This window comes from Doryrhamphus excisus, chromosome 13 (genome assembly GCF_030265055.1).
Source record: "Doryrhamphus excisus isolate RoL2022-K1 chromosome 13, RoL_Dexc_1.0, whole genome shotgun sequence".
NCBI lineage: Eukaryota > Metazoa > Chordata > Actinopteri > Syngnathiformes > Syngnathidae > Doryrhamphus > Doryrhamphus excisus.
Genome location: NC_080478.1, coordinates 7661480 through 8238195, shown reverse-complemented (window position 1 = coordinate 8238195; position 576716 = coordinate 7661480). Strand labels below are relative to the sequence as shown.

The window sequence follows — 576716 nt, the reverse complement described above, 5'->3', positions numbered from 1 at the left end:
AAAGAAAAGGCAAAAGCAGAAAAAACGAGAAAGAACAGCAGAGGTTTCTAAGGTCATAGCCGTTGCATTTTGGGCATACAAGTAATTCATTTGTATATAATGTCAGTGCAACACTCTTAACTGTTTTTTTGTCTAATGCATTCAAATAAAGTAAACTAAATTTATCAAAACAGAATGTTAGAAGATCCAGAGTCAAATGTAGCGCTTTTGTGTACTTTTGTGTTTGCACAAACGTATGAGCTACAATACCTGAATTTGAAGATTGTTGTTTCAAATAATCAAGTATTGTAAATTCTTTTGTCCTACAGTGCCGCTAATCTATGGTTAAATTCTAATCTTTGGTACTCACAACAAGCTTGCCAATCCATTGGAAAGTGCAAATTATTAATCAGTATATAACAGTATAACAACATAACAGTCTGACTCCCGGTGTCATCTTACTATGAACACTAAACTCATCACACATCAACTTAACACTCAAAAGGTATACCTGAGAATGATACAAACGTGTGCTTCAACTGAAACAAAAATAATTGTTTTAAAGTGTTCCCATAATGAACTCTGTCTGAGCAATATATTCATTGGGGTGCTGTAATGATATCAGCCTCCCTGTGGGCTCCATCTGGTGTACACATGCTGCATTGCAGTGCCATTTATTCATTTTCTATGCTGCTCGTCCTCCAATGAAATGCGATATAGTTTAACTTTCAAATGTTTATATATTTCTGAGGTATACCTTTTGAGTGTTAAGTTGCTGGTGTTGTGTGATTGAGTAATGACTAATTTCCAATGGGTTGACAAGTTTTTTGTGAGTTTTTTCATAGCTCATAATTGACTCCTGTCAAACACCTGCCAGGTCCTTACGGACTGTTGCACGCCACAATATGCCATTTTATAACGTGGACAGGTATGGCTTATACACAGTATGTACAAATGTAGTTTTTCCTCAAAATTGTAGCTCGTACGGATTATACACCGTAATTGACAGTGATCAGTCAGGCCCCAAATCATTCATTCATTTTCTACCGCTTATCCTCACGAGAGTCGCGGGGGTGCTGACCTATCCCAGCTGGACTGGTCACCAGCCAATCACAGGGCACATATAGACAAACAACCATTCACACTCACATTCATACCTATGGACAATTTGGAGTCCGCATGTTTTTGGAATGTGGGAGGCAACCAGAGTACCCGGAGAAAACCTACGCATGCACGGGGAGAACATGCAAACTCCACACAGAGATGGCCGAGGGTGGAATTGAACCCTGGTCTCCTATAATTAATTTTAACAATATATTATCAATACTTTTTGGTCCGCAACATATCACAAAAGAGGCATAAATCTCCATCATTGCTTTCTAAAGTCAAAGCTGATTATGTGAATTAAACACAAAGATAATACATCTACGAATGTTGTTCTCATCCAGCTCATTGTATTCTCAGGGCATTGAATCGATGGTAGCTGGACTGGAAAACATTTTGCTTCTCATCCCAGGAGGTTTCATCACTTCATTGACCAGGTGAGACAAACACTAGTCTGATGCAATGTCTGCTTTCATGGGTGATTAAGCAAATTAAAAGACTTTAGGATATTACATATGACAAGAACGGATCTTAGTCGTTTCCCAAGTTTTAAACTGACCACATTTGGCCTATTGAATTGCCTTGATTTGGAAAAAAAAGTATACCTCTGGGGGCTACACAAATACTCATCAAAAAGCATATTGTGGAACAGAGAAAATGGTGTGGAAATACAATGCCTGGTTGTTCACTGTGATGAGTGACACTTCCTCCAAGCCATTCTGCTCAAATAGTGTGTGACGCTCTCTTGCATTGTGTTGATGTATGTCTTCTTAACAATGGCGCGCTTGGCCTTGCTGGTTTGTAACAATAAAGCAGCATTGCTTTTTTTGTGTGTTTGTTTGTTGTATTTGTCATCCAAGCGAGTGTACTCCGGTGAGGCTTAATAATCAAAGTAATATGTATGACTTTGAAGAAACACTTTCAGTGATGGAAACCAGGCCAGGATGCTGGGATGCTTATTAGCAGTGTAGTGCTGACACCTAGTGGATGTCATGTTACACTGCACTAAGTGCAAAGTCACTGACGAGGAAGCACTGATGTAATGGAATTGAAATGTATTTGTGGTAGTACATAATATTATTATCATTGCTATTATTAATATCATTTATATTAGATTAATAAAATGTCAATTATCAAATATGAATTATGAGTTGGTGGTCGAGTGGTTAGTGCGCAGACCTCACAGCTAGGAGACTAGGGTTCAATTCCACCCTCGGCCAACTCTGTGTGGAGTTTGCATGTTCTCCCTGTGCATGCGTGGGTTTTCTTCGGGTACTCCGGTTTCCTCCCACATTCCAAAAACATGCTAAGTTAATTGATGACTAGATGATATTAGGGATGGGCTGCACGGCGATGGAGTGGTTAGTGCGCAGACCTCACAGCTAGGAGACCAGTGTTCAATTCCACCCTTGGCCATCTCTGTGTGGAGTTTGCATGTACTCCCCCGTGCATTTTCTCCAGGTACTCCGGTTTCCTCCCACATTCCAAAATCATGCTAGGTTAATTGGCGACTCCAAATTGTCCATAGGTATGACTGTGAGTGTGAATGGTTGTTTGTCTATAGTATGTGCCCTGTGATTGGCTGGGGACCAGTCCAGAGTGTACCCCGCCTCTCGCCCGAAGACAGCTGGGATAGGCTCCAGCACCCCCGCGACCCTCGTGAGGAAAAAGCGGTAGAAAAGGAATGAATGAATGAGTACACAGATGTGGAGTTCTGCGTTTACTTCAGCCCCCCACATGAATAAATACGCCCCTGCTAAGCAGTAAAAAAAAGTAGTTTTTTTAACAGACCAAGGAAAGAAACCTTATTTCCCGTTACCATCCATCCCTTTCTCTTCTGTCCTTCAACCACCATTTTCTCATTGCCCACTTTTCCCTTTCAATCTTCTAATCTTTGGCACTCACAACAAGCTTGCCAGTCCATTGGAAAACGCAAGAGGTCATTATACAGTATATAACAGGATAACAACATAACAGTCTTACTCCCGGTGTTATCTTACTTTGAACACTAAACTCATCACACATCAACTTAACACTCAAAAGGTATACCTGATAATTATACAAACATGTGCTTCAACTGAAACAGAAATAATTATTTTAAAGTGTTCCCATAATGAACTGTATCTGAGCAATATATTCATTGGGGTGCTGTAATGATATCAGCCTCCCTGTGGGCTCCATCTGGTGTACACATGCTGCATTGCAGTGCCATTTATTTTTCATTTTCTATGCTGCTCGTCCTCCAATGAAGGGGAATGTTGTTTACACAAGTCCCTCTCTGCAGGGTACCAATTGGAAGTTCCACATGCCGATCCACGGCCATGCTGGAAATCAAGGAGTGGCATCTAACGACCTAATTGGCTTCCTTTTTAGAAGGTTCAGACTGATTGAAATTGATTTGCACTAAATGAGCTTTTGGGAGAGCATGTTGGCTTGTGATGTTCGAGGATAGGGATTTAGCGAGACCAATTCTTTGGCATCACCTGGTGGGCACCCACTTTTCTGTCCTCATGTAGAGACTAGTCCGCAGAATAAACATGACGCCGCTGATAACGATCACGGATCTTCATGTCTAATTGGCTGCTTGAATGCTGTCACATACGCTGATGATGACAAACCACGTTCAATCTCTCTTTAAACTACCTTAACTGGGTCTGTTATGTTTGCAAAGGGAGGCAGGGATGACACGCTGAGGTGTCAAAGTCCCATTTTGGCAAACAAGTTGCTGAAATTCCTTTTCTTCTGCCTCTGTGGCGCTCTACTTTCCATTCCAATCATATCAGCAGCATACCTAAATGTGACATTTGATGTGATGTGCACTTGAGGTGATTTCAGTAATTACATTATTGTGTGTGATTATAAATGATGTCAGACACCTCATGGGGCGAAGAAAATGAGAAAATGACAGTGAAGCTTAAGAGAGCATGGATATTCGCCAAGGCCAAATAATCCTAATTGGGATCAGCGTAGCTCCTGCAAAAGGACCAAACTTGGTCAATAAGATAAATCCATTATGTATGGACGGGTCACACAATTACCAAGCAGTTGTTAATGTATTTGCTCATATAGTAGCCTGGTTTATTTGCCATTTGTGAGAGAAGGGGCCTATATACAGTGGTTGGGGACAAGTGTTTGCCTCCTCCCTGATTTATAGTTTTTTTTTTGCATGTTTAATGTCATCACACAAATGTAAATATTAGTTACTGATGACACAACCGAACACTAAATGCAGTTTTGAGAAAAAACATTGTATCATTAAGGGATAAAACAAAATCCAAACCTACATGGGCCCGTGTGAAAAAGTGATTACCCCTTTAAAGCTGATAACTGGTTGGGCCACCCTCAGTGGCAACAACTGCAATCAAGTGTGATAACTTGCAGGGAGTTTCTTACAGCGCTTGGGAGGAATTTTGGCCCACTCATCTTTGCAGAATGGTAATGGTAATGGTTTAATTTCATTTGAACTTGCATCAAATTACAATTGAGTGCATCCCATAATCAGTTCACAGTTCCACATGTCCAAAAGGAGTAGGAAGGAGCAAAGCTTATTAAATCCTACACCTCCATCTGGTACTTTTACAATCAGTATCTAATATATTTGTTCACTTCCTGCTTTCCTAATATAATTTAATATATTTTTTGAATAATTGTATTTTTTTATTTTATTTTTATTTTATTGTTGTCATTCAGCCACGGGGGGGTTCTTTTTAAGGTGATGTCACAGCTTCTCAATAGGATTCATCTCAGAACTCTCAGGACTAGGCCACTCCAAAGTCTTCATTTGGTTTTTCTTCAGCTATTCAGAGGTGGACTTGCTGTTATGGGACCCAAGTTGGTTTCAGCTTGAGGCCGGACATTCTCCTTCAGGATTTTTTGGTAGACAGTAGAATTCATGGTTCCATTTATTAAAGCAAGTTTTCCACTTCCTGAAGCAGCAAAACAGCCGCACCACTCTTCCATGCTTTCGCAATGTGTGAATGATGGCTCTCACTGTGGTTTGCTGGAGTCCGAAAGCTTTATAAATGGCTGTATAACCTTTCCCACAAAGATGATTTTTCAATTATGTTTTAACAGAGAGGCCAATCACTTTTTCACACAGGGCCATGTAGGTTTGAATTTTTTTTTTTATCCCTTAATAATAAAAAGTTTAATCCTAAAACTGCATTTTATGTCTAGTTGTGTTGTCGTTGACTAATATTCAAATTTGCTTGATGATCTGAAATATTTAAGTGTGACAAACATGTACTGATTTTACATGTGCATTTTAACACTAATATTTAATCATGTTGTTTTTTTTACATTAAAATGTAATACATTATTCCCGCTATAAATTATTATACTAAATGGTGAGTTACATGAAACGTGGCATTTGGCCCGGAAGAGACCTTTATTTGTGCCGTTGCATATTTTGTAAAATATTTTTTTCTTTTTTATTATTTGTTGTTATAGTTTTACTGTCACTTAGTCATCCTCCATTTTTTGTTTGGTTTTCTGATGGGGAAAAAGGAGTCATTTATTTGAGGTGAAGCATTCATTTCTTAACATTAATTAATTAAGTGAAAAATTAATCCCAAATCTGCGTCTGATTTGATGGGTTCTTGACTTCCGACATACCCTTTTGCAAAATTAAAATTGGTAAAGTAGTTTTTGTGTAATTGTGAAGTGCAATTGCATTTCATCTCCTTGGCAGAAGTAATTATCGTCTCTCCTCTCAGCCTTTGAGAAGTACAACATCATGTGTTAGTACTGTTCTCAGCATGGGCTGATGTGCACTCTAGTTTGATGGCCATGCAGTAAAATCAAAGACACTTAAGTTTGATTGCCCGTGACAAATGAGCTGGATCCTTTTCAAGCTTTTGCAGTTTTATTTGTGGAGACTTTATAGAGCACAGATGAGTGATGCAGCGCACCGTGTACAGTCAGAATAATGACACTTTTAGGGATGCTGTTTAGTTGGATTTCTCATAAAAACAAAAAAAGCAGCAATGAGATCACTTGATACACATTTAATGGCATTATTAATATATATGAGTCTAATTTAGTACCAGTGCAGGGCAGCTGCTCAGTCTTCATTAATACTTTAAAATATACGTATCATATTCCTTTATTTTCCAGGGCTGTATTTGGCATGATAAAGAGTGGTTTATAAATAAAGGCATGTTGTTTTTTGAAAACTTAAAGGGGACCTATTATGCATTTAAACTTTTCTGACCTATAAATGTAGTAAGAATGTTGTATTTTCTTGTTAAACGATGCCAAAGTTTCAATGATAGGAGTAGAACAGGGGTGGGCAAACTACGGCCCGGGGGCCACATCCGGCCCGCCAAGTGTTTAAATATGGCCCGCACGTTCTTTCCAAACTTAACATACGACCTGACATCATGGCTTTAGCCAACCTCTGATGGTTTAGGTAATTATTTTTTTTTAATCGATTTGTTTATTTGATGTGATCTGCTGTTTACAAAGTGCTCCTGAAAAAAGGACACAAGCACATATACATAGCAGGTTGCATGACACTTACAGATACAATCATTCCAGGTGGACTGTTAGAATTATATGTTTAAAATATATATAGTCTGGCCCCCTGTCAATTTTGTTAAATCAATGCGGCCCGCGAGTCAAAAAGTTTGCCCACCCCTGGAGTAGAAGATACTTGCACACAAGCTTACGGCGCCCTCTTGTGGTCAAAGTGAAATAAAAGCAATATATACATAAGTCGCAGGACCAACCAAACTATGAAAAAAATAAGACTTATTGCAGCTGTTCTTTGTGTACTATTTCCAGTCCTATTCTGAGTCGCTCTGTGTTTATTTTTTATTGTGCAAGGGTTTTAAAAATGACTTTATTCAACATGCGACAGTGCTGTGGGTTTTGACTTTGTGGATTGTTTTTAGTCTATGTCAGTGGTCTCAAACACGCGGCCCGCGGGCCAAATGTGGCCCGCAGGACACTAGTTTGAGGCCCCCGCCTTGATATGAAAGTTTAATGTTAGTGCAGCCCGCGCAAGTTTGATATGGATGCTGTATGGTATCATGTACCCAGAAAAACTTATTATGTTTGATTAATGTTCATGTTAAAGGTTAAATAACTCTTAATAGTTATCCTCCCTATCTGTGTGGAAGTGGTACGTTTTTGGCTATTTAAGTTTAAAGGAAATAACTTGAAGGCTACCATTTAGGTCGCTAGCTCTCTAGTTTGCGAGTTAGCATGTGTCTCAAGACCCTGCAGTTGCGCAATATGTTGTAAATAAAAAAAGTATAAATGTGACTATAGTCGTGTTTTGTCATGTCTACAGGGCTCTAATAATGCTTTCTTAATTTTAATCTGAAAAAATTTGTCTACCCACCAACTTTATGTGGTTTCTTAAGTTTTTATTATTTGCCGTTTTATTATTATTATTATTATTATTATTATTATTATTATTATTATTATTATTATTATTATTATTATTATTATTATTATTATTATTATTATTATTATTATTATTATTATTATTATTATTATTATTATTATTATTATTATATTTATTACTGATGGATTGATTTTCTTTATTCTTGATTTGTTTATTTATTTTTCATCTTATTTCATGCAGAAAAATAAAAATTAAGATATTTGAGAACAGTGGAATGTTTTATCAGAGCTTTTCTTGTAGAAAATCTGAACCAAAGCACTGAAAAAGTTTGGATACTTTTCTGTTCATGATAAATGCGTTTGTTTTTTTTTTGTTTTTTTTTTAAACCTGATTCGGCCCAGCCTTGCCCAGACCCTAGCTCCAGTGGCCCCCAGGTAAATTGAGTTTGAGACCCCTGGTCTATGTATTTATATAATGAAATGTGGTGGCTACTTTAGTCACAAATATGAACTATTTTATTATTTTCACCTTTGAGACAATTTACAGGATTACAACTGGCCAATTACAGCTATTTTTGATAGAATCATTCTATATTCTAATAGATGATATTTATGCACCATAGACCTAATACCAGTTTATTTTTTTGTTCATTTATTTCATTACATGCTCTTACAATCTTACTTAAGAAAATAAATCTGAACTACAACAATGCAACTTCAAATCTTGATGATTTGTCACCCGATTCTGGTCCTGCAAATTCAGCAAACAAAGAAATAATAGTTAATGAAAAAGTGCAACCAATGAGGAGTGAAAGGAGTTTACCAACTGTGTTTCTTCCATACCTGTTCACACTAAGGGGTAGCTGGCTGCAGTAGCGATTCCACACTGGTTGCGTTTGTTCCTGCTCATCATGATATAACCCTTGTGGCCCCACTGGACACCCCAGCTAGAAAACACATCATTATTTATAATATGTCAGGGGTGCTCGCACTTTGTCAGCCTGCTTTTAAATGACCTAGTCCCAGTTATAAGTCGACATATCTATCTCCTATAAACATTTAACATATACATAACAGCTCACGGCTGCACGGTGGTCATGTGGTTAGCGCATAGACCTCACAGCTAGGAGACCTGGGTTCAATTCCACCCTCGGCCATCTCTGTGTGGAGTTTGCATGTTCTCCCCGTGCATGCGTGGGTTTTCTCCGGGTACTCCCGTTTCCTCCCACATTCCAAAAACATGCTGACTCCAAATTGTCCATAGGTATGAATGTGAGTGTGAATGGTTGTTTGTCTATATGTGCCCTGTGATTGGCTGGCCACTAGTCCAGGGTGTACCCCGCCTCTGGCCCGAAGACAGCTGGGACCCTTGTGAGGATAAGCGGTTGAAAATGAATGAATGAATGAATGAATAACAGCTCACAAGGGTCATGTATAAACAAATTGAATGAATGAATCTCGGCCAGCATTGCCAGATTTTGACCTTGTATTTTGTAAAGATGCTTGCAAATTCCCATGTCGCTTGTTGTTATTGGGCTTGTTTTCAAACAGCTATTCAGCTGTTTCTCTCAGAAGACCTGGCAACCACATCCTGGCAGCAAATGTGCCTGAGAAAGAATTCTATGAGCTACATTGTGATGTGCCATCAATTATGTCTCAGTTGAAGTGCTTACACAAAGCGATTTCCTGCCAGGCACAACTGTTGTCCTCTATTGAATTGTATACAACCATCTTGACCTGAATGGCTCGCAGTTTGCACACATCACATAGGTTGCTGCAGTGGGATGGCTACTTTGTCACTTCACAAAGTTCGGCTTACTCCATTGATATGTACTGTACGTTATAGCTAACTGTAGACATATGTCACATGACCGATAATTCAAATGGTAGATAAAGTTACATCCACTTGAACACAGACGCACATTAATGCAAACAGCTACAAGCAACTTTTACTGCATGTAAACATACTGAGTGTAATAAATGTCAAATTTGCCCGTTGTGTAAAACCATATACAGATTATTAATGAGCCATGATAACATTTCAGACCGTTATTGTGGAATTATCGTGTTTACCGTATCTATTACAGTGCAACGTTATTAGTCAGCTACAAAACAAACATATAGTAACGTGAAAATATATGATAACAGCTAAACTATGTGAAAAAAATATTGTCGAAAAAGCCCATAAATAGGAAACCACATCATGGATACTGTATACCAGGGGTCTCAAACATGCGGCCCGCGGGCCAAATGTGGCCCGCATGACACTAGTTTGAGGCCCCCGCCTTGATATGAAAGTTTAATGTTAGTGCGGCCCGCGCAAGTTTGATATGGATGCTGTATGGTATCATGTACCCAGAAAAAATTATTACGTTTGATTAATGTTCATGTTAAAGGTTAAATAACTGTTAATAGTTATCCTCCCTATCCGTGTGGAAGTGGTAAGTTTTTGGCTATTTAAGTTTAAAGGAAAAATAACTTGAAGGCTACCGTTTAGGTCGCTAGCTCTCTAGTTTGCGAGTTAGCATGCCATTTTATTATTATTATTATATTTATTTATTACTGATTGATTGATTTTCTTTATTCTTGATTTGTTTATTTATTTTTCATCTTATTTTGTGCAGAAAAATAAAAATTAAGATATTTGAGAACAGTGGAATGTTTTATCAGAGCTTTTATTGTAGAAAATCGGAACCAAAGCACTGAAAAAGTTCTGTTTTTTTTTTGGAAAACAGATGTGGCCCAGCCTTGCCCAGACCCTAGCTCCAGTGGCCCCCAGGTAAATTGAGTTTGAGACCCCTGCTGTATACTGTACCTGTTCTTGACCAGCCAGTAGTCCTTTCCATTGTCAGTACCGTAACCTACAGCCAGCACACCATGGTCCAGCAGGGAGCTGCTGCAGTCGGGTTCGTCGTACACTCCTGTTGACGCACATAAAGACACAAAGATCGATTGCAAAACTCCTGTCTTTATATTTCATAACATTAATTAATGTCAGGCACCTGAGTCATAGAGCTGGAAGGATTGATGTGAAGCATCAATGGCAACAGACACAGGTCCAACAGTGGCCACGGCCTGCTGCAGGGCGTGCTCATCTCCTTTTTTCACATCGACGTAACCCGTGCATGTGGCGCCGATATTGGCTGGATTGAAGCGACAGTATCCGTCCTGTAGGAGAGACGGAAAAAAATTCCAAGTCGATAGAAGATACTCGTAGTACTGTGTAGTGTTTTCGTTAAACACATCGGTCTGAGATGAGACTTACAACACCCTCGTAGGGATAAGACGCTTCTGTGTCTATTCCCCCGTTTTTCTTGATGTATCTGAAGGCATTGTCCATGAGGCCTCCCATGCAGCCCATGTTGCCAAAATCACCAGAGCAGTCGACCAACTGCTGCTCGCTTAGAGACACCAGTTTGCCAGTCTTCTTGTATGTTTGACCTTCCAAAGAACCGGTCTGGAATGAGGAGCAAGATGTAACAACTGAGCTATTCATTGTGATAGTGATGCAGCAGGTGGCAGTATTGCAGGTACATACCGTGCTGAAGGCCCAGCAGGAACCGCACTGCTTTTGATCCTTGATATCCGTGACGTAGCCCTTATCCCTCCAATCCACAGTTTGGGGTATGTCAGCTCCTTCTGGCTGTGGCAGGAACGTGGAGCCACCACGAGGGAGGGAAGTGTTAAAGTTGAGCAGGCATCCCTGGGAAATTAGACGCTTGTACTCCTCGTTTTCCATATCAGCAAAGAAGGTCATGCCAAGGCGGTAGGACCGGATGCCCTGATCGGCCATGATGTTGTGCACCAGCACCATTCGACGATTGCTCAGCCAGATTTGCTTGCGCTGAGACTCCTCCAATAAGGAACTGTAGGACTTTCCTGCCAACCACCACAAGGATTAAACATAAATATGACTGTAGACACTAAGATCATGGATATTCTTCAAAACCTACAGTCGACCATAGAAACTCCAAAACAACCTTAACATTACACTTGAATACTCATTCATTCATTCATTTTTTACCGCTTTTCCTCACGAGGGTTGCGGGGGTGCTGGAGCCTATCCCAGCTGTCTTCGGGCAAGAGGCGGGGTACACCCTGGACTGGTCGCCAGCCAATCACAGGGCACATATAGACAAACAACCATTCACACTCACATTCATACCTATGGACAATTTGGAGTCGCCAATTAACCTAGCATGTTTTTGGAATGTGGGAGGAAACCGGAGTACCCGGAGAAAACCCACGCATGCACGGGGAGAACATGCAAACTCCACACAGAGATGGCCGACTTGACCACCACATACCGTTTACAGCAAAAATGTACTTAGTTACTTGAAATTGGACGGACTTTGTCTTGTCCCTTACTCTTAATTCACCTTCTGAACTCTCATTTGACCATTGGACTACAGTTTTCGTTTCATTTTCAGTCAAAATCACAATTGTTAAACCAACCCAAAAAATGATTAAGGCTCCACTATACCAGTGATTCTTAACCATAGGGTCACCGCTCAAACTTATAGGCCCGCAAAAAATGGTAATGGTAATGGTTTAATTTCATTTGAACATGCATCAGATTACAATTGAATGCATCACATAATCAGTTCACAGTTCTACATGTCCAAAAGCAGTAGGAAGAAGCACAGCTTATTAAATCCTACCCCTCCATCTGGTACTTTTACAATCAGTAACTGTTACATTTGTTCACTTCCTGCTTTCCATAGTACAGTTTAAGGTTTTTTTTTGTTTGTTTGTTTTTTTAATAATGCATATGATATGAACATCCAATGACATAATGGGTACCATAGTAAGTGTCAATATAGTGATATATATAGCACATCATGACTGGTTCAAGACTCTTCATCCTTGTATTTAGCAAACATCAACTGCTTGTATTGTTTCTTGAATTGGCTCATCGTTGTGCATTGTTTGAGGTCCTTACTCAATCCATTCCATTGTTTGATTCCACATACTGAAATGCTATGGCTTTTTAACGTAGTCCTAGCATAGAAGTGTTTCTAATGTAGTTCTTCCCTGAGATCGTATTTCTCCTCTCTTGTAGAGAAATATTGGATGACATTTTTAGCTATTTGGTTATTTTTAGCCTTATGTATTATTTCAGCTGTTTGAAGATTAACTATATCAGCAAAAATATTAAGTTTTGTACCAGTGGGTTGCGAGGGCTGTGGGACTGCGTAGTAGGTTACCAACTGCACCAAAGATAGGCTAGCCGCTATGCTACTGTATATTTGAGATGTTCGGTAACAGGGCAGCTTCCGACCAGATGGTGGCGCTAATGTGTCAGTCAGTTGTTTAACAAGCTCATGGAAGATCAAAAGAAGACATCCAACTACACCTAGCAATGGAGAAGTTTTTAAAACGACAAAAGTGGTGCCACCTCGTATCCCCCAAAAGACTACATTTTTACGTAAGTACAATCCTGACTTCATCATTTGCGGCTTTGTTAATGAGGAAGTGAGACAGAGCCGCGAGCCCAGTGTGTGGAGTGGTCTGACGCTATCTAACGCTTTAAAAGTCAAATCTGAATATCAGTCTTTTTTTAAGTGATAAGCCTGACTTAAGCCTTTTCTTTCTTAATTTGTTCCATGAATTATTAGCAAAAGTGGTGATCACATTTTATCATGTCATGTTATTATTCATTAAACTTTATTCAGGTTTTAGCCTGTTAGCTTGTTAAAGTGTGTGGATTTGATTTATTAGTGAAAACAAATTCATTCATTCATTCATTCATTACCGCTTTTTCCTCACGAGGGTCGCGGGGGGTGCTGGAGCCTATCCCAGCTGTCTTGGGGCGAGAGGCGGGGTACACTCTGGACTGGTCGCCAGCCAATCACAGGGCACATATAGACAAACAACCATTCACACTCACATTCATACCTATGGACAATTTGGAGTCGCTAATTAACCTAGCATGTTTTTGTTTTTGAATGTGGGAAAAAACCGGAGTACCCGGAGAAAACCCACACATGCACAGGGAGAACATGCAAACTCCACACAGAGATGGCCGAGGGTGGAATTGAACCCTGGTCTCCTAGCTGTGAGGTCTGCGCACTAACCACTCGACCACCGTGCCGCCTGAAAACAAATTAATGAGGTCAATTAAATCTATACAGTGTTAATATTTAATGGGCCCACTCTGCACTGAAAAAAATCAGGCCTCGACGTCAAAAAGGTTAAGAACCCCTGGTCTATAGTATTCAGGATTTATAGGGTTTATTTTTCGAGGCTTTTCTGTCAATGACTTCAAACGTCTGTTAGACCTACGCTTAGGGGTTACAATGCCTCCCTCAGAGTCTGCAATGATTTCCTCCAATGTGATTTTTGTTGTTAAGTCCTGTTGGTCACTACCCAAAGCTCACGATCACAGATGAGGGTAAGAACGTAGATTGACCGGATTTACCGAAGCTACCTCTTCTCTCGAACAGACCGAGGAAGAGTCTGCATCACTGTAAACACCACACTAATCCGCCTGCCCACGTTCCATCCCTTCCCTCACTCGTGATCAAGACCCTGAGGTACTTAAACTGGACAAAGTGGCTCAGGGGAGAGGAAAATCTGGGCTTCCCTGCTAAGGCTGCTGCCCCCACGACCCGATCTCGGATAACCAGAAGAGAACGACTTTTTTGTTCAGGACATGGAAGTTACTGCCTCACCAAACTTGAGTTTCCATGCATGGAACTCCAGGTCCTCCAGAGAGATGCTAGCACAGCTGGTGACAGCCAGAAGAGCAGCAGCAACAAGCAGCAGCTTCATCCTGTCTCACAGAAACACATGAAAAGAGCTCAAAGAGATTGCCAGAATTCCTCTTTGATGTAATTCACATACTGAACACGTTGTCACTAGAATTTAATAGAAAATCTTGACAATCAATCAAATGTTTCCTGTATAACAGACAAGTACCTTATATTAACACATGGTAATTCTTCCTGCAAGACTCGACAGTACAAACAAAAAAAATGTCATATTTTGCCACAAAACATAGTTTCAAAGCAGGTCATGGGGCCACGTTGAGGGACAATGTTTTAAAAGGTTTTGAACCATAAATTGGATTACTATCTTACTAGGTTAAACATATTTTTCTTTTCTTTTCAAATTGTTGCACTGAAGTTTGGGGGCCATTTGTAACCATTGTACAGCCATGAAAAACATTCCGCTTTGCTGGTTTTGATGTGAATGGAATACAAAGAAAAATGCTGGAACTATTTGACACTGGCAATGAATACATTCAGAATATAGGAAGTGAACAAATGTATTACAATCAATAGGAAACGGATGGGAGTAGGAATAAATAAGATTTGCTTCTTCCTACTCCTTGGACATGACAAATCGAATTGTACTGTGGTGTATTCCATTCATTCATTTTCTACTGGTTATCCTCACCAGGGTTGCGGGGGTGCTGGAGCCTATCCCAGCTGTCTTCAGGCGAGGAGGAATGTCAGAGAAAAAGTGGAAGGTAACAAGGTAGAAATGCAAATGCATGGTTACGTTTCAAAGGTCAAGTCACGTCTGGCGAGTAAAGAGTCATCAGGTGATAGAAAACAATCACCCAGACTTACTGTAAGTACAGCAGTTTGTGGGACTTGAAAGGGAAAAGTGGGCAATGAGAAAATGGTGGTTGAAGGACAGAAGGGAAAGGGATGGAGGGTTAAAAGGAAGGAAATAAGGTTTCTTTTCTTGGTCTGTTAAAAAACTACTTTTTTACTGCTTAGCAGGGGTGTATTTAGTCATGTGGGGGGCCGAAGTAAACGCAGTCCTCCATTACTGTGCTGACAAAATATTTCATTCATTTTCTACCGCTTATCCTCACGAGGGTCGTGGGGGGTGTCTGGAGCCTATCCCAGCTGTCTCGGGGCGAGAGGCGGGGTACATCCTGGACTGGTCGCCAGCCAATCACAGGGCACATATAGACAAACAACCATTCACACTCACATTCATACATATGGACAATTTTGCCAATTAACCTAGCATGTTTTCGGAATAAATACCCACGCATGCACAAGGAGAACATGCAAACTCCACACAGAGATGGCCGAGGGTGGGATTGAACTCGAGTCTCCTAGCTGTGAGGCCGCCGTGCATCCACTGGTGCACTGGTGTATTACAATGTAACTTAAAATAAATACAACTTTACCATTAAAGAAAATCATGATGTTGTCCACACTCCTCGTCAACATGGCTCACAACAAAGACTATGAAAAAAAGAAAAAAGACTTTTTTGTGTGTGTATGTGTGTGTGTGTTCTGTCGTTGCTTACCTGTATCAGTGTTGGTGTTTTGAAGGCTGAGAGGTAAATCACCTGTGAGCGATACAGGGCTTATTCTCAGCTTTTTTCTTATATAGCCAACTTCATATATGACTTGCAGCGCGTCCAGTCAGGTGAATGTCACCCGCCCATAAAGAGAGTCGGTGTCAATCATTGAAATGAGGAAATGATGCATCATGACTCGTTTATATGATGCAATTCATTTTGGGAAACTTGTCAGCAAAATGTTTGATTGTTGAGGCGATGCATTACTCCACATCTCAGAATGGTTTGTATTCCTTGTTAACTTGTCAGCTTATTGACGTGTCCCAAGTCTTTCCTTTTGTGAAAACATCGTAAAAAACATGTTTTACAGATGTCACTGAACTGTCGCTTGCTCTCTGTCAAGGCTTTTGGACTGTTTTGTTAATTCTCATCATCTATGCAGAGTTGACTCAATCTGGCACACCCGCCCCAGATTATTTCATACAAATAGATGACAGTCATTCAATTACATTCATTCATTCATTTTCTACCGCTTTTTCCTCATGAGGGTCGCGGGGGTGCTGGAGCCTATCCCAGCTGTCTTCGGGCCAGAGGCAGGGTACACCCTGGACTGGTGGCCAGCCAATCACAGGGCACATATAGACAAACAACCATTCACACTCATACCTATGGACAATTTGGAGTCGCCAATTAACCTAGCATGTTTTTGGAATGTGGGAGGAAACCGGAGTACCTGGAGAAAACCCACGCATGCACGGGGAGAACATGCAAACTCCACACAGAGATGGTCGAGGGTGGAATTGAACCCAGGTCTCCTAGCTGTGAGGTCTGTGCGCTAACCACACGACCACCGTGCAGCCCCTCTTTCCTTTTCATTCTTGTTATTTTAACATTCTGTCCATGTTTTCAGCCCTCCAATAATTAATTTAGTTGTTTAGTTGTAGGAGTTTTCCTACCTTTTTTTTTCATTGGATACTGACATTTTCCTGAAACTTAACAATGTTCTACTGCTGATTACTAAAGAACGGAAAAAGGTAGACGAAAACTTATGTTCGGATGAAAGACAAGAGTCGAATTATTTGGTAGGTTCCATGTTTATATATCTATAGAACACAATATTCTGTGTCCTTTGAAATCGCTAAAATGCTAAAAAAGGGCTTGTCTTTAGAAAAATGGCTGGAAATGAATGAGTTAAGCGAAATGTTCTATTTTCTTTAAGCAAGCAATAATATGTTTCATCTGATTACAGGATTAATTGAAAAGATTTTTAGTACAATTCCCAATGACAAAATATTCAATAGCTGCAGCCGTAGCATAGATTACCGTCTACAATATACAGTTATGTTTTACTGTGGAATTGATGTGCGTATGAACTTTGCTCTTTATATAACCAGTAAATCAGGTTTCCGACTGGCCAATTAAAATGGAATGTTTTTTGTGCAAACTACAAGAAAACTGCATTTACAGTGTATTATAGTATGTGTTCTGTAAAAAAGGCAGGGATATTGAAGTATTCTCACAATCCTCAACCCATGGGACAGGGAAAAAACTGGATTGAATGTTTGGTTTGTTTCATCACACATGCACATGACAATCATGTGAAGTGGGTCATAATTCTGAAAATGAAACATTAACTTTGAAAGAACAGCAATTATGCAATGGCGCCAGAAGTGTCAGTAAAGGAAAGTAGCGGCCTTCACTTCACACACATAATCTATTTGACACAACTAATGATGAAATAATGCAGTTGGCTCATATGAGAATGTGAATTATAAGAATAATTTCAGTATGCATTTACTGTAGTTTAGAAAAAAAGGATGTTGAGTCATTTTGTGACTTTCATATGACTGGTTGGAATGAGTTTGACGCTCACCAGCTTTTTTTCGAAGTACACTTGGGTAATTACAGTAGTTACCGTTATAATGGTTGTGTAATGGCATTTTCTTTTACTACGGTGAACAGAAGTAAAAGATTTTTGGATTTAATCTTGGCGAGACAGAAGCGCTGCACACTGATGCACGGGGGCAGGTTGCAGGACATCTTTCGAACCACGGATAGAATTCCCTATTTTATTCGAAATGGCTTAAACCAGGGGTCTCAAACACACGGCTCGTGGGCCAAATGTGGCACGCAGGACACTAGTTTGAGGCCCCCGCCTTGATAGGAAAGTTTAATGTTAGTGCGGCCCGCACAAGTTTGATATGGATGCTGTATGGTATCATGTACCCAGAAAAAATTATTACGTTTGATTAATGTTCATGTTAAAGGTTAAATAACTGTTAATAGTTATCCTCCCTATCCGTATGGAAGTGGTAAGTTTTTGGCTATTTAAGTTTATAGGAAATAACTTGAAGGCTACCGTTTAGGTCGCTACCTCTCTAGTTTGCGAGTTAGCATGTGTCTCAAGACCCTGCAGTTGCGCAATATGTTGTAAATAAAAAGTGTATAAATGTGACTATAGTCGTGTTTTGTCATGTCTGCAGGGCTCTAATAATGCTTTGTTGATTTGAATCTGAAAAAAATAATTTGTCTACCCACCAACTATATGTGGTTTCTTAAGTTTTTATTATTTGCCGTTTTATTATTATTTATTTATTTATTACTGATTGATTGATTTTCTTTATTCGTGATCTTATTTTGTGTTGAAAAATGTATTCATTTTTCTGTTTTTAATAAATGCGTTTTTTGGGGTTTTTTTTTGGAAAACCTGATGCAGCCCAGCCACGCCCAGACCCTAGCTCCAGTGGCCCCCAGGTAAATTGAGTTTGAGACCCATGGCTTAAACGCAATAGAAGTTTACATGATTAAGTTATCCTGGGAATTCTTACAATTTTTATTACAGGGGTGTACAGTGAGAGTTTAATTTGAATTCATTTTATGAAATGAACTTGAGTGTTTTACGGATGGGCATTTGACTCAATATCCTCGATGGACGACCAATTGGCACTCAATGAAAGTCGCAACTGGCCTGTTCAGGTTGCCTTAGCAGAGTTTGTGTTCAAAGACTAGACTAGGGGATGGTGTTGGATCCAAAGTATATAGTGTCACACTCACTAAGAGATTCAATAATCTAGCCTCCAACAAATGACAAACAGGTCACAGCCACATTTGTTTTTTGGGTGCATCCATGACCATTGTTACAACTCGATGGAATACAACAATTGTTGTTGGCCCACTCAGGCCCCACTCCATTCTACTTTGACTTTTGACATTTTGCACCACAATCGAATGAAACCGTTCTTGTATGAGTGTGCCTCTACCTTAGAGGATCTGGCGCCAACTTTTCAAACGAGAGCTGCACATTTTGTCTTGATTGCGTGTTATTCAATAATCAATTCCACATACATAAATGTCTGAATTCTTGAAGGTTAAACAACCAATCAGTCATTCACTGTGCAATATCTGATCAACCTCCACGTGCAATATCAAGGCTCTAAATACAATATATTAAGTTCAATGTGAAGTACTTCTATAATGCCTCATATTAACACACTAGCAATATCTCATAGTGTACAGACTGCTCATATATTTCATCTCGTTTCATATTATCTGCATACTGTAGTTATATATAATTCTTGGGTTGTTTATATTGTTTATTTTTTTAATATATTGTGTATTTTTGTACTGCTTAACTGATTCTGTACTCTTGCTGCTGTGCAATGCAAATTTCCCCACTGAGGGATGAATAAAGGCATATCTTATCGTATTATTATATACAATTCATAATCACAAAACGGTATCAGAAGGAATTAGAAAAGTGCGGTGAGGTACAAGCAGCCGTCTACAACCATGCATAATGTCCCTGCTTTATTATGTTTTTTTTCTGTATTAATATCACTACACTATTTACGTAATTTTACTTTTATTTACGTAATGTAATAAAATAGTATTATATTGCAGTGTTGCAAATGCAGCAGCAGAGGGCAGCATTTAACTTGTTTCTTATTGCAGTACAGCTTATTCACATGTAACTAACATTCCCTTCACATAATTCATTACAAAGCCCACCATATGCTGTGTGTCTTACACAATCACTTTTAATGTGCAAATGTGTATCTCTTAAGTTTCCACAGGCTTTTATGAAATGAAAATAGCTGTTATTGATGCCACCTTGTGTTTATTGATATTTAAGCTTTTAATGTGATAATAGCTGTGGCCACATACTACCAGTCAAGTACATCCTGGTGGATCCAATGCGATCATGAGGCCAAGTGTCAAGTGTGAAAAGGCACTAAAGATGCTTGGCCTCTTTTAATTTCATTACTGTACACATTTCCCCAGCTTAGAGCCAATCACATAGTTGGCTGCTCCCAAATGCACGGTGTGGGGGTGGGGGGGGCAAGGATTCACACATAACAGCCGCTAAATTGTGACAGTGGCCCAGGCTGGCATACCTTGGTGGATAATCTGATTATCGGATCAATAACACAACAACATTGGTCGCATAGCTGGGATGCTTGGCGTCTTCTCCGGTTGCGCATAGCTGGCATTCGGCACTCGTTCCCACTTTATAGGTGACAAAGTGCGAATGCCAGCAGGAATTCAAATGGCAGGCCTTTTAAATGAGACAAGGCGCACTGCGTCCTTGATCGGATGCGGACGCCGCTTCTGTCTCGAGAGCTCACCGTGCTGATCCTTAAATAGCAAGTGGACAAGTTTGCTGTTAAGATTGGTTCCATTTTGACATAATCTTTATCTTTATGATTAATTGTTTCAATTCAGCAGTTTTGAAATTTTGGCACAGTGAGAGTACAGCAAGTTTCCGTATATTTGGTTTTTGTACAATATTTGAACAAACTACAGTCGTGCCTTGTTTAGCACAGTTAATTGGTTCCAGATCCGACCATGATAAGTGCATTTTCATGAAGTAGGATTCAGTATTAATAAATGGAATATTTTCATACAGAGCAGAGAAAACCTATTTATGACTTTTGAAATTGTGGCACAGTGAGAGTACAGCAAGTTCCCGTATATTTGTTTTTTGTACAATATTCGAACAAACTACAGTCGTCCTTTGTTTAGCACCGTTAATTGGTTCCAGACCCGACTATGATAAGTGAATTTTCATGAAGTAGGATTCAGTATTAATAATGGAATATTTTCATACAGAGCAGAGAAAACCTATTTATGACTTTCTAAATACACTTTTTACCATTAGTAGAGCCCCATAGACATTAAATAACACCCCTATAGTCACCTTTATACTTCATTCATTCATTCATTTTCTACCGCTTTTTCCTCACAAGGGTCGCGGGGGTGCTGGAGCCTATCCCAGCTGTCTTCGGGCGAGAGGCGGGGTACACCCTGGACTGGTCGCTAGCCAATCACAGGGCAAATATAGACAAACAACCATTCACACTCACATTCATACCTATGGACAATTTGGAGTCGCCAATTAACCTAGCATGTTTTTGGAATGTGGGAGGAAACCGGAGTACCCGGAGAAAACCCACGCATGCACGGGGAGAACATGCAAACTCCACACAGAGATGGCCGAGGGTGAAGGGTGAAGGGTCGAATTGAACCCTGGTCTCCTAGCTGTGAGGTCTGCGCGCTAACCACTCGACCGCCGTGCCGCCCCCTTTATACTTGTGTTTCCAGATATTAGTAGACATAATAATGCAAAATAGACAGTTAGACTAACATGTTAGCATTGACAGTACACGTCCCGGTCTTATCAATGTAACATTACTGACACCTAGAGGCCAGTGTTAAATACAACACTACTGCTGCTATTTGTGGTTAAGGAAAGACTCACGATGCGCTTCAATCGCTTAATCAACAAACAGAGAACACATGCAGTGAACATTCACACAGGAGCTGCTGCCGGCCCCTCTCTAAACTAACTAACCTGCTGCTAGCACTCAACTAACTGTCAATTTTAGTCTCACACGTTACTTCCGAGGCCCCACATCATAAAGGCACACACAACAAGTCACAGTATTACACTCTGTCATCTCTTTCCAATGCCTTAAGGGGAGTTACATCCTGACGTATGTAATGGTTGTGTGTAAAAATGAGGGAAAATGCAGGAAACACGCATGTGACCTGCATGGATTTTCAAAACCGCACACAAAACCTGTTGGAAGAAAATTGGCATGCAAATTATTTTGTGCATGCACGAAGGAAAAAACTTTAGCAAAACAGAGGAAGAGTGTGTGACCCTTGCGTGTGTTGCAAGTACATTGTGTATATTACCTCGCCACAGTAGCGGCTCCTCCCATAACGGGCAATGTACTCCTCTTGCTGTACACTCAGGTTCTCCCAACCTCCGTGGACGCATGGCAGCTACACGCATAGCGTATCCGACATGAAAGCATCTTACCGGCCATGGCAGGCGGCTTTTCTCCTGGTGACGATAGCCTTAGGTGCCGTAGAAAGCCAGTACACCCCTCTTGCCATTGAAGTACTTGCTTCATAAGTACAACTTCTGATACTCTACTTCCTCTATGTGCTGGCAACGGCCAAGAAATTTCCCCCCAAAGTGTGAAGCTCAGTCATGTGGTAACATGTACGCCGGGATGCAAGTCCCACTTTATATTTGTATTTTCAATCATTTTGGCAATTTTTTTTTTATTGAAAATGCTGAATTTACAGTAGTATTAACCAAATAATAAAACAAAATAATAGACTGTTCAACCATGAAACAGATAATTTATTTGTTTATTTTCTAATCCTCATTAGGGTTGGGGGGCATATTTAAGCTAACTTAACCCCCACCCCCCCACCCCACCCCCAATTAAGCATTTTCAAGGGTGCACGGTGAATGAGTGGTTAGCGCTCAGCTAGGAGACCCAAGTTCGATTCCACCCATCTCAGTGTGGAGTTTGCATGTTCTCCCCGTGCATGCGTGGGTTTTCTCCGTGTACTCCGGTTTCCTCCCACATTCCAAAAACATGTTAGGTTGAGAAGAGTGTGACCAATCACAGTGGAGTGGGTGTGGCCGGAGGCGGGCCGTGGGTTGAATAAATTAAAACAAACCGTTTTGGAAAGTCAAGGAAATACAGCTGGAATAGGTGCAGATGTAGAAAGCTTTCTGTGTGGGTTATTGTGTGTAGCTGCTCTATGGGAGTCCACAACTCAGTAAAAAGGACGGAAAAATTAGCATAATAAGTCCCCTTTAAAATATTAATTAGTAAATAAATATATATATATTAGATATATTAGATTATTATTATATTAAAAATAAATTAGTGTGGTCCTTGGAAGACTGGCCCCTGACATAAAGTACCAGTCAAAAGTTTGGACATGCCCAGCCATTGACTAACATGAGAAAGTGTCTGAATTTTTTGTGTGGTGCGCATCTTCATATTTAATACCTTTTGAGGAAGTCTGGAATTTTACCCTCAAAAAAATATTTATTGATATCACAATCTTTCCAGACAACAAAATAAATCAAGAAACAAAAATGGCACACACAAAAAGTAAGTCGTGATACAAAATAGCTTTAAAGATGGATAACTATAAGCCAAAAATGCAAAGAACACAACTGACAAGAATGAGCAAAAAAATACAATTAAAAATTATTATTTTTCCAATTAGGCTCGTCTTTCTTTTTTCTTTTTTCTTTTTGGAAAAATACAATAAAAGCATCCACAATCATTGCAGAAGCACTGGCCTATAAACCAAACCATTCAAAAGAAGGAACACCAATAAATAGAAACACTTTATTCCAGAGAGCAAATTAATATAGTCACAAAGTCCATACGTATTGGTGGATGATGACAGCCACAGTATAGCAAACAAAAGACATGAAATGCAGATAACCAGGCACATTGGAGTGACTCCCCCTAGGTCCATCCCTTCATCAGCAAAAGTCTTTCCAGGTCCAACATGGGTCTGCCCGGGGAGAGGGGCATGGCTAGCCGGTCCAGATTATGTGTTATCTCCATGGTGCACTCACATCCACCTGGAGCTGTATCCTGTCAAGTGTGAAGCCAAGAGGAGGGGGGGTGTATGGATGCAGATGTATGCTGCTGCTGCTGGTGCTGGGGAGGGGGATTGGGATAAAGGGGACACGCGTCTTCAATAGCGGAGCGGGTCCAAGGACTAATTGGCTGTGGTAAATGGCTGGTCAATGTGACTGAGGGCCTTGTTAGAACCAGTACAGCTCTTTGCCTTTCTTGTGCTGCTGGAGGCCTGACAGAATAGAGAGAGCGATGATTAGGAGCATGTCGGACAACAACGGAGCGCACGTTGTCATGGAGCCTGCTTGGGGCCGAACATTTTGTTGAAGAAGGCTAATGTGATGATTAGAAGGTGTTTGTGCTGGTGTCCACAATGGTGGGTGGTTGAGGGTGTTCACAATGGCCGCAAATGTATGCGTGTCTCAATGTGTTACAAAGACTGACGCTCATGACCTGTGCTCTCCAAATTTTTACATTTCTTTTTTAAAACATTGCATAAAAATTACATTAAAAATCACATGTATTTAGGATCAAAATTGCTTTTCCATTTTTGTGCAATATTTTTATATATTTAATATGTTTATATATTTTCCATCCATCCATTTTCTATAACGCTTCTATATATTATATTCATTCATTCATTCATTCATTCATTCATTCATTTTCTACCGCTTTTTCCTCACGAGGGTCGCGGGGGATGCTGGAGCCTATCCCAGCTGTCTATGGGCGAGAGGCGGGGTACACCCTGGACTGGTCATATATTATATTTTATTTCTATATTCCTCTCTTTGCAGATAGTTGAGACCTTCTAAATCAGGGGTGTCCAAAGAGCATTGTTATTAATTTGTTCCAAAATATCAATTTTTCCCAAGATACGATACACCCATCCCTTACCACTTTGCAGTTCGAATTGTGTGGTTTCACTATCACTATTTTCCGGAATAAATTCATTAATAAGTTAAAGTTTCATGGCTGACTTGGGCCCCTTTTTTAAAAAAGTGAACATTTAACCAAATTTTATATGTTCTTGGTCTAAATTAACCATTTTTAAGCATAACAATGGCTAAATGGATAAAAATACAAATGTAAGACATTACATTACAGAAGGTGCATTCAAAGACATGATATGTAGCATTCTACACTGGTGATGTTATGGTACATTGATCGGACAGTAGCCACTGCAGGTAGTACAATGTCCAGGAAAAAAAAGGCATTGGGAATTTTCCCAATACTAAAGTGTAAGTCTATGTTATGTCTTATTTTTGTATAATATGCCTTATTTTCTGTTTTAGGTTTACTATTTTTACGTCATAAAAGTACAAATGTATGGTGTCATTGTATGCCAGGAGGGCTCTACTCGTGCCTTAAACAGTTTTCTATGCTCTAACTAGAAAATATGCTATTAATAAATGTGGAATCCGACTTTGCGGAAATTCACTTAACAGCGATATATTGAACGGTGGAGTTTGCATGTTCTCCCCGTGCATGCGTGGGTTTTCTCCGGGTACTCCGGTTTCCTCCGACGTTCCAAAAACATGCTAGGTTAATTGGCCACTCCAAATTGTCCATAGGTATGAATGTGAGTGTGAATGGTTGTTTGTCTATATGTGCCCTGTGATTGGCTGGCGATCAGTCCAGGGTGTACCCCGCCTCTTGCCCGAAGACAGCTGGGATAGGCTCCAGCACCCCCCGCGACCCTTGTGAGGAAAAAGCGGTAGAAAATGAATGAATATTGAACGGTGGTGCTGACTGCTATCATAATTAGAGCCCTCCGTACATGAAATAACACCCCTATAGTCACCATTGCACTCGTATTGCCTGATATCATAGCTATACCAAGAGAAAATAAGCTGCCTCAGACAATAAAATATAATATAGATTCACACTCAGCATTGGGAGGGTTTGTTTTTCACTTCCTGTTCTGTGCAGTATTTCCTGTGGTGATATTGTCTCATCAATTACCCTTAGAAGCATTATTATTGTGTTCATATTATTTTGCTCATATGTGTTGCTGTAAATGTGTTGTAAATATAAATGTAAATGTGTTCCAGTGCTAGTGGGTTCTGAGCTGATTTTAGTTTTAGAGATTATTGGGACTGTTGTGAGATAATTCAAGCCTGCAATGAAAGCCTTTTGTTCTGGTGAGTCTGGTGCCTCAGCGACCTGTAACAGTAACATTGACCGAGTGACCAGAGTCGGATACTATATATCATTACAGCATCTTTGAATGTGTCTTATATGCGCATTATTTCTATTTTAGTTCATGAATATGCTTACTTTAGGTCAGCATCCGTTGCTTAGATATGCATATTTGGGGCTAATAATCCGCCTTATTCAACCACAAATCAAGGAGGAATTCAAAGTGGCATGGGATTACTGTAATGTAAATCCAATTCATACATTCCAGACATTCAAAAATATTAATAAAAATTACATTTTACAAAGAATAATTATAGTTTTACATGCTGAAAACAATGTGAAATAATAATAAATGACAAATGGATGGACATTATTGTTGCTGCTCACATCCTATGCATTCTAGTGAGATAGAATTCAATAGTGTTTTTTTCACCTTCTTTATCTAATTGCTGGCACTTGCAATTTTCTTTGGCCCGCTAACAGGTGATTAAGCAGTCACATTCATTTATTCATTTTCTACCGCTTTTTCCTCACAAGGGTCGCGGTGGTGCTGGAGCCTATCCCAGCTGTCTTTGGGCGAGAGGCGGGGTACACCCTAGACTGGTCGCCAGCCAATCACAGGGCACATACAGACAAACAACCATTCACACTCACATTCATACCTATGGACAATTTGGAGTGGCCAATTAACCTAGCATGTTTTTGGAATGTGGGAGGAAACCGGAGTACCCGGAGAAAACCCACACATGCACGGGGAGAACATGCAAACTCCACACAGAGATGGCCGAGGGTGGAATTGAACCCTGGTCTCCTAGCTGTGAGGTCTGCACGCTAACCACAAGACAACCGTGCCGCCCAGTCACACTCAATTAAAAAAAAAAACTTAATTTTGCCTAAGGATGCAGTACAGAAGGATACAGAATGTAAACCAAGAAAATGTACTAAAACCAAGGAAGAATTTTCAACAACGAAAACTGAGGTTGTTCCTAGAAAGCATTAAAACCTCTACAATCGGAATGCTGCATCATGTGACCAGACATTTATACTCCTTTGGCTTTTTCAAAATAGCATGAATTCCGAGATATTTCCACAACCCACAGTCGGATAACTAGCTACGCAATGAGCATCCGGTGTGACGTATGAAATAATCACTGGACTGCAACAATTGCTTTCAACACAGCAAAATACTCCATGCCTCTGTGGAGCATCGGGGAGTACTTTTACCCCACACTGCGCCTGTTACATCTCCGAAAAGGTGGAAATTTGATGCTATTCTATATTAGTGTCGTTCTTACAAAAGAACGACATGGTGTTCAACAGTAGAGCTTCACGTTCATGTGAGGGATGACCCGACCCCTAAAGTAGGCTAGTAGAGGACCCATTGTGTCATTACCTGCATCCATGTTGAGGGCCAGCGTCTGTCCGACGTCCCCTGGTGGGAGCAGACCTGGCCAGGAAGCCGTGGGCTCCAGCTTGCTTACTTCATAGTGGCTGGGCAAGGTCGGCAGGTGAGGCGCCCGCACGGTGGGCATGAGCAGGGGCCCGTAGTGTGGCTCCAAAGCTGAAGGGGAGTAAAGTTCATGGAGAGGCCTCGGGGGCCCGTAAGCCTGGGCCTGGGGGTATCCCCAACTCTCTGCTGGGTGAGGAGGATGGGCGTGAGGGTGAGCGTGTGAGTGAGGGTGGGCGTGCGGGTGCGGCAGTCCTGGGTGAAGTCCTGACGCGTAAGGATCCATGGTATACGAAGCTGCTCCTGTTTCGCAGTGGGAACGGCTTTGAGGCGAGGCGTAGTTACTGTCCCAGAAGGATGGAGGGAAGCTTCGTCGGCTACTTGGTGAGGGGGCTTCTGTGGGAGGGTGGACAGTGGGATACTGGTTAACATCACCATACAATGGCTCTCTTTACTTATTTACTTATCTACATTCTTTATACTGTAGCCATGTCTTTTTCCAACTGACTCTGCTTCATTGATCATAACTCCTGCTTGCTAACTTAGGAACAAGCGGGTTACTGTGTCAGGACTGCATCTCTCCAGGTCACCAGTGTGTGAGAGCGTCAGGAAGAAAACCTCGCTTTGTCTAAGTTGTTGGGCGATCATCTCTTGGTTTGGAAGGGGATGGGAGTAAAATTTACTCATCTAATTTATGACACCAGCAGACTCGGAATTTGTCAGGTCCTTGTTTTTTACGATACCAGCTCATCAAAATGTCTGAGCCGCTCTTCCTCATCTCTCGACTATGTAGTCTGTTGTAGACTGTGATACCTGCTAATGCAAGTACACAGTACTTAAAAGTCATTTAGAAGATCGTAAACAAGTTTTGTATGCCATAACTTTTAAAATATTCCACCCCTCCATCCATCCATCCATCTTCTATGCCGCTTATCCTCATTAGGGTCCTCATTAGGGGTAGGCTGGAGCCTATCCCAGCTGTCTTTGGGCGAGAGACAGGGTACACTCTGGACAGATTGTCAGCCAATCACAGGGCACATATAGACAAACAACCATTCACACTCACATTCATACCTATGGACAATTTGGAGTCACCAATTAACCTAGCATGTTTTTGGAATGTGGGAGGAAACCGGAGTACCCGGAGAAAACCCACGCATGCACGGGGAGAACATGCAAACTCCACACAGAGATGGCCGAGGGTGGAATTGAACCCTGGCCTCCTAGCTGTGAGGTCTGCATGCTAACCACTCGATCGCCGTGCAGCCCTCATATCATTCATTCATTCATTTTCTACCGCTTTTTCCTCACAAGGGTCGCGGGGGGTGCTGGAGCCTATCCCAGCTGTCTTCTGGCGAAAGGCGGAGTACACCCTGGACTGGTCACCAGCCAATCACAGGGCACATATAGACAAACAACCATTCACATGCAAACTCCACGCAGAGATGGCTGAGGGTGGAATTGAACCATGGTCTCCTAGCTGTGAGGTCTGCTGCCCTTTTTTAATATAATAATAATCTCATATATATATATATATATATATATATATATTAATTAATATTTTAAAGGGGACTTATTATGCTCATTTTTCATGCAAACTCCACACAGAGATGCCCAAGTAGAGATTCAAACCCAGGTCTTCCCAATCACCTGACTGTGTGTCCAACATGCTAAACACTTGTCCACCATACGGCCCCTCGAAAATATTCCCTTTATTAATATTGAATTCTTTGTCGGTATGGAACCAATTAACCACAATAAACGAGGGACTGTGGAGCCACCCACATCTGCTATGCACTATACCACCACCTACAGTACTGGAGTGGAACAACATTGCTTTTCCGACTTGTTCTATGCAATACCGCCAAATTCTTACATCGTAGAGTCTATGGTCGAATCCTAGAACCCGTTTGATCCCCATGCATCGGCTGCTGAGCTGAACGGGGTGTAAAAAGAGGAGCAAGTGCATGTTAAATAGTAGATGGGAGTTACATGACCGCAAAGCCCTCTTGCCCAGATATCTTCCCCATTGGATCATACCGTCACACAGTGCTAGCTCCGACAAGACACAAAAATAAACACAACCACATGTAACGGAGCGGGAGAGAGGGAGGTAAAGAGAGAGACCCTATATCCCTGAATGCTATATAAGGCAGACGCTGTGACCTACAGCCTTAAATCACTCTCTGTGGTGACATCTCTCACTCCCATGTCAACCTAGCCCTTGTGAAAGCCCCAAAACACACTCAACACTGAGCCTGTGCAAGCTCCGGCGGCCCCGCTTCTCTGTCTCCTGCACCCCCACCTGTTGTTTTCTCTGCACCCCACCCCACCAACCCTCTGCCATCCTCCACCTCCTCGCCCTTGACAGAATGTCAGCAGGCCATTATATGTTTTCAGGAGCAGACTTTTATATTTAGATATTCCGCTGAAAAAAGACACCATGGCGGCGGGTAGTGTCCGATCACATGGTGTGTATAAATCTGACGGCGGACCATTGTAGGGGGGCGACATCTTTGAAGGAGGATACGCCAGGAAGCGAGGCTGCGCGCTTACAGCCATGTACAAACATAGCATCTGTTGTGAGGCAGGATGTGCGTTGTGCTTGAAATGAAGACGTGCAATAGTCAGATCACAAAGAATGCAGGGAAGACTACAACGGCAAGATGACCAGCAAGTAGTTCAATATTTTACCATCATTTTAGACCAGGGGTCTCAAACTCAATTTACTTGGGGGCCACTGGAGCTCGGGTCTAGGTGAGACTGGGCCGCATCAGGTTTTCCAAAAAAAAACAACGCATTTATTAAAAACAAAAAAAATGTTAAAACTTCGTTTTGGTTCCAATTTTCTACAAGAAAAGCTCTGATAAAACATTCCACTGTTCTCAAATATCTTACTTTTTATTTTTCTACACAAAATAAGAGGAAAAATAAATAAACAAATCAAGAATAAAGAAAATCAATCAATCAGTAATAAATAAATAAATATAATAATAATAATAAAACGGCAAATAATAAAAACTTAAGAAACCACATATAGTTGGTGGGTAGACAAATAATTTTTTTCAGATTAAAATGAACAAAGCATTATTAGAGCCCTGTAGACATGACAAAACAGACTATATTCACATTTATACTCTTTTTATTTACAACATATTGCGCAACTGCAGGGTCTTGAGACACATGCTAACTCGCAAACTAGAGAGCTAGCGACCTAAAGGTAGCCTTCAAGTTATTTCCTTTAAACTTAGCCAAAAACTTACCACTTCCACACGGATAGGGAGGATAACTATTAACAGTTATTTAACCTTTAACATGAACATTTATCAAACGTAATAATTTTTTCTGGGTACATGATACCATACAGAATCCATATCAAACTTGCGCACTAACATTAAACTTTCATATCAAGGCGGGGGCCTCAAACAAGTGTCCTGCGGGCCACATTTGACCCACGGGCCGCATGTTTGAGACCCCTTTTTTGGACGGTTTTAGGATGCTTGAAATGGGATGTCAAAGTTCAAGGGTTAGGGTATTTTATCACAAACCATGTTGTGTTGTTTTGTGATGCCGCCATAAAAGTGTGATGGTAACCATAGAACATCTATTGTGTCATCATACTAGCATAGCAACAAATCCAGTAATATACTTGCTTCTGTCCTGGCTGTGAAAGTATAATTTGGCTCAAGTGACAATAAATCAAACAACTACAAAGGAAAATAGAAAAGAATCGCAAAGTCAGCTGTTTAATCCTTCATTTAGATTCTTTTTATACTTTATGACAGTGTTTTATGATGGCCACAGTTTGACACCGGATCAGATTATTCCCGACGGGATCAAAATTGTTTAAATAGTTTGGAGCCAGTCAGAGGTTAAGCAGTGTTCAAATTACAAACATTTCTGAAATGCACCTTTCGACCCAAAGTCAATGAAGTCCTGCGGGCTGGCCCTAGTGACCTTCGACCCCATATGCCCTGGCCTCTTTCCAGAGACAACCGTTGCAAAAAGCTGCCATGTCACCCCACCTGTTTGATGCTCTGTGTGGCCCAAGAGATGCCCCACAGGCAACTCTGTCACCTGTACGCACGTAAATGAATGAATGTTGTGACATAGCTACTTACCCTAACCTTTTCTGAGCTGTGCTTCTTAGTTTTACTGCTATGAAACATTCACATAGTCTAAGGCAGGGGTCTCAAACTCAATTTACTTGGGGGCCACTGGAGCTCGGGTCTGGGTGAGACTGGGCCGCATCAGGTTTTCCAAAAAAAAAAAAGAAGCATTTATTAAAAACAAAATAAATTTAAAAACTTTGCTTTGGTTCCAATTTTCTACAAGAAAAGCTCTGATAAAACATTCCACTTAAAATTAACAAAGCATACTATAGTCACATTTATACTCTTTTTATTTACAACATATTGCGCAACTGCAGGGTCTTGAGACACATGCTAACTCGCAAACTAGAGAGCTAGCGACCTAAACGGTAGCCTTCAAGTTATTTCCTTTAAACTTAAATAGCCAAAAACGTACCACTTCCACATGGATAGGGAGGATAACTATTAACAGTTATTTAACCTTTAACATGAACATTAATCAAACGTAATCATTTTTTCTGGGTACATGATACCATACAGCATCCATATCAAACTTGCGCGGGCCGCACTAACATTAAACTTTCATATCAAGGCGGGGGCCTCAAACTAGTGTCCTGCGGGCCACATTTGGCCCGCGGGCCGTGTGTCTGAGACCCCTGGTCTAAGGACTCTTGCGTAGTGTAATGTGAAGAGCTGTATCAAAAAATATCTACATGTTACTGTGTAGACCTCACAGCTGGGAGACCAGGGTTCAACTCCACCCTCGGGCATCTCTGTGTGGAGTTTGCATGTTCTCCCCGTGCATGCGTGGGTTTTCTCCGGGTACTCCGGTTTCCTCCCACATTCCAAAAATATTTTAGGTTAATTAGCGACTCCAAATTGTCCATAAATATGGATGTGAGTGTGAATGGTTGGCGACCAGTCCAGGGTGTACCCAAAGACAGCTGGGATAGGCTCCAGCACCCTCCGCGACCCTCGTGAGGAATAGCGGTAGAAAATGAATGAATGAATGTTACTGTGTATACTTAAGCAAATGCCTGTGATATTTACCTGTGGTACCTGCAGTTTGCTGCTCCGAAGCCCGCCGCTTGCTTTCCCCATCCATGTAGGAGCTGAGTGCCCTAGAGAAGTGCTCGTCTACCACAGTGCTGATGTCCCCCTGGTAGTAGGTGAAGAGGACGCAGCGGGATGTCAGGTACTCGGCCTCGGGGCCCTCCTGCTTGTCCTTGGGACCACCCTCGTCTGGCCGTGGAGCTGCCGATGTGTAGGAGGATGAAGACGAGGAGGAAGAGGAGGAGGAAGCCGACGAAGAGGATGAGGTTGTGGATCCGCCAACGGTGCCCTGGCCCCCGGACATCCCTTCTGGACCCCTAGGAGTGTCCATAAAGTCCCGACACAGAGGTGAGGTGCTGGTTACACTGGTGGGAGCCTGTCAAGTGGGGGGAGGTTATCATGAGATGTACTGTATATTGTAGTTAGATACTAACCGAACATTTTCAGCATGTACATTGACTCTTAAGTGTGTGAAGATATGCTAATACCATGCTCTATTATATTATATACCTTATTATAGGTAAATCGTTATATTTGTCACACTTAAATGTTTCAAAACATCAAACTAATTTAAATAATAGTCAATGATAACACAACTGAACATAAAATGCTGTTTTTAAATGTCATGTTTTTTCACTTCAGTTATGTGACATAACCGAGATGAATTGAGATCTATCGGTGTGGAAAAGCTTATAAGCAATTTCTAAAGCTTTGGGACTCCAACAAACCACAGTGAGAGCCATTATCCACACATGGCGAAAACAGGGAACAATGGTGAATCTTCCCAGGAGTGGCCGGCCAACCAAATTAACCCCAAGAGCGCAACAACGATCCTCCGAGAGGTCACAAAAGGTCCCACAACAACATCCAAAGAACTGCAGGACTCACTTGCCTCAATTTAGGTCAGTGTTCATGACCACCATAAGAAAGAAAATGGCAAAAATGGCCTGGATGACCAGAAATCCAAGACCAAAAACAATGTGGAACAAAAACAACATTAAGGCTCGTCTCCTCTTTGCCAGAAAACATCCTGATGATCCCCAAGACCTTGGGAAAATACTCTGTGGTCTGACGAGACAAAAGGGGTGTCTCAACTACCACCGAGGTCCATATACTAAAAAATGAAAGGATGCAACGGTCACTTACAAAGTAGGTATGCCAAGAATGTAAATACTATATTTTTCAAGAAAAAAAGCCAATTATTACTATCAACTTTGCTTTTTCCCCCATTTTGCTTTTTTCCCTTTTTTTCAAATATTTATTTTTGATATTAAGTTCATTTGATATTGAAATTACTTTATTCCAACAGTATTTTGACTTTATTCTCATAATATTTTTTCCCTCAACCTCATTTTCCAAATATTACAGCTTTATTTTTTGGGGGGGGGTTTCTCATAATATTCCAACTTTTAAAAAAATAACAACTAAAATTACATTACTTTTCCCCATAATATGTTTTTGGTGAAATTGCCACATTTTTCTCATAATATTTAGATTTTTTTACTTGTCACATTCAGCTGTTTTTTCAGTTTTGCTGTTTTCCATCAATTTATTTTATTTTAAGTATTTATATTTAAGTTTTCTTCATATAATATTTTGACATTTTCCCCAAATAACAACTTTTTTTATTCAGTTTCTCATAACATTACGACTTTAAAAGAATAATGTATATTTTCTTTATTATTTCAACTTCATGAAACTAAATTAACATTATTTTATTATTATACATTATTATTACAACTTTTTTGTTTTTTTTGTTTTTTAGTTTTCTTGCAGAGTATACATTATATTTGGATATATCGAGAGATATGTGAAGCTATATGTCGATAACTCAACAAATATATATATAACATTTTACAGTACTGTATATGTCACATGTGTCAAACTCCCCAGAGCCAGATGTTGGCCACCACATCATTGTATGTGTCCGTCTGAAGCCTGGGAATAATCTGTGTCAATATCACATTTCAGCTTTTTCCTTCTAAATGTATTTGCTCTTTCATTGTGACAAATGAAAAAGTTTACTACTTTCAATACTGCAAAAACTTTCTCACTTCACTTTTCATTCCAAAACAAATTATCCATCTATGTGTTAGTAAAAACATAATAACCAACTGAATGGGCAATGGTGTAATAATATCATGAGGTCCTGGCCCTCAATGAAAATGCGTTTGCCAACTATTATGGTACTATGGTATATGTAGATAGAAGTAGATGACTGTACTATACATTGATAGCGAGCTAAGTATCTACAGTATATGCACTGTAAATAGTGAGACATTATGCAAATTTCCCCAATAAGGGATGAATAAAGGCATATCTTATCTTATCTTCAAACTGTACAGTATATATAGGCTATATGTAGATAACTCTCTCTCTCTTTACTATATATGTGGGTGTGTGCGTGTGTGTGTGTGTGCATATATATATATGTATATATATAGTGCATGATATAAAATAAACAGTGTATATTGCCCCCGTTCATACATACTGTATATAGTATATATGTATAGAGGTCGTAATATATAGCTAGGTAGCTAAAAGGTATAAATATATACTGTAGATATATTGTTAAAGCAACAATAAAATATGTTCTTCTTTATATGCACATTTCAGTGCTTTGGGTTATTGTATGGCTTATTAAATGATTAAATTACCGTATTTTCCGCACTATACGGCGCACCGTGTTATAAGGCGCACCTTCAATGAATTATATATTTTAAAACTTTTTCCATACATAAGGCGCACCGCATTATAAGGCGCTACAGTAGAGGCTGTAGTTACGTTATGCAACCATTAGATGGTGCCGCGCTAAAGGGAATGTCAACAAAACAGTCAGATAGGTCAGTCAAACTTTATTAATAGATATCAAACAAGCTTTCCACAGCTCCATTCACTCCCAAAATGAATAAACAGCTGTTTTATTATTTTCTCTGAGGTAAAGCATTTTCGTGACACATTTTTGACATCTTTGAACAACAGCAAGGCATAACATTTTACTTTTCCTCCATTTAGTCAACACGCAAAAAACCGTCTGATACTGTTACGGTAAATTAAACGTTAGCGCAATCGCAATATAGTGACACGGAAACTTTGTTTAGTCTTCTTTACTTGGCGCAGCTCATCCTCATGCTTCCTCCACTTCCGCACCATCGATTCATTCATGTTAAACTCTCTTGCTGCTGCTCTATTTCCGTGTTCTACTGCGTGACTGATCGCCTTGAGTTTAAACTCTGCGTTGTAAGCGTGTCTCTTAATAGGAGCCATTTCAGGGTCTTTATACAAACGCACAAATGAAAGTGAATCGTTGTTTAATATTTCCCAGTATGCACAGCGCACTTCTTCTTCTACGGGAAAAATGGAGTCGGTGGCTGCTTACCGTAAGTTGCGAGACCTGTCGCGGCTCAATATTGATCCATATATAAGGCGCACCGGATTATAAGGCGCATAGTCAGCTTTTTAAAACAAAATCAGATTTTAGGTGCGCCTTATAGTGCGGAAAATACGGTACTATTAAATCCATAGTTTCTTTTACCATTGCCATTTGCAAGTGCACATTAATGAATTAAATAGGTTTTTCCTCAACTTACAATGCAGGAGAGTAAATGTCATACAGTATGATAATAAATGACATGCATTAATATCAGCTATATGATGAGAGCCTACCTGTAGACTGTTGATGAAAGCAGGAGCGCTGGCAGAGTAAGACGAGTAATGTCCATAGGCTGGGTACATAACATCCAAACAGCTCATGGTAAATGAGCGCTTCTTCACTCTTCTGCTGAATCAGACTTTCCCCAGCGATGAAGCACCAACATTACACTTTATGTGTGTTCTTTTAATGTGTGTGTGTGTGTGTACAGATGGTGTAATGCTACTCCTAACTACAACTAACTCAATAGACAGTAGTGGAGCAGAGGAGTGAAGCAGTCAGAATGGACGCTGAAGAAGGAGCGCACTTATGCCGCACAAGTGTGTGCGCAACTGTGTGTGTGCGCAACTGTGTGTGTGTGTGTGTGTGTGTGTGAGCACCACAACAGCTGCGGCAATGAGATGTGGAGGGTAAGTAGGACTGCCCTGTACATCTTTAGTGTTGACTCCTCCCACTTTTTTCCACACATTTGCTTGCATGTACGTACATATTAAAATTGTGCTGCATGACTGGTTGTTATGTAAAAATATATCACAATGGGCTTACGATACAGGCGATTAAAATGTTTTCACTTGCTAACCTGGTGCTATAATTCAAAACAAAAATAATACAACGTACTGTATAGCTCAAGTTAAATGAACGTGTTTTGAATTATTTAATATTAGGTAGCCCGTTTAAGTGCATGCATGCCATTCAACCGAAGTCAGGTAGAAGTAAGAGTAGCATATGTATTAAAAAAAAATAAAGGTATTACTGTAATTAATTATGTAATTTTTTATTATAGAGTTGCAATAAAATTATATGAATACAGTTGTTAGAATATTACACTGTAAACAACACAATGGGATTATCCATGCATTTTCTATAGGGCTTATCCTCATTAGGTCGCAGGGGTATGCTGGAGCCTATCCCAGCTGGCTTCGAGCCGGAGGCAGGTACACCCTGGACTGGTCACCAGCCAATCACAGACATTCATTCATTCATTTTCTGCCGCTTTTCCTCACGAGGGTCGCGGGGGTGCTGGAGCCTATCCCAGCTGTCATCGGGCAAGAGGCGGGGTACACCCTGGACTGGTGGCCAGCCAATCACAGGGCACATATAGACAAACAACCATTCACACTCACATTAATTGTCCATACCTATGGACAATTTGGAGTCGCCAATTAACCTAGCATGTTTTGGAACGGGGAGAACATGCAAACTCCACACAGAGATGACCGAGGGTGGAATTGAACTCGGGTCTCCTAGCTGTGTGGCCTGCAGGCTAACCACTCATCCATCGCGCAGCCCATAATTCAACTTTATTCTTGTAAAATGACTGCAGATTTTTCAGATTTTCTTCTTTTTTGATTGTATCTTTAGAATGCATAGCAGGCCACAAATGGCTCTGGGGCCGCACTTTGAACATTCCTGTTTTGCACTATACTATGGAATCCTGTAAGGGTTCAAAGTGTTGACAAAACAGAGATTGCAAACAATTGGCATAGCTCTCCTCCCCTCTGTCCACTTCTCGCCATATGCCAACAACAGACCTCAATAAGGTAAAAGTGATGTTAAATTTCTTGTGGGAAAAATTGCTTGGTTTTTCACATATGTCAGTTTTCTTTGGACCAAATTAATAACGAAAGCCAAGGTACCATTGTATTGTAATCATGTGTGAGCTAAAATCAGTGTGGGGTTGTTACACCTAATTCATTTCTGGGAACGAATCCAAATCATTTTGTCATGGTGGCTATGTCAAAGCTTGTGATGAATACCAGGGCGGTTTATTTGTCATTATCATATAAGACAACGATTACACGGAACAAGCCTTTTATTTCTTTCTGTGTACCGTGAAGACTTTGCGCTCGGTCCAAGCTGAAAGTGTATCCATGCCCTTAAAACAGCCATCGGTTGCCAAGTAAACCTTTGAGTCATCTGAAGTATTTAGTGTGTTCCCAGAATGACACGTAGGTGTCAACTATAGGTTGCATACACTGCTCATACCAACATGGAAGAGAAAGGGACCCTGCACAAATCTATGACAAATTATCAGCAGTGCAAACTGTTTTTTTTAATAATGCAAACAAGCATGGGCAAATATGTTTTTATATACCAATATCAACATTTTTTCACATACAGAATTAACATTAAAAGTGCTATGTTGTTAAGGACCGCATTAATAAATCGCAGCCTATCTCTCTTGTTTTAAGACTTTACAGATGCCCGCTGTTTGGACACGCCAGTCTTTTTGACAGGCACTTCAGAATGCCTTGGAGAACAGTGCAGAAAATTTGCAGAATTCCATGTACGAGTGTCAGATGAGGTGGAATGTCTCTGATGTATGCCAGTGGACAAGCTCCTTGGGAAGTTACATCGTCCCTCGGCGGCGTTCCCTGCATTGGAGAACATGACCAACATCTCGCTATGCCTGTGACACGCATTGTATGAATAGCTCGTGGGCGGATTGTCGCCATTGCTAAGGAAGTGAAACGTGCTCACAGACAAGAGCATGCAATCAAATCTTATTTTTGCTACACATCGGCCACCAAATGCACCGTGCCTTAGCGTGATGTGCAAAACAGGCGCCATATAAGTGCAGGGTAAGTCAGGGCATTGCACTGAAGTCAGGGGGAGTGATGCAATGCTAAAACGCTCAGTGTTGCTCCAACGTGATCAACAGCTGCAGCTGACGGAAGGCAGTGGAGACGCCACTAATAGTATTAATGGCAATGAGTGTATTACTCACTGTGTCTCTCGCTCCCACTTCCTGGCCTATCCCTTGTTAACAACGGCCCTCGTGTCTAGATGGTCACTCTTTCCACCTATGAGACACCCCAGGCTCTTCTGGGTTTTTGTTCATGCGGTGCTTGTTGGAAAAAGACCCCAAAACTAGAAAGAGCCCTTGAAGCACTGGCAAAACCAATGTTTGTCAGATCCTTCCAGGTTTGATGACTATAAGATGAATGGGTTGGAGCATTTATTGATACTGAGGAACTATTGGGACTCAAATGCCAAAACTCTGAAATTCTCCGGACATATGAACAGGGACATTGAGATTAGATGGATTAGATTAGAATGACAATCTATGATTTTTTTTAATTCTGGAGACAAGTGGTGATAGTTTTATTGTGACTTGAATGGGAAAAAAAACACTTTTACGACAAACAATGGATTTGATTTTACACTGATTTCCATGGAGACTGCACGAGTGGTTAGCACGCAGGCCACACAGCTAGGAGAAAAAAATCTTCAAGTGACGTATTTGCGTTTGCTGTGTGTCCATTTGTTAGCATGCTACAGGTGGATGTTGGGTTTAGATTGGGTTGCTAACTACGGAAACAAACAACATACAGCAACCTAAGTGATACCTCCCGCCTTGGTGGAGGTAATTATGTCATCTGGTACAATTGTCAGTGATCAAGAAAGGTACATGTTAAAAGTTTTTGCATGTGAAGAACACTATGTTCGAGAATCTTGGTGTGTGTGTGTGTGTGTCTACATTTACACCTATATGCTCAAAATAAACACAAAGTTACATCACTCCCTGTGACCCTGTTGGACATCTAGGCTCCGCCCCCTCTTAAAACAAATCTGACCAAGCGAACAATCCCATTGGCTTAGAAGTTGCACGCCAGCTGACACACTAATGGCAACCCGGTTTTATTTAGACCGCTATTCTCATTGCCACGCCACCATTAATAGTTTATACTAGACATACCGCAGTGTGTAAAATACAAAGCTGAACACATGCATGCTTCATAAGAATAAATAGAGAAGAATCCAAGCATAAAAATAAGATCAATGTAATCTGCAACTGGAAAGATGGGTTTGTAGAGAACATGAACATGAAACCAACAGCTATACCTCCTGAAACAACAAGGCCTTTATTAAGGTCTCAGTGTGGCTTATGTCTCAAGGGGGTCGGACCTTGGGATTCCACCGCTGTTTGTGTGTGTGTATATATGTCCAAGACAGAGATGTACAGCTGCCCCATTGCTCGGTTCCTCACAAACTGATCTCAGCTGTTCAAAATCATCTCCTGAGTGTCATCGGAAACACATACACACACACACACACACACACACACGGCCACCACATATGGACAGGTCCCCTCATGGTTCTACACAAATGTTAGTGATAAATCCTCTGTGATGTGCAACTGTGCAGTTATTTTCTTCCCAAGACAACTCCCTCATTGTTCACACTGACAATCGGGATCTTGGGAAGTCACTGGCTCCCGTAACTGTATATACAGTGGTGTGAAAAAGTGTTTACCCTGCGCCTGATTTTTTTTTTTTTGCACATGTGTCACACTTAATGTTTAAGATCATTTAACAAATGAACATTTTAGTCATTGACACACAACTGAACACAAAATGCTGTTTTTAAATGCAACTTTTTATAATCACAGGAGGAAAAAAAATCCAAACCTACATGCCCTCGTGTGAAAAAGTGATTGCCCCTTAAACCTAATAATTGGTTGGGCCACCCTTAGCAGCAACAACAGCAGTTGAGTCTCTTACAGCGCTGTGGAGGAACCTTTGGCCCACTCATCTTTGCAGAATTGTTGTCATTCAGCCACATTGGAGGCATTTTCAAGGTCACGCCACAGCATCCCAATTCAGGTTTCAGGTTCAGGTCAGTCATTTTGTTTTTCTTCAGCCATTCGGAGGTGGACTTGCTGGTGTGTTTTGGATCATTGTCCTACTGCAGAACCCAAGTTAGTTTCAGATTGAGGTCACCAACAGATGGCCAGATATTCTCCTTCAGGAAGTTTTGGTGGACAGCAGATTTCATGGTTTCATTTATCACAGCAAGTCTTCCAAGTCCCGAGGCAGCAAAACAGCCCCAGACCATCATACTACCACCACCATATTTCACTTTTTACTGTGATATTCATTTTCTGAAATGCGGCGGTATTTCAGGTTTATACCTGATGTATTCGGACACACGCCTTCCAAAAATTGTAACTTTTGTCGAGTCAGACCAAGATATTTTCTGGCAAAATCGAGATGAGCCATAATGTTTGTTTTCTTCAGCAGTGGTTTTAGTCTTGGAACTTTTTGCCCCATGTGTTTCTCATGGTGGAGTCATGAACACTGACATTAACTGAGGGAAGTGAGGTCTGAAGTTCTTTTTTGGATGTTGTTGTGGGGTCTTTTGTGACCTTTTAGATGAGTCGTCACTACACTCTTGAGGTCATTTTGTTTAGCCGGCCACTCATGGAAAGTTCGCCACTGTTCCATTTTTTTTTTACATTTGTGGATAATGTCTCTCCCTGTTGTTTGCTGGAGTCCTAAAGTTTTGGAAATGGCTTTATAACTGTTTAACCTTTTCCACACTGGTAGATCTCAATTACTTTCTTTCTTTTGCAGGGGGGGCAAAGAGAAGGAAATCACTTTTTTAAACAGGACCATGTCGGTTTGCGCATTTGGAAGTAAACCCTGAAAGAAGTTTGGGATGGCTCTGAACGCTCTCTGTTTCAGAGAGCTCACTGGCTCACTGTGACATCACAGTGAGCTGGGCTTCCTATTATGGGCATGCCTGGGCACAACCTGTACAAGCTGTTAGCTGTACAAGCTGAGTGGGACCAATCACAGTGGATTTGGGTTTGCCCGGAGGTGGGCCGTGGGTGGAATAAATAACAGCGGGAATAGGTGTAGATCCTGGAAGATCTCCAAAGCTTTCTGTGCAAGTTATAAAGGGTGTAGCTGCTCTATAGGAGCCCACATATCAGTACAAAGGGCTGAAAATGAGCATAATAGGTCCCCTTTAAGTGTGACAAACTTGCAAAAGACCGTTTTGGAAAACCAAGGAAATATAGCGGGAATAGGTGTAGACCCTGGAAGATCTCCAAAGCTTTCTGTGCAAGTTATAAAGGATGTAGCTGCTTTATAGGAGCCCACACATCAGTACAAAGGGCTGAAAATGAGCATAATAGGTCCCCTTTAAGTGTGACAAACATGCAAAACTATAATAATTCAACAGCAGTACAATGCTAACACCATACAGTGTATGCACTGTATCTGCAACTGACAAACACGTCTCTAGTCCTCTCATTCTGGGAACGACACTTCCTCATTCTCACACTATATAACAGCAATGTGCATTTACTGACACTCCGAAAACACACCATCTTTATTATGTGTGTATGTGTGGTCTAAATAGACAAAAACAATATGTGGCTACTTTTCTCTCTCATTAATTCGATTTTTAGAATGCATGTGTCAGTGAACCCCCCACCCCTGCTGGACTTTGGTCATGGTTTAGTATTGAAAAATACTGAATACACATGCAAGAAACCCAGTCAAAGTTAAATATGCTTCCAGTTTACAAAGGCTAACAGACAGAATGTGAATTAACAGCATCCTCGGGGAGGCTGACAAGTGCTACATTCCTGACATCCTCTTATTGAAAGTGTCCCGCCGCCAAACCGGAGCTGGGTCACTCTAGTTATGTGCGCATGCAATCACAAATTCACACAAATGCACATGAGGATATCATGGATACGCGGCCGGGAGGGAAAACATTCAAACACATGGAGCGCGTTCACAGAAAGAGCAATCGAGACATGCGGAATTGTCGCCCTTCTGCCTGACATTTGTGCTCCATGTGCCGGGGGGACGGGATGAGGGAGGATGAAATCACAAATTCGGCATGTCACATGGTCAAAGAGGGAAGATTTACGACAGATCGGGTTCCACATGGGCAGCATGGTGTTGTGGCCTCAGAATGCCAGTTATGGGAGTGAGATCAGACTCCGGCTTTAGTTTGCACACGCTCTCTGGCAACTGTGCTCAGGGTGGAAGTGTTATTGGTGACTGGCATGGCCGAGAAGCAGTCTGTCTTGCCTTTTCACGGCTGGTGCTGATGAGGAGGCATGGCAAAACAGACCAATGTTAGGGATACTGGATCAGATTTCCACCAGAAGATTTTGTGTATCTTATAATAAGCTTTCTACCATCATTAGTGTTGCAGGAGTTTTTGCAGCCTAACCCTGCTCATTATGGTGAGAGAAGTGGGAGACTCCCTGTACTGCTCACCAGTTGGACAGCTGTGTTTTTAAATAGAAATGGTAAGGCTCCAACAAATTAGGAAGACCATCCATCCATTCATCCATTTTTATACCACCTATTCCGGTTAACTTTGGTGACAGAAGCGAGATACCCCCTTGGACTGGTCTCCAATTTGGCAGTTTATATGGAAAAAATGGTGGGCACAAACAACTCAGGTAGACGAGTCATCCATTTTTTATTTGGCTTATCCTGTTCAGAGTCAACCTAGCACCTGTTTCTGTTAACTTAGGCACAAGAAGCTCGATACCCCTGCACTGATTTCTGGTCGGGACAGAAAAACTGCGTTACACCAACAACTTAAACTATCCAGCCATGTATCCAATTTCTAAAGCTATTACCCAGTTGCTGACTTTGGTCCACCCTGGACTGATTTTGAGTTGGACATGGTGTGGCACCAACAAGTTAGGTAGACCGTCCATTAACTTTATATACCACCTATTCCAGAAGTGGGATACCTCCTTGGATTGATCTCCAGTTGTGCACGGTTCATATGAAATAATGGTAGGGCACAAATAATTCAGGTAGACTACTAGCCTTTCAGTTTTGATATGGCTTATCCAGTTCAGGGTCAAGCCTGTCCCAGATAACTTAGGCAAAAGAAGCAGGATACCCCCTGCACTGATTTTTTCCAATCAGACAGTTGTGTAAAAAATGACTATACAGCCATGTATCCAATTTCTAAAGCTATTACCCAGTTGCTAACTTTTGTACACCCTAGACTGATTTTGAGTTGGACATGGTGTAGCACCAACAAGTTAGGTACACCATCCATTAACTTTATATACCACTTATTCCAGCTGGATTTGGTGACAGAAATGGGATACCTCCTTGGATTGATCTCCAGTTGTGCACGGTTCATATGAAATAATGGTAGGGCACAAATAACTCAGGTAGACTACTAGCCTTTCGGTTTTGATATGGCTTATCCAGTAACCAAGCCTGTCCCAGATTTATCAGTTTTCTAAAGCTATTTGCGTTTAGGGGGTCTCTAACTTCTAACTTTGGCCAGAGAAGTGGGATTCCTGTTGGACTGATCTCCAATTTGGCAGGTTTTGTATGAAAAATGGTGGGGCATCAGCCAATATAGTTGCCATTTTTTTTTTCTGTACCCCTTGTCAAGTTTGGGGTTACAAGAAGCTGGAGCCTATAACTGGTTTGAGAAGTGGGATACACCTTGAACTAAAACATACAGACACAAACAATCCTTCACACAGTCACTAAGTGGGAACTGAACCAACTCCCCCGACATAGATGTCAGTCAAGTGAACTACTACACTACTCAGGTAGCTTAAGTACCAGGAAAACACTGTACCCAACCCACTTTTCATCCCACGTTTTGCACAGCCACTTGTTGCTAGGCAGACATCATAAGGCTCAAGCACATCTGCCCCTTAAACCACTGAAAAAAAAATGACAAATTAGATGGCTGACTGCATCTTACAACTGCAACATTTGTTTGCCGTATCGCTCAACCCTTTGGCTTCTTTGAGGTTATGATTTGCTCACGGGTGACATCATGGAGCCCAGCAGTTATTTTTATTGGCTGGTGGAGGGCCAGCGTTTCTTCTCGGGCCACGCCACCTGTCCTGTTCCGCACCCGGCAGCTGAAGTCAAGCACTCCAAAGTGATTGAGAGTTGAAAGGCTGAATATGATACATGCATACATGTTCACAAGTCAAAATGTCTCGTTTGCTGCTTCCAGGTCAGAGCGAGTCCTTCACTTAATATGTTGTTGTAAAATAAAAATAATCATACAGACCACATGCCACCCTGTTGATCATTTTCAAACCTGCACCCTTGTTCACCCTCTACAGGGTTTCTTTTAAAGTGTGCAAGTGTGTGTTTGTGTGACTCCGAGGGTAGTTATTCCTGGCCCCTGTGTCATGTGTTCTTAGGTGCAATTTAGTCACATGCCATCTGACCGACCTTTGGCCTTGAGAGTCGGTTCATACAGTAGCAGTGGAGGGGGTTAAAGAAATGTTACAGACTGTGGGGATGAACAGCATTAATACACAAATGCATTCATACATTTTTGGCAAACCCTGTGATCTATAATTGGATATATTGTCATTGGAATGACAGATTACGTATGTAGCTTTATGTGATGTTATATACTTAATGGTGGTTGACCCTAGTCATGTTGTATTTTCTTATTTCTGCTGTCAGAAGACATTATTTTTCAGAATTTTGCACATATTTTGTCTTATATTTTTTATATATTTTAGAGGGGTTTCTGGTAATTAGTTTTATATTTATCGACTTGGACAAATCCTGAAATCCAGAAATGTCCCATACTGTAGTTTCATGAATTATGCTTATAAAGAAATGTAAATTTTTTGTTAAAAGAAACACACAACATCATATTCAATTGCTGTTTTTTTATTCTAGCACAACACTGATAACATTTATTTCCTGCATTGTGTAGTATTTTACAATTAACATGTAAAAGGATTTATCTCATCGGTAATCTTTTCATTGTAGGTTACTTTTAATGGGGCGTTATTCAGACTACAGTTGCTAATTAGTGTCTAAAATAGTAGCATGTTGCCTGGATACACATTGTCAATAATGCTTTTAAGAACTGAATGGAGGGTTTCCAATGACCTCCGTCTCATCATCATGACAATAACTGTAGCAGTAGTCCACCTTGTGGTCGACTTGTGCAATTACAAGGTTATATTGCTTCACAAGTCAGTTCGCTTATGCCTTGGGTTGGCTTTGTGCAAAGAGGACTTAAATCTGTGTTTCTTGCAATTGCTGTGGTTCCCAAAGTTTTTACAGTCATGCACCCCTTCAGACATTTGACTTGAAGCCATGCACCCCCTACTCCTGGACACTTAAAGGGGACCTATTGTGCTTTTTGCACTTTTCTGACCTATAAATGTACTTAGAATGTTGTATTCTCATGTTAAACAATGCCAAAGTTTCAGATTTGCAAGTGAGCTCTGAAAGAAGTTTGGGATGGCTCAAAATGCTGGGTTTCAAAAAGCATGGTAAAATCTGCCCCTTCCTTATCTGGTTCATAGTTAGGAAGCACTTTGGGCGTGTGACCAATGAAGGTGGACTGGGCATGCCCAGAGGCGGGCCATTGATTAAATAAATTAACAGACCATTTTGGCAGGAAGCACAAATCAAATAATACAGCTAGAATAGTTGCAGATTCTGTAAAAGTTATCTGTGGGCGTTATTGTGTGTAGCTGCTCTATACGAGACCACAACTCAATGCAAAGGGTTGAAAAATGAGCATAAGAGTATAATATTGAACAAAATTAATTGTTTCATTAATTTTATAGTAATTCTGTGTCAGAATGTATATTTTGCATGGTCACATTTTCATCACGATTCACACGAGTACTGGTAAAAAAAAGATAAGTAATCCTAATATGATTTAAGTCTACATATTAATTCAATTGAAGAAGAAAGCTCACCCGTCACAATAAAGCAGTATCTGAAGTATATTACAATACATGCAACAAACGATAAAGCCTCATTGTCGGGGGGAATCCCTAGTCACAGTGATGTGCTGTGCGGGGATTGGAACGCCAATATAAATGAAATCTTCAAGATTAAACACAATATAATAATCAAACTTATTTATTTGTTCATATAAGGCCCACAGCAACAAACAACTTCATTGTGTGTCTCCTTTCTTGCTCCATTCTCCCTGTGCGGTGAGGCATAATTCTTGACTTGTTTTTCATTTTTATTCACGTACCTGCTATGATAGTTGGTGTACTCCTGTGGGAACGCGTACCACACGTTGGGAACCTATATTGTATTGTATCACTTTGGATTGAGCAGGTATACCTCATTAGGTTTCTGGTAAGAGTATTATACATTCACACACTACTTTATACAGTCTGCAAGCAAGTCACAAAATCTGCTATTAAAGTGAGCCTTAAGACAACAACCCAAAACCTTATATGACATCATGTATGAAATTTACTCTTCTTTGACTGCACTTGCATCACATCATGAGACATGATCTGAACTGATTGTGACACAGATTCATAGAATGAAAGATGGTTGATGCAAAAAATGCATCCAAATGCAGAAATGCATGTGTGGAACCAAGAATGTGAAAGAATGCTCAAATTAATATTTTGGTGGAGTTTTTTCATACAGTAATTCTTTGAATATTTTCTGATTTTAAAGCAAACTTTCCATCACTAATATATATGTATTTATTGTATGAGGTCAAATACAAGGGGAGCGTAATAATATCACAAGGCTTGAGTGAATAACAACATGCAACCGAAATTAATTTAATACATTTTAATGTAAGCAAAATAAACATAGTATTTTAATAACAGCAAATGTGACAAAAAGCATTGCTTTTTTGAGTGCTACTTGCATACAGTATTTTACTCATTTGCCAATTCCGCCGCACCGCTGGGGGGCGCTAATTCGTTGTTAATAAATGTGATGGAGGGCTGACGAGGCCGCCCAGCCATGTTGAGAAGTCTGTCAAGCAGAGTGCAGCCCGCCATTGTGTAGACAACCAGGCTCTGTAGGCAGATAGGGGCGCTTGACTGAAATCCTCCACTCGCTACACCAATTTACCATCCTGCCGCGTTTCATTTAGCTGTAAATAGCTTTACGCAGTCTGCCGGGGGAAAGACATGTCAGCAAGCAGCCTTCTCGAACAGGTAAAGAGAGGTATTTTGTGAACATTTACCGAGAGGCCATATTTGTCAGAGCATCGCGCGGCGGCGGCTAGCGAGGGTTAGCATAGCGCACAAGAGCAGCGGCTGTGGCTAAGTAGTGCAAGTAGGCCCTGACCACCTGCTAAAGGGAACTGACTGCTCCAACAGCTACCATCTCTTCATCTATTTTTCCCCTTCCTCTCTTCTCATAAATCAAACCTTCATGAATCACCTGGACCCAATCCAGAGACCGAAAGGCCAAGGAAATAAAGGTAAGCGAGGCACCAACCCCACTTGAAAGCTCTACAACGTGCGCGAAGCTTTGAAAACACCTCGCGTGTGTGGGAAAACACCTGCCTGAATTACTGCACAAACACCTAGGAGCTTACAATGTTATTAAATAGTGTTTCTTAACGGATTTAAGATGCATGGTGCTTGAGTGAACCTGACTACACGTTGTGGAGGGAAGCGGAGGCTTCCACGGCTAGCAAAAGTTGGCTACATGATGCACATATGAGTCATTTTCCTTTAGCTAGCATACGTCATGTTTTGCTTTTTTTGTATTCTCTCCAAATTACAAGTGATAAAACATTTATTGTAGCATTAAAGCTACAGGTGCCAAAGTAGTATGCTGGGCTAACGTTAGCAAAGTTCGTCATGTAGGAGGCAGCCTTGGCGCTCATGAAATACACTGCTAGCTAGTGGTTGCTAAGTTAACCCCAAATGACACGTCTTCTGTATGGCCCTTACTCTCGGTTACCAACCTTGCAACAATAAACAAAACTCACCTGTTGTATGCATTTATGGTTTTCTCTCGTATTCATAATCCTTGCCGCATGCCAACTATGATGGTATCGACGGGGATGGAATCTAATATAACAACACTGCCCGATGCTCTTTAATATACAGTATTACATAATTTGATGCTCAGCATACACCTGGCTAATCAAAATTTTTGAAAGCCACGCACTCTCGCTAGGATTTTTATTTAAAGTATGTTTTTTTACCACAAATGGCACTTGTAGTCTCAATAAACCTCAAAAGACAAAAGCTTGTAGACTATAAAGGCTGTAATTGGTCGGCTTGAAATCACACTTTACTGTGTGTATACGGCTCGTTTAGTGGACATTCGGCCCACCTCCACTCCTTCTTTTTTCACACCTTCTCTGATTTTGAATCATTTGCAATAAAAGTGACTTGTATGGCATGGATTACTTCCAGCTGCAATAAGAGCCCCCTATCTCTCATTAATTACCACCAATTGCGTGGAAAGCAGAAAACAGTAAGATAAATGTTGACGTAAATCTTGGATGTGCTGTATACCATATGCCAGGAGCGTGCTGCTGTTTTTAAGAACCTACTGGGAAAAAATATATAATCAAAGATTATATGCATAACATGAGTCCAGGATATCCTCCATAGTTCTGAACTGTGTTGGATTTGGCCCGTGGGCCACCAGTTGAATAGCCATGCAGTGCACCCTCCAGTGTGATTAATTGCATGGCATACTGTAACTATGTGGGCTAATTCTGTGTTCTTCTGTAAATTCCAATCAGTCTGAGCTTGGCCACTTGCGTATATGTACATTAATTTTCTTCCTCTGCAGTGCAAAACGGAGCTGTGACCCAAAAGGATTCTTTGAATGACGATGAGTTCGAGCCTTATCTGAATACTCAGGCCAGACAGGTAAACGCTATTACTTCCCTTGCTCTCAAGGCTCAATGCTCTGTTTTGAGAAAACTGGGAACATGTTTGACCTTGTGTTCATGTGATTAAAACACATTTCCTCCATCCAGAGCAATGCCTATACGGCCATGTCGGACTCCTACATGCCCAGCTACTACAGCCCCTCCATAGGATTTTCCTACTCCCTCAACGAGGCAGCATGGTCCACAGGCGGGGACCCTCCTATGCCTTACCTGGCCTCCTATGGACAGCTAAGCAACGGAGAGCCCCACTACCTCCCGGATGCCATGTTCGGCCAGCCAGGCCCTTTGGGGAACAACCCCTTCCTGGGCCAGCATGGCTTCAACTTCTTCCCGAGCGGCATTGACTTCTCGGCGTGGGGAAATAGCAGCTCTCAGGGACAGTCAGGGACGCCACAGAGCTCTGGCTACAGCAGCAGCTACGCCTACGCTCCCAGCTCACTCGGAGGAGCCATGATTGATGGACAGTCCCCTTTTGCGCCTGCTGCCAATGAACCCCTAAACAAGGCTCCTGGTATGAACAGCCTGGACCAGGGCATGGCCGGGTTAAAGATTGGGGGTGCCACTCCTGGTGGTAACGGGGACATGGCTCCTAAGGTGGTTGGTTCTGGCTTACCTGGAGGGGGTCCTCTCGGCCCCGTGTCATCTGTAGGACCCCCAAATATGCCCCCCGTTTCGATTGCCCCCGCCAAGCCTGCCTCCTGGGCAGATATTGCCAGCAAGCCAGCCAAGCCTCAACCCAAGCTGAAAACCAAGGGGGGCATGGTCGGGGCCAATTTGCCGCCTCCGCCCATTAAACACAACATGGACATTGGCACTTGGGACAACAAGGGTACTGTGCCCAAAGCTGTCACACCACAGCAGGTACCCCCAATTCCCAGCAATGGGCAACCACCCAATCAGGCTTCCCCCCAACCTGGAGCTATGGCGGCAGGGAACCCACAGATGCCCCTTAGCAACGGACAGCTGGTAGCCCCCGTTTCCCAGCTGGGGCAGCATCAACTCCCACCTGGTGGGCAGCCTGGTATAGCTCAAATGCCCCAGCAGCCTCTTTCCCAGGGCCCCCCACCACCCCCAAGTCAACAGCAGCAGGCTCCTCAACCCACCCGCTGGGTGCCTCCACGGAACCGGGCGAATGGATTCGGGGATGCAGGTGGGACTGGTACAGGTCAGTCACCGCCCTCCTCCTCCGGGGTGGGCATGGTTCCTGGAGTCCCCTCTGAGCCTCACCCAGTCTTAGAGAAGTTGCGGATGGTCAACAACTACAATCCCAAGGACTTTGACTGGAACCCCAAGCAGGGCCGGGTGTTCATCATCAAGAGCTACTCAGAGGACGATATCCACCGCTCCATCAAGTACAACATTTGGTGCAGCACGGAGCATGGCAACAAGAGGCTGGACGGCGCCTACCGCTCGCTGTGCGCCAAGGGGCCACTCTACCTCCTGTTCAGCGTCAACGGAAGCGGACACTTCTGTGGTGTGGCGGAGATGCGCTCGCCCGTGGACTACAACACATCAGCAGGCGTGTGGTCGCAGGACAAGTGGAAGGGGCGTTTTGACGTGCGCTGGATCTTTGTAAAAGACGTTCCCAACAGTCAGCTGAGACACATCCGACTGGAGAACAACGAAAACAAGCCAGTGACCAACTCTCGGGACACACAGGAGGTGCCTCTGGACAAGGCCCGGCAGGTGCTGAAGATCATCGCTGGATATAAACACACCACCTCCATCTTTGACGACTTTTCTCACTACGAGAAGCGGCAGGAGGAGGAGGAGTGTGTGAAAAAGGTAATGTTGGATCGGATCCTCATCTGAGAGGAAAAGTGATTTGTCTATTATTAGCCAACAAGGAATGTGTACAAGTCACTCTGCATTTACCCGGGAACAGACCACCACTACTTTAAATAAAATGTATTATTATTAGTTTATATCATTGATCCCTAGCACTTCTATTAGCTTAGAGCAGTGCTTCTCAAATAGTGGGGCGGGTAACTGTCAGTGAGGTGTGCAAAAACTTTTCTGTTCCTTGGGGCAGGGCATGACAGAAAATAATTGACAGGGCTCAAAGTATTCAGTCACTGTGCCGGATCTCTGCCGTTGCAATATGATCAACGAAAAAAAAAAGAATCTGCGGGACCCAGACAAACGCAAAACTCATTGTAGCCATGCGTTAGGGCTCTGAATGCAGCTTTTGCCAAGCCCTTCCCCTCCAAACCGCTACTGTCCAATCCCATGATTATGCTGCGTTCAAGACAACTGGGGAAAGGTGTATGTTTTTGTGTGCTGTGCTCAAAGAAGCTAGTGTATGCTATAGGGGTGGAGCCGAACCTGAATGTGGTATTTGGAACAGCACGAATAATTTTTTATGAATAATTAATTCAAACAAATACATTTGAAATGTTTGTATTCGGGAACAATTAAAACATATCATAAAGCTGTGTTTCTTCGTGAGACGAGGACGAGGCTGAACTTGGTTGCATCCGTATTTTGCTGTGTAAACGTTTCACCTTACCTTTCACCTCAAATGGGTTTCATATGCTTTTAGTTTTCAACTATCAGTAATAGCGGAATTTGACCGGGAGATGACTCTGTTGCTCTGCATTTAGTTGATATTTACTTCTGCGGTTGGGTGTTCTCCGTGTCCTCTGTTGGCGTTATCCCGCTAACGTTAAGGCTGTTGACAGAGTAACGTTCAGATTGGCTCTACACGGTTATGTAAGTAAGGCTTGGGAACTTGTGTAGAATTGTATGCACTTTTGGGTGGTATATTTAAGTTAGTGGGGGGGTTAAGTGTGGTGGGGTTCATGTTCACAATGATATTTTAGTACTTTTTGGTTTAGACTGTTCGTGTTTGTGGTTTGTAGAAACATGTTTAGTCTTTCATCGCTGAACATGATTTATCTTTCACAATTGCTCAACCGCTCGTGGATCTGTGCAAAAAAATGTTCCATGGATAATATATATATCTTTTTTTGTTTGTTTTTTGCGGGGGAAAAAAGTTCAGGCTCAGGATTTTTTTTTTATATACTTTAAGCCAGGGGTGTCAAACTCATGCCATGGAGGGCCAAGACATTACAGGTTTTCTTTCCAACCAGTTTCTCCAGCAGGTGATTTAATTGACAGCTCCTTCCCTCAAACCAAAGTAGGGTTAATCATTAAAATCACCTGCTTTAGTGACCAGCTGGAAAGAAAACCTTTTGTGTCTCGGCCCTCCGTGGCATGAGTTTGACACCCCTGCTTTATGCCCTTAATTGAGAAGCAGTGACTTGGAGAAAACCCTATGCGCAACCTGTTTTGTATATGATCCTACACCCGCTATCAACAAATGGAACCATATGTCTGAATCAATTGGGTGCTCTGTTGAGTAGTTGTTTTTCTACATTTTTAAATACCTGCACATGTTTGACGAAACCGCTTAGGTCACACTTGCGGTAACCCCCCAATATTCCAAATGACTACCTCCCCGCCATGTCTTTTCACCTGTAATGTTATTACTCTTGTGTATTGCCTTCGCTTGAAATGGTAACAGGCTGTGAATAAAAAGCAGAATGGCTTCACACTGCACTTCACAAAGTTGATAATGGAGCCTTAAAAAAAGCTGCCCATTTTTCTGCTCACCAATGGGTCTAAGGAACATTCTGTATTCCTTTTTTACTGGTGTATTCTTAAACTTACAGTTAGTCCTCAGGTTACATTTGTACGTCACATTTTGGGGCTATCAGATGTTACAGCTAAATCACTCACACTGTACACAGAACACATGGATGACATAAAATACAATAATTAAATGAAGACGTACTTTATCCCTGTGGTTGTCTTGCACACTGGGGGGGTGTTAAAAGGAGTGAGAGACAGACTAAATGGGAAGGAGACCACTATGCTGGTTATACTGTTACTGCTGTCTAATTCCATAGGAGCAGGTCCTTTTACATGTTCAAAGATCCCATCTTTATCCTTCATGATGAGCGCCACATTTCAGCAGTTAGGACTGGGTGTGCAGCCAATGTCGAGTGTCTCAAAATGTCTAATTTCAATTCCATTTTGACTTTTACGTGCTGCCACCTTACGAGTCTGCCTCACTGCCTTTTGGAGGTATGATGGAGAGTAAACGTCAATAACATTACACGTTACTCTGCCGGCCCTCAATGTATTCCTCTAAAATAGTCTCACTGAAGTTACACTGAATTAAATTGTGTATGCTTTAAAGGCTTCTTTTCAGTGATTGCTAGGATAGCACAAAGCAGACAAGCGCTGTGATTTTGCTTTGTTTAATGCTGTGTCCTGGACCAAATACACTAACCTAGAAATTAAATGGTTAGCAAGCACATCTAATGCCATCAATACAATAATAAGAAATGTTATTTGTTGGCGTCTTTGACACACCTATGGTCACCTTAACATGCACAAATAGCCACAATACAGTACACATACAGTACAATAAGAATAATGCAGGGGTAAAAATGGTAGTACAAAGGGGAAAGAAACTAAACCAAGGTCAGGAGAGGTGTAAGCAGTTTTGAACAGGAGTTTAAAGTTGCAACGGCTGTGTAGTGGGAGAGTGTTTCAGAGTCTTGTGGCTGAGTAGGTATTTCAATTTCATTATTTTGATATATATATTTTTAGAATAATGCTGCCCACAAGAGTTGTCGTGGCATGGATGTGTGTCTACTTCCAATAACGGGCGGTGCTCTTTTATAACAAACTACTTCAATCAACTATACCTCTGCTCTGCAGGTTGCAGCCACTTAGTGCAATCCATCATAACTGATGTGGCATTATCATATGCCGTTTGATGTTTAAACAAATGGCTGGCAGATGGAAAGTTTTTTATGGTGTGTTTTGATAGCTAAAATTAATAATAGCTATAATCTGACAACTACGATTCGTATTGTACAATTGGTAAAATGTAAACCTGCTCCAGAGATGAGTGCAAAATGAACTTGTGCGGAGCGTTGAGCTGTTGTAATGTCCTCAGTTTTCACTCGGTGTTTGTTTGTGGCAGGTGGAGGTCCAAGGCAGCGAGCCATATCCCAGCAACAGGAGTCATTACAGGCTGCAGGTAATATACACCATTCTCATGTTAATGAAGTTCACTGTACACATTTCAATGCCATGCTGCTAAGGATTTTGCCCTAACCCTGGGCTCACACTGAATCCGGTGTGGCCGCCGGAAGCATTCCGCAAGATTGAAATTCCAGTTGTAGGCTCACATTAGGTCCATGCGGGGCAGCTCTGCCTACAGTGGCCGTATAGCACAACAGAAATCATCTGTTTGGGGTCTAACAAACACCAGAGCACTCTCTAGTCGAGCTGTGGGTGTCCGCAGCCGGAGTGGAGCTCGCCGATGCGTCTACCGGAGCCAATGAGTTTGGCACTTGGTGGCAATCTAGGCTGGTTCAGGATTGGAGCTGCACTGTAGGCAGTGTGAGGACGGCGTAAATCATTCAACTCTTAACTGTGCACACTTTATTTTACCCCTCATTTTAACAGCTATAATCAACATAACATGGTTTGTTTCATTAACTAACACACGTTTCGAATGGGAGGTTGTGTTTTTTTCCTATTATTCAAGTCGTACTTGTTTATGACCCCCTCAAGTCCTGGTCCACAGTGTTGTTTTTGCTGAAGCCTCTACACTGGCACATGATGATTATGATGATCAAATGACCTAAAAGGCCCATTTCTATGACAAAATGGGTCTGTTTATGAGCATTCGGACATGCACAGTGACTTCCTGTTGTGTGCATAATAAGCTTCAAAATAAAAGGATGGCAGTATTCACCTGGATTTTGCCCCCCCCCTCCCTTTTTTTTTTTTAAGACTGTTAGCTGCCGGAAAAAAAGATTACTCTTTGTGCGACAGCCTTGTCATTGTATTGAAGACATACTACAAATTTTCTCAGGGTGTACAGATTACAATTTTCCAGCCCATCTTTAAAAAGCCTAAAAAAAGCTGATTCTGGCAGACAATGATTTTGGTTTGAAGTAACTGACAGCACACACCCTCAACATTTCAATTTTATTGTTGAAAAACTTTGAGCAATACCCATGAAACAATACAAACTTGCATTAACTGCACATGATGGTTGACACCAATAACATTGAACGTTTAGAAAATGGCTGTACAGACTAGTAAATGATATGCGTGCCTTTTTAGTGTTTTAGTTTTCACATTTTGAAAACTTTCACAACAGTTACACTGCAGACCTGATTTTTTTTTTTACCCAAAAAAGTGTACAGTGAGCAAAATTGGCTGGTGTCCAATGCCATTTCTCCTTTTCCCCTCATAGCAATGAATTTATTTTGTTAGCCTTATTTTGTTAAAATACACAAGTAAACAGGATGTGTTGTGCAACACTTTTGCTTGGGTAAATATAATGGTGACAAAAATGATAATGTGGCATGTTTTTTGACAGTACAATGCCATTGCTGTTGATGTGAGAACTTCAGTGGTTTTGGCTACAACTGAGAAAACAGTGGAGATTGCAGGATATGCAGGGGAATTGGCTGTTAAATTGAACACCTATGAACTATTTTTGTCATACTTGTCCAATAAAATGTGCCATTTGGTATGCCAGGCATTAAAATGAACAAGAAAGTTTTTCCATGACTGTATGTACAGATGTAATACAAAAACACAACCAAATTGATGAAGCTACAGTTTTCTTGTAGACTGACAAATACGCCATCCATCCCAGCATATACCGTATGTTGGTAGTTTTAGTAGTTTATGTGCTGAAAAAAAAATCATCACACCAGGAAAGGGTGGCTTACAATTTCTCCACTTTATATCATGTTGGGTAAAAGATTATTTCTTGATTGTATAAATAATATTTTAATGTTGTACTTTCCTTTGCCTTGTAGGACCGCCAAGGACGAATCAAGTAACAGTTGGTGCTTTTGTCAAAAGACTGCAAAGGCCCCCCCACCTCCCTCTCCTTATCCCCCCTCCCCCCAATGCATTTGCATCAATACAGCTGCATCTAAGAAATTCAAAAATGGGGTGAAGAATTAACCAAGGACAAGAGAAGAGAAAAAAAACACAAATGAAGACTTCCTTGATTTCTTTTGACTTTGAAGACTTCGAACTTGTAGTAATAAAAAAAGAAACAATTATTCCTAGGACTACAACTTAATGCATAGCATCCTTAGGTGAGCTTTTTTTTTTGCCCCACCCTATTCCACTGCGTATGCTTCCCCCTCATTTTTTAAGCAAAAGGATCATCCTGGTCTGTTTTTTTTTTTTTAATCAAAGAGCAAGTCTGTAATAATTGTCACACAAACGCTCACATAGATGTTCATGTTAACGGTGTTCTGATGTCAGAAATGGGCCGTCGCTCCCATTGTCTCTGTGCACCATGCCTTCTGAGGACAACCTGGACACAGCGGCTCTTTATTAAAAGACACATTTTCCAGAACCATGTTCTTAAATATCAGCCATGTTTTTTGTTTGTTTTTTGTCTTCTCTCGCTCTCTCTATCTAGACGAGCCCTCTATTTTGGTTTTGCATGTGTTGGATGGTTCGTGTGGGCACATGCGGAGGATCTCAGGAAGAGTAAGAAGAAGCAAAAAAAAGAAATGGGTTCAAGAGTAAGAAAGCAGAATTAAGTTGAGCCTTGCTGTCGGTATAATTTTTATGGGGCCCGTCTAACTAGTCTTCATTGGAGTTCGTTTTCCCCATCTTGTTCCTTTCCCTTGGACACGTTAATTATTCATTGTTGCAATGGGCTGCTTTCATTTTGTTTTTTTTCTTTCGACCTTTTCTAACGACAGTGATGCGAGTGGCCTTGCCCCCCGCTCTTTCTATTAATCGGTTCAAAAGTTCCAAATAAATGTGGTATATTAAGCAGAACTGGTGTGCATTCCCCTTGTTTCACTTTCTCACAAATTTGTAAACCTCCCACCCTTAAATGAAGAATGTGTCTTAACTTTAATATTTCAGCCACCTCTTTGCCATCATTTTCACCACTTTTAACCCACCATGTCTTCTCTAATAAATTAACTTGGCCCTTATGTGGTCCCATTTTCCCACATTTCTGACTGCTCAAGCCAAATTAGTTTATAATACTATTGAGTTTTTTTTTCCCCAGAATGTCATTTTGGGAAGTTTAAACAGCAAAAAACATGCAAAGTCCTCTTTCAGAACTACTGGCTTTTACTTGTGGCATAATAAAGATGCTCCACAAAGGCTCGTCTCTTGGGTTTTTCCACAAGAACATAAAATACAATTCATTTGCATGTGCTCAGGTGGATAGCTCTAGATGTGTTTTTTAATACGAATTTATGGACTCTACATGCAGATGACAAAATATATAACTGACTGTTTGCTGGCATTGCTGCTTTGTTTGCAGCCAGGCCGGACGAATACTAATAGCCGCCATTTTATTTCATTGGAACCATTGCAGTTAACGGTGTGGCCACCAGAGGGCCATCTGTACCAGGGAACCTCTCAAACAACCCTTTAGCATCTTTAGTAGCCATTGTGTATGATTTAGATTACAGCTGCAGTTACACTGAAAGCAAATACAATAACCCCATTTGCAATTACTGCTAAAAAAAATAGTGGCCGGACAGTTGGGTGGAGTGAAGTGTCTCATTTGGTACTTTTTTGCCAATATGTGCGGTCATAATATTGTTTCCCTGTATTGTAAACGCACACCAGATTATGTGGCCCAATGCACAAGGCAATACGTAGTCACTTATTAAAAAGCATTTGTAAGAAGATTATATAAGATTATAAAGAAGTATTTTCAAATATATTGGTCCAAAATATTTTAATATAAGTTGCAGTCGTTCCAAACATATGTGATGTACGTTTAAAAAACAAAAAATTATATTCTTTTAACAAAAAGAACAGTGTGACCCTTACAGGCCACCGTAATTCCGGTTTGCTAGTTACCTTGTCAGAGTTTGACAGACATTTTAGACAACAAATGACGACACTGAGGTATGCTATTAATGTTTGAACTCAAGTTATTGTAAAAAATCACTTACTTTAAACTGATTTAATTAATAGAGGATAAATGTGTCAAATGTGGCGTTTTTTAAAGGGGATGTGCCCCTTTAAGACGATAAGCATGTTCTTGGCACGTGTCACGCGTACTTCCTGGTTCACGTTGATTTTCCACTGTATATTTTTTACGCTTTAGGTAAGTTTTAGTGATGGTGTTTTTACTTTTACACGCAGAGGTTGGTTGAGGACTCACGATGACAGTAAGTGTTTGTGTGTGTCTGTGTGTGTTTGGAGTAGAGAGGGAGGGGGCGACGGCACGTGTCGCGTGTGCGTGGAAAAGGCACGCAGCCTGGAGGGTCTCTCCCATGACTCTTATCTGGGTGTCTCCAGGGACTCCTTTTTAGCTCCTCCTGGATGCAAATGAAGCTCAGAAAAGAACATAAAAAAAGAAAAGCTAGAGAAACAAGACTAGAGAGGGGGATGGCGTGGACGACAGAAGAAACGGGGAGGTGATGACACCGTTAGGGAGAAAGTGGATGGGTGGAGAATGAATGATGGGCAGCTGGATGGATGGAAACTGGGTGTATTTGGGAGGGGGGGGGTGTAGACATAACATTAATGAATTAATGCAGCCTGAAGAAGAGAAATTGTGACAAAGCTTTCATATACATTTCAAAAAGTAATGCCAATGCATTTTTTACATTTATTTTATTAGTGAGCATGTTTGCTTCACAGTTAATATTATGATATTGGTATTTTTTTGCATTTTTATTAAAATTTTATAGTGGTTGATTTTATTTTTTTAGGTTTCATATTTTACATATTTTCCATGTACAAACCATTACATTGCATATACTTATGTATTATATTTTTATTTCCATATTTTTAAAAATATATTTACTATTTATTTTAATTAAGTATAGATTTTATTAATGCAATTTATATTTTGTTTAATAGTTTTTAACTTATTTGATGTATTCTTATTTTTCTTATTCTTATTTTAGACTATGCTATATTAATTTGTTGTAGTTATGTTTATATATATATATATATGTATATATATATATATATATATATATATATATATATATATATATATATATATATATATATATATATATATATATATTTAATTTTTCAATAGTTTTTTTATTTTATATTTGCACATTTTTCAGATCTGTTATTTTATTCATTCTAATTGAATATGTTTATTATTTTAGACAATTTTCTTATGTTGCATGATTTAATATTTTTTACCATTTTGTTCATATTTTTGTTAGTTTTATGTATATATTTTGTTTTAGTTTTTAGATTAATGTTTATAAGTTGTATTTGCTTTTGTTGGATTTACATATAACATGACCTACATGATTGAAGAGCAAATATGTCCGTATATCTTTGGGTGTGCATTGCAAATACATTATATGCATAATGTCGGCATATGGATTATTCTAAATATGCATCCAATGGGTTCCAATACACGTTCTCAGTATCGCACTCTAAATTTCTATTATAGTGCTGGTCGTTTGCTTTGCATCACATTGATAGCTGTCCCTAATATTTGGCTGCTTGAGAGGTGTTAAATATTGGAAGCATCTCCCAAATATTTTGCCTGGCATTGTTCCAGCTAAAACGGTGTGTGTGTGTGTGTGTAGATTCCTGTCGCGCTGCAAGGTCATGCTTGTGCTTCATTGTGCCTTCATTATCATAAGGCATCCATCTCTTCTTCCATTAGTGACGCTTCACCATGTCGCCTCCGTCGACCTCTATTTACATGTGTAAATTAGATTTATTTCACTTTTGTGTGTGCTGGCGTAAGCCAGATCTGAACTGAAAAATGATAATAGTGATAATAAAGAGTCAAAGTAAGCAAATGTAGGCTTTATTTTTGCTGAAGAATATTGAGATATTCTATGTTCTTATCACACCATTTGAAATGCGGTGTACTGTATATAGGAGAGACCAGGAGGTGTCGTGTTATTTCATCGTATAATATCATTAAACAGTGGTGCTGTTTAGCAAAATAATATGTCATAATGATGTACTGTGTTGGTGGTGGGGTGTGCATATATACATATGGCGTCACCTGCTCTCTAACGCCAGCATCTTATTAACCAACCCCCATCCTCCTCTCCTTTTATTTCTTCCCGCTGTCCCAATTCTACAGAGAGTTGAGCCAACATGCATAATGCGTAGACAACAAGCGTGATGGAGGCCTGAAAGCGGTTGATGACCTCGTGCGTGGCGTGTGTCTGCACGCGCGCCCCTCATTGTGTAATGCTCAAAGGCAATCAGGCAAAATCCAAACATGAATGGTGCTGGAGTGCTCTGTTACGGTTTTTATAATGCACTACAAAGTCTTGCCGGCATTGACTTTACACTAAAAGTCCTCAACAGCTTGCTTCTGGTGGCGAATTGGGCTAGTTATGCAACCCGCAAATGTTGCAGGATAGCTTTTTCATGCTTAATATATGAACGTACCATTGAACGAATGCGTTTCATTTTGCGTGCATTTCTGGCTTCAGTGCTTTTGGCTTTTTATAGCAGTTCCTCTGACATTTTGGTCAGCATGGTCTGGTGGTCCATGTATTGCCCATAGCCCCTGCACTTCCATGGTTTTAAACCGCCATTTTTAGTGTTACATGAGCCACTGTACTTATATATACATATATAAATATATATATATATAGAAGATCTTTATTTCCCTTTCGTGTAAATCAGTCAACGCAGCGCTACTTTGTAGAAGTGCAAAAATACGTTCATTGGTTTTTGGGTTTTCGCATTTCGTAAACCAAAAATTACTGCATGAAAGTATATCAACGAAATTGGACTGTGACGTTAAAATTCCCATAAAAAGTGTACGTGTGTGTATGTGAAGCCGACAAAAAGCTTTCTAGTGTTCATTTCTTTCTTTTTTTTGCACTTGAAAACTGCAATTTGGTACATGAAATGATTTATTCATCGATATTTTTTCCCCAGTCCGACAAAATGTTGAAATTGACCCAAAAAATGTATATACAGTATTATATATATATATGTATATGTTATTATCTACAAACCTTGTGAGTATTTTTAGCCAACAGAAAGCTGTTTTCTGATTGTACAAACCAAAAAAAAAGCTTATTTTTTTTTAATGAAAGTCAATGCATATTCCTAATGTTGTGAGTGTTTTTGGTTGGTTTACTAACAAAAAAAAACCAGAAATTGGGTGCATGAAATGATTTCTTTATTGATTTTTTTATTTTTTTTACAAAAAACAACCACAAAAAAATCTATGAAGTTGGGGTCACATTAAAAAATGCCTAAGCATATTTCTATATAAACACATTTGAAATTAGTTACAGATGCTGTATTTTACAACAAACACACTTGCCATGTTCGCATTTATTACTTCATTTGTTTTGCAATTTTCAATAATATTTTGAGAATATCCAACAAACATGTATCGCAAAATTTTGTGATTTAAAAAAAGAAAAAAAAACGTGGTTGAAAACAACAAACACAAAAGATGGCGATACATGCTTTCTATTACTGCATTTTCACTAAACATAAACCGACATGCATTCTTAGGTCCGTTCTTGCGTTCTGACCTTGTTTTTTTGTTTTTACAGACCAACGTCGAGAACGTTCAAGCGGAAACTGGCATTGATGTTTGAAGTGGCCTGCTGTCACCACATGGTATCCCCCTTTGGTGCGATCCCTCTGTCCACTTGGCCAACGAGTCGACTACGGTAAGCTAAGCTGCCTATGGTTCTGTTAGCTGTTGACTGTTTAGACGTCTCCTGTCATCGTCATACAGACCTGGCCGGAGGCGTTCTTGTGCCTGTACCCTATGTCATCGCCTGTTAACCTTCACATCATCGCCCTTTGTTCCGTCCTGTGGCGGCCATACATGGCTGGTTTGTTCCGTCAGGTGAGCGAAGACTGTGGCTTCTCTCTTGGCATTCACCGCGTGCCTTAATTGTATTGAAATTAAATCAAGGTCCACTGTGAACACAAAGAGCTCAAACCCAGGCGCTATCTTCCACGTCCTTAACATTTTCCGTTTTTTCCTCACCTGTGCTGTCGCCCTCCATAGGCTGCTATGCAGTGCATGCTAATCCCACTGCAACGTGCTTTGTTTTTTCGTGCGACTATAAACACTACAGTGTAGAGTTTGCACGCACAACGATGCACACAGAGGAGACATGCAAGCAGCATCTACACTATTAGATGTAGCGAGAGAATAGAACGACGCTACCTTTTTTTTTGTTGCAGCATCAGCAGCAGCCTGGCTACATGCTTCCATTCCTGCACACCAAACAGACGACATTTACGAGCTGCTCATCCTTCAGCCCTCGCTGTGCCTCCGCCGCTTAACAGATTTAAGCGTCGCATCGTTACAGTTGGTAAAGCCGTGTCGTTATCTTCCTCATCCCCTCCCTCCCTCCCTCCCTCCATTCTTTCCTCCCACTCTCCATCACCTCGCTGCAGCTAACAGGCTCTAAATAAATAAATAGCAACACCCCCGTTATCTCATTTGATTGATAAGCAAACAATAGCAGCATCCTGGAAACTTCTGATGCTTTTTAAAACTTTTTTTTTTCCCTACTAAACCGTCATCACAATTATGTTCTATTTACCTACAAAAATAACAATGTTGTCATATCCCAGAACGCAACAGCCTAGGAGCCGCAGTATTTCCTCTTTCGGGTCCTGGTTCCATCCTCGTTTTTGAAGGGTCCTCGCTTCTGGTTTTTTGCGGGATAGGCGCCCGCGATCGGGGATGGCAGACAACAAGGGATGGGAGGCAGGCAGGCATGCAGTCGGGGGGGGGGGAAACACAACAAGGTAGTGGGTGGTATAAAAATGGGGGGGGAAATCCATTCAAGTGGAGGGAAAAAAGCCCAAAATGATACATATATAAGCCAAGACGGTATATATGTATGAGCATCCAAGGGAAGAGGAGGATATAAAGGGATGGAGAAGGAGGAGGAAGAAGAGGCGACTAGCTCGCGCACAGACACACTGCGCCGAGGCGAAGGCAAGAGCGTCAATTTATGCTTTCTGGTCGACACCACCCCCCACTTCATCCACGCACACATACATTGGTGCGTCCCGCCCCTATCTGCCCCTGTCCCGTACGAGATGCGTGGCCTATCTGATCAGTGCAGAGGGATTAGCCAACAGGGCCAGCTGGCAGGGATTACACAGGAAAAACTGGGGTGGGGGTGGGGTAGGATGCTTTTGGGTGAGGGGTGCACTTGTCTTGTCCCCTATGCACGCACACACACACATATATATATTTATAGATATAGGTAGACGGGGACGTTTCATGCAGAAAAAGCATGCATGATGTTCGCATGCGAATGCAATGGTCGCCATTCTGTTGTTAATAAATGTAAAAATGTTGCAGGAGTCTTCTGGGGGACGGGGGTAGCCAAGGGTTGGAAACCCCCAAGGGAGATGGGTTGGGGAGAAGTGGAGGTGGGTGGGAGGCGGCACGGGCTGACAATGCAAGGCTTTGACCCCTGACCCCGCCAGCGCTCCATCATTCCCGGCCATCAGCTGATCGCGGGAAATGGACAGCCGCAGTAACAAACCCCCCTCCCTTCCCCTCCTTCCGAGGCTCCTCTTTACACACACACACACACACACACATGCAGGTCCGCTAACAACGTCGAGTCACCCCTTGTTTTGTTTTTTTTTCTTTTAGTCTGCTCCATCTCATGCTTCACTTCCCTAATGTGTACAACGGGAGTGAGCAACCTTTTTGCTGACAGAACATTTCACTTTTATTATAAATTCAGTCAACAAAAATTATATATTATGAGTATTTTTCTGTTCTTTTTTTTTTTTTTTTTTTAAGATTGATATGAGCAGCCACGGTGACCTGTATATGGCCCATGTGCCATGGGTTGCGCACCCCTCCCTGCTGTATTATCATAATGCATCCATCTGTTGTCATGCTAGCGCAAACAGAGCTCACTATTCTATGTTTACGATAGGAATATTGGCTTGGAATGGTCATCTATCCCACACCTGATATGACCCTGAAGAGGCCATTTAGAGGACATGATTGTGTCCTCATGCCGTGATTGTTTAATGTCACAATAACACACTATGTGTTTAAATGGTGCATCTGCATATTTTGCACAGCCGTGATTAAACACACACTCTTTATTTTGGTATCGTGTAAGAACAAATACACTATACGTCTAGTTTGCCGCTACAATTCCATGCATGTATGAGTCGCATGAAGTGTTACGATTTAGAAAAGGCAGAGTGTCCAACGCTGTTGCCCTGCAGTTTGAGCTACAGTGCATAGGACAGAGATACACACACACACACACACACACACACACACACACAGAGGGGTTAGGCGCATACAAGTGCCGCTGTAAAATCAAAGCGACATTTTTAGGCCCTCAAAGACGGGACAAAATGCCACTTTTCTATAGCGAACACATAGAAACGGTACGTGGTGGATGTGTGACCAATAAAATTAGCTTAGATCTCGCCACACCGAATACACATACGCACACAATGTAAAATAGTGTGAAAAAGTGCCGACTCGTGCTTGTATTTGTAAGGAGGGAGTGATCCATTCGATGAATTAAGACGATGAAATAATTCCCCTTTTTTTTTCCCCACATTTGCTTTATATATAATGTGTATATGTAATATGTTATTTATAACATGTAGTTTGTTTAGTTGAGGTGTGGCGACCCTTACATGGCCTTCCTATTATAATATATTTTAAAACAAGATCTGATATAGTTGATCAAATGCTTATATATCAGGAGCATTTGTCTTTTAAATATTTTTAAAGTTTTTAATAGTTTGTTTTCTACAATTGCATGGTGAGCTGGATGAAATGTTCGTAGCGAGCTGTATATGGCCCATGGGCCACAGGTTCCTGATCCCTCCTTTAATATTAAGCACCCTTTGCAATAATAGTACAAAAACGGAATTATTGTACATTGTATGAGTTTTCTTTTAATTTCAATTTCACAACTTCATTTTTAAAATCTATAATTATGGTATACAAGTCATACTTATAGGTCATATTTTATTATTATTATTATTATTATTATTATTTATTATTATTATTATTATTAATATATCATTATTAACTCCTTTGCTGATTGGCCAGGAGGAACCATTGTTCTCACGGTGCATTATCGTGAGACGTGGGGGAAAAGCTAGAACATGACAATGAATTGCATTCATGTACTGTATGCGCTTATGCATGTACGCGCTCATGCCTTTTGATATCCTGCAGCCTTTTCCTAAGAGTAACACAAAACAAAATGTCTCCTGCTGAGAACATGCAAGGTTCACTGTATGAGAACACATGAGGTTTCCCAGGCAGGCAGGGAAGAAGAAGGCGACGAGGAAAGAACCATCCCGAGACAAAGTAGAGTGCGGGTTCGTCCCCACTTTGCTAATCCGATGGAAGAGATTAGCAAGCAGGCAGCATTTGGGTCGGATTATGGAGTCATTAGAGAAGACTGGTGCTCCAGAGCCTCTCTCATGTGTTAATGTGGCTTTGCACATCCTCGGTCTGCACAGATTGTCTCGATTGTGCACTAAATACTCTCACGACATTAAAAATAGGGCCACATCAGTGTATCCGCTCCCATACCACTACTTGAATTGACTTGAAATGGTAGATGATTATTATGGCAATGTGTGGGTATTTTCATTTTAATATTGCACAGGTATATCTTGTATCTTTGTAGGAAGGAATCAGATTTGGATTGAAATTACACTGTATGACATGATTTCCCCCAGCCAATTCAAAAAGAAAGCGATGAGGATGAAACCTCTGTAATACAAATACATTATACTGGTGGTGTTACGTGTATTTTGTATATTATTATTAATAATAAATATGTTAACTGGCTAAAATAAAATGAAGGGATACATATTCAATAATGAAACAATTACAATATGTTTAACAATTACTCATGTAGTAGTAGTGAGTGAAAAAAGACTTGCAGAGGTATACTTACTCATTTTTGAAGCCGTTTTTTAATAGGATAGGGAACCAAATTTGAGTTAAAATACTGCTGCAAGTCTGGAGTACCCATGTGATTTCTTCTAGCCAATCAGCAAGGAAAGGTGCCGATGAAAATGTAACTTATTAAATAAAATTATTATTATTTTAATTAAAAATATATATTTCCAATGCGGGGATTAAACATTATTCAATATGTTAATTAATTAAAAAATAAAATTAATTGTTAATTCCCTGCGTGCACATCAGTGACTACATTTAATCAATATATAAATCAATGTAAATATGTGCAGCTGCTGTTTTTTTTTTATTCCAACAAATCTGAATAGTATCCATCTTAAGTAGGACATTTTATCATTTACCAAGAGTCCAATGGATTTACGTGTGTGTTTATTCCACTTACAATATACACATTCCCAGAGTCCCCAAGGCAGCTCTTTTATAAATAAAATACACCTACTGTATCTGAAGGTGGGCTAACCTGCACAGATGCGATATGGAAGCTAAGCTATGTAAGATGTGGCGTGAGGAGGGACGTGGCCTACATGATAAACGTGATCAGGAAGCACTCGGGGTGTTTGCATAGGGAATAACTAGAGTCTGTTACATGGTATTTTTGGTATTGACTCTGCAGACGGCAAACGTGTGTGTTTACTGGGGTGGGATGCGGTGATGTGGGTCGGGGTGGGGGGGTAGGTTAGCTTAGATGATAACAGCTGATCAATCCCGGTGAACACAATATCACTTTAAGGCTGACTCACATGTACAATATACTGACCGCCACTTTAAAAACCTTTCAGAGTCTCAAAACGTACACAAAAATCCGACACACTCCCAAAAAACACAGCCTCTGCACACACACACACACACGCCATGCCCCACTTCCCCCTCCCCCCATCACCCCCCTTCCCTTCCCCTTTTGTCAAATAAATTGCTATGTGACCTACTTCCCGTTTTTGCACCGTTCCTCTCATGTTCACGTATTATTGTTTGAATGATTTCCTGTGGGGGTGTACAATATGAAAGAACAAATAAAAATAATAATATAAGGTATCCTTATATGTAGTATTTGGTTGGGACACGCAGTACTAATGGTGTACAATGCTGAGGTTTTGCTGTAATAGAACAAAAAATAGAACAAGCACAGTTGACGTGAGGTTTGAACTGAATGCTATTTGCCACTTTAGCATATAAAAGCTAATAAAAGGCAAATAAATAATTATGTATGATCCTTGTAACTTTTGCCAAAACGTGTGATGGTGGCCTAAGTACTGTTTTTCCTAAAATTGTGCTTATTTTTTCCTATTAAAATCAAACTTTATTTGCTTAGTAAACATAAAAAACAGGAATTGACAAAACAAAAAAGCCAATATAACAAAATAACAAAATGTATGTATTATCCATCATAAAACTACATGGCTGACATATTTTAAGATGAAAAATAATGTTCCCAGAACGAGGCAAATCAATTTTGCAGCCTAGTTAAGCAGAAACCACTGCGCTAATTTCTAAATTTTCCTCCCCCCACTAATAAGCGCCACTAATTCATCAAACAACGATGCATTTTTGCAAGTCTGTTAAGTTCAGCGTCCACTAGAAATAAATTGAGCGGGGATCGTGTAGTCTGCAATGGTGCATTATTTGGCATGGCATGTTAGTCAGGAATTTGAGCGTAATCATACTGAGTTTTTTCATATGTTACTAACGAAGGTCGTCATACTATTAGGAACAGCTCTCAATGTGACGCACTGCAAAGGACAACCACATTAAAAAAAACATTGTACTTCTCTGACAACATTATTATGTTGATTTTTGGGTACAGATTTCGTGTTGGATCTCAGTTTGTGTGTGTATTTGTGTTTCTTGACATGGTGAGACCGTGCTGACCTTGATTTATTGGGATCTCAATCCACATGACAGCAATTCATTTACATCCATTTGCTCCATCAATTTGTCTGTGTGTGTGTGTGTGTGTGTGTGTGTGTGTGTGTGTGTGTGTGTGTGGTGCTCTCTATGGACCTTGTGCACTCACATACACTGTGACTCTTTTTTTTTTTACTTTTTTCACCCTATTCTTCTCCTCTTGGCCTGTCTTATCACTTTCTTAATGTGATAATCTCAATGCCCCTTAAGGAAGTGGATGTTTGTATTTCGGAACGTCCCTTTGCATCCTATGTGTAGTCGGTGCAATTTCATATTTTCACTATTAAATCAACATTTTCCCGCCGCCTGAGTTAGCATCAAAGCCGTAACAGAGGTGGGACGGTGCATGCATGTAGGGTATGTATTTGAAACATCATACATACGTACCCAATGCTGGTAGTTGCTGTGGAAAAGCACACACATTTGCAGTTAGAGGGGATTCTACATAAAAGGCAAAGATGGATCCATGTTGGATCCTCTGTGTGAAAGGGGCCGATGCTCGTCGTGTGCGGATTTGGCTGTAGCCCAGTGGATGAGTCTAAATATGTCTAGACAGAAGGGATGTGGAAGTCCAGGAAGTGGGCTAGATTGCTTACAAAAAAATAACTGCGACAACAGCACAGCCGTATCAGCTAACCTGCCAGCTAACGCCGGTGCTATCTATGCCCGACTTCTGGCAATAAAGCATATGCCTATGGTTTCAACACTTCAATGGCTAGTTCAGACACCGGATGTGACAAAGTATGGACCTCCACTTTCTCTCATATTGCAAGTACAAACAATTTTAGTAGTTTTGAAATATTACTTTTTCATACCGTGGCATACGTTGAAACTTTTTCTTATTTTTACACTTGTGCAGCAGTTTGCAAAACTAAACATGTGACTTGTATTACTCCCTCAGATTTGCCATTCAAGTTGAGTGAGTGTGCCAAAGTGAGTATTTTGTCAATTTTGTTTTAGCTCTTGAGGGTTTTTAGTATTTAGTATGTTGGCCACACAGTCAGGCGATCGTGATGATCGGGGTTCAAATTGGGCATCTCTGTGTGGAGTTTGCATTATCTCCCTGTATGTGCATGGGAACTCCGGTTTCTTCCCAAATTCCACGAAAATGCATGTTAGCTTCTGTGTACTAAATATCCCATGTTACGACGTGAACACCTGTGGCTTATAGACTGTATGGACTATATAGTTTAGGAATAATAGTATATTGTATTGGGTGGATACCAACACTTCCCATTGCTAGATTTTAAGTATTATGGTCGTCCATCACAATATCACGGTTAAATTATTGCTCCCTCACTTTGTGAGTTTTTTTTTCACAAATTATTAAATGATTGCTGTTTCATGGTACACTATGGTCTATTAGTCATATACTGAAATACAAATTATATGTAGTATTGTGGTCACTAGGCAACAATAATAACACAAAACATTGAGACAGTACCTTACATTACATTACCTTAACACTGCATGAAGTCAGCCTTGGCATGCCCTACACGATAGAGAAAAATGGTTCTTCTCCCATTATGTGTGGAAGTGCTATTTTTTTTTTTTTTTTGCTTCTTAGGAAATTAATTTGAGTCTAACTGGTTAGACTCCCTAGCTCCCTCAAGTCCCTGCAGCATATAAGAAATAACAGGAGTGTAAATGTGACTATAGGTGTGTTATTTCATGTGTGCCAGACTCAATAATGTTAAAAAACTTATTTAGAAAGTCATAAACAGGTGTCCTATGAGTACAAAAGTATACCATTTATTAACATTGAATCCTACGTATATAGCCGGAATTAATTTATCGCTGTTGGGTCTGGAAGGAATTATCCGCTATGATAAATAAATTATTTTAGAGTGGTTAACTTATTTTTACACTTAAACATCGCGTATACGTGTTTTGACTTGTGTTTGACTTGTGAGCCAACGCAACCGCACAACCGCAACAAAATGGCGTATGCAGTTAATTGTTACTGCAAAGATAGATTTTGTCGTAAATACAAATTTTTTTTTGCATTTTTTTGTATTATTTCCTACAAGGAAAATTTTCTTGAAAATCATCAATACCAGAACCTGATAGTCTGTGTGTCATTCAAGAATCATCTTATGAACGCTTGAGGGTTTTTTTTTTCTATACACCACCCCTCCGTTCTCACAGACTATTTCTGGCCTACATCTTTTGCTAAATCTTCGTCCCACCAGCGTTTTATTATTATTATCATTTTTATTATTCCTGAAGAGATTTCGCTTGAGGGAAAAGATGCCATTCATGTCCTGATACAAAACAGAATGATAAAAAGGATGCGCCGGAACAATAACATTCTCCTCGCTTGTCTCTCGTCGACACATCTTTGCTGACAGCACCATTGTGGGCCTTCATTTTGACCCCAAGGCTGGTGGGTGAGGACCTTGCAGGGGGGGCACACAGCTGGTTAACTGGGTAACTGGGATGACTCCAATTCACTTAAAAGCGCTGTTGGATTAAAAAAAAAAAAAAAACAATGTTGCCATTAAATGCATTCTGCAAATGCATGCAACCCACTTTTCATTCCAGCGGTGCGCATGTGCACAATTTTTTTTTTATTTTTTTTATTCAAAGCTGGGGAAACAATGAACGGCATCTTTAGCAACATAGCTCGGGGACACGTTCTAGCAGGATTGGCTGACGATGCGGTGCGAGAGGAAAAGTTGGCGGAAAAGACACCGCAAGGATGGAGGGATAGAGGATGGGAGGATGGAGGAGGGTCAGAATAAGGGATTTGAAACCAAAGCCTCTTTGGTAAAGAAGGAGGGAGCTGTGTGTGTGGTGTGGGGGGGTGCCGGTGGATGGATACGGGATGACACAAGGTCCAGATTAACCCTAATCTCAGGCCTGGTGGTTTAGGTGAGCTGCAGAGGAAGCTAGGCCATGCCAGGTGGTTCCGTACTAGAGGGGTGGTGCTGGTAGTGTGAAGCATTTTAATCTCTATTTCTCACAGAAGTATGTCCAAAAAAATACAGAGATGTCAGGGATTGTGGGGGCGGAGCTAGAGTGATGGTTGCTGCAACCTGATTGACTGCCTGTTAGCATGGCGACAGTGGCAAATGCCTCGTTGCATGGGATTAGAAGGACGGTTCCGTAATCTGCTGTTTAGGCTCGTATGTAGGCCAAGAGCTGCTTAGTCTAGCTGGTCTTACCGCCGGTCCTTTGCCAGGGCCACAGGAAGTGGACCGGCATTATGTGGCAGGGCTCGGCTCGCCTGTACCTCTCTTGAAAAGATCCAATACAAGAGCTTCAGTGAAAAAGGTCTTCTGAGAACTGTTTTTAATATTTTAATATTGGCCTAGTCGTTAGCATGTTGGCGACACGTCTGGAATCTGGAAGATCTGGGTACATATCTCCGTTATCTGTTTCTCCGGGTAGTACGGCGTCCTTCCATGTTCCAAAAATATGCATGTTGGGTTAATTGGTGACTCTAAATTTTCCATAGGTATTAAAGTGAGCGTCAACGGTTGTTTGTCCATATGTGCCCCGCGACTGGCTGGCAACCAGTCTCGCACCCAAAGTTAGCTGGGATTGGCTACCCTTGCGACCCTAGTAAGGACAAGCAACACAGAAAGGGAATGAATGAATGGCTACATTTAAGTTATACTGTGTTTCAGATTTTTGTTACCTAAAGTTGTGTGACATCCCCATCAGCAGTGTAGTGTATCAACTGTGAGTTTCCCTCTACTCCGTCTTGTGGGTTGAGCTCTGCTCGGTTTTTGGTGTCGAGGAACATAGTTCCGACTAGTTGGTGGGGTCACTTAAAGAAAAATTTAATTTTGGTAAATTTGCAATCCTTATTTATTTCCGTTTTCTGTGATTTCTAACAAGAGACAACAAGTTGGTGTGAGCTAGCCAACCATGTCATGGTAACACGCTTTTACCTATTTTGACGCTAATGCCCTAACCAAAAAAAAAAAAAAATCAGAAAAACGCCAACATTGTCGCATTTACATATCTGACTTGTATATTAACCAAGCTACAGCGATATTGCTACTGTAGCAGCTAACACGAAAAACTATATCTGGTGGATAACACAACGCCTTGCTATTTGATTTTTGTCTTGGTGCAAGTCACAAACGGAAGAGCAGATTCCTAGCTCTCATTTTTGCTACAAATACTCAACAAGATGATGAAAATTTTTTTACTTGAGGACTGGAGAACAAGCCTTGTGCTGGAAGACACAGCCATCCCAATGAGAGCAGACATTGTAAGTTCTTGTTGTTTCTATGCTGTTTTTAGCACAAATATATCTGTATGAATAGGAATAAAATACTGTGCAAGAGAGGAGGTAGGCTGAACCTACTATATAGCTGTAGATGTGAGTAGACTGTACCTATACATACCTCCTATTGGGGTGCTCTGATTGATCGGCTACCAATCGGTATTGACCTATACGTATCAGCGGAAAAGCATGGTATCGATATCTTATCACATACTACAGTATTAATTGGCCCTGTACCCTAGAAACCGCCCATGAATGATACGGGAAAAGGCCAAAATGATACTGTGTCAAAGCCCAAGGCAGTGATACTGATAAAATATAGAGTTTAACCATGTCCAGTATCAGCCCCCGCAGCTGTCCACTCAGAGCGCGCTGCTCTGGTATCGTGCCCGTGAAACAACCAATCAGAGAACAGCACACAAGTGGTTAGTGCCTAGTGCTTCTCCAGTCACCAAAAAAACCAAACTTGATTAATGGAACTTTAATTGTCAGACATTGATAAGATAAGACTGTTGATAAAATATTATTGTTGAAATATTTTTGCAATTATTGTGTTTACACTGTTTAGATATAATACATGTAATAAACTGAACATTTTCTGGAAACAAAATGGTCTTTTGATTAAATAGTACGTGATAATAAGCTCATGATTAAATAGTATGTGATAATAAGATCATCACATGGTTTGTCTGGTATCAGGCCCAGTATCGTGCCCCTGCGTGCCAGTATCAGCCTGATACTTGGGGGCATGATACCTGGCCCGATACCAGACAAACCATGTGATAACCTATAAATATCAGCGGAAAAGCATGGTATCGATATCATATAGCATTCAGAACAAGCATGTCTGCCGTGTGTGGGACTTGCTGTCTTTGTGAGAGTGATACAAGTTTTGCACCCTACAAAACATGCCTCAAAAATGTCTCACCGGGGTGGGGCTTTGAAAAGCATTAGATTAGTGCGGCATTTGGGGGTAAAATTTGTGGATGAGTACCACCTCAGTGTGGATTTGGAAGCATGCATTCACTATGCAGCACTTTTAGTGCAGGAAGAACTTTCGTTGTGTTGGGCTCCGGATGACCTGTGACACGCATACCCTCTCCAGTCACTTCTGACTCTGTGAACAGGCACGTGGTGGGTGCACGTCAGTCTCCCCATTTCCACAGTCCGGCTGTCCAATCAGCGCGCACAACTCGCATGGACTGTGATGAGTGAGCATTTGCACCGCTCTTGAAACGAGCTTTGTGCACACTGATTTGAGCAGTGGTGTCAAGCTGACGGACAAGTGCCGGCATTTTGTCTACTCTCCGAGATGCCGAAGGCACAGAAGAGGGAGTCTGTTGCATCTGCGGTTCAGAAGGCAGCTATAGTTACTTCTTACCTGGGGTGTTGGAACATCAGAACTCTTAAAAACATGATTGTTCCTCTGTCCTGGGCATGTAGAATTGTAATCAACTTCACTGAAGTGTGTACTAAACACATGAAGCTGGTCTCTATGGTTCGCACTTAATAGCAAATATGGCAAGAAGCCAAAGTTGTCTGATAGCAATGTCTGTGACAGGAAAACGATGGAATATATAGAGCGATTCAGACACATTTTTGTTGTTACAGCCCAGATAATTACAAGCCCACATCATTTTTGTAGATATTTTCTTTTGTGACAATACCACTCTAACTGTCACTATTACGCTCTTGCGTCGCATCAGTTGTCATCTGCCCATGTAAACACTGTGAAACACAAAAAAAATGTGAAAATACTGTCAAGCGATTGTGATGTCTAACTTTTTGGTCGAAAATGGCTTTTGTGATGCTAGTGTAATACTCTTTTGAGCATTATTTTGAGAAGCAAAATGTTTTACTTAAGTGACCACCACCACCTTGCCGGAACTACTCCATACAGAAAACCGACCAGAACTCGTCTCACGGAATAAGTCACTCTTGATGCAATACACTGCTGATGGGGATGTCATACAACTTCATGTCAAAAAATCCAAACTATGTTAGAGTCAAGTGTCAATTCGGAAATTGGCTGCTCTATGCATAAAATAAAGCCTCAAGCTCTGCCAACAATCTGTTTCTAAGCTACAGACATGGGAACTAACCTAGCGTGATGTTGCTGGAATAAAATGTAGGTGTGTATCGTTCCACTTTTTGATGCTACGTTGTTGTATGTTGGACAAGTGCAGAGTTATGGTGTGTATTTAAAACAGGGGTCTCAAACTCAATTTACTTGGGGGCCACTGGAGCTAGGGTCTGGGTGAGACTGGGCCGCATCAGGTTTACCCCCCCGCCAAAAAAACGCATTTATTAAAAACAGAAAACTATACAAACTTTTTCAGTGCTTTGGTTCAGATTTTCTACAATAAAAGCTCTGATAAAACATTCCACTGTTCTCAAATATCTTAATTTTTATTTTTCTGCATAAAATAAGATGAAACATAAATAAACAAATCAAGAATAAAGAAAATCAATCAATCAGTAATAAATAAATTTAATAATAATAAAACGGCAAATAATAAAAACTCAAGAAACCACATATAGTTGGTGGGTAGACAAATTATTTTTTTCAGATTAAAATGAACAAAGCATTATTAGAGCCCTGTAGACATGACAAAACACGACTATAGTCACATTTATACTCTTTTTATTTACAACATATTGCGCAACTGCAGGGTCTTGAGACACATGCTAACTCGCAAACTAGAGAGCTAGCGACCTAAACGGTAGCCTCCAAGTTATTTCCTTTAAACTTAAAAAACCAAAAACTTACCACTTCCACATGGGTAGGGAGAATAACTCTTAACAGTTATTTAACCTTTAACATGAACATTAATCAAACGTAATATTTTTTTCTGGGTACATGATACCATACAGCATCCATATCAAACTTGCGCGGGCCGCACTAACATTAAACTTTCATATCAAGGCGGGCGCCTCAAACCAGTGTCCTGCGGGCCACATTTGGCCCGCGGGCCGTGTGTTTGAGACCCCTGATTTAAAATGTGGATAACATGCACAAGAGAGCTTCTTAGAAACACACACACTGTCGGACACTGGTGTAAACAAACACTGCTCATTAACACTAAGACACACAAAACGCTGTGTTCCAAGTAGGGCTAAGTTCCAAGTAAACCACTTTAAACCTGTCTAAATTCCAGCATCAAGGCTAGCTAATACACTATTGTGGAACCTCTGACACACTAAAGGGTTGTAAAATGGGATAACATGGGATGTTTAAGGTAAAGTAAGTTACTGCCGTGTCTTCCAACAAATTTTCCCAATGAAAGAGTCCATTTATGTGGAGTGAAGTCAAGCATGGGCCGAAATATGAATCCAAATTTATTACAGCGGCTTTCCCTTTGCCGCTTTATCAATTGAAACACTTGAATATAAATCCTCAGGGAAGCGCCGTGTTGCTTTTAAGCCACCGTGTCGGCTGCGGCAGAGCAATCAAACCCCTTTTGTTTTTCACACCATCCCACAGTCCCACCTGCTTGGGCGACACCATGGAGGGCCCTTTTGAAGCGGCGAGGCGGCGTGATTTATTATTCTAATTAGGCTAAAGTGAGACTCGAGCATAGCCACAATTACACTGAATCCAGCCAAAACGCTCGCACTGTGCTCAGATGTTAATCAGACGCCGAGAGTTGTGAGTCACACTGTTGCTCGCAATCAAACAAACAACAACATCCTCTTGTCGAGCACAGAGTAAGCTTCCCAACAACATGGCGGCTGGCATGCCGCGTTCACAGTTCACCACACTGTTTTTTTTTTTTATTTCCAGGTCAGTTGTTAATCTGCGTGATACTTAAGCACATCTGCACATCTCTTTGCTCTCGCTCGCTCCCATTAAAACAGCTGCAAGCTGGCATATTGCGTAAATCCTGCAGCACAACACACATGAATACACATACACAAGTACCCATTAGAGAGCATGAGTATAATGATGCACACATGCTCATACATACAGTATATACAGTACACACATGCAATATGAGCACTAGAGCACCCAAGCACAAGCACTTAAGCATGCAACTGTCATAATTAACCTTTTATAGGGCAAGGGACCATATTTCCTAACTTGGGGTAGGCAACCTATGGACCGTAAATGTTAAGCAAAACATTCTATCCTGCTTGCCATGCAATTCTAAAGATGTCTGTGAATTTTCAGGGAAACTATTACCAAAAAAACCCAAAACATTCAACCATACAAATAATCATCATATGTAATCATAAAATTATCGGTACCGATAATTATCAGGCCGATATCAGCATAAAAAAAGCAATATTGGTTGATATATTTTTTTTCCCTCTCATGAAAAATGATAGGGCGGCACGGCGGTCTTGTGGTTAGCACGCAGACCTCACAGCTAGGAGACCAGGGTTCAATTCCACCCTCGGCAATCTCTGTGTGGAGTTTGCATGTTCTCCCCGTGCATGCGTGGGTTTTCTCCGGGTGCTCCGGTTTCCTCCCACATTCCAAAAACATGCTAGGTTAATTGGCGACTCCAAATTGTCCATAGGTATGAATGTGAGTGTGAATGGTTGTTTGCCTATATGTGCCCTGTGATTGGCTGGCGACCAGTCCAGGGTGTACCCCGCCTCACGGCCGAAGACAGCTGGGATAGGCTCCAGCACCCCCGCGACCCTCGTGAGGAAAAACGGTAGAAAATGAATGAATGAATGAATGAATGAAAAATGAAAAATGATATTTTATTGTCTACATGTGTTCATTCCACCATAGGATATATGTCATATTACACATATTAGTATTGGCTGATATCGGTATCGGACATGGAGAGTTGGACAATAACGGTTTTCGGTAAAAAAGCCAATATCAGACATCCCTAGTAATCATTTTCAACACCAGTTGAAAAATGCAAGTGCACTGTTTAATCATAAGGAGGTTCTAAGCAGAGTGCAAAATGCACAAAAAAAGAAATGGGAGTAATAGAAAAATGGAGTAAGCAATTGATTGCAAACATCCATGAAACTGAAATAGATCATCAGCGGATCTAAAGATTAAAACCATAGCTAAACAACAACCTTGAAAGCCCCTTATAATAGAAATAAAATCTTCAAAAAAAGACCCAGTAATGAGTAGCTACATCATTCTTGTTAATCACCTCTAAAATGGATTTGGGCATGCTTCATAGCAGTGTTTCCAAAAGGGCTAGTGAGAATGTTGCTCCCGCTGTCTGGAACTGATATCCATTTTTGTAAACTTCCCTTTCCATCCATACCCAAATGTTCTCAATCGTATTTAGATCAGGGGAACATGGAAGAGAGTCCAAAGTCTTTTGTCAGGCGTGCATCGTGACATATGACACAGATCATCTACACACAGCAGACTGAAGGTTGACACGGTCTACGTATATAGTAAAATAAAAATGAAAAGAGTAAATACATACATATAATCAAAATAATAATTAGCAAAACATATTTAAATTGAACCAACATTTATTCAGTTGAACAGACTGCAATTTACTGTTTTTGAAACAAAAAAAAGTAAGGTCGCCACCACTGACTAGCATATGTTAACAGAAGTGTTTTCAAAGAAATGCACAAAAAAGACAATATTTTTCAGAAATACAAATTAAACTGGGCTGCACGGCGGTGGAGTGGTTAGCGCGCAGACCTCACAGCTTGGAGACCCGAGTTCAATCCGACCCTCGGCCATCTCTGTGTGGAGTTTGCATGTTCTCTCTGTGCATGTGTGGATTTTATCCGGGTACTTCGGTTTCCTCCCACATTCCAAAAACATGCTAGGTTAATTGGCCACTCCAAATTGTCCATAGGTATGAATGTGCGTGTGAATGGTTGTTTGTCTATATGTGCCCTGTGATTGGCTGGCGACCAGTCCAGGGTGTACCCTGCCTCTCGCCCAAAGACCGCTGGGATAAGCTCCAGCACCCCTCACGACTCTCGTGAGGATAAGGGGTAGAAAATTAATGAATGAATTAGCAAATTAAACTGCATAAAATTGTCATGATTATTTTTTTTAATAAAATAATTGACATTTATGTAATTTACTCACTACAGACCGGTGTTTACGTACATGTCCGTAGTGCACATACACTAACACTCAGAACATCCAACCTTCCTTTTTCTGTCCCGCGCTTAGCCTCATTAGGGTCTAGGCTGGAGCCTATCCCAGCTGACTTTGGGCGAGAGGCAGGGTACAGCTTGGACCAGTCGCCAGCCAATCTCAGACGCTCAGAGCAGTGACCGCCATTGTGAAGTCATTGCGTGGTTACCATTGGCCATACATTCAATGATAGCTAACGTAATTTGCTGAATTTATCCATATCTCTATCATTAGCTGACGTAAAGCCGCATGCGTGTGTTACATTATTCATTCATTTTCTACCGCTTTTCCTCACGAGGGTCGCGGGGGGTGCTGGAGCCTATCCCAGCTGTCTTCGGGCGTGAGGCGGGGTACACCCTGGACTGGTCGCCAGCCAATCACAGGGCTGTGTTACATTTTACGTATGCAAAATAGGAAGAGGAAGGATTTAATGCTTACTGTATGCTCAATGTTCTATGCTCTAGGCTGCTTTTTTTGGGCAGAACACAGTCCAGTTTTCTACAGATCATGTCCAAAGTTTGTAGCAGTCCAACATTTGTATATCCAAAAGACAAACAGCTGCTTCAATTGCAAGGAAATTATTTTCTATTGAACTAACTTATCCGTTACATTTCTAGTCCAATAAAGATTAGGTTTTACTCATGTACTAACAATTTTATTGGGAGCGAAAGTCACCGCAAATGTTGTTTGGAGTCAAGAGCATCACAGGAGAGGTCTTGTTAATTGTTTTCTCCGGCAGGTTGCACACGTTGATGCTGCAGACAATCACATCCAGACGTCGCCAGGTTTTGCATCCCGATCTCTCTCCTCCTCCTCCTTCCTCATTCTTCTGACAATCATCCCGCATCAACAGGCATGTGAACCCGGCATTTGGTTCATCTCTTTCTCGATTTCCAGCTCTTTTTTTTTTTTTTCTTTCGGCTCTATTTTCATATGTATGCTTGCACTCCCCTCGCGTTGCGGTAATTACCTGGCATTTGCATTGCAAAGTCAACCCCCCCACTCCCTGCCCCCCCCCCCCCCCCCACCGCCCTTAGCTCCTCCGCAGGTGATTGAGCTTCATTTCCCCGGCAGATAAGAGAGCAAGCAAAGAGGAAAAGAGGGAGTTGCGGCAGGGTGTGATGTTATTCTGGCTGGCGTTACACAGACGAACAACATCCTGAATTCTTTGTCACTTGTAGAGCATGTAAGAGGAGGACGCATTAGGCGCCCACACATAAATAATCATCCTTATTACCATCACATCACTTTGTCAGGCTTCGCCTTATAACCTTAGCTTACAGCAGTGTAATCATTCAGCCCTGCTCCTTTCATTTTCAACTGTCACTTGTTATCTTATACGGACTTGCAATTTGGTTTTATGTATCTTTTGGGATCTATAAGCCGCCTTGTGTGCTAAATGTTGGCATCTGTGATGATGTCATGTAATAGTGATTCAAAGTCGTATTGTGTGATCGCTGCCACAGTTAGCAGGGTTTCACAAAATCTACATAACTGATATTCTCTATTTGCCGTTTTGAGTCTCACTGGAAGCCATCCACCTCAGAATGGAAAAAAAGATGCATAGTCTCGTTCTTATGTCATGTACCATGGACAACCGGGTAGCCTGCTAGCTAACAATCAAACAAAGCGTCGAAAACCTTGGTTAGTGTCATTAATTTGTTCCAAAAGGTCTGACTTTAACCGAAACGGACGCCAAACAAATCAATTTGTCCCATGACAAACAATGTAAATCCAATTAATCTGTTCTCAATAGCCAAAAATGCTAACACAAAACGTGTTTTCATAGTTTTACAATTATAGTTTGACAGAAAACAGTTTCATACGCATATAAATAAGAGCTTTCACTCCATTTTAATATTATATATCTATATATATATATTTATATATTATATATCTATTATTATTATACTATATTATTATTATATTATATTTTATATTACTTTTGTATCATTATATTAGTAATAATAATAATACATTACTATATTATTATTATTATTACTATATTATTATATTATATATATAATATATATATATTATATATATCACATTTTAATATTCAATTACGAATAATCACATTTGTCCAAAGTTAACTCGTAATTAAGCACAACTAATCGCAGACAGAAAAGCTTTTATATACTGTATAATATACTGTATAGTATCCATATCTTGATAGGATTTAAAAACTTTATTTTAAGAACACAGCGATTTGATACAATACAGTGCACAAATGGCAGTCTAAACACCTGGCTGTGAAAAATGTTCAGGTGCAATGATAATTAATTAATTAATTAATTAGTTTGTAAATAGCTACATGATTTTCTGTAAACGGTTATTCATTTTGGAAATATGGGCTAATATTTCATTCCAAAAGTGATATACCATTAAAAAGCCCACACATGCAAGGGGCGACTTGTCCGACTTTGTTTGGCGTTCCTCGAATGCACTTTCTAACTTTGCCCCACATTGCAGAGAGAGATTGCTAGACGGTATTTTCCCCCTTTTTCTTTCACCACATATGTGGTCCCTAATGCTCATACTATGTGGTAATGCTAAAAGGTAAGATTTGATGACATTATTGAGTGCTAATGTGCATATTTGTGCCGCGCATCTCTCTGAAAAACAAACTCGAGGCACGTACTGATGAATGGTGGGTCTGTATTCATTTTGTGCTTTTAATTTGGTATTGTTCCCGTCATAGTTTTACACAACACATAAAAAAACCTAGATTGCTATAATGTACGTATGTTTTGCTGATGTGTTGAAAATCTTTCCTGGTGACTAGTTTGTGCACTGCAAATTACTGTACATCCATTCTCATCTACAGCCACGGTCACATTGACATAAGCCCCCAAATCGCTGTCCTCGGCTATGCCTGCCGATAACTAGTATCTCGTTACCCCAATTTTAGCTCGTAGTTCAAAGCAAAAAACAGATGGCTCCCATCTAAAAAAATTAGTTGGGGAACTCATATGCCAAGATATCACTGTATAAATGACAATTTCAAAAATACCAGCAGTGCTCCACCTTCTCACTTCTGTTTGTCTAGTTTTTCTCTTAGCAAATGAAGGGGGGAAAAAAACTGGCCACATTATCAAAAACAATATGTACCCTTCTAGTTTGAGCCACTCCTGACCAAATTGGTGCCCTAAGCAGACTTTTATTGTTTGGGACCCCCCCCCCCCCCCTTCAAATGAGTGTATTCTGGGCCCCTGAAATAAATTGCGCTACTGAATTGGAGTTTAGTTCTATGCATCTTTTGAAGCAATACAAGGACAAGGCATGGGAAACAAATATACAAACAAAAAAGTCAGATTTAAAAAAAAAAAAAAAAAAAGTCCTGGGCTGGGATCAAACCCATTCCTTGCCCTCTGCCTTAAAAGACAGCAGCAGTAACATTACACCACTGCCGCCCCTCCTGCAAGGTGGTTTCCCCTATTGATCTCACAGCACATGTTTGGTGATAGGGGTAATGGTAAAAATATTTTCCCTGATTGTGTGCAGTTGATGGTTGATGAATGGCAGTGTGAAGCTACTGAATGCATTATTTGCTGCAACCAAATGGCTGTTGATTCAGTCTTTCAAAAGAAGAACCTGATGTCAACTGCAGCTGCAGCAACTTTTAGCTGTACCATGATATTTCAAAGCAACATGCAGACAGAAAGTAGATCTCTGAACTTTTTCCAACAAGGGCCACATAGTGAAAAACTAAAGGATGCAAGGGCCACTTTGATGTTTTGTAGAGCAACACATCAATGGATGGATGGATAGATATGCTAAGAAGCTGTACTGTATATTGCATATTTTAAGCAAAAAAAATACCACTTTGTGATATAGGTCGAAATGCGTATTATTAGTATGCACTTCACTCTTTGCCCATTTTTAATGTTGTTTTTTCTGGTATTTTTCCAAATTGTTCAAATTTCATCTACAAAATTTTAGTAGTGTTTAGTTTAATTTTGGTGTTTAGTAGTAATGTTTTATTTTATGACTGTATTCCCTGTAGTATTATGATTTTTCGCTCAACCTAATTTAAAAAAATTGCTTCTCATAATATTTCGCAATATTTCACACTATTCTATTTTCTAAAATTACATTATTTTTCTTCATAATAATGAGTTTATTTTGTAAAATGGTGTTTTCTTATTAGAATATGACATTTTTCTCATTAATCTAAAAATGATTGCTGATTTTTCCATTTTGTCGCTTTTTGAATTTAAAAAAAAATGACTGTTCATTTTCTCTTTTTTTGACTATATTCTGCTTTTTTTTCCATTTCTTTCTTCCTGTAAATTTTTTCTCGTAGTTTATCGCTTAGTGAATTTATTCGCATAATATTTTGACTTTATTCTCATAAAATAGTTCTAATTTTGCATTGTTTTTTATTGGTTTTGCTGGAATGTGCCACTGGCCAATAAAAAATACCATCGCTGGCCGCAAATGGCCCCAGGAGGCAGTATGGGCACCCCTGTTCTCGTAGATTTAAATCGTTGCTCATCATACTCATCATACAGTTGCACAGTGAATGTATTTTATTATCGAGAATGCTGTTGTTGGTTATTTGTTTCGTTTTTTGAGTGCGTTCAGCAAGCTGTTCCCTTTTTGGATTAACACATCCAAAACCACAAAAGGCTTACCTACTCAGCCATAACTATTTCAACATGAGAAGCGTCCTTTCTGCCGTAAACGAGCACCGACAAATGGCATGCTCATTTGCATGCGGAACGATGCGGATATTTATTTAAATTTAATTTCATTCCCGCACACGGTGTGGCATAGGCTTTTTGTGCCAGAGTCATATTAACCCCTTGACTAGTTATTATGCGGGGCACGAGGTAGCCCACGCATAATGAATATTCATATCCATGGCGTTACCACCGGACGCCCTACCCCCTTCAATCCTCCACCCTCATCTCCTCCTCCTCACCCTCACTGTGCTGGATTGCTGCTTCACACTCAAGTCATTTTTTTTCCTTCTTAATCTCTCTGAACAAACTGTGTTTCTGGTGGCCTGCGTGGACCACACAGGCAGAGGAGATAATGTCAGATAAGACTCAGATGCCGAGTAGGGAGCGCGCCCTCGCGGGACGAGAGGAAAAAATGTCCGTCGCAGGTAATTAGCATCATGTCAAAGTTTGTCACCAAAGTGCTCAGGTGTGGTGCAGTTGCAACACAGCCGAAAAAATGAAAAGTTTTTAAACTAAATGTCAGAATACAAGTTGGTGCACAACATAATGCACAACAGTTTTCAAGGTTGCATCTATCATCTGTTTGTTGGTTACCACTTTAAAACATTGAATTTACTATTTACTATTATTTTATTAAGGGGTGTCAGTCAATAAAATATATACTATGTCTATTTTAAGTTTTTAATAGAACTATCAACATGCGACTGGGCAGTAGGTTTGCTTTATGTACATTTTTGTTTCTTAAACATTGTGTTTTTCTAAACAGTGCAACACAAAACGGACCTGGGTGTATAAAAAAAACAAAACAATGTACAAGTAGACGTTAATAAGGTAAAATGTCCGTCACTGAAATATCATTCCAAATCTAATTGTGACTAACATTACAAATAAAGGTTTGCAAAAACAACCACCAGCAAATAAAATTAAAACAGGGTGTTAGAAAAATAAATATTGACAACTTACACTATCGGACTACACTCTGAGGTATAGCTTATACCTCACTTCAAAACACTCTTTTACGGAGAGAGACACACACACACACACACACTATCACACTTTTCTTGGTCTGATTTCAACAGCGTGAAAGTATGACACAACATGCAAGTTTTATTCTGTCCTCCGTTCAATCACAAACGTTAATGAATTGCTTATAAATAATGATAATAACACTAATAAATTCCCTTTTACTGCCATCTCATTGAGCGCTGTGTGTGTGCCTTTGTCTCTGCATACTAAGGTGACACAAGCCCCAAAGCTGTCTTCGGCTATGCCTGCCGGTAACAAGCAGCTCATAACCTAGATTTTAGCTTGCAGCCGAGAGACAGCTTATAAGTTAAAAAATATATGTATACAACAACAACAAAAAACACTTATATGCCAAGGTACTACTGTATAGATGACAATAAAAAATAGCACATGCTCCAGCAGATACAGCAGATACAAATAACTTTGGTCTTGCTAAAAGAGCCACCTGACAGGGCAATGAAATTACTGTAAGTAAATACCCTTCAAAGACCCTTTTTGCTCTTAATTTGTTCCCAACATTTGTTCCCAACATTAACTGCCACGTTTTTTCAAACTATGGTGTGGGCTGAGGGTTAAACAGGATGTGTTAAAAAAATTTGTTAACTTGTTATTAACACATTAGCTTTAACAGTCCCAGCATATTATATAATTAAAATATTTAACTCTGATTAATTGCCCTTTTTCTGCAGTTAACTTGTAATTAATCACATTTAATTGCAGCTTAAAGGTTTTGATCTATAATAAGTACGGGAACTCCCTTTGTTGTAAATGATTTGATATCCAACTACAATGACAACTACATAAAATGTTATGTAAAGAGAGATCAATTTTGGAAATATGGCCATTATTTCAAAAATAATGTCAGAAAGAAAACAAAATGTGGGCAAATGAGACCTCTCACAATGACACAATCATGTTTTTTTGATTACAGTGTTAGAGCTCAAAGTAATCATTGGGTCACTTCTATTTATTATATTTTTAATATGTAAATACATCTTTGAGAGCGAGCGGTCAAGTTGACAAATGTGGAAAATACACCTTTGGTTCTGAATGAGGGGGTAGTGGTTCTTTTATTGGGACACCATGGAAAGATTCCGGTCAGATAATGGACACTTCATAGTCAACAAGCAAACAAGCAAACTACTATCAGCTAGTTTTTTCTAAGAATGCTACATTTAGGTGCATCACATAATGCCTGGTAGTTGCCGCTGCATTCACAGACACTTCACAGACACGAAAATCACAGCAAACACACCCATACATGCACATGCCACCCAAATCACACAAACCAAACACTTGTTCTTCTTACTCATAATAACAGTAAGACAATGTTATATAACAGATAAACTTTCTCCTTCAATTAGGTATGAAATGAATATGCAGAATTAAACCATAGCCATCCTGAGTGGACAAAAAAGTGAAGCCGTAATTCAATCCAGGATGCCAACATCAGAGTGGAATAAAATATATCTAAGATGATTACTTATCTATTTATCAAAGCTCATGTCAAAATGTCATCATGACAAAGTTTATGCATATTTCTACTTGTTGTGGGGAAGTGTAATTATACCTTGCAGATTTATTGTTGAGTTAGTGCTTGTGTTTTTGAGATACTGATGGGTTGTTATGTTGTCACGATTCCTTGCGCTTCCTTGATGTCTATGTGCAAATGTGGACCTAATACGCATTGTGCATTACTCAGTCTGCATAAGTTAAAGATAACATAACATAATACATATAAGGATTGGTTGTGGCGGCCTTTATAAAGTGCCAAAAAAGGCCAGCAATGTTAGTCCAGCGAACGGCTTTTGGATAGCATCCGTTTCGGTTAGAGACGAACCTTCTAGAATGAATGATGCTAACCAAGGTTCACGCTGCTTCAAATGGGCATGATAGGACCTTTTTTTGGTGGTGTGTGTGGAGGAGGGGTACAACATTATAGATTAAATTACAATCTCAAAATTAATTCAAACCCAACCATCCAACAGTATAAGCATGGAGTTTGTTTTTCACTGAGAATATTATGCGTCATTATTTGGTTTGTGTGGTAAAAAGTGCGATGGGTCGACGCTCACAACAATATACACAACTAATACAGGCAAAAACTATGGGATTTAAACTGTATTTTATTTTTTAAATATATTAATGCACCAAATTTCCAATATGTATTTGCATTTAGATAAAATTTGATGTACTGTAGTTTTTAACAAATGTGTTTTTTATCGCTTGTCTCTGCCCACAGCCCGGTGCCAGGTCTCGACCCAGTGGTTAAAATACACAAATATGGCTTACTAATGTTATTGCCCTATTTTTTGTAGCCTTTTTGCTGAGTGCAAGTATACAAATACATGTTTTCATCTTGTTTTTTCAGTTATTGATTATTGATTTATTGATTGATTCAGTTAATTTGAATCAAGTACTTCCCTGTTTTCCTGACAAAATACATCACATGACGAACATGTGAGTGCACTGGGGGAACACATTGTTGTAGCGTCCAGAGGCCCATCTGGGCATTATGCGCATGAAGGCTCCACCCCGTCGTAGGTTCCTGCGCCGTCTGTCCAAGCAGCTCGGAGACGCCGCATGGCACAAATCTGTTCCACGGCAGGGGGGGAGTGGCTTAGGTTTGTTTGAGTGTGTCCTTAGTCGGAGTTGTGGTATGGAACAGCATATTTGCAGTCAATAATGGCATCCCCACCTCTTTCAATAATGAACATCACTTCTATCTTGGCTTTAAAAGATGCTTCCATGTTCCGACGTCCTCCCTCCCAGTCTTTTTAATGTACCCGCTGACCTTGGTGAGAATGATCCAGTGGCAGATTGCTACATGGTAGGGGCACACCAGCTATTATTGTCAGGCAGTGTGGGATAGACTGCCAATATTTCTTCCAAACAGGATGGGGGAGGTCTAGCATCAATCTCTGCGATCTCTGTTCCATGCTTCACCGCCATAACTCTTAACAGCAGCTTCATGGTGAAAGTACATTTCCACAATTATATAGATATATATAGAAATTTTATTTTTCATTCCGTCTCTCTTTTTTACGGATGCTTTTGAAGGGTAGTCAAATGTATGCAAGGCACCGAATTAAACATGCAAATTGTGTATAAACAATATATAAATAAAAAAGAGATTTGCTCAAGGGCAAATAGCGGTCTTCAAATCTAACCTTAAACAAGGTTTCTGGATATGGATATGAATAACGTCGGGCATAATATTTACATGCACGGACATGAATGCCAAATTCATTATGGCCCATAATGATTAATTTGAACTTGATTCCTTTCCAGGATGTAAGGAGTGTACAATCTTCAATCATGTTCAAAAACAGTACAAATAATACATGCAGTCTCAAATGTATACATACACTCACTTCAAGCTTTTAGTAAATCTTGCTGAAGGTTCCACTGTATCCTAGCCCTATGGACTTCTTACTAGTAATTGTGATTGACTGCAGCTGATTTCTCTTTAAAGGGGAACTGCACTTTTTTGGGAATTTTGTCCATCATTCACAATCTTTATGTGAAACATGAACACATTTCTTTGCCTTTTTTGTGCATTATAACACAAGAAACGAGTTAATATATGCTGCTTACAATGCTGTCAGTGGGATACACCTATTTTGACTATGAAGCCCTCTAAAAAAAACCTCTAACAACATTGCGTTTGTTTGATATACATGCTGTGATCAAGCATTAGAGGGAACCTATTATGCTCATTTCCAACCCTTTGTATTGACCTGTGGTCTCCTATAGAGCAGCTACACACACAGAAAATTTAGCAGAATCTGCACTTATTCCAGCTGTGTTTCCTTTGATTTGTGCTTCCTGCCAAAACGGTCTGTTTGAATTTATTCCACCCACGGCCCACCGGGCGTACCCACTCCGTTGTGATTGGTCACAGGCCCAAAGTGCTTCCTATGAACCATATAAGGAAGTTTGCCCCTTTGTGACATCATGAAGGGGCAGTTTTACCACACCTTTTGAAACCAAGCATTTTGGGACATTCCAAACTTCTTTCAGGGCTAGTGGACAGAAGTTTCAGTCATGTTTTAAATAATCAAAATACAGTAACTATTACCAGGTTATCATCAGTGTACGTGTTAATGCATGATCACAGCATGTATATCAAACGATGCAATGTTTTTTTTCATAGTTGAAATAGGCGTATCCCAATGACAGCATTGTAAGCTGGCTTATATTAACTCGTTTTCTCATGTTATAATGCACAGATAAGGGAAAAGAAATGTGTTTTCATGTTTCAGACAAGGATTGTGAATGATTGGCCAAAATCAAGTGCAGTTCCTCTTTAGCATCGTAAAAATAGTTTGTTTGATAGCACTCATTGGAATGGAATAATGGGAAAGTATAAGAAACTCAGTGATGATCTAAGAAGCAGAAATGTGGATTTACACATGTCGGGAATGTCTTTTTGGGACCATTCTGGAAATAATGAAAATTACAAAATAATCCATTCCAACAATTTTATGCACAGTACGTCTAATTTATTTGGGTGTGTCATCAGTTTGTCAAGTGTCTGGAAGAAGAACCACATTGTCACCCTAAAACTGAGTTGCAGCAACACTATCTAGACAAAAGTGCCATGTCGGTTCACAGACATGAAGTGAAACAATTAAGAATATTTGGAGTTGGTCCCATATGGATGACTTTCCGTTAGATTTTTTGAGTGTCTGTAGGGATTTTGCCCATTCAACAAAAAGACAGTTGGGTCTATGGTCACTGATTTTGGACCTGAGTGATTGTCTGTCTGGCAGATCTGTCTTGTGTTGACATGCACGCTGTCAGGTTGTTACCATACACTCTATAATATACTTCCTATTATACTGACTATTAAGTTGGACACACAGCATTGTTCAAAATGTCTTCATAAGGAAGGTGAGGAATTACAATTCAAGGTGTCTAGTCCAAATATTAAAAGTCTCAGGATGTTGGCTTTGATAGATTATGGTTCAAAACAGCAAGGTGAAGTACAGTCAATGGAAAACAATTTGGAACAAGCCTGGATCTATTTTCAGTAGGCCTCATATTTTTTGCAGACCTTGCGGATGTGCTTCCCAATCTTACCCCTTCTGATTATTTTTGTGATTAACATACATAGAAGGCAACTGAGCCATTGGTAGTTGTTGATTTGGTTGTTCGGCTACAGAACAGATTATTTTACTCACAACATCCAATTTGGGGGACCCAAAAGGTCTACTCAGTCAGGAAAACAGAGTTTGATAAATGAGACATAACATGGAGTTGGGTTTTGGAGCCACACGGCCACATTGTGTTGTTCATTTGGCTGTTATCATTCTTGGACCACCTCCCCCAACAGCCTTACCTCCCCTCCCCTGTGTTACTCCCCCAAACACTCATCCTCGCCCCTTCCCATCCTCCCATACAGCAGAGGGTAGTTGGCACCAGTATAAAGCTTCAGCCTCCTCCGACGACTCGTGCCTAGCTTGCTGCCAACCTATGTGAAGCTGGGAAGAGGAGTAGCAAGAGGGAGGGAAGAGGAAGAGCAGAGAGGGAATGGACTTTTTTTTTTTTTTTGGAAGGGAACAAATCGAGCAGTCTGGAAATCGACCTTACCGTCACAGGTTTTGGCATCCGCGATAGCACCCCTCCCATGCTGCGCCGCTTGGACTCCAAATTTTGGTGAGAACCACGGGGGCCACGGGTTGAACCGGAGGCTAATAAAAACCAAATGCCCACTAAAACCAGTCAAACAGGACTTTGTCATCAACACTGTAAGATATATTGTTGTTTGTTTTGCCCTGGACTCTTGATGACCACTTTACCATGACCACCCGATTTGATATTTTGATTCCGATCAAGCCACACACAAACATCAGTGTAATGGCAACAATCTAGGTGACCCAAGTCTTCCGCTGTATCGTCAAAACAAAACGGTATGAAAGGAATTTTACCCATATCTTCTCCAAGTTAGGGAAACTCGCCAGCCGTTGTGGCTGTAAGGTGGGCTACTTCTTTAAGCATTTAGGGGTGTGAGTGAGAACTGGAGAAAGGAGGGAGGCTTGTGAAAAGGCGGCACCCTGGCACAGCCTGGACTTTTGCCAGCTCCTCCATGGGGGTCGGGGGGCTGAGAGGGTCAGTATGAGAGTGATTAGAATGTGTTGGTAAGAAGAGCATGAGGCATGATGGGAAAGTATAAAGTGAAGATGGTGAGTACGGTTAGACTTTGGTGTTTGTGTGTATTTGCTTGTTACTATAACAAATAAAGCCGATCAGCTGTTTTGATGAAAGTTTGTTGTTGGGAGGGTTTGTTCTTTAGCTGGGTTTTGCAGGAACGTTTTGGCAGGAGGAGAAAGACGTTACATTTTGGTGCAGATCCTGGTATTTACAGTTCACTTACATTCGGGCCTACTGGGGCAGTCAAAAAAAAGCTTGAGGTGTGTGACCGTTATCATTACTGCCTCCTAGAGTGTTGGAGTGGAATTCCAGGCAGTGTATCACAAGGTCGGTTCATGATTATTTTTTTGGTCATCTTTGGAATTGTTTGGCATTGACGGATTATAAACTAATTTAAACAGTTTTGCATACAAACAACATTATCAAAAGGTTAAATAGACCGGCAAAAGCAATGGAAGATACTGTCACGTAAGCATGGGCCCATATGAAATTCTGACGTTATGATAACCTCGGGCAAAAATATCACTGTTTCACAATATCATCATTCCAGCTCAAAAATGTGTTATTTTGAAATATATTTAGGGCGGCATGGCGGTCTAGACCTCACAGCTAGGAGACCAGCGTTCAATTCCACCCTCGGCCATCTCTGTGTGGAGTTTGCATGTTCTCCCCCGTGCACGCGTGGGTTTTCTTCCTCCCACATTCCAAAAACAAATTGTCCCATAGGTATGAATGTGAGTGTGAATGGTTGTTTGTCTATATGTGCCCTGTGATTGGCTGGCGACCAGTCCAGGGTGTACCCCGCCTCTCGCCCGAAGACAGCTGGGATAGGCTCCAACACCCCCGCGACCCTCGTGAGGAAAAGCGGTAGAAAATGAATGAATGAATGAAATATATTTATTGAAAATCTAATAAAAATAATTTGTAACCATATAATAGAACACGCCGACAGTGAAAAGAACTGAATTCTTTACATAAATAAATAAAATGCAGTTTTCAGTGCAGTCTACTGTAGCTAATCCTGCAACTCAAGCAGAATTAAAATAAATGCAATTAAATGGCTCACAATATAAAAAAGAAAAAAAAAACTCATAATGTTATGTAAATGTGCAGGTCACACTTTTCCGCAAACTTCTGTTGCCAGGTTAAGTGATTGTTGTTAGCAACTGAAATGTTTAATGTTGGTTCTTGCTTGTTGTTCAGTGGAGAGTAAACAGTTCAAACCACTTATCCTCAATTCCTCCACATTTGGTGACCCTCGCCGTTAGTAATATGTCAACCAATACATGTCGACAACATCTCGGCCATACCGGTGCTGCTCAGTGCTAACGAGACACTATCTATGCCACTATCACCGCTATCTATGCTCGACTTTTGGCAAGACAACCCATGGTTTTCAACACTTCGAAGCCATTTCATATATGCATGTTATTAAAATAATAGTTTACTCTGTTTGTCAGTTTTCAACCATGAAACAATAAGCAACCTAAACAGTGTCAAGTAGTTAATTTGTCTATATTGGATGGATTGCATCGTCGTCTTATATACTGCCTGAAGTCATGGAGAGCTGAAAGCTTCTCTCATCTTTTGCATCTTCTTGGCCATTTAGTCATGTTGCTGCTTTGGCAGGCCGCTCTCTCCTCCTCCCACTCCTCCTCCTCCACCACTTCTCCTCACACTCACTGATTCGCCATATTCAGTACTTTTTTATTTATCACTTTGGTCAGAAATGTTCATATAGTAGGAGGTGAAGGAAGACTGCTTTTGTTTTCCTTCCACCTATACGTTATCCTTTTTTTTGTTGTTTGTTTAACTGAGAAAGTACACTCACAGATGTACATGTTGGTTTCGGCTGACAGAGCTCTTTAACATGGCTTGGCACTACTGCACAAAGACACAACAGGACTGCCTGAGGGCTGCAAGTGACAATTTAGGAGTTTATGCCACTGCAATCTGTTACTCCACACAAGAAAATAAATTTGGTGTCATTCTAAACCATCGGTCTCAAACATGCAGCCCGTGGGCCAAATGTGGCCCGCAGGACACTAGTTTGAGGCCCCCGCCTTGATATGAAAGTTTAATGTTAGTGCGGCCCGCGCAAGTTTGATATGGATGTTGTATGGTATCATGTACCCAGAAAAAATTATTACGTTTGATTAATGTTCATGTTAAAGGTTAAATAACTGTTAATAGTTATCCTCCCTATCCATGTGGAAGTGGTAAGTTTTTGGCTATTTAAGTTTAAAGGAAATAACTTGAAGGCTACCGTTTAGGTCGCTAGCTCTCTAGTTTGCGAGTTAGCATGTGTCTCAAGACCCTGCAGTTGCGCAATATGTTGTAAATAAAAAGAGTATAAATGTGACTATAGTCGTGTTTTGTCATGTCTACAGGGCTCTAATAATGCTTTGTTAATTTTAATCTGAAAAAAATAATTTGTCTACCCACCAACTATATGTGGTTTCTTAAGTTTTTATTATTTTCCCTTTTATTATTATTATTGTTATATTATTATTTATTCTTGATTTGTTTATTTATTTTTCATCTTATTTTGTGTAGAAAAATAAAAAGTAAGATATTTGAGAACAGTGGAATGTTTTATCAGAGCTTTTCTTGTAGAAAATTGGAACCAAAGCAAAATTTGTTAATTATTATTTTTTTTTTAATAAATGTGTTTTTTTTGTTTTTGGAAAACGTGATGCGGCCCAGTCTCACCCAGACACGAGCCCCTTAGTAAATTGAGTTTGAAACCCCTGTTCTAAACCCTTAAATTATAATTTTGCAGATAGTTTCCAAAAGAAACATTAGGATTTTAATACCGTGGATGTCTATGTAACATAGCAGTCTTCCTATTGCAACAAAAGTCTCTTTTACACAGGCATCATGCAGTCACAGAAGTACCTTTGCCTTTTACACAGAACCCAGTGATGCGGAATACTGCTGCAATTGTGTATGCTTTCACACAACAGAACATCACATGCATGTACTGTACTGTATATAATACATGTCTGACACTGACAATTGTTCTCAAAAGTGGAATATTCCCAGGGTGATTTTATCTCCCATTCCGTGTAGGTGCTGTTCACACAGAACAGAATGTCCGCAAAATGTCTGTATTTAGTGGGCTGTGTGAAAAGGTCTAGTGAGTCATTTCTGCCTCGACTAGACTGACTGGTTGTTGCTCTGTTATTCAAACAGTGTCCTTTACGAACGAGACAGGACAAAAAGATGCTAAGAGTAATCGCTTCATCAAAAATTTACTGCAGGTAACTACAGGTCTTTGGCCTGCTGTTGCAGGATAACACCATGTAGGAAATGAACTCTTATCACTCAGATTAGACTTTGTTTGCATTCAGGTCTTTGTCAGACATCGTATCTCCTAAGCAGCTCTCTCAGCATATCTCGCCTTGACCTCAGGAGCGACTATCCATTATTGCCGTGTGACGAAGCTCACAGTGCACCCAGTGGCCCTATTTATCTGTAGACTAATATTAGTGGTTGCAGTACAAACCAGCCTTGCTTAGCGGAGATTTGCTCGCTAAGTCACCTCAGTCTTCTTAGCTAACACTAATACCTGCCCCCCCGCACATCTGCGGGCTGCGCAGACACCACATGCATGCCTAGTTTGCACACACTGACTTCCTTTTTAGCGCACTAATGCCGCGCAGCACCCGTTGGCAGTTAAGCGCCAGCCCCTTGCCACCTCTCAGCACTTTGTACTAACACTATCTCCAGGGTTCCTACGCAAGTATGGAAACATATGGAATTTGATTTTATAAATGTCTTGCTTTGGAAAAGTATGGGGAAAATATTCATGTTTCAAAGATTGTTATCCCTGTCTTAAAAGATACAATTTTGAATAACTTCATTTAAAATAATGTGAGAGCACATAGTAGGCAACATATTCAGCATAATGAAAATAAACAAAAAAAATTAAATTAAAGTAAAATTTAAAAATTTAAAAATTTAAAAATTTAAAAATTTAAAAATTTAAAAATTTAAAAATTTAAAAATTTAAAAATTTAAAAATTTAAAAATTTAAAAATTTAAAAATTTAAAAATTTAAATTTATTACATAATTTACTTGATACGAGGGCTGCAACTAATGATTATTTTTGTAGTCAGTTAATCTGAAACATTTCAATGAATCAAGTAATTGAGTAACCAAACCAGACCAAATCAATACGAACTAAACACAAACAGTTAGTGGTTTTGGTCCGCATCAAAAAAAGAGTCAAAAATGTTGATCACTGAGATGACGGAGTCAAAGCAGCTGTGTGTGAATATCTGGTTTTGCCTGTGAATATTCTCACTTATCCAGGTCATTCTATTGTATTCTCAGGGCATTGACTCAATCACAACAGGACTGTTCAGGTTGTCTTAGAAGACATTTTGCCTCTCATCCGAGCAGGCTTTAGTCCATGCTCAATGACTATATGGGGCAAACACTAGTCCGACTACATAGGACAGCTCTAATTTGATATAAAGACAGTAGGTCTGCTTTCATAGATGAGGAAGGGGATTTTATAATATTTATATTTGAGAGACTGAGGATATGTCAATGTGGGTTTTTTTCATGGGACCCAGAATTCCTGGCTGCACCCCTTGCTAACGACTGAGAAAGCTGATCATCTCGTACGATGGCTGCAGTCTGTCATTGTACTAGCCACAGGCGATTGGATTTTGTGATTGGCAGATGCCGATCACATGATTTTTGACAGAAATCAGTTGATACTGATCAGTGACCCCTAATTTTTTAGGGGTCATTTTTGTTTCAATTTGTGGAAAGAAAGTTCAACAGTTAAAAGCCTCATGCCTTAGATCATACATGCAATGTTATGAAACACTTCAAAATGTACCTGCATATTGTTTTTTGACATATTAAATTTAAAAAGGGGTCGAGTGGTTAGCGCGCAAACCTCACAGCTAGGAGACCAGGGTTCAAATCCACCCTCGGCCATCTCTGTGTGGAGTTTGCATGTTCTCCCCGTGCATGCGTGGGTTTTCTCCGGGTACTCCGGTTTCCTCCCACATTCCAAAAACATGCTAGCCCAAATTGTCCATAGGTATGAAAGTGAGTGTGAATGGTTGTTTGTCTATATGTGCCCTGTGATTGGCTGGCGACCAGTCCATGGTGTACCCCACCTCTCACCCAAAGACAGCTGGGATAGGCTCCAGCACCCCCGCGACCCTCGTGAGGAAAAGCGGTAGAAAATGAATGAATGAAATTTATAAAGGCCATGTTAAAATATTGAACCCAATATCGTCTATTTCCTCATCTCATGATCTTAGTGTGTCCTGACACCCTTACAGGCATTCATAGGCCTTTTAACACATTTTATAGGCCTTTTTGTATGCATACTGTTGTATAATAATTTAATAGTTCATCCCAACTTGTCCCTTTTTTCATGCACAGACAGACACGCAGTCAATGGCAATACCACCGTGCACCCTTTTCCAGAAGGCATGGGGATCATCATGTTTGGTAAGATGATCTAATCCCATTTCTTCATTTCTTACACTCAGTTATCAGTTATAATAAAATGATGCCATAAGCAGCACTGATGTTTTTTTTTTGTTTTGTTTTTTTACATGCAGGTATGGGTTGCTTCTGGGGAGCTGAGAAACTTTTTTGGAAGCTTCCGGGGGTCTTCTCCACACAGGTGGGCTTCGCCGGTGGCTTTACCCCCAATCCCACCTACCACGAGGTCTGCTCAGGTAATAAACTCCGCCCCCTCGTTTTTGCCACAGATGAATATTAGGTCCAATTCCCTTTGAGGAGTGGACTGTCAAGACACCCCGCTGCATTTTGACACCATAAAAGAGAGAAAATTAAAAAGGCAAAAGGACCACAGTCAGACTCATTATAGCGCTCACATCTTCCCCTCCGCCTTCCCTTCATCTGCAGGCAACTTCTACACCGAATGCACTGCTCCAGATGGGCTGCATTCCCCCCTCCCACCAATCCCCCTCTACCATCCCCACCCACCCATGACCTACTTGTAAGGATTGGGCTCCGTTCTGTTCTATGCGATGCTTTGCTATGCTGTACTGTTCTGTGGTGTGCTGCGGCATCTCTCAGCAGAGTTTACCATGTATGAAGCGCCATCAACTAGACTGATTTGGCATAGCGGAGGTAAAGGCATAAATCTCAGAGCCGTCAAACATCCTGGTTACCTGTCTGTGTGTGTGTGTGTGTGTTCCCATTTTCCTCATCAAGATTCTAATAGATTCATGTAGGGCATTGATATATAATTCAAATGAAGATGTCTGGCTCTGTTTGACTCTTGCACACTTCTCGCGTGCTTTAATTATGAACTCCTCCCTCGCCGTGGGCACACAGAGAACAAGCACAGAGTCCCGATGGCGGACACAGCAGGATTGGACGTGGAAAAGGACGCCAGAGGCGCTTTTGTTGGCAGACATTCTGATTGTAGAAACCCTTCAAGGGAATGCGCTTCAGCTATAGGATGACAGGAAAAAAACAGATTGAGAGCTGTATCATAGAGAAGGAAGAGGGAGGGCGGAAATAAACTTTTTTGACAGGGGAAGAACATTTGAAGGAAAGGATGGTGGCCTGTCTGTCAGTAGAGAAGGTGCTGGTGTTGCTCCAGTGGCCGTGACGGGGAAGAACAGTGCGACTGCACCGGACCAAAGAGCTGTCAACACAACAGGGTCAGGATGGTCAAAGAAAAACAGACAGAAGAGAATGATGGAACCGCTAGTGAGGCCACATGAAAGGGCAGACTCGAGAAATTGGATGGTCTGACGTAATAGGTTAAAGAGTTGTACAAATTGCTTTAATGTAAGATATTATTCATTTCCATGACAGTATTACACCCAGTAAGTATTCGAACAAATAAATACCTCAAATAAATTTGAACCACCACAAATAGATTTGGTTTACATGTTCTCCCCGGGTTTCGTGGGTTACTCCGGTTTCCTCCCACATTCCAAAAACATGCTAGGTTAATTGGCGACTCCAAATTGTCCATAGGTATGAATGTGAGTGTGAATGGTTGTTTGTCTATATGTGCCCTGTGGCGGGTGATGTAGCCCGCCTTTCACCCGAAGACAGCTGGGATAGGCTCCAGCACCCCCGCGACCCTCATGAGGATTAGTAGTAGAAAATGAATGAATGAACAAATAGATTTGGCGCTATCTGTTCGCCTTTACTCATTAACATATTATGCTGTGAATGTACTTTGTCGATTACGATTCAACGTGATAGATGGCATTGTAACTCTGCTTCTTAACTCGCCTCATACCCAGCTAGTCTGCTAGATAATAAGATGTAGCAAGAAGGATCAGTGTTGCAAACAAATGCAACTTCTACATTCTACGCTGGTCACAAAGTGTCATTAATGTCGATGGCATCTTAACTGAGCTTAACACACCTCATAAGCACGCACATGGTCTGCCAGAGAATAAGATGTAGCAAGAGGGATCAGTGTAGCAAACACATGTAACTTTTACGTTCTACACTGGTCACAAGGTGTCATTAATGTTACAGTAATGCAGTGCTTTGCAATTATTTTCTGTCAAGCCCCCACCCCCCACAAGGGACAGAAATGTTTTCGTTTAAATGTTTTCATTTATCTGTACTGTACAGACTGGACAAAACGGAGAGCATACAAGCATATTCAAGAGCCAAATTGCATGTTGAGTACTATAAATTTAGACACATTGGTATGTCTGCATTAAAATGAAAGCCCCCCCCCCCACCCCCACAGCAGGCAACTCTGAACCCCTGACGTCACTTCCTGTCTGCCAAGCACTCATCTCCCCTAGTTCCACACATGCACACGGGTTTTATGTCATAAATGGTGCGTGCATAGATGTGCAAAGAAGACTGTAGGGGTGTTACTTCACGTGTACAAGGCTCTAATAGTGTTAAACAAATTTAGAAGGTTGTAGACAGGTTTTCTATGCTTTAACTACATAGATATTCCATTCATAAATAAGGAATCCTATTTTACGGATACTCGCTTATCACATTTGGTCTGGAACCAATTAATTATTACTTTATATGCTAACTTTCTTTCAATGTGGTTGTACATGTCTTACTTTTTGGAAGTACCTTGTCCATCACCAGTCAGGATAAACAGTGATGAATCACACACATTAAGAATAACTGAGCACATGTACATTAAGATTGAGGACACGTTCCCGCTCACAGCCCTACAGCGTTCCGACAAAAAGCACTAAGAAGCAAAGATTTCTTTCCTCACTTTAAAGGTAGAGAAAGTTTTGACTGCAGGGGGTGAGAGGACAGCGTACTTTGTCAAAGTCACAACGGCATCCATCCTGACGCACTCCCTCAAGGCGTTTTCGCACCTGCCTTGTACAGTTGGGCTGAATTGAACGGTTCATTTACCCCCTCGGTGAAGTCTATTTGGACAGGTGTGAATGCAGCGATCACACACAGCGGATCAAAACAACCGGACGTTGTTGGAAGATGCTGTGTCGATCTGGTAGCAAAAATAAAAGTTTGTGGTGGAAACATGCTATCCGCCATACAGGAATGTGGAAGGTCTACTTCCTGTAATTGCAGTTTTATTTCTTCAGCAATATGCCCATAAACAGACGTTCCAAAGGGTTTGTTGTGAAGGTTTTGTTTGCTTGTTTGATGAAAGTGCAATACTGTCACACTACTTGTCCATTTAGAGAGGACACTAATCAAGGAAAGTGTAAACAAAGTGTTCAGTGCCGTCATTGGGGGAATAAAGTAGCCTCTAGCAACACGAGTACAATTAAATTAAAAAGGGTGATGTGATGGTGCAAAAGGCCATTGCCATCCACATGGCTTTTCACCCTGTTAGTTGAAGGGTCCTTGAAAACAACAACATCTACTGTCACCATTCAGGTGTCATGATGGTTGTATGCATATTTTGCACATTTTTGCAACTGCAAAGTGTATTTTTTTTTTGCTGGAATCATTAGAGTGGAAGGAGTAGAGATTGGCAGAGAGATTAGAACGTGCCGAGATTTCTCGTTTGGAGAAAAGCTGTTGCACAAGAACAGGGCAGCCATCGCTACTATGAATGGTAATACAGTTTAATATGAAAGTGGCAGGGCGGCGGTTAGCGTGCAGACCTCACAGCTAGGAGACCAGGGTTCAATTCCACCCTCGGCCATCTCTGTGTGGAGTTTGCATGTTCTCCCCGTGCATGCGTGGGTTTTCTCCGGGTACTCCGGTTTCCTCCCACATTCCAAAAACATGCTAGGTTAATTGGCGACTCCAAATTGTCCATAGGTATGAATGTGAGTGTGAATGGTTGTTTGTCTATATGTGCCCTGTGATTGGCTGGCGACCAGTCCAGGGTGTACCCTGCCTCTCGCCCGAAGACAGCTGGGAAAAGCGGTAGAAAATGAATGAATGAATGAATGAATGGAAGTGGCAGTGTGCAAGGCATTATTGGAAGTGCACATTAAGTGCTTTTTCCACACCGTGCAATGTAACCTACCTCAATGTTTCCAGCGTCAGTGAGTGACATGTGGCTGTTAAGCAACTGCTTGCTACCTGATTATTGCGCCTTGCCCGGGAACGGTGGGTGGCTGCTCTCGACCAACACTCTGGTTCTCCTGGTCACCATAGGTGCCACAGGAAGTCAGTAAGACCATCTTGGAATCGCACGAGTGGGGTGCACGAGTCTAGTACAATTCCCAGTGACAAACATACATGAACCGCACCTCGTAGGCAGAGTCACATGCCCCATTCACAATCTAAAAGCTACCAACAAAGGGAGAGCGGCAAGCATGTAGGTGTCACAAATCACTTGCCCCATAAGTGCAACACACACAACCTCTCTGGTACTCTACTTCCTCTACGTGGACACTCTCACCTTCCTGGCAAAGGACACATTGGTGTTCAAAGTGTGTTCAGTATAGCCAAGCACCGTTTTCTCTGAGCATGGTAACGAATGACATGGTTCATGCCTGTCATCAGAAACTTCTTCTATACTGCAAAGTCCTTATGCAACGTTGTCTCGTTTACACCATAAAAGCCAAAGTGAGTCCACGCTTTTGATCTTCTTTATCTGTGATGTTCCAATTTTTCAACTGGCCTTAAAATTTAAACATATACATATATGGTAATGGTAATGGTTTAATTTCATTTGAACATGCATCAGATTACAATTGAGTGCATCCCATAATCAGTTCACATGTCCAAAAGGAGTAGGAAGAAGCAAAGCTTATTAAATCCTACTCTGTTACTTTTACAATCAGTAACTGTTGCATTTGTTCACTTCCTGCTTTCCATAGTACAGTTTAAGGTTTTTTTTTTTGTTTTGTTTTTTTAATAATGCACCTCGTGCCGAAGTAGCAGGTGATATGAGCATCCAATGCCATAATGGGTACCATAGTAAGTGTCAATATAGTGATATATATAGCACATCATGACTGGTTCAAGACTCTTCATCCTTGTATTTAGCAAACATCAACTGCTTGTATTGTTTCTTGAATTGGCTCATCGTTGTGCATTGTTTGAGGTCCTTACTCAATCCATTCCATAGTTTGATTCCACATACTGAAATGCTATGGCTAGCATAACGTAGTCCTAGCATATAAGTCTTTCAAATTTAGATCTTCCCTGAGATCATATTTCTCCTCTCTTGTAGAGAAGTATTGGATGACATTTTTAGGTTTTTTAGCCTTATGCATTATTTTAGCTGTTTGGAAATTAACTATATCAGCAAGTTTAAGAATTTGTGATTTTACTTAAAGTTGCTGATGTAGTTAATTTTCAAACAGCTAAAATAATGCATATTGCGTGTTACCATAACAAAATAAGTGGTAGCGCAACACTTTCACTGTTTTAGCTAATTTAATTTAATTGATATCATTTTATATACACCATCATCTTTTATGTTTTATTGTTTTTCTCCTGCTGTTTAAACACTTTTTTTGGTGTAAGCTATTGTAGAATCCCACAAAAAGTCCTAACGGTCCTGGCAGTTGAAAATAAGTGTGAATGGGATTTGATCAACCAAATCACATTTGTGTTCCTTCCTGCAGGCCTTACTGGACACACCGAGGTTGTGAGGGTTGTCTTCTCTCCTGAAGACATCAGCCTGGAGATGCTGCTGAAGCACTTTTGGGAGAACCATGATCCGACACAAGGTAGTCGATGCGTCGCTCACTCGCACACACAAAACTCCACACAAAAACGTCGCCTATCACACAAGAAGAATCCCGAAGGGGCAAAGGGTGTATTAGAGCAGAAGGATGCTGCCCAGACGTGCACACGTGTACGTTGTGGTGGGGAGGGATGTCTCATGGGTGTAAGTCAATGCCAGACAGTGTTAGTGTGTCTCAGCTCCATCCATCCATACAGACACATGTCAGTATGGTGGATGAAGTCCCCCTAAAACCATGTCTGTGTAGCTTCTCAGTCGTCCTGGTAATCCACAATGGTTGAATCACGGCAATGTTGACGAACCTTCAATCATAAAATGCAAAAGAAAAAAATCTATAGTGATAGTTCGGAGGGGTGTCATGAGTCAGTTCACGAGACAAGACGCAAGACTACAAGAACGACACAAGATTTTAACATTACTTTGAAGAAAATTGCGATAAAGAAAATATATGTCGCTATATTGCAATCTACTAATTGAATTTCTACTATGTTACATTGCATTGCTTCTCACAAGGCTACATTCTTTTGCACTGTGTGTGCATGCTAGCAGCCCCACCTCCACTCACCAAGACAAAGAGATTGTATGACTGACAAAGGGTCTCACTCCGTTCATGCTGTTGTTCTATTGAACAAACGTGGTAAGGTGCTGAAAACAATGCACAGAGCGAACGCCTCTTCCTGACTGTTTAGAGGCTGAGTGATGAGTAAAACAGAACTATCGAGTTCATATTCAATTATTGTGTGATTAATTAATTTTTTTTTTACATTTTTTCCTTTATTTGGGCAAATATATGAAGCATTACAGTGCATTTCTTACATCAATCAAAATATAACTTTCCATTATTTTTTTCATTTGTATTCAACTATCTGATCACAAGCCCAAAAGGAGTAGGCTGAAGCAAAAGCTTATAAATGCCTACCCCTTTTTGCAAGATATAATCATGTGCATGCCACTGTTATTATCATTGTAATATTATAATTATTATTATCATTATCATTATTATTATTGATTTATTATTTTTCTGAAGAAGAAATCACATTTAATCTTGTGACAAAAAATCTTGCAGCAAGTAGCACTGTCACCGGAATTTAGAAGTTTGCCTGGGAAGGGAGACTAAACTCTATACTCTACAGGGCAACCATGACACAAACCTGTGTTGTTCCATTTTCTGTTCCGTGGTCATCATTACTTTGTAGATGACAATTTGGTAGCGTTTGTTCAACTTTAGAGGCAAACATTTTGGCCGGACTCTATTTGATGCAGGAGGTTCAAGTGTTTTATGTGGACAAGACCATTAATGGCACACCTTTTTTCCCCCCCGCTGCCTGTCTTCTCCATCTCTTTTTGTGAGGTTCTCTTGTTTCGCCTGCTCACTGGAGGAGGTGATGTAAGAACATTAATGCACCAGGAGGGCGCTGGTGGAGCGTGCGCATGGAGGGAGCAGGGCATGAGAGAGAGCGAGGGGACGGGCAAAGAGCTACTCTGCTCACTCATATGGAATGGAAGGGCGAAGGGGGCGGGGGGGCGGGGGGGGGGGGGGTGGTATGACAAGTTGGAAAGAGGTGAATCAAAGATTTATAGGCCTTTGCTCGTCACTGCCACACACATACACACAGCATGTAGCCACTGACATTACTTGAGTTGATGCCGTCATGTTTTGCATCCGTCATGATTGCGTTTACATATTCAGTGTGACCCAGATGCAGAATAAATGTCGGCAAGCTCATATCAAGAAATGAGAGATGTCAAGAAAGAGAGAAATTAAAGAGGTCTAGAAGGTCAAGAGAAGCAGGGATAGTGTTATGGTGTATTTACTGTAGGTTGTGTGCGTTTTTCCTCGCTATGGGTCCAAAAGCGTAGTCATGCGATTCCCCCCTGACTCACAGACTTCTCATGTTTTATTTACAGCCTGTGCAGTTTGTCTACGCCACAGTTAAGAACAGTTCCAAAATATATTTTCTTATATTTTTCTATTTTATATTGAGTTTTACTTCCTGAGCGTGACTTCCTGCTGTCTCAACCGTCACACCTCCCCTCCTACCTCACCGATTCTGGGTTCACATGTAGCAGAAATTCTCTCTGTGATTTGACAAATGTGGCGTGATGTGGCCCGCTGGCTGTGCCTTCACGCGTACTTAAGCTCCAATTTATTCCGTCCACCTTATAGAGATGCTCTTGGAGTAAATGCAGGAAGTTTCGGGATATCAACACAGACACACACACACACACACATACACTATTGCATGCACACTTTTGTCGACACAGCTGTCACATATGTGTGCATGTTTAGAGTTCATGCACTCATTTTTATAACGCATGTGTTTTGGGATCCTCGCCTCTCCGCTTTGCCTCAGTTCAAAAGGGTTTAGTCCCGACAACGTGATGTCGGGGCTGCGTCGGCTCCGCCAATCCCGGCCTGGATAGCAACATTAGCAGCCAATCAGAAACTCCCGGCAGCCTTTGCTGTGTGCCCTCTTTCCATATTCAGCAATGCTATAGTCTGCCGGCTTCTCTGGGATGTTGCATAAAGACGACCCCCCCTAAACCCCCACCCAACCCACATCACATCCCCAAATTCAAGACGCACGGCTCCTTATGTCTTGAGTTATGACAACTCTTCAATAATGCAAGCTCACACATGAGCGCACGGCGACAAACGCTGTACAGTCAAAGTGACATCGGCGTGTCAAAGTGCAAGCCTGGATTTGATGACAAGCTTATATATACAGGCTCTCAACTTACTCCCACGCATGAACTGCTTTATTTTAATTGTTCATGCACCCAACCAGGCTGCCTATATGAAGGCCTTGATTTTTATCCCCCATGTTTCCCTCAAGGAGCGTCTTTTCTCGCTGCTCCATTAACCTGCCAAAATCTCATCCCTCTGTTAAGCCCCGCAATCAGCTTTTTATTCCCCAACTCATGCAAACATGTTCCAATTCTCCTCTTTGAACGTCCGTTCCCCAACCCCCCTCCCTTTCTGTCGGTTATCCCGGTTCTTTTCCTCCCCCCCTTTGCCACATTTTGTTCCAGTTCACCTTGCTCACAAACCTTCGCCTCGCACATCTCACCTGTACCCCATCCTCGTTACGGCGGGCCCTAAAAGCAGGCAAGCGAGCGACTGAGCGAACATGCGGGCCCCTCAGCCCGTCAGCACATCCGCAGAGCAGCGCAGTGAGTCGACTTGCTCCCCGAGGCCATCCGCTCACCACATAAACACTCTCGCTCCTCTTTTATCTCTTAGTCACTCTCTCCTCCTAGCTCCTCATCCTCAGCCCCCCCCCCCCAACCCCCACATCATCCCTGCTCTTCCTCAACTCCCCTCCTCCACCCCGCCGCTGTTCATCTTAACAGCCCAGGCCTTCCCCCTCCTTCTCTTTGTTTCCTTTCCTCCTTCCATCCTTTCTTTTATTTTTTGAGGCCATGTACTATTTATGATATGAGTTGCTGATTCTGCATCAGTGAATGATCAGCAAGACTATTCTGGAGGTCGTTCAAGTCTATCGCAACATGTTTGATCGTGTCTGCTGCTACAAGTAGGGACTAACGGTACGCCTTCATCACGGTTCAGTACGCACTTCTGTTTTAAGGTCATGTTGTGGTTCATTTTTATTGAAGTAAGGGAACAAATGCAAAACATGGATCTTTGGTTTAAACAGCTATAATGATTCTAAAAACAAAACATAAATAACTGCACAATGCTTGTCGGCAATATTTCAAAAAATACAATTATTGTATAATAAACACAAATATAGCAATATAAGGAATCTGCCAAGCCAAAAAAGAGCCCTCTATCCGAAGGCTGGGCTGTACTGTATTTGGTTCCAGACCGGTTATACTGCCCGTCCCTCATTTTTAACTGTTATATATCGGTACGCCTATTGACCAAACCTAAAAATCAGATTATGAACACATGTACCGTTACACCCCTACTCATGTATCACATCAAAACAGGAATTTTTGCTTCTTGTACAGGCTTTCCAATGAAAATTCTGTAATATGCATGTCAGCCAACTGGTTTTTCCAAAAGCATGATTACTGCCCTCTGCTTGAAAATTGGAGTTATGGAAGTAATGTAAAGCAAAAACACATTTTGAGTTATCAAGTTCATTATACATGCAATCACAAGGCTGTGTTTCGCCATTGTCTTGACTGTGACATACTCATGCATGTGCACCATTTTCACACATAAGTGCCTTTCAATGTTTAACCCTTAAGGGGTCCTTCAAATATCCTTGCTCATTTGTCTGTAATAACGAAAAAAAAATTGTAACTTTTGCATTTTTGCCTAATTTAAGGACCAAAGATAACAGTGTAAAAAAGACTGTCCTTTTGCAAATCCAACCTATATTCATTCAAAATGTCAGAACCTCTTATAATAATAAAATAACTGACTGCATCAGTCGGCACGTGACATGCTAACAAACACCCCCATGGTGAAGAATGAGGGTCTCCTTATTCTCGGCATGTAGTTGTTGGTAAGGAGACACATTTTATTGAAGAAGAGACTGAGGGCAGCAAAAAAAACTGAGAATTGCAGCAAATTGGAGACGATACAAGTAATATGTTGTATTCCGGTCACCTTAACACTGCATGAAGTCATCCATGATATGTCCAACATGATACAGTGAAAACAGTTATCCCATTCTGTGTGGAAGTGGTAATAAATAGTGGAAATAAATTTGTGAATAACTGGTTAGCTTGCAAGCTAACAAGCACTGGCTAGCAGCTGTCTCGAGTCCCTTCAGCAAAAGTGTCGCGCAATATGTTGTAAAGAACAAATTATAGGAATGTAAAGATGACTATAGGTACATATGTTATTTCATGTCTGCAGGGCTCCAATAGTGTTAAATACCGTATTTAGAAAGTCATAAACAGGTTTTCTATGCTCTCAGTACGACAATTTTCAATAATGAATCAGATAATTGCAGAAATAATTTTTTTGCGGTCAGTCTGGAACCAATTAACCGCCATTAACGAGTGATGACCGTATGCTCAACCAATGAGCGCACATGGTACCTGGCAGTACCTGGTTTTTGTCTGTGTCTATAAAACTGTTGTTTTATAGGATTCATTGGAGTAATTGTTAGACTTGCCTGTATGTATTTATTTTGAAAGTACAACAAAACAGACCTTCGTATTGTTGTAGCACAAATAAGGCCTAATAATCCCAAAATGGAACCAAATCAGTCGATCTGCAAAGTCATGATGATGGTCGTTGGTCCCTTACCAAATGAGCTTGAATATTCCCTGATGATAATATCTTCACCCCAGCTGGCTGCGACACACGCCAATTCCCTTTTGGGGGTACCCCCTTGTCACCCAGAGTCACCCCGAGTCCCTCAATTTGGGGGCATCTTTTTAAAAAAAGAATAAAAAACTGAACCCCATAGGAGATGACCTTGACCCTCGACCTTGACCCCTGCCACCCCCATACTCGTACCCCCCAAATGGTGTGCTCATTACCAGGTGTCGGCCCCCGTGCACGCTTGACAGCCCCTAATTTATGGAGATTGTGTGGCACGTGAGTGTGTGTGTTTCTCTTTCATTATTATAAAGACATCTATTTGAGAATAGGTGGGTTTTTTTATTATTAAGACAATTAAAAATAATGTGATAGAAGGTAAAAGTGAAACAAAGCAGAAAATGTCCATGAATGGTCTTTAAAGAAAATAAAAAGTCGGTCACCTTAGTCATTGTATCCCTTTGTAATACATTGTCAGTAGTAATTGTGTTACATTTGAGTAAAGCATTAAAGTTTGTAGCAGAGCAAAAATAATGTGTTCGATTTGAATACAGCTAAAAATAAACAGCGGTTGGGTCAGTGTGCTCTGACAACATGCCCAGAACCATGAAGTCATATTTGAGAGCGATGCTCTGCAGTGGAAATTACACACAAGTGATCAAGATGAGGACGCCAGACGCCATTTTTTCACTGCATACATTTTGTCGCTCACAGCTGCTTTACTGTTTTGCTCTGTATGTTGTCACACATTGGCTGCCCTTATGAAGAGCTTGCATGCACGTGCAAATGTGAGTATGTGCGCATTCACCGGGGGATGCTCTCACCATCCCAAACTCTGCCTCTGTCTCCAGCGCATCAGCAGCAGCTTACATAAGACCAGGGCAAAAATAGCAGCTGAGAGAGAAGAGGAAGGAGAGAGGGCTGTGCTGGCACGCACACGTAGCAGGACCGCAGGGCACAGCACAACCTACTAGCACGAACGCACCACATTAAAAAAAAAAAAAAAAACATAACAGAAGGGAGGCTGTACTCACCGTCCATTTCTACCTACAGTGTTTTATTTGTGTTCCACCATAGTGCAAGTAATGATAGTTGGTCTGACTGAAACACCGATTGATACCTTGCTAGGCCCGATGGTGACTGCTTTAGAATACAGAATTTGACATTGAGCTAGCTATTTCCCATCAGGGCTCCCTCTGATGCTTGAATTGAAAAGGTAGTCACTGACACCTCTCATGGAAGAACTGTTAACCAACAAATTAACAAATTACATTTTGTGGAATTCACTTACTTCCTGGGTCATGGATGTTAAACAGGTGATGCCTCTAAATGTCGCTAAAATTCAGGATTTTTCCGCCTTTTCCCAGTCGCTGTTCTGTATAAATTCCACAGACATGTAAAGAGATAACCGAGTCGCCTGGCTTTATTCTGACTTCGGAAGTATCAAAGCCGTCAACCATGCCTGTGTAAATGGTAAATGCCAGGAACGCGAGATAGGGGTATACAGACGCCCCTCGCTACATCACTACATCACAAACCTAAATAGCTGATCACAGTTTTGTGGTTTACTATGACCTATTATTTGTCAACAAATACTGAAAGACAAGTTATATGGAGTATTCTGGTCACCTGGCGTCAGTAATGTTACATTGATGAGACATGATGTTTAACATTACCTTTACACTGCATGATCGAGTGGAAAAGAAGATTTTCCTCTCATTCCGTGTGGAAGTGGTGCAATAAGTAAAGTGGAGAGGCTAATTAGTTAGCTCGGTATGTCACTATGCTTTCATTCTCTAGATCAGTGATTTTCAACCACTGTGCCGCGGCACACTAGTGTGCCTTGAGAAACTGTCAGGTGTACCGTGAGGAATTATCCAATATCACTTTTTATAATTAACAATTATTAATCATCATTTGCAAATATTATGTCAATAGCCATTATGTCAATAGTATACATGGACCCAAATATTCCAATTGCATTTGGTTTATTTGCTCAAACGGAAAGAATTGAACAAGGATGGAATATTCCTTTAACCAATCCGATTGAGGTATCTTGTACCCGCTCAAAGAATAAAAGAAAGTATAGAATCTAAACCCTTCTATACTTTATTCACAAGTGCAGTTTTATTAAAAAAGAAAATATATATCTAAATAAAACATGTCCCGAGTTTAATAAGATTGAATTTGATCTTTTCCTGTTTAAATTGATCCCGGGTGCGTTCTTTCAGCGCATGCTCAGATATGACGTAACACGCAGATCCAGACGTTCTTCACTTTTAAAAATGGAGGCCAGCAATCGGCACTGGACTAAGCAAAGTTTGTTTTTGATTCAAACTAAATTTCAAGACTGGACAGACGAAAAACTGGCAATACGGAGTTATTCCAACAAGTGGAAGAAAAACTCGGGGAAGCCGGTATCACGTGATGTTGATGTTTACGTTTTACTGGGCATGCCCTATTGACTATTCTGTTTGATTTTCACGGCACATGTAGACAAGAGATTGGAATATTCCTTTCTATGGATACCATTGTTCCCCGAAAGGTCATTCGGAAAGAGAAAACTCGTCATGTAAAAACATGGCTACTGTCGAGTGTCTGTGGTGTAAAGACTGGCATAGCAATGTAATATTGGTCCGTGTGGCAACACCTACCTTGTTCCTCCGATATACTTATTGATGCACGTGTGAGGTCATGGTGACATTTTGTAACATTTTTGGTTAGTGGTGTGCCACAAGGTTTTTCCAATGTAAAAAACGTGCCGTGGCTCAAAAAAGGTTGAAAAACACTTCTCTAGATAATAAGAAATAAAGTAAACCCCTGGTCACATTTTTTTTTCAAAATACACTTTGACAGTATACAAATCTTCTGGGAGAGAAATCTGGAGTTTTTTTGCAAGTCACAAAATGAAGCATCGAGAGCTAGGAATACCGTACCGACTTCGAACCATGGAGACTTAGTTATGTTCTTTCCTTTGCTATGCTGCATCCAACACGGGGTGTCTTTAATCTGCGCAGGGTAGAAGATTCAAGGCATTCTGAAGTGAAATGCATTGCCCAGTGTCAGAAAGCTTGGTCTGAGTTCCTGGTCATCCTCCACTAGGACAATCATTCAAAACACATTTTTTTGTCTTTTGGGCACTGTTTTATTACATTGAAGTGTCCGTAAAACTGCAGCAGCAATGGTACGGTACCTATAATACAGTTTTATCATTTTTAAAAATGCTTTCAAATCAGAGAATGTCAACATGTAGAATGCTCACAGCTAGGAGACCAGGGTTCAATTCCACCCTCGGCCATCTCTGTGTGGAGTTTGCATGTTCTCCCCGTGCATGCGTGGGTTTTTTCCGGGTACTCCGGTTTCCTCCCACATTCCAAAAACATGCTAGGTTAATTGGCGACTCCAAATTGTCCATAGGTATGAATATGAGTGTGAATGGTTGTTTGTCTATATGTGCCCTGTGATTGGCTGGCGACCAGTCCAGGGTGTACCCCGCCTCTCGCCCGAAGACAGCTGGGATAGGCTCCAGCACCCCCGCGACCCTCGTGAGGAAAAAGCGGTAGAAAATGAATGAATGAATGAATGAATGAACATGTGGAATGACGATGCAGCTTGCTTGTATTAATACCACAGTAGAAACCCAAGCCCAATGAACTGTTCCCACCCCTACCACTGTAAACCAAACCATGAGAGGTGAAAACATGGCTTTAATTTCTCTTGGCAGCCGTTATGTAAGCCAGCTCTTTTTTTATGTCTATAATTTCCCCTCATTTTTAGTCTTCCCTTGTTTGCATGCATGCGAACGCTGGATGGCCCTCTCTAGAATCCAAAGGCAAAGAGAGGCCAGGGGGACAGTACGTGGCGAGATGAGGCTAATCCCAGCTCCAGCTCTTGTTAACGGATGAAGGGTCGTTACATAAAAAAAGACATTGGGGGGGGGGGTTTCAAATGAAAGAGGGTCAAAGCAGCAGCCGTGGAAGAAAGGCACACATTGCGAGTGCAACATGCATCAACAAGGCGGCCTTGCACTTGATCCCCCCCCCCCCCCCCCCCTCCACTCTCTTTTAGTTCAAATGTGCTTTAAAGTGTTGGCAGGAAATGAGCGAGGGGTGGGGGGGGGTAAGCAAGATTAAAAGCCTCAGAACGGGAGAGTGAAGGATGAGTATAAACAATGAAAACCATCTCACGGAGCTGCTGCGAATCTCAGCAGGTTCAAACAGCGTATGCACACTCATGAAGAAGAGAGACGTCCTCCCACTTTGTCTGAGTCCCCCCCGTTCCATTTGTCTGTCAACCATTTAAAAAGGGGGCCCACTTTTGAAACGCTCTCGTTTTGAGCGCTGCTAGCGGGGGTTAATTAATATTTTCACGGGTGTAGGTCGGCGACCCCGTGAGGCGGCGAATGGGCACGTGTGACCCCAGCAGCCCCTACCCCTTCTGTCCAACCCCCCCATTACCCTGTGCTTTCAAGAAGCAAGGCTCTCATGCATAATGCAGAGGGAACAGGGAGGCTCTCATTAATAATTACTGCCGCCTTTGACGGATGGAGAAAATAACGAAGAGGGCTGTTAAAAATGGAGAAAGCGCATGAGAGTGACGAGAGGGGAGAACCAAGAGTTTTTATGTGGTGGGGGGGCTTGGTGTTTGTTGCCGTTGTCTCTTTGAGGACTCAACTCTTTTGGGAATGTTTTCTGGAGTGAGACTAATCAAAAGCAATGCTGGAGCTGTGGGTGGAGCTAATACTTGGATTGGGGAGTATCTCCAGCGCTGATGCTGTAAAGATCTCTGAAGATGTGATGAATATTCCAACATAACAGCCTTATGTTTGATAGTGGAGGCAAATACTCACCGGCCACAACATTAGGCCCACATGCGCCCTTTCAATATCCATACAAGAGCTGTGTCAACAAAATTAGCATTTGCAAATTGACGTTTTCAGTACAGCTTTTGCATTGCATTAGATTGATTTGGGGTATAAATAATACTTTTTTGTGCATGTTACACCCAGTTTAGGTTACGGCTGCTTCAGAAAATTATAGGTCAGAAAGCTGCTCCAAGACCTCAGCTTCTAGGCTAATCAGAGTAATGGACAGCCAATGGTGAAACAGTCTTTCATGGAGTGTCACCATTGTTCTCAACAGTGCTGTGGGGGCAGGATGGATCCATTGAGATGGATGGTAGAGATGCATTCACAAAGGAGTAGACCGTAGATCAGGGGTCTCAAACACGCGGCCCGCGGGCCAAATATGGCCTGCAGGACACTAGTTTGAGGCCCCCGCCTTGATATGAAAGTTTAATGTTAGTGCGGCCCGCGCAAGTTTGATATGGATGCTGTATGGTATCATGTACCCAGAAAAAATTATTACCTTTGATTAATGTTCATGTTAAAGGTTAAATAACCGTTAATAGTTATCCTCCCTATCCGTGTGGAAGTGGTAAGTTTTTGGCTATTTAAGTTGAAAGGAAATAACTTCAAGGCTACCGTTTAGGTCGCTAGCTCTCTAGTTTGCGAGTTAGCATGTGTCTCAAGACCCTGCAGTTGCGCAATATGTTGTAAATAAAAAGAGTATAAATGTGACTATAGTCGTGTTTTGTCATGTCTACAGGGCTCTAATAATGCTTTGTTCATTTTAATCTGAAAAAAATAATTTGTCTACCCACCAACTATATGTGTTTTTTAAGTTTTTATTATTTGCCGTTTTATTATTATTATTATTATATTTATTTATTACTGACTGATTGATTTTCTTTATTCTTGATTTGTTTATTTATTTTTCATCTTATTTTGTGCAGAAAAATAAAAATTAAGATATTTGAGAACAGTGGAATGTTTTATCAGAGCTTTTATTATAGAAAATCGGAACCAAAGCACTGAAAAAGTTTGTATATTTTTCTGATGCGGCCCAGCCTTGCCCAGACCCTAGCTCCAGTGACCCCCAGGTAAATTGAGTTTGAGACCCCTGCCGTCGGTGATACAATGAAAGAATCGCAGCCTGTTATTGACGGGACCAGAAGACTAAAAGGCAAAGCAGTCTCAATTAGTTTTAGTCCTAACATATTTTGAATGCCTTCCAAGCTCCCAAACATGGAGGTTTAATCAGAGCTAAGGCTGTCCTAGCAATGTGTGCTCTCATTTTGAGTACTAAATGACAGCATTAGATGATTGCAGCAGTAGGGATGGAATTAATGACAGGTTGTGATGTAGCAGTCTTCAAGATAGGCAGATCAGCACATCAGGAATCTGTCTGCATCTTGTGGCTGGAGGTTGTCAATACATTCATTAGGTGTACAGGCATGTCTGTCAAAAACATGACAGTGTGATCTTTAGTTAGGGTCCTATGAAATCCGTTTTATTCATTCATTCATTCATTCATTCATTCATTCATTCATTTTCTACCGCTTATCCTCACAAGGGTGCTGGAGCCTATCCCAGCTGTCTTCAGGCGAGAGGTGGGGTACAGCCTGGACTGGTGGCCAGCCAATCACAGGGCACATATAGACAAACAACCATTCACACTCACATTCATACCTATGGACAATTTGGAGTCGCCAATTAACCTAGCATGTTTTTGGAATGTGGGAGGAAACCGGAGTACCCGGAGAAAACCCACGCATGCACGGGGAGAACATGCAAACTCCACACAGAGATGGCAGAGGGTGGAATTGAACCCTGGTCTCCTCGCTGTGAGGTCTGCGTGCTAACCACTAGACTGCCGTGCAGCCCGAAATCCGTTTTATTGTTTTCAAAATTCCATTTTGTTTTTTCAGTTTATTTTGTATTAAATGTTCCATCATTTACACTTATTATATCAGTAAATAAAATGTGTCTTGGAGTCTTGGGATGGGAAGATGGGACCATGAAGTCGACAGGGGAATCAGCGCAACATCTGCAGTAACGCAGTTGCTGTGGGGAAGAGAGAGCTGAGCCAGAAGCTAAAGCTCTCAATTTATCAGTCGATCTACGTTCCTACCCTCAACTATGGTCATGAACTTTTGGGTCGTGACCGAAAGAACGAGATCACGGATGAAATTAGTTTCCTCCATCGGATAACTGGAGTCACCCTAAAAGATAGGGTGAGGAGCTCAGCCAGCCTGGAGGCATTCATAGTAGAACTGCGGCTCCTTCACATCAAGAGGAGCCAGTTGAGGTGGGCATCTAGTCTGAATGCCTCCCAGACGCCTCCCTGGTGAGGTGTTCCCGGCATGGCCAGGCGGGAGAAGGCCCCAGAGAAGACCTATGACACGCTGGAGGGATTATGTCACACACCTGGCCTGGGAACGCCTTGGTGTCCTCCCGGTGGAGCTGGAGGAGGTGGCTCGGGACTAGGAAGGCTAGGCTTTCCGACTGAGATTGCTGCCCCCACGACCCAGATAGGGGAGTGAAATGGATGGATGGAAATAAAATGTCAGTTTAATATAATAATCTGCATTAAAAGCATTAAATGTATTGATGCAACACATCATTGGCCAAGTTTGCCCAGTATAGTACTGCGTATCACCATGCTAACAACATACTGAAATAATTATTATTTTATTATTAATTATAATTATTATTATTATTATTATGAATTCTGCATTATGATACTGCAGTACTATGTGGATTTATACAAAAAACAGACTTGATAGTGTGATATAGTTGTAAACATAATCTTTCAAATACCTTGGTTAATATACGCCCCATTTAGCGTGTTTTTCCATTAACATCCAAAATCTTTGATTTGCCTTAGCATTCATTCGTGCATTTGTTTAGCGTCCAAAATATCGGCTGGTTTGTCTACGCCGCTATCTTGGATCATGCCCCAAGACAAAATATTGCGATACTTGCACGTGATGGTGCGATGCATTGTGCATTGTTGTAAGACCACAGCCTTTTTTATATCAGAGCTGTAGAGAGATACACAACATAAACAGATAGACCGCATAAAAGTGAAGAGGCAATGGACTGTACCAAGACCAGGGTGCGTGACCTCCCAATTTTGCGCTACCCAACTTGGTAGCACAGGGTGACACTCAATGTTTCTGCCAGAGTCAAACATAGAACACGTCACTGGCGGGCTTGTCTGCTGCCAGACGTATTTTTTTCCCATTTTTCATATGTTCTGTATGTTGATTTTTAGTTTGACATATGTTTTACATTTTGACAAATTCCAGATTTATGTATTTTGTGTTTATATCCAAACAAAAGTAGTTGGACCTTGTGAAAACGTTGCATGAATGTAAGTTATGAACAGACGTAGACGAGGTGGGAGATTTGAAACTTCTCTCTACATCAGAAATATGTGATCAGTGGATGTAAATTTGTGCCCGGTTTGTAATGAAAGATCATTTTTCATAAAGAGGCCTTGTGACTATGACTAAACATCACACTGCTCAGTACCACACTGCAGACGTTGTAGTGGGTTATGTTGTGTAATACTGTTGTTAGAGTGGGCCTGCTATCGGGATGATATCATTATTGTGGGCTAAGTATCATGATGCTGTGTACATGACAGAAGCCAATCAGTCTAATAATTTTGCTTAAATGACACACAAATTGTGTTTTGTTTTGAGGTGGGAAAAAACGGCCTTTGCTGGAAATGTTTCCCCACACACTCTGCAGGGTATAGTTTTCTGCTGACGTTTGGACAACAGATACAAACCAATTCCAAATTATGGATATTGCACTAGTCTTTTTCACCAGCTCCTCCTGTTTCGGTCATCCCTTGTTTATTGCAGTTGGCTTTAGAACCGACCGGGATAAGTGAATTTCCACAAAGTAGGATTTAATATTAATAAATGACATATTTAGATAGTTAAAGCACAAACTTTCTAACAGTTTTTTTTAACCATTTTATCATAGACATGAAATTACACCTCATTCCTATTATTCTTTGCGCAGTACACATTGCCGCCTCTTTATACATAGCATTCCACCAAGCTAACTGGTTAGCTTCAAATGTATTTATTCCAAACTTAACTAAAAAAACTTAACTAAAATATTTCAAACAGAGTGGGGAAGAAGAACAAAGTAAGATGCCAACAATTTACCACTTCCACACAGAATGGGAGAACTTCTTTTCACTATGTCATGTCGGCCCTGCTATGGCCGAATCCATGCAGTGTGAAGATAATCTCATCTGTCGTTTCTCATCAATGTACATAAAATTACTTACTCCTAGTGGCCTGAATATTACATATAACTTGTCTTTCACTATTTTTGTACTTATGATAGTCAACACGAAACAGCAGTCTTTTATTAATTTTCATAACACTGCAATGTAGTGAGGGAGCCACTGTACACTGACGATTCTTTGCAGCTTGTTACCCTTTGTGTGTAGTGATTAGATTGCATCATCAACATGCATTATCGTGATTGGGCGACAGAATTAAAATTTCTATTGCCGACCATATTAACATCCATCCTATCGCATATGGTTTCAGTAGAGCTAGACAGATGCAAAAACAAACTATACAGAGGAGAATAACAAGTGAAGAAAAAGCAACCGAGTAGGCTTCCATGCATGCCAAAGCTGCTCAGTAATGTTGCTGATGAAGAGCATACAAGCTGTGGCAGCTCCTTATCCGCATGTACTTTGCCTTGGTCCTCCAAACACACTGATGTAAAGCTGATGAAAATGTTGACAGTGCTTAGATGACAATGAAAATGAAAACGCACCCACCTACACAAGCCCATAGACCAGCAGACACAACCGGCACCCTTCTGAAAGTGATAGCCTAAATACATTTGGCTCCATGAATTGAAGATTGGGGATGATGACATAATTTTGAAAACCTTTTACATGCAAATGTGATGGTGTGCGTGATGATTGCGAGTACTTATACTCCATATTGTGTGCATGTGTTTTGTTTTGTTTTTTACGCAGGTATGAAGCAGCACGCCGACATCGGGACTCAGTACCGTTCTGTTATTTATGCAACCACTGCTGATCAACTGGAGCTGGCATTGAAGAGCAAAGTAGCCTACCAGAAGGTACACATACATTATATACAATAATGTGCTTTTTTTCCCCTTAACGGCGTAATGACGGCGTTACCCAAGGTCAGAGGCCAACTTGTTCCTTTTATGTGCTCTCCCGTTTCTGATTTTTAACCAATCATCTCTTTCAAGCATTGAGAGATTATTGTTCTGAGTCAAAGAAAGAGCTATATTGATTTGAAATGATATCCGTCTCAGGATGGATGATTTATCAGAGGTAAAAAGATCCTATCAGTATGTATTTTCAACGCTCGACTGATCAGTTTTCAACCGATCCTTTTCAACAGTTCAGGCGTTGTACCTTATTGATTTAAAGGGTGTTTGACCCCAGATGCTTGGCTTTTTTTACTTAATTTCTCAGTGGAATGTTGAGCATTGTGAATAATATCCAATATTACCTCTTACCAATTTGTAAACCATAACATTCAGAGATAATTGATATTAAAGGGTGGCTATTAACAACAGGAAGGAGTCATATCAGTGTCGTTTTCAATGAAATGTGTTGCTTTATTGACTAAAGCACAGGATGATGGCACTCGAGTTGAAGCATAAACTGCAAGAATTGAGTCACACTTTTAAAACTTTTTTAATATTCCGGTTGTTGCTGCTCCCACTGAATGAATTTTTCAAGTGTGCTTTAGTAGCCATTGAGCGCCGGTAAACTAAAGCATGGACTAGAGTCGGCCCATTTTGTTTGAATAACAATCGAGTGGCCGTCTCTGGAGTGGTGACCTCTTAGAGTTGGATGATGTTTAGTTAAGCAAAGCCACCTGTGTTTAGTTGATCACATCTACATCCTCTCAGGCGTTGTTCTCCACAGCCCTCGTGCTGAAAGAGCACAAGAGGGCGCATAGGTCATTGGAGCTCATTGCTAAAACTCTCCAGTTGGCACACGTCGTCCCCTCCTTTTGTTCACTCCATCCATCTGTCCATCAGTTCATCTTATCCGTTGATCCCGCCATCTTTCTAAAAGCTATTCAGCCACAATCAGGGGCTGGGGCAGAGGGGAGCAAATTACGACCGTCCTTTTTAACTTCAGGGGTCAGCAGTTACAGGCTACGGGGGGGGGGGGGGGGGGTGTTTCCATGACGACAACCTCCCAACCTTGGCCTTGGGCTGGGGTTGGAGGTGAGAGAGAGGTGGCAGCTGAGACCAGAGTGGTGTCAGGTGATTGTAGGAGAATAAATAGAGGAGGGTAATGAGATCGGAGAGACAAGACCTACAGCCTATCAGCTGATGGTGACCCCCCAACCTTACCACTCCATGACACCTAAGCCAACCTAATCAACTGACCGTGACCCATCCTCACATACATCACATTACATACACTTTTACAGACTGTTTTGTTCTGGCATACTATTATAACAAAATGAATAACCTTTTCTTTTATCTCATTTCGGTTATCGACAAAAAAGCCAATATCGGACATCCTTACTACAAAGTCAAGTAGATGAATATTACCTGTTACCTATCATGTCCGAGGCACAGAATAGCATCACACAGCATCCCACAATCAGATAATTTGATACTAGACAACATCAGCATCCCGATCTGATGTGATATATAACATGCACAGACAACAATACAACGACAATTGCTTTTCAACACAGGACAAGAAAGTCATATCCTAATAGTTATTTGAATGTAGTACTGGTACACATCGGCGCTCTTCCGCCTGTTACAGTTCTGATAGAACCTTAAAAGGCAGAAAATTGCCAGGTCGATGTGTCCCCTACTTTGTGTCAGTGCTGCTTATACAAAAAAAACAAAAGTATGTGAACTGCTGGCCTTTAAAGGCTGTATAAGGGCTAACAATGTCAACGTGGTGTCCTGGCTGGTCCGACATTATTCCTACCCTGTAAATTGTTGACTTCAAAGATACTATGAATGCCGTTAATGGGTTGGACGCTTCTATACATTACACCAGCCGTATTTAATGTTCTGATAGCAAGATTCCATGTCACTGACTGGGTTCTGTGTGAAAGGCACAGATGAGCCCATACAGTAACTGTGGAAAGTACCCATAAGAATACTCAAGACGGGAGAAAATCAGCTCATCATGAGATATTTTGGTCTTGTCGGGTTTGTGTTCTGTTTTTGGATTGTGTCTTGCTGGCGCAAGATTTTCAGGTGACCCCTGAGTTGTTGGACTGTGCCAGTTTGACCTTGAAAACCGTGTTGGAACACGCCATACTGTTGCTTTATATCACAACCATTCATTCATTCATTTTCTACTGCTTTTTCCTCACGAGGGTCGCGGACAGGTCGCTGTCTTTGAGCGAGAGGCGGGGTACACCCTGGACTCGTCGCCAGCCAATCACAGGGCACATATAGACAAACAACCATTCACACTCACATTCATACCTATGGACAATTTGGAGTCGCTAATTAACCTAGCATGTTTTTGGAATGTGGGAGGAAACCGGAGTACCCACGCATGCACGGGGAGAACATGCAAACTCCACACAGAGATGGCCGAGGGTGGAATTGAACCCTGGTCTCCTCGCTGTGAGGTCTGCGCGCTAACCACTCGACCGCCGTGCCGCCCTATATCACAACCAAAGTAGCTCTAATGGAGTGTATATGGATGGTATCACAGCGCAACAAAAGGCCCTTCATATTGGGGCATATCGTCTTGTCAGCTCCCCAGTTGACGTCTGAGTCTCTAACCTAGTTCTCGCTCACAAAACACACATTTACAAACATCTGACAGCCTTCCTCTCTCTCTCTCTCTCTCTCTATCTTCCACCACCGACGCTGCTGACACCACCGATCTGTCAGCGACTTCAGTGGCACCGCAGTTTTCGACGGCGCTCCATCGGGAATCTTATTCTCGCAGAACCAAAATGGTCGCCGTGTCGCATTGACGCTAATCCTGAAGAACTCCAAAAATGGCATCCAATAGCGCGCGGCGATTAAAAGCAATCGAAACGTCGAGCGAGTGAATGGGTGAGACGTTGTAAGACGGCCAACGATAAGGCTGGCATCAAACAATCCAGACACACATGTATACATACATTTGGCTCATGCACTCCCAGCCCGATGAATAATTAACCCGTATGAAAAGTCTCTTCTGCAGGGCTTTCAGTTTCTTAACTTTAGCATTGAGGTTGGTGGGGGTGTGCGGGGGGGCTTGTTTAAACGCAAAAGTGGGGGATGGGGGGTGTTTGAGGACGGGGTGGGCGAGTGGGGGGGTTCTTCTATAATGAAATTTGAAATTTGCAGAACATCAAAGGCTTCTGTAGCCAAGCCGCTGTGGCAGCAGAGCGCAGAGGAGGAGTGCATCTCTTCCCCCGCCATGTCTCACCCATCCAGCCCCCACCCACCTACCTCCCCCATTTCACCCTCTTTTTTTTTTTTTTTTTTCCAGCTCCCTCCCTTACTCATCCTTACCCTGTGTCTTCACGAAACCCCCCCGCCCCATCTCCCTCCAGGCCTGGGAGAGAGGAGATGGGAAAGGTTGATTTGGAGGAGGGTAGGGTGGTGGCATGAAGACAGGTTGGGGTCGGGAAAGAAACATGGCGCATGTGTGTGTGTGTGTGTATACAAACAATAGCTTCTATCAAGCCTACCTCATCATTTGTGTGTACACGTGCCCGCTCGTGTGTGTGTGTGTGTGTGTGTGACGCCTCCAAGGGGTGAGTGTGCCCTCTGATAAGGCAACCCAACTTAATAAGCATGAAAGATGGAAGTGGGGGCAGACACTGGGGGTTTAGATGAGGGTTTTAGGGGCTTGGGAGATGGCGGCGAGGTTTTTTGGGGTGAAAATGGTGCATAACGGCAGACTTCCAGTCGCACAAGGTCAGCTCGGACTCCTCTTCTGAAAAGGTCACATTCAGACTTTTGACAGCTTTTTCCCCAAAAGTTTGTATCCTGTCGTCCAATCCTCTTATAGGGAAGACAGTCTCGCTTGGAAGTTAAGTATCGTTTTTTTAATGTTTCTCGAAATGGAAGCACGGCGGCTTCCTACCTCACAAAATGTAGGAGCCCCCGCTGAAGATTACAGCCCTGCTAAAATGGATGCCTAAGTGCGAGGAACAGGAACAGAGCACAGGAAAAAAAAAATCACACACATAGAATTGCATGTTTTATGACATATCACAGAATTTTACCGAAACGAGTCATGTGACGTTTGGCTTTTTCTTCCCACCCATCGCATTAAAATAATATCGATGCTCCTCTCGTTTTACTCTTTTTATTCTCTCCGCATCCCTCATCTTTTACTGAGGTCATCGAGTGTGAATGTGGTCGAGTACCAAGGTTTACCTTTTTTTAATGTGTTTATTTATTTTAATGCTTTTGTAAATAAAAATTAATAAAAATGCTAATAGTAATGGACATTTCCAGTATGTTTAGTACCTAAAATAAAAAATACAAGTCAGCTCATATGACAAAAGATGATTTGTCCTCCAAAAATGCAGCATGCTTTCCGCATTGGACTCAGACTGAGGCGTTATTACATAAATCAGCAAATTGAGGTCATATCCGTCTTCAAATGTCTTTGCTATGAGTCATCGGGTGTCACAAAGTCCATGTCAAAGTGCGTCTCTTGGCTGCGGGCCTTCTGAAAAAAGGCGGGGTAACGGCAGCCAGCCGACAACACAGTGGGGTATAGGACTCACTTACATTTCCATTCTTCCTCCACCGCCACCTCCGCCCTTTCTCCGGGTGTCACGTCGTATTTGTGTTGCGGGGGCCCACAGCGCGCCTCTCTCGCCATCGCCAGATCCTCAGCCTCTCTTTCGCTTGGCTGGAGAGCTAAGAAGGACTTGCACGAAGCAGCGGTGGTCCGAGCAAGGGGGGAAGACGGGATCGAAATACACCCACCCCGATCAGCCATGTCAGCCATGTCGCTGACAGGGAAACGTTTCCGACAGGCATGAAGGGGAATGGCTGACTGGGCCTGGGCGAGCTCGGGAACACACACAAACTTGTTGTGCACCAACCCGATTGACACAAATTGATTCAACGGTCCGGGTAGATGTTAGTATATTTTGTTTATTGCATATAAATGAAAATCAGCATTAAATATCAATGTCATTATGCTTAAATTAGCATGAATGCTAACATGCGTTTATGTGTAAAGGCCCAGTTTCACACTTTTAAGGTCAGAAGTCGACACAAGAATTCACACGCACAAATGTGGCGTTCACATACATCACTGATGCATCATCATACAAAGAACCGACTTGAGAACATGTCGTTCACGCTTCCGCTCAGGATATATCCCTCCTCCATCTTTTTACCCTCCTACGCTGCTGCATCGAGCGAGCGAGCGAGCAGAGCCACGTAAGGTTAGCCACGGTGGTGTGACGCTGTGCATTCTGATTTATAGATCTAAAATGGCGGCCGTGTTGTGACTGCTGTAGGATGGAGCGCGAGGGAGCGGTGAGCAGCGGGGCGGAGGGGATGGAAGCTGTGGTTGGTTGAGGGGGAGGTGCAGGGAGTGGGGTGGGGGGTGTGGTTGGTGTTAATGTAGCGGACCATCTCTCGGACGTTTTGTTCCCCTCACATGGACCTGCGCCCCCCCTCCCCCCCATGCCCCGAAGGGTTTGCTACCACTGTAGCTTCGTGGTGATCACTGGTTAATTAGGCCAAGAGCTGTATGTGCTTTGGTCTGGCTTGGCTTTGCTAGCGCACTGCTGTTTAAGTGTAGCACATGCTGCTGTGTCACAGCATTTTAAAAAGGTTTAAATGAACGTCTCTCCTTCAGATATTCCGTGCACCGCTATTTGGCTTGTGGATGCTCCTGCAGGAGGATTAGAGCCTCCACATTGTAGCGGCAGCTCACTGAGGACTTTGAGGTCAGCTGCTGCCTCAGCCGCTCTGCGGGGTGCACAGCTTTGATTAACCAGTCCTCTGCAGCGCCTGCATATGAGGTACTATACTGCCCCCTCGTGGACAAAACTAGACAGCAGCGTTCTTGTGTCTTATTTGTTGTAAAAAAATGTAAAGTGGGGCATGGACCAAAGAACAAACCATTGTCAGGGTGAGGTAACAATTACATTCATTCATTTTCTACTGCTTATCCTCACAAGGGTCACCTATCTCAGCTGTCTTCGAGCGAGAGGCGGACTGGACTGGACTGGTCGCCAGCCAATCACAGGGCATATATAGACAAACAACCATTCACACTCACATTCATACCTATGGACAATTTGGAGTCGTGGGAGGAAGCCGGACTCCCCGTAGAAAACCCACGCATGCGCAGGGAGAACATGCAAACTCCACACAGAGATGGCCAAGGGTGGAATTGAACTCTGGTCTCCTATCTGTGAGGCTGTACGCTAACCACTTGCAGCCCCGTAACAATTCATTCATTCATTCATTCATTTTCTACCGCTTTTTCCTCACAAGGGTCGCGGGGGTGCTGGAGCCTATCCCAGCTGTCTTCGAGCCAGAGGCGGGCTACACCCTGGACTGGTCGCCAGCCAATCACAGGGCACATATAGACAAACAACCATTCACACTCACATTCATACCTATGGACAATTTGGAGTTACCAATTAACCTAGCATGTTTTTGGAATGTGGGAGGAATGTGGTAGGGTGGAATTGAACCCTGGTCTCCTAGCTGTGAGGTCTGCGTGCTAACTACTTGACCGCGGTGCCGCCCCCATAACAATTGTTTATCAAAAAGTATAAGAACACTAGCACTACGTATCATATGTTTATTGTCTCCCTGCACTGGTTGCTTGTTCGTTTTAGAACAGATTTTAATATTTTATTGTTTGTTTTGAAGTCACTGAATTAGTTTGCCCCTCATTACATCTTGGACCTTGTCCAAATTTACACTCCAGTGCGCACATTGAGGTCAGAAAGCTCGCTCCAGCTAGGTTAATTGGCCACTCCAAATTGTCCATAGGTATGAATGTGAGTGTGAATGGTTGTTTGTCTATATGTGCCCTGTGATTGGCTGGCGCCCAGCACCCCCCACGACCCTTGTGAGGAAAAAGCGGTAGAAAATGAATGAATGAATTAATTTTAACATACTTACCCTTCAGAGTAGCCAACTGTAAAATAAAACTCAAATAAAGTAAAATTACTCCCCCTTTGACACCTGGTCATTTAGTGTCTTATTATAGGTACTGTTGGAAGTAATTAGCATACAGCAGCTCGTCCTTTACATGTCTTGCGTGAAGTCATGCATGATGATTGTTTGAACTCCAAGTGCATTGGTATTACTGGAAATAATATCAATATCAGACATGTTTGTCCTCACTTGTTGACCACCGCCAACTTGTTGTCTGTCTTGTTTTGACGCCCGGATGGCATCGTTAAAAGACAGAACATCACACGTTCTGGATTTATCAGAGTTTAGTGAGCGTACATGTCTCTGAAATTGCTCGCTTCTAAACATATTTGAAGCCTCACCCCCTTTTTTGTCGAGGTGTTTAGGAAAGTGTAAGCTTGAAATGTGTCTTATAAGGCGTCCTCAAAGCGAGACGATGCTGTTTGATGCGGCCGTCCCTCAGCGAGGAAAGTGCAGCACTAGAAAGAGAACCAAACGCCTTTTTATTGTCACTCAGTCACACAGCACCAACTCTTAAGAACCTTAACGAGACATGGAAAGTTCACATGGAATACCCTGCAGATAAAAAAACAACATTTAACAGGCGATGCGGCTTTGGGGAAGTTGAGAATGAAGTTTTTTAGATTTCTTCTTGTCAGCAGAAGATGCTGCTATATTGGTTATGTTAGGTTGAAAAATATTAAAAGTGATATTGGAACACTCAATAGGAGCTAAATGTCAATAACCTCAAATGTTTGATAACTGTACAGTATAAATGATAGGTAAACCACAGTTTAATAAAACGACAATAAAGTAGAAGTACTCACCACTGTAGAGCGATACTGTTTTGTTTTTTTTGCCATGTTATTGACAATGAATTGCGTTGCTCACATTGTACTTTTTCAATGTTTTTCAATGTCAAAGAGGGATGTGCCAATACGATATTGATATCGAATACCAGGCCATCCATCCATCCGTTTTCCTCCGCTTATCCGCGTCGCGGGGGCAGCAGTCTCAGTAGGGAAGCCCAGACTTCCCGGTCCCCCGGCCACCTTCTCCAGCTCCACCGGGAGGACGCCAAGGCGTTCCCAGTGAGACATAGTCCCTTCAGCGTGTCCTAGGTCTGCCCGGAACACCTCACCAGGGAGGCGTCCAGGAGGCATCCGGACTAGATACCCGAGCCACATGAACGAGGCCGGTATCAGCAAAAAAAAAAAAACAGTATCGATGATATCAGCCTACATCTAAAATCGCAGATATTGTCAGTCCCTCCAAAACAATTAACCAAATCCAGACTATCCAGCAGCTTCTGATTAGAGCCCATATGATCACAGAAACAGCTTGTGTTAACATGTTAACAGTAGTAGTGATGCCGGCCGTGTATATTTTCCATTGATTTCTGAAAACCTGTCACGTACACGGAACCAGTGGCACAGAACCATGGATGTTTAATACGACCAAACTCATCACGTATTTGAAGCAGTATCCCGCAGGATGACAAGAAGTCATTCGCTATAACAGAAAGGATGAACATCCCCTGTCGGTGACACTCTTACAGTGTTTTGGTATCACTGTCCATTTCATAGGAGCACATGGTCAAAGTTAATATGTTGATCCTTTGTGATCCTTTAACCAATGTTGATTGGCTAAATCGTCTAATATCACCTCACGCATTTTCTTTGCTTTGACTCTGATGCTTAAAGGGATGCTGATCCAATGCGACCATTCATGAGTGACATCGTGTGATACGGATCACATGGATTAACTGTATATTTTGGGGGCTTATTTATAAATAGGAGATAACAAAATTAAATGAATCTCCATTGGCCATCTCTGTGTGGAGTTTGCATGTTCTCCCCGTGAGTATGTGGGTTTTTTTCCAGGTACTCCGGCTTCCTCCCACATTTCAAAAATATTAGGTTAATTAGAGACCTAAAGTGTCCATAGGTATGAATGTGAGTGTGAATGGTTGTTTGTCTATACGTGCCCTGTGATTGGCTGGCGACCAGTCCAGGGTGTACCCCGCCTCTCGCCCAAAGTCTGGTCAGATGGATGGGGTATCCATCATCCGTCATCTATTTGTGTTTTATTTATAAAATAAATAAATTGGGGCGGCACCGCAGTCGAGTGGTTGGCGCGCAGACCTCACAGCTAGGAGACCAGGGTTCAATTCCACCCTCGGAGTTTGCATGTTCTCCCGGTTTCCTCCCACATTCCAAAAACATGCTAGGTTAATTGGCGGCACCAAATTGTCCATGGGTATGAATGTGAGTGTGAATGGTTGTTTGTCTATATGTGCCCTGTGATTGGCTGGCGACCAGTCCAGGCTGTACCCTGCCTCTCGCCCAAAGTCTGCTCAGATGGATGGGGTATCCATCATCCGTCATCTATTTGTGTTTTATTTATAAAATAAATAAATTCGGGCGGCACCGTAGTCGAGTGGTTAGCGCGCAGACCTCACAGCTAGGAGACCAGCGTTCAATTCCACCCTCGGCCATCTCTGTGTGGAGTTTGCATGTTCTCCCCGTGCATGCGTGGGTTTTCTCCGGGTACTCCGGTTTCCTCCCACATTCCAAAAACATGCTAGGTTAATTGGCGACTCCAAATTGTCCATAGGTATGAATGTGAGTGTGAATGGTTGTTTGTCTAAATGTGCCTTGTGATTGGCTGGCCACCAGTCTAGGGTGTACCCCGCCTCTCGCCCGAAGACAGCTGGGATAGGCTCCAGCACCCCCACGACCCTCGTGAGGAAAAAGCGGTAGAAAATGAAATAAAATAAAAATAAAAAATCACCTCAATACGGGTGTTAGCAACCCTACGTAACACAGCACATATGTAGGATTTGCCACCGCATACTCATGAGTTTGTGATCGACTTTGAAGTAATACACAACTACATATTCTTCTGCGTCCATATTAGTCTGCCCCGTGTACTAAACTATTTCTCTGTTTTTTCAGGTTTTATGCTTATCGCCAGAGTTTCCAGTATTCTATGTTATGTACCACTTACTGTATGTTGGTGTGTTGTCAATAGGTCCTTGAGGCAAAGGGTCTCGGTGCCATCACCACCGAAATTCTGGAGGGACAGCAGTTCTACTACGCCGAGGACTACCACCAGCAGTACCTGAAGAAGGTACCCAAAGGTTATTGTGGCTTAAAAGGTACTGGGATCGCCTGTCCCATTGGAGTTGGAAAGGATGATTAGTGATGATTGCTTTAATGGTTAATTGCAGTGAATTTCAATGATGATGAAATTGTAGCAACCCTGAATCATTACAATTAGCGGTAATCTCACAAAGTGTGTATCCGTAGCATACCAAATATGGAGAATTTGTATGCAGACAAGGTCTGCATACCCTTGATTAGTGGTGGGGGGGGGGGGGGGGGGGGTTAAATCTGCCTGGAATTAATTCCCACTGATCCTCTGATGGTCTTTTAGACTTTAGCTTCTATGCACAATTTCTGAACTTACTTAGGCAACCAAATGCCTTCTTTATTAAACTAAAAAAATCAGTACTGAGTTCTTTAATCAAAACGTAATCACGGTTAATCATGTTGAGAGTTGGAGCTGTTAACAATGACGTAAAGGTGCAGTACCGTATTCCTCCACAGCCTGGCGACATTTCTTATGGAATAATAAGGGCATATATTATTGTACTTGAGTGTCAGTGTGAGTTTTTTTGCGGTAACTCATATAAATAAACAAATGTTGTGATTTATATATTGTCTCATAAATCCAAAAGATTTATTTTGTCATTTATATGAATCTAATTTTGGAAATTACCCCTTGTGTTTGTCAAATTCAGGTGAATCCCATCTCCCTGTAGATTTGTAATTGCCCCATTTCAAAGTAACAAGCGCGTATGAGTCACTGTGGTATAAACATTCACTCCGTGTTCTCGTACTGAATCATAGATTGTAATGACACATATCGTTAAAACTACATTAAAACACTTTAGAGGGTGTATTCTACAGCATATGAGCATACATTGTCTTTCAACTGAAGTCAAGCTGGCAGCCTATTTAAACATGGAAATCACACACAGATCATATCTACAAATAAGCTTTTTGGTCGACCGCATTTTGTTTCAACCCACTCTCTTATTTCCCCCTCCCTTCTCTACTATCTGTGTGTGTGTGTGTGTCACATCCTGACACCTGTGTGTAGGTGTGGACCAGGGCACAGGTGCAGGTGCAAGCTCTCAGGGCCTATTTTCGTATTGGGACAGATATTTTTGCATGTGTCTGCATGCTGCAGCAGCAGTGTGTGTGTGTGTGTGTGTGTGTGTGTACTGTGGTTTGCTTGATGGAACCGCATTGACTGGTGTGTGTGTGGTTGGGACAGCTAGCTAGCTGCTCCCATGCACCTGCCTTTACCGTATTTTCCGCACTATAAGGCGCACCTAAAATCTGATTTTGTTTTAAAAAGCTGACTATGCGCCTTATAATCCGGTGCGCCTTATATATGGATCAATATTGAGCCGCGACAGGTCTCGCAACTTACGGTAAGCAGCCACCGACTCCATTTTTCCCGTAGAAGAAGAAGTGCGCTGTGCATACTGGGAAATATTAAACAACGATTCACTTTCATTTGTGCGTTTGTATAAAGACCCTGAAATGGCTCCTATTAAGAGACACGCTTACAACGCAGAGTTTAAACTCAAGGCGATCAGTCACGCAGTAGAACACGGAAATAGAGCAGCAGCAAGAGAGTTTAACATGAATGAATCGATGGTGCGGAAGTGGAGGAAGCATGAGGATGAGCTGCGCCAAGTAAAGAAGACTAAACAAAGTTTCCGTGTCACTATATTGCGATTGCGCTAACGTTTAATTTACCGTAACAGTATCAGACGGTTTTTTGCGTGTTGACTAAATGGAGGAAAAGTAAAATGTTATGCCTTGCTGTTGTTCAAAGATGTCAAAAATGTGTCACGAAAATGCTTTACCTCAGAGAAAATAATAAAACAGCTGTTTATTCATTTTGGGAGTGAATGGAGCTGTGGAAAGCTTGTTTGATATCTATTAATAAAGTTTGACTGACCTATCTGACTGTTTTGTTGACATTCCCTTTAGCGCGGCACCATCTAATGGTTGCATAACGTAACTACAGCCTCTACTGTAGCGCCTTATAATGCGGTGCGCCTTATGTATGGAAAAAGTTTTAAAATATATAATTCATTGAAGGTGCGCCTTATAACACGGTGCGCCGTATAGTGCGGAAAATACGGTAATTTAATTTGGCACACTATCTTGTTTTTGCTGTTCCACCTAATGAACCCTTTAACTAAAATGTCACTCAATAGACCTCTGCCAAGGCCAAATGATTATGCCAGGTAGAAGTGAATTGCTTTCTCCGAGCATAGCGGGCACCAAAGAGTACCAATGTATGTAAGAAAAACACAAGCCAAGTGAGCAAAAGATGTAGAACACTGTTCAACTCCTGTCCCCTAGGTGTCACAACTGCACATGCAACTTTCCTGAAAAATTCCAAACTGTGACCGTATCTGAAGCCACATTTACAATAACTACTACTATTTGCTCCAGTATGATATACAGTACAGTTTTTAGCCAAGGTACATGTATGTTGTGTATTTTATCTGTATTATCATATATTTTAATCAAAAATGTGCTAATGTGCGGCGGTCGAGTGGTTAGCGCGCAGACCTCATAGCTAGGAGACCAGGGTTCAATTCCACCCTGGGCCATCTCTGTGTGGAGTTTGCGTGTTCTCCCCGTGCATGCGTGGGTTTTCTCCAGGTACTCCGGTTTCCTCCCACATTCCAAAAACATGCTAGGTTAATTGACGACTCCAAATTGTCCATGAATGTGAGTGTGAATGGTTGTTTGTCTATATGTGCCCTGTGATTGGCTGGCGACCAGTCCAGGGTGTACCCCGCCTCTCGCCCCAAGACAGCTGGGATAGGCTCCAGCACCCCCACGACCCTCGTGAGGAAAAAGCGGTAGAAAATGAATGAATGTGCTAATGTGAATGTTCAATTGCAAATGTCCGCAGTTTTCCAAAGATTTACTTATTCACTGCCGGCCATTTTCTGAAAAGAGAGCTCCATACTGCCAGTTCTTGGGCATTTATGCTAACCTTTGAAGAGTTTTAGGACGACATAAACATTGAAACTATGTACAGAAACTTTTGACTGTATTCTTTGTTTCCTGATTTGGACCAAACACTAGAGAAAATGAGCTTTTTTTGGAGAGAAAGTGAAGCAGAACAGTGACTGACGTCCATATTTTTAGTTTTAGTGAGACTTCAAACATCTGAAAAAGTTGTTTACTTCTATGAAACAACAAAAACAACACATGAAAAAAGATTTTGATGACAAAATAATAAAAATTTATTCATAGATTTAGAACATACCACTAAATAATCATCTATTTACAAATGTTTGCATGTGTTTGAACTATTTACAGATGTGTGTGTAAACTATAGACATGTGTGCGCGAGACAAAAAACGGCTTCACCAACATGAATTTGATCTGTAGCTCATGTGAAAAAAAAGTCTACAAAGTTTGTTTTCTATATGTGCCCTGTGATTGGCTGGCGACCAGTCTAGGGTGTACCCAGCCTCTCGCCGAAGATAGCTGGGATAGCCTCCAGCATACCCCCGTGACCCTAATGAGGATAAGCAGTATAGAAAATGGATGGAGGATGCATATTGTGTTCTGCATCCTTGTGATGTATTGGAGCGATCTATCGGTGCTCTGCTGTATGTGTCTGTTATATATAGCATGCCCGCGACCCTAGTGAGGGTAGGCGGTATAGAAAATGGATGGATTTATATATTGTCATAATTGTTTGTTCTTACAGTGTGGCGTTAAAATTACTTTGTATCACTATAAAACCCGAAAGTTTGCTCCCAAAGACATATTTCTACGTCTTTTCCATTTTTTTGAGCCAGAGGTAAAAAGAGATGATGATGCAACTGCACACTAATACAAGTCACTGTCAGAAGTGCATTTGATAAGGGCTCAGCAGGGATCTTCACATGTAAAAACACACTCAACAGCAAGGAAGAATTGAATTGTGAAAAACGTCTGTGATTGAATGAGTTAACTAGCAAGAGGAACTATAGCATTGCTTATACACAAACACAAGCTCTTTAGTGGCAGTAATAAAATGTTCTACATCATCACAACTTGGAAGACGAGTGTGATGTTCCAGTTATTGCTTGTTTTCTTTGTCAGTTGCGTGCAGTGGGGGGATGTAAACGCATGGTACTCTTAGACACATGCGTGCATCCATAGGCAGGAACCAGGCTTTGTATGTATATGTGTGTTCAGACTGAGCCTATTGTGTGCAGATGGGCCTTTAATGGGCCAACAGCTGGCTACAAAGAGCATAGCGCTCCAGCCAGCTTTCCTTGTCCCGCTCACTGACCTACTCTATATAATGTAAAGAGCTGGAGGCCACACTTACACTACAATCTATAAGCTCTACTTCCTTTTTAAAAAAAAAAAAAAAAAAAAAGCATCCCATCCACCTGGTTCAAAAACTGAGTCATTGTGAGAGCGACGAGGTCGCGTGGAAGAGCGAGCGTCAAGCGGCATGCGTCACAGGCCTTAACCTACTCAGAGATGTAAAGGAACACAACCACCTCGTACCGCCGCCTAATGCAAAGAAGGGCTGCACCCACGCAAAGACGCAGAACACAGCAAGTGACACCTTGCAGAGACGTGCACCCACGCACACAAACTGCTCACCGCGTCCTCGTTTACGCATCTCATTTGCCTGACAAGCCTAATAGACCTTAACTTTAACCACAGCATTAGGTACACTTATTAGGATATGCTAATATGTTATTGTGGTTACAGTGTAAAGCAGGGGTCTCAAACTCAATTTACTTGGGGGCCACTGGAGCTCGGGTCTGGGTGAGACTGAGCCGCATCAGGTTTTCCAAACAAAAAACCAAAAAAAAAAACGCATTTTTTAAAAACATTCAAAAATTTTTAAAAACTTCGCTTTGGTTCCAATTTTCTATGAAAAAAGCTCTGATAAAACATTCCACTGTTCTCAAATATCTTACTTTTTGTTTTTCTACACAAAATTAGATTAAAAATAAATAAACAAATCAAGAATAAACAAAATCAATCAATCAGTAATAAATAAATAAATATAATAATAATAATAAAACGGCAAATAATAAAAACTTAAGAAACCACATAAAGTTGGTGGGTAGACAAATTATTTTTTCAGATTAAAATGAACAAAGCATTATTAGAGCCCTGTAGACATGACAAAACACGACTATAGTCACATTTATACTCTTTTTATTTACAACATATTGCGCAACTGCAGGGTCTTGAGACACATGCTAACTCGCAAACTAGAGAGCTAGCGACCTAAACGGTAGCCTTCAAGTTATTTCCTTTAAACTTAAATAGCCAAAAACTTACCACTTCCACACGGATAGGGAGGATAACTATTAACAGTTATTTAACCTTTAACATGAACATTAATCAAACGTAATCATTTTTTCTGGGTACATGATACCATACAGCATCCATATCAAACTTGCGTGGGCCGCACTAACATTAAACTTTCATATCAAGGCGGGGGCCTCAAACTAGTGTCCTGTGGGCCACATTTGGCCCGTGGGCCGCGTGTTTGAGACCCCTAGTGTAAAGTGATGTGGAACTGAGGTCTTTGTAATGGAGACAAATTTATAAAATATCATTAATATTTGGACAAAATGTGTAAAAGTTTTTATTCATTCATTCATTTTCTACCGCTTATCCTCACGAGGGTCGCGGGGGTGCTGGAGACTATCCCAGCTCTCTTTGGACAAGAGGTATAAAACTTATTGTGGAATAAGTTCTATCACAGCATATCATTATTGCAATGTCATAGTAACAATAATGTAAACAATAGCATATAATAGCATCTTTTTACTGTCATCCTCAATGCAATTGGTGTGTATTGTAGGAGGTCGGAGGTCTGCGCTCTACTGTTAACTCTCATAGCATGCAGGCTTTTTTTTCCACAGATGCCAGATGTGTTTGCATCCCCTCCCTCCGCCCCTCTGGTTCCTGCATGGGCGCATGGGCCTCTATCGGAGCACCGGGGCTCCAGGAACCGGAGCACACAGCAATGCCTCTGTGTTGCCCAGAGAAGCGCAGCCTTGTCTGGGCCGCTGCATCTGCGGTCTGAGGGGTGAGCTGAGGGAAAGAGGGTGAACCAACCCTGGTGTGAGTTGGCCTTACTTGTCCCGCATCCTGGACTGACCCCTGCAGCCTTTTTCTGTGGTACGAGTGGGCCACTACCAAAAATATTTTTCCCTTAATGATAATGGACATTAATAAGTTTATTATAGGAGTTGCACTCGTGTAGAACTGCGGAGTATCATACTGACGGACAGCTGTGTGTAATATTTAGATACTTTAGCTACGTGAGAAGAGCAAAACATACTTGAATTCATCAAATTTGACACCCTTTCTCATAAACGTGATCCTCCAGTTGGAAGAGTAATGGGTTAAAGGTGGTGATGGAGGGCAGCACGTGTTGTGGGGGCCACAGTTGGCTTATTGGCTCGCTTCCCATGCTGTGACGCTCTGCACCTGGTCGCCTGTGTGTGTCCGCCATGCTAGCTGACACTGGCGGCACATGACATGTCAGGAAATGCAGCCTTAAGTGCAGAGAGAGTCTGTTTGTTGCAATTAATACCACTTATCAGCAGAGGGGGTCTATACTTGGTGGGTATGAGCTGGCATGGACGTTTTTTTTGCACAAGGGGCAAATTGGTGCAGTGCTCCGCCACAACCAACAGATGGTGCTGTGCATGTTCGTCTTTCTTTTAGTATGGATGTTACATTTTTGCAATCGTTATTATTGTTTCTGGCAACTACGGCAGTAGCTAATGCTACTTTAACAGTCTTATCTGCTGCGTCCGTCTGCATCTACTCGCATGTGAGCCACGCCTTGCCACAGCTGCCAGTCAGCAAGAATGCAACCTTTCGATGAAGGCAGAAGACAGGAAAGTGTTGCACAACTGTTGGGTTTCTCAGGTGTCGCTATTGTGATAAACACACACACATAAAGAGGACACACACAGTTTTGCAACATGAACCGACTGTTTTCACAAGCTTGCACAGAGGCCTGCACCTTTTCTATTTTAACCAGATCCAAACCCTGATACATTCATGACTGAGGAGATGTTCCTGTACCGGGGCGAGGGGTGGGGTTAAAGGAAGTAAAAAGAGTGAACGACAGATAGGAAAGGAAGAAAAAGATGGTGATGATGATGGCTGCACCAGGAGGAAACAGAGTCAGATGATTTTCAAGCAGCTGCTCCTTAACACCCACACACTCTTCCTGCTGCTGTGTGTGTGTGTGTGTGTGCGTTTAAACTGAAAGCATATTGTCAGTGTGTGTGATGCTGATGCAAGTGTTTGGGTTTTTCAAGGATTAGTCATATTTTTTTTTTAAATGTTAAAATTCAAATGCCCCCAAAGTTATACAAATTGGCAAGGATAATATTCTTCAAAAGACAAATAATGTGTTGTGATGATGATTTGTCTTATTACAGTCATCCCTCCCTTTGTGTTTGACTATAGCCTATTATTAGTGAGAAAAAAGCAAATCATACATAATTTTTTGCCCAAATTAATCATTTTCAATCATACAAATTGCTAAATGAACTAAAATACAAATACAGTGGTCGCTTGTTTATCGCTGGGAGATAGGTTCCTAAAATAGCCCACAATAAGCGAAATCTGCAAAGTCGTCAACTTTAGTTGTTCAAAATTATTATGTACTGTATGCTAATTTCAACTGTGGGTTCCTAATATGCTCATACAGGCATGTAAACACATCCTGAGACAAGGTGGAGCTGCACGTCTTCAACATCAGTATACAATATCCTCGACAGTATTAAATACAATAACAGACACATAACAACAGAGCACCGATAGATGGCTCGAATACATCACAAGGACGAAGAACACAAGGTGCAATCATACACTTTTTTAAAATATGCAAAATTGCAAGGGAACACTGAACTTGCTTTTCTACATTGGTCACTCGGTGTCAGTAATTGTTCGGTGACACCACCACTGAAGAACCAGACTTGAACAGCTGGATTTTATTTCAGGATATATATATATATATATATATATATATATATATATATATATATATATATATATATATATATATATATATATATATATATATATATATATATATATATATATATATATATATATATATATATATATATATATATATATATATATATATATATACATATATATATATATATACATATATATATATATATATATACGTGTATATATATATATATATATATATATATATATATATACGTATATATATATATATATATATACGTATATATATATATATATATATATTAATACATATTATTCTAATTATCATTATATATCATTATTATAATGACCGCCGCAATAATAATAACAATAATGACCATCATCATCACACTGATAACACAGGTTACTGTTGTGGCCATAGACTGCAACAAGCTAAAACTTAACTCACCAGCATCACTTCCTGTCCCTCATTGATTCTCACTGTGAATGGTCTTAAATGGCTTATATCAGGGGCCTCAAACTCAATTTACCTGGGGGCCACTGGAGCTAGGGTCTGGGCAAGGCTGGGCCGCATCAGGTTTTCAAAAAAATAAAAAAAAACGCATTTATTAAAAACAGAAAAATATACAAACTTTTTCAGTGCTTTGGTTCTGATTTTCTACAATAAAAGCTCTGATAAAACATTCCACTGTTCTTAAATATCTTAATTGTTTTTTTTCTGCACAAAATAAGATGAAAAATAAATAAACAAATCAAGAATAATTACATATAATAATTACAATCAATCAGTAATAAATAAATATTATAATAATAATAATAAAACGGCAAGTAATAAAAACTTAAGAAACCACATATAGTTGGTGGGTAGACAAATTATTTTTTCAGATTAAAATTAACAAAGCATTATTAGAGCCCTGTAGACATGATAAAACACGACTATAGTCACATTTATACTCTTTTTATTTACAACATATTGCGCAATTGCAGGGTCTCGAAGACACATGCTAACTCACAAACTACAGAGCTAGCGACCTAAACGGTAGCCTTCAAGTTATTTCCTTTAAACTTAAATAGCCAAAAACTTACCACTTCCACACAGATAGGGAGGATAGCTATTAACAGTTATTTAACCTTTAACATGAACATTAATCAAAGGTAATAAGTTTTTCTGGGTACATGATACCATACAGCATCCATATCAAACTTGCGCGGGCCGCACTAACATTAAATTTTCATATCAAGGCAGGGGCCTCAAACTAGTGTCTGCGTGTTTGAGACCCCTGGCTTATATTCTCTGATTATACAATATATACTAGATTAGTTAATACAAGCATAAAAGTGACTATATGGGTGTTATTTCATGTCTATGTGGCTCTAATAATGTTAAAAAAAACATATTTAGAAGATCCATCCACTTTCTCTGAGGCGGGGTACACCCTGGACTGGTCGCCGGCCAACCACATATAGACAAACATTCATAAAATATGGAAAAATGTATGTTTTCTTTTTTTGTACCACTGGAAATCTCACAAGATGACAGTATGATGTCATTCAATTTGAATTAATCATTTTCGAGCAAACTATGGCTCTAAAGTTGAATATGAGCAACAAGTGTCCCAGATTTAGGATTTTTTTCAGTAAGGTACTGGAAATAAGCAAAATTGAAACAAAACTATTTAAAAAAGAAAACAGTCCCGGTAGTTAGAATGTTGTTTTTTCCAGTAAAGAAGTTCTCTCACTGAGTCGATGAAGGTTTCTTCTGCCTGGCTTGAGGGTCTCGAAAAGGGAAATTCACCCCACAAAACATCCGGTGGAAACTCTGGCGTGACAGTCAGTTGGTGGAAAAGTTTGAGGTGAGAATGCGGCCGTACTCAAGGTGTCAGCGGCTTGTGCATTTCTATTTGCGTCAACTTGTGCTTGCAGGTAGAATATTTAGCTTCTCTGCATTTGATCAGTATTCTCTATCGAGTCAGCCCTGCAGCTGTTTTCTCTTTCAGTAGCAAAGACGATGGAAACATGGACAGCATTGGAGTTGGAGCCTGTGTCCTACCTTCTTGTGAACTTCAAGTACAAAGTAACCTAGTACCTACTGGACTATGTGGGCACACAAACAAATATCTATGTGCAATGCCCGTGCTAAAAAAAACACCCGTATATTCCGGCTGCAAGACATGCTTGGTAGCTTGTGGCACTCTTTTTCACAACATGAAAAAAAATATTTTGAGGGTATTCCCAAAATCTGGGAACGTGTCATACAGGTGAATTTGAATATGAAATGACTGCAAGTGGCTGCACGGCGGTCGAGTGGTTAGCGCGCAGACCTCACAGCTAGGAGACCAGGGTTCAATCCCATTCTCGGCCATCTTTGTGTGGAGTTTGCATGTTCTCCCCGTGCATGCGTGGGTTTTCTTCGGGTACTCCGGTTTCCTCCCACATTCCAAAAACATGCTAGGTTAATTGGCGACTCCAAATTGTCCATAGGTATGAATGTGAGTGTGAATGGTTGTTTGTCTATATGTGCCCTGTGATTGGCTGGCCACCAGTCCAGGGTGTACCCCGCCTCTCGCCCAACAACAGCTGGGATAGGCTCCAGCACCCCCCGCTACCCTCGTGAGGATAAGCAGTAAAAAATGAATGAATGAATGACTGCAGGTGTGTTCCAGTCACCGCCCTTGTTTTTTCGCACTTGCGTAGTTGCTAATGTTATTGTTTGGAGTTGTGTACTGTGCTCACATAGAATCACATAGAATAGAATTCATTCATTCATTCATTTTCTACTGCTTTTTCCTCACGAGGGTCGCGGGGGTGCTGTCTTCGGGCGAGAGGCAGGGTACACTGGTTGCCAGCCAATCACAGGGCACATATAGACAAACAACCATTCACACTCACATTTGGACAATTTGGAGTCGCCAATTAACCTAGCATGTTTTTTTTTTTGGAATGTGGGAGGAAACCGGAGTACCCGGTACCCACGCATGCACGGGGAGAACATGGGAGATGGCAGAGGGTGGAATCAAACCCTGGTCCTCCTAGCTGTGAGGTCTGCGCGCTAACCACTCGACTGCCGTGCTGCCCTAGTCACACATTAAAATGCAATTTCTGCACACAGACCAAAGGGTTTTATTTGCATTATGCACGTTTAGTGTGCTTGGTACAGTACTTGCGATTTCAACATGGGCCAAAAAATTATACCTCTTTCTTCAATTTAGATGAAATTATGACATTTTATGAATAGATTCAGTATTATTGGAGAGTTTATGGTCTAATGTAGCAATTGGAAGGGGCCTCATCAAAGTTTCAAAGCATGTTAGAAGGGAAATGTTTTGCTAGCATTTAGCATGTGCTGTAACGGGTTAGCGGGCTACAAGGCAGTCGAGTGGTTAGCGCGCAGCTCGGAGACCCGTATTCAATCCCACCCTCGGCCATCTCTGTGTGGAGTTTGCATGTTCTCCCCGTGCATGCATGGGTTTTCTCCGGGTACTCCGGTTTCCTCCCACATTCCAAAAACATGCTAGGTTAATTGGCGACTCCAAATTGTCCGTAGGTATGAATGTGAGTGTGAATGGTTGTTTGTCTATATGTGCCCTGTGATTGGCTGGCGACCAGTCCAGGGTGTACCCCTCCTCTCACTTGAAGACAGCTGGGATAGGCTCCAGCAACCCCCTCGACCTTTGTGAGGATAAGCAGTAGAAAATGAATGAATGAATGAATGAATGAATGTAACGGGTTGGCTTCCTGACAGCTGTAGGGGGCGCCTTTGAGCAAAAAGAGTCGCTGCATCTTGAAAGTAGATTATTGCGCATACTTGAGTCGCATTACTGTGAAAAGACGGCTGAGCTGCGGTGAGCCACAGACCAAAATAACTGGTACTTTTTCTCCGTCTTCTTGATAAGAACACATGTGTGCATCCACCCACACATGAGGTCACGCTCACATGTCAACACACGTTCTCAGGTTCTACGTTAGCGAGAGAGAAGTGGTCTGTCCTGGACATTTGTTGATACGGCATCCGCTCCGCACCATTTTCGTTCAAAGCATAATAATTCATCGTATTCGTGTTGTTTTCTTTGTGCGTCTGTGTCACTTTCACTCGGGTCTCAATGTCGGCTTTTCTCGCCCGACAAACTGGCATAGTAGCATCATTCTAAAACTGGTATTAGGCATTTCCTGCTGCGTCCGTTGGTGTGTGTATGTGAGCGAGTGTGTGTGTGTGTGTGTGTGTGTGTGTGTGTATGGGGCGGAACGCACCTGGTCCGCGCAGCTGTGGGGATCCTAGCAGGGGGGAGAGCAAGATAGAGGAAGGAGAGGAAGAGAGAGGGATGGGAGGGGACCAAAAGGAGGCCCTGTGTGCTGTAGTGGCATGGGGACCCGGTGGGTTCAAACGGAGAGAAAAATGTGCGCTCAGATTATCATAATACTGCACTGTTTAAAGGTCCATATCTGATGCTGCTTATGGGTATTTCATAGTAAAACATAACATATGAAGTGCATATTAATAAGCAGACATAAGGCAACTGGAGCAGCCTGCATTAGAGTGTAGTTCCTATAGTTGCCTGCAGAGAGCGCAAGGAATCTGGATATAGGGAAGGGGGAAAAGCAGTGGGAGCAATAAAGAATTGAGAAGGGATAGGTACACCCATAGGTATAATAATAGTAATAATAATAATAATAATGAGTTAAATACTGAAAAAATACAATCAAATTAAAATAATATTCTAAATGAAATAGGCTGCACGGCGAACAAGTGGTTAGTGTGCAGGCCCCACATTTAGGAGACCCGTGTTCGATTCCACCCTCGACCATCTCTGTGTGGAGTTTGCATGTTCTCCCCGCGCATGCGTGGGTTTTCTCCGGGTACTCCGGTTTCCTCCCACATTCCAAAAACATGCTAGCTTAATTAGCGACTCCAAATTGTCCATAGGTATGAATGTGAGTGTGAATGGTTGTTTGTCTAAATGTGCCCTGTGATTGGCTGGTGACCAATCCAAAGTGTACCCAGCCTCTCGCCTAAAGACGGCTGGGATAGGCTGCAGCATACCCCTGCAACCCTAATGAGGATAAGCGGTATATAAAATGGATGCATAAATAAATGAAATAGGGCTGCATGGTGCAAAAGTGGTTACTATGTACCGTCTTTGGACGCAGCGCTTTCCGGTTTGCCACAGCTAATGACTGGAACACCCTACAAAACTCTCTAAAACTTTCAGCCTTCACATCTCTCTCTGTCTTTAAACAAAACTTGCAACTAATTACATCTGACTCATGCACTTGCAGATTAAGCCTATTGCCATATCCCATTGCTTTAATGTTATTGTTTGATACTTTTGTATTGTATGTATTGTAATTTTATATAACGTTGTTCTTATTTTCAGCACTCCCCTCTCCTATCAAAGTGCTTTTGCTATTTGTTCAGGCTGAATTTGTAAATAGGAATTTGTTCTTAAATTGCTTGCCTGGGTAAATAAAGGTATAATAATAATAATAATGTAGGCGGGCGGCACGGCGGTTGAGTGGTTAGCGCGCAGACCTCATAGCTAGGAGACCAGGGTTCAATTCCACCCTTGGCCATCTCTGTGTGGAGTTTGCATGTTCTCCCCGTGCATGCGTGGGTTTTCTCCGGGTACTCCGGTTTCCTCCCACATTCCAAAAACATGCTAGGTTAATTGGTGACTCCAAATTGTCCGTAGGTATGAATGTGAGTGTGAATGGTTGTTTGTCTATATGTGCCCTGTGCTGGGATAGCTTCCAGCACCCCCCGCGACCCTCGTGAGGAAAAACGGTAGAAAATGAATGAATGAATGAATAATAATGTAGGCCACACATGAGATTAGGAGATCTCTGTATGGATTTTGCACAGTTTTCCTGTGCGTGTGTGGGTTTTCTCCGGGTACTCCAGTTTCTATAGGTATGAATGTGAGTGTGAATGGTTGGGTCACAGGGTATGCTGGAGCCTATCCCAGCACTCTTTGGACAAGAGGCAGGGTACACTCTGGACTGGTCGCCAGCCAATCACAGGGCACATATAGACAAACAACCATTCACACTCACATTCATACCTATGGACAATTTGGAGTCGCCAATTAACCTAGCATGTTTTTGGAATGTGGGAGGAAACCGGAGTACCCGTAGAAAACCCACGCATGCACGGGGAGAACATGCAAACCCCACACAGAGATACCCAAGCAGAGAATCGAACCCGGGCCATATCATGGTTACTATATTTTTTACACTTGTATGCCAGTTAACATGATACCACTACTAATATTTAGACAGTCAGAGAATGTTTTACAATGCAGCCACTAGCCTACCAGATGCTATTGTTTTCAACCTTAAGAGGTTCTACTGTGTGTTAAAGAGACCATGTGATGACTGAATATTATTAGAGCGAAGATAACAGGAGAAAAACACATGTGTTGACTGGGTTTCGTCAGTCAAAGTGTACACTGATCCTCCAGGATGCAGCAAGAGCACAGATGTGCACACACACACACACACACACACACACACACTGCGTCCCAGCTGGAGGAGTCAGAGCTGAGGAGGTCAAACGACCAGGTCAGGGGTGACACTACAGAGAACAGTGATAGAGGAAAGAGGAACACAAAGGAGCATACCACGCACAAACTCACACACACAGTTAATGACTGATCAAAAATGTGTCTCCATGCTGACTCTTCATCAACATGTCGTCTAGGTCGGAGGTCATAGGATTAGAAGGAGCACTAGTGGTGAAAATGGTGGTGAAAGTATGTACTTTGTCCGTTTGCTTAATACAGTATACTCATCAGTGGTTCCCAAACACCCCCCTTTTGGAGATGTTTTTTCAAAATAAAGAATGAAGTTTTGGAAAATTTTGTTAGGGAAAAGTTATAATAATGCAAGAATAAAGTCAAAATGTCATGGGAATGAATTGATAATAACGAGAAGAACATTTATGAGAGGAAAGCTGAAATAGCTGGAACATTTTCAAGCAACAAACAGCAGCAGAAATGGGAAAAAATTGTCAAATTTTATGATAACATCAAAATATTAAGAGAAAAAAGTCAAAATTGTATGAGATTGAAATTGCATTATTCATTCATTCATTCATTTTCTACCGCTTTTTCCTCACAAGGGTCGCGGGGGTGCTGGAGTCTATCCCAGCTGTCTTCGGGCGAGAGGCGGGGTACACCCTGGACTGGTCACCAGCCAATCACAGGGACATATAGACAAACAACCATTCACACTCACATTCATACCTATGGACAATTTGGAGTCGCTAATTAACCTAGCATGTTTTTGGACTGTGGGAGGAAACTGGAGTACCCGGAGAAAACCCACGCATGCACGGGGAGAACATGCAAACTCCCCAGGGTGGAATTGAACACTGATCTCCTAGCTGTGAGGTCTGTGCGCTAACCACTTGACCACCATGCCGCCCAAATTGCATTATTATGAGGAAAAATAATGTCATTTCAGTGGCATTTTGCCTTTATCACAAAGCTGAAATGCTATTTATATATATATATATATATATATATATATATATATATATATATATATATGTGTGTGTGTGTGTAATGTGTTTATATAACTGCTTAGCCCTGATTTAGTATTTGTCACAATGCCCCCCCCCCCCGCCTTTTTACATCCACAAGCCATTGCTAGCCAAACAGTGTATGTTAACTTGAAAAAAAGCTAACAAATAGGGGGCATGAGGTCACAGCATGTGAAATAAAACTAAATGTAAATTCTACAATGTGCTGATTAAGTGTTCTAATTACAGAAAAGTGGATTTAGCAGTTTGAAAATCCACAACGGCCTGCCTACTGTGACCTTTGAATAGTCCACTGCATGGGACTATCAGGTGGACTTGGCTCCTTTTCGTGTAGCAACAACAAACATTTTTGACTATTGAGCCACAAAGTCAAGATTTTTTGACAGAAAATATGAAATTGCATTCTCGAGTCTGCGTCACAAACAAACGCTGCCATTGTACTCAAGGAATCACGATGCATTGTTGTTGGCATGATGGCTCTTCCCATTCCCGACGAGTTGGCGCCACGGTTCTACATTCTGACGTTTATCATTCCTCTGCTCGTCAGAGAAGCGATCACATGAATTGCCATCTGTTCTCTTTATTCCATGCATGGCGATTTATTTTGATTTGATGGATTCTTTACTCATTCATCGCCTTCTCCCTCAATATTTTTGCATTTCTGTCCGAGTTTGTTTCAAACAACTTTTAGTTTATTAGTCCTACAAAGGATGCTGTGATTGGTTGCTTGTCCAAAATTAATGATTGTGCCCTAAAATCACAATTTTAAAACAGTTTCATGCAGAAGATTTTGCTGCCCTGCACAGCCCAGAAAGGACAGGGAGAGTTGGTTAAGCAGTTTTTAGTCCAGTCCAGAAATTCTACTACAGTAATCCCTCGTTTATCTCAATTAATTAGTTCCAGACCCGACAGTGATGCAACGTTTTGGTAGTCAGAGCATAGAAAACCTTTTTACGACCTTCTAAATACATTTTTAACATGATCAAAGCCCTCTAGACATGAAAGAAGACTATAGTCACCTTTATACTCATATTTCCCAAAATAATGGGTTATGTTATTATTGTTGTGCCTATTGTAGGATAATTCAAGCCTGCAATAAAGGCTTGTTATTCCCGCAATCAAGTGTAGTGCTTGTCACCAAACATTAAAGTAACAGTGACACCTATTGGCCAGGGTATTTGAATATTTCTTCTTAATGCCTTGTATTTCTATTTTCTATTTCTATTTATTATTGTTATTTATTTATTTATGTTTCTGAGAGGAAGGCGGCACGGCGGTCAAGTGGTTAGCGCGCAGACCTCACAGCTAGGAGACCAGGGTTCAATTCCACCCTCGGCCATCTCTCTATGTTCTCCCCGTGCATGCGTGGGTTTTCTCCGGGTACTCCGGTTTCCTCCCACATTCCAAAAACATGCTAGGTTAATTGGCGACTCCAAATTGTCCATAGGTATGAATGTGAGTGTGAATGGTTGTTTGTCTATATGTGCCCTGTGATTGGCTGGCCACCAGTCCAGGGTGTACCCTGCCTCTCGCCCGAAGACAGCTGGGATAGGCTCCAGCACCCCCGCGACCCTCGTGAGGAAAAAGCGGTAGAAAATGAATGAATGAATGATTTTCTGAGAGGAAGTCTGATGAAAGTGTTTCGGTTGTCATGATCCATTCTCCCCATGCTATTTTCCTCCTGGTGAGTCTCTCCCTCTGTTTTGCCTGGCCAGCCAACCCCACACCCAGCTCCCTCCAACACACACTCTGCACACCTGCAGCCAATGATTACCTGCCCTGCCTGCTCTACATAAGCCTCCCCCACTCAGTGCCTCTTGTCGGATCGTCTGCAAGCCTGCACGAAGCTCTGCTCTCTGTTTCAGCCCACAGCTCGACTCTGACTCCAGAACCAGAACCAGAACCTGACCTGCCCTGACCACGATCTCCGCCTGACCCCTGCCGGTACCTTTGCCTTGTCCTGACCACCTGCCACAACGACCTGACCTGCCCTGACCACGATCTCCGCCTGACCCCTGCCTGTGCCTCTGCCGAATAAAGACTTGTTCCTGATCTCTGCTGGAGCTTCAATAAACATCTTGAACTGTGACGCTCGTGTGGTCCTCGTTCTGTCTGATCCCTGACAGTACGATCCGACCAACATGGACCCAGCGCGCAGTTCTCCCAGCAGAGGACCCGAAACACCCTCCGCTATGCAACGCCTGGAATCCACTGAGGGAAAGGTGAGCCGCATGGCTGCTGACATGTCCTCTCTGCTTCAGCTCAGCCAGCAACAACAGCAGCAGATTCAGCAACAACAACAGCAATTGGCTGAGATCGCTAATCTGCTCTCCAACCAGCCACCGCCCGCTGCACCTACCCCACATCAGTCTGATCCGAACATGTCTGATTCTGTTGATCCATTCTTCACCACCACTGCTCCAGAACCCAAGGTCGGCAACCCTGAACGCTTTGATGGTGATCCTGCACAGGTTCGGGCATTCCTTACCAGCTGTCGACTACAGTTTGCTCTGCAACCTAGAACCTTCGCTACGGAGGGAGCGAGGGTGGGTTTTGCAATCACCCATCTGACTGGCCGTGCACGACTCTGGGGAACGGCTGAATTTGAACGCCAGACAGCTGTGTGCTCTTCCTTCAACCTGTTCGCTGAGGAGATGCTGAAGGTCTTTGACTTGGGATCGTCTACAGATGAAGCATCACAGGCTCTGATGACGATCCGTCAAGGTCGAAGGTCAGTGGCAGACTACTCAATCGACTTCCGAACCCTGGCGAGACGCAGTTCTTGGAATATGGAGGCCTTGGTGGATGTCTTCCTCCATAGCCTGGCAGACTACTTGAAGGACGAGCTGGTTTCCCATGATCGACCTTCCACCCTGGATGAAGCAATCGCCCTAGCTGTCCGCATTGACCGCAGGATCCAGACCCGCCGTCAAGAGAGGGGGCGCCAGACTCTTCGTGATCGCCGATCTCTGACCACGCACTCAACCTCTGCGTCTGCTGATCACGTTGAACCCATGGAGATCGGTCGTGCCTCGCTCTCTCCCGAAGAGCGCCAACATCGCTTCGACTTCAACCTGTGCCTGTACTGCGGAGGAGAAGGGCATCGTGTCGCCACTTGTCCAGTAAAAGACGGGGCTCACCGGAAGTAGGAGGGGTCCGGCTGAGCCCAACAAACCTGCAATCCTCCAACTTCAGTAAACCTCTTTTCAAAGTTTCTCTTCACTCTCCCAATGTAACCAACACCCTGTCCGCTCTGATAGACTCTGGTGCTGAAGCTAACCTGATGGACACTGATTTAGCTTGCCAGTTGGGAGTTGAGAGTCGCCCCTTACCCGAACCCATTCCCGTCCGCGCTCTGGATGGCCATCTCCTGGGCACCATCACCAGTATCACCTCACCCATTTCCATGATGATCTCAGGCAACCACCGTGAGACAATCAGCTTCCACCTACTTCGCTCACCTAATCAACCTCTCATTCTAGGCTCCCCTTGGCTCCGCCTGCACAATCCACACCTTGATTGGGTCTCTGGAACCATCAAGGAATGGGGTGAGAGATGCTATCAGACCTGTTTACACTCTGCCTCTCTGCACCGCTGCCCAGTCCCACCTGCTTCCGCTATTGACGTTTCTAACGTTCCTGAGTGCTATCACGATCTACGCGAGGTTTTTAACAAATCCAAAGCCATGTCCCTGCCACCACACCGTCCCTATGACTGTTCCATTGACCTCCTCCCAGGTACCACTCCACCCAAGGGCCGTCTGTATTCTTTGTCTGCTCCTGAACGAAAGGCTATGGATGATTACATTAGTAACTCCTTGTCCGCTGGGATCATTCGCCCTTCTTCCTCTCCAGCCGGTGCCGGATTCTTCTTCGTGGGGAAGAAAGATGGCTCACTTCGACCCTGCATCGATTACCGTGGACTGAATGACATCACAGTCAAGAACCGGTACCCTTTGCCTCTTTTGACCTCTGCTTTTGAGCTACTCCAGGGAGCCACCATCTTCACAAAATTAGATCTCAGGAACGCCTACCACCTTGTCCGAGTCCGAGAGGGGGATGAATGGAAGACGGCCTTCAACACCCCATCCGGCCACTATGAGTACCTGGTCATGCCATTTGGCCTCACCAACGCTCCAGCTGTGTTCCAGGCCCTGGTGAATGACGTGTTGCGAGACATGCTGAATAAGTTTGTTTTCGTTTACCTGGATGATATTTTGATTTTTTCCAAGGATATGTCCGAACACATCTGCCATGTCCAGCGGGTCCTCCGCCGCCTCCTGGAGAACTCCCTCTATGTCAAGGCGGAGAAATGCGAGTTTCACGTCAAGTCAGCAACCTTCCTGGGGTTCATCGTGGCAGATGGCAGTATCCAGATGGACCCAGCGAAGGTCTCGGCGGTGACAGACTGGCCTGTTCCGGAGAACAGAAAGAAGTTGCAGCAGTTTCTGGGGTTCGCCAACTTCTATCGGAGATTCATCCGGAACTACAGCACAGTCGCTGCTCCTTTGACTGCGCTGACCAGTACCAAGCAGCCCTTCGCTTGGACCCCAGAGGCTGACAAGGCCTTTGCCACCCTGAAGGACCGGTTCACCTCAGCTCCCATCCTCCAGATGCCGGATGCTGACCGACAATTCGTCGTGGAGGTGGATGCGTCTGATGTAGGAGTCGGGGCTGTCCTCTCTCAACGGGCAGGTGAGGACAATAAATTACATCCTTGTGCGTTCTTTTCCCGTCGACTGTCCCCTGCAGAACGCAATTATGACATTGGCAACCGTGAGCTGCTAGCGGTCAAGCTCGCCTTGGAGGAGTGGCGCCACTGGCTGGAGGGAACCACAGTCCCGTTCCTGGTATGGACCGATCACAAAAATCTGGAGTACATCCGCTCTGCTAAACGCCTGAACCCAAGGCAGTCCCGCTGGGCTTTATTCTTCACCCGTTTTAACTTCACTCTGTCATACCGTCCTGGTTCACGTAACACCAAACCAGATGCTCTTTCCCGCCAGTTCCAGATTGATGACACACATTCCACAGAGCCTGCCCCAATCCTGCCTGATCCCTGCATGGTAGCAGTCCTGACCTGGGAGGTGGAGGAACAGGTTCGACGGGCCCTCCAGGATCAGCCCGGTCCTAGTGCGTGCCCTGACGGCCTGCTCTTTGTCCCGGAGAATCTTCGATCCCAGGTCATACAATGGGGTCATGACTCCCGTTTTGCTTGCCACCCTGGCTCCGCTCGCACCAACCATCTCCTCGCTCAGCGCTTCTGGTGGCCTTCTATGAAGAGGGATGTCAAGGAATTTGTGCGAGCGTGTCCAACCTGCAACCAAAACAAGTCCACCAACCAGCCTCCTGCCGGACTACTCCAGCCTCTGCCTGTGCCCACTCGTCCCTGGTCCCATGTCTCTTTGGATTTTGTCACAGGCCTGCCTGCATCTAACGGTATGACAGTCATCCTTACAGTTGTTGACAGATTCAGTAAAATGGCACATTTCATTCCGCTACCTAAATTACCATCTGCCAAAGAGACTGCACAGTTGGTCATTGACCATGTTTTTCGCATTCATGGATTGCCAAGAGACGTTGTCTCAGACCGAGGGCCACAATTCACCTCCACTTTCTGGAAGGAGTTCTGCCATCTCCTAGGAGCTACTGTGAGCCTAACCTCTGGTTTCCACCCCCAATCTAACGGCCAATCTGAGAGAGCTAATCAGGAGCTAGGAAAAGCACTGAGGTGCATGGCCTCTCGCAAACCTCAAGCCTGGACACAACAGTTGACATGGATCGAATATGCCCATAACTCCCTCATCTCTTCTGCTACTGGCATGTCACCCTTCATGTGTGTCTATGGCTACCAGCCGCCTGTGTTTTCCAGTCAGGAAGAAGAGGCCACCTGTCCATCTGCCCAGGCCAATGCACGCAGATGCCGCCGAACCTGGTCCCGAGCCCGTGCTACACTCCTCAAGTCGGTCAGCAGCTATACCACCAGTGCCAACCGCAGGAGAGCCCCAGCACCAACATACCGGGTTGGCCAGAAGGTGTGGCTGATGGCCAAGGATCTGCCTCTTCGGGTGGAGTCGAAGAAGCTGGCTCCTCGCTACCTTGGTCCCTTCCCCATCCAAAGGGTCATCAGTCCGTCGGCAGTCCGACTTCAACTTCCCCGATCCATGAAGGTACACCCAACTTTCCATGTTTCTAAAGTGAAACCTTTCCAGGAGAGTCCACTGGTCCGCCCGACACCTGCTCCCCCTCCTCCTCGTCTCATCAATGGAGATCCTGTCTACACCGTCCGGCGCTTGCTCCGCTCCAGACGATGGGGTCGGGGCATTCACTACCTCGTCGATTGGGAGGGCTACGGTCCAGAGGAGAGGAGCTGGGTGCCATCGAACAGGATCCTGGACCGAACTCTCATTAGAGAGTTCCATCAGCAGCATCCTGACCAGCCTGCCGTTCGACGGGGCCGCCCACCTCGCCAGGCCACCCAGCCAAGACCACCTGAACCCCAATAGTCTGCAGCCGACTCTGACCTGTCAGAGGAATTCTAGCACACCACCAGCTTTGGGGACTTCAGGAGCCGTCCCTTGAGGGGGGGGTTCTGTCATGATCCATTCTCCCCATGCTATTTTCCTCCTGGTGAGTCTCTCCCTCTGTTTTGCCTGGCCAGCCAACCCCACACCCAGCTCCCTCCAACACACACTCTGCACACCTGCAGCCAATGATTACCTGCCCTGCCTGCTCTACATAAGCCTCCCCCACTCAGTGCCTCTTGTCGGATCGTCTGCAAGCCTGCACGAAGCTCTGCTCTCTGTTTCAGCCCACAGCTCGACTCTGACTCCAGAACCAGAACCAGAACCTGACCTGCCCTGACCACGATCTCCGCCTGACCCCTGCCGGTACCTTTGCCTTGTCCTGACCACCTGCCACAACGACCTGACCTGCCCTGACCACGATCTCCGCCTGACCCCTGCCTGTGCCTCTGCCGAATAAAGACTTGTTCCTGATCTCTGCTGGAGCTTCAATAAACATCTTGAACTGTGACGCTCGTGTGGTCCTCGTTCTGTCTGATCCCTGACATCGGTATTCTTTGGCTTTTTGGTGCATCATTGTGATTCCAGAAGGAAGAAGGAAAATCGGGATGCTGACCATAGAACCAGAAACAGGAAATTACTTCAACCTAAAGAGTGAGTTGTTTTACTTTATTTTTGTTTTATTATACTCTGGTGAACTCATGTTTACGCTTGTATGACATTCAGAGATAAAATGTTTCCTGTAGAGGCGATGATGGATCGTGGACACAGAATTTATTGGAACATCGTTTCCAATGGATTTGAACTATATTGTTAATGGCAAGCTGCCAGTAGCTTAGTCCAGTGACAGTTTTTATGGTGCCAAACTTTCCCGTGAAACACATGATAAGGTATCTTCACTGCTTTCCTCCTGATTGTTGTTGTTCACTTTACTTCAGCGCACACGCATGATCTTATCAGCGCGTTAAGATATGCTAATCAGCATGCATGATCAGCGATGCGCGCTCGTGACCCCGAGTTCAATTGGGCCTGGCATGCAGCCTAATTTCACGTCGTGACCCCTGCTGCTAAACAAGACGCACGCTCACAGGCACTCCATCGCATCTCTGCTGCTCATCAATGCGCCCTTTGAAGGCCAGGAGAAGGCTCGAAAGATCCTTCGGAACGGAAAGTGGCGTCACAGCACTCTACTTCAGAATGATGAATCGATCACAAGGAGAGATTTTGAGATGCCTGCTGACCTTTAACCCCAGCCACAGGGCAACAACTGAAGACAAGTGAAACATTTGTTTGCAAAATGTGGATGGAGAGCAGTCATGTGTTGGTTTCCTTTTTTTTTTTAATGATATGTGTGATATTTTACACATCAGCTGATTTCCCACAGCTCCTTGCACAAATGTTGTCTTCTTCATTTGTTAAGAATTCACCAGCCTCGGCTTTAGTGTACCTACGTCACATTGAGAGCTGCCTGGAGCGAACAACAGCGACTAATTCATCAAGTCCCGGTCTAGCGTGTTATTATTAAAGTTCCTGCTAAAGTTGATAATCACGGTTGACAGTTTTTTATTTTATTTGAGACGCAAATTTTCATTCATTCATTCATTCATTTTCTACCGCTTTTCCTCACGAGGGTCGCGGGGGTGCTGGAGCCTATCCCAGCTGTCTTTGGGCGAGAGGCGGGGTACACCCTGGACTGGTGGCCAGCCAATCACAGGGCACATATAGACAAACAACCATTCACACTCATTCATACCTATGGACAATTTGGAGTCACCAATTAACCTAGCATGTTTTTGGAATGTGGGAGGAAACCGGAGTACCCGGAGAAAACCCACACATGCACGGGGAGAACATGCAAACTCCACACAGAGATGGCCGAGGGTGGAATTGAACCCTGGTCTCCTAGCTGTGAGATCTGCGCGCTAACCACTTGACCGCCGTGCCGCCCAGACGCAAATTTTGATGAAAAAGATTCCACTTATTCCACTGCAGTCTCAGTTTTTAGGATAGCAATTTTATACTCCTATTATCAAGAGTGATAAGATGAATGTTTATCTTACCACAAAACCTTTTCCACTGAATTTCAGCCATGCTACTGACATCATTAATGATTTTCTGGTTATCATAAGTGAGAGTCTTGGACGAACACTGGACGAAGGTCTGTTTGAGTGAGAATAACAGACTGGAAGCTTTAAAATGAGGGATGGTTCTTGAAATCTTTGTTTTTTTCTCTGGTAACCATGGTTACCTGCAAAGGAAACACATGCAGTCATCGCTGATTTGCACAAAAAGGGCTTGACAGGCAAGGATATTTCTGATAGTAGGACGCCAACCTGAATCACCCATTTATCAGATCATTAATAACAAGAGGTTCAATTGTTGTGAAGAAGGCTTGAGGGCGCCCAAGAAAGCCCAGTAGCGTATGGACTGTCTCCGTAAGTTGATTTAGCTGGGGAATCGGGGCACCACTAGTGCGGCGCTTGTTCGGGAATGGTAGCAGGCAGGCATGAGTGCATCTGCTCGAAGACTTTCGGAAGATAGCCTAGTGTCAAGAAGGAAATCCTTACTGACCTTTTTTGCACTCGCTAAATGTACTGCAAAAAAGGTCAGTAAGGATAATTCATAATGCCGCCTACAGAGAACATACTAACTCCTTATTTCTAAAATCACAAATACTTAAATTAAATAATGCATAAAACTAAAAATAACGAATTAACTAAAAATGTCATCCAATACTTCTCTACAAGAGAGGAGAAATATGATCTCAGGGAAGAACTACATTTGAAACACTTCTATGCTAGGACTACGTTATGCTAGCCATAGCATTTCAGTATGTGGAATCAAACTATGGAATGGATTGAGTAAGGAACTCAAACAATGCACAACGATGAGCCAATTCAAGAAACAATACAAGCAGTTGATGTTTGCTAAATACAAGGATGAAGAGTCTTGAACCAGTCATGATGTGCTATATATATCACTATATTGACACTTACTATGGTACCCATTATGTCATTGCATGCTCATATCACCTGTACTTCGGTACGAGGTGCATTATTTAAAAAAAAAACAAAAAAAACCCTTGAACTGTATTATGGAAAGCAGGAAGTGAACAAATGTAAGAGTTACTGATTGTAAAAGTACCAGATGGAGGGGTAGGATTTAATAAGCTTTGCTTCTTCCTACTCCTTTTGGACATGTGGAACTGTGAACTGATTATGTGATGCATTCAATTGTAATCTGATGCATGTTCAAAAGAAATAAAACCCATTACCATTACCATAGAAACCACTCCTCTCCAGGAAAAACATTACAGACGCTCGGATATTCTGCAAAAGGTACAAGTATCGGACTACTGAAGACTGGGGTAAAACCATTTTCTCTGATAAATCCCCCGTTCTGTTTGTTTGGAGCATCCAGAAAAAAGCGAGCACTACCAACAGTAAAGCATCCTGAAATCATGCCAATAAAAACAAGCTTTAGACACCCCTGAGTCGATACAGTAAAGTGCACGGCCATGCATTTGTGCATTCCGGCTCGTTAAGTTCAATGACAATCATTCCAAAGATGCCGCACAACCAAAATTACAGTACGTCTGACTGTCTGCTCTTGTAGCAATTAACTGTGACTGCAATTAACTGCAGAACCACAAATTTGACGGTGAGTTCGACCTCCATCGAAACATCAGAGACATCTTATACATGTGTCATCAAAACACAAACTAAAATCACAGTTATTTTGCGTTTACAAATGCTTCACATATCACAACTCTTTCAGGATTGTTGCAAGAATTTCCCTCATATTTATATCTTATCAGACATAACTGATGTTAGGGATGTTCTTTGTGCGTCTGGGCTCCTCGACCAGTCGCTTTAATCTTTAAAAAAATCCTCTATGAATTGATGAACAAGCAACATAATTTTATGTAGCTGTGTTTAAAAAGGTCAAATGTTGCTTTTCCAGCCCATTGATGTCAGCAGGCTAATGTAGCACCATAAATGTATTTTATATATATATATATACAGTATGCGTCAGTGACAAGGGGAGGGTCTCAGGGATGTTCTTGACTGTGTCATCTCTAGCAGCTGTTTCCCTAAAACCCTGCCCCAAGCCTCCCACCCCACGGCCACACAATGAAACCAATACAAAGGAACAGGAAGTGCCTCCCGTTAACTGGGGGCCCAATCAAAGCCATCATTATTCCCTTGTCAGACTTTTGACAGGAAATAGCTTCTCTGGAAAAAAAATGGCAGCTGTGCAGGGAGTGTGCTCTTATTGTCTTATGGGTCTTGTCTCTGTCTTTTTTTTTTTTAACTCATCGGTCGCTGCTTACAAAAGGACTCATAGACCCGTCTCCACCACGTGTGCTGCACACTGTCGCCGTCCCGCCCCCTGCTGTGCCTGCACCGGCTCCTCTAGTTCCCATCCTGAACCGAGCAATTGTCTCTCAAATCCGATGAGCGCTCACACACATGATCGCCCACACACACACACACACACACACGACTTGGCAGCCACATCTGTAAGAGCAGCGCTCGAATTACAGCATAAACGGTTCAGGTGAGGCCTAACGCTTGCCAGATGCTGCGGTTAAGTCACCAGGAGGTTACCCTAACATCACTGTGTTGTTGTTGGTGGACACATCTGGAAACCGAAAAAAGTCCTTTTATGGACATTATCTAAGGCTGGAATTACACTGTGGGTAGTAATGCCCAGTTCTGATTAGATAGTAGCTATCTGGTCAGTTTACATCTGCTCTTACAGACACACTCACCCTAGGCTAGGGGTGTCCAAACCTTTTCCAACAAGGGCCACATCGAGAAAAATGAAAGGATGCAAGGGCCACTTTCATAACACATGTACTCTAGATATGCTAAGAAATGTTTAGAAAAAAAATATATATATATATACGTATATATAAATAAGAAAAATATTACTGGTATCAACTTTGGTCTTTGCTTGTGTTCCCCATTTTTTCTGTTTTTTTATATTTCAACTGTCTTCTGAAATAATCTTTGTTAATTTTCTCCTAATGTTGTGACTTTATTCCCATGATATTATAACTATTTCCCCAACCTAATTTTCCAAAAATGACAACACTAGTTTGTTTCTTACTTTAAAAAAAATTCCAACAACATATTTCTTCTTTATGCTGCTAAAATGACATTATTTTTCCTCATAATATTATGATTTATTCTCATAAATTTAAACTTCTTTTTGCATTGAATATGATGTTTTTCTATTCATAGTCGCCTGATTTTTCTTTTTTTGCTGGTATTTTTTGTTTTGTTTTTTTCATTTTTCTTGTTAAATTATAGTATTTTTAGAACGTGCTGAGGGCCAATAAAAAAACAGCCGCGTGCCTCAATAGCCTCCAGGCCACGCCTGCAATAGAACATTGGTGAAATTCTTGCACCCAAAGTCCATATGCCCAGAGTAAATAAGAATTAATATGATCACTCTTCCTCCCAGTTATCAATGATAACTGCCACCTTGTATAATGGAAACAAATAGGAAAGCTCAAAAATAATGTAATGTATTCGATGTAATCATTGTCTTGCAAAATAATCCTCCAAGTGAAAGCTCATGGTAAGCAAATGTGTCCGATAGTTAATACAGTTATTAATGATAACTGCCAACTTGCATAAACCAAACAAAACTGAACGATTGAAGTCATCCACAAAGGTTCGAACATCAACACATGCAAGCATTGCGTCTCTTGCCAGTTAGTTCTAGTAACCGGCATTTTGCATGATATAAATACCCCCCCCCCCCCCCCAAAGTCAAATCAAATTAATAAAGTCAGACAGTTTGCAGTAATACAGGCTGTAACCAGCAGGGGTACATTGTGCGTAAATCATGGAGTGGAAATCAGTTAACGTCAACGATCCATATTTGCTTTATCTGTCATATTTAAATACTAGAAATCGAAGAAAGACTGTTTATCTAATCTACAGTTTGCCCCCCACCCCCCACGCCACCCCCCCTTCCCGCCTGTTTCTGGTAGACGTCTGGAGGGCAATAATTAACTCACTTAAGTCCCTCCACGCGTTGACACAGGTGAGCGGTGCCTGGGTTGTTAAACAGTCATTACAGGCCTGTTGTGATGTGATTCAACACACACACACACACACACTTAACTGAGCGCCTCGGCCTGTCTGTCACATTGGGCAAAGGGCCCACTCAAGCCCTCTCCCCTGATTGGATAAGGCTGATGTCTCATTGCTGATACTTCAACACACTGTGAATACAATGCAGTGATCAATTTAACACTCCTACGACTCTGGCAAATACTGGTCTTTGTCGGGGCCTATCCCTTATTGTGGACCTGTGCAGTGCGTCCTTCACTGCGGAAGCTTATCAGCGGCCTTTTAAGTGAGGGTCTTTATCTGCCTGCAGCCTGACCCCGCGGTCTTTTACCCCTTATGCTGCTCATCATCAGCAAACATTTACCCAGATGTTCTCATGTCCCTCTCTCTCATGATTTTGCTTTTTTTTTAAACATGATGTCCATTTCTTATTCATTTATTTGTTTATTTCTTATTTTTTTCACTTGTTTAAAACCAACTATGATGTAATCCATCCATTTCCATACAGTACACCCATAGCAATCTATTTACAAGGTATTTGCACTTGCAAGGATGCTGATACCTTAAAAATGCAGATAAATTGAAAGACTGAAAATAATCCACCAAGTCAAAGATCACAGTATGCAAGAGCATAGTCATTTAATTATTATTACTATTAATAGCATAAAAATCAAATTCAGGTATTTGAACTCACAAAAACAGATACTTAATACTTACATCCATCCATCCATCAATACAGATATATTAAAAGACTGAAAATAATCCACAAATTCAAAAGACCACGGTATCCAATAGCATAACAATCTAATCAAAAAGTACTATCATGTATTGTCACTCGCAAGAACTGACACCTTACAACTGCCATAGTATAAAATACATTGAAAAACTCAAAGTAATCCACAAAGTTAATACCCACAGCACTCACCATCTACTGTACAGTATGTGCCATATAATTTATATGACTACTCCTACCACCAGTTATTAATGATAACTGCCATCTTGCATAACATACCACTATCAGGTATTTGCAGATACCTTAGAACTGCTATAATACAAACACTGAAAGACTCCAAATAATCTACAAATTCAAAAGGTATTTGGCACTTCCAAAAATGCAAATAGAGCAGGGGTCTCAAACACGTGGCCCGCAGGACACTAGTTTGAGGCCCCCACCTTGATATGAAAGTTTAATGTTAGTGCGGCTCGCGCTAGTTTGATATGGATGCTGTATGGTATCATGTACCCAGAAAAAAATATTACGTTTGATTAATGTTCATGTTAAAGGTCGAATAACTGTTATCCTCCCTATCCGTGTGGAATTGGTAAGTTTTTGGCTATTTAAGTTTAAAGGAAATAACCTGAAGGCTACCGTTTAGGTCGCGAGCTCTCTAGTTTGCGAGTTAGCATGTGTCTCAAGACCCTGCAGTTGCGCAATATGTTAATAATAAATAAATAAATAATAAATAATTAATATGTTAAATAAAAAAAGTATAAATGTGACTATAGTCATGTTTTGTCATGTCTACAGGGCTCTAATAATGCTTTGTTAATTTTAATCTGAAAAAAAATAATTTGTATACCCACCAACTATAAGTTTTTATTATTTGCCGTTTTATTATTATTATTATTATTATTATTATTATTATTATTATTATTATTATTATTATTATTATTATTATTATTATTATTATTATTAATAATATTATTATTAATATTATTATTAATATTATTATTATTATTATTATTATTATTATTATTATTATTATTATTATTATTATTATTATTATTATTATTATTATTATTATTATTATTATTATTATTATTATTATTATTATTATTATTATGGAATGTTTTATCAGAGCTTTTCTTGTAGAAAATCGGAACCAAAGCAAAGTTTATTCATTTTTCTGTTTTTAATAAATGCGTTTTTTTTTTTTTTTGAAAACCTGATGCGGCCCAGTCTCACCCAGACCCGAGTTCCAGTGGCCCCCAGGTAAATTGAGTTTGAGACCCCTGAAATAGTATAGTATTAAAAAGTGCCATGTGTATGTGTTAAATGTCATATCTAATAAGCCAAAGAAATGTTTATCATTGCGGTTGTGGTACAGAAGTGTATATTCAGCATACTGGGAAGTGTGTCCTTTTCAGATAAAATGTAGTCAAAATATTAGAAACAGCTGTCAGCATGATGTAGTTCGTGTAGTATGTTCTACCACAATCATTAACAAATACCTTGTTTGCCCCTTTTTTCAGTAAAAAAGAAGCAAAAAGAATGGAAAGGAATAAAGTATATATATGCATATAAAAGCATGTTATTATTGTGTAATCATCTCAGCTTTGTAGAATGGGTGACAACCCAAATTAGTATGAGTGTGATATCTTATCATTTAGACTTGTTTCATGGATTCTTTTCAGTGCGTCCCTGCATTACATGATAAAGCTGGCGAGTGTGTAGTATCTCAGACTCGACAACATTGTTTTCTTCCCTGTTCTGTTAGATCTTTATCCAGGTTTAGCTAGAATCCACCAATTTCCCTATTAGGATTGTTGGGCCTTGGTGGCGCTGTCCACGCTCTTTCAGTGGAGCCTGTTTTTTCATCATGATGCATCACTTCCTTGGGCCTTTTTTGTAGTGATTGTGGAAGATTTTAGGAGGAAGCGGTATTTTTAGCTTTCTTGAGTAACTGCGACCCTTCGCTTTGGGCGGCAGACGAGCGTATTTTCAGTAAATGACAGTGCAGCTGCAGAATGTGAGCAGGAAATATCCACTATCCACTCATACAGCACACATGGCGCTATTACTGTAGCGGTGGGGCATCATAGAAACACTCACAAAAAGTCCACTAGCAAGGTCAGTGGGGTGTGTTGTGTTTGATTAGCCATGCAGCATAACAATGTGTAGATTCTAATCAGGTCACTCGGATCCCAGACCTCCTTTCTCCCACTCCCTCTCCGTCTGGAAGGTTCTGTCAGGGTTGACCAAAAGGGGCACCGCTGACCCAGATTGGGAAAGTATAGATGGGAGGCAGGAGGGGGGAATCAGCTGCGTATCATGTCTTCAACCCCCATGGCTTCAACACAACGACAAGGAGGTGTGTACATGTGGAAGTCACTGCTGCATCCAAGATTTCAGAGACCCTCTTGACCTAGAAAGGGTCTATTGGACACACACACACTCACAGGTGCAGACATACCCACCGGGGATCTGCTGTCTATCTGTGTCTCAGTGACCAGCTGAACCCCATCAGCAGCATCAGCATCCCTCATCCTCTTTTTTAGTTTTTGGCCCGGTGACCATCTCTCTGCATCACTCTCCTTTCTCAAGTATCTCTCGCAATGATTTCAAGTACTGCTCTCTTCCTCTCGGCTTGTTTGCACCCTCTAATTGGCTCTGTGAGCTCGTGTTTTGTTGAGGGGATTTTCTGTGTGCGTTCGCCAATGAGCTCAGCGGTTAAGCACCAGACCATTCAGCCTGCAGTGAATGTTTGGCATTGCAACTGTGGGGGTGATTTTTATCAGCAACATGCTGCAAATTTTTCATGAGACACTAAAAACAAAAACAGACAGCATATTATAGCAGCATAAGTATGTCAACACGGCTAACTGTAGATGTGTATACCAACATATGTGCCATATACGGTGCAGCGTTTTACAGAGAGGGCAAAAAATAGAAGACCGGGTGCCACTTTGATCAATTTTGTAGATTAAAGATGCTAAAACTACTAAAAAACTACTAAAAAAAAAAAAAAAAAGATGCTAAAACTACGATTTACCTGTCTGGGCGGGCATTAGAGTCAGGAAGTATTACTTACTAATTACTAATACTTTCAGTATTAGTGTATTTGTGCAGCTAATTTGCCAACAATATGCCAACATGTATCATTCATTCATTCATTTATTTTCTACCGCTTTTTCCTCACGACGGTCGCGGGGGTGCTGGAGCCTATCCCAGCTGTCTTCGGGCGAGAGGTGGGGTACACCCTCACCCTGGACTGGTCGCCAGCCAATCACAGGGCACATATAGACAAACAACCATTCACACTCACATTCATACCTATGGACAATTTGGAGTCGCCAATTAACCTAGCATGTTTTTGGAATGTGGGAGGAAACCGGAGTACCCGGAGAAAACCCACGCATGCACGGGGAGAACATGCAAACTCCACACAGAGATGGCCGAGGGTGGAATTCAACCCTGTTCTCCTAGCTGTCAATCAATTTGTTTTACTCCATTTTGTTGCATTTCACTGGTTTCAGTTATGACTTCAGTCTGTACACGGTACAGATAAATAAATATCAGTTTCTCGATAGTGTTTCAAATCGGGGGCGGTGTTGAGGAGTCAAACCCTTCTTGTCACCCAATGGAGGCATGTCAGAAAATAATTTAGGACCGCTGATGTACTCACATTTGATGCCCTTATGTCTCCATTCAAAATCTCCTTTGCATTTTGTTCATTTAAACAAAACTCTTGAAGAAACAAGACTGTGTCACAGTGAAAGATCATCTATTGAAAATGCCACCAACAATTTGTCCATTTTAACCGTTATAGACCCTACCCAAAATCTCATTTGACTTTTGTTCATTTTAACTGACAAAAAGAAACAAAAAGGAAGTCATTGTGAATAATAAATCTCAGACTAGTTTCTATCATTTGTCTCTGATGCACGTACAGTACATCTCCATTTTAAGCAATTCTTAAATAAACAAAAATAGGTCTCAGTAAATATTAGACTATTTTCTCTGATGCATTTTTTGATGCACTTACGGTATATCGCCATTCCAAATCTCACCTACATTTTGTCCATTTTAACATAATAAAATGTACATATGCATGAGGATGCACCTTACGTCTCCATTCGCATTTTGTTCATTTTAACCAACTCTTTAAAAAACATTTGAAGCCACTGTTATAGAATTGAATCATCTATCATCATGTGATGATGACCTTGTGTCTCCATTCAAAATCTCATTTGCGTTTAACTGTAATACTAAAAGGAGTCACTGTGAACAAGGCTGTTTTTTCTATTTTAGCTACTGTATTTATGATATATATCTTTATATTTTCAATTTAGGCTGCATGGTGGGCGAGTGGTTAGCATGCAGGCCTCACAGCTAGGAGACCAGAGTTCAATTCCACCCTCGGCCATCTCTGTGTGGGGTTTGCATGTTCTCCCCGTGCATGCGTGGGTTTTCTCCGGGTACTCCGGTTTCCCCCCACATTCCAAAAACATGCTAGGTTAATTGGCGACTCCAAATTGTCCATAGGTATGAATGTGAGTGTGAATGGTTGTTTGTCTATATGTGCCCTGTGATTGGCTGGCGACCAGTCCAGGGTGTACCCCGCCTCTCACCCGAAGACAGCTGGGATAGGCTCCAGCACCCCCTGCGATCCTTGTGAGGAAAAGTGATAGAAAATGAATTAATTTCAATTTACATCATTTTGTTGTGTGCGCAAGAAAACAAAATGGAGATCTGAGCCCTCGGAATGAGACTTTATAGTTACTGGTTGTTCATCACAGTTAACTATTTTATGTTTTAGCATATTTCTATAGTTGTTTACACTTGCTGTTGTTGCTAACCCCTAGCACACTTTGTCCTTTGACACAAGACAAGCCACAGTGCTGAGTGGGATCTGTCACATGTGATGGCAAACACTTCATTAATTCCTGATGTTAAGTCAACACACATGTTCTTCCTGCAGACAAACCATTGAAGGAGATTATTTGCAGACATAAAACTAATTAGCGGAGGTGGTCACACACCACACAAGCTGGATGTGGATGAGTCTCCTCTGCTTGGCCATATGGAGACAACTAGCAGATGAAGAAGGCCAGCTTGCCTCTGTCATGTCTGCACACGCTCATTCTGCTGTTTATTCGCCCTTCCGAAAACAGAGCATTGGAGAGATTAGGGCCCATCGTGCTTCCATGAATGGTCATCCAATCGTACGCTCCGTCAGTGCATGTTCAGTCAACTCACTCCCCCTAACGAGAAGCAGCCATGGATCAATCCCGCTTGGCAGTGAGTCAACTCTATGCTACTAAAATAACATTATTCTTCCTCGCAATGTTACCAATTTATTCTTGTAAAATCGTGATATTTTTTTTGTCATTAGAATACAACTTTTTCTGTTCATATTTTGACATTATTCTTGTGAAATTACGCCCATTTTTTATTTTTGACTATTTCTAACTATTTCAACTTTTTTGTTGTAAATTTTCTTCCAGTGATTATAACTTTATTCCCATAAGATTTTGACTTTATACTTGTAATATTAGAACTTTTCTGTAACCACATTTTTCCAAAATTACTACATAATTTGTTTTCCGTAATATTACTCCAACATAAAACAAAACATATTTTTGTTGCATCTTTATGCTATTGAAATTATGTTATATTTTCTCATAATATTCCAACGTTATTCTCAAAATGAAAAAGTGACAACCACGTATTAGAGACTGAAAACCTAGCCACCTACGTTAGCATGTCATCAATGCAAACATGAATTGATGCAGAATCCATTTACACAAGATCCTATTAAATGGAAAGAAATTAAAACTGTTTTATTGACCAGACCAGAGTTTGTTGACCAGACAGTAGCATTTTTAAAACTGAAAACATAACTTGTCGCGTTGGACGCCATCTCTGCTGCTATACCTTCCCCACGGTTGAACATGCTAACATGCTAACAGATCTATAGGCCGTTTACACAAGTTTTGAACTGAGAACTGTATTGTTTTAGCGTTTTTTTAAAGCAACAACTGCATTTGTGAGCTAGAAAATGTAACCTACCTTGGTGGATGTTGCATTCACGTTGGTCATACATGCTAACCCAAGTTTTTAACTAAAAATATTTAGGAATGTAACCTGAATGTAGATGTGGACGACCCCGGCTTGGCTTTGTCAACATGTAAACTGGTGCTAATGTCATTGATGCTAACATACAAATTAATGTAGGGGCCATTTACAGAAGATTGTTTTAACTGGAAGGAAATCAAAAGCTAGATTTTCAAGCCTATCTCTGTGTATATACTGTACCTTTACTTCTGTCAGCCATGCTAAAATGCTATCATGCTAACTGATTCATAGGCTATTTATACACGTTTTTAACTTTTAACTTGGTTATATGTTTTGGGAATTGTGTTGTTTTTACTGTGGTGTTAAACTGTTTTTGTGTTTTATGGCATTGGAACAGTAACAACTGCAATTCTGGACTTTACTGTCCATCCTTACTGTTATTAATAGAAATGTGACATATTTATGAGGATTGCAAAGCAAACTCCACCTTAGAGAATCATGCTACGTAGCACAGGCCTGTCAAAGAAAGCTGGCAATTCTTAACAGCGTGGGAACGAGGCCGTGGATGCTCTCATGTTGTCAGGTGACCCTGCACTTGTCCTTGGATGTGAATATTTGACACGCAGGAGGAGACATAAATGGAGGCAAAGCAACTGTACAGCAGGTGGGACGACAGCCCGCAGAAGGCCGTAAAAAAAAAAAAAAAAAAACACGACTGCCGTGCCAGGGGCCAAAACAAGCTGTGGGTGGTGTGACTCAAGTATGGAGGCTGCCAGCTGTTGGTCACACTTTTGTTTTGTCGTTTGGTTTGACCCTGAATGGAACGGGCCGCTTCTACTACAGTTGGCCATTGAGCTGAAACACCTGGGTTTGGTTAAAGCAAGCTGGGGCCATCCAGTTGAATCAAGTTGGGAAACACTGACTTGGATGACCATGATGACGGGATCTGGTGTGACGACGGTGACGTTGGTAAGCGTTAAACCCACTCCCGGTATTGTGGAACACCCTTACATACACAGAGTGTCCCTCCTCTGTTACTTCTCTATTAGAAGCCCAAAAGTATACTTTTATGTGTTTATAAAGAACAGCAACATGGGAAAAAGAAAGAAATTGTGTCTTTTCCTGGGGCTAACTGTATCCATGTGTGCTTGGCTCGGGGGTGGACAAACTTTTTGACCCGTGGAACGTATTGAGTTAAATAATTTTGCAGTGGGCCGGCCCATATCAGCAATATATATAATAGTGTGAAAGGTTGTTTGCCTCTTTGTCACAACTAAATGTTTCAGATCATCAAAAATATTTTTAAATGAGTCAAGAGGTCACAAAAGACCCCACAACAACATTCAAAGAACTGCAGGTCACACTTGCCTCGGTTAAAGCCACCATAAGAAAAGGCATGGCAGAGTTCCAAGATGATAAACCACTGCTGAACAAAAAGAACATTAAGGCTTATCTCAATTTTGCCAGCATATATCTTGATGATCCCAAGACCTTTGGGAAAATAAGTTGAACTTTTTGGAAGGTGTGCGTCCCATTATATCTGGCGTAAAAGTAATGCCACATTAAAAAAAAAAACATCATACAGTAAAATATGGTGGTGGTAGTGTGATGGCCAGGGGCTGTTTTGCTGCTTCAGGACTTGAACCATGAATTCTTCTGTCTACCAAAACATCCTGAAGGAGAATATCCAGCCATCTGTTGGTGACCTCAACTTGAAACCAACTTGGGTCCGACAGCAGGACAATGATCCAAAACACACCAGCAAGTCCACCTCTGAATGGATGAAGAAAAACAAAATGGAGACTTTGGAGTGGCCTAGTCAAAGTCCTGACCTGAATCCTATTGATTAAAAGGCGCTTCATGCTGGAAAAGCCTCCAATGTTTTGTGGGACAAAATTCCTCCAAAATCCCACCAAAATTCCTGAGTAAGAGACTCATTGCAAGTTATTCCAAACACTTGATTGCAGTTGTTGCTGCCAAGAGTGGCCTAACCACTTGTTAGGTTTAGGGGGCAATCACTTGCAGGTTTGGATTTTTTGTAGCTTTTCTCTCTTGATAATAAAACATTTAATTCAGTTGTGTTGTCACTGACTAATATTTGTATTTATTTTAAGATGTTTTGAAGAGATGATAAATATGCCATACACTTTTTCACTGTTTATGAATTGACATGGTTTTGCTGAATAAAGCACTCGGAATGTACATGAATGTTACTGTATAACGTTTTCAGGGACTCCCATGTCATCACTCATGGAGGGTTTAAGTTATAAACGGGCACGTAGATCAATATGGCGGTGAGGCGTATGTGTCCATACATGACATCACCACCGGAGCTCCTTCCCTGCAAGACTCCACATTAGACTTAGGTTGGTGAGTAAGATGACCTTTTGCTTCATACTTCCACAACAACAAGAGTTACTAAGTCATCCCAACCTTTTTAAAGCTTCATGTGTGACATTTATTGACATACAGATGTATTGGATAGGAATTGAACTGAGCAAAAGAGGGGATAGAGTGGAGAAAAAAGAAGAGGGGAGCTGGTGTAATTATGCATGGCGATTGTTGATGCCTTGATTGTCTGCGTCCAGCTGCATGGAGTAGGCGGAGGGAGGAGAGGGGTGAGGAGGAGGAGGAGGGAGGAGGAAAGCAGACTCACTGACGCCAGGCTCGGAATTCTCCCATCCATTGAAAGAGAGAGGCGATTGTGTCCGTGCTCTTTGCAGGCGAGCACCTGATCCTGCGTGCATGTGGACGTGCATGAGTGCTGAGAGAACGCTTTTATTTCGCCCCCACAAATACATCCATAAAAGACTAACTTTGGAATATTTTAACTGTTGTTTTCCCAACAGCCCTGACGGCAAATATGAGGGAATATCCATCTCCCCCCACCCCTTGTTTGTACCCAATTTAGGATCATAGTTTGGATTTTGCCCTAAGACACAACACATAAGTAGTCGTCTTTTTTATGGATCATAACATTTATTTTTTAAACGTTTTTATTCTCAAATAACGCCTGTGTTTGGATCTATGCACCACTTTTGAATTTAGCTTGGTTGATTGACACTCAGAGTGAGCCAATCAGAACCTGAGCGCCTCCGAGGGCGGGAGTAAGGGCGGGCCGTCTGCCAAAGAGAGGGAGTGCGCGTCGGGGTGAATGGATGACGTCAGGAGGCTGGCGCCAGCATGTCTGGGACTGGCGCGTTAGATCAACACAGCTGGGCCGGGATAGGACACACAGCTGGCTTGGGCCTGCATTCCTCTACAAAACAGGATTGTGAGAAAAAAAAGAAGGGGGGGGGGGGGGGGGGTAAGACACAAATATAGGAGCAGAACGGGACGTGCTTCCCTGTCAGAGGACTTTCCGATTGTTTCACTGCACTTTTGTTTTATTTTTTTTTCTACAAGAGACAGATGTGCAAGATAGATAGATGACCTTCTACCTTCATTACGCTAGTAACAACACTGTTGCCTAACTATTCAACTAGATAATACTCATGGGGCATATCATTTCATTTTCTAAAAGGGATTGCAAGATTTTTTTTTACTTTGCTGAGCTTGCATGGAAGAAACGTTATTGCAAAAGTTGTAGACAGTGTTGAAACAGCATTTTGTTTTAGGTTAATCTTTTTATTTCTCAAATACCAATATTACAGAAGTATTATTCTATATTTTAGTGCCGATAGGTATAAAAAAATAGCTTGCAAAACAAATGTAGTATTATTTATCTGTGAATATGTTCGAAATTCCAATAAAAATGACTCCCCCAAAATATAAGAGTAATATTTTAATGTATACATGCTCCAAATATGATTTTGCTACACTACATAACCGTAACTAATAAGTCATTTAAGGATTTTAAATATGATGCGATATTTTGTTTTTTCGCGAACCAAGACGATGTAATTGATTGACAATCCCTTGAGGCAACCCCAGTCCTGTTTCCTCATTCTTTTCAGCCCCCTTCCACTAGCAGCCAATGAGAAACAGGCTCTCACCGCAGCATCCAATCAAAGACGGGTGCGGGTAAGGGGGCGTGACCGCGCTCCTGCTGTATAAATCTGTACTGTAGCGTCCCTTTTTGACAGCGTTGAAGGTGCTACTCAACAAGGCGGAGGTCAAGCTAGTTTTCGCTTGTAGTTCGCTTCTTAAAGGTCCGCCATGAAAGCCATCAGTCCCGTCCGCTCGGTGAGGAGCTGCTACAAGGCCGTGTGCTGCATCTCGGAGCACAGCGTGGCCATCAGCCGGAATAAACACGCGTGTGTGGACGAGCCATCCGGTGCTCTGTGCGACATGAACGACTGCTACTCCCGCCTCAAGGCGCTCGTCCCCAGCATCCCTCAAAACAAGACGGTGAGCCAGGTGGAGATCCTGCAGCACGTCATCGACTACATCTTCGATCTACAGATCGCCCTGGAGGCGGAGGAGCCACAAATGCTTTTGTCCATAAAGGTGAGCAGGCGTTTGACTGTTGCTATTCTGCAAGGTTGATTCCTATTCTCTTGTGTGATGTCATAAAAAACTATATGTTAAAAGCTCATCCTCTGATCTTGTAGGCTGCTGACCTCACCAGAACTTTCTCTAAAGATGGACGCTTGTGCCATTAGGATGTATCATTATGGTATGTACCACTACTTCACCAATTAAACACCCTTTTGAATCACACGGTGGGGGCAAAGGTCAACTCCGCTTTTCATTGTTTCAGACAAGAGAGTCAGCCATGTCGGTTTCTTATACAGTTGCCACTAAGATTTTGAACAGTGACACATAATCTTTTTAAAATGTTGCTTAAATTGAAGTCTTAGCATCTTGAACGGAGGCGCAAGATCATCAACATAAGGTCACAGAATGGAACCTTAAATCGAAGAAAAAGCCAGTGGGATTTTGAATGAAGATCGGCATTCACCAGTTTAACAGTTGCTTAAATTGAAGGTAGTTCCCAATGAGATTTTGAATAGAGACACAAGAACATCAGCATAGTCACGGCATGATTGATGACTGCGATATTTATATATATAAATATATATAACCACCACTGAGGTTCATTGAGCAACAGGAAGTGCAGAGATGATAAAATGATCCAGTAGTTTAAGCCTCTAATAGAAAGTAAATAAAGCAGTCAATAGTGAGCCAATGAAACGTGTCTTATGTGCTGGTGTAGAGGAGCAGAGAATTGACATATTTGGTGTGAAATGACTTAAAAATTAGACCTAAGACGCCACAGTTGAGGGCATTGATGTTAGAAGGCATTGATGTGCGTGGAAATGGGAGCTCCACCATCCACCCATCCACCGCAGTGGCTAATTAGGCGAGTCGGGGCCCATGTGTAAGCGGATTCATCGCTATCTGCCTGGGGTTAATGAAAGTTCCATGCTCGGCGCCACTCTGTCTGCTCCGCTCCACAGAGAGGGAGGGGAGGGAGGCAGGGGTGAGAGATCTGACTTCACTTTTCTTCCTTTCTCTAACCCCCCCCTCTCTTTCTCCATGCAGGTGCAGGGAAACACATGTCTCCACTTCACTCCAGGCAAGAGGACAAGAGGGGCAGAGAGGGTGGGATAGGTATGTGGGAGAGTGGAGGAGAAAAGATGGAAAGAGCTGACTCTTTTCCGCCTTTTTTTTTTTTTGCTTCAGGATGGACACAACAACACACCAAAGCCTCAATTTGGAAACATCCCGATACATTGAATTGTTTTGTTTTTTTGCATTACATTCCAAATTGTAAACGCATTCACTCTCGCATGAATCGGCCGCTGTTACACCGCCATTCAAAATGTGTACATATCGACTTGGTAGGGGTATATGTGAGGGTTTTTTTGTTTATTTTTTGCCAAATAGGTTTTTTATGATAATCCAAACTCTATAATAGAGTTACTTGTAAATGTCTGTGGGGATTGTTTTATTTCCACAGACACTATTCAGTGAGTTTTATAAACTCTTTATTGTTAAGTATGTGTGGTTATGTCACGAAATAAAACGTTCGACAACAAAATGATTTGGTTTCATGCTTGGTGTGATGTCGCTTACCACAGGATGTATTCTTTTTGCTTTAACTTGAGTGGAAAATCAATTAAGGGGGGTTTCCTGTGCACGATTAGTTTGATATGTTAGGACATTTAGCTTTTGATATTGAGTTACTCCCGAATCAAGTTCATTTTTGAGGTGTTGAATTGGACTACTCTCTAGATTTTTCTCCATTAATTCATTAGTGAATTAACTGCTATTGTATTCCTTTGTTGATGACAGGTGCACCTAATAATGCAACGGTTTCACACTCGAAACGCTTTATTTGCATATCCCACAGTACTATATGACATATTAAGTCATTGAAAACACTCATTACTGAATGTTTTCCAGGTAAGATGTAGTGTTCTTCAAAAGTGGGAAAACAGCGCTCTCATGTGGCGGTAGCTGGAATTACTACCCAAAAATTTATACTGCTTGTAGACTGGATAAGATGTTTTTTCATTATTCTGATTGCCTCACCTGGCTAAAACATGTTTGAAATGCCATATAACGTAGCCATGCAAACCTACAGCTAAAGCAAACTGTGGACTTATATTGCCATCTAGTGGTAAAAGGCGGGTACTTCCTCCAATTAAATTGCATGGAAAAAATTAATAGACCACTGTTCTCTTTCTTCACTTTATTTTTTCACTTTAATGCCTGATACAACCAAAGGTATATGATGATAACATAAATAGCTCATGACAGTTTAATTCAAGAGATGAGATCTAGCAACTTCCATGGATTTCTAGAGTTTTCCAAAATCTTATATTCTTATATTCTTACATGAATATCTATAACATTGTATTGCCAAAAAAATGTAGTCGTATAAGTCATGTTTTTTGTCATCATTATATTTGTCCAAACAACTGTCCTTTTAGACATATTTTTTTCCATGACTGTATATACTCTATAGTTCGATCGTGAGTGCTAAAAGGCGGATTAACTTCAATCTTTACTGCCATCTAGTGGTAACAAAGCGCTATGACACTAATCTGCATACGACTGTACAAACCATATTAGGACATCCGGGATATAACGAACCAAGCGGTTAGCATGCCAGATTAGCTTGATTCTGTCCGTATACTGTATGCAATATATTTGAAGAATTGGTTTAATAATACAATTCTGTATTTCTTGGGCCGTTTTTTGTATGCAAAATACACTTTAAAATGGGCTTAAATATATGATACATGAAATATATGAAATTTCTATGCACGCACGAAATTGTGCCACAAGGTGGCAGTGTTACATCTTTTGCTAATAAGATAAGATATGCCTTTATTCGTCACTCAGTGGGGAAATTTGCAACAATAATAATAGTTAGAATAGTTATAATGAATGATAATTCATAGTCAATCTCAATTTTAAACATCATAGTAATACTAGTTACTTTTGTAATTGATTGATTCATATTTTAATGCAAAATACAATATGTCTAATAATAACAGTTTTTTGCATTAGTAATCAGAATAAGGATATTTTTTATTGTATTCTTGTTTCATATTGTTTCAATTTCATATGACTTTATATTATTGGAATACATGAATGACTGATGAAAGAATGAACATGATGAATGCTTTAAAATGCTTTCAAAAATATAATACGAGGGACATGAGAAGGGACACTGCATGTAATAAAATGTACCACAAGGGGGTACTATGGGACGGAGATGCTACAAACTTGCAGTACGGTAAACACTGAAGGTCAAAAGAAGGAAGCCAGTTCTTAAAGAAAGTAAATACTAACACAAACCTGTTTACCAGTTCCAAACATTAGATCTGCATGAGGGTAATGTTGTAGTAAAATAATATAACTTCAACATACATGCATTGATGCATCAACGGGTATAGTAATATTCATACTAATGCTATTGTTCATTGTTTGTATTTCAACCAACATTTAACATAGCGATAGTCATGATTCATTTTTGTATGGATATAAGAACAGTAGAAATCCAATATTTTTTAATGACTAAACTGCACAAATGTTAATATTAGTGGCAAATAATGCTAGCTTCACATGATATATGCTTCCAACTATGACAAAAGGCCTCAGTGGGATGTCCCAGCCAGCCAATGGAGATGGCGGAGCGGGAAGGGGGGCATGTCATATGGCTTGGTGTGGGGGAGGGCCTGGTTTCTTTCAGTAGGTTTTCTGAGCCAATAAGCAAGAGTGTTACTGGATGAATCCAATTATCATACAAACTATCTTAGCCTGTAGTCCACAATAGCCTTTGTGTGTGATGACCCTTTTTCTTCTCACACATGCTATTTTGAACATGAATAAAGTTTAATGTATAGTCTGAATTTCACATATTATATTATATACAGTTTATGCACATACATGCATATATATGGTGGAAATATTTTATAGAAAATAAATACATTTATTCATTTGTATAGAAACAGTCTGTGTAAAAATAATATATGCCAAATACATACAATAGATTTTTTTTCACTTTATAGTATCATCTTTAAAATCATTATTAATATATTTTCAAATATTGTTATATTTAATTTAGTTTTTAATGTAATTGGTTAAGGGACTGCAGATGTTCTGATGCATATTTATATAGTTCTGTCATTTTAAAGATCCATAAGTGTATGTTACAATTTCATTGCACAGCAGGCTAATCGCTACTCCAAACGGCTATAAACACTTGTCATTCCAGATTTACTACTTTAAACAACATTAAAGTTACATTTAATCGCACTCTCCCTCGTCGTATTTAAACTTTTACACTTTTTTCGGTCTCCAAGAACAATGTGTCCTCAATGTAAAAAAAAAAAAAAAGGCTACTGTCTCTTTAAGAAGACCAACCCCCTTCGTGTCCACTCAACTGCTTTATGTAAATCCTGACAAGCCGAGCGTGCCGTCGGCCAATCAGATTCGAGTTTCAACCGCGGGAGATCTAAATTTCGCGCGACGAAGTTTGGCGCTAAAAAAAGCTGAGTTGTTGTTCTTGTTGAATGGAGATTGACTGGTGGAGCTGCCTGGGCGGACTGGGTCGGACTGTTCACACAAAAAAGCCGGAAGCTGAACTCTGTGTGCTGTAGGTCCTCTTTTTGTGCAAGTTGATTTGTGCAAGTTTGTACACTTTCAGAAAATGTTTTTGTCACTTTAGGATGACTTCGTGTAGACTTTTTGTTTTAAAGCAGCCTGTTTTACTGACGTCACCACTTGAGGGTTGTTGCATGTTTCACTCATGCATTTAGTTTGTGTGGTTCTCTTAGCCCTATAGAACCGTTTTAGTCTTTAAATCCAGCACGATTGTTGACGGATTTAAAAATGATGCGGCTGCCCAAAGGCGTCTCCCCGGCGTCGGTTCGGCCGGCCAGCCAGCCCAAGATGAAGGTTCTGGCTAGCCTCCCTGCTAAAGCTGACTTCTTCAGCACCGGCTTGTCTAGTCCGCCCTTGAGCACGGTACCGGTGGGCTACTTCAGCCAGATCTACTCCAACACAACCACGGTGGAACAAAGAGCCCACAGCCTGTACTCGACCCCCCATGGACCCGAAGCCAAGCCGGTCAGATCATCTACCGGACGACTGCCGGTAAGGAATCGAACAACGGAGTGACTATTGTGTGACTTGTGTGGGTGGAATAATAGTGCACTGCTATGCATTTTTTCGTGGGTTATGACGCAAAAGAGTGACGTTGAACGTGTCCATTATTGTGAAGAAGCTAACATTGTTCACTTCAAAGTCGCAGTAAAGTTTCACATTTTTCTGGCACACAAATGACATTTGGACAGTTTTTTTTTAGGGATGTAACTGACAGCTGCCCCACCTGTTTGCCTGTGCATCCTGTTCATATGGGGTCAGGGGTCATAATGGACAAACGGTGCGTTCAAAAGACTCATCTCAGCAACTGGTTCTCAAACTGTGGTACAAGTACCACGAGTCGCACACCAGAGATGCTCAAATGCTACTATTGAGGCTATGGGCTATGGCACGCCATTAGTGTTTTCAGTTTTATATACTTGCCAAACTGGAATGATATAAAACTTGACTTATATAACTTCATAAATTCATAATTGATCCAGGAATTTTATAAAGGATTCTTTAACGTTGTGAGAGAGGAGCATTTTCAGCATTTGTCCATATAACGCCACAAAGAAATATAAATAAAAAGAGCACTTGATCGGGATATTAGCCTTCATTTTAGATGTTAGTATGCTAACATTATCATGTTAGGTGTTAGCATATTAGCATTTTTTGCTATTTTCATGGGTAGACACTATATGAACACTTATACCATCATGCTAGGTGTAACATTAGCATGTTGGCATTGTTAGCATGCTAATGTGAGGTATGTTTTCAATTTAAATATGAAATTTAAATATGAAAATAAAACGAATGTAAGACTAATATTTTGAGTGTAAATCACAATATGGGGGACTATGGTGCTTGGCAGAGGTTTCTTGGTGCTTTTCCATTTAAAAACGGTAATCTCAGGCATATTCAGGGGCTAGCCACATGGAAAACAGCTTTCCAGGTGCCCTGAATTTTTATTTTTTTAACTGGGAAAATCAGAAAACGCTGTATGTCGCTTTTGCGTCGACAGCCGAAGCGCTTCTTTTACAGAAACAAAGAAAGTGAGCTTTGACAACACGCCAACATAATATCCGCATATTTCGACAGACGGCATCCTGCCCAGTCGAAATTCTCCTGATATTTTGGTAGCATTCTGTGTTTGGTAGCAAAATGCAACCAAGATCAGTGAACCATCAGTGATCAGTACTGTTTAGTAGAAATAGTTGGCGGGGTTTACGGTCCAAGACACCTAATGAATGGCAAAAAACTGTAAATAATGGACGCCTACATATATATAACCCTAAAAATGCCCATTTACACTCTGTTAAGAAACACATTTTAAATTGAGTTTGACAAAGGCATACAATGGACACTATTGTACTTGCAAAACATGCAGTTCCACATCACGTCGTGTGAAAGCATCTTTCTGCTGGATGTTGAAATGTTGAGTGAATCGACCTGTAGCAGCCACTCCATCCAACCACTGTGTATTTTAGTTTACCATATAAATACCATCATAATATTTGTAACAGTGCAGGTCCACAACTGTCAAACCTAAATCAGGTGGGGTTAGGTTAGGGTTTGTGGTAGGTCCACTGTATTTTTATTTTACAATTTTATGTTCGGGCGGTCGAGTGGTTAGCGCGCAGACCTCACAGCTAGGAGACCAAGGTTCAATTCCACCCTCGGAGTTTGCATGTTCTCCCTGTGCATGCGTGGGTTTTCTCCGGGTACTCCGGTTTCTTCCCACATTCCAAAAACATGCTAGGTTAATTAGCGGCTCCAAATTGTCCATAGGTATGAATGTGAGTGTGAATGGTTGTTTGTCTATATGTGCCCTGTGATTGGCTGGCTACCAGTCCAGGGTGTACCCCGCCTCTCGCCCAAAGACACTGGGATAGGCTCCAGCACCCCGCGACCCTCGTGAGGAAAAAGCGGTAGAAAATGAATGAATTAATGAATTTTCTGTTCTATTTTTAAAGCCAGCTACCTGCAATTACAAGCCAAATCAAGCAGAGGTAGCAAAAAAATGATGGTACTTGGTATGAAACGTTTCAGAACCAGCATGTTTATTGGTTGGCATGTTCTAAAAATCAATTCTGAATGAGAATGAGATGTTTAGATATTACATAGACATTACATTATCACTTGTTTTGTCATTAAAACTGGAAGAGGTTTGGTCTAACCTGTACACTCGAACCAGCAGCTGTTGTTTGTCAATTGCAGGTCACCAAAGCTAAAAAGGTTAAGGGTGGGTGACACTAGTTAGGGCCTCACAACAAATCTTATGTTAACACCCCCCCCCCCCCCCCCCGCCCCCCGCCCTCACGCCTGCATTCACTAATAACTACCGCAAGAGGATTAGGAAGTAAAGTAAGCCACTTGGCTAATCATACGCAAACGTGGACATGCAGTCATTAATAGTCAGAAGTTGCATTCAGGTACTGCTTAAAATGTATTACCATAACATCAGCAGTCCTGTACTAGCAGATAGTCCTTATTGTATGGTCATCACAACTGGGCGACGAGCTGCTGATAAAGATGCAATATACTCGGCGTGTTTGCACGCTGATAGTATATAGTCTTTGCCCCTCCCACGCTGTGACCTACCTGGAGATAAATACCCAAATGTGCACCAGTGAACCCAGAGGCATTTAAAAAGCAATGGGATATTGTTTGAATGCTATTGTTATTGATGTTCATCAATTGGTGTCAAAGTGGGATACCAATGTAGTATTGGCACACTGTTACTGCCCCCTACTTGCACAGCCTTGTTGTACAACTTTAACAAACAATATATCCTGTGCCCCGCCCCGCTTTTTTAACTGTGTACTAACCAATGAATGTTGTATTTTTGTGTGTCTTTTATTCTGTTTACTTGCTCTATTCAACTTCATTCTTTTGTAAAGTGTCTTTGAATATCTTGAAAAGCGCTATACAAATAAAATGTATTATTATTATTATTATTTACATATGTGAAAATGATTTTGTTATCTTGCACTAATATGGTAAACGCAACCGGTGGCACATTTTAACTTAGCTAAACAGAAGAAAGTCATTGAAATATTGATTTAGCAGAATATTACCATTTATGTTGTGTAAACTACAGTAAAAACCCAAAGTACAACTTTGTCAACAGAAATGACTGGATGTGCATTAAATGCAGCTCAGTGATATCAATTTACTTTTTACAGTGGACGAGTGGTTAGCGCGCAGGCAATACAGCGAGAGACCCGAGTTTGATTCCACCCTCTGGCATCTCTGTGCAGCGTTTGCATGTTCTCCCCGTGCATGCGTGGGTTTTCTCCGGGGATTCCGGTTTCCTCCCACATTCCAAAAACATGCTAGGTTAATTGGCAAATTGTCCATAGGTATGAATGTGAGTGTGAATGGTTGTTTGTCTATATGTGCCCTGTGATTGGCTGGCGACCAGTCCAGGGTGTACCCCGCCTCTCGCCCGAAGACAGCTGGGATAGGCTCCAGCATGCTCGCGACTCTTGTGAGGATAAGCGGTAGAAAATGAATGAATGAATGAATGAATGAAAATGGAGTTTAAAAAATAATCTAAACAGAATGGCATATTTCCCTGCAGAGGATTCATCAGTTGCGCTTTTCAGCAAAGGAAGAGAGTGGTCTAATGTTTTGCCACTATTTTGTAATACGACATGTAGGAAACTGAGTGACTCATTGGGTCTCGTGTGCAAACCCACATTGTTCACTTTGTTGCTGAAGTTTAAAACCAATCACTGATATTATGAAACAGTGGCCCACCTAAATTCAATACTGTTAACTGTTTTTAGTCTTTTGAGACAAACACACACTTTTCCTGGCATGGCCTGTTGCAACATAGCCCATTGGTCAATTCCTCTTTACCTTTGACAATACTGTCCTCATGTGACATGGCAGCTTGACCCACGTCTGTCAACAACAATCACAAGCCATATTTAGGTTAGCTAATAAGCAATTTATCAATGATTATTGGATATTTGTATTTTTTGGGGGAAAAAAGGACCCTTATTAATAAAAGAACATACAGTGCAACCTTGGTTGATATTGATCAGTTTCAGACGGTCCTAACTGAATAAAATTACTCCAAAGAAATAATATAAATCCAATTAATCCATTCCAGAAAGCCAAAAATGTTAACACAGAACACACTTTTATGGTATTAGTTTACATTCCAAGGCATATAAATGAGGACTGAAAGGGATAAAGAACGGGACTTGGACTAAAGACATGATAGCCAAAGACGGCGCAGCGGCAGAAAGATCCGCAAGGTTGCTGCCTTGTGTGTTTTGCAAACAAATAAGTCAATAGTGTATAATAATAGTCTCACTTTCTTTGTCAAAGTGCAGGCACTTTCAACTTTCTTTGGCTCCATTGTGGGTTACTTTACGCCCTCATCAATAAGAAAATCGTAGACTTGTGGCGTAACTGTGTTATCAAAGAACTACAGCGCCAACCGCTGATAACATTGTAGAGTAGCGACTTAGCTGACTTTTGGTTCCTGTTTCCATGTATTAGCAAGCCAACAAGGATGTTTTGTGGTTAAAAAAAAATACACTAAGAACACAGCTGGACTCATACGGTGTATTGACAACATGACAAGACGCATGCCATATTGTACTCAAAGGGTTAAATGTACAGAAGGAAAGTAAAAATGTTGCTGTAAAATGTCTGTTAAAGGGGGACCTGTTATGCTTTTTCCACTTTTCTGACCTATAAATGTAGTTAGAATGTTGTATTCTCATGTTAAACGATGCCAAAGTTTCAGATAATGAGGTTTGCACATTTGGAAGTGAGCCTTGAAAGACGTTTGGGATGGCTCAAAACGCTCAGTTTGAAAAGGCGTGGTCAAACCGTTCCTTCGTGATGTCACAGAGGGGCGGATTTCCTTATATCAGGGGTCTCAAACTCAATTTACTTGGGGGCCACTGGAGCTAGAGTCTGGGTGAGATTGGGCCACATCAGGTTTTCCAAAAAAAAACAAAAAAAAAACGCATTTATTAAAAACAGAAAAATCTACAAACTTTTTCAATGCTTTGGTTCCGATTTTCTACAATAAAAGTACTGATAAAACATTCCACAGTTCTCAAATATCTTAATTTTTATTTTTCTGCACAAAATAAGATGAAAAATAAATAAACAAATTAAGAATAAAGAAAATCAATCAATCAGTAATAAATAAATATAATAATAATAATAAAACGGCAAATAATAAAAACTTAAGAAACCACATATAGTTGGTGGGTAGACAATTTTTTTTTCCAGATTAAAATGAACAAAGCATTATTAGAGCCCTGTAGACATGACAAAACATGACTATAGTCACATTTATACTCTTTTTATTTACAACATATTGCGCAACTGCAGGGTCTTGAGACACATGCTAACTCACAAACTAGAGAGCTAGCGACCTAAACGGTAGCCTTCAAGTTATTTCCTTTTAAACTTAAAAAAGCCAAAAACTTACCACTTCCACACGAATAGGGAGGATAACTATTAACAGTTATTTAACCTTTAACATGAACATTAATCAAACGTAATAATTTTTTCTGGGTACATGATACCATACAGCATCCATATCAAACTTGCGCGGGCCACACTAACATTAAACTTTCATATCAAGGCGGAGGCCTCAAACTAGTGTCCTGCGGGCCACATTTGGCCCGCGGGCCGCGTGTTTGACACCCCTGCCTTATATGGTTCATAGTTAGGAAGTACTTTGACCGTTTTGGGAGGAAGCACAAGGTGCATAGGTGCAGATTCTGGAAAATCTAAAGTTTTCTGTGCAGGTTATTGTGTGTAGCTGCTCTATTGGAGACCACAGCTCAATACAAAGGGTTGGAAAATGAGCATTAACCAAAAATCACACTAACCTAAAGGTAACCTAAACTAAAGGTTCCGCTGCAGTAGAGCTCAATGACATGTTTTTTTGTAAGGGTGTCATCACGATTGGGACGAAAATGGCTATTGGCCCGCATTTTGGTTAGCTCTGGTTTACAGCGTTTCTTTTTTCAGAAAGTGCAACTGTTAAAATGTGATGGAGATATAATAATGTTACTAAAGTGTCTTTAATCATACTAGGTGTAATTAAAAGGCAAACAGAGTGTTGTAAACGTTTATTTCCATATTTATAGTTTTGTAAATGTGTTACACGATTAAAGAAAACCTCCTTCCAAAGTCCAAGACGTTTTAACTTTCACATGCGTTCTCCCCCTCACTCCCATAGGATCTGTTCACTACATGGATTGTCCATAAATGGCGGCGATGCCTGACAACACCGTGTTCTCAGTTTAATCATCTTTTTTTATTCTTATGAAGTGTGTTTGTTTTCTCGGCTTGGAGACCCGTATGGCGACCACCACCCAGCCCCTAGGGAGGCTGTCACCTTCAGGGTGTGACGATGGCCACGTTGCCAACTGTGTGTTTATATTTACATAACAACGACCCTGTCAAGACTATCACCATTCACTTTGACGTGCAAACGCAACTGAAAATGCTGTAATGTGCATGTCAGGCCTATAGTTGGTGATATCACAAACTTAACATTAAATGGTCAGAGCCCAAACAAAAAATGACAAAAATTGGCATGGCACAAATCGATTTAGTTTGGTAGCCTACACATGGTTTGAATGGTAAACGAAAAAGTCACTTTTTGGTCGCTAAAATTATTAGGATCAAATCTGACACTAAACCATTGAAAGCCCATTTCACACAGCCTAATAAAGCCAGGATTTTTTTTTTGCACCTTCTGCACCATGTTATCGGTCAGTGTGAAAAGCACCCCGGAATATTCCAACTTCAAAGATGGCAACAGAGGCGCGGTGACGCTTTTGTGAAAGCATACAATTTAAAATAATAGGCTTCTAAAAACCCACAGGAAAAACTGCAAATTTGATGTGACAGAGTTCACATAAAAACTCACTTTGCCCCGTTTATGCCTTGCTGTTCTGTGTGAACAGCACCAACACTGTGGATTGTCAAAGATGTGGGACTGCATATCTTGCAGTGTCATTCTATTGAAAATAATCTTATTTCTCCATAAAATTGCCAGCTTTTTCTTGGCTCTGACTGAGATTTTTGCTGCATGAGGAGTCCTAACAAGGAATGGGGGGGGGGGCGAAGTGAAAATATATCCCTCAATGCCATACCAGTGAAAATAAGCCTCTTCACTATAGACTTTGCAATATGTACGCATCAGAGTAGCAGCAGTAGATCCCATATTTATTTGTCATTGAAATTGTCATTTTTTTTTTGCCATGACAGTGTTCTGTGTGAACAGCACCGACACGGAATGAGGAAGACAAAGTCAGCCCAAGAGTGTAGTGTAGTATTAAGAGATTAAGATTAAGATATGCCTTTATTCGTCCCTCAGTGGGGAAATTTGCATTGCACAGCAGCAAGAGTACAGAAATCAGTTAAGCAGTACAAAAATACAAAATATAGAAAAATAAACAATATAAACCACCCGAGTATTAACAAAATCAACAATTTTCCCCAGAGTATGAATGCATATCCATCAGTGTTTCCATGGGTTCTGTGTGAAAGGCATATAAATACAAAATCGACTGTCACTGATGCGCCACTTGTATGAAACGGTCTAAAAACACGGCTCAATGTTAACTCAATCAGTTCCTCAAGAAGGTTGCCTTTTTTAAAGTCAACTCCCGCCAAATCTCAAAATCCACCCTACTCCTGTTTCTCATCAGCAATGCAGCCATTGTTTTACTTCCACTACGACCAGGGTGTGGTAGTAAAAGGGGGTGTTGTGTACTGAAGAAGAGTCACCATTTGCAAGACGTACTGTAACTTGCCCTTGGCTCAGTTGGAATCTGGAGTCTCATACCAGCCTGACAGGAAAGGTTTGATGCGCACTTTTCAACTGATGACTCCTGCGGCGGCTACAATATGTCAGGCTGACTGGGTGGGAGGCTCGTGATGCCAAACTTAGGCGGGGTGAGGTCGCGGTGTAAAACGTGAGCGTTGTGATACTGCGAGTACTGCAGATAAAGGAGTGAAGTTTGCTCAGTAGCAGTGACTCACTACGTAGCCACTTTACAATGTATCTAACGATAGTTTCTAAGTGCAATATTGGATTCCTAGAAAAATCCCTATGCATACATAAAAGCTACCTGAAGTCAATGCTAAGTAACACTGACACAACAATAAACAGACTAAGCTAGTATGTTGCTAAGCAGATAATGCAGTTCAGTAGTGGTTTTGGTCTTGGAGCCATGCAGGCCGTTTTTGCACAGTGTCTTTCTGATTGTGGAGTCGTGAACAATGACCTTAACTGAGGCAAGGGACGTCTACATTTCTTTAGATGTTATTGTGGGGTCTTTTGTGACCTCTTGGATGAGTCGTGGCTGCACTCTTGGTGTGTCATTTGGGGAAGGTTCTTCTCTGTTCAATGTTTTCGGCATTTGTGGATAATGGCTCTCACTGTGGTTTGCTGGAGTCCCAAAGCTTTAGAAATTGTTTTATAACCTTTTCCAGACTGATAGATCTAAAAAAAATCGCAGTTCAGTCATGATTTATATTGTTCTATGTTGACGGTTACTATGGTACCCATTATGTCATTGTATGGTCATATGCATTTATTTTAAAAAAAAAAAAACCTTAATCTGTATTGTGGAAAGCAGGAAGTGAACAAATGTAACAGTTACTGATTGTAAAAGTACCAGATGGAGGGGTAGGATTTAATATGCTTTGCTTCTTCCTACTCCTTTTGGACATGTGGAACTGTGAACTGATTATGGGATGCACTCAATTGTAATCTGATGCATGAAATTAAACCATTACCATTTTAACAAGGGGGGAAATCACTTTTTCTCACTGGGCTGTGTAGGTTTGGATTTTGTGTTCAGTTGTGTTGTCATTGACTAATATTTAAAATGTTTCAGATAAAATAAATTTAAAGAAACCAGGATGGGGGCAAACACTTCACTTTACTCCACGCCACTGTATGCCAATAGGCGATACTTTACAGGGTTCAAAATCCTTACTTGTCCATTTTCTGCAGCTCCAGATGTCGCCAGCCAACAGGTGGACGTGTCGTACATTATTAGCACAATGGCAGCTTTCACTATCTAACAAGACGACTCAGCTGTTGAAGATAATTCACTCTTCAAAGGTGTATTGTCATTGTAGTCAAAACACACAACAAATTGAAGATTTATTCTCGTAAGATTACGACTTCTCTTGTAACTTTACTCACTCACACCGGAAGAAAATCCTTCATTAAAACCACTTCTTATGTCTATAGCAAAAATCACAAGAACTAAATGTGAAGGCAATGGTGAGTTTGGGTTTGTTATGTCCACAACCGCTTATGTCTATGTCAGTCAGCCGGTTCAAAAGGCATCAATATAAGCTCTATTAAGCTGTATGAAAATGTTAGGACTGGTGTTTTTTTTTTTTTTTAATGGTTTGAATTATTTTTAGTACTGCGAGTTAGTTGATGATTTTTGTATTCATGGTGAAGCGTTCATTGGTTTCACTGTGGAAGAGCCAAGGAGATGTGGGAAGGCTTAAGGGGGAGGGTTGATTCTGAGGATTTCCTGGCATTATGCCGGCAGTGGGTTGAGAGGTGATTACTTCCCCCACTGCCCCCACCACCACCTCCCCACCTACACGAGCTGCCACTGTTGAATTGCATGGGAAAGTGTGAGGGGATGCTTTGTTCTAGTACTTGAGGGCTGTTGGCACATTTATGATGGGGGGGGGGGGGTAACTTTTCAGCCTTCCTTTAGCACTTTTGACTGAATTGTTGCCTCGGTTTTATGATTGAATGTATTCAAATCAATGGAGGAAGCTTGGAAGACTTTTGCTAATAGGGACTTTAAGGGAATTGGCGTTTGGTTGGTGAATAGATGTGTTTTATTAAAGCAATATGCATGTCTCTACTTCCTATAGGCTAAAAGGAAGCTGGATCTGGAGGACCCCATTTTCCTCCCGGAGTTTCGCACCCCTAAAGGCAAAGGCAGCATTGCAGCAAGTCCAAGAAGTGAGAGCACGATTTTTATCTCATAATATATCATTCAAATACATTTTACTCTAAATTGTCCATAGGTATGAATGTGAGTGTGAATGGTTGTTTGTCTATATGTGCCCTGTGATTGGCTGGTGACCAGTCCAGGGTGTACCCCGCCTCTCACCTAAAGTCAGCTGGGATAGGCTCCAGCATACTCACGACCCCAGTGAGGATAAGCGCTACAGAAAATGGATGAATGGACAATATATACATTATGATAATAAAATTAAACAATAAATAAAACCAATGATCATAATGAAAATTTTATTCTCTGGTCTTTGCCTTCAGCTCCAAAGTCACCGGGTGAGCGAACGAGATACGACACCTCCTTGGGCCTACTGACTAAAAAATTTGTGGGCCTCATCGCGGAGTCTCCCGATGGTGTTTTGGACCTGAACTGGGCAACTGAGGTTCTGGAGGTCCAAAAAAGAAGAATTTATGACATCACCAACGTCCTGGAGGGAGTCCAGCTGATCCGGAAAAAGTCAAAGAACAACATCCAGTGGTTGTAAGTTGGAAAGGGGTCCAAACGGGGAATAAAAGCACCCATCTGCCCTCTAGTGGCTGCTAAGAAACATCGTATCACACAACACAGCCATGAGGTAACTGTTTGCTAATAATAATGGGCACATCCATAAAAATGCCTATTGTTGACTCTCAAAGCCCTATCATTTCAATTGGTAAACACATTTTACTTTGTAAAATGTATAATAAAAGATGATCAAAGGGAGAACAGATGGAAATGGAGTCACAATGAAGCCTTTTTGCCTGATCCTCAGGTTACTAGCCACCCCTGGGTCCTCCCAACTAGCCCAAGATGATGCAGGTGTTCCTCCAATGTCATGTTTACATAATCCACATTGCTTGGCTATTGTAATTACATTAACGATTTGAATGAATGGGTTTTCAAAGAACCACAAATGGGCAGGTTTTCCCACATATTATTATATATTTTTATGCAGGCCAGCTGCATTGATATACACTTAAATATAATGAAATGTATTTACATATATACAATCAATGTAGAAAGCAATACAATGTAATTGGCTTGTACTATTTAACCCAGGGGTCACAAACTCAATTTACTTGGGGGCCACTGGAGCTAGGGTCTGGGCAAGGCTGGGCCGCATCAGATTTTCCAAAAAAAACAACAAAAAATGCATTTATTAAAAACAGAAAAATATACAAACTTTTTCAGTGCTTTGGTTCCGATTTTCTACAATAAAAGCTCTGATAAAACATTCCACTGTTCTCAAATATCTTCATTTTTATTTTTCTGCACAAAATAAGATGAAAAATAAATAAACAAATCAAGAATCAAGAAAATCAATCAGTAATAAATAAATATAATAATAATAATAATAAAACGGCAAATAATAAAAACTTAAGAAACCACATATAGTTGGTGGGTAGACACATTATTTTTTCAGATTAAAATGAACAAAGCATTATTAGAGCCCTGTAGACATGACAAAACACGACTATAGTCACATTTATGCTTTTTTTTATTTACAACATATTGCACAACTGCAGGGTCTTGAGACACATGCTAACTCACAAACTAGAGAGCTAGCGACCTAAACGGTAGCCTTCAAGTTATTTCCTTTAAACTTAAATAGCCAAAAACTTACCACTTCCACACGGAGAGGGAGGATAACTATTAAGTTATTTAACCTTTAACATGAACATTAATCAAATATAATAATTTTTTCTGGGTACATGATACCATACAGCATCCATATCAAACTTGCGCGGGCCGCACTAACATTAAACTTTCATATCAAGGCGGGGGCCTCAAACTAGTGTCCTGCAGGCCACATTTGGCCCGCGGGCTGCATGTTTTGAGACCCCTGATTTAACCCACACCCACATGGTAGCCTGTCTTGACCCCACCCATAGACTGGTACTAGCCCGTGACCCGGGGGTTGGAACCCCTGGTATGGGATGCCAAAATGGCCAATTTGTGGTATCCATCATATTTTCTTGGGACAAAAACTCAGTGCTCTTGTTCCTGCAGGGTCGGGGATGTGTTTGAAGGCGGCGCCAGCGGAGGACAGAAGGCTCGAGCCTTGAAGAAAGAGTTGGGAGACCTGGAGAGAGCGGAGCGGTCCCTGGATGAGCTCATCCACTCCAGCGCCACCCAACTCAAACAGCTTACGGAGCACAAAGACAATCAGAAATATCCTTTACAGCACTGTACATACTGTATATAAATAAATGGTATTCTGTGTTAAGTACAAGTTGCGACCCTTGACCCCTTTGCTTCACATTGGGCTATGTGACGTATCAAGACATCAGATCCATCGCGAGCCTCAGGGACCAGACAGTTGTCGCCGTCAAGGCCCCCTCTGAGACAAAGCTGGAGGTGCCGGACACGGCCGAGGTGAACACGCATCTTTGGTTGACGAAAACCTCTTTGACACAGAGATCCTGCATCAGAGACACAAAAGTGGATCATGCATTTGCGAAACATTTCACACAGAACATAGCAAAGCAGAATATTGCTGTGCATGCTTTCGCGGAATACTGCAATAAATTAATTGGATGGCAACAGTGATCATGTTTCTGTGTGAAAGAATGCAAATATATGGAAATGTTTTACTTTTACGTCGGACAAATGCAGGATCCCTGTGTGGGAAAAGGCTTATTGTTTTCAATGGGATGGTAGAAACTCTCACTGAATGTTCTGAACTCCTGTTTCCACTGCCATTTTTTTTTTACGTATTTGGACTAGGATTAAAATAATTTAAGAGATTATCTGTCTGAGCGATCCGATCAAAGCCAAACTGTCTGTTCTATGTCATACATCAGGGCTCGTTACAAATCTATCTGAAGAGCAAGAACGGCCCCATCGAGGTCTACCTGTGTCCAGAGGAGGGCCTCGAAGACGCCAGTCCTGTTAAGAGTTTAATCACACCCGAAAAGCCTACTACGACCCCAGCGCCATCACTGAGTCTCTGCGTCAAAGAAGAAAGTGTTGAAGGTATGCAGAAGAAAAGCTCCAACTCGAAGCTGCTGCTTTGCATATAAATATAAGACGTCTTTTTGTGACTTTTGTAGGGAAATATTGTCTTATATTTGGGTCAATACACTAATAGTGGCTCAACTGTAGATTTTTTTTACATAATAACCCGCAGTAAATGAAATGACTTGTTTGAAACTACCATAAAACTCAGTGTTGTTAGTCATTCCCGGCAAAATGTAACAAAATTTTAACCCCCTACAGAAAACGTGTCAACATCAGCCACAGTTTCTTCCTCCGCCACTGCGGCAAACAGCTCCTCTCTACTGGATGTGGAGGGTCTTCTGGGTTTGCCGCCCAGCCTGCTCCAGATCACCGAGGACCAGCTGCCCGGTACGTCCTTCACTGCCGACCCCAACACTCCCTTTGTCAGTTTCTCCCCACCTTTGGACCACAGCGACTACCTGTGGAGCCTGGAGGATGGCGAGGGGGTGTCCGACTTCTTTGACACATACGACCTCAATGACCTCTTGTGAATGGACATTTAGGAACAAACTATGATGCTTGTTTTACTGATGCCAAGGGTTGTGTTTTTACTGCCTTATCAAACTTGGCTGCAATTCCTCTAAATATCTCAATCATCAGAGTTATGCTACATATCACATAACTGACAAAAACAGAGGGCGGACAGTGTTTATAGCGCATTTAACTCAGGAATTATGTCTTGCCCTTGCCCCCAAAAATCTTAATATCATGTCAGCATTTGTCCCATAGGAGGCAGCATTGTACTGTTAGCTTTAATGGCCGTCACCGTGCAGCTTTACAGGTTGAAATCACTGGAAGGAAATCAACTTAAAGCCATACTAGAGCACTGAGCACACAACACATGTCAACTGCAGTAGTTTATGAAGTATGTGAAGTTTTTTTCAACGAAGGTGCATCATTCTGACTGCACCAATTGCTCAGCAGACCAGATTTTGGACAATAGTGAACAAAGGATCTGTTTGGAAGCCTAGATTCCAAATTATGTTTTTATAATTGCTTTAAATGACTTAGTAATGCACAATTACTATTGTATTGTATTTCTGATGTTGTCATGTTTGTTTGTTTTTTGCCCCTTAATGCATGTTGTGGTTATTTCTTTCCTTTTTTAAATTCAGAATTTTAGCTGTTGAGTTATTCCGAGACGCTCTCACCACTCGGAACTATAAAGTTGATGATATGGTTGACATTCTTTCAGCTTTTCCTCTCAGCTGTCAGAGATAAGCTAAACGGTCCTGTCCTAACAAAAAATAGAAAAAACTTGAAAGTTTGGGTGTGAATTTGACAGCATTGGAAATAGGTTTTATAGTGTGTGCGTGTGTGTGTGTTTTTTTTTTTTAATAACGTAGGTTTGAAGATAGAATTTTGTAGTAATTTCAATTGTCCATTGTTTGTATTTTGGTCTGTACATAGGTGATTTTGTATTTATACTTTATTTTTGCTGATGTGTTTTCATACAAACTTTTTTGTGTGACTTGCAGCACTTAATGTTTTTGTAATACAATATTGTGTATTGAAATGAATACCGAAACGATGTTTGATTAAACTTTTGCAATGCAATTCATATACATATGTACAGTATGTATGAACTGTATGTGTGCATGTGTAAGTTTAATCTGTGTGTGTATGTAGGTATACGGTGGAGTGAAAGTGTTTGCCTCCTTCCTGATTTGTTTGTAAAACATTTTCAGATAATAAAATATAGGTATTGGTCAGTGACAACAAAATGCAATTTTTAAATGAAACTTTACTAGGAAGTGAGAAAATAAGTCCAAACCTACATAGTGTGAAAAAGTAATTGCCCCTCTCCCTTGTTAAAACATTTATTTAACTCATCATTCTGGGAAAAGGTTATAAAGCCATTTCTAAAACTTTGGGACTCCAGCAAACCACAGTGAGAGCCATTACCCACAAATGGTGAAAACACAGAACAGTGATGAGCCTTCCCAGGAGTGGCCAACCAAACAAATTGACCCTAAAAGCACATTGAAGACTCATCCAAGAGGTCACAAAAGACCCCACAACAACATCCAAAGACCGGCAGGCCTCACTTGCCTCAGTTAAGGTCAGAACATCATGAAGCAGAATGTCCAGCCATCTGTTGGTGACCTCAAGCTGAAACCAACATGTGTTCTGCAGTCAGACAATGATCCCAAACACACCAGCAAGTCCACCTCTAAATGGATGAAGAAAAACAAAATGTAGACTTTGGAGTGGCCTATAGTTAAAGTCCTGACCTGAATCCTATTGGGATGCTGTTGCATCACCTTAAAATGCAGTTCACGCTTGAAAACCCTGTAGCTGAATTACAACAATGTTGTAACAACAATTCCGCGAAGATGGAGTGGGCATAAATTCCTCCACAGTGCTGTAAGATACTCATTGCAAGTTATTGCAAACACACACATGAGTGAACCTCTGTGGTGACATCATTTACAGTATTACAACATGAGACAAGACATTCCATCACACAGACCGGTGATCAGCAGCATCATGTAACCTGATCCAATTTTGGATACATTTTTTAAATATGTCATTCATTCATTCATTTTCTACTGCTTATCCTCTCGAGGGTCGTGGGGATGCTGGAGCCTATCCCAGCTGTCTTCGGGCAAGAGGCGGGGTACACCCTGGACTGGTCGCCAGCCAATCACAGTGCACATATAGACAAACAACCATTCACACTCACATTCATACCTATGGACAATTTGGAGTCGGCAATTAACCTAGCATGTTTTTGGAATGTGGGAGGAAACCGAAGTACCCGGAGAAAACCCATGCATGCACAGGGAGAACATGCAAACTCCACACAGAGATGGCCGAGGGTGGAATTGAACCCTTATTATAAATATGATACATAGTAGATGTATCATATTTATAATAATGTTGCAGTATATTGTTCTTTCTTTACATTTAATTTAGCTATGGTTCTATGTTTTAAGTTAACATTCACTTTCCCAGCACATCCATATTTCCTGTCCATTTAGTATGAATGTTACAGGGGCCACCCTAAAGGCCATTGATTTAATGTGAAGTGACATTGTGCTGCGTAGAGAGAAAGGGTGGACATGAAGCGTGACACTGACTGGGGGCTGAACTATGAACCCACTCTAAGCAGACTGACAATAGACGCACACCATTCTTTGTGACTAGGAAACCAGCTGAAATAAAGGGTCCAGGGCACCCAGAAGGTCAAAGTTCTGTGGGTCACTGGAGCGTTGCGGCAGAAAAGATTAGATCATAGATTTAAGAGTACATTTAAGTATACAAGAATGTGTAAAAGATAAGAAGGTTTTTTTTGTCATTTTCAAATATCAGCCTGGCAACAAAGTAGGCTATTATTCAACCATCAACAAATTTGAACTCTTTATTCACATGTCTATGTCCTTGCAGGCTACTTCCTGTTTCATGGACAGCAACGCTGAAATCATGTCATTTGAAGATGATAAGAGTATTCTGTATAGACTCGCATGTAGACTGACCAATACAGACTGGTAATGTAGACTGGTAATGAATGACATGTGTCATAGGTGACCAATTCCTAATACTTGGTAATGACTGAGAATGTAGAATGACCAATGAAGAGTGAGGATCCAATTAATTGTAATTGGTAATAAATTAAGATTACGATATGCTTTTATTCGTCCCTCAATGGGGAAATTTGCATTGCACAGCAGCAAGAGTACAGAATCAGTTAAGCAGTACAAAATACACAATATAGAAAAATAAACAATATAAACAACCCAAGTATTAACAAAATCAACAGTTTTTTCCAGAGTTATATACAATACAGTATGTAGATAATATGAAACGAGATGAAAAAATAACATGTTGACTAACCAATAAAGAGTGAGTGACTATGTGTAATGATTGACATGTCGATGAACCAATGAACAGTGAATGATCAATCATTACCATGTGTAATTATTTACATGTAGACTGATCAATTAAGAGAGTGACCAATTTGCAGTACTGTGTGTAATGATTCACATGTAGACTAACTAAAAAGTTGAAAAGTGATTGACCCATAACTAGACTTGTTTATAGTGACTACCCAGCATGTCTTGTGGGCATTCGGAAATAACAGTTTTAAGTTACGTGTTATGTTTAGTTCGCCCACGCCTGGTCTATATGCTAATTGTGACACGCGCTACTAACGATTGGTCACTCACTCTTCCATGGTCAGTGTGTACGTATGTTGATCATTACATAGTACTAGTGATTGGTCACCCAACGAGCCGATCATTAAGTCTACTTATGGTCGCTCACTCTTCCTTGGTTAGTCTATCACTTGTGCTGTGTATATTGATTGACATGTAGACTGACCAATGAAGAGTGAGTGACCAGTCACTACTAGTACTATGTGTGTATGATGAAAAACTGCCATTAACTCTACATTGGAATCCATAGCAGCCCAATGCCAGTCAACACTCCTGTACAAATACTGTACACCTCTGTCATAGGTTAGAATCCTTCAACAAGAGACATCCAGGTGCAATGGACAAATGGAATGTTATGTTTTACAATCATTCAAGCCTGTTTTCTGTCTCCATTTCCTCCCATTCCAAGTCATCCATGTCGACCAGAAAAAGGGGCGAGTTTACCGTAATCCTGGGCCTCCTGCCTTGACGGGGCTGGTAAATTGATAGCAGGACCTAGAGGAGCTGAGTCAACTTGGAGGAATGGAGAGAGAAAAAGAGGGTGGGGGCATGTTTTGGAGGGATCTGCTGGGAAGTAGCACGGAAATCCGCTACGGGAAAATGTCCTAGCGACCTCACTCATTTTTTTTTTTTGGTATCTACAGTAGCATGTAGAAATTCAAGTAAGGAATGAGATGAGAATTAGATTGTTCTTCCCCTGTGTTTTAGTGCATGGTGCGAGCAGACCGGTTTGTTAAGTTTTTGCAAAAACACCCAGGAAAGCTGAAAGGCTGGCAGTTGCACAAAAGCAGGGCCTCTTTTACAAGGGGCCTGCAAAGAAACTGAAGGAGGGTATTGTTGGGACGCTGCAAGACCGTATTTCACCAGCCCAGACAGGCGTCATGTAAGCAGAATGCATAATGAATCGAATAATTAATCAATTCAATGAAGTGGGTGGATGAGACACTTAACCCCCCCGTTCTTCCTCTAAAAATTGTATGTTTCCAACTTTGCTCCAAGATGCAGAAATGGCAGTCACGAATGTTCTTTTGGACAAATGGCCATTTGTCCCAATATTTTCGAGTCTCCCAAACGCTACATGTATTTATGCTAATATGTTTTTCCTTGTCACAATTAGGTTGGAGTTGAGGTGCCCTCACTTCCTTGTAATCCGGCATGCACGGCTCTTAATGATTAATAGACTCTGCATGTGTTTCCTTCACTGCACATTTTAACAAAGTATGTATCTAACATGAGGAGTGTTCGGCCCACATAACAGCCTGAATGTGTGTAAACATACACAATGGTGCACATGTGACAACATTAATTGCTGGTTGAAGGCGTAACTGCACAAAAAGGAGTTTGTCTATGGGTGTGAACGGCGACCAGTGTGAGTGCACACAAGCTATCCAAAGAAAAAAGTAGCCGAGTCAGCCTTTTATAACTTCAATAACCAGATGTCCGTTTGGGGGGGGGGTCTAAAAAACATTAAAATCAGTCATTCGCCTGTGCAAGAGCCGAACAAGTCCACAAAGAGGTTTGTTTATTATTGTGATTGATTCATGTGGTGTAATATCTTCTACCAGCAGGGGGGGTGGTAGATGAACAACACTCTTGCTCAGGGGTCTCAAACACGTGGCCTGCGGGCCACTACTTTGAGGCCCCCGCCTTGATATGAAAGTTTAATGTTAGTGCGGCCCGCGCAAGTTTGATATGGATGCTGTATGGTATCATGTACCCAGAAAAAATTATTACGTTTGATTAATGTTCATGTTAAAGGTTAAATAACTGTTAATAGTTATCCTCCCTATCCGTGTGGAAGTGGTAAGTTTTTGGCTATTTAAGTTTAAAGGAAATAACTTGAAGGCTACCGTTTAGGTCGCTAGCTCTCTAGTTTGCGAGTTAGCATGTGTCTCAAGACCCTGTAGTTGCGCAATATGTTGTAAATAAAAAGAGTATAAATGTGACTATAGTCGTGTTTTGTCATGTCTACAGGGCTCTAATAATGCTTTGTTCATTTTAATCTGAAAAAAATAATTTGTCTACCCACCAACTATATGTGGTTTCTTAAGTTTTTATTATTTGCCGTTTTATTATTATTATTATTATTATTATTATTATTATTATGTTTATTTATTTATTACTGATTGATTGATTTTCTTTATTCTTGATTTGTTTATTTATTTTTCATCTTATTTTGTGTAGAAAAATAAAAAGTAAGATATTTGAGAACAGTGGAATGTTTTATCAGAGCTTTTCTTGTAGAAAATTGGAACCAAAGCGAAGTTTTTTTTTTTTTTTTTTTTTTCAATAAATGCTTTTTTTTTTTTTTTTTTTTTTGAAAAACCTGATGCGGCCCAGTCTCACCCAGACCCGAGCTCCAGTGGCCCCCAAGTAAATTGAGTTTGAGACCCCTGCTCATGCTTTTCCCACTTTTCTGGTTCTACTTTTCTGACTTTTCTGTTGTTACAATGTTGTATTCTCATCTTGAATGGTGCCAAAGTGTCAGATAATGAGGTTTGGACATTTGGAAATGAGCCCTGAAATAATTTTTGGATGGCTCTGCAAGCTTGTTTTTTTCGACTGTGTAAAAAAATGTGGACCTTCATAACCGGAAGTCCTCCGAAGCGCTTGGGAGTGTGACCAATCACAGTGGAGTGGGCGTACTTAAAGGAGGGCTGGGGGTGGAGTAAATTAAATAGGGTGAGAAGCAAGTCCATGGAAACACTGCAGAGAGGGGAGCAGAATCAGGAAGGTCTAGAAAGCTGCTCTATAGGAGTCCACAACTCAATACAAAGCATCAAAAATTAGAATAATAGGTCCACTTTCTTAATAGATCTAAGAAAACAAATTCTACATTTCACCTATGTTTATGGATACAAGTTAACTGCTGCCAGGTTGCTTGAATAATGCTGTTTTGCCGCCAAAAAGGTGAAAAAAAAATATTGATACAATGGAAACTATAGGCGGCACGGCGGTCGAGTGGTTAGCGCGCAGACCTCACAGCTAGGAGACCAGGATTCAATTCCACCCTCGGCTATCTCTGTGCGGAGTTTGCATGTTCTCCCCGTGCATGTGTGGGTTTTCTCCGGGTACTCCGGTTCCCTCCCACATTCCAAAAACATGCTAGGTTAATTGGCCACTCCAAATTGTCCATAGGTATGAATGTGAGTGTGAATGGTTGTTTGTCTATATGTGCCCTGTGATTGGCTGGCGACCAGTCCAAGGTGTACCCCGCCTCTTGCCCGAAGACAGCTGGGATAGGCTCCAGCACCCCCGTGACCCTCGTGAGGAAAAGTGGTAGAAAATGAATGAATTAATGAATGGAAACTATACAGTTATACTGTACAGATCCTCATCCTTCTCATTTCTCCTGTTGCTCAGGAGTGTGTGAGAAAGGCATTCATTCATTCATTCATTCATTCATTCAACCAAGCACCCGCCGCGGTTTGCATGGAAATGAGAGGTAAGAATGGCAAAGAAAGCAGGAGCAGCCAGGACCCACACAAAAACATTACCACGTGACGGTAGAGGTTACACCTCCCTCACCCTCCTCCTGCCGTCTTCCCACTAGCGGTGGGCGATACGGCTAATTTTGACATCGACTCAATACCAGGTAAGAACGAAAAGCAACAATATTAAGTACACGTTTTCTTAATTACATGGAATTATATGTAAAATTAAAATAAAGTGAGAGTTTCTGTAAACTCAGACATTGAAGGAAATGAAAATTATTTACCTCATCTTGCTAGCATCAACCGAATCCTGATACAACCATCGGTATCTACAGTATCGACATATGAATCACCGCACCCACCCCCTAATGTGCACAATAGCGTCAGAGTGTGCACTAGTCACACACACACAGTCTCTCGTCCGAGCTCGATCAGGACTACTTTTGGACACCTTTGGACAATTTTCCCACCTTCCTCACCCCCCTCACTTCCAATGGAAATTAGTCCCGTGCGTATGAACTTTGCGTTATTTTCTGCGCACTGATTTTGTTTTTTGGGAGCTAGAAAAGAAAGTCTCGCGGCAACGGCAACCATGCTGGAGAGAATCAGCATTTCTGACTTTGTGGTGCTGACAAATGAAGATCTGTCTTCCCCGGGGACGTCCACCTTCCAGGCCAAAATGAGCGACTGTCGAGGAACAGTTTCCACCGTGGAGGAGGTGAGTGATCTTGGGTGAGGTGTTTACCTGCGTGTGCATGGTGTTTGACTTCCGTGCACACAAAATGCTCACCTTTAGACTGGACTGCTTTCTAATGCCTCACTTAAAGGGCTCCCGTTTTTGTTCATCAAGGGACAAAATACTTTCTTGACCATACTGGGCTGATTAGTGGCCTCTAAAATAATGTTGTGTACTATTTTCAGCTCTCAAGTTGTAAAAGTCAAGTGAAATGTCATGGGTGCAAAACATTGGCCACTGATAAGAACTCCAAAAGTGAACAAAATGACAGTAAAGTACAAATGACCTATTGTCCACAAATGTTTACCCTTAGTCTCATCCTTTTAATGAAATCTTTATACATATATGTGTGTGTCAGCAGGATATGTCCAAATACATTGTGATTGTAGTCAGATTACACATGATTATTTGCACATGTTAGGTTCACTGAACGCTCTACATCAGGGGTCTCAAACTCAATTTACTTGGGGGCCACTGGAGCTCGGGCCTGGGTGAGACTGGGCCGCATCAGGTTTTCCAAAAAAAAAAAAAAATTTAAAACTTCGCTTTGGTTCCAATTTTCTACAAGAAAAGCTCTGATAAAACATTCCACTGTTCTCAAATATCTGACTTTTTATTTTTCTCCACAAAATAAGATGAAAAATAAACAAACAAATCAAGAATAAAGAAAATCAATCAATCAGTAATAAATAAATAAATATAATAATAATAATAAAACGGCAAATAATAAAAACTTAAGAAACCACATATAGTTGGTGGGTAGGCAAAAAAAAATTTCAGATTAAAATGAACAAAGCATTATTAGAGCCCTGTAGACATGACAAAACACGACTATAGTCACATTTATACTTTTTTTATTTACAACATATTGCACAACTGCAGGGTCTTGAGACACATGCTAACTCGCAAACTAGAGAGCTAGCGACCTAAACGGTAGCCTTCAAGTTATTTCCTTTAAACTTAAATAGCCAAAAACTTACCACTTCCACACGGATAAGGAGGATAACTATTAACAGTTATTTAACCTTTAACATGAACATTAATCAAACGTAAAAATTTTTTCTGGGTACATGATACCATACAGCATCCATATCAAACTTGCGCGGGTCGCACTAACATTAAACTTTCATATCAAGGCGGGGGCCTCAAACTAGTGTCCCGCGGGCCGCGTGTTTGAGACCCCTGCTCTACATCATAGGTCATCAACATGGTACCCGCGGGCATCAGGTCGCACCCCTCCAAGCGTTTTTTTCATTTTTCAAGCGTTAATAACGTGACAACACTAGAAATATGTGAGTTGGAAATACCAGCCTTTTATTAATGTTGGGGTAAAACAAGGATATTCAGTTTGTTTGGGTTGAAATAAGCTATGAAAAATGTTAGCTCTTGGCCATTTTCTGCTCTACATTGACTTTACTGTTTACTGACATTACAATGGATCATTGAAGGCTTTGAATTTACTTTGCTGTTTACAAAAACATACATCTTTACAATACAATCTTTACAAGAAGGTATTTTTGATTAATTGAAGACTTGAGTATAAAAAAAAACATGGTGACTTCCTCCATATTGGCTTCAAAGTATACAAAACATGTATGTTAGGTTTATTTAAGGCTTTATATTGTTGCCGGTCTTTACAAAAACACAGTTTAAGTCAACTGAAGACTCAAAATTGACTCCAGTATTTACAAAAATATGCATGTTTTGCTATGTAAAAAACATGTATTTTATGATAAAAAATGTATGTTTAGTTAAAACATGTATGTCAGGTTTAAAAACAAGTACAGTATGTTATGATAAAAAACGTGCTATGTGGAAAGAATAATGTTATGTTAAAAACATTTATGCTATGTTAAAAATGTATATGATAAGTTGAAACCATGTAGAGTTTATTAGGTTAAAAGCATGGTTGGTTAAAAAATGTGTTGGATTAAGAAAACATGCATATGATGAATAAAAAAACATTTTAGGTTAAAACCATGTATGTTATGTTCATCCATTCATTTTCCGTGCCTCTTATCCTAACTGGAGCCTATCCCAGCTGTCTTTGGGTGAGAGGCGGGGCACACCTCTCGGGGCACATGAAGACAATCAATCACACTCATTCATACTTTGTCACCAATTAACCTAGCATGTTTTTGGAATGTGGGAGGAAACCGGAGTACCTATAGAAAACCCACACATGCACAGGGAGAACATGCTGGAGCCTATCCCAGCTGTGCTCGGGCGAGCGGTGGGGTACACCCTGGACTGGTCGCCAGCCAATCACAGGGCACATATAGACAAACAACCATTCACACTCACATTCATACCTATGGACAATTTGGAGTGGCCAATTAACCTAGCATGTTTTTGGAATGTGGGAGGAAACCGGAGTACTCGTAGAAAACCCACAAATGCACTGGGAGAACATGCAAACTCCACACAGAGATGGCCGAGGGTGGAATCGACTGCGGGTCTCTTATATGTGTGGCCTGCTCACTAACCACTCGTACATCATGCAGCCTTTTCACACACACTAAAAAAAATAAATAAAATTGCATTGATATAAATAAAACTGCATAGAAATCTGCCTGAATTTCATCAGTCTGGCATTGTTGTCTTTCGCCTTTTTTTCTCTGATTGTTGCCTGAATGTTTCTTCCGATGATCTTCTGCTAAAGGAAGAAACACAGGAGCGGCTGCTGTGAACTTTGCCACAAAGCAAATAATCCAAGTGCACACACAAGGTAGTCTTTCCACTGTGTCCTGTGTGGACTCAAACCTGTACCGTGTTTTTCGACAGGGCTACAGTGATGATGTGTCAGGAAAAAATATCACAACAAATGAATATAAGACGATCCGATATAATGGGGGCTCTTTTTACAAAGTGGGGGAGGACACATAGGTTAAATGTGCTAACCTCCACACAGTTAAATATGTCTATATTTAGCATGGGACATGTTTAATTCATGGTATGGGGTTACATGTGGTTAGGCAGCGTCAACTTCCCCCCCCCTTTCTTCCTCAATCACTGCTTGCTTAGTAAATGATTATGGTGGTTATTTACAGGATTTTTATAAATAGATCCAGAAGATAGAATCACTTTCCTGTCATTTCTAGCAGCTGTCATATGGAATACTGTAAGTATCAGCTTGCATAATAAATACATATTGGTTTATGAAAAAATCTCTGTATGTACCGACCTGACTGAATGCATCGGAATAAGGGGTGCATTTACGCTGTGGTGATCTAGTAAGAACATTTTGCATCCCAACAATATCGTGATATATGCAAAGGTCTATATCGGCCAACCCACCAGGCCATTCGTTGGCGATGCACGTCCACTCTTCCTCCAGGTCTTACCCAAAAAACCCCTTTATGTGTCTGTCTACCCACATGTGTTTCAACCAAACTATAAACACTACATGGTTTGTTGCCACTGTGTTTATCTCCTGCCAGTGTGCCAAAGAACACTCCCATCTTCTATCTGGGCTCTAACCACTTGCCTGTTCACTGAGTCACATTTCGCAACATCTACTCAGCCTTTTAATTAGTGGACCCCACGTTTTAGGGCGGGGGAAAACTTGACCAAAAAGTGACAAAGTGAAGGCGCACCGAATGACATAGAGGTTCTGTTACATCGAGATTTCTGGCTCATTAAAGCTATTCTTGGTGACATGGAAAAGCAGCCTGTGTGAGGTCCAATAAACAGGTTTAAAACATGGTTTGCAAGCAAAAATACACTGCTGTTGTTGGTTGGCAGCTCCTGGGAGTCTCCCCCAGGAGCTTTGGGGGCCCTTAGTGATGCGTAGTCTCTGAATAAACCTCAGAAAATGGATGAATGGATGGTTTACATTATGAGTGTCAAGTTTCTGTGGGGGGCCTTCATACAAAAAGATGACGCCATGCATGCTAAGAGCAATACTTTGGAATGTAAGGAAAGGGGAGAAGTCCAAATTCCCATTCAGAGTAATTCCATAAGTTACGACCTTTAGGTCAGGATGCACCAATCCACAATTTTTCACTTTCAATCTGATCTGGATCCGAATTAATGATACCAGAGTTCTTTTTTCCTTTAATCCGTTTTCTATGCTGCTTATCCTCATTGGGGTCGTGGGGGTGTGCTGTAGCCTATTCCAGCTGACTTCGAGTGGGGGTACACCCTGGACTGGTCGCCAGCCAATCACAGGGCACATATACACAAACAACTTCTGTAACTTCTAAGTTCTGAATAGATTTGGATGAAATTGACATGGAATATGGAAGAATTGATTACATTTAGGGGGTGATCTGGATCACTATCTGGATATTTTCCGTATGTGAATTGCTAGTCACTTGTTTTGCCAGTTAATTAGACAATAAAGGCGTGGATAGTAAATCTACACTGCTGTACACTGAGTACTCAATTGTATATCCTTAACTTCCTGTCTCATTGTCTGGCTTTTTTTTTTTTTTACAGACTCTGGAGATGGATCACATAGCCCTACAGAAGATGAAGAAGATGATCAAAGCCATCCACAATTCCGGAATCAGTAAGTGTGCCAGCCATTCAAAGTTCTCCAGCTCTCTGCAGGGTGGACTTTGTTTGCCTGTAATTTGACATTTAACAACTCTGCTACCTCAATAAAGCAATCACTGGAGGAAGTACAGTGGGATTGAATGTGTTTACATGCATTGGGAGGCCAACGTGCAAATGGCACGTGATTTTCTCAGCTTAAGGTCACCGGGAAGTTAGTGAGTAATTGTTTTGTAATTGTGTGTGTGTGCCCCTTGAGGGCATGCACCGCTCGGAGGAAGTGGGCAGCGTACACTAGCATTCTTAGGAGCTTCCCCTTCCATGGCATCGACTTGACCCAGAAGTGAGTCAGTCAGAAGCGAGTTTTTTTTTTGCACTTAAATCAATCCCGATTCGGTGCTCTATGACTCACTATATGCGCTGATCTTACTGGGTCACATGTGCAAAAAAGATGCCATAAACCTCAAAGCCTTAAAGACTTCTCTGCCAAGTTGCTGTGGTGTGTGTGAACAGATGAGCAGTAAAACTCATCACTATTGAGCACATGTGATAAATGCATGCATGGAGTTTGTTAGAGCTTTTTAGGTGCTTGTTTTTGTTACTTTTTTACATACCGTTTGTGGTATGGCAGGTATTTTTATGGTGTATATGGTAATAGTTGTCCTGAGCATACTGACTGCAAAACACGTTAACCTTTGGGTACCAATAAAGTAACCTAACTTAACCCTTACCACCATTTGGCCACAACCGCTGTGCTTTTGTTTAGTTAAACCCACACTTTACAGTAGGTCATCCTTAAAGTGTTTTCTGCACGGTTCAAGCTTGAAAGTCGTTTTTCCAGATTTTCTTCAAGGTGAAGTGGAAATTATTATCACTTGTATCGTGTTTAGTCTATTGCTACACATGCCTGATCAGTATGTTCAGTTGCAACCTAATGTTTTGCCCTCAAGAAGCCTGTTTTAGGTGTACCTAATATTGTGGGCAATGATTACATCTTACTTCTGAATCTAGTGCCAAGTGTCTTCACTCAAAATCCCTTGGACAGCTTTAGTTATTTTAGGCAAAAACACACTTATAACGCCGGGCAGTTCCAAATCTAATAGTTTCCTAACCTCAAATAGAAAAACCTCACCCTTACAGCAAATTTTCCCAACTTTAGCATAACGTTAAAGCTGTCCTTGTGTTCCGTTTTCTACCACGTAGCAACTGGGGACCTTGTTTAGCCCGTGTGACCATTTCTTATTGCTTTTACACAACCAACAAAATGTCAGGAGGTTAGGTTTTCTTTGTTGAGGGGCTCATAGTGAACTCTTACAAATATGCTGTGGTTCGATTGTGACAAAACGGTCGTAATGAAATGCAGGCCAAGCAAGAAAAATGAGTGTTGGGTTCTGCTTTAACAACATTTTCACATCTGTGTTGCATTTAGGTGACCACAATTGTTTTTGTGCTTTTTTTTTTTTACATATGGTTTCATGAGAAGTGTGTTACAAAACAGACAAATGAGATGAGAAAAAGCAGAATTGGTTGTTTGTTGGACAAAACAGGAGTTTGTATAATGACGGTGACTGCATCATCTCGTTTTTTTTTTTTTTGAAGTTTGGTTTTACTTCAGTTGGAAGGCCAAGTCAGATGTCTGCATGAAAGATGTTGAGGAATTTGACCTTTCAGCATGACCAAAAAATATCCAAATCAACTTGAAATAAAGGAAAATAAAATTTTTGGAATGTTTTAAAAAGTAGGTGGGGCGACCTTAAGTGGGTTCTACACAAGAGATGCCTTTGCAATGTGAACTACAGGGAAACAACTAATCTATCCCACGTGTTCTCTTCCAGCCCATGTGGAAGCCAAGGAGCAGTACATTGAGGTGCTGGAGCACCTTGGCAACAGCCACCTGAGCCAGGACAACAAAGAGGTCTCCACAGGCTTCCTCAACCTGTCCGTTTTCACCAGAGAAGTCACGGCCCTCTTCAAGAATCTGGTGAGGAAAGTGGAGAAGGGTAGAAAATGCAAACCATGCACAGAAGTAACGACTTCAATATGAAGCCAGTCAAGTTTGTGTTGACATTTTTTAAAAGAAATCCATCACTAAGATGACACGATTGTGTTAGAGCTGCAAGTAGTAGGACACCATTGCCTGTGTGACAAACATATTCATTAGGAGTTTCTAGAATAGTGTGTGTATGTGCAGATGTAAGACAGCTGCATGCTAGCACCTCAAACTTGCAAAACCAATGATAATTAAGACCAGACCTCCATGAGTGATTCAGTGCACACACTCTCTCCAGTCCTTATGTGTGTCAATCATGGTCTCACAGGGGAATAAAAGGAAAGACAAGATTGCTTTTACAAATTATGGTGCAAAAGAAAGAAAAGGTAGCGTGTGCGTTCACATTACAGTATATGCATTCTTTTCTAAGATAGCTAAAGGAAACTTTCACATATGATGGTGGTGGACCTGCAAACCAGGCAATTTTGTGACCTCAGATGAACCTCGACTCAGCTTACACTTCACCACACGCACACAAACACAGTTTAAAACTTCATCTACTCTGCTTTGACTTGTTCCAGGTGCAGAACCTCAACAACATCATGGCCTTCCCCTTGGAAAATGTGCTGAAATCAGAGCTGCGCGACAGTAGACTGGTAAGTGAAAAGTTCATGGCAGACACCTGTAAAAACCCTCTCACTGTGAATCAATCACAACACTCGAGAAGCACAGACCTCCACCAAAGCTCAATTGTTACTCGCTAAATCACAGAGTGAACTGCTATAAGGATCGAAAACACAATACAACGTCAAGTGATTATCAATGGGATGTAAAATTTACATGGATGCCAAATACATAATCTGGATCAGACCTGGACAAAATATGGTTTAATATTACGGGCTGCAAGCCCTAATACAAAAGGCAAATGTTGTTACAGTTGAGATATGATTATTTTTTTTACTATTTCACCCATTGTACTGTATTTTAAAGATAATTGATGAATAACAAATTGTTTTTAGTGTGTGGATTGCCACCAAAATATTAATATTAATGTCAATAGTAATAACTAAACAATATTAATGAGTATTATTAATATTATTATTTTGCGTTTCAGTATTATTTTCTATAATTTATATCTAAAACGTCAACAACCCCAATGAGGATAAGCGGCATAATAAATGGATGGAAAAATATCTAAATAGTGATTATTAAGAGTAAACCGATAATGAAGTTACAGTAACCCTACTTTTGGCCCACTCTGTATAATATAAAATATATTTAAGAATTGCTGTTATGACAAGCAATGTGCAAATATAAATAAAAAAAAGTGGTAAAAAATGTGTGTGTGTGTATATATATATATATATACGTACACTAGCATTCTTAGGAGCTTCCCCTTCCATGGCATCGAGTGTGTATATATATATATATATATATATATATATATATATATATATATATATATATATATATATATATATATATATATATATATACACATACACACACAAATAACTAAGAATTTTACGAAATGTAAAATTCTTAAATTAATAAATAAATGAAATTAATACAAATAACTAAGAATTTTACATGTTAATTAAAAAAATATATTTTTATTAATGTAAAATTCTTAGTTATTTGTATATAAAAATATATATTTTTTATTTTAAAAAATATATAAATATATATATATATATTTATTAATGTAAAATTCTTAGTTATTTGTATTAATTTAATGGGAAGCTCTATAAACATACTGATATAAACATAACCTCCTTATTGAAGGTGATAATCTAATTCCAAATCAAACCATCAAAAACCATAAAAAAAAAAAAAATAGCCTTTCTTTTGATGGTGGAACATCGGCTTGACTGTGGATTTCCCCGTTGGAGCCTATTAATAATACTATGGCTGAGATGTTTATACAGATGAATGGAAGAATAAAGCAAACATTGTTCCAAGCAGATATATCCTGCTTTCTGTTTGATTGTTTGATTCACCATGGCGACAGACGAGCAATAGTGAGCAAATGCATGTGTCAGCTACTGTCTCAGTGTATTAATACTGCAGAGTCAAAGCTGTGCAGCAAAGCTGATGTACTGTTAGAAGCCGGTTTAGCCAGATTGCACACGAGTTAGTAGTTAAAGCTCAACTTGGAAAAACACTCTAGCTCAGAGGTAGGGAACCTATGGCTCGGGAGCCAGGTAGGGCTCTTTTGATGACTGTATCTGGCTCTCAAGCATTTACCACAATAAAAATGTATGTTTGCTAACATTTTAAAGTAAACATCACGGAAATCACTGTTAAAAATATTAAAAATCAAAACTTTCTTATGCATTTTAATCCGTCCATCTATTTTCTACTGCAATACGGCCGACCATATCTATCTTTCCTGATGATATTTTCCAGGTCAAACACCAAAACTCGATTATTACTGGGTAATGCGGTAGTCTACCTCGGTCATTGAGATGTCAACATGTAAATGTAAACTTTCCTCCTTTAGTCAAATAGTCACCTAGCTAAAGCTGCAGAACCAAGCCTTCTGGCAAAGATGGCCAAAAGAATGAAATATACTGAGTACGGTGCAAAACCATGCAGCAGCAGAAGTTGCATTAATGGCAGCAAGTATTTGATTTATTATTGGACACTGCGCTGCTCACGAAAGTGTGCTTGCCACACCCCATTGGCGTGGGGTAGTGTGCCTGGTCTACGTAATTAGAGCCCATTATATCTAAAACTGTTGGTCTTACATAAAAATGCACACATTTTATTGCCTTCAATGTTTAAAAAAATGTATATGGCTCTCACAGATACACATTTTAAAATATCTGGTCTTCATGGCTCTCTTAGCCAAAAAGGTTCCCGACCCCTGCTCTAGCTGAACGCTAATGTCAGATTGGGAATTTTCTTCTAAGAAAACCTAAACATGGTAGCAATGTAAAAGGAAATAATCTGTTCCAGGGTGGCCTTCATGATAGTTTTTGTTATTTTATTAATATTATTATATGCTTGTTGAATTTTCTCTTGCTAGCAACTGTTGTAAACATGGGATCAATACTATTCAACTTCAGTCCTGTAGGTGGCGGTAATGTTGATTAAAACATGAATCCTCACCAGAATACTTTAGAGTAGTTTTTGTTCAATTTTAGCTAACATTTGTTGCTTAGCTAAGAAGCTAAAGTCCCGTAATGACAGAGATTTTTCTTTTATAGCATAGCAGCTAGTGTAAAACTGTACTGAAGAACAGAATAAGAAACAACAAAGTCTGCTTGAAGTCGTTTTATGCTTGGTGACTTTTCTATTTAAATTCCAACATTTACCAGTTTGGTCAAAATATAAAATTGTAGAAAATGAATGAATGAATGAATAGAGTAATTTTGCCGGCTTTTCACGGCTTCACTCTATTACATTTTTTCAACAAATTATTTGCTCAGAAATCATTGCTGTTTTGTGGTCAATTAGGGCCTATTATTAGTCAAACTCATATTTAAGCTAATTTTAACATTAAGCATAAAAATGTCTAAATATAAGCATTTAGAAGATGCATTCAAAGACATTGTGATACTTAGTATTCTACACTGTTCACTAGGTGTCAGGAATGTTACATGTTACATTCTGTGCTATACAGAAAACAAGTAAAAAAGGAACAAGGAACTCTCTCAATGCTAACATGTGTGAGTTTATATTATGTCTTATTTATGTTGTACATGTTATTTTTTTCTAATAATGTCTATTGTATTTTGTAATTCAAGTTTAAAGGCGACTTAGAGTGTGTTATTTCATGTCTAGAAGGCTATAATAATGATAAAAAATGTATTTAGAGTGTATTCCATTTATCAATAAGGAATAAGAAATCCTACCTCGGCGAAATATACTTATCACGGTCGGGTCTGAAGCCATAACCGTGATAAACAAGACAGTGCTGTGTTGTAAAATATCCCTGATTAACTCACGTTGTGTTTTTCATGTGTGTTATGCTCAGGAACTGAAGAAACAGATGGAGAGAAGTTGGAAGGAGTACGACTTAAAGATGTAATTAACCATATGACATTTTACTGCAATGGTTAGCTTTGTGTTATGTTAAAGCACAAATAAATGTTTAGAGCCAAGCTGGAGAAGGAGCGCAAGGAGAAGGGCAAGTTGATCAGGACGGAGGCATCGGACGGAGGGGAGGACATGGAAAGGGAGAGAAGGACCTTTCAGCTGCAGATGTGCGAGGTGAGTCCAAACTCTGCACTCATGCACAAGTTGCACATACTGTACCTGAGTTAGCCCAAATGGGTGGTCTTCCTTCTAACGGCTTCTATCTATGACCACACACTGTAGGCTGATCCCTCGTGAATCAGTTTAATGGGGAAAATATGTCAAGGCGTGGTTCCAGTCCGTTGCTTCCTGCAGGACTGTCAGAGTTGGAGCCATTGATTGAAAAAGAGAAAACAAAGTTTTATGACTCACCTGAAAGCTCAGGGAGTTGTTACACAATACACAACTGGACATTCAACTGATATACTGAGTTATGTGGAAAATCTAAAAAGTCCAAAAGATGACCCAGTGGAGGGGTGGGGGAAGAAGGAAATTGAACTTTAAATTGACTCCTCTAAAAGAACAAGTCAAACTGCCTCCTACTTAAAATTTGTGCTCCCTGTTTCTTGGAAGCATTACGGTAAAACCAAGTAAGAGTTAGATTTTAAGATCAAATCAGTTTTTTGGCATGACTTTTTTTTTTTTCTCCTGTTTTCAAGTTTGACTGTTGTCAACAGTCACTGATATTATATAACTTGTTTGTTTTTTGCACAAGAATAAACTACACTAAAATATATGTACAGTAAGAGGGCTATAAATGCAAAAATGGCTGTAACTATTATAACTATGTTTGTAACTATAAGCGGTAGAAAATGAATGAATTAATGAATTACGTAAAAAAATTTTGTGTAATTAATGCACGAGCAACCACACCTCTCTGTTATGACGGCTGACGGAATCAGAGTGGAGCGTCCGCACACGGTCATACAGAATCACACAGAGTCTGATGCTCTTTCGTAACTTCCTTCTGACCTGAACACATCTACAGCAGTACAATTCCAACACTATATACCATATAGTTCGTCCACTCTGGGAATGGCACTTCCTCATTCTCATTGGGATGCATTCAGGGACACTCCGAACATCACAAGAATGGCTTCATAATTTGTGTGTGTGTGTGTAAATAAACAGGAAGATAAATAAAAATATGAAGTTGATATTCTGGTCGGCACGGCGGTCTAGTGGTTAGCATGCAGACCTCACAGCTAGGAGACCAGGGTTCAATTCCACCCTCGGCCATCTCTGTGTGGAGTTTGCATGTTCTCCCTGTGCATGCGTGGGTTTTCTCCGGGTACTCCGGTTTCCTCCCACATTCCAAAAACATGCTAGGTTAATTGATCCAAATTGTCCATAGGTATGAATGCGAGTGTGAATGGTTGTTTGTCTATATGTGCCCTGTGATTGGCTGGCGACCAGTCCAGGGTGTACCCCGCCTCTCGCCCGAAGACAGCTGGGATAGGCTCCAGCACCCCCGCGACCCTCGTGAGGAAAAAGCGGTAGAAAATGAATGAATGAATGAATGTCCATAGGTATGAATGTGAGTGTGAATGGTTGTTTGTCTATATGAGCCCTGTGATTGGCTGGCGACCAGTCCAGGGTGTACACCGCCTCACGCCCGAAGACATCTGAGATAGGCTCCAGCACCCCCCGCGACCCTTGTGAGGAAAAGCGGTAGAAAATGAATGAATGAATGAAGTTGATATTCTTAACTCATTCACTTTGTAACTCTTAATACAGATGTAAAATTTGCTACATTTAAGTATGCTGGAAACTACAGTACTCACTTCATCTATGTAATTTACATGATCTTTTTGAATTTTCAGTATGCAGGCAAAAGTAGACTAAATTTGGACACACTTGTGCATAATAGGAGGATGCCTAGTGGGATTTATCGTGGTTGTCTACAACCAAATGCTCCAGTGCATTTGCTACACATGATCCATAATAATAAGTACTGAAGCTGTGTCTATTGGGTTTGTGCTTCCTTATATTTTCAGTACCTTTTAAAGATCCAGGAGTTGAAGGTCCGCCAAGGCCCTGATCTCCTCCAGAGCCTCATAAAGTTCTTCCAGGCCCAGCTGAGGTCAGTTTACTCTAAGCTCTTTTTGTATGTGTACTTTCCATTTCTTCTCTGGGTGTCAAGTTGGCATGAAAAAGTGACATTTCATCATCTTGCACTGGTAAACTAACCACATGTGCCAATTGGACATAACAGTGTTGTGCGAGCTATTCCAGCATGTGATGTTTTTTGGATGACATGTCTGGACTGAAGTGACAGCGTGACTCAGTCTGTCCCCCCCCCAAACCCTTGTCCTCCTCCTCTCAGTTTCTTTCAGGATGGGCTGAAAGCTGCAGAGAATCTGGCACCCTTTGTGGAGAAGCTCGCTTCTTCAGTTCACACGGTAACAAACAGTCTCTTTGTGAAGGCTTTTATATTCACCGCTGTTGTGGCAACGTGCTTCAAAGATGATGTTACATCACTGAGAATGTTGTCTTCACAATCATTGGAACTGAAGAGAGGCTGAGCTGAAACAGCAGAGACAGAAATGAACTGAGGACTATTCCCGGGGGGGTCCAAAGTTGCGTTTTTTTTATTGGCCCGCGGATATAATAATATAAATGTAATATAATAATATACATATATTAATATAAAACTGTATTGTTGTATTTAATGCAATATCACTCCTTACCTTAACACTGCATGAAGTAAGCCACGCCATATCTGACATAAGACTGGAAAAAGTTCTCCTCCCATGCCTTGTGGAAGTGGTGAGTTTTTGACTTCTTAGGTTTAGAAGAAATAAATTTGAGGCTAACTGGTTGTCTTGCTGGGCGGCACGGCGGGCGAGTGGTTAGCGCACAGACCTCACAGCTAGGAGACCAGGGTTCAATTCCACCTCTCCGGGTACTCCGGTTTCCTCCCACATTCCAAAAACCTGTTAGGTTAATTGGTGACTCCAAATTGTCCATAGGTATGAATGTGAGTGTGAATGGTTGTTTGTCTATATGTCTACGTATATGTGCCCTGTGATTGGCTGGCGACCAGTCCAGCTGGAATAGGCTCCAGCACCCCCGCGACCCTCGTGAGGAAAAGCGGTAGAAAATGAATGAATGAATGAATGGTTGTCTTGCTAGTTTGTTGGCTTGCTAGCTCGCTATCTACAGGACTATCTACACTACATGTCACAACGTCTGGATGCGTCTTCTGAATGCGTCTTCTGAATGCCTTATATTTGTGTTTTAGTTAATAATAATATTCAACCACAAAACAGCATTTATGTATTACTATATCTAGTATTAATATATATATTTTTAAAAAATATGTGAGTGGAGTCATGAAATTTGAAGTGCAAAGTGGCGAGGGATCACTGTTCAGCAATTTGTGCAATGATGCTGCAAGTATTGACGCAATGTGGTGCAGAAAATAAATCACATTAATCACATGGAGTGTGAATCTCATCGTGGACCATTCCACTATTTGTTTTCCACAACACCGCCCCCCAGAACCACAACTGTTATTGGAAGACATATTTCTCCTGTTTGCAAAGACTGAAAATGAAAGCATCCCTTGTGCCTCATACTTTCCCCCTACAACCACTCAAACTTCTGCTCAAACTTGCCCTGTTAAGATTGATTGATGGATGAATGGATGGAGCAAAAACAGTTACGGCCGACACGTTTTTCTAGTTTGGCACAGGCGGAGCACGTCTTTGTTCAGACTCGTCGCATCATAACATCATTTCATATTAGATTACAGGAACAAGCGTCTTCTCTGTGGGCGTGACACACCCCGCTTCTCAGTCTGGTCTGCATTACTGGGGACCATGACGCAAAAAGTACTGAGACACCCCCCCCCCTTCTATTTTTTTAGGAAACAAATGAGATGTGGTCTCTGATGCAAGCGTCTGCGTCGTTTTTGTTACAAAAAGAAAACTGATGATGATTACGATACATCGATGTAGGCTACATGACAGCAAAACTGATCCCACTTTTTGTGGCCACAAAGCTTTGCAATAAAACCAAAAACTGACGCCATTTGAAAAGCAATACTATGGAAATGATCTATAAGACTAAGAAATCACAGCTCTATTAATTATACTGTAAATACTATCGCCAATACAGCTAACGATTTGTTGCGGTGCTGTTGGTTTTGTGTTATAGGTGAGGCTGGACCAGGACGAGGAAGTCAAAAAGCTCACACAACTGAGAGATTCTCTTCGATTGCTGCTGCAAGTGGACGGCAAAGAGGTAAGTCATTCGACGTAGTGAGACCTTCTGTAACGTTTTGGGAATAATCTTGTAGAGGAAAAACAACTTGCATTCTTATTCTATTCTATGTTACACATTTGTAACATTATTCATCCATTCATTTTCTACCGCCTATTGTCACGAGGTTCACCGGCGTGCTGGAACTGTCTTCGTGCGAGAGGCGGGGTACACCCTGGACTGGTGTCCAGCCAATCACAGGGCACATATAGACAAACAACCATTCACACTCGCATTCATATGAACAATTTGGAGTCGCCAATTAACCTAGCATGTTTTTGGAATGTGGGAGGAAACCGGAGTACCCGGAGAAAATGCACGGGGAGAACATGCAAACTCCACACAGAGATGGCCGAGGGTGGAATCGAACCCTGGTCCTCCTAGCTGTGAGGTCTGCGCGCTAACCACTCGACCACCATGCCGCCCTTTGTAACATTATGAGAAAGAAAAAAAGTCTTAATCCTATGAAAGTAAACAGACAATTTCCAGAGAATACAATTGTAATGAGACTAAATGAAATGTAATCTATTAATCGTTTTAATTAAATATGTCCTGCAAATGTAGCCTCTCCTTCATAAGAAAGCAGACCTATTATCTATGTGTTTCAAGCAAAACAAGACATTCATACACATCAGCTTTGACGTTGGATGATAGTTGTTGATTATATGGATCATTGATTAATCATTGCAGCTTTAATTTCAACAATAAATTTCATTTATTGGTCATTAATAATCCACCCTCGGCCATCTCTGTGTGGAGTTTGCATGTTCTCCCCGTGCATGTGTGGGTTTTCTCCGGGGACTCCGGTTTCCTCCCGCATTCCAAAAACATGCTAGGTTAATTGGCGACTCCAAATTGTCCATAGGTATGAATGTGAGTGTGAATGGTTATTTGTCTATATGTGCCCTGTGATTGGCTGGCGACCAGTCCAAGGTGTACCCCGCCTCTCGCCCAAAGACAGCTGGGATAGGCTCCAGCACCCCCTGTGACCCTCGTGAGGAAAAAGCGGTAGAAAATGAATGAATGAATGGTCATTAATAATACGTTATTGGTTAATCTATTGTTTGGCCAGCATTTATTTATGAATTATATAACATTTCTGTCAGTTTTTCTTTGCTCCAATATTCATTAATGTATTTATGTTTAATCTCTTTCCTTCTGTTTTTCATATTTATTATTAAGTATATTTATTTTTAGATTAAATACCCTTAATATTATGTCATAATATTTATTTTTTTTATCTTTTACTTAATATTCATATTCTCTTATGTTATATTTCATTTTTTCCATTCATCTATTGCTACACATTTCTGCCCCATTAGAAGCACAAGAAGTGAGTAAACATTTTAATGACAAAATATAAACTAATATCAGTGTAAACATGGTAAACATATGGTGTGAATTAATTAATAGACATGGAGAAAGGGTAGGATGAGATCAGCTTCTTCCTACTCCTTCTGGGACATGTTGAATGATGCAATTAAGCATGTCCCAAACAAATAAACCATGACCATGGTCATTAAAATGAATATATGTCACGCCTCCACAGAGGGAGAGGGACGGCGTCTGTCAGTCTTGGACTGTTGCATTTACGAGCATGTGGGAATTTTGACATTGCCTTGTTGAAACGACTATTACTGCTATGTCCCAGGAATACCTGAACAGGAAGAACTCTGGCAATGGCTACAGCATCCACCAGCCGCAGGGTAATAAGCAGTACGGCACAGAAAAATCGGGTTTTCTGCTCAAAAAGAGTGACGGGTATGTATCATCAACTCGTCATCTCAGTGTATTAATCACGAACATGTATAAATATTATTTAGAATCGTCACAGCATTTCGAGCTTAATGCGTGACCAAGAGGGTTGGGTTTGTGATGGGGGAGGGAAAGGAAAGGAAAGAAAAGGAGGGGTCTCAAACTTTGCATCCCCTCCAGCTGCTTTCCATTACCCTGACATGTAGATTCAAACAGGGGCCCCTCTAACTTTTGGTAAAATGGCTTGTACTTATCTCACACACACACACACACACACACACACACACATTCACACAAACAAGGTTAGCATGGTTACTTGCATGATTTTGTTATACTTTTGCATTTTAAAACTCTCAATGCATTCTCAGCCATCTCTGTGAATGAATGAATTATTAGCGTGAGTTGATGTGGTATCTCCTTTTGAAATGTTACATTTTGTAAAAATGCTTTAAAAAATGTAATTTAAAGGCAAATATTTGTCGCACCTCCTTTACTCACAGTTAATTCACCCAACCGAGATAAATTAATTTCCGCAAAGTAGGGTTACTTGTTTATAAATAGAATATTTTTGCAGTAATACCAGAGAAAACATACTTATGATCTTCTAAATATGTTTTTTAACATAGTTAGACATGAGGTAACACCCCTATAGTCACATCTACACTGGTATTACCTAATATGGAGACATGATAATTGATACTAAAACATAATAACTGACATGTTAGCAAGTGTTTCAGATGGAATGTGGGGTGATGTGGGCTGTCATCCATTCTGACTATGATGGCTGTCACTTGATTGATATACATACATGGCAGTGAGTCTGCCAGCATCGAGCATATATACATATACAGTACTTACGTACATCTGTAAAATAATGGACACGGCTGCACTATTGCAGCTTTTTCTGCATTGCATTGCACAACTCTTGTGCACAGGGTACAGGGTTTTTGCAGGGACCACCTCTTTAAGTGTAACAAGTGACCAAGCTAACTAGTTAGCCTCCAATTGATTTATATTTAACTTAAGTTTGAAACTGAGTGGGGAAGCACCAAATAAGAAGCGACTACCACTGGGAGGATATGGCTGACTCCATGCAGTGTAAGTTAAGATAATGTAATGTGTCATCAGTGTAACATTTGCTAATTCACCACAGCTGCTTGGAAAAGCCTGAATGTGGTTCTTGAGTGTGGACATGACCTCCAGTAACCGCATTTCTCCTACAGGATAAGGAAGGTGTGGCAGAAGAGGAAATGTGGAGTGAAATTTGGCTGTCTGACCATCTCTCACAGCACGGTGAGAACCGGGAAATCTGTCTTCTCTGCCATTTAGTGACTCTTAAATGTTCAGATGTAAACGTTCTTTCAACAAAACCTCACAAAAGTGCGTGTATCTGTGGGTGTGTTCAGATCAACCGGCCACCTGCCAAGCTGAACCTCCTGACCTGTCAGGTGCGACCAAACCCGGAGGACCGGAGAGCCTTTGACCTGGTTACTCGTGAGTTTGACCTTTGACGCTTAACCCAGAATTCCTACAAAAGCTTATATAAAAATACCTACAATAAAAAAAAATACCCAAATTATATAAATATAAAGTAAATTAAATAGATACAGTATGAATTGGTTTTAAATTAATGGTTATGCTGCATTGTCATGAAACAAAATGCCATTGAATAAATACTAATTTGTCATGGAAAAAATACTCCCAACATGATTATTTTAGTTTTCCGCCCCTAGCTGCCCAAATTCCAAACATCATCTCACAAAAACATTCACTAATCCTCGTCAACACGGCATAAACACAGCAACCCCCCCATGCCAACCACCCTTACCCGGCCCAAGACACACAACCATGTGCCAAGAGGAACCAGTTCATTAGTCACACTACAATCCACAGCATAGTCAAAACTTCCAAACCACCCCAACCATTTCACAACCCATCATAAACTAACATGAAGAGAAATCTGGACACTGGTCCAGCATCAATAGTGTTGTTTCAGGGACATATCAGACAAACAAAAAGAAAAAATGATGAGATCGAGCAATGTATTACAATAAATAAAAAATGTAATTGACTTTATTCCATTTTGGCACAAAGAACTATATTATTATAGTAATTGTAATGCAAAATGTCACAATTAATGTGTTATTAATTATTTTTGGGGGCAAAAAAACATGTGCATAGGACACTTAAGCATTGATATTATATTTTTTTGTAATGTTTTTAATGTGGCCTGTATTAATACGTAATTATTTGTGTTTTAAGATTATGTGCTCATTATAGTGATTATTTTTATAATATATATGTATTACTTTTCCAATTTTTATTCTGATGTTAGTACTGTCCAACAGTCATTTTCTGCTTTCACTTTCATTTCACGCATTATCGCCACTTAACCGTCCTACAGTCATTGTTCTCTTCTTGGTTAAAAATTGTACTTAAATCAAACTCTTTATGGCTGCCAATATTTTTTTCTTCACAGATAATCGGACATACCATTTCCAGGCAGAAGACGAGCAGGAATGTGTGATGTAAGAATGGACTGTGCCTTCATTTGTCTTCCTATCTCTTCTTCTTATGCTGCAGGTCACTGCTTGCTGTGCTCTATTAAGTTGCAGCTTAGGTATGCATTAAAAAGAAAGAAGGATGCGGTGCCGTAATGTAATAGCGTCAAACTGACATGCACCCACACCTTTTTAGTGGGATCCATAACAAGAAAGATCTGTTTTTAAAAAGATAACAAAGGCTGATTATTTGTATTATACCTCATTTGGACTGTGCAGGTGTACCTAATCAAGTGTCCCAAGGTTGTAATTGGTTAAAAACAACAACGTTGAAAGCTAAAGGATGCAAAACGGAAAGTCAGGATAACTGTGGGCCAGATGGAAATTCCCACCATGGAAAGAAGCTTTGTTTGATAATGAAGGAATGGTGCGTTTTATGTGGCTGACCCCCCGGAGGACTTTTGGAAACTATGCAATTGTACAAAATAGGTGAACAGTGAAGCGCGCTTAAGTTGACATCGATATAATGGTTGATGGTTTGGTTGGTCAGTATCTGGTGTGTTCACCATTTGCCAGAAATATTATATCCCAAACATGTTAGCACTTCGTTTTGCTGTCCATAACATAGATGCCTGCCCATACCGTAACCCCACTGCCACCATTTTACTGTATTGATGACATTTTGAATGCACAGAGATACCGTGATGAGAGCCTGAGGCCCATTGCTGTGTCATTCATCCACAAGCATCACTTCGTGTTGCAGCATGATAATGCAATAATGCAACCAGCATCCAGGATCAATTCCTAGAAGCTGCAAACACCCCAATACAGTTAAGCTGTTCACTTCCTTTTAGTGTGGCCAACATAAGGCATACTTGTGCAATAATCGTGCTGTCTCATCAGTATCTTGATATGCCACACCTGTGAGGTAGATAGTTCATGACTGACAACGTTTACATGCAGTCAATATTCCGGTTTCTGAAACATTCGGAAAAAAAACCCATTTATATGCGTGAGCAAACAGGGTTATTGTAAACGTCTTGACGCACGGAGAGCTTCTTCTTCCTGTATTAAAAAATAATTGCGTCATTCACAGAAGGAGAGAACGTGAAGAAATAGAAAATGGAGCCGGAGCTGGTCCATCCATAGCCATGCTACGCTTTCCTCCTCGCTCCAAAATGGTGTCACGATGTTTACAAGTACAATACTTTCTGACAAAGACCCAAGATTCCTTTCATATACAACATGCATAGAACACATTTATATTCCTTATGATGCGGATATCCCGATACATGACCCAATATTCAGGTTACAAAAGGAGTGACCCAGGGTAATATTCAGGGATGTAAAAACCGGAACGTGAGTATATTCAGGTTTTTCAAAAGGGTTATTGGTGTTTATAAATGGGGTTATTTGACTCCATGTAAACGTGAGAGAGACAGGCTTTTTGTTTACATAGAAAAAGTTGTATGTCTTTGATTTGAGCTCCAAGTGTTGCATTTTTATTTTTGTTAAGTGTAGTATTGTCAACTTCATCAGTATTGCCAAGCAGCATGACAACTGTTCAGTTATACAGCATTAAAACATGCACATAGTAACTTGCATCATAGTACTATGAATAATAAACATGTTTGTTCCTCAGCTGGGTGTCGGTGCTGCAGAACAGCAAGGAGGAGGCCCTGAACACAGCACTGGGAGGAGACCAGCTTCACCTCCAGGACAGTGGCCTGCAGGAACTTTCCAAAGCCATTATCGCAGAGCTCCGCCACATGCCGGGCAACGAGGCCTGCGCTGACTGCGGCGCCCCAGGTCACAAGATTTATTTCATACTCTGCCACCGAGAGTTTCCATGGGTGTGGGGTTGTACTAAGTGCAGTTTTAGTTGGATTTAGATTCCTCTGAGGAGGAAAAATTGCTGATTTTCCACAAATCATTTATAATGGACACAACTTTTGTGTCTAATCAAGTCAGGATCTGACACACATTGCCCATTTGACTGTCACAACATTTGGTATATCTGCCTGATTTGCCTTTATGAAGTTCTTGGTTCTGATTATTCATTTAATAATATTTACAGTAGTGTGTCAATCTTTGGTACTGTAACACTGAAGCTTGGGGTACCAAAGAGTGGTATTCTCAGGCACTTTAGGTTACAATACTACAGTTACTATGTGCAGCTATTGTTTTTTTTGCACAGATTTGACCTGTGTATTTTATTTTTTTATTATAGATCCAACATGGTTATCTACCAATCTTGGCATCCTGACTTGTATCGAGTGCTCTGGCATTCACAGAGAGCTGGGTGTCCACTACTCCAGAATCCAGTCCTTGACTCTGGACCTGCTGAGCACATCTGAGTTACTGGTACCAATCAGATACACTCTTCAATCCCTTACATACACACATTAGAGTCGTCCCTCGCCACGTTGAGGTTTGAATTTCAAGGACTGCTATTTCATGGTTGAATTTGGCCTATTATCAGATTTAAAACATTTATATTTAAGCAAATGTTACATATTTTTTGCCCAAGTGAATGATTTTCAAGCAAAAATGAACAAAAATACAAAAATACGGCATTGAAACGACACATTCAAAGACTTTGATGAAATGCAGTATTGTACACTGGTCACTAGATGTCAGTAATAGTACTGTAATGTTAAGTGAGACATACAAGCTCCAGACTTATTGCAGGTTCAAATTATTTCACAGCAGGCACAATAATCCCTAATTAAAAAAAAAAAAAACACAGGATACTATTTACTCCTGTTATGTCTACTATATTAGGTAATGCTTTATAAATGTCTCTGAATATTTAATGTAAACATTTATGTGACAGTTGGCTGTCAGCATCGGTAACACGAGATTCAACGACATCATGGAGGCGGGGCTTCCAAGTGATGCTGTCAAACCTTTACCGCAGAGTGACATGTGAGTCTTGTATCCTTACATGCAGTACACCTCCAGAAATGTATGTATATTAAAAATAAATTTCTTCCTTTTGCCCACCAGGAATGCCAGAAAGGAGTACATTGTCGCAAAGTATGCCGAGCGTCGCTACGTCCTGCGAAGAGAGACAACGGAACCCGGACAGCTCTGTGACGCCGTGAGGAGCCGAGATCTGACTTCTCTTTTACAGCTCTTTGCAGAGGGAGCGGACCTCGCCAAACCACTCTCGATATCGGACGTACAGGTGACAACAATTGATTAATGCAGACAGCACAGCACAAATTTATGCCACTTGCAGGTTAAAAATAAGAAGATACGGTCTTACCTTCGTACAACATACATCATCATTGCTCCTTCACGCTATCACAGTTTTGTTTTTTTTTTTAATTTTGATTTAAAACATTACCGAAACTTCCTTCCGAGGCGCATTGATTTCACATCGAGAATTTAGCTTATGCTGCTTCCGCCAACAACAGCGACATGTCCGCTCTACTTAGGGTGGCTGTGTCTTCCAGCACAAGACGTGTGCTCCAGTCCTTAGGTAAATATCGCTGACGGCAAACATCTTGTTGAGTCATTGAGAGCTAGGTATCCACTCTACATCTGTGAGTGATGCTGAAACGAGGCATCGTGTTAGTCCGCCGAAGAAATTTTGTTTTTCATGTTAGCTGCTACTGATTATTGGATGATTTTATGGTTTCACACTGTCGTTTGTTGATCATTATTATAATTAATATTATTATAATAGGTTAGCGCGCAGACCTCACAGCTAGGAGACCAGGGTTCAATTCCACCCTCGGCCATCTCTGTGTGGAGTTTGCATGTTCTCCCCGTGCATGCGTGGGTTTTCTCCGGGTACTCCGGTTTCCTCCCACATTCCAAAAACATGCTAGGTTAATTGGCGACTCCAAATTGTCCATAGGTATGAATGTGAGTGTGAATGGTTGTTTGTCTATATGTGCCCTGTGATTGGCTGGCGACCAGTCCAGGGTGTACCCCACCTCTCGCCCAAAGACAGCTGGGATAGGCTCCAGCACCCCCACGACCCTCGTGAGGAAAAGCGGTAGAAAATGAATGAATGAATGAATTATTATAATAAAAGTAAAGTCATTAAAACACAGGGCAAATATTTTAAGGAAACGAAAACACACATAGCCTACTACAACTGAATTAGTCGCACATCTGTTCAGCAATATAGTGAGAAATCACATATGTTCAATTAGCACCTCCTTAGATTTTTTTTAAATTGCATGTGCACGCATGTCACCCGGTTTGAAACCAGCACCAGTAAGTTAATGAATTCTTGTTTTTAGCTAATGTTTTAAAAAAGTGAAACGTGAACGCCTTTTTATCCATCCACACAACTCCAATGTGTATATTGTTGTCGAGGTGGCATTTTTACTCTCCAAAACTCAGCTGTTGCATACACGAACAGCTCACACAATGCATATTTGTCCGTTCTTAGTTAAAAGCAGTTCAGGGTAAATAACCCCTCCATTTTGCCTGAAGCCTGGTCATCTTGTATTTCATGTAATTGTACCCTCCTGCTAGCTATACACGCATTGTAACGTAACCAGTGTGTCTGACGTGTGCTTTGTTTGTATTACTTGGATCTCGTTTGTTATTTCAGCTTTTAGGCCAAAGGAGCTTGTGTCTCATGAGGATAAATGCAACTAACTTGTTGAATTACACATGCCTCGGCTCTGTATTGCGTTTCCTTTTATCTCCTTGCTCTCACCGGATAATGCGTAAATCTTTGCCGTTTTTATCAGTTCATAAAAAACAAAAGATGTTGCACAAGAAACCCGTGACATCAACTACGCGACTTAAACTAGTTTTTTTGTGCAGTGACTCAGACTTGTGTTGCAGATGACTGTTGGAAGCAGTCACTAATTAAGGTCACGCCCTGATGTGACCTTTGAGCCCCAATAACCTCAAGGATTTTGTGTCATTCAAAACAGATATGTCGCTTTCTTTGACATAATGTAACAAAAAGTATCATGTTTTCACTAGTAAAGCCATTCAAAATCAGCAGGGTTCTTCTGTTCTGCAGGGAAACTCTACATGGGTTTGCACCATGTCTGTTGAAAATAGATCAGAGATCCTATGTATTGAGATTAATTACTATTTATTTTATCAGTTTTCATAACATTCTGGAGTTCAGTATGTGCAAATTGACGCAGCATACTTTATGAAAGTTAATGTTTGTCATTTTCAAAAATGTGTGTCTAATCCTAGAGCTAAAATTGCAGTAATGTTTGTCAACTTTGTTTTTGTTACTGCTAGGCTGCCAAAGAAACTGCTCTTCATCTGGCTGTGCGCCTAGAAGAAAGAAGCTCTCTAGCTATAGTGGACTTCCTGTGCCAGAATGGGTCAGACCATAATCAATCAGCCAGTCAGCCACGATTTAATGAATTATGTCTTGTTCAGTTGTCTTCAACTTGAAAGATTTTTTTTTTTATCTCACAGCAACTGTCTGGAGAAGAGAACAGCCGGAGGAAACACCGCTCTGCATTACAGCGCTCTCTACCATAAGCCTGAATCCCTCAAATTGTTGCTTAAAGCCAAAGCCACTCTTCACATAGGTACTTTTTCTTTGTATATTCTGTTTCTCTATTGGGCGACATTGAATGACTGTGTTTATTTTTTTATTGCCACTTGTAGTGAACACAGCAGGAGAGACTGCCCTTGATATGGCCAGGAGGCTGCAACACACACAATGTGTTGAACTGGTGAGATGTCACTCGCATATTTGGTTCATGCAAGAATGTTTTTCTTCTTTCTTAATTTATTTCAGACATGCATACAATTTTACATAATGTACATCACATATACGCATATACAATATACTACACTTCATTGCTACACATGTCTGAAAAGGAGCAAGAAGAAGCCATTACTCTAAACAATGTGTGGTTTTGGGTTGTTTGCATGATCACAGCATTTTTGGATCCTGAAAATGCAAACATTTATATGAACTGTACAGGCAAAGTTGTAATTAATGATAATAGTAATGGTTTAGTCCCTCGTTTCTCACCGTTAAGTGTTTCCTGACCTGACCGCGATAAGTGAGTTTCCGTGAAGTAGAATTCAATGTAAAAGTAATATTAAGTAAACTGAATATTTTCTTAGAGCATAGAAAACCTGTTAACAATTTTCTGATTACTTTTAACATCATTAGAGCCCCATAGACATGAAATAACATCCCTATAGTCACTTTGCCCTGCTATTATTCTTTGTTTTACCCCATTTTGCGCAGGCTACGTAATCATTGCAGGGACATAAGAGATGACCGCCGCTAGCAGAGCTATCTACCGAGCTATCTACCGAGCTAGCTACAGAGCTACAGTAACTAATTAGTCTCTCCAATTTACTTATTTTAAACTTAAAGTATTTCAAAGGGGTTGGGAAAGAAGGACAAAGAAAGAAGCCAAAAACATACCACTTCCACATGGAATAGGAGATCGTTTTTTCACTCTGATGTCAGACATTCTACCTGCTACTGATAAATGACGAAAACCTGGCTTCCATGTTCACTTCCTGTGTTCAACATGTGCCAATTTGCACAAGAATAGGGTAATGATGTTTAATAGTAAAGTTCATGGAATTTTTTAGATACCTTTTACAGTAATATACCCTGTAGTTATATATATATATATATACTAGTACTATGTGTTTGTACTGTGTCTTGAAATGGCTCATATTAGTGCATTGTAAGTAGTAGTAGTAGTAACTGTCATACAACTGTTACACCTACAAATACTTTATGACTCGAGACTGTTACTTGTGTTTGTAGTTGGAGCTAGCTCACAGCGGGAAGTTTAACTCTCAGATTCACGTTGAGTTCATGTGGCACACTCAAGCTCAGGAGATGTACGACAGCGAGGATGACCTGGACGAGAGGGTACACATCCAACCATGCATTTGCACACCTGTACGAAATGGATAGTTAAGAGTTTTCATCTCTCATTCTAGGTAAGCCCATTACCAAAAAAACTCTCTCCTGTGTCCTCAAACGGAGGCTTTGGATCCCAGTGGAGTGTGATTGGTGGCGCTGGGGGCAACCCAACCAGCAGACCTTGTCAGACATATGAGAACCTGGACTTCCTGTACAGAAATCCACCATCCAACAGCGCCCCCTCTGGAATAGCCATGCCACCACCACCACTGCCTGCTAAATCCACCCCAAAAGGTAAACACAACAGAGAAAATATTGGTGCATATTAAATTGGACAGGAGTACAATGAGTTGCTTTTATTTTCCCAATCCAGGTCGCTCCGACCCTCAGCTCTCGGTCACAACACAGGAGGTGAACCTCCCTGCACCAAGACGAAGTTCTAACCCGACTGTCAACACTCCAAGTCCACAGATGCAGGCCAGACAGAGTCCCCCTTTACCCAGTTCAGAGAGTCAAAGCCCAGGTGGTGGAAAACCACATAAGGGGAGTGTGTTCAGGGGTCACAGACACAGTGGCGAGGGTCAAGCTTTTACTGGTTGCGCCTCTCCAAGTACTCCCACATCATCTCAAAACCACATCGGACCTGTCAGGTAAGCTGTGAACCCGAGACAGGACAAAAATAGACATAGTAAATTAGCTTGTCATGTTATGTGACCGCTTCCCTGAATCCTCTTCCAGTTCTGAGAAGACCACATCGTACCGTCGGACCAACAGCGGAGGGAACCAGGGGAAGTGTGCCGTATTATCACCCACCAGCAACCAGGAGGAGCCATATTGTATTTTAGGGGGAAACTGTGCAGGCCTCAGCCCAGGCCCTACCGCAGCAGCCCCCTTTTCCTCACCCGGTGTGACCCCCGCATTGCGACCTCGCAGGAACGCCATGGTACTGCCATAAATGACCTCTTTAGCCTTAAAATTTTGTATATTTTCTAGTGTCCTGCTATGAAATCTCATTCTTCATCCTTCAGATTTCTGGCAACAGACACACCAATAAGCGGGTCAAGGCTTTGGTGGACTGCAGACCCACCAACTCGGAGCATCTTGCCTTTTTCAAAGATGAAACCATTGTGGTCACGCTCTCTCGTGACCCCCACTGGTGGGTAAGTGCAACTGCCAATTCTTTAATCCTGCACAAATATTTATTGGATTTGAATGCTTCAATCAAAAGTATAAGAAAAAAAAGTCCTATTTTACTATTGCTGTAAAATATGCTGTGATGTACTATGTAGCATTTTTTTCATTTATTCAATGTTTCAGTTTGGCTCATATCACATAGCATTCACTTTTAAAATATTGTAATTTATGTTGCAATTTTGTGAAATTTTTCGAATTAACTTTTTCCGTGTTTTTAAGTTTTTCTTTGTTTTTTTTTATCAGATGGGTTACATAGAAGGGGACTCATCCAGGAATGGGACTTTCCCTGTCAACTATGTTCAAAAAGTTGCAGATTAAAGGACATTTGGAAATGAAGAACTGAACCCGCATTGGGCTCCAGGTGGACTTTATGCCATTTTCCTCACGCAGCTATAATGGATTTACTCAAACTGGAACATCCATCCATCCATTTTATGGATGCTGCTTATCCTCCCGACGGTTGCAGCGGTGAGCTGGAGCCTATCCCTGCTGACTTTGGACACGAGGCGGGGTACACCCTGGACTGGTGGCCAGCCAATCGCAGGGCACATGCAGACAACCTTTCACCCACATTAATATTTATGGACAATTTAGGGTCGCCAGTAAAGCGAAAATGCATGTTTTGGAAACGTGGGAGGAAGCCGGAGTACCCGGAGAAAATCCACTAAGTCACAGGGGGAACATGCAAACTCCACACAAACGGAGAATCGAACCCTTTACTCAGTCTACTGACTGTGTGGCCTGACATTGTCTCCTGACAATGTGATTAAATTCTGGACACACACTCAGCGGCGGCTGCGTGAGGATGCTGTTTCGGGATTTACACTACCAATAAGGAAGTTTCAATCATTAACAAAAAATGTCCATGTTGCTTTGTTCACTTCTCTTAAACCTTTATATTAATAGGTACAAAGACATTTACAAACATTTAAGCATTTCCGTGCTTGCTAGGCTAATCCCTGTTTAAATGCACTTTAAACCCATGCAGGATAATTTCTTGGAAAAGGCCAGCTGCTGTCTAAAGAAGGCCAGGGTTTTTTAATTAAAGAGGGAAAATGTTTTTTCGGCTTGTAGCCAAAAACCCTTTTAGGTCTGCAAGCATCCAGAACTATCGTTAATGATGGACTCTTTGGGATAAAAACCAGGAATTTACACTTTTTTTTGTGAATACAGTTACTGGAGGCATATGTGCATGGTAACAATGCACACATGCACAATTGCACTTCATGTACATGTTTTTTGGAACCTAAAATGTTTTTAAAAGGTATTTTTATACTGACAAATAAGGCAACAATGTAACTCATGCTAACTGATGTACATACTTGTCTAAAATACCCGCTGGTGTGTTTGTGTGTGTCTTTACTGTACTTGTCATCTACAATAATCAGGTAGAATTGTAACCAACTGCACACCACAATAATAAACATTCTCACATTGAGTGCCAATAGTGCAAGTCTACCTAATATTTTCACCAGTAAGTGTGTAGTGCAAGGCAGATGATGATGATGAAATGTTTCCAGACACAAGTAGAGCAGAAACTCAAACAGAACAAAAGCTCCTAAGTGCTTTTTTTTTTCGCTCGATACAAGCACGCATTTAATACATTATTCATTACGGTGGTGCACGCATAACACAAACCTTTAGTACTTCCCTTTTGTCTTGCGGGTCTGTGGCACTTTTTACCACATGCTAGCACAAGAAAAACACATGTATTTAGATTTTAAGATGAGTTTAAATTCAAATATTTCTTTTATAGTTCCAATAGTTCATAATAGTTAATAGTTAAATAGTTAAATGGGAAATATTTCATGCTGTTTTCCCACTTTTCTGACCTATAAATGTAGTTACAGTGTTGAATTCTTATGTTAAACGAAGCCAAAGCGTGGATAATGAGGTTTGTGCATTTGGAAGTGAGCCCCGAAAGGCTCCGGACGCTCAGTTTTAAAGAACGATTTTCTAACATTGAGTTTATAAAGCTAATTCAGTTTTCCCTTACCGATTGGTGGTTCGAATTTCACAACTGTCTAAATGAAAAAAAAAATATTAATTAAAAATAGCTGTTTTGCAGTTGAATATGTGCTAGTATAAGCCCATAAAATGCATATTTAAGCTAATTTGACATGTTCTTGACATTAATTAAACATATACAAAGTCATTTAGAAGATGCATTTAAATATATGTAATATTCCAAAGTGGTCACTAGGTGTCAGTAATATTACAGTAGCGACAGATGTATTGTGTAGTTCTGAGCTGTTGTTTACTTACTTAATATCCATAGGTCAATACAAATTTTGGCCACTTGTCTCTGTCGACGTCAATGGTCTCGGGTTGCCATATGCTCTTCTGGCACCATTCGTTGATGTCATCTTGCCATTTTCTCTGGGGTATGCCACACTTGTTGTTGCCTTCAATGATACCAAAGACCGCTGACTAGCCTGGGGGTGAGCAACCTTTCTGACATTGGGTTAACAAAATTGGACGGGGGGGGGGGGGGGGGGGGGGGGCAGATTATACAGTGTATTGATACATGTACACTGGTTTAAACTTGCAATTAATAAAGTTCACCTAGAATTATGTCTTATTTTATCTGTAAAAGTGTCATAAATCTGTTATATGTGGGTTATATGTTTTTTCAGTAGCACTTTAAACATCAGATCAAATCAAATAGCTAAATTTAATTTTCTGACACCCAAAATGGACATGAATTAAGGATGTGTGATATGCAATATGAACTATGAATGATAAAACATTGATTGACAAATCACGTTACCAGCTTGTATGTTAAGAGTTTAAATGATATACTTGGGCAGCAACAGCCAGGCTGGATTCAAAAGGTTTTTTAACCTTTAAAAGAGACTAGTGTCAGATAAATAGACTTTTAGTGTGGTATCTTTTCGCTTGATAGACGTATTCAGCTATTGTTCTGTTCATTAAATACAGTAAAATAAGCATATTTCTCACACAGTCGCTAACGGTGAATAATCATGCTTAATTTTTTAGCATTTGACAGACCTAATTTTTACATTAACACCTATTAAAATGAGTGTTATCTCAGAAGACTTCTTCTTACTGTTCAGGTATCTGAAAAAAAATCTCTTGAATCTAACATGTTTGTACAATTTGGCAGCTGCATTCACCTCTTTAATATTCCCATCACGCCTGCCTCTGTGACTCTTCTCCAAGCTCTCCTCTTCTCTTGGCAGCTGTAGTGCGCCATGTTCATCCTACCCCGTGTCCAGTGTAATGACATTCCAACCTGTCACTTATGTAACAAAGCCCCGAATAATAATGGTGTTTGTCCTAGAAGAGTGATTTTCAACCACTCTGCCGCGGCAGAGGAATTATCCAAAATCACTCTAAAAATTTATTTATCATTTATTAATCATTTTCTGCAAATATTATGTCATTGTCGAGTGTCCGTGGTGTAAAAACTGGCAGAGCAATGTAATATTCGTCCGTGTGGCAACAACTAGCTGATTGCTTCGTTCCTCCAATCGTTTTAGTGATGCGCGTGAGGTGGTTAGTGGTGTAAATAACATGCCGTGGCTCAAGTTTGAAACTGTCCTAAACACACACTTTTCCTCGCTCTATGCTGTATATAAAGGTTATATTTATAGCATATGTATGCACAACACATTGTGGCCAAAAAAAGCGTCTTTTGTCCATTATTAGCTCATGTGAGATTGAAAAGTCTTAGTATGTACACCATGAGATGTGCTTAGTGCATCCCTGAAGTGAGCAAAAGAGAAAACATCAGCTTAATGTAGCTCCACAAATCCTGGCTTAAAATAATGAGCACTAAGTTGGCGGTGGGATGTATTTCCTTTCCATCTAAATACACTGTTATCTAACTGGGATTTTAATACATTCCACACTAAAGAGCCTCGAGAGGAGAAGTGAGTGATGAAATGACCACATAAACCTGCCAATCCAATGCAAAGTGATGTCATTTTTCCTCTGACTCAAACACAAACCATTAGGAATTCACGGAATAACAGCTTAATTTCTTATGTAAGATTTTTAATCATTTAGTCAGTTTAATCCTAACAATGTGACCTTATCTTGTAACACTGCAGCCCGGTGCTTAAATAAACAGCCAAGAAAATTCAACTTAAACATGAAACTACAGTGAAAACGTAAGCAGAAAACATCATAAGAACATTCACTGTGCAGGAGACAGCTTGTTAAAAAAAATGGCAGCAATATATATATGATAATCTATAAAGAAGTTCTTCTCATTTCATTGTCAGGGATTAAGGCTGTAAATTGAAGGTTACCAATGAGCACAAAGGACTTACAATCACTGTGAGGCCCAAATAAGATAACTGAAAGTGGAATTTACAGCAAAAATGTCATTTAAAGGAAAAAAAAGTTCTGTACTTAAGTCTATCACAACACACATGCACAATTACAATCAAAGAAAGAATTCAAATGAAAAAAATAGTGTGGACCTTTGTATGACCTGTTTGGCTAGTGTGTATATATTATGTTATATTTTCTTCTAATATTTTTATTCTTCATTCATGGCATTCTGTGTCCTTTGGTAGTAGTATTTTAAACTTGTTAGATCAAATTCATTCATTTGTGTTACATGACTGACGTAAAAATATTAGGTAAGGTCCAAAAATGAATCATAATATTAAATACGCAACAGTCAAATAAAGTCTTTTTGAATTATTAAACATTACATTCATTCTGCAAGTGGGCCCCGAGATCTTTGGGAAACTAAAAATAGAGCCTGAAAACAGCATTGTTGTGTCTTTTTTTTGGATGTGTTTGCTACTTTTACCATCACTTTGTCAGCAGTGTGATCATTGCCAATGCACAGACATTGCAGAAGGCATATGACAAGCGTTATAGGCAATATACTGTGTATACTTGTCTAAGGCCTAATCTGCACTATAGCTCTTCGCTCATAATGGTTGAGATGTGCGCGTGGATGGCAAGCAGACGGACGTTCACCCTGTTGGAGTGGAATGCTTTATCGAGACTTAAGTCAATTGTAAGGTCATTATGGCTATCAGGAATTTGAAAGACCAGAACCGAAAAGTCTCCCCTCTGTTCAGCGATGTTCTCATATCGAACGGATCCTTTGAGCCCTTTAAAAGAGTTGATGCAGGAAAAACAATCAAAGCTAATAGTGCATACCACTTATGTACAATGTACCTGCGCATTTTAGGATGTGTTCACTATAAAGTCCCTTTAAGACAAAACAAATAGTCTCCTCTCTCCACTTCTCTTGGTCACAGTCATCGATTCAGATGTGGACCAAATTCTCTGTTCTGATTCCAAACTACTGTATAGTGATTTACATCCACTCTAACTGGCAAATCAACCAATCAGGTTTTAGGTGTGAGCATTAACCAATGAGGTAAATGTTTTTTTAACTCTCAAATTTACATTCATGACCGATCAGCCATCTTATGTCCTGTATTTTAACTTGTGACAGTGTGACAAGGAACTGAAAAAAAACCCCAACAACAAACACAACGTTCACGAAGCCGTCAATTCATTCAGACAGAAAAAAGCAAACTTTAGCACCATTTAAGTGGACCTAGTAAAGTGAATCAACAGACAAAACCAATTTGGTTCTCGACGTGTTCACATTGCGCTTAATCTCATTCTGGTCCACTTCAATGCTAAAAGCAATACAAGGCGAAGTGAACCTGAGCTGCTTTGTGTTCACATTGCACCGGTTCGGAATTGACACCAGTTTGCTTTGTTTAAAAGTGTGCTCTCATTTGCACAAATGACTAATGACTCAAAGGGACCAAGAGTAAAAACACCCTAATAAGTAGGGATGTCCCGATACAGTATCAAAATGCAATACCGGTATCAGATTTTTTTTTCCAGAAAACGATATTTCAAAAATGCAGTATGTGTTCATTCCACCACAGGAGATATGTCATATTACATATCGGTATCGGAAATTGTGAGTTTGACACTATCAGGATATCCATTTTCAGCAAAAAGCCAATATCTGACATCCCTACTGAAAAGCCATTTCCTTTCAAATGCTTCTGGATTACAAGCAGACTGGTACCAGACCAGCCCCATACTGGGTTTATATACAAGTGTCAACATTCTAAACAGTGACAGTCTTATAGCAGAATGGCAAGAAACTATTCTAAAACATTGATGCTCAAGTAATATGTCCATTTTCCAGCTTGTGCACTCACATCCCGCATACAGTACACTTCCAATGAAAGCTGAGATGAGAGTGCTTGGAGCCTCTCAGGCCTTCACCTTCAGATGCCAAGAATAGACATGCACACTCACCGGCCACAGTATCAGGTACACAGAAAACCGCTCAATTTTGTGTGGGTTTTATGGAAGGTTTTTGTTGGGTGTTGGGTAGCTGTGCAAAACATGAGAAACAGTTGTATTTACAACCACAATGAAAGAAATATTGATAAATAAACATTCCAAAATTACATTGCAAATTAATTTGGACTGATTTTTTCCCAAATTGAAATGATCATGTTTTTGTTTTGTCTTTGATTATTTATTTTCTATGCCTTTCTAGTGGGTGATTGGATTCTAAGTCACCAAATACAGTTTTATCTTTACTACAACTGAGCGTTATTTTGTGTACCCAATGTTGTGTCTGCTAAGTGCCACGTCATTCCTGTAAGGATAAATCCATTGCACATGACACGTCACGCGTCTAACCTTCATTCTTTGTTTTGCAATACCTGCTGTCTTCTGGTTGGATACATTCTGTGTGGCTATAGAGAAAGAGCAAACAGTGGTTGCTAGGAGACAGGAGGCCACAGGTGGAGTCCTGTCTCGCTGGTCTGCCGTGCTGCCAAAAAACAGCTTTTGTAGCAGATGAATCACAGAGAGACGTCAAGGCACATTTTCTCCGTGTTCGAGTGCCTTCGCTCAGTTCCATCTTATTGAACAATGCAGCATCAGCGAGCATCAGTCTCATTTCATTCCTTTAAAATACCTCAAAACATCCAGTACTACTCTGAATTAAGCGTGAATCACTCCATTCGTGACTCATCCATGCAGCACCATGCAGTCAGCTGCTACCTATTCTCTTTCTAGGTCCAATCTTAAAAAGCAGCATGGTTTCCATGACAACAAGGAGAAGAGCATCTTCTGATAAGCTCTTGTAGTAGCGTGTAAGAATATTGCAGGCACTCTAAAGATCTGAAGGACCAGCCTTAGGGTAGAAGAGCAAACAAAAAGAGAGTAATGAAAGCGAGATCAAGGATAGCAGAAGCATTTCACAGTAGTAAAAATTGCACTACTTGAGCTTCACAGGCCAAGGCAGGCATGTTCGCAGTCCCAACATAGAGGAGAAGACGATGGTGGGCCTGTGCTTCTTGAACTTCAGGCCTTTCTTCAGGCGCTGGCTGCCCTCAGCCACGTAGATCTCCCCTTGCTGGGAGGCGCCGGACATCCTGGTGAGCAGCTCCCCGTGCAGCACCACCTCCTGCTCTGAGCGCACAAACACCTCTCGGAGCTCCTCCAGACGCCGCTCCATCTCCCTGATTACGCGCTGGCGCTCCTCCACCTCCAGGAGACGCCGGCGAGCTGCTTCAAACTCCATGCTGGAGCTCGGAGTGACCAGTTTGGAGGATGGGGCTGTGGCCGAGGTGGACCCCGGCTCCGAGGTGGCGAGAAGTGCGCCTGTCACCCTCCGGAAGTCGCCCATGGAGATGGAGCGACGGGTTGCCGGGGAGGCCAGCGCCAGGAGGGCGGATGCGGATGTGGAGGGCGGCATGACTGAGTCAGGAAGAGGAGGAGGAGAGGGGGATGATGAGGATGAAGGCCGGTAGGAATCGAGCTGTATGTTGTCCTCAGTTGTGTCTTCATCCTGGGCGATTCTCTGTCGTCTCTTCATGGTTCTGGTCCTGCTGCTGGTTCTGGTTCTCCGTGTGGTCTATCCAAGAGTGGGCAGATGTGCAGTTATGCGGCCTGTTTGACGCTCCATTCATAAGTGATGAAGGACGCGAGTCGGGCTGTCTCTCCATCTGTGGGGGCTCTGACGGGGCTTCAAGGGGTGGAGCTCTCATCGAGCATGCTGGCTTCTGATTGGCTAAAGCCTGCCTCTGCTGCTGATGCTGCTCTCTCTAGCTCCATTAAACCCTCTCTTTCTGCCGTTCCATCACTATGGTGGTTGCCCCTAGCAACACCCACCAGAGATGGGTGGGGTTAGAGCGAGTGATGCTCCAGTTTAATGTCATTCCCTTTATCACCTCTCTGCTCAGTATGAGCACCATTTCCTGGTCCCCCTTCTATATAGTTCACACTGTGACCCATTTACCCATTTTTCCATTAATTGTATCCTTCCACTATTCCTCCACCTGCAATTGCTGCCCATATTTTGTGCATATTGCGGCAAAAACGCTTTTACATATCTAAATTAGATGTATTTTACCATTTTGTATGAGATTACATGCATCAAACATAATTGCTAACCTCATTTAACGTATAATAATATGTTTGTTCTATGTTATTCCTGTTCCTATCCAAGCATATTCTGTAATTGTGGCTGTAGTTAGTGCTGTATATCAGAGAGCTATTCTAATATTCTGCATAATTCCTTAATTTTATTTATAGCCAATAAAACACAGTCCATTATTTTGAGATAAACTGATTAAAAATCACATGATTTGAGAATAATTTTGACTATAAAATAGTTATTATAATTTAAACAATTCACCACAGAATAAGCAGTGATGTACATAATTCTATGGTGTAAGAGAAGAAACACTTTATTCTACCAAAAAGAGTAAGAGTGAGTACCCTTACAGTGACTGTGAGCACAACTGATTTCAGGAAGTCAGGGATGAAGACCGAAAGTAGTAGTCTACAATAATGCCTTTGGGGGGGAAGATTTATATGGTTGCGCAAGATAGCTACTCACTCCAAGCTAATCCTACATGTTGCACACACAGTGTAATCACCGGCAGTGAATATAATTTGGACTGCCTGCAAATTCACACACACACACACACACACACACACACACACACACACACACACACACACACACACACACACACACACACAGACACACACAGAAAACAAAAAACAAACCATAACTGAAATCTGAACTCAGCATAATGCACCTGACATATTTGAGTGTGTTCATTCCACATTGAATAAGCTCCAACTGTGATTACATCTGCATGACTTTCAATCTGCCAAAACGCACCCTGCCTCTGTGCCAGATTACATTAATCTGTGTGCTGTTTGTTTTTGGTGCACATGTGTTTGCTTATTTCATGTTAAATGAGTGTGACTATCATTGCCTGAAAATAAAAATAATTGTTGTGTGTCATTAGATGTACATGGCAGTGTCATATTTTTGAAATATGAACATTCAGTGGACAAAAATGTTCCTACCAAAATGGAGCTACAACATGCTGTCTGTTTTTTGAATAAAATCTATTAATGGCTGGATATACTAATTTGGAATAAACACAGGTATGATGTAGGTCTACAACACAGAAATGTTGCTTTGCCACATAGTTGCATTGGCATAGTACACAATTTATTTGATTTTTGGTTAATTATCACGCCCTAATTCGATTGTTTTGTTCATGTGCAGCATTTATATTTTATTATGAAAAGCCACAGCTCACCGGATATGTTGTTTTATTTTGAAAATAACCGCTCAGGATATGTCGTTTTGTTTTGAAGCTGTTTTGACACAGCTGAGCTAATGTGTCAGGGACATCGATCTATGTCATGTTACGTATACCAGACATTGCAGCTTCAATAACATGAGAACAAACGGTACGAATGTGTCAAAAAAGCTCTGCTGGTTATGTTTAAAGTGCGTTTATGTTGTAAACCTGCTAAAAATAGCTGTTTTTTATGTCCGTCTCAATCACCTGTTTTCTGACATTAGCTGTATAGCTAGCTCTGTGTCAAACGAGACAGTGCTGTCTAACAGTCAGCTAACATTCATGGCACAGTTGAAAATGTGTTTTTTAATGAGTTATGTCTTCCATTGCCGTAGCACAAGAATAGCGTAGGAGAGTGGTAAGAAGATATTTTTTTTGCAGTGAACATTTCACTCTCCGGTTGCTGTTGATATTTAGCCGCTCGTCCATGGAGTCGTTGTTCGAGAGCCGCTCGGAGCTGATTGCTCGCGAACGCAGTGGACACACGGCAGTGGTAGAGGGGAACCTTCTGTACGTGTGGGGAGGCTACATGGTAAATATACGCATTAATAAACATACTTGACGAGCTTGAATATAATACCACACCTATCACTTCATTAGGTACACCTGCAACCCAATCAGGGGCGTATTAGGTCATTTGGTGCCCAAGGAAAACCTACCTAGTCATTGGGGCCCTCCACATCTTTTTTATTTTTACAAAATGGGAGTGTAATTTTGAACACTTTACTGGTTTGAAATCAAAAAATTATTTTAAATATTATCATCTTCTGACAAGTGTGAATATTAAAACATTCTCCTCTTTCCTGAACTGCATCTTTTTCTATTGTTTTGGTTAGAAACAAACACAAACAAAATGACACAGACTACAACATAACAAACAGAGTGGAATGTTATCCTAATACTTTTTAGGGAGTGTCACTCAAAAATGAGTATTCCCTTAGTTGAATTTGCATGGATTTTATTAGATTGTGCATGTCTACCTGTTACTTATATGTACATGGGGTCACAAGTGTCCTCTGGACTGCACTTTGGACACCTCTGGTCTTCTATAGCTATATGTAAAAGAATGGTAGGATTATGTCTTCAAGTAATGTTTATCGTCTCCACAGTCAGTTGATGATGATGAAGTCTTCCTCCCCAACGATGAATTCTGGGTATATGACCTAGAACAAGGCATATGGTAAGAATATTAAATCTGTGTCTAACATTGTTGCAATAATGCGGTGTTGTAGTCCATGTACAACGTTTATCCGAAAAGTTGCTCATCTGCATTTTTTCTTCTTTTCTAAGGCAAAAGTTCCACATGACGGGCGAAGTCCCACCCTCCATGTCGGGGGCCTGTGGTTGCTCCCTGAATGGTCACATGTACATATTTGGAGGTTGCGATGACAACGGGCAGACCAATCAAGTGAGACACATGAGGCTAATGCTGTTAGCTGATTCCACAGGGACAAAAGTATTGAGAGACAAACCGCATAATTAATTAATTACTTGGCTGGATGACAGTGTCAGAATACTTCGGTGCATATGCTGTAAATGGCTTGACATATAAAATGTAAAATGAATACCTTGTAAAACAATCCTTAATTAAGGTAGGACTTTCCAACAGATCTATCGGGTCAACCTGACAGGCGGTGAATACAAATGGATGAATGTTGAGCACCGAATCGGTTGTTCTCCATCACCTCGAGACAAACTATCCTGCTGGCTTCATAAAGGAAGGTAAGATAGCACTTCCTTTCACGGATATAAGGATATTTGAGTATTATATAGGCATAGTCGGCTTTGATCTTTCATTAAAAGAAACCACTTTGTGTTCTCCAGAATCATTTACTTTGGAGGATATGGTCACAAACTTCTGGCAGAGGTCGACAGAAGAAACGGAAGCTTCATTGTGGATGATTTATCAGAGGTGAGTTTATTCCACAAATATATTAATTTGTATTGCTACTTTTCATTTGGATAGTTTGGTAATCCCCTAAACAGGGCTATGGGCTATTTGAGGTGAAAATATTTGTATTTATTTGTTATTGTTGTATTATTGTATTCATTCATTTGGAAAAATTAAAGTGCACAAATGTGCACAATCCAACTTAATTATTTTTAGCAACTAAAATGTGTTGTGTAATTAAGTAATAAGTCATTATTATCATACATTATAATTTAAGTATATATAATTATTACATTAAGTAATGTGTGGGGTACCCATTCCAATTATCTAATAATTATTTTTTTTCCATGGAAAATATATTTTATTATTTAACTGTATTTAACTCTATAACACATTAATTTTAATGTTATTCATTCATTCATTTTCTACCGCTTTTTCCTCACGAGGGTCGCGGGGGTGCTGGAACCTATCCCAGCTGTCTTCGGGCGAAAGGCGGGGTACACCCTGGACTGGTGGCCATCCAATCACAGGGCACATATAGACAAACAACCATTCACACTCACATTCATACCTATGGACAATTTGGAGTCGCCAATTAACCTAGCATGTTTTTGGAATGTGGGAGGAAACCCACGCATGTACGGGGAGAACATGCAAACTCCACACAGAGATGGCCGAGGGTGGAATTGAACCCTGGTCTCCTAGCTGTGAGGTCTGCGCGCTAACCACTAGATCGCTGTGCCGCCAATTTTAATGTTATATAAAACCATTTTTATTCACTTAGCCATTTCTGTTGACAAGTGTTGATCTTCCTCAGAGGGTACATAACGTTTTGCCTGGTATAAAATCTAGTTTGTCTTGTGTGTTGTTTGAGGACATGCTGTGGGGATGGAACAACGAGGTGCACATATTTGATCCCAGACAGTCCAGTTGGAGTCAAGCTCAAACACACGGCCATGCTCCCGCCCCCAGAGCGGCCCATGCCAGCGCCAAGCTGGGAACCAGGGGCTACATTTGTGGTGGCAGAGTGAGGGTAAGAGCTCTTGTCAGCATTATTGGAAATAAAACATTCATTATTTCTGCTTTTTTTCCCTCTCTTCTTGATTTATGCAGGAAACGAGAACCAGCGACATTTACTGCTTGGACCTTGAGTCATGGACGTGGTCAGAAATGTGAGTTGCTGTGATGCGTCACTCTTGCATGTCATTGTTTTTGACGTTGTTGTCAATGATTGTGTACAGAGTGGCAGTGTCGAGTGTTCCAGTGGGCAGGTCGTGGCACTCGCTCACGGCATCGTCTGAGAGCACCTTGTTTCTCTTTGGTGGTCTTAGTGCGGACTGCAAGCCCATGAGTAAGAACATTACCTGATATTACTTTCACATGCTTCTCCTGTTCCATTTCCTTGTCTTTTTTTCTGGACCACCAGGTGATGGCTGGCTGTTTGACATGGACACAAAGACATGGAGAGAAGTGGAGCACCCTTTTAAGAACAAGCCAAGGTAGCGGATTATACACAAACCATCAATGAATATTGTGCAGCATTGTGATTCTGGTCCTAGGTTGTGGCACTCTGCGTGTCCTGGCAAAGACTCTGATATCATTGTGTTTGGAGGCAGCTGTGATTACATCCTCCTTGTTGACACGGTGAGTAGCAATATAGCGACTTCATACAAAAGAGTCGCTGAGAGGCTGAAGCCGGGCCTTTACTTTGTCTGACGCGCCGCACATAAAAAATCTCTGAGATACAAAAAAACGAGTTCAACCTTTTGTTAAAGAAAATTAATGATCAACTTATGATACCGTGCACAAACTCATAATCAAAGTAATCACAGAGATTAAAGGAATTAGCGGTCAACAAAAAATACGGCAACCCTGCTCACCCTCTCTCTCTCTTTGTCTCTCTCTGGCCACACAGGTGAACAGGTGCCTATATAAACGAAACGTCACCGCCCATAACCATTTGACCTACTTCCCTTATCCACGTGATCACAACAAATCTAAATAATATCATAAACAATAACAAACACCACTATTCAAATTTAAACTATCATGCACCTACAAAAAAATCAATCCAAATTCATTCATGGCTCCTACAAGCAAAATAGGCATGGTGATTCAAAGGAAAGAAATAGTGTTAATAGGACAGTAATACTCTTTTTCTCTCTTTGATGCAAGTCAAAAAGGAAAACTGTCTGTCGGCATTCATATCAAAAGCATTTCTGACATTTGGGGGATGTCACTTACGTTGGACTTGGTGGTTAACTGAACAAAAACACCTAAAAACACACAGGAAGAAACTGCATTTACAAAAATCAGTATGTGTGAAATAAAGCAAGCACATCAAATAGTTAACAATTTAAAATCAGAAAGTGTATGAATGATCCATCCATCCATCCATCCATCCATTGTCTATGCCACTTATCCTCATTAGGGTTGTGGGGGTATGCTATTATCCCAACTTCAGGCGAGAGGTGGGGTACACCCTGGACTAGTCGCCAGCAATCACAGGGCACATATAGACAAACAACCATTCACACTCACATTCATACCTATGGACAATTTGGAGTCGCCAATTAACCTAGCATGTTTTTGGAATGTGGGAGGAAACCCGAGAACCCGGGGTTACCTGTGCGCCAACCACCCCTCCGCCGTGCAGCTTGTAGTTATAATATCTTATTCAAAATTATTTTGATTAAATATTTACAATTGTAATAGTAAATGGGAATATTTTGCTATGATTAGAATAAACAGTTTTTTGTATTCTGAAAGTAGAAACAAATTGTTTTGAAAGCATCACGTTAGGGAATGCTGTAAGACCAGAAAAGGGTTCGTTTCTGTGAGCCACTATGTCTCTTCACAGGAGAGAAAAGGTATATCAGACAAAAACACCAGTGCACTCCCCTCCTCTACACGTTAATTTCACTTGGAAGTTTAAGTATAACTATCTGTCTTACATATACTGTAGCCTAGTGAGATAAAAATATTTCATTTTGGCGTGAGAGTCAGCTAATCATCAATTTGTCCTCAGGGTCACTGCAATGATGCCCTAGTGTTCCAGATGGCGCCATACCCGCTTTTCAGGTGAACAATTCTCTATTGTTGTTGTTCTTCATACATGGACACCAAACTTTTTTTTTTATCATTATAGAATTTGTGAGGACTACATTGCAAAAAACGTTAGCACCTGTGATGCTCTCCGACAGCAGCTCCCTCTCCTCCCTCCCAAACTGTGCACGGCGGTGAACAGGAGAATAACATTCTACAGGCCTTCAAAGAAAGTCAGTCACAGTCAACTCCTCTGAATGCCAACAACAATGTGTTTTATTAGCCTTAATCTTATTTAAATTACATTCATTTTAAATATTTAACTTCAAAGGTTGTTGGTTACAATTTTTACCTTATGTTTTTAAATGCATATTGTAAAACATTTAAAGAATGTTGCATTTATGTTGGTGGTACAAATGTAAAAAAAAAACGAAACAAAAAAACATTAAATGTTTTTGTACTATCCACCTGCTTAAACTGTCATTATGATGATTAAATGGCACATATGACCTTTCTATTATACCTTTCATTTATCGACCTTTCTATTGGAAAAAGTCAAACACACAACACAAGTTTGTGGTGGGAAGTCACCAGTCGTTGAACACACCTGAGGCATGCAGAAAAGTATTAAGGCAATGCTGAAAAGAAGAATAAAATACTACCGCAAAACAGTAGTTTTGTGTTACCTGACAAAAATAAAGTTAGCATAAAAATAAAAGCATTTTCCCTCACTTAACAGTGCCAACAACTTTACGTCTAAGTCTGTTCTCATTCTAGAACAACTTTCTTTCAATACTACAACTTTATTCTTGCCCACCCACTTCTTTTGTTTTTTGTTTCAAAATATAAACATTTTACTGCTACAACTGTACACATTTTTAAATGCCAATTTTCTTAATATTGTGGCTTATTTAGCATTTTAAAAAGTATTCCCTTATTTTTATTTACACGTGACGGTCTTAACCTCTTAATTTTACAACTTTATTGTAACTTTTTCAATGTCTCATGTCTTAATACACACATAAAGTACATGCTGGTATCCCACCACTAGGTGGCAGCGGATCTGCATGGCTGAAAGTGAAGCGGTTTGGGTCCATCAAAAGGCTTTGAAGGAGAAGTGCTCCTTACATGTGGTCAGGAAACCTTAAATAAACATGGCTAGCAGCACATGGCTTCCTTTGCACATTGGCAGCATTAACTAAAAGTTGCTCACTTTGGAACACTCTTATTTCCATAGCAACGCCCGACAATGTTTTTTTTTACCAAACTAGACTGGTTCCATATGAAGTGAGTGTGTTGTCTCTACATGTTAAATGCAAAAACAGTGAAAGGTCAACTAAAGTCCCTCTCAATGGTGTCCATCAGTTCTTCTTCCGAGCCATCATACAGAATGACGGGCGTGGCTAAAGTGCTGAAAAGAGAGGACAGATATGGGAAGTTTAAAAAAAATACTAAAAATAAATACTTTTCAAAACCTAGTTTCTAATAGTAATGTAGCATAACAACAGACACAGCACTATTATATAATAATCATAATATAGAATATAAAAAATATATAGATTAGGGCAGTCAAATGATTAAATGTTTTATCAAATTAATCCGTTTTCAAATTAATTAAGCATGATTAATCAGCATTTACCACTATTTGCGAAATATGCCCATTTTTACTGTATTTTATGATGAGAAAGATAAATGACAGCACATATGTATCTATTTTCACAGTGCCAAATGAACTGAAACATTTGAAAATGTATTTGTCTTAAGCGGGGGTCCCAATCGGCCGTACTTGCAAGTGTGTGCTCTCTATGTGCAAAAACTTCAGCAAAATTTGTGGCTCTGTATTTGGTGCAGAACCCTAATAAAAATAGGTTACAAAAAATAAGACGTATAAAACAAAAACAACTTGTTTTCACGCGAACATGCTTCTTGTTCCTAATTGAATCTGCTGTATTTGGGCAATATGATCTGACTAGATGTTTAACTCCTCCACTGAGCTCTCCAATTCATTATTGATCAGAGTGATCGACTTACATCTGCTTTTGTGATGATGGAGGGACATCTCCCAGCATTGGTCCTGTTGTCAAAAAGGCCTGACAAGGAAAAGGAAACTTCATGTTAGTTTGATAATTAGTGGTTCTAGTAATAATTAATGAGAACTTGTAAACATTGCACTTTCACAAAGGTTACAATGAACGATGATTTTGTTTTTGTTAGGTTAGCACTTCCCAGCAGATGCACAGACCCGCCCCCGAGTGATCTAATAATTTTTGCCATGACTTTATATGTGTATAAATACAGTTAGAGTAAAAAGTATTTGATCCCTTGCTGATTTTGTTGGTTTGCCAGCTAATAAAGACATAATCATTCTATACATATAATGGGAGATGCATTCTAACATGGAGAGATAAAATTTCAAAAATAAAATCCACAAAATAACTATATTTTAATTCATTTGTATTTCATTGAGGGAAATAAGTATTTGATCCCACTAGCCAAAAGCACTTGGTGGCAAGGACCAGCGGTCGGAGGTTTATTGTAGTTAACCACAAGGTTAGCACACATACCAGCGGGAATTCTGGCCCACTCCTCTCGAAATGAAGGTCGGTGGGCTGTCGCTTGGCAACTTGGACCTTCAGCTCCCTCCATAGATTTTCGATTGGATTGAGGTCCAGAGACTGGCTGGGCCACTCCAAGACCTTAATGTGATTCTTCTTGAGCCACTCATTTGCTTGCCTTTCGTCTGACCACAGAACCTTCTTCCATCACATTTTGCATCTTTGAGGTGATCACTGGTATACTTTAGGCGGGTCGCATGTGCCTTCTTAAGCACGGGTACCTAGCATGATTTTAATCCAATGAGGCACAAAGTGTTGCCAACTGACTTGAGTTTTCAATATAGTATAATTAATATAATGTAATACATATGCGCTATGTTGACATTTCTTATACAGTGAAGAAAATAAGTATTTGAACACCCTGCTATTTTGCTATTTCTCCCACTTAGAAATCATGGAGGGGTCTGAAATTTTCATCGTAGGTGCATGTCCACTGTGAGAGAGATAAACTAAAAAGAAAAATCCAGAAATCACAATGCATGATTTTTTAACAATTTATTTGTGTGATACAGCTGCAAATAAGTATTTGAACACCTGAGAAAATGAATGTTAATATTTGGTACAGTAGCCTTTGTTTGCTATTACAGAGGTCAAACGTTTCCTGTAGTTTTTCACCAGGTTTGCACACACTGCAGGAGGGATCTTGGCCCACTCCTCCACACAGATCTTCTCTAGATCAGTCAGGTTTCTGGGCTGTCGCTGAGAAACACGGAGTTTGAGCTCCCTCCAAAGATTTTCGATTGGGTTCAGGTCTGGAGACTGGCTGGGCCATGCTAGAACCTTGATATGCTTCTTACGGAGCCACTCCTTGGTTTTCCTGGCTGTGTGCTTCGGGTCGTTGTCGTGTTGGAAGACCCAGCCACGACCCATCTTCAATGCTCTGACAGAGGGAAGGAGGTTGTTCCCCAAAATCTCACAATACACGGCCCCAGTCATCCTCTCTTTAATGCAGTGCACTCGTCCTGTCCCATGTGCAGAAAAACACCCCCAAAGCATGATGCTACCACCCCCATGCTTCACAGTAGGGATGGTGTTCTTCGGATTGTACTCTTCATTCTTCTTCCTCCAAACACGCTTATTGGAATTATGACCAAAAAGTTCTATTTTGGTCTCATCTGACCATAAAACTTTCTCCCATGACTCCTCTGTATCATCCAAATGGTCATATGCAAACTTAAGACGGGCCTTGACATGTGCTGGTTTAAGCAGGGGAACCTTTCGTGCCATGCATGATTTCACATCATGACGTCTTAGTGTATTACCTACAGTAACCTTGGAAACGGTGGTCCCAGCTCTTTTCAGGTTATTGACCAAGTCCTGTCGTGTAGTTCTGGGCTGATTCCTCACCTTTCTTAGAATCATTGAGACCCCACGAGGTGATATCTTGCATGGGGCTCCACTCCGATTGAGATTGACCGTCATGTTTAGCTTCTTCCATTTTCTAATGATAGCTCCAACAGTGGACCTTTTTTCACCAAGCTGCTTGGTAATTGCTCCGTAGCCCTTTCCAGCCTTGTGGAGGTGTACAATTTTGTCTCTGGTGTCTTTGGACAGCTCTTTGGTCTTCGCCATGTTACAAGTTAAAGTCTTACTGATTGTATGGGGTGGACAGGTGTCTTTATGCAGCTAACGACCTCAAACAGGTGCATCTGATTCAGGATGATACATGGAGTGCAGGTGGACTTCTAATGGGCAGACTAACAGGTCTTTCAGGGTCAGAATTCTAGATGATACACAGGTGTTCAAATACTTATTAGCAGCTGTATCACACAAATAAATTGTTAAAAAATCATGCATTGTGATTTCTGGATTTTTCTTTTTAGTTTATCTCTCTCACAGTGGACATGCACCTACGATGAAAATTTCAGACCCCTCCATGATTTCTAAGTGGGAGAAATAGCAAAATAGCAGGGTGTTCAAATACTTATTTTCTTCACTGTATGTTTATTGGAACAAACATATTTCTAAAGTTATCTAACAATGTACTGTAAGTTATTGTGTTAAGTGTTTCAACATGACCTTTGCGGAGTTGTGTTTAAGTGACAAAATATGTGCAAATTAGAGACATTTCAGTTTTTCTTACTTTATGTGCGGCAGTGAAGGCATCATTGCTCCTCTGGTTGTTTGCTCCCGGGGAGCCATGTGGCCCCTGTGCCCCACTCAGGCCTGAGTGGGACGCCCCCTGCTGACCCTCATCCTCCTCCCGGCTACTGAAATGACACAGTCCGTACGTTCTGGACCTTTTGGAACACTTCTTCACACAAGTCCTCTTCCGTTCCTCCACCACCATGTCCTCCTCCTCGTAGCCGGCGAGGACGGCGTCCAAGTCGGGGTCCACGTCGTCGTCGTCCCCGGAGAGCTCCGAGTCGTGCCCGGCGCTGTGACAGTCCGATGGTGGAGCCCTGCGGCGGGCGTGGATCCTCAGGAGGTGGAAGGCTCGGGCCGTGTGTTTGGACGTAGAGACCGCTGCGGTTGTTTTGGCCGCCTTGTTAGCCTCGCTCAGCCCCGCAGGTGCCACTTTAGTCCGGCGGCTTGTCCCGCTGCCCATCGCGACTTCTCTAAATCACGAAAAGGAGCAAAATAGCCATTTTGTTGCGTTTAAAGTTGACTCGTAAAAACGAAAGTTTGTACGACTTCAGAACTGACTCGTTGGATCTCCTCGCAGGGATCTGAGGCAGAACTTATCTGTGTTACATAACGCTACTTGGACCCACAACCACATGCTGGAAAAAAAAACAACTCCGCCTCCTTCTTATAAAAAGGACAAACATGACACCTCCTTGATGATGCCAACTTTTCCCCAGTACCTGAAGGGGTCAATGACGTCATGTTTCTCAAGCATGATTTCTGAAGCAAAGGCTGTGTTCAACTACTTAGACTTAGTGAGGTCAACGCTGCTCGCGTTTTCATTTAGAGGAACAAAGAACATTCCTTTCTGACAGCTGATTTTTTTCTGTCCAGTTGCACATACAAAAGACACAGCAGGGACATCTCCATGGGTCCATCTCCATGGGTCCATCTCCAAGTGAAGATGTTTGCTCTGTCTCCATCTGTCCTGTCTTTCTGTGAGCAACACCAAATGTTTCCAGAGAAAAGGACTAATTGGAAGAAAATGTCAAGTGAGGGACATTTCTTGACTTTTAGTTTGATTTTAGGGGTGACAAGAGTGTCCCGTTTCTACCAGTGGTGTCCAAAGTGCGGCCTGGGGGCCATTTGCGGTGGTCCGTTTGTTTTGCATTTGCCGAAGTAAACACTTGTCACTTCCTTAGGTACACCTCCAAAACAACAGCTATGTGTCCAAAGTGTACACGTTCTAATTGATACCGCAATAATACTGTATTCCCACATAGTATAAATAATTTGGAAAACTAGTTTAATCCTAAAACTTATTTGAGAGGATTTACAATACACTGTTCCCTCGTTATATCGCAGTTCACCTTTCGCTGACTTGTTTTTTCAAGTGCATATAAACACGCATTGTTCTGCATTCTTGTGGTGTATTACAGCGATCTATCAGTGCTCTGTTGTATGTCTGCTGTATTTACTACTGCTAACAGTAGACAGATTTTAATTGGCTAAGGGAGAACCCGTCCATTGTGTTCTGATAGGCTGTAGACCAGAGGTGGGCAAACTTTTTGACCCATGGGCCGCACTGAGTTAACGAAATTGTGTGGGGGGCCAGAACATATATTTAACACACACAATTCTACACTTGGCGGCACGGCGGTCGAGTGGTTAGCGCGCAGACATCACAGCTAGGAGACCAGGGTTCAATTCCACCCTCGGCCATCTCTGTGTGGAGTTTGCATGTTCTCCCCGTGCATGCATGGGTTTTCTCCGGGTACTCCGGTTTCCTCCCACATTCCAAAAACATGCTAGGTTAATTGGTGACTCCAAATTGTCCATAGGTATGAATGTGAGTGTGAATGGTTGTTTGTCTATATGTGCCCTGTGATTGGCTGTACCCCGCCTCTCGCCCGAAGACAGCTGGGATAGGCTCCAGCACCCCCGCGACCCTCGTGAGGATAAGCCAGGGGTGCTCACACTTTTTCAGCATGCGAGCTACTTTTAAAATGACCGAGTCAAAATGATCTACCCACTACAAAAATGCAAAACATCTATTTATTTTCAAATGTATTGAGGATTATTTGTACGTACAATGTATGTTGATGTACCTTACATAACCAAATGAGCCAATATTGCAAAACACACATAATTAACTATTAACATTTTTTGTAATTACCTGAGTTTACTTTAATGACTTGCACTGAATTGAATCAGCCAGGGATGCATAGTCCGGACAGTAGCTGCTGATAGCCAGGTTAGCCAGGCAAACGCACTTCGAAAAAGACATTGTGGAAAAAAAAAGTCCACCTCCCATTCCGTATGGAAGTGATATGTTTTTGCCTTTTTACTTGGTCCAGCTCCTTCACTCATTTTAGTGACCATAAACTTTAGCGAGGGCTTAAAATCTGATGCAATTCGCCGACTAGCTTAGCACTTTGCATCGTTGTTTACGCATGAGCGGTGACCTAAAGGTCAAAATTCAGTTGTCATCTGACTGGTTGTCCTGTATGTCAATCAAGTAACGGGGATGGATGATAGGCTGACATCGTAAGTTCTGCTGCACTTAGAGACGTTGTTTGATTTGATTGGTCGCCCGAAGGGCAACATTCAGTTGTCATCTGAATGGCTGCCCTGTATATCAATCAAGTGACGGCATTGATGCGAGGATGATATTTTTTTAATGTCACGCCGCGATCGACCAGTACCACCTCCGCGATCGACCGGTAGATCGCGATCGACTTAATGAGCACCCCTGGGATAATGAATGAATGAATGAATTTTACACTTATAATTCTAACAGTCCGCCTTGAATTATTTGTCTAATTTTAAGTAAATACTATCAGCTATATGTTCTCATTTCCCTTTTTTGAGGAGCACTTTAAACATCAAACCACATCAAACTATGAAATTGAATTTTACAGTTTTGTTGTTTGTTTTTTAATAAGACATCCGACTTGAAAGTCTTGTTGCCAGCTGGTATGTTAAAAGTTGAAATACTTAAAGCAACTGGCGGGCCGGATTCAAACGCTTGGTGGGCCGCATGTGGCCCCCGGGCCGTAGTTTGCCCACCCCAGCTGTAGACCATTGTCCATAAATCTCCTTGTACAGGACTCCCAGTTTCCTATTTGCTAGTGCTCATAGGGCAACTAGCCCTATGAGCACATAGCATAATGAGCATGGAATATTGGAAATGAATCTTCGGTTCAAGGAGGGCAACCAGGAGAAGTAAAACACAACAATATCATAGATATAGCAGTGTTTCTTACGCAAGGATACAAAAACGCTACAGCCGAATGGTGCTGGGAAGAGGCTCATCAGAGGAGTGAATAGGGTGAGTCAATTATTTATTGAGTCCAAAAGATTGATCATAAAAATTCTAACAAAATTTGTACTTTGTGTTTAATCGAGAGAAATGTGAGAAAATGTTGGAGGAAAGTGTATAAAGCGTATTGTATTTACAGCCTTAAAACAAAGTTGGCTACTTCGCTTTAGGAACCTATATCTCCTGCATTAAACAATTGAAAGCGATTACAGGGCGGTGCCAGGCTTTACATTTTGGTGCTTTTATTTATAAAAAAGATTTTTATTGAATGATTTGCATTTCATCACGCAGAGAGCGAAATGTTATAAGCAAGCATTAAAAAATATTTAACCCTTAGAAAAAATGACCTGGTCTGGTTGTTTTCTTGAAATATCTTCATAATGAAATTTTTTTTAAATCATTTTATATTCCAGGTATTCTTCAAAAAAACATGTTTTTGATATCATGCCATTCACATTTTTAACTTAGCTTTTATACATTTTAAGAAATTTTTGTTTTTGTGTTACTACCCCAACCTTCCATAAGTGGGTCAAAAATGACCCGGTCAGGTTGTTTTCTTGAAATATCTTCGTAATAATTTTTTTTTTATAATTTCATATTCCAGGTATTCCTCAAAAACATTTTTGATATCATACCATTCACATTTTTAACTTACCTTTATGCAACACACAATGGATCCTCACATTTTCTATTGCTGTACGGGATCATTTTCTTTTTCAAAGATGTAAAAAAGTGAAAAATTAAGATGTTTCTAACATGAAATCATTCTTGTGTTGTCCTAAATATAATACTAAATATCATACCAGTGATTATCCCTAACCAAAATGGCAAAATTGGCATAAAAAAGCATTGATTCTAGTGTGGGTCATTTTTGAGTGTAGGGTCCAGTCACTCGTGCATCTAAGGGTTAAAGTAACAACACTGCTTTGCTTCTTACAGAGCAGTCTTTTTCTTACTCAAACTAGTAAATGAGTGTACAACTATAACTTCATTATTTATAGATCTAATCAAAACACCCACACGAGAGCTGCTTTTAATATTTTCTATTACAAATCAACACATTATGTGTTGGTGTGGCTCTTGTTTTGTTTGTGTGTCCGTACCAGTGGATCCTTAAAGAGACAAGGCGCACATCTGGAGAACAAGTCAACAGCTTCCATTCCAGACGAGGAGGAAGAAGACGGAGGCCACAGCCCAGCTTGCTGCATAACTGTGGCTTTTTTTCCCTTCTTCACACGTCGACTTCACACTGCTTCCTGCACACAAGACTAGCAAGTGCTGTAAAAGCATAAAATACTTTCTAAAGGCAGGCGGTAATCAAGCAAGCAAAGGCCTATGGAAATGTTGTAAGTGTGACATGGTTGCCGGGGCAACAGACAATGAGGCCAACTGGAGTTCAGCTGGAATTAAAAAAAAAAAGTATCTCTCTTACTGAATGTAGTCCCATTAGAACATGGAGATGAAGACATCTGCTGCCTCGCTGACGTTCCAAGTACGTCACGCACGTCAACCTCCGACCTCGTCCGCTTCTCTACATTTGTGTTGACGTTTACGACCACTAGAGGGGGCCAACATCTTGTTTCAAAACGCTTAACGACAAGGAACAAACTTGAATGGATTCATTCTCTGTACCAACAACTCTATACTACCAATTACATACTTAACTTCAGAGAGTACCAGGCACCTACAAGTAAGATCTTTATTTGTACATATGTCGTTTTTATAGTATAGCTTGCATATGCATTTGTGCATTTTTTAAACTAATTTTTGACAGTTTTATCTTACCTTTACATTACTGATACATAAGTGCAACAACGTATTTCAATTCCATCAGTGTTTCAAAGAATATTATGTATCAGGTATGGTATTATATTTTATACAATATTGTATTGTGTTTTTTTCCAAGAAAGGCACCTATAGATAAAATGTATTAAGATATTCTTTTTGTCATTATCCACCAATAATTAATAATATGTATAACACAGTATTTACAGCATTATCTATATTATAATAAATGATAAAATCAACGGGCGGCATGGTGGTCTAGTGGTTAGCGCGCAGACCTCACAGCTAGGAGACCAGGGTTCAATTCCACCCTCGGCCATCTCTGTGTGGAGTTTGCATGTTCTCCCCGTGCATGCGTGGGTTTTCTCCGGGTACTCCGGTTTCCTCCCACATTCCAAAAACATGCTAGGTTAATTGGCGGCGCCAGATTGTCCATAGGTATGAATGTGAGTGTGAATGGTTGTTTGTCTATATGTGCCCTGTGATTGGCTGGCGATCTATCCCAGACAGCTGGGATTGGCTGCAGCAACCCCACCACCCTTGTGAGGATAAGCGGTAGAAAATGAATGAATGAATGAAAAATAGTAGTTATTTATTAGAATTAGGGAATGAATGTCTGATATTAGCGTGAGAGGCACAAAGAGGTGATGATGATGCAATTACACAATAGACGTGATCATGTGTAGCCACAAGGTGGCAGAGGTGCATTTTCAAATAGGTCGGCATGCATCTTTCCCATTGAAATACATGCACCGAATCAACCAGGGAGTGAAAAGGAGGGACGTTATGCATTGAACGGAAATTTCAAATTGTGCAAGCACACAGTTCAGTATCAAATGTCAAAATTCTAAATAGTTCATGGTGTAAAAACATGGTTATTTTCTTGTAAAACAACAATTTTTTTGTGTTGTTTATGTTGTGGCATCATTGTTTAGACATTTTGGCTAAATATATATGATATGGTTACATTTGTGTCATAGTGAAAGTTATACTTGAAATGTTCCTATTTTGATGATGAAACTTACCTATGTGATACTGCTAAATACTAAAGAATGGAAAAAGGTAGAAACAAAGTTTTTGTTCCTGATGAAAGATGAAAGTCTAATCTTGTCATACATGTATGACATATGATGTACAGCTTTTGAAAAATTAATTGAATAATGCATACATTGCTGTTTTTTTAATTAAATTGTATTTATTTTAGTAAAATGTCTTGATTAACATAAAACAATCTAAAAAAGGAAACTTCATTCGCTGTATATCATTTTCTTTTCTTTGTTTCTATATTAGATGTCTTTCTTGCCAGTCTGTGCTCACGTCATCCAAAGGCCATGTAATCAACAGTAAACAATTAGCGGCTCCCTCCACCTCTGTGAGCGCTCGATATCAGCATGTGTGTGTGCACACACGCCTCCTAATTACTTACAAGAAGCGAGAGGCTTGATTTGGAGGGGAAACGGCTGCTAATCAATCCTAGCATTATACCGGCACTTGTTTGTCAGCATCCGAACTGGTTTCAGGTCTATTTAATTAGCGTCTATCAATGTCGGACAATCATGTTCTTGTAATTACACCACTCTTGTTTTGTCACACAAGCAGCGTTCACAATGTGTGTGGGTAGAAAGCTATATGCTGTTTTGGACCTGCAGTAAAAAAAAAAGTGATGACAACCATAGAGCCATAAAATGGTCAAAAGTTTTTAAGTGTTAAGATGGTCTGTGTCTCTTCTTCATGATAACTTTCCCCAAAATATTCATTCATTCATTTTCTACCACTTTTTCCTCACGAGGGTCGCGGGGGGTGCTGGAGCCTATCCCAGCTGTCTTCGGGCGTAAGGCGGGGTACACCCAATCACCAATCACACCAATCACAGGGCACATATAGACAAACAACCATTCACACTCACATTCATACCTATGGACAATTTGGAGTCGCCAATTAACCTAGCATGTTTTTGGAATGTGGGAGGAAACCACCCTTCCCCAAAATATATATTATATATATCATATATAATATAATATTTACCTTAAAAAACAACACATTTTAAATTCCATGCTACTAAAATAATAATAATAATAATATCTTTCTGCAATTTTGTTGCCTTTAAAAATTTTCTGGCTATTTCAGCGTTCTTTCACGTAATATTCCATAATATACAATTTTTTTTCTCTTCATAATTTGGCTTTACTCAATTGTTATTTTTTATTAATTTTCTTTTTAAATTCTATTTTAAGAATGTATTGTGCTTGTACTGCACGGCGGTCTAGTGGTTAGCACGCAGACCTCACAGCTAGGAGACCTGAGTTCAATCCCACCCTCGGCCATCTCTGTGTGGAGTTTGCATGTTCTCCCCGTGCATGCGTGGGTTTTCTCCGGGTACTCTGGTTTCCTCCCACATTCCAAAAACATGCTAGGTTAATCGGCGACTCCAAATTGTCCATAGGTATGAATGTGAGTGTGAATGGTTGTTTGTTTGTATGTGCTCTGGGATTGGCTGGCGACCAGTCCAGGGTATGCCCCGCCTCTCGCCCGAGGACAGCTGGTATAGGCTCCAGCACCCCCGCGACCCTCGTGAGGATACAAAAAATGAATGAATGTACTGTGGGCCAATAAAAAAAACTGCTGTGTGCCTGCAAATGGCACCTGGGCTGCACTTTGGACACCACTGGTTTAGTGTTAGGGTGGTTAACTTATTTTTACACTTCCGAATGCTAAAGACGTTTGACACAGTTTGACTCTGGAACAGATAAATTCGATTTCCTTTATTTTCTATGGAGGGAAATGCAGTCTACTATATAAACAAATAAGGTGTCACTCAGCCTCCGTTGTACACGCTATAACAGATTGTGTATTTGAGGGAATCCTTGTCAAGTGACATGCATGTGCACACACACACACGTGTGATCTATAAATAGACCTGCTGATGGCTGGCATCATTATAGGCTGGTACCTATGTGTCCCCGTCTAAAAATATGTCTCCAGCAGAAGAAGGCGTTTATGTTGGTAAAGACATCACAAAATGCCTCCATGGCAGTCAGGAGACAAGTTGACAGAGAGGCCAAGCCATAAGTGTGTGTGTGTGTGTGTGTGTGTGTAGGCAGTATAATAGGTGTGGAGGTGGAAGAGGCGCCCCTCTATTACCTTGGCACATATTGAACACCTCTGCAATACCCACCTGCAAAGAAACATCAACACTTATTAATATAAGTGGAATTTATAACCCTTAAACGACATCACTCGGTGTGATAACATCGTGCACCAAATTAATCATCTTTTAATTTCCCAGTAGTGTGAACAAATTAAATCTACACTTTTACTTATCACACGACAGACATTCATTTGCACCACTTTTGGAATGGAACACACACAACTTGAAAGAGTAAACATGGATGAAAGCCAGCATAAAAACTGGAAATAGTCTGTAAAACACAGTGGGACCAGTGGGCCTTTTTGTTGTTTTTTTTGGGTGTGTCGTTACAGCATCACAATGTTAGGAGATAAGTTTCTTGAATTGGGTCCTTGCGGGAGGAAACACAGATGTGATTATTTTCTAAAGGGATTGCATTTTTAAAATCAGGAAGTAAATTGTTGTTTGTATTTAACCAGTATAGCTTTTGTTCTATTTGTGTATTAAATAGAAAATATTCTATTTAATAGCATTAAACAGAATAGAATTAAATCGTACTGGATGTAACAATCAGATGCAATGCATTCAATTCTGGGTTGCATCCCACTTCTGACAATTGGTGTCAGAATTGTCTAGTGTTGTCTAGTGTTGTCCTCAAGTTTACATAATCCAGGATCAAATCATGGTGAGGACATTAAGGACCAAACATTTGATGGTCTCTTCATTCCAAAAGACCCTTATTTAAATATAGGCTGCACAGTTGAAGATCTTGAACATCAGTTGAACAGTTGAACATCTTCTTCTGCGTCAGAAGAAGATGTTAGACAGTGCTGCAGTCAAGACCACGTCAACCAAAACCATGTCAAAAGGAGCTGGGACATAGTCAAGACTTTGACTTTGTGTCAGAAGTGGGATGGTTAGCTAATGTTGACCACATAATCGAAGACCAAATTTTTAGATTTGGTCACCTGCAGACTCTCCGTCCAACCTGTAAATATGTGAAAGAAGGGGAAACAAGTGTCAGCTGTGAGCGTTGAATTATTCAACCCAGGCCGCTGAGCTGTGATAAGACGAGTACACAAACAACAACGTGAAGCTTGAACTTGAGAAAACTGCCTCAGAACCAAATCAGCTCATGTCTAGTTTGGTCACGGTTTGCTCACCACACCAAACAAATATGGAATGGATAAATGGTTCAAGTTCTGTGATTGGCTGGCGACCAGTCCAGGGTGTACCCTGCCTCTCGCCTGAAGACAGCTGGGATAGGCTCCAGCACCCCCCGCGACTCTCGTGAGCATAAGCGGTAGAAAAGGAATGAATGAATAAATGGTTCAAGTTCCGATGATTTACACTTTCCTACTAAATCACCTTAAGGTCTTCATACTTATGCACCACAACACGGATTGTTGTAATTACTGCTTTACAAGGCTACTTCCATATTTCCACACAAATACATAAATGTCATACAGTGACCTTATTAGGCAATTTCTGTCCCTCCCACATGCCTCCAACACAACACCCCCATTAACAGGCTGTGATCAGCATAATCAGCATATGGTTAACTGGCTTTTATTACATGACAATAACCTTTACAACCACTTTGGAATGGCGTGTGTTAGTAACAGTTCCTGAGCTCTCGACATGGGACAAAAATAGAATTACCTTCTTCAAAGCTGAGAAAGTGAGGATATTTTTTTAATATAACCATACTGGAAAAAAAACAATTAAGCTGATACTAAAGTATAATACTTGACTGTTATGTTGTGTTATACATGTATCATATCTACTGATTTATTGCCGTGTGTACATTACATAAGGAATTTGGCAAAAAGCAAACATTCTAACTGTTAGCATGGTAGCATCTTGCAAGATAGCACTTTAGAGCGAAAGCGTCAAGGCGGTCCTACAATATCCCTGCATCATACATCATACATTATGCCATGTGTATGAGGGTCGATACCAAACTATCGATTCCTGACATGATGATAACACAGCTTAATGATGTATGATGGATTCTATGAAAATGTTGATATTTTGATCTTCCAGTCATTTGAGTCACTGTACTTAATTACAAGACAAGCTTAACCTGATGGTCTTAGAAGTGGGATGCTGACCAGGATTGAGTATGGGGCAGTTAATTTAGACCAGGGGTGCTCACACTTTTTCAGCATGCGAGCTACTTTTAAAATGACCGAGTCAAAATGATCTACCCACTACAAAAATGCAAAACATCTATTTATTTTCAAATGTATTGAGGATTATTTGTACGTACAATGTATGTTGATGTACCTTACATAACCAAATGAGCCAATATTGCAAAACACACATAATTAACTATTAACATTTTTTGTAATTACCTCCACATTACTCCCCATTTCCATTCTTTGGTACTGCGATGGTAGAATGGCATATGAGGCAAACACACTTTGAAAAAAAAGTCCACCTCCCATTCCGTATGGAAGTGATATGTTTTTGCCTTTTTACTTGGTCCAGCTCCTTCACTCATTTTAGTGACCATAAACTTTAGCGAGGGCTTGAAATCTGACGCAATTCGCCGACTAGCTTAGCACTTTGCATCGCTGATTACGCATGAGCGGTGACCTAAAGGTCAAAATTCAGTTGTCATCTGACTGGTTGTCCTGTATGTCAATCAAGTAACGGGGATGGATGATAGGCTGACATCGTAAGTTCTGCTGCACTTAGAGACGTTGTTTGATTTGATTGGTCGCCCGAAGGGCAACATTCAGTTGTCATCTGAATGGCTGCCCTGTATATCAATCAAGTGACGGCATTGATGCGAGGATGATATTTTTTTAATGTCACGCTGCGATCGACCAGTACCACCTCTGCGATCGACCGGTAGATCGCGATCGACTTAATGAGCACCCCTGATTTAGACTGAAGTGGACCTACAAAGTCTTAGTCTTAACCTGGGCTTCCATTATTTGATGCCAGCTAACAGAAACGGTGTCAGAAATGGGGTGCTGGATTTGAGTGTGGGTCTATTGGGAAGCGTGAGAAAAGTTACGTAGCAACAAGAAAATAATTCAAATGTTTCTGTCTGTTCTTCATAAAAGCTGTCGTCAAGGACAAAACGTCACGGCTACTAATAAACACCAGCTGAAGGTCAGACTCCTCATAGTGCAGGCATCCCAAAATAAATAAAAATTACATAGTGCTGTTGCCGACAGAGCAACTAACAATATGTCATAGTAAATTAAATTCCCCTACAGACATATACATATGCAGTGGCCTCAGACACTGACCTCTCTTTTGCAGGAGAATGAAAAGAAGGCTGGAAAAAAAGGCCAGTGGTGCTGCCAGCGATGACATCACAGGTGTTATTAGCATATAAATGAGATTAGGGCTGCAGTAATTGGCCGAATGGGGAATGGCAATATGCATTCATGCATGCATAGCCCATGCAGTATATTGACAACAACCAATGACAGCAAATGAAAATAAAATATCAACATGGGTTAACGTCCCTCGGAACCTTGTTAATGCGCTTGATCTGCAATGTGATGACCGGTAGCACTAAAAGAGCTGTCGCATTACAAATTAATCTCCACATTAACCGCCCAGCTCAATTAAATCTCGATAAGTGCAGTTAATTACGGCCAGCGCTGAGGTGGGTGTCACGCACCGATTTTTTTTACGGGGTTGTTGTGTCATGTTATGGTGCAATCGGAGGCGATGGTGGCATTTATTAGCAGACCGAGCAGTCCACCTGGAAAAAGGGAAGGGAGCGGATGCGAGCGTGACATTTCAGCAATTAGTCGTGGCCTTCTGTTGTGGCTCAGCTCATCAAGGCTTTGATTTGGACATATATACGCACACACAGAACAACATCTGGGCTTCATTTTTCGAGTCACAACCCCGTTAAAGGACAGGTTGAAAGACAGTTATATCAAAACTGGGTTTCAAAACAAGTTTTTCAATAGGAAATGGTCTGTTCCAGGGTCAAGCTGTGGCATCATGAAATGATATCAACTGTACAGGAAATTAACAATTTGAGCTCACGCTCTAGCATTAACAGTCGGGGCTTTAGGCAACATCTTGTAGTTTTTTTTAATTATCTTCAGGGGTGTTGCATTTGAAGTATCATGAATGCTCAGCATTCAGCAGCTCTATCTACTTCTATATGCTCTTGCATACTCTTGTTGATGCTCATGCTTACACTTTCCGCACAGTTGTTGACAAAGAAGTTTGATCTTTACCGCTATCACAACATTGGTTCTGTTGTTGCAGTGTTTTGCAATATACAGTAATTCCTTGTTTACTGCGGTTAAACAGACCTCTTTCAATATTAATAAATGTACTATTTTTTATAGTTAGAGCATAAATATGATTTTTAAAACTATTAGAGCCCTCTGGACATGGAATAACACCCCTATAGTCACCTTTACATCTATATTACCCAATATAGGAGACATAATAAGAGTAAAGAAGCCATCAAAAACATACATAAGATGTTTCGGAGATTGTAATAAGCTTGTGTGTGTTACTATAAATGTGTTCCCTGGGGGTACTGAGTGGTGGGATGGACAGGAAGTGAGTTAAGTTTTGGCTTGGAGTGTGTTACGGCTGCCACTGTAGCCTGTGGTTGTATTCCAGATTATTGTTCCTGTTGTGAGATAATTGAAACCCGCAATAAAAACCTGTTGCTTCACCGATCAAGTCTGGTTCTTGTATTTCTCACTGGATATTACTGTAACATTACTACATCTTTGGTTGTGTCTTCTCAATGCCTATATTTGTTTTTGACTTCATTTAGCTGTTTCTATGTTTGAAAATGCTTTACTGAGGCAAAATATACATCCAATTTACTTAAATATAACTGCATAATTTGTCAATATATTATTGAAAAAAACATGACTGAGTGAAGTCACTAAATTTGAACCACAATTTGTTAAGGGATGACTATATAATGAAGTTTTACATTTGGCAACAGCTTCTGTAGAATTTAACCACTGTCTGTAATTAATTAGATAATTTACATTATTTTTAAATGTCATGCAAGAAATGTTCTAATAAGGCTCACAAAATATCTTGAGGTCTTGTGAATTGTCATACAAGATGGCGGACTGATTTTCAATATTTTTGCTTTACTTAATTGGCAAATTTCAGTCAGTAGAAAGAGTCTCAAATGAATAAACAGTGCCCTCTGCTGGTAGCTACTAAGCAGTACACCCCAAGTCAAATGTCCCTTGGTACATTACGGTTCAAACAGCATGCCCACACTCTTATCACGGTTCTGCAAATATTGATCAATTAATAAATGATCGCTATTTTGTGATTGAATATGATTTATTATGAGCAAAAAAAATAATACAAAAATCTGCCTAGAACAGATGCAGTACATCCAGAATGCTGCTTCTCGAGTCTTGACTAGAACCAGGAAATATGAGCATATTAGTGCAGTACTCAGGGTTTCTGCAATGGCTTCCTCTCACTCGGAATAGACTTTAAAACAGTTCTGCTGGTGTTCAAGTCTCTTCATGGTCTTCTCTGACATGTTAAAGCTACATAAACCATATTACCCAGGAAGTGGTCTCCTAAAGACTAAACAGCCTGCATTTCACTTCCATGCTGCCAAAATCTGCAATAGTCTTCCAGACGATGTGCATTGAAAAAGGGAAAGTATTTTACCAGCACTTTTCTTAATTTTTTTTGTTTTATGGAATGATTTATGGAATTTTATGTCATGATTTTAGAATTATTTCATGTTTTTATGGAACGATTTGATCATATTACCTTGTGTACAAATGCCGCTCTATTAATAACCTTTCCTTACCATAAAAATGGCAAAATGAATGAAAATACAAATATAAGGCATTCAAGTATAGAATATCTTCGACTTGCCTTAAAGAAGTCAGACCAAGGAAGTGACATATGTGACGTCAGGGGGCTAGATTTGACTGTTAGCTGAGTGCTAGCAGCAGGTTAGCAGTGTAGAGAACGGCCGACAGCAGCTCCTGTGTGAATGTTCACTGCAATGTGTTCGATAAAGCAATTGAAGTGCATCACGAGTCTACCAATTAACAATTGGTAAAATAATTGAGGGATGAGTGTTTTGTTAATGGCACTAAGAAAAATGACTCGAGAGCAGGGGTGGGCAAACTATGACCCGGGGGCGGGGGGAGCACATGCGGTCCACCAAGCTTTTGAATCTGGCCTGCCAGTTGCAAGTATTTCAACTTTTAACATACAAACTGGCAACATGACTTGTAAGTCGGATGTCTTATTTAGTAAAAAACAACAACAAACTGTAACATTAAATGACATAGTTTGATGTGGTCTGATGTTTAAAGTGCTCCTGAAAAAAGGGACATGAGAACATACAGCTGATAGTATAACATTTTTACAGATAAAATTAGACAAATAATTCAGGGAAAATTCATTCATTCATTTTCTACCGCTTTTTCCTCACAAGGGTTGCGGGGGGGGGGGGGGGGGCTGGAGCCTATCCCAGCTGTTTTCGGGCGAGAGGTGGGGTACACCCTGGACTGGACAAACAACCATTCACACTCACATTCATACCTATGGACAATTTGGAGTCGCCAATTAGCCTAGCATGTTTTTTTTGGAATGTGGGAGGAAACCGGAGTACCCCGAGAACATGCAAACTCCACACAGAGATGGCCGAGGGTGGAATTGAACCCTGGTCTCCTCGCTGTGAGGTCTGCGCGCTAACCACTAGACCGCCGTGCCGCCTCAAATTATAAGCATAAAATAGTGTGTGTGTACAATTTGTGTGTACAATTTTCTTAACTCAATGCGGCCCACAAGTCAAAATATTTGCCCACCCCTACTCTAGAGGGCAATAATGTTAAATGCATAGTGGTTGTTTCATTGCCATCCATTTTCCATGGAATCGTAGTTCCACAATAACAAATAAAGTTTTTTTAAAAATTTGAATGGCCTTCAACAACAACCAAGAACGACCTTCTTTGGCCATCATATGATGTGTGCTGGATCAAAATTAGCTGCAACCTTTCCCCAACATGAAGCCATGAATATGAAACCTTGAGAAATGACAGCACGGTGTTACCATTAACCCCCTCCGCACCCCATCACCATCACAACTCTCTCCACCGCCTGAAGGTCACGGCAGCCTTTTAGCATCGCACGCTGTCGAGGACTCTTCGTGGTTGACCTTTTTGCGTCTGTCACGTTGCAGACTTGCGCCCGTTGCGATGTGGGAGTATGATCGCACGACAGGTTGTTGTATTGTCTTAATGGTGTACACTTCCGGCACTGGAAGACATGTTTGGATGCTGATGGCGGAGGAAGCGTTCTTAAAAAAAAAAAAAAAAAAAAGCCACGCTGCTTGTGTTGACGGAATCCTTTATGTGAGTGATTTGTTCCTGACAGCGTCCTCTCATTAATCTTTTACATCTGGCCTCTGGTTGTTATTGCTGAGAAAGCTGTCAGCCTCTCCTCGCTTATTTTGACAGAAGCACTTACTTTCATCCTCACTACAAAAACAAAGGATAGGGAGAGTATTGCTAGTGTTGTTGTTGTTCCCGCCACCTTCTTCCGATTAGTAAGTAGATCACGCAGAACACAGTCCGAGCTGACGACATCTTGCTTGCATCAGTTGCGTGCTCAAGATTGTTTTGAGTGCTTCATAAATCATTTATGAAAGAATCGTTAAGATATTTGAGGACATTAGGGCACTATTGGGTCTGGAGCTCTTGTGGTCCGTTATTTTTTTTTGATGATAATTGAGATGTTATCATTGCCAGTTTCTGTATCCATGCATTCCCAGGTTACAATCCCAGCAAAAGGTAATATGAGGGTAATAGCATCGGCTAGCTTCTATCACTGTGTTCTCTCATTCCTCTTTGCCTGTCCTCTCTAAAACCATGCACTGCTCAGTGGCTTTACAAACTAGAACAGGAGGAGTATTACCAGAGTCACCTGTTGTACAGCAAATCTGGTCCTGCCAAATAAACATGCAGGCCACCAATACTGGATGATGAAGCTGCCGGTAAAAAAAGAAACTTAAACTTATATTAATAAATAAACATAAATAAAAGAATAAAGTGTTCAATTCCACCCTCAGCCATCTCCGAGATCCGAGATTGCCCCAGATTGTCCACATTTTGCCCCATTTAATCACTCAGTGATCATCCAAATGATCATGGTATTTACTGTATATAATGTAATTTTTATATTTAGTTATACAGTATCCGGCTGTAGTCAACCACCAGTTCTTAATTCATGAATGTTTGGAAAAATGTGATAAAGTGAAGGACAATGGTAGTTCCTTTGCCCTGTACCATACTGTATCATTCCGCAAAATGGTGCATTCAAAAAATGTGCTAGGCATGTTGCTGAGTCACTCTCCATGTTTTTTTTTTAATTGAGTGCGTCTGCTCAATAACCCGCCATGGGGCCAATGTATTTACAAGTGCCAGCAATTTGAGAAAGAAGTTAAGATTAAGATAGCCATTAATCATTTATCATTATTTATTTTATCATCATAATTATTGTCTGGGCGGCACGGCGGACTAGTGGTTAGCGCGCAGACCTCACAGCGAGGAGACCAGGGTTCAATTCCACCCTCGGCCATCTCTGTGTGGAGTTTGCATGTTCTCCCCGTGCATGCGTGGGTTTTCTCCGGGTACTCCGGTTTCCTCCCACATTCCAAAAACATGCTAGGTTAATTGGCGACTACAAATTGTCCATAGGTATGAATGTGAGTGTGAATGGTTGTTTGTCTATATGTGCCCTGTGATTGGCTGGCGACCTGTCCAGGGTCTCGCCCGAAGACAGCTGGGATAAGCTCCAGCACCCCCCTTGTGAGGAAAAGTGGTAGAAAATGAATGAATGAAAAGAATAAAGGAAGTGGAAGTGTAAAACACTGTAGTTGGGATAGCAGTGACAATAAGGGAAGTAGTAAGACTCAAATGTGATTATTTATTAATTTGAGGTATTTTAAAGAATATTTTTCTTTTTTTCTCTCACATTTATTTTTCAATCTCACTGAAACAATACCATAACATTGATGTTTTTATATCCATGTTAGCTTGTGATGACTGGTGTGGTGACTGTATAGTTGGAGTGGTTACATTCTTTTTTTCTTTTGTACTGGACTATGTACAATACGATGACTAGTAATGAACTGGTTGCTCTTGGCACATAGTTGGGTGCCTCAAGCTGGGTGAGGGTGGTTGGATGTGGGGGTTTCATTCTGGTAGACAAGGAATAATATATGTTTTGTTGGGATGAGGTTGGAATCTGGGTGGTTATGGGGGTGGGACTAGATAAGTCTTGACTTCTTCCCATTCCCTTTCGAACATGTGTATGTTTATATGTACATAGGTATTTTTATTGTGTTGATTTATGTTTGGTTTGTTGTGCTTTGGATGATGTTTGAAATAAAGAAGTAAAAAAAACAAAACAACTTGACCAACAAAAAAGAAAAAAAGTGTCATTTTAAGCTATGAAAATTGACAGCGCCAGAAAAGTGGCATTTTTGAGTCCCACCAGGATCATTAGTGTGAAGGGTTTCCAGGACCGCCTGGCCTGACAATGGGCAACGAAAAAACTGACAATCTGGAAACATGGCATTGACGGACATCTTGAGGCTCAACTGGCGTGGGTTTGGAAGGTTTCCAGTTCTGATGTGGAACTTGGAAGGGTTCTGACAAAAATACAATTTTGCGGAATTTGGTGTTCCACTGAAAGACCCCTAGGGTGGGTTGTTTTAAACTGCACTTCATTCAGGGTGTTTCCACAATATGCTGGGAGCCAGCATCACAAATTGCTAAAGTTACGTGTTTAGAGTTAACAATAGTAGTAGTTTCCCTGTGTAGGTCTATCTACATATTGCGTGTTAAGTTGCTGTGTGATGGTTATAGTGTTTAGGTTTGTCTTCAACTAAATACTTTCCTCGTCGAATCTGATCATTAGCTTTTTTCCCTAGTCAACTTATAGTCAAATATAATGTTTATTTTCCTAACAGCATTGTCTGACTCCATTGTTTAGTAATGTCTTTATGAAAATGATGACATTGTAGTCCAAAAATCTCATACTGTGGGAGATGTAACGTTGTAACTCGTCCATTTTAATTCTCTAAAGACCGCATATTTGTGAGAAAAATGCTCGATAAGAAGAATGTCAGCAGCGTGTTAGCTTGAGTTTAGCTTGTATCCCCATTCCTTGCCTTTAATAATAGTTTATATTTATATAACGCATTTCAAGGTAACCAAAGTGCTTCACAATGAAGAAAACCCATTATTTATTCACTGTTCAGTCACACACTGGTGGTGGTAAACTACATCTGTAATCACAGCCGCACTTGGGTAGACTGAGGGAAACATGGCTGCTAATTTGCAGCTACGGCCTCTCTGACCACACCCAACATTCAGACACTGGAGCACTGGAGGCAAGGTGGTTGCCCAAGGACACAACAATGGTGATTGGGTGAAGGAGGAAAGACTGAACCACCTTCCGGTTTTTGAGCCAGTGCCATTCACATTCTCAATGACACTCAATGGAACTGTAAAATCGAATCTGTATGATCCGATGGTGAGATTGGTAGTCGAATCTCCTTCAAATCGAATAATCAAATTATCCTTATCAGTGTTATTCCATTTATGACACTAAGAGTCAGATTTTTACATCGATTGATACCCTCAAGTTTGTCACATGGTTGAAAAGTGATCCCAAACTGAATACTCGATGCTGCCCAGCCTCATCCAGATTGTACCTCCAGCAGCTCCTAGCTGAGTTAACTTTGAGACCTCTGTTATAAAATATCCAAAAATAGACCACCAACCTGGGAAAAACGACAGAAAAAAGCCTTGACATACTGCGGCCAAAAATGGACCTCTGAGAAAACTGACATTTACGCTCATTTTTGGTGAAGGTGGGGGCGGTTTCGGTCATGTCTGACCAAAAAGGGATCAACATTGCAGCCAGAAATTGACCACCCCAGAAAAATTGGCATTTTGGCCATGTTGGGGTTTGGCCAGCACCACTGGGGTGGGTTTAGAACAGGGGTCTCAAACATGCAGCCCGCGGGCCAAATGTGGCCCACAGGACACTAGTTTGAGGCCCCCGCCTTGATATGAAAGTTTAATGTTAGTGCGGCCCGCGCAAGTTTGATATGGATGCTGTATGGTATCATGGACCCAGAAAAAAATATTAAGTTTGATTAATGTTCATGTTAAAGGTTAAATAACTGTTAATAGTTATCCTCCCTATCCGTGTGGAAGTGGTAAGTTTTTGGCTATTTAAGTTTAAAGGAAATAACTTGAAGGCTACCTTTAGGTCGCTAGCTCTCTAGTTTGCGAGTTAGCATGTGTCTCAAGACCCTGCAGTTGCGCAATATGTTGTAAATAAAAAGAGTATAAATGTGACTATAGTCGTGTTTTGTCATGTCTACAGGGCTCTAATAATGCTTTGTTAATTTTTATCAGAAAAAAATAATTTGTCTACCCACCAACTATATGTGGTTTCTTAAGTTTTTATTATTTGCCGTTTTATTATTATTATTATATTTATTTATTACTGATTGATTGATTTTCTTTATTCTTGATTTGTTTATTTATTTTTCATCTTATTTTGTGCAGAAAAATAAAAATTAAGATATTTGAGAACAGTGGAATGTTTTATCAGAGCTTTTATTGTAGAAAATCGGAACCAAAGCACTGAAAAAGTTTGTATATTTTTCTGTTTTTCATTAATGCGTTTTATTTTTTTTTTGAAAACCTGATGCGGCCCAGCCTTGCCCAGACCCTAGCTCCAGTGGCCCCCAGGTAAATTGAGTTTGAGACCCCTGGTTTAGAAGGTTTCCTGGCTCCCATAAATGTGCTATTGCAGGCTGAAATCATACTGCGCTACAAGATATTAGTACAAAATAGAGTAAAATTAGGATGCTATTTTACTTATTTCATATCTCATGGCCAATCAAATCTTTACATGTCAATGGCATCCTTTGTTATTGTTTTGCTAACAAGGACAGCTTGCTTCTTGAGGACATTCATTGTTTGACTTTGTGTATACCGTCATATTTTGTCTCGAGAGAAAACCCTTTTGGTGAATGATCTTGTCGAGTCTGACCTCCTGTGTTGCCGCTCCAAACGGGAATAATTTCAGTATTCTGGATCGCAAACATCATCAACCATCTCCTGATCATTTACAACACACTTATGAATATTCAGAGCAGGAGGCAAATGTCAGCCAGTTATGCTACGTAACAATAATACGGCATGAAGTTTGCAGGCGAGCGGGCACATGAAGTAAAAACGTGCTTCCCTCATCTTGATTGCAATGGTTTGATTGACTCTTTAACTCGCCATGACCTCAATCTAAATGCTGCAGAACAACAAAGTTTAACCACAAACTTTTATTAACAATGTTGTTCCCTGGACTGGTTGCCAGCCAATCACAGGGCACATATAGGCAAACAACCATTCACACTCACATTCATACCTATGGACAATTTGGAGTCGCCAATTAACCTAGCATGTTTTTGGAATGTGGGAAGAAACCGGAGTACCTGGAGAAAACCCACGCATGCACGGGGAGAACATGCAAACTCCACGCAGAGATGATCGAGGGTGGAATCGAACTCCGGTCTCCAAGCTGTGTGGCCTGCACGCCAACCATTCATACACAATGCAGTGTTGGGCAATCAATTTATCTTATAACATTTACTTATAACACTACAAGCAATGTTTAAAATGCCAAATATTACATACAGTATCACATGTATTTCAATATGTTTTGACTAATAATACATCATAGTCTACCACAAAACAGCAATCAATAATTAAATAATACATTTGCGAAAAAACACAATACAGTGAGGGAGCAATAACTGAATCATAATATTGCAAGGGATGACTGTATAATAATAATAATAATAATAATAATAATAATAATAATAATAATAATAATAATAATAATAATAATAATAATAATAATAATAATAATTGTCACGATCCGCAAGCTCGCCTGTGTGACAGTTTAGTTGGTTTATACTTCTATGCCTTGGTTCCTGTTTCGTGCTCTTGTTTTGGTAGTGTTTCCTGTTTTGTCTGCCTGCTTTGCTTTTCCCTTATCACTCGCACCTGTTGCTAATTGTGTTCCCCTCCTATTTAGTTCAGGTGCGTGCTCCCTAGTTTGTTGCTGCATTGTTTGTTGTAGCTCCCCACACTACTACAACCGTCTTTGCTTGTATATCATATCAGTATATATTAAAATAGACTTTTGATCTGCACTTGGATCTCCTGCTCTCTGCATCTTGGGGTCGTGTCGCAATGCCGAAGCCAAGACGTGACAAATAATAATAATAAAACCCAGCTCTTCCGGCGATCAAGTCTGATGCTTGTCCCACTGAACATGAATGTGTCTTCCGAATGCTTTGTATTTTAGTTTACAGCCAGTTTTTATGCTTAATTTAGGCAAATTAATTAAATTTTACTAATAGACTGTATTCAACCTCAAAACAACATTATTTTCTCTTCCCCCTCCAAAGCGTATTGTGTCCCTCTCAAAAAATCCAACCTTGCATAACAGCATAACCTTGCAATATTGATGGATTATTTATTTTTGGGACGTATTTATGGTTAGCTTACTGCCTGCAGCTCAAGGTAGGGGCCATACCTCTGGATGTGATAAATATTTTAATTGACTGATTACATACATAAAAAAAATGATGTTAAAGTTTCACTTGCCAAAAGGAGCCACAACAAGTAGGCTGGAGAGCCGCAGCTTGCCTACCACTGCTCTGGTTAGACTGAATGATTCACATTATTTAGTTAGGCAGGCCAGATGTGGCCCCGGGACGCCTATTGAGAACCTCCAGTTTATGGCGTAGGCCTACATCATTTCTACTTGACACCCCCTGGCAGTCTGTCAAAGCCGCCGAATGCACAAAATCAGCCTGAGCCCCATTATTGAGAAGTTTAGTGCGGGTCTATGGCATAAACATTCCTGCAAAGGATGTTGAAAGTTGTTTCATGGTATCTCCCGCCTGCTGGGAGACTGAAATCACGGTGCAAATGATGTGTGCATGCGACAAAATGCAGATGCACCGTAGTTAGGCTGATCATAAATCAAGCTCCATTGTATACACAGGAAGGTCTGATATGCTAATTCCCACTCATGAATGCACGTCTAAGCTGTGCAGCCTCAAGGGCACATACTGTTGTGTGGGATCATGTGAAGTTCAAGTTATGTATTTATCAAAATTCATTATTGTGGCGTGTCACTGCATAAAGACCGCTGCCATGTTTGAATCATCACCAGGAACATTTGTGTGACTAAAGTGAATATTTATGGAACTAATGAGACTATTTGGCTGCGTGTTGATAAACTCCAGCTGAGGTCTTTCGTGAGCCCACAGATGAGATCCATACAGAAGAACTGGGTCTCACGCATTCAAAATACTCACATAGAACGTAATCTCTTCATATAGACGCCACAATCTGGCTTTAATTATTCAAACATAGTCACGTTGATGTAATAACCCAAACTTCCCATCTGGCTTAATTGTCCTTTTATTATTATTTTTGCTTATAAAGATAGAAAACACTCTAACTGAAGCGCGGATGCTAATTCCCTTTAAATGAATGCTCTTAAGACTCCATCAATTATACCAGATGACTTTTTCCCCCCTCTCAAACAAGCTGAATGAGGGGATTTTCTTTGTTGTTGCTGTTTCATAACGGAACCACACAATATGGTTAAGGTTAATTAGCTTTATGCACAACCACGAGTTGCGTTGTTGCTGCTGCATGTGTAAAAAATGATGACAACAATTGCTCTCTGATTTATTGTTCGCTCTGCATACACAAGCTTATATTCAATTAGCTTTGGAAAATAGTAAAAAAACACACAGAAGTATGCAGAAACAGAGTATCTCACACAAGTGAGCACATCTGTCACATTTCAGCAGAATCTTCTTATAGTATATTTTGTCAACACAAAGCTATTGTCTAAATAGCTAGTGAGTACCAAGGCAACTGCAGGTGGTGGTAGCATCATGGTCTGGGGCTGCATGAGTGCTGCCAACACTGGGGAGCTATGGTTTGACATGTACTGTGACATAGTGATGCAGTCACTGGGTGGAGGAGTGCAAGATATCTAACATTCACCAGTGATGTGACCATGGAGGAGTGGAAGTGGATTCCAGTAAAAGCCTGTGCAGCTCTGCTGAATGCCCAAGAGGATTAAGGTACTAGATGATAATGTTGCTCACATCAAGGATGGACTAGGTTTATCGTGAAAACCTTAAAATTCACTTATTTCGTGAACTTTGAAAATCTGTTTATGACTTTCTAACTATGGGTTTTTAATACTATTAGATACCTCTAAACATGACATAACACCCCTATAGTCAGCTTTGGACTCTTTTTACCCAATATAGTAGATATAAAAAAAGAAAATTATACATCTATATATTAAGTCATTCGCTCCCAAAGACGTATTTATACATATTTTTATGTTTTTTGCGTGAGAGGCACAACCAGGTGCTGCTGATGCAACTCCAGAACAGAAAAGATTATGTTTGGTGCAGTTGTAAGTTGAAAAAATGGCCACAAGGTGGCATTTTATAAGAGCTCGACATGCATCTCTCGTAGCAAAACATGCTCCATAGCAACCAGGAAGTGAAGAGGCCAAATGTGAAAATTGTTAGTACTTCATGCTGTCATATGTGTAAAATAAATTGTATTTTTACTATGTGCACTTTTCCTTATTAATCCTTTAGTGCGTTCCAGAGTTTTTTGGAAAATGGTTAGAGATAAAGGCATACTGTAAATAAAATCATCAGCATATTATGACATCACCAGGGGGACTGCACGGTGGTAGAGTGGTTAGCGTGCAGGCCAAGCAGCTTGGCCTCCCACATTCCAAAAACAGTCACAGTGTTGCAATGTGTTATGTGTTTATTTCATTTACAGCTCAGGTTGGATTGTATTTAGCGTGCTGGGGTTGTACAAGCTGCAGTGTACACTGACTGGGCTTCGATATATCCAAGTTTCAATTCTGTAGTGTTGTCCGTTGAGATGCTATATACTGAAAATGGTTGCTGAAATGACAGCGGTGTACTTACTTTTGTCGGATACGATAAATGATCCATCAAGGATGGCAAATACAGACTGATACAAGGTGTAAATGAGAACATATGGGGACAAAAAGCTGCTTTTTAAACTGATAAGAGAGACTGAGCACAAAAAGCTGCATATGGGTTTGTACATCACTGCTCTGTCCTGCAGGCACTTTCCTTATATTCGGTGTAACTTTAATTAGACATGTGATGAATGAGTCCAATATTTAAAATATATATGCCTGGTACCTTCCCTTGTGATACTAACCAGGGCAGGAAAAAATAGATTAGGATATGGAAAATTATGTATTTGTGTGTAAACATAATTCAACTTTTTTATTGTTTTTTTTTTAGTTATAGCTTCATAATATTCCAATTTAAACCATATTATGTTGCCAAAATACTTTTAGGAGGTATTTCTCTGATAAATGTGGGACATTTGTAAATATTTTAGGGTTTGAATGAAACCAGGTCACAGAAAAATGCCGCTAACTCAAACAAACAATAACATTCCATTTAACAAATCCACTAAATATTTAGAATCCACTTTATGTAAATTAGCATGTTCACTTATGCACATGAACTGAGACACAGACACTGATGGGATCAACTAAAATGAAACTTGATGTTGCCAATGGGGGAAATAAAAATAATTACAAATAATGATTAATCATATAAAGCATATATCCTAATTTGCACCTGGACAAAAATAGATGATGATTGATTGTGAAATAGAACTCTTCTATTAGACCTCATTAGATTGTGCAGGTGTCCAATGAGTGTATATCATCTCTCAACAATATTCTCTCATTTTTTCTTGTGTGGGTGTCTGCATCACACAGGGATTGTTATTATGATGATATTTGCAGTTTCATTATGTCGGTTTAAGTCATTATATTTCATGGCTACAGTTGAGCGTGTATTTTACATTTTTGGAGTTTTTTTTTGGAATACCTTTTCTTCACTTCTCAGTTGGTTTATTGATAATTGTCTGATTTCACTCAACTGGAAAATGAATTAGGTTAATGATATGCATCTTTGGAGTAGCTACCATACAGTTTCAATGTAAAAACAATAATAAAAAAAGATTATATTGTAGTGGTGTCCAAAGTGCAGCCAAGGGACTATTTATGGTTTGTTTTTGATAGGACTGTGGTACATTGTACAAATAACAGTACAGTCGCCCCTTGTTTATAGCTGGGGTCGGGCATCATTTGAATCGTTTTGATTCCAGTATACCTTCTTTGCTGTCTCCATGTTGGTTTAAGTTATATTTTAATGACTTGTTTTAGAACAGCGGTCAACAGTATACAGCCGAAAGCGTTCTTATTTCGATGGCTGGAAGTGGGGTGTGTGTGAGATGAGAAGATCCCTTGATTGTTGCTAACAGAGACTTACTGTGCAAATGATGAACTTACTGAGCTGTAGTCATAGCTACCCTTCCTTAATTTACACCAAACCTTTATTTCCCTTCAAATGTGTAACATCCTGCATGCTTTTTCACTTCCTGCTCGAGTGTTTCTACATGCAGAGGTCTTGTAAAAGGCAGTTCTGACACCTTGTGGCCCTTTTATGACTTAAAACTGCACTAAAAACAATCTTTTCTTTTGTGCCTTTCTTTTAGCCTCTCTCGCAAAAAATGTAAAATACGTATAAATACGTAAGTCTTTGGGATTGGGCGTAAAAAAACCCCCAAAAAACGTATAGCTTATTCTATTTTGTATATGGAATCTGTTTTAGAATCCAACAAAATCATTCATTAATTTTCTACCGCTTATCCTCACGAGGGTCACAGGGGGGAGCCTATCCCAGCTGTCTTTGGGCGAGAGGCGGGGTACACCCTGGACTGGTGGCCAGCCAATCACAGGGCACATATAGACAAACAAGCATTCACACTCACATTCATACCTATGGACAATTTGGAGTCGCCAATTGACCTAGCATGTTTTTGGAATGTGGGAGGAAACCGGAGTACCCGGAGAAAACCCACACACATGCAAACTCCACACAGCGGGTGGAATTGAACCCTGGTCTCCTAGCTGTGAGGTCTGCGCGCTAACCACTAGTCCGCCGTGACGCTTCCAACAAAATCATTTCCAGTGCATAACAGATGAGGTCTTGATTGAAGTACTCTTAGCGATACTGTAAGTGTACTTCAACATGCTGACACACAAACTCCCAGAAAGACATCTTCTATTTGGATCAGCAATACTTCTACCTCCTAAAAAGTGCAGCCTGAGCCTCTCTGGAAAGATTAATGACCATTGATCCTCAAGTGCAAGCCACAGGGGCAGCGAACCCCCCCTGCCCTGCCCCGCCCCCCGCTTCTGTGCAGCACCAATGAGTAGCCAAACCCTTATTGTACGTTTGTTCTTCCCCTTCTTCTTTGCATCTTGTGTTTTTTTTTTTCCTCTTCTGTAAACCACAAACAAGGTTGACTAGCTTTGGTTTGTTTAGTGATGTTGTTTTAATAAATTATATGAATTTATATATATATATTCAGGAAGGTTTCGGCATCAAACGTTATGTCGTCAACCCTCTGATGAAAAGGGAAGCCTTTACTGTATAATCAGCCTGCTCTTTGGAAAGCGTCATCTCCATTTATGCTTTTTTTTAATATGTGACCTCGCTAATCACATGAGCATTATCAAAAACCCACATTGCACAGGGTCATTGCTGACGTGGGATTCCAACGCTACATTAGCATTTGAGGAGGAACATTTCTGCTATATTTTACCTCACACTTTATTCTGATGGTGAGCTAACCGGCCAACCTCTGACCCTCTTCCACACACTCGCACACGCACACTGCATTTGAGTGAAAGTGTGTGCGCAGGCTTTCATTTTAAAATCAATACCAGAGAAGTTTTTGGATCCACAGATTTGAAATACTATTGAGAAATTGATAATATCTATTTATTTATCTGTACTGTACAGACTGAACTCAAAACTGAGATAAGGAAAATCCAACAAAATGGAGAGCTATAAAGCATATTCAAGAGCAGGGCTCCAGATTAACTGTTTTTTTTTTTTTAAATCAAAATTTTAGGAGCACAAAAAGAAAATTCAGGGGTGCACACCGGAAACTTGCAATGTAAAATATTCCCATTCCCTTTCCTTTCCTTTCTTCTTCACTATACAGTAAACCTCGGATATATCGGATTCAATTGTTCCCACTGGTTTTGTCCGATATAAGCGAAATCCGTTATATGCTTATACCGGAAAATGTCCGATTTACGCATATACCGGATATAAATCCGGATATAAATCCGATATATGCGTAAAACGGACATTTTCCCGTTATTTTATCCGTTATAAAAAGGCACTTCCTTGACTATGTTTCCAATGTACCTGGACTGGGCAATGAAAAGAGACGTAAGGTAATGAGAATTTAACTTTATTGGACTCTGAGCATAACAAATTGTTAATTAAGCTAGGCCCTGTTACGCCCGTCAGGCCTACGTTATTTCCAATAGTGAGGTTAAGATCTCATTCACTGCTGTGCTAGTATTATTGACGTCACTCACTTTTATATTTGTCCTAAATCTGGAGCCAGAAGAAAGACAATAGCCAGTGACATCAACAAGATTAGCATAACGATGCGGCCATCCGATATATGCGAGGGAAATTTAATGGAAATGCATTGGAACGGGACTGGAGATTTTGTCCGAAATAGGCGAAATCCGTTATAAAAAATCCGATATATGCAATGAATTTTTATTGGAAATGCATTACAGAAAAATCGGTTCTTTTTTATCTGTCCGTTGTGAGCGAATTTCTGATATATCCGAGTCCGATATATCCGAGGTTTACTGTATTACGGATAAATACTCAAACAATACATAGCAACTGTCTTTTCTGTTTTCTGTCCATAGCTTCTGGAAGGCCTAATTGGTGGCATTATATACATTAAAACTCCAATACCACCCTCTTTTCTTCTTCTTTGGTGTTTGCCTCCTTTCTTCCTTTCTAGGCTTTAGTACAGGTTGGCAATCACACTCATTTTGGCGGACGTACGGAGCACAAGTTTGTCAGCAACAAAAAATATTCAATAAAAATCAAATACAATTGGCAAATTAACTTGTAAGGTTGCCAGCTTCTGTCAAAATAAATAAGAGACACCTTGTTGCAGGGCCAACCAACCCAAGACATTGTATTATCCAATATACTCTAGTAGACATAATAATCTTAGACATAAATAAGATAATTTCACGCATTAGCATTGACAGCGTACTTCCTGGTGACTATTGTCTCAACAATGTAACATTACTGTCCCTTAGAGACCAGTGTTCATAATTTAAAAAAATTGTGTTTATGTTTGACAATTGAATGAAAACAATAGTCAATTGCGTTGGAGCAGACGTTGTATGGAAGCGATAATAGTTTGTGTGTCTGTGGCTGGGTTGGCAATTTCAAATCAAATGAGCATGAGGAAAGAGACACCAAACAGGGAAACACTAATCTTTCAAATCGCAGGAGCGCTCTTACCGTTGCTGCTCACACAGCCAATGTGGTTAGCGGCCATATGTTTGTGCGATGATATGAGATGGATTTGTGATGTTCTGCAGCCAAAAATGGTTCTAATGATTCAAACATGGCACAACGAATGCCTTCAAAAGTCCCTTCGAAGGCCCATATTGCTGTTTCATAGGCAAAAATATGTTTTATTAAAGGATGGGTTAAAATAAAGCCCATTGCTCATTTGCAATAATTCACATAATTCTTGCATTTGTCCCTGTTTTTTTGTCCCAACATAATTAGATGTTTGTGTGTGACTTATTAAGAGGGATAAACAGAGGCTGTCTTGGCACATCGTATGTTTAATCCAAATAATAAGGCGAGATATGCTTTCTCCAGCCTTGGCTTAACAATTTTCTGCTTCCTCTGGGAGAATCCTTTGCATCAATTCAATTTATTTCAGTAAATGGAGCGATTCATCAGGGAAATTTGCTTTGTCGTTTGTGTTTTTCATCAAGCAATATGTTTCTCTGCTTTTTTTTATTTTTTTTTATTCAACACAAATGAATCAAGCAAGCCGTCTTTAAGGTAATGTCTGCGTCTCGCCTGTGAAGCTATGGCACAGACAAGGATTCATAATAATTAGCAGAATGTTTACCGCTCACTCACTCTGAGCTCATATTGATTGACATGTTAGCTGGAAAAACACTTTTTCTTGCATCGCCTGATCAATTGGCTTTAATGAAGTTCAGGGAGGGGAAATCAGGCCTCAGCTCACAAATCCGCACTAGAAGAGATACGATATGCAGGGTCATGCAGCGCAATATGAAAGCAGATTGGCACACAGCGAGTTAGGAGGTTCGTATACGAACACACGTCTCTATATGGGAGCCCTGTGACATTTTCACAGCCTTCACATCTCATCAGGGCAGTAATTAATCACTGGGCCAAACAAGGTGGCTGGTGCATAGAACAGCGACACTTGGCGCTTGCCACCGGGTGATGGGCAGACTGTTGCCATGGTGACATTTTTAGTTTAAGCCCTAATGTCACATATGAGCTTGAAACTTTTGGAATTACGCGGAATATAAATACAGTACAAACTTGGTTAGTGTACACCCCATTTAGTGTGTTAACGTAAAAGATTTTTGTCTTGGTTTGCAAGCATTTTCTGGTTAGTGTTAGAGTTGGCTAGCGTTAAACAACTGGAAACACTGTTGTTTGGCAAACCTTTCTGCCTGCTACAGCTCGCACATGTAGAACTCACTTAGCACCCTGGATTGACACAAGCTGGTGGTGCCAGTTACATGCATACACAATGCCACACACCACTGATCCACATAGGGACAGGGTACCGCCCCTGCGCATCACAATTCTGCAATGTGGTGTAAACGGTAATAAGAGTATAAAGATGACTATAGGGGTGTTATTTTATGTATACAGAGCTTTAATAATAGTAAAATCCATACATCAAGTCATAAACAGTTTTTTTATGCTCTAACTATGAAACATTTTCCATATATTAATATTGAATCCGTTCAATTCCACCCTCGGCCATCTCTGTGTGGAGTTTGCATGTTCTCGCCGTACATGCGTGGGTTTTCTCCGGGTACTCCGGTTTCCTCCCACATTCCAAAAACATGCTAGGTTAATTAGCCACTCCAAATAGTCCATAGGTATGAATGTGAGTGTGAATGGTTGTTTGTCAATATGTGCCCTGTGATTGGCTGGCGACCAGTCCAGGGTGTACCCTGTACTGGGTACCCTGTACTCTCGCCCAAAGACAGCTGGGATAGGCTCCAGCACCCCCGCGACCCTTGTGAGGAAAAGTGGTAGAAAATGAATGAATGAATGAATAATATTGAATCCCTACTTTGCGGAAATTCACTTATTGCAGTCAGGTCCGGAATCAATTGATAAACAAGGTAGGACTATATTTGTAATCAGCAGCCAGGATCACAGCCAGTTTGATTACTGGTTCTATGGTTCTCATCACACTTTTTCCAGAAAATAGGTTTTAGCAAAGTAGTATATTGATGCTTCATACGTCATGCCTTTTTTTTTTTTGCACCACAGCCTTTGATGTTCTTATTGGTTATACTGTAAACTGTTTACTGTGTCATAAAAGTATTTACCGTATTTAGTCAGGCGTGCAGTTTGAGGAAGTGGTGAGGCTTGCTACATTTTTTCCAATGTTTGTTGTTTCCTTTTAATTTCGGAATGCATTTTTAAATTGTGTTAAAAGAAGAAACAGTTCAAAGCTTTTGTGGTGCAGTATTCTATCTTACGGAACTACATAGTAAGGCATCAACTGCAAGACAAAAACAGTCAAATGCAGTACAGTAGGTCAGCAGGTTTTGTAGTACAATACTGTATGCTGTATTCCTGTAATTGGTTCTTAATGTGCAAAACTGAATTTAATATGTGTTTAATAGCTGCAAGAGGTCACATTTTTAGGGCTTTTTATGGGTGCTTCCAATATTAGCGTCTTACCGTACTGTAAATATCAGATTGACCACACTAAACAACAAAATGGGCTATAACAGGCCTGCGGGCCGTACTTTGCCCAACCTCATACTTGTGCAGTGCATCTTTGAATGAAAAATTTACTTTTTTTTTTGTACATTTTAGAGCGTCGTAGCACCTTGTCAGGGCAGTTAAGCTTGATGAGAACACAGCCTGCAGGCAAAAATGAGGGCTGACAGAAAGCCAGATGAGGCCCAGACATCCAAGGTGTATTAAGAGTTGGAGCACAGATAACCTACTTCTATAATGCCACTCTGAATAAGACATAAAGGTGATCATTATTTCATGAAGGGGAACCATTAGAGTAATGTAAAGAAGTGCAGTTTTCCAATTATTGCTTTGTGTTCCGATTTGCAGCAGCTTTTCACCTTGTCACAGTGACCTTTTAACACGGTCCTCTTTATCAGCCCAAGATGATGAGAACAGAAGCGGCATCTCTTGCTGGCTTTTTATGTGAAGCGAGGGGATTTGTGACAAGAAAAAAAAAAAAAAACAACAACAAAAACATGGCTCCAATCCAGGACGGAGCTGTCACAGAAGACATCAGAGGAAGTTTGTTGTCACCAAATGACCTTTGGAATCAAAAAAAGGGGGCTTCAGGATGCTTGCTCGCTTGGCAGTGAAACTCCCCAAGTCAAGCACACATGTGAGGTCAGATTATTATCAAAGCTGCTGAAGCAGAAAGTTGAAGTAGTGTATATATGTGCTCGCTAGGGAGGATGCTAGTGTCAGTTCAAGGCCTTTGAGTTGCTAGAAATGCATCTGCAAGCACCGGAATTATTAATATTTAGACATGCTTACCACACTGTATTAAATCAAAGTAAGCAAAAAACAAGAGGAGAGAGTGGGGAGGGAAAAGAGAGAGTTTTGTAGCAGTATTGCGTCGATGGACACACTTTTTATTTGCTCATTTACAATTCATGTCAAGTCAACCCTCACTCTACACCCTACCTTGTGGAGGAGAGAGAAAGGCGCCTATGGGCCAATGCTTTTCTCCTATTTGACCTTCACATGGTGCTGATCATTGATAGGATGGGTTTTTGATAGTGAAGAACACGTTTGAACTATAAAGGAAGCCAGCAAGGCACAGAGCAGTGGACCTCCAGCACCAAATTGTAAACCTTTATAGATACCCACTACCTCCTGCATAATTTATTCCCTTATTAAGGAAAATCTCACAAAAATGCCTTGCACCTAAATAGAAGCGAGGGAAAAATATCCTTGATCACTTTTATGATTTTCAACAAACTTTGAAAGAAATTGGTTGTATGAACATGTTTACAAGAAAACAAACAATAACCATCCATCCTCATTAGGGTCGCAGGGGTATGCTGGAGTCTATCCCAGCTGACTTCGGGCAAGGTTACACCTTGGACTGGTCGCCAGCCAATCACAGGGCACATATAGACAAACAACCATTCACACTCACATTCATACCTTTGGACAATTTGGAGTCGCCAATTAACCTAGCATGTTTTTGGAATGTGGGAGGAAACCGGAGTACCCGGAGAAAACCCACTCACTATGTGCCTGTGATTGGCTGGCGACCAGTCCAGGGTGTACCCCCCCTCTTGCCCAAAGACAGCTGGGATAGGCCCCAGCATGCCTGTGAGGATAAGCAGTATAGAAAATAGATGGATATCGCCATGCTTATTGTAATGTTATTGTTTTTTTTAAGTCTCAGAATAAAATATACACAAAGAATAGGTTCAAATACAAATGCACTAAACAACCAAAAGACACAGTTTTCATAAAAAACCTGAATAAACAAGTGGCCTTTTGTGACATTGAGCTGCAAAACATTTCCAGTCCAGTCCAATCCATCGCTTAAAAATCATATTCCTTCTTTGCAAAGTTGCATTCCCAATTATGTTTCCAAGGAAACCTCTTCCTTCCAGTGCAGAGGAGAGAAGAACATTTGCACAGTAACAATGGACTTCTCCTCAGATACTCAGGCTACACATGGGTATAAAGTCATCCCTGGCCACAATCTGGTTTGAATTTTGGGGCTTTACTCCATCATGGCTTTTCAAAAATATATCACTTAATAAGCCATGCTGTTTAGTCGTTAAATATGGCATATTAGTAAAAAAAAATATTTAAAGCAAAATAAAAATTAGATTTTTTTTTCACCTTAATGACACATTTTCACGCATGAAAAGAGCAAAATGAACTATAATACAAATATAAGCCATTAAGAAGACACATTCAACAGGCTTTCATTGCAGGTTTGAAATACCTTTGTATAAAACAGTTGACTAATCCAGGCCATAATCCAGCTAACTCTCAACTCTGAAACCCCAATGTCACATCTTGTTTACATATCTGCAACACATTATTTGCACCACACACAAGCAGGACTCTTATTTGTGTCTTAAATGGCTTATTGTATCTGATTATATCTACTATATTGGGTAATAACAGTGTAAAGGTGACTATTGAGGTGTTTTTTATGTCTAGAGGGCTCTCATAATGTTAAAACTAGGGATGTTCCGATCAGGATTTTAACCTGCCGATCCCAATAATCCACGAGTGAAATCATCCGATACCGATACCAATACCGAGACAGTGAGACCACGGCAACACATGCCATTTTTAACTTGCCGAATGAGAAGCCGCTTAGCGGTCACTGTGTGTGACCGTCCAATCACAAAGCATGAAGAGTGAATACATAATGAGCGTTTTATTTAAACACAAATATGTATAATGATAAAATGTACTCATTTCATCCGGTAAAAATGGATACTTGTTATAAACAAGTACCCATTACGGATAACGGCTCATCCCTAGTGGCGATGTTTAAATCAACTGACTTATTTTTAATTTTCTAAATGAAAAACAGTGACATTGAAAGCAAAACACTATTAGCGATTTGAAAGATGGAAGCAGGATTAGTCAAATTTCCTTCTAACTAAAACCTGCTCCAGGGCGGTTTACCAGAACCACATAACATCATCACATACATTTTGGTGGGATTTATAATCTAGATGCACAGGAAGTCTACTTGAACCACCCACCTGCTGACCTCCTCCGGTGCTCTCGTGTTACAGTGGCGAGGCGGTACTCAGACAGTCCATCCCTTTGGTGCCTTCAAGGCAGTCTGCTGCCTTGACAGATGAGGAGTGAAAGCCCGATCAATAGAGATCACGACTTAAATGAAGAGTGATTTTAATTGGCTTACTCTTATTGATGTGCGCTTCCCAAAGCTGCTTGGACTTACTCCGGGGCCGCACTCGCCAGATGAAGATTTGCTGATCCTCAACTGTTGGTGTAACAAGAGGTGGCAATATCAATTGAAGCGGGTGTTTATGAGCGGTAGCCTCTCATATCAGCATTTGTCAATCACATTGTCCCAGGATCAGTGGATTACCTGTTCTTTGCCATTCAATGGGGGTTAGCGTATTTTTACACTTGTGTCATGATTGAAAATGTCACATTTGTCACGGTCCGGCTTGTGAGTTTTGCGGTTCGACCCCAGGATGCAGAGATTAGGACCCAAATGCAGGTAAAAATATATTTATTTTCGCTATGCAGCAGACTGACGCACTAGCAGGTACAACTCAAACAATGACAATGAACCAACAACGAAGGGAGAGCGCACCTGAACTAAATAGGCAACACAAAATAAGAAACAGGTGCGGGAGATAATTGAAAGGAACGGAAAACAGAACAGAGCAACAGAGGAAGTGAATACAAAATAAGGGCACGAACGAGGAAAAGAGGAAAAGACGAAAATTAAGAAGGCTGTCACGAGGGGGCTCTTATTAGTCCAAATATATGCATATTTAAGCAAATAATTTACATTATTATTCAGCTTTGGGCTGCACGGCGGTCGTGTGGTTAGTGCGCAGACCTCACAGCTAGGAGACCAGGGTTCAATTCCACCCTCGGCCATCTCTGTGTGGAGTTTGCATGTTCTCCCCGTGCATGCGTGGGTTTCCTTTCCGGTTTCCTCCCACATTCCAAAAACATGCTAGGTTAATTGGCGACTCCAAATTGTCCATAGGATGTGAATGTGAGTGTGAATGGTTGTTTGTCTATATGTGCCCCGTGATTGGCTGCCAACCAGTCTAGGGTGTACCCTGCCTGTCACCCGAAGACAGCTGGGATAGGCTCCAGCATGCCCGCAACCCTCGCAAGGATAAGCGGTATAGAAAATGGATGGATTCGTGAAGTGATTCGTATCCACTTTGGTCATTCACTGCTAAAATTGACAGTGGTTAACAGATTTTTACACTTGTATGACAATGAATAACATAACAAATTCAACTTTAAGTGCATCGATGACATTATGTTCAGTATTACAATTAGGAATCTTAAAATGTGAGAAAAATAATGAAAGCCAGTAAAAAAAAATCCAATTGACTCCCATAATGGCTGTTGTCGAGTTTGGCCACAATGTGGAAATACTTTGTCACGTCTTGTATTATTCGTCACAGTTGGAACTGGGCTTTGATGTGTTGAAACTACGTACTACAAGCAATGTTAGCCAACTTGTTACCTTGCATGGCCTTGTTGTTGTCACTGTTGTCCTCATGACCCGGAAGTGGAAGTAAGCTTGTTGAATGTCTTAAACAATATTGTGAGTCAATCCAGTGTGTTAATTCTAAAATAGGAAATATGTGATGTTACACATCAATTCATATTCAAGTTGGAAATTGACAGTTGGACAATATTGGCATATCGGATATCGGTAAAAAAGCCAGTATCGGACATCTAGTTTTTGCTTTTTAATATTAAATGTGTGGTAAACTTACTTTTACACTTGTATGGCATCTAAAACTTCAGTGGCAACAGTTTGAACCCTGTAACTGACTATTTCGACTGTATTATCGCTGTTTCTTGGTTGACTGTCTCTTATTAGTCAAAATATATGCATATTTAAGCAAATAATTTACATTATTATTCAGCCTTGAGCTGCACGGCGGTCGTGTGGTTAGTGCACAGACCTCACAGCTAGGAGACCAGGGTTCAATTCCACCCTCGGCCATCTCTGTGTGGAGTTGGCATGTTGACTCCAAATTTACAGTTCATATTTTCACAGAAAACCGATTTAACTTTTTTTCCAATGCACCCCTCACATATTCAATCTCTTTGCACATCCCAGGTATCAAACCCAGGGGCTCACTTTGACTCGTCATCTTGCTTTTTTCCCCGTTTTCTCCTTTTTAAAATAAGCTTCATGTTTGTAGCCTTCAGAGGTGCCTTCCATAGGTATGAATGTGAGTGTGAATGGTTGTTTGTCTGTATGTGCCCTGTGATTGGCTGGCAACCAGTCCAGGGTGTACCCCCCCTCTCGCCCGAAGACAGCTGGGATAGGCTCCAGCACCCCCGCGACCCTCCTGAGGATAAGTGGTAGAAAATGAATGTCTTTGTTTTACAGCTGCCTAGTATTGTTAAAATAATGACCCTTCATAACAATTGCACTCTGTAAAAAGCCCTAATGAAGCAGACACAGCAAATAGGGTTGTTGCCAATGCATTTTTATGAAAATACATGAGACGGCTTTGTCTGCCAAGGTTGCCCGTCAGTCCAGACACATTTTTAAAATGTGCTGATGATTCCTCTTTTTGGCATTAAGGAGCTTAAAAAGCTGAACACAAGAACGTCCGAGAAGATGCGGAGCTCAATTTGGAATAAAACTGTCTCACGATGCAATCGATGATTTAAAACTCAATGGGTAGCATGAAGATTTGCTGATGCTAATGCTGCAAAAGTGGATGTTATATTATGTTACAGACTCTTAGCTTCTTGTTTTCATATTGAACTGCATGAATCATGGACGGATTAAGACACTTTTCGAGCACACTTAAACTGAATCTTATGACATTTTAACTGGGTTCCATGCCATTTGTATTTATTATTTATTTGCATTGCTAGAACCCGGCCTCTTGCCTGAAGACAGCTGGGATAGGCTCCAGTACGCCCGTGACCCTCGTGAGGATAAGCAGTAGAAAACTAATGAATGTATTGCTAGAATGTTTTATTTTGATTATTATTAACTATTTTATTGTTATTTGTATTTTATTTATTATTATTATTATAATACCGGCTGCACGGTGGCGAGTGGGTATAGCACACAGGCCACACAGCCAGGAGACCGGAGTTCGATTCCACCCCCGGGCATCTCTGTGTGGAGTTTGCATGTTCTCCCCATGCATGTGTGGGTTTTCTCCGGGTACTCAGGCTTCCTTCCCCCACAAAACATGCTAGGTTAATTGGCGACTCCAAATTGTCCATAGGTATGAATGTGAGTGTGAATGGTTGTTTGTCTATATGTGCCCTGTGATTGGCTGGTCCAGGGTGTACCCCGCCTCTCACCCAAAGACAGCTAGGATAGGCTCTAGCACCCCGGCAACCCTCATTAGGATAAGTGGTAGAAAATGAATGAACCTTCATAATACCATGCTAATGCTAATACTACAAACCTGCCATGTTGTACGTTAGCAGTACAGTCACTTGCTAGCTCTTGCTAGCTCTTGCTCTTTTCAGTTGAAATGCTAATTTTAATCACACCAATCAGTGGGGAATTTCGCATCCTTGAATGATACGTTTTTTGTTCTCTAACTTGTGTTTAAAGGAGTTGGCTAGCTGTTAGCTTACCTGGCTCCCTGAGGTCCTTATGATGCTTGAGTACGGCAGCCTTTGAGAGTCAAAAAGCAGTGTGGCGTATTGTAAGACTGTAATGAGTCGGTATAAGTAGCATAATAGAAGTAGTACTTTAAAATGTATAAACGCTGCATTATGGAATGAGACCTAGAGATAACTGCTAACTTTAGACTAGAGTCAGCAGCAGCTGAATGAAGACCAGATTGATTGCGTTAATCTCCAAAATGTGTCAAGTACAGCAGAATGAAATAATTTTTATAATCTAACAAAAAAAAAAAAAACCCACATTCCATATCACTCATTGAGAAGCTATAACAAATGGTGACCCTTCATTTGCGACCGTCTCGTTCACTCTGCAACCGCTGCTTATCAGTCGTTATGGGATTTAATCACCACCCCTTGCGGGCGGTATCTCCAGAGACACTTTGGATACTTGGGGGAGTTTTAATTGGTGGGTGGCTATAACTGCAAGGCTCAAGCTAGACTTATTAAAATGACAGCATCTCCTCTCTTGGTGCACCTTTACCGGCCCAATTAGGCTATTTTTATGAAGCCTGTAAATATCCAAACGAATAACAGGGGAGGTTTTTTTTTTCTTTTTTTGCAGAGGGATGGCTGAAATCCAGTATAATTGCTTTGATCCGTTAATTGGATGGTGTTGTGATATTATGCCCACAGTGCTTCTAGTCAAACAAGCTAAGACACCATCTGCTTTACATCTTCGCCTTGTTCTTCAAAGAAAACCTGCTGCTTATTGGATGTTTGAGCAACAGAGGCAACTATTATTCAACCTTACTTTTCTTTATTGAAGCCACAAATAATTTGTATTGTATATATTGTTTAGCTTGACAGTGGTTAACGTCTTATTAAACTTTGATAATTAAAAATGCAGAAAAAAATGAAGAGAGTGAGGTGCATCTGCAACTTGACGCTTGCTGATTTGTTTCCAGTCTCATATCTGATAGATATAGTGTAATAATGTAACATGAACAACAAATATCAACACTAGCAAAGCTATGTGAACGACAGTGTTAACTTTACAGGCATGCTGTTGCTATAGAAAAACAAAATGATCAAACTTGTAGCTCCCACGTCTGTAACTGACCGACAGTTTTAGGCTCCATTTTAAGCAGTTCTACTGTGGTACAACAGGTTTTGTTACTCATTTCTTCCAAAAGGTTATATAGAAAATGCAAAACCTATAGGGGAATAACGTACATTTTACAGACAAAAATTCATTCATTCATTCATTTTCTACTGCTTTTCCTCACGAGGGTGGCGGGGGTGCTGGAGCCTATCCCAGTTGTCTTCGGGCGTAAGGCGGGGTACACCCTGGACTGGTTGCCAGCCAATCACAGGGCACATATAGACAAACAACCATTCACACTCACATTCATACCTATGGACAATTTGGAATAGCCAATTAACTTAGCATGTTTTTGGAATGTGGGAGGAAACCGGAGTACCCGGAGAAAACCCACGCATGCACGGGGAGAACATGCAAACTCCACACAGAGATGGCAGAGGGTGGAATCCAACCCTGGTCTCCTAGCTGTGAGGTCTGCGCGCTAACCACTAGTCCGCCGTGCCGCCCAGACGATAATTATGATGATAAAATAAATAATGATAAAGGATTAATGGCTATCTTAATCTTAACTTCTTTCTCAAATTGCTGGCACTTGCAAGTGCCTTGGCCCCATGGCAGGTTTTTGAGCAGACGCACTCAATAAAAAAAAAACATGGAGAGTGACTCAGCAACATGCCTAGCACATTTTTTGAGTGCACCATTTTGCGGAATGATACAGTATGATACAGGGCAAAGGAACTACCGTCCTTCACTTTATCACGTTTTTCCAAACATTCATGAATTAAAAACTGGTGGTTGACTACAGCCGGATACTGTATAACTAAATATAAAAATTACATTATATACAGTAAATACCATAATCATTTGGATGATCACTGAGTGACTAAATGGGGCAAAATGTGGACAATCTGGGGCAATCTCCGAGCACTTCTTCTCTTTTTGCAGAAGACAAAAGAGTCTGGTGGTTGAATAATTCAACATGTGAAAGTCTAACACTCCCACACTCCCGTTAGCAATCGCCGGGGACTGAGCTTGCGTGGAGTATTGATAAAGAATAAGATCCCAGGAATGTGATCTCTCCAAAGTTGTGAGCATTGATTGCTAATGTCTGACTCACTATGAAACTAACTCCTTGAAACTATTATTTCAAGGAGGGAGTATGTGATGCAGAGTTGCTCACTACTGTCAAAGCATTTTTTTTTTTGATGTTGTGAGAACCGCCCAACAAGAGGCGGCCAGATTCCTTATTTCATTTTTAATACCTCCAGATCGGATCCTTCCGAAAGTGTGTTGCTCCGTTAATCCCAAAGATGGATCCCACCCCCACGCCACCGCCCCACGTGTTCAATATGTTAATATTGAATCCCCTACCGGATGGATCGTTCAATCAGGCAGACTTGGCGGATGGGCCTGCAAGAAAAAAGATGGATGTCACGATGCAGCATTTTAAAGAGCAATAAAATGTATGAATTTGACTGATGAAAGGGATTTGGGATATTTTTCCAGGCATTACATTGTCACTACCTCAAACGTGGGAACATAAAGGAGGATTTTGTGTGTCTCAATGGCCAGAATCATTCCTCAATGTGTTGCTTCTCAGCCAGATAATGATCTATGTCTCAGTTCCACTGTGTCCTACTTGGCCTACTTATCTTGCTTTCAGTAAGTTGGAGGCTGGTGCAGGAAGGGGGGGGGGGGGTTGTAATAATCATTTGATGTGGAGGAGATTTGCCTCCACGTCATACTAATGCTGTTCTGTCCTTGATTGTTTGACTTATTATTTAGTAGCTGTAGGTCAGTTTAGGAAGGAGACTTTTTATTGCATCTCCGCATTTGTGAGGCGCTGCTTCGTCCTGATGAAAATAAGAAAAAAAAAAAAAAAACGTCTTTGGATGAAGGTGAAGAAAAAAAAAAAGGCTTGCCCGATTAGCAAATCAATGTTTTGAAAGAGTGATTTGAAAGAAGCACGCGGCGTTCCCCCTCAATATTGAATAGCCTGCAAGCTGTTATGTTTTTGTACGCTACACATGATTTATTGCTGCACCTTCTGTTCCATCCGGACCTCACAGAGAGCACTCTGACAGGGAAAGTGAGGATGTTACTTTGGCTCATTTCTATTAATCAACTACTGATTCGTTTATGGGCTGTTTTCATTTGCCATTTATATCATCAATTGAATGAATTTTGATTTACACTCAGGTGTGTTGTTTCATACCGTAAATGCTTTAATTATAGCTGATTTATTTACCAAAGAGGAGGAGGCATTAATTGAATATCTCAAGTGATACTTGACAGTCGCTTGATCTATCTATATTATTGTAAGGTAGTGTGGGTCGATCACATTCTGATTACAAAGAAAATGCCTTTATCTCTAACAAAAAGTATACATTAATTTGTAGTGGCAAGTTATGTTGAAAAAAAAGTGAATTGTTTAATAGCTTTGCTTCTGTTTGCTTTTGTTTTCTACACATGTGCCCGTTAAACCATTACGTCATGATTAGTTGGAAAATATGCCCATTGCAGAAACATGTGTTAAGATGTTACTTTGACTTCAGCTACATTTGTCTTCTGTCAAAAACAGACTGTGTACATATATTTATACTGTTTATTCTGTATATTTTGTATTTTCATTCTTTTTCATTTCATTTTCATTCTTTTTGTGCACCTACTTCACCAAAACAAATTCCTAGTATGTGTTTGATCATACCTGGCAATAAACCTTTTTCTGATTCTGATTTTACATAATAATTTTCATTTATTTGTACAGTCCAGAGTGTACCCCGCCTCTCAGACAGCTGGGATAGCCGCAACCCAAGTGAAGATAAGCCTCATCGAAAATGAATGAATGGATTTTCATTTCTTGTATTATATCGTTGCGCAATGGTGCAACATATAACATGAACATGCAAAAACTATAGGATTTGTAACTGTATATATATTTTTTTTTAATAAAATGGCCCATCCATTTATTATTTTTTATGCCGCTTGTCCTCACTATGGGTCACAGGTCCACATGAGGGTCGCCGGGGTGCTGGAGCCTATCCCAGCTGTCTTCAGGCGAAAGGCGGAGTACACCTTGGACTGGTTGATAAAATGTCCCATATTTCCAAAATTGATATACATTTACATATAATTCAATTTTGTTATTTACACATGCATGAAAGGGGACCTGTTATGCTTTTTCCACTTTTATGAACTATAAATGTAGTTAGAATGTTCTCTTCTCTTGTTATACGATGCCAAAGTTTCAGATAATAAGGTTTGCGCATCTGGAAGTTAGCCCTGAAAGAAGTTTGGGATGGCTCAAAATGCTCGGTTTCAAAAGGCGTGGTAAAAGTGCCCCTTTGTGATGTCACAAAGGGGCATTATTCCTTATATGGATTGTTTTGGCAGAAAGCAAAAATCAAAGGAAATACAGCTGGAATAGGTGCAGATTCTGGAGAATCTAAAATGTTTTCTTTGCGGGTTATTGTGTGTAGCTACTCTATAGGAGACCACAACTCAATACAAAGCGTGGAGAAATTTGCACAACAGGTCCCTTTTATTGTTTTTGTATTTTAAAAAAATATTGCATCTCAAAGTTCCCCGCAACTGGCCCATCGGCGAGGCCGAACAGTGCCCCAGTCCGGTGGTTGGGGACCCCTGATATAGGAGACTCAGCAGTAAATTGAAAAATGGGGATATGGATTGTTTTGGCAGGAAGCACAAATCAAAGGAAATACAGCTGGAATAGGTGCAGATTCTGGAGAATCTAAAATGTTTTCTGTGCGGGTTATTAAGTGTAGCTACTCTATAGGAGACCACAACTCAATGCAAAGAGTGGAGAAATTTGCGCAGTAGGTCCCTTTTATTGTTTTTGTATTTTTAACAAAATATTGCACCTCAAAGTTCCCTGCAACTGGCCCATGGGCGAGGCCGAACAGGGCCCCAGTCCGGTGGTTGGGGACCCCTGATATAGGAGACTCGAAATCGAAAAATGGAGTGCCTGAGCACATCTAGCATATAAAAATGGTGCAACACTACTGGTGTATTAAGTAATTTCCTTTGTTTGTCTGACTGTTCCTTCCAGAACCCTCTGTCCTTTCTCTGATGTGTCGGGCCGTTGAGTTCCCCAACTTTACCCAAAAGGAGCAAAGTGGAGACCAGTGTAATCCTACAGGGCCCATAAGATAATAAGCATGTTTGCGCTGCCATTTCTTACCATTTCTAGTGAGTACCAACCATATGGGAGTGCTGTGAGGTAGACTCGGTACTTGAAATAGTACCTGATAGTACCTTTGATGATCGAGAGGAACTGTGTTCATATTTGCACACAGCCAGGTGTTGTTTACTGAAGCTAGCGACTTGGACACATTAAGGAGTGAACAAAGATATCCTCTAAGAACCTTTTTTGAAAGCCGGCGGCGAATGCGAATGAGCTACGCTTCAAAGTCCCTTTTTCTTTTTTAATGATTGGCACAGCGAGGAGCTTCAGTTTGTGCTTTTCACATAGAATATATTTGAATCTATTTTGTGTTTGAAGCACTATTGAAATGCAGTTGCATCTCAGGATGGGCCACAATGTCCAATATTGGAAGGATCAAAACAATAAAGACGAGATTGTTATCGCTCAGGGAATAAATACAAGAAGGCTTTCATGTTCTGAGTGGTGAGTACATACAATAGAGAGCGGCGAGGAAACACGTTTATTATTAAAAACGCTTCTTTTATGATCTCGATGTGTCTGCATGTGTAGATTAAATCACAAGCCTTACAAGCAATATAGAGCTTCACACACACACCGGAGGAAGAACACACACACTCTCTCATGTTAAACGCCTTAAAGCTCTCATTAGTTTCCCCTGCCAGCTTCTTTTTTTGGCCTGCCGTGCACTGATATACGGACAATAGATCTCCAGAGACATGGATAATGTGTGAGCATCTCAAGGAGCCTCATTATCAGCGCAAGGAGACACGTCATGCCTCCCATTCTCACCCCACCCGGCAAATAGACTGCAGCTGCGCAGTTTAACATGGTTAATTGAACATTTCGGGGAAATGGTTTGCCGTCACTTAGACAGACAGGTGTCACTCTTGTTTCGATGCAGTTAGAGCCTCCACTGTTACATATCACATTTCCATTTGTCAGCTAATAAATACATACCGGATGAAAAATAGTATTTGCTGGCTTTATGTTGATTTGTATAGTCACACTTTGATGCCATGGCATGATATTTTGTTTTGAGAAATGGAGACATGGAACTTTGGACTATGCTGAGTATAACATGTTATTCCAGACAGTGCATGTTATGCTGCTTAGTGCTACTGCTTGCAGTTTGCAGCAAATAAAGAACATGAAAGATTGACATGCATTTCAAATCTCTAAATTTTTCACCCCACGCCAATCTGAATATTAATGGATGGTGCAGGTTTGCCTGCATTTGACTTTTCTCCTTCTTTATTTCGAACATCATCCAAAGCACAACAAACCAAACATAAATCAACACAAATAATAATACCTATGTATATATAAAAGTACACATGTTCGAAAGTGAATGGGAAGAAGTCAAGACTTATCTAGTCCCACCCCCCTAACCACCCATCTTCCAACCTCATCCCAACAAAACATATATTATTCCTTGTCTACCAGAATGAAAACCCCACATCCAACCACCCTCACCCAGCTTGAGGCACCCAACTACATGCCAAGAACAACCAGTTCATTACTAGTCATCGTATTGTACATAGTCCAGTACAAAAGAAAAAAAGAATGTAACCACTCCAACTATAGTCATCACAAACTAACATGGATATAAAAAACATCAATGTTATGGTATTGTTTCAATGAGACAAAAAAAAATAAATGTGAGAGAAAAAAGAAAAATATTCTTTAAAATACCTCAAATTAAATAATCACATTTGAGTCTTACTACTTCCCTTATTGTCGCTGCTATCCCAACTACAGTGTTTTACACTTCCACTTCCTTTATTCTTTTATTTTTGTTTACCGCTTTTCCTCACGAGGGTCGCGAGGGTTGCTGGAGCCTATCCCAGCTGTCTTGGGGTGAGAGGCGGGGTACAGCCAATCCCTGGGCACATATATAGACCATTCACACTCACATTCATACCTATGGACAATTCGGAGTGGCCAATTAACCTAGCATGTTTTTGGAATGTGGGAGGAAACCGAAGTACCCGGAGAAAACCCACGCATGCACGGGGAGAACATGCAAACTCCACACAGAGATGGCCGAGTGTGGAATTGAATTGGTCTCCTAGCTGTGAGGTCTGCGCGCTAACCATTCGACCGCCGTGCCGCCCTATTTTTGTTTATTTATGAATTTATTTAATTGTATTTATCATCCTTCCTCTTTCCCCTCCCTATACATAGTGTCATGCATTAAAAACCCCGGGTGTGGAATGGGCCTGTTGAGAGTGGACTGCAGCCCCAGTCAGCAAGCCCTCACCCGACTTAACACAATAAAATACTGAACAGGGATTACTCATACTGTACGTCTTCTGTAAATAGTGAACATAACTCAAACCACATATGACTGAAATCCTACACTCTTCCAGTACAAATATGGTGTCTTATTTGATTAGCAAAATGCCCATTTAAATAATTGTAATTGAATCAAAAATGTCTCCTTGTGGGTTGGCTGCTGCAAGCTAGAACCAATCAAGCCTAAAAGCATTACTGTTAGTATTTCTGAGTGATTTTGCCTTTTCAGTATGGCATTTTTTTTTTAGTTTTATCAAATTTGAGGATATCTGAGGCACAACTCAATCTTTAATGGCCGTCTTGGTCTCAGTACCCTATTCTGGAATGCTTTTACACTGTCCGGCCTCCGCTTGAAGACCATCTGTCCCTCAGCAATGCTTCATCTCATTCATCCATTCATTCATTTTCTATACTGCTTATCCTCACGAGGGTCGCGAGGGTGCTGGAGCCTATCCCAGCTGTCTTCGGGAAAGAGGCGGAGTACACCCTGGAGTGTTCGCCAGCCAATCACAGAGCACATATAGACAAACAACCATTCACACTCACATTCATACTTATGGACAATTTGGAGTCACCAATTAACCTAGCAAAAACGCCCACACACAGGGAGAACATGCAAACTCCACACACAGAGAGTGGAATCGAAAATTTATTTGACTCATCTCAGCTCCTACACACCAGTGACAGGAATGAAACTGGGAAGCGTAGTCATGTCCTCCTCTAATTCAGATTAATAACTCCAAGGGTCATACTTCATCTCCGTCTACATCAGTCAATCAGGACTGGCTTCACTTTTACTTTTATATTTTTTTATTTTTATTACTTCTCCATGAATTTGGATTTGTTGAGACAGTCTTCATTAGCTGAACTGTTTAAACCTCTGCAATTAATTCATCTTAAGTGTTTTGTCTCAGTTTCACCTCTAGTGTCTTTGTCCCTGCTGTGATACTGAAATCAATTCATATAATAGATCAATCTTGAATATTGTTGTCCCTGCAGGAAGAGTGTCTGAGCTCCCTTAAATTCAGTGAAGTCATCCATTTGTGGCATCTCGGGTCAACCAAAGAAAATGCATTTTTTTTCATGAATGTCCTACAGTCGTCCCTTAAAACTTTGCGCTTTGAATTTTTGCAACTCATTATATTTTCCAAAGTTGATTAATTAGTAAATCATTGCTGTTTTGGAGTTGACGATGGCCTATTATTTGGGTGAGCTTTGGGGGCCCGGCCTTGGTTTTGCACGGCCCTTATGTACGCTCACGGTACATAAGTAATTCCCCACTTAACTCACCAACCTATGTCATTAGCTGTTGTTTTTTTTTTTTTACAGTCACGATGATATCAGCAATAAGATTATAGTTATTAATTGATTCATATTTTCATTACAACTATTACCACTAATGCGGTATGTTTGATTATCTCATTTCAGTAATATCACTATGGCTGATATTGTCTTTTATAACCATTATGAACATCTGCTGATGTAGTCCTGTTTGTTTTTGTTGTCCTGTCATTGTCATTGCAATTGTTGTTGCTGCTGTTAATCCTGTGTCTCCTTGTATTGCCGCCCTCTTGTCCCTGCAATGCCTCAGTTTTTTTATTCTTATTATTTTCTATCCCCTCCTGCTCCGGTTTGGACGCTCAAAATCTGCATAATGACAAAACATCAAATAAAGTCAAATAATACTCAATATAACAGGGAAGGTGTAGCCTATATAAGACCAAGCTCCGAACCTGGGGAGACAGAGCCTTCTCCATGGCTGCCCCCACCCTCTGGAACTCTTTGCTCCATTCACTCCGTGCTTGCCCTGACCTTCCCACCATCAAAAAACAACTCAAAACCCACCTCTTTAAATCTGTTTTTAATATCTAACTTTTTATATCTGACTGCTGTGCCCCGCCCCGCTTTTACTCATGTTTTAACTGTGTATTAACCAATGAATGTTGTATTTTGGTGTGTCTTCTATTCTGTTTACTTGCTTTATTCAACTTCATTCTTCTGTAAAGTGTCTTTGAACATTTTGAAAAGCGCTATACAAATAAAATGTATTATTATTATATACTTTTTCCTGACAGAGCAAATCTGTTTAGCATGTCAGGGCATTTAGATCAATAATCCTATTTGCCCCAATGGTTGGACAGGACAAAAAAAACCCAACTTCACCCCTTTATTAGGTTTAACAAAGTTAATGCTTGATTAAATCCGGTCACACAGAATGATGAAAAACTCCATATCTGTCTCTTTAATTTTTCATTTTTTTTTAAAGCACTGCACCGTCTTTCTCCTAAAAATTATTAAAACTGCAATAATGATTAGCAATTTTAAGCAGGTGCCACTTATCAGCCCCATTTTATATGGGAACCACAGAGCTTTAGTTTTGTTTTCCAGTTCCACACACAAACAACAGGCAGCTTGATAACAAAATAGATGAGGTTAGGAGTGGAAGGGCCTGTTTCCAGCCTGATATTAGCTTGTTAGATGTTTCACACACATGGCATTATCAGCACATATTCAGGGAACACTCTGTGGATCTGGTTACTGGCTGGGGTGTGGGGGACAAATATGATGTAAATCCTGATTAATTGTTATAAATGTCCTTGCAGGCAGCAACACTCTTCAGGTGTGAGTGCAACGGAAAAACCGACAATAAAATTATACATATGGGTGGTCTGTTTGCATTTCCATTTTGATTGTTGTATGTTGCGGGTCGTTGTGTGCACAAAGGTGCGTCCCACTTTGACTTGTTGCTTGATTTATCCAGTGGCAACAAAGACCACGCATATAATGAGAGTCTTCAAAGACAAATCTGTGTATTCTGAAGTTCTTTTATTGTGGCGTATTAAGTAAATATATTCCTTTAATTTCAGGGGGATTGTTCCCAAATAGACGGGTGTTACGTTAAATAGCAACAGGTTTAAACAACAGGTAAAAGTATCCCTCCCTCACACTGCGCCAACTAAAGCAGAGCTATAAACATTCAGGGCGTGAAAGCGCTCATGTCTTGAAATGAGAAATGTTCAGTCTGGCCGCCGCATGAGTCATTTCTTCTTCTTCTTCTTCTTGGAAGACAAACACTGAAAGCCCGCGTCCTTTTGTCTGGCGGAGGTTGAAGTGAGGAAAGAAGGAGGGGAGGGGGGAGCATGGCCCGATTTGTCCTGGTGTTTCATTGCCTTGGAAAATATCCTGGAGGTTACTTGTGTTGGATTGTGCTGTTACACACTTTGCAGCATTGGAATGCACCAGAAAGGTGGATGAATGAGGAATGCAGCATACGATATTATGCTATAATGTTATGGATACAGTACCAATATCATTGACGCTGCATGAAAAATATCAATATCATTTAAGAAAGGGACACTTGTAATTAAAAAAAACTTTTCAAGTTTTTCAATTACACTGACACAGAACACATTGAATGACATAGAATTTTGAATGTAATTTAGAACTATTTAATATTTCCATAACACAGTATTGACCCAAATATAAGACAATCCGGGTTGTAAGACAACGCAGCTACACATACGTAAATGAAGGACAGCAATATCGATAACTGATTTTGTACAGCGCTCCCTCATTTATCGCTGGAGCTAGTGCTACATACCAAAATAGGCTGCGAGTGGTCAATTCTTTTGACAATTAACATATACTGTATGATTTAAGGCTGTAAAACCCCTCACATATACAGTTTTCTCAAACGGGCAATAATATTTTCTCACATTTCTCTCTTGATCAAACACTCTCAAAACAGTTCAAACTTTTGTGTGGATTTTAATAATCAAACAATATGTTGGACACAAGAAATTTCACTCATGTGACCATGTCTTTTCATCCTGGTACCGGAACTGTAGCGTTTTTCTATCCTTGCTAAACATATTGCTGCTGTACTCCTCCTGTTGAAGTGTTCCTTGTTCAAATACATTGTTTTTTTGTGCAGGTATGCTGTTTGCTGGTCTACGGTGGTCTCCAGACCAGCATACCAGCACAAAAACACAGCTGGTCTGTGCTGGTTTTTCCAGTAGGGGAGACATGGCATGGCAGTGCGGCATGAAGGTCACCAATGGACAATGGTCTATAGATGATAAAGACGCAAAAGACAATGGATGGTGCAGACGAGACGAGAGACTGAAGAGAGAGAGACACTCAACTTCCCAAAATGCAATTCCTCTTTAAGGGTCAGGCTCATCCTGTAACTGCGTTCATATGCTGTAATAAAGAATAAAGAAGTACTAAAAAAATATGCAAAACAGCTAATCCGCAAAAGGTGAACCACTCCCCCAGTGCTGGTGGCACTCATACTGTTTACTGATAATTTCCCACATGCCTACAGTAATTTATGGCAGTGTTTTTTTACATTGGAAAAATCTTGTGGCACACCACTAACCAAAAATGTTACAAAATGTCACCATGACCTCACACATGCATCAATAAGTCTATCAGAGGAGCAAGGTAGGTGTTGCCACACGGACCAATATTACATTGCTATGCCAGTCTTTACACCACGGACACTCGACAGTAGCCACGTTTTTACATGACGAGTTTTCTCTTTCCAAATGACCTTTCGGGAAACAATGGTATCCATGGAAAGGAATATTCCAATCTCTTGTCTACATGCGCCGTGAAAATCAACCAGAATAGTCAATAGGGCATGCCCAGTAAAACGTAAACATCAACATCATGTGATACCGGCTTCCCTGAGTTTTTCTTTCACTTATTGGAATAACTCCGTATTGTCAGTTTTTCGTCTGTCCAGTCTTGAAATTTAGTTTGAATCAAAAACAAACTTTGCTTAGTCCAGTGCCGATTGCTGGCCTCCATTTTTAAAAGTGAAGAACGTCTGGATCTGCGTGTTACGTCATATATGAGCATGCGCTGAAAGAACGCACCCGGGATAAATTTAAACAGGAAAAGATCAAATTCAATCTTGCTAATATTTTATAATTAATTAATAATAATAATTAATTTAATAATTAATGTTTTATATAAATATATATTTTCTTTTTTTAACAAAACTGGACTTGTGAATAAAGTATAGAAGGGTTTAGATTCTGTTTCACAGATGGCGCTAATGCACATGAAAGCTGCTTGCCAACCGCCAATAAACAACAGAAGAAGAAAAACACCACAAAGAAGAACGCACCCTGACAACTTTCCGTTTGAGCGGGTACAAGATACCCGAATTGGATTGGGGAAAGGAATATTCCATCCCTGTTCAATTCTTTCCGTTTGAGCAAATAAACCAAATGCAATTGGAATATTTGGGTCCAAAAATTAATGGCTATTGACATAATATTTGCAAATGATGATTAATCAATGTTAACTATGAAAAGTGATATTGGATAATTCGTCACGGCACACCTGGCGGTTTCTCAAGGTACACTAGTGTGCCGCGGCACAGTGGTTGAAAAGCCCTGATTTATGGTATAATAGGAAGAAAAAAGAACACATGTCCTGTGACAAATGGAGGAGAATGGTTATGTTCTTAAACTTTTTATCTGCATCCAATCTATGCAGGGTACAAAGACATCTCAAGACTATCAAGGCAGTGAAATGTGTTGCACTGGTCCTCCAAAGGACAATGACCCAAAACAGCCAAAAACACAGAACAATGGAAATGAAACATTGGAGCTTTATGAAGTGGCCTTTGATGAGTTGTGATATAAATCCAGTCAAATGATTGTAGGAAGAGCTGAAACAGGCAGGATGGAATTGTCCAGAGTTTTGTGAATGTCTAACCTTTCTTACTGATTGATAGTTGAAATTTTTATTATAGCATTACTATTGGTAATGATATTTTGAATTGCTATTTTCATTCATTCATTCATTCATTTTCTACCGCTTTTTCCTCACGAGGGTCGCAGGGGGTGCTGGAGCCTATCCCAGCTGTCTTTGGGCGAGAGGTGGGGTACACCCTGGACTGGTGGCCAGCCAGTTATTTTGCACAGGCAGTGTTTATTTGTGAAATGCAAACAGTGGCAGCACAGTAAAAGATGCATCATGGGAGGCCAATATCGGTCTCATAATGAAGTGCTGGACAATATTAGTAAGAAGCCAATATGGAGCATCTCTCAAAGCAACTTTGGCATGATATCATGATATCTATCACAGATATATGAGACAACACTGCTCCTGTTTCTATCAACACCTATCCAAGTTAAATTGTCCCACATGTACACACACACACACACAGAGAGAGTCGTCTATACATATATTGCAGAAGACCCTCGGCTCGCATCCTGGCCTCTGTCACATTCGCTTCTCGTCGCCAGGCTCTGTGTGAGACTCCCTCGAGTGCGTTGCCGGGCAACCGCAGCTACATTAATATGCAGGATGGAGCTGGGGTGGTGGGGGGGAGTACAAGGGGATGCCGCTTGTCTGCTGAGCGAAAGCAGCAAACAGGACGCCGTCAGCACGAGGTGACGGGTGCCTCCTGTCGTACCCGTATCACTTAAGAGGAAAATGTGGAGCATGGAAAAAGGTCCGATGCTATAGAAGCAACATCTAATCTCCCCTTTGTTCACTGACAGACACACAAAAAAAGTTTAATTAAAAAGTGTTTACAGCTTCACAAGACAGACTGAAATTGTTTTCTGTTTGTTTGCAGAGATGAGACAAAGGAGGATGGAGGTGTTCACATGAAACAGCTGTGCCTCCCTCCTATCTCCCCATCTGCCCATCATCCATTCTTCAACTTGACATCATCCTTCCACCACTCAGACAAGAAGAAGAAGAGGAGGAGGAGGAGGCAAGAAGAGGTGGTCGCACATGCAGTTGTAACGCTTCCAAAGGTGAGCAAAGACAGGGGAGGGAAAGTGGCGGCAACTTCCACCAGCGGTGAGATGAATACTGGGATGGAGAGAGGGAGAACTGGACCACTTGGATGGACTGTGGATCCCTTACACAGCTGAAGGATGAAACGGGTCCACCATCACCTTAGTTGGAAAAAGTGTCCATCTCCAGCATGTCCATGTTATTCCTGATACTTTGCAAGGTAGGTGCATTTTTAATGGCTCTTTTTCGCCCTCATCTTATAGCTATAAATTTATGATGTGACGTGATATATACTTTATACGTGAGTGGAAATGGGGGTGGTGGGGGGGTGTGTATTCCATGCTCAGTTGTGTTTGTGTAAAACATTAATGTAGGGGGCAAAAAGACACTCTGTGTGTCAAACCGCACACAGTGGGAGGGTCGGGTGGCCGTGCTGTGTTCTTTTTCCCGAAGGAGTTGCCCGTCATGTCATGTCATGCATGCTCTTAACACGTTGAAGTGGTTCTTACATAACTGCAACTTAAATTGAAGTCTGACCCTTGTTTGGCCTGCCGGTGTCTTCTTTAGAGCTTGAAGCATCTATGCATTCTTCCTGTCAGGTCGACATTGAGTTACCTCCCATGAGAAGTATTGCTTATAGTTTGTTTACCTTATTTGCTAACGTTAGACATAACGCAGAGTGCAACCACGCACCGCATAAACTTCCCTCAAACTTTATAGGTAGCAAAAGTGTCTTATTGGAGGACGATATTTGCTGTTAGTGCACAAAATAAAAATTAGCATCAAACCCTATCGGCCCAGAATGCAAAAGGTCTTACTCAGTCTTACTCAACCTCTGCCACACTATTCTATCGATATCAGCCCAAACTTCAAGTAACTTTGTGAAACTGCTTGTAGCAAGGAATAGGTGAATATTATAGTATTTTGCTGAAGGGATGTACATATAAAGCTGAGAATGCATCATTTTTTGCACTTTTTAAAGCACTTGTGACAATCTTTCTGTTTGCATGAGCACTGACACGCAACCTGGACAACCCTAACCCGAACCCTGTTCCTCCCACCAGTTATTATTGACAACCGCCACCTTTGCATAACAAAAAATAATAAATGCAAATCAAAATAAACTTCAAAAAGAAAAACCTGTGGTACAGTTGCTCATGCCCAAATGTACAATGGAGACATTTTATATAATCAATGCAATCCATCCTCTCACCAGTTATTAATGATTGCCACCACATTTGCATAACAAAAAATAATGAAGACAAATCAAAATAATCTTCAAAAAGAAAAACCTGTGGTACAGTTGCTCATGCCCAAATGTGCAATGGAGACATGTTATATAATCTGTGCAATCAATCCTCTCACCAGTTATTAATGATTGCCACCACATTTGCATAACAAAAAATAATGAATACAAATCAAAATAAACTTCAAAAAGAAAAACCTGTGGTACAGTTGCTCATGCCCAAATGTGCAATGGAGACGTGTTATATAATCAATGTAATCAGTCCTCTCACCAGTTATTAATGATTGCCACCACATTTGCATAACAAAAATAATGAATACAAATCAAAATAATCTTCAAAAAGAAAAACCTGTGGTACAGTTGCTCATGCCCAAATGTGCAATGGAGACGTGTTATATAATCAATGCAATCAGTCATCTCACCAGTTATTAATTATTACCACCACCTTTGCATTTAAAAAATAACTATCTTAATATATAATCCAAAGAACTATTCCAGCGGTATACTCGCTCACGCACAAGCATGGAACGTTGATGTGTTATACAATCAACATGCTCCTTCCTCCCACCAGTTAATGACGGAAACTGCCATCCCGTACCACACCAAGAGCGACTTAAAATAATTCACAACACAATGTACAAATGTCATAAAATAATATTGCTTCTTCCTCTCAGTAGTTATATTAACCACCGCCCTGCACAAAAATAAAGAGTAAGACTGAAAATAATTCACAAAAAACTAAGCTTGCGATATGCTTGCTCAAGCACAAGCATGGAACATGGAAGTTTTATATAACCAACAGTTAATGATAAAAAAAAAAGGCCGCTGTGTACAACAGAAATAACAAGAACGACTTGAAATTATCCACGAAAAACAAAATAAAATTAAAAACAATCTCATACACAAGCATGCAATGTACAGATGTCATATAAATAATATCCTCCTCCTTCCTTCCACCAGTTTTGATGACAATTGCCACCTTTTTGAACAAAATTGAACAAAAAGACTCAAAATAAAAGCACAAAAAAGACAAAAAAAAGCACAAGCATGAAACGTAGACTTGTTATATAACCGACGCACTTCTTTCTCCCAAAATTCTGCAAAAATAAACAAAGTCTGTAATGCATGTAATGTATACATGTCTGGCAGTTAATATGCTTCTTCCTACCGCTGGTTATGATAACCACCACCTTGCAAAATAAATACACAAAAGGAAAACAACTGCAAAACAGTACAAAAACTCAACTCACTTGTGTGCTTTTGTGCTTTTCTCTAAATGCATGCCTCTTAATGACAGATGAATGCTCTGTTCATTGCATCTATATTTTAATAATTTGTGATTCAGTTACTGTATTGACCACTCGGGTACCTAATAAAGTGGTTGATGACTTTATTGATACTCCCTGACAGTTCTGTGCTTTCCTGGGGACCCCCGCCCCCTCCTTTCTGTCACACATGGAAAATAAATACTACAAGGTGCTTTCTAATGTTTTCTGTCAATGCATGTGGTGGTCTTGCACCTGTACGTGCGCTCCGCTTGCTGTAAGGCGGCAGTGAAACGATGCCAAAAGCAACCGTGCCTTGTCGGAGCACGTTAGCATCTGGACTTGTTTGACATGCATGGGATTATTCAAGTGGCAAACGGTTTCACTCTCCACTGATCTGAGCACGTTAGCTTCTATTAGGCGCATCAGGAGTGTTGGGATTTGTTGTTCCAGGTATGGCAGCATCACCTCTCCACACAGTCTGCGCTTTTTTGGGGGGGGTTTGTTTTAAAGCGCCTGCAGGCTTCTTGCTGCACAGGTGCGATCCCGGTCTTTTGAAAGGAGAAAAACTCAGGAAAAAAGATTTGAGGCTTTTGTTTTCAGACATCTTGGCATTAGAATGCTGAGTAGGTCTGACAGTGACAGTCCAGCTTAATCAGGCAATGAAGCAACGTGAAGGCATAAAAGTGTTAAAATGAGCTCTTGAGTGACAGGAGGAATCAATAGTGAGATAACTGAATCCTCTTTACTTCTGCGGGATCGGGCAAAGTCAAATCAATGTGAGCGTTTGCTGGAGGAGGAGCACTGGAAGGTCTTGTCGAGGGAAATGATCTCCTCATTGCATTGTAATGTACTCTCACCGGAGACTTTATTAGGTACACCTGTCAATACAAAAACTATAGCTTTACAAACATAACAATGCTCAGTTTCTCAGAGTGCTGTATTAATTAAAGTAGTATTAATGCCCAAGTATTAATTAAACAATGCGTATTATTACTGGTGTACAATTGCTCAGCATCGTACTGAAAGCTGTTTCTAATGAGGTAAGTTGTGTTCCAGATGTGCCTCATGCATAGTTTGACTTTAGTGGTTCCATAGACGGTGGTAATATTCCGTGTTTTATGCATATTCATGTAGCGTACACAAATATTACACAAATGCTGCTGGATCACAATATTGCCTCCTTAGTTTACAATAAGTCTATAAATGAATCCTATTAAAGATGTTATAGAATAGTCCAAACTCTGAACATCACAACAAAATATTTATTATTCCTTTATATGCATGTCTAAATATACAGAAAGTCAAAGAAAAACTAGAAGTGAAAATGATTCTCCCTAACACACAATAACAGTCACTCTTGATATAAAACATCATCATTAAATTCACTTATTCATTCCTATAATACACTGAAAACCATGAACACATCCATAACTTCTTTCTAGCACTCTCAGTGCTGACGACGCGTTGTTCACATAACTCTTCATGCAGAGGTACAATTTGCTAAGTATGCTTGGAAATACCAGAAAATACACTCAAAACATGTGACTTCAACTTCAATTAGGTGGTATATGTATTTGAATGTTGCCCTCACTGCTCACAATCACACAGTCCAAGTGTAATTCAAACGTTACGCTACTATGAAAGATTAATTTTTGTTAAAACAAAAAAAAAGAAAGCTGTTTCTAATATTTTAACCTGCTCATGTAACTAAATAAATTGCCTTTTTCGTTACCGCTTATATGCTTCCATGTCAAGGCAGGCGGTGGAGCCAGCTGGCTGAATGCCATCTGTGGCAATCACTACACCACCAACGACAACATCATGTATTATTCACAAATAAATGGAGCAAAATTGTCAGAAATCTTACAACAGATTACCACAGTTGATACATGACACGCACTTTCCACCAGTTATTGATGATAACTGCCAACTTACGCAACAGAAGTAAGCCCAACAACTCATTATAATGCAACAACCCAGAGTCCGCAGCATGCTTTAACATGCACATGCACATTCATTCAAGTGCGTGACGCAGATGTGTCATAATTAATGCACTCCTTCCTCCAACCACTTTATTCATTGTTGTGCATAATTAAAGTAATCAGAGCAATTTCAAATCATCCACAAAAACAAAGCCTGCGGTGCAACAGTGGTGGCATTATAAATGCACACCTTCCTCCCACCAGTTATTAATGATAACCTCTAACTTGCACAATAGAAATAAGAAGTAAGTCAAAAATAACTAATTGCTTGTTTACTCCAAACTTTCTTTCTGCTGCTCAATTACAGTTTTCGGCTGCATATTTCATTACAAGCATCTTGTAATCTACAGAATAGGATTTTCTTTTTTCTGTCATGCACATGAGGGGTGTTGCAACCATAGACTGGGGGAATTTTAGCCTGAGGGACCGCTGATGTCATTTCTGTAGACGTAAATATGTAATACTGTTACTGTTTTTAGGACCCGTCTGTCGATCTCCTATTGATCCTCCCGAGAGTTATCCTATTATTTTATAATAATAACCACCACCTTTCACAATGGTAATGAACTGAATTACAGAGCGAGTGGACTTTACATGTCACTTTTGCATGTCGCAATGTTAGTCCCAGTGACCGTTGATGCTCCAGACTCAAGACTGCTCCAGACTCGATGCCCAATGAAAACTCCATGTGGAAAACTCACAATGTGTGAATCACATGTATTATCAGCAACTGGTACTTTGTGTGTTGCTGCTTAAAACAGAAGTCTACGTATGTTGTGCACAGCATGGACTAGATTGCATCATATAGATTGTAAGTGTTGTCAAGCACCACACTTACCCACCATCACTATCAACCCCACTCTGCTCTTCCATATCCTCCCCTTTATTGTAAGAGTTTGTGTCAAGCGGACATCTTCTTCATGCATGAAGAGCCAGCCGTGTAACCCACTACCACAAAGATCCGCACTCAGGCAGAGGGACGGCCTCTTTATGGTGCTCCCCATGAGAGGCAATCAAAGCCCGTTGTTGCAGATCAAAAGAGGAGGGCTTGAACTTGAATCAGCCCCCGAGGAGGTTTTATGTACCTCGAGAGCAACATTCTCTTGCTTACATGTGTGTGATGTTTCTCCTTGACCATCCTCTCCTCGTAAACAAAAGAGGAGGCACATGCAACGTAATGCAAATACCCCCCTACAGAATGCATCCAAAAACAGGAAGTACACTTCAATATTTGTATGCAAGCAGCTGACTAATTCCAGGAATTGTCGCTAAAATTGTATAAGAAAATATGCAGAATGTGGTTATGAAAATAGCTATTCAAAGTATTAAAATAATGCAACCAAAGTATTGCTATATGCATCTTCTTCTTTCACTTTTGGCTTTTCCCTTCAGGGGTCGCCACAGCAAATCAATCTCCTCCATCAATCTCTCTCGCACCAACTACCCTCATGTCCTCCTTCACTACATCCATAAACCTCCTCTTTGGTCTTCCTCTCCTAGCTCCTACCACCTTCTACCTGGCAGCTCTACACGCAGCATCCTTCTACCAATATATTCACTATCTCTCGTCCGGACATGTCCCAACCATCTCAGTCTGGCCTCTATGACTTTATCTCCAATGCCTCGAACATGTAATGTCCGTCTGATGTACTAGTTCCCCTGATCCTATCCATCCTGGTCACTCCCAATGAGAACCTCAGCATCCTCATCTCTGCTACCTCCAGTTCTGCTTCCTGTCTTTTCCTCAGTAGCACTGTCTCTACACCAAACAACATGGCTGGTCTCACCACAACAATATTCTTTGGTTGTCATAAATAAAATCAATCAATAAAAGTCCATCAAAAAAAGAAAAAAAATGGGCCTGCAAAAATACTTTTAGGGTAGGACTAATTATTTGAAATGGTTATAGATCAATTTGTGGTGGGATTTAGAATATTCATTTCATTCATTCATTCATTTTCTACCGCTTTTCCTCACGGGGGTCGCGGGGGTGCTGGAGCCTATCCCAGCTGTTGTTGGGCGAGAGGCGGGGTACACCCTGGACTGGTCGCCAGCCAATCACAGGGCACATATAGACAAACAACCATTCACACTCACATTCATACCTATGGACAATTTGGAGTCGCCAATTAACCTAGCATGTTTTTGGAATGTGGGAGGAAACCGGAGTACCCGGAGAAAACCCACGCATGCACGGGGAGAACATGCAAACTCCACACAGAGATGGCCAAGGGTGGAGGATTTAGAATATATGACTTTTTTTTTTGACAAACTCTTCAATGCAATATTTAATTTTTGACAGTCCCCAGTATAAACAATGATGCTCACACATGTAAGTCCCACGTGAGTGAAACGTACAACAGCCTTACATGAAGTCCACCTAGCAAGCACGATTTACACGCCGCACTCACCATCCAAGAGCTACCAATTTGTCAAGCAGCAAGCACATAGGTGTCACAAATCACTTGCTCCTTAAGTACGACACACTTGCAACCACTCTGAAACACTACTTCCTGTACATGCTGGCCATGGCCAACAACTTTCCCAAAAAATGCGGAGCCCATTAGTGTGGTAACACCTACAATCCGTCATAATATAACTGAAAAAGTGAAATGTTAAGTCACATTAAACTAAACGAAAAACCATTAGTTTATCATGCAACTACCTTTTTGCTTCCCGTCAGTGGATATTTTTATATTAAGTATAATAAGTATAAGCTTGCAACCTTTGCTGCAGCCTCGTCGGCGTGTGCAACCCACTGACCTGCAAAAAGAGCGCTCATCTCTTGAGAGGCTTCCAATGCCAACTTGAACAAGCTGCTTGCGCCTCTGGGATACTAAAAAAAAACAAAACAAAAAGCATAAAAACTAAAAAAAATGATGCCAACTTGTTTATTTCTATTGCCCACCTCAGGCTGCACAAAACAATATATATATATATATATATATATATATATATATATATATATATATATATATATATATATATATATATATATATATATATATATACGTATATATCCTTGAAAATGTATACATTTCACAATTGCTCTTGTCTCTAGCAAGATACTACACTTTGAACAAACATCAAAAACATGTTAGACATTCCAGTCACTTGATGTCACACACGCACAGAATGTTATTGAATGTTTTCTCTTTTTTTATGCACATTTCACAGATCTTAGAACTGAGCAGATGGCTGATATTCCATTGAAGAAAACGTAATTTATTTTTTATGGAAAATATTTCTCTTACTCGTGAATAAAACATAGCTGCACAGGGGCAGATACGAAACACTGTGTAACATGTGGGGAGGCAAGATGACAGTGAAATGATTTATTTACTATTTACGGATTGGACTATGTGGTTTTGTGTGTGTTTTAGGTTCTAATCAACATACAGTGTATATCCAATGATTCCAAGGGGGAAATATTGTGACATAAAGGAGACAAGGCCTTTGACAAGGCTGTCTGATGATTACTGGACCACACTTGACGACAGTAACAAACTTTCCATTTAGCTTTTTTATTCCATCAAGCTCAGGATTTGAAAAGACATTTCTAATGACTTACTCCATCCCACCTCAGCAGCAAAGGCGCACTGCAAAATGACTAAAAGTGAAAGCAGTGTGAATACCTGACAGAAAATGACATTGACATACAGACATGTGTGGACATTGAAAGGGTGAACGAAAATAAATTTCAGGGGATCACAATAGATGAAAATATGAGCTGGAAACCTCATATTACAAATATACAACATAAGGTGGACGACAGAAATATTTCTGTTCTCAATCAGAAATCACTCCACACTCTTTATTGCTCTCTGGTTCTACCATATCTTACTTATTGTGTGGAAATATGGGCTAATAACTATAAAAGCAATCTTCACTCGCTAAATGTACTGCAAAAAAGGTCAGTAAGGATAATTCATAATGCCGCCTACAGAGAACATACTAACTCCTTATTTCTAAAATTACAAATACTTCAACTTGCTGATATAGTTCATCTTCAAACAGCTAAAATAATGCATAAGACTAAAAATAATGAATTAACTAAAAATGGCATCCAATACTTCTCTACAAGAGAGGAGAAATATGATCTCAGGGAAGAACTACATTTGAAACACTTCTATGCTAGGACTACGTTATGCTAGCCATAGCATTTCAGTATGTGGAATCAAACTATGGAATGGATTGAGTAAGGACCTCAAACAATGCACAACGATGAGCCAATTCAAGAAACAATACAAGCAGTTGATGTTTGCTAAATACAAGGATGAAGAGTCTTGAACCAGTCATGATGTGCTACATATATCACTATATTGACACTTACTATGGTACCCATTATGGCATTGGATGCTCATATCACCTGCTACTTCGGTACGAGGTGCATTATTAAAAAAAACAAAAAAAAAAACAACCTTAAACTGTATTATGGAAAGCAGGAAGTGAACAAATGTAACAGTTACTGATTGTAAAAGTACCAGATGGAGGGGTAGGATTTAATAAGCTTAAACAGCAAGGAGACCGGAGTTCAATTCCACCCTCGGCCATCTCTGTGTGGAGTTTGCATGTTCTCCCCGTGCATGCGTGGGTATTATCCGTGGACTCCGGTTTCCTCCCACATTCCAAAAACATGTTAGGCTAATTGGCCACTCCAAATTGTCCATAGGTATGAATGTGAGTGTGAATGGTTGTTTGTCTATATGTGCCCTGTGATTGGCTGGCCACCAGTCCAGGGTGTACCCCGTCTCTTGCCCGAAGACAGCTGGGATAGGCTCCAGCACCCCTGCAACCCTCGTGAAAATAAGCGGTAGAAAATGAATGAATGAACTTTTGAGAGTAATCAACTGATGACATTGTAAGCAGGCAATATAAAGTAGCGGCATCTGGTCCTGGTTGCCATTTTGTTTAGCTAGCTAATAGGATGCTAACAAGAACAGATGTTTTGTGATTAAAACAAATACATTAAGAACCCAGATGGACTCAGTGTACTAACAGCACAACAAGATACGCGCCATTGTTGTATGCTAATACACAAACTGAAACAAAATTGTGATGTTTAACTGGGTGTGGACATTGTACCGTGCCGTACATAAGTGTATTTATGCTAACATCTGCATTGATTTATGTATTTGTTAAATTATTTTCAACTTTAAAAAAACTTTTAAAAGTTGTGACAGATATGGCAGATAATGTTTTCAAGTCTGTTACCTTTGAGCAGTGATAATCATGAACGATAAAATAACAATAACATAAAAAATGAATATTAATATTTGTCCACTGATCTATATGCTATAAATGTGTTTTCTGTATGACCCCAATATCTCACCACACTGAACAAATGAATATGTTATGTCCTTAATTACAGACCGGTCTGAGACACAAACTCCGGATGCTTCCAGGGAAAATGGTCAACACTGTCTACAGTGATGAGGAAAAGGGAATCCAAGACAAGGAAAGCAAGGAGGAGACCATCTTGGCCATGTTGGGCATCATTGGGACCATTCTCAACTTGCTGGTTATCATCTTTGTCTATATCTACACAACACTGTAGAGCGCTCCTGATTCCGGTCTAGTTTTTGCAGCTCTGGACTGCTGAGCTGCAACTATGTTGACCAATGAGGAGAAGCGTACAGGTGAATGGAGGCAGAGAAAAGCCTTAGACAGGATCAAATGGGATACAAGGCCATACAAACCAGTTGGATGTGACTTGTATATAACGCATGAAGACTGTGGGCCAATCAGGCTTTAAAGAGCAGCTTTAAAAACTTTTTTTCTAATAAATATTGCGACTTATTTAGTGAAATTAATACATTTCCTTCTGTATAATTAACGATGGAAAATGTGCTCAGATGTTAACTGCAGGTGTTTGTTTTTTTTCTAAATGATTTTCTCAATAAAATAAAACTAAACAAAAATTTCTTTTTGAGCAGAAATGGGTAAGAGAGTTATTACAGTATTATGATACATTTTATTTGTGCATGTGTGTGACACTGTGTCTGTTTAAAGTGCTAACATTTTTCAAAATGTCATCCAATGTTAATCATGGCACATTTTGTGGAATTTCATGGAAGTTTGAAGATATTTTAAGTGGATGGGAAACTGAATCCACAGCGCCTTTTTTGCAGCTTTTTGCAGCTATCACAGTTTGAAAATATATTCATTTAAGGACATTTTACATATTTTTTGTTGCCTAAATTACTATAAAGTACTGCTAAAGTACATGAACTAAAATATAAATATGTGTGATTATTGAAGTGTCAGTAATTTTACATTGATGAAAATATAGCAACCACAGGAAGTACTGTACAGAAAGTTCAACAAAAGGAACAACAACGAATACTAGATGAGTGAGTCGACATTATGTGTTATTTATGCCTTACAGGTCGTACTTCTACTTATTATGTCCACTATATTGCTTCAAGACATGATTATTCAACATCAACTACACACAATCCATACACCGTCATCCCTCACCACTTTGCCCTTCGAATTTCGCAGCTATCACAGTTTGAAAATATATTCATTTAAGGACATTTTACATATTTTTTGTTGCCTAAATTACTACAAAGTACTGCTGGAGTACGTGAACTAAAATATAAATATGTGTGATTGTTGAAGTGTCAGTAATTTTACATTGATGAAAATATAGCAACCACAGGAAGTACTGTTTAACAAAAGGAACAACAAGGAACAAATACTAAGATGAGTGAGTCGACATTATGTGTTATTTATGCCTTACAGGTCTTACTTCTACTTATTATGTCCACTATATTGGGTAATATGATTTTAAAGGTGATTGTAGGGGTGTTACTTCACATCTGGAGGGCTCTAATATTTATAAAAAAACATATTAAGAAGGTCATAAAATTGTCTATGATCTTTATTTAATTGTAAATTTCGAAATAATGAATCCTAATGTGCAGAAATGTACTTATGTGGTGATTGGGTCTGAAAGGAATTAACAGTGATAAACTTTAAATGTATAATTTACTGTAATTCTTAACTATTGTGTCCATCCTTTAAGTCTGAGCATCTTCACCTCAAATCAGTAAGGTATATGCTTTTATGTTAATTTAAGCCTCATTCATTCATTCATTTAAAATTCTATCATAATCATTTGCATTGGATTTAGACATTTTTTTTAATAATGTGGACAGATCTGTGATGCAAATGTAGGGTTATTGTGCATATTGACTGTATGCCTTAAATATGTGAGAAGTGTTTCAATTATCAGGTTTTTACACTTCACTTGTGTATAGTATCGATATACGTATATACTGGTGATGTACAGTTCAGTACAAAGGTTTCACTTTTATTAATGGTGACTTCATGGTCAATTTTATAATGTATACTTCTTAAACTGTTGTTTGTATGTATGAAGTCAGAAGAGTGAATCAATGCAGGCCTGAATTACCTTTAACTTACATATGAGTAAAATAAAACACCAGAGCTTCACCATAGTGCTGATATTCCATTTTACATGGGAATTAATTTTTGTTTGATGGTTGGTGAAAAGATTAAATGCATGGAGTTATTTTTTTTAATCGGTTTGTGTTCTATCTTTCTGTTATACACCCGTTGCAACATTTGTGTACAGTCCAATGCATAGGTATGCAAAGTTTGGCCAAAGGAGGCCATTTGCAACCCACAGCTAATTTCATTTTAGCCCATGACTCAGTATATTTAATTGAATAATTATTAAAGATTAAGGCCAATGAACAAGTGGTTACCAGGAAAGACTACATCATGTCAGTTTCCAACCTCATGACTTCAGAAAGTGCCTCAGATCTTTGTGTCTCCGTGATCACAGAAACACAACAGTGACTTTATCTGGCTTGAGCAGAACTTTAACAGACCGCTTGGAAGATACCTGCAAGTAGAAGCTGCATTCTGGATCCACTCTGTGACCACAACGGGACTGGACTCCTTCCTAAAAGGTGGATCAATAAAGTCTGCTTAGAGCTTAGAAATAATGAGAGCGAACGCCTTCTAAGCACACAGACAAATATATTGAATGTATTCATGATTATTGTAAACACCGATTCTCCCTGATACCCAACAACGATACTGGTGTTTCATTCATTCATTTAAACTCTTTGACTTGTGAGAAGCGTTCCCTTCCCCCCCCCCCCCCCCCCCCCCCGACAGCATTTTTGTAATAGAAAACATTCAATGAATAAAGTGATCTTGGTGTAGAACAGGCCTACTCAAATAAATTATTAGATGACATATTTTTAATATAGCACGCAGACCAGGGTTCATTTCCACCCTCGGCCATCTCTGTGTGGAGTTTGCATGTTCTCCCCGTGCATGCGTGGGTTTTCTCCGGGTACTCCGGTTTCCTCCCACATTCCAAAAACATGCTAGGTTAATTGGTGACTCCAAATTGTCCATAGGTATGAATGTGAGTGTGAATGGTTTTTTGTCTATATGTGCCCTGTGATTGGCTGGCGACCAGTCCAGGGTGTACCCCGCCTCTCGCCCGAAGACAGCTGGGATAGGCTCCAGCACTACCGCGACCCTTGTGAGGAAAAAGTGGTAGAAAATGAACGAATGAATGAATTTTTTATATTGACAAGGACTGGGAAGCCGGACACCAGAGTTCTTCTATATGGCAGGAGTCTAAGGTCCTCTGTCTGACAGCAGTACGCTGTAGTTTTTAAGGACCTACTGCAAAATCACAAGTCAAAGATCACTTTGCTGTTTTTAAGGATCTACTACAACATCGCTTGTCAAAGAATTTGTATATGACAGGAGCGAGCTGCTGTTTTTTTTTTTTTTTTTAGCACCTACTGCCAAAACACTAGTCCCAGGTCCTCTTGTATAATAGGAACCCTCTGCCATTTTAAGGAGCTACTGCCTAAACACTAGTTGAAGATCCTTGATATGACAAGAGCACTATACTGTTTTTAAACAGGACATATTTTGCTCATTTTCTGCACTTTGTATTTAGTTGTAGACTCCTACAGAGCACCTACTAGCTTTCTAGATCTTCAAGATTTACACCTCTTTCTGCAGTATTTCCATGGACTTCCTGCTTCTGAACCAAACAGTTTGTTTAATCAGGTCCTCCTCTAGGTACACACACTCCTGAGTGCTCCCGAGGACTTCTGGATATGTAGGTCCGCATTTACTGAGTGCAGGTAATCTGCAGCCCTTATAAAGAAGTCTGGATTGCAGTGACATCAGCAGAAGTTGGTGTTAGAATAAATGTAAAACCGAGCGTGCAGATTCACCAAAAATGTCTTTCAGGGCTTGTCTTTCAAACCTCATTATTATTATTATCCTGTTTAACACGGGAATACAACATTGTAACAACATCTATAGGTCATAAGAGGGGAAAAAGCATAATAGGTCGCCTTTAAGGACCCACTGCAATAAACAAGTCAAAGATTCTCTATATACGTCAGGAGAACTCTGCTGTTTTTAAGAAAATACTCCAAAAAAACATGGCTCCAAGAGCCTCTACATGACACAAGTGGTATGTTGGTTCTGAGAACCTATAGCCCCCCAAAAAATAGTCAAACATCCAGTTAATGATAGTAGCACTCTGCTGTTTTTAAGAAGCAACTGCAAAAAGACAGTAGCACTTTTCTTTTTTCATATAGATAATTTCAACTTTTTATCTCATAATTCTGACATTTCGTCTCATAATTTTGACTTTATATTTCATAATTGTGACTTTTTGATCTCATAATTCTTACTTTTTATTGTGATTCATTGTGATTTTTTCATTTCCACTGAAAAAAAAGCCTAGAAAACACAAAAACCAAGAGACTACCTTCTTTGGGGCAGTAACGTGTCAAATAGTGCCCAAAATAAAACATTCCAAAACAGCAATAATACACGTGCTGTAACCTCCCTGCCCTTTTTTTACACAAAATACAGAGCAGATAGCGGTGCATTGCTGATGGATGCTTCAGCTCAGCAGATTGTCCATGCAAGACGTTCCATCTAACTGAGCTGACATCTTCAAAAAAAGCTGCGCGGGCGATTAATCCATCCACCACACGGGCCGCACCAAATCAACAAGATGCACTAACGACTAACAATAGCGAGCGTCCTCTATTGTTATTCAAACCATGTTCCAGCTATGGGGACAAAACATAAAAAAATTCAATATGTCATAAAAAATAAAAAAGTAAACACTTTTCCCGGCGAGGACACACATTTGCAGCCTTTAAAAAAATAAAGAACACCCTACCACCAGCGGGCACATCATTTCATTATAACACACCGTCCTTCTAGTGTGATGCCAATGAATGTAGAAATAATTGTACTTGACTGGGGAAAAAGGGTCAAATGTATAATCTGCTTCCAGTAATTAAATCTCAGCAGTGGGAAAATTGTGTTAAAAGCATTTCTTTTCCTTATAGGGAACAACCAGGCGCAAACATGCATCAATATGTGATGCAATTTCATAGCTGCAGGTGTGCACAATAGGGTGAGGGGGCCGATGTCTGCATGCACTTCTCAGATGGATTACACCATCTTTTTTTCATCTCTGGGATGAAAAGTACACTGCAGATTTCATGTTAAAAGCAAGCACAGCTTTTCAGCTGTCTGCACCCATCTTGCTGGAGAAAAACACTTTCAAGTGAAATGACGATTTTGATGCATTTTACAGTGGAACCTCTTAGGTCTTTGGTGTCTATTTGTAGCGAGTACCTTGTTTTTTTTATTATTTTTTTTATTATGTTTCAAAAGATGAACAAAACTGAGGTCAATCAGCATCCTGGAATTGTCACTTATATAATTTGGGCTTTACAAATGACTTCCCAATACAATGTACAGAATCGGCATAACACCAGTAAAACCGTTCCCCAGGCTAATCTTCTTCTCTCGACATTTTCCTCCCTCAAGTGTAACATTTATATCAGACTTTGTTTCTGCATTTTCAAGCCCCGATTTTTTTTAAATAACAGGATTTATTCCTCTGCATGAGTAAATGTGACAAAAGGCAGCTGGATATGTGCTCCCTTCTTGACAGTGAATCTATTTAGGGCAACATCTGCTGTTCTCTCACATCTTTAATTGAGGGAGGACTTTGACGATAGACGCATGGGCAGGCGGGCGGGCAGGCGGACATCACGTCATTGATACCCCAGTGTAAACTGTGACTGGCTTGACTTCTATCTGAACCTGAGATATTGCGAACAGCAAAACACAAACGGATGCTAAGCATTTTTTATGGGCCTGTGAAGGGCACGCTGTCGAAAAAGCAACTATGAAAAAACTAAAAGCTGTAGAAGAGTTGATGCTAAAAACTATTAAGTCTACACATACACAATACACATATAGCTGATGAATAAACTGGAATAAAATATAGCAACTTTTCATCAATCCATGTTAATTTCAGACTTAAAATAATGGACCGATTTAAGCCCCTCCCATTTCAGTTTAACCATGCCCACTCCCAGTCCATGCCATGGCCATATTTGAGAAAATTGCACCCACGTCCACATGTTTATGCCTCGCCAGATACAGATAATTTAGATGGATGAACAGATACAGACGTACTGGCTCGTCCCTACTAAACAGTTCCATAGGGACTCACAGGTAAGCCACTAGCAGATGCTAACTTACTTCTACAAGTGCTAAAAGAGAATAGGTTGCTAGCTGGATTGTCTAAATGGCCAGTGGGGTGGCCGGACAGTGATCAGGGGTGGCTATGGCCACTCTAAAGCTCTTCCACTGCTTTTGAACTCTCTACTAAAGTAATGTTCTGCAACAGAGAACCACATTTGTCAAAATGGTCCTCTAGACATGGGGGTGGCCACTAGGGTGGCCGGAGAGAGACCACTCCTGGCATAAAAAATGCTAACACAGACTGATAAACCACTATGTTCTGCAACAGAGAACCACATTTGTCAAAATTGTTGTCTAGACATGGGGGTGGCCACTGGGGTGGCCGGAGAGTGACCAGGGGTGGCTATGGCCACCCTAAAGCTCTTCCACTGCTTTTGAACTCTCTACTAAACTCATGTTCAGCAAAAGAGAACCGCATTTGTCAAAATGGTCCTCTAGACATGGGGGTGGCCACTGGGGTGGCCGGAGAGTGACTACCTCTGGCATAAAAATTGCTAACACAGACTGATAAACCACGAACAGAGGTTAATTTAGTCCAAACAGATGCTAACAAACCACTAGTAGAGGATAGCAACACAAACAGAAATGTAAAATATTAATGGCTGACGCTGCCAACAGTGAATGATGCTACTCATTAATGCTAACAGAGGTAACTACAGCAGGGGCTACCGGTGGCCAATAAACTACTAAAAAAGGTTAAGTTGCTAACAGTCAAAGCTAACAGACTGCTAACAGTCGTCACTACTAATCTTACCATTGCTAACATCGACTAATAGCAGAGATTTGGTTACTAAAAGAAGCACACATTTAACAGAGAATGTGATGTGAGAATGAGATGTGCTATTTTTGCATACCAAGAAATGTTCTGGGAATAATCAATTAGGTTAATATTTATTTAGAGCCTTGTGTCAACTGTCAACTTTTTTTTCTTAATCCGGGCTGATCTCCTTTTTGTATTGTGCCAGCTGACTAGGACGTCTTAGCATAAGTTTGGAGATTTATGGCTCAGTCTGAGCCTTACTGAGCTTACTGTACTGCATGTGTTAAGGCTTGCAATGATTCTTTATCTTGTTTTGCCCATTTTCTGTAAAATAGAACTTTGGAAGTAAAGCCGTGTAGAGAAGGGGCTCAAACACACGGCCCGCGGGCCAGATGTGGCCCGCAGGACACTAGTTTGAGGCCCCCGCCTTGATATGAAAGTTTACTGTTAGTGCGGCCCACGCAAGTTTGATATGGATGCTGTATGGTATCATGTACCCAGAAAAAAAATATTACGTTTGATTAATGTTCATGTTAAAGGTTAAATAACTGTGAATAGTTATCCTCCCTATCCGTGTGGAAGTGGTAAGTTTTTGGCTATTTAAGTTTAAAGGAAATAACTTGAAGGCTACCGTTTAGGTCGCTAGCTCTCTAGTTTGCGAGTTAGCATGTGTCTCAAGACCCTGCAGTTGCGCAATATGTTGTAAATAAAAAGAGCATAAATGTGACTATAGTCGTGTTTTGTCATGTCTACAGGGCTCTAATAATGCTTTGTTCATTTTAATCTGAAAAAAATAATTTGTCTACCCACCAACTATATGTGGTTTCTTAAGTTGTTATTATTATTTATTATTATTATATTTATTTATTACTGATTGATTGATTTTCTTTATTCTTGATTTGTTTATTTATTTTTCATCTAATTTTGTGCAGAAAAATATATCTCAAAGATATTTGAGAACAGTGGAATGTTTTATCAGAGCTTTTATTGTAGAAAATTGGAACCAAATATTTTGGTTATATATTTGGTTTATTTTGTATATTTTTCTGTTTTTAATAAATGTGTTGTTGTTTTTTTTGGAAAACCTGATGCGGCCCAGCCTTGCCCAGACCCTAGGTCCAGTGGCCCCCAGGTAAATTGAGTTTGAGACCCCTGGTGTAGAGTGAGCCTATGCAAGAAAGGATAGACTTTTAATGGGCAGTGAAGGAGGACGGTGGGTGATGTCTCAAGCTGAGGTTGGACAGCTCGTTGTCGTCGCAACAAAGATTGCTGAGCTGATGGAAGAACTGCAGACCACTCCAGAAAAAGTACTGACTATACAGACTATTTCTCAGCATCCTGTGCAGAAAAAAAACCTACTGTTTAGAATTAAAGCTTTAGACTCCAAATAGTACTGGTCGTAAAGTGCAAGTTAGATTTGATCAGGTGTGAAATAAATGCTTGGCTAACTACCCACGCATTCTCAGGAAAAGCTCAGCAGAATGGATTTTGCTCTTACAGCGCCCTTCTCCCTCTGAATTTCTGAAATTTGATTTGCACCCAGAGGACAGCAATGGCCGGCTCCCAGGCTGGATGATTAAGGCCAGGTAGTGTCCAGGGTTTAAGCAGGCTGACCAGCAGGCAAGTCATATTATTCAAGGGCTGAAACACCTCAGTGCACTTCAATCAGTTTGGGCCGTGGAGGTTCATGCAAGCTGAGTGTGCATTCCTGCCGTTTGAAGCTCATACTGTATCTGCTACAAGAACAGAGCATTTCATTTTTGACTTCAAAGAAACAAGTCTTCAAGCTAGTTGCAGTTTTCAATATAGCAGAAACATCACCAATAGGCTATCGTCCTTGTCCAATGGCAACCACGTACATCTGTCACACTTTAGGTTTTTTTTTTTCTCACAAGTCCAGTACAGTCAAACCTCGGTTTTTGTACAACCCACTTTTCATATGATTCAGTTTTCGCACATAACAAACTAGCCACTTTACCCTGTACTGTGTCGTTCTGTGAAATAGAGTGCCCAAACAAAGCATGTTGAGTGTGACTGCTAAATAACCCACCATTAGGCCAAACAACGTTCTTTATTCTTTAGAAAAACGTGTTTTGTGTTGATATTTTAGAGCAGGGGTCTCAAACTCAATTTACTTGGGGGCCACTGGAGCTCGGGTCTGGGTGAGACTGGGCCGCATCAGGTTTTCAAAAAAAACCCCAAAAAACGCATTTATTAAAAACAAACATTTTTTAAAAACTTCGCTATGGTTCCGATTTTCTACAAGAAAAGCTCTGATAAAACATTCCACGGTTCTCAAATATCTTACTTTTTATTTTTCTACACAAAATAAGATGAAAAATAAATAAACAAATCAAGAATAAAGAAAATCAATCAATCAGTAATAAATAAATAAATATAATAATAATAATAATAATAATAATAATAATAATAATAATAATAATAATAATAATAATAATAATAATAATAATAATAATAATAATAATAATAATAATAATAATAATAATAATAATAATAATAATAATAACGGCAAATAATAAAAACTTAAGAAACCACATATAGTTGGTGGGTAGACAAATTATTTTTTTTCAGATTAAAATTAACAAAGCATTATTAGAGCCCTGTAGACATGACAAAACACGACTATAGTCACATTTATACTCTTTTTATTTACAACATATTGCGCAACTTCAGGGTCTTGAGACACATGCTAAATCGCAAACTAGAGAGCTAGCAACCTAAACGGTAGCCTTCAAGTTATTTCCTTTAAACTTAAAAGCCAAAAACTTACCACTTCCACGCGGATAGGGAGGATAACTATTAACAGTTATTTAACCTTTAATGAACATTAATGAACATTAATCAAACGTAATAAGTTTTTCTGGGTACATGATACCATACAGCATCCATATCAAACTTGCGCGGGCCGCACTAACATTAAACTTTCATATCAAGGCGGGGGCCTCATACTAGTGTCGCGTGTTTGAGACTCCTTTTTTAGAGTGTCTGAAATGGATTCAATTTGTATTTACATTATTTCCTATGTTTTGGTGCTCTTCTAATAACGAAAACTGAGGTTTCATAAAAACATCCCAAATGTAAATCAATCTACACCCTTTCAGGAGATTTCTGTCAATACACATTTGTCACCCGGAATTACCATAACATAAACGGACCAATGAATTATCTTCAATATTTCAACTTAATTAGCACAAAGTTTATATTTTACGTGTCCAGGATTGGGTGTGCATGGCTTCAAGTCAAATGTATAAGGGAGTACATGACTGCAAAAAGTTTGGGAACCACTGCCATAGGGCATAGGCTGGGATAGGCTCCAGCATACCTTTGTGACCCTAATGATGACAAGCGGCATGAATTTGAAATAGCCCTTTTTTTTAATTGGTCGGAGATCAGAGAATGAGCCCGCCCGATCTTTACAGTCGCTATCTTAAAGTGTTTTATTTTTGCAGCTGGCCAGAAACTAAACAAAAACAGAAACTAAACAAGACATTAATGTAAAACATGAAAAATATCGTAAAGTTTTCCTGTAATGCATCGCATCTGAGCAAAGCATTCCATTGGAGGACAAGCAGTATAGAAAATGGATGGATGGATGGTGTTGCAGTGCTGCCTCTGTCCACCAGAGGGAGCCCAGAGGGAGGCTGACATCATTGCAGCTCTTCAGCAGGCACCAATGAGTGCTTTGCTCGGACGCAATGCATTATGGGAAACCTTTAAATAGATTTCTTAGGCACACCTTTTGGGTGTTAAGTTGCTGTGTGATGAGTTTAGTGTTCTTTGTAGAGGAGATGTCATAAGATTAGAACCTATCCATACGTTAGCCGGACCGTTGCACAAGATGCAGGGTTCAAATTAATCAACCAATATAAATAAATTATAATGATTTTTTTTCTGTGAAAAAATGTATGTGAAAGAGATTTATACATGCAATCCAGAAGTTGGCGCCAAGCAACTTCTCCCCAAGCAAGTCAGGGCATTTCATCCTGTCACCCAAGAGTGGCCTGCACCCCAATTTTTTTTTTCAAAAACAGGTCATATATTTGAGTCAATACTTACGAGCCACAAATCTGTTGTCATAAAAGTCATTCATTCATTAATTCATTTTCTACCGCTTTTTCCTCACGAGGGTCGCGGGGGGTGCTGGGGCCTATCCCAGCTGTCTTTGGGCGAGAGGGTGTCGGGGTACACTTTGGACTGGTCGCCAGCCAATCACAGGGCACATATACGTAGACAAACAACCATTCACACTCACATTCATACCTATGGACAATTTGGAGTCGCCAATTAACCTAGCATGTTTTTGGAATGTGGGAGGAAACCGGAGTACCCGGAGAAAACCCACGCATGCACGGGGAGAAAATGCAAACTCCACACAGAGTTGGCCGAGGGTGGAATTGAACCCTGGTTTCCTCGCTGTGAGGTCTGCGCGCTAACCACTAGACCGCCGTGCCGCCTCATAAAAGTCAAAATGACTTTAAAAAAAAGGTTCATACAGTAGTTTCTGATGCCTTTATTAATGGTTCAATCAATAAGTTATTAAAGGGGGTTTTCTTTACACCCTGGCAGCCCATATTTGTTCTGATTAATGAATAACAAGTGAATTATAAATGAATCAAAATGAAATAAACGAGTCAAAAGCAATTATCCTGAGCTAACGATTTGTTGGACGAGAGCCTATACATACATAACCAAACAGAGCCTGTTCATTCAAGGATGCCTTTCATCCTAAAAAGCTATAAAATAACACGATAAATGAAAGCTTTTTTGGACTTGTAAAGGTGTGGCCCGCAATTCAGAGAATTGTTGTTGGAGTTACCATGCATTGTTGCAATGCTTGTTAAAAGGGTCAAAAGGGACATATCTATTACCACAGTCACACTTGAGTGGGTCAAAAAAAGCATGGCAGCTTATTGTGCTGGGCTGGAGCATCATCAGTTGGCTGGAACCAAGAGCTACGGAAGGGATGTTTTCATTTCAACCACTTGCTTTCATAGCTTGGAAGACCCATACTGCCATCTACTGACTTTATGGGTCATTAGCATTTATAAATATACAGTACATTAATTTGCTTTTAGACAGTATAATCTCAGTTTGAATGTTGATATCAACAATCAATACTTAAGCATGTCCAAAACTAATAAAACTATAACCATTTATTGTTAAAAAAAAAAACTATCCTGAAATGGAAATCCTTAATTAGCAGCATCATAACGTACAAAACTGTATGACGGCTCTTCTCTATATTTGCCATCTTTGTCGGCTGCTGACATCTAGCTGGCACACAAGGTTACAACACATCATAGCTCAACACAAATCACATGCTCACGTAATCACAGTTGTCTCCAAAAACAGATGGAGGCAATAATACAACACCCTGCGTATGAAAAACCCATCATTTCATTTAAATACTTCTATTTCTCCAATTTATTGAAGCAGGTGGTAATTTATGACAGCGTGCTCAATGATTCCAGCTGCCAGGAGCCAAAACAAGGGGAGCCTGAACATGTATAGATCATTGTTCATCAACCAGTATAGCGTGCATAATATTCTCTTTGGCAGATTATTTTGTTTTGACGTGATTTAGCATGCAGCTTGAAGCATCACCTGCTAAAACAAAGCTAAGTTAAGCTGTTAAACAGGCCACAGACCAAGCCACGCATGTCCAAACATCATTAAAAAGTCTGTTCGCTCAAGTTAATAGTGAGGTTAAATGAGACTATGCACTATGAAGCATTAATGAGCTAAAGTATTACTGAAATTCAGTGCAAACAATATGTGTGGGATAGGTACCAGGACTGACTTGCAACGACGAGTGAGTCCTTAATGAGAGTGACCTCTGAGCAACATCATTTTTACTCTTTAAACATCTGGTAGATTGAAATACGACCTTTAGAGTGGGTAATTTTCACGTGTCTGCTCGTTTGGCGCTGCTGACGGGATTAGAGGGGACGATTATTCCATTAACTTATGTGACACGTCCTGAGGATGAACAGTTAATGTACTGCGTCTCCGTGTATACATAAATAATTCATCATCATTAATTGCAACCATTGCACGACTGTACCGTGTCACATTTGAAATAGGATGGGGATCTCGAGTCTTGGCTTTAAAGCAAAACTGGAGATATAACATTTAACTATAACTGTGAAACCAAAACTGGGCTATTGGAGTTCAACCAGAAAAATAAATGTATTTTGCTTTTTCTTTGGCTTTTTTGTCTGTATATGAGGGTAGCACTAATAGCAAAAGGGGAAAGTGTGCAAATAACCGTAGAAGAAAGTGTCTGGCTGGCAACCTACCATAAAATATAGTAAGAAATAATCTGTCTGCTCTCTATTATAGTGTATATTTAATGATTTTAAAAAATTGCTGCAATGAGAGTCACTTTTGGACAAAAAATTTCATTTGGTGGATACATTGTAGTCATCATTTTGAGTTTTTTGATTTTGTTGCTGCAAGCAATTTCAATTATTATACACATTTTTGTTTTATTATATGTATTTTTATACACCTAAATGTACATGCTGGAGCCTATCCCAGCTGTCTTCGGGCGAGAGGCAGGGCACACCCCGTAATGGTTGCCAGGTTTTACTTATTTCATTCATTCATTCATTCATTCATTCATTCATTTTCTAGCGCTTTTCCTCACAAGGGTCGTGGGGGGTGCTGGAGCCTATCCCAGCTGTCTTGGGGCGAGAGGCAGGGCACACCCCGGACTGGTTGCCAGGTTTTACTTATTTCATTCATTCATTCATTTTCTACCGCTTTTCCTCACAAGGGTCGCGGGGGGTGTTGGAGCCTATCCCAGCTGTCTTGGGGCGAGAGGCGGGGTACAACCTGGACTGGTCGCCAGCCAATCACAGGGCACATATAGACAAACAACCATTCACACTCACATTCATACCTATGGACAATTTGGAGTGGCCAATTAACCTAGCATGTTTTTGGGATGTGGGAGGAAACCGGAGTACCCGGAGAAAACCCACGCATGCACGGGGAGAACATGCAATCTCAGTTGACCGAGGGTGGAATTGAACCCTGGTCTCTTTTACTTATTTCATTTTTTGTTATTATTTAGTGATGAACCTGAATTGTTTTGAAATATGAATTTGGAAGTCAACACAAATTTAAGCTATGTGCTTTGCTGTGCTATTTGTCTGCATTTACAGGATGTTTATACTGTATTCCCTTTGTGTGTGTGTGTCTGTGACCAGACGGGGGGTCAATGCCCTTTTCAGAGAGCTACTGTATCTTCTAACAAACACTGACAGCCTTTTAGAGACCACTTACTGATTTTCATCAGTTTTTCATCAAGACAAAGTCACTCAGTCAAACAAGTGATCAAATCATTGTCCCGAGACTGATCCAAAAAAAGCACACAAAATCAATATGTCCCTCGTGAAGATGCATATTTGAGGTATTCTGCTTTGAAACATGCTATCTACTATGAGCACCGCTTAAATGTTATGTACTGGTATGTTATTTTCTATACAGGAGTAATAAACCTTTGTTGGGATCTTCCTGGTGATTATGTAGTACTTTACAAAGGTCCTAAAAACTATCAGCAGACAAATTAAAATACTAGGATTACCAATAATACATTTTCTTTCAAACCTCAGTTTTATCCATCCTTTTTCTATGCCGCTTGTCCTCCTTAGAGGCGCAGGGGTATGCTGGAGCCTATCCCAGCGGATTTTGGGCAAGAGGCCTCATAGTACATCCTGGACTGGTCAGTGCACATATAGACAATCATTCAACTATGGGTAATTTAGAGTCGCCAATGAACCTAACATGCATGTTTTTGGAATGTGGGAGGAAGTCAGAGTACCTGGAGAAAACGCAGAGAACCTGCTCACAGAGATGCCCAAACAGAGATTTGAACACAGATCTTCACATACTAACCACAAGGCCACTATGCGGCCCTTTTCAGTTTCATATGTTGATAATATGTTGATGTTCATAATTGTATTATAGTAGCTGGATGAAAAAAAAACGAGTACAGTAAGCATTGTGAATGAAGGACTGGGATGTGGACATGAGGGATATTTCAATGGTCCTCTGTCGTAGTGACAAAACAGTCAAACATTTTGACTTGTGGTCCTTACACAGTACCCAAGGGACGATGCATTTGGGGCACTGACAATTTATATGGGAAAATAAAGAACAAAGAGTGTTGAGTCTGCTCTGTTTCAGGAAATGGGCCAAAGCAATTGAGAAAGATATTTGGCCTACCCCTATGAGAAAGGAATTAGCTTTGAAGCATGAGTGAACAATTTTTGGGAAAAATATAAGCTTTTCCAAGCGAGCTATGGTGTTGAACTGTAAGCTTTGGTCAAATGAGCTTAGAAAGTGTAATTTCTGTTTGAAGAAATAAGTCAAACCAATACTGGGGTATGGGGGTGGGAATTTGACTGCATCATCAGTGGGAACAATATTCCTTCCTTCCTTCCTTCCGTCCGTCCGTCCGTCCTTCCTTCCTTCCTTCCTTCCTTCCTTCCTTCCTTCCTTCCTTCCTTCCTTCCTTCATGCACACTTCCTTCCTTCCTTCCTTCCTTCCTTCAAGCACACTTCCTTCCTTCCTTCATGCACACTTCCTTACTTCCTTCCTTCCTTCCTTCCTTCCTTCCTTCCTTCATGCACACTTCCTTCCTTCCTTCCTTCATGCACACCTCCTTCCTTCCTTCCTTCCTTCCGTCTGTCCTTCCTTCCTTTCTTCCTTTCTTCCTTCCTTCCTTCCTTCCTTCCTTACTTACTTCCTTACTTCCTTACTTCATGCACACTTCCTTCCTTCCTTCCTTCAAGCACACTTCCTTCCTTCCTTCCTTCATGCACACTTCCTTCCTTCCTTCCTTCCTTCCTTCCTTCATGCACACTTCCTTCCTTCCTTCCTTCATGCACACCTCCTTCCTTCCTTCCTTCCTTCCTTCCTTCCTTCCTTCCTTCCTTCCTTCCTTCCTTCCTTCCTTCCTTCCTTCCTTCCTTCCTTCCTTCCTTCAGGCACACTTCCTTCCCTCCTTCCTTCATGCACACTTCCTTCCTTCCTTCCTTCCTTCATGCACACTTCCTTCCTTCCTTCCTTCCTTCCTTCCTTCCTTCATGCACACTTCCTTCCTTCCTTCCTTCCTTCCTTCCTTCCTTACTTCATTCATTCATTCATTCGCCAGCCAATCACAGGGCACATATAGACAAACAACCATTCACACTCACATTCATACCTATGGACAATTTGGAGTGGCCAATTAACCTAGCATGTTTTTGGAATGTGGGAGGAAACCGGAGTACCCGGAGAAAACCCACGCATACACAGGGAGAACATGCAAACTGGCCGAGGGTGGAATTGAATCCTCGTCTCCAAGCTGTAAGGTCTGCACGCTAACCACTAGACCGCCGTAAAGCCCCAATTTACATTCAATCATTCGAAAAACAAGTTTTGCATGGTGGCTCAACTTTGTATGAAAAAGAAAAATTAACTGTTGTATTACAAAAGCAATTAAAACCAAGGAGCGTGTTTGCAGAGCAATACTGTCATTTAGTGGCATTTTATAGGTATTGCTAGAATCAGTAAGTGCTATGCATTGTATGTATAGTGCAGGATGTGCCCACTCCCATTCCAGTCAATAGTCTATTTTGAGTCTCCATAAATATACCCATATGCAGATTTGACATGACAAATCCACTTCCGCTGAACACACATGCATACATGCACACAGGTTAGAACATAAACACCCATGGAGGCGAGTTCAACACTCACCCTGCCACACATTTCATGCACGGCTGCAGTAAACACGAGAAGTACATACCGGAAGCAGGCCGACCACGATAAAAGCAAGAGCGCCAACGCAAGTGCACGCAAACGCTGCCTGTCGTCTTGAGAGGCTGCGTGTTTCTCGTATTAAAAATGAAGCAATTACAGCTTGTCAAAAGCCACACGGCCTTTGAAGTTCCAACTGAAAAGATAAAGTTAGATCATGTTTATGTGTACGGTGGGTTGGGGGGGGGGGGCACCTTGTATCCTTAGGAAACACTCATGCACCGTGTTGATAGTACGACAAGCTATGAATTGATGACGCATCATTGGGATTAATAAATGAGAGAGCCCAACTTGTACCGGAATACATTTACATACATTGATGAGATTATGGGTATGACACACACAAGCTCATTACTCGCTTCCTCTCCCGGACGTCATCAGCCAAGTCGTGATGGGGAGAAGAACAATACGCACATTTAACTGGCTGACTGATGTGATAAATCCCAGGCAGGCTAGCGACGCATGCTGCACATTATGAAAGCTGTGATTCCGATATTGTGCTTTAGGTGCTAATGTCAATTTTCCAATTTATAAGGGCTGGAGGAGTCTTAGCCGGGGGGGATAATGGTCATGTCTACCTAAAACTGGAATCACAGGGAACCCGTCATGAAAATGAAAGAGTGGCATTCATTGAAGAACTTAATTTCCATAGCCTTTCCATTATCCATTCATATGTACCAAGTATCCCAAGTACCACTTGACTCCTCACTTAACTACTCACTCCTTCATCATAGTATTACTTTGTAAAGTAATTTACAAAGGTCTCCTTACATGTCTGCTTTTTTCCCAAACAGTTTCTATTGACGCCTTTCCAAAGTGGATTCAATGGAGATATTACATATAGTTGCATTAAAAGATGTGGCTGTAGGCAAACTCCTGATGTAGTATTTTTTGATGGCACAAGATGGCAGTAGTTGGAATTGGAGTATCATAAATGGGCAGCACGCGGCAGCTTTATCGATGTCTGCTTCTGTTTTGAAATATTGGTATGATGGAGAATCACCCGTTGGTGTGTCTCACAATTGCCAGATTGTTGTTTACAATGAACTCCCGAGTGCTATTAAAGGTGCTCCCGCTGTGTTGTACAATTTACGTACAGTGGTACTTATCTTTTTTGTTATTAATTCATTGCAAGGTTTGACAAAAAACAAAATGTGCAAAAACTGAGGAAATATTCCCATACGGAACAATGTAAATCCAGTACCTCCATTAAGACACCCACAAATATGGTAATGATAATGGTTTTATTTCATTTGAACATGCATCAGATTACAATTGAATGCATCACATAATCAGTTCACAGTTTCACATGTCCAAAAGGAGTAGGAAGAAGCAAAGCTTATTAAATCCTACCCCTCCATCTGGTACTTTTACAATCAGTAACTGTTACATTTGTTCACTTCCTGCTTTCCTAATATAGTTTAAGAGTTTTTTGTTGTTGTTGTTGTTGTTGTTTTAATGAAAAAAAAATGAAAATTGAATTTTCCTTACTGACCTTTTTTGCAGTACATTTAGCGAGGAAAGATTGCTTTTATAGTTATTATAAACTTATATGGCCAGAAACATATTCAGAAAAACAATGCTAAATAATTATTGATGACAAATAGACGGAAGTGGAACATCATGTTGATGAGGACTTTCCGTATATACTGGCTTTTTTTTTTTTTGACCTGCTTTATCTACATGATGGCTTTTACAACTTTTTTTGGCCCCCCATGGCGGGTTATAAAGCAGTCACACTCAAATTAAAAATCCACAGACAGCGAGTCAGCAACGCATAGGGTGCTTTGTTTGGGCACTTGATTTCACGGAACAATACAGTACAGGGCACAAACAAGTTTTACTGTGCTTGTTAATAAATGACCATCTGGCCGCGACCAGTACCAAAACAAACACAGTATGAGCTAAAAATCTCCTAACATTGTTGAGGAAACGGATGCATGTTTGAATCCAGAGGATATGAAAGTCATATCAGTGAATCAGTGTGTGTGTGTGTGTGTGTGTGTGCATGCACTCATGTGCTCCAGTGTGTGAGGGCTTTGGTCTTTGGGTATTGATCCCCCTGCAAAACCTTTGCCTTCTCACAATCTATAACGTTCCATCCATGCCTACCAATTTTAGCCTTTTCACATATACTTAAAGCTGCAAGCCATGAGGTCTTCTTTCTCAGAGCCTCTTCGCTGCAGAGATGGTCGGTATGGTAGAAAAAGGAATTCATGGGAAAATGCAAATTAACCACACAAAGTACATGAAAATCTGCAAGCGTGTACTTTTATCTGAATAGAATTTGCATGAAAATGAAAGTGTGAGGTAGAATATAAATTAGAGCAACACACACGATTCGCTCATATGATTACAAAATAAAAGTCTCTGCGAGGATGGATCAAGATGTGATCAATCAATTCCACAATCGATACCTATCTCGACTGACATCTTTTTTTGTCCAATGCATCAATAGACACTAAAGGGGACCTATTACGCTTTTTCCACTTTTCTAACCTATAAATGTAGTTAGAATGTTGTATTCTTGTGTTAAACAATGCCAAAGTTTCAGTTTGCGCATTTGGAAGTGAGCCCTGAGAGAAGTTTGTGATGGCTCAAAACACTCGATTACAACGTTTGAATGTGCTTGCGGTAGATAAACCTGCAATGCCTTACAAATTGCTTTGATTTTTATAACTATATGTGGTTGTCTGTGCACAAAGGCTCCTATTGACACCCAGATACGTTCATTCATTCGTTCATTTTGTTCTGTTTTTTCCTCATGAGGGTCGCAGGAGCCTATCCCAGCTGTCTTCGGGCGAGAGGCGGGGTACACTGGACTGGTTGCCAGCCAACCACAGGGCACATATAGACAAACAACCATTCACACTCACATTCATACCTATGGACATGGATCACTTTTGGACTAAAAATTTAATTTGGTGGATACATTGTAGTCGCCATTTTGAGTTTTTTGATTTTGTTGCTGCAAGCAATTTCAATTATTATACACATTTTTGTTTTATTATATGTATTTTTATACACCTAAATGTACATAATGGAGCCTATCCCAGCTGTCTTTGGGCGAGAGGCAGGGCACACCCCGGACTGGTTGCCAGGTTTTATTTCATTCATTCATTCATTCATTTTCGCGGGGGTGCTGGAGCCGATCCCAGCTGTCTTCGGGCGAGAGGCGGGGTACACCCTGGACTGGTGGCCAGCCAATCACAGGGCACATATAGACAAACAACCATTCACACTCACATTCATACCTATGGACAATTTGGAGTGGCCAATTAACCTAGCATGTTTTTGGAATGTGGGAGGAAACTGGAGTACCCGGAGAAAACCCACGCATGCACAGGGAGAACATGCAAACCCCACACAGAGATGGCCGAGGGTGGAATTGAACACTGGTCTCCTAGCTGTGAGGTCTGCGCGCTAACCACTCGATCGCCGTGCCGCCCACCCAGATACGTAAAATAGCAAAAATCTAAAAATGAGCAAGAACTCGATTCAAAAGGTCACTGACATCAACCCCTCACATCCTGTCAGCTCTCACCTCCAGATGTCCCGTAAATGCCGTGTGACACTCATCTATCACTCAGCAAAAAGCCATAACCTTCTGTTTCCCAGCTTCTCGGCTTTGGGTGTGATGTGAGATTGGGGAGGGGAGTGACGTGGGGTGGGGAGGAGTTCATCTAGAGGCAGCAAGAGAGGCAAAAGGTTAAGCTGTGACAGCACATAAGCGAGATTGTGGATGTCAGGTGTACGCTTTTGAAAAGGCAGAGAAATGGCTTGTGTTTATAGTTTACAGCAGGTAATAAGGACAAAGCAGCCCTGTCAAGGACCCCCCTGAGGGTGGCTGGCTGATGGACAGGACGTGTTGTTTGTCATAAATCACAATAAAGTTAGTCTGTGTGATAAATAGCTTTCCCCGCTGCTGATGTCTGCTCTGGTGAAAGATATAATACATAAAGGCAATATAGTACAATAGAGTACTGTATGCGTTTGATGATACATCATTACTGCAGATAGTTGCACAGGCATTACCTTGCAAAAATTACTCTTTCTTCAAGAACTACACTTTTACAGTATATTTTACAGAAATTTGACTTGGATATTCGTACTTTAGTGTAGTCAGGTAACAGACTGCATAGCAGTATATTTAGGTTTCCAACAGAAATGACTCAACATAACCATTCATTCATTCATTTTCTACCGCTTATCCTCACGGGGGTGGCGGGGGTGCTGGAGCCTATCCCAGCTGTCTTCGGGTGATCGGCGGGGTACACCCTGGACTGGTCGCCAGCCAATCACAGGGCACATATAGACAAACAACCATTCACACTCACATTCATACCTATGGACAATTTGGAGTCGCCAATTGACCTAGCATGTTTTTGGAATGTGGGAGGAAACCGGAGTACCCGAAAAACCCGGGGGGAACATGCAAACTCCACACAGAGATGGCCGTGGGTGGGATTGTACTCGGGTCTTCAACACAGCCATCATTGCCCAAATAGTTGGAAACACAAGTGATGAATAAGACAAACGTAAAGCATGGTAGTAGTAGCGTGGTGGCCTGAGGCTGCATGAGTGCTGGGGAGCTGTGGTTCAAAATGTGAATTCCCAACATGTATTGTAACATTCAAAAGCAATGCATCTTGCCCCTCCCATCAGAAACTAGCAAGTATGGCATCCATCCATTTTCTATACCACTTATCCTCACTAGGGTCACGGGCATGCTGGAGCCTATCCCAGCTGTCTTCAGGCGAGAGGCAGGGTACACCCTGGACTGGTGGCCAGCCAATCACAGGGCACATATAGACAAACAATCATTCACACTCACATTCATACCTATGGACAATTTGGAATTGTTCCATATTCTTGGAATGTGTCGGCTCTCCAGATCTTCCAGATCTCCTGACTGTGGCCAACATGCTCAGGCAGACACTTGGAATGATACTTCAAATGCAGTTGATGTCATCTTGTGGCGTTAACTAACATGACATCTGGAGGTCGCCTACAGCCACCTCTCTTCATGACTGTTTTAAAGAACCCAGCGGTTACTTCCATGCAGTGCCTCATATTGTGATCCCATCACTGCTTCCAATAGCTTACGACTAACACTGTTTTGACAGTGATCTAAGCTTCTAAATAAAGTCCTACCGAATGACCTTGAGCCAGTCACTGTAGATCAGGCTTTTCCCTAGCTGCACATAGAGTAATAAAATAAGCTGAAACCAAAATGGACTTCTCATCAAAAAATAAAAATAAATAAAATAAAACAGCCAGATGACATATGCTGTAGCCGATTTGATATGAGAGATGAATCACCCGTTGTCCTTGAGTGCAATTTGCGGTTCGGTGCCACCTTTGACCTGGGCGTGCGAGCAGTGCGCATTTCTATAGGTCACAAGGGAAGCTCATAACCGTGAGTACACACAAACACAGAGAGAGAGAGTATAGAAACATGGCAACAAAGTCAGCAGAGTGTAAAATGAGAATTACACAATGGTAGTGAAGTCAGTCAGTCAGTCGGTTATATTTAGGAGTGCACTGGCAAGCAGGAACCACGTGTTCTGCAACTATTTCCCTCAGATGTCTGACATATTTTGCTTTGCATTTCAAGAAGAATAACACCTCCTCTTTGGGAACATTTCAATATAACCTGGAGTCATTGGTTGGTTCAGCAAAGGCTGTGCCGTTTTCCACATTTCCTTTGCATGCTGTTGCCTTCATAAATCACATTATTCTTCAACTCTACATTGACAAAGAACAGTTTGCCAACTACCTGATTTCTTTTCTTATTTGCTTTATTGTCACACTTAAATGTTTCAGTTATCATCAAATAAATTAAAATTAATTAACGAAACTTTTTATCATCAAGGGAGAAAAAAAAATGACACCTACTTGGCCCTGTGTGAAAAAGTGATTCCCCCCCTTTTAAAACACGACCTATCTGAGATTAATGGAGATCTTTCAGTCTGGATAAGGTTATGAAGCCATTTTTAAAGCTTTGAGACTCCAGCAAACCACAGTGAGCGCTATTACCCACAATGGTGGGTGGGTGGATGGATGGACCTTCCAAGGAAGGCCGGCCAACAAAAATGAACCCAAGAAAGCAGCAGTGATTCATCCAAGAGGTCACAAAATACCCCACAATCCAATCCAATCCAATGGATGGATGGATGGGTGGATGGATGGACAGACGGATGGATGGACTTTCTTTATTGTCATTGCACAATAACACAGCAGTGTTAAGGAGGTGATTCACACACAGCAGTCAAATTGCCAATGAAATGCCGTTGCCTGGCTCCTGTATAATAATAAATAATAAATAATAATGTGGAGAATAAATAGATGACATCAAATATGAACAAGGTACAGCGTATAATAAAAAAAATAATAATTTAAATAATTTAGAATAAATAATAATAATTTAAAGTTTTGCGTGTGTGTGGGCAGGTAGAGGCTTATTTGGCATTGAGAACTGCAGAACCAAAGAACTAATTGGATTCATATTAGTTGTTATTGTAAAAAAAATATATCGGTGGAACCATTTGGAGCAGATTAATAACAAAACCCGAGAATCTCATTGTATTAGGATAGCAGCAATACAAAAGTCACTGATTCCAGAGTCAGATTCCCACACAATTACATGACACACACCTGAGCCAACTAAGCTGTCAATCTTTATCATGCCATTCAATGTTGATTCATGCAATGATCCTGAACATATAGGCTTGCTCAGAGGGAGGCGACACACAAAAAAGGTCAAGGCAGTTTGGCCTCAATTTGCTGCTAAAAACATATTGTCATACATATTGTCACTTTTACCACAGACTGGCAAGAGGCCCAACAGTGAGCACTGAGCCGTCGCATGTGTGGATGCAATCACAGAAAGTTAGAATGCATTACCGCAGAATACATTAGCAAAGAGGACATTTGAAAGTCAGTCATATTTTTAATAAGGTGAGCCGGCGAGATGAACATCCCAGACAGACACACCCCAAAAAGCGATCATACAAGTCAATTTCAGAAGAGCAATTCCCCTTAAATTAGGATGGGTTGCAGCACATGGAGGACACAGGGAAGGGAGCCAAGCCCAAAAAGAAGTAAATGAGTTTTGTTTTTTTTTTTCATGTCACATGATTTCCCCAGGGTGAGTCTGGCATAAAAAGTATTGATAAATAAAAAGACAGCAGAGATAGGCTAAATGTTGGTGTAGTATAAGCGCTGGTGTTCTGCATCATGTTGTCCCTTGCATCATGTTGAGTAAATATCATTAGCCAGGCTGTTTATGGGCAGTCACACTTTCCTCAAGCTTCCAGGGGGGAAAAATTCTGTCCTCTGTATTTGATCCATTCCAAACAATTTAGCAAACAGCCTGCATACGCTGCATACTGAAGAAGCTGGGCTTGCAAGCCATTGCCCTCGTTACAGGATATGGCATTTTACGTGCACGTCTTTCAGTTCAAAATGTGTTAATTGATCATTAAAGTTAAGACTGTGCTGTGTTATTTCAACATATTAACATTGTATTGCAGTGGTCACTTTATTGTTATACTTGTTTGACAATTAAGACGTTCCCTACACGTGGAATACACACTGTGCATAAGGGCCCACAATCCAAGGGGGCGTATGCTTGGCAAATGTGCAAAGACAGTGCAGGGCTGCCCAAGGCAGGAGAGAAAAACAGAGACGAGTAATACGACACTATGCTCGCTGCTCAGCATAGTAATAGATTAAAATGGCAGAATTCAGCCACTCACTTGTCACTGGTGATGTATTGCTACATACAGCTGCTCCCTTTTAGCACAGAGGGTACGAGTTGGATAGATTTGCTCCCCGCTGAGATACTGGTGACCTGGTGAGCCAGTGACCTGCAGCTGGGACAAAAAATGTTGGAAAAATGTTAGCAAGTTATCAAACAAGAGAGGAATCGCCACAATGCTACTTCCAAGATAATGGTTGTCAGTGAAGCAGTCATCAAACAACTGCTGAGCAGCCAAGAAATATGATGTTGCACTCTACCAGTTAGAACCCTAACCACTTAAACCGAACCCCCTAACCCTAACCCCCTAACCTGAACCCCCTAACCTGAACCCCCTAACCTGAACCCCCTAACCCAAACCCTAACCCCCAACCCGAACCCCTTAACCTGAACCCCCTAACCCGAAACCCCTAACCCCTAACCCGAGCCCCCTAACCCTAACCCCCTAACTCAAACCCCCTAACCCTAACTCCCTAACCTGAACCCCCTAACCCCTAACTCCCGAGCCCCAACCCCCTAACCCGAACCCCCTAACCCAAGCCCCCTAATCCCCTAACCCTAACCCCGAACCCCCTAATCCTAACCCCCTAACTCAAACCCCCTAACCTGAACCCCCTAACCCCTAACTCCCGAACCCCAACCCTAACCCCCTAACCCGAACCCCCTAACCCAAGCCCCCTAACCCCCTAACCCGAACCCCCTAACCCAAGCCCCCTAACCCCCTAACCCTAACCCCTAACCCGAACCCCCTAACCCTAACCCCCTAACTCAAACCCCCTAACCCTAACCCCCTAACCTGAACCCCCTAACCCCTAACTCCCGAACCCCAACCCTAACCCCCTAACCCGAACCCCCTAACCCAAGCCCCCTAACCCCCTAACCCCCTAACCCTAACCCCTAACCCGAACCCCCTAACCCTAACCCCCTAACCCTAACCCCATTCCGAAATAATTTAGATGGGTGATCAGATACAGATACAGATCATGGTGCTTCAAACTTCAAACAGAACCTAGCTCACATTCAGTTTATTTGCGATAAAGTCAACGGGAGTGAAGCGAGACAGATTCAGTTGTTGGACGACATCGAACAAGCGACACAAACACACACACACACACACACACAATCACCTGTAGAGGATTGTGTCCATTCACATGAAAACAATAGAGCAGACAACACTCGTACACTAGTGCTGGTGGCACACACCACAAAACACACAGCATTTGATCGATATGAAGATATCCAGTATATATCCAGTATAGATATCCAGAGTATTAATTATGAATCACCTACCTGTTTGACTCTACATTGTTTTGAGGGAAGGCCCTGCTCGGAACTGTACAACACAGACCTCAAAAAGACTGCCAGCATACTTGCTGTGTGTTTCGTTGTACAGTATATACTAGTATATGTGTACAAAGAAGGATTAGGGCCCCAATTAAAATAAATCAATATGTCACATTAATGGGAAATGATGTGAGAGTAGTAGAATAAAGTCACTGCAAGAAAAAAAGTCCTGTTGTTCAAATAATTGTATAATAATAAGTGCATTTTTTTCCCCCTTAGGGAAACATTTAAATTTTCCATTCAATTGCAATAATATTCTGGAAATATATTGACAAAATGCTAATATCACCTATAGTTAATGCATGTATGCTCATGAATTTCAATTTTATTTTCATAAATGTACATATTTTTTCTAATACTACTACAACTTGATCCATTATTCCTTTTTTTCTTATATTACAACAATTCTCAGTTGTAATACTATGATTTTATTCATTCATTTTCTATGACGCTTATCCTCATTAGGTTCGCGGGGGTATGCTAACTTTGCTAACTTTGGGTGAGAGGTGGGGTACACCCTGGACTTGTGGCCAGCCAATCACAGGGCACATATAGACAAACAACCATTCACACTCACATTCATACCTATGGACAATTTGGAGTCGCTAATTAACCTAGCATGTTTTTGGAATGTGGGAGGAAACCGGAGTACCCGGAGAAAACCCAGGCATGCACGGGGAAAACGTGCCAACTCCCGATCTTCCCAGTCTCCTGACTGTGTGGCCAAAATGCTACCCACTCCACTACCGCGCGGCCAATATTGACGTTCTCCTGGAAAATTACTATAATTTTGTTTTGGTTTTTGTAACGTTATTGTTATAGTCTCACATTAAAATATAGTTCAACATTCCATATTTCTCATGATAAAATGAGACCTTTTCCCTTATATTACAACTACATTCTCATAAAATCGATACAAAACACAACTTTTTTCAGTATGACCCTAATACCCGTGCGTAATGTATGTTTTGTGCATGCGTCTGTACTTTCTCTGACAAATAATACCCCATAAGCCATGTGGCCGAGGGATGTGGGGGTCGTTTTCATGATGCATTATTTCTCAGGTGTTTTTGTCTCAAAAAATCCCTGGGTTCAATTCTCAGCGTGGTCTTTTTTGATTGATTAAACCCAGATTTTAGACAACGCTGATGTTATTCATGGTATCTGACATTTAGCTGTCACGGGGGCCAAATTACAGTAAAAGCCCCACAAGATTAAAGATCTTTGGCCTCAGTCAGAGAGTGTGACTGATTCCTACAGACTTCAACCATACATGCTGGCATAAACAAGTGTATATATAAATACATAAAAGCACACAAATACCCAACACGTGGCCTCATATGCGCCTGAATGACAGAGCACATCAGTCACACTGCGACGCTGAGCCGGGGCGGCCAAGGAGGTGGCATGACATTATTCCAACTCATTAGCATCAACCTGGAATATCGGAACATGACAAGATCTAGTCGGAAGCTTGCTGTTAATCTATTTTTACCCAGATTATACCGCCGTAAATGGAGGAAGCCGAAGAATGCCCTACGGTAACAACAACACAAAATGAAGGGCGAGACTAAACGTAATAGAGTTCTTAACAATATGGGTGTCCCGCTTGAGCAATACAGTAATTAAAAAGGTACATTTCATGCATTTGAGTCTGTTAATAATAATAATAAAAAAAATGGGAGATTAGGTCTTTAAAATACTACAAGAGAACAGGAGTGACAGGATATTCCCAGTCTGGAAGTTTGAATTATCCACTCAGCAAAAAAATACACGAAGGTGTGAAGTGCTGATGCACGACTCTTCCATCTCAATGGAGAAATTAACTTTTAAAAGCTAAGAAATGGACACTCACCATGACTTGTCTCCACACCAACACTACTTTTTATTATAGGTAAGAGTATAATAAAGATCACATTCATTCATTCAGTCATTTTCTACCGCTTTTTCCTCACGAGGGTCGCGGGGGGTGCTGGAGCCTATCCCAGCTGTCTTTGGGCGAGAGGCGGGGTACACCCTAGACTGGTCGCCAGCCAATCACAGGGCACATATAGACAAACAACCATTCACACTCACATTCATACCTATGGACAATTTGGAGTCGCCAATTAACCTAGCATGTTTTTGGAATGTGGGAGAAAACCGGAGTACCCGGAGAAAACCCACACATGCACGGGGAGAACGTGCAAACTCCACACAGAGATGGCCGAGGGTGGAATTGAACCCTGGTATAAAGATCACATGTCTATTTAATTTGTAATAGAATAGAGACATCTTTTTTTCACATGACTGTAATTGACACTTGTGGTACCCTCTATGGCAGGGTCTCAAACACGTGGCACTAGTTTGAGGCCCCCGCCTTGATATGAAAGTTTAATGTTAGTGCGGCCCGCGCAAGTTTGATATGGATGCTGTATGGTATCATGTACCCAGAAAAAATTATTACGTTTGATTAATGTTCATGTTAAAGGTTAAATAACTGTTAATAGTTATCCTCCCTATCCGTGTGGAAGGTATGCTGAGATTCACATTGGGAGTGACCAGGATGGATAGGATCAGGAAGGAGTACATCAGAGGAACATTACATGTTAGAGGCCTTGGAGATAAAGTCAGAGAGGCCAGACTGAGATGGTTGGGACATGTCCAGAGGAGAGATAGTGAATATGGCCACGCCAGGTGGGTTGGCTGGCGGGGTTGGTGGTGTGCTTTGGCAATGTCCTGGGGTTTTGCTGGGGTGTCCGATGTTTCCACTTTTCTTTTGTTGTTTTGTCTTATGTAAGTTTCTGTGATTATATGTGTGGAAAAAAAATCACATATTGAATTGGTAACTGGTATGGCGTGGAGAAGGGGTAGGATTTAATAAGCTTTGCTTCTTCCTGCTCCTTTTCAGACATGTGGAGTAATTAGGTGTTGTGTGTGTGCATGTATCTATATGCGTATATATATATATGTAAGTGTATTGTATTGTAAGTGTATATATGAGAAAGAATAATGTAACATAGTATGCATGTCTGAAATAAATTAAGAAGAAGAAGAAGAATATATTGGTAGAAGGATGCTGCGTTTAGAGGTGGGAGGCGTAGAGGAAAACCAAAGAGGAGGTTTATGGATGTAGTGAAGGAGGACATGAGGGTAGTTGGTGTGAGAGAGACAGATGCAGAAGAAAGGGTTGGATGGAGGAGATTGATTTGCTGTGGAGACCCAAAGAGAAAGAAGAAGACCGAGCGGTTTTACTGGCACTCATTTTACTTGGGTCAGCACCGGTGATCACCAGTTCTGTTTCATAACACACCTCATACATAGAGGACATTTATATTGACAGGGTAGTGACATGGTTGCTATGTTAATCAATTTTTCCATATCCCGTTTCTGAGAATTCCTGAAGACTTCATCCAAATCTGTTCATACCTTTTCAAGTTATTTTGAACACAAACGCGGGCAAAAACATAACCTTTGTGCTGCGCTTGACGGAGGTAGAAAATCTATAACAGAAAATGTGTTTTGGTGTCATGAACACTTTAAGTCTTATCACATGGCGACTTATTATGCCTTTTAAACCTGCAACAATCTATGAATAGATTTATAAAGCATTCATAAGGGTACACTTCCTGAAAAGCGGTACCAGAAGTCACTGATCATCCCGATCTCTTCCATTTGTTCTGTCTAGAAGTGCATGTATTTTTGTGTTTTGTTTTTTTTTTTTTTTTGCTTGACCTAGACAGCGAGGAGAGAGAAAGACAATGTGTCTGCACACACTCTCCTCCACATCCTCTCATGCTGTCTCCTGCATCCACATCTCCTCCTTCCTGCCTCTCATCCTCGCCTTGTTATTCAGCCCGCTCTCTTCTCCTCCTCCTCCTCCATTCTGATGTCACGATGGAACCGTGAAGCGCGCGACTGCAACTTGTGCATGTCCAAAAAAGAGGTGCGAGAATAAAAACAAAAGCGGGGTCACATGCTCGATGAGGAGTTGAAGGAGAAGAAGAAAAAGAAGAAAAGGAGGAGGAGGGGGGTGTTGGAAAAACACGCTCACGGGTTGCCGCTGCTGGTTCTTCCACTGTGAGTGCCTTCACCCTGAGCCGAGCAACAGCATGGATCTCTCCTTCATGGCCGCGCAGGTGAGCGTTGTTTTTAGAACATCAGAACTTTCTCATTTCAGGAGCATTTCGGCTTTTGAAACAAGCCAGCATCCTATTACTGAATATCCTCTAACTTCATTGACTGAATAACTTCAACCAGTTTACCATAATGATGACTGCCCAAATGGTAACATATGTATCTGGGATAGGGGGATGAAAAGCTTCAGGTTTGATTCCCACAAACAGCTGAAGTGCCCTCAAGCAAGGCACCCGCTCACTAAGTAGCTATGATTTGGTGTTTTGAGGTTAATTTAATTTAGTGGTACATTTCAATTCAGCTGCAATTAAATGTGTTGCCTGTGTATCTTTTGTGGGAATGTTGCACTCGGAATTGATTTTAGTCTGCAGCATGGCTCTCATGTGGGCACGCAGTGCAAATGTCATAATTTGCTTCAATCGGGATCTGCTGCTTCTTTTATTTGACAGTATCCCCCTTGCACACGGTCTGTGAAAGCAACCTTTTTTCCCTGTTTCGAAAATGGGGACAATGAAGTTAAACTTGCACTTTTCTCAACAGTCAGATGCGAGCCGACTTCGATTACATCCACACAATATCTCGGCTGAGACTTTTTGCATCCACAAGCAATAAGAATATACCTGTTTACATGGTAATGAACACGCTCCGAATATTGTTGTACTGGAACCTTAAGCCAAAATGCTTGACTAAAACCATTATTTGTATACATGTTATTAACAATGGATAAAGATGACGAAAGAAATGATTATCCTGTTCATACCAACCAAAAAAAACGCAGAGTTGAATGATGGTTCGCAGTCAGGACTGATGGTCAAGGAGGTCACCATAGCTTTGTCAAGCTATGCTGCATGACGGAGAAGGTAATGGCAATATTCATGGCCATGGTACAATAAAAACTTGCAAGTACTTTCAACTTGCATGGTAGGTACCTCTCAGATGATTGAAGTAGTTTCCATCTATGCTTTACTTGATCAGTTGTACAGACCAAACTAGCTTTTTTTTAAGGTTTTTCCAGCTTTAGGGCTATTTATCATTACAGAAATGTACACATTTACCGGTTCCAGTCAATGACATGCCAGACCCAAACAAATCCCACAATCTTTGGCAGTCTGAGCAATGAGCAGTTTTTCATTGGACCACCTTCAGCTTTCATTACAGTGGTATTGTTTTCCACAAGTTTGACCTTGTCTTGCTCTTTTATTAATGACGGGAAATTTGGACCACTGCGCAAAGATCATGTTTCGCCGCTGTCCTTCCACTTTTTTTTCACGCGTTGCACAGTTCTACAACCAATTGCTTGAGCTGAAACAAATCAAAATTTTTCTTGTTTAACAAATGAGAAGCTCCTCACTTTATTGAGGCTTAATTGCTTAGTTATATGCATGGATATGCATCCAAGATTTGTATGACCTAATATTCAGGTTGATGTGGCATATGCCAAGAGGTCTGAATCGAGTTTTTAGTAACCAGAAAACAACTTTGGAATTGGCTATTATTTACATGTATCAATGTGTTTACATGTATCAGAAGTGTTTTGAATATTAAACATACTCTAGTGAATACAGGAATATTGAGTTCATGTTGTGCTGCTGTGTGAAAGTGCACATTGTGGGGTTTTGCATAACGGGCACGAGCGGATTAGTGCTGAATATTGCCGAATGGCACTTTACAATTTGCTGTTGAATACTGTTTTTTACCCCCCCCCCCACCTTTTTTTTTTTTTACCCTTTTTGTTTTTTGCCAGCATCAATTTCAATGAGTTTCCTCGTCTAACAGCAGAATCCATTTTTATTGGCCAATTCTGCAATTCCGTCAACGCAGAAATTTTAGGGCCCTAAATTTGTGGCAGTAGCCTCTTTCATACTGTAAATCCTAGCTTTTTCCTTGTGTTGCTTGTCTGTACGTATAAACAGCACAGACACGGAATGATAGAAATGAAGTTATCAATTAACCAGAACAGGACATTGTCATGCAGTTGCATTCTGTGTGAAATGCAAAAATGGACAAAGTCTTCAGTGAAAATGTTTGATTTGCTTCATTTGGCGGCTTTCTGCTTTCTCATTTGTGAGAATAGCCCTTTTCACACAGCCTGTTAATGCTGGTATTTTTCTGCCCTTTTTCCAACAGAAAGAGGGTAATTAAGTAATCTCAGCAACTTTACGCATTTAAAAGGTATTGTCAGTGTTCTGGGCTGCACAGCGGTCGAGTGGTTAGCGCGCAGACCAGGGTTCAATCCCACCCTCGGCCATCTCTGTGTGGAGTTTACATGTTCTCCCCGTGCATGCGTGGGTTTTCTCCAGGTACTCCGGTTTCCTCCCACATTCCAAAAACATGCTAGGTTAATTAGCGACTACAAATTGTCCATAGGTATGAATGTGAGTGTGAATGGTTGTTTGTCTATATGTGCCCTGTGATTGGCTGGCCACCGGTCCAGGGTGTACCCCGCCTCTCGCCCGAAGACAGCTGGGATAGGCTCCAGCACCTCCGTGACCCTCGTGAGGATAAGAATGAATGAATGAATAAATGTCAGTGTTCTAACAGAGGTGGGACGCCTCCTGTGTAAAAAGGTTTTCTGAAATGTCAGAATTGGGGTGTTGGCTTTAACATCAGACACTTCTGTTGTATTGAAAGCAAATACTGCCATCTGAGGTCGTGTCACTGTGTGAAAAGGCACACAGCTGGGTTCTGTGTAAAAAGCACAAGCGGATAAATGGTGAATCTTTTATTAGGACCCAATTTTGCTGTGTCTTTGTCTAAAAGAGGCTGATATCCCTACAAGCAATTGTGAAAGTGAAAACAAGCTGTGAAACAATGATTCCCAATTGTTTCAATAAGGGGAACTCCACCCGCTCCTAAATAGAAATGCATTGAAGCATGCACTCCTTTTCCTCTCTCGGTTTAAAATGACGTGAGTGATAGTGTTCTACAACTGAACCAATGTGACGTGCGACTGCTGTGATTCTCTAATTGTGTAAACTTTCCGTGAGTGAAATATCAAAAGAAGTAAATTATTCATCTCACGCAGGCAAAAAAAAAAAAATGTCACCGAGCCTTTGGTGCTTTTGAAAAACTAAGAATAGCAGTAGCAGGGATCTGATAATCATATTCATAACTGAGGGATGTTTGAGCATCATTGTGTGAAGTCGCTCAACCAACAGCCGCGGGTCGCTACCTTCTTCATCAGCGACACATGCACGCACGCTCACACACACGCAGTGTTGCAGCCTGAGGAGTGTGTTGGTTTTGGAACACTAGGAAGCGATTACGGAGTCTGCAAATGGTACTTGGGCCACTGATGAAATACCTAAGAGAATAAGGTATATAAATGCAAGGCTTGAGGTGCCGCTGGATTCATGTTATTGGACTGAAGTGGAACTGAACAGAAATAGATGTTACGTTTTGGCTTCGGCATTGTGACGCGACCCCCAGTATGCAGAGAACAGGACACCCAAGTGCAGATAAAAAGTCTATTTTAATAGAGATAGCTGATATACAGCAGCAGGATACGAGCGAAGACGGTTAGAGTAGCGTGGGGAGCTACAACAAACAATGCAACAACAAACGCACCTGAACTAAATAGGAGGGGAACACAAATAGCAACAGGTGCGAATGAAAAGGGAAAAGCAAAGCAGGCAGACAAAACCCAGGGCAAAACAGGAAATGCTACCAAAACAGGAACCAAGGCATAGAAGCAGAAACCAACTAAACTGTCGTGACAATAGACTTGACAAAAATTCTGATTCAATACAGTTTTCTGGCGGCACGGCGGTCGAGTGGTTAGCGTGCAGACCTCACAGCTAGGAGACCAGGGTTCAATTCCACCCTAGGCCATCTCTGTGTGGAGTTTGCATGTTCTCCCCGTGCATGCGTGGGTTTTCTCCGGGTACTCCGGTTTCCTCCCACATTCCAAAAACATGCTAGGTTAATTGGCGACTCCAAAGTGAGTGTGAATGGTTGTTTGTCTATATGTGCCCTGTGATTGGCTGGCGACCAGTCTGGGGTGTACCCCGCCTCTCGCCCGAAGACAGCTGGGATAGGCTCCAGCACCCCCGCGACCCTCGTGAGGAAAAAGCGGTAGAAAATGAATTAATGAATACAGTTTTCTGTCAGGTTTTCACCTGTCACTCCCTGTCATGATCTCTTGATGACAAAGGCAAAAAAGCTTTCTCTCTTTGAACACCGTGGGATTGTTGAGCTGCATAAGCAAAGCCTCTTGCAGCCTGACAGGTTGCATTAAACATGTTGAAAATGTTACCTTGACAGCCCTGATGGCTTCCAACGTTACCGACATGACAAAAATATCCCACCTGAGATGTTTTCCGTACAGCGTAGTGGAGAGGGAACCATTGTGATTTACAGTGTTTTTTTCCTTCAATGGAACAATGGAGCTTCATCTTCTACAAGATGGCTATGTGGACTCTGGTCATATAGTTTCCTCAGTCGTAGAAGTGCAGATTATGGCTGCAGTTAAGAGTTCAACTCCCTGAGTCTCAAGTCACCCCAGTGGGGACTGTGACTCATTGGACCTTTACCATCATTTTCTCTCCAAAAGATGATACAATCTGCCAGAGCTGTCATCTACCTTGGGAACAGTCAGCCCTCGTGGAGGGATAAAATAAGTGACTATTAGTTGCGTATATTGTGACAGCACATGAAGTTCATTAGTAGTGTAAATCCTCAAGTGATGGAACGACTCATCCCTCAAGACAAAAAAAAAACAAAGGTAAAGCCAAGCGCTTCAAGCTGAGACAGTAATTAGGCCCAGTTTTGCCACATTCTTCTTTTTGTTGCAAGGTTTTTGTAATACAAGCCCACTTTTGTCATGATGTGCTATATATATCACTATATTGACAGTTACTATGGTACCCATTATGTCATTGGATGGTCATATCACCTTGTACTTCGGTACGAGGTGCATTATTAAAAAAAACAAAAAAACCCAAACTGTATTATGGAAAGCAGGAAGTGAACAAATGTAACAGTTACTGATTGTAAAAGTACCAGATGAACAACATAACTTGCTAACAACACTTTACTAAAAACACTAAACTCGTCACACAGCAACTAAACACTCCAAAAGTTTACCTCAGAAATATACAAACATGTACCAATGTAACTGCAAGTCATCAGCAAAGACTTGCGCTAGATGCCTTCAATGACATGTAAATTTGTACGTTTTAATAAGTTTTGACTTGTGTAGCCCTTTCAATCTTGCAGGTACTCAAAGCGTTGTTTTATTCTGCTTTAATTTCTGCATGTGATTATACACTTTTTGTATTGCACTAGCGGCCTGTAGGCAGGGGAAAAAAATACAAATTCCATGACACTGTGTCACATTTATTTATGTTTATAATGTTATATACATATATATGTATAAAAATCATACCTGGAATATAGGAAGTGAACAAATGTAACAGTTACTGATTGTAAAAGTACCAGATGGAGGGGTAGGATTTAATAAGCTTTGCTTCTTCCTACTCCTTTTGGACATGTGGAACTGTGAACTGATTATGGGATGCACTCAATTGTAATCTGATGCATGTTCAAATGAAATTAAACCATTACCATTACCATTACCATTACCATTACCATTACCATTACCATTACCATTACCATTACCACTTTTACTGTACCGTTGTATTTTTTTGCATAGTCTTTTTAGATTTAGGCCTTTTGTTCATTCAAGCAAACTATGATTCATCACACATGTCTCACACTTACCTACTACTGGCGTTTTATATACAAAAATATACCATAACAAAAAAATAGCAGGAAAGTACTTGCAGATCACTTTCTTAATGTGTAAAATAAAATCCAGTTTCACTTTTAACAGTGCTACATCAAAAAAAATCAATACAGTGAGCCCACGTGTATTGCAGTCAAGTACCCTATTTTCTGGACTACAAGTGGTCCGGAGTATAAGTCGCACAAGACAAAAAATGCATAATTAGTCGTATGTTGTAGGTCTTTGGAGCTGGTCTGCGGGTTGAGTTTGACTGTTCTCACCATCCTTCGCCTCAACTTATCTGAGATTTTTCTTGCCCTGCTACTCCAGAACTGTGCCTGTGGTTTTCCGTACTATGTTCCTCAGAGTGGAACCTGAAAGCTGAAATCTCTGAGCTAGCTTTTGTATTCTTCGACTAAGCCATGATGTTGAACAATCTTGCTCTCAGATCGTTTGACAATTGTTTTGAGGCTACCATGTTGCTACTTGTTGGAGAAGATGCAAAGAGGAGAACAACTTGCGATTGGCTACCTTAAATACCTTTTCTCATGATTGGCTTCACTTACATATGTAAGCCAAGGGTCAGTGAGTTTACCAAACAAATTTTGTGTTCCAATAATTAGGACTGAAGGTATTGAAATCAAAACAACAAGGGTGCCCAAATTTAGGCACCTGCCTACTTTTGTTTATTTTTTATTTTTTGTTTATTGCACACTTTCTGTAAATCCTATGAACTTCATTTCACTTCTCATACATTAGTGTGTTTGTCTGCTATATTATATATTTAGTTGTGATCCAAACAACCAGTGATTTATAAAGGAAAAATTTCATACCATTTCATTTCATACCACTGTATTAAATAAGTAGCGGCACGGCGGTCGAGTGGTTAGCGAGCAGACCTCACAGCTAGAAGACCAGGGTTCAATTCCCTCGTCGGGGAGGTTGTTCTCCCGTGCATGCGTGGGTTTTCTCCGGGTACTCCGGTTTCCTCCCACATTCCAAAAACATGCTAGGTTAATTGGCCACTCCAAATTGTCCATAGGTATGACTGTGAGTGTGAATGGTTGTTTGTCTATATGTGCCCTGTGATTGGCTGGCGACCAGTCCAGGGTGTACCCCGCCACAGATGGGATCGGCTCCAGCACCCCCCGCGATCCTCGTGAGGAAAAAGCAGTAGAAAATGAATTAATGAATGTATTAAATAAGCCATTTAAGACATAAAGTCGTGCCTTGGTTAATGCGATTAATCAGCTCCAGAAGGTCCAATGCTAACCAAGTTTTCCTCTAGAAAATTATGTAAATCCAATTAATCTGTTCCGAACACCCAAAAATTTCAACACACATGTGCAAGTTTCTCGCCGCATTGAGTACTGAATCATATGTCCAAATCACCGCCATATTAGATGTGGCAAGAACGAACAGGGAATTCAGTCAGTGTACTCATTTCAGTGACTGAGTCATAAAAACTTGAGTCAGTAAAAGGAATCTAATTTATCATCACAGGAATGAATAGCACAGACTTCTACGGACTTATTTCCTGAGCGCAAGCTGTAACCCCCGCACGCAGAAAGTTACTGCTCTCTATAGCCTACACTCCAAAACAGCAGCACAGAACTTCACAATACCCCTGTCGCTATAGGAACATTACTGACACCTAGTGACCAGTGTACAATACTGTACTACTATATTGTGTCTCATCACATATCTTCAGGAATGTGTAAAATTTGCTTAAATATGCATTTTTTAAAAAAAATAATAAAAGGCTATATTCAACTACGTAACAGACAAAATTTACTACCGGTAATATTTCAAAAAATACATCGTAATTATTAAGCAGGTGGAGTAACTAGACTGTAAAAATGATTGGATTCTTCTTTCTTACTCACTTATTGCCAGGCCCAAGGGCACAATCATAACTACCCCAAAGGCCCCCCAAATTAAAATTGGTTGTTAAAGGTAAACTAGGGGCTGGCAGTGTGGTGTCCCTGGAATGGGACCTCAGCAGGAACAGGTAATCTGTTTGTAATTGGATTATCTCTTACAAATAAAACATCTATTAGAAAGAAAAACACTAGACATGCTTGATATTGGCTTTTTACCAATATCAGATATACCGATGTCCAGCACTTCACGACAGACACCGATATTGGTAGCAGGTCTTCCCTTAAATTAATGTCAGGTCTCATCTTGTGTAATGAACACATTATGCTTCTTTTACTAAGCTCCGAACCTGGGGAGACAGAGCCTTCTCCATCGCTGAACCACCCTCTGGAATTCATTGCCCTATTCACTCAATGCTTGCTCTGACCTTCCCACCTTCAAAAAACAATTTGAACCCACCTGCTCAAATCTTTTTTTAATGTCTGACTTTTTATACTTGACTGCTGTGCTTTATTTTTACTTCTGTATGTTGTGTTCTGTAAATGTGCTTTTCTGCACTGATTTTCAGCTTTATTTTGTTTTTATCTCACTGTAAAGCGTCTTTGAATATCCTCATTAGAGTCGCATCGCAGGGGCAAGACCCGAGGTACTGATCGCCAGCCAATCACAGGGCACATATATTCAAACAACCATTCACACTCACATTCATATCTATGGACAATTTGGAGTTGCCTAACTTGCATGTTTTTGGAATGTGGAAGGAAACCGGAGTACACGCAGAAAACCATGAGCAGAGATTCGAACCACGTGCTAACGTGCTAACCACTCGGCTACAGTGCAGCTTGTCTGAACATGTCATTTAAAAACATCATTTGAAGATACATGCCTTACTTCCCGCCACATAACCAATACTTTCATTGAGAATTGAAGCTGTTGCAGATTATTCTGAGACCCTTATTTTGTCAGATGCCATCTAACAGGATGGAAGTGTTTTTATCGGTTTTGCTATTCGGCTCTTGACATGTGTGTGTAGACAGTGAGACGAGGCTACCAGCATGCAAATAATATAGTATGCTAATAATAGTTCCTACTGAGCTTCGTGGCTGCTGTCCTTTCGTTGTGTTAGCTTGCACGACTACATTTTATTAAGACCCTCAGTTACATACATATTGTATTTCCATTCAAAAGGTGAAACCTGGAAATAATTCCTGACTGGATCTTGCATCATGACCGGAAGAGCATGATCGTGAATACAAGCGATGGATATGATTTTCTTGTTTTCGAGAGGAGTCAGTTGAGGTGGAGTTGTGAGGAGTACCCGGAGAAGACCGAGGACACACTGTTGGCCAGGGAAGCCCTGCTATCTGGTGGAACTGAAAGAGGTGGCCAGAGACTAGGAAGTCTGGGCTTTTTTACTGAGACTGCTGGACCCAAAACCCCGACCCGCATGGATGGACCGCGGACATATTGAGCTTGCAAGCTTGTTGCTGTGTAGAGCACATTATTGCTCATGAGCCAATACCATTATCAGTAGAAAATCTGATACTGATACAACTGATATCAAATTTGTATGTCAATATTGGTCAATATTATATACTGTATTATATCATCAGATGTCCCTAAGAAACACTGCTAGGGTTATGGTATTTCAGAATAGTCTTTTATAACAGGGGTCTCAAACTCAATTTACCTGGGGGCCACTGGAGCTAGGGTCTGGGCAAGACTGGGCCGCATCAGGTTTTCCAAAAAAAAACAAAAAACGCATTTATTAAAAACAGAAAAATATACAAACTTTTTCAGTGCTTTGGTTCCGATTTTCTACAAGAAAAGCTCTGATAAAACATTCCACTGTTCTCAAATATCTTCATTTTTATTTTTCTGCACAAAATAAGATGAAAAATAAATAAACAAATCAAGAATAAAGAAAATCAATCAATCAGTAATAAATAAATATAATAATAATAATAATAAAACGGCAAATAATAAAAACTTAAGAAACCACATATAGTTGGTGGGTTGACAAATTATTTTTTCAGATTAAAATGAACAAAGCATTATTAGAGCCCTGTAGACATGACAAAACACGACTATAGTCACATTTATACTCTTTTTATTTACAACATATTGCGCAGGGTCTTGAGACACATGCTAACTCGCAAACTAGAGAGCTAGCGACCTAAATGGTAGCCTTCAAGTTATTTCCTTTAAACTTAAATAGCCAAAAACTTACCACTTCCACACGGATAGGGAGGATAACTATTAACAGTTATTTAACCTTTAACATGAACATTAATCAAACGTAATAATTTTTTCTGGGTACATGATACCATACAGCATCCATATCAAACTTGCGCGGGCTGCATTAACATTAAACTTCCATATCAAGGCGGGGGCTTCAAACTAGTGTCCTGTGAGCCACACTTGTCCCGCCGGCCGCATGTTTGAGACCCCTGTTTTATAAAGAGTATCAACAATATTACAAAAAATTACTGCATCAGAGTCAGTTAGTCCCCTGTGCCTTTTACACAGAAAACAACAACATGAACATGCCGTAATTGTGTGCGCTTTTACACAGCGACACGGCATCCACAATGAGATCATTACAAGTTAACCACTGCTCTGGTATTGCTGTAACAAATACATAAACAACTTGTTGGCTAGCAACAATTGTTTTCAACACAACACAGTGGAGTGTGGACACTTGTCCTTCTTCCTTCTTCTTGCCTACTTCCAAAGGCATATCAATTGCCGGCTTGACCCTCACCCCATTCTGTGTTGGTGCTGTTTATACAGAACAGCACCATGTAAAAAAAGGCACAAAAACGGCAGCTTTAACAGACAGTTTCACATTAGCTTGATCTAAAAAGGGAGACACAAAGGGCACCAAACACCTCAGGGCTGACTAGTGATCTGCGAGTGTTTGTTTTCTTAATTTTGTAACATACTTAGTCAAGGATTGCTCACGTTGACTTCCTTCACATTCAAACTTTTCCATTATGTGCAGAAAGCAGTTATAAAAATGTGCTGCATTCGGGCCTCAGGTGTTTGTCTCTTCATGACAGCCCATCAGCATATCTCATTACTCATTGCCTTATTTGGAGGAGCTGCCTCGCAGAGACATTCTGTCTGACAGGGCTGTCCATCTCAGACAACGAAAGGGTTGGAGAGGAGGGGGGCCGTCAACCACAGCCCTCCCCCTTGACCACATTCAGACAATTACACTTGGTTGATGAAACAATCAGGACCACAATCAGACTTCATCCAGTTTGGTGTAATGCAGGAGGTCAAAATGAATCCATTTTTCAACCAGGCACCATCTACTATCTGGTCACACATGCAAATGAAAGTTCAGAATTTCAATTCAGGACACTTAGTAGCCAAGTAGCATCTGCCAGGAGGTGGAGAGCGATGCCATCTTTGTTCTTGGTTGCATAAAAATTCAATTAAAGGATCATGTTATCTCACTGTGTGTTATTCATGCACATTCTTTACAAAAAGCACTCAGCTCGTCTCTACAGTGGAAGCGTATTCTAAGGATATAACAATAACTGGAGGAGAGCTTTTCTGTGAAGCCAGAGATTAAAAAAAAAACAATAACTAGAGTGCTGGGGCTCCACCACAGCTGAACACTCCTAATGGGGATCGCCACCTTTATACAGTAATCCCACCCGCATGTGCCTTAATTGCGTCATTTAAATTCATGTATTACTCATTGAGACATGAGAGGAAATGTCAAAAACATGTCTTGCAATGAACGACCTTTTCAAAGTTCAACTGAAAATCCATCAAGCTTGCTAACCCGCAAGCAAACACAAACTTCGTCTCCTTGGTGGAGGTAAAACATAGGTGATTAAGTCAATTAGATCAACTTAATGGGCTCCTTCCTTGGTCACCCCATTACAAAGCTTCAGGGGAAATGGTAAAGCAGCTGTTTGTTTTTTTTTTGCATAGGACTGATAAGAAACATCCACTTAAGAAACTTTACCTCCAGAGGTAACAAATTGTGAAGAACTTAGTGGAGGTCAAAATCGGCACGCCTGCTGCAAAATTTCATTTCATAACCCCAACCCTAATTTTTTGGTGTCAACCTGCTAACAAACATGATGAGAACATAACGTCTTCAGTGGAGTTAATGACAAATAGCCTATTGGTAAACATCAAAAATACATTTGATTGGGGTTTTCCTTAATGTATGTCACACTCCTACACCAAATAAAAAAATTCATGCTCTAAAATTGATTCTCAAATCAACGTACTTTCGATACTTCCGTCATTTGAGGTAATGTTTGTCTGTTGAAACAATGACCGATCAGAAACAGAGCCTTAAAAATAGTTCTCAATAATAAATAATTTATTTTAATGGTTTTATTAATTAATTCATTCATTCATTTTCTACCGTTTTTCCTCACGAGGGTCGCGGGGGGTGCTGGAACCTATCCCAGCTGTCTTCAGGCGAGAGGCGGGGTACACCCTGGACTGGTTGTGCCAGCCAATCACAGGGCACATATAGACAAACAACCATTCACACTCACATTCATACCTATGGACAATTTGGAGTCGCCAATTAACCTAGCATGTTTTTGGAATGTGGGAGGAAACCGGAGTACCCGGAGAAAACCCACGCATGCACGGGGAGAACATGCAAACTCCACACAGAGATGGACAAGGGTGGAATTGAACCGTGGTCTCCTAGCTAATGAGGTCTGCACGCTAATGGTTTTATTATTTTTACTTATTTTTTATTGTTTAAAATACACATTCACGTATTTTATATGATTAAATTATTCATTGATAATTGCCCCTTGATATACCCATTCATACAATATTTTACTTAACATTGTTTTCAAGTAAAACAATGTAGCAGAAACCCTGGAATGACCTTGCCTTGGTGGAGGCTTTTAAAGCCAATAAGCACATAGAAAAAGAAACCCCTGCTGAGACGTTAGTACATTGTTAATGGATGACTCTTATTGATGGGTTGAGGGGGAGGTCAATCACGTCATAGCGCTCGCTCCTTCTCACAATTGATCCGTCATGTTGTGAGAACACGCTTGAGGATTCAAGAATAAACACATGGTGCTGCATTTATATGAGATTTGTTCCACTCTGGAAGTAAAAGCTTCTACTGTTCCAGCTATGACTAATGGTGAAGCCTCAGGTTTTGAAACAAGATGTACCGTAGATGTGCAGCATTGATCAATGGCGGCGGAGTCGCCGTTAAACTGCATTGTAATTAAACGAGCACCTCACTAAGCCCTGAACACCCATTGTTCGATCACAGCTCAGCAAGTGCAAGCAATCGTGTCGATGTTTGGATTTGTGTGGCTTTCTTTGGCAGTTGTTGCCATGACACACAGGAATGTTAATTATATACATAGAATGAAGGCAAATAGATTGTACCCAATCAGGAGCTTGATTTGCTTTCTGGTTAGTTTTGCAAATAGAGGTTTAATATCCAAATCTATGCTGTGTAACATCTAAGGCAGGGGTCTCAAACACGCGGCCCGCGGGCCAAATGTGGCCCGCAGGACACTAGTTTGAGGCCCCCGCCTTGATATGAAAGTTTAATATTAGTGCGGCCCGCGCAAGTTTGATATGGATGCTGTATGGTATCATGTACCCAGAAAAAAATTATTACATTTGATTAATGTTCATGTTAAAGGTTAAGTAACTGTTAATAGTAATCCTCCCTATCCGTGTGGAAGTGGTACGTTTTTGGCTATTTAAGTTAAGAAATAACTTGAAGGCTACCGTTTAGGTCACTAGCTCTCTAGTTTGCGAGTTAGCATGTGTCTCAAGACCCTGCAGTTGCGCAATATGTTGTAAATAAAAAAAGTATAAATGTGACTATAGTCATGTTTTGTCATGTCTACAGGGCTCTAATAATGCTTTGTTCATTTTAATCTGAAAAAAATAATTTGTCTACCCACCGACTATATGTGGTTTCTTAAGTTTTATTATTTGCCGTTTTATTATTATTATTATATTTATTTATTACTGATTGATTGATTTTCTTTATTCTTGATGTGTTTATTTATTTTTCATCTTATTTTGTGCAGAAAAATAAAAATTATGATATTTGAGAACATTGGAATGTTTTATCAGAGCTTTTATTGTAGAAAATCGGAACCAAAGCACTGAAAAAGTTTGTATATTTTTCCGTTTTTAATAAATGCGTGTTTTTTTGGGGGGAAAACCTGATGCGGCCCAGCCTTGCCCAGACCCTAGCTCCAGTGGCCCCCAGGTAAATTGAGTTTGAGACCCCTGATATAAGATGTTGCTTCAGGAGTAGCTAATTACAATATCATGCTTTCATGTAAATTATGTAGCAATGCGGGTTTTGAATGGCTTGGTCAATACTCGCCCGTCACTAATGCGTATCGAATCGTCACAAAGAGATTTACATCTCGCCTAGCTTCTATACACTACATTTCGACTTTTGTTTACAGTGAACTCATCAGTGTTAATAAAGCTGGCTGCACAGTTTACTCTGTACCGCTATTACAACATTGGTTCTGTTGCTGTTGATTTGTGGTCAAAGAGAGCATTTTTTGGTTTAACTCCTAATCAAAATTTTTAAAACGACTGGTTATACATAATGAGTTTTCAGTTACTGCCTGCCTGATTTTGCAGTTTAGGTAAATAATGCCTCATCTATAATTATACGATTCTAATTTACGGTATTTGTAGCATACAAGTGAGTAATTTCTCATTGAAAGAAGATCCGTGTAAAATGAATGTGGTGAGTTTTGATGGAGTGTGGCAGCAAAGTATAAGGCAATAACATCATTCCCTAATAGACCTCACCTCCTAACTGCATGATGATTCCTATATGACTGTGCCTTTGATATTCAGGAAGTATGAATTATGCATCCCTGCATAAATTATCTATTTGCCTCTCAGCCTGGTATCATTTCAATGCAACTTTATTCTTCTTGTATTCATTCTGTACGTCTCAGACTAAAGGAGATGTATGATTTGGGATGACAAATATTGCAGCAGTTTGTCATAAAGCAGCTTCTTTACTATTTTACTATTTATATTCATGTGTAATATGTGGTTTATTTAGTTTAATTATACACGTGCAGGTATGTATGTGTAGTATATCTATATATGTGTCTACATATAGACTTACATATAAATCGATTAGTCTAACGATTAAAAAAAAACAAAGTCAGTAATTATGCCGGACTTGAAAAATTGACACGCACATTCGGCACCACACAGGCTGGATGACAAGAGGGTTCACTCTGTGTTTGTCTGTGCGCATTGTTTCTATAGTGGAATAAACAGAGAGAGTGAACCCTCCTATCATTCAGCCTCTTTGTGGAGGCGGGGCTACTAGTCAGTGGATACACAGCACAGAGTGCTAGCAGCAACTTAGCCTCGTGAGCTAACATATGCTAACATGAATAAAGGCACAGAAGCGACAATTTCTAAGGCAAAGGCAACAGCCCCTGTGTAGGAATATTTCAATTTTAAACAGAAGGAACAAGGTAAGCGAATGAACCCTGTCAAACCGACAGTCGTGACAACAAAGACCGGGAAATGGAAATACCACTGAAGCCTTCCCCCTGACAGCCAATGCTTACTGAGTTGTTTGGTCTGCAAATGAATATAAACAAAATAGCAGAAAATTGTGCGTGCACACAGACAATGTCAGTTACTATACTGAATAAGAAATGTAAACTTTCAAAACAAATGAAAAGCCAAAATGTTTAATAATTGTAAAGTAAATGTGAAATAAATGTTTTATGTATTGTGTTGTACAAGCCCCTCATGTATGTAAATAATACAGAAAAGTACAAATAATACACAATATTTGCAAATAATAATAGAAAAGCAGCTTTGTGCCATTAAAGTATAACAACATAAAAAGCAAAACTGAAAATCTTGTGAAAATCATTTGTCATGATGAAAAAGAAACATGGGTGGGAATGATGAGAGTTGAAAAAGTGGGAAAGGCAGAAGAAAGAAGACGCAGTGATGATTTATGATTGTAGTTCATTATCAGCCTGGCTGCTTGAGTTATTGCTATCATTAAGTATTTCAGAAATCATTAGCCTGTCAAAATATGAGTTTTTTTTTTTTTTTTTCAAATGTGGTGTAAAATGAAAAAAAAAAAAAGCCGGAATCACAACACAATTAAATAGGAATTATTTCTGGACATGAACCCAATTTTACTTTAATTTAATCCTATTTATCCTTTCAAATTGCATCCCTTTTGTTTAACTGTAGTTTGTGCATATCTGCACAACAACTCACACAAAAACTCACACTGTACCTGTATTTCTTTATAGTCAGTATAGTTACTCCAGACCCCATTCACTGTGCAATATCTGATCAACCTCCATGTGCAATATTAAGGGCTTTAAATGCAATATACTAAGTTCTATGTGAAGTATTTCCATAATGCCTCATATTAACTCTCTAACAAGATCTCAGTATATAGACTGGTCATATATCTCATCTCGTCTCATATTATCTACGTACATACTATATTGTATATAACTCTGGGAAAAACTGTTGATTTTGTTAATACTTGGGTTGTTTATATTTTTTATTTTTCTATATTGTGTATTTTGTACTGCTTAACTGACTCTGTACTCTTGCTGCTGTGCAATACAAATTTCCCCACTGAGGGACGAATAAAGGCATATCTTAATCTTAATCTTAATCTTATTGTCTTCATCAAATGTTACAATTTATAAATCATAAAGGGGACCTATTATGCTTTTTCACTTCTCTGACCTATAACTGTTGTTACAATGTTGTATTCTCCTGTTAAATGATGCCAAAGCTTCAGATAAAGAAGTTTGTGCATTCGGAAGTGAGCGCCGAGAGAAGTTTTGTATGGCTCTGTATGTTATGTTTTTTCTAACACCAAGTTCTATTGATGTCATTATATGGGCATGCCCAGATATGCAGTATGCCTGCGCTCCACCTCACGGTCTTAGCAATGGCACGCAGGAAATGTGTGTTCACAGCAGAGTGAGCATCGCTGGAGGCGGGCCGGGGATGGAGTAAATTTTTGCCGTTTGGGCCGGCAGAATTGCAGAAGAGTTGCAGAATCTGGAAGATCTAGAAAGCTTTCCGTGCGGGTTTTTATGTGTCTATAAGAGTAAACAACTCAATACATAGGGCGGAAAATGAGCATGATAGGAAGTACAAACTGTGATCTCAAGGGTTTTACTCGCCGATAAAAGCCTATATCTTCAACGATGGTAAAGGACTGGTCTTCCAGCATCATTGTTTCCATGGTGAAATCACAGATTACTTTACTCTCTGGCAAACGTTTATGCACTTATCAAATGCTGTGACAATGGAAAACAACCAGTCTTACTGTGTTTGTCAGATTTCCTCATTTTTGCAGTGCAAAGTCAATTGGAGAATTTAGAATTATAACAGTGGCCCACACTCTAATAGACACCGTGTCATACACTCTATGTTATTCAAATAGCTACAGTAATGCTAGCTTTATGATCCTGCTCCAAAATAAAACCATAACTCAATCTCAGGCAGCTTCGAAGCTCTTAGTGCTCAATGAGAACCTCAAATAACTGGATCCATACATTAAGTTATTATTTTACATTACGCCTCCTCCATTACATCTCCATTATTTCAGCTTGGCAGCTCATTTGTGTCATATGCATCCAATAATTTCAGTTACAAATGGTCTCCCTTCTTCTCAGAAAATGTCAATTACTGTATGTCCCCTCCTTCTAATGTGTTGCTGTATCATCATGAGATTCATAGACGTGATTTTCATCAAACAAGTGAAGCTGCAGGGTTCCTTTAATGGTCTATGTACATAAACCACATATGACCGGGACTATTCTCATTTCGGATGCATGCAACTTTAATGGCGAGGCGATGAATCAGGCACTTACAGTACAGTGAGTTATATTACATACAGACATGCTTCCGAATGCACGCTGCTGGTATGCATGAGTGGTGGTGAAGTACACCAACTTTGATTTTTCTGAAAATGTTGAATTTTTCATAGCCAGTGCCCCCCTCCACTGCACTCCGCCAATAGGGTACTTTCGTCACCAAGGTTCCAAGGTTCTCAAATAGTGGGGCGGGTTAGTTAGAGCATAGAAAACCTGTTAACAAGCTTTTAAATACAGTTTGTAATATTATTAGAGTTCTCTAGACATGAAATAACACCCGTATAGTCATAGTTACCATTGTCCATCCATCCATCCATTTTCTATACCGCTTATCCTCACGAGGGTCGCGGAGCATATCTCAGCTGAGTCGGGGTACACCCTGGATTGGTTGCCAGCCAATCACAGGGCACATATAGACAAACAACCATTCACACTCACATTCATACCTATGGATAATTTGGAGTCGCCAATTAACCTAGCATGTTTTTGGAATGTGGGAGGAAACCCACACAGGCAACATGCAAACACCACGATTCAGTCCGCCAAAGTTGGTGCGCTAGTTGGTAATGGTAATGGTTTAATTTCATTTGAACATGCATCAGATTACAATTGAGTGCATCACATAATCAGTTCACAGTTCCACATGTCCAAAAGGAGTAGGAAGAAGCAAAGCTTATTAAATCCTACCCCTCCATCTGGTACTTTTACAATCAGTAACTGTTACATTTGTTCACTTCCTGCTTTCCATAATACAGTTTAAGATTTTTTTTTGTTTTTTTTTTTTTTTGTTTTGTTTTTTTGTTTTTTTAATAATGCACTTCGTACCGAAGTACAAGGTGATATGAGCATAATGGGTACCATAGTAAGTGTCAATATAGTGATATATATAGCACATCATGACTGGTTCAAGACTCTTCATCCTTGTATTTAGCAAACATCAACTGCTTGTATTGTTTCTTGAATTGGCTCATCGTTGTGCATTGTTTGAGGTCCTTACTCAATCCATTCCATAGTTTGATTCCACATACTGAAATGCTGTGGCTTTTTAACGTAGTCCTAGCATAGAAGTGTTTGAAATTTAGTTCTTCCCTGCTTTTAAAGTCCTGCGGTAAGATGAGCTTTTAAAGTCTGTAATTTCAACGTTTAACATACAAACTGGCATAAAGTGAGTCAATCTGAGACAAAATTATGATGCTTTAAGTAGCTTTTTACATACAGTAAGTAAATAAGGAGAAAATGTTGGCCTCTGGATCTTCCGGCAGGAGCGAGACGATGTGGCCAGGAAAGGGAAGCTCAGAGGAAGAAGGTGCATGGATGGATGTAAATGTCATGAGATTAGGTTTGTTTTCAGTCACTATTTAATAAAGACAACAAATACTTTATCATGGTTGTTCGTAGCCATGGATTATGTTAACATCAGGCTTGTACCGCTTGAGGTCAGATGGTAAGATCAAAGTGAGTCATGTCTGACTGCAAAATCAAATTTCGAGCAAAAAGAGCAGAGTCGGAGTCCTTCCATGCACACTGCAACATGTTCGCTCAACATCGAGGCCATGCCCCCCGCCCCCCCCGCTGAAGTGTTACACTATGTGTATCTAGGCCAACATGTGACAAACTCCAAACTAACCCACCCCGCTCCTCCCCCCCTTAACACAGCTCATCTTCCCGCAGGGAAATATGTGCAGCAATCACTCACAAATGCTGAAGCCCACCTGCCAAACACACGCAGCACTCTAGCAGCTACGCCCACGTGCTAATTTCATTTTATAGCTGTTGTGTTGTCGGCTGTTTGCTGTTACGGTAACACGTCCATCATTGCCTCAAGTAATATGATTCATGGCAGTTTTTTTGCGTGTCAAAATATTGAAATAAATGCAGTTAATCTCTGATACTGTTAAAGCACTAACAGCATGCTGGCGGTATCATCAGTAAGTGCTACATTTGTAAATTAAATAAAGCAATTTTTCATTTAATAATGAACCGCAGACTGATCAGAGAGCGGTGTGTTTGTTCGTATTTACAGTGTCAGGTGATGCAATATTGTGAAAAGTTTGTTGTAGGAAGTTCTATGCTGTGTAATATATTCAAATATAATTCCACTACACGGGCACTATTTGCTTAGGGTCTTTTGTCAATGTTTCCCCCGACTATGTGTTTAATAGGCTCTTCAAATAATGTGTGCTGAGACAAATTGCAGGGCACATTAAATATGTACTCTCATGTGTATATTTATGTTAGTCACAAAGTCTACTTGCTGGATTGATGGTGACTTCAGCTCCTAATGACTTTTAAGCTAAAGTCAACATAATAGGACATCGTCACATGTTCAGTACAGTCACACTTGTCAACATTTGAATCTGATATGAAGGAGTATTTTCTGTGAAATAAAAGAAAATAAGGTATCTGATATTTCAGCAAATGTTTGGTTAATACACTGTATTTATGTCTCTTGTTTTGATGCGTACCACTGGTACCACTGGATGGGGCCGGCGTACCACCAGAGGTACTCTTACCACAGTTTGAGAATTTTTGCTCTAGAGCATTCTGTTACTTTCTATTGTGCAAGGTGGCAGGAATCTGGAGGAGCAATCGCATTACATAAATAACACATACTGTACATATTGCATATATGTGCCTTAGCACAGTCTTTGATTTTGTGGATTATTCCAAGTATTTACATTCATTCCTATTATGTAAGGTGGTGATTATCATTGGTGATTGATGGGAGGGAGACTCACATTTATTGTATAATACAAACTTTTAATTCAAAAATTATTTTGGTTGTTTTGGGGCGGACGAGTGGTTGGCGCACAGACCTCACAGCTAGGAGACCTGGGTTCAGTTCCACACTCGGCCATCTCTGTGTGTGGTTTGCATGTTCTCTCCGTGCATGCGTGGGTTTTCTCCGGGTACTCCGGTTTCCTCCCACATTCCAAAATCATGCTAGGTTAATTGGCAACTCTTTGAAACACTTATATGCTAGGACTACGTTATGCTAGCCATAGCATTTCAGTATGTGGAATCAAACTATGGAATGGATTGAGTAAGGACCTCAAACAATGCACAACGATGAGCCAATTCAAGAAACAATACAAGCAGTTGATGTTTGCTAAATACAAGGATGAAGAGTCTTGAACCAGTCATGATGTGCTATATATATCACTATATTGACACTTACTATGGTACACATTATGTCATTGTATGGTCATATATGCCCCGCCCCGCTTTTACTCACGTTTTAACTGTGTATTAACGAATGAATGTTGTATTTTGGTGTGTCTTCTACTCTGTTTACTTGCTTTATTCAACTCCATTCTTCTGTAAAGTGTCTTTGAGTATTTTGAAAAGCGCTATACAAATAAAATGTATTATTATATTATTATTATATCACCTTGTACTTCGGTACGTGACAAAAAATTACAAAATTTAAAAATTCACCAAAAAAAAGGAAAAAAAAACCTTAAACTGTATTATGGAAAGCAGGAAGTGAACAATATGGGATGCACTCAATTGGAATCTGATGCATGTTCAAATGAAATTAAACCATTACCATTACCATTACAAATTGTCCATAGGTGTGAGTGTGAATGGTTGTTTGTCTATATGTGCCCTGTGATTGACTGGCGACCAGTCCAGGGTGTAACCCGCCTCTCGCCCAAACACAGCTGGGATAGGCTCCAGCACCCCTGTGGCCCTCATGAGGATAATCGGTAGAAAATGAATGAATGAATGAATGAATGAATGGGTTGTTTTTCCTTGAGAACAAAACAGAACTTAAAATTACTATTCAAGGCTTTTCATTGGTTAGCAAACACATGCAACACAATTAAAGCATACACAGAAAAAGTTAGCTGGAAAATGAATAATGGCTGACTTAAAAGAGAAAAAAGAAGCCGAGCAGATGTTTTTAATTTGCTGTCAAGCAGCTTAATGATGCTTTGTATGCAACATTAGCATTCCCGCTGAGTGTGAGTCACGTGACCGCTGATAATTACCAGTGAAGTCACTTTGTAAATGTCCACATTGGCCTGTTTTTTTTAAGCCATGTTAAATGAAACCAAGTTTCAACAAAACCACAACAGAGGCGTGAAAAATGACAACCTCCAGGGTTTTGTTTTGTTTTTTTCTGCCGTATTGGGGTTTGCACAGATCCACAGACTTTCTCCAAGGTGTGATACTTCTTGAGGAGGTGTGTTACCATGTTGTGTGATGAAAAGTGACTGTTGTGCAGCCTTGGGGGCGCCAGGCGGGAAAAGATTGCAGACCAATAATGACAAGGTCAGAGCAGCCGGAAGCGCAGAGTGGCGTCCATCTCAGATGGTACCATTGCATGAAAAGGGCCGCATGCAGGAATATGTGGAAAGAGCATAAAACGAAGAAAAACACAGCCAAAGACGTAGCTAAACCCTGGATGTGAAATCAATACATCAAGGAAGAAGTTTTGGTAATGTTTTAAATCATCAAAATATGCCAAGGTACTCTTAAGTATTACATGTATCAATTGCATGAATTTACTTGTTCTTGCATGATCACAGCTTGTATATAAAATGATAAATGCTGTTAGAGGTTGTTTTCTTTAGAGGGCTTCGTAGTCCATATAGGTGTGTCCCACTGACGTACATTGTTGGCTAGCTCATATTCACTTTTTTTCTGGCGTTATAATGCACAGAAAAGGGAAATAAATACGTAAATATGTGTTCATGTCTCATATAAGGATTGTGAATGAACCCATTGAAAGATGCTGGAGGTCATTATATATAACAGTAGAACAACATAACTTGCTAACAACACTTTACTAAAAACACTAAACTCGTCACACAGCAACTAAACACTCCAAAAGTTTACCTCAGAAATATACAAACATGTACCAATGTAACTGCAAGTCATCAGCAAAGACTTGCGCTAGATGCCTTCAATGACATGTAAATTTGTACGTTTTAATAAGTTTTGACTTGTGTAGCCCTTTCAATCTTTCAGGTACTCAAAGCGTTGTTTTATTCTGCTTTAATTTCTGCATGTGATTATACACTTTTTGTATTGCACTAGCGGCCTGTAGGCAGGAAAAAAAAAGAAAAATTCCATGACACTGTGTCACATTTATTTATGTTTATAATGTTATATACATACATATATATGTATAAAAATCATACCTGGAATATAGGAAGTGAACAAATGTAAGAGTGACAGATTAACAGATAACAGATGGGGGGGGGGTAGGATTAAATACGTTTTGCTTCTTCCTACTCCTTTTGGACATGTGGAACTGTGAACTGATTATGGGATGCATTCAATTGTAATCTGATGCATGTTCAAATGAAATTAAACCATTACCAATTCTAAGTATATAAAATATTTTTAAAAAAAATGTATAATAAATATATAATTGTCCTGGCTGCACGGCAGTCTGAGTGGTTAGCGCGAAGGCCTCACAGCTAGGACACCTGAGTTCAATTCCACCCTGGGCCATGTCTTTTTATTGAGTTTGCATGTTTTCCCCGTGGGTTTTCTCCGGATACTCCGGTTTCCTCCCACATTCCAAAATTGGCGACTCCAAATTGTCCATAGGTATGAATGTGAGTGTGAATGGTTGTTTGTGTATATGTGTCCTGTGATTGGCTGGCGACCAGTCCAGGGTGTACCCCGCCTCTTGTCTGAAGACAGCTGGGATAGGCTACAGCACCCCCCGCGGCCCTCGTGAGGATAAGCGAGAGAAAATGAGTGAATGAATGAATATAATTGTCCTCTCCCTACTTATTTGATGAAGAGCACTGGGACCAGCAGTGTCAGCCCCAAAGATGTTCACAGGCATTCCCGGGCTCCTGCATTACAGCAGAGATATGTCTGAGATATGCAGTGCTTACACCTGAATATCTGAGAAGCTGTATGTAGGACCAGATACAGGTCATTTTATGCGGTGTAACCTGGAGTGCTTTGACGTGTCTCGGAAGTTGATACGTGGTCACACTGTAGGCGACAATAGAGGGTGCGGAGGTAGGAGTCCAGGCAACGTGCAAAGTCATTTCAATAAAAGAGCATAATGTTCCCTGGGCGTTGTGTAGCACAATCTAGTGGGACGTGATTTTATTTGAAATGTTTTAAACAGTGGCAGAGTTCAAAGTCATTTGTTGGTGTTCTGTCTGAAGCAATTACAAAGGCCACAGAAGCATTAGCATTATTATTATTATGCCATTTTTAGAGCTACAATTTATACCCTCACTATCCTTTATTTATTTGTTGTGTTGACAGCAAAGGTCCCTGTCCAATAAGCACTTCATATGTCACACAAGACACAAGCATATACAGTTATCACAATACAGTGGAACATTTATGTCGACGTAAGTAGCCACGTATACATGGACCTAAATATTCCGGTTTATTTGCTCAAACGGAAAGAATTTAATCTTTCTATACACCACAAAGTGCCAATCCGAATAAACAGGGGTGGAATATTCCTTTCCCTAAACCGTTTGATCTATCATGTACCCACTCAAATGGAAAGTTGTCAGGGTGCGTTCTTCTTCTTTTGTTGTTTATTGGCGGTTGGCAAGGAGCTTTCGGTGTGCATTACCACCACATTCTGAACAGGAGTGTGGAACAGAATCAAAACCCTTCTTAAGTCCAGTTTTTCTTAAAAAAAGAAAGTATATATCTGTATTAAGCATGTCCCAAGTTTAATTATAAAATATTAGCAAGATTGAATTTGATCTTTTCCTGTTTGAATTTATCTTGGGTGCTTTCTTTCAGCAAATGCTCAGTATGACGTAACACGCAGATCCAGACGTTCTTCAGTTTTAAAAATGGAGGACAGCAATCAGCACTGGACTGCTGCGGAAAGTTTGTTTTTGATCCAAACTAAATTTCAAGACTGGATGAATAAAAAACTCGGAATACGGAGTTATTCCAACAAGTGAAAGGAAAAACTCGGGGAAGTCGGTATCACATGATGTGGATGTTTACGTTTTACTGGGCATGCCCCATTGACTATTCTGTTTGATTACAGCGGCGCATGTATGTGACGAGTTGGTGATAGGAACCGGGTTCGGATCCCAGGATGCAGAGGACACCGTGTTCAGTTGCACTTCAAGTCTTTTAATTGGCTTACGTGACAACGAGGGGGTAACCAAGGACAACGGCATGTAAAAGGAACGAAAAGATGCCGCGGGTAAAAACCAGGAAATCAAAGTATTAACAGGGATCGAGGGGGCCACAGGGCGTGCAGCAGGAGTAGTCCACGTCGACTGGAGGGCACCCGGGATAGTCGATGTAACCAGAAGGTCAGACGCGAGAGCATATGGCGTGGAGACCAGAACAATAGCCGAGTACCCTCCAGTCGCCACAGGTGGGTATAAATGGGGGAAATGGAATGAGGAACAGCTGTGGCACGTCCTGTGGCTCCTCCCAAAGTGGGAGTGGAGAAATCTAAAAGGGACAACAGAATTAGTAAGCAATACAAACAAGGAACATGACTATACCACCCAAGCTACCGAAACATTGTTCAGGTGGAGCGTGACAGTATTCCCCCCCTCCATCAATGGACGCCACCTGGCGGACCTCCAGGCTTGTTGGGGAACCTGCGATAGAAATCGGATATGAGGGTTTTGTCAATAATAAGTGATCTCGGGATCCATGATCGGTCCTCGGGACCGTAGCCCTCCCAGTCGATCAGAAACTGCGTTCCCCTGCCTCGGCGTCTTGCATCCAGGATGGACCTTACTGTGAACGCAGGGTGGCCGTCAACCTGCCGTGCGGGAGGTGGTGATGCAGGGGGGGGGGGGGGATTCAGGGCGGATGAAGCCACCGGCTTGAGTTGGGACACATGGAATACAGGGTGGCGTTTGATAGATGCTGGAAGTATAAGGTGTGCGGTCACAGGATTGATCATGTGTTTAATCTCGTATGGCCCAATGAATCGAGGGGACAGTTTCCTAGATTCGCCTGCCAGGGAGATGTTGCGGGTTGCCAGCCATACCTTCTGGCCAGGTTTGTAGTTCGGGGCTGGTTTGCGGTGGCGGTTGGCCAGCCTCTGGTTGCGCCTGGCGGTACGCGAGAGGGCGACCCTGGTGTTGCGCCAAACCCGGTGAGCCCGACGGAGGAAGGCAGCCAAGGAGGGGACTGTGCACTCGGGTTCCTGGGAGGAAAAGATGGGGGGTTGAAAGCCATGAACAACATGGAATGGCGAGAGGCCTGTCGCGGAGCAGACCAGGGTATTGTGGGCGTACTCTACCCAAGGGAGGTAGGTGGACCAGGAAGACGGACGCTGGTGACAAACACATCTCAAGGCTGCCCCCAAGTCCTGGTTAGCACGCTCGGATTGTCCGTTGGACTGCGGGTGGTAGCCTGATGACAGGCTGGGTCGGGCCCCCAGGGACTTACAGAAAGCCCTCCAAGTGGCTGAAGAAAATTGAGGGCCCCTGTCAGACACTATGTCCTGTGGGATCCCGTGCAGGCGGACCACATGCAGGACCAAGAGTTTGGCCGTCTCCATTGAGGAGGGGAGCTTGTGGAGGGGGACGAAGTGTGTCAATTTGGAAAATCTGTCCACAATGGTCAGAATAACGGTAAAGCCACTAGATGGGGGTAATCCGGTAACAAAGTCCAAAGCGATATGGGTCCAGGGCCGGGACGGGACTGGAAGGGGTCGTAGCAATCCAGCAGGAGGCTGATGAGAAGATTTATTCCTGGCGCAGACGGAGCAGGCTGCGACAAAGCTCCTGGTGTCAGCATGAAGGGTAGGCCACCAGAACCGCTGAGCCAGGAGGAAGGCGGTCCGTCGAGCCCCGGGGTGGCAGGCGATTTTAGAGGCGTGAGCCCACACCAGCACCTCGGGACGGAGTGCCGCCGGGACGAACAAGCGGTTGGGGGGGCATCCAGCTGGGGCGGGTGAGTCCTTGGCCGCCTCTGCCACGCGCCTCTCTACCTCCCATCGCAGGGCCCCTATGATTCGGGACTGTGGCAGGATGGTCTCTGGGAGGGAGTCCTCAACTGCGGGCGCAAACATCCTGGACAGGGCATCAGGCTTCCCATTGAGTGACCCCGGGCGAAAGGTGATGCAGAAGTCAAACCTGGTAAGGAAGAGGGCCCACCTTGCCTGCCGGGGGTTCAGGCGGTGGGCAGAGTGGATGTAGGCCAGATTCCGATGGTCCGTGTAGATGGTAAAGGGGTGAGTGGCGCCCTCCAGGCAATGCCTCCATTCTTGTAAGGCCAGTACCACCGCCAGGAGCTCCCGATTCCCAATGTCATAATTACTCTCGGCCGGAGATAGACGACGGGAGAGGAAGGCACAGGGGTGCAGTTTCTGATCAGTGGTGGAGCGCTGGGAGAGCACGGCCCCGACCCCAGAGTCGGAAGCTTCGACCTCAACAAAAAAAGGGAGAGAGGGGTTAGGATGTACCAGTACGGGAGCGGACGTAAACAGGGATTTGAGGCGCTGGAAGGCCTTTGTAGCCTCAGGAGACCACAAAAAGGGTACCTTGGATGAAGTAAGCTTATTCAAGGGTTCCGCCACCTTACTGAAGTTCCGAATAAAACGACGGTAAAAGTTGGCGAACCCCAGGAACCTCTGCAACAGCTTCCTTGACGTAGGAGTAGGCCAGTCAACCACTGCCTGAACCTTGGCAGGGTCGGGTCTGAGTTGGCCTTTCTCCACTATAAACCCCAGGAAAGACACAGAGGAAGCATGAAACGTACACTTCTGGGGTTTGACAAATAGTCTGTTCTCCAGGAGTCTCTGGAGGACTAATCGGACCTGCTGGCGGTGTACCGAAACGGAGGGGGAAAAAATTTAAATATCGTCCAGGTAAACGAACACGAAACGACCAATCATGTCCCGCAAAATATCATTTATCAGGCATTGGAAGACGGCAGGGGCGTTAGTAAGGCCGAAGGGCATCACAAGGTATTCGAAATGCCCGAGTGGCGTATTAAAGGCTGTTTTCCACTCATCGCCCTCCCGGACACGCACCAGGTGATAGGCGCTACGTAGATCGAGCTTAGTAAACATGGCGGCCTCGTGCAGGGAAGTAAAAGCAGAATTGAGAAGGGGAAGGGGATATTTATTCCTGACCGTGATTTTATTAAGAGCACGAAAGTCGATGCAGGGGCGTAGGGAGCCGTCTTTCTTTTTGACAAAGAAGAACCCTGCCGCGAGGGGGGAAGATGATGGTCGGATGTGACTGGCAGCGAGGGAGGTGGAGATGTACTCCTCGAGAGCACGGTGTTCGGGTTGAGAGATATTGTACAAGCGTGATGCGGGGAGTGGTGACCCGGGAAGCAAATCAATGGCGCAGTCATAGGGACGGTGAGGCGGAAGGGTCATGGCCCGGTCTTTGCGGAACACGTCACTAATGGAATGATACTCCCCCGGAACCAGGGACAGGTCAGGGCGGTCAATGGTGGTTTAGCCGACAGGGGGCGCGGGGGGTAAGGCGGCACGAAGACAACGGCTGTGACAATATGCGCTCCAGTTGGAAATAGTTAAAGTCTTCCAATCAAAGTTAGGACCGTGCTGGCGAAGCCAGGGGAGCCCAAGTACTAACGGCGCTGAGCGAGAGGGCATAAGAAAAAATTTAGTGACCTCTTGGTGGTTACCCGACAGTAGTAAGGATAAGGTGCATGTCTGATGCGTAATACAAGCCCATGGGTGGCGCCCATCAAGCGAGCGGACATTCTTGTGGTGGACAAGTTTGACTGTGGGAATTTTAAGAGAACTGACCAGTCCGCTATCGATGAAGTTCTCATCTGCCCCGGAGTCAATTAATGCAGTGATAGGAGAAGCTCCCCCCGCCCAGGATATCGTACCTTCGACCCACCAGGGAGGATGACGTCGCCGGTGTGGTAGGAGCGGGGAGTGCCAGCAGCTGGGGAATATGCCCGGTGGAGGATGAGCGTTGACGTGATGGGCGTACCGGGCAGCGGGAAATCATATGTGTGGGGCTCCCGCAGTACAGGCACAGCCGCAGGCGTAGACGGCGACTCCTCTCCGCCGACGAAAGGCGGCTGGCTCCCAGCTGCATGGGGACGACACCCCTGACGTCGTCAGACGGCGCTCCGCCACTAGAGGAGGGAGGAAGGAGCGGAGCCGGAAGAGCCCCGGGAGGTGGAGGTTGGAGCCGGCGTGTTGGTATGAGAGGCTCCGCCCTCCGCTGCGCGCTGCGCTCCCGCAGCCGGTTGTCAAGGCTAATGGATAGCGAGATTAGCTCCTCCAGCGTCTGCGTCTCATCCCGAGCGGCCAACTCGTCCTGCACACGTTGGCTGAGGCTCGCCCGGTACGCGCTTCGCAGCGCCTTGTCATTCCAGCCGCTCTCTGCCGCCAGGATACGGAAGGAGATTGAGTGGTCGGCCACTGACGCGCCGTCCTGCCGAATCACGAGGAGGCGGCTGCCTGCCTCTCTCTCTCTCACCGGATGGTCAAATACGCTCCGGAGTTCCGCGATGAACAGAGGTAGGCTGGAGCACAGTTCTGGTTTCACCTCACACACCGACATCGCCCAGCTTGCCGCACGTCCCGCTAGCAAGCTGAGCATGTACGCCACCTTGGCTGCTTCCGTGGCATATGTGTGAGGCTGTTGTTGTTGAGCACTGGTGGATGAACAACCGGCATTGTCCGAAATCCCCTTCGTACCTCATGGGGTGGGGGATACTGGGCTCCCGGAGGAAGTAGTTGGGAGACAACGCGCCAGCTGCGCTTCCGGCGGCATGTGGAAGAGCATATGGCGTGGAGACCAGAACAATAGCCGAGTACCCTCCAGTCGCCACAGGTGGGTATAAATGGGGGAAATGGAATGAGGAACAGCTGTGGCACGTCCTGTGGCTCCTCCCAAAGTGGGAGTGGAGAAATCTAAAAGGGACAACAGAATTAGTCAACGGGGCATGCGGAGTAAACACCAACATCACGTGATACCGACTTCCTTGAGTTTTTCTTTCACTTGTTGGAATAACTCCGTATTGCCAGTTTTTCCTTCATGCAGTCTTGAAATTTAGTTTGAATCAAAAACAAACTTTCCGCAGCAGTCCAGTGCCAATTCCTCGCATCCAATTTTTTAAATCGAAGAACGTCTCGAGCTGCGTCTTATGTCATATCTCAGCATTCGCTGAAAGAACACACCCGGGAACAGGAATATAATATTGCTAATATTTTATAATTAAGCTCGGCACATGTTTTATATAGATATGTATTTTCTTTTTTAATGGACTTTACTTGTGAATGGCGTATAGTTTAGATTCTGTTCCACAGTTGGCGCTAATGCACACACAAGCTGTTTGCCAACCGCCAATAAACAACAGAAGAAGAAAAACACCACAAAGAAGAACGCAGTCTGACAACTTTCCGTTTGAGCGGGTACAAGATACCTCAATCGGATTGGGGAAAGGAATATTCCACCCCTGTGAATCCGATTATATATTCATTCAGATTGGCACTTTTCTTTCGCAATGAGGTGTATACAAAGGTTACATTCTTTCCGTTTGGGCAAATAACCCAAATGGAATTGGAATATTTGGGTCCATGTATACGTGGCTAGTGTCGAATGACAATAATTTGTTCCAGTGAAGTGTGTTTTCATATTAATAAATCGAATATTATGGCATAGAAAAACCTGTTTCATGTTTAATTTTTTTTATTTAGGCAAAGAATAAGCACAAATTTACAATTTTTTGTAAGTTAAAAAATAACAATGGGGATTATTCATTATCATGATGGTTCATTCCATGACTAGATAATATATATGCAGTTTGAGCTAGCATTTTTTCCCCATTATATTCAATTATAACTTATTTACTATTGTGATCATTAATTAACGATCTGCGCTGGCTGCCTGCGAGATATCACATGCTTCTACAGACCAATGAAGATCTAGGTTACCATGGTGGAGGTGGGCTTTTTACTTGAATTTAAAAAGCAAAACTTATTTTCCACTGAAGGTGGAAACTGCAATTAAACCCAATTAAAATTAAATTTGACAGATAATGTGTGTGGTGATCAGGCGGTGGTCTTTATCTGTTAGTGAGGACAAATAATTTTTTGTTCAATGTAGCAGTTTAATAGCAAAAGCTGATTTAGTTGATGGTTCTGCATCAATGAATGAAACATTTTCATTTCCAGAGTGGCCAAACATCACCATTTGTCACTGGCATTACGAGCGCAAATGAATATTTACAGATGGTGGCAGTCTAAAGGATGTAAGGACAGAGACCGGCCAAGGAAGAAAAAGATGTTTCTTCATCTTGTCATTGCTCTCTGCTCTGCACTTCCGAGTGGATTGAAGTCGCTCTGCTGCGTCGTAGGAGGTGAAAACACCCCCTCACCCTGGACTGAGTCTTACATGAGTGGAGATTCAATTAAAGGCTTCCATCTCCATCCCTGGAATGTGTCTGCATTGCAGAGGGAAAGCTGGTTCAGTTTTTTTTTTTTTGTACCACTCCAATGACAAGTTGTCTGTAGTAGTACATAGTACAACTACAACACCAGAACACATCAAAAGCCATCAGGCAGGATGCCAGGAAGCAAAAGTGTTGACGCAGCTGTGCACCACCAAAAAAGAACAAAAGCTCTCAGCGGGAAGGCCACGGCGCAGCGGGGATGAACCACATAATCAGTGACGAGGATCTGATAGGACTGGACCAAAATTGACGGACTTAATAAACTCAGACGTGACACAGTAGGGTAGAATACAATTGTGGGCACAGAGTTCATTGTCTAACAAGACCACATGGAGCTAATAACGCAGAGACTATGTTAAAAAAAATTGCAAATGTACTTAGTAAAGTAGAGATCCAGACCCTCTTGACTTGACTCAACACCAGATTCCGTGGATGTGACCCTCAAAATGGGGCTAAATGTTATTACAGATAGAAGATAGAAACCGTATCCATGATATAATCATTCATTCATTCATTTTCTACCGCTTATAGCAGGGGTTGCTGGAGCCTATCCCAGCTGCCTTTGGGCGAGACTGGTCGCCAGCCAATCACAGGGCACATATAGACAAACAACCATTCACACTCACATTCATACCTATGGACAATTTGGAGTGGCCAATTAACCTAGCATGTTTTTGGAATGTGGGAGGAAACCGGAGTACCCGGAGAAAACCCACGCATGCACGGGGAGAACATGCAAACTCCACATAGAGATGGCCCAGGATGGAATTGAACCTGCGCTAGGGTGCATAAAAAAACACAAATATTGAATTTTGATATGGCTGGGTACTAAAAGTGTTCCAATATATGTAGAAACAACACATACAAAATATTTTTCCAATACATGATTATTTAGGGGCGGCACGGCGGTCTAGTGGTTAGCGCGCAGACCTCACAGCTAGGAGACCAGGGTTCAATTCCACCCTCTGCCATCTCTGTGTGGAGTTTGCATGTTCTCCCCGTGCATGCGTGGGTTTTCTCTGTGTACTCCGGTTTCCTCCCACATTCCAAAAACATGCTAGGTTGATTGGCGACTCCAAATTGTCCATAGGTATGAATGTGAGTGTGAATGGTTGTTTGTCTATATGTGCCCTGTGATTGGCTGGCGACCAGTCCAGGGTGTACCCCGAAGACAGCTGGGATAGGCTCCAGCACCCCCGCGACCCTCGTGAGGAAAAAGCGATACAAAATGAATGAATGAATGAATGAATGATTATTTAGGGGTGCCACCATACATCTGATTTTGTGGAATAAAGTGGTGAACAGTTCAATGGTCGCCATGGAGATTTGAGGTCAGCAAAGACTGCAGCTCAAGAACTCAAGAACAAGAGGTGATCTTTGTTTTTGTTGGTATTTATACTCCTATTACATATTACTAGGAAATTTGTGGTTTTGTCTTAGTAATTTGAATGATTTGTAGTCATATTTATAAGTATTTAGCGCTCATTGCTTCTACTGTAGCTAACATTAGCTAGCTCAGTTAGCTAATAGCTGAGCAAGCATAACATCAACAACAGTAATATAGAGTAGACAGTATTGCTGATGCCTCATATTTATTGAGAGTGGTACTGTAGTCCTACATAATGTGATATACACTTGTCCATGTATTATTTTAGGCACTGTGCAGCACAACCCACCAGCTCTCCTAAGATGTTGCCCTCTGGTCTTTGGTCTGGGCCCCCTTTGATAACCCTATAGAAAATGATGCTGTATAGAAGTTCATTGTACTCAACATTTACAGGTCAACTTTTTGGCAATTAGACTAGAAATTGCACATTTTGCGAAATTTTACAAAAGTTTATGTGTGAGGTGGCACCCCTAAATCTCAAAGGATTTCCTCAAAACTTTGCAAAAGACATTTTTATGTTCATAAGAAAAAAATTGAATGCCAGCCAAATTCATTCATTCATTCATTCATTTTCTACCGCTTTTTCCTCACGAGGGTCGCGGGGGGTGCTGGAGCCTAGCCCAGCTGTCTTCGGGCGAGAGGCGGGGTACACCCTGGACTGGTCGCCAGCCAATCACAGGGCACATATAGACAAACAACCATTCACACTCACATTCATACCTATGGACAATTTGGAGTGGCCAATTAACCTAGCATGTTTTTGGAATGTGGGAGGAAACCGGAGTACCCGGAGAAAACCCACGCATGCACGGGGAGAACATGTAAACTCCACACAGAGATGACCGAGGGTGGAATTGAACCCTGGGCCAGACAAATTGATATTATGAATTGAAAATTTCCCATTCAAATTTGATGCACCCTAACCTGCGCGCTAACCACACGCAACTGTGCAAATCCAATATATCATATATATATATACTATATTCATCCAAACCAGGATAAATGTAACCCACTTAGTTCAGACAGACCCTGGTAACCTGCCTAGCTCAGACAGCTCCATTAGACAACAGCGCAACCACCGAGCTAAAAGCCCAGACTGCAACGTCCAGTGTGACTCTTAAGCTGTAATGAGGAAGTGAAGTACCAACATACAGTACATTTGCACATCCACACTAGCCGTATGCCCGTCTGGTTCAAGTAGCACCACATTCAAAGTTGACAGAGTGAGAGTCTAGAGTGCTAAAAGCCCAGATTGTCACGCTCTGTGAACTTGCCTGTGTGACGTTGTTGTTTATGTTCCCTTGAGGCCTTAGTTCCGGTTTTTGTACCCTTGTTTTGGTTTGACTCCTAGTTCGTTCAGATGCACATTCAGATTCCTGGTCGGAGCATTGCTTATTGTCTTTCAAGCTAATGATTACCTGTATGTATATTGTATATTGAATAGTCTGCAATGAAAATATCATAATATTAATAAATCATCATGACCATTGCCACTGTTACAGTAAGCTTTTGGAGATATCGTCTTTGTTAAGATGATGATAATGATGATGATGATGATTATTATCAATATTTGTACACTTTCATCATCATCATTATCATCATCTTAACAAAGACGATATCTCCAAAAGCTTACTGTAACAGTGGCAATGGTCACGAATATTATGATATTTTCATTGCAGACTATTCAATATACAATATACATACAGGTAATCATTAGCCTGAAAGACAATGATGATGATTATTATCAATATTTGTACACTTTCATCATCATCATCATTACACATACATTGTTTTGCACACCAAATGAACTCCTATCTACTTTATGTACCACATTCCCATGAAGAGAAAATCCCAAACAACAAGAAGCCTACCCGTGTACGTCCAGTGGACGTCCAGTCTTTTTTGACATTCCTGCCACTGCACATCAGCATTGATCAATTCAATGTACATTTTACCGCCTTTACGCCAACATGCCAAGACTATCAAGTTGACATCCAGCAAGGCTTAGCAACCTACAGCCACAATCCTGTTCCCCTTTCACACAGGCTATAAGAGACCGAATGACATCTACATGAAAGGGAAAATTCAAAATACTGGGATAAAAATGGGAAGTCTGACTTCTACTGTCCTCTTATGTTGAAAACAATTGTAGGGCCCTATGATTCCGGAATTGCATACAAGAAGTGGGATCGGCCATTAAAAACAGAATCTACTGTTCGTGCGCGGAATCTGGCGCAAATTGAGAAATACTGAGTGAAATGCTGCCATCGTAAGGAGACGGAACGGTTGGCGACTGTGGCGGTTTTATTCTTGCACCCAGTTCGTCTTAAACATCAACAAACATTCTCAACACGTATGTGGCCTTCAAAATAACAGTGCTGTTTGTCACATCCTAAGTGTGAAAACCCTTACTTACGGGTGTCTTAAAAAATATCTTACATTGATAATTGCATCAGTAACTACAATTTTCTTAACCACAAGCACAGGCATTACAGTTTGTTGAGGATTTTGTTGCGTGCGGATGCTGACATCCCATTGGAAAAGTTAGCCAAGCTACATCATTTTCTTATATACTAAGCAAAATTGCTCAATGAGGTATTGCAGTGATTCCCATACCTAATGGTGATTACCAAGATTTCCAATAAATATTGTCTGTCATTTTATATTAAGCCAGACAATAAAATGGAACGTGTACTCTACGGCTAGTTTCCCCGGGGAGACAATAAAGAGTGGCACAGCTGTGCCAAAATCATCAAAACAGTTGTGTTACAATTCTAAAAAAAATAAATATGTATTTATAGGTATAAAATATGTGTGAGGGGGTACATGAGGTATGATGAAAAGGTTGTGGAGGTAAACAATAAAAAAAGTAAGGATGCATTTAATGGACATGTTATATACCGTGGGGGGCATTGGTGGGCTCTGTATAGGCACCTAAAGTGGCTCTGATGTGGCTATGTGATTGTGTGAAAGAGGCTAGTGTTGTGTTCAAATACCGTATGAAAATCTAGGGCCCCTCAAACTCAATGCTTTCTTTCCCTGTCTATGAAGCACTCTTACCCTTCTTTTCTGTATAGCAGTGTGTACAAATGGTGCTCTATAAATAAACTTGCCTTGCCTATTTATCTTGAGGGGGGGAAACAGTTTTCTACTGCCGTTTTATCACCGCATGTTACCACGACTCTACTTATTATTGATGCATTTCCATTGATGAATACTTCAGTGTTACGTATACTCCACTGTGTCCACTGTGCTCAGTTTTCCTGCAAACCTCAGTGTCCTCAAAGACTCACAGCAAACACTCCTACATTGTTATGGTTAGCGGAATAAGTAATAAGACTTACAGGACCATACAGTATGAAGTCCCTAATGAGCTACACGCGTTGTTAATCCGAGTGTTTGCATAAGATCACTCAACCTTCCCGCCTTTTGTTTTTGTGCTTCTGTGTGCAATAAACAGTGTTTGTTGTTCTACAACAATAATGCGAAAGCATCATTAATTACGGCCCGTGTACGTGGAGACAACAAAGCAAACTGAGGAAGGAAAAAAAAAATACCATTGTGGTCAAAATGCCACAGGGTCATTTCCATGCAACCAAAACGCTTCATCATCACTATTTATGTTCCGACTCTGACTGTCAGCTTCAATTTGTCCTGAATACACAGCAAGTTCTCCTGTATTTATTATTTTAGTTATACTTCAGTATATATGTATATATATTAAATTGTTTGTGTAAAAATATAGTAATTAAAAAAGAGATTTTTAAGTGTTAAAAAATGAATATTTATATAATTTATTCGTATAATTATAATTTATATCATTTTATTTTTATTTATTTTAATTTTAATTATATATTATTCATTTTAATTATAATTATATAATTTATAATAATATTATATATATATATATATATATATATATATATATATATATATATATATATATATATATAATTGACAAATGTAAAAATTAAATAAATACTTTTTTTAACTGTGCAAAATGATAGTCAATGGCTATATTTCACTCTGTTTAAGCTTTAAACAGTACTTGAATAGACCTCATCATTTCTTTAGAAAAAAAATGTCAGTTCTTAATGTTTTATGCACTAAGTCTTGCCCTGGGCGCCATCTATGCAGTATGTAGCAGCAGCCAGAGAAAGGTGGCATGTGAGCGTGCTGGGTGCCTTTTAATTGAAACTGCATCACAATGCAAAATGCATGAGCAAGTCGTGCTTCTATTATTTTGAAGTGAAGTGTGATATTGCACACTAAGAAATATGTTCCTGGACTATGATATGTTCCTTGGTGTAAACTGTACCATAAAAACACATGCTGCACATAATCAGGTTTATACATATTTAAAATATGTGCTCCCATTAATGATTTATGGTCTTTGGCTTTGGGGGGGAAAAGGCATATTATGCCCATTTTGCAAAAAATGTGAGTGATGGATAACGACATGTAACTGTAGTAAGTTATAATAATAAACTAAATTATGTTTTGGTCTGGTTTCATATTATTTAGCCTCTTATTAAAGCTTTAAAGAAACAATAGGTGGTAATTAATTATAAAAATAATAATAATCATTTAAAAAATCACATTTTTGTCATTTTGGACACATTTTTTAGCGTTAGCATTTAGCATTTTTAGGGAATTCTATTACATTTTTAACTGCTATTTTAAATTGTGAGAAATAAATACATATAAATGATAAAAATAAATGTGATATAAATATAAATATATATCTAATAAAATATAAAATGAAAGAAAAAAACAGGCAAAACTAGATTTTAAGATTTTTTTCTTAGAAATTACTTCAACAGGTAGAAAGCCATTTTTAAAAAATGCTGCTGCTCTACAATACGTTGAATTTAAGAGATTTTAAATGCACTTTCCTGTATTCAGTTTGGCAAAAGTAATAAAATATAATTCAGTCTTCTTCTCACCAAATTACATTTTGTGTCACAAATTTCCCTCAACAAGACATTGTTTCAAATTAAATTTTAGCAAATGCATTTAGGATCATTTATGACTAATGCAGAGGATTCTGCAGTTTTTTAAAACAAGATGTAAGTTTGTAAATGTATCTTCCTTTGTCGTTTATCTCAGGAATAAAAAAAAGAGTAATGTTACATACACACAAAATTTGTTGACCTGTGTTCTGAAAAAACATGAATTGACGGCAGACGATGACTTCTAGTGAATCCCCAAGGATCCCCCCCTAGTGTGATATAATATTTATGTTTTCACACACACACAGCTATGCGAGCGAGCTAGCTTTGTCCCCAGCTGGCAGGAATAAGAAATCACTTTTTATCAGCAGGGGTGATTCTCATTTCATAATTGATTTATTTGATATCATCTTGTTTTGGTGACTGCAAATTAGCAGCATACAGCAAGGCCGGATGTACACACGCATTTCTCCCATTTTTCATATTTTCAAAACGTTTTTTCCTGACATGCCCATTTCTGGTCTCATTTATTTGCCTGTGCATTTCACGCAGAACCATGCAAAGCAGGACCAGATCCTGCAAAACTGGCCATCAGAGCCAGAATGCAGAAAACTAGGCTTTGTGGGGGCATAGGTGTGGCCCATTACGTACAGTAATGAGCTGCCTCTTTTTTATATATATGTATGTAATGTTTAAAATACCCAGAAAAGATATGTGTTTATGTCTTATTATTATTATTATGGATAATGGGCAAAATTCCCCAAAAAGTACAGTTTTCTTTTAAGGCAGGGGTCTCAAACATGCGGCCCGCGGGCCAAATGTGGCCCCCCAGGACACTAGTTTGAGGCCCCCGCCTTGATATGAAAGTTTAATGTTAGTGCGGCCCGCGCAAGTTTGATATGGATGCTGTATGGTATCATGTACCCAGAAAAAATTATTACGTTTGATTAATGTTAAATGTTAAAGGTTACATAACTGTTAATAGTTATCCTCCCTATCCGTGTGGAAGTGGTAAGTTTTTGGCTATTTAAGTTTAAAGGAAATAACTTGAAGGCTACCGTTTAGGTTGCTAGCTCTCTAGTTTGCGAGTTAGCATGTGTCTCAAGACCCTGCAGTTGCGCAATATGTTGTAAATAAAAAGAGTATAAATGTGACTATAGTCGTGTTTTGTCATGTCTACAGGGCTCTAATAATGCTTTGTTAATTTTAATCTGGAAAAAATAATTTGTCTACCCACCAACTATATGTGGTTTCTTAAGTTTTTATTAATTGCCGTTTTATTATTATTATTATATTTATTTATTTATTTATTATTAATTGATTGATTTTCTTTATTCTTGATTTGTTTATTTATTTTTCATCTTATTTTGTGCAGAAAAATAAAAATGAAGATATTTGAGAACAGTGGAATGTTTTATCAGAGCTTTTCTTGTAGAAAATCGGAACCATTTTCATTTTTCTGTTTTTAATAAATGCGTTTTTTTTTTTTTGAAAACCTGATGCGGCCCAGTCTCGCCCAGACCCTAGCTCCAGTGGCCCCCAAGTAAATTGAGTTTGAGACCCCTGTTTTAAGGCCTGTAATCATATATTAAACAAATGATTTTACCTTATTCCTTTGTTCTGTGCCACTTCTTTTCATAGCTTTGCAGAGGCTTTATCATTCCTTTCATCAGTGCTGACAAACTGGCGCAAGTGTCAAGCACAGATCACGTCACACTTGTTCTACTGAGTTATTTAGGAAGAAAAAAGGCCTCCTGGGCTGCTGGGACAGAGGGGAAAAAAATAATCAATGAGGACAGAGCTGTAAATTTGAGTACTTGGATAAACCTGTGCCTGAAAGTGGAGGTCTTAAGAATCCTGAGAGGGTGAACAAGCTTCCTTAAAACTGCTGCAAATCTCCCATCAGAGTTATGTTTACAGACGTGGCAGAGTAACACGGCATACAATGTATGTATTATTCTTCTTTTCTGGATGTGTCGTTGTTGCTCCACACAGTGTCTACTGCCTGAGCACATCAGAATGTTTGTTTTGTTTGACATGTTTTTTTCTACGGTATATATTACCTCCATTGAGATTATAAAGCAGCTTGTCTGTTAGTGCAAACGATTATGCAAATTAAGATAACAATCTTTTAAATTCATTTCCCCAAGACACACAGAGAGCTGCAAATTTTTCCAATTTTTTTTCCCAAAATTGAAAAATTTATGGGCCTTTTCCAAAATTCTGAAATGAAGCATTTTTTTTGCCAAAGCTTTTTGGCATCAATCAAATTAAGTATGGAGGCCTTTTTTTAAATAAAAAAAATAAGTTACAGTAGGGGCTGCATGGCGATCGAGTGGTTAGCGTGCAGACCTCACAGCTAGGAGACCAGGGTTCAATTCCACCCATGTTCACCCCGTGCATGCGTGGGTTTTCTCCGGGTACTCCGGTTTCCTCCCACATTTCCAAAAACATGCTAGGTTAATTGTTAATTGTCCATAGGTATGAATGTGAGTGTGAATGGTTGTTTGTCTATATGTGCCCTGTGATTGGCTGGCCACCAGTCCAGGGTGTACCCCGCCTCACGCCCAAAGACAGCTGGGATAGGCTTCAGAACCCCACGCAACCCTCGTGAGGAAAAAGCAGTAGAAAATGAATGAATGAATATTACCTCCATTGAGATTATAAAGCAGCTTGTCTGTTAGTGCAAATAATTATGCAAATTAAGATAATAATCTTTTAAATTCATTTCCACAAGACACACAGAAAGCTGCAAATGTTTCAATATATGCATCTTTTTTTTTCAAATTACGTATGGAGGCCTTTTTTCTAATAAAAAATAAGTTACAGTACGGGCTGCACGGTGGTCGAGTGGTTAGCGTGCAGACCTCACAGCTAGGAGACCAGGTTCGATTCCACCCTTGGCCATCAGGATTCAATTCCACCCTTGGCCATCTCTGTGTGGAGTTTGCAGTTCTCCGCGTGCATGCGTGGGTTTTATCTGGGTACAAAAACAAGACAGCTGACAAAAAAAAACAAAAAGACAGCTGGGATAGGCTCCAGCACCCCCGCTACCCTTGTGAGGAAAAGCGGTAGTACCCGGAGAAAACCCACGCATGCACGGGGAGAACATGCAAACTCCACACAGAGATGGCAGAGGGTGGAATTGAACCCTGGTCTCCTAGCTGTGAGGTCTGCGTGCTAAACACTAGACCGCCGTGCCGCCCTAATATTTTATATAGTTTATATAAATTATTAGTTTAATATACTCGTTGATAACAGGTATCCAGCTCATCCCATCACTAGAGGTGAGAGGGAGGGTATAGTCTGTCCAAATGAGACGCCACGTGCGTGAAAGCGTATATTTCTAAGCTGGGACTTGGGACTCAATTCTCCGACCCTTTTGTCTGCCAGGCATTTTATATGCAACACCAAAAATGTCAAATTGTACAACTTTAAGGGCATTCAACTTCCTAGGTTCTGCTGTATTTACTTTCCATGGATTGTGTGTGAGGTTCTGGATAGTGTTTAAATTAAACAACAGCAGTACCGCATCAAAACAAAGACTTCAGGCACAACAAAATGGAGCATGATGCATTGTGAGACACTAAAGCTTTTTTTTTTGTGTCAGGTAAAACAACAGTTGTGGTTCTATCCTACAGCTGCCGTGCGCTGTCATTAACTGTGCTCTGGATGCCAAGCACACTACAGTCCATTCTTCACACTGCAGGGGTCCTCCTCAGAGTCTGTTTTCCCCCTCCAGAACAGCTTGTTTCTCACGAGGACACAAGCCTTTCACTCTCGTTTTACAATATCATCGCAGCATGCACAAACTCACTTTTTTTTTTCAATTGCGTCCATTGGATAACATTTCCAAATACACATTTTTAGGGACATATTTTAGAAGTGGTTTCAGGGAGCGCTTAACCGGTGGCGGAAGCAATTAAGCTTCATTCCATTTCACAATTACCGTGCTCAACCATGTCACGCCATGAACAGCTGTGGAGAATGAATCAGGCTGTGGGAGAAGAGCAGGTGGAAGGAGACTGTAGGAATAACCCCGATTGCATGCCTCTTCTGTATAAACAATCGGAACAGATGGATGCTATTGGTGTGTACGGGTTTTCTACATCCATCCATACATTTTTTCCAGTCATCCGGATCCGGGGTCTCGGGGGGGCAGCAGTCAGAGTAGGGAAGTCCATTCTTCCCTGCTCTTCCACTTCCACTGAGAGGACAATGGTCAGTGTTCCCTGGCAGGCTGTGAGACATAATCGTTCCTGTGCTTGGTCTGCCATGGGGAGGTTTTTCTACTATGACATCATATTGTGTTGGAAGTACTTATTATCACATACTACAGTATTAATTGGCCCTGTACCCTAGAAAGCGCCCATGAATGATACAGGAAAAGGCCGGAATGATACTGTGTCAAAGCCCAAGGCAGTGATACTGATAAAATATAGAGTTTAACCATGTCCAGTATCAGCCCCCGTAGCTGTCCACTCAGAGCGCGCTGCTCTGGTATCGTGCCCGTGAAACAACCAATCAGAGAACAGCGCACGAGTGCTTAGTGCCTAGTGCTTCTCCAGTCACCAAAAAAACCAAACTTGATTAATGGAACTTTAATTGTCAGACATTGATAAGATAAGACTGTTGATAAAATATTATTGTTGAAATATTTTTGCAATTATTGTGTTTACACTGTTTAGATATAATACATGTAATAAACTGAACATTTTCTGGAAACAAAATGGTCTTTTGATTAAATAGTACGTGATAATAAGCTCATGATTAAATAGTATGTGATAATAAGATCATCACATGGTTTGTCTGGTATCAGGCCAGGTATCATGCCCCCAAGTGTCAGTATAATACGTATACTGATACTGGCACGCAGGGGCATGATACCTGGCCTGATACTAGACAAACCATGTGATAACCTATAAATATCACTTTTTATAATTAACATTCATTTATCATCATTTGCAAATATTATGTCAATATCCACGTATACGTGGACCCAAATATTCCAATTACATTTGGTTTATTTGCTCAAACGGAAAGAATGTAACCTTTGTATATGCCTCATTCCGAAAGAATAGTGCCAATCTGAATGAATATACAATGGGATTAACAGGGGTGGAATATTCCTTTCCCCAATCCGACTGAGGTATCTTGTAGCCGCTCAAACGGAAAGTTGCCAGGGTGCGTTTTTTTTCTTTTGTTCTTTATTGGCGGTTGGCAAGCAGCTTTCGTGTGCATTAGCGCCATCTGTGGAACAGAATCTAAACCCTTCTATACGCCATTCACAAGTCCATAAGTCAAAAGAAAATATATATATATATATATATATATATATATATATATATATATATATAAAACATGTACTGAGTTGAATTATAAAATATTAGCAAGCTTGAATTTGATCCTTTCCTGGTTAAATTTATCATATCGCATGCTCAGATATGACGTAACACGCAGCTCCAGACGTTCTTCAGTTTTAAAAATGGAGGCCAGCAATCGGCACTGGACTGCTACGGAAAGTTTGTTTTTGATCCAAACTAAATTTCAAGACTGGACAAATACGGAATTATTCCAACAAGTGAAAGAACAACTCGGGGAAGTCGGTATCACGTGATGTTGGTGTTTACGTTTTACTGGGCATGCCCCATTGACTATTCTGGTTGATTATAGCGACGCATGTAGACAAGAGATTGGAATATTCCTTTCCATGGATACCATTGTTTCCGGAAAAGTCATTCGGAAATAGAAAAACTCCTCATGTAAACATGGCTACTGTCGAGTGTCCGTGGTGTAAAGACTGGCAGGGCAATGTAATATCGGTCCGTGTGGCAACACCTAGCTCCTTCCGCCTATAGTAGACTTAGTGATGTTTTCCAATGTAAAAAAAACGTGCCGTGGCTCAAAAAAGGTTGAAAAACACTAATCTATGGAGTTATTCTACAATCATGGAAAATTGTCACAATGTTACGACTATAAGGTGACTTTTGGCACTAATCTTTCTGTCTTGCGGTACCACACACAACAGCAGGTGGCGCTTTTGATTCGATTTGAGATTGTTCGCATATGTAGACATCTCCATCAGCATTGTAGTCCATTAACTCTGACGTAACCCTCTTATTTATGTCAAGGAAGTCTTATTTTACATTATTATGTCCACTGTATTATACAATAATACAAGAGTAAGTGACTATAGGGGTGTTATTTCATGAGAGGTCTCTAATCGTTTTAAAATGTATTTAGAAGATCGCATACAGGTTTTCTATTTTTTCTATGCTCTAACTATGAAACTATTTTATTTATATAAAAGAAATCCTACTTTAAAAAAGACTCCTACTTAATTGAAATTGATGGGGATGAGGGGCTACTGTACACTAAAAACACCTAATACACATTCATTTTGATACAAAAACACCTGATACAATTCATTTTGAATTACTATAAAATACTTTTCCACAAGAGAGGAGTAATATGACATAAAACATATACAGTATATGCAAGAAAAAATGCTGAAAACACACAGCATTTCAGCATGTGAAGTCTTAAGGTACAGGCTGAGTAAGGAACTCAAACAATACACTAAGATGAGCGACTTCAAGAAACAATACAAGCAGTTAATGTTTGCAAAATACAAAAAAGAGGAGTCTTGAACTATGCTTATTTCTACTCATCTATTGTGCATTCTGAGTCAAGTGTCAAGTTGGATGACCTTTTATTACGGGTTGACCAGGTCATCAAGGATCATCAAGGATTAAACTACATCCCACTAGCATGTCAGACCCAATGTGATACATAGAGTATAGAAACTTTGTGAAAACAACAAAAATCTTTGTTTATTGAGGCAACACGGTCATTAGTAGGAATTTGACAGATGGGTTAGCTTCATGTTGTAAATGGGGAGAACATGATGTGACAGTAGCATCTGTCATGATACATTTCCCTTCGCTTTGGCTCACAAATAGTAAACCATCTGGCTTGAAGATCACAAGGACTTGAATCATATCAATGCACCGCAGGCAGATGTATCGCATGCCTCATAGCTGGCTGCTGCGGTTCTACTCTATATTTTAGCAGGAGGGGTCAGATGGTAAGAATTTTAAAAGGTGTGTCGCTGCTTTTGGATATCAGACACGGGGGTAACAGGATCTGACAGTAGCGTTTCTAGCTGTCAGCATGGTTTCCTTATGCTAGGATGGACAAATTTGGGAATATCTGGTCGGAGATCGCAGGGTGTTTCAGCTAAAGGGAAACAAGTGTGCAAAATGTTTTTGCCAGAGCTTTTAGTCTCTTATCTTGAATACGACCTGACAGTGTTATTCCCAGAATGCATTCCTCCAAAACAAAGATTTTCAATTAGAAGTATAAATGGCTAAAGATGACAGGTGATGCTGCATTCAGGACAGGTTGGAATCTCAAGTTAGATCCCAGTTTAGCTCCTACGTATATAAGCTGGCATTTTTGCATCTTTGTGCCATGTCGCTGTTCTGTACAAACGGAACCGACATCGGTAATACCTAGAAGTAGTATCAAAAGCTCAAAATAGGGGTTGGGATTCGTAATAATATTCCACAATATCTGAGCTTCACTTGGTTCTGTGTAAATCAGGGGTCTCAAACTCACGGCACGGGACGCTAGTTTGAGACCCCCGCCTTGATATGAAAGTTTCATTTGTTTCATTTGTTTTTTGATTTGCTTATTAATTTTTCCATCTTATTTTGTGTCGAAAAATAAAAATGAACATTAAACATTTATTTAATAATTTAATAATAAATAAAAATTTATTTGTTAATTTGTTTCATTTATTTTTTGATTTGCTTATTGATTTTTCCATCTTATTTTGTGTCAAAAAATAAAAATTAACATTGAACATTTATTTAATAATTTGATAATAAATAATAAATTAAATAAAGATTAATTTATCATAATTTATAATAATTTAATGTTTTATCAGAGCTTTTCCAAAGAACCAAAGCACTGAAAAAGTGGAGGGTATAGCAGAAGCATTGAAGACTATTATATTATATATATATTTATTAATATTTAATATATTAATATTTATTAATATTGTTATTATATTTTTATTTTTAATATATATATATATTTTTTTTATTATTATTATTTTTTTTTATATATATTTTTTTTTAACCTGATGCGGTCCAGCTTCACCCAGACCCAAGCTCCAGTAGCCCCCAGGTAAATTGAGTTTGAGACCCCTGGTGTAAATAATTGCTGCATCTGGTGCAGCAATTTTATGAAATCCCTATTTGAAAGAGGCTTTGGAGTTAACACAAAGCAATCCAGTCAAACATAAATAAATAAAAAAACATGGTTGATGACAGGTTTATGTTTTGTTGCTGAAGGCTAATCTTTCATGTATGCGGTACGTTGCGGTACATTGCCTGTAATGCACAAATCCTCAATGAACTATGATTTTGAGTTGTGTTTTCCATATCGAACGTAGGTCAGAACTTTGTGAACAACCGTTGAAGGCTTTACCTGATAGAAAACGTCCTAGTCAAGCGAGTAGTACTTTTCGATCTGGTTGGACCAAAATGCAGAATAAGCGTTTGTCCAACCAACCCCAGTGACTTTTCCATAAGTTCCCATCACCTCTTTCTTGTGCTGAAGGATTACCATATGGAGTACCATATTGTACAGTGCCACAGAAGTCGCTGATCCATGAAATGTCAATAAGCATCCGCTCCCTGCCAGTTATGCATAGGGGATGACCATCTCCGCCCACTTAAGTGCTAAGATACTTTGGAATACTCCCCTCCTGAGGTCTCCACTGAGTTTCCCTTCGTTCCATTAGTGATCAGCCTCTTGCTGCATTTCTGTCATGCACAACATGCACATGGGAATTGTGACTTTGAAGAAAAGCCACAAGAGCATCCCTATAGCTATATTGATGTATTTCTGTACATATTGCATCTATAGGCAGAGCATTGATGAATAAATACATAAAAGTTAAAAAAAAAAAAACAGCAAATAACACCAATGAAATATTTAGATCTCAGCAACATCCACTGGAATATTTTTGCACACTTTGTTTTATACACTACACTTCTCAATTTATGCAAACAACTCGCTTCTGTGGACTTACTGAATAAAACATAAATATAAAGAATGCAGACAAGGTTGAGAGCTTGTGTACGCATCAGAGTGAATGTTGGAAAAAGTCAAAGTAACAGAAGGCTTTGTGTGTTATTTTTTAAACTGATTTCAGAACGAGTTGCTTATTTTACAATAAATATTTATACAGCGTCATATTTAGAAAATGATATAAATATAAATATTTATTTTTCCCAAATTCATTTCCAGAACAATATATATTACATGATATATGTACATTTTGTACTTTACTCTTTAACTTAATATAATCATAAATATAGAGAACAAAAATTTCTCTCTGTGTTGTTTCTAATGCAGGGTCTCTGCAAGTGTTCCCATTTCACATCCATTCTTGCATCATAGTACAAAATATATGATGGAAAATCAGAGGGTGCACTGGTTGTGCTCGCTAAATTCTGACTACTTTCATTGCATTTTGTAGTTACATTATATAGTCCTCAAAAATCAAAACATTGTGCTCGCAACCTTTCAATATGTACAACTTACATAAAAGAGAAAGATGTGTTCATGTCTCACCTAAGAATTTTATATGATGGGCAAAATTCTAAAAAAAAAAAGGGCAGTTTTCCGCAGACATTTTAGGGGCCTTAAATACAAATGATTTCATGTTAGACATGTTGGATTCTTGTGTTAAACGATACCAAAGTTTCAGATAATGAGGTTTGCGCATTTGGAAGTGAGCCCTAAAAGAAGTTTGGGATGTCTAAAAACGCTGGGTTTGAAAAGGCGTGGTAAAACCGTTCCTTTGTGATGTCACAGAGGGGCGCACTTCCTTATATGGCCCGTAGTGAGGAAGCACTTTGGGCGTGTGACCAATCACAGCAGAGTGGGCATGCCCGGAGGCGGGCTGTGGGTGGAATAAAATAAAATAAAATAAAATAAAATAAAATAAAATAAAATAAAATAAAATAAAATAAAATAAAATAAAATAAAATAAAATAAAATGAAATGAAATGAAATGAAATGAAATGAAATGAAATGAAATGAAATGAAATGAAATGAAATGAAATGAAATGAAATGAAATGAAATGAAATGAAATAAAATAAAATAAATTCTGTGTGTGTTATTGTGTGTAGCTGCTCTATAGGAGACCACAGCTCAATACAAAGGGTTGAAAAATGAGCATAATAGGTCCCCTTTTTTTCATCCAAGAACATTCCACTCCAATATGAAACCAAAAAAATCTGTAACGGTTGTACACATTTTAACAGAAGGAATCATGTAATTTATTAAGCAGTTATGTAAAAATTTTGAAAATAAAAAGTCCGGGAAAAATACCAGATCTGAGTCACCACTCCACATGGCAAGTTTTCATGGAAATCGGTTTTATTTTACATAATCCAGCTCACTAGCAAACAATGCAAGGACAATCTGTTTGACAGAGATAACAGGGATCAGCATGTATTGCATTTTCCTACCCATTTGCATCAATTGTCAAATGACATTTAAACACCTCTGTGTATCACAGCGCACAGCGCATTTGCTACAAAATATTCAAGTGGATGCTGACACGACAGACTACTGACTATACTGACTATTTCATGCTAGTGAATGAAGTGAAGAGGTATGGTATGGGGGTGGCGCAGGTTTACTGGACACAGTGCACGCCTGTCTGGCTCCATCATGCTCATGTTCACAGCAGACGCTCCACGGTTTGTGTCATGTCATCATTCACCACCAGGGGCCAAGGAGCGCTTTCGAAACAGTTCCCCAAGCCTCGTGTGCCAGGGAAGACCTGAAGCATGTGTGTGTGTGTGTGTGTGTCTGAGAGAGAGAGTGAGTGAAGGTGAGCAAATGAGGAAGCATGAATTTCAGTGTATGCGAGAGTGCAACATCCCTCCGAGGTATTTTTAGCATTGTTTTTCAGCCTCCCTCAGCAGAGAGTGTTTTCCGGTTGAAGCCAGCTACACTAATTTCTCAATCACACACACACACACACACAGACACACCCTCCCCTCACCCCGCCATCAATGAAGGAAAACACACACACATTAGAGCAATGAGAATTGCTAGCCTTGACAAGGCTCCTTGATTGTCCAAAGCAGTACATCATTTTCACGTGACGTCTGAATTATTAATTCAGTGTTAATCAAGCACTGCTTCCCAAATGCATATACACATGCATGCACTCAACAAAGTGTGTGTGTGAGACTAATAATGCCATGTTTGCATTCACACTTATATATACACAGGAGTATTTAGTACAGGGGTCTCATACTCAATTTACCTGGGGGCCACTGGAGCTAGGGTCTGGGCTAGGCTGGGCCACATCAGGTTTTCCAAAAAAAAAAAAAAAGCATTTATTAAAAACAGAAAAATGAATAAACTTTGCTTTGGTTCCAATTTTCTACAAGAAAAGCTCTGATAAAACATTCCACTCTTCTCAAATATCTTACTTTTTATTTGTCTACACAAAATAAGATCAAGAATAAAGAAAATCAATCGATCAGTAATAAATAAATATAATAATAATAAAACGGCAAATAATTAAAAATTAAGAAACCACATATAGTTGGTGGGTAGACAAATTATTTTTTTCAGATTAAAATGAACAAAGCATTATTAGAGCCCTGTAGACATGACAAAACACGACTATAGTCACATTTATACTTTTTTTTTACTTTTATTTACAACATATTGCGCAACTGCAGGGTCTTGAGACACATGCTAACTCGCAAACTAGAGAGCTAGCGACCTAAACGGTAGCCTCCAAGTAATTTCCTTTAAACTTAAAAAGCCAAAAACTTACCACTTCCACACGGATAGGGAGGATAACTGTTAACATGAACATTAATCAAACGTAATAATTTTTTCTGGGTACATGATACCATACAGCATCCATATCAAACTTGCGTGGGTCGCACTAACATTAAACTTTCATATTAAGGCAGGGGCCTCAAACTAGTGTCCTGCGGGCCACATTTGGCACGCGGGCTGCGTGTTTGAGACCCCTGTTTTAGTAGGAATTTATATGAAAACTAATAGCATGCTAACGAGTACAAAAATATTTTCAGACTAAACAGGGTACACACAAAGATTTCTTTACTGGTTTAATGCTAAACACAGAAATACAGTCAATGGTGACTCCATAATAATTTTGCAGAATCAGTCTGTGGCAGAGCTTTGAGTCTTGGGCCCAAATTAAAGGTCACTCACACTCAAATGTGACCTGACCTGACCGAGGCAGTTACAAGCTAATTTAAAAAGACTTTAATATGCAGCAGATTCTTCCAGCTGCCTAGAGAGCACCAACATTCAAACTGCTAGCATTATGCCCCAACATCTTCTTGATTTGAGTACGCATATTAACACATGAATATGTATTAGTTTGTGATAGTGATTTTGATAAGTTAATGAGGTTATCTGTCATTAGATCAGTGGTTCTCAGTTATTTTCTCCCATGGGGACACAAATGTTTTTCGCAATTTTAAATACTATTGACAAACTTATAATATCTATTTATCGATCTGTACTGTACAGACTGAAGTTGAAACTGAAACCAAACCAGCAACAAAATTAAGATTACTTAACATCATATTACATGCTGAGTAAGATATGTTTACATATTGGTAGATCATTGACGGCGGCACGGCGGTCGAGTGGTTAGCACGCAGACCTCACAGCCAGGAGACGAGGGTTCAATTCCACCCTCGGCCATCTCTGTGTGGAGTTTGCATGTTCTCCCCGTGCATGCGTGGGTTTTCTCCGGGTACTCCGGTTTCCTCCCACATTCCAAAAACATGCTAGGTTAATTGGCGACTCTGACTTGTCCATAGTTATGAATGTGAGTGTGAATGGTTGTTTGTCTATATGTGCCCTGTGATTGGCTGGCACTCACATTCATACCTATGGACAATTTCAAGTCGCCAATTAACCTCGCATGTTTTTGGAATGTGGGAGGAAACCGGAGTACCCAGAGAAAATACCACATACGCACGGGGAGAACATGCAAACTCCACACAGAGATGCAGGTCAAACCTGGGTCTCCTAGCTGTGTGGCCTGCCCGCTAACCACTCGTCCAGCGTGCAGCCCCTCATGAACAATAAAAATATTTCCCCATATACAGTACAGCATTTGTCGTTATGTTGAAACCGACTGTTTCAGTTTTTGGTAATGTCAATGATTTTGTTTTTCTCTGCCAGATCCCAGTTATGACGGGAGCCTTCATGGACTCGTCACCCAACGACGACTACAGTGGCGAGCACTCGCTTTTCAACTCGTCGGCCAGCGTCCACGCCGCTGCCTCGGCTGCCTCCGTGCAAGGCCAGCAGGACGAATCTCAGTCCATGTCCAGCGATGCCATCTGGCTTTGGATCGCCATCGTCGCCACTATTGGGAACATTGTGGTAGTGGGTGTGGTCTACGCCTGCACTTTCTGATGAATCGTATGCTTCCGTGCAAAGACTAAATTCTTAGAGAACCTTTAAACATCATCAGAGTGGAAGACTCTTTTTGTTAGATTCTAAGATTCTCTTAGAAACAGGACACCTGTCCGCCAAGAATCACTAGAACTTTAATTCCTCCTAAGATTGTTTCCATGTTTCCCCTTAGAACAGAAGACACTCTCACTTGCCATGCAGACATGGAGATGCGAATGGAGGTTAAATGGGGCTTGAGATTCGGGTTGATCCGGGGCCATCGCAAGCCTCTGTTGCCGCAAAGCAATTTAGGGCAGCGCTGTTTAATTATGCCTCTGAACATGGATGGTGAATGTTAAAAAATTTAGAAGGCTGGGATTTTTTCATGTCAGGCAACCCTGAGGCCCAACACCATTAAGGCTCATATAAGGATACTTTGCGGATCAAACATGGACATACAAGAAGTGAACATTTTAACATCATTGAACTCGCATGACTATCACATCATCAAGGCCTGAATTTAACAATGCACTAATTCAATTAGCGCCGCATTTTCATCTCATCTCCATTACTGAACATTATTAACCATGCATTATCTTTGACAGGGTTTTGTCAATGTGACCTTCAATACTGGACCTTCCTTCACCCATTCTTTGCAGAAATCTGACAATCTGCTCGCTGTGACCTTGAAGTGTTTATCAACATTCATTATAACCAACAAGCTTCTACCTGCTTTGAAATGATTATAATATTATCATACAATGATTATTCAGCCAGTGGCCAGAATATTAGTTAGAATAATAATGCCTATAGAGGTGCCGATTTAAATGTGGCTAAAAACTGGTTAACTTGGCTACAACGACCTCAAACATCCAGTATAATAAACAGAATTGCTTCATGAAGATACAGTTCTTGCTTGTATTGTATCTCATTATTGTTGTCAGTGACAAATAGGGATGTGCATTGGACAAATTAAGTATCAATCAATTAATTATCAATCAATTAATTCTCATTTTAATTTTTTATATGACAGAAAATATTAAGAAATCTTTTTGGACAAAGACTATTATTATAAACAACTCTTTTTAACAAAACTATTCAATAGTTTTGTAAGTAGATGAGATTAATCAACAGCGCCTCTGCTGTTTGCAGCCAAGTACTGCACTCAATTCATCAAGAATTAATTGAAAATTATGTCTATCCCGAGGGAAAATATATTAACAGATGTCAAAGTAACGGTAGATTACGGCACAAAACATGTATTCTCATTCTCATTTGGTAGTACTCAGGATTAAATATATATATATTATATTGAAGATATATACATATAATACATTGTACAAATAAAACCAAAGATGAGATTAAATGTAATTCCAAGTAAATGTTCCTTTGTTGAAATCTATATCAACTCACTTCACAAGGGCGGCCAGCCAATGACCTAAAAAATGGTGGTACAACCATCGCTTATGTCTTCGCTTTATAGTTTTCATAAATATATTCATTCATAAATCCTGCTGTTTTGTGGTTGAATATGGCCTCCTATTAGTCACTAGCTCTATTAGGTATTAGTCAATTAAATCCTTTCAAGGATACATATATAAGGCATTCAGAGACATTCAAAGACATCGGGATGATAGGCAATATTATACACTGGTCACTAGGTGTCAATAATATTGCTGTAATATTCAGTGAGACACACAAGCACCAGACTTGATTGAGGTTAAAATTTTCTTACAAAAGCATGATAATCCCTAACACGGGCTACAGTTGCGGCTATAACTTTGGTCAACGCGACTCATGGCGTCACTTCCTGTCCGCACCACTGGAACATACTTAGAGCAACACACAAGTCTTATATAAATTTTGTGTTTTTATGTTGACTATATTTTGTAATAGGAGTGTAAAGATGACTGCAGGGGTGTTATTTCATATCTGGACGGTTGTAATAATTTTAAAAATATATATATATTGAAAAGGTCGTAAACAGGCCTTCTATGATCTAACCACAAAAATATTAAAAAAAGATATAAAAAAGAAATCCTACTTCGCGGAAGTTCAATCATCATGGTCATGTCTGGAACCAATTAAACACTAGTAGTATTTTTTGAGTTGAACATAAAAACATTGTTTTGGACCATTTTTTCTATTGTTTTTCTATTAATTAATATAAGTTAAAAAAAAAAGGGAAAAATTATTTCAGCTCTTTTGTTGCAGAGTGAATTAATTATTGCTGAGCTGTACTTCATCGTCCACCATCTCAAATTTAATCCTACTGATTTAAGTACAGCAAAATAAGTTCTTTGTTCTCTTACATTGACACACAAAAACCAACTCTACTCCATTCAAATGAATATAAAATCTTCGATTGTTTACATATTGTTGTATGTGCTTTTTAAACAGTCATTGTATCAACTGGATTTTATTTTGTTCTCCAAAATGTGAACTTGAAGTGACCACAAATAGTTTTGCGTACTATATTCGCGTTGCTTTCTTCACCTCGTGATAAGATTCTTCAAATAATCATCGGTCAAATGTTTAATTAGTCAAACATATAACGCAACTTACAATTGTGACTGTATCCTAGACACAAGATGATGTAAGTATCTTAACGAGTGTAATAAATATGCGTAATAAGTACTCCTAGGAGTTTTCAGGCCTGCTTTTTAATAACTGGTTGATGTATAGAACTACTTAGAAATGTTGTAAACCACTTATACACAATACTCCTTTTGTAAAGATGTACGCTTTTAGAATCAATGCTGTAATGTACATTGTATACTGTAAATATGGATATGGGAGCATAAGATGCAAAAACAGGTGAGAAGTTGTTTCAGTTCTTTTTTTTTTTTTTTTGTTTTACCTGGTGGAGGCGCCGCACTGCAGAGGCATCTCACTCGAGATTGATGCGAAGGTCCGATGTCACTGTCTGTCATTTTGACACAAAGTGTTTGGAAACCGACCGTATTTGTGTGTGTGTTCTGCCGAAGCTTAACTTTCTTTTATTGTTTGTTTTGATTTTAAAAACAAATGATGATTTACTGAAAGTTTTCAGCGGTAAAGCAATGCAACATTATCTTGTGTATTTGCAGTAAAAGAAAAGCTGTTTCTGACAAGTGTGTGTACTTGATTTACTGTTCCTATCAAGGGAGCTAATTCAGTTTATTTACTGTGACTGACTGACAGGGTTTTCTGAGTGGTTAGCACGCAGACCTCACAGCTGGGAGACCTGAGTTCAATCCCACCCTCAGCCATCTCTGTGTGGAGTTTGCATGTTCTCCCCGCACATGCGTGGGTTTTCTCCAGGTACTCCGGTTTCCTCCCACATTCCAAATACATGCTAGGTTAATTGGCGACTCCAAATTGTCCATAGGCATGAATGTGAGCTGGGATAGACAACTGGGATAGGCTCCAGCACCCCCCGCAACCCTCATAAGGATAAGCAGTAGAAAATGAATGAATGAATAAAATGAAAAAAATTCTGGAGAGATTATAAATGCATGTTTTTGTTTTGTTCTGGCACTAATCTTTTAGCAAGATGACTCAAGAGGTGTAACTTACTTTGCTTTTCACTGCATATAATGGTTATATTCTGGTTCTATATTTCAGATTTTCAATATCAATTTAATATGATTTGAGCAAATTATTTTAAAAATATTTAGAATGTAATGTAAGCATTAAAATAGAAAGCTGTTTATGTGGCGGTAAAGTAAGGTTGTAAATACTGCATAATTTAGTACATTTTAATAAATATTTGACTTTAGTTTGCAAAATATATCAGTAATATATATTTATATCATATCAGTATTCTTAGTTTTTTGTACAGCCAAACAATGTTTTGTGCTCAGTGTTTTTCCATAGGGTTTAATAGGGTTTGATGTAAAATTAACAAATATTACATGAATAAAACGTGAAATAACAAAATAACCATATTGATTTAACAATAAAATGTAGCAAGTTTGACAAGATTCAAGTGTATTTTTTCTGTAAAATGTAACAAAATTTACAGTTTAACCTGTAAGACAGTTTCCATTTCTACTGTAATGTTTACAGGATTATTCTGGCAACCACAGCTGCCAGTTTTTTTCCGTAAAAACTACGGAATTTTTTTGCAGTGCATGCTAGGTTAATTGGCGACTCCAAATTGTCCATAGGTATGAATGTGAGTGTGAATGGTTGTTTGTCTATATGTGCCCTGTGATTGGCTGGCGACCAGTCCAGGGTGTACCCCGCCTCTCGTCCAAAGACAGCTGGGATAGGCTCCAGCACCCCCACGACCGGTATAGAAAATAGATGAATAAATATAATACTTTTCAATCTCTGGTTTGGCGGCACGGCGGTCGAGTGGTTAGCGCGCAGACCTCACAGCTAGGAGACCATGGTTCAATCCCACCCTCTGCCATCTCTGTGTGGAGTTTGCATGTTCTCCCCATGCATGCGTGGGTTTTCTCCGGGTACTCCGGTTTCCTCCCACATTCCAAAAACATGCTAGGTTAATTGGCGACTCCAAATTGTCCATAGGTATGAATGTGAGTGTGAATGGTTGTTTGTCTATATGTGCCCTGTGATTGGCTGGCCACCAGCCCAGGGTGTACCCCGCCTCTCGCCCAAAGACAGCTGGGATAGGCTCCAGCACCCCCGCGACCCTCGTGAGGAAAAGCGGTAGAAAATGAATGAATGAATGAATGAATCTCTGGTTATATCAGCAGGCATATTATTACAGTGTAAATTGACTAGCCTACAGTTTTCCTCGGACAAAATTAATTGGAGGCAGGTCAGGAGCAGCATTATTGAATCTATATTCGTCATTCGCCAATTTGCGGTACCTGTGACCCTCTTCCAGGGCGGGACCTTTATCACACACACAAGCAACACAAGACAGTTGATCCATCTCAGTCATTAGAGTCACACAACCTGCTTGCTCTGCCCATAGGCAATGACACAAAGTGAAGTGATTCCCAATTTATCATCGCCCGTATGGCTGGTATACATGGTTCAAGTTTGGTAGCAGTCGGATAAATTACTTATATCAGATCGTTTGTCAATTTTCATCAGAATGAACAAAGCATCTTTCTTCTGCGTCACATCTCTCCTCAAGTATAGTACAACAAGGTCATCTGAAAGCCATCACTACAAGTGTAAACAGATTCTAAGAGCTACTACTTCTTTACACAAGTCTCTGGTGCTGTTAAAACCACACGATAAAGAAAATGAGTCACTCGCTGAAGGTTGCGGTTGCAAATCCCCCGTCCACCTCTCAGGAGTGGGAGGTGATGTCAGGGAGATTTAGAGATCACATTTGTAATTCTGTGTAGCTGCACTTGTGAACTGACGCGCCACCTTGCAGACCGATATCGCGGGCTTGATTCAATAACGGCAGGATCAGCTACCCCCCTTAAATTTGCCGCGGGCCTTTTCTGGTGCCTCACAGCGGAGGCGGGAGACAAGCTTGTTTGTTTTGTGCTTTCTATCAAGCAATTGGTGAGATCAGGCTCGTGGAGGCACTGTTAGATAAAATTGATAATCGCAGGTCTTGTGAGTGCTAATTTATGGTAATGCATGGAGGTTATTAGACTTTCAGGTGGAGGCCCCTGGGGGAAATCCATAGTGGCCGACAAAGACTTTGCAAGATAAGGCTGCCTCCGACGGTGACTAATAGACACTGGTGTTAATTTGAAGCAAGGAAATGATTAATTTTTGCTGGGGGTGTGGTGAAAGGAGAAAAAGGTGCAATACGCCGCTTCTAACTATGTCTCACAAGATGGAAAAAAACATGACTCTGACCTCTGTCTGCTCCAAAGTGACAGCCTGGTGATGAGTTGCTGGCTAATGCTAATGTCTGCCAAGCTGCTTAGACACATTCTGTCAAACTGTCAGCTCACAGCCAATGACGGTGAACGCTATTTTAATCGCAATACACTTTTTGTCCCTGTACACACTTAGAATCATACACATTTATTCTCATTATATTTTATTTGTGTGTTTTTTACAACCCAAAGCACACAACAACACAAACCCCTTGGTGCTGACCAACTTTAAAGAATGCCGAATATATTTTGAGTACTATTTAGATTTTTCAGTATTTTTATTAATTTAATTAAAAAAAATAATTTATAAAAATTTAAAAATTTAAAAATTTAAAAATTTAAAAATTTAAAAATTTAAAAATTTAAAAATTTAAAAATTTAAAAATTTAAAAATTTAAACATTTAAACATTTAAAAATTTAAAATTATTAATTATTATTAATAATAATTTTTACATTATTTAAAATTTATTTTTGCATTTTATTTTAGAAGTAAAGAAAAAAATTCTGAGATAATGCATCACCTTTTGCAAGATAATGCAATACTTTTGCGAGATGTCACACGACTTTTGCGACTTATTACGACCCCAAATTGGGTCATGGACTTCCATTATAGTCATCAAGTCATGCCCTAAGTTTTTACACTACAACAACCTCCGAATCGTGGCCATTATCAGCTGTTAAACCTCAAAGTTCTCCTCCCATTATGTGTGGAAGTGGTAAGTTTTGGCACTCCGTTTGAAACACTCTTAAATTTAGAATGAGTACACTAGAGAGGCAAATCTTTGCGCGGGCCGCACTAACATTAAACTTTCATATCAAGGCGGGGGCCTCAAACTAGTGTCCTGCCGCGTGTTTGAGACCCCTGCCGTAGACATTTTTTGTAAACAATGTTATTCTCTTTATATTGAATTGAGTTGAATTGGGTTTTTTTCTGTTCCTTTTTTTCATTATTAAAATAGAATTTTATGTCGTGGAGGGGGGTGCGGGGGGGGGGGGGGGGGATTAAATGTGTGCAGAAGTGCAAGTGCTTGTATGTCGAGCTTCCATTTAACAACATTGAACTGCCAGGATGATCCATAGGAGTCTTTTTACGCCACAATAACAGCTCACACACGCACACACAGCGGCGTTGTAAACTGATGTAATCATCGCACCAGCAGCGCTTTCACCAACTGGAACATTGGGATTTGTTCTTGATAACATTAGAGAGAAGAGTAGCTTGGCGAGAAAAGGATTTGAGGTCATCTGCTGCCATGGAAACAGCAGACTGTAATGGATTTGGGGGTTGCATCTTTTGGCTCATGACTCCAGCTCAATTCTATTTGTGTCTTTTCTTTCGGCACACCAAACACGGCCCCTCACCAAGATGGCTGCTCATAACAGATCCTTGTCAAACAAGCTCATTATCTTCTGATGAGGACCGCGCGGAGCCGCATCGGTTAAACATCATTACAGGCGCTGTGAGCAGAGTGGTCTTTAGTGGTCTTGCGTTGACACCATTACAGGAATCAGCACAGAAAATAGTCTAGTCCTTATTGCAAGAGCTGCACCCCACGGAGATGTGATAACCACCCCTGTAATAAATGTTTTTATTGCTGGTATACAATCATGATGGGAGCCCAGCATCAGCCATCATCCAAAAAAGACAGGAGCCATATTGTTTAGAGTCAGTATCCTGTCAAGGTGAAAACTGCAGCAGGATGACCAGCTACCTGTCATCTCATACAGTGAGAAGCCTTAAAAAGTGGAAAGTTGGTTAAGAAACTATCAGTATTTGGTATGGAATGTTTTTGTGTGTGTGTGTGTGTGCCACCGTGAAATAATCATCCATCCAAAATAAATTCAAAATATGAATAGGAATTTAAAATAAAATGTGAAATTATTTATTAACATATCAACTGGGGAAGCTGTGATCGATTGGCTGACTTGGAAGTCCTCTTTCACGAGTGACATATCCTCAGAAAGTAAGTAAAATATGTTTTTGTTTAAATGAAGGGGATTTTATGGCTATTTTTTCCATATTATTATACACAGTAGCTAGTAGCAAAGGTACAGCCAGGAATTCTGAGTCCCATTTTAAAAAAATCACATTATCCCCCTTTTAATTTCTAAATTTATTTGTAATTACATATTTTGGCTTTGGAATTCTCCTGACTTTGAAAAAATTATAATTAATCAAATGATTGGCCAATTTCACTCGTGCACGATCGGAATCGGCAGCATAAATCTTTAACGGAGCATCCCTAATATTTATTCATTCATTCATTTTCTACCGCTTTTCCTCATGAGGGTCGCGGGGGCGCTGGAGCCTATCCCAGCTGTCTTCAGGCGAGAGGCGGGGTACACCCTGGACTGGTGGCCAGCCAATCACAGGACACATATAGACAAACAACCATTCACACTCACATTCATACCTATGGACAATTTGGAGTCGCCAATTAACCTAGCATGTTTTTGGAATGTGGGAGGAAACCGGAGTACCCGGAGAAAACCCACGCATGCACGGGGAGAGCATGCTCCAATCGATCTCGGGTCTCCCAGCTGTGTGACCTGCACGCTAACCACTAGGCTGTTCTAGACTGTTCAATGTTATTCAATGTTATTATAGCGAGCCATTGCTGCTGGGGCTGGACGCCAGCCAATCACAGGACACATATAGACAAACAACCATTCACACTCACATTCATACCTATGGACAATTTGGAGTCGCCAATTAACCTAGCATGTTTTTGGAATGTGGGAGGAAACCGGAGTCCCCGGAGAAAACCCACGCATGCACGGGGAGAACATGCAAACTTCACACAGAGATGGCCAAGGGTGGAATTGAACCCTCGTCTCCTAGCTGTGAGGTCTCCGCGCTAACCACTCCATCGCCGTGCAGCCCATCCCTAATATCATCTAAATAATTTGGGATCATTTATTGTATGTCCAATGACATTCATTTATGTAATGTAATTTATTGAATTGGATAATGCTGTCCACAAAAAAATGTTTCGTAAGTTAAAAGTTACTTAGCTTGGTACATAATAAGACTAGAGGGGATTTAACAGTATGTAATTTTTACAAATTGTAGCAAATATATACAAATACAATAATTCGGGATGTCTGATATTGTTTTTTTTGTTGTTTTTTTGCTGAAAACCGATCAGTTTCTGATATCGATATCAGCCGATACTGATACCGATATGTGTAACATGACATATCGCCTGTGACGGAATGAAGATATGCCTTTATTCGTCCCTCAGTGGGGAAATTTGTATTGCACAGCAGCAAGAGTACAGAATCAGTTAATGAACACATATGTGCTGTATACAGATTGGGGGGAAAATCTGATACCAATATGGACCTATATGCTGACATCGGACCAATAATTATCGGACATTTTTGAACAATTCAGTTCATTGCATGCCCCTGAGAAAAATGTTTGGTGTCAGTATTATTTTTGCAAATCCTATATATTATCCATCCATCTATTTTCTATGCCGCTTATTCTGACAAGAGTCACAAGGGTATGCTGGAGCCTATGCCAGCTGATTTTGGGCGAGAGGCGGGGTGCACCTGGACTGGTGGCCAGCCAATCACAGGGCACATATAGACAAACAACCATTCACACTCACATTCATACCTATGGACAATTTGGAATTGCCAATTAACTTAGCATGTTTTTGGAGATGTGGGAGGAAACTGTAGTACCCAAAGAAAAAAACACGGGCCTACTATCGATTTTTATATTTGAAATCATTTGGTACAAAGCCCCCCAAAGGGGACTTGGATTCTTTTTGTTCCTGTACAGTGAGTGAAGTTGCATTTTTTAATAAGAGTGATGCTGCGGTGACGACAAGGAGGTCCCGTCATAGAGCTACTCAGTGAGTGGCATTCTCCCTGCCAGCATCACTGTGTTGTCAAAAGTCATCTAGTCAGTCAGGGAGCAGTCGGGCGTCTGACGCTGACAATGTCGACTGTCTGCGGACTTGAAAAGGAACATGTAACTGACTGATTCTGTGTGTGTGTTTTAGTAGCCTTTTAGGTAGGATACTTACCAGGAAAAGGACTGTGCTCTAATTGAATGTTTTATGTGCCTTTTAACTTCCAATTCAGGGCGGCACGGCGGGCGAGTGGTTAGCACGCAGACCTCACAGCTAGGAGACCAGGGTTCAATTCCACCCTCGGCCATCTCTGTGTGGAGTTTGCATGTTCTCCCCGTCCAAGCGTGGGTTTTCTCCGGGTACTCCGGTTTCCTCCCACATTCCAAAAACATGCTAGGTTAATTGGAGACTCCAAATTGTCCATAGGTATGAATGTGAGTGTGAATGGTTGTTTGTCTAGATGTGCCCTGTGATTGGCTGGCGACCAGCCTCTCGCCCAAAGACAGCTGGGATAGGCTCCAGCACCCCCCGCGACCCTCGTGAGGAAAAAGCAGTAGAAAATGAATGAATGAATGAACTTCCAATTCATCTTCAAATATCAACACTCTCAACTGCATAGACAATGAATCTAGTACATGACTCACTTGACAATTGAAAATTTTAGCTAACCAAGCAATACTTGCAATACTTATTCCTGCTGACCTCAGCTACTTGTTGCTAAGCAGAATATATAGGAAACAACAACCATTCAAACCCAATAAAGCAAATGCAACAGGGAGACACAGAAACACCACACACCCATTTGTTTGTTTTGGGCGTGTGACCAATCACCAAAAAGTAGACATTTCAGCTAAGCTCATGAAAAATGATGCTTTTGTATTTTTGTTGAGTGTGTTTTGCAGTTGTAATTATGAAGCGGGGACTAAAATAGAGGAAAGTACCCAAAATGCAGCCAAGAAGTTGTCCAAAAACCGTTCATTATGTTCTTTTTATCTATAACTGCAAATATAGCGTTATAGTGGGTGGTCTGTGTGTGTTTTCTGCCAGTTTGCAGAGCCACACCAGAGCATTCGAAGCATTGGCTGAGCCTTACTTGGAACACGTGTTTCCATGGCAGCCATTAGTGGCGTCTGTCGTTGTCATTGGGGTTTGGCTCGGTTCGGTACTACTATGAGCTCCCTCAAAGGCCTGATTCTGGCAGACAGCTATGAAAACAGCACAGGAACCGGGGCGGCCCGCCGTCTCAAAAAGCAGAGTTATGAAAGAAACCACAAGGGTGGGAACGGCTGCATGTAATCAGGACGAGCGCCTGCAAAGAATGTTAAGAAACGGAGCATGAGGGGAAACTAGAGTATTTTGGAGAAGAAGCAATAGCCTGACCGCCCCCTCAGCCACGTGCTTTGGTGCCGCATTATGCTCCATTACACACCAGTGAGACATAACACAAGACACTGGTTCCATAATTAGTCCAGGGACTTTCAGGCTGTCATAACAAACATTTGTCAAGTTTGTGCAAAAATAAAATACAGCATTGAACCGCAACTCCTCAAAGTGTCGCATGGTCTGCCTCCCCTCAAAGAACATAAAGTCGGGGTCACCCCTTTCCTGGAGCATATTATATAGCGTTTGCTGACTCTTGTTACTCATTCACTATTACTCTCAGAATTAAAAATCTATTTATTTGGCACTGAAACATAACAGAAGTTAGCTTAGCAAGATGGTAAGGGTCACCCATTTCCTGGAGCATATTATATGGCGTTTGCTGACTCTGGTTACTCATTCACTATTACTCTCAGAACTAAAAATCTATTTATTTTGCACTGAAACATAACAGAAGTTAGCTTAGCAGGGTGGTAGGGGTCACCCCTTTCCTGGAGCATATTATATGGTGTTTGCTGACTCTGGTTACTCATTCACTATTACTCTCAGAACTAAAAATCTATTTATTTTGCACTGAAACATAACAGAAGTTAGCTTAGCAGGGTGGTAGGGGTCACCCCTTTCCTGGAGCATATTATATGGCGTTTGCTGACTTTGGTTATTGATTCACTATTACGCTCAGAACTAAAAATCTATTTATTTTGCACTGAAACATAACAGAAGTTAGCTTAGCAGGGTGGTAGGGGTCACCCCTTTCCTGGAGCATATTATATGGCGTTTGCTGACTTTGGTTATTGATTCACTATTACGCTCAGAACTAAAAATCTATTTATTTTGCACTGAAACATAACAGAAGTTAGCTTAGCAGGATGGAAAACAAACTTTGTTTTTATTTTTGTCACGCTAATGGGTGGTTGGCCTCAAACCTGCTGTAAACAGTAGCTAACACAGGTCAATACATTACATTACAATCAATTAAAATATGTAATCACGATTAATTTTGTCCTTAGTTTACGTATAATAAAAATCAAAATTAATCAAAGCTGCAATGATTATTCAAATAATTCAAGGACCTTAATTACAAAAAATGTTTCTGCTTCGAGGAATCGCTTATGTCACCTAATACTCTCAGAACTAAAAAATCTATTTATTTTGCACTGAAACATAACAGAAGTTAGCTTAGCAGGATGGAAAACAAACTTTATTTTTATTTTTGTCACGCTAATGGGTGGTTGGCATCAAACCTGCTGTAAACTGCAGCTAACACAGGTCAATACATTACATTACATTACAATCAATTAAAATATGTAATCACGATTAATTTTGTCCTTAGTTTACTTATAATAAAAATCTAAATTAATCAAAGCTGCAATGATTATTTGCATAATTTGAGGACCTTAATTACAAAAAATGTTTCTGCTTCGAGGAATCGCTTATGTCACCTAATACTCTCAAAACTAAAGATCTATTTATTTTGCACTGAAACATAACAGAAGTTAGCTTAGCAGGATGGAAAACAAACTTTATTTTTATTTTTGTCACGCTAATGGGTGGTTGGCATCAAACCTGCTGTAAACTGCAGCTAACACAGGTCAATACATTACATCACATTACAATCAATTAAAATATGTAATCACGATTAATTTTGTCCTTAGTTTACTTATAATAAAAATCTAAATTAATCAAAGCTGCAATGATTATTGGAATACTTCGAGGACCTTAATTACAAAAAAATGTTTCTGCTTCGAGGAATCGCTTATGTAACCTAATACTCTCAGAACTAAAAATCTATTTATTTTGCACTAAAACATAACAGAAGTTAGCTTAGCAGGATGGAAAACAAACTTTATTTTTATTTTTGTCACACTAATGGGTGGTTGGCCTCAAACCTGCTATAAACTGCAGCTAACACAGGTCAATACATTACATTACATTACAATCAATTAAAATATGTAATCACGATTAATTTTGTCCTTAATTTACTTATTATAAAAAATCAAAGATGCAATGATTATTCCAATAGTTCGAGGACCTTAATTACAAAAAATGTTTCTGCTTCGAGGAATCGCTTATGTCACCCCATGTACCGCCCCGCCTCTTGCCCACCTCAAGGCCCGCAGGCCAGATGTGGCTTTCCACATCATTTTATACGGAACTGTTTGGGAAAAGAGAATGTCCGGCAATCTGTTGGTGACCTCAAGCTGAAAACAACGATCCAAAACACACCAGCAAGTCCACCTCTGATTGGCTAAAGAAAAACAAAATGAAGACTTTGGAATGGCCTGACCTGAATCCTATTGTGGCATGACCTTAAAAAGGTGATTCATGCTGGAAAAGCCTCCATTGTGGCTGAATGACAACAACTTGACAACACTTGATTGCAGTTGTTGCTGCTAAGGGTGGCCCAACCAGTTATTAGCTTTAGTGGGCAATCACTTTTTCACACAGGGGCATTTTTTTTCTCCCTTTGTAATAAAACATTTCATTCAAATATATAATAGGCATATAGTAAGCATTAACATTAACCAAAAAAAAGAAAACAGAAGTTAATCAAATACACACGGTGATTTGTGAGATTACAGTATAGTGCAGAGGTAGGGAACCTATGGCTCGGGAGCCAGGTAGGGCTCTTTTGATGACTGTATCTGGCTCTCAAGCATTTACCACAATAAAAATGTATGTTTGCTAACATTTTAAAGTAAACATCACAGAAATGACTGTTAAAAATATTAAAAATCAACAACTTTCTTATGCATTTTAACCCGTCCAACTATTTTCTACTGCAATACGGCCGACCATATCTATCTTTCCTGATGATATTTTCCAGGTCAAACACCAAAACTCGATTATTACTGGGTAATGCGGTAGTGTACCTCGGTCATTAAGATGTAAATGTAAACTTTCCTCCTTTAGTCAAATAGTCACCTAGCTAAAGCTGCAGAACCAAGCCTTCTGGCAAAGATGGCCAAAAGAATGAAATATACTGAGTACGGTGCAAAACCATGCAGCAGCAGAAGTTGCATTAATGGCAGCGAGTATTTGATTTATTATTGGACACTGCGCTGCTCACAAAAGTGTGCTGGCCACACCCCATTGGCGTGGGGTAGTGTGCCTGGTCTACGTAATTAGAGCCCATTATATCTAAAACTGTTGGTCTTACATAAAAATGCACACATTTTATTGCATTGAATGTTTAAAAAAATGTATATGGCTCTCACAGATAAACATTTTAAAAATATCTGGTCTTCATGGCTCTTGTAGCCAAAAAGGTTCCCGACCCCTGGTATAGTGGTTATAACTCAAGATTGTAGTAATTTTTAATAAGGACAAGTCATCTTGTAATTTGCTTCAGTAGTTTTAGCCAAAATAAGGTGGGAGTACAACATGGCAACAAAGTGTGCAGAACATTATGTTAAAAAGTTGCTAGCAATAAATAACTGGTGTATTGGTGTCCAAAAGGCGGTCAGGGAGTCAATGGTAGATGCATTACACAATGACTTGTGTTTTATTGTGTTTGGCTATTTGACTCTACATGCAATTAATTAAGCGCTAAGGAAATGTCCTAAAGAGTAGGAGGGGGAGTTTTTGTTTCTTTGTTTAAGGTGGTACTTACATGAGACCGACACACAAAGCACTCAATCATACACAAAGATTTACTAGCTGTAATGTTTTGATTGCGTTTCTTATCCTCTGTGAGGAAAAGCAAGATAAACAAAACATCCAATGTATCTCATTAATAGATTCCACGCCAGTCTGCTCAGAATGGCGCCATTTCTGTACCAACAAGTGAACACCAACTTGCTAAAGCTTTATTCAATTATTCATCAAATGAATTAGAGACTTTTTTAAAAGCATCTTTGCAACATGACTGCACAACCACACTTACTCAATTATGATGTGGTTTTCATACATTATCGACTCTTGCCAACTCGGGATTGATGCTAACGTGAAAAGAACCTTTTGTTTCCGTGTGCATTAGCCGTAATGAGCTGCACTGCCACACTGTGATGGCTCACAAATTGCAGCGTTGCTTCTCCAAATGTTAACCGCTGGGATCGATCACTCATAATCGCATTCATGCTCGACAATGGAGACGCGATGATGATTCAAAACTGATGATACGTTGGGGGAGAGGGGGTGTTTTAATACATTTTATGGAGCTTTTTGGGGTGATGTTGTGTTACAAGACAAATTCAAGACTGAGTTGATCTCTAAATCAAAGTACGCTGCGGGGTAGCACCTAAATTACTATTATAGTATGTATTAGTATAGCATATATTTAAGTAACATTTCTGTCATGATAGCTTAATGAGAAATTAAATGTAAAAAAAATTATGAAAATAATAATGAAGATTGACAGAAATGTAGTATAAAAGTCTAATTTCACAATATTTTTTTTTTTTTTCCAAATGCGACCCAGGCATCTTTTCTATGTAGATATAAATCCGATATGAATTCGATGCTACTCTAGTATGAAGGTTCGGGTCATGTATATATTAAATAATAATAATAATGTATTTTATTTGTATAGCGCTTTTCAAAATACTCAGACACTTTACAGAAAAATGGAGTTGAAAAAAACAAGTAAAAGATATACGTTAAAATACAACATTCATTTGTTGATACACAGTTAAAACATGAGTTTAACATGAGACTGTTAAACATGAGAATATCCGGCGATATGTCATCCGAAGGCAACAAATGTCCCAATTCCTCGCCAAAATGAACAGTCACAAAGATAAATTGCATAAAACAATGGAAAAAAGATGTTTTGGATCAGATTACTCACGTCAGTGTCCCACCACTCCTGGCTCGAACCCCAAACCTATACGCAGATGTCGCAGCCATGGTCAAAATTCGATATGATTCTTGCCCTCTTCCTTCTTAGTATCCTACACAAAATAATTTTTTTGCTACTTTTACACTGCAGGGTATGATGCCCTACTCGGATTTTTGTTCAAACCCCATCTTTTATGTGCTCGTTACCAAAAACATTCATTCAAACATGCAAATTGTAAATGTGAACGCAAAGCCTGGTGTCAAAACATGACATCAGATACTTTTCCATGTGTTTACGGAATTAAACATCACAGTTTGTGCTTTCCTTGGCACATTTGTGGCAATTTCAAAAATTTGGTGCAATGGGAATCAACATTTTCTTCACCAAACGATTCTGGAAGAGGGTAAGACTTTTGGCTATGGCGGTTTGTGGGTAACTTGCTGCAACGTCTGTCCCAGGGAGTCAAACACGCCTTTCAGTTACGTTTAGGTAGGATAAACAGTATGTGACCTGACCTTTCAGACTGTACTAGATTGAATATATATTGGATTTATATCGGCATACAAACAAGACCTGAGTCACATTTGAAAGAATGGGAATTGTACCGCGCATACTGACTCAATTAAAAAGTCAGATGATTGGAATTGGGATTTGACCTGCAGTGTGAATGCAGGCAAAATATTGCACTAAATTCATAGAATTGCCACAAAAGCACCAGGATTGAATCCACTAGGGGCCATATTTACTTCCACGCATGCGCATCACTTCCCAGACGCATTGCGTTCACATTACACACAAATACCTATCGCATTTTTGTGTAATGTCACTACATAAAATAATCTGAATTGGCTATTATTATTATTATTATTTCTTCAAGCTTTCATTGTTTTTATTGTCATATTTCAACAAACGGCCAGAACCTATATGAGGTTTTAAGAAACATCAAAATACTCACAAGAGATGACATATCACAAGATTATAGTCGATGTCTTGTGTGACAATGTTTCAAACTTCAAGATTCGTTTTACTTTTGAGGGATTCATTCATTCAGTCAGTCATTTTCTATGCGGCTTATTCTCACTAAGATCGCCTATTCCAGCTGTCTTCGAGCGAGAAGCGGGGTACACCCTGGACTGGTCGCCAGCCAATCACAGGGCACATATAGACAAACAATCATTCACACTCACATTCACACCTATGGACAATTTGGAGTCGCCAATTAACCTAACATGCAAATTTATGGGATGTGGGAGCCACGCATACACGGGAAAAACCTGAAAAGAGATGCCCGAGCATGTTCACCACTTGGCTACTTTTGAGGCATAATGTACATTTATTGGTACAGACATTCAACGTCCACTGTGTCTGATTCTGCCATAAAACATAAAAATACCTCAGAAGAGTAAACTTAGAAATGTATAAATATGAAATACCAATCCTATAGACTTGATACTGTATTACGCAGAGTGGAAGAAAATACTCAAATGAGGACCAACGGGCTGATGTAAGACTTTTGGCTGACATCACTTCAGCTCCAATTTCCTCAAAGAGAGCAAGTCAAAGTCAGACAAGGCGGAGAACCGGGAAGCTGCGTGCACAGTGCAGGCGGACATCTGGACACTTCACATCTGGACTTACTTACTCAGGCGGGAAATGGCTCTTCAAACCACCAGGTAAAAGCCTTCACATTGTATTCATATGTAATGTGTACTTCAATAACACTGGTACCGATAGTCCCAACTTTGAAAAGCAACATAGTTAGTCCATTTTAGTCTGTAAAAACAATAAAAATGACAGAATGAATTATCAATTCACAGGAAAACCTACATTTATATCCACCGAAGAATTACTTGTTATTGATTCTTATTATAGTTAAATATTGTGGATGTCGGATTACTGGCCTCGTGCAAAAGAGATAGCATGATGATAGCACATCATTTGCAGTACCAATTTAACTCTCCCCTCTCCCCCAGGGGAATTACAGCCAGCAGACACGAGCCTGTTGCTCATTATTGGAGCTAATTGTACGCTGTGATATAACTTGGATGAATGCACGGCGTTATATGACTGTATGTAAAGGAACATAATTGTACACTAGTGCAGTCGAACGATGGGATTAGTTGACTCAACAATAAAAACACGGCAGTAGTTATTGTAGCTGACATTGGGAGCGGATTAAAGTTTTACAACTTCTTTGACCGGTAGGAATGTTTTGGGTAATTTTATAAGCGTGCTGTCTAACAGCAGGGCAAGCATTGCGGACATTGTAATTACAACATCTGTTACTGACATTGTAATAGAAAGTAATTTGACATAAAAATGGTATACTTTGCCATTGTTCAAAACACTTCTGTTACATGAAGGCACATCACATGGTTACATATGCACAATTTAACATCTCTGGAAAAAAAAAAAGTAGGAAGAGGTTATATTTAATTGTACTCCTCCCTCATGTCCATTACTGATTATTCAATTATTCATTCACACCATGACGTTTACTTGTTGACACTTATTTCACTTTCCGACAATTGCCACTTTTTTTCCACTTCCTGTATGAAAGGATGGTGTGGAAAAAAATAATACCACTATAAACCTTGTCCAGTATAAAGGGAATAAATACAATTTTAAAAATAAACATAAATATCACTAATAAATAGAAATACATTTGTGACCAGTCCAGGGTGTACCCCGCCTCTTGACCAAAGTCAGCTGGGATAGGCTCCAGCATACCCCCACAACCCTAGTGAGGGTAAGCAGCATAGAAAGAACGTGTTTGAATTCAGTAAACATTAAATAAAACAATAACGCTATAGCTACAGTTGGGTAACCATACCCATGCTAAAGTAGGCTTAGAATTTGAGGGTTAGAGGTTAGTACAGTTGCTGTATGATCAGGGTGTGTACTGCTAGGTTATATTTAGGGTTAGTATGGTAAAGATATATTTAGGATTAGTCGAGTTAAGTGATTGTAGTCAGAGTAAGTGGCCATAAAGGTGAGTATTGTGGGGTTAGGCTATGGTTAATGGTTGTGAGTGTAGTATAGTGAGTATAGTTAAGGACAAATTTCTGCCAAAGGGAGAGATTAAAATGTGATAAGATTTCTTGTTCAGAACAAAAACAGATTAACTAATTAATCATGTGATGCTGATTTTGCCAGCCTCTATATACTGTATTGTCAGGTGCATGCGTGTCTGTTTTCCTCACATCTCGGCTCCAAACAGACAGGAAGAGGGTTCACTCTGTGTTTATTTTCAGCCCCTGGGAGCGTTTGCTCCTTGAAGTAAAGGCTCAAACGAAGTGAGCCCTCTTGTCAGTAATAGTCTCTTCTCTCTGCGGGGGGAGGCGGGGCCCTATCAAAGCAGAGAAGGGTGTTGCTGTGATGAGCCAGTATGCCGAATTTGAGGTAGTGACAAAAAGGTACCAAAAAACAAAACCACAGACCCCATGAGGGGGGGGGGGACTACACATGCAGATGCAGAGCTTTCAACAAAGTCAATACAAGATGATGTACTTTGTTGCTCTTTAAATCAAATCAACTTTTTTTGTAGAGCACTTTTCCTGCAAAGACATGCAACACAAAGTGCTTTACAGAATTAAAAACAATTACCACAATTAAAAGTAAAAACAATTACTAAGAAAGCCCCTCCCTCCCACCCTAGTAGACACACACACACACACACAATCACACACAGTAGGGAGACATGGCATGGCACTGAGGATCAAGGAAACGTCCACACTGGAAGGAGCCGCAGGCCGTGCCATCAAGGAACCAGCACTCCGACAGACGAACGGACCCCCACATCAAAGGGAGGAACCCCCAGCCGGCCGGGTCGAAGGGACCCAAGGACAGCACCCTTTCAGCAGACCCGACACAGCCCCCAGTGTGGAGGACCCCCCCTGAGGAAATACTGGAGTTAAAAGCTAAAGACTAAGAGCATAATATAGGACTAAAAAGATAAAAACAAAAGAAAACTTTAAAAATATTAGTTAAAAGCCTGATTAAAAAGGTGCGTCTTTAATCTTCTTTTAAAAATATCAACAGTCTCCGCAGTCCTGAGGCTCTCCGGCAGGCTGTTCCACAGGTGGGGGCCATAGTGGTAGTTAAGGTATTTGTAAAGCCAATACAGCGGTGTCAGACTCAAACCAAAATGCTAACTGAGTTAACCGCACAATCGATAGAAAATACACAGACAGGAGTCATCAACACTGAGGGTCCATTGTATGGCCACTTCATTGTTGTATAGCAAAGTGTGAACTACCCTTTGAAGTACTCTTGAGATTTGCATAAACAAAGCAAACACAAATATAGCACAAATTTGTTCCGTGCGCCATATTGCACCGCTTTACCATTGCACGCAAAATCAAGGCTAAATTTTAGCAAACATTTTGGATGTTAACTGAAAGACGCGCTAAACATGGCGTACCAGGAGGTACCACTATATTTTGTTTGACAGACGGTATGGATGCCAATTTCGCAGCTTCCACAGCTGTACAATAGTGAAAGTATTTTTTTCTTGTACTGTTCTCAAAAATGGGCGGCACGGCGGGCGAGTGGTTAGCGCGCAGACCTCACAGCTAGGAGACCAGGGTTCAATTCCCACCCTCGGCCATCTCTGTGTGGAGTTTGCATGTTCTCCCTGTGCATGCGTGGGTTTTCTCCGGTTTCCTCCCACATTCCAAAAACATGCTAGGTTAATTGGTGACTCCAAATTGTCCATAGGTATGAATGTGAGTGTGAATGGTTGTTTGTCTATATGTGCCCTGTGATTGGCTGGCGACCAGTCCAGGGTGTACCCCGCCTGTTGCCCAAAGACAGCACCCCCTGCAAAGCGGTAGAAAATGAATGAATGAATGTTCTCAAAAATGTTCAAATCTCATCTTGTCTCATGAGTTGGGTGTCTCATGACACTCCTGCATGAGCCTAAAGCCAACCAAATCATTACACGGTTTCATTTGGGAACCTGGCATGAATATGATAAGTAAAATATTGAAAAACATGTGAACTTCCAAGCGCGGAGTACTTTGGTGGAATGCGGAGGAGTTAGGCCAATCCTGTGTTATTAGTATTTATATTGCAATGAAAGGTTTTTGATGACCGACATGTTTCTCCGCAGAATACCAGAGCTGAGCACCACAACCATGGATGGCAACCAAAACTCCACCAACGAAACGCAGTGCATCAATTTAGATGATTGGGATTGGCTCACCCGCGGCCAGCCGGTCTATTTGTTCATCATCACGGCACTGGGAATCGTGTTGAACGCCTTTGTGCTGCTGGTCTTCTGCCTCCACAAGAAAGCCTGCACAGTGGCGGAAATTTACCTGAGCAACTTGGCGGCCGCGGACCTTGTCCTGGTGTCCTGTCTGCCCTTCTGGGCCGTCCACATCGGCAACGGTTTCAACTGGCCTTTTGGTGTGGCCCTGTGCAAAGTGGTCAACACTGGCATCAAGATGAACGCTTACTGCAGTATCTACTTCCTCGTTCTGGTTAGCATGGATCGCCATGTGGCTTTGGTGCATCCCATGTCTCACGGGAGAATGCGTCGACCCAAGTATGCCAAAGTGGGGTGTCTGCTGGTGTGGAGCTTGGGTTTGTTACTGAGCGCCCCGACGCTGGTCTTCAGAGCGGTGAAGTATTTCCCAGACTATGACGTAAAAGTTTGCTTTTTGGATTATCCGACCCCAACGGTTGAGCTGATCTGCAACGGGATGCTAATCATCTTAAGCTTCATCATCCCAATTTCCATCATCGCATTCTGCACCGTCACAATCATCCGAGCGTTAAAGAAACAGTCTGTTGCCAGGTTCAACGCGGAGAAGAGTGAGCAGAAGGCCACAACACTGGTGCTGGTCGTCCTTGTGGCCTTCCTCATCTGCTGGGTTCCTCTTCACTTCATCACCGTGCTGGATGTGCTCCATAGAATCAACGTCATTAGAGGATGTCACCTTGAAGCGGCCATAGCGATTTGCAACCAGATCTTTGCCTACTTGGCTTTCTTCAACAGCGTCATCAACCCCATCTTGTACGTCATTGTTGGGAAAAATTTTCGGAAAAAGGTTCAGGAAGTGTGCAAGCAGTGGGCCAGCAGTACAGTGACTACAGCATCCACACGTTCAAATACCTCAGCAACACTGAGGACTATCATATCAGGGTAACTTCAGGTACAAAAATATCTTAGAAGAACTCTCATTCCAGTCACAGTGGTATGGGAAAAACTGGAAAACTGGAAAGAACGACTGCAAACCAAAAAAACTACAGTAGTCTTACAAATGTATATTCCAAAGTGCTAAACTATATGATTTATCATAAGATGACACATTGTAGCAACCAAACAGGCACAGCAACATTTCTGTCGTATGTTTGGGTGTTGCTAAGCGGAATTTCTGGGACTGCTATTAGGTTTCCTTGGCAGCAGAGAAAGGACTTGATTATCAGAAAATAACAAAACAAAAAAGAATTCTATAAATTCAAATGCTATCCCCTATTATAAATTGTCAGAAGGTGTGAATGTGAGTGGTTATTTGTCTATACGTGTCCTGCAAAGTCAGCTGAAGTAGGTTCCAGCTAACCACTAACCCTTATGAGGATATGTATGTAGTACAGAAAATGAATGGATGAAATATGGAAAAATCACAAATTGTCAAAATGTTAAATCTAGTCTTTTTTGTACCTGCTTCTTAATTTGTAGTGTCCAGAATGTAAATAGATGCTGCTGTGCTAAAGTTAGCATGCTAATGAGCTACTAGTGCGATATCAAACCTGCTTGGTTGCTGTAAAATACATACAATTTTAATTGTCAAAACTACTAGCCACTTTGTAATACTTCGATCTAGCAAATGTTCTCACTTTGTCCTGTGTTTTTTGTACCTGCTTCTTAACTTGTGGTGTCCAGAATGTAAATAGATGTTGTTGTGCTAAAGTTAGCATGCTAATGTACAATATAAAACCTGCTTGGTTGCTGTAAAATACATACAACTTTAAAAGTGTCCAAAATTCCCACTTTAAATGGCACGGGTGAAGAAATTAAAGAATCAAAGGCCCACTCATTTTTTACAAACCCTTTTAAACCGTAAGTTGAAAAGCAGAGAACTAATGACTGCTGTTTTTTTTGGCTTTTCTGACTCAATGTCCACTGACAGTTTCCAGTGTTGACGCACCATCACGTCTTTTTTTTTTTCCTTTCAGTTGTCTCGTGTTGCTTTTTTTTTTTTTATTTCCCTGCACTACACCGCAAATAAGCAGCCCACTCAATGTTGACTCAGAGGTTTGTGGGAGGGTGCATACACAGACACACAAAATAAAGTCAAGACAGACCGTAAAGACAGCCAGGCTTTAACCACCACATTGTGAGTGTTTAAATTTGTACCACTGGTGTAGATAAGGTTTCCTCAAACAATACAAAAATGCCAAATATCTGTATTGTTTGTTTACTGCTGGTATTTTTGATTGTGCTAACGTGCATTCTTCCTGTGTGTGTACCATAAAGTACAATTGTGTTTTAGTGTTTGTGTGAGATGAAATATAAAATTATATACACGTTGCAAGCATCCATGTGTGCAATTTAGCAATCAGATTATTTATTATTCAAATCATGATGGAAATTCAATAAATGGATTCAAGCTGTCTGCACAATTTAAAAGGATATTTATTTGATTAATGTTCAAATTTGTGTATATCTGTAAAATAATTACAATAAAATGGTCATGTTTTTTCTAAATAATTTGTCATTCATTTAGTGGGTATTATGGTTAATGATAAATATATATATATATATATATATATATATATATATATATATATATATATATATATATATATATATATATATATATATATATATATATATATATATATATATATATATATATATATATATATATATATAGTCTGGAATATAGAATATAGAACTGGAGGTAGCAGAGATGAGAATGCTGAGGTTCTCATTGGGAGTGACCAGGATTGATAGGATCAGGAAGGAGTACATCAGAGGGACATTACATGTTAGAGGCCTTGGAGATAAAGTCAGAGAGGCCAGACTGAGATGGTTTGGACATGTCCAGAGGAGAGATAGTGAATATATTGTTAGAAGAGCTGGATATATATATATATATATATATATATATATATTCTTCTATATATATCTTCTTCTATATATATATATATATATATATATATATATATATATATATATATATATATATATATATATATATATATATATATATATATATATATATATATATATATATATATATATATATATATATATATATATATATATATATATATATATATAGAGTTGTCCCTCGTTTGTAGCAGTTAATTGGTTCCAGACCCAGCAGCAATAAATGAATTTCTGCAATTCAATGTAAATAAATGGAATATTTTCATACTTTCAAACCTCTAAAACTTCCACACGGAACGACAGGAGAACCTTTTTTCACTCCATTATGTCAGACATGCCATGGCTTCATGCAGTGTTATGTAAGGTCTCGTCATTGTTTTGTGTCACTACTGCCACCTGGTGAGCAGAATACTCCATATCACTTGTATTTCAATATGTTTTGAATATATGTTACATGAATATGTTTTCACGAAGAGGTGATAATCTTACTGTGACATTGCGAGGGACGACCTGTATGTATTTTTAACGTATTAATTCATTCATTCATTTTCTACCGCTTATCCTCACGAGGGTCGCGGGGGTGCTGGAGCCTATCCCAGCTGTCTTCGGGCGAGAGGCGGGGTACACCCTGGACTGGTCGCCAGCCAATCACAGGGCACATATAGACAAACAACCATTCACACTCACATTCATACCTATGGACAATTTGGAGTGGCCAATTAACCTAGCATGTTTTTGGAATGTGGGAGGAAACCGGAGTACCCGGAGAAAACCCACGCATGCACGGGGAGAACATGCAAACTCCACACAGAGATGGTCGAGGGTGGAATTGAACACTGGTCTCCTAGCTGTGAGGTATGCACGCTAACCACATGACCGCTGTGCAGCTCAACGTATTAATTGATTATAAAAAAAAGGATTAAGTACACCATACAGAGGTTATGTTTTTATCTGTTTGTGTTTGAAATAACTTGAATTGAAACATTTATTTAGAAGGCACTTTACAATGGAGCAAGCAATGCAATCAATGCCATAAAACTTATACAATCCAAGACTTATACAGTTAAAATAACAATAACTAAACAAAAAATGGAATTAAACATTATAACCAAGTTTTGGGCGGCTGCAGGCAGGGAGTTCTAAAGGAAACTAAAGGTTCTGTCGCCCCAGGAACAGCGTGTTGTTATTGAAGGTGGGGACAGGAGGTTAGAGTCAGAGGATACGGACGGAAAGTGGAGGAGGACATTGAGGTAAGAGGTAGCCACGTTATGTAATAGTGAGATTTTAAAGTGTATACGGTATTGGACAGAAAGGCAGTGGAGGTTTTGGAGGTTAGGGGTGATGTGAAGTCTGTAGAAAATGCTGTTAGAGTAATCAAGTCTGTGGTGATGAAAGCGGTAGAAAAGGAGAGGGATGAGTGAAGATGGCCGATGTTTTTTAGATGAAAAAAGGCAGCTCGGGTTATCTGTCTGATGTGGCATTCAAAGGACAGGGTGCTGTCAAGGAAAAGGCCAAGATTTTGAACACGAGGTGAAGGAGAAAGGTGACCAACTATGATGATATCACATTTGTCACAGTTTAATTTGAAAGAGTTATTTTATTTTGAAAAAGGTGAGTGTGGTGATGCATGAAACTGAAGACCGTGACACATAACTCCACAAAAAATGGTCAGAGCCCTTGGAAAAGAAAGACAAGTTCTCAACAGGTTCTACAAAATAGCAAAAACTGACCCAAAAACTGTAGGATTATTATTTTGGTGTGATATATGGGAGAATTATCACACCAAATATGGGGGAATTATGGCGCTTGGAGTAAGTCTGGGCTTTCCGAGTGCTTCTCTACTTCAATCTATAATGAATAAATTAAATTTAATCAGCCATAATATGACACATTTATTCATTGCATATATTAACTTTATAAAAGACTCCTAAATATATTCAAAATGTTAGTATATTTAATGTTTTTAAATGCTATATTATTTTTAAGTACTGTATAACATATTTATACATTTTTTCAATATATCTAATTATAAATGAAAAGTTTGTTTCTATAAAATATCTTGCAGTTTCAAAATGTCTGATTTATAATCAATAACTGTAATTCTACATGTAATATACATACAACTTTGGAAAATAGTTTCAATCTGCATTATCGCCACCAGATGTCGCCAATCTGCACACACTAGCGCTTTAAACTGACAGTTAATGCACATTTCACATGAAGTGTTGCGCATTGACGTGACTGCAATGATGACCATGAGGAAAATAATAACTTCCTAATTGTCATAATAGTCATTACAAGCTCCAAATGTTCTTGATGGTTTGTTTAAGTGAGGATTTGCACCATGAACTTTTTTTTTCCATTTAGGGGCCTGCAGTAATTCACTAGCAGGTTTAGGCCAGCTGGTCATAAACAAGCTGATGTGTTGAGGGTGTGCAAGAATGCTGCTCTATATACAAAACGCTCACAGCTCGGCTCGCTCCTTACACACACACACACACACACACACACACATTTGAGCGCTGTGATCAGTGTGGACCACGGTAAGAACTTTAAATGTTACATTCTCGTCATTTAAGGCTCTCTGATGAGTCATGCAGAGTCAGCATATTTATCTAAAAAGCGACGGCATGATTCAGTCATCTGGTAAATATTTTTAACTTCAAACTAGAAGATAATGTTGATAATGCTGACAGTTTCCTCCTATTTTTTACATGTGTGTTCTGCATGAAAAGCATATTTTTTTTTTTAATGGCTGCACTGTGGTAGTAAAGCGCGGGTGTCCAAAGTGCGTACCGGGGCCCATGTGTAGCTTGTAGCTGTTTTTTTATTGGCCTGCGGCACATTCTAAAAATATAATTAAACAAAAGAGCTAAGGCAATCAAACAGGAAAAAACTAGCAGTGATTTCGCAAGAATAATATCAAAATATTAAGAGAAAAAATTGTCATTTTATGAAAATAAAGTTGTAGTATTATGAGGAAAAAACAAAAATTTTAGTAGCATAAAGGTGAAATATTACAGAAAAACGCTGTGATACTATGGGAGAGAAAAAAACTACTTTTGGAAAATTCAGTTTGAATGATATAAAAATAAAGTCATAATATTATGGGAATAAAGTCATATTATTACCCACAAAATTACAAACATTATTAAGAAGAAATTTCAAATATTTGAAAAATATAAAAAATAATAAATATAAGAAAAAAACACAAAAATGGGGAGGAACGTACAAGGAAAGTACGTTACCTGAAGATTACAGTGAACATGACAACATGGAATGTCTAAATTTTTTTGCAGTACAATGCTATAGCTATTCATGTAAGAAATTAGCTGATTTTAGTTATTATCAAGAAAACCATGGAAATGGCTAGATATATGTTCTGAAATTACAATCATACAAGCTATTTTCATTTTCATTGTAATTACATTTGTAAAGACAAATGCACATTTGTTTGTTCCAAGCATTAAATTGACCAAATAAACTGAAGAAACAAAGCTGGTCTAATCATTTTTTTATATGACTGTATTCATAAACTGTAACTTCTTAGCACATCTACGAAAGTGACCCTTACATGCCTTCATTTTTAGCTGGAAAAAAGCAGCAACTGGAAAGTAACGTGCGATCCCCAGATGACCCCTCAGTCCTGCCAATGTATACTTCAAACAAAATGGCTCCAAACAGAGCACAGACCTCCTCCGAGTTTCTTTTATCTGGCCGTATGCTCCCTAGACACTTCCACTGTGAGGGCTGTCAAACAGCAAAGAGTTCTAAAAATCATTCTAAAGTTCTAAAATCAGACGCGATGTATTTTTGCTCTACGTCCAGGGTAGCAGGGTAGTTTCTGTGTCATGGAAAATGACATAAGATGATAGGAATGAAGGGAAATGACTACCATTTTTATTCTGAAGTGGGAGGAATGGTTCCCTCGTGATTTAAGCGGTGAAAATGGAAAGTCATTTATTCAACAAAATCCTGAAAATTGCGTAGAAACTGATAGCAGAAACGTCATGGCGTTATGGATTTGTGTTTGTATGGGATTCTACCATTGCTTCCATTTCCAATGTTGTCAATTGGAAATTATTATTCAGACCAAAGTAAAAATATTCATTCATTCATTCATATCCTCACGAGGGTCAGCCGAGAGGCGGGGTACACCCTGGACTGGTCGCCAGCCAATCACAGGGCACATATAGACAAACAACCATTCACACTCACATTCATACCTATGGACAATTTGGAGTCGCCAATTAACCTAGCATGTTTTTGGAATGTGGGAGGAAACCGGAGTACCCGGAGAAAACCCACACATGCACGGGGAGAACATGCTCCACGCTAACCACCCGACCGCCGTGCGATAAACGAGGGGTGACTATATTTGTGTTGGTATATGTTTGTACTTAGCACGCTAGTTCCTAGACCAGGGCTCTCAAACTCAATTTACCTGGGGGCCACTGCAGCTAGGGTCTGGGCAAGGCTGGGCCGCATCAGGTTTTCCCCCCCAAAAAAACGCATGTATTAAAAACAGAAAAATATACAAACTTTTTCAGTGCTTTGGTTCCGATTTTCAACAATAAAAGCTCTGATAAAACATTCCACTGTTCTCAAATATCTTAATCTGCACAAAATAAGATGAAAAATAAATAAACAAATCAAGAATAAAGAAAATCAATCAATCAGTAATAAATAAATATAATAATAATAATAATAAAACGGCAAATAATAAAAAACACATATACTAGTTGGTGGGTAGACAAATTATTTTTTTCAGATTAAAATGAACAAAGCATTATTAGAGCCCTGTAGACATGACAAAACACGACTATAGTCACATTTATACTCTTTTTATTTACAACATATTGCGCAACTGCAGGATCTCGAGACACATGCTAACTCGCAAACTAGAGAGCTAGCAACCTAAACGGTAGCCTTCAAGTTATGTCCTTTAAACTTAAATAGCCAAAAACTTACCACTTCCACACGGATAGGGAGGATAACTATTAACAGTTATTTAACCTTTAACATGAACATTAATGAAACGTAATCATTTTTTCTGGGTACATGATACCATACAGCATCCATATCAAACTTGCGCGGGCCGCACTAACATTAAACTTTCATATCAAGGCGGGGGCCTCAAACTAGTGTCCTGCGGGCCGCATTTGGCCCACGGGCCACGTGTTTGAGACCCCTGTCCTAGACGATGGCTGAAAATGGACACATTCTTGTGTTCATATTTGGAGTTCCTTTGTCTTTTCCTTTTTTTTGGTACTGCTATGCCAGAAGGCTACATAATAACTGTTGTGTCATTCTGTAGAACATGGAGTCAGTGACGACAGTGAAGCTTGTGACAACAGAGGTTCCTCCGTGGTTTGAAAACAGCAGCTCGCCCCTCAAGTCAGACTATCTCACATCCGGCGAGTTTGCCACCATCCGCCTCATGGTCCCGCCGTACATCTTCACCGTCTCTGTGTTCGGCCTCCTCTTGAATACTTTTGTCCTGTGCGTTTTCCTCGCGCACAAAGATCGAATGACCGTGGCGGAGGTCTACCTGAGCAACCTGGCTCTGGCCGACTTCACCCTCTTGTGCGGTCTCCCTTTCTGGGGCGCCAACATCCTCAACGGCTACAACTGGCTGTATGGAGACACCTTGTGCAAAATGGTCAACTGCATCATCACGGTGAACTTCTACACCAGCATCTACACCCTGGTCATGATAAGCATCGATCGCTATCTGGCGATTGTGATGACTATGAAGGCGAGGTGGCTTCGACGGACGCGGCACGCCAAGGTCATCTGCGTCTTTCTGTGGATATTGGGGTTCTCGCTAAGCACACCGACACTGCTGCACAGAAAGGCGACGTACGTTGAAGAATTCCAGATGACTGCCTGTGTGCTGGATTATAGCAGGTCCTGGAGGTTAGCCAATCATCTTCTTCTGAACATCGTTGGCTTTGTCACGCCTGCTCTGGCGATTGTCTTCAGCAGCAGATCTATAATCAAGTCTTTAGCTCGAAGGAAGGATAATGTAGGTCTTCATGATGTCAACGACACAAAGGCCTCCATGTTGCTCTATGCCGTCACTGTGCTCTTCGTCATCTGCTGGGGACCCTTCCAGGTCTTCACCTTCCTTGAAACACTCTGCGAAGTCCACGTGCTGGATGTCAAACTGTGGTCCCACACTTTGAACGTAGGAGGGCAGATTTCTGTCTATCTGGGATTCCTTAACAGTGCCCTGAATCCTCTGCTGTACGTCCTATCAGGGCAATACTTCAGGAAGAAAGTTTGTGCCATCTACAGGAGGACACTCCATCAGCGTAGAGGATCGGATATGACCACGTATCAACGCTCTGTCGTGTCCACGTACATTCAGAGACCTGAGCAGATAAAGCCTGTCGTCATTTAAGCTGTTGGATAAACAAAGCGCTCCATTTTGGCAAATAAATAAGGATGCAAAATGACAGGATTGTAACGTCAACAAAACTCTAAATCACGGTGCAGCCTGACAATTGTAACTTAAAGGGTCCTTGACATGATTCATCAACTTTGTTGTACATTGTTTGAAATTCTGTATGGTTTTTAAAACCAAAACGGACTAGCTATCGTCAACTTGTTTCAATATATTTTCATCGAAATAGTAATCATGCCAAAATGTTGTGTTGCTGCTGGATGTTTATATTATCCCAGTAATACTGTAAAAAAGGTTTAAGCAAGAGCAAGAGACAAATGGATGCCCACCTCAAATTCTGTCCTTTGTAGTGATCATTTCACCGTTGATTTCTTTACAACACCTTTACAAGAAGCATTTGGCTTGAAAGTACGGTATAAACGCAATTTGAAAAGGGCTGCTATTCCGCTGGTACAAAAACCAAGGAAGAATGTCCACTGCGTCAAAGTCATGTCTTGTTTACATAATGTCTTCTAAACACTATTCCACTATAGCGATAAGGCTGCAAAGCATTATACATATTATATAAACATCGTTTTCACAGTACAATATACAGTATTAGCACACCAAGGAGCTGCAAGTTTTCACCACAAGTATATGTAGAGTCATATGAAATGGGACGGGAAAAAAACATGTTGTAGCAATTTCCTTCTACACCAGGGGTGGGCAAACTTTTTGACTCGCGGGCCGCATTGATTTAACAAAATTGACAGGGGGGCAGACTATATATTTTACGCATATAATTCTAACAGTCCACCTGGAATGATTGTATCTGTAAGTGTCATGCAACCTGCTATGTATATGTGCTTGTGTCCTTTTTTCAGGAGCACTTTGTAAACAGCAGATAGATAGATAGACTCCCTTTATTGTCATTGCACAAAAACACAGTAGTGAAATTGCCAACGAAATGTCGTTGCCTGGCTCCCATATAATAACAGACACAAAAGAAGATAAGTAATAATAAATAATAATAATAATAATAATAATAATGTGGAGAATAAATAGATAGAATAGACACCAAATATGAACAACATAATGTAAAGTGCAGCGTGAACAGTAAATTGCCCAAATAATTTAAATAATTTAAATAAATAATAATAATGTAAGATCACATCAAATAAACAAATTGATTAAAAAAAACTACCTAAACCATCAAAAGGTTGGCTAAAGCCATGATGTCAGGTTGTATGTTAAGTTTGGAAAGAACGTGCGGGCAATATTTAAACACTTGGCGGGCCGGATGTGGCCCCCGGGCCGTAGTTTGCCCACCCCTGTTCTACACTCTAAAAAGTAATTAAGAGTATCTGTTGACACCACTTGATTTAATACATAAATGCAATGTAAAAAATGTAATTAATTGATTTAGATAAACTTTCCAAGTTGCTAACTTTATTTTTTACGTTATGTTCAAATAATAATGTTGGCTATTACATGAACTTAATTTAGCATGTCATATACACTCAAATTTTATTGTTGGTAAGCTTAAAACAAAATTCAAGTTGCCATGACTTAATAAAATTAGCTTGGTAACATAATACACACACACACACATATATGTATATACATAAAGTTACTGCTGCTTAAAAAGCTGTGTGGATTGTTATTATAATTAAGTAGACAACAAATTAAACTACTTTGAATAAAATGATTAAGTCAGTTGACTTAACATATTTCTTTGAGTTACGAACTTAAAAACTTGTCCCTATGACAACAACTATTCAGTAAGCATTACTTAAAATGAGCTTTGAGTGAAGAGGAAAAGCTAATTTGTGCAATGCAATATTGTTTGTTGGTTCAAAGCAATTTCAAATTAAGTTGTCATAACTAAGAAAGACTAATGGAAACTGTTGCGTTGATTTTTTTTGTTGAGGCTAAACATTTATTTTTTGAGTGTAGGTTTGTCACTCCCAAAAATCAGAACTGCACTTTAGTGTCTGTAAACTGTACTCAATATTCTTATGTGTATACATATTACTTAATGGGGATTATTACTATTAAATTGCATGTTATGTTTGTTTGTTTTGTTTCAGGTCCATATACATTTTTGAATAAAAAATGTTGAAAATGAACATGCCTAAAGATGGACTGTTCTTTTCAAATAGTTTACCAAATACAAAATAAGAAACTACTTCCAAATTGCAACAAAAAGCATTCAGAGAACATTCTTGAGCAACTTTAAGTAAAACTACATTGTGCAAACTGTATAAAGTTTCAAAATTCGATATTTTACTTGTCTGCATTGAACACAAACTAAGACACTGAAAGAAAAAAAGTCAGAATTAGGAGAGAAAAGTCGAAATTACGAGTTAAATTTTTTAAATAAAAAGACTTGTTGAATTGTTAGATATGTGCCATGTGAAGAATGCATAATTGTATCTAATGATTTAGACTTTTAACCCCATAGTTATGACTTTCCTATTCCATAATTATGACCTTTTTATATTGTGCCCCCCCCCCGCCTCCCCTCAATTTTCTCTACATAGCAGGAAAAAAGCTTCAATTAATTAAAATAGCATTCGTCATCATGGTGACAGTGAGGTAGTCTGTCGTTTGGCCACTAGATGGGAGTGTTGCTCAATGCTCACACACTCAATGCTCATTGAGTGTGTGTCATTTGTGTATCTATTGAAGTGGCTGGTTAGTTAGCCTGTCGGTTAGTGTTTAGCTTCTTTTATCTTTTCCTGCTCTTGGTCTGTCACTGCTTTTAGTTTACACGGAATGGGTATTGTCCATGTTTCATCTGTGTTGACATTAGTTCTATCTCCACACTCTGTAGGTGAAGTATGTAATGACACTTCCACACCAGAGGAGACGCAGTAATGCACTAGAATGTAGCTATGTTACCGGAAGAGAAAAAAAAGAAAATGAAAACAGTTAGCATGTAGTGTGGTGTTTTAAGTCGGCGTCAGTTCCTTCATTTTTGTGTCTGTACTTTTGTTTGTCGAATAACAAACTACACATTATTCATTCCTAATGTCATGATAACATCGTCTCGATGAACGATGAAGCTTCTTCCGGTCGCTTCGCCAGTTAGCTGCTAGCTAGGAGACACGGACATTAGCCACACTTAGCTAAACAGAAAATCAGGTGCTGTGATTGAGTGAATGATGTGTAAAGTGCAAATGCTGAGAGCGTTGGTGAACCAACGACTAACCGAGGCTGTAGAAGAAATATTTGTAGTGTTAGAAAGAACGATAGCAGAGTACGAGCAGGAACTTTGTCGAACAAAAGAAGAGAACGAGCGACAACGTCAACTACTGGACACCGTTTTCAAGAAGCCTCGCGAGTTACACAGAACAGGTTTGTCTAATACATACCTGCTACCATTAGCAACTTTACTGAGGAGAGGAGCATTGTCAATCATTGTATGGGCATGAAAGAAGATGAAATGTAGACTGTTGTAAGAAAAAGAGACGAGAAGGTATAACTGACAAGGATACAACAGATGTGATATTTAGAGGCGGTAATGAAAGCACAAACATTGGGAACACTGATGTGGGTCAGGCACACAGCAATCACAGAAAGCGACAGAGCCATGTTAGATGTCCAAGAAAAGCCATACCTGCAGCTGTGTTGGTGTTACTTTCCTCAAGACGGAAGTGACTTGTGTAGTTGCAGGCCCGACAACTGCTCCTTAGGTAGTCCACTTAGTCTGTGGTGGAATAAAATCACTTTTTGGGGCTGCATATTCAGCCTTTTCAGTGCTGAATTAAGGATTTGAGTCTCAAAACATTCATTCATTCATTTTCTACCGCTTGTCCTCACGACGGCCGCGGGGGTTCTGGGGCCTATCCCAGCTGTCTTCGGGTGAGAGGCGGGGTACACCCTGGACTGGTCGCCAGCCAATCACAGTGCACATTTAGACAAACAACCATTCACACTCACATTCATACCTATGGACAATTTGGAGTCGCTAATTAACCTAGCATGTTTTTGGAATGTGGGAGTACCCGGAGAAAACCCACACATGCACGGGGAGAACATGCAAACTCCACACAGAGATAGCCGAGGGTGGGATTGAACTCAGGTCTCCTAGCTGTGAGGTAGTCTCAGAACAGTAAAAACAAAAAGCCAAACCTGAATAAAAACACAAGAAGTCCAGAGCTCGAAGCCACCGTTTGCACATGCCCTGCCATCTTGAGCAAATGTCTGCTGTAGCCGAGCAAAGCTTGACTTTTCTAAAACTTGTTTGTCTTTTTGTGTCCTGCAGATGGCAATGAAGAACAGCAGGGGTGGAGCTCCAGGGTGGCACAAGAGGAGCCACAGTCCCCCCACATTAAAGAGGAAAAGGAGGATCACATTCAGGAGCTTGACGTTGTGGAGGAGATCACAAAGATTGGTGTCCCTGTGAAGAGTGAAGATAAAGACAAAGTTCAAAGAGAGGAGAAGAGAGAGGTTGAGCCTCCGAGCAGCAGCTCAACTCAACAAATGACAACCGAAGCTGATGGAGACCACTGCGAAGGATCACAAGCAGAACGCTGCTTTGCTTCACAATCATATAATGATAACACATCACACTATTCTGACACTGATGATGAAGTATCTAAAGCTGATATGACATGTCACTCTGACAACACAGGCTGGAAATGCTCTCAGTGTAACAAAACGTTTAATCACCGTAGTTATCTGGAAAGGCACATGAGGAGTCACACTGGAGAGAAACCATTTGTGTGCTCGGTTTGTGGTACAAGATGCTCTCAGAAAGCAGATTTGAAAATACACACAAGAATACACACTGGAGAGAAACCGTTTTCCTGTTCAGTGTGTGGTGTAGGTTTTGTACGCAGACAGCATTTGAAAAGACACATGAGGACACACACAAGGGAAAATACATATTCCTGTTCAAGCTGCAACAAAACATTTTGTGAACGAACAACACTTGTGGTACACATGAGAAGACACACTGGTGAAAAAGTGTTTAGTTGCAGTGTGTGTGATGAAAAATTCTCTTATAAATACCAAATTAACAATCATAAGTGTGCTGGAGAGAACAGCAGCCATAAATGAAGCAGCAGGATTAAACATGTGATGGCATTTTGTGTGTGTGTGTGTGTGTGTGTGTGTGTGTGTGTGCGTGCGTGTAACACAAGATTCTACTATTTAAACGCAATTTCAATTTAAATGGGAAAAATCTGTAACAGATTTAATTGGAATGCAAGCTTGATCAAGAAGACACTGAAAAGCCGCTCTGTTATTAGCCATTAGCATGGTGAGCAAGCAAATCTAAGTCTATTTCCTTTCAGCCGATGAGTTTTCCTGCTCTCGTCCACATTCTTCTGTTTTCACTGCTTTTGAGTTGTTGAGTGGCTCTTGCCCATGCATTTGTTGTTGATATAAGCTGGACAATTTTCATCTGGCAATTAACCAAACATGCATGTTTTTGGAATGTGGGAAGAAGCCAGAGTACGTGGAGGAAAAACCATGCACGTTTGAAGAGAATATGCAAATTCCACACAGAGATGCCCAACGGAGAGTCAAACCCAGATCTTCCTGGAAATTAGATCTTTGTTGTTGTTTTTTTTTTTTTTTTTCAAAATAATAAAACAAATAATGAACAATTAATTCCACAGTGATGATGACATGATAACAGGGCAGCAACTCATGATTATTTTTCTAGTCGACTAATTCAAGGCTTTTTGTTTCGATTAAACGAGTAACCGGTTAGGGCCTACACAGACCATTCATTCATTCATTTTCTACCGCTTTTTCCTCATGAGGGTCGCGGGGGTGCTGGAGCCTATCCCAGCTGTCTTCGGGCGAGAGGCAGGGTACACCCTGGACTGGTCGCCAGCCAATCACAGGGCACATATAGACAAACAACCATTCACACTCACATTCATACCTATGGATAATTTGGAGTCACCAATTAACCTAGCATGTTTTTGGAAACCGGAGTATCCGGAGAAAACCCACGCATGCACGGGGAGAACATGCAAACTCCACACAGCGATGGCCGAGGGTGGAATTGAACCCTGGTCTCCTAGCTGTGAGGTCTGCGTGCCGCACTACACAGACCAAATTAACATAAATAAAACACAAACAGCTACTGCTGTGTTCTGCAACATACGGTATCAGAAAAGAGGCAAAAATGTTGATCACTGTTTTCTAAAGTCAAAGCTGATTTTGTGTTAACATCTTTTTTTGGCTAGAAAACAAATAATATGCCTGTAGATATTTTCATTCATCCATGTCATTGTCTTCTCAGTGCATTCGACTGTTTAGGTCGTCTAAAAGACGTTTCGCCTCTCATTCAAGCACATTTCATGACTTGGTAGGATAAACACTAGTCTTACTAGGGAGGACAGCCATAGTCTCATACAAACATAATAGGTCTGCTTTCACAGATGACTAAGGACATTTTTTTATCAAATTTAAGAGGCTGAAATTCCGGATATTTACATTTTTAAATGAATCAAATCATCCATTAATGGATGGATGATGGATGTCAAATTTGATATGTCAAATCCATTAGAACCCTGTGTTTAAAGGGGACCTTTTATGCTTTTTCCACTTCACTTCGCTTTTCAACATTCACTGAACTGTGAATGTTGTTAGATTCTTGCATAATTGTATTGTGTTTCAGATAATGAGGTGTGTGCATTCGGAAGTGAGCCCTGAAAGAAGTTTAGTATGGTTTCAGAGACACAAAAACAGGGGTTGTTAACCAATAGCTCATGAGCTACCAGTAGCTCATAAACACTTTTCAAGTCACTCTCCAAAGGGTTTATTTATTTGTTATCAACGCCTATACTGACAAAATTAGAAAGTGGGGTTTGGCAGTAGTCTGGAAGTCCTCAAGAGAACTTGGGAGTGGGATAAATGAAAACATAAAAACTGTTTTGGAAATCTAAGGAAATACGGCTGAAATAGGTAAAGAATCTGGAAGATCTAGAAAGTTCTGTGTGGGTTATTGTGTGTAGCTGCTCTATACGAGTCCACAGCTCAATTCAAAGGGCCGAAAATGAGTATAATAGGTCCCCTTTGAAATAACTACAGTAAAAGTGCACTACAGACAGCCAGACTTTATAGTCATTTAGCAGCTTACGTGTGTGTGAGAGTGTGCAGGAATGCATGTGTTTTATGTGTGTATGGGTTTGGCATTTTCTGCGTGAGGCCAGAGGGAAAGGTGCTCCTGTATTGGTGCCCATGGAAAGAGTGAAGATGATGAAGACAAAGATCAACGTGAGAAGAGAGAGGCAGAACGTCCAAGCATCACCTCAACACAACACATGACAACAGAAGCTGACATAGACACTGTGTAGCATCACAAGCAGACAGCCTCTTAGCTTCAGTATCAGATAGTGATGACACAACGTCACACTATCCTGACGCTGATGATGACTACTCCACAGCTGATATGATATATGTCACACTGACAACAAAACCTGGAAGATTCTCTCAGAAAGAGGATTTGAAAATACACACAAGAATACACACTAGAGAGAAAGTATTTAGTTGTAGTGTGCATGATGAAAAATTATCTTGAGTACCGGGTTAACAATCACAAATGTGCTAGTGAGAACAGCTGTAGAACTGTACACAAGAATATCGGTTATTATTAGAATATTTATTATAAATATTATTTATCTCTATCTCGATCACAATCTGAATTAATATAGAATAAAGTACATGGTCCTTGTTGAATACTCTGGTACAGTAGGCGGCGGTATGCACCTTAGTCCCACAACCCGCCATTAAAAAAGACGAATTTACCCTGGTTAGCAAGCCAGTCTGTTAGCATTTGTGTTCTTTTTCCTGCTCTTGTCCGCTCTCCTCAGTCTAGTTTAGTTTACACAAAATTGAATTGTCCATTGATTACACTGGGGAACAATATTTTTTCAACTTTCTGTTGCATTGGATTTTTTAACTGATTCTGAATGATTTTTAGGTGCTGATTTCAAATCTGAAATTAATTTTTCTCCATAAGCTCTAGTTTTCATGCAATTTGAGATAGAGATAGATATTGAAATAGTCTAAATATATGAACTTACGTAACCCAAATCTATGCGTTTTGAGATTATATACATAGATTCCATTCCTGTTCCAGTTTTCAAAGGTTTGCCTTCATTAAACGATAAAGACATTGGACATGATACGAACGAGGAAGACAGTTGTGACAATGAATTGCCAGAAACTGAGTGGGAACAATCCGAGGAATGTTCTTCAGAGACTGAATCTCCGCCAGCCCCCAAGCCTCTTCACCAAACTGAACTGAATGACTTAGTTTGGGATTTAGGTCTTTCAAAGAAAGCAGCTGAGCTTTTGGCATCAAGATTACAAAAATCTTGTTGATCACACTGTTAAAGTGTCAGAAAGCGTACAGAAATGTGTACAGAAAGCGCGACCAGCTTTTTGTGACCTTCTTTTCTGAAGACAGACAGTTTGTTTACTGCCATGATATCCCAGGTCTTCTCAAAGAACTGGGTGTTCCTCACTATGATCCAACTGAATGGCGGCTCTTTATAGACAGTTCTAAACGCAGTCTCAAGTGTGTTCTTTTGCATAATGGCAATGTTTACGGGGCAGTGCCTGTAGGTCATTCAGTTCATCTGCGGGAAGACTATGATGACATCAGAATGGTCATGGAATTCTTAAAATATCGTGAGCACAACTGGATCATTTGTGTAGACTTGAAAATGGTAAACTTCCTTCTTGGTCAACAGAAAGGTTTCACCAAGTTTCCATGTTTCCTCTGCATGTGGGACAGTCGAGCACGAGACAGACACTGGGTCCAGAAGGACTGGCCTGTTCGTGAAACCCTTGAAGCAGGCATGCCAAATATCACACATGACCCAATTGTTGACAGAGATAGGATCATCTTTCCTCCTCTGCACATCAAACTAGGTTTGATGAAACAATCTGTCAAGGCACTGGATACCGAAGGTGAATGTTTCCAACACATAATCAAAGCTATACCAGGGTTGTCGTTCGAGAAGATCAAAGCAGGTGTGTTTGATGGCCCACAGATTCGAACCCTCATTCGTGATGATCAGTTTTTTGCCAAGATGACCGCCTTGGAGAGGGCAGCATGGTTATCCTTTGTGGCAGTCGCTTAGAACTTCCTTGGAAACAAATAGGCAGAGAACTACAATGAACTTGTGAACAGAATGCTCCTCGCTTTTCGTGCTCTCAGGTGCAACATGAGCATCAAGCTTCATTTCTTGAACAGCCACCTTGACCAGTTCCCTGAAAACCTGGGGGCTGTGAGTGACGAACAAGGAGAGCGGTTCCACCAAGACCTAAAGATCATGGAAGAACGCTACCAAGGTCGCTGGGACAAAAGTATGATGGCCGACTACTGCTGGAGTATTAAACGAGATTGCCCAGATGAAGTGTACAAACGCAAAAGTTACAAACGCAAATTCCTGCCTGACTAAAATACTGTACTGACAGAAAGTGATAAGCGTTATTAGCTGTGATTGACTCTTACCTGAAGAACGTTGTAAATTATGCTTATCTCAAGTTGCGATAAAGACTGTTTTCTGAGAAACGCTTCCAGAAAAACATATGGCACTTCTAACAATGGTGTACTTTAATCTAAAATCACATTTTAATGTTCTGTTTCTTTTGCCTTGTTAAATATACTGATTTGTGGCTGACATTGCAATATCCTATAATAATGCTCGATTTTTTTCTATTTTTAATAAAAATTAAAGATTGCATAAAATCTGTAGCTTGCAGAAAAAAACTAACTTCAGATTTGAACTCAGCACACTTAAATTGACTAAAAACAAGTCTTACTTTAAATGCAACATTTTGAGTGTTCCCCAGTGTTATTTACCACATAGCTCAAATGTGCCATGACACCTCCACACCTGAGGGAGGCAGTAATGCGCTACAAGGTAACTACCGGAAGTAGTCAGCAAAGAAAGGACAACAACGAGAAAGCAGTTTTACGTCCGCGTTGGATCTTGTAGGGACTCTCTTCGCCGGTTAGCTGCTACGTTAACGGACGTTAACACGTCGTTCGGCTGGGGTGTAAAGTGCTGTGATTGTGTAAAATGGATAAAGTACAAGTGCTGAGAGCGTTGGTCTACCAGCGATTAACTGCGGTTGTTGACGAAATATTTGTAGTGTTCGAAAGCACGCTAGCGAAGTACGAGGAGGAACTTTCTCGAACAAAAGAAGAGAACGAGCGGAAACGTCAACTACTAGACACACTTCTCAAGAAGCCCCAGCCTATGTTACACAGAGCAGGTTTGTTTACTTTTAAATCACATGTTTACTCAATGTTATTTGATCATTCACATGAAAGAGTTCAACAGTACGGCACACAGTCAGACTTTCGTCATTTAGCAACTGACGTGTGTATGTAGCCTTCCTCGGGGTCAGGGGTCTCAAACTCGGGGGGCTGGGTAGCAGGAAGTATTGGGAATAGGGCCGGGAAACCTGGTGTACATCATGATATAGTATGATATGAGATACTTGGCTCACAATAATAATAATAATCTCGGTAGGATGAACCAAAAATAACTAATTTAATACTTTGTATTTTGTGCCATTCAACTGAGACCCGTACTCATGATAATGAGGACCAGTGGTACAGAAAATTTGGTGGAATTTTCCAGCATATTTAAACCACAATACAACCAGCAATGCTGCACAAAGAATGAGACTTCTTTTAGTTCAACATACATGTCAACAGGATTTTAGTTTTGGTGTCCGACAAACATAACATCTCATGTCTCAGAAATCAGAAATAAACATTTAGTATCATATGATAGTAGTGACATATTAACTGGAAAGAGACAGAGTAAGAATATTGAAAGTGGACACACGTTGCCGACTTGTGACTGAGCAAAGCTGGACTTTTCCAAAGAATGTTTGTCTTCTTGTGTCCTACAGATGTCAGTGAAGAAGATTCTCCCACCAAACAGCAGGAGTGGCAGCAAGAGGAGCCAGCGCCCTCCCACGTTAAAGAGGAAAAGGAACAGCCTCAGCCCCTCTACGTTAAAAAGGAAGAGGAGGAACTTGAAGGACTAGAGCAGTTCCCGGTAATCGGTGTCATTGTGAAGAGTGAAGATGATGAAGACAAAGGTCAAAGTGAGAAGAAGAGAAAGGTGGAGCTTTCCAGCAGCAGCTCAACACAACACATGAAAACAGAAGCTGATGGAGACGGCCGTGCAGACGGCCTCTTAGCTTCACTATCCGACAGTGACGACACAACGTCACACTATCCTGACACTGATGATGAAGAATCTAAAGCTGATATGGCGTGTCACGCTGACAGCACACGAAGGAAATGCTCTCTGTGTGACAAAACCTTTTTTGACAGGAGCACTATGAAAAGACACATGAAGAGTCACACGGGAGAGAAACCGTTCATGTGCCTATTTTGCAGCAAAACATTCGCTCTGAAGGCAAATTTGAAAATGCACACACAAATACACACCGGAGAGAAACCGTTTTCCTGTTCAGTGTGTGGTGTAGATTTTGCACGCAGTCAGCATTTGAAAAGACACATGAGAACACACACAAAGGAAAAAACATATTCCTGTTCAAGTTGCAACAAAACTTTTTGTGAACGAACAACGCTTCAAGTACACATGAGAAGACACACTGGTGAGAAAGTGTTCAGCTGTAGTGTGTGTGATAAAAAATTCTTTTATAAGTACCAGGTTAAGAATCACAAGTGTGCTGGTGAGAACAGCAGTAAACTGCAGGACTTGATAATATAGGCACTAATTATTTGATGATAACACAATTAATACCAGTAACTGTTTACCAGTGTTCACAATTAGTAACAAAAACTACAAGAAGAGAAGCATGAATGACATAAATATACTGACAGTCAATAGAAACTGTGATTTATTGTGGATCTTGGTGCTCGTGTTGTCACTTTCATTGCACATTGGTTGGTGTCTGTGTAAAAGTGGAGCAAATACACATTACGGATTACTCAGTGTGACTGGTTTTGGAAGCCTATAAAGCCCCAAAAAGGCCAGCATTGTTAGTCCAGTGAACGGCATCATGCCACATCTATCACGTCACCATGGGCACTGCGTACATAGGAGGCCGGTTTGAGCTACAGTGATATATTTTATATTTTAAACAAATGATTCATATGAGGAAAAGTTCAGTTTCGGGTTTCAAAATAAACATGTCGAAAAATATTGTCTCGACATTTCTATTGACTGTCAGTGTACATCAATGCGTTTTAGAGTGAAAGTTGTGATGGTGGCGTTGATGATACTAACTCTTTGTAAATATTTACATGGTGCTCTATGAGCAAAAGAACAGAAATCGGCCATGGATGACAAAGCAATTACATAACGCTTGTCACAAGGATGCATAAAGGAATTTTTTTAAAGAACAAAATAAGCAGAATATAAGTACAAGATGTATAATTTTAAAAAGTGGTTTATGAGAATAAAAGTGCATGAAAGAATACTGTGGTCAATTAAGAGCAAAAAACATTATTGCAACCTTGGGTATCCTGAACAGCATCTTTATGAATGATTCTCAGAAGGCAAATACCGTCAATGGAATGTAAAAAAGGACAATATCTAGTTATAGGCTTTTATAACTACCATGTACCATGTAAATATTAGTCCAAACATGATACCAAACTCTTTGCCGGATGTGGAATGGAATAGACTTGATCTCCCTTCCTGGCATGACAGATGAGGAAATCATTTGTTACGTGTATTGTATTTATTTTTGAGAGAGTGCAAATTATTGAACAGTCAGCTGTAGTACAGCTACTGTAAACGAAATGAAACAGTCATTTATTCATTTCTACCGCTTATCCTCTCGATGGTCGCGGCCGTGCTGGAGCCTATCCCAGCTGTCTTCGGGCAAGAGGCGGGGTACACCCTGGACTGGTCGCCAGCCAATCACAGGGCACATATAGACAAACAACCATTCACACTCACATTCATACCTATGGACACTGTGGAGTCGCCAATTAACCTAGCATGTTTTTGGAATGTGGGAGGAAACCCACACATGCACGGGGAGAAAATGCAAACTCCACACAGAGATGGCCGAGGGTGGAATTGAACTCGGGACTCGGTTATCCGTGCACGCTAACCATTCGGCAGCGGGAAATGAAACAGCTATTTTTAAAATGAATGCAAGTTCAAAATATGACACTGATGTAATAACAGAGGATTTTGATCGAGGATTATTATAGATTTTTTTTTTTTTGGAGTGACCAGACCGATGCAATAATTGTTGTGTGCAAATATCATTCCGTGTAGGAACATTTTAGCAGAATTGGTTTTCAGTAGAATTTTATTGTTTGCTGTGAGTTTTTTGGGGTTTTTTTGTGTTCTTCAACTTGTCTACATTGTCAAGTTCCACATCGCCTAGGAACACATTCGTCCACTCCAGTTTTATGTTGTTTTTTTTGGTTGTTGGTGGTGGACAATAAGGAAATAGTTTTGTTTTTGTTCCACACTGGACATGCATGCAGGATTTAAAGATCCACTGCTGTTAGGGCTGATATGAGCATGGCTCAAAATCACATTTCATTTGACATTGTGATTAAATCCAAATAGAAAACATCGACTGATGGTCATGACATTGATTTGAAAAAATGTTTCAAAAGACTGGAGACAAACACCAGTTTCTTTATTGCCACAATTTTTCTAAATCATTGAAAAGCTTTCCAACAAATTGTTAGATTTAAAAATAAGAATGAATTATTCATGGACAGTCAGTATGGATACAGAGACAACATTTCAACTCTGATGATACTCATCGAAATAACCTAATAAATCGGATTGGGGTTAGTTGTAGAGGGCTATGGATCGAAATAACCAAATAAATTGCTATAAATCACAAACAGTGTGCAGGTTGAGTATTTATGCATCTAACAAAAGCATTTGGTACAATCATTCATTTTCCTTATCCTCATGAGAGTTGCCGGCATGCTGGAGCCTATCCCAGCTGTCTTCGGGCGAGAGGCGGGGTACACCCTGGACTGGTCGCCAGCCAATCACAGGACACATGTAGACAAACAACCATTCACACTCACATTCATACCTATGGACAATTTGGAGTCGCCAATTAACCTAGCATGTTTTTGGAATGTGGGAAAGAAGCCGCAGTACCTGGAGAAAACCCACGCATGCACAGGGAGAACATGCAAACTGCACACAGAGATGCCCCAGGGTGGAATCGAACTCAGGTCTCCCAAGCTGTGTGGCCTGCGCGCTAACAAATTGTCCGCCGTGCTGCCTTGTCCTAAAAAATCAATTGGTGTGGTATCAGAGGTTTCATTTTGAACTGAGCAAAACAAAGCAAGCTTAAATATATCTTGTGGAGTACCCCAGGGGTCAATACCGGGACCAAAATTGTTCAACCTATATGTAAATGACATCCGTAAAGTCACACACGCACTAAAGTTGATCATATCTGAAATATTGTATAGACATATGTGGAAATAACTACATACATAAGTATAATTCATTCACTTACTGGAATACAAAGTATAAAGTATATATAATTATACAAAGTATAATCCACAGTGGGAAACCGTGAGCTTCTGTGTAGTCTCTTCATCTTCCTGTTAATTTGGCATCACGACAGAGGAGCCATGTTAGTGAAGCCACCTGTTTCATTCGTTGTCCATGGATTAAGGAATCCGTATTGGGACGCTGATGCATCGTGTCTGCACAGTGATACATTCAGGGAACAAGTCAAGGCGTGGCTAAAGGAAAGCTAACACGCAATACATGACAATTCAGACCAACTACCTGCCGTTATACAAAAACCTTTGTGCAGTACTTCAGAGCATCCTCCAGTGCCTTTCCCACCCAAAGTACAGGACATACAGCATGATGTGCAACCTCCACCTCCTCCATCTGTCCAAAAGAGAGCTGCTGAGAATTTGTAGGCTTTGGCCGCACGACAACAGTTTAAAGGAAACACTGAGCAGGAGGCGTGAACAATTTACATTGGACAACGTCATAGCTTAAGAACTGATATCAGTTGCAGTAAGTCCAGGTCAAAACTTTCAGATGGAATGAAACCACACAATTGGCTACCCTTATGTCAATGGGTGACACAGCAGATCCCAAATACCACCAGTTCCTAATGTATCCAGTCTCTTTGTAAAACACCCACACCATTCCCATGCGCAATCACGGAACATAAGGGACACAAGGAAAGACCAAAATGCATTGATATTACGACTTTTGTGGAAACAATAGTCAAAATCCTAACTGATCCAGTATTTGGCAACATATGTGACACGCACCTACATCAAATAAAAATGTGAGCAGACCCACAACACAGCCCGAGCCTGCAATGAAAGAAGCTAGCTTTGGACTGTGGATTCTGTGGAGAACACCTCAATATGGTAATGACAATAAATCACAAGGTTGCAGTTAAAGCTCCATGCCCCTGCTCTAGAGGAGGACACATTCAGGAAGTGTGTGTAGAGTTGGGAAAGATAGCACTAAAGGACCAGATACCTTTCTTGAAGGAGACCGCCTTCTGCTGTGGCTGTCTGCAGGGGGCACATCAGCAAGGAATGCTGAAGATGAGCGCTTGTTTTAAGTGCGGCCTGGAACATACATTGTAAATTATTTGGATCAGACAGAGAAAAGCATTGTATCTACAGCCAACACCATAGTTGCAAGTAGTCTTACAGGGGCCTTACCTCAAGTCAATGCAGGGATCAACCTGTTGATGGGGACTAATATCCCCAACGCCATTGAGCCGCTGGTGGTAATTCGCAGCATGGATAATGGACTGCACAGTAAAAGGACCACTGCCAGGAAACAGTGTGGACAGGCCATGGTGTCCCTGCAACAGTAAACATGGTGTCCATCATAAATCTGGATGAGTTGTGGCAACATGTAGTTCAGGAATGACTTCCGTGAGTGCACAATAGATGACTTTCCAGAGAGGACCAGAAGTTCCTGGAGTTGTTCACCACATCCAGGGCCGTTATAATTAAAATAATCTGAATGTGCCCCCCTCTCCTCCTAATACAGTAAGAAAAAAAATAGCCACATTTTAGAAATTGGTACTCTTAATTGTGATCACCAGCATGATATACATGATGGTATGCATTATGTAATACAGGCTTAGATATCTGAAAAAATATAAATACACACACTAATACATACTTCATAAATGTTCTAGTCGATTATTGTGCTAAAAATTATGTTGCACAAAATGGCTTAACATCCATTCTATTACTGTAATGATATATGTAATTCACACTTCAACCACTAGATGGTACTCAAGTATAGTGGAGCTGTGTGAGACACATGAGGGAGACAGAAATTGCCTGTATGAATTGAGATAAGCCACTGTTAGCTTCCGAGCCAGATGACAATTGAAATAAATAACTGCATAATTATGGCGACTCCAAATTGTCCATAGGTATGAACGTGAGTGTAAATGGTTGTTTGTCTATATGTGCCCTGTGATTGGCTGGCGACCTGTCCGGGGTGTACCCCGCCTTGTTGCTTCTTCCTAACATGCATTAATATAGAAACACTAAATATTATGTCCTGCAACTAGCAGGCCCCGGTACACAGTGTACTCCACCGAAGCCCCAAGTTTACTGGGATAGGCTCCAGTCACCCATGATTACTACGGAATATTATGATTGTGTACTGTGTCTCGGATAGGAGTGAGTAGTGATGGCTTGATAAGGAGGGTGTGTACGTTGGTAAACTGCACTCCCTCGGCCTTAAGAAATGCCCTGAATGCAGAGTCAACAGTCAGGGCTTTTGGCCCATTCCATGTTAGACAGTTGGGTTACATGCAGTCATTACAGTCATGATATATTTATGATGAATGTACTTACAGCGCTTTGACTCCTACAGTTTGATAATGGAATAGGTTGTCAATCGGTTGAGAGAAGAGGTCGTTGAGGTGGGGTTCCCTGGACAGCAGCCAATCACAGGCAGCTCTGCCAAAACACTTTTCTCACATGCACACAGAAAGGCAAAACTCGGAAGGTTTTGCAGATGTGAAAAGGGCAGATTATCCATTTCCCAGCATTCTTTGGTGTAGTTGAAATGATCACTTTTGAATGACTTGTGCTATTTAAGGTGTTAATTTGTACAGACAGGGTGTAATAGTTAACGTGTTGCTGTTTTTAGTTACATACAACTACATTATTTTGATTTTTGGGCTTAATCTGGCACCCTTATTATTTCGTGCTGTATATGTTTCCATTTTAGAGGAATGGTTTATACCGGAATAAGTACTTAATTATGCCGATCACTGAAAGCACTTAGTTTAATAGGGTCAGTGAGGCGGGGCCAACTCTGCTGTTTTCCAAATGGTTATTTCCGTGTGCCGGATGAAATTCCATCACACACGGGCCACATTTGGTCCCGGGCCTGAGTTTAACAACCTCAGATCACAAAAACGTTTTCTGCAGATGGAACAGGGAAATGGTTTCTCGCCCATGTGTACTGTGTTTCAACAGTGAACAATGATCTGTAAAACATTTGCTACAGGCTGAGCAGGTGAAAGGTTTCTCCCGAGTGTGTATTTTTGCATGTGATCTCGTAACTCCCTTTTGAGAGAATCCTTTACCACAGACTGGGCAGGGAAAAGGTTTCTTCCCAGTGTGTATTCTCATGTGTGCTGTCAAAGTTGCCTTTTGTGAGGCGTGACAACAAACTGAGCAGATGTATGGTTTTTCTCTTATGTGGACCTTCATGTGGATTTCCTAAGATGACTTGCAATTAAACACTTTTCCACATTGAGAGCATTTCCAGTTTCTGTCAGCATGACATCTCGTGTGTGTCATCAGAGATTTCTTGTCACCAAAAGTTTTGTCACACTGAGAGCATTCCCAGTGTTGTCAGTGTGACATGTAATATCAGCTTTGGAGGCTTCATCAGTGTCAGCACAATGTGACGTGTCAACATTATCTGATTGTGGCGCTAAGAGGCAATCTGCTTCTCATCCTTCACAAAGGTCTCCATGGGCTTCTGTTATGTTGTTGTGGAAGGGGGGGGGGGGTCCTCCTTCACTGCCATCTGCAGGACAAAAGTCGACAAACCCATGCTTTAGAAAAGTGACAACTAAGAATGATACTGTATCTTGTAGGAACAAGGAACAACTACAAACACTCAATACGTGTGTGGGTCCTACTTCCTACCTGTGTACAAGATATATAATAAGAGAGCTTGTCGCTGCTAAACATGTGCGAATGAGAAGTCAACAAATCTGCTATGTGTACCTTAAAGGGGGACTTCTTGAAAACAGTGTCCAGTAGTTGACTTTGTCGCTCGTTCTCTTTTGTTCGAGAAAGTTCCCCCGCGTACTCTCGATAACTTCCGGGTCGCGTTGATAGCGGAAGCTAACAAGTATACTACTAGCCCGAGACGAATTCTGTACGAAAAATGTGCTGATTATTCTTTTACATGACCGATATGTGTACATAATAAAGAAGAGTGAACGCAATAATTGGGATTAATCAGCCACGCCATTTTGCTGAGGTAATCCCCCCACCCCCTCTTTAAAATGTACTGCCGGTATTGCAGCATTATAGTAGTACCGCCTCCCTCAGGTGAGGAGGTGTCATTACAGTTTTTTACTTTTCAGTTGAGCTGTCACTTTCAGCACATTCAGAATGTTCTCTTTTAATTTAATCACACATCATAGTTTTAATTGATAATATATTGAACTCTCATTTTCATTTTTTATTTTAATAAAAAATAATAATTAAATTGATTAATTTTTAAAATGTACTGTAATGGACTTTTTTTATTTTTTTACTGCATGTAAATGTAATTATTGTTCATATTTTTTCAATATAATCAAATCCTTCTCTTTATCATACCATTACTTATTAACATATCACCTCATTCTTACCTTTCTGAAGGCATATTTTATTCTATGCTGTATTGTGTACCAATGATGGTGGTCTGTTCTATCTGCTATTTAGTGAAATGTCTTCATCACGTCCAATACCAGTTCACATGTAAGCGCACATGCTTTAGCCTCTTTCATAATTAGATAGGCTTCACAGAGTCCCGCCTCTACTCCCTCCATCCTTTCCACTCATCCATCTCACATAATGTGGTTCACTCGCCAAAGCACCTGCATCAGCACAACCTGGGGCCCCCACCTCGGCAGTATTCTCGTTACCTTCCACTGTCCTTGACTCTTCAGCAGACATCCATCTTTGTATGCGGAGATGAGAGATAAGCGAGGATCAATGCATTTTTGTCACGGAATGCAAGCGATCGACGGCATGACTGTTATCTCCATGTGTGACCACCATGATCCGTCTACGGAAACGTGGCTAAATTAACACTAGGATCAATGAAAGTAGTATTGTACTGAAACAAAATAAAGACACATCGCCACCATATGACAAGGATTCATCCAACAGGATGCTAGAAATGCAGACATGGACATTAACCTTTTTTTATAGGGTGAGGAAGAGTCTTCCGATGGTGGTGCAGTAAAAGTGAAAAGAAAGACTGGGGATAAAGGATAAAGTCTTTTTTATCTATCTATCTATCTATCTATCTATCTATCTATCTATCTATCTATCTATCTATCTATCTATCTATCTATCTATCTATCTATCTATCTATCTATCTATCTATCTATCTATCTATCTATCTATCTATCTATCTATCTATCTATCTATCTATCTATCTATCTATCTATCTATCTATCTATCTATCTATCTATCTATCTATCTATCTATCTATCTATCTATCTATCTATCTATCTATCTATCTATCTATCTATCTATCTGTCTGTCTGTCTGTCTATCTATCTATCTATCTATCTATCTATCTATCCATCTATCCATCTATCCATCTATCCATCTATCCATCTATCCATCTATCCATCCATCCATCCATCCATCCATCCATCCATCTAGCTGTCCGTCCGTCCGTCCGTCCGTCCCCCCATCCATCCATCCATCCATCCATCCATCCATCCATCCATCCATCCATCCATCCATCCATCCATCCATCCATCCATCCATCCATCCATCCATCCATCCATCCATCTATCTATCTATCTATCTATCTATCTATCTATCTATCTATCTATCTATCTATCTATCTATCTATCTATCTATCTATCTATCTATCTATCTATCTATCTATCTATCTATCTATCTATCTATCTATCTATCTATCTATCTAGCTGTCCGTCCCCCCATCCATCCATCCATCCATCCATCCATCCATCTATCTATCTAGCTGTCCGTCCGTCCGTCCCCCTATCCATCCATCCATCCATCCATCCATCCATCCATCCATCCATCCATCCATCCATCCATCCATCCATCCATCCATCCATCCATCCATCCATCCATCCATCCATCCATCCATCCATCCATCCATCCATCCATCCATCCATCCATCCATCCATCCATCCATCCATCTATCTATCTATCTATCTATCTATCTATCTATCTATCTATCTATCTATCTATCTATCTATCTATCTATCTATCTATTTTATTTTATTTCTTTTTATTGTGATCCATTTTAAACATTAGGCGAACTACTCACTTGAGTGAAAGCATTAGATGTGCAATATAGATCATTCTGAGCTCCCTCCTCCCACCTGCAATCTGACATGCTCCTCCTGTCACTCACTGCATTCACACCTCTTCATCATCTTCATCTTCACACCAGCTGCTGGTTCCGGCACCGGAGCCTGCGGGATGTGAAGAGGGGAACGCTGCAAACGAAGTGAGAAGGCGAGTAACTTCGGCTCACTTTAGCTGCCTGTCATCAAAGTTAACACACTTTATAAAAGGGTTAACTTATTTTTACACCTGCATGACTTATTCAAAACTGCTTTTATGGTGGTACCACTTTGTCTCTGGAAGAGATGATTTCCATCATTTAAGATGGGAAATCAGATGTTCAACCAGAGAGGTTCCTATACCGTAACGACCGAGCAGTCACAGGTTGATTAATGGGCAGATAGACGGACACAAAGCAAAGAGAGGTCACGTCCACCTTGAAAGAGAATACATCATTTTCTATTACTATTCTATTTATCATCCACCCTTCTTTGACCGTCCCTCCCACCTCCCATTTGTGGTGGGGTGCAGCCAGCTGGCTCTCTGTATGAGGTGCCTCGCACATTTGGGTACACGTGACCGCGGCTGCATGGAGACCTCACGGCCGGGCTACTAATTACATAACAGTGAATTATGTCATTTAGCATGATATTGCATATTCAGAAAAATGCAATGCAATTCATGCAAAAATGGAACTGAAGTCTGCAGAAAGTAATAGTAATAAACATTTCATTTAAATACTGTATTTTGTGTTCAGTCGTTTTGTCATTGAGTAATATTTAATTGTGATGATGATATGAAACATTTAAATGCGACAAACAAGTAAAAAAAAAAAAAAAGAAATCAGGAAGGGGGCAAACCACTGTGGAACATATAATTAATATCAATTATATAACATCAATAAATGTTTCTTTTTGTGTGCTGGAAGACAACCAAGAATGTTTTTAACTGACAATTTTGTTGTGTTGTTGGCTAAAATTTACTTTTAAAGTGAATTTAAGCAAAAAGAAAGTGACAATGTGTCAACATTTACATTTCATTTTGCCATCTTTATTATTTAACCCCAAAAAAGGCACTGGATACATTTAATGTGAAATGTTCATAAAATATTCACCACAAATAATTGATCATCACAGGTCATGGTCAGGATGAGGTTCCAACCGTTAAGAGTCAATTTGAATGTAAATTGCACTTTTGGAGCAGCAACAATCCAATTCAAATTGAACTTCCTTTTATGCGTATTTGGCCGAAGTAAAAGTATCACAATAAAACATGAAAAAATCATCCAGTATAGGGACATTTGTATTTTCATACAAACGAGCAAACTAAGACAGAATCAACAGCGCCTCTGATGGCTGCAGCCAGTAGTGCACTCTGTCAATGATGATTATACCCATCCCTAATCCTGTATTAAACATAACACTGTGCTGAACTGTGATCATTTCTTTACAGTAGAATAAAAAAATGCAAATGCTCGACTCATTAAAGGTCCCCTATTATGCAAATGTGACATCATCAAGGACCCCCCTGCCCCTCGCTAGATGAGCCCACCCTGTTTCTACGTCTGTCACTTCACTCACAGCTTTGTATAGGCCTGTCACCATCATCAAATCAAAACAAACTCTGCCTTTTATCGGCCTTTATATATCGTCATGTGCATGCATGTTTGTTTTTCACCTCTCTAACGTTTTTATTGCGGAGTGAGTGAAACCTCCTGTCAGTCATTCAGTCTCTTTGTCCTCAGCCACGCGCTAGTGAGTGTACTGCTTACAAGTTTGTGTGCTACACGATTGAATACTTTCTTCATGCCCGTTGCGTATAAAACACAATATATCAAACGCTAAGACAGTGAAATAAATAATACCAAACGGTGGAAGTTAACATTTTCAGTGAAGTACAATACCTCCTGGTGCATCAAACAAATTTTGCTGCATCCGGCATATGTACTTTGATCAAATGTTATACCTCATTAAACGAAAAACAGTGTTGCCTAAAGTGATTCAATGAAGTGTATATTTGCAAGGAAGCTGACGTCTGCATGGAGAAATTAAAGTCTATTGCTTTTGATATGGTGTACAGTATCTTATGACACATATTATCATTACATTTAGTCGCCAGCCAATCACAGGGCACCTATAGACAAACAACCATTCACACTCACATTCATACCTATGGACAATTTGGAGTCGCCAATTAACCTAGCATGTTTTTGGAATGTGGGAGGAAACCGGAGTCCCCAGAGAAAACCCACCCATGCACGGGGAGAACATGTTGACATATTATGTTGACATTAATATAATAAATTAATGTAATAATTTGCAATAATTTGGCTGCAATAATTTGTAGGATAATTATTGTCCAACTTATCATGACAGGCCTAGCTTTGTAAAACAAAATAAAAATTTAAAAGCTTCGCTACAGGGCGGCACGGCGTCCCCTGGGGTACTCCACAAGATATATTTAAGCTTGCTTTGTTTTGCTCAGTTCAAAATGAAACCTCTGATACCACACCAATTGATTTTTTAGGACAAGGCAGCACGGCGGACAATTTGTTAGCACGCAGGCCACACAGCTAGGAAACCAGGGTTCAATTCCACCCTCGGCCATCTCAGTGTGGAGTTTGCATGTTCTCCCGTGCATGCGTGGGTTTTCTCCGGGTACTCCGGTTTCCTCCCACATTCCAAAAACATGCTAGGTTAATTGGTGACTCCAAATTGTCCATAGGTATGAATGTGAGTGTGAATGGTTGTTTGTCTATATGTGCCCTGTGATTGGTTGGCGACCAGTCCAGGGTGTACCCCGCCTCTCGCCCAAAGACAGCTGGGATAGGCTCCAGCACCCTTCACGACCCTCGTGAGGAAAAAGCGGTAGAAAATGCATGAATGAATGAATGAATGAAGCTTCGCTACACATCTTAAAATAAAGCGCTGCCAACAGTCTGTGAGTCAGTTACAGACGCGGAAGCTATAAGTTTCATTTTGTTTTTCTTCAGCGTGATGTTGCTGTTAGCGCTGTAGCTCACATAACTATGCTAATGTTGCAAACACCTTAATGTTAAGTTGATGCCATATACATGTGATATATGGTTTGAACAAGTATAGCACTACAGTGTTAGTATATGTAAAAAGTGGATAAAGTGCTCGGAGGTGTGGACAAACACAGCTCATTAGTGTTAAAGCTACAGACACACAAAACAACAGGGCTTACTTTTGTCTAAATTCCAGCATCATGGCGAGAATTCCATCCATCCATTCATCTTCCTCCGCTTATCCAAGCTCAGGGTGTGGAGGCAACAGCCTAAGCACCAAAGCTCAGACTACCCACATCTGGCTCCTCTCAATGCGGTTCTACTCCAAATTTCTCCCAATGACAACACTTGTGCCCACCATCTTGTCTTTTCCATCACTACCCATAGATAATGACCTAATACCTGAATATGGTCAAAGCAAGATTAGGGGCTTTAAATACACTGTTGTGAGACTTGGTTGAAAAATAGTATAATACGGGACCTTTAATACAAAATAATAGACAAAAAAAACATGCTTGATAGTTGGGGAGGAAAAAAAAAAATCACATTCATTCATTAATCACATAAAAAAAAAACTATCTGAATGTGGCTGGTTACAAAAGAAGCGTATTTCATACAGCGTCTCTTCCAGGATAACCAATGCGTGATTAGTGAATAATTCTTCATTTCATTGATCCACCCGTTTTCCGTCATTCCGCCATGACTTTCAGCAGTAGCAGTCTAAAAATAGACACACAAAGATGGACGCCTTCTTGCCCTGTTTGTGTTTGTGTGGAAAAATGCTAACTGTGTGAGCAGAAGCTAGCTAACGTTGAGATGAAAGCCTGCCGTTGTGAGGTATTAAGACGACAGCTTCTTTACGTACGTATGTCATATGTCTCTTTTGGTGGTTTTGGCAGCAGGTTTTTCTTCCTATGGCTTTATGGCACGATGACTGAGATTCCCAAAAAGCAAACTGAGGAAACAAAAAGGCACATTTCTTCAACGGTATCTTATTGGGACTCCTCAAGGGTACGACTTAAGCACCCTTGATTTTTCCACCAGTTGGGAGCATACCTGTGTACGTTTTGGCCCTGGAATAGAAACAGTTTTCGGAGTAGTATCGGACTCCATGTGGACCTCCATGTTTAACCTCCAGTGTTCTCCCGCTGTTTGCACCCATTCAGTTTGGCTCGCTCCACAGAGTACTGCGACAGGTTGTTCAAACTGGTGTTGCGCTCTTTTGGTTCCTCCTCCGGATCTCCGTCTTCTCCCACGTCCTCGCCTCGTTCTTCGTCCACTACGGCGCTCCCATTGCTAACGCTGACGCTAGCGCGTCTGGAGTCCCCCGGGATGTTCCTACGGATGTTCTTACCACGCCTGGCTAGCTTGGTCAGTGACCCAAAGCGCAGGTTGAAGAGGTTCTCCTCCGAGGATGAAGACGTCTGCGGTGTTTGCTCGCCACCGTGGTGCTCGTACGACTCGCAGGCCCCCTTCATGCGCAGGTTATTCAGCTTGGTGTCGATGCTCTCCTGGGAAGAGGTCTTGAAGCGGCCCGCGTCCAGGCTAGCGAACACGGCTCTCTTCTCGGGGGACAGCATATCCAAGGAGTGGGCCCGCTGCTCCAGGCCCAGCTGGCGGCGCTCCATGCTGCGGATGGTGGCGGCTCGCTGGAGCTTGTCATGGATCTCCACACTCAGGCGTCGCCGCGTTTCTCGGAACTCTGCTCGAACGTTCGCTTTCCATTCGGCTGCGTGAGCTTTGATCTCTCCAACCTGGGGAAGATTTCAGAATCACTCTGTTAAACTGTGATATATCTTGGGTTTAGTGCAATAAGGTTAAATTCAAGATAAAGTTAGCGGAATATGCAGGGCAATTATTGTTTCACCTTCTTCCTGGATTTGAATAAGCTTTGCTTCTTCCTATGCCTTTTTGTGTGACGTTTACTGTGATTGTGTGCATGTTCAGGAGGAATTAAACCATACATACATACATACATAAAACATACATTCTTGCACCCGTTGCTGACCAATAAGAGATGAGAGCAAGGTCACATGGTTTGCCATGACCAACAAAAAAGCCTGCTACCATTGTCACTGATCACTAGGTGACTGTCATGTTGCGGCTTGATTGCTTTACAGTTCGACTCCAGGATGCAGAGATGAGGACCCAATATCAGGTAAAAATGTATTTATTGGAGATGCAGCAGAACAACGCACTAGACAATGACCCAACAAGAAAAGGAGCACACACCTGAACTAAATAGACATCACAGAAAATGGGAATCAGGTGCGGGGAGGTAATGGAAAGCAACGGAAAACAGAACAGAGCAACACAGGAAGTAAATACAAAATAAGGGCATGAACTAGGAACTGAGGAAAACTAAGCTAAATTCTATACTGATGAGACAATAGCCACTGTTGAAAGTGTGCTGTCCAGAAAACCAATGCTCACATGTGTGTCTAGTTATGTCTTATTTATGTCTACCATGTCATATTTTCTGTTATTATTTCTCTTATATTGAACAATATGAGGCGGCACGGCGGTCTAGTGGTTAGCGCGCAGACCTCACAGCTAGGAGACCAGGGTTCAATTCCCACCCTCGGCCATCTCTGTGTGGAGTTTGCATGTTCTCCCCCTGCATGCGTGGGTTTTCTCCGGGGACTCCGGTTTCCTCCCACATTCCAAAAACATGCTAGGCTAATTGGCGACTCCAAATTGTCCATAGGTATGAATGTGAGTGTGAATGGTTGTTTGTCTATATGTGCCCTGTGGTTGGCTGGCGACCAGTCCAGGGTGTACCCCGCCTCTCGCCCGAAGACAGCTGGGATAGGCTCCAGCGCCCCCGCGACCCTCGTGAGGAAAAGCGGTAGAAAATGAATGAATGAATGAATGAATGAACAATATGAGTGTATAGATGACTCTAGGGGTATTATTTCACAAAGCCAAAACAAACATGTCTGCCGTGTTACTTACCTGTCGTTGTGAGAGTGATATAGTTTAATGGTAATGGTAATGGTAATGGTTTAACTTCATTTGAACATGCATCAGATTACACTTGAATGCATCACATAATCAGTTCACAGTTCCACATGTCCAAAAGGAGTAGGAAGAAGCAAAGCTTATTAAATCCTACCCCTCCATCTGGTACTTTTACAATCAGTAACTGTTACATTTGTTCACTTCCTGTTTTCCATAATACAGTTTAAGGTTGTTTTTTTTAATAATGTACCTCGCACCAAAGTACAAGGTGATATGACCATCCAATGCCATAATGGGTACCATAGTAAGTGTCAATATAGTGATATATATAGCACATCATGACTGGTTCAAGACTCTTCATCCTTGTATTTAGCAAACATCAACTGCTTGTATTGTTTCTTGAATTGGCTCATCGTTGTGCATTGTTTGAGGTCCTTACTCAATCCATTCCATAGTTTGATTCCACATACTGAAATGCTATGGCTAGCATAACGTAGTCCTAGCATAGAAGTGTTTCAAATGTAGTTCTTCCCTGCGATCATATTTCTCCTCTCTTGTAGAAATAAAATAAGTTTTGTTGTTAAGAAGCAGTTCTACACATGAATACTGTGACAGGTGTGGTACAAAGAAGGGACGCAATCAAATACCTCCTCTTTGGTCTTTTTGGACAGCACCCGAAGCCAGTCGCCAATCATGCTGAGGACGGCTGCAAAGTAGGCCAAACCCACCAAGATCCAGAACCACACCAGCGGCTTGTACCACTTCATATACTCAATCCTGCGGTTTCCACCTGGAAGAAAAATGACAAAAAAACGGTGAAGATGTGATGACTGAGACGGCAGCGTCGGTATGTTGGATACACACCAGCCACATAGTCGCCTATTCCCACCGTGGTGAGCGTGATGACCACAAAGTAGATGGCCTCCAGCGTGGTCCAGCCCTCGATATGTTTAAAGATGACAGCCGGGACGGTGACAAAGACGATACAGCCGGCAAAGATGAAGAGGATGGTGGATGTCACCAGTATCTTAGTCTGGCTGATCTGTTTGTGTTTTTGCTGAGGCGGGAAAAAACGACAGGAATTTGTAACTGTAATAAAAGCATCACTAAAGCCGCCAGTGCGTTGATTTGCTTTTTGTTTGAATATTCACCCTGAAGATCTTCTCCACTCTTAAGATACTTTTAACAAAGATGGTGCCGAGCTGGTCTCCGATCCCGGCCAGCAGGAAACCAAAGAGCGGGATGCCAAATATGGCGTAAAGGATGCAGAAGATCTTCCCGCCCTCAGTGCTGGGAGCAATGTTTCCATAACCTGTTCACACCAGGAAATCAGAAAAAAAGTATAGTCACCTTTACTCTTGTATTACCCAATATAGCAAATATAATTACAGAAAATAAGACACATCAGGGCGCGGCACGGCGGTCTAGTGGTTAGCGCACAGACCTCACAGCTAGGAGACCAGGGTTCAATTCCACCCTGGAGTTTGCATGTTGCACGCGTGGGTTTTCTCCGGATACTCCGGTTTCCTCCCACATTCCAAAAACATGCTAGGTTAATTGGCCACTCCAAATTGTCCGAGTCCCAAGTTCAATTCCACCCTCGGCCATCTCTGTGTGGAGTTTGCATGTTCTCCCCGTGCATGCGTGGGTTTTCTCCGGGTACTCCGGTTTCCTCCCACATTCCAAAAACATGCTAGGTTAATTGCCGACTCCAAATTGTCCATAGGTATGAATGTGAGTGTGAATGGTTGTTTGTCTATATGTGCCCTGTGATTGGCTGGCGACCAGTCCAGGGTGTACCCCGCCTCTCGCCCGAAGACAGCTGGGATAGGCTCCAGCACCCCCCGCGACCCTCGTGAGGAAAAGCAGTAGAAAATGAATGAATTAATGAAGACACATCAGACATAATTAAGACAAAACATCAACTCACATGTTTTCCCCCAGAAATGTAACATTACTGACATCTAGTGACCAGAGTTGTAGTTCATTGAAAAAGGCATAATTTAGGCCAAGAATACGTAAAATTAACTTAAATGCATATTTTTGATGAATACTAGGATATGACAGTTGACTTGAATTGGCAATTTCTATTTATTTCTACAATCTTACACTCTCTGACCACCAGAGAGACTGTATGACTGACAGAAGGTCTCACTCCGTTCAACAAATGTGCTGAACAGTATGTGCATATACTCATATTTTAATATATGACACACTTTTATATATAACCCCAAAAGCTGGATATTTCTATGTGCTTTCACACTTATCATATGTCGAGTACAAAATAGTAACAGGACAAATCAACACATCAGGGTAGGAGAAGTGAATGTGAAGGTGTTGAACTTCACACCCGTGCCCTTGCATTGAGGAATACCCTTACACACAGGCAGTCAAACCTCATGTCCAGCTTTGACACTACTTCCAAAAGACGGAAAATAGCTGGCTTCACCCGCTATTCCGTATTATATACTTAGTTTATACTTTTAAACTAAGTAAAGCTGATTAAATATTGGACTTTTTGTGCAAAACATGACATTTGTCTGGCAATAGCTTGTTTTTATGAAGCAAATTATCATATTTTAATGGCAAAATATTACTTTTATTTATTTTAATTCATATTTAATTAATTAAATTAATTAATATTTACTTTTATTACTACAGCTCTGACACTACCTCCAAAAGACAGAAAAATAGCTGGCTTCACCTGCTATTCCGTATTATATATAATTAGTTTATACTTTTAAACTAAGTAAAGCTGATTAAATATTGCACTTTTTGTACAAAACATGACATTTGTCTGGCAATAGCTTGTTTTTATGAAGCAAATGATCATATTTTAGTGGCAAAATATTACTTTTATTTGTTTTAATTCATATTTAATTAATTAATTTAATTTATATTTACTTTTATTGCTACAGCTCTGACACTACCTCCAAAAGACAGAAAAATAGCTGGCTTCACCCGCTATTCCGTATTATATACTTATTTTATACTTTTAAACTAAGTAAAGCTGATTAAATATTGGACTTTTTGTACAAAACATGACATTTGTCTGGCAATAGCTTGTTTTTATGAAGCAAATGATCATATTTTAGTGGCAAAATATTACTTATTTGTGTTTTTGTGGCAAAACTCGACATTTATGTTGTTGAAAAAAAAAATTTAACTCCGTGTGGAAATATGTGTGTGAAAACACTAATACTCTACACCAGCTTTTGTTGCAAGTTGTTTGTCTAACGCAGGGGTCACCAACCCGTCATCGCGAGCCACTAGTCCATCTTGGTCGCAAGAATATTATTTTAAAAATGCATTATTACATCAGTGCCCTTCCCTCCCAGAGAGCGACTAACAGAGATAAATTAACTAACACAGTAAATTAAGAGCAATAAAAGGCTATAAAGGAGATGTAAAGGCGCTCTAAAAGGTATAAAACGTAGGGGGGCTATTAAGGCTATGATGATGTCATTATGCAACATCATCAATAGATGTACTTATGTAACAATTCCTTGGAGGAAATGGTCGCTGTTAAATAAGATCAGGGAGGTTAATTGAGTTGTCCTTAAGGACATGCATTGTTGACAGGGAGATATCAACTAAACTTTTGTGATAACATTATGTTCAATATCAGGTTGATTGTCTTATTGTCTGGGTTATTTTACGTACCGATGGTTGTGATGACCGTTCCAGCGAAGAAGAAGGCACTGCCCAAGTCCCAATAACTGGAATTGTAGGACGTGTCTCCAATGGGACTCACGCCAGCACTCACGGCGTCAATGGAATGCTGGAAACACATAAAAAAATGTATTGATTTGAATGTAAAGGTCGATAAACAAACTTAACTGCAGTTTATTGGAAGTAAGGCATTTATTTGTACAGATGTTTTGACTAATAGCTAGAATACATCATAATTTATCGCTCTCACTGCTTATACGGCCTTCGACAGGGACTTGTCAATCATCTATTATGGAGCCATGAAATATTCAACAACGTACTAACGTCCGCACTTGTGGTTGATTTGTGTGAACTTAGGTCTGGTTCCCTGTTTCCACGGCAACATACGCCTTGCCACTCAAGCTCAAATTGACAAATACTGAAATACTGCAATACTGTAGCAAAAGTTGCATTTTCAGACAAAATATTACAGTTCTGTGTGAAAATATTACCATTTTGTAGCACAATATTATACAATATTTCAATTATATAATATTATTTTGCATTATTATGGCAAAATATATATATATTTATTTATTACAAATTTTATATTATGCTTTTCTGTTGGAATTCTGTTGAAAACTGTATTTTATTTAAAATAAGTTGCATTGAATGGTAAAACATTACAATATTGTGCAAAAAAATGATGTACTTTTAAGTGGAAGTGTTGCATTTTTGGACCAAAAAACCTAGCTTTGTATCGAAATATTCCAATTTAGTTGAAAACATTTTATTTTGTGGCACAATATTAGAATAGTGTGGCCAAATTGGGTATTATTAACACCAAATATTGCATTTTGTTTGACAAAACACTTTCTTGGTATATGCAATGATGTATTTTTAAGATGAAATATATCATTTCTATGTTAAAGAAATGCAGTATTATTCTATTGCACAGACTATATCATTTAATTGAACGATATAATGTTTGTTGCCTGACTTGCTACTAAATCTTGTGCCAATGTGATAACATTGAATGTACCGCTCCCACACTCAGACAACCCCCACACATTATGTGCAAGCTGCTTTGAGAGATACTACATTATAAAATATGGATCTCCTCTTGTGACATACATTTCAAAGCAAAGAGTTAGCAATTCAGTGCACAGTGCCGTGCATGCCTACTTGTTATGCATATTATATATGCATGCCATGACCTCAAATCCATTTGTGTGACTACAATTAGCCAACAGCAGCAATGCTATTTTGTAGCTTTTCATATCTGGATCTTAATTATATAATAAACCCCAAATAACCTATTTCTGGAGTGGAGCGAGAGCTATAAATAGCCTTGCAATGTATCTGAATACTTCATGAGGTGCTCTATTTATAGCCATCGTCTGTCCACCAGCCAAGATGTCAGAAAAAAAAATTCCTCCTCTATGCACGTGCACTTTGGAGGCACGAGGACTACCGAAGGACTTCTTGCTTTTGTTTTGCACACGCTGCAGCTCCACTTCGCACCCTTGTTGCCAAGCGATCACGACGTGCTGCTGGGGACTGTTGCGCTTGCCTATAATGCGGAGTATCAGAGTGTCTTTCTGGCAGCACAGTATGTCACGTTGGCACTGACCCAGCCAGCGCCGCGTGTCACCCTTCTACGACTCCCCGCCAAACACTTTTACTAATGTCTTTATCTCCGCCCTGGCCAGCTTGCAGCTAATTACTGGCTGACAACATTGCCTCCTTCACTGGGAAGCGTGAGCTAATGATAACACGCTCTATGATGATACATGATGAATACCATAGAGCAGACTTCGCTACCATTGTTATTTTGTTTCGGTTCTCTACAGTATATGACAGGAGTGCTCTGCTGTTTATGAGAAACTACTGCACAAAGGTGATTCAAAGATCCTCTATGACAGCAGTGCTCTGCTGGTCAAAAATCCTTGATATGACAGGGTTTGTAAACATCTGAAAAAAGAAAAGTCAACAAGTCAAACTTCTATGCGACAGGAGCGCTTTGTTGTTTTTAAGCAAGTTCTGCAAAAACACTGGTCAAAGATCTTCTATATGGCAGGAGAGTTCTACTGTTTTGAAGTGCTGGTCAAAGATCCTCTATGACAGAGAGTTCTGCTGTTTTGAAGCGCTGGTCAAAGATACTCTATGGCAGGAAAGTTCTGCTGGTTAGAAGCGCTGGTCAAAGATCCTCTATGACAGGAGAGTTCTGCTGTTTTGAAGCGATGGTCAAAGATCCTCGATGACAGGAGAGTTCTGCTGTTTTGAAGCGCTGGTCAAAGATCCTCTATAGAAGGAGAGTTCTGCTGTTTTGAAGTGCTGGTCAAAGATCCTCTATTTGATTAGAGTGTTCCATAGTTTTTAAGTGCTGGTCAAAGATCCTCTTTATGACAGGAGTGCACTGCTGGTTTTATGCATCTTCTGCAAAATGCTAGTCAAAGCGTCCTTATATGACAAGAACACTATGCAGTTGTTAAACATTTTCTGCAAAAATGCTAGTCAAAGATCCTCTATGTGATTGGAGTGCTTTGCTTTTAAACCATCTTCTACAAAAATGCCAGATCCACAGTAAGACACAACAATGTTGTGTTTTAAGGCTAGTCAAAGATCCTCTTTATGGCAGGAGAGTTCTGCTGTTTTGAAGCACTGGTCAAAGATCCTCTATGACAGGAGAGTTCTGCTGTTTTGAAGCACTGGTCAAAGATCCTCTATGACAGGAGAGTTCTGCTGTTTAGAAGCGCTGGTCAAAGATCCTCTATAGAAGGAGAGTTCTGCTGTTTTGAAGCGCTGATCAAAGATCCTCTATGACAGGAGAGTTCTGCTGTTTAGAAGTGCTGGTCAAAGATCCTCTATGGCAGGAGAATTCTGCTGTTTTGAAGCGCTGGTCACAGATCCTCTATTTGATTAGAGTGTTCCATAGTTTTTAGGTGCTGGTCAAAGATCCTCTTTATGACTGGAGTTCACTGCTGTTTTTATGCATCTTCTGCAAAAATGCTAGTCAAAGATCCTCTATGTGATTGGAGTGCTTTGCTTTTAAACCATCTTCTACAAAAATGCCAGATCCACAGTAAGACACAACGATATTGTGTTTTAAGGCTAGTCAAAGATCCTCTACATGACAAGTGTTTTCTGGTCTTCTTAGGAATACAAAAATGCAACTAGGTTTTGAAGTGTACTTGTCATCTGGTCCGATGTCAGTTGTCATATAATCAATGCAATCAGTCCTCTCAATGATATACAGTAAAAACAATATTTTTTTGCTATTTTTCATATGAAAACTGTGTACGTTTTCATATAACAAGGTTAGTTGAGGTGTGGTGATGTAATAGGGCTGATGGTGGCTTGTGTTAAATCAGGATAAAAGTGAAATACTTCTTGACTGCTGTCAACAATGACGCTGCTTCCCATTGTGTCACAGCGTGAGTCAGTCTTAATGAACGCCGGAAGGGCTGCAACACATGGTGGGATCACAGCGTGTAGGTGGACACCGGATGGAGGGGAGCAAACATACAGACCGTCTCGTTAATGTGCTTTCATCCTCAATTTTTACACTTTTTCTGTCTTCTTTTTGGAATTCCCCCGCAAAACAGATGAGCATTCGTGAGTCACCACTGCAGTGCAGCACTGGGACAACACAACACATCCTTAATGGAAGATCAATGGAGCAGCAGTGTTGTCACTTCAGGACCAACGTCAAAGCTGACATGACGCAACCCACCCAAATGATCAGCTTAGAAGGTTTGGTTCCAAACGCATCATTTGGCATACCCGAAAAATTGAATAGAATCCAGCACCAGGGATCTATATGATTAATGATTAATGGCCGTGCTCTGGCCACTGACCGGCCAATTTAGCAGCGCCCATCAGTCTAGCATATTTGATGCAAATCTGGTAGTAATTCAACAAAATCTTAGGATGATTTTGTACTCGAAATTGTAAACAAAAAAAAGACACTTCAAAATCCAAAATGGAAGCCTTCAAGTGTCTTTTCAGGTATGGGTTCTTGAGACTTATTTTTGGCTCTACTTGACTTGACTCTACTTGATCGACGCGCATACAAGATTTCATGTTGCAAAACCAAACTGGCTTCTGGTGCTACAATGCCAACATTTGGCATACCCGAAAAATTGAATAGAATCCAGTACCAGGGCTCTATATGATTGATGACTGATTACTCTATTAATTGCAACAACAAGCTTCAGATTAATCGACTAAGAAAATGATCATGATTGCATTTTTCTGTACATTTATTGTTTTACTGATGGGACAAATTTCTATTTTTGATGATTTAACATTATTTTAACAGAATATTTAAGCGGCCGGGCGGCACGGCGGTCTAGTGGTTAGCGCGCAGACCTCACAGCTAGGAGACTAGGGTTCAATTCCACCCTCGGCCATCTCTGTGTGGAGTTTGCATGTTCTCCCCGTGGGTTTTCTCCGGGTACTCCGGTTTCCTCCCACATTCCAAAAACATGCTAGGTTAATTGGTGACTCCAAATTGTCCATAGGTATGAATGTGAGTGTGAATGGTTGTTTGTCTATATGTGCCCTGTGATTGGCTGGCGACCAGTCCAGGGTGTACCCCGCCTCACGCCCGAAGACAGCTGGGATAGGCTCCAGCACCCCCCGCGACCCTCGTGAGGAAAAAGCGGTAGAAAATGAATGAATGAATGAATTTAAGCGGTTTGTTTGTGCACTTATTTGCTCTGTCAGTTCAAACCCTCTATTTTTGAATAAATCATGATTAATAAAAAAAATTAATCAGTTAATTAATTAGTTGCAGTCCTAGACTAAACCACTGCTGGATGCTCTTTGGGCAACGGCGTTGTCATTTTAATATTTGAGGATGCACTCCTACAAATGACAAAAGTAAACAAACCCACTAACATGCTTTATGCCCTCAGTCTCCTCTTGGATAAAATGTCTGTTTATGATATCTCCTGTATGGTTTTTAATAATGATGCATTTTATTTGTAAGCACCTTTCAAGGAACTTCCAAGGACAGTGGGGTGGTGAGGTGGATGGAGTAGGAGGAGCTGATGGAAATGTTGAGGATTTTCAATTCTATTCTGGATTTGATGGGCGGGCCAGCAAAGGGGCTACATGTTTGGGGTGATGTGATGAAGAATCCTTGACCACTTGAAGCTGATGGAGGCATTTGTGGAGACCTACCAGAAGAGCGTTGCAATAATGAGACTATGAACTATGACTATGAACAAGAATAGAAGTAGTATGAGGGGGGTTTGGGCTGAGGGAGGGGCATAGGCAATGGAAATACACAAAAACAAACACACTAAATCTCAGCTAACACCCTATATGCCAAATTGAGCTTCCTGCAGTACCATGCAATCTTCCTCCTGTTCTCATATGTTCTCACATATGTCTGAATAGGAATGACTTGTCTAACAGCTGCTTCTGCAGGAGGTATGTAGCAACTGGCCTGTGCGATGAATAATTGATTCCCTCTGGACCCCGCCAGCACACCACACTAAAGGTTCTTATTTCCGTCCTCCTCCTTAGGAGACGCTATCATTGATTTCTCCTACAAACTCACAGTGAAATCGCCTTTGTGTGGGAAGATAAGGAATGGATGTTTGTGTTAAAGGGAAGATAAGAGTAATATATTCAGCATTGCAGTGGTAAAGAACTATTCTCGTGGAAAGTGGAGCACTCCAAATTGAATGTGTTTGGTTCTCTCGCCGGGGTTATTCAAAGTTAACGAGGATGGGCGGACCCTAATTCTTGCATTATTAACGCATATGACAGTGGTACTTCCAAAGTAGAACATCCCAAAAGTCGTATGTTTTGGAGGTCAAATCTTCAGTTTTTGGAGTGAGTACAGTGTTTTCATAAAGAGGATGTTTGACTAGTGTTTTTGATTTTACTCGCATTTATTCAGTAGGCCTTTAAAAATAGCAGTGCCCTCCTGTCATATACGTAGATTAACCCTCCTCTTGTGTTAGGGTCGGCACCGACCCGTTTTACATTTTAATGCATAAAAAGAATCACATAACATTTGTTTATTGCATCAAGGTTTTTTTGACTTTGTCAGGAAACTCTATTTCAACAAAATAAAACCAAAAAAATAATTTTTACAACATTTTAAAATGATCTGGTTGAAATTATGACCACTGAATTGTTAGGGTCGGTTTCGACCCGGTTATAATAATATGACTATAAAGCAATATTTTTGAGCCACAACTGAAATCATAAGTGTACAATTAGCCAACACAATGACAACCAGCTCCTCTTCTCATCATGGAAGCTTCAGGGGATTCTCATTTTGACCGCTTTTCCAGTATACCAGCAGAAAAACAAAGTCCAGACATGTGAGGTGAATTCACTCATTTGATTGGCTGATTTCACATTTACAATTTGGATCATGGAAAGAATGGCAAGAAGTACAGTGAACCAAGATCTGGACCTGTTCTGCTTTTTCATTTCAGTTTATACTAAAGTTCTGTTGCTGAAAACAATCACTTTTTCTACCTTTTCTTGACATTAATATATATGGGTCAAAATTGACTCGAACACCATAGATGTTTCTTTAGTGATTAATACTAAAATGAGAAAATAAATAAAACAAATTGATTTAAGAGATATGTTCTATAGCCCTCAGGAATAGCCAGGTAACAAAAGAACCTTCAATTTATTAAAATGATTCTTTTGAGGTTAATTATACCATTTTTGGAAATTGAAATGGACGGGTACAGTGACAAAAAAAGACCTACATGCCCACACCAAAAGTATTAAAACCAACATTTTCATGGATGAGGAAGCCTAAGAAGGTAACCAAGACATGAGAAGCAAATTTGATGGTAACTAATTATTTTTAGCGTATTTTATAGCTGATTTAATACATGGGTCAAAACCGACCCGGTAACATAGTAAGAGATGATATCAGAAAGCTAACACAAGAGGAAGGTTAAGGAAACAGCAGAGCACCCCTAGCATATTGGGCATCTTCTGCTGGTGATTTTGTAGTCGATTCTTAAAAGAAGCAGCACATTCCTGTGATTTTGAGGATCTTTCAGTAGGTCCTTAAAAACATCAGCGCCTCTGTCATACAGAGGATCTTTGATTAGTGTTTTGGCAATATCCATCCATCCATTTTCTATACTGCTTATCCTCACTGTGGTCACGGGGGTATACTGGAGCCTATCACATCTGACTTTATGTGAGAGGCGGGGTACACCCTGGACTGGTCGCCAGCCAGTCACAGGGCACATAACCTAACGTTCATGTTTTCATAATGTGGGAAGAACCCAGAGTACCGAGACAACATGCACAGGGAGAACATGCAAACTCCACACAGAGATGCCCAAGCGGAGATTTGAACCCAGGTCTTCCCGATCCCCTGACTGTGTGGCCTACATGCTAATCACTCTGCCCTATTTTGGCATAATGTCCTTGAAAGCAGCAGTGCGCTCCTGCAGAGGATCTATGACTAGTGTTTTGGCAGTAGGTTAAAAAAAAGCAACAGAGCATTCCTAGCGAATAAAGGATCTTTGGCTAGTGTTTCTGCAATAGTTTCGGAAAAACAACAGTTTGTTCCTTTTGCAGTGCTCTTGTCGTCTATTGAGTCTCTGACTAGGCCGGCAATATACAGTATATTTTTACCTCTTTGAAAATATGGCAACAATGGTATTTTTATTTATTTTACCTTTGTGACACAGTGGCTAACTTATTTTTACACTTGTATGCCTGTTAGGATTGTTGAGTTATTGTTTGTTTGTTAGGATTGTTTGTTACAGTTTATACATATTTTTTTAATTAAAAATAACAAAATCATTGTTGGGCGGCACGGCGGTCGAGTGGTTAGCGTGCAGACCTCACAGCTAGGAGACCAGGGTTCAATTCCACCTTTGGCCATCTCTGTGTGGAGTTTGCATGTCCTCCCCGTGCATGCGTGGGTTTTCTCCGGGTACTCCGGTTTCCTCCCACATTCCAAAAACATGCTAGGTTAATTAGCGATTCCAAATTGTCCATAGGTGAGTGTGAATGGTTGTTTGTCTATATGTGCCCTGTGATTGGCTGTGATTGGCTGGCCACCAGTCCAGGGTGTACCCCGCCTCTTGCCCAAAGACAGCTGGGATAGGCTCCAGCATCCCCCGCGACCCTCGTGAGGAAAAGCGGTAGAAAATGAATGAATGAAAATTATTGTTTTAGTTTGACCCTGGAACAGATCAATTTTTCCTCCTTATTTTCCCTTATCTTACTAGCTGCTGTATCAAATTCCTGCTGTTCTGTTCCACAACATCCGCTCTCCAACGGTCCAAATGGCTTTCCAAATATTTTCTACATTTAATTGACCACATTACAACTGTTTTCTTTCATTAAGAATCAAATGTTCCTTAGGGCGCCTCACGCCTCAATTAGTCCTGCTGTTGCTGCACGCCGTACTTCGCATAATTACTTGGTATGAGATTGGATGCTAAGAGACGCTGTGCGCTTCAATCGCCACTCTGTGTCACGGTTTTAGTGCATTTTATGAGATATTTTCCAAATGATTCATTTTCACGGTTTTAATTTATGGCTTCCACGGCTGATATAAAACTATCATAAGGTCATAAAGTTCATTAAAAAATGTTTTGGATGGATGAGAAGGAACAGAATATACAGTGGGAAGTTACTTCAAAAATCAATTTGTGATTCCTGTAGCAACTGTGACCACATCAAGGAAGAAAGCCTCCCAAGACACCTTTTATCTTATATTATGTAATGTGTCACTGAGAATTACGGGTATCTCATTGGCTGAGAAGTTATTACCGTATTGAGGTTCCCGCTGACGGGGATGGCGGTGCTTGTGACATTTTGCTGTCAAGCAGCCAGCACGGTGGGCGTACAGTACAGTATGTTTACTGTCCACCAAAAGCACTTCACAATGAAGTGAAACCATTATTCATTCACTCCTCAGTCACACACTGGTGGTGGTAATCTACATCTGTATCCACAGCTGCCCTGGGGTAGTCTGAGGGAAACATGGCTGCCATTTTTTGCACCTTTCGCACCATTTATACACCAATACACCACTGCCGCCAATATCTTCATTCATTCATTCATTCATTCATTTTCTACTGCTTATCCTCACGAGGGTCGCGGGGGTGCTGGAGCCTATCCCAGCTGTCTTCGGGTGTGGAAAAGATACATACCATGGATCTCAATGTATAAAAAATAAACGCAACAAGTCAACATTGGTAAACTGTCCATCAATGTGGGTCGATCACATGAGTCTATCATCCATCCTCACTATGACTATCTTTGTTTACACTCTTATACACAGGCTACGGGATCTCTACAGGGAATGCCACCGCTTTAAGCACGAGCAAGCTACTGAGCTAACTAGTCCGCCTCTATTTAGTCTCACCTTAAGAAAGGGTTTGAAACTAAATTGGGAAGAAGGACATAGTAAGAAGCAGATAATTTACCACTTCCACACTGAATGTAATGACAACCTTTTTTCACTATTTCATGTCGGACTCTGCATCCATGGCTGCAAGATAAGGTAATGTCATGTAAGCTAATGTGTCATCAATGTAACATTACTGATGCCATATGACTTCATTCATTCATTCATTCATTCATTTTCTACCATTTTTTCCTCACGAGGGTCGCGGGGGTGCTGGAGCCTATCCCAGCTGTCTTCGGGTGAGAGGCGGGGTACACCCTGGACTGGTCGCCAGCCAATCACAGGGCACATATAGACAAACAACAGAATGTAGGAGGAAAACTGGAGAAAACCCAAACACACACAGGGAAAACATGCAAATTCCACACAGAGATGCCCAAGCTGGGAATCAAACCTGTTTGGGAATTAGCTGTTTGGCCTGCGCCCTAACCACTTGGACCACTGTGCAGCCTAGATCATTCATTCATTCATTCATTCATTTTCTACCTCTTTTTCCTCATATAGACAAACAACCATTCACACTCACATTCAATGTGGGAGGAAATCTGAAGAAAACCCACACACACGCACAGGGAAAACATGCAAATTCCACACATAGATGCCCAAGCTGGGAATCGAACTTGGGTCCCTTAGCTGTTTGGCCTGCGCCCTAACCACTTGGTCCACCGTGCAGCCTAGATCATTAATGAATTAATTATTTTTTCCAGCTGTGATGTAGCAAGGGACAAGTGTTCCAATTATGATGCCTATCACTTTATCACATTTGCCACACGTCATCAAAAGCCACCGCCGTGCTCTGGCCACTGACCGGCCAATTTAGCAGCGCCCATCAGTCTAGCATATTTGATGCAAATCTGGTAGTAATTCAACAAAATCTTAGGATGATTTCGTACTAGAAATTGTGAACAAAAAAAAGACACTTCAATCAAAATTGGTAGCCTTCAAGTGTCTTTTCAGGTATGGGTTCCTGAGACTTATTTTTGGCTCTACTTGACTGGACTCTACTTGATCTACAAGATTTCATGTTGCAAAACCAAACTGGCTTCTGGTGCTACAATGCCAATGTTTGGCATAGACGAAAAATTGAATAGAATTCAGTACCAGGGCTCTATATGATTGATGACTGATTACTCTATTAATTGCAACAACAAGCTTCAGATTAATCGACTAAGAAAATTATCATGATTGCATTTTTCTGTACATTTATTGTTTTACTGATGGGACAAATTTCTATTTTTAATGATTTAACATTATTTTAACCGAATATTTAAGCGGCCACATGGTGTTTGTGCACTATTTGCTCTGTCAGTTCAAACCCTCTATTTTTGACTAAATCAGGATTAATAAAAAAAATTAATCTGTTATAAAATAACCGTTAGTTGCAGTCCTATACTAAACCACTGCTGGATGCTCTTTGGGCAACGGCGTTGTCATTTTAATATTTGAGGATGCACTCCTACAAATGACAAAATTAAACAAACCCACTAACATGCTTTATGCCCTCAGTCTCCTCTTGGATAAAATGTCTGTTTATGATATCTCCTGTATTGTTTTTAATAATGATGCATTTTATTTGTAAGCACCTTTCATGGAACCCAAGGACAGTGGGGTGGTGTGGTGGATGGAGTAGGAGGAGCTGATGAAGTGGAAGGAGCGTTAGTTGCAGTCCTAGACTAAACCACTGCTGGATGCTCTTTGGGCAACGCCGTTGTCATTTTAATATTTGAGGATGACAAAAGTAAACAAACCCACTAACATGCTTTATTAACATTTGGCACCACCTACCAGCCAGCATTTTTTTCTCCTAGATTTCCACTCTTGCAAAATGTGAATGTGGTGCGTTTTTGGAAGATGGTCAACAAGTCAAGCTTCCCAGTTGCTGACAAACTAATTATTTTATGCTTCAAAGAGAATCACAATCTAAGCAGCCAAAACATTTATTTGAACACTGGCACGGTTCAAATAAATAATTAATGACCCAAAATAAACATCTTAACACAACTGTATATACTGTAGAGTCGAACATTAAAAATACATTTCTGCATTTCACATTGTCCTAAATTGAATGGATTCTTGTGCCAACTCGTTACTGAGGAAATCAGTACTAAGTAAGCCGTCGAAACAATACCTTTCACTTTGCACTTTCACTGATAATATGTAATCGTGTACATAATGTAACTGAATGTTAAAGCTTTCATTATATCCAAGGGCAATAAAGGAAGTAAGCGCTGTAATTTTCCAGGGGACATGACCAACCAATGAAACCAAAATTAATCACCCAATTACCTATCATCTATAAAACTGCTGTCATGAACTCACCTTGATGAGAGCCTCCAGCTCATCTGGTGTAACACATGGATGTCTAGCCAGGAAAGAAGCCTTCTCCATGGTGATGCTTGTCTTCTGGTCGCTCTCAAACGGTTGCTCCAGCGCCCTAAACGCCAGACCCCCGCATACCAGGTACAGGACCACCACGACAAACACAGCCAGAACGGTCTTCCACTTCATGACAGAGTGGAGAGCCGCCACCCCCGTCGAGCCGTCGCAGCTGGCATCCATGCTTGCCACCACGCTGGCCGAGCGGGAAGAGATGGAGAGACGAGGAAGTGCGCAGTGACCGTTGGCCTTGGGCTCGCAACCCATGGGGTTCTGCATGGTGGCCACGCTGGCCTGGACCAAGCTGGACTTCACCAGGCCAGGCTGGGCCTTCTTGGGAGGGACCAAGTTGGTCTGGACTGCCACTGGAAAAGATAGGAGAAAAACATCAATACATGCATTCTAGTTATTTGGATCTGTGGATCACTTCTTGATTATAGTACCTTTATTATTGTATTGTCGGGCAGTCAAAAATAACGAGCTTTGGATGACATGCAAGCATTGCAAGCATATATGTAACACAATCTTTAAAGTCATAGAATCGTGAGACAAAAAGTTTGTATCGCTATGTGAGAAATTCCAACTTAAGGAGTAAAAATTAAGCGTTAAACAACAGCGCCTCCATGTATAGGATTTGTCAGAGAGATAATAGCACAGGCAACACAGCACGGGTAAACGTTTTCACCCTTTTGTGTGCAGCCATTGTGAAATAGAAGCATTGGCACACATGACTGTAGATCTCTTTATTTACTGTAGGTCTATCAATAAAAAAAAGTCACTGTTTTCCCGCTTATACCTGAGGCAACCTTTAAAAAGTCCTGACATCTGCTTTGGACTGTGAACATTAAAGCCATTAGTCATGTGGAATGGAGCCTCAAAAGCCTACAGTATATTACTAATGTGGGCAACCCACATCGCTGCTTATATGCCATTAAGATGGATGCCCAAGGAAACAATGCATTATTATGTAAATATTTTATGAATCCATGTGCATCACATATAAGTAAAAAAACGCTCCTAAGGAAATAATATTGTAAGGCGTGGACACGTCACTTGAGTGATGCTGGTGTAAATTGTGTTGGTCTCGAACAGCAGTTTAAGGCCACTTCCTGTCATCGCTCATTGATTGCATTTGTGATAGAAACATGTGGCCAATGGCAAGCTCTTTTTCCAGCCCGGTGCCCTTGAAGTTGCACAGTTGCACAAGATACACTTAAAAGATGGAGGTTTCCAAAGTGTGGCTCAGGGGCCTTTTGCGACTACCTGCTTGTTTTTTTTATTGCCACGGAGTACATTCTAATAGTATAAGTTAACCGAGAAAAAAAAACACAAAACAGCACAAAAACAGTAAAAATTGAAAAATCAGCAGTAATTTTCTAAAGTAAAAATAAAAATATTAGCAGGGAAAAAAAGGTTGTAATCCAAAAAGAGAAAAAGTTGTAATGTTATGAGAAAAAGGTAATATTGTGAGAAGTAATAATGTCATAAATATTACAGAAAATGAAAATATTAGGTTATTTTTATTATGGAAAAAAAACCCAAAACAAAATAAGTGACGTGAGGTGGAAAAGTTCTAATGTTACAAGAATAAAGTCAAAATATTACGGAAATAATGTCATAATTACAAGAAGAATATTTAAAACAGGGGGCAGCAGAAAAAGTTGCAATTTTATGAGAGTAAACCTGGAATCAAAGGTAGTATCACACCTGTAACAGAGGCGGGAGGATGCCTGTGTATAAGGGTATTTCACAATACCGCGATGAGACACTCACTTCTGCTGCCTTGCTGTGTTGAAAGCAATTGCAGGCTCTCTGTGTGAAAGAGGCGGTCATCATTTCTACGGGTACACGAGTTACACTTGCTTAAAAGTGCAATACATTACGATGACTGGGCGTGAGCTTTTACGAAGGAGTTTGACCCTGGAACAGATCAATTCAATAACCATTACTCCCTATGAGGAAAATGGTTTCATAATACAAAAACAAACAGACCAGGTTGTATTCCAGGTTCCGCCGTATGTTTATCGCCTAAATGATCCCACTTCTCAATAAACAAAGGTGCCTCAGACCTCAGTGGGCTCATCCCGACAGCCACCCACAAACAATAACACACTTGTTTGAGAGAAGCGCTCTTGTGTTTGATGTGGTCCGCTTGCTCATGTGCCACAGTGGGATGAGTCAAGGACATCCAGGAAGCATCCCGTTCACTCCTCCAAGCAGTTATGAATCTTGTTATGTTCTGAATCAATTACAGCTAAGTGATTTCTTTTATCCCCTCCCTTCCCAAATTGCACCATTTAATGGAAGCTATTTATAGAACATGAGATAAACCACAATGTTAACAATAAGAATGAAGCAGCAGAAAGAGACTGAGCCTCCATCAGTATGCTTGGGAGGTATCTGTGATGTCATTAGGTCAGTTACTGACCTTAGCTGACTGGCTAGAGCATGAGAGCGCTAACGTGAACCGCTAACACGGGCCTGAGATTAGCTAGCGCATGAGATGGAATGTTTTCAGCACCACTTACCTGCTAGCAATAGCCATACAGGTTGACTGGCTTGCGCATTAGATGGAATGACTTAGCTTTTATGGCCATTAAGAATGTTCATATGTTACTTAAAACTGTTAACAAAGGTTTTATAGTCGCAACAGATTGACCCTGGAACGGATTAATTTAATTTCCGTGACTTCCCATAGGGAAAATAGTTTTGACATGTGAAAAAAAAAATCAGAATCTAAATAGATTAATACCGTCATTTGGCCTTGTGTTAATGTTGGCATGACGTACATGCATCCATCGAGAATTCAAAGCACTGCCTACCTATTGATTTCACTAATTGAATAAAGCTTAAGTGGAAAGCAATGTTTTCATCTGATACTATCTCTGAAGGATGAAAGCTGATCCTAATAAGAGCATTTGATCCATTTGGGCTGCTGTTAGTGATGTAAAAATATAAATTCTATTTCAGAAATATATACAATATACGTATAGTATATATATATATATATATATATATATATATATATATATATATATATATATATATATATATATATATATATATATATATATATATATATATATATATATATATATATATATATATATATATATATATATATATATATATATATATATATATATATATATATATATATGTCGCGGGTCCAGGGCATGGATGGTTGCAGTTATATCCAATAATAGTAAACATGGGGCCATGTTTCGGTGTTTTTGCACGTTATTCCCTGAGGGACAAGGCAGGTTGTGGGCGTTTAACTCGCCAGCTGAGCCTCATCGTGCAGCCCTGGCAAATCTACACAATAAAGGGTACTATTTCCGGTCAAAATTAAAATAATGTCGACAATAGTCGTATTAATAAGTCATATGTTAAAATTTTATTCAATGTGAAAGGTGAAATGTTAATCACTTACGATGTAATTGGTCTAATGAGTGCAAATCTGCCATTTATTTCGAAAACAGTGGCTTTTTATGCTCTTATGTTGACAACAACTTCCGCTTTTTCATGGGTATTTATGCTAGCATGACTGTGCTTAAACACTCCACTCCGGCATCTCTCCTTTTTCACATTTTAGCACAATATTATGCAGAATGCATAACTAAACAGCAAAAATTTATTCGTTTTTGGAAGCATTTTAAAAGAACTCCAAAACAAAATATGGAAAAAGTGAGATAAACAACAAAATATGGTATTAAATCGACGCTTTGTGTTTCAATAGCCTCATAAACTAGAAGAGCTGCGATTCAAATAACACATAAATACTAACCTTGCTCTGGGTCCCAGTTAACTTGTTTTCTTGGGTTTTCTATTGGGAATTTCATCTTCGTTTGTGAAATCTAATCGCTGGTTTAAAAAAAAATGCAGAAAAGCACCAAGAATCAATGGGCTAAAAAAATCATATCCAGCATGTTTTCAAGACATGTTTTAGAATGGAAGCTGCTAAAGGCAACACAAGAGAAAGAAATAGCCGCATTGCCTGCTCTGGTCTAGTGTCCCCTCCTTTTTCTTCTTCTGCACCTCGTCTGGACTCGATACTTGAGAGGTTTTTTAATGCTTTAAATACAAAAAGCACACCCCGCACGCACACACAATAGGGGTGGGTCCATAGACACGCCCGATGGGTGCCAACTTTACGCACTGCCTTGATGAGAGAGAACAACAGAAAAGGATGCTCTGAACAATACGAGTCCGCTCCTTCCTACAGCTTCTACATCACCCATAGCTCCACAGACACGTCATCTCTTTAAATACTCACTCTTGTCCGTGTTCTCCTCGGAAATAGTAAATGTGGATTTATCCCCTCATCGTTCCATCGCAGAGTACCGTGAGCACATGGTCCAGGTATAAGGAGGCAATCAGAGACGTACACGCCCAACCATTGGTGGGCTTGCAGCATTACATCATTCATATGTATGAGACGGTGTGTGTGTGTGTGTGTGTGTGTGTGTACGCCCGCGCGTCCGTGCGTGCATTATTGATGAACTTCTACCCCACAGGGTCATCCCTGCAGACACTAAAGTATAGCAAGATGGAGCTTCAGTTTGATGGAGGGAATATAAAGCACACTACAGTACTGTATAGCATAATGGGCTGATGTGCCAGGTAGGTAGTGCGGATAGAATGTTCCAGATATTATATTATATTATGGTAATGGTTTAATTTCATTTGAACATGCATCAGATTACAATTGAGTGCATCACATAATCAGTTCACAGTTCCACATGTCCAAAAGGAGTAGGAAGAAGCAAAGCTTATTAAATCCTACCCCTCCATCTGGTACTTTTACAATCAGTAACTGTTACATTTGTTCTGTTCCTGCCTTTCTAATAAAATGTAAATTTAATTTTTTTTTTTTTTTTGTCACGTACTGAAGTACGAGGTGATTTAATGGGCCAGCCTTAAAGGGCCAGCCTTAAAGGGCCAGCCTGAAAGGGCTAGCCTTAAAGGGCCATCTTTAAAGGGCCAGCTTTAAAGGGCCAGCTTTATAGGGCCATCCTTAAAGGGCCATCCTTAAAGTTTCAGCCTTAAAGGGCCAGCCTTAAAGCTCCAGGCTTAAAGTGCCAGCCTTAAAGGGCCAGCCTTAAAGCTCCAGGCTTAAAGTGCCAGCCTTAAAGGGCCAGTCTTAAAGGGCCAGGCTTAAAGGGCCATCCTTAAAGCTCCAGCCTTAAAGCTCAAGCCTTAAAGCTCAAGCCTTAAAGCTCCAGCCTTAAAGGGCCAGCCTTAAAGGGCCAGCCTTAATGGGCCATCCTTAAAGGGCCAGCCTTAAAGGGCCCGCCTTGAAGGGCCCGCCTTGAAGGGCCCGTCTTAAAGCTCCAGCCTTAAAGGGCCATCCTTAAAGGGCCAGCCTTAATGGGCAAGCCTTAAAGGGCCAGTCTTAAAGCTCCAGCCTTAATGGGCCAGCCTTAATGGGCAAGCCTTAAAGGGCCAGCTTTAAAGGGCCATTCTTAAAGCTCCAGCCTTAAAGCTCCAGCCTTAAAGCTCCATCCTTAAAGGGCCAGCCTTAAAGGGCCAGCCTTAAAGGCCAGCCTTAAAGGGCCATCCTTAAAGGGCCAGCCTTAAAGGCCCAGCCTTAAAGAGCCAGCCTTAAAGTTCCAGCCTGAAAGCTCCAGCCTCAAATGGCCAGCCTTAAAGGACAAGCCTTAAAGAGCCAGCCTTAAAGCTCCAGCCTTAAATATCAAGCCTTAAAGCTCCAGCCTTAAAGGGCCGGCCTTAAAGGGGCAGCCGTAAACGGCCATCCTTAAAGGGCCAGCTTTAAAGGGCCAGCCTTAAAGCTCCAGCCTTAAAGGGCCAGCTTACAGGGCCAGCCTAAGAGGGCCAGTCTTAGAGGGCCAGCCTTAAAGGGATAGCCTTAAAGGGCCATCCTTAAAGGGCCATCCTTAAAGGGTCAGCCTTAAAGGGCCAGCCTTAGAGGGCCAGCCCTAGAGGGCCAGCCTTAAAGGGCCAGCCTTAAAGTGCCAGCCTTAGACGGCCAGCCTTAGAGGGCCAGCCTTAAAGGGCCAGCCTTACAGGGCCAGCTTAAAGGGCCAGCCTTAAAGCTCCAGCCTTAGAGGGCCAGCCTTAAATGGCCATCCTTAAAGCTCCAGCCTTAAAGGGCCAGCCTTAAAGGGCCAGCCTTAAAAGGCCATGCTTAAAGGGCCAGCCTTAAAGCTCCAGCCTTAAAGGGCCAGCTTGCAGGGCCAGCCTTAGAGGGCCAGCCTTAGAGGGCCAGCCTTAGTGGACCAGCCTTAGAGGGCCAGCCTAAAAGGGCCAGCTTACAGGGCCAGCTTAAAGGGCCAGCTTTAAAGGGCCAGCTTAAAGGGCCAGCCTTAAAGGGCCAGCCTTAAAGGGCCAGCCTTAAAGGGCCAGCCTTAAAGCTCCAGCCTTAGAGGGCCAGCCTTAGAGGGCCAGCCTTAAAGGGCCAGCCTTAAAGGGCCAGCTTAGAGGGCCAGCCTTAGAGGGCCAGCTTAAAGGGCCAGCCATAGAGGGACAGCCTTAGAGGGACAGCCTTAAAGGGCCAGCCTTAGAGGGCCAGCCTTAAAGGGCCAGCTTAAAGGGCCAGCCTTAAAGCTCCAGCTTAGAGGGCCAGCCTTAGAGGGCCAGCCTTAGAGGGCCAGCTTAAAGGGCCAGCCTTAGAGGGCCAGCCTTAAAGGGCCAGCCTTAAAGTGCCAGGCTCAAAGGGCCAGCCTTAAAGTGCCATCCTTAAAGGGCCAGCCTTAAAGGGCCCGCCTTAAAGGGCAAGCCTTAAAGGGCCAGCTTTAAAGGGCCATTCTTAAAGCTCCAGCCTTAAAGCTCCATCCTTAAAGCTCCAGCCTTAAAGGGCCAGCCTTAAAGGGCCAGCCTTAAAGGCCAGCCTTAAAGGGCCATCTTTAAAGGGCCAGCCTTAAAGGGCCAGCCTTAAAGGGCCATCCTTAAAGGGCCAGCCTTAAAGGGCCAGCCTTAAAGGGCCATCTTTAAAGGGCCAGCATTAAAGGGCCAGCCTTAAAGGGCCATCCTTAAAGGGCCAGCCTTAAAGCTCCAGCCTTAAAGAGCCAGCCTTAAAGGGCCAGCTTAAAGGGCCAGCTTAAAGGGCCAGCCTTAAAGGGCCATGCTTAAAGGGCCAGCCTTAAAGCTCCAGCCTTAAAGGGCCAGCTTGCAGGGCCAGCCTTAAAGCTCCAGCCTTAAAGGGCCAGCCTTCAAGGGCCATCCTTAAAGGGCCAGCCTTAAAGGGCCAGCCTTAAAGGGCCAGCCTTAAAGCTCCAGCCTTAAAGGGCCAGCTTGCAGGGCCAGCCTTAAAGCTCCAGCCTTAAAGGGCCAGCCTTCAAGGGCCATCCTTAAAGGGCCAGCCTTAAAGGGCCAGCCTTAAAGGGCCAGCCTTAAAGCTCCAGCCTTAAAGAGCCAGCCTTAAAGGGCCAGCTTAAAGGGCCAGCTTAAAGGGCCAGCCTTAAAGGGCCATGCTTAAAGGGCCAGCCTTAAAGCGCCAGCCTTAAAGGGCCAGCTTGCAGGGCCAGCCTTAAAGCTCCAGCCTTAAAGGGCCAGCCTTCAAGGGCCATGCTTAAAGGGCCAGCCTTAAAGGGCCAGCCTTAAAGGGCCAGCCTTAAAGCTCCAGCCTTAAAGGGCCAGCTTAGAGGGCCAGCCTTAAAGGGCCAGCCTTAGAGGGTCAGTCTTCGAGGGCCAGCCTTAGAGGGCCAACCTGAGAGGGCCAACCTTAAACGGCCAGCCTTAGACGGCCAGCCTTAAAGGGCCAGCCTTAGACGGCCAGCCTTAGAGGGCCAGCCTTAGAGGGCCAGCCTTAAAGGGCCAGCCTTAAAGGGCCATCTTTAAAGGGCCAGCCTTAAAGGGCCATCCTTAAAGCTCCAGCCTTAAAGGGCCAGCCTTAAAGGGCCATCCTTAAAGGGCCATCCTTAAAGGGCCAGCCTTAGAGGGCCAGCCTTAAACGGCCAGCCTTAAAGGGCCAGCTTAGAGGGCCAGCCTTAGAGGGCCAGCCTTAGAGGGCCAGCCTTAGAGGGCCAGCCTTAAAGGGCCAGCCTTAAAGCTCCAGCATTAAAGGGCCAGCCTTAAAGTGCCAGGCTCAAAGGGCCAGCCTTAGAGGGCAAGCCTTAAAGGGCCAGCCTTAGAGGGCCAGCCTTAGAGGGCCAGCCTTAAAGGGCCTGCCTTAAAGGGCCAGCCTTAAAGGGCCAGCTTAAAGGGCCAGCCTTAGAGGGCCAGCCTTAGAGGGCCAGCCTTAAAGGGCCAGCCTTAAAGCTCCAGCCTTAAAGGGCCAGCTTAAAGGGCCAGCCTTAGAGGACCAGCCTTAGAGGGCCAGCCATAGAGGGCCAGCCTTCAAGGGCCATCCTTAAAGGGCCAGCTTAAAGAGCCAGCCTTAGAGGGCCAGCCTTAAAGGGCCAGCCTTAAAGCTCCAGCCTTAAAGGGCCAGCTTAAAGGGCCAGCCTTAGAGGACCAGCCTTAGAGGGCCAGCCTTAGAGGGCCAGCCTTAAAGGGCCAGCCTTAAAGCTCCAGCCTTAGAGGGCCAGCCTTAGAGGGCCAGCCTTAAAGGGCCAGCCTTAAAGGGCCAGCCTTAGAGGGCCAGCCTTAGAGGGCCAGCTTAAAGGGCCAGCTTAGAGGGCCAGCCTTAGAGGGCCAGCCTTAGAGGGCCAGCCTTAGAGGGACAGCCTTAAAGGGCCAGCCTTAGAGGGCCAGCCTTAGAGGGCCAGCCTTAAAGGGCCAGCTTAAAGGGCCAGCCTTAAAGCTCCAGCCATAGAGGGCCAGCCTTAGAGGGCCAGCCTTAAAGGGCCAGCCTTAAAGGGCCAGCTTAGAGGGCCAGCCTTAGAGGGCCAGCCTTAGAGAGCCAGCTTAAAGGGCCAGCCTTAGAGGGCCAGCCTTAAAGGGCCAGCCTTAAAGTGCCAGGCTCAAAGCGCCAGCCTCAAAGGGCCAGCCTCAAAGGGCCAGCCTTAGATGGCCAGCCTTAGAGGGCCAGCCTTAAAGGGCCATCCTTAAAGGGCCAGCCTTAAAGCTCCAGCCTTAAAGGGCCAGCTTACAGGGCCAGCCTTAGAGGGCCAGTCTTAGAGGGCCAGCCTTAAAGGGCCAGCTTTAAAGCTCCAGCCTTAAAGGGCCAGCCTTAAAGGGCCAGCCTTAAAGGGCCATCCTTAAAGGGCCAGCCTTAAAGCTCCAGCCTTAAAGGGCCAGCTTACAGGGCCAGCCTTAGAGGGCCATCCTTAAAGGGCCAGCTTTAAAGCTCCAGCCTTAAAGGGCCAGCCTTAAAGGGCCAGCCTTAAAGGGCCAGCCTTAAAGGGCCAGCCTTAAAGCTCCAGCCTTAGAGGGCCAGCCTTAGAGGGCCAGCCTTAAAGGGCCAGCCTTAAAGGGCCAGCTTAGAGGGCCAGCCTTAGAGGGCCAGCTTAAAGGGCCAGCCATAGAGGGACAGCCTTAGAGGGACAGCCTTAAAGGGCCAGCCTTAGAGGGCCAGCCTTAAAGGGCCAGCTTAAAGCTCCAGCCTTAAAGCTCCAGCTTAGAGGGCCAGCCTTAGAGGGCCAGCTTAAAGGGCCAGCCTTAGAGGGCCAGCCTTAAAGGGCCAGCCTTAAAGTGCCAGGCTCAAAGGGCCAGCCTTAAAGTGCCAGGCTCAAAGGGCCAGCCTTAAAGTGCCATCCTTAAAGGGCCAGCCTTAAAGGGCCCGCCTTAAAGGGCAAGCCTTAAAGGGCCAGCTTTAAAGGGCCATTCTTAAAGCTCCAGCCTTAAAGCTCCATCCTTAAAGCTCCAGCCTTAAAGGGCCAGCCTTAAAGGGCCAGCCTTAAAGGCCAGCCTTAAAGGGCCATCTTTAAAGGGCCAGCCTTAAAGGGCCAGCCTTAAAGGGCCATCCTTAAAGGGCCAGCCTTAAAGGGCCCGCCTTAAAGGGCCATCTTTAAAGGGCCAGCATTAAAGGGCCAGCCTTAAAGGGCCATCCTTAAAGGGCCAGCCTTAAAGGCCCAGCCTTAAAGAGCCAGCCTTAAAGTTCCAGCCTGAAAGCTCCAGCCTCAAATGGCCAGCCTTAAAAGGCCAGCCTTAAAGGACAAGCCTTAAAGAGCCAGCCTTAAAGCTCCAGCCTTAAATATCAAGCCTTAAAGCTCCAGCCTTAAAGAGCCAGCCTTAAAGGGCCAGCTTAAAGGGCCAGCTTAAAGGGCCAGCCTTAAAGGGCCATGCTTAAAGGGCCAGCCTTAAAGCTCCAGCCTTAAAGGGCCAGCTTGCAGGGCCAGCCTTAAAGCTCCAGCCTTAAAGGGCCAGCCTTCAAGGGCCATCCTTAAAGGGCCAGCCTTAAAGGGCCAGCCTTGAAGGGCCAGCCTTAAAGCTCCAGCCTTAAAGGGCCACCTTGCAGGGCCAGCCTTAAAGCTCCAGCCTTAAAGGGCCAGCCTTCAAGGGCCATCCTTAAAGGGCCAGCCTTAAAGGGCCAGCCTTAAAGGGCCAGCCTTAAAGCTCCAGCCTTAAAGAGCCAGCCATAAAGGGCCAGCTTAAAGGGCCAGCCTTAAAGCTCCAGCCTTAAAGGGCCAGCTTGCAGGGCCAGCCTTAAAGCTCCAGCCTTAAAGGGCCAGCCTTCAAGGGCCATGCTTAAAGGGCCAGCCTTAAAGGGCCAGCCTTAAAGCTCCAGCCTTAAAGGGCCAGCTTAGAGGGCCAGCCTTAAAGGGCCAGCCTTAGAGGGTCAGTCTTCGAGGGCCAGCCTTAGAGGGCCAACCTGAGAAGGCCAACCTTAAACGGCCAGCCTTAGACGGCCAGCCTTAAAGGGCCAGCCTTAGACGGCCAGCCTTAGAGGGCCAGCCTTAGAGGGCCAGCCTTAAAGGGCCAGCCTTAAAGGGCCATCTTTAAAGGGCCAGCCTTAAAGGGCCATCCTTAAAGCTCCAGCCTTAAAGGGCCAGCCTTAAAGGGCCATCCTTAAAGGGCCATCCTTAAAGGGCCAGCCTTAGAGGGCCAGCCTTAAAGGGCCAGCCTTAAAGGGCCAGCTTAGAGGGCCAGCCTTAGAGGGCCAGCCTTAGAGGGCCAGCCTTAGAGGGCCAGCCTTAAAGGGCCAGCCTTAAAGCTCCAGCCTTAAAGGGCCAGCCTTAAAGTGCCAGGCTCAAAGGGCCAGCCTTAGAGGGCAAGCCTTAAAGGGCCAGCCTTAGAGGGCCAGCCTTAGAGGGCCAGCCTTAAAGGGCCTGCCTTAAAGGGCCAGCCTTAAAGGGCCAGCTTAAAGGGCCAGCCTTAGAGGGCCAGCCTTAGAGGGCCAGCCTTAAAGGGCCAGCCTTAAAGCTCCAGCCTTAAAGGGCCAGCTTAAAGGGCCAGCCTTAGAGGACCAGCCTTAGAGGGCCAGCCATAGAGGGCCAGCCTTCAAGGGCCATCCTTAAAGGGCCAGCTTAAAGAGCCAGCCTTAGAGGGCCAGCCTTAAAGGGCCAGCCTTAAAGCTCCAGCCTTAAAGGGCCAGCCTTAGAGGACCAGCCTTAGAGGACCAGCCTTAGAGGGCCAGCCTTAGAGGGCCAGCCTTAAAGGGCCAGCCTTAAAGCTCCAGCCTTAGAGGGCCAGCCTTAGAGGGCCAGCCTTAAAGGGCCAGCCTTAAAGGGCCAGCCTTAGAGGGCCAGCCTTAGAGGGCCAGCTTAAAGGGCCAGCTTAGAGGGCCAGCCTTAGAGGGCCAGCCTTAGAGGGCCAGCCTTAGAGGGACAGCCTTAAAGGGCCAGCCTTAGAGGGCCAGCCTTAGAGGGCCAGCCTTAAAGGGCCAGCTTAAAGGGCCAGCCTTAAAGCTCCAGCCATAGAGGGCCAGCCTTAGAGGGCCAGCCTTAAAGGGCCAGCCTTAAAGGGCCAGCTTAGAGGGCCAGCCTTAAAGGGCCAGCCTTAAAGGGCCAGCTTAGAGGGCCAGCCTTAGAGGGCCAGCCTTAGAGAGCCAGCTTAAAGGGCCAGCCTTAGAGGGCCAGCCTTAAAGGGCCAGCCTTAAAGTGCCAGGCTCAAAGCGCCAGCCTCAAAGGGCCAGCCTCAAAGGGCCAGCCTTAGAGGGCCAGCCTTAGAGGGCCAGCCTTAAAGGGCCATCCTTAAAGGGCCAGCCTTAAAGCTCCAGCCTTAAAGGGCCAGCTTACAGGGCCAGCCTTAGAGGGCCAGTCTTAGAGGGCCAGCCTTAAAGGGCCAGCTTTAAAGCTCCAGCCTTAAAGGGCCAGCCTTAAAGGGCCAGCCTTAAAGGGCCATCCTTAAAGGGCCAGCCTTAAAGCTCCAGCCTTAAAGGGCCAGCTTACAGGGCCAGCCTTAGAGGGCCATCCTTAAAGGGCCAGCTTTAAAGCTCCAGCCTTAAAGGGCCAGCCTTAGAGGGCAAGCCTTAAAGGGCCAGCCTTAGAGAGCCAGCCTTAGAGAGCCAGCCTTAGAGGGCCAGCCTTAAAGGTCCTGCCTTAAAGGGCCAGCCTTAAAGGGCCAGCCTTAAAGGGCCAGCTTAAAGGGCCAGCCTTAGAGGGCCAGCCTTAGAGGGCCAGCCTCAAAGGGCCAGCCTTAAAGCTCCAGCCTTAAAGGGCCAGCTTAAAGGGCCAGCCTTAGAGGACCAGCCTTAGAGGGCCAGCCTTCAAGGGCCATCCTTAAAGGGCCAGCCTTAGAGGGCCAGCCTTAAAGGGCTAGCCTTAGAGGGCCAGCTTAAAGGGCCAGCCTTAAAGGGCCAGCCTTAAAGGGCCAGCCTTAGAGGGCCAGCTTAAAGGGCCAGCCTTAAAGGGCCAGCCTTAAAGGGCTAGCCTTAGAGGGCCAGCTTAAAGGGCCCGCCTTAGAGGGCCAGCCTTAGAGGGCCATCCTTAAAGCTCCAGCCTTAAAGGGCCAGCCTTCAAGTCCCATCCTTAAATGGCCAGCCTTAAAGGGCCAGCCTTAAAGGGCCAGCCTTAAAGGGCCAGCCTTAAAGCTCCAGCCTTAAAGGGCCAGCTTACAGGGCCAGCCTTAAAGGGCCAGCCTTAGAGGGTCAGTCTTCGAGGGCCAGCCTTAGAGGCCCAACCTGAGAGGGCCAGCCTTAAAGGGCCAGCCTTAGACGGCCAGCCTTAAAGGGCCAGCCTTAGAGGGCCAGCCTTAAAGGGCCAGCCTTAGAGGGCCAGCCTTAGAGGGCCAGCCTTAAAGGGCCAGCCTTAAAGGGCCATCTTTAAAGGGCCAGCCTTAAAGGGCCATCCTTAAAGCTCCAGCCTTAAAGGGCCAGCCTTAAAGGGCCATCCTTAAAGGGCCAGCCTTAAAGCTCCAGCCTTAAAGGGCCAGCTTACAGGGCCAGCCTTAGAGGGCCAGTCTTAGAGGGCCAGCCTTAAAGGGCCAGCTTTAAAGCTCCAGCCTTAAAGGGCCATCCTTAAAGGGCCAGCCTTAAAGCTCCAGCCTTAAAGGGCCAGCTTACAGGGCCAGCCTTAGAGGGCCATCCTTAAAGGGCCAGCTTTAAAGCTCCAGCCTTAAAGGGCCAGCCTTAGAGGGCAAGCTTTAAAGGGCCAGCCTTAGAGGGCCAGCCTTAGAGGGCCGGCCTTAAAGGGCCTGCCTTAATGGGCCAGCCTTAAAGGGCCAGCTTAAAGGGCCAGCCTTAGAGGGCCAGCCTTAGAGGGCCAGCCTTAAAGGGCCAGCCTTAAAGCTCCAGCCTTAAAGGGCCAGCTTAAAGGGCCAACCTTAGAGGACCAGCCTTAGAGGGCCAGCCTTCAAGGGCCATCCTTAAAGGGCCAGCCTTAAAGGGCCAGCTTAAAGGGCCAGCCTTAAAGGGCCATCCTTAAAGGGCCAGCCTTAAAGGGCCAGCTTAAAGGGCCAGCCTTAAAGGGCCAGCCTTAAAGCTCCAGCCTTAGAGGGCCAGCCTTAGAGGGCCAGCTTTAGAGGGACAGCCTTAGAGGGCCAGCCTTAAAGGGCCAGCCTTAGAGGGCCAGCCTTAGAGGGCCAGCCGTAAAGGGCCAGCTTAAAGGGCCAGCCTTAGAGGGCCAGCCTTAAAGGGCCATCCTTAAAGGGCCAGCCTTAAAGGGCCAGCTTAAAGGGCCAGCCTTAAAGGGCCAGCCTTAAAGCTCCAGCCTTAGAGGGCCAGCCTTAGAGGGCCAGCTTTAGAGGGACAGCCTTAGAGGGCCAGCCTTAAAGGGCCAGCCTTAGAGGGCCAGCCTTAGAGGGCCAGCTTAAAGGGCCAGCCTTAGAGGGCAAGCCTTAAAGGGCCAGCCTTAGAGAGCCAGCCTTAGAGAGCCAGCCTTAGAGGGCCAGCCTTAAAGGTCCTGCCTTAAAGGGCCAGCCTTAAAGGGCCAGCCTTAAAGGGCCAGCTTAAAGGGCCAGCCTTAGAGGGCCAGCCTTAGAGGGCCAGCCTCAAAGGGCCAGCCTTAAAGCTCCAGCCTTAAAGGGCCAGCTTAAAGGGCCAGCCTTAGAGGACCAGCCTTAGAGGGCCAGCCTTCAAGGGCCATCCTTAAAGGGCCAGCCTTAGAGGGCCAGCCTTAAAGGGCTAGCCTTAGAGGGCCAGCTTAAAGGGCCAGCCTTAAAGGGCCAGCCTTAAAGGGCCAGCCTTAGAGGGCCAGCTTAAAGGGCCAGCCTTAAAGGGCCAGCCTTAAAGGGCTAGCCTTAGAGGGCCAGCTTAAAGGGCCCGCCTTAGAGGGCCAGCCTTAGAGGGCCATCCTTAAAGCTCCAGCCTTAAAGGGCCAGCCTTCAAGTCCCATCCTTAAATGGCCAGCCTTAAAGGGCCAGCCTTAAAGGGCCAGCCTTAAAGGGCCAGCCTTAAAGCTCCAGCCTTAAAGGGCCAGCTTACAGGGCCAGCCTTAAAGGGCCAGCCTTAGAGGGTCAGTCTTCGAGGGCCAGCCTTAGAGGCCCAACCTGAGAGGGCCAGCCTTAAAGGGCCAGCCTTAGACGGCCAGCCTTAAAGGGCCAGCCTTAGAGGGCCAGCCTTAAAGGGCCAGCCTTAGAGGGCCAGCCTTAGAGGGCCAGCCTTAAAGGGCCAGCCTTAAAGGGCCATCTTTAAAGGGCCAGCCTTAAAGGGCCATCCTTAAAGCTCCAGCCTTAAAGGGCCAGCCTTAAAGGGCCATCCTTAAAGGGCCAGCCTTAAAGCTCCAGCCTTAAAGGGCCAGCTTACAGGGCCAGCCTTAGAGGGCCAGTCTTAGAGGGCCAGCCTTAAAGGGCCAGCTTTAAAGCTCCAGCCTTAAAGGGCCATCCTTAAAGGGCCAGCCTTAAAGCTCCAGCCTTAAAGGGCCAGCTTACAGGGCCAGCCTTAGAGGGCCATCCTTAAAGGGCCAGCTTTAAAGCTCCAGCCTTAAAGGGCCAGCCTTAGAGGGCAAGCTTTAAAGGGCCAGCCTTAGAGGGCCAGCCTTAGAGGGCCGGCCTTAAAGGGCCTGCCTTAATGGGCCAGCCTTAAAGGGCCAGCTTAAAGGGCCAGCCTTAGAGGGCCAGCCTTAGAGGGCCAGCCTTAAAGGGCCAGCCTTAAAGCTCCAGCCTTAAAGGGCCAGCTTAAAGGGCCAACCTTAGAGGACCAGCCTTAGAGGGCCAGCCTTCAAGGGCCATCCTTAAAGGGCCAGCCTTAAAGGGCCAGCTTAAAGGGCCAGCCTTAAAGGGCCATCCTTAAAGGGCCAGCCTTAAAGGGCCAGCTTAAAGGGCCAGCCTTAAAGGGCCAGCCTTAAAGCTCCAGCCTTAGAGGGCCAGCCTTAGAGGGCCAGCTTTAGAGGGACAGCCTTAGAGGGCCAGCCTTAAAGGGCCAGCCTTAGAGGGCCAGCCTTAGAGGGCCAGCCGTAAAGGGCCAGCTTAAAGGGCCAGCCTTAGAGGGCCAGCCTTAAAGGGCCATCCTTAAAGGGCCAGCCTTAAAGGGCCAGCTTAAAGGGCCAGCCTTAAAGGGCCAGCCTTAAAGCTCCAGCCTTAGAGGGCCAGCCTTAGAGGGCCAGCTTTAGAGGGACAGCCTTAGAGGGCCAGCCTTAAAGGGCCAGCCTTAGAGGGCCAGCCTTAGAGGGCCAGCCGTAAAGGGCCAGCTTAAAGGGCCAGCCTTAGAGGGCCAGCCTTAAAGGGCCAGCCTTAAAGGGCCAGCCTTAAAGGGCCAGCTTAAAGGGCCAGCCTTAGAGGACCAGCCTTAGAGGGCCAGCCTTAGAGGGCCAGCCTTAAAGGGACAGCCTTAAAGGGCCAGCTTAAAGGGCCAGCCTTAGAGGGCCAGCCTTAGAGGGCCAGCCTTAGAGGGCCAGCTTTAAAGCTCCAGCCTTAAAGGGCCAGCCTTAAAGGGCCAGCTTAAGTGGCCAGCCTTAGAGGGCCAGCCTTAGAGGGCCAGCCTTAAAGCTCCAGCCTTAGAGGGCCAGCCTTAAAGGGCCAGCCTTAAAGGGCCAGCCTTAAAGGGCCAGCCTTAAAGGGCCAGCTTAAAGGGCCAGCCTTAAAGGGCCAGCCTTAAAGGGCCAGCCTTAGAGGGCCAGCCTTAGAGGGCCAGCCTTAGAGGGCCATCCTTAAAGGGCCAGCGTTAAAGCTCCAGCCTTAAAGGGCCAGCTTAAAGGGCCAGCTTAAAGGGCCAGCCTTAGAGGACCAGCCTTAGAGGGCCAGCCTTCAAGGGCCAGCCTTCAAGGGCCAGCCTTAAAGGGCCAGCCTTAAAGCTCCAGCTTTAGAGGGCCAGCCTTAGAGGGCCAGCCTTAGAGGGCCAGCCTTAGAGGGCCAGCCTTAATGGGATAGCCTTAAAGGGCCAGCCTTAGAGGGCCAGCCTTAAAGGGCCAGCCTTAAAGGGTCAGCCTTAAAGGGCCAGCCTTAAAGGGCCAGCTTAAAGGGCGAGCCTTAGAGGGCCAGCCTTAGAGGGCCAGCCTTAAAGCTCCAGCCTTAAAGCTCCAGCCTTAAAGGGCCAGCTTAAAGGGCCAGCCTTAGAGGACCAGCCTTAGAGGGCCAGCCTTCAAGGGCCAGCCTTAAAGGGCCAGCCTTAGAGGGCGAGCCTTAGAAGGCCAGCCTTAGACGGCCAGCCTTAGAGGGCCAGCCTTAGAGGGCCAGCCTTAAAGGGCCAGCTTAAAGCTCCAGCCTTAGAGGGCCAGCCTTAAAGGGCCATCCTTAAAGCTCCAGCCTTAAAGGGCCAGCTTACAGGGCCAGCCTTAAAGGGCCAGCCTTAAAGGGCCAGCCTTAAAGGGCCAGCTTTAAAGGGCCAGCCTTAAAGGGCCAGCCTTAAAGCTCCAGCCTTAAAGGGCCAGCTTACAGGGCCAGCCTTAAAGGGCCAGCCTTAGAGGGCCAGCCTTAGAGGGCCAGCCTTAAAGGGCCATCCTTAAAGGGCCATCCTTAAAGGGCCAGCCTTAAAGGGCCATCCTTAAAGTGCAAGCCTTAAATGGCCAGTCTTAAAGGGCCTGCCTTAAAGGGCCATCTTTCTTTTTCTTGTATTATATTCTCTGCGTCTACCTTCAACACAGTAAATTTAATTAGATTAAAGTCTATGGTCAATTTGATTACTCGTCAATTATGAAAATGTAAATGTATAAATACATAAATAAATGTGTGTGTGTTCACACAAACATATAGTTTGTTGTTAATGCCACATTAGAGGTCAAAAGGTCTATTAGACACTACTATATACTGTAAACTGAATCCAGTTATAAGGCAGGTTTAGCATGTGCATTGTTGCTCTAAGCATTAAAGCGGAATAAGCATATTTCAATGCATCCAATCTTGAATGAAAGGTGTGCCTGCTCTGTTACATTTTAGCAATCATCTTATTTTATTTTTTAATCTGTGTGATTGGTACACAATCAGATGATCCTTGTATAACACGTCATCAGCACGTTAAAATAATTAACAGTGAATAAAAGCGAGAAATACAATTCTTGAAATTTCGTCATCTATGCAACACACTTGCATTTCCGGCTTTTCAGTTCATCTGCGCCTGCGCGACATGACGTCACCCACTCCTAGCAACCAGCATGGCGACGGGGAAGCTTTTCTTTGGTCCCCCAGCTGCTCTAAGGTCGCCACTATTCATCTGATTTCATCGAAGCACGTCGTTAAAATGTTAACAGTAAAACTCAACGAAGTTTGTTGGTGTATTGGGACTCCCTCGTCGCGGTTTGTGACTAATTCTGGACAAAATGGGATACGTTGAAAGTATTGGCATGGAGTCGAGAAGAAGTACGTAACGACGGTTAGCATAGCATTAGCTACTCGTCGCATATTACAAATTTAACATATCGGTTTAAGAAATGTTAATTCTAATAATTTACACATTTGTTAATGGTGCTTATCTACATAGTTTGTGTTGACTACAATAATTTCACTAAGGACACAGTAGCACACATTTGAAATGAAATACAATTTCTGCTAAGAGTATATGGACTGTTAATAGTTTACGTATGTGCCACATGAATATAATTTGTTTAACTAAAAGAAAATCTAAATACAGATACATATAAACCAGCTCAATACCTCAAAATGGCAAATTACGAGAAATGTGATTATTGGTGCCAATTGATATTTATACCAAATTAATATATATTGTCATTTTAGGGAGTGTGTTATCTGGCCCTGGCTCCAGCCTTGATATTAGAGGACAAACCTTGAAAAGTAGCCGTAAGTATTCATATTACCCAGTATGCGCACAACAAAACATGTTTGTATTCCACTTTTGAGATTCCTTGCTTTTTTTAGCGTTTTGTCCTTGCACCTCTAACAAAGGGGACCAATCTCTAATTAAAGCGCACATGATGTCTCACTACAAAAGGATTTATTCAGCGAAAGGTAAGCCAATTGTAATTCAGGGAAATATTAATGGCACAAGGTGCTAACATATTATTCATGTTTTCCCCCTCCCCTCTCTCAGCTGTCATTGACACCACAGCACCCAAAAGCCTTACACTTAATGTGAAGTGTAAGTAACACCTCTCGCCGGTGATGATGCTAGTTTGTGGCATTGTTTTTGTTCAGTAGAACAACCATCCTAGCATGTAAGAGTATTGAATAAAATGTACATACATGCTGTTTGAGAACCTGCTTCCGGAGGAAACGTTCCATGAAACTGTTCCATGCCGTCAACAGATAATGACCGGATGAGGCAGGAGCGATTGAAGAAAGGGGGTCGTCCCCAGTCAGCACAGTCGCTCTTACACATAAACAGTAGAGCATCGTGCTCCTCGGCCCAGGTAAGAACTCACTAGCGGCGAAGTCTCGTTCCTGTAAAATGAGAAGAAACTGTTGAAAATTGCAACTTGAATATGCACTGGTATGAACTAGCTGTGCCGTACGGTGGACAAGGAGTTAGCATGTTGGCCACACAGTTTCACACTGCCTGTAAAGATAGGCTTTTACTATGTTGTACTTTTGTACAAACACCACGGACTCAGAATGGCGGATGTGGAAGTTGACCCGGCAGATTCACACCCTCTGAAATATTATCAGAGGCAGGACAGTGCCTGTGTGTGTAAGGTAATGCCAGCATAGGGGTGTGGTGTTTCATACCAAACATTCACTTCTCCCACCACAGTCGCTGAAAGCAGTTGTTGCTGCCCTACCAGATAACCTTTCCACATGTTTTAACTATCAGCAGCTTGCTGTGTAAAATCACACAGTTATTCCACTTATGCTAGGTTCTGTGTGAAAAGCTAAAGCAGGTTATTGGCTTCTGTTATGGCTGTTTCGTGGGACCGCTACTATACAACAAAGTAATTTCAATACATCAGTGTGTCATGCCTTACACTAGTAGGCATGCTCAGTATGCATCCATTTGTCTTTTCAGAGCCGCTGTTCTGTGCAATCTGAAGGCCGTCCCTACCTCTGCTCTAGAAGCTCCATGGTCTCTAGCCCCAGGTTTAGCCACTCCTTTTACCCCAAGGATCTCCCCTCTCCACCATTCAAAGCCGCCTCTCAGAACCTACCCTGCCGTCCCTATTCCGCTACCGAACTCAAGCACAGGAGCCAAGAGCTGAATACACACCGGCACCCATCGGCGTTTTCCCTGTACACCTCTGGGAATCACAGCTTCTTTAAGTCATTCCAGGATCCTGCAAAGAAGACGTACAGTGGAGACTTGCTCCAGAAACATTCACAGCGCTTCACCCAAGACAAACCCTTCACACCTAAGACACTGAAGTCGGAAAGGGGATCATATCTGTCCAATTACCGATACTACAGGGCTCCGCGCAGTAATGTGGCGCCAACTCAGGAGTCCGACGACTCGACGAGACTGAAGCATCATAACCAGTACTTACACAAATTGATCATCTGGAAAAACTGGTGGTTTTGTGAATTTAAATAATTTTGTGTTTTTCTTTTCATAGCACAAAAACCGGGGGGCACACACAGGAGTGTGAGCCACATCAGGTAATATTCCACTCACTAAGACTCACTAACACATTTCCTACTCTTACGTGTATTCATAATCCTGAACTTGAACTTTATTATAGGGCAAAGAGCACCAGTGGTCTGAAGACGAGTACAATGGCACATATTCAATAGCATCAAGGCAACAAGCAAACAAGAACCGAGAGTATGAGTCCTTTGACTGTTCCCCCATTTTTTTTTAAATAATGACATTGCTTTCTATCAGGGTCCCGCTAGAGGGTGAAAGGAAAGGATCACCAGTTATGAAGAATATAAGTGCAGAGTAGGTTGAAAGTGAAGCTCAAATAAATGATGTCCAAGTTTGTGCTGATGAAGTAACTCTTCTGTTGTTCTTCAGGGATGAAGAATTAATGTACCTCGAGTTTATTTCCGATGTGACAGAAGACATCCTGTCCAGAGGCTTCATCTCCAACAGGTTGGGCTCCCTTTTTCTCTCCCTCTCTGCTTTGTGTTCCAGTAGAGGTCATCGTCTTTCTCATCTTTTCCGTCACTGCTCCACTTCTATAGCGACAGCAAAAAAAATAAAAAAGGAAAACATATTTGCCATTTGGCATGGAAAAGAGTAGGACAAATGCTTTTTCAGGCTTACTGTTCTGTATAAACAGGAGTGGCATGGAATAGTGGAAGACAATTTCAAGGGTTCTGAGACTGCAACAGAGGCAGGACGCCACCTGTATGAAAGGAAACAGTGGAAATCTGAGATCAAGAGCTGTGCATTTTAATTTCTGATTGTAGGATGCCATGTTTTGTTTTTGTTTGCCCAATCTCAGTATGAAAGTGTCTGTAGTACATTTTCTGTTATTGGGGATAACCGATTTAGGATAAGCGTGGCCTTAGTTACGTTCTGCAAAAACACTGCAGGGTATTACATCTCTTATGTCTCCTCCAAGGGTTCTTGATCGCGTGATTCAGCGGCACATTGATATGAATCTGCATCGTCTCGACGAAGTGAGTATATACTGTATGTTAGATCTGCTAATAAACTTCAAGGGTTCAGCCTCCTGTCCTGTTTGCAGGCTAAAATGCGCCACCTTTTGGACATCCTGCGCAACAACCTCGACGAGCCCTCTACCCTGTCCTCCTACAGTGAAGAGCTTGGGAGAAAAGACGCATCTTCCCTACTCGATTCCCTGCTGGCGTCTGATCAGACGAAAACCGAAGACAACCACTTTTCTTGTGAGTTGCCAAGAAAATACAGCGACTGTCCAGAATGTCCCGAGCCCATCCTCAGCTCCACACCACAGTGGTCTCCAAAAATAAGCTCTCCATTTGCAAGTGAGGGGGATGAGAACTCCAGCGGGGACGTTTCCAATAATGCAGACAGGAAGGACGATGAGGACCAGCACAAAGAAAAAACTGACGGTAGCAGTGAACCAGATGTTGAAGGACAATTTGAAGATCTTGAAGACCTGGGAAGGCAATTCTCAGAGTCTCTGCAAGTCAATGAAAACAATATGGATATTAATGCTATGGCTTCGGTCAACGATGACTTCTGAATTTGATGTATTATTCAGACATTGTGTTCTTTTGTTACCAACAGTTTGTAGCTTAAGGGAGAAACACGGTTACCTTGTTGAAAATGTATAGTTTTGTTAATGTAATGCGTTGTAGACTGGCTGTTTTTATCTTCCTAGTGTTTTGTAAATAGGTGTGAATGCGAGTGTGCTTGAAGTCAGATGAGATAGGTTCCAGTTTACCTTGACCTGAATTCAGACAGAAAAAAGGGATGGTCTTATAATATATTATCATATTCTTGTTGCTGTGTTTTGTCTTTAAAGTGTTTTGTTTTGACATACACTACTGTACTACGAAACAATTTGGGATGTTTGGTTTTCAGGTGAAAATTCAGCATTTTTGCTTTTCAGCTCCTTGTTAAGAAAACAGCAAGATGTGCAAAAAGTACTGAAACATTGTACAGTTGGATGTGTGTATTAAAACTTTTTCAGAAGTTTGAATTCAGCTCACGTGTAAAGTTATAGTACATTTTGGGTTCATCCTGCTATTTCGCAACAAAGCCGAGTATGCCTAACTTTTTGTGAGTGGTGTATGTACAGTATATAATAGCTACTATGAGTTGGCAATCAGACAGTATTTCCCAGTTTGCAATAAAACATTTTGTACTCTCTTGCATTTGTACAACTTATCGTTACCATTTTCTAAGAATGTGTTTGGGAAGCCAAATATGCATCCTTGCACAATGTGAGATAGGTGGAAGGTAAAGAGACAGGTCAGCGTCCAGCCGGTCCAGGCAGCTGTCCCATTTGGGGAATTCTCACCACTCGGCATTCCAGCTGTCTGAGCTCATGGCTCCCCCTAAAACCCTAGTGTATCCCTCCGCCACGCTGCTACTAATATACATTTTAACAGCGTATTTAAAGGTGTAAATCAACTAGTATACATGTGTTGTTTAAACACGCTGAAAGCATATTGGAATGTTTTGGCATTTATTTAGTTTAGAAAACGCAAACACAAAAGAGCTAGATCCGCGGATGGAGACACTTGTTGCGCATGCAATCCCAGGAAGCAAAACACGCTTGGAAGCCAAGTGAACAGTACAGCAGGCATGGAGTGGCACTTTCGTCCTGACCCAGGATCCACATCAACGCTACAAATACTACTTTTAATGTAGTTATTTACTTTACGTTTTTTTTTATCAAGTGGAATTTATTGGAACTCTGACCTTGACAGCTCTCATCTGGCGGCTCACACCGGTAACGTCAGGTGGCCAAAATATTTACCGGCGACGTCAGCTCGTACTCACGGGTGTCGTCTATTTGCTGGGGATGTGTGTTAGCATGATATGCTAAAAGCTTATGGTTGTACACATAGATGGACATATTGTTTACTCTACTGAGTAAGGTAGGTTTATTTGAGGTTTAAATTGATGTTTTAAAGCAAAAGTCTACATTTAGCAAAGTTGTAGCGGAGTTAGGTGATAGTTCATTCGGACTCTGGTGGAACAGAGGGGGGCAGGGATTTCTACTGGCTCAGACTAATCACTTGACAGGGTATCACCGACTTTAATCAACAAACATTTCAGTCCTTTAATATGATTTCAATGAAGAAATCGCAATATTACACTTATCGTGCATACCTGGTACGTTTACATTTTGGACAATTGTTTAATTACGTTGTTTGGCATTATTGTTGTGGTTTGCAGCCTCAAACCACATACAAACCACGTTATTATCGTTATTTTTGACAATGTGCACACAAACAGCAATAGTAACTTGGTAAAACAGTATTTGTGTTGGATCTTTGAAGGGTGTTTTTTTTTGGTTATAGCTAATTACTTATCCCTAATTATTAATAAAGAAATTTTATTTTTAGACTATACTGTGCTGGTTAAATAAATAAATGCTTATAGACCTTGCTTGTATGCTGATGGGCATTACCTGTGTCGCCTTTTTACAGGTCTGCCTGGACGATGATCCCCATGACATTGAACAACCATAAGGACATAGAAGGGGCAGCGAGCAGAGTAATTTGCCAAGACTAGAAGAAGCGAGCGGAACCATGCCCCTGCCCTTCGGCTTGAAACTCAAACGTACGAGAAGGTACACGGTTTCCAGCAAGAGCTGCCTGGTCACTCGTATCCAGCAGCTCAATGGAGAGTTTGTGGAGTTCACGCTGTCAGTGGAGAGCACAGGCCAGGAATGTTTGGAGGCGGTTGCCCAGAGGCTGGAGTTAAGAGAGGTATGTTTGCACTAGAGAGGTGGGATTGTTCTTTCCTGTATTGCACTTTCAGCAAGAAGCTGACAAAAACGGTAACCACTTTTGTCATTACTAATATGCATTGACAATATTGCATGACTGAATGCAGAATTTAAACGCTAGATTTGGAAACCGACCACAAATTTTCTGGAGATATACGCTTCGGTCGAACTGTCATGCCAGACGTCAAGCATATCATGCAACAAATCTGTAAAGACCGAAGCGTGTGCCTGTGATCACATGGGTTCTGTCTGGCCACTGCTGGATAGATGTAGCTCAGGCTTCCTTTAGCACCAACCTGCAGCTGTTTTTCTGCTAAACTTGTTTTCCACCATATAGACTACGGGTGCCCTCAGATCGGCCTGCAGCTCCGTTTTTGCCTTCTGCATATTGTAAAAAATAAAATTGATTCATTATTAATTAAGTATTGCAGAAGTTTTCTATATCACCTATAACACAAAGCTACAATGTGGATGTTTTGTTCAGATAATTCAGCATAAGTGATAAGTGAATCACCACAAAGTAGGATTTCTTATGTATAAATGAAATGTTTTCCTACTTATGCCATATAAAACCTGTTTACAATCTTCAAAATATGTTAAACATTTAATTGCTAGATATGAAATAATGTAAAATAATAAATATTACCCAATATAGTAGTTATAATCTCACCTTGCAATTACTGCCACCTAGTGACAATGTAGAATCCTACATTCTCAAGTCAGACAAAAAACGATAGTACGAAAACCAAAGCTACAATCATTACATGAACAGCTCTGTTGCATCAAGCAAGCCACTAGGAGAAGACTTTTGGGCCGAGTCTTCACAAATGCCTTTTTAAATGTCATTTTCAATGGGCAAAGGCGTTTTTCCCAGCAAGGAATTCCATTGCATCAAGGAAATCCATGTGGGGATATATATTTGGACTGGATGTTAAGAAATTAATTCTACCTTTCAGTTTTAATGGGCTTATAAGGTGTTAAAGGGGACCTATTATGCTTCAAAAAAGACTAGATCTGGCAAGAAGGAGCAACATGAACAGGAGAGAAGAAGCCGTCATAACAAGAATGACAGCAGAACATTGTTGGCTTAACAGTACACTTAAAATTATAGGTAAGCATGAAATAGGACTGTGTAACGATTGCAATGTATTTGAAAGTATCAGTCATGTCTTAATAGATTGCAGTCAATACCAACAGGAGAGAAGTGCATTTGAGAATAGATCAAGTTCAATCTCGCTAATATTTTGCAATTAAACTCGGGACATGTGTTATATAGACATATTTTCCTTTTTAAGAAAAACTGACTTATAGGTTATAGAAGAGTTAGATTCTGTTCCATTCTCCTGTTCAGAAGGTGGCGGTAATGCACACCAGAAGCTATTTGCCAACCGCCAAATAAACAAAAGAAGAAGAAAACGAGCATTCAGAGCCATCCCAAACTTCTTTCAGGGTTCACAGAAAACGGCATAATTAATCAGTTTAAAGAATATGCACGTTAACACCAAAATGGCCATCACCTGGTATTTTAATCTAGTTACGAATTTAGTTTGCATTCATATAATTATGCCTCACAAACCATGGTTCCATAAGACAATTAACCTGTAGTTATGCACAGTATGTTACCGTAACAAATTAGGCTGGGATTTCTGCAGTCATTTGAATTAAGTCGCACGTAGGATGCAACATCTAGTGGTTGCGCTGTTTTTGGAAACAATTTTATGTATTATTTCAACAATGATTTGGAGTGCAATATGAAAAACACGTTGTGATAAAAGCTAGGTTCGCCTATAAACGTGATACGATAATAAATAGGCATTTCGACATTGAATTCGAGTTAAGTTGGCGAAGGTGGCTGTTCAATAAAACTTACAAGCTAGCTACTGAGCATTATCAAACGGCCAAAGATGTCGCCGTGGCGTAAATGTCCGAGTTTGGGCTTCACCATCGAACCATTGTGTTCTGGGAGACAGTGTTGCCATACTCGAATTAATCTGTTCAGTCATTCCGACATTAAGGCCCCGGAGCAACAGAGACGAACTCTTCGCGGCAGCCATGCTGACCACGGCTCACATTCGATGTGCTTCCTCCGGGGAACTGAACACTGCGGAGTCGATGATCTCGGACTTTTTTGGTGGACCGTAGTCTCGGCGGGAACCTGGTAACCATCCCGTGGTTTGCTGAAAGCCCGAGAAAGAAAACAGCACCTATGTACGGGTGGTTGCTGCCATTTAGGGTTAGATGATTCACTCCGGTAAAAAATATGGCGTTCGGGGGCGTTTATATAGTAGGGTATGGCGTCATACCCATTCACTCATTGGCTGCTTTGAATTTGGGGCGGTCTGTATCCTAAAAGGGCGCATTTTTATGCTGCACGACGCTATCATGCTACGCCAAGTCTGTTCGAATTAGAAAGTCCACAAATTCCCCTCCAAATGCGTCCGACAAATGTAGTGGCTAGCTGGTTTATATTTTGGTCTCTCAGCGAGTCACTGCTGTTTAGTTGTGCTTTGTTTTGTCCGTGTGTTTTTTTTCTGTGCCCCATTGTGCTCGTCGCACCATGCGGTCAATGCGCACATTGCCACTTTCTTTAGCGGACTTCCTTGTGTTTGTTCGTCTTAGTTTGGAGCAGTTGATGCCGCTCTGAGTTTGTGCTCTGTCTCAACGGGCTTAGTGACTTCTGTAAGGGTATGCACTTTAGTGGAGGACCAGTTTTACAGTTTTACATCACACCTATGCACTTTTGCTTGGTCTAATTGGGAGGTTAGTGTTTGATTGAAAGTTTATTTTGTGTTGTGGGGTTTGCTTTTTTTGGTCTTGGTTTGCTGTGTTTTCTTTCTTTGTTTTTTTATTTCTGATCCCCACTAAATTAGAGCCAAGTTGTGTTTACTGTTTAAATGGTGTCTAGTTTTTTTATGAGAATCCCTTGTTAAATAAAAATAATGTTCTGTATTTGTCAACAATTCCCCCTGGTCTTTTGTATTCATGTGTTACTTTGCTTACTTTTACTATTATGTTGTTGTAAGACTTGCAGACCACTGGGCCTCACGCCCCGCCCTCGCTGGCCATCCAGTTACATATACGTATATAACATTCTTTTTGCACTTCCACTCAGCCCTTAAAAAAAGTCAGCATTACGGTGCAAAGCTCACCGAATCAAGCATAAGTATTAATTATTCATTTGTTTGTAAATCGTAAGTATTATTTGTGTAAGCAGAGATTGATGTGTGCAGCATTTGAATGTAATGCCATTCTTCAAAGTTTTTACAACATGGAGAGATTTGACTTTTGATATTACTACCGTCATGTAAATGCCCAACACATTCCATTTATGAACATAAATGGAACAAGATAGTCATCTTGAACGTACCCAACAAGGAAATGTGAGGAAGGCTAGACCGTCTGAATTCACCAGGCTGATTCCCGTCTGGAGAAGGAGCCTCGGAACGTCTGGCCTTCGTACTGGCCTGTAGGATGCAGACCCCGAATTCAAACACAGCGTTTTCGCGCTGTGCCTCCCATCTTAACTCAGAACCTGCACGCTGTCACCCTCCATTGTGAAACGCCCCTTACATTAATCACACTAGCATGCGAAACAAAGCTAATCACGCTAGCTGCCATTCACGCTCTGAGGTGCCGCCGAGCAAATACTTCCCAGCATTTCCTTCAACTTATGTATCAAAGACTGCCGCGGCGCGCAACTCTCCTTGTGTAGGTTTATCATTTAAACCAATATAAGTATTTTTTTTATAATTGGAAGACTCTATACCAGTATATAAAAATATTGTTATAGTATAACAATTCCTGTTTTGCTGCTGTCCCTGATATGACATGTGGTGTGCTTTCTCCGCTGTGTGCTGGTAGATAACATACTTCAGTCTGTGGTACTTCAACAAGCAGAACCAGCAGAGATGGATCGACCCGGACAAGCCGCTAAAGAAACAGCTGGACAAGTACGGTGTAGAGCCGACTGTTTACTTTGGGGTCGTGTTCTACATCCCCAGTGTGGTGCAACTGCAGCAGGAGATTACAAGGTAACACGGTTCTTCAGTCCAAAAAGTATCTTTAGCCGAGATGTCTTTATCTCTCAAAAAGGTCAGCCTGTTTTGGGTCGTTGGTACAAGACAACAGAGGTACATTAACTGATAACAAGAGACAATGTGACTCTCAATCAGGCTGACATTGGAAGTCGCCTCCAGTGCTGTAGCCAGTGCTACACCTTCACTATGCTGGTGGAATCTTGGCTTTTCCGGCCATAATCTTTAGTCACATTGTGTTATTTGACTGACTTCAAGTCCACTGTGTTGTTCTGCACAGGTATCAGTATTACCTCCAGCTGAAGAAGGATGTTCTGGAAGGCCGAATCTCATGCACGTTAGACCAGGCCATCCGCTTGGCGAGCCTCGCCGTGCAAGGTAAACATGAATTGTTTCTCACGATTCTGCTTCGAGACGACCATGCTGTCTCAGCTGTCAGTCATCATTGGCATGACAAATAGTCATGTCTGTAAGACACAATGCCAACAGCGTCTACTCTAGACTGACATAATTACCACATTTCCTCAAACAGTGGCTACTTATTTACTCAATTGCAGAGTGTACTTAACGACTCTTATAGGTAAGGTGAGTTTGCCCACCTGGTGATTATTTGAGGCACGGCAACTGTTTGAGATGAGGCCACAATTTGAAGAAATATTGTATTGTGTCTCTTCTGGCTGCTTGCTCAAAAATAAATATAAGTTGTTTGTTATATTGACGGCGGCACGGTGGTCTAGGGGTTAGCGCGTAGACCTCACAGCTAGGAGACCAGGGTTCAATCCCACCCTCGGGCATCTCTGTGTGGAGTTTGCATGTTCTCCCCGTGCATGCGTGGGTTTTCTCCGGGTACTCCGGTTTCCTCCCACATTCCAAAAACATGCTAGGTTAATTGGTGACTCCAAATTGTCCATAGGTATGAATGTGAGTGTGAATGGTTGTTTGTCTATATGTGCCCTGTGATTGGCTGGCGACCAGTCCAGGGTGTACCCCGCCTTACGCCCGAAGACAGCTGGGATAGGCTCCAGCACCCCCGCAACCCTCGTGAGGAAAAGCGGTAGAAAATGAATGAATGAATGTTATATTGACACATCATTGGCTTGTGACTGTGTGTGTGTTCCACCACCACAATTCCCAAAGTGCCGCAAAGTTGTATATTATTTTGCCAAAGCCTCCAAGATCACGGCACTTGTAGCATGTTCTATTTGTAAGCTTTTCCTTTAAAAATCACAAAACTGTGCATAAATCTAATGGTGTCCCTGGCAGAGACACTGGAGTGAAGGGCAGGCATTGCTTTACAACATTGCTGATGCCGAGGATTGTGAACATAGCAGAGATTTGCCAACAGGCAGGCTGGAGCTTCAACAGTTGCTCTACACCTAAGCAATTCCAAATTGCGGTCAAATTTATAATAGTCTTTTCCTCTATCCACAGCTGACTTTGGTGACTTGGATAGCTACGATTCCCAGGAGTTCCTTCAGAAGTTGGTGCTGTTCCCTATTGTAGGCCTTTTTTTCTCTTTGTCTGCAATTAACTAATGCGGTTCTCGAATGTAGTCGCGTTGCATCAGTGGGGTCTTGTTCTTTCAGGATTGGATCCAGGAAGAACGAGTGCCAGAGGAGGCTACTCAGAAGGTGGCCCTTCTCTATCAGTCCTACAGGTGAGCTTTAGCATACTTACATTTCAGCCACCATTTTATGACAGGATATGTTCTGTAGCAAGAATTTAGGCTATAGTTATGGGACCAAATTACTCCACATGATGAAAACACTAGTTATGTACTTACATGTAAAAAAAAAAATGTGGTGTCCAATCATTATCACTGTTATTGCTGACATAAGTGGAATTTGCCACTCTTTTTATGGCATTGCATTGTCTTATGTCTTATGACATGTATCTTTATACATATAACTGTGATTGAACACTGCAAAATATAATCAAGCTGTGAATGCACTTTAACTTTAAATTTGGATTCCTTTGTTAGGTTTATAAAGTCAACAGGTTTGGAGAATGTGTCATATACTCCAGAATCTCAGATACTTGTCTTAATGCTTGTTCTTCGATGACTTTCATTCTCAGGGGTTTGCCAGCCCCGGAAGCTGAAATGCTCTACATGCAAGAGGTGGAGAAAATGGAGGGCTATGGTCAGGAGAGCTACCAAGCCAAGGTCGGTTGTAGTGAAGAAGCTGGCGTAATGGCTGGCTACCGTACAGCCAGTGTGTCTAATGAGTCAAATAAAATGTCTTATTACAGGACCACACTGGCGCTGACGTGACGCTGGGATCTTGCCTTGACGGGATCTTTGTCAAGCACAAAAATGGCAGGCCTCTTAATTTATTTAGGTAATCTAAATTAACTATTACTATTAGAGATAGTTGCCTGTTACGTTCACTCATGCTGTTACATACAAAAAAAAAACGGCTAATAAATATTGCATCACTGTAGTGCATACGTGTATGAATACTAGAACTCCCTCCTGTCATTTAGCTGTAACTGCAATGACATCATGTGTTTTCTTCTCTCCCCCCGCCTTGCTATTTCCTTTTTTGACTGTGCTTTAATTGGCCATATAGGTGGAATGAAATTAACAACATGAGTCACAACAGGTCTTTCTTTGCCCTGGAACTGCTCAACAGAGAGGAGAGTGTTCAGTTCCAGACCGTAAGTCTCTTTCCTCTGGTGTCACACCTTCTCAACATTGCACTCTTATTGGATCGTCTAGTCAGCACAACAATGTGCCTGTGTATGTGCCGTTATTTGGGTGTGGGCCATTAAAGTCACATAACATCAGCGGAATGTCAGAGGGCGATGATGCATTATCAACCACAATCCTCACTCACTCACACTGTTCTCTCTGCAGGAAGACATGGAAACGTCCAAATACGTGTGTCGCATGTGTCTGGCCAGACTCAAGTTTTATAAGATCAACAAAAGTAGCCTGTAAGTTTCACACGTCTAAGCCAGTTCCTGCCTGGCAATCGCCGGTCCTGACTCCTGTCCTCCTCCCCCCCTGCTTCCCCCTCCTCAGGGAGGAGTATGACTCCCGGCATTCTGGCTGCCAGAAGTCTCTTCTCACTCTATCCTTTCCTCGTTTTCCAATGCTCTCTCGCACCTCTCCGCCTTCCAATAAGGGGTGAGCAGTAGAAAGTAAAAAATTCTATGCATTCACTGACCAGGATATTGGGTACACCAATACAAGAGCTTTGTATTTATTTACCAACATGTTTACCAATGTAGCCAAATACTGAGCGCTGCCTAACAATTTTATCATGTTCTTGCCATGAAGACAAACATAATACATAATACAACACTGTTGGTGTATACCTGTGACTTTGAGTAGGAAGACAACAAACCACACCCCTAAAACACCCCCCAAAAATAAACAGCTCTCTGTGTCATGCAATGCAGTTGTACACCACTGCAAAATGCAAACACAATAATAAACATGTTGAACTAATACATCCTCTTAACCGCGTGAGTCAAATCTGCATTATATATGCATAACATATTGGAAGTATTGTTAATGTGACATGAGGAGATTAATAAATCAGCTTCAACTTCCGTATGTGTACATTTTGATTAAATAAACACATACACATCTCTAAAAGCCTGTTAATAGTCCCATATTTTATTAGGTGTCTGCTTGTTATCTTTATTACAAAATGTAACGCTGCCCAAAGAAATTACACAGTGTTGTCTTTAAAACCGTAATAAAAGCAAGATGACAAGAACTGCACAAAGTTGTGTGGTGCCTTTCATTCAAAGGCAAATTAGGCCTTCTAGTAAAACATGTTCACACACGTCATGTAAGTGCTGTTATTGGACTGTAGACTTATTTGTGTTTTTCCCCACCAGACCAACGGAGCCCACAGGAGTCAACCTAGTCAGACGAAGATCATCAACAAGACTGTCTCTGGTAAGTTCTATGCAGACTCTTACATTACACATAAACATCACAGAAAGTAAGTCAAATATCTTTCTTGTTGAACTACAGCCAAAGCCTCAGGGCTACATGATGCCCCCATCACAAATGCACTACAACGGCCATTTTACAGAGCCCTACAGCTCGTCCCAAGGTAATGCCTTTCAACACAAATGTTTACCATTTGGCCTTGGTCATTCGAGTCTCGTTTCTCAATCATAGATAACCTGTACATGAACAGTCAGAATGGATTTTACTACCACTCCCAAACCAGCCTGGACTGCCCGCCGATGGAGTATGGCAGCGGGGGGCGCTTACGCAACGGCAGTGTGTACAGTGCACACAGCACCAGCTCTCTGACCAACCCGCAGCACTATCTTCAGCCATCACCCATGTCCTCCAACCCCTCAATCACAAGCGACATCACCAGGCCAGACTACATCCCTTCACATCGCCACAGTGCACTCATCCCACCTTCCTACCGCGCCACTCCTGATTACGAGACAGTGATGCGGCAGAAGAATCGAGGTGGTGGGGGGATGCTTTTGTCCCAGGAACACCGGCAGAGCCACTCCATGAGGAACCTCAACATCGGGAACTCATATGCCTACAGCAGGCCCGACCCTCTCGTTTACAGTCAGCCAGAGATCAGAGGGGAGCATGGCGGCACTGCCCAGCACCACCAACACCATCACCACTATCCTTTCCACATGGGCTCCAGCTTTCACGGCCCGTCGCCATATCACCCGTACCCCACTGAGAGGAGACCCGTGGTGGGGGCGGTTAGTGTCCCAGAGCTCACCAACGTCCAGCTGCAGCAAGCCCAAGAGTATCCAGCCCCCAACATCATGAGGACACAGGTGTACAGACCACCTCCGCCATACCCGTATGCGCATCCTCGGCCCGCTAACAGCACGCCAGACTTGTCACGTCACCTCTACGTCAGTAGCAGCAACCCAGACCTCATCATCACGCGCCGTGTGCACCACTCTGTCCAGACGTTCCAAGAGGACAGCCTGCCTGTGGCTCACTCCTTGCAGGAGGTATCAGAGCCTCTTCTGAGTGGACCTCTGCACAGACCTCCTTACCACGCACAGAAGCGCAATTCCATCGAGATTGCTGGGCTGGCACAGAGCCTGGAGGGAATGAGGCTCAAAGAGCGGCAAATGTCTTCGTCAGCGGCCGAAACTGCCACGCCTCCTTCGATCCCACGTGGCGGTCACTCACAGGGTTCCCAACTCAATGTTTATTTGGAGCGCACAAAGACGACAGAAAAGGCTGACAGCAAGGAGGATGTGTTGTACGGACATAAGAAATCTCTCTCAGATGCCACCATGCTGGTGCACAGCAGTGGTGATGAGGAGGAATTTGAGGAAGACACAGGCCGCCACACGCCACTCTCTCATGGCACCATAGGCACCATCATTCCCGAAGAGCCGCCTCCACCACCGCAGCAGCAGCAGCAGCAGCTCCATGCCGTTCACACGCCATCTGCGCAACAACAGACTCCCCTTGAGCCCCCTCCGGCATATCCGATCGGCTCGTCACTGGACCCCTCGCTAGCTGCTGCCCTCACTTACAAGGTTCATACACTGATCCAAGAGAAGGAGCCTCTGTATCTGCTGCAACCCAGAATCATGCCCTCTGTGTCGGAGGGAGACCTGAGTGGCGAGGTCAAGCACAAGTCGAAGAAAGAATTCAAGAGGAGGCCGGTGTCTGACGTACCTCAGGCAAAGAAGACCATTGAAGGTTTACCTCCTCCGGTGAGTTGTCAGCATTCATTCATTTTCAGCCACTTACCCATTTTAGGGTTATACAGTAAACCTCGGATATATCGGATTCAATTGTTCCCACTGGTTTTGTCCCATATAAGCGAAATCCGTTATATGCGTATACCGGAAAATGTCCGTTTTACGCATATATCGGATTTATATCCGGTATATGCGTAAATCGGATTTTATCCGTTATAAAAAGGCACTTCCTTGACTATGTTTCCAATGTACCTGGACGCGCAAGCAACGCTGCAAACGCTGCAAATGACGTCGTATAGCGGCCTGTCACGATTCGGTGAATCGGAGCGCCACGATGCGGCCATCCGATATATGCGAGGGAAATTTAATGGAAATGCATTGGAACGGGACTGGAGATTTTGTCCGAAATAGGCGAAATCCGTTATAAAAAATCCGATATATGCAATGAATTTTTATTGGAAATGCATTACAGAAAATTGGTTCTTTTTTATCTGTCCGTTGTGAGCGAATTTCCGATATATCCGAGTCCGATATATCCGAGTTTTACTGTACTTAAGCTTGGATCTTGGTTGTCAGTCAATCACAAGGCACTAAGAGACAACTCACATTTCCATCATGCTGCCTGCCAACGTTTTTACGCCATAAAGCAGCTAAAAACAAGTATGAGTGACTTTTGTTTTTGTGCCATCCAAATATTTGTCATTCTCCCTGAGCAAATAAAATCCGGTCTTAGTTGGCCTTCAGTTTCCTATCACTGTGACATCAGCTTGCTTACCTAACCGCCATGCAATGATGCACTCAAGTTGTCCAACACACTGGAAGAATGCTGCCTGGACCGTGTCGGCAAACCGGGCGGGTGACATTTCACTGCAGAACGTCCAAGTAGGATGCCATTAGCCCCGCCCCCCCCTTTTGCGCGACTGGCTGTAAGAAACAACGCTAGACAGTCGACCGTACCTGTCTTCACCTGCTTGTACTCCTCCCACACCAGGGCATGAAGAAGAGCGTACGGTCGGACATGAGGAAGATGGGCCCTCTGAAGGTCGCCCATTTCAATGGCCTGTCTGTGTCCAGGCACCCGGCACAGAGTGAGGTCAAGGACGAGCCCGAACAAGCCTCCAATGATGAGCGGGTAGGGACAGCCGAACCAAAACAAACCAATCAACATGTGTTTCTATGAATGATGTTACGGGCTTTCTGATGCCAGCTGAACAGGTTAGCCCCGTTCACCTATACGTGTGTCACACTGTTAACAGTGAAGTGAATTCCAGTGCATTTCAAAATGGCAGCAGGCAAGATAGCTTAACTTCAGACTAAATAGTAATATTAGTAAAAGTCAAGTGAAACACGTGTTATTCTAAGTACATGGGGGCATGTATTGACTAAACAACGTCCATTACCCTGTCCTCCAGTGTAAAGTCCTGGAGCGTCATATGGAGATGGGCGAGCTGCTGAAGGAGTACGAGAGCGTCCCCAGGTCTCGCCCGTCTGGGGAGTGCACCATTGCCCAAATGGCAGAAAGCGCCGACAAGAACCGCTTCCAGGATGTGCTGCCATACGACGACACCCGCGTGGAGCTGGTTCCCACCAAAGAGAACAACACAGGCTACATCAACGCATCGCACGTCAGAGTAAGTGATAACCCACCGGCCACATCATTAGGTACACCTATACTGTTTACTTGGCTCCAATAGCGTAATTAAAGGGCTGAACAGTTATTGTTTATAGAACTGCACAGCATCATAATGATAGCTGTTTCTAATATTTTGCTTACCTTACTTAGAGGGGCACAATTTGACATTATTCCGTGACTTGTACCTAATCAAGTATGCAGTGAGCATTACCAGTCACAACAAATGGCACAAGTGTCCAGAAAACAATGCACGACATGCCGCGACTCCCACGCGGTGTCTGGAGGTTTGCTGCAGGACAGGTTTTGCTGACGCTACAGTCAGTAGTGTTGTTTGTCTTTTAAGTTTGTCTTCTAAGTCTTTGTTCTACACAGATAAACGTGGCTGGACATGAGTGGAACTACATCGCCACCCAGGGGCCCCTTTCCAACACATGCCAAGACTTTTGGCAGATGGTGTGGGAGCAGGGCGTTGCCATCATTGCCATGGTTACGGCCGAAGAGGTGAGATAACATTTTTAAAAGCTGGTTTTGTACTGCCGTTTTCCTCCCACAGGGTTTGGGTAAAAATGGCACTAACATTGGACTTTTGATACTTTTGATATTATCCTCTAATACAAAGACATCAATTCAGTAACAGCACAGATCTTACATACTTTTCTTGCTCAATAAACACGCTTAAACTCGACACTACTCACCTTGGGCGGGGGCCGTCCCATAGGATGTTTCAGGAGGCCACGGTTGTTGTGAAAATCCTGCTTCAAATGCGTGACGATGTTGATCGTATTAAACTTCCCCAGTTCTGTGCCACCACAGGAAAAATGCGCACAAGTTTTGAACTCGGCTGCAGGGTCTTTTTCGGACTTCAGTAAAAAGTACTATTACGAAACACGCTAGCACATGCTGTTTTTGTGATCACGTGTGGGCTGCACGATGAAAAGAAGTGCAGACAGATATTATTTCATAATTCAATCGGGGGAGTGGGAATGTGGGCTTATATTCGACCGACACCTCCATCAACTCAGGACACCTCTCTTTTACACAGAAATGCAAGTGTGACATTTAATCAAATAATTGTAACATACAGAACCCAGCCAATACGGAATATTGACTACAACTGCATGTGGAAGCACATCAGCATGCTGACATGTGACATAAAATACTTAAAAATAAAATACAGCATCCTGCTGGTACTACCTCCACTATACAAAACGACGACGAGGGGAAAAAAAGGGAAGATGCCAGCTCTATGGGCAGCATGAAGGGACTTATTTCACCTGTGTCTCACCTGTGTGAAAGTGAACACTGGGCTCTGTGGAAAAGGCACAGGCAAATAAATGTTGACGTACTGTTGAGGTTATTCTGTGGCATAGCTGTGTAAAAGAGGCTCATGCAATTGAATAAAATTAAATTCGGTGAAATTTCGGTGACAGGAGAGCGGAAGAGAAAAGAGCTTCCGCTACTGGCCACGGCTCGGCTCACGACACAACACGGTGACCTACGGCCGCTTCAAGATCACCACGCGCTTCCGCACAGAGTCAGGCTGCTACGCCACGACGGGCCTGAAGATCAAACACCTGATGTCAGGCCAGGAGAGAACCGTGTGGCACCTGCAGTACACGGATTGGCCCGACCATGGCTGTCCTGAGGATTTGAAAGGCTTCCTCAGTGAGTTGGACACATTTGGGATCCCCCTCCCCCTCATCTCTTGATTGCTAATGTTCTGTTTTGATCTCGACAGCGTACCTGGAGGAGATTCAGTCTGTGAGGAGACACACTAACAGCATCAGCAACACAAACGCCAACCTGCCCGTGCTGGTGCACTGCAGCGCCGGAGTTGGCCGCAGCGGCGTGGTCATCCTGTCCGAGATCATGATCGCCTGTCTGGAGCACAACAAGGTAACCAGATAGCACATTGTAAGAAATCCATCGCCCCTTCCCGGGTCTGGTTTCAATCCACTTCTCATGTGAACTCATTAAATCAAGCCGGAGTGTGTTTGGTTTCAGATGCTGGACGTCAAGAGCGTCTTGCTGAAGCTGCGCGGCCAGAGGATGATGATGGTCCAGACCTTGTCCCAGTACAATTTCATCTACAAGGTTCTCATCCAATACCTCCGCAATTCCCGCCTCATCTGAGACCGCCCCGATAACCGGGAGGAGGTTTGTTGCCAAAAAAATCAGCTCAAATGTGCTATTGGCTGGGCAGAGTGAAGGACCTCCACTTTGAAACAGTATTAGTTTTTACATTCATTATTGCCTAATAAAGCACTTTTGCTGTACAGTACATGATGACCCAACGTCAGGCTGCATCAATACAATCTTATGGACAACTCATTTGACCAAGATTGTTATTGTTATTAACCTTACTGATGACAACTGTATGAAGTAACACAAGGTGGCAATTGAAGGCTTTGATGTGTGTGTGTGTGTGTGTGTGTGTAAATGCAATGATTGGATTGTTGTGTGAAAAAGCACTGCCAGAAAGTCAGTGGTTAAATGAAGTCAAAAATGATGTGAAATTATCATTTTATATGCTATTTTTTTAAACTTAAAAGGTCTTTTATTAAAAATCTTCAAGTGCCAGCAAACTGTATGGTTTTTTTTTTGCAGTGACAGTTACTGTGTGTGGGTTTTTTGTTTTTTTGGATAAATCCGAAGTAGGTCATTTAGAAGAAGATGCATGTGTATGGTTTAACTGGATGTTTTTTAATATTTTACTTTTAATTTAATTTTGCTTGTTATACAATGGAGTCTTAGTGCAAAACGCATTTTTTAAAAATCCATGTACAGGTTGTTGATAATGTACACAATGTAAGGTTGTTATGTGCATTGTTTATTGTAAAAACTGTATAAAGTATCTATTGAGCAACATTGGTGTATTTAAACGCACTATAGACTTTAGTTGAATGATGGGGGGGAAAATAGTGCATGAAGGAGAGTAGAAAAGTCATCCATATTTATTACAATCATTACAATGTATGATCGCTGGTACAAACCAATAAAATGTACAAGATACACTACAGACCATTTGGGTTTTTTAGGGGGGTTGAAATAATTATGAACATCAGTTAGTCATCTGGTTTGTTTGGTCTGTAGCAAATGTGAAGTTTATGTACTTTTTTCAATTCATTAAAAAAAATAGTAGCAAATCAACAGCAAATCAATATTGGTACCGTCCTCTCTTTCCACCGTGTCCCCCGTGGTTCTGTCTGCCTCCTTGCCAACTTCCTCCTCCCCATCCTCCTCTTCCTCCACCTCCTCCCCAGCTACCACTGCCGCCGCCACCACGTCGTCGCCGCCCACGACCTCCCCAATCACCCCCTCCATCTTGCCTTTTCTGCCAAGGGGGCATCTCCGGGAGCGGGGCTTCTATCTCTGAGGGGCGACCTCCTCGGTCGGGAACTTTTCCCATTTGGATCTGAGCCCATTGGAAGGAAGAGAAATGATCGAGTACACAATAATTATTGTGGGAAAAGATCAAGTGGATCCATTTGATGACACAGTCCTTTGAAAACTTTTTCATACAAAAACATTTTTTAAAATATAAATAATATAAATAATGAATAAAATAAAGGACATTTTTGAAAACTAAAATGTGGAATAGGTCCTCTGTTTTACCTTTACGTCTTATTCCCAGACAAGCTGCATGACAACCAACTCATGTAGATATGCTAACTAATTTGCTAATTTAATATCGTTAAAGAGGGCGGCACGGCGGTCGAGTGGTTAGCGCGCAGACCTCACAGCTAGGAGACCAGGGTTCAATTCCACCCTCTGCCATCTCTGTGTGGAGTTTGCATGTTCTCTCCGTGCATGCGTGGGTTTTCTCCGGGTACTCCGGTTTCCTCCCACATTCCAAAAACATGCTAGGTTAATTGGCGACTCCAAATTGTCCATAGGTATGAATGTGAGTGTGAATGGTTGTTTGTCTATATGTGCCCTGTGATTGGCTGGCGACCAGTCCAGGGTGTACCCCGCCTCTTGCCCAAAGACAGCTGGGATAGGCTCCAGCACCCCCGCGACCCTCGTGAGGAAAAGCGGTAGAAAATGAATGAATGAATATCGTTAAAGAAAAAGCAGCCTCCATTTAGGTGACGAAGCATACAAACTATTTCTCCTTACAATTTTTTTTAAACCGTGCAGCCAATATGAATAATTACAATATATATATATTTTCCCCTCATATTAGAACATTTTTCACCCACTTTTATATACAATAGCTTCATTCAAACATTTTCATGTTATTCTTGTTAAAAGACTCATCTTTTTTTTCCAATTTTGTTGATTTAAGTTTTCCTGTTAAAATGTATTTTTACAATGTCTGAGGGCCATTAAAAAGCAGCTGTGGGTCACACTTTGGACCCTGTTCCAAACAAAGAATTTAAGAAATAATTAAAAACAAAAATAAGTAAACTAGAAAATAAAAGTAACAGAACAAGCCCTCATGTTTATACATTTGGAAATGTAGAAATAAAAAAGTAAAGAAGTAAAAAGATGGAAGACAAGGATGTTCTCATTGTGTGTACCTTGTTGACCGCGCACGCCGTCTTCTCTCTGCTGGCACCACTGCTGGTCTTGACCACATTGCAGATGTCCTCTCTGGCTGCCAGCAGCATGGCCGCATCCACGGTGGACTCGGCCCTCAGGGTGTGCCTCTTGGGCTGATAGGCCCTGGCCATGCTGTCCACCTTGGCCTTAGTAGAAATAGCAAAACAGAGTAGACCAGGGGTCTCAAACACGCAGGCCGCAGGCCAAATGTGGCCTGCAGAACACTAAGTTTGCAGCCCCCGCCTTGATATGAAAGTTTAATGTTAGTGCTGCCCGCGCAAGTTTGATATGGATGCTGTATGGTATCATGTACCCAGAAAAAATTATTACGTTTGATTAATGTTCATGTTAAAGGTTAAATAACTGTTAATAGTTATCCTCCCTATCCGTGTGGAAGTGGTACGTTTTTGGCTATTTAAGTTTAAAGGAAATAACTTGAAGGCTACCATTAAGGTCGCTAGCTCTCTAGTTTGCGAGTTAGCATGTGTCTCAAGACCCTGCAGTTGTGCAATATGTTGTAAATAAAAAGAGTATAAATGTGACTATAGTCGTGTTTTGTCATGTCTACAGGGCTCTAATAATGCTTTGTTCATTTTAAATCTGAAAAAAATAATTTGTCTACCCACCAACTATATGTGGTTTCTTAAGTTTTTATTATTTGCCATTTTATTATTATTATTATTATTTGCCCAGACCCTAGCTCCAGTGGCCCCCAAATAAATTGAGTTTGAGACCCCTGGAGTAGACTGTATCCTACGGCCACCTCCATGTTAGCGGAAAGCTAACAATACGCGAACAGACGACAACATAAAAAGTACCTTGGCTCGGTCGGACCACCCGAAAGATTGAATGGTGACGTCCAGACGCTTGATCAGCATCCTGCGTCGGCACTCGTACTCCGATGACAGCACTGCGTTGATGTTGTGTAGCTTCTCCTACAAAGCACCGTTGTCAGTCTCCACACGGTGCTCAATATAAGGAATAGAAATGATAAACACGCACCCACTGTTCACTGCTGAGGGATTTCTTCAATACAGGCTTTGCCGCTAAACCACCGGGGCACCTTTTGACCAATGTATCCACCTGTAAAGACACAATACGTCATCTTAAAGGTCGCCGTCCATTGCAGCAAAGAAGACGTCACCTTCTTTTGGATAAGAGACAGGACGTCTGCAGCATCCTGCCCCTCCGAATGCGACACGTTTAAGGTCTCGCAGATTTTCCGCAACTCCCGGGAAGTGTAACTCTCGTTATGTCCTGGAATGCAACCTCCTCTGCTGCTGGCGATCTGCGCCGCCTGAAGCTCGGAGCTTAGAAACACTACACAAGAAAAGACAAAACTTTGAGTGTATATGCAAATCATCTGTTCCAAGGTCAAACTGTGGACACCATATATAATGATGCTATAATAGCATCGTCCAGCCTTAGTTTGTGTAAATCGGTCAAGTGAAACCTGAGTTATTATCAGTCATTGGCACCATAATTTTATCATTATGTCAGCGTTATTTCAATAAAACATGACACCGCTTTCTCTCTGGTGAAAAAAAACTTGTCATCAGTCAATCTCACCAGGCTGCACTTTGGAGACTACTGTTCACGGCAAAAAAAAAAGAGTGTGGAAATATGGGCTAGTAACTATAAAAGCAATCTTCGCTCACTAAATGTACTGCAAAAAAGGTCAGTTAGGATAATTCATAATGCCGCCTACAGAGAAAATACTAACTCCTTATTTCTAAAATCACAAGTACCTTTTCAAACAGCTAAAATAATGCATAAGGCTAAAAACAACCAATTACGTAAAAATGTCATCCAATACTTCTCTACAAGAGAGGAGAAATATGATCTCAGGGAAGAAGTACATTTGAAACACTTCTATGCTAGGACTACATTATGCTAGCCATAGCATTTCAGTATGTGGAATCAAACTATGGAATGGATTGAGTAAGGACCTCAAACAATGCACAACGATGAGCCAATTCAAGAAACAATACAAGCAGTTGATGTTTGCTAAATACAAGGATGAAGAGTCTTGAACCAGTCATGATGTGCTATATATATCACTATATTGACACTTACTATGGTACACATTATGTCATTGGATGCTCATATCACCTCGTACTTCGGTACGAGGTACATTATTTAAAAAAAAAAAAAAAAAACTTAAACTGTATTATGGAAAGCAGGAAGTGAACAAATGTAACAGTTACTGATTGTAAAAGTACCAGATGGAGGGGTAGGATTTAATAAGCTTTGCTTCTTCCTACTCCTTTTGGACATGTGGAACTGTGAACTGATTATGGGATGCACTCAATTGTAATCTGATGCATGTTCAAATGAAATTAAACCATTACCAAAAAATCCCAAGAACTTGCACACTTGTGGGCTTGAAGTCAACACAGAGTTTGCACTTTCTGAGTGATGACTTACACAGAAACTTAAGATGATCTCTCGTGTTCCCCCTGACTATCGCCGAAACTTCATATGGACAGCAAAGTTCCTTCAGCAAGCCCCTCATGTCCACCTCAAGGCTGTCCATGTCCTCTGGGTGGAGACACAGCATTAAATGAGACTTGTAGTGGCAGTCATGAAGGCGTTTTGACCGTCATTCTGACTCACCTGGACCGGAAGTGATGCTCTCCTCCAGGTTACACAGCGGCTTTAAGAGGGACACCAACCACCGGCACAAGTCCACATATTCCGCCGAGGACAGACCACCTTTGGCGGCTTGGAGTAGCACCGCTTCCTCCTTTATCGGACCGTCATAGCTAGAGTAGACCAGAACTCATTAGTAAAGAGCACACCGGATGTTACATTTGAAGCGCTACAACGCAAAGCTACATGTTAGCATATTTGCAGAGGTTAAACTCACCCGAGCTGCTCCAAAGAGTCTAAAATGTCACACTCCATCGCATAATATTAGTTTAAACTAATCATAATCTGACACCTCATTTAAGAATGAAAGTGTTTTTACGAAGAAAACATATAAATAAGGAACGTCCATTCATTCCCGCATGCAAGTCGGGTTAGCATGTTGTTCCGGTTGCTATTCGGGACCGATCGGAAACAAGCACTTGTGTGATACAATATTCTTTCCGCTTAAGAAAATACAAATGGGACACAATAGAATTGATCACACGTTATATATTGTTCTAAATTATTGATACGATACAACCAAATATTGTTTTTTTTATGAATTAAATTACTTCTACCGCCTTTATGTTTTCTATGTGGGACAATACCTCATGTGTACTGTAGGAGGCACTCATATGAAGAAGAGAACCTCCAAAAGCGCTTTAAACATAATTTTAATATCTTATGTCAATTATTTTGTTGATATTGTTAGATTGTATCGGTGTATTATTATCTCTTGTTCAAAAATATTGCCTTATAATAGTAAGCATTTACATGTTACTATGTTTTTTTCTTAATGTGTTATGGTTTAGGCCAGGGGTGCTCACACTTTTTCAGCATGCGAGCTACTTTTAAAATGACCGAGTCAAAATGATCTACCCACTACAAAAATGCAAAACATCTATTTATTTTCAAATGTATTGAGGATTATTTGTACGTACAATGTATGTTGATGTACCTTACATAACCAAATGAGCCAATATTGCAAAACACACATAATTAATTATTAACATTTTTTGTAATTACCTGAGTTTACTTTAATGACTTGTACTGAATTGAACCAGCCAGGGATGCATAGTCCGGACAGTAGCTGCTGATAGCCAGCCTCAAGCACACTTCCAAATGTTTATCAGTCATGGATAATATCCGTATCATAATATCCGTATAATATTCCATATCCGTATGGAAGTGAAATGTTTTTGCCTTTTTACTTGGTCCAGCTCCTTCACTCATTTTAGTGACCATAAACTTTAGCGAGGGCTTAAAATCTCGCAATTCGCCGACTAGCTTAGCACTTTGCATCGTTGTTTACGCATGAGCGGTGACCTAAAGGTCAAAATTCAGTTGTCATCTGATTGGTTGTTCTGTATGTCAATCAAGTAACGGGGATGGATGATAGGCTGACATCGTAAGTTCTGCTGCACTTAGAGACGTCGTTTGATTTGATTGGTCGCCCGAAGGGCAACATTCAGTTGTCATCTGAATGGCTGCCCTGTATGTCAATCAAGTGACGGCATTGATGCTGGGATGATATTTTTTTAATGTCACGCCGCGATCGACCAGCGATCGACCAGTACCACCTCCGCGATCGACCGGTAGCTCGCGATCGACTTAATGAGCACCCCTGATCTAATGTGTCAATTTCTTATTTATGGATCATTACGGCTTTTTATTCAGCAATAAAAAAAAAAAATCTGCACAGCCAAAAATTAAAACTCACAATTTTATTATGATAATGTTATTTGATATGTCAAATTACAAGTGTATGATGTAACATGAAAACAGTTACAAACATATGTATGCATATTTACATTATAATATTTTATGAAAAGTAACAAGCTACATCTGTATAAAGAAAATACAACTATGCCATGAGTTATTTATTGGGACTCTCCAATTTTACATCATATATTCGGTATTGCCCACAAGAAACAACACCTAACAAATTGTGTGGTAAGTAAGAAGGAAAAAACAAAACAATAGAAGAGCCAGAAGAGAGTGAGGAGTGAGATGTTAAAAAGTGTAAGATGGAAACTAGGATGGACATGAGGCACTTTTTGTTGTTGTTGAGGTTGTCAGGATGGGAGAGCGGATGGCACTAGAAGGAACTTAAATTACAAAAAAATATACACAAGGAGGAAGAAAATAAAAAAAAAAAGAACCAGGCAGTGTTTACAGAATAGTTAATAGTACCATTTATACTGCAAGTTTTCAAAAAACACAAAAATGTCTTCCACTATTTTAAGAACTAATCACATAAATGTTACATCAAGCGCTGTAAGATGTCCAAAGCATACATAGAGTAGTATCAGTGCACCAAAAGCATCAGGGGGGAATCCAAACAAAAACACCCAAAAACTGCTGTGAAAAAGTAAACTTTTTTCTTTTGAAAAACAATACACTGAAAAGTAAAAGTAAAAATAAAAATAAAACAAACCGGGGGTTTATAGAGCTTTTTTTTTCTTCGTAAATCTACACAATGTACATTTATTTTGTATGCATTCCCAAACTTTTTCCAAGATTGAAAGGAGGATAAAAGACTAGCAGCAGAAGTGGTTAAAACTGAAGTCTTATATATCTATATTTATATATATAATATATATATATATATAATATATATATATATATAATATATATATATATATAAAATGCAGGTCAAAAAATATATATATATATATTAAAGCGGACAGACATATGTTGCATATATAATACAGTACATGACAGGAAGTTGCACTGTGCTGGTTAATGCAGAATGACAAGTGTTATATTTTTGTTGTTGGATATATTAAAAAAAAAAAAAAAAACAACAAATAAAAACCCCACACATCCTACATTTTGCTCGACAGCCAGCAAGTTTTAATCAGGTTCATTCATCTTGGGAGCCATCCAAAAAAAAAAATATGGGCGAACAACCACACACACACACACACACACACACACATTTTAGATTAGGGTTTAACAGTCGTTCATAGCTAATTTTCTCTGTCAGCACAATAAAATTAGTGATTGTATCTAGCAGCCTGTATATTATTTATATATATTCATATAGAAAATTTTCCAAAGCGAGTTGACTGCCACTACTGTACCATGTTAGCACTATCCTTCTTTCCTTCCTTCCTTCCTTCTACCGTACAAAACTAGTGAGAATCTCTTTATTAGATGCTCAAGTTACAAATGCCCGCTACTTTTCAATGTGAAACAATACAATAAAAAAAAACAAATAGGTGGACCTATGTACACAGTAATGCTGTCAATAGAAGCTACCGTATAGAACACTGACAGCCACGATAAATACAGCTCTATCTTTAAAAGAACCAACAAGCTGGGATTATTATTATTATTATCATCAGTACTTAAATACAGTGTTAAGTATTTACAGGTGTTTGGTACCAAGGGATGGGGCGCTTAATTATCTACCGAACTAACTAAGGGGGTCTTGCAGAAAGTCCCGTCAGAGAGGTCTGTGTCAAGTGTCAGAAAGTTTGCATAGAAATTTAAAAACAAAACAAAAAAAATATTCAAAAGTAAGGGAGCTCCGACCAGGTGGTACACATGCAGATTTGGTGAAGTTATTGCAGATTTTTGTCACTTTTAAATAAAGTATCTGCAACTTTGAAGTGGGTCCCAAATAAAGGGTAGCATAATTAATTGTGGATGGGGTGCACGACTACCATTTAACACGCCTCAAATGAGCATAGGCTAAATTCAATTGGCCCTGTAGTCTGCAATGCCGTTTAAAGACTACATGATGATGGTGTGTTCAAGGAAACTGGAATATATGACCCACTTGGGAACTGAGGGTAGCCCAGTGCAGAAATCCAATGTTACTTAACAATGGTGGCAAACAATAATAAAAATGGGGGGAAAATGAGAGAATATGACAGGGGTGTCCAAATTTTGATATGATAAATAAATAAATTTATTTTCCTCAAACTTTGTTGAAAAAGCCTGTTAATATCAACTTCGGTGCACCGCAATCTTGTGGTTGTTTGCTTTTTTTTTTTTTTAATTGTTCTACGGTGTTGGTAAATGTTTTTCCTCATTATATTATGATTTTATTGCCATAATATTTTGAATTTATTTCCATAATATTCTAACTTTGTTTTGTTTGTTCTTCAGAATATTGCAAATTTAAAAAACAAAAATGTGGTAATATTTCAATGCTGCCAAAACATTTTTCCTGCAAAAATTACGAGATTATTGCCATAGAATTGCAACTTTTTTCTCTTTATATTTTGACTTTCTTGTAAAATTACAGCTGTTTTCTGTTCTTATCGCTTCTTGTAAATTTTCTTCTCATGTTTTGACTTTATTCCCTTATTATACCAACCAAATTTTCACAAAAATTACATTTTTTTGTTTCTCGTTTTGACAAGAAAATTAACACATTTTTCTTACTATAAATACTTTGACCACATGCCTAATTAAAGTACAAGTCTTTTGTCTTATCATTGTAACATTCTTGTAAAATTACAGCTGTTTTCTGCTCTTACCTCTTCTTGTAAATTTTCTTCTCATGTTTTGACTTTATTCCCTTATTATAGAAATCAAATTTTCAAAAAAATTAAAATTTTTTGTTTCTCGTTTTGACAGGAAAATTAACAAATTTTTCTTACTACAAATACTTCGACCTCATGCCTAATTAAAGTACAAGTTTTTTGTCTTATCATTGTAACATTCTTGTAAAATTACTGGCGGTTTGTTAGCTGTCTTGTTCAATTATATTTTTTACAATGTAGAGATAAAAAGCAGCCGTGGATGCCCCTGAAGTAGAGTTTCAACAAGCAAATTCACAATTCAGTTACCGCAGCCAAACCAGAGCCTGGTTGATTATGACATATCACCAATTAATCAATATCGGCGAATACGTAACTGATATATCAACTTTTTTTTTTTTGCTGTCACTTCCTTCCTGTGTGTCTCCCCAATTAAGGTGTCGCTCTGCCTCACTCACAAGGGTGCAGTAGAGGAGAAAAGGGGGCACACAGGAAGTGATGTCAGGGGTTCAGAGTTGAGTTTCTGCTTGGCGTCGCCCAGGTTGAGGATTATTGTTCCTGTTGAGATGATTCAAACCTGCATTTAAAGTACACTAACATTACTGACACCAGCATAGAATACTACATACTGCATCATGCCAGTATCTTCTGAATGCCTTATATTTATGTTTTAGTTCATGTGGTCATTTTATGCTTGAAAATGCTTAATTTGGGATAGAACTCCATAGCGCAGTGGTTAGCGCGCAGGCCAGAAATTTTTTTCTCCGGGTACTACGGATTCCTCCCACATTCCAAAAACATGCTAGGTTAATTGGCGACTCCAAATTGTCCATAGGTATGAATGTGAATGTGAGTGTGAATGGTTGTTTGTCTATATGTGCCCTGTGATTGGCTGGCGACCATTCCAGGGTGTACACCGCCTCTCGCCCGAAGACAGCCGGAATAGGCTCCAGCATCACTGCGACCCTCGTGAGGATAAGTGGTAGAAAAATGAATGAATGAATACAAAAAATGTGCTTAAATATGCATATTTTCCACTAATACTAGGCTGTATTCAACCACTAAACAGCATGAATGCATTCATTTAATTTTCAAAAATGGCAAGAGTGAAGAAAACACAAAGTCTGCACTAAATAGAAACATATAATTAGGGAATTTAGAACTGCGATCGACCTGGTAGGTCGGCGACTCCTGCAGTATAACAATATTGCATATATTATGTTGACTGTAATGTAGCTCAAATGCTGAATGACAACTTCCCAAGTCTGGAATACGGCGGATGTCAGAGGGGGGGAATAAGCACGTTGGAATATGACCAATAAACATGTGATTAATCTGCACAGAAATTGATCTGTAAAAAAAAAAAAAATAAAAACACCTCCTGGTAACTTACCTGGTATTTCAAGCGCTCAACAAAACAGTACTGTGTCCCAGGAAGTAGTCTCCCCCCCACACTTTTTTTTAATGGATTATTCCTAAAGTGTGCTCATAAATAGCTTGCTAGCTTCCTGGTGTATATAACTTCCAAAAACAACCAGAACAAGAACTATTCCTTTACAAAAATGGACGCCGGTCAGTCAAAGTCACTAAGTCAAAAGGGTCGTCAACGTCAGGACGTTACCAGTGCATGTGAAGACCTACGCACACACGCACGCACACACTCACACTCACGCACCATCTGTATGTATTTAATAGCCGAGATACTCAGCATTCCTGAAACAATGCACTCATTCATCCAGGGCTTATTAAACGAAGACACATGAAGGAGTGGACTCGAGACATGCAAAAAAAAAAAAAACTAAAAAGAAGTGATTGTGGAACAAACACGGGACTTTTTTTTTTTCTTTGGAGAGGGTGCTGCAACCGAAGCGTTGGAGGGTAGTGCTTTCATTTAGAGACTAACTTTTAAGTGCCTGGTCGTTTTCCGAATAGGAGCACTGTCACCCTTTACTCACCAAAACAAAAACTTGCTGGATGAGCAAAACTTTGAATTTGAGCAGGAAAATGAAACTACAGCAGTGTAAAATTGAGCAAAAAAAAAAAAAAAGGTATACTGATCTTCTAATCTACATGTTTGTACGTTTGAGGGAAAGTCAGTATGGTAAATTACCATTTTTCCCTTCCAATAATGGAATGAGTCCCTTTATTTTATTTTTTTGGAATGCAATCAAATGGTCTATGTGAGGTTTGTAGGAATGAAGGAATAAAGTGGCCATGGTTCCACTACACAGAATGACACCTATTGGGAGGGAAGAGGTTTGGATAAACGCCAAGTCTAGGGTGCATATGTCCTATGTCCTGCCTACTAATTACACCGACATGAAGGGAAAGGCCACTGTTACCCGACTGCAACTTCACACAAAAAGAAAGCAAGAACGAATCCCTTTTAGCATACTTAAACAGCAAGTTATTTTTCTGGATAGTTTTGTTGTAGTTTTGTCTGTACAAAAGACAAAGATTCCTTCATAAAGTTTACACATTTCTTGTAGTAGAGTTCAAACCTGTGGTTTGTCAATGTGTGTGCGTGTGTGGGTGTGTGTGTGTACGTGTACAGGTGCGTTTAGTAACATCTCCAAGTCTGTTAATCCTCGTCTCTTCACGTCCTCTGAAGAAGCTCCCGGACTTAGCTTGACGCCCCCACGCAAAAGCTTAAGTTTGTCCTCCGCTGCAGCTCGTCGGCGACAAACGCAAACTGAAATCACCAAAAGCCCCCAGAGCTGGCGATCAACATCGCCCCGTCTGAGAGGGGAATGAAAAAAGGATGCCGGCTTTGAATTGATCCGCTTTGATCCGCTTCCTGTGTTAGCTAGCTTTGAGGGTGTCCCAGAGGGCAGGCACGGGGGGTCACCCGGCTGCCTTGTGCTTGCCCCCGCAGCAGCGGCACGCCTCGCCGCAGTGGTGGCAGGCGCGCAGTGGCAGGTAGCAGCACATGCAGGGCGCAATGAAGGAGAGCGCCACCAGGGCGAGCCAGCGCAGGCAGAACTGCTCGTCGGAGGTGTCGCACGAGCACGGGTCCGAGAAGTCCCCCTCCGAGTCGGACATGCAGTGGTAGAGCATGCTCTCGGCACACAGCATGCAGCTGACTTTGTAGATGCACTGCTTGATGGGGTCGGGGGCGTCTTGGCACTGTCCCCGCCAGTTGTCCTCGTGGTTGAACATCTCTCGGCAGTAGATGCAGCGCGAGCGCTCGCCATCCTCCCGCCGCCGCCGCCCCTTCTTGGATTTCAGCAGCGGCGAGGGCTGAGTCTTGATGGCCGTGTCCTTGCCCAGGCCGAGCCCCATGCCCGTGCCCATGCCCAAACCAGGGCCCAAGTGGGAGTCCCCGCCGGGGCCGTCAGGAAAGAGGTACTCACACTTCTTACTGTCCAGTTTGTGGAAGGTGGCGGGGAAGTCCAGGTCCTCGCGGTCCGACTCCTGCTTCCACATGACTGGGTGGCGGTAGTCCTCATAGCCGCGGATGAGCACATCCTTGCGGGGGTTGATGCGGACGATCTCCTCTTCGTCCATGTGAAAGCTGACGTGGCGCGTCGACTTGAATGACACCTAGGTGGAGAAACCAGTTACATGAATACAAGTGAATAAAATAAAAAGTATTCAGGTCTCTACATTAAAAACAAAAATGACTTGCCCATGGGGAATCCTTAGGGTGAGAACTACTTGCCCCAACTTGCCCCATATAAAATGAAAAGACTGCCATAATGATATCATCTAATTTTTGTGGCATCACATGAGAATCTCAAATAAAGATTAAATGATTATCAATTGTGGAGATGTATGTTAACATGACATGCCATACTACCTTACACATCGTAGTCGTAGTAAGCAGTGATATTTATAAGTTGTGCACCACAATGAAACATTATTGAATAGACACATTTGTGTACAAGTAAAGTGTTTTTAATCCAGAAAAAAAGGCTCAATGGTCAAACAATAATTTGTGAAGCAAAAGGTGAGAAAAATCCACAGAGAAATGGAAGCGCTAGATTTTGTAGCTTGTGCAAAATCAGCACTTGGTATTGGATCTAATGGGTGGTGTTTCATTGTGACCACTTCAAATTGTCACAGAAATGTGATTCACTCACCTGTGCCATCATTTGATTTGCTGCCACTAATAAAATACTTGTTTAGGAGGCACTGCTTCATCACTTTTTGGTGTTTTCCTTCACAAGTTGTTGAAGAATTAGACCAGGGGTGCTCATTAAGTCGATTGCGATCTACCGGTCGATCGCGGAGGTGGTACTGGTCGATCGCTGGTCGATCGCGGCGTGACATTAAAAAAATATCGTCCTCACATCAATGCCGTCACTTGATTGATATACAGGGCAGCCATTCAGTTGACAACTGAATGTTGCCCTTCGGGCGACCAATCAAATCAAACAACGTCTCTAAGTGCAGCAGAACTTACGATGTCAGCCTATCATCCATCCCCGTTACTTGATTGACATACAGGACAACCAGTCAGATGACAACTGAATTTTGACCTTTAGGTCACCGCTCATGCGTAAACAGCGATGCAAAGTGCTAAGCTAGTCGGCGAATTGCGTTAGATTTTAAGCCCTCGCTAAAGTTTATGGTCACTAAAATGAGTAAAGGAGCTGGACCAAGTAAAAAGGCAAAAACATATCACTTCCATACGGAATGGGAGGTGGACTTTTTTTTCACAATGTCTTTTTCGAAGTGTGTTTGCCTCATATGCCATTCTACCATCGCAGTACCAAAGAAGGGAAATGGGGAGTAATGTGGAGGTAATTACAAAAAATGTTAACTGTTAATTATGTGTGTTTTGCAATATTGGCTCATTTGGTTATGTAAGGTACATCAACATACATTGTACGTACAAATAATCCTCAATACATTTGAAAATAAATAGATGCATTTTGCATTTTTGTAGTGGGTAGATCATTTTGACTCGGTCATTTTAAAAGTAGCTCGCATGCTGAAAAAGTGTGAGCACCCCTGAATTAGACCATGTTTGCAGGGACGCCATGATAGATGTTTTCCTAGTCAAACGATCGCTGATTGGTTGATCGCGAACAAGAACGGGTGTGGATAAAACACGGACTGTGGACTACAGACCACGGTCTAAATAAACGATTCTGATTGGTCCATTTCAAGATTTCCAAGGATTGGTTTGCAAATTACCACCGGAATTACGCAGTCCGTGTTTTACCAACACCCAACAAGAACCGCTTTTAAAAAAACTCTTGGCAGTATGGCATGCCAAAGTGCACTTGCCCGACGGGAATATCACTGATTGGATTTACATGCCCGAATTTTTTTTTAACTTGCCCCGGGCCATCGGTACATCTGATTGTTATTATCGAGCTCTGGTATTGCTACAATACATACGCATGTGGGAAATCCTGGAAGACACTGTACAAGATCAAAATGTTTGTCCCTTCAGACTTTATAGTGGTGGTTTACCTGGGGCGGCAGGTAGCGGCGGTTGCTGGAGGGAAACTCATCAAAGGGCTGAGCGCGTACATAGCAGCCTCGGAAGGGCTCTGTGGAGACGACATTGTTCAGTGGGGAGAAGGGCTCCTTCATCGGGGTGCAGATGGAGGGAGGCTCCTCACAGGCCTGCAGACAAGAAATACATTATTTGTTTCACAAATAAAGAAAAACAAAAAAAACCTTCTCTCATTATTGCTTCAGGTCTGTTATCAAGGCTATGCCTGCTCTGGCTTTCTTTCTTAACCACCAGGGGGCACACTGCACCGATGCCTGACTAGGCTACTGCACTGATGACTAAAGGCCCTTCAGTGGGAGAACTCAAGAGTTCCAAACAAACCAAACATTCCCACAAAGGTTTTCATGTCATGCACAATCTCCCAAAATAAAGAGACGCTGGAAATAAGCGAATAATTCCAAGAACATTCTTACGCCGTCGTCTCACAAGAAAAACAGGTCTCGCCATTGACAACAATCAGACTGGAGTTTCTATAAATAGCACCTGGCCAATGCCGCAGACTGCATCAAATAGGAACGTATGCACTGTAGGGGCAAGTGTACATTTCAGGCGCATGCAAGGTAGATAAAAAAAAAAACGGGCCCTCATAAGAAAGTAACTAACATGAGGGCTATTTCGTGATTCATGAATGCAGAGGTGCAGGAGAGAGAAAAGAGCAGCGGGGGAGTATGTTACATCAGGAGCCAACATTATGTCACCAAACATCAGGGATTCAAAATCCTATCAAAGATGGAAGTATGCATTGGTTTGATTCATAAAGCAGCTAAAAGAAAACACAGTGGAATTTAAAAGGTTTGTTTGGATTTATTTCTTGAACTTATTTCTTGAAGTGTGAAATGCCGTTGACAGAATAAAATGCATTTCTTTTGCTGGTAGGGAATCATGAACTCCCACTACTTGTACCTGATGGTGGCGTTTTTAGGAATTGTAAACAAATGTGGCTTTCCTGTACGCATTGCTAGCAAGTAAAAAGAGGAGCAGCGAATATTTTCGTATATATAGAGCATAGAAAACCTATTTTAAGACCTTTTAAATGTAGTTTTTAGCATTATTAGAGCCATATAGACATGAAATAACACTCCTATTGTCACTTTTACACTTTACAATTGAATACAGTTGACATAATAATGGACAATAAGGCGCCTCAGACATAAATAATACATTACATAGGCTCACATGTTAGCAACAACAGCATAATTGGTGGCTATTGTGTCAATGTAATGTTCCTGCCACCTAGTGGACAGCGACTGCAATGGCACAGTGAACATTCACACAGCAGCTGCTGTCAGCGACAACTCGCACTAGTCATCGGCACTCTCCACACTGCTAACCATGCTAGCAGTCAGCATTTCCACAGTAGATAGTTGACATCACACACATCACTTCACAGGCCCCGCCTCTTAAAGGCGCGCACAATGCCACAGCTATTCCTCGACATATGCTGTGGCAACTCTGTAATCAGGAAAAACCAGAAAGAAACATCTTCGAAATGTCTTATATTTCTATTTTCGCTCATTTAACCATTGTTATTACTGAAAATGCTTATTTTTGCCCAGGAATATGAAAAATTTGCTTATATATTCATATGTTTTGACAAATAATAGGGTGTATTCAACCACAAAATGGCACTCATTTATTAATTAGTGAAAAACCACGAAAAAGTGAGGGCACGATATTTGAACTGCAATGTAGTGAGGCACAACTGTACATTACATATATGATTAAAACAATAAATTACAATTAATAAATTAGGATAGTGGGCCAGCTAGCGCTTGCAGCTAACTGCAGCACTCTGTGACTACTGCTCTTAAAATAAACATTGTAAAAAAAAAAAGCGCCACGAAGAAAAAGCACAACAAAATCTTTCAACTTTTTTTTCTAGTGAGGTCTCGCGAGATTTGTTAACATCTTACACGATGACAGTTCAAAGTTTTTGTGCAACTACAGACACAAGCACCTGCAAAGATCAACCACAGTCCGAGCATCCGAATCATACCCTCTCCAATCAACCACCACTACTGCCCCGACCTCATCAAGGCAGGGTTAGTCCTCCTCTCTCTTCCTCCCCCAGTGGCATGTGGGGGAGGCTCTGCTGGCTCTGGTTAGTCAGTGCCGTGTGTAAAGTAGCCCACGCCAGTGAGCTTTAACGCACAGCGGAAATCTGGTTTGCTCCCAGCTGCTGCAACAGTAATTACTGTCCTGTGGTTGCTAAGAGATGCTTCCTTTGACTTCTCCCCCTGCCCCCCCTTTTCTTTTTTTTTTTTCCTTTCCTTCTCCTTGCACCCTCCCTCCGTCGTCCCCTTGGGCTGCACACACGGTGCATGTATGGTGTGACTTTGCTCTCGCTATGCCTCTAAACATACCAAAGTGTCTGCAGGGGAACGTGAGGAGGAGAAGTCAGTGGAAGGAGGGGAGAGAAAGAGCAGAACAGGAAAAAATGAGTTGTGTGTGTGTGTGTGTGTGTGCACATAAAACAAGAAAGAAAGTGAGAGAAAGAGAGAGAGAGAGAGGCCAAAGAGTCTGCAGAGAGAATGTCATAAACTAGCTCCAGCTGGAGAAATGCAGCAGAGAACTTAAAAAGCCAGATGACAGCTGTATGTGTGCGAGAGGAAGACAGCACAAAGGGGTGGAGAGGTGGAGGGGGCGGGGACTAGAAAAAGAGAGAGCGAGAGAGAGAGGGGGAGCGAGAGGGAGTCGAAATGGGAAACAGATTTGGGCTTCCTTTTTGAAGCCCCCCCGACCCGCCATTCAAAGGCATGCGTGGGGGCCAATCTGGAGCTGATCTGACCCCAGAGAGGGTGAGGAAAGAAGAGAGGAATGGAGGATGGTGGAAAAGTGTGAGAGGAACATCAGGGAACATCCTCAGCATTTCCATTGTCACATGGCGTCACGATACAGCAGGGGTGTTCAACATTCAATTGGGTTCTTAAGCTTGGGCATTTTTTAACATTTTATAAAAAGGCAAAATAAAATGTGCTACAATTAAAGAGATTGTCAGACGTGTGCTATTTTGAACTCAAGTTAACTTTTGAGATGAAACGGATTAATTTGATTAAAATTTGTAATCATTTGACAGCCCTAGTCAAAACAAAGAAAAGTACTTTGCTCTAGCAGAACCCTTAAAAGAAATATTCCTCCACCTCTTTGGCAAGATTGACATCAATACTGTGAAGTTCAATACTGTGGCAAAGAGATTTGCCTTAAATGTTAGGAACTTCACAAACTGCTGAAAAGTATGTCATGCAAGAACATTCAGCCATTCAAACCAAAATGCCAACAAAACCTTTACAAACCAAAGCAATACATAACTTCCTGTGTTAAAGTTCTAAATTACATGCAGACGTTTTCTGGGTATTTTCACAGAGGTGCTAGCAACAGTCTTGGCACAGTATGCCCACAGCTGAGTCGCATGGAACAAGTCATTTGTGCATCGAGTGTACATGCTGTGCGGGTCTGGGCAAGAGGAAGAACGCGGTTTGTGGACAGGAAGAGGGCTGATGGATGCTTGAGCACATGTGCATGGCGGCATGCTACAATCCTTGTGTCAAGGCAAGACCCGTTGGTGCCATTTTCACCTCGAGCACATAGCTACGCGTGTATTATAATGTCTTCACGAGGCTTTGTGTTGCTATTTGCTAGCTCACTTCTCTTTCTCTGCAGCCCAGGTCTCCGGCCGCAACATTCGGATGCCAAATCACCATGGTGACACGCTCGGTGGCTCACGCGCTGAACCTTGTGAACACCCCCCTCCATCCCCGACACCCTTTTCCCCGTCACAGGAGCCCCCCCCCTGCTGCCTAGCAACAGCAGGACCACTGGATTTCCTGTGTGTTCAGACTGATCCCTCTCTAAAGAGGAACTTTGCCACAGGAACAGGAACGCTGCTCCCTCCCTCACCTCTCTTCTGGATAGTTAGTGGGATGGGGGAGTGTGTTTGGGGGGGGGTAAGTAGTCAAGTGCATTGAATGCAGGTGTTGAGTACACAGATCTGGTAAGTATTGGGAGGTAGTGTTGATGTCAAGAATATCACACGGCGTATATAGTGGAATGTGCCATCATAATGTGTGTATTAATCACACAGAATTGGGGCAGACTAAAACTGAACAAGGATGACAGATGATTTCCGTGTTTGTCATCATTGCATGTATGCATGAATCACCAACTTCACTCAGATCATTAATAAAATAATTACTTAGGTCTTACACATATACACAGTACACGTATTGGAATAATAATAAATATAACAATCCATGTCAATTTCAGACTTAAAATAATGTGCATATGTAAGCCCTACACATTTCCAGTGAAACCATGACCACTTCCGGTTTATCCCCCGCCCACTCCGAGTAGCGATACGAATACTGATCATTTAGATGGGAACAGATACAGATAACTCATCCCCACCAAAAACCTACAGTGCTGTAACATAGGTTTCCCTCAAAGACACAAATCATCTGTGAAATCAGGAAAGAAAAAAAAAACACTCACTGGTATTCCGTCTTCAGGAGCATCCCCTTCACCAAACGGCTTGCAGCCTGGAATAAAAAAAGAAAAAAAAAAACAATAAATTAATGGAAGGAAGGAGACCAGGGGGTGAGGAGGAAGTGACGTTGCCTCGAGAACCCTCCCACACATAGGCCCCGCCTACACCCACTGACACTACTATATGATGGACAAAATGGATCACTGGTTAGGTGCTGAAACCAATGCACCGAGTGAAGCTTCTTCCTGCCTGTTTGGACGCAGGAGACGAGGACAACAGACACTTTCTTCAGTCCAGACCAGAGATGAAACAAATACTGACACAGTTGGACACAAGATTACGACTTTGTTCTCTTAATATGTTGACTTTATACTTGTAAAGTTAGTGTGAAAGGATTTTTCCATTTATACTGTTTTTCTTGTTAAATTCTATTCTTAGAATGTGTCGCGGGCCAATGACAAAACAGCTGCCTGTTCGACTTTGGACACCCCTGGCTTAAGCAAACAGATAGGGTCACCTCAAAAGGGTCCCTGTGAATTAATAAAGTATCTATCTATAACTGTCTATCAAGTCAGAATTAAGAGACAAGAGACGCTTCCATCCGCCCCGCCGACTAAATGGGGAAATGAAAGCTGCTTTGTGTCAGTGAGGCTCACGGAAGTTCATGAAATATGCATGCTTAGATTAATGTAACCTGACCTTGGCTAAAACCACGCCATGCGTCATTTCCACATCCTCCCCCAAAAATAAAACAAACTGTTTTCAGGTTATCGGGGTAATCCGGTTTGTGCATTTTTTTTCTTTCTGAGAATCAACCTGACTACGATGATGATGTAAGGCCATGCTTGTGCGTCCACGTTGAGCTTCTTTTTGCTTGAATATGTTAACATATTCACAACTATTGCAAGTGTGTGCAACTGCAGGGTTGAACTTAGCACTCAGTTAGACTGCAAATAATCAATTTCACTTATGCCATAATGTCCTTTCTGGACTAATCAATTTATTTTTCTCACTGCAAGTGACCTATATTGCATTTTTTATGTTGGACATTGCACAAAACGTGGGAGGAGAAATAAGTTGAACTGCTTGCACAAACCTGCAAAAGCAACAATTGCAAATATTTCATACCAAATATTAACTATATTCTTGAAATGTATTTACTGGAAATATTATACATATATTATTTTATGTCAAAATTTCACATAATTTTGGGGGAAACTAACATTTTTACTCAATAAATTCGGTTTTCCTCAAACACTCTGAAATGCACAGTTCGCTTGATCATCTCATCAGCACAGGATGTGCAGTGCTGATGAGATGTTCCTACAAAAACCCATACTATATATTTTTGGCAATAATTTTCATTGAAAACCGAGGCGTATGAAAGAGAGGTTGAACTGTATATTTTCAACAGACGGGACTTAACCTTGTGTGTCCAAACCTTTTCCAGCGAGGGCCAAATACTGAAGAATGAAACGATACCGAGATACAAAGCTGCCGTAACTAACTTGCCGTCAGGCAGCGTCAGACTCAGATGCAAACCATCCCAGTAAACGCTGAAGGTCACAGCCCGAAGAGCCCATCAAGACCACATCGTCTGCAAATAGCAGAGACGAGATCCTAAGGCCCCCGAACTTGACTCCCTTGACTGCGCCTAGAAATTCTGTCCACACGGAGGCCAACATTCACTGGAAAAAGCCTTGGCGGAGGCCAATGTTCACAGGAAACAGGCTCCGATTACCCCTGTCCCCACTGTTAACAGCGTGAACCAGGCACTACTTCCCATTTCTGAGGCTGACCAAAAGTCATGCTCCGTGGCCTCAAAGAACATCTCCAACACCCAAGTTTTTGCCTCAACCAACGCCGAAGCCACGTGCCGCTTGGCCTGATGGTACCTGTCGGCTGCTTCAGGAGTCCCACAAGCCATCCAGGCTCGATAGGACTCTGACTGTGGCCTCTGGTGTCCACCATCGTGTTCAGGCCCCGCTGCCACGACTGGCACTGACCACCTTGATCAGTTGACAGCTCAGCCCCTCTCTTCACCCATGTGACTAGAACATTATGATACAACTACAAAGTCGATCAACTTGCCGCCTCTCCCCTGCAGAAACGCCAGAGTAGAACAAGGTATAGCCCCTCTCAAGGAGTTTGGTTCCAGAACCCAAACTGTGGGTGGAGGTCAGTCTGACGATATCTAGTCAAAATTTCTCGCAGTTTGGGCTCCTCCCAAGAACCGGCGAAGACCAGGTCGCCTAGGAACTTGCCCTCGACCACCACACAAAACGCAATGCACCGGACCCTTATGATTAACCCCGTAGGTGAAGGCCCAGCGACCAGGTGGTTGGCTGCGAGGCCCCGGTACCCTACGTCCGGGCGTGGTGCGATCTTCACCCTTGCCTTTCTTAATAAGGGTCTTCTGAAGGGTCTTCTGAATCACTCTTAGTCTGGCCTGTCACCTACGACCTATTTGCCTTGGGAGACCCAACGATGGGCATAAAGCCCCAGACAGTATAGCTCCCTTGGTCACTCGACACTCAAACCCCTCCACCAGGATAAGGTGGTGATTCATGTAGGAGTTTTATTTTTTTTGTTCAAATACATGTAAAAATTAAATGTGCCATAGGGCAATTTGTTAGTTATTTTATTGCCCCTCGGGGCTGCACTTTGGACACCCCGATCTACGGGTCTGAACTCCTATTTCAAGCCCATGTCGATGCCCCAAAGCTTCTTTAGACAGCAAACTAGCTTAAGTCAAATGCTCATCAGAGCAACACACAAGATGGCATATACATCATTTTTGTCCAAGAATTGCAGTATTCCTTTGTTTAACCAACTACTGCACCAAAAAAACAAACTATTTTCTCATTCCAATCCCTTCATTGTCACGTCTTATTACTCATCAAGCCTGAATGTCTGATCTCCTTATGCCTGTGTCACGCATAACCGGCGATGTGACCTGATTAAAAAAAAAAAATGTGACAGCGTGCATATTAAAAGTCATTTCCGCATGTTGCAAGTCTTGGAAGGCGGTTGATATAATTTGCACATGCACCTTATGTAACTAAAACAAAAAAATATCTTTTGAGTAAGCAAGACAGCTCCACTTTGTCCAAGCCTCATGTTTCATTCACACCAGGAGAGTTGGAGTGTGGTCCATGCACCAAATCAGCAATTTAACTCAAAGGGCATCTCAATACAAGCCCGTTTTCATTCAGCTGGAAGACACAGCAATACATGACAGAAGATTTGTATGTGGCTTGTGTTAGCCACAGTATGAATTACATGGAGAAGGTATTCAATACTGTGGGGCGGGGGGGGGGGAGACTTTTCAGCACGACTCTGGAAGCTGCCTGAGCCATGTGCCCGCTGTTACCATGGCAACAGAGGACTGCATAACTCATACACACGCATGTGCGTGCACATTCACAGAGGGCGCAACATCTTCTCTCGCCTACCAACACAACACAACCCCCACCCCCTTGCCCACCACCTCCATCCCTTGCCGCCGCCCCCAACACACACACGCACACACAAAATCACAGAGCGGTCCAGCAGCGCAGCGATGCAACAGGAATACAGAGGAACCTGTCTGTCTGTGCTGAGGAGAGGCATTACACAACAATGGCAGAATACAGAGGATGCCAGGACAGAGGACAACAGAGTGAGAGGGAAAGTCAACTTCGCCCTGTTGTAGCTGAGAGTGTTTACCGTGCAGGTGTACTGTATGATATAATAATACAGAGCACCCTTATGAGAACCTATTTTAATCCAGAGCCTGATCCAGAATCAGTAAGAGTTCAAAAGCCCACAGGTGCTCCTGTTTACGGCATTCCGTGTCAAGTAGTTCAGTGGTTACGTACACGCTCCCATAAATTTATTCAAAAATAATTTCTTGACCGTTATGTAAGCAGCACTCACTGAATTTAAAGAGAAAAAAAGATTTGGACATATATAGGCTACCCCTCTCGATAAGCCACAGGTGTCATAATATGGTATATTTACTACATAGAAAGATGTAACTTTTCATAAAATAAATGCTTCTTTGTGCCGAACAGTGACTGTAATAGGTCTAGTTAAGCAGTAGCCTACCAACCATCCTCATCCTCCTGGGAACTAAAGCCACTCAAGTTGTCTTGACAAGCATTATAATTGAATAGCCTCATAGTGCCTTCATCACACACTTTGTCGGTCTCTCTCTCTCTTTCATTGTCGCTCTTTTCTGGATGCATGAATGGAAATGTCATTTTTAGCCATAAATTAGCAGCATCACTGTACAAGCCACAAGGTGAGTAACTTAGGAGTTACACATGAACAATTTATCATTGAGTCACACCCCCAAAAAAGTCTTTAGCAATAAACATACAAAAACTGTCCCTTGTTTTGGCACAGGAAGCAGCAGGTTTGTATAGGCAGCTGATGCGAATAAGATCATTCATGAGAGATCATGCCTAGCATACTGAGAGATGTATATCTACGAAGCAGCTCATTGTATCCTTTAATGGGATGGACGTGACTTGCGGACAGGGAACATGCATTCGCCAGTGTATATATGTCATGTATGCAAAAAAACAGAACCCACCTTGGCTGATGTCCTCTATGGCCCTGCGTATACCTCGATCAAAGGCCCGAGCATCGGCAGGGCTCTGGAAGGTGAGCCCGAACTTCTTGTCATTGATCCTCCAGTGGTGGAAGATGGGGTTGACCTTGTTGTATACTAGGCCTTCCTGCAGGACACACTCCAGCACCACCTTTGAAAAAACACATAGAGTTAGTCTAAGACTAAAGGCAATGCTTAAAAAAAAGAAAGAAAAAAAGATATAAGCAAATGATTACAATTTTAAATCAGATTAATTACAGTTTTCAAATGAATTCATCAGCTCCAAAAAAACGTAAAATTGAACTCAAGCTAAAAGATACCACTCATCTGAAAATGTTTTAATCTTGCAAGATCTTGTGACACCCTAGTACTTAGTGTGCAAAATAATAATAATTTTAGTTGAATTTCCTCTATCATTGATGCTTACCATCCTGACTGATCCTGTTGCATCTTTCAAGCAAGTCTTAAACACTTAACAGCGACTTTTAGGAATATTTGGTCACTTAACTGCATGTTTGAAAATGTGTTCGCTAACGTTTCTGCTCAAAATTCCAAGTCATCTGAGAACACAGATGTACATAGTCACTTTGTGTGGCTTAAACATGCCATATTCAATCATTCCCATGGAACAAGAGTGTGGTAGGAATACTCTGAAAGTTTCTGAAACAAAACACAAACCAATATATTTGATGATAATTTGTAAAGCATTCAAAATGCTGGGGTTTTTATTACAGTTGGAAGTTGGAAGGCAGCAGTCGGAGTAGGGGAGGGAGCTCTGAGTTGGCTTTTCGACGCACAGGCAGACAGTCAAAAAGTGTGCGGTAAGAGAGAGACTGTATTTCCAAATCCTATTATTAATCAGGGCTACTGAGCTGCCTCCTGGCCTTCCTCTAGGGCAGATTAAGTGAAATGAGAGACAGCCATTACAGCCTTTTGAGGTTTGGACGAACGTGCAGGAAAAAAAAGTTGCTTAACCGGGTGTGAATGGTGCGGGGCTTCGGGTGTGGCTACATGCGTGAGAGAGACAGATGAAAAGCATCCGCAACCCGATGGGTATCTAGTCAGGTTCATAAATCAATGTTATATTCAATGGGAGCTCTTAAAAACAACAGTATGGTTTAGGAATGGTGATATTTGGATTAAAATACATAAACTCAATTTTGTGTTACTACGTTACTGTACATATATATATATCAATATATATATAAATGATCACACAGCCATTTCAAAAGACATTACAAATTGCATAAATCTCTCTGTCGATCAGAGGTGTCCAAAGTTTTTCCATCAAGGGCTACATACTGCAAAATGAAAAGGTAAAAAAGATGCAGGGGCACCTTTGATATTTTCTAAAGCATGCTAAGAAGTTTACAGGTATGTGTTCTAGGCTACACGGTAGGGCTGGACGATGTGGACTAGGGTTAAACGATTATTTCTGTAATCGATTAATCTAGAAAATAGTTTTTCGATGCATCGATTAATCCCTGAAAGTCCCTGAAAACATAAACCACAAACCCAAGCACAGGTTAATAAAAAATATATTTCTAAATTATCTGCCCATATCAATAAAGTATAATAACATGAATAATACTGCTGATAATGATAATATTAGAAATAAAACTAACTATAGCGTGTATTTGAGGAGTATGTGTCTATGCAAGTTAAAAAAAGTGTTAGCAAGACGCAAGTGTGAGAGGAGTGTGTTTTTGTGTGGGCACATGCTCTGTGTGTGCGAGGCTGGAGCACAAGCTACGTGGTGTGGTTTGGATGAATGACGGGGTTAATCGTTGCAAACAAGGAAATAAAAAAAAAAGTTGAAAACGTACGGCGTCCTCTCCTCACAAGCTGAAACTTGTTGCCACGGCCGGCGCCATGTTTTGATTTTGAGTAGTGGTGTGGCGTTCGTGAACGAACGGGTCAAAAGAACTAGTTCTTTTTTGCAAACGAATGAACCACCCATAAAAGTCAGTCTGCTGGCCGTTTTGGTGAGCTGTTGAGTTGGAACGAACGTGAACATGAGTGAACGGACTGACTCGACACAATGACCGGGTCTATGCACGGGGGAGCTCGACCAATTGACCAAAATGAACGTCTCTTTTTACTGAATGAAGCGGAATGATCCTGTTCACTGAAATGAACGGTTTTGCCGACCACTAATTCTGAGTGAAGGCGCATCGACATGCAGTACTTGTGTCTACCTATTTTTGTGTCGATGTCATCGAGGGCATCGACACGTCGTCCCAGCCGTAATGTGGACAAAAACTCATATCCCGATATATTTAGGTTGACTATCAATATACGAAACATATCGCCAGATTTTTTCCCACAAAGTGAGTTGTAAACTATCTTAACCCATTTTATTTCAGCGGCCATTGTGTTATATTATCTTTAAATATAGAAAAAAGTTCATATAATATTCAATCTTCAGTGCAATCACGCCGCACTCACTGTAGTTTCTCTGCAGCAGGGTTAGCACTGTTAGCACTTCCATCTCACGTTCCCCATGACGACAGACGGTACACATGGTTGATACGGTCTTTATACAGAAACCTTTATACCGTCTTTTTGCTGTTCACTCCCGCTAAGCAATCTCTCCTACACATTCCTATAGGGATCTACGGTCGCCCATGTCGCGAAAGGGTGCTCAAAGTTAACAGCTGCTTCCGAGTGTAAACAATAGAGCACGCGGCAGGCTACAAACGTAACATGAACATCCATAACGGCACACTTGCTTAAGGGGTCAGTATGGCACAAAACAAATAATAAATAAATCACTATTAAACACTAAAAATGCAGCAGAAGGCACAGAGATGCCTTAACTAGCTGGCCCTTGGGCTTTGTCATCTTGAAACATGAGACCTTTGGAGCAAACCCCATCTTGTTTTTGATATGGTGCTTTACAGAAATATTGATATTTTAAAAATGTATCGCCCAGCCCTATTACATGCATAACAATCTTCAGTTGGATCATAGGAACTATCCTGGCCCCTTATTGGTTACTTCAGTGATTAAGAGACGTATTGAACACTTCAGTCCATATATGGTAAGTCAGCTTCACACAGGGAACTCCAACACACAGCCGGGGATTCTAGCTAGGCCTATGCCATCAGCGGAAGTGTACCTCTAAATGGCTTTCTCTGCCTTCTAAAGAAAAGAGAAGGCCAAGGGTTAAGCTGGGAGCAGAGAGGGTTGGCCACCGAGGAGGACGGGGTGATAAAAGGAAGAGGATCAGGTGATAAAAAGCAGAAGGATGGGGTGTCTGTGCCTTTGGGGGCTGATTGTGGAGGCGAGACTGAACGGAGCCGGAGCAGGTAAGATGAGCGGCACGTTTAAGGCCCATGACCTGACATAGGAGAAAGTATCACGTGTTGTAAAGCCAGGACGATACTCAACGCCACATTCCACGGTGGACGTGGAGAGACAAGGGAAGAGGAGCCACGCTGGCCAGAGGGGGGGGGGGGGGGGGGGAGAGAAGGAAATGATGGGAGGCAGGCCACGTTGGGGGTGGGACAGATAAGCAGAGGTGAGCTTCACAGGAGTGCAGGCATGGTGGAAGATAAAGATGAGAAAGTGAGGAACACAAACCCTGTTAGCATCTTTGAATGCTGATTACATTATTTGGTAAGTGTGTAAATATGTATACATAATCAGTGGAAGTCATTTTGAGGATTCTTTTTCAATGTAGTGCGTGATCATTCACAACTTAAGCCTGGGAATTTCTTGAACCAAGATTTGTACACAACATGCACAAGACTGATTGTGTTTACAGAGTCACAAGATTCCATAGATAAATGTGATATTTACGACATTCATGGATACTGATTTACAAGCTGGGTGACACTGATAGTCTCACAAATATTCAACAACATTTGGCCATCCAAGCTGAACAAACAAACCAAGTAACAGCAAAAATAACCATGTATCAAGAGTCCTTGCCCAGAAGGAAAGCTCATTTCCATCACAGCTGTGAGCAATTCAAGAGATGCTGAGACTAGCAAGGGAGGGAGGCTCAGCTCCAGATCCAGTGTCGTAAGAACTTGTCAACCAATTAGGTCAAGCTTTTTTTTTTTTTAAAGCAAGTTGGAGTGACGGAAGAGGGGAGAGAGAGAGATTGGTGGCTATATGGAGAGCCAGCTGAGTCATCACCAGTACACTCTGTGCCGCATCACTGCGCTTTACAGTCAGATCCCCACCACCTCTCTTCGCCTCCCATTGATGTTGGCTGTAACCAAACCCTCATCTCGTTTCCAATCATGTCACTGTTACCACCGTGTAACACTCGCTCGTGTTCTCTCAAGTTATTTAAGGTTACAGTCATGGATGGGAAGATGTGATAGCTTTCCTTCCAAAGATTAGCCTCTCTTTGATTAGACAAAACAAACGGCATCAAACGGCAACATCAGCGATATTTAGGGAACATATGAGCACTCGGCCAAGGCTTAAATCAATGAGTCTACACTACAAACTTGGATCTTGATAGCTATGAAAGCAAATTCATCCAAGATCCCACATCCAAGGTGTCTAAATGCAGTATGAGCCAACATGAACGCAAACTTATTTACTTATATAACTATTTTTACTGGATTGTTTTTAACAGTTAAATCTGAATTGATGCCCAATGCACAATCTGGATCACATTTGATTTGATATGAGAATCACACATAGCAAAGCAAATCACACAAAACAAATAAGCCCTTTAGCTTAAACTGTGCTCTTCATCACGCAACCTTTCCAAACCCATTGGTGATAGGTTATTGACCTTGCAATCGTCGGTGTTACTCTTTAGCTCAGATTCAACATCTGCCATGGCCCAAGGAGTCCAAACAGAAGCTATAGTACTTCTACACTTGATCAAACTTATTGAAGATTTGTTGTTAGAACAACACATGATCGCTCCATAAGACTTCATTATAGTACTCCTGGAAGATATTAGTTATTTTAGCCGCCATAAATGTACAGTGGTATGAAAAAGTATCTGAACCTTTTGGAATTTCTCACATATCTGCATAAAATCACCATTGCATTTATTCCACCCCTTATGTCATTGTTTGCATGCTATCCTCATTAAATTATGAAAACATATAAATGTTTGGGTGGTTTTAGTTAAAGCAGACACTGTTTTTCATCTGTGTGATTTTGACAAAGATCAGATCACATTTGATGGTGATTTTATGCAGAAATGTGAGAAATTCCAAAAGGTTCAGATACTTTTTCATACCACTTTTTTATACAGCACCTTATACAGCAAACATTACCTCATGCTTTGTGAATAAAGATGATTCCTATTTGCTCTGATATTAACATTTTCTTAAAAAAATATATCCTTCAGTGTTGATATTTCAGGACTGTAACCAGGAAGTTGCACATAAACAAATAGAGAAACCCACACCAAAGCAAACAACTTCCTTGGCAGAGGTAATTACAGTATTTCATTGACTTATGTAGTCAACCCACTGATGGTTTACAACAAGGACAGATAATGCTATGCTTGGGTGTCTCATATGACTAACATTAGTCGTCTGTGGGTTTGTCTGCGGTTGTTATTTTACTTGGACTCATCACTCTGTCGCTCTGATGCCCTCAAACGGTCGTCAGAGCGCTGCGGTCCATACCAGGCACCCTGGCACTGGGTGGCATCTTGACAGACCTACATATGGCTGAGTGTTTGTTGTGGCGACTGGGGTTGGGGAGCAGGTTAGACGCTGGCGGCAAGCGGGTGTTTTACCACTTCCCAGAACAGTCGCCGGGGTCTCTGAGCCATGTGTATGCCCATGCCTGTACAAGAGCATTCCCGTCACACCCTTTCCTGTGCCACACACACACACACAGGCATGTACACAAGCATAGTAAGGCCTTGAAGCCTTGAACACAAAACACATAAAATGTGCTCAGTCAAAGGCAATGTTAGACGCCAGGCAGCCTCGAGTTGCCAATGTCAAAGCGTTAAAAGGCCACCAGAGTCTGTACGTCACGATGTTTGCCACAGTGTTCTGACATCACTGCACTTTCACAGCCAGATTTACGTTTCAGTATCCCACAGCCTCAACGAGATGACTTTTAGATCTACAATGCAACATGTTAGGCAAGCAGGTTACAAAAAACATGGCTGTGTGACTCTAAAGCAGGGATATCTGCGGGTCTCGACAATGGAATTACACACAAGTTCAGTTCAAAACTAGTGTTTTTGCAGTAGGTCCTGGAAAACCACAATGTGGTCCTGTCCTGTAGAGCAGTGATTCTCACCTTGTGGATGTTTGCCTGCGCAAAAAATATATATATATTGCAATTTTATTCTGAAAGGAATTTTTTCATGCAACACCTTCATTGTCTGTCTTGTTTGAGCCCGAGAAAGTGTTTAATACCAGCTGTTTAAGTTATCTGTTCATTTCTCATATTTAGATGTGTATCAGTGGTTCGAAGTCGCCATTTAAATGCTAATCGCTAGGGTGGGTATGCGATTTTCAGCGTGAATTATGCAACAGGCTAGCACAGTTGTTCAAATGCATTTAGTTTATGTTGAATGTCTGAGATAAATTATTTTCCATCTTATGTAATTATAATTTACATGCTTTATTTCTGTGTGTTCAGTTTTACAGTGCTTCAAAATAAAGGCTCTGAAATGGTGTCTTTATTTAGAAGCTATTATCTGGCTGCAGGGACCAAATGTTAGTGGTGGGAGCAGGATAGAAAACATTTTTGTTGGCCATCTCGGCTATGACATTATGGCGAGACCACGTGCCGGGATCCAGATTCAAATGCATGCAGCCATGAACTCACACCAAAGGCAGGAGAGTGACATATTCACAACAATAACATTCACTCATATTATGTTGTGATAACTGATAACAGCCCAATGCGCAATGCAAAATACAATATAGGTGAGCAATGATCACTGCTTATTTAGTCCTGGCAGGAAACCCCGTACTATTATTCTAAGATTTAAAGAATACATTTGGATTTACTTACTGAAACTGAGAGATCGACTGAAAGATAGGCAAGAAAGATGAGTGACAGGCATCCATGTATTGCTACCAATTAATGTCTAGAATGGGTACACCAGCAACTAGGTGCAAACAAGCGTAGCAATGAATGTACGCAAAGGGACAAGTCAACACAATAATAACATTTACTAATTTTGTGTTGTGATGAGTACCGGTATATGTTTTACTGACAGTGATAGCCACTGACAGCTCTATGCACATTGCACAGAGATGAAGAAAGCAATTGTTGTTTCGCTTGCAACTTGCCATGAAAACCCATAATATTCGTAGTGATGCTGCGAAGATAGCCACCTAGCTAGCACATCATAACAAGCCAGTTACAAATCAACACTACATTAGCCACCAGCACTCGGCTGGGTCCTACTGACAATAATAGCAGAAGAAATGTGGATTGACATATTACCTCCTCTGCACGCTTTTCCACGGATGGACGTCTTGTGGGTTTTTGACTTTTTATTTCCATCTGCAGGGCAGTATTGAAACATGTCTGACAAATTTTTCTGGCGCATCCGACGAGGCGAATCGTGTCTTTTGGAAATGTCAACCAGCTTACTCTGTCTCCTCGAGTGTTTCAGCACAAGGCTTTCAACACAATGAGCGGGCATAACATTAAAAAAATCTTATATAACAAACAAAGAAAATTCCCCCAGAACCGGACTATAACAACAGAGTGAATGTGAATTTCCGGGTGCAAATGTTAAAACATCACTTGCTCCTCCTCCAGTCCTGGAAGATGTGTCAAAAATTTTTCAAAAATTTTAAATATTTCAAAATTGGAGCACATGTCTAGCACAGGAAGTATGCCAATCAATTATATTTTCACTGCAAAAATAACAAGATTAACAAGTGTTTTGGTGTCATGAGCAATTTAAGGGGTGATGACGGGATGCAGTTGATATGGACGGTCTTTGACGAGCGGTTTTGGCAGTAGGCCCTTAAGCACATGTCATATAGAGGATCTCTGACTTGGGTTTTTGGCAGGTGGTTCTTAAAAACAGCAGAGCACTCCTCTCAGTATAAACCCATTGCTTGTGTTTTCATTTATGACTATATTACACTACAAACTCATTTGGTTAAGGGTGGAGGCTACACTGCATTTTGGTACAGATCCAAATCTTGCACAATGAGAGACAAGGCATCAGTTGACAGCATTTGGTTGACGTCTTACAGTGAGTATAGGAGAAGGCGACTTAAAGGCAAAAATAACATTCATAACTTCATAATAAATAACTCAAAATACTGTGAGTCAAGAACTGTTGAAACCAACAGGACCAACCAACAGGAAATAGAATAAGCGCCCTATCAAGGTCTATGTAAAAAGGGGTAACTGGAACAACAGGAAAAGCTCCTTTTGAATTCTGATAGTGCGGTCTTACATGTCCCGCCTCCACCTCGGAACATCAAATGTTGTCTCACATCCAGGGCTAGGATACTGCAAGTGTACAATAGCACATAGCATAGCACATTTATGAGTGACTGTCATATGCTGTCAGTCTGTGCAGATTCTTACAAAATTGTTAATACTGTAAACACACATGTACAAGAATGTATGCTAATCACAAGGGTGAATTTCATTATACATTTAAGCCTCTATCCCTTCCAAACTCTGTTTCCCACACCCTTCCATCCATCATTCTCGGCTCCTGAGTAATCTGCCCTTCTCCTTGATGATGTAATCATGCATCATACCGTCACGCAGTTTGCTCCTATTTTCAGATACCTGTGCCACGGAGGAAAAGTCGAACAAGCGCCTCCTGTGCCAGTGCGTTTGAGAGCGATAGAGATGCAGATAATCAACACAGTACCAACAAACTAATAAGAGTCAACAGTTGTCGTTCCACAAAACTGTAATATCCACTTTTAAGACGTCTTTGAACTGGCAAGCTACAAAAGCGCACACCTCACAGCAACCTTTTATCTTACAGTCTATCTTCTCCAGGGAAAATACAAATGAGACTAGGTACCAATTGTGTACAAATATAGATTAACAAATATTGTCTTAATAGAAGGCAACACAAGTGAGGAGCCAGCATGGTAGTGCTAGCCTCATGGTCAGGGGGCTGCATGAGTGCCACCATCACTGGTGAGCTGTGGTTCATTGAGCAAAACATTCATTCCGATATGTACCGTCACTCTCAATTAGGAAACTGGGCTACGTGGCAGTTTTTGATAATGAGCCCAAACACACCTCTTCAAGAGGCCAAGTGCCTTTCTCGGGAAGCTGACGGGAAGCTGAAGGGGATGGAATGGCCAAGAGTGTCTCCAGACTTGAACCCAAACCAGAAAACATTCCGAAATCAGAAATATCGCACAACAATACACATTCCCTTCCTTCGTTTCTGATGCATAAAAATCAGCTGCATGATGGCATCTTGTCAATATGGACCCATATTTGTAATGAAAGTTTCCAGCACCCTTTGTGTAATCTAACCATCAACTACTAGTGTACATGTGTCTATGCGTCACTGAGTGTTCCTTACCAGTTTGTCTTTGAGCCTCTCGCCCTTTATGTAGAACTCCACCGCTGTGGGACTGGGGCTCGGGCTGGGACTGGGGCTGGGAGTCGGACTGGAGCTACAGGGGCTAAGGTTTCCGGTGCTCCCTCTGTTGTTGCCGCTGCTGTGGGTGCTGCCGCTGTCCTCAGCCCGGTTGACTTTGTAGACGGTAATGCAGCTAAGGCCTCCACCGCCCAGGGGAAGCCATCCACCGCTGGAGTCATCCCGCGTCAGGACCACTGCTCTCACACGCGCATAACTGTCACTGGGGGGGGGGGGAATAAATATTATATCTCATTAAATATTATGCATGAAATCAATGTTCACTCTCGTCATGAAGGTGGCGATGATAATTAACATCCTGGTTCCAGTAAATGGTAAGTAAATACAGCTGAGGGGGTTTGTACTCAAAGCTGTTCAATTAATGTTCCATCTTTAAGAGCAGGCTAAAAATAGAATATAAAGCAGCAAGGTCAAAGACTCACATCACAATCAAATATATATATCCCGTGTGCGGCCCATAGTTACTATTCCTGATACAGTGATATAACAAACTGATTTACCTAAATTGTAATTGCGTGTAGTGGGTGAGCGATCATTTGTTTAAAAGGGGGACCTATTATGCTTGTCCCCCTTTTCTGAGCTATAAATGTAGTTATTGTAGTTATAGTTACGTTGTATTCTCATGTTAAACAATGCCAAAGTTACAGATAATGAGCTCTAAAAGAAGTTTGAGATGGCTCAAAACGCTGGGTTTGAAAAGGAGTGGGGAAACCGTTCAATTGTGACGTCACAGAAGGGCGGACTTCCTTATATGGTTTATAGTTTGGAAAGCACTTTGGGCAGTGGGCATGGCCAGAGGCAGAATAAGGGTGGAATAAATTAAAATACCGTTTTGGCAGGAAGGACAAATCAAAGGAAATACAGCTGGAATAGGTGCAGATTCTGCTAAATCTAAAAAGTTTTCTGTGCAGGTTATTGTGTGTAGCTACTCTAGAGACCACAACTCAATACAAAGAGTTGGATAATGAGCATTATAGGTCCCCCTTTAAGCTCCAATCCGTCTCCTTATACCTGTAGAAAAAAAAATCAATGACACATACAATGTTGTCAGTAAGAAATGTGTATTTATTTAATATTTTGTACGTGGGGCGGTCTAGTGGTTAGCGCGCAGACCTCATAGCTAGGAGACTAGGGTTCAATTCCACCCTCGGCCATCTCTGTGTGGAGTTTGCATGTTCTCCCTGTGCATGCGTGGGTTTTCTCCAGGTACTCGGGTTTCCTCCCACATTCCAAAAACATGCTAGGTTAATTGGCGAATCCAAATTGTCCATAGGTATGAATGTGAGTGTGAATGGTTTTTTGTCTATATGTGCCCTGTGATTGGCAGGCGACCAGTCCAGGGTGTACCCCGCCTCTCGCCCAAAGACAGCTGGGGTAGGCTCCAGCACCCCCGCGACCCTCGTGAGGAAAAAGCGGTAGAAAATGAATGAATGAATGAATGAATTTTGTACGGTCCCATTGTAATCACCAGACTGTAAAAAAATCATTAATCATAAATCCTAACTGCACGTCTCTTCTTCCTTTTTCTGCTTGCTCACCACCACTGTAGCCTTCCCTGCCACTTCACCTGGAGTCAGATGTTTAGCTGATTAGATAACACAACATTAGGCCACCGGAAATGACAAAGGTCAGGGTGTGCTGAGAGCAGCATTTTTTCTTTTTTTTTGCACAGACTCCTGGTAACATATTAAAGAGGATCTGGATGTCCACCTTTGACACATGGTTGAGTTTCTGACAGTCGTGCAATGAGGTCATAACCTAATATGTTATTTGAGTTTCCAAAGCCGCTGACAATAATACTTTGCATGGTTAAGAAATGGTTCCTCCACAAAATGCCAATGTCTCTCTTAAACTACCTCACCTCTCTGGATCTCAGTATGGGTAACCTTTGCTCACCTGCCTTCCACACCCTTGGCAAAGTTTGGCTCTGCGATTATCAATAGAGTCGGCGAGCATTACATTAGAAACTTTTGTTTTTTGATTCTGAAAACATCTTGACACATGACCAAAGTCCTGATGACATTTGTTGCCTCATTTCTACAAGAACAATCCGCACACATGTGCCTGCCAGAGGCTTATACGAAAATATGATGTTCTCTATTAATCATCAAACAATGCAGTTCTGTCTCATTAGTCCTTCTTTTCTAATCAATGAAATAACATAAGGGGTGTCCTGATACAACTTTTTCACTTCTGAGCAGATACCAATATCGCGGCCTTTAATATTAACACTAACACTGTTATCAATCCGATATCAGCACAAATCATACACTTGCATGACTTATTTTGTAGTGTGGAATGTTTAAAAAAAAAACTTGGAAGCTTAGTCAAGTGATGTCTTTTCTTCCATGATTGTCATTAATTTGCGGACCTTGATGACTTATTTGAAGTTCTTTTTCCCAGGTGGAATGATTATTTCAAATCTAAATTTGGGTGGGTGCACAAGTATGAATGTATTTTCAGGGTCAAAATTCAAAATATATACTACATACAGTTGTGATGCTGAAGGTTTCTGAATGTCGTAACTTGACAAAGCCAATCCCCACTATCCTCTCGATCATGATTGGCTACAGCTGGCAGTTTCTGTCCCAGCATATATTTTTGGACAGCACTCATTGGAATCGAACAAAACGAACTGTTGAATAATGCCATCTTGAAGCAACTAAAGCTAACAAATGGAGTGAACTACCTGGCTGCAACCACCAGAGGCACTGTGTCTCTACATCATATCAACTAAGGTAAGTTGAGCTACACAAACCAAAGACATTGCTTCGGCACATCTCCGCCGGTAGCATCGTCAGCTCAATAACATAGGTACATACAAACAGGAGTTTGCAGCATTCGCCTCCTGTGGAAAATATGATAAAAATATAAATTATAGGGACTCTTCCTCCAGCTGCCTAGAGGGCAGCAACATTCCAATGTATGAATAGCACTGTATCCCGCCTCTTCCTGTTTTGAGTACGTAAGACGCAACACACACACACACCTGGTAGTTATGTTTGACGTGGCTAAATTTAGTTACCAACATCTGCCTATGTATAGCCTATAGTAACCACGCAATGACTCCAGATTGTCGTTTCTCTCTGACTGCTTTTGTGTATGTGCACATGCTGTGGAAGTGTCCATGAATACAATTTCAGTAAAAACCAACATTGAAGGTGTGAATGCAAAAACATTCAAACTAAATTCCACACCGTTTTTTCATCCCATTATTCTTATTCCGCCGTTTTTTGTGTCATCTCCTTCCTGAATCGATTCAAAACATCATTTATCAACTTTGCATTCAGTGTTCTTTCCATTTAATCAATCGTTGCATGCCACTGCTATGGATAAGGATTTGGTTCCCTTGACAATCTTTGATGGCTGATGTAAACAAGACAAAAAAACAAGCCTAAGCTACCTTGTAAGTAGTTTAGAACTATGCTATTCAGCAAACAAATGGTTTCTAAACATCATCTCTCACTGTATTCATATTTAAATGTGTAGGGTTTGCTGCCTCATGCTCCCCCAAATGTGAACAGCATTGGCTCATGTTGGTAGTCAAGAGAACAAATTCCCCGCTGACAATCTCCCAGCACCACCCTTTCTGGTCACACCTTTTACAGCACCAGAGAAGCTGTGTTCAACTTTACACTCAAACGCCTGGTCTCACCATAGTAAAAAAAACAAAACATTTTGGACCAATTTACAAGCAGGAAGAGACGGAAATACGGTGGCTGTTAAACTCCCCCAATAAAGGATGTGGGGGTGATGGGTGCAGGAGGGGCTGTCAGTCAGGCAGGGGTTCCTGGGGTGAACAGAAGGCAGGCGGTGGTGTCGCTCAGCCATGACCAGGGCACAATGACCAAGACCTGACCCTTCAGAAGTACCATCTCGCACATGCCAGCACTGGGACGGCTCACAGGGAGGAGGGGGTTTGGACCCAGAGAGGAAGTGGACTCAGGTTTTATTTTGTAAGCATCCAACAAAACCTCACTGTGAAACAAAAAAAATCAGTTTATGTGATGTTAAAAGCAAAGAGGCTACTCATTCATGTGAGCCTTCCTTATGGTCCAAACAGCAAGTGGTCTAAAAAGGCACCTAAGTGCAACACACACACACACAGGGAATTTTCTCCTGGGATGTTTCAGACAAAGGCTGTCCTCCACGCCCCTTGCTGGGAGAACACAGTCCACTGGACACACAATCAAGAGCGGAAGCACATCAGCTGGCTTGGGCCTGTGAGCTGCAGTGAAAGGGGGTGGGTTGGGGTGGGGGTGAGGTGGTTAATAGAGAGAAAAGAGTCCCCCATTCCAAATTATTCCAAGTTATTCTGCTGGATGACTGACTTCATTTCCGACCAAAAGCAGGAGAGAAAAAGAGAGGGAGGGGTGAGAATGTAATGGAGGACTGTGGAGGAGGAGGGAGGAAGAGTCGGATGGGAATAGGGTGGAGACCGAGGTGACAGTCAACAGCTCCCTACTGCATCTGAATAGGGCCTTTTCTATTCACAAAAAAAGGATGTGCGCAGGCTTTCAGTGCCTCTATAAAACAGGGCGTTTGCCACAATAAGGGTATATTTTGACTATTTCAGGTCTTATGAAAGAGTTTGAAAAAAAAAAAACAGATTTGGAGTGGAAGGAGGAACACAAAGTAGGACGTTGTGGTGGAGAAAAGGCGTGATGGGGGAAGCACGTGCAGACCGGGCAGGCGTGGGCCTTGAGGCCGGTTGCTCTAGTGTGTGGTGGAGAAGTGGGATCCTGGGACAACCATTTCCTAAGTGGACAAAGTGGCCGTTTGTCTACTGCTCTGGCCCATGGCTCACTAGGCTCCAGTATGCCATCATGCTTTTGCTTGTGTCTCAGCCTTTGGCTTCCTACCCCGATGAGGAGTGGTGGCGGTGGGGGTAGGCTTGGATGGCAAGAGGGGGGGGGGCACTGAAAGAAAGACACGAAGAGAAGAAGAAGAAGGAAGAGGAGTGACGAATGAGAGGGGAGAGAAAGGATGTGGCCTGAGCCCTGGGAGCCAGCCAAGTCGCCCTCCCTTTGCTGCGCTCCGTCTCCTCCTTCTACCAAAATAAAAAAAAACCCTCTCTGCCTGCCTCTTGCTACACAATGGCTGCTTCTCTGCTGAAATTTCACGTTATTGGATCCCTGGCCCGGAGTTTTGTACTCCCACAATGTCCAAGCAGTGGAGCATGCTGTAGGGAAGAGACACACTCTGCAAGCTAAAAGCAGGAAAACCATTCCTCTTCTCATTAACATCAGAAAAGGGGAGAAAAAGTCTCCCCCTTTGACTTATTTTTTTTCCATCGCCCCAAATCTCTACTCAGTATCAAGCAGAGAAAGATTGTCAAGCTCTACTAGACAGATTTGGCTTGTAGAAAATAATTAAAATATCATTGACAAAATAAACACAAGCTACTTACCCCAATCCGATTGTTTAGCTTATCCTCTGTTAGGAAAGTAACAACTAGCAATAGCAGAGGGGGTGAAAATGTGTAAAAGCTAGGTTAGTTTCATGTTTTTAAAAAGCCAACTAAATTTCCCAACTGAGCCACACAGTTTCCAGCGTGGCAACACATATGAACGCCACAAACCAGCTTGCCAATTAGCCATGGTTCAAACACTCAGAATAAGTGAAAACTAGAAGGGCACGGCTAAAGAAATGACAACAACGCAACATGAATGCAGAGCAAATTATGACACGAGGGCCAGGAACAGAGACACGCACTGGGGGTGCTTTATGTTAGACATTAATAAAAGGCCATTCGTAAATTCGGACGACGCCCACAAAAACAGCTCGCGTTCACACGCCTGCTTTATTAGCTGCAGTGAAAGCCAATACTTAGCCTATGGAAGGAGAAGTGAAAGAGATTTTTTTGCAGTATCTCCTTGCAACACCTCAGGCTGCTGGTGAGTCATCTGCCTCACAAGAACATTTGGCTAAGCTACTGACTGACTCAGGAAAACACAACAACCCTGCAGTATATAATGTAGCGACATTTCACACACATCTTTTGACAAAACACAGACAAATATGGCAAAAAACTAACTTACAATCATCACATGCGGTGACCATAATAGCGTGTAGGCAGACAAAACTGAATTTAACTGATAACTGGTATTTGCGGTATGTCCTTAGGTTTGGTTTCTATCCACACACTAAAAAAAAAAATATCTAGGCCATTCAAAATGCGTGACAACAAATGTCATGTGATTGTTCTCTTCTCTCATTGCTGGCAAGGAAGAAGGGTTGGTGTACATTTGTGAGTCAAACAGGGCTAACAACAGACCAAATGTGTCCATTGCCACACGCTAACGCAAACATGCAAGTGTAAACACAGTAGAAATTCATAGTTTTGATTCTCTTGTTGTTGGCTTGGCTATCGCCCGAGTTCAAATGAGAAATTGCTAGTATAAACGCTCCCTTTGGCAACATCGCATTCTAACACTGATTTTAACACCTATACCTTGAGGTAATTCCAACCAAATATTCCATTCTTGGATCCTCAATATATTTTTAGGTACCATTCAGCGCTAGTCAATACGAATCAGATTACCAACTCCAAATGACATTACCAAAACAGAAGAAGCATTGGTTTTGGCTGATGCAGCGTCTGTGGCCTGCTTTGATATGAAAAGGTCTTCAGGAAGCACACCAAAATAAAAGCACAACCAGTAAATTTCAAAAAGATTTGTAATTATGTACATATATAGTCCACACTTGTCCATAAACCGCAGTTGTCCACGATGTAACACTGGATATTTAGTAAACAAAAAGATGCTACACCCAAAGTATTTTTTCAACTTTTGACAAAATAAACACTTTATGCCAAACAGTGTGTTGTAACATGCCTAGATGAACAGTGAGTGTAAAATAACTAGTTAAATAGTACCCTACCAAAAAAAGTCATTCATCGCCGTCCTCCTCCTCCTCCTCCTGGGAACTAAAACCACTGAAGTCGTCTTGACAAGAATCATAATTCCTTTGTCTCGCTTTCGTTTTCATTCTTCGTTTTCATTAGGCCAATAGCTATTTAACTTGAGCTGTCGTCTTCATTTAGTCCAGCCTTTCGAAACCCATTGGTAATAGTGCAGAGTTGGTGGTTCACGTAGTCTAAACCGAAGGTAAGGTACTGTTATACTTGAGATACGTCAGACATGCAAAAGTGATATTAGCTTCCACTTCACTAGTCCACGTCCCTAACGCTCTAAGCATCACGGAAAATGTATTTTTAAGCCATAAATTAGGCACATCATTGTAAAAGGGTTCAAATTCAAAGCATGAGAAAAAAGCAGCGGCTTATAAACCGGAAATTATGATAGGTACTTTTAACTATTGACATTGGAAGGACAAAGCTGGAGGGACCAGGCATCGACCTACAAGCCATATCAGACACAACCCAACTACTATAGCAGCTTATACTATGGTTTGTAGCAAAAATATCATTAGTATTGCAGAGGTCAGAAACTAGCCTCTCTTACAACATTTAAGGATAGAATTGTACACCCCACTAGATTATGTTCCAACAGTACTAGTCCAGTTCGAGTGTATTCCAAAAAAAGGGCGGACAAGCAATGCTATAAACGCTTGATGTTGCAATAGCATTGCTATGTTAAAGGGATATAGTTGTCTATCCAAATATTACTGTTTCATTACTGCTCCCTCACTGTATCATTGTTTTTGTTTGCTGTTTCATGTAGACTATGGATACTATATGTAGTATTCTGGTCACTAGGCAGCAGTAATAACACAAAACATTGATGAGATATTACATTACCTTAACACTGCATGAGGTCAGTCATAGTCTGTCTTACATGATAGAATGAAAAATTTTCTCCTCCTATTCCATGTGAAAGTGATAATTTTTTGGTTCTTAAAGGGTCACTGACAAGTTCAGCAACTTTGACCAAATATGTTATATATTGTTTGTAATTATCTTCAACATTGTTTGATTTTTGAAAGCAAAAGGTAAATTCCCAAAAATTACATTTGTAGTTTATAGCTCTCGCAGTTCAGCCTCATTTCTGGAAGTGATGCCATTGGGATCACACCTATCAGCTAAGAGTAAGCAAATGCTTCTCGAGGTAGATTGTTGACTTGGTTCAGTATATTTTGAAATAGCAGTCATGCCAAAAAGTTGTGTTGCTGCTGGATGTTCATAGTATTCAAGTGATACTATACACTTTCTTTACCAAAAGAGGAAGGTCAACAATGATCAACTGCAGAGAACAAGAGACAGATGGACGGGTTCTGTAAAGGAACACCTTTACAAGCAGCATTTGGCTTGAAAGTATGGTATTAACACCGTTTATGTCATGTCTTGTTAACATAATGTCTAAACACGATTCCATGATAGTGGCAGTGACTTAATACTCTACCATGCTTTGTCCAAATTGTACATTACTTCTGTGAAGACAGTAAGTCATATTTATTATAACTCGAGTTTGGTCATAGCTAAAACATATGCATGTATAAACATGTATAAACTTCCAATATATAATTTGAGAAGGAAATGACTAATTTATTGATTTACTAAATAAAATTTAACAGGTTATTATGAATGCCCATCGCACAGAAAAACACACACACCAGTGAAATACATTTGTGGCATGCACAAAAACCCACTTCCTGTTCCCAAAGGCTTTGGGAACGCCATCAAAGACACAAGGTTTATGATTTACATCTGTGCTCTTTTATGTCTGCGGCCTCGTCGGAAAGAACAGTCTCGGGCCAGCTGCAGCCAAGATCTCGCAACAAGGCACAGCCTTCACGGTCCCACATGCCACACAATTCCAAACAATAATCACGATTAAGATAAAGTTATTCTCTCACAAGACCCGCGATAATGTCTGTGGACATCACAGCCATCGCAGGAGAAAACATCTAGCTCTGCTGTGCTTCGTTGACTACCCCAAAATCTGAAATTTGCCCTGAACTTGGTTGGGTACTGACATTTAAACCGCTCAAAGAGAGCTCTTGAAATTAAAACTTAAAACTCAAAAAGGAAATGAAATGTGTAAGAGGAAGTGGCTCAGCCTTTACATGCAGGCAAAAATCCAGGCACATTTGTAAAGCATGGGAGTGGGACAATGTCTGTTCCCTCGGTCGTCTTGTCTCCGTCACAGGCAGTCTAAGCCGTCTGGTTACTCAGAGGACCGTCGCCATTAATCACCCAAACAATCAAGAGGACAGCCTCTAGAACAAGGAGACGCTGGTTCATAAATATTGTGTCTGCCAAGTCACTTTATAAAACTCTCTCCCTAATCATTCTGCATCTTTGGAAACCTGAAAAAACGCATGCATGATGTCAAATAATAATCAGGTAGTTTATCTGATGTCTGTGGCTACTGAAATTTAATTGCTGTGATCTGCTATGCTTGCTTGCTTAGAATTAAACATTGTGCAGTGTAAGGTCTTCCCTCACATACCATCTTTGGATGGACATCAATCCGGAACAATACGAACAAGCTAGCCCAGGGGTGGGCAAACTACGGCCCGGGGGCCACATCCGGCCCGCCAAGTGTTAGAATACGGCCTGCCCGTTCTTTCCAAAGTATTTCATTTAAACTTAATGGGGTGACAGGGCCTTCTCCATTGCTGCCCCCACCCTACTGGAACTCTTTGCCCCATTCACTGCGTGTTTACCCTGACCTTCCCAGTTTCAAAAAACAACTAAAAACCCACCTCTTTAAATCTGTTTTTAATGTCTAACTTTTTATACTGGCGACACAGGGTCGTGTGGTTAGCGCGCAGACCTCACAGCTAGGAGACCAGGGTTCAATTCCACCCTCGGCCATCTCTGTGTGGAGTTTGCATGTTCTCCCCGTGCATGCGTGGGTTTTCTATGGGTACTCCGGTTTCCTCCCACATTCCAAAAAACATGCTAGGTTAATTGGAGACTCCAAATTGTCCATAGGTATGAATGTGAGTGTGAATGGTTGTTTGTCCATATGTGCCCTGTGATTGGCTGGCGACCAGTCCAGGGTGTACCCTGCCTCTCGCCCGAAGACAGCCGGGATAGGCTCCAGTACCCCCCGCGACCCTCGTGAGGAAAAGCGGTAGAAAATGAATGAATGAACTTTTATACTTGACTGCTGTGCCCCGCTTTTACCCATGTTTTAACTGCGTATAAACGAATGAATGTTGTATTTTAATGTATCTTTTACTCTGTTTACTTGCTTTTATTCAAGTCCATTTTTCTGTAAAGCGTCTTTGAGTATTTTGAAAAGTGCTATACAAGTAAAGTGTATTATTATTATTAATAATATGCAACCTGGGATCATGATCATAATTCCAGGTGGACTGTTATGTGTAAAATGTATAGTATGCCCCGCCCCCGTCAATTTTGTTAAATCAATGCGGCCCGCGAGTCAAAAAGTTTGCCCACCCCTGAGCTAGCCTCACAGTAAAAGATTTTATGATGGTGGCAATTAGACAATGGATACAATTCTCCTTTCCCCCAGTATTTTCAATGGGACAAATTATTTTGAAAGATGAACAAAATGGAAGACTGGAATGTCTGCGCTCCAACTTAAGTTTCCAGGAGTGAAGAAGGCCTTAACCCTAGCCTCTCACACTGAATCCAGTGCGTCTCTGTTGCGGCCGTACTGCGTAACGGAAAGAATCACTTTGGAGTCTGTCTTTTTTTTTCCCAGACACCAGAGCACTGGTAAAGCTGTGGGTTTCCGCAGCCGGAGTCTACCAGAGTCAGTGTGAGTGGCACTTGCGGCAAGCCGGACTGGATCAAGACCGGAGCTGCAAAACATTCATTGTGAGAATGGGGTAATTTAGCAGGTTTCACACAGAGCTTACCAAAAACTCACTTACTTACACCAATCCAGTTCAATATGCTCGACAAAACATTTGAACCAAGGAATTTCACCAAATGGAGATCCAAAGTTTGACAGGCCGACAACAAATCGTCTTATTGGGGGAGAGACTTTGCAGTTCCTTTAAGGCTCTATGTTTAGGGTGGAATTGGCCAATAAAAACGGAATCCACTGTTAAACGACAAAAACTGACAACAAATGCTGTTCAGTAAAGTTGAGGAACTATTTCCCCAGAGGACTACTCAATCGTGGCAGTGTATCGTCACAATGACTAACCTTCCCCCTTCAATCTAAACATGCCGAAGCGGCCACTTGAAACACTGGCTAAGCTGGAAGAAAAACTCTTCTCTTTGCTGTCACCGTTTAACAGAGCATGCTAGTGCGGCTGTCTATGTGCGTCTCAGGCTGTATGACTGCGTTTACACCGTGCATGTTGTGTTTTACTGCTTGTTAATCAAGTTTGCAACTAGGGACGGGTACCGGTACTTTTATAGGCACCGACTGAATTACGCCAGTACTGCTGGCATAGTACGACTACTACAACCATGTTCCAGTTCATAGAGTGTCATGGCGCTGCCGCTAACGACATTCAATTCAGAAGCAAAGACGAAGCCAGGAGGAGCTGGCAATATACAACTGGCAGTATACAAGTATACAACAATAACAGGTCGGTAGATTGCATAGAATGAATGTGAGCAATATATTCAATAATGCTTTTAGTCACATGACACAGGAATGTCCATACGGAGTAATTTAGATGTCACTAACATGTAATCCAGCTATTAAAAATAATTGAATTTACCCCACAATCGCAACTTTTACCAATGCCACTGATTAGCACTATAAAAAAACAAAATTAGATGTCATTCAAACATTACCTACCATACCAGTTATATTATTCGATCAGCAGCCTCTGTAAGGGCAGCTCCACAGCATGTAGCTAACCAGTTATGTGTGGATCAATATGAAAATATAAATCCATTGGATAGCGGATCTTCTGGCTCTAAAAATCGATTCTCAAATCAAAATATCGGTACTATAAAACTTGAGTCATTTGAGGTAATAGTGGAAAGCAACTAAATTATTGACACCTGATCTAATTGATATTCCGTTGTTGAAAATAAATGAATACATTACTTTGGGTTATAAAATTAATTCTATACAGTATGCTATGATTTGAAATGCACTACTTTTTTAAAATTTACCCGACACGTTCGGTATATTTGCACCAAGTATTAGTAGATCGGTATTAGTAGAGATCGGTATTGCCAGCACCAGCCTGTTTAATCATTTTAATCGGAAAAGAAATCAGTGGTATCGCACATCTCTACTAACCACTTTTTCGAAACTCAAAGCAATTCAGGGACCATAAACGGCATCTTGTGTTCTTGAAAAGGAAGTTCACAATGAAGGAAGATACAAAAGCAGCTCATAGAAAAGTAGGTCACATTTGTTACCAACTCATTGACATATTTTACCAATCATTATAAATAAATATGGCTAATCTTCATCATCTGACCGGAGCCTTTTGCTAGAACAGCCAAAGAAATTGTCATGACCACAAAGTAATTGCCTTGTTTGTTCCCGATTACCCAGATTCTAGTAATGGATTGAAGTGTAACAGACCAAGAACAGAAGTTCAAACTGCTGAATGGACACCCAGTTCAGGCCTGATACACATGACAATCTACTCTGAATAATTCCACTGCGCTGGTGTACACATTAACAAATAACGTGTCATTTGTTTCTGTAAACCACTGTAGTCACAAGCAGCACTTCCCTAAAAGTTGCAGAAGCAAAACCAAGCATGTGTTTAACTCAGCAGACTTTGTGAAAAGGGAAGACGTGTCTAGCATAGATTAGCCACTAAAGGTACGTGCTCAAGGTCACATCCAGCCAATCGTCCCAGAAATACTATCTATAAAATAGTCCAGGAAATTATTTAGCTTAACATAAGTGCCACGGGATATCAGCAATTACCCCTGCCATAAAGCACGAGACCCTAACAGCTGAAGTAGCTGCCTTCCCTTTGTCATTTCATGACCTGATGAGGGCTGTTTAGGAGGAATGCGTTTGAGAAAGCTGTGCCACAGGAATGGGAGTGCAAAACAGCCCTCAGGTGATAAGATCACAACACCCACATGGTAGATAAAAAACGCTGAGCTGTCAAATCAATCACGCAGATAGGAAAAGGACACAGTTGAGAGAACGCTGGGGAATCACCTGACCGGCAGCAGACAATGGTGAGGCACAGCAGGAGTCTTCAAACAATGCAGGGCCGTACCCTTGTATACATGATTGTTTCACTGAGTGGCCAAATGACCCTCACTCATGTAAACAATGAGGAACACTTTATAAGCCACGGATGACAGCAATCCACCAGCTTGATTTCTAATTACCTTGGACAACACATGTCTAACTCTTTGTAATTCTGAAGAAAACTGTACTTTATTGGTGTCATTTTGGTCAAATGTGCAGTAAAATAGTCTATACATGTGGAGTATGACACATCATTAATAATGCTCAGCAGAACTACTACTATAAAACATCAGCGAGGTTGCATGCACATTCATAAAATTCACGATTACCCTATTTCATTTTGCAAAAGCAAACAAAAATACAGCAGCAGAGTTTTTGTTGAAGAATAAGCAACTACTAGTTACCCCAGAGGGTGATGCTTTAAAATTATGCATGTATAGTCATCTCTCGCAATATCATGGTTATATTATAGCTCCCTCGCTACATCAAGTTTTTTCAGAAATTATTTCATAAAGGGTCACTGTTTACAAATGATATGTAGTATTCTAGTCACGAAGACTACAGTAAGGATGTAAAACATTGATGAGACATTACCTTAACACAGCATGAATCCAGCCATGGCATGATCGAGTGGAAAATAAGGTTAAACTCTCATTATGTGTGGAAGAGGTAAGTTTTGGCTTCCTGCAGCATAAGAGTTGCACAATGTGATGTAACCAATGAAGAATAGGAATGTAAAGATATCTAAAGGCCTGTTATTTCATGTTTACAGGACACTAATAATGTTTAAAAAAACAATTTATAAAGTTTTATTTCAAACAGTTTTTCTATGCTCCAACGACAAAAATTAAGTATTTATTAACATTGACTCCTATTGCTGGGTTTCAACCACGTGACCGAGACCATGTGGCAAGCACAAGCTATGGCCACATACAGAGATAATGAAAATAATGCTAGTAACATGTCAATGTGCTTCTGCGCTTTATTCTCGTAATATTAATTTCATTAATTTTCAAAAAACATAACTTCATTGTTTTCTATAACATTACACCCTTTTAAAACTAATGAATCAACCTTATGCAGCTAACTAAAATGACATTTTCCACATATGATGACATTATTCTTGTTATATTCCGACTTTTTTTTCTGATTGACAAAGAGTGATTAAAAAGGTACTCATATTAACTTATACATTAACTCCTATGATAACAGAAAAAACAAGGATCAATCTTATATCCCATTTATGTGGACAAACAAAAATTAAATCAAGGCTTATGTAACAAAATCTTATTAAAAAAAATCCAAACACAACAAAAGGAGTGGATATGGTTGCAGCAAACCTCAGTATTCAGCTCCCTCTGCGTTTCTATGAATCATACAGCAAAGCAAGCAAGACAGGTGGTGGAATCCTAGCAACAATGTTTGGATCGCTTCGCCATCTTAGCTGCCGCCACCATGCAGAGAGGAACAAACCCGGCAGCACATCATGTAGCTATATTTCCCAATGTGGGGCCTTGTGGATGGAAAACACTGGATTCAAAACAAAAAAAAATACAGGTATGCTGATCTTGACGACACCACGTGTTGATAAACAACAACAAATGAAATGTGATGGAGAGCAACCAATGGCAATAATAATGCACAGCTTGTTAAAACAAATCTCAATCCGCAACAACAAATACATTCACCAGCTCTTATGCAAATTTTGGCAAGTCAGAAGACTGAAAAAGTAACAGCATCTGCACGGCAGAGGCTTGTTTGCGTGTATACACTGCAAGATCCTGAATATAAGACGACCCCTTGTTTATGCGTTTGTACGCTGATAAGCATTCACGCCTGGGCCTTCATTTCTATACTGTATTACAGCAATTTCCCTGACTTATTTTTATTCTGTGTGTTTCTATTTTGGAAGATGTGCTTGAAGGTACTTGCAAGGGGAGCGATCACACTAATTAAAAGGACACAAGCCTATTGCACCCATAAATGTACTCGCGGGTTAGATTATTTTGAGGGTTCCTATTTATTTGTTATGAAATGAGCCAGTCATCATCAAGAACTTGTGAGGAGCGATCACATTACAGTCCTTATATGACATGCAATTATGCCATGCCCTGGCATAATTATGTGGGGTTTACATGTTCTCCCAGTCCATGGGTTTTCTCCGAGTGCTCCAGCTTCCTCCCACATTCCAAAAATATGTTATCCGGGGACACTAAATTGCCCATGAATGTGCGTGTGAATGGTTGTATGTGCTGGCAACCACTCCAAGGTGTACCCAGCGTCCTCCCAGCTACCCCAATGTTAGCTGGGATAGGCTCCAACATACCCCAACACCTCCAATGAGGACAAGAAGCATAGAAAGTGAATTAATGAAAAGAAGTCATGACCACTGTTTTTTTAAAGGGGCGTCCTGCTTGGCCGAAGTGCAGCATTAATTGTTCCATCTTGTACCTCTGTTCCTATTCTCGACTGAACAATCCCGGCACACTGTTTTCTTCGTACCCACTAGTCTGTCGTTTTCCTATTTCGCCAGGAAGGTGAAGTACTCCCAAACAGGAGATTTTAACAACAGAAACATGTTTTCAAGCTCTGGCTTCTCCTTGGCGATACCATGAACCAAATACTGTGCTGTGCTGTATTTCTTTACAAAGAAGATGCGAGGCAGTTCCACTTTCTTTTCTTTCCGTTATGAATGATCATTTTAAACAGAACAGAGCAGAGTTGATTAGGTGTTTTTCCTGCAACCGTGGCACACTTTATTGATGCATTGGCGCCTCACGTCTACCTCTACCTGGTCAATAGCAGAGACAAGAAAAGAGAGGAAATTAGCATGACTGAAGGCAGGAGAAGTGTACAGACGAAGAAACAGGGAGGTACCGCTGTAATATGGAAGTGATTTGGTTACCATAGAGCACAAGTGGAGCAAGAGACCATAATATGCACAATTAGCAAAGCAACGGTGAGGAAAAGGTGGGAAAAGGCGACAAATTTATCCTACCATCTCAAGAGCAAACAGAGTTGAGTACGAAGAGTCTGCCATCCACAGCATGTCTACACTTACCCAGTCAAAAATACAAAACACTTTTGCTCATAGCCTTCCGTACGACAAGAGAGGTAAACGACAACATGACTGATGCAGTGTCGTATTATTTACCCAAAGACGCATTTATTCTCAGTCAAAAAGGACAATATTTACCTGTATTACTGCTATTAAACTGTAAACATGAATTCTGAATACTTTGCACTGATCGAGTTTGGTAGACACTAAATTCAATTGCTGTATTGCACAGTTTGTTACCAATGAATCAGCTTTACAATTTGAGACTAGTGTATTTGATTATGTGGGTTAAGGTTTGTAGCTTTTTATATAAGAGTCAGCTGAATTTAATGATATCATCATATTGTGATACATCCCAAAAATATAGTGATACATGCTAAGGTCCATATCAGCCAACATTAATTACAAATACCCCGACCAATCATCGTGAGGTTACAATGTTTTGGAGGTGCACACTATGTCAGAATTTTGTGGAATCAACACAAGCACGAATCTGCCGTTAGGTGGCAAGTCCAGCTGTGGTTTTATGGAGATGCACACAAACCCAGGTATGTTCTGTTTATTATAAAGACAATAGCAAATTAAATACGCCGACCCCCTGCAAGGCACCAAATTTAGCGTCATGGTGTGTTTCACACAATAAGAAAGCATGACAGTGTAAATGGCAAAAAAGAGGGAGGGGAGCACATGACTTCCTCTGTGACAAACACATTATCAAAGACACAGTGGCGTAAATGAATAAAAAACACCCATTCCACGAACAGGCAGTTTTAAGTGTTCAAGAAATGCAGAGGAAAAGGAAATGTGATCATTGTGTGACCGTGGCTGCAATGCGAAACAGTGTACAGTGCTGTGTGAATGGGCCTGCCAGGTACTTTATGAATGGAAGGGATCATGTGACCAGCAGCACCTCCCGAAGCAGATATTTCTCACTGACTGTCAACAAGCGCACACAAGGGATCAGCGGTGTAAAACAATACCCGCCACCCATTTTCACCGAAAATATTTGTTTTAAAAACCACCTACGGACAATGTTTGTCATTAAACACATTTCTGACACGCTCGGATGCGTTTAATGGATGCTTTTGTTGCATGGGAGCGTCTTTTTTATGAATGGAGATTGTGATATGTAAATGAGGGCGATTGAGGAAAAAAAATGGCATCTTCCGCCTTCAAGAGGCTTTTCATTAACGAAAAACGCACCTCTTTGTGGCGTTTTTAACCATAACAATGCGACAACATGTCAGCATATCCATATTATCCTGAAATATGCACGCATGCTAATATCGCCATGTTACCGATATTGTCGAATACACGTAGTAAGGGTGGACTGTACGTTGTTATTGCACACATATGCTACAAAAATGAGTTAGAAACGGACCTGGTGTTCTAATACTGAGTCTCAATTGACAAATACACACATGTTAATAGTGGGATTTTTTTTACCAAACATCGCAGCAAATTGCAAGCATCGCGGGGTCACAAAGGTATGATTTTCTGCATGCTGACGTCAAATATGATGAGTTTTCGGGGTGATTAATACTCACTCGTTGTTTGGATTTGTTGAATCTTCACTCATTTTCTTCCTCACGGAGATCCGAGTCCTAGCAATAGCATCGACGGCGCATTGCAAAATAGCACAAAATTCACCATTTTCCTTCACATGTACAAACAAGCCTTGTTTAGTTTAGTTTGGTATCATATGTGGTAGGGTGCGAGGTTTAAAAAGAGACAATACGAGGACGTTAAAAAAAAGTGTTGCTAGCCTTAGCCGCCGATCGCTAAGAGGAATGACAATTTCTCCTCCCTGGAAGTCAAATCCGACACAAAATTAGCCATCTTCTTTAACAACCACAGCCCCCGAGGCGGTTGATGCGGGTGAAAAAGACGTGTTATATCCTCAGAAAACACAGAAAATGTTAAAGCCTGTAATGTTTGCCAGCTTATTAGCGTCGGGCTGTCGAGCATCCATTCGCCAAGTTGATGTCCGCCGCCGGGACAACACTTGAAAAAGCGTCCTTGTTGTTAAAAGAGAGAAAAAAACAGCCTCGCTCCGCCAACGTGTCCGAGTAATGTCCGCGATAGGAAAAATGGAGGAAGGGAAGAATGGAGGGAGGAAGGGAGGGGGGGCGAAGCCACGTTTGTTTTTAATCCACAAATGTTGACCGACGATGTTTGAAATATTTAAAAAGCAGTCCGTTTTTGTAACTCTGAAGTTAGCGGACATCTGCTTTAATCGAACTCCATTTTCAACAAGGGGAGGGGAGAGAAGAGGAGGGGGGGGGGCATCGGAAAACTGGGCGGATGTGTCGACCGTCGCTGGAGAGAATTAGATCCTTCCGCGGCGTAGTAAAGAAATGTTGGATTTAAACGCTTTAACGCGCCCATTCAAGTGATTTGATAGTACAGAACCCAACATTCTGATAAATAATACATCGCTTGAACGATAAACGTATCGCAAAAAAGTGTTTCTTTCCGGAGTTGGCTGGAAAGTAGTCCCGGCACTCTTTCCAAAAGAAGTTTCCCTTCAATCACGCATTGATATAAGAGTGTAGAGGTGGACGATACTGCACATTTTGTGATCGATCCGATAACATGTAAATACAGGCACATAATCGCCGATACCGATCATTTTTACCTGACTCTTTTTCAAAAACTAATAGAAATACAGTAACATTTTAATGTGTTTTTGCACGAATTGGAATGTGGCATTTTACTAGCATACAGCAAGTAGAATATATATGAGTTGGAGCTATCATTAGAATAGGAAAGAAATTAAAGAATGGCGGCTCTGTAATCAGGAAAACGCAGAAAGAAACAAAAAAAATGTCTCTAAAAACATATAGAAAGTGTAGACCTGTAGTGGATTTTTGGCATGGACTATCCTGTTGATGCCATAGTATCTGCACTAGGGATGGGCATAATCAACTTATCAATTAATTGACAATTAAGAAGTTTGTATTGTGTGTAATGGATGAATGTTGAAGCACCCGAAGCAAAATGTAGTGCACTACTGGGTTTCCACCAGCAGAGGAGCTGTTTATTCAGTCTGAGTTCTAGTTTGTTGTCACAACAAAATAATATTCCCACATTTTTTGGATCAGTCTTTCATATTTTGTCAAAACTGATTTGTCCTGTGGGACCATTTTTTGTAGGCACAAATGCCCAAAATGGTCCTATCTCCCAATGTTAAAAAAATAATTCCGGGATACAGATGTGATCTGGATCACCCCCAAAATGTAATCAGTTCTTCCATATTCAATTTCCGACAATTGCTGAAAGTTTCATCCAAATCCATTCCAAATTTTTCTATTTATTTTGAACAAAACACAAACAGATACGAACAAACCAAAAACATAACCGATGCTTGCACTTGGTGGAAGTAAAAAAAACCTTTTAAATTAATAAATCATCATACGCCCCAGAGATGTAACTCAACTTGGACTCAAGTCTGACTTGAGTAACAATTTTGACAATGTCATCAGAGACCTGCAACCCGACTTGGACTTTGACAACAAAGACTTGGGAATTGACTCAGACTTTTTTTCTGGGGACTATAAAATGCTTAATTTTCAGTGAATGTGTTGAGTAAAGCGTGTCCCCATTCAAAGTGTTCCACTTCCGTGATCGTTATTATGTCATTTCCAGCAAGACAACATATTTTCCCTTTGTATCTGCCTCATGGAATTGCATCTATTAACGCCTAGTCAGGTTTAAGAACAAACAACGAGTGTGTGGATTACATTTCTGTGCACTGACTACATCAAGAATGCTATGTCTCCCTTATTCTGTGACTATGTCTTGTCAAACAGGTCATATTTCATTTTAAATGTAAAGCAATTCAACATGCATTCACTATATTTGTCAAATGTAATAGATTTTATTTGGGAGACACTCAACAGTGCTTATGGCTTGCAAAGACTTGAAAATTTCAAGCCTATGATTTCGGACTTGACTCGACCTGTCTTGTATTGACCTTGACTTGGATTTACATAGCTTTACTTGGGACTTGACTCAAGACGTGAGAATAATGTTTTAGGGATTTTGCCTGTATTTCTTGCATGTGTGTTACTCTTCACGGCTAAAACCATCCATTTCCATCATACCCTCTCAAGCACATGGTTACTGTTCACAATAAGAACCACCATAGAAGTCACCATAAATCCCCGTATGGACCTACAAATTGCCTTATTTTCTGAAATCATTTAATATCTTTTGCAGTTGAGCCTGAATCGTCGGCCTGGTTGCATAATACTCAAATGTTATTGGATTTCTGTGCTGTGTGGAATGGCAAGAGATCAAGCTAAATGATTCTGCCTGGTTGTCATAGTGACAGCATGTTGTGTGAGAACTTTTGCTTTGTACTTCTGCAAGGCTTTAAAGCAGGCTTGTGCCACGTAAAATATATATTAGAGAGACTTCACAGGACTGTGACATGGAGACAAATATCACTTTAATTTGCACCGTGTTGTACTATGTTCTGTTCTTTTTTGCTCCTATTCTTATGAGTCCTGAACACAGAACACTGCAGGTGTAAGATTGATATGAAACATGATTGTTGTATGGACTTCAAAATAATGTGCACAAAGGAGCTGTTGTCACAAAGAAGGCCATAGTCAAAGTAGTAATATATGCCAATCATGAAAAAAAAACTGAATTGGCCCTGAAACATGGCTGTGGTCTACAGGTGACGTTCTATGGTCTGAATACTAAAGTGGGTTTGTTCTATCGCCCCCTGCTGGTTTGGTTCCTTTTTTTCCCGTAAATCAAAACAAAACAACAAACTGTCTTTTGTTGTTGTTAAGGTAACAGGAGAGTTTTGTAGATGGAATAATGAATGGAAAAACTACTAAAAGATGAAGCAGCCACTTTGGTGACACAGGTAAGAAAAACTTTGAACAGAACACCCCGGGACAACCATCTACCTCGACCCACTGATAAAAAAAAAAACAAAAAAACAGAAAAAATGATAAACAATGTTCATAACAAACATTTTATCAATAATGAAAGTAATGCGTAAGTGGGTAGCAATAATGATGGAGGTCTATTTTTGGTGTTACAACTTCAAAAATAATTAGAATAGACTTAATGAGGTTGTTGTTGGCTGCACCTCTGGAAGCAGGAGGACCTACTACAGGACAGAGAAAGAGAGCTGGATGGAAATGACAGAACACTAGACGTAGGAAAAGCTTTAAAGGGGACCTATTACACTTTTTCCACTTTTCTGACCTATAAATGTAGTTAGAGTGTTGTATTCTCATGTTAAACGATGCCAAAGTTTCATATAATGAGGTTTGCGCATTTGGAAGTGAGCCCTGAAAGAAGTTCAAGATGGCTCAAAATGCTCGGTTTCAGAAGGCGTGGTAAAACTGTGCCTTTGTGATGTCACAGAGGGGCAAGCTTTCTTATATGGGCGTGGCTGTAGGCCAGATAAGCTAACTGCCCTCTCTCAAGCTCTGCTTATTCTTTTTACATTGATAGCATTGGCTCGTAAGGGAAAGCCACATTTGTTTACAATTCTTAAAAATGCCACCATCAGGTACAAGTGGTTGGAGTTTCTGATTCTCTACTAGCAAAAGAAATTAATCTTAATCTGTTAATGGCATTTTACACTGGACTGGTTTATGAATAGCTGGACTAACCGACAAACCCGCGGAGGCCCGACGCCTTTCCAACAGTACTTGGTCATGTAGAAGAGTAAGAACAACAAGCAGTTATTAACAATTGTGTCCTCACTGTGTTCATTTTATTGAAGTAATGGAGCAAAAGCGCTTGTCTGTGTAACATTATAGACTGTGCACACAGGGAGTGTGGTTGCTAATAGCCTTTTACCACCACAATTAGTGGCTCTAACCAAGTTTTTTACACACTTGTAGTCCCACAAAACACATTAGATGTTACCGATGCTGAAATGCTGAAGCTACTTACCATTGAGAGACGTCTTGAAGTAACCTATTTTCTTGAGAAACTTTGGACTGTCCAGTCTCTAACATCCAGATAGGATCCAGGATCCAACACATCTCTCTATATATAAAAAGTGGACAGTTTAAAAAGATACATCACCGTTTATTATCAACTCCCATGCTGTTTATCGACTCCTATACCAATTATAAAGTTGCGTTCACAGCTAGTGGCACTGGGCAGTGTGACCAACCACAGCGGAGTGGCCATGCCTGGAGGCGGGCCGTGGATGGAATACATTAAAACAAACCATTTTCACAGGAAGTCCACAAAATCCAAAGAAATACAGATGAATAGGTGCAGATTCTGGAAGACCTAGAAAGCTTTCTGTGCTGGTAATCGTGTGTATTGTGTGGGAGTACACAACTCAATACAAAGGGCTGAAATATAGGTCCTCTTTAATAAGATTAACTCTGAAAAGGACATGACTGTAGTTATTTGTTGTGTACGCTAACTTTTCTCCTATATAATAATAATGTAACTTAACAAGGAAATAGAATATTATGGGAATAAAGTCATAATATTATTCTTTCATTCATTCATTTTCTACCGCTTTTTCCTCACGAGGGTCACGGAGGAAGCCTATCCCAGCTGTCTTTGGGCGAGTGGCGGGGTACACCCTGGACTGGTCGCCAGCCAATCACAGGGCACATATAGGCAAACAACCATTCACACTCACATTCATACCTATGGACAATTTAGAGTCGTCAATTAACCTAGCATGGAATGTGGGAGGAAACCGGAGTACCCGGAGAAAACCCACGCATGCATGGGGAGAATTGAACCCTGGTCTCCTAGCTGTGAGGTCTGCACGCTAACCACTAGACCGCCGTGCCACCTCATAATACTATGAAAGTTGAAATATTTAGAAAGTAAAAAAAAAAACAACAGCAAAAATCATGCTCATAACACTCTTTTTCCCCTATATCACAAAGCTGAGATGTATTTTTGTTCTTGAAATATATGTACAGTATGTAACATCTTAGCATATTTACATGTGTTGCTATACAAAATATCAAACTGACCCTTGGAACCGTTCATTTTTCAGTCTGTGGACTGAAAAACCTTGAATACCTGTGTTTAGGGTGATAGCCGAATCACTACAAAATTTGATACACACCTTTACGGGACTGACAAGCACAAAAATTGAAAATTTTAATAAAACTGGTCTCACAGCTAGGAGACCAGGGTTCAATTCCACCCTCGGGCATCTCTGTGTGGAGTTTGCATGTTCTCCCCGTGCATGCGTGGGTTTTCTCCGGGTACTCTGGTTTCCTCCCACATTCCAAAAACATGCTAGGTTAATTGGCGACTCCAAATTGTCCATAGGTATGAATGTGAGTGTGAATGGTTGTTTGTCTATATGTGCCCTGTGATTGGCTGGCCACCAGTCCAGGGTGTACCCCGCCTCTTGCCCGAAGACAGCTGGGATAGGCAGAAAATGAATGAATGAATGAATAAAACTGGTTGGAAAATATATCATTGCAGGAGCACGGGCGAGACTTCGCAACTAATTACCCGAAAGTGATTGACCATTTGTGTAATAATTATACGACTTTGAGTATACCTGGATGCGACCCTTTCTACCAACCCATGGCGATCGCCGCAAATAACGTCCCCCCCCCCCACCACCACACCGTCGGTAGCCTCCAAAAACAGTGATCACAGCATCGGGTCACAGTAACATAAAACTGGAATGTTATTTTTGTACACTTTGTGTTGGAACTTTGGACATGACTTCCTGTTGTTTCAGTGGATGTTCCTACCGTATTTCAGTTTGTAGTGCCCAATGTCAGTGAACTTTTGCCAAGAGGTGTGGTTTCGACAAAAGGTGCTGAGTCCCTAAACTCAACAGTCTACACCTATGATTAGCCAGCGCCTGTCCTCACAAGGCTGCAATTTTGAGGCATCCTAATGGTAGGGTGGCAAGTAGTAAAGGTGTAAAGGAACAGGAAGTGCGAGAGGGCCTCCAGGCATGGTTGACTGGTTCTTACTGTTGTACTGTTAGGCCGCAATGAAACCTCACATGTACATGTTCATTGATTTCAGAATGCTAGTTATTTCAGTCTTTTTTTTTCTCTCTCAATTTGATGGTTATATGAGAGCACTAAGTTTCCCTTGTGATTGCAATCAAGGATGTTAGTTCAGATGGAAGGTCAACACAGTTACAAAGTCCTTGACTTGTCCTTGTCTTTGTCTTTTAAATGGCCAGAATGTAAACTATGTGAGAATCTGAATACCACAAAAAATGAGCTATTGTATTTTACAAACTTCCTACATAGGTACGCTAAAGCTAATATTACAAATGCGGGAAATACAGACAGTATTGTTTTATCGACTTTGTCAACGCTTCAGCTTCTGTTACTACTCCCTATTGTTTGCATTTTGTGCGTGGGTTTGATGGAAACCTGATCTAGCCGGTGGAAGCTGGTGTTTAGGGTGAGGTGGACAGACCCCGGTGCTGCCTGAGGGGTGTTTATTTGGGCGGCTTCAGTTGGCTTCCCTGTAATCATCGGCCAACCCCACAGGATAGAGGGGATAAATGAATATGTTGGAAAGGAAGTTACTGATGACTATTTACCATTCTCATGGGGACAAGAAGGAACAGCATGGGGAGGGGATCAACATCTGGGTGGGGGCGGGGGGGTCACGTGCAAGCATTTGCAGATGTTTGTGTGATAGTGGAACATTGAAACTGGGGAACTCTGACCACTGTTCATCAGTGAGACCCCCTACAAGAGTCTACAGAGCGTCTTGATTTGAACAACACGAAGGGGAATTCAATATCAACACTGCTCAAATTTGAGGGTACTTTTCAAACGCGTCCTTCTTTGACAAGTATTTTGCATGAAGTATCATTGCATATACTGCAAAACTTCTCATATTCAAAGTGCAACCTTCTTTTCCATTTTTCATACATACGTATGTTACTACTGTCCATCACAGTCTCTCAATTCAAAGGCTCTTAGGACTTTGCACCCGGGTGTTTGCAACTGCACCCTTCTTTTCCAGGATGTATAGCCATTATCTTGCAGAACATGTCATATCCCAGTCATGGAAAACATTTCTGGTTGCTTGGACAGATTAATATCGACCTAATATCGAGTAATATCGACTTTTGATAAAACTTTTGATAAAAAGTCACCCAAGTTCTTACATCAATAGCTATAGCATTCTAAATGTCATTATTGTCATTATTATTTCCCAAAATTGTACCTTTAGTTGTACCAGGGATTAAATGAACAAGAAACTGAAGAAACAAGGGTGGTCTAATAATTTTTTCCATGACTGTAGTTTCCTGTTATTTTTTAAGGAGCCATATTACAAGGATTCTTCAAAAGTGGCATTCTTATTAGCAGATGCAGATGGGATTTTATTTTTGGTTAAAAAAATAATGTGTCCAGTGTTGGGGCTGGAAAGGAATAACTGGGTGAAAATGATGTAATAGAATAGGCTTTTTTTTTGCAAGATGTATCTCTCCTATCCTATTCAAAGTCTCCTTCAAGTGCAGCCTTCCTTTCCACAATGCATCACTACTATCCTTCACTGCCTCCCATTTCTGGAAGCTCCTTAAAATTGCAGAGTGCATTGCATTTATCCTTCACAGTCTTCCCGTATGACTCCTTCAAATACGACTTTCATTCTGGTTGTCTTACAGGATGAGTTGCTTGGATCTTTACTGGCCTCCTGCTGTATATCAGAAGGTTCCTTCCCTTTTTTACAGAATGTTTGGCCGCTTCAGATGTAGCTTTCTTTTCCAGGATGTGTTGCTTCTGTCTGTCAATACCTTCCATATCCAAATTTAGCAGCCTTTTGTTTTTTTCCAATTTTTCGGTGACCTTGCCTTTTTTTTTAGCTGCACGGTGGCTTAGTAGTTAGCATGCTGGCCACATGGTCATGAGATATGGAAGATATGGGTTTGATTCTCTGTCGGTCATCTCTGTGTGGGGTTTGCATGTGTGTGCGTATGCTTTCTCCGGGTACTCCCACATTCCAAATATTAGGTTTAGATTCCAAATGCATGCTAGGTTAACCGGCAACTCCATATTGTCCATAGGTATGAATGTGAGTGTGAATGGTTGTTTGTCTGTATGTGCCCTGTGATTGGCTGGTCACCAGTCCAGGGTGTACAACCGCAGCTGGGATAAGCCCCAGAACCCCCGCAACCGTCATGAGGATAAGCGGTAGAAAATGAATGAATGAATGTGTGGTTAGCATTTTATCCATGTAGTCAGGAGACCCTGGTTTGAATCGCCGCTTGGGCATCTCTGTGTGGAGTTTGCATGTTCTCCCTGTATGTTGGGGTTTTCTCCGGGTACTCCGGTTTCCTCCCACATTCCAAAAACATGCTAGGTTAATTGGCGACTCCAAATTGTCCATAGGTATGAATGTGAGTGTGAATGGTTGTTTGTCTATATGTGCCCTGTGATTGGCTGGCGACCAGTCCAGGGTGTACACTGCGTCTTGCCCAAAGTCAGCTGGGATAGGCTCCCCCGTGACGCTAGTGAGGACAAGCAGCATAGAAAATGAATGACTAGATTTTATGGCCTTGCATATTCCAATAGGGGGCGGCACGGTGGTCTAGGGGTTAGCGCACAGACCTCACAGCTAGGAGACCAGGGTTCAATTCCACCCTCGGGCATCTCTGTGTGGAGTTTGCATGTTCTCCCCGTGCATGCGTGGGTTTTCTCCGGGTACTCCGGTTTCCTCCCACATTCCCAAAACATGCTAGGTTAATTGGTGACTCCAAATTGTCCATAGGTATGAATGTGAGTGTGAATGGTTGTTTGTCTATATGTGCCCTGTGATTGGCTGGCCACCAGTCTAGGGTGTACCCCGCCTTACGCCCGAAGACAGCTGGGATAGGCTCCAGCACCCCCCGTGACCCTCGTGAGGAATGAATGAATGAATGAATATTCCAATAGGGATGAGGCCATCTGTTGCCATTTTTTGCTGTAATACTATGCAGCCTTGACATTTCTGTAAAAAGTTAATTCTAATACTTAGCATCACATGTAAAGTGTGGAAACATGTGACACAACAAGGAATGCTTCCATAGGCAAAACTTCCAAAACTAAACACATAAACATCCACTTCTATATAAAAAAAGTGGCCCCCCACTCCTCCTCAGCTACGTGGCCCCCCTCATCCATGCTCCTCTTGCTCTCCCCTATTGGCCTCCTCCAACCTAATCCTCCGGCTCATCTGGGAACCGCCAGGACCCCTCCATGAAGAGATGCATTGTGCCCAGATTATTTGATTGTTTTCAGATGTCGGAGCTTTTCCAACACAAAGGGGGACCGGGAGGCGGGTGTTTGTTGGTGGGGGTGGGTGGGCGTGGCAGCTCTTGTCCAAAACGCTCAAAGCACAGACACCCTTGGAAGGGTGGGGACCAGCGTCAAGAGACGGTAGACGCAGGACGCACGAGTCAGGAAATGACCCCTGCAAAGCTAGATTACCAACAATGTGCTCTCTCAACTTTGGCGGTGCTTGCTGTGGAACATACCATTTGCGCCACAGCCGAAGGGGTGGTAGATAGGAAGGAAGAAAGGACGGTAGGATGGTGTTAGCCCTGTTTTTCCACTCACCCCTTTTCCTCTATCCCTAATGTGGAATCCATTCATTGAATGGCGGAGGGAGTGAAGTAGGGTGGCGGCGGTGGTTGGGCCAGGAAGGCACTTCACTGATGAAAAGTCGCAACATGAAAAGGGGTGAGAAGTGGGACGAGGCGGGGGGAGTGGGAGGAAGGCAAGAATCGGCTGGGCAAAAAGGAAGAAATGCACAAATGAGAAGGAAAGAAAGGGTTCAGGAAAGCGACGGGGAATATGAGAATCGAGGAAGGAAGCGTAACGGTGAAGGAGTGTAACGGTTTGATTCAGGGCTTGTCAAGCATGGAGTCCCGTGCCTGTCAAATAAGCATGCGACCAACAACTTGTGTGCAAAGGGGGGAAGCAGCGCATTAACACCACAAAATGGCACTTTTGTTCTGGGGTTGTTGAGCCACACAAACCAACTGGATGACTTTGAATTTTTAAGGCAAGAATCCTCACAAATTTTTCAACACGACCATTTTATTCTCGGCAAACCAACAGGGACGCCCAACCTGCAAAGCGCATCGCATCTCCTGGTAAATGAAACAGGGTTTGGAAATGCGAGCGGCACATCCACACGTCCACACATCCACACCACCCCCGTCTGCAGTGTCATGTGTGACTCACCGTGCAATCACAGCACGGTATGAACTTCAAAACGAGGCTATTGCTGTACATTCATGCCGCGTGCAACCAGCGTGCTATAAATAGCTCAGCCTCCCTCTGCTTGAGACCAGATGAAATCCATGTATTAAATAATAAAAAAAAAAACATACACTACTTCTGACGTTACTGGCATGACAAGGAGATGCCAAATTAGATCTTTTTCCTTCAGTGGAGCTTCAGGTTGTGTAGGGGTGTCAAACGGCAACTGGCTGTGTGGAGATGTTGCTTATGACTGAAGGCTCTCGTTTATGTGGTAATGACTGGCTTTTTTTTAACAGGACAAAGCTGCACTTCACAATGCTCACCTACCTGACCACGGGAAATACAGTAAACCTCGGATATATCGGATTCAATTGTTCCCACTGGTTTTGTCCGATATAAGCGAAATCCGTTATATGCGTATACCGGAAAATGTCCGTTTTCCGCATATATCGGATTTATATCCGGTATATGCGTAAATCGGATTTTATCCGCACTTCCTTGACTATGTTTCCAATGTACCTGGACTGGGCAATGAAAAGAGACGTAAGGTAATGAGAATTTAACTTTATTGGACTCATAACAAATAACAAATTGTGAATTAAGCTAGGCCCGGTTACGCCATGCGATATATGCGAGGGAAATTTAATGGAAATGCATTGGAACGGGACTGGAGATTTTGTCCGAAATAGGCAGAAAAATCGGTTCTTTTTTATCTGTCCGTTGTGAGCGAATTTCCGATATATCCGAGTCCGATATATCCGAGGTTTACTGTACCTATTTTGACGCTAAAGCCCTCACAAAAAAAAAACAAAAAACGCCAACAGTTTCCATTTACATAACTGACTTGTATATTAACCAAGCTACAGCCATATCATTATTGTAGTTCACTACTACTAACACGACGCCTTGCTAATCGCTATAGTCTCAGACGGAAGAGTGGATACCTAGCTCTCAATTTTGCTACAGAGACTCAACAAGTTGCTCGTTGTGCTATCAGCATTTTTTACCTGAACTGGACGTGTGGTCCTGCAGGACTGGAGCACACGTCTTGTGCTGGAAGACACAGCCAGCCGAATGAGAGAGGACATTGTAAGTGTTGTTGACAGAACTAGCATAAGTATGAGATGCGCTGAGAAAAGAAGTTTTGGTGGTGTTTTAAATCAACAATATAGGGGAAGATATGTTATCGTCAAACGTTGCAATGTTGTTAGAGGTTTTTTTTTTAGAGGGCTTCATAGACAAAAGAGGTGTATCCCAATAACAGCATTGTAAGCTTGCTCATATTAACTAGTTTTCTCGTGTTATAATGTACCAAAAAGGGAAAGAAATATGTGTTCATGTTTCACAAAAGAATTGTGGATGGTGGGCAAAAAAGTGCTTTTTCTTTGGGTTTTGATGTATGCCATGCCACCATGACACACGTCAGTGATGCCAAAGAGGGAAAACTGTGACGACAGCTATAGAACCAGAAAAGCGAGAGAGGAATTAGTCTGGCTTCCCTCTCCCCTTGCTGAGAGTGCTGGAACACAGTTGTACCTTAGGGTGGCCACAATAAAAGGCCACTCCACAATGTGCAATTTAACTTTATTCTGGGTCAGTGGTTATCATCACACTTTTGTACTACTTCTGTGACGGCATCACAGAAAAGACGAACAAAAAGGTAATGGTAATGGTTTTATTTCAGTTGAACATGCATCAGGTTACAATTGAGTGCATCCCATAATCAGTTCACAGTTCCACATGTCCAAAAGGAGTAGGAAGAAGCAAAGCTTATTAAATCCTACCCCTCCATCTGGTACTTTTACAATCAGTAACTGTTACATTTGTTCACTTCCTGCTTTCCATAATACAGTTTAAGGTTTTTTGTTGTTTTTTTTTTAAATAATGCGCCTCGTACCGAAGTACCAGGTGATATGAGCATCCAATGACATAATGGGTACCATAGTAAGTGTCAATATAGTGATATATATAGCACATCATGACTGGTTCAAGACTCTTCATCCTTGTATTTAGCAAACATCAACTGCTTGTATTGTTTCTTGAATTGGCTCATCGTTGTGCATTGTTTGAGGTCCTTACTCAATCCATTCCATAGTTTGATTCCACATACTGAAATGCTATGGCTAGCATAACGTAGTCCTAGCATAGAAGTGTTTCAAATGTACTTCTTCCCTGAGATCATATTTCTCCTCTCTTGTAGAGAAGTATTGGATGACATTTTTAGGTAATTGGTTATTTTTAGCCTTATGCATTATTTTAGCTGTTTGAAGATGAACTATATCAGCAAGTTGAAGTATTTGTGATTTTAGAAATAAGGAGTTAGTATGTTCTCTGTAGGCGGCATTATGAATTATCCTGACTGACCTTTTTTGCAGTGTTATGTTATGTTGTAATTTAAAGAAAAGAGAAGCGTTAAAAAAAACTACACTTGTGGATTTAATCATTTGGATGCTTACAGAGCTGAAGTCTAATGAAATTATGCTTTGAAAGCCAAATTTGGAATATATTTGAGCTGTCCTCTAAAGATCCGGTCACCAAGAAGCGACTGCATGCACACATATGTATTGTACATGCTTACACTGGTAATATTTACCAAAGTTATGGTACTTTATGTTGTAAGTGTGTGCTTAACAGAGTGCATGTGTGTACTGTGGTATGCACCTGGCCTGATATGCAGGCGCTGGAATGTTAAATACCTTCTCTCGCCCTAGGAGGTAGGGCTGGAATGTGGCCCGGGCCCTATTCTTCTTTTTCTTGAACACACACACAGAGCCAAGGTTCTGCCACATGCACCTGTGTGTGTTTTTTGTTAAGAATGAAGGGTAGGGTGGTCCAATTCATTTTTTCCTTTCATTGTTATTCAGCTGGCCCCATTACTGTTCTAAAGAGTCATTTTCTAACCTTGTAATTTTAATTTGCGGCCAAAGGGAAATGTAATTTTGATGACGTTCACCCCCAAACCACGCCAGTGTGTACACAACTGCTTCCTAGAAACAACATAAACAAGGCCATAAATTTAAATTCAGACATAAATAGGAGGATGTCCTGTTCCTCCTGTGGTTTTTGAAGACGTGCTATCCATTCTATCCTCGGCAGTTGACTGAGCTCACACCAGGGCCACCAGATGAAGGAGTAAATTATAGAGCATAGGAAGTAACTGGCGGTTTAGATGTCTGTCAGCAACCAACACACACATGCACAATTGAAGACTTTCCCTTTTAATTGATGTTAACGAGTCATGCTTCCTAAATGTGAGTTCATTATAGCAGCTGACGTCTCTCCCAAGAAGCCAAATAGCCTTGTTCTTCTGGCCTTTGGAGAAATGAACTCGACTGCCGGTTTATTTATTTTCTTTTTTTATAAAAAACAGGAAGTGTATCAGGAGGAGACACATAGAGCCGTCATTCACAGCCAATTTACTGCATGGTGATCTTGAGACTCTCTAGAGCCAATTGATTATTTTTGCATTGCCTTTTTGATCTCTGGGACTCTGGATTTCCTTCTCAAGAAAACAAAACAGGACAGGAAGTGTGTTTGTGCAGTAAAAGGGAGAATTCAAAGCGGGGTACACAAATTGTCATGGGTGTCAGTGAATAAAAATTAAAAACAGCGTTACGAAATGGTGCCTGAAAGCCTAACACTTAGAGTTAGCAGTGTGCTTGAACGCCTCATGATGTACAGAGCTCAGGGATTACAGTGCAGAAGAAAGGAGACAGACGCAAATTTGTTCATTGCTCTGTGCGCGTCATATGAACAAGTATGTTTGATGATGATGTTTACATTTTTTTTTCATAGATGGTTACATATTTTTTTTTAAATATTATGCCTGCTTGTTGTGTTGAAGGCTTTTGCTGGAATACTTTTGGAGACTTTGGGACATTTTAGGAGTGACCAGGATGGATAGGATCAGGAACAAGTACATCAGAGGGACATTACATGTTAGAGGCCTTGGAGATAAAGTCAGAGAGGCCAGACTGAGATGGTTGGGACATGTCCAGAGGAGAGATAGTGAATATATTGGTAGAAGGATGCTGCGTTTAGAGCTACCAGGTAGGAGGTAGGAGAGGAAGACCAAAGAGGAGGTTTATGGATGCAGTGAAGGAGGACATGAGGGTAGTTGGTGTGAGAGAGACAGATGCAGAAGACAGGGTTGGATGGAGGAGATTGATTTGCTGTATAGCGACCCCTGAAGGGAAAAGCCCAAAGAGAAAGAAGAAGAAGACTTTCGGAGACGACCGGAAGAAGAATGCTTTGCTATTTGGGCAAACTTTGAGGGACAATTGTTTTGATACTGCCCCGCAGATGGAAATAAAAAGTCAAAAAGTAACACTCACTCTCTGAAGACGCAGCAAGGGGAGAGGGAAGTCAGACCATTTCCTTTCTCGCATTTCTGGTTCTATGGTTGTTATCACACTTTTTCCTCTTTTGGCATCACATACATTTGTCTATGGTGGTATGGCATACATACAAACATACAAAAAACCCAAAGCACAAAAAAATTGTTCAAGTGTATGATGTGACTCAGGTGAAATGATACATGCGTGACTGACCTGGCTGCTCAGTACAATATGGATGAAGACAATGGAAAAAAACAGACAATGAATTATACAGGCAATGTTTTATAGACTCACACAAGTATAGAAATAAGTTAAGCACTGCAAAAATTAAAAACTTATTTATAAATGTAAAAGGTCGAGTGGTTAGCGCGCAGACCTCACAGCTAGGAGACGAGGGTTCAATTCCACCCTCGGCCATCTCTGTGTGGAGTTTGCATGTTCTCCCCGTGCATGCGTGGGTTTTCTCCGGGTACTCCGGTTTCCTCCCACATTCCAAAAACATGCTAGGTTAATTGGCCACTCCAAATTGTCCATAGGTATGAATGTGAGTGTGAATGGTTGTTTGTCTATATGTGCCCTGTGATTGGCTGGCCACCAGTCTAGGGTGTACTCCGCCTCTCGCCCGAAGACAGCTGGGATAGGCTCCAGCACCCCCCGCGACCCTCGTGAGGATAAGCGGTAGAAAATGAATGAATGAATGAATGAATGAATGAACACCCAGTGGCGTTTTATAGGTACTGCTAAATTGTGTATTAGCCTATAATAAGTGTATTTAATCCAGCATGAGTGAACTTGTGTATGAATTTTCTATTGCATATTGTATATTAGCGTTAATGGTGTCAAAAAAACATCAAAAACAGCACAAAAAAACAAAGGTGACGATGACAACCACAGAAGAGAAAACGCAACATAGTATTAGTATCCCGATGAAAGCGCTGCACATAATCTTCGCCCTGGCAGCTGAGTACAATATGGCTCAAGCAATTAATAAAAAAGAACAGACTGTTCAGTGTGAGACGTAATTAGACAGGCACACACATCCCTCTGCATGATATATTATCAATAATTATCTTGAATAAGTGTCTTGAAATGGGCTGTTCCACTGAAGGATGTAGGTCAAGTATAACAGCGTGAGATAAGGTGGAGTCCAAAGTGGAAGAGCCGAACATCCACGTTGACCCTAAAGAAACGTTTGTGTGAAAGTGTCTTTTCATGTAAAGTGGGCCATATGACACTGAGTCACATGCACACCTCTCTTAATGCCGGTGACTGTTCCATCATATATTGCTTTCTCACTTGTCTTTAACGCCATTGTTCATTGTTTATATAGATACAAAGAAGCCTGTTCAGTTTCGCTGCGTGTGCATGTATGTATTGGTGGCGGTCTTTTTGTGCCTTGCATGTATGCGGGTATATACATTTATGGTATGTAAGACGGTCGACATGGACGCGATTGTGCATACTGTATGAATGAAAATCACTCATTGTGAAATTTGAACCGCCATGTTGTTGACTTTATTTTGGTGTACACTGACACCATGTGGATAAAAATTGAAATGCAATTTAGAGGAAATAACAAACGAGTGAAAAAAGCAGTTTTCAACCACTGTGTCGCGGCACACTAGTGTGCTGTGAGGAATTATCCAGTATATTTTTTTAATTAACATTTATTAATGATTTTCTGCAAATATTATGTCATTGTCGAGTGTTCGTGGTGTAAAGCCTGGCAGAGCAATGTAATATTCGTCCGTGTGGCAACACGTACTTGATTGCTTCGTTCCTCCAATCGACTAGTGATGCACGTGAGGTGGATAATTATTTTTAGTTTTTCAAATGTAAAAAACGTTCCGTGGCTCAAAAAAGGTTGCAAAAATACTGCGTTAAAGCACTGTAAAAGATTATGGTTTAAATGTGATTATTTGACAGAATGATATACAATACAGGCTGCACGGCGGGCGAGTGGTTAGCGCGCAGGCCACAGAGCTAGGCGACCACAGTTCAATTCCACCCTCAGACAACTCTGTGTGGAGTTTGTATGTTCTCCCTGTACATGCGTGGGTTTTCTCTGGGCACTCTAGCTTCCTCCCACATTCCAAAAACATGCTTCCCAGGAATTGTGTACAGATCCTTGGTTTATGTCCAGTTGCAGATACAGATAATTTTGATGGGTGATACAGATATAGATACAGATAGCGGTGTACTCGCTCATCCCTAGTCTCAGATGAATGATTAGGTTTCTGCCATGATATTTGCACAGGAAGTGTCCAAGTTCAGCCATTTTTACCTAAGAAAACCTAAAAAAACGATCGGAATCATCACTCAATACATGTTAATGGCCATTTTTTAACCAACAATGGTCATACGTGTCTAAAAAGAACAATTTCAAACAAAAATTGGTTTAAAAAGTTATATTTCATGTTCTATGGTCATTAGCACATTTTCCTCCTTTGCCTGTTATTCCTGGTACCCACAAGAATAACCTGAAGAAAAAGTGTCAAGTTAATTCAGTGCATGCAAGGCTTTTGTCAAAGTAAAACTATTTTTTCCCACATTTTAAGCCTTTTTCATCTATGTTCAATTCTATTTTTAATTGCCTTTTTAAGAACTGTTCTTCTTGATTCTTTTAACAATAGAATGTTCTCACCTTAAGTTGACTTGACCATAAATAGAAATGCTATTTTCATGTTTCAAGACGGAGATGGAAAAAAAGCAAAGTATCCCTTCTCACATTCTGATGACTATAAATTGTTGGCTTTCATCTGTTCCCAGTTGGTTTATTCCTTGCTTTTATCACATGATTTAGTGTAAAGAGCTTTTGCAGTCTCAGAGGAGGGATCATTACTTACAATGACACTTTGCATATTGTGCCAGGTTTGTAATGCACTTATGCACTTAAAAGGCAACCTAACTGTAGATGCACAACCCGCTGAAACACTGCAGCACACAATAGCACACACGTATACTCTATATACTTTATACAGTCTTTTTGACGTTACACATCGAGGTGGAGTTTGCATTTTCTGAAATCAGTGTCCAATTGTGCCAAGGAGTGTACTACACTTGGCACTAAGAAGTGGGGGGTGGGGGGTTAATTCTGCCATAACACGTTTGCTGGTTAAAGATAATTAATTGATCAATTATGTGGAATTCATAGTTAATAGCACCTTTTAAAATAGAGGGGGAGGTGCTGTACTTAGTAACAAACAGCAGAGGGTGCTGTTCATAATATTATTTGTTCATTATATGGAATTGATAGTTGATGAATCAGTTTGGAACATTCATTCATTCACGGTGTGGTTCAATTCTCTATATGTCCAGTAGATGTCGCTCTCACTACGCTTCCCTAACTTCTTCTTCGGTGGTTATTTTTTACGTGGCAACGCCATCTAAGCAGCCTTAAATTCAGTTTGGCTGGCAATTTAGTGCAAACGCCATTTGGACTCAAACCCGGAAGTATTTCCATGCAAACAAATAGGAGGTAATCCTTGGTAAGACATAATCTGTAAGTATTGAAATAAGTGTCTATGGACCCTTTAAGATAATTTCTGGATAAGAGAGCAAGCCACTTTGGACCAATGCGAACACACTAGTTTTGTTTGGTGCCACATATTTATTAGCTTGCATGCTAAGTTCTGTTTTTACATGACTACAAATGCTATTTCCTGTATCTGTTTTGTAAATAGGTTTCAGACATGACACTGTATAAGTTCAGTTAGAAACACTTACCTAAAGGCAGAAGATTATTGATTAATTGCATTTTGAAGTGATTGTGGCAAAATGGAGTCCACTACTTGGCTGCAACCAGCAAAGGTGTTGATGAATAAGTCTGCTTCTGGCTTTGAAGTAGGAGTTCAGAACATTTAGAAAGAGATTCTCCCATTCCATTACTAATACGTACAAACCCCCCCATAAAATCATAATAGTTGACCAAGAAAAATAGGTTACAATATTATCAATTTTGTAAATTTTAAACAATGTATTTGTATGTGTCAAAAATTTACATTTAAATAATTTTTTCATAATCTTTCATTCACTGGGAACATTTTTTCACACATAAAACATTTATATGGTCTCAAAATTTTTTTTTGTTCATGAATGCAATCAGGGCTGCACGGCAGTCGAGTGGTTAGCGCACAGACCTCACAGCTAGGAGACTAGGGTTCAATTCCACCCTCGGCCATCTCTGTGTGGAGTTTGCATGTTCTCCCCGTGCATGCGTGGGTTTTCTCCGGGTACTCCGGTTTCCTCCCACATTAACGCCTACACTTTGCTTAAAAGCATGGCCACAAATGTAGTTTAGCGGTGCGACTGCTGGCACGGGTTGCCATGTGTTGTGGACACAGGAAAGATGGTGTAAAAAGGGTATTTAATAACTAAAGGCGCTCACAAGGAGGAAGAAACAAAGTGCAACCAAAAACACCGGTGACAAACGGTCATCAGGGAGAAAAACACAGTAGCAAAAAACAGTAACAAATAAGAGAAGACAGGAATGCTGTACAACTTATTCAGATACTGTAGTTGGCATACAAGGATTTCTAGCAACGTGGCAGGGGGAAAACAATGCTGGGAAGGTGAAGCAACAATCTGACAACGAATAGCTGGACGGCATGGTTTAAGGTGTGATGGACAGAGGAGCGGGAGGGAGACCTCTGCAGGACTGTAATGAGACAGCAGATGGCAGCAGACAAGCACTGTACAAATGGTAATGGTAATGGTTTTATTTCATTTGAACATGCATCAGATTACAATTGAATGCATCCCATAATCAGTTCACAGTTCCACATGTCCAAAAGGAGTAGGAAGAAGCAAAGCTTATTAAATCCTACCCCTCCATCTGGTACTTTTACAATCAGTAACTATTACATTTGTTCACTTCCTGCTTTCCATAATACAGGTTTAAGGTTTTTTTTTTTTAATAATGCACCTTGTACCGAAGTACGACGTGATATGAGCATCCAATGACATAATGGGTACCATAGTAAGTGTCAATATAGTGATATATATAGCACATCATGACTGGTTCAAGACTCTTCAAGACAGTTTAGGACAGGGGGTCTCAAACTCAATTTACCTGGGGGCCACTGGAGCTAGGGTCTGGGCAAGGTTGGGCCGCATCAGGTTTTCAAAAAACAAAAAACAAAAACGCATTTATTAAAAACAGAAAAACATACAAACTTTTTCAGTGCTTTGGTTCCGATTTTCTACAATAAAAGCTCTGATAAAACATTCCACTGTTCTCAAATATCTTAATTTTTATTTTTCTTCACAAAATAAGATGAAAAATAAATAAACAAATCAAGAATAAAGAAAATCAATCAATCAGTAATAAATAAATATAATAATAATAATAAAACGGCAAATAATAAAAACTTAAGAAACCACATATAGTTGGTGGGTAGACAAATTATTTTTTCAGATTAAAATGAACAAAGCATTATTAGAGCCCTGTAGACATGACAAAACACAACTATAGTCACATTTATACTCTTTTTATTTACAACATATTGCGCAACTGCAGGGTCTTGAGACACATGCTAACTCGCAAACTAGAGAGCTAGCGACCTAAACGGTAGCCTTCAAGTTATTTCATTCATTCATTCATTTTCTACCGCTTTTTCCTCACAAGGGTCGCGGGGGGTGCTGGAGCCTATCCCAGCTGTCTTCGGGCGAGAGGCGGGGTACACCCTGGACTGGTCGCCAGCCAATCACAGGGCACATATAGACAAACAACCATTCACACTCACATTCATACCTATGGACAATTTGGAGTCGCCAATTAACCTAGCATGTTTTTGGAATGTGGGAGGAAAACGGAGTACCCGGAGAAAACCCACGCATGCACGGGGAGAACATGCAAACTCCACACAGAGATGGCCGAGGGTGGGAATTGAACCCTGGTCTCCTAGCTGTGAGGTCTGCGCACTAACCACCAGACCGCCGTGCTGCCCTCAAGTTATTTCCTTTAAACTTAAATAGCCAAAAACTTACCACTTCCACACGAATAGGGAGGATAACTATTAACAGTTATTTAACCTTTAACATGAACATTAATCAAACATAATAATTTTTTCTGGGTACATGATACCATACAGCATCCATATCAAACTTGCGCGGGCCGCACTAACATTAAACTTTCACATCAAGGCGGGGGCCTCAAACTAGTGTCCTGCGGGCCACATTTGGCCCGCGGGCCGCGTGTTTGAGACCCCTGGTTTAGAATATAGTTACAGATGTCTGCCATCTCCTGGTGTATTAACAAGTATTAACTACATATTTGCTACAGCAATGTTGCTTGTCGCAGTTTTGTGACTTTGGCGATAAAAGGGCTACATGCATCAAAATTAATGTCAAAATTTGAAATAAGAAGTATGTTCATTGCAACTGAAGCAGCGAACTGGGTTCCATTTATTATGCTCAACAAATACATTAATAATTCATTGTCTTAGTGGAAATAATTGGGTGATTTCCAAGTTAGTAGCGTGGTATTTAATTATTACTACATAGTACATTCCTACTACTGTAAGTGTGCCAAAAAAAAAAAGGGCTCCCAATGTGCGACGTCTTCCTGCTCTCTGAACTCTGATGCTTCACCTTCAACTACACCAGGGCGGAAGGGGAGGAGAGGAGCGGGGGGGAGAAAAAAAAAAAACGTGCCACATGAAAAGAGTGAAGTTCACCCTCTGATAAACACATAGCTACACATCCCACTGGACCCGGCGTCTGAGATGGCAGCCGCCGCTAAATAGCGAGCTTGTCTATGCCGCGCCACTACAAGGGGAGCAACCACACGGAATTCATGTTTTGTCCCTAGGTTGTTCGTTTGAGAGCGTCAAATTCCATTCCGGGGCGGGGGGCTCTCCAGACACACTGCAGCGCCTTTCACACAAGACATGCATAATGACTGCAACGAGGGGAGGGCGTGGAACAAAGCGGGGATGTGTAAAGCATCATATACATATGGCACTTTTAGATTGTAACCCTTTCAGGTAGTCTTATGGGTGTTTTTGGTTTTAGGTTTGATATATATATATATTTTTTTTAGTGTTCCACACAAAGGAAAGCGTCTCAGCTCAGTACTTCAAAAGGGCCTCGGCAATCCCGCATAGACAGACCACATTTCAGTGGAGCATGCTGTGCTGCTCTGTGCCGGAGAGCTGTGTCGGCGTTGTGGAGAGGAGACTTCTCATTAAAAAAAAACACAAAAAAAACAGTTCCCTTCTGCAAAACTACACAGGGAAGACACCCTCTTGCCACCAGTGGAAAGATTGGAACTGTCAAATAAAGCATACACTCGGAGATGTCTCAAAACAAGCCCCCCCCATAAAAAAAAAAGACACAAAATGTCTGTAATAAAAATGATTGACAGGTTGTTTACGCATACTCTTCACTTAATTGATGATTAGAGAATGTGGTATCTTTTTGTCAGGGCTGTCGAGGCAAATACGCTGTGAGGACATTTGCGTAAATACGGCGACATTTCTCTTGCGCTTAAGCGCCGTTGATGACCAAGTCAGCCAGAGATAGTATCTACGCATCAACATTTCATATTCTGGTTATCAATATTATTACCATATTGTTCAAATTGCCCACACTTTGATATGGGTACTTTTATTGCCCATACTTTGATCATAGTCCTATTTCTAAAAAAGTACTATCTCCACCAAAAGCACTGCGAAGCGAAGTGCAGCGCGGCGGTTATGTTTCTGCCAGCATTTATCTGTGTGTCTCAATTTTTCGGAATATTTTTTCGTAACATATTTCACATTAGGAATATCCGAGACACATTTTTTGGCTTTCGATCTGATCTGATTTTCTTAATAGTCTCACAATGCCTTATTGCAAAGTAATGGTGACACTATTTATAACCCTACTGTAGTGGTAGGTTACCCCCTGACCCGGGGTAGGCCCCCGCTCCCCGGCAAGGCGCCCCCTACCGGGCCAGGCGTGCCGACCCCCGCGTGGACAATCTTGTCCCCTTCACCACACCCTTCTCCCCTGCCGCAAGCAGTGCACACACGGCGGGGCCGTGCGGTTGTCCCCGCACAATCACGGACGATTTTGAGTATGGGTGAATTCTGGGGGGGCTTGTGTAGTGGTAGGTTACCGGGACATAATTTGGTTGTTAAAGGTAGTTGAAAGAAGTGTGTCCCAATGTCATGCATTGTTAGCTAGCTCATACTAACTCATTTTCTGGCATTATAATGCACAGAAAAGGGAAAGTAATATGTGTTCATGTTTCACATAAGGATTGTGAATTATGGACAAAATTCCAAAAAAGTGCAGTTACCTTTTAATGAGTTAGCAGTACAGAGGCGCGTTCCATCCAATCAACCATCCATTCATTTTCTATGCCTCTTTTCCTCTTTAGGGTCGGTGGGTGGGGTATGCTGGAGCCTATCCCAGCTGGATAGAGGCAGCCCCCAGAGGCAGGGAACTCCCAGACTGGTCGCCAGCCAATCGCAGGTGGTGCGCTTTCATGTTCTTATATTTGTAGAGACTCTTGAGATTCTCAGGATGATATGTATGATGATAAATTTAACAGGGTCACCTTCTACACCTTCTACACCTTCTGCACTGTTAATGTCTCAAACAGGCACTGTGAACTATTTTGGAGCACAAAAGTTTTTAATTTCATTGGAATCAGTATTAAATAGTTGAATCCTTATCAGTGGTGGCCATCAAACATATTTTTTCTAGTTTATGAGATACAAAGTGTCTATACTCAATTTGAAATATAATCCTGGCAATGCTGTTTTTTTTAGTCATTTCCTCAGTCGATTTCATGGTCATTTTTTCCCATTGACCTATAGAGGGCACTTTTAATTGAGCCCTAAAATTCTGCCTAGCAACAAGAAGCCATGTAAACATGCACTCTTCATGCCAGCAAAATCTACTGTATGTTAATAGAAAGGTATTTGTTGTGAAGTTTTCTAATGAATATGTAATGATTTTGGATGACAGTGTGTTTCATTGATATTTTTATCCTTTGGTTTATTAAACATGCTAAAAGCAATGTAATACAGGGTGTCTGTTTAATTATTTACATTAATAATATATTAAATATTATTCAATATGTTTAATAAAATTAGTTAATTTAAATTTATTATAGCATTATATATATAGTCTGTGTTTAATCAAATATATTTAATATATTTAAATAAACACACATTACATTATGTAATTATGCAATTGTAATTCTACATTGTATTGCTATTAGCGTGTTTAGGCTCCAGCACCCCCACGACCCTCGTGGGGATAAGCGTTGGAAAATGAATGAATGCTTCAGCCATTACGTACAAAGCAATTGAACCCCATGCAATACCCAGTAGATCCTCTGGATGGCAGTATCAGGCTACGCTAGCCACTGCCATCTCTCATTAGTGAGGCCTCACAGCTCCAGCAGGTCTCATAAATGTCAACACCAATACAGCAAAGGGACAGCGGGCCTGGATGTAACAAACAGCGACACCGTGAAAAGTCCACGCTGTCTGTCAAATCAATCAAAACATAAAAGATACGTGTTCACATGATAGCATGGAAGCTACCTGCAAAAAGTTTGCAGAAATAGAGTCCAAGATGGAATTAAAAGCCTCTAAGTGCTCATGGAGTTTCAGTGGTCAGTGTGCTTTTGTCACTGTATTCACTTCCTCTGTTATCACGACGGGCGCTTTTCTGTTCCTTTCCAATCAGACCACAGGAGCAGGTGGATTGGTGATAACTCGCGCTTTGTTTTCTCCCTGACACGAGTCATTAATCATTGCCCAAGCCGCATTTGGACATATAATAATAAAGACTGGCTGCCGTGAGGGTGCCACCGCAGCCACCCCGATTGCCTTTCATTGCACCGATGCCAAATTGGAGGTGAGCGGTCATAGGCAGACACTACTCCCCTATCCCCAGACTGTCTCATCATTTAGGTATTTATCCATCTCGGGCTTGTCTGCGGAGCTTCTCCATGCTCTCCCGAGAGGCCTGAGATTGTTAGGGGAGGGGGAGGAGGATCAGATTTGTTGCTTGGGCTTTTTGGCTTTGATTCTGTGCCTATAAGTTAGGGATTAGAAGCAAATTTCCCACAGGGCAGTGGTGGATTTGCTGGTGTTTAACTGTTTAACCTGTCTTAGTCCTGTGCGGTGAAGGGTGTGGGCGGCGATGCGGCGGGGAGGAAGTGGGGTTTAGTGAGAGAGATGTGGTCAACAGGCCCTGAGAGACCCGGGTGGAGTAAAGCAAAGCCATTGACAAGAAAGGCAAGCCAATCTATCACAACCAAGTGCAAGGTTCATACAGTAGTACTGTTTGTACAATACAGTGTTGCATGCTGGTCAGGCACTGACTCCTTTTAGATTGGTCTTTTTTTTATGTCGAGGTTGCTGATTAAGAGGATAACAAGTAAATGAACTCATTTTTAACTGAAAAATATTTATCTTTTTATTTGTACATGAAGTACATCATGTGGCCTATCCTTCTCCAGGAAGCTCTGATACTTTGTTGTAAAAGTCTGACCACCTTCTGATGGGCTTGTATATTCTAATCCTTGATTTTGGCACTCAAATTCATTCATTCAGGAGTATATACGGTAAATACAGTATCTTTAATTCATTTGTCTTGCTTCTCTCCAGCTTTTCCTATCTATGGAAGGACGGTAGTGACGAGCACCTTTCAGCTCAAGCACGCCTTCACCCCTTCAGGATGACGTGAGTACTGTCGCGCCTCCATGTATGACTTTTCCGTGTATTTTACTGTTCGATTAGCAAAAAATTATTGTCATAGCTACATTGAATACACTGCACAGGCTGTAAAAATTCATGGTGCGTAATATATGTTTCTGCAACATTATATTATTGGCGACATGCTGACAAACTGGCTTGAAGAAGAGACGCTGGCAGCAACCTAATCTTATGCCCTTATTTGATTGTGAAATGTGTGCATTCAGATTCTTTTACTCAAAATGTTAAAAACTATAGCAATCATACAGAACGTACACGTATAAGATACTTTCATTCATTCATTTTCTATAATTTACCACACGTCACAAATGTCTTGTCCCCCAAATTTTTCACATAAATGTGGAAAACATGCAAGCAAACATTTATTACGGATATATAAATTGCGAAAATGTTTTTCTTTGTGTGTATTTTTTATTTTTTTAACCAATTTTACAGACACCTGCTTGGTACGGTGTGTACCATATTTTGCAAGTTACACCTGGTGTTTTGTACAGCGCAAAAAAATTCAAGTCAACCCAATTCAAAGAGGTCAAAGTTTGGTTTGGTTTGAAAAATAACATCAGCTTATTTTTTTTTCAATTTTATTTGTCATAACGTGCAACCCGACTGGGTTTACATTTTCATGTGCAACGCATCAAGAGTGGAAGAATTACTGTCCACAAATACATGTAGTACATTTAATAATATCATAATGTACTGTAACTGAGTTACTAATCATATATTAGTATCTATCTTATGTAATAATTCATGTGTATTGTTAAATGTACGGAAACAGTCTTGTCTCGCTGGTCATGTCGTCAGACAGACACCTTTAGTTGCCTCTAATCCAGACGACAACGGCAGGAGGATCCATGTCCTGTCAAACATAATCCAGATGGATTACGGCGATCTGAGCGGAGGGAGGAAGAACTTCAGGGGCGTGAAGGTCTGCACTTTGGACTCCTGCGCCGTGGAGGGCGGTAGAGAGTGGTTTATGGGCTTTGATGTCATTGTTGCTCGTTGCCTCCACCAAACGCAGTGTTCAAAACAGTGGTGAAAAGTCCCGAATAGATTTGGATGAAGCTTTCAGCATTTTTTGGAAGTGGGATATTGAAGAACTGATCATATTTTTGGGGTGATCCATATCACTGCCTAGATTCAGGAATTCTTTAAAAGATTCTTTAACATTATGAGATGGGACCAGTTTTGGCATTTGTACATATAACTCCACAATATGACTGAGTCACAATATGGGGGGGGGGGGACTATGGCGCTTGACGGACACAACTTCATTGTTTGCAAATATCAAAGCATGATGTAGACTGTAAACGGTAGGTGTAAATAAGTTGTGCAGTAGCAGCATTTTGTGCCAATGTACACTTTTTCAGTCATGAATTGTGTGTTAAGTTTTGAAGTAATGCATTAACAGAACACAACATACCATGTAAGTTAGTGATTCTCAGCAGGTTTGGCTGTGGGACCGACTATTGCCCCTTTCAATCCCAGCCATAAAAAAACCAAAAAAAAAAGTACTGGCCATTTTAGACGATATTTAGATAAAAGAAACATTCATCAGAAAAAAATTTGTTTCTACCTTTTTTCGTACTTTAGTAATCAGCAGTAGAACATAGGTACGTTTCAGGAAAATATCAGTTCCTGACTAAAACAGAGAAAACACACTTTTTTTTCGTACTTTAGTAATCAGCAGTAGAACATAGGTACGTTTCAGGAAAATATCAGTTCCTGACTAAAACAGAGAAAACACACTTTTTTTCGTACTTTAGTAATCAGCAGTAGAACATAGGTACGTTTCAGGAAAATATCAGTTCCTGACTAAAACAGAGAAAACACACTTTTTGACACCACTACAAGGTACACTTCCTGTCCTTCACTTAATGTCGTAGAAGCGTGAAAAAAAAAAAAAAAAATTTCAGATTTCCAATGAACCAACTGCTGTGAGCTCGTACGTCACGGTGCCATGCAGACAGTAAAGCGGTCCGTGCCTGCTTTTGGAGCTGTACTGCAAAAGCGTATTGATCTTTAATTAAAGAAGCTCTTAACCTTGGCAAGGCGGCAGCCCCCCTCAGGCCAGCGAGTTAATTAATGCACTAATAGTCATAATATTTGTGCTGTGCGTGGGGGAGGTACATAAAAGATTATCTATTGTATGAGCAGTTTATCAGCCCAATGATGCTGCAGCCCCGTGCTGGGCTTATATCACTATTATGGGCCAATACCGCCAATATGGACAGATGGGGAAAGGCAGAGTCGGTTCATCAGCAGTTTAGCAAGGCCCCAGTTTTACCTCCTGGGATTGTCCTCTCATTGAAACCAGTCGGCATTGATGGGCCTTCACGGACACTAATGCTTCGCTACCTTGACAACGCACCACTGCTATAAGCCCTCCAAAGATCTTCTCCAGAGGAGTCAGGGGTCCCACACTCGGCAGGAGGGCTCCTCATCCCTGGATCAAAACCCTCATACGACTGACCTTTATGTTGCTCCAACACCCTCCTCAAACGAGGAAGGAAGGGAGGGAGTGAGCGTGACAGGCCCTCCGACACACTGTGATATCACCCTTTTATAGCTTTATTGATTTCCTCTCAGGATGCAACTATTAACATCCAGCCTCTGTGCTGGCTCCTGCCCTGTTGTTCTTCCACAGGTACCAACGCTGTCTCACACTCCTCGTGGATTCTATATGAGGCAGGTGGGGTGGGGGCGGGCGGGGGTGTGCGCCGTGCTTTTATAATTAAGGTCAGCTGGGATGCATTATGGCATTTGGAGGTGTTAAAACAGGCCCTCCTCAGAGAGTATGTTGGCATTGCCCGTGCTCGTAAATTAGCCACGCTCCCCGCTGATGGAAGAAACAGGAGATGGTGGAAGGGGGGCAGGGGGGAGGACTTGCGGTGTGGGCTGTACTTGATAGATGACTACATGGAGGCTTCTGCTGGATTTTATGCAAAAAGACTCACTTTTGTTTTCGTTTTCATCCGGAATTTGCTGATTTTATGGTTCGCCCTACAATGGACTCATTGTAAGTTGGACAAGACAAAGAAATATATTCCCATATATCAAAGGACATCCAGTATATATTGAATACTTCATCATAATATCGCTATAAGTTATTATATTTATAGTTTAGTTAGCAACAATATTTATTTTTTGTAATATCAATGGTAATTCATGGGAATTATGGAAAATTTACTCTGTGTGTAGTGTTTGTCCAAATGAAATTATTATTATTATGCAGTAATATTGATAATGTAATTGAATAAGTATTAAATACTGTATAGCGGGCTTTTTTTTCCACAGTTCCCCCCAAATTTTATAACACCACCACCAATACTAACAAAAAAAAATCATCATAATCATAGTTATGATGATTATTATTCATTATATCTTGTTCTAGTAATTTAGCAACAGATTTAGCAACAACCTTGTTTGTTTATAATTAGACATCACATTTAAATAAGGTAAATAAATGATAATTTATCATTTTAATATGCATTATATACTGTATATTTTCATGTTTTATATAGGAATGTAAATGCCGGTTAATGCATAATTTGTATAATGAAAGTGCAACACCTTTAGAATATCGACTACCATATAAATATTAATATTATATATATATATTAATATATACAGTATGACAATGAGAGACCCCCCCTTTTTGCCCATCCCACACAATCATCCCCACACAAACATTAAATAATAGGCATGTATGTGACTTGACACACTGTTAGAATAAGTCAAGGTATGCTGTATAGCTTTCTTTAGCGGCTGTGACGAGGCAGGTTCAAACAGAGTCCTGCCCATCAGGTGGACAATGGGGAGACTGGTTGTGTGGACGTGGGAGTGGAGAGGGAGCAAACAGAACACATGAGTGTCTCAAACAAACTTGTCATGAGGCATTCAGAGGGACAAGTCCGACCAACTTCACACCCCGTACCAGGGGTGATCTTGGGGTCAGCGCTCTTTTCTTATTATATTCTAAATAAATGTATTGTTAGTTGTTTTTACTCATGTAATTTTGATTAGACAAATGTCTTTCAAAAATAAAGTAAAATACAAAATATAAATTTGTATATGTAGAAAAACAATGTAAAACACTATATATATATATCCCATGGAAGCAACATAAATATATGAATAATAATGTCATTATTCTAAATAAATGTATTGTTAGTTGTAATTTTGATTAGACAAATCTTTCAAAAATAAAGTAACATCCAAAATGTTATTTTTTATATGTAGAAAAACAATCTAAAACACTATAATATATATATATATTTAAAATAAAGACATTTATTAAAAACATTGTATTTCTATTACTTCTAAACATGCATCAGATTAAATTCAGGTTTGTGTCAAATTGTACAATCAAATAACATTTCACACAAATAATGACACATGAATATATGAATAATAATGTCATTATTCTAAATAAATGTATTGTTAGTTGTAATTTTGATTAGACAAATCTTTCAAAAATAAAGTAAAATACAAAGTATTATTTTCTATATTTGGAAAAAACAATCTGAAACAATATATATATATATATATATATATATATATAATATATATATATATATATATATTATATACGTATATACATAATTTATTTTAAATAAAGACATTTACTAAAAACATTGTATTTCTATTACTTCTAAACATGCATCAGATTAAGGGATGTGTCTAATTGTACAATCAAATAACGTTTCACACAAGTAATGACACATGACCACCCCCCCCCCCCCAAACGTTTAATAATTACCTACAATGTACAGCATACAAAATATTGACACAAGCCAAGTGCTCATGTAGAGAGTGGGTTTGAGAATAATTACAAGGTATAATGGTATACCTGGAATATGTCTTGAGGATGTAAGTAAGCATTCTGGCTCTATTCGCCATTTAAATGTGCACTAATGGAAGATGGAACAAGATGTTCTGTCCCTGTGACCCCAACAAAATATCCCAACAAACCCCCAATCCTGTTGCAGTTTTTTATTCCAGTATTTATTTGACCATTATGTTCAATTGTCGCCCATAAAAGACACTTGGCAGCACCATCCTCTGAATGTCGGCGCGAGCCACTTAAGTAGACCACTGGGGGGATTGTACGTTGCCTTCCAACTCAATAAATATAGACAGTTTAGTTAGGATGTGGCAGCTTTCTTGAGCTATCTCATACAGGAGGGACACACTGAAAATATGGCCAGCTTTCTTTACTTCTGTCTGGGATACTTTTTATTTAAAAATCTATATATGTGAGTTATCATTCAAAGGGAGCACACATTCAATGAAAAAACAAGCCTTTTGGTAACCGAGGCAATGAAACACTCTAAGGAACAATCCATGTCTAAATCAGAGACCATTAAAAAAAAACAAAACTGATTCCATGACCAAGGTCTTTGGTAACCCTTGCAAATCCGAGACTATGGAAAACCTTATTCTAAAGCCCACATGAGCAAGCACTTTGGTGTTGGAGGCAGGGAAAAACCCGCTCTAAGAAAGATACCTCAAACAAAACCAAGGCCCGGTGTGAGCAAACATTTTGGTGAAAGAGGAATAAAGGAACAAAAGAAGAATCCTCAAACAGAATCAAACCTCAGAGTATAAAACTTCTGAAAACACGTCCAAAAAGCCTTAGCTTTCATAGGAGGACACAAAGAGACACTTCATTATACCCTTTGGACTCACTGAATTTCCAATTTTTCCAGCAGCAATTTACACTCAGACCATTATATCAGAGTAGCCATGGTGTTAGCCCCGCCTCCTTGACCTCCGCCCTTTTGGAGAGGCAGGCGATAGTGTGTTTCCTGATTAACAACCTTCTTGACGACGTAGATGACTCCAGCTGCAGCACCTTGTCCTCCCAAAAGTGAGGTGACAGTCTCCTGGGCTCTTCATGGAAATTAAGTGCACAATACAGCCAATTAGACCCGCATTATTTAGGACCACTCATCTTCTTTTTTTTTCCCAACTGGAAGAGACACTGCTGCAAATTAATGTGAAGTCGAAGTACATTAAGAACATGCTGGCAAGTCTTTTCTGTTGAACGCTTAAAGGTCCTACATTGTGCTATTATTTTAGCCTTTTAAAATAAGTCTCAGAGGTGCCACAGTAGGGTAGTTGACCAAAACCTAGCCTTGAAGTTCGAATTTAGACAATTTAAAAGTGCTTTTAGTAAGTCCTACTGGGACTACGCCATTTTTTGTGTGTGTCACTTTAATGCTAATGAGCTGTGTTTGGCCACCCCGTGTCTAGTATTGCATACTTTTTACATACACACTGTAACTTTGCACTTTTTCGAAATAATAAATACCGCTTATCACATCCAAGAATGTAACATTAAGCAGCGTGACACAAATGGCAGCAACACTAGCTTAGCTAGTGAGCTATGTACAGCTACAGTATGTACAGTGCTGAAATTCATATGCACATTTTAACAGCTGCAGCCTGGCCTGTTTGTTGATGAAAAACATGGTCAAACTGGGAACGCGCACATCTGTGGCTGACCAACCCATTTTAAGATTTAAGTTTTCAAACCGGACAGCCTGTACTTCCCAGGAAGGAGGGTTTTCTTTTATGAAGCCATAAAAACCCTGAACTTCAGAAGCGACCGTATGAGCATCCTTGCTCGAAAGTGGAACAAGATATGATAGATTCTTCTCGTGTTTGGTTCTCGTAAACAAGCTATCAAGACACATATTACCAGACGTCTTTAAACCAAAATTTAGAGCCAAGTCTCAAGTAAAATTGTTAAGACAAGACAGAGTCAAGCCTACAGAGAACATACTAACTCCTTATTTCTAAAATCACAAATACTTCAACTTGCTGATATAGTTCATCTTCAAACAGCTAAAATAATGCATAAGGCTAAAAACAACCAATTACCTAAAAATGTCATCCAATACTTCTCTACAAGAGAGGAGAAATATGATCTCAGGGAAGAAGTACATTTGAAACACTTCTATGCTAGGACTACGTTATGCTAGCCATAGCATTTCAGTATGTGGAATCAAACTATGGAATGGATTGAGTAAGGACCTCAAACAATGCACAACGATGAGCCAATTCAAGAAACAATACAAGCAGTTGATGTTTGCTAAATACAAGGATGAAGAGTCTTGAACCAGTCATGATGTGCTATATATATCACTATATTGACACTTACTATGGTACCCATTATGTCATAGTATGGTCATATCACCTCGTACTTCGGTACGAGGTGCATTATTAAAAAAAACAAAAAACAAAAAAAAAAACCTTAAACTGTATTATGGAAAGCAGGAAGTGAACAAATGTAACAGTTACTGATTGTAAAAGTACCAGATGGAGGGGTAGGATTTAATAAGCTTTGCTTCTTCCTACTCCTTTTGGACATGTGGAACTGTGAACTGATTATGTGATGCACTCAATTGTAATCTGATGCATGTTCAAATGAAATAAAACCATTACCATTACCAAGTCCCAAGTCATAGGCTTGAGATTTTTGAGCCCATACAAATTATAAGCAGTTGCTTACCACATAAAATGCCATTATGACAATGTACCAATCTATTAAATATGCCAAATCCACTCTCTAGCAGTGTGGCACACACAGAAAAACGTAAGCCACACCCTCATTAATTAACCCTCATAACCACATTAATAGATTCCTTTAATGCAACACATTCTGTGGGAAAATGTGTTGCTGGAAATTATATAATAATGGTCATGTTGGTTGAATACTTTGAAGGGGGACACATTTTACTCAATTGAATATCAAGTATTTTGAAGTCATCAGAAGAAAGCCGACGTCAAACACCAGGTCGAGCTGCAAGACGATATTGTCAAGTCGAGTCTAAAGTCATCAAAATCTCGGGTGTGCACCTCCTAAAAAATAACATTTAGTTCCCTTTTAAAACGTGCGATAAAGGAACGGTTATTCTGTTTGGTTTCCTTCCACTTGTATACAGTTTAGTCAGAGGACAAAATTT

General features: G+C 41.2%; 21 protein-coding genes and 4 long non-coding RNA genes across 48 annotated transcripts; 16 read left to right on the top strand and 9 right to left on the bottom strand.

Annotated features, from left to right (window-relative positions):
* Positions 1-8065: 8065 nt before the first annotated feature.
* ctsl.1 (cathepsin L.1) lies at positions 8066-15799 on the bottom strand. Of its 2 annotated transcripts, XM_058090243.1 has the most exons (8): positions 15710-15799; positions 14109-14209; positions 10973-11313; positions 10700-10891; positions 10437-10602; positions 10250-10355; positions 8278-8381; positions 8066-8185 (listed from the first exon to the last, which is right to left on the bottom strand). In XM_058090243.1, the coding sequence occupies exons 2-7, from the start codon at positions 14206-14208 to the stop codon at positions 8282-8284; spliced, it is 1005 nt and encodes a 334-aa protein (XP_057946226.1). In that variant the 5' UTR covers position 14209; positions 15710-15799; the 3' UTR covers positions 8066-8185; positions 8278-8281. The 2 variants fall into 2 exon arrangements, with proteins under 2 accessions (XP_057946226.1, XP_057946227.1); XM_058090244.1 differs by lacking the exons at positions 14109-14209; positions 15710-15799 and adding an exon at positions 12602-12653.
* Positions 15800-23087: 7288 nt separating this feature from the next.
* Positions 23088-36261, bottom strand: vgll2b (vestigial-like family member 2b). Of its 2 annotated transcripts, XM_058090521.1 has the most exons (4): positions 36007-36261; positions 32338-32716; positions 27143-27592; positions 23088-23842 (listed from the first exon to the last, which is right to left on the bottom strand). In XM_058090521.1, exons 1-4 carry the CDS (start codon positions 36091-36093, stop codon positions 23799-23801), a joined length of 960 nt encoding a protein of 319 aa, XP_057946504.1. In that variant the 5' UTR covers positions 36094-36261; the 3' UTR covers positions 23088-23798. The 2 variants fall into 2 exon arrangements, with proteins under 2 accessions (XP_057946504.1, XP_057946503.1); XM_058090520.1 differs by lacking the exon at positions 23088-23842 and having other exon boundaries at positions 26971-27592.
* On the top strand, positions 32339-33489 carry LOC131140741 (uncharacterized). Its single transcript, XR_009132456.1, has 3 exons — positions 32339-32688; positions 32983-33242; positions 33363-33489. It is a non-coding gene; the product is annotated as an uncharacterized LOC131140741 (long non-coding RNA).
* An 11222-nt stretch (positions 36262-47483) lies between the features above and the next one.
* ythdf2 (YTH N6-methyladenosine RNA binding protein F2) lies at positions 47484-57589 on the top strand. The gene is made up of 6 exons (XM_058091126.1): positions 47484-47699; positions 47944-47968; positions 49303-49382; positions 49493-51190; positions 54405-54461; positions 56266-57589. The coding sequence occupies exons 1-6, from the start codon at positions 47673-47675 to the stop codon at positions 56287-56289; spliced, it is 1911 nt and encodes a 636-aa protein (XP_057947109.1). The 5' UTR covers positions 47484-47672; the 3' UTR covers positions 56290-57589.
* A 684-nt stretch (positions 57590-58273) lies between these two features.
* msrab (methionine sulfoxide reductase Ab) lies at positions 58274-127219 on the top strand. 7 transcript variants are annotated; one of them, XM_058090836.1, is made up of 9 exons: positions 58274-58348; positions 61966-62085; positions 62154-62267; positions 62612-62742; positions 95891-95959; positions 96073-96192; positions 101494-101598; positions 116724-116830; positions 126881-127219. In XM_058090836.1, the coding sequence occupies exons 1-9, from the start codon at positions 58335-58337 to the stop codon at positions 127049-127051; spliced, it is 951 nt and encodes a 316-aa protein (XP_057946819.1). In that variant the 5' UTR covers positions 58274-58334; the 3' UTR covers positions 127052-127219. The 7 variants fall into 7 exon arrangements, with proteins under 7 accessions (XP_057946819.1, XP_057946822.1, XP_057946820.1 ...); XM_058090837.1 differs by lacking the exon at positions 58274-58348 and adding an exon at positions 58468-58550; XM_058090838.1 differs by lacking the exon at positions 58274-58348 and adding an exon at positions 58538-58614.
* Positions 127220-165944: 38725 nt separating this feature from the next.
* id3 (inhibitor of DNA binding 3) lies at positions 165945-167865 on the top strand. Its single transcript, XM_058090288.1, has 3 exons — positions 165945-166325; positions 166430-166494; positions 167364-167865. The coding sequence occupies exons 1-2, from the start codon at positions 166035-166037 to the stop codon at positions 166478-166480; spliced, it is 342 nt and encodes a 113-aa protein (XP_057946271.1). The 5' UTR covers positions 165945-166034; the 3' UTR covers positions 166481-166494; positions 167364-167865.
* A 2972-nt stretch (positions 167866-170837) lies between these two features.
* On the top strand, positions 170838-185793 carry e2f2 (E2F transcription factor 2). The gene is made up of 7 exons (XM_058090287.1): positions 170838-171431; positions 181332-181422; positions 181738-181957; positions 183467-183630; positions 183720-183832; positions 184261-184432; positions 184676-185793. Exons 1-7 carry the CDS (start codon positions 171168-171170, stop codon positions 184945-184947), a joined length of 1296 nt encoding a protein of 431 aa, XP_057946270.1. The 5' UTR covers positions 170838-171167; the 3' UTR covers positions 184948-185793.
* A 6640-nt stretch (positions 185794-192433) lies between these two features.
* Positions 192434-221356, top strand: asap3 (ArfGAP with SH3 domain, ankyrin repeat and PH domain 3). The gene is made up of 26 exons (XM_058090286.1): positions 192434-192765; positions 197224-197296; positions 199116-199261; positions 199852-199926; positions 203253-203302; positions 203374-203488; positions 205351-205436; positions 205680-205755; positions 207515-207601; positions 209271-209380; positions 210598-210667; positions 210781-210868; positions 211854-211902; positions 213518-213684; positions 214106-214239; positions 214712-214803; positions 214885-215065; positions 217108-217193; positions 217291-217406; positions 217486-217553; positions 218618-218725; positions 218797-219013; positions 219093-219369; positions 219458-219662; positions 219748-219879; positions 220157-221356. The coding sequence occupies exons 1-26, from the start codon at positions 192640-192642 to the stop codon at positions 220229-220231; spliced, it is 3009 nt and encodes a 1002-aa protein (XP_057946269.1). The 5' UTR covers positions 192434-192639; the 3' UTR covers positions 220232-221356.
* Positions 202989-223356, bottom strand: LOC131140135 (uncharacterized). Its single transcript, XR_009132361.1, has 3 exons — positions 223051-223356; positions 222179-222367; positions 202989-203670 (listed from the first exon to the last, which is right to left on the bottom strand). It is a non-coding gene; the product is annotated as an uncharacterized LOC131140135 (long non-coding RNA).
* Positions 223357-223854: 498 nt separating this feature from the next.
* Positions 223855-228022, bottom strand: LOC131140293 (TMF-regulated nuclear protein 1-like). Its single transcript, XM_058090568.1, has one exon. It carries the CDS (start codon positions 227766-227768, stop codon positions 227169-227171), a length of 600 nt encoding a protein of 199 aa, XP_057946551.1. The 5' UTR covers positions 227769-228022; the 3' UTR covers positions 223855-227168.
* Positions 228023-229538: 1516 nt separating this feature from the next.
* Positions 229539-235009, top strand: LOC131140007 (kelch domain-containing protein 1-like). 3 transcript variants are annotated; one of them, XM_058090036.1, is made up of 13 exons: positions 229539-229669; positions 229978-230092; positions 230670-230740; positions 230851-230968; positions 231170-231282; positions 231385-231472; positions 232320-232484; positions 232565-232623; positions 232693-232802; positions 232878-232950; positions 233011-233095; positions 234480-234532; positions 234600-235009. In XM_058090036.1, exons 2-13 carry the CDS (start codon positions 229988-229990, stop codon positions 234751-234753), a joined length of 1194 nt encoding a protein of 397 aa, XP_057946019.1. In that variant the 5' UTR covers positions 229539-229669; positions 229978-229987; the 3' UTR covers positions 234754-235009. The 3 variants fall into 3 exon arrangements, with proteins under 3 accessions (XP_057946019.1, XP_057946018.1, XP_057946020.1); XM_058090035.1 differs by having other exon boundaries at positions 229551-229669; positions 229942-230092; XM_058090037.1 differs by having other exon boundaries at positions 229571-230092; positions 232326-232484.
* LOC131140011 (uncharacterized) lies at positions 234751-416205 on the bottom strand. 2 transcript variants are annotated; one of them, XM_058090045.1, is made up of 7 exons: positions 415992-416205; positions 325857-325973; positions 243933-244058; positions 243604-243756; positions 239195-239669; positions 236528-236586; positions 234751-235907 (listed from the first exon to the last, which is right to left on the bottom strand). In XM_058090045.1, exons 5-7 carry the CDS (start codon positions 239657-239659, stop codon positions 235829-235831), a joined length of 603 nt encoding a protein of 200 aa, XP_057946028.1. In that variant the 5' UTR covers positions 239660-239669; positions 243604-243756; positions 243933-244058; positions 325857-325973; positions 415992-416205; the 3' UTR covers positions 234751-235828. The 2 variants fall into 2 exon arrangements, with proteins under 2 accessions (XP_057946028.1, XP_057946027.1); XM_058090044.1 differs by lacking the exon at positions 415992-416205 and adding an exon at positions 329788-329914.
* LOC131140013 (protein TUNAR-like) lies at positions 291039-303952 on the top strand. 3 transcript variants are annotated; one of them, XM_058090047.1, is made up of 3 exons: positions 291039-291120; positions 291247-291633; positions 301281-303952. In XM_058090047.1, exons 2-3 carry the CDS (start codon positions 291604-291606, stop codon positions 301464-301466), a joined length of 216 nt encoding a protein of 71 aa, XP_057946030.1. In that variant the 5' UTR covers positions 291039-291120; positions 291247-291603; the 3' UTR covers positions 301467-303952. The 3 variants fall into 3 exon arrangements, with proteins under 3 accessions (XP_057946030.1, XP_057946031.1, XP_057946033.1); XM_058090048.1 differs by lacking the exons at positions 291039-291120; positions 291247-291633 and adding an exon at positions 300627-300722; XM_058090050.1 differs by lacking the exons at positions 291039-291120; positions 291247-291633 and adding an exon at positions 300696-300770.
* Positions 330977-385129, top strand: LOC131140012 (uncharacterized protein C14orf132). The gene is made up of 2 exons (XM_058090046.1): positions 330977-331320; positions 381810-385129. Exons 1-2 carry the CDS (start codon positions 331294-331296, stop codon positions 382044-382046), a joined length of 264 nt encoding a protein of 87 aa, XP_057946029.1. The 5' UTR covers positions 330977-331293; the 3' UTR covers positions 382047-385129.
* On the top strand, positions 399467-405406 carry bdkrb2 (bradykinin receptor B2). Of its 3 annotated transcripts, none has more exons than XM_058090039.1 (2): positions 399467-399529; positions 402970-405406. In XM_058090039.1, the coding sequence occupies exons 1-2, from the start codon at positions 399510-399512 to the stop codon at positions 404009-404011; spliced, it is 1062 nt and encodes a 353-aa protein (XP_057946022.1). In that variant the 5' UTR covers positions 399467-399509; the 3' UTR covers positions 404012-405406. The 3 variants fall into 3 exon arrangements, with proteins under 3 accessions (XP_057946022.1, XP_057946025.1, XP_057946024.1); XM_058090042.1 differs by lacking the exon at positions 399467-399529 and adding an exon at positions 401565-401862; XM_058090041.1 differs by lacking the exon at positions 399467-399529 and adding an exon at positions 401565-401937.
* bdkrb1 (bradykinin receptor B1) lies at positions 408450-412512 on the top strand. Its single transcript, XM_058090038.1, has 2 exons — positions 408450-408524; positions 411299-412512. Exon 2 carries the CDS (start codon positions 411302-411304, stop codon positions 412385-412387), a length of 1086 nt encoding a protein of 361 aa, XP_057946021.1. The 5' UTR covers positions 408450-408524; positions 411299-411301; the 3' UTR covers positions 412388-412512.
* LOC131140010 (gastrula zinc finger protein XlCGF17.1-like) lies at positions 415078-417509 on the top strand. Its single transcript, XM_058090043.1, has 2 exons — positions 415078-415729; positions 416640-417509. Exons 1-2 carry the CDS (start codon positions 415534-415536, stop codon positions 417434-417436), a joined length of 993 nt encoding a protein of 330 aa, XP_057946026.1. The 5' UTR covers positions 415078-415533; the 3' UTR covers positions 417437-417509.
* A 4796-nt stretch (positions 417510-422305) lies between these two features.
* LOC131140664 (zinc finger protein 184-like) lies at positions 422306-426204 on the top strand. Its single transcript, XM_058091298.1, has 2 exons — positions 422306-422626; positions 423275-426204. The coding sequence occupies exons 1-2, from the start codon at positions 422431-422433 to the stop codon at positions 424105-424107; spliced, it is 1029 nt and encodes a 342-aa protein (XP_057947281.1). The 5' UTR covers positions 422306-422430; the 3' UTR covers positions 424108-426204.
* Positions 425648-430853, bottom strand: LOC131140665 (uncharacterized). Its single transcript, XR_009132443.1, has 6 exons — positions 430593-430853; positions 429201-430389; positions 428040-428185; positions 427852-427943; positions 427132-427239; positions 425648-427046 (listed from the first exon to the last, which is right to left on the bottom strand). It is a non-coding gene; the product is annotated as an uncharacterized LOC131140665 (long non-coding RNA).
* A 4271-nt stretch (positions 430854-435124) lies between these two features.
* On the bottom strand, positions 435125-458729 carry kcnk10b (potassium channel, subfamily K, member 10b). 3 transcript variants are annotated; one of them, XR_009132451.1, is made up of 8 exons: positions 458148-458620; positions 454304-454725; positions 442570-442687; positions 440058-440218; positions 439771-439963; positions 439554-439696; positions 437002-437699; positions 435125-436900 (listed from the first exon to the last, which is right to left on the bottom strand). XR_009132451.1 is itself a non-coding variant. In XM_058091406.1 (7 exons), coding segments are annotated over exons 1-7 (1665 nt in total). In that variant the 5' UTR covers positions 458638-458729; the 3' UTR covers positions 435125-437072. The 3 variants fall into 3 exon arrangements, 2 of the variants coding, with proteins under 2 accessions (XP_057947389.1, XP_057947388.1); XM_058091406.1 differs by lacking the exon at positions 458148-458620 and adding an exon at positions 458637-458729 and having other exon boundaries at positions 435125-437699; XM_058091405.1 differs by having other exon boundaries at positions 435125-437699.
* A 13355-nt stretch (positions 458730-472084) lies between these two features.
* spata7 (spermatogenesis associated 7) lies at positions 472085-476481 on the top strand. Of its 3 annotated transcripts, none has more exons than XM_058091539.1 (12): positions 472085-472312; positions 472688-472750; positions 472829-472918; positions 473001-473048; positions 473216-473319; positions 473913-474376; positions 474454-474496; positions 474580-474662; positions 474723-474779; positions 474855-474932; positions 475408-475465; positions 475534-476481. In XM_058091539.1, the coding sequence occupies exons 1-12, from the start codon at positions 472273-472275 to the stop codon at positions 476011-476013; spliced, it is 1608 nt and encodes a 535-aa protein (XP_057947522.1). In that variant the 5' UTR covers positions 472085-472272; the 3' UTR covers positions 476014-476481. The 3 variants fall into 3 exon arrangements, with proteins under 3 accessions (XP_057947522.1, XP_057947524.1, XP_057947523.1); XM_058091541.1 differs by having other exon boundaries at positions 475515-475615; XM_058091540.1 differs by lacking the exon at positions 472085-472312 and having other exon boundaries at positions 472732-472750; positions 473001-473124.
* Positions 476482-477039: 558 nt separating this feature from the next.
* Positions 477040-492155, top strand: ptpn21 (protein tyrosine phosphatase non-receptor type 21). Of its 5 annotated transcripts, none has more exons than XM_058091534.1 (20): positions 477040-477228; positions 477932-478213; positions 482095-482264; positions 482548-482645; positions 483699-483766; positions 483854-483924; positions 484344-484431; positions 484518-484606; positions 484838-484925; positions 485125-485204; positions 485293-485397; positions 486120-486180; positions 486259-486340; positions 486409-487949; positions 488929-489069; positions 489350-489568; positions 489943-490071; positions 491001-491235; positions 491309-491466; positions 491575-492155. In XM_058091534.1, exons 2-20 carry the CDS (start codon positions 478034-478036, stop codon positions 491701-491703), a joined length of 3732 nt encoding a protein of 1243 aa, XP_057947517.1. In that variant the 5' UTR covers positions 477040-477228; positions 477932-478033; the 3' UTR covers positions 491704-492155. The 5 variants fall into 5 exon arrangements, with proteins under 5 accessions (XP_057947517.1, XP_057947515.1, XP_057947520.1 ...); XM_058091532.1 differs by having other exon boundaries at positions 477040-477238; XM_058091536.1 differs by having other exon boundaries at positions 477052-477142.
* A 299-nt stretch (positions 492156-492454) lies between these two features.
* On the bottom strand, positions 492455-497174 carry fam98b (family with sequence similarity 98 member B). The gene is made up of 8 exons (XM_058091543.1): positions 496985-497174; positions 496732-496880; positions 496543-496656; positions 495260-495435; positions 495118-495198; positions 494934-495050; positions 494094-494261; positions 492455-492985 (listed from the first exon to the last, which is right to left on the bottom strand). The coding sequence occupies exons 1-8, from the start codon at positions 497020-497022 to the stop codon at positions 492728-492730; spliced, it is 1101 nt and encodes a 366-aa protein (XP_057947526.1). The 5' UTR covers positions 497023-497174; the 3' UTR covers positions 492455-492727.
* Positions 497175-503930: 6756 nt separating this feature from the next.
* On the bottom strand, positions 503931-543753 carry spred1 (sprouty related EVH1 domain containing 1). The gene is made up of 6 exons (XM_058091542.1): positions 543033-543753; positions 525274-525553; positions 515775-515943; positions 511201-511247; positions 506667-506822; positions 503931-504785 (listed from the first exon to the last, which is right to left on the bottom strand). The coding sequence occupies exons 1-6, from the start codon at positions 543062-543064 to the stop codon at positions 504087-504089; spliced, it is 1383 nt and encodes a 460-aa protein (XP_057947525.1). The 5' UTR covers positions 543065-543753; the 3' UTR covers positions 503931-504086.
* Positions 543754-561439: 17686 nt separating this feature from the next.
* LOC131140308 (uncharacterized) lies at positions 561440-570612 on the top strand. Its single transcript, XR_009132385.1, has 4 exons — positions 561440-561524; positions 566391-566485; positions 568639-568713; positions 569548-570612. It is a non-coding gene; the product is annotated as an uncharacterized LOC131140308 (long non-coding RNA).
* The last annotated feature ends 6104 nt before the right edge of the window (positions 570613-576716 follow it).

Excerpts from the sequence above, each read along its gene's own strand:
- LOC131140013 (XM_058090047.1), top strand. The coding sequence starts at position 291,604 with ATGTCCATGTTATTCCTGATACTTTGCAAG. Across the intron at positions 291,634-301,280 it reads TATTCCTGATACTTTGCAAG|ACCGGTCTGAGACACAAACT; the intron begins GTAGGTGCATTT and ends CCTTAATTACAG.
- bdkrb2 (XM_058090039.1), top strand. The coding sequence starts at position 399,510 with ATGGCTCTTCAAACCACCAG. Across the intron at positions 399,530-402,969 it reads ATGGCTCTTCAAACCACCAG|AATACCAGAGCTGAGCACCA; the intron begins GTAAAAGCCTTC and ends GTTTCTCCGCAG.
- ptpn21 (XM_058091534.1), top strand. The coding sequence starts at position 478,034 with ATGCCCCTGCCCTTCGGCTTGAAACTCAAACGTACGAGAAGGTACACG. Across the intron at positions 483,925-484,343 it reads CTTCTCTATCAGTCCTACAG|GGGTTTGCCAGCCCCGGAAG; the intron begins GTGAGCTTTAGC and ends TTTCATTCTCAG. Across the intron at positions 489,569-489,942 it reads TCAACGCATCGCACGTCAGA|ATAAACGTGGCTGGACATGA; the intron begins GTAAGTGATAAC and ends TGTTCTACACAG.
- LOC131140011 (XM_058090045.1), bottom strand. The coding sequence starts at position 239,659 with ATGGGCAGCGGGACAAGCCGCCGGACTAAAGTGGCACCTGCGGGGCTG. Across the intron at positions 236,587-239,194 it reads CCTTCACTGCCGCACATAAA|GCCTTTTTGACAACAGGACC; the intron begins GTAAGAAAAACT and ends TTTCCTTGTCAG. Across the intron at positions 235,908-236,527 it reads CCATCATCACAAAAGCAGAT|CACTTTAGCCACGCCCGTCA; the intron begins GTAAGTCGATCA and ends CTCTCTTTTCAG.
- ythdf2 (XM_058091126.1), top strand. The coding sequence starts at position 47,673 with ATGTCAGCAAGCAGCCTTCTCGAACAG. Across the intron at positions 49,383-49,492 it reads TGAATACTCAGGCCAGACAG|AGCAATGCCTATACGGCCAT; the intron begins GTAAACGCTATT and ends TCCTCCATCCAG. Across the intron at positions 54,462-56,265 it reads GGAGTCATTACAGGCTGCAG|GACCGCCAAGGACGAATCAA; the intron begins GTAATATACACC and ends TTTGCCTTGTAG.
- e2f2 (XM_058090287.1), top strand. The coding sequence starts at position 171,168 with ATGATGCGGCTGCCCAAAGGCGTCTCCCCGGCGTCGGTTCGGCCGGCC. Across the intron at positions 171,432-181,331 it reads CATCTACCGGACGACTGCCG|GCTAAAAGGAAGCTGGATCT; the intron begins GTAAGGAATCGA and ends TACTTCCTATAG. Across the intron at positions 183,631-183,719 it reads GCACAAAGACAATCAGAAAT|TGGGCTATGTGACGTATCAA; the intron begins ATCCTTTACAGC and ends TTTGCTTCACAT.
- kcnk10b (XM_058091405.1), bottom strand. The coding sequence starts at position 458,202 with ATGAAATTCCCAATAGAAAACCCAAGAAAACAAGTTAACTGGGACCCA. Across the intron at positions 454,726-458,147 it reads TAACTGGGACCCAGAGCAAG|TGGCAGTCCAGACCAACTTG; the intron begins GTTAGTATTTAT and ends TATCTTTTCCAG. Across the intron at positions 440,219-442,569 it reads AACGGTCATCACAACCATCG|GTTATGGAAACATTGCTCCC; the intron begins GTACGTAAAATA and ends TGGTGTGAACAG.
- msrab (XM_058090836.1), top strand. Across the intron at positions 62,743-95,890 it reads GCGTCGCATCGTTACAGTTG|ACAGACACGCAGTCAATGGC; the intron begins GTAAAGCCGTGT and ends TTTCATGCACAG. Across the intron at positions 101,599-116,723 it reads GAACCATGATCCGACACAAG|GTATGAAGCAGCACGCCGAC; the intron begins GTAGTCGATGCG and ends TTTTTTACGCAG.
- LOC131140664 (XM_058091298.1), top strand. The coding sequence starts at position 422,431 with ATGGATAAAGTACAAGTGCTGAGAGCGTTGGTCTACCAGCGATTAACT. Across the intron at positions 422,627-423,274 it reads GCCTATGTTACACAGAGCAG|ATGTCAGTGAAGAAGATTCT; the intron begins GTTTGTTTACTT and ends TGTGTCCTACAG.
- LOC131140010 (XM_058090043.1), top strand. The coding sequence starts at position 415,534 with ATGATGTGTAAAGTGCAAATGCTGAGAGCGTTGGTGAACCAACGACTA. Across the intron at positions 415,730-416,639 it reads TCGCGAGTTACACAGAACAG|ATGGCAATGAAGAACAGCAG; the intron begins GTTTGTCTAATA and ends TGTGTCCTGCAG.
- spred1 (XM_058091542.1), bottom strand. The coding sequence starts at position 543,064 with ATGAGTGAAGATTCAACAAATCCAAACAACGA. Across the intron at positions 525,554-543,032 it reads TCAACAAATCCAAACAACGA|TGACAGTTATGCGCGTGTGA; the intron begins GTGAGTATTAAT and ends CCCCCCCCCCAG. Across the intron at positions 506,823-511,200 it reads CTCCTGAAGACGGAATACCA|GCCTGTGAGGAGCCTCCCTC; the intron begins GTGAGTGTTTTT and ends TCTTGTCTGCAG.
- ctsl.1 (XM_058090243.1), bottom strand. The coding sequence starts at position 14,208 with ATGAAGCTGCTGCTTGTTGCTGCTGCTCTTCTGGCTGTCACCAGCTGT. Across the intron at positions 10,892-10,972 it reads CCTGCTGGGCCTTCAGCACG|ACCGGTTCTTTGGAAGGTCA; the intron begins GTATGTACCTGC and ends TCCTCATTCCAG. Across the intron at positions 8,382-10,249 it reads TACTGGCTGGTCAAGAACAG|CTGGGGTGTCCAGTGGGGCC; the intron begins GTACAGTATACA and ends TGTGTTTTCTAG.
- LOC131140012 (XM_058090046.1), top strand. The coding sequence starts at position 331,294 with ATGGATCTCTCCTTCATGGCCGCGCAG. Across the intron at positions 331,321-381,809 it reads TCTCCTTCATGGCCGCGCAG|ATCCCAGTTATGACGGGAGC; the intron begins GTGAGCGTTGTT and ends TTTCTCTGCCAG.
- id3 (XM_058090288.1), top strand. The coding sequence starts at position 166,035 with ATGAAAGCCATCAGTCCCGTCCGCTCGGTGAGGAGCTGCTACAAGGCC. Across the intron at positions 166,326-166,429 it reads AAATGCTTTTGTCCATAAAG|GCTGCTGACCTCACCAGAAC; the intron begins GTGAGCAGGCGT and ends CTGATCTTGTAG.
- spata7 (XM_058091539.1), top strand. The coding sequence starts at position 472,273 with ATGGGATACGTTGAAAGTATTGGCATGGAGTCGAGAAGAA. Across the intron at positions 474,377-474,453 it reads AGACTGAAGCATCATAACCA|CACAAAAACCGGGGGGCACA; the intron begins GTACTTACACAA and ends TTCTTTTCATAG. Across the intron at positions 474,663-474,722 it reads CAAGCAAACAAGAACCGAGA|GGTCCCGCTAGAGGGTGAAA; the intron begins GTATGAGTCCTT and ends GCTTTCTATCAG.
- LOC131140007 (XM_058090036.1), top strand. The coding sequence starts at position 229,988 with ATGGAGTCGTTGTTCGAGAGCCGCTCGGAGCTGATTGCTCGCGAACGC. Across the intron at positions 230,093-230,669 it reads ACGTGTGGGGAGGCTACATG|TCAGTTGATGATGATGAAGT; the intron begins GTAAATATACGC and ends TCGTCTCCACAG. Across the intron at positions 232,951-233,010 it reads CCTTTTAAGAACAAGCCAAG|GTTGTGGCACTCTGCGTGTC; the intron begins GTAGCGGATTAT and ends TTCTGGTCCTAG.
- vgll2b (XM_058090520.1), bottom strand. The coding sequence starts at position 36,093 with ATGAGCTGTTTGGATGTTATGTACCCAGCCTATGGACATTACTCGTCT. Across the intron at positions 32,717-36,006 it reads CTTTCATCAACAGTCTACAG|GCTCCCACCAGTGTAACCAG; the intron begins GTAGGCTCTCAT and ends CCCACTTGACAG. Across the intron at positions 27,593-32,337 it reads GCAAACTGCAGGTACCACAG|AAGCCCCCTCACCAAGTAGC; the intron begins GTAAATATCACA and ends ACCCTCCCACAG.
- bdkrb1 (XM_058090038.1), top strand. The coding sequence starts at position 411,302 with ATGGAGTCAGTGACGACAGTGAAGCTTGTGACAACAGAGGTTCCTCCG.
- fam98b (XM_058091543.1), bottom strand. The coding sequence starts at position 497,022 with ATGGAGTGTGACATTTTAGACTCTTTGGAGCAGCTCGG. Across the intron at positions 495,199-495,259 it reads TGTCTCTTATCCAAAAGAAG|GTGGATACATTGGTCAAAAG; the intron begins GTGACGTCTTCT and ends GTGTCTTTACAG. Across the intron at positions 494,262-494,933 it reads GGTGGTCCGACCGAGCCAAG|GCCAAGGTGGACAGCATGGC; the intron begins GTACTTTTTATG and ends ATTTCTACTAAG.
- asap3 (XM_058090286.1), top strand. The coding sequence starts at position 192,640 with ATGCTGGAGAGAATCAGCATTTCTGACTTTGTGGTGCTGACAAATGAA. Across the intron at positions 210,668-210,780 it reads TGACCATCTCTCACAGCACG|ATCAACCGGCCACCTGCCAA; the intron begins GTGAGAACCGGG and ends GGGTGTGTTCAG. Across the intron at positions 214,804-214,884 it reads CCTTTACCGCAGAGTGACAT|GAATGCCAGAAAGGAGTACA; the intron begins GTGAGTCTTGTA and ends TTTGCCCACCAG.
- LOC131140293 (XM_058090568.1), bottom strand. The coding sequence starts at position 227,768 with ATGAAGAGACGACAGAGAATCGCCCAGGATGAAGACACAACTGAGGAC.